The sequence below is a fragment of the Alligator mississippiensis genome, chromosome 3, assembly GCF_030867095.1.
Source record: "Alligator mississippiensis isolate rAllMis1 chromosome 3, rAllMis1, whole genome shotgun sequence".
NCBI classification, from domain to species: domain Eukaryota; kingdom Metazoa; phylum Chordata; order Crocodylia; family Alligatoridae; genus Alligator; species Alligator mississippiensis.
The window spans coordinates 231,069,032-231,645,747 of record NC_081826.1 but is presented as its reverse complement, the minus strand read 5'-3'; the positions used below and the strand labels follow the sequence as shown (position 1 = coordinate 231,645,747).

The window sequence follows — 576,716 nt, the reverse complement described above, 5'->3', positions numbered from 1 at the left end:
ATCAATTCCCCAAACGAGTCAAAGTCTTTTCTGAAGTCCAGGGTCCTTAACTCTGCTGCTCTCCATCCTTCCTTTTCTCAGGGTCATGAATTCAATCATCTTGTGGTTGCTGCTGCCCAAGTTGCCATCCACTACTACATTCTGCACCAATTCTTCCCTGTTTGTAAACAGCAGGTCAAAAAGAGCACAGCCCCTAGTTGGCCTCTCTAGCATTTTCGCTAGGAAGTTGTCCCCAACCCTCTCCAAAACCTTCCTGGATTTCCTGTGCACTGCTGTATTACTCTCCCAGCAGATGTCAGAATGATTGAAGCACCCTGTGAGAACCAGGGCTTGTGATCGGGAAATTTCTGCTATCTGTTTGAACAAAGCCTCATGCACCTCATCCTCCTGGGCTGGTGGTCTCTAGCAGACACACAGCATGACATCACCCTTGTTGCTTATCCCTCTGACCCCAACCTACAGACTTTCAAAAGGCCTAACTCCAGTTTCATACTGGAGTTCTGAACAAGTATACAGCTCTTTTACAGAAAGCACAACTCCTCCTCCTCTTCTCCCCTGCCTTTCCTGAACAGCTTATACCCATCCATGACAGTGCTCCAATCATGTGAGCTATCTCACCAAGTCTATATTATTCCAATAATATCATAATTCTATGCCTGTGTGAAGATTTCCAATTCTTCCTGCTTGTTTATCAGGCTCCATGCATTCATGTACAGGCACCTGAGGTAACTAGCCAATTGCCCTACTTTCTCAGGAAGAATGAGAACACCTCCCTTGTCTTCCCACTCCTACTTCTGCTTCTTCCAGGTCACCCACTTCCACACCTACCTCAGGGCATTGGTCTCCATCCCCCAGTGAACCTAGTTTAAAAGTCCTCCTCTCTAGGTTAGCATGTCTGTCTGTGAAACTGCTCTTCATCAGTAGGATCCCATCTCTTCCTAGCAATCCTTTTTGGAACAACATCCCATAGTCAAAGAAGCCAAAGCCCTGTTTGTGATACCATCTGCACAGCCACGCATTGATCTGCAGGATGGTACCCACATGGATGGGCAGCATGGGATAGTAGTCAGAGCGAGATGAGTCCCAGTAATTCTTCCATGATGTCTCAGATATGGGCTCTAGGCAAGCAGCAGACCTCCCAAGACAACAGCTCAGGCTTGTAGATGGATGCCTCCATCCCCCTCAAAAGGAAGTCTGGAACCACCAGAACTCACCACTTCTTCTTGGTGGCAGTGGTCTCAATCCTTCCAACCAGGGAGGCCTGGCCTGTCCTCCTCCACCGATGGAATGTGCTCCTTCTACTCTGTTGCTAGCACTCCATATCTGTTCTTGAAGCAAACCACTGCAGGTAGAAATGAAGACTTCTGCTTGCTTCTGGACATCACAAGCTTCCAGCTTCCACCTTCCTGGGAGTCCATGTCTTCCCCTTCCTCTAGCACTGCCTTTGTCCTAGAGAATTCCTCCAGCACTGAATCAATGAAGACCTTATGGTAGAGGATGCTTCAGAGCTAAACAAGCAGATCTCCAGTTAGCCTCCTAAGCCATCTCCAGAGTCAGCAATGACTCCCCTATTTGCTAGAAAACTGTTATCCTCATATCAAGGAGCTAATGACAAGAGGGGCACCCTTACTTCTGCATTCCCAGGGACCTGCCCAAAGTCCTTGCAGCCTTTAAACAGAATAGCAAGCACTCCAGGAACCCAGAAACAAGAGCACTCCCTCTGCCCACCTGATCACCCTGCTACCGCCATCCAAAGTCAACTTGGGATGCCTCAAAGCCTGGTCAGTTGCCACAAATGGAATAAAATTGATAAGCAGCTTGCAAGGAAAAGTTGTTTAAAAGTGGTGAAGACTTTGTACAGCCCCCAGAAACACAGCTCCCTCAGAACCCATAAGCAAGAGTCAAGGCTCCTTCCCACCTGGACACCCTTGGAGAAAGTCTTCTTAACGTCAGTAGTCTGGGCCAAAAATCTTGGGTAACCCCCTGCAGTACTCAGCCCCCGGGAAGGGGGTCCAGGGGTCCACGTAGCCTCCACAATGAACTGGCCACTCCTTCACAGCCAAATTTTCCTGTGATTCATCAAACTCTGGACATTACCAGGAATTGAAGTATACTGATGAGCATCTTTGGAGAAAGTGCTCTTTAACAGCCAGAAAAGGTCTGATGGCCCCATAGCATCCAGCTCACAGGAACCCAAAACCAGGGGTATAGGCAGTCCTCCTTCCTACACACATGCATATGGAAATGACCAGTCATTGAACCACCATGCAGAGTTTCTAAAGTGCAGGAATGATCTTTAGTGAACTCAGCACAGTGAGAAGGGAGATCAGAAAACTTCAGTTGCAGACAACTGACAGCTTTTTCCTTCTCTCCTTTGCCATTCAGCTAATCAGGATCTTCCCTGCTCGGGGAATATTGGGGAAACTCTATGGCACTCACCACTGGGAAGCATTCTGGGTTGGGTATTCTCTGCACCCCCTGGAGGCCATTTGACAGAACTGTAATGTCTAAAAGGGGACTGTTCTATTTAGAACCCTTGGCACCTACAGATACTTCTAGACCAGGCCATTTGTCAAACAGTTTCTAATCAGTGACATCCTTGGAATGGTTTAAGTTGTTTGCCCATTTCTTGAGACACTGAAGCACTTTCCAAATGCTACAGTCTGGTTCTGTGTTGAAAATTCAGGATAAGTCAACCTACAAAGAATGGGATGGAAACTCATGTTGGTTTGGTATGAGGCTATTTGGCTGCAGGTTGAGTTTCTGTTTGTTAGCTTTTCACATATTTTTTTTTTCTGTTTCCTGAAGAGAACTGAGAAGTGAAGAGTTATAGATAAGAAGATAAAAAGAATACTTTGTGTAGGTGCGTACACGTACATGAGTGTAAGTGCGCCTATATATAGATAGATAAATAGATATTGACTTGGAATTTTAGAATGCTGTTCTGACAAAGTTAAAATGGAGCTATATATCTTGAACACAGGTCTGGAGGAAGAACCTCCTATATTTTAACCTTGAAGCTATTGTTATGGCTAGGAGCAAGCCCCTCAACCGCTTCTTCATTTTCAACATACATGGTATAGCATTTTCAGCATGCGTGATATAGAAAAACAATCCTGCTTCATGGATCATCATGAAGATTTACTCTCTAGAGCTTATAAAGGCCTTTAAGAACCCTTACCTCATCATCTTTTCTTTTTCCCAATCCCAGGGAGAGCCCAGAAATCTGTTAGTGAGGAAGGCAGTAAAAAGAAACTTCGACGTAATCTTTATAGGAATCACTGGCAATCTAATATGTTCCCAATGCTAGGCATACATTTCCCTAATGAAACTAAGAGTGGTTCAAAAGAAAAAGTATTTAAAAGCAGTGAGTGATAGTGGGACAGATCTAGAAACACAATCTCTATGTAGTAGTATTTTAGCTTTAAAACATGAGGGGAGTTTAACACCTTTTGAAAGAAAATAATCTCATTTTATGCACCCATGAAAAATCTCTGAACTCCCAGTTTTTTGAGTATACACCAGTCTGGCCAAAATTTGAAGACAAGAGCACCATCTCTCAGAAGAGAGGATGCTTTTGGAAAATCTTATGAATGGCATGCACATATCTTGGTGTTCGTATCCTGATTTAGGAGGCCTTGGCAATATTGGTCATTATGACTATTATTATTCCTCTTTCCCCATCCCTAAAATCAACTTGACTGCTTAATTGACATTTTTTAATTAGTCAATTTCCAGCATAACGGATTGGGTCTCTTGAATCACTGCAGACTTTAAATTATCTCAGTAAGTCACTCAAAGCCCTACTAGTTACTTTATTCTAAGACAGCACTAAAGTTACCTTTTAAGAAAATCTAGCTACATAAAATGGCATTGTAGATACACTTGCTTGGTTGTTGAACAGCAGTTACAGGGTAATTAGTGCCACTTAATGGAAAATGTTACTGAGGTGCATATTGTTATTAATCAAGCTCCAATATAAAGCTGGCTGCTGTAGTAATGAGTGCAATTACCAACTGATGAACTGTTCAGCCTGAAAACTGACCCTAACCAAATTCTCCTTATTCAAAAAAAACCCCTCATGGGGCTTAAAATCATTTTATTTCTGGCACTTCTGTGACATAAATCCAGCCCAGATGAGAGAAAAGTCAATGTATTAAATGTTCAAGTAAAGAACATAAGAAAATAAGAGTGTTACAATAAAAAATGTGATCCATAAAAGTAGGCTTGCTTTCCGCCTGACCTGACAAGACAACCCTCTCCTGCTTTCTCTCCCACCATAACAGACACTGGAACAACTTAACCCAGCTGCACAGGAGCTCTTCTGTACATCTCAAGAATATCTATATCTAGGAGCTGTAATCAATAGAAAAAAAATCCTTGAAATTCCTTTTGGCACTTGCAGTATCTAATAGTTGCTTTGCCTTGTGCTCCTCCCATGGTTGACTACATTGTTGGTGCTTTCAACCCCTGGCAGCTGGAAAAAGAGGTTCCCTTTCACACCCACTTTTCCAGGGAAATTTTCTGGGACAATTTTTGCTAGTCTGCTCTGAATAACTTTGGCTTTTGCTGAATTCATCCTGAGATAGTACCTTCTTGTCTTACCTTCTAGTTTGCCTTTTAACTTCAACAGAGAAAGGATCCAAATTCCATCTGCCAGCTAGCTCCTTTTGTTTATGCAGAAGACCAAAAATACTGCAGGAATTGCAGATACACTCAACAATGGAGGACCTTATTACATCGGATAAGAACATGAATAATAAAAGCAGTATAGGTACCCTTGTATTATTTTATATTATTAAATTAAGTGTATTTTACTCTAACCCTACATTTTCTGCGTGCCACAGGTTTTTATACTAAAGGAATTTAATTGCTCTGTAAAAGTATTTGGTGTTCAAGATTTTACCTGCTAAATAGGAAATAGGTAGACGTTTGGAAACCTGAAAAGTAAACGAGACATTTGGGGATTTCTATAAGCATAGCTGAATGCTTCTGTTGATAAGGTCAGCGGTGGAATGGTTAACAATGTTGACATTTAAACTATCATTATTAGATATTAGTTTTGACATCCTACTAAAATGCATGGGCTAATTCTCTTTTTTCTCAGAGTTGTTTCAAGGCTTTTGATAGACTCATGCTGATATTAGCGTTTCAGTTCATACTTGCTTCACATTTTCAAGGTCACTGACTTACCCTCCAAACCATGAAGGCCAGAAATATAATTGTTTTAAAATGAAAGCTTCCACTGTAGAATACAATTCTGTAGTGAGAGAGATTAGGTGGTAACCTCAGTACCTCAGAATTGTGGAACACATGGGGCCCTATCTCTAGTAACACAAAGACTTCCTCAGCACTATTGTGACCAAGTGGCTGCATTGAGAACTCAAGGCTACACAAACAACACTGGAACTACAAACCTAACAAATTAATTCTCTTATATAATATTAATGCTTAATTTCTAGATTTTTATCTGTATATCTAACATTCCATGCTAAATTTTTATCAATATTTTTCTATATCCTTTCTTCAGTGAATCTTACATTTTGCCTATTTGATTCTCTTGGATTTTTGCCTACTGACCCATCCCCTAAAATCTCTGTCAATAGGTGGCTGAAGGCCATGGGTAAGGGGGCTTAACCCCCAGTCCCCCCCCAAAAAAAACTTTTTGTGGCAGCCAGCTACAGCAGCAGTACCATGGTGCCACTTGCTGTCCCACAGCGCCCAGTGCCAATGGCATGCAGCCACTCCTCTGCCACCACAGAAAGCACCAGTGCACGCCAGCCCTGCAACAGCCCTGTGGGTGGCAGGGGCGGAGGGCTGGTGGGGCTCAGCCCCCCAAATAATATTTTCCCCCACTACTTTTGGCTCTAACTCTTCCTTCTTGTTGCATATCGCTGCCCCATTCTATCCCAAAAGCTATAGTTTATAATCTAACCAGAATATCATTTAATTTGACCATCTCTACTGCATTGCCTGTTGATGGACATATGCTTACCAGAAAGATTTCACCTGCTCCATTTGATTAACATATCAGGTCCCTGTGGTACCAGTGAACCCCTCCAAATTCTTAGTCCAAGGGACAGTGCAGAGCCAGAGATCAACACTGAAGTAAAGGCTCATCTGCCTGATTCCAGCTAAATTAAACTGATAGAGCATTTTAATTTAGTCATTTTAGTTCCACATCACAATATATAATGTAAAATGGGAATAGTTAGAAAAAAGTAGTAGCAAAACTAAGAATTAAGTTACAGCTACTACTTCTTCCCAGAATTTTAAATTTAAAGTAGCTTGTAGAAATTCATCATAAATTTTCAATCAATCCCACATACAAATAATGCTGGATTTATCTTTTTAATGTTACTATAAGATTATAAAATAAAATGAAAAGTTCTATGCTTATCATCTAAAGCAGGGAAGTCAAACTTACTGGCCATGGGCCAAATCTGGCCTATGGAGCCAAATGATCCAGCTCCTGGCTCTCTGGACCAAGCCTTCATGCTACATTGGGTATGTGCCAGCCATCACACCGTGCCCTGAGTCTGGCACACCAGCTGGACCCGCAAACACATGCAGCACAGCAAATTGGTTTAGAGGGTGCACTGCATGCAGGAACCATGCCATACCAGCACTAGTCCAGATCCAGCCATGCCAGAGCCAGAGCACAGAACTAGTTCGGCAGGACACTTCATGCAGTACACAATGCATGATGGCCCCTTGTTCTGCATGCAGCACACATAACCAATCCAGCCTCTCACACGACATGCAGGACGTACCAGCCCTGGGTGCACACTGCATGGGGTATGCAGGCTGGACCCAATGCTGCACATAGCACAGGGAAGTTTGTCCAAGGCATGAGCTGCATGCAGTGCCCCATCAGACTGGCTCTTTCTAGTGTCTCTGGTATGTGCAGACAGCCTGGAGCCCAATCTAAACTGGCCCCAGAGACAGTTACAAGGCTGGTCCAGTACAGGTGCTGCATGCAGCCCTTGCCCAGACCAATGCCCTGTGCCATGTCCATTGCTGGATCCAGCCCACGCATTGTATACAGCACAAACCCTGAAGCAGGGCTGGCACATGCTGTGTGTGGACTGTACACAAAATTACAGATGCTGCTGGTAGCATGGGGGGGTGGGGAGGGGGTGGTCCATCCCAATCCAGCACAGCATCCCTCACCCAGCCAATAGGACCAGATGAGACTGACACCCCTGATCTAAAGCATTACGTATTACAAAGTGAAATCCTGAGAAAGAGATGTTCAAAGACCTCAGGATGTGGCCCATTTCTGCAGAAATTACCATTCTTCTTTTGTTTTCATTTAAATAAAGAATAATTCAGGATTGATAAACACAATAAAGTAACTAAGGTGGGGCAGCTGACTCAGGCTCCAACTTGGGTGGAGGGGGGGTGGAAAAATATTGCTGATGCCACAGCACACAATCATGCCCACAGCAGAACAATAATCAGAAGTTATCACTGCCTCATGTATTGTATCACTGTTGCCCTGAGAGCCCAGTTGTGCAATTCCACCTCTGGGTAAATGCAGTATTTTATGCAAATATTTTATGCAAATAAGACAATAAGCTCCAGGCTATCCTCAAAACATAAAAAAAAGGATTTTCAAGTCCTAAACTTCCCTACCTGTATGATACATGAATTAAAAATATGAAAATGCAGTTTACTGAAATCTGCCACCCTCTAAGGATATACTCTATATATCCTATACCCAAATTACAGCTTCAGTAAGATAAAGAATAACTAGGCTTATTGGTAAACTTGCACAAATTCTGATATTCTCCCATCAGGATCACAATGAAAAATAAACCTGAAAGCTGCCAGTTTGCATATTTATATTTAAAGATTCAGTTGTGCGATATGATGGAGAGCCAGTGGAAAGGAACAGGGATATAAATGGAGGAGAGAAAAGGTTGGGGGGGAGAAGGGGAGAGAGAGAGAGAATCATTAACATGTGGAAGTAAAGACAACAGCAGCTTTTTTTTTAATTTTTGCTCCTACAGATTTCTGCATTTACTTTCATTAATATCCCTAGGTTTACAAGCTTGAGGAGTTTCAGAAAAACTTGCTTTAGATTGCATGATGCTCAAAATATAAACCATTTCTTTGTGGAGGGTTCTGTATAATCTAAGTATAATGCCAGCCAATTACAAACAAAATAATAATAATAAAGAGAGAAGGAAGAAAGAGGTGCTAAGGTAGGGTTTTTTCATTCACATCTGTTAAATAGGAAATGAAAGTACAGACATTTTGAAACCTGGTATTGCAGTATGTGACAAATTGACACAAAAGAGGTGGGGAATATCTTCCTAAATTTAGTTTTATGGCATAGAGATTGCGGGTGAAATACACCCTATTATTAACCTTCATAGGTTCCCAGGGAGTAATTTTCTACCCCAGACTCATATTTTGTGCAGTATCCTAAACTCAATTAATTCTAAAAAAAAATCTTTTTAGGACATTGTCACTGGCACCACAGTGCACAATATCCCCAAAGAACAGCCAGCTTACATGAATGGTTTGCTCTCTGTGGATGAAAAACTGCCTAGAGTAACATGTTACCTCAAGCGTGAATGTGTTTTTCTATATGAAGTAACAATTTACCCCAAACCTATGTTAATGCATTGTTAGCCCAATACAATTACCCCAACTCGTTACCCCAATTTCTGTATACATGATAGGCCTAGACTTGTTTGGCCACTTTGGGTGGATGCATCTGAAAGGTAAGCATTCATTCACACTTCATTCATGTCCATTTCTGGCATCCATGGTAACTAATGGATGGCCATCCTCCACTTTGCTTTTGAAGAAGACGTGGTAGTCCCTTTTGCTAACCACTTTGTTCGCAGGCTGGAAAGTCAGCAAAACACCTTGCCCTTTGCCAAAAAAAACACCAAAACAAACCCTTTGTCACACCCAAATCCACCTCTGCTCTCTTTTCTCATGGCAAAACTCTGCTTCACCTGCCCCTTTCATAACATACCAGTTAGTTTGCCCTGCCTTTGTTGGAAGTGAGGATGAGGAGCAAAGGGACAGCAGAGAAGAAATAGAAGAACATTATACTGCAATACAGCATACACTATGGAGTTCCCTTCAACAGTAAGGGCTTGATACCCCTCATGCCCCTTTTACCTGCTCTCAATAAGCCCCTGCATGTGTGGTTTCCAAATAGCATCCCCCCACATTTGGTTTGCCTGCAAAAGGTGGATGCTGGTCTCTGGCTTCTGTGCCCACGAGGAGAGGGTGCTACCTGCGCTGCCATAGGGCAGGGTGGAATTGCTTCTATGACAGTATAGGTAGACAGGCTTGTCTTTGATTATTATTTATATGCATTCAGCAGTAATCATTTTTTTCTTTTTTTTCTGCAGTCCGGGATGAGAAGGCAGCACATATTCAGTGCTGAAGTCTGTCTTGTACAGGAAATTGGGGATGGCAGTGACACATCCACAGATGAAATCTTATCCCAAGGCAGTGAGAATGCTGACTTTGTTCCAGACATGAGAGATTGTTCAGAGGAAGAAGACCATGTGTCTACAGAAGCTTCATCCAGCTCAGATGAGGAGGAGTTGGTGCCACAAGCAGAAGTGATGCCAATACTTCCAGTAGAAAAGGGAAGAGAATCAGCCTGGGGCCACCATGGAAAACTGAGGAGAGCTACAGCAGGATGTGGAGCAGAACCACTGCCACCACCCCCAAAAAACATTGCAGATGATGACACCTTTAGAGGAAGGAATGGCACAGTGTGGGGAAAAAGTCCACAGCTAATACATCATCCAAGAACAGCCAAGGACATAGTCCATGAAAGTGCTGGGCCAACAAGAGAAAGTAATAAAGACAGTGGTGGAAACATTCCACCTGTTTCTCTCACAAGATATCCTGACTGTTATCATAAGAGAAACAGAGAGACAGAAAGATGATTCAGGAGCAGAATGATAGCCATCCTGAAAATAGAAAGGAGTGACAAAGGCTGGATAAAACAGCTGAATGCCTACATTGACCTCCTACTGCTGAGTGGTCTATACCACGATGGTCATGACACACTGCAGGAGTTGTGGGAGTAACACACTGGGTGTCCTTGCTTCCATGCCACCATGATTTTAAAATGATTCTATCAAATCACCAACTACCTGAGATTTGACAACAAACTGACACATGAGGAAAGGAGAACTGTGGACAAGCTTGCTGCTTTCAGAGATATTTGGACACAATTTGTGGAGCAGCTCAGGAAATGGTATATTCTATGAATAAATCTGATGGTTGATGGGCAGCTCTTTACATTCAGAGGTCACTGACCCTTCAGACAGTATATTCCCAGCAAGCCTGACAAATATGGCTTGAAAATGTGGTGGTGCTGTGATGCAGCAACATCATTCCCCCTGTCTGGAGACATCTACCTGGGCAAGCAACCAGAAGCTCCCCACCAAGGTAATCTTGGTACCCAGGTCATTGAAAAACTGATTCATCCCCGGTACAAGACGGGAAGGAATATTGTGGGTGACAATTTATTCACAAGTAGTGACCTAGCATAAGGACTGCTACAGCAGGACTTGACCTATGTGAGTATAATTTGGAAAAACAAGGCCGATATCCCAAACGACATGCAGGTAAATCAAAGAAGGGAAACTCTTTCATCCATTTTTGCTTTTGATGGGGAACTCACCCTAGTTTCCTATGTTCCAAAGAAGTCCAAAGTTGTGCTGTTGCTGTCAAACATGCACCATGACCTGTCAGTGGGTGGAGAGCAAAGAAAGCCAACATCATCCATGACTACGATAAAAACAAGGGTAGGGTGGACAACCTTGACTACTTAGTCCGTATGACCACCTGCAGATGGAAAAACAACAGGTGGCCAATGACACTATTTTTCAATACGCAAGATGTGGCTGCCGTTGCAAACTGGAAGTAAAGATCACATTTAATAAGATGGAGAACAGTTGATCGATGGACAAATAAAACGAAGAATGATAGATGCACATAATTTGTCTAAGTCCTTCAAGTCTGGTATGACTGCCCTAAATTACAAATTGCCACAACTCACCCCAGTAGAACCTTCTGTAAGTATGAGTGAATGTTGTGTTTTTTGTCCAAGGACAGATGACCGCAAAACCCAGAAATGATGCAAAGATAGTAAACAATTTGCTTGTGTGCACCCCAGTACATCACTGCTGCTTTGTGAGGAATACACTATTTAGTTAAAACAGTTAGGAAATGTTTTTGGAAGTAATTGTTAGTTTGAAAACTGTGGGAACTGCAGACTTAGCAAATCGTCCATTCACATTTCGAAATTCTAAAAAAAGTTTACATTTTGTTCAGAGCTCCAGTTAAATAATAGATTGGGTTCAAATCATCATAAATACTCTTTCAAACAATCTGTATGTTTAATAAATAGTTGTTGGTACATTTATACTGTTGTCACTAGTTCCATTTTGTTCATGTGGGTGGGATAACAAGTTACTCCATGAGACCAACAATGTTGAATTGCGAGGTAACAAGTTACCCCATGAGAACAACAATGGATACGGTTTCATGAGAACAGTTGAGGGTTAAAAATCAACAACTAAGCTCTGATTAACTTTAACTAAGTCTGAATCCCACCTTGTGTCTTCATGTGTTTGTACAACAGGGACTCAGTCATGAATGCATGCTCTGGGCACTGCCATAAATAATCGTATAATAATAACAGTAACCATCCCATTCAGATTTTGGTTGTGATGTAGCCACCGGAATGGGAATGGGACATGAAAGGGGTGGGCAGTGCAGAACTGCAGTCTCTCCCCCAAGTTCCCAGAATACAGTTCCTGAGTTAAGTCGAGTGCCAATCAAAGCTCTAGGGAATGTAGAAAAAAGCAGCTGCTTTACCACCTTTGGAAAATATCTTGACTGTTTAAGCAAGGCTAGCACACTAGCTCAGCAGCAGCACTAGCCTTGTTTTGTCCTTGCTTATAGCACCAAAAGAAAGAAAAAGGTAAGAAATGATCCTAAGGTCAAAGGTAAAATCCCCATTCACTTCAATGGAGCTAGAATTTTCATTCCTTGTGCCTTCTCTCTACCTCATATAGGAATTCTGGTAATGAGCATAGTTAGATGAAAGAGACAACTGCTACCAACAAAAAACTTGAGAAAAAAAACCAAGATCTGGATGAGATACAGACCTGGGCCAAGTGAGAATATAAGAGAAACCTAGAAGTTCAAGTGCTAGAGAATATGGGGAATGGGAATCAAGATTCAAGGAATTACATTTAAAAATCAAGACCATTAAAAAAATTGGCAGATACCTATTTAATGTGTCCACTCAAAACTGCAGAATGCCTTGCAGCTCACCTTTCCTTCACTAAACTACTTAATCTACTGCACTGTACTAAAGTTCAAAGCTGCAGCACAGGATTTGATGGCTTTGCTTACTTTTTCCATTTTCTTTCTATCCCCAGTAGTTTGGTAAAATATTATATTAACCAAATAAATGATGTGTGCCTGAAAAGTGATAGGACCCCTTCTGTGAATGTTACAGATTCAGCCACAGGTACACATTCTTTAAAAGACCCTATTTACAAATGATCTCTCACTATGTAAATACTCAAGAGGTTACATAAATATGTTAATTATTTATCATTTTGGTTCCAATACTATTTGGTATCTAGATCACAATCAAGTAGTCCCTATTATACCAGTTAACTAAGTTTACCATAGATGCCTGACTAGAATGCCTCAATGCATCTCCTTAGAACCGAATGCAGGCTGTCTTCTGAGTCCAATTTGTAATTGGTAATGCACGTTTTATGCATTTTGGTAATGGTCGTTTTGGTAATGGTCTCTGACACTAGAGATACAGGAACAAAAGGATTTTAGACAACAGTTAATTAGATACATGTCTCTTTAATTATAACACAAATTCAGTTTGTATTAGATTTCTTAGACTTTTACATTTAACTAAAGGATTTTTAAAGCCTACTTTTTCTCATTTTAGATATTTCTGATGAACTTACCTGCATTTCATTACGAACATAGTGACAACTTCTCTGCATTTTAAAATTAAATTTAGATTGCTACTTAAGAGCCAACCTTACTGACAGATATTATGCTTCATTCTGAGTTCTAGGCTTCTCATCAAGTTTACCTGGAACAGAAACTTATGTAAAATAAAATACTATGCATAGTTGCATAGACATCCTCATTCATTGTTTCCTTTCTCTTACAAGAAATCACACAAAAAAAGAAAGCACACTCATCCTATGGTAAAAACTGTATTTTCTCAAATCCAAGATGAGTCCCCACCACTAAACAACATAGGGAAAATAAAGCCTCATCTTAGATTCAAGTGCTGGCTTGGAGAAGGCAGTGGCCCATGCCGTGGGGGAGGAGGCCCAGGTCACGAAAGAGTTGTGGGGAAGGGGAAAGCAGAGGGGAGACCCACCTCTATGGCTTGGGGGGGAAACTGAACAGCCTGCAGCCTGCCCCCTACCCAGTGCCTGCCTCCACCAGCCTGCCCCCAATCCCCACTGCTTACCTTCTGCTCTTGCCCCAGCCCCTCCAGCCACAACCCAGACAGGCCCTGAACTGCTGCTGCTCTCTGCCTACAGTCAAAGAAGAGCAGAGCAGCAGAAAGCAAGCAGCGGGAATGTGCAGGGCGTGGGAAGGTGGGCACAGAGGTGGGGGGCAGATGACAAGGGAGAGCAGGGGATGAGGGCAGGAAGGGGGAGAGGGGTTGACCCAGGCATGGGGGAGGAGTGTCGGGGGCAGGTGGCAGGGGGAGTAGGGAGCACTGAGTGTACAGCAGGTACAGGTACATAGAGGCAAGCACAAAAGATGGGCACAGGCACAGGTACAGGGGAGCAGAGGACATGTGGCAGGGGGCAGGCAGCAGCAGGGGAGGCACAGACATGGAGAGCTGGGGGCCAGGCACAGGAACAGAAGGGCAAGGAAGGGTATGGCCCCTCTCCCCTCCCAGCTGCTTTCCCCACCAAAGCTGTGGATGGGATAAATTTAAGATAACCTTCTAAATTCTCTACGTGGAAAATTATAACAAATTTATAATTTTCCATGTCTAGAAACTAACTATTGGGTGGGATGGTCATCTAAAATTTGAAGTCCTAAATAAACGGGTAAATACAGTTGTAACTTAACTGTTCTTAGTCTCTAAGTCTGTGAGCTGAATCTCCATGAAGAAAGAAGATAGCATTCAAATGAAAGCACACAAGACCTGATTGTCATCTCACACTGGTGTAAATCAGGAATAATTCTACTGAAGACAATGCAGTAACACCAACCTAGAAACAACATGCTGTCAGTGATATAACAAGGCTTTCTATTCTTATCACTTCTTTTACATAATTATAAATATTCATATGGTGAACTTCTGAAACACATTAAAATTCTCCTCTCATCAACCTCATTCACAAAATCACAATGTTGCTTAACATGTGAGACTTCCATTCCCAGTGTGTATAAATGTATCACACTTCAGAAGATAGTATTTGTGTGTGTGTGTGTGTCTCTGTGTGTTTGTGAGAGGGAGACAGAGAGAGAGAGAGATAGAAACAGAGACAGAGACAGAAATGCATACACAAACATGTGTGTGCTATAAAATTAATGAACTAGCCAAAAAGGATCTTTCCATAAAAAACATTTCATCATTTTCTTTCTGGAAATAATGAATGAAAGCCTCACTCAAATTAAGGATTTAATTTATGATTGTTTGCAAGACAATAAATGTGTGTTTGGGTCACTTAAAAGTTCTATGTGGCCTTTAAGTGGTGCTTCCTAATCTGCTATAAAACAAATTTTTTGGCACAGCTAGATGCAAAAGCAACTAATATTTCAAGCCAATGAGACAAATTCTCTCCTTTGTTATACCCCTGAAAATCTTCTAGTTTTACAAGCTACCATTACAAATGTTTAAATTTCTTCTTATATTTTCCATGGTGTAAGAGTAATATCCAGCATCATTAAATCAACTAAACTTTTCCATAGACTTCAATAAAGCCAGGGTTTCACCTCTTTTGTTTAGTGTGTGCACTTTCAAGGATTGAGATAAAATATTATTTACTTCTCCAGTTTGCTAGCAGAAAATGCATAATGCCATATACCTAATTTTTAAGAATTTTATCTTTTACATAGCCATTTACAGAGATCTCCCTAACTTAAGATGCTTATTACAGCAGCACATCTTGTTTTGCCCCTTCCAAAAATTATGCTTATTTTACTCAATTTTTTACTAAAAGTTGTAAAATGCTTCTGTTATTTGTGCAAGGTATTGTTATTCATGCTAAGGACATTAATCCCACATGATTCTAAGGTCCAAGTTTTGCTTTGGTTTAGTATGATTTGGGTTTACGGGTAGGGCTGTGCGACATGGGCCCTATTTGATTTACATTCAGATTCAGCCCGAATCTGGGACAGTGATTCAATTTTGTTGATTCAGATTTCTGTCCCTGATTCGATTCAGACAAATCTGAATCTGAATCTGATTTGGTGAATTAGCAATTTGGACACAAGCACAGCTTTAAAAGTTTTTTCTCCATACCTTAAAGTAGCAGCATGGCTCATGACTGCTGTGGTGCTGGGGTGCATGAAGTGTCCCACAGGAGCACAGGGGGCTCTCCAGCGAACCCAGAAGTAGACCAGAAGTACTTCTGGTCCACTTCTGGGTCTGCCAAGGAGTGTGCTGGGAAGCCCCCTCCCCAGCTCAGTGATGGGCTGCAGGGGGAACCCCCCGGGTGCTGCCCCCCAAACCCAGGAGGCACTGAACGGGGGGAGTGTAGCGGGGCCCCCCTGCATGCTCCCTGGTGAACCAGGAAGTGGACTGGAAGTGCTTCTGGTCCACTTCCAGGTCTGCTGCCGAGCATGCTGGAGAGCCCCCTGTGCTTCTGTGGGGCACTGCATCTACCCCAGCATCGTAGCGTTCAGAGCCCCAGCTACCTAGAGGTATGTAGAAAAAATATTTCAAGCTTTATCTACATCCAAATTGCCGAATCTGTCCCAATCTCTCCAAATCGATTTGGAGTGATTAAAGGGTCCTCTGATTCGCTTTGGATTCAGAGATTTGGCCACCAAATTGGACCGAATCTCTGCCGAATCAAATCAGGGAGTGAAGCTTCGTACAGCCCTATTTACAGGTAGGTTTATCTTGCACATGTACCCCTATCTAGTCCTGCTTTTATATTTAGTTATCTACCACAACCTTCCCCCCACCCCCATAATATTTGGCCTCTAAGTAAAGTGATTCAAAATCAAGAATCCACAAATATCTGAGTGAAATTTTCAGTTTGAAGACAATGAATAAAAAAGAACAAATGGAATAAATAGTGTTGAGGTGGTATCGGTATACAAAAACTATATTGCTTCTAAAATATAGTTAGGTTTTAACCTGACATTTTGAGATATTTTTCAGGCCATGCTTGTTAGTCATACCTAGCAACATGAATTATTCATTAACATGAGAGCCATCCAAACTAATTGCTTTAAAATGTCTTACACTTATAAAACATAACAGAAACCCACTTATAATATCTTCTTTGTCTTAAGTAATGCTGTTTTTCTTTCTCTTAGAGATTATTAATGAGGAAGCCTATTATTTCTTCTTCTAAAACCTCAAGTTTTCTGCAGGATAGACTCCTGTTTATATTTTTCACTTTAAAAATACCATGATTCCTCTCTATTTCATGTTACAAACAAGCCACTTGGGTTCCATCATTTTTATTTTACTGAAAAATTGCCTGGAATATTATATGATTTATGACTGCTAGTTAATTTTGCAGGTTGCCTTTGATCAATTCAAGCCCTGTTGAGCTGTAAATATGGAACAGCATTGAAAGTTAGATTAAATAACCTATATTTTTATTTATGTCTCCTTTTCCAAAATTCACATCACTTCAGAATGATGCTAGCATCTAATCTAAAGATAGTTTGGTTTTCCTAAGCGCAGTTATCTTGGAAATATCTCACTAGGCAAAATAAAGGTATGTAGCTGGAAACCCTTCAAACTTTTTGATACATCTATTTCTATAATAAAGAAAGTATTTTATTCTGGGGCCTCTGCAAGACACGCTAGGAAATCTGGTCATCGCACCAGACAGCAAAGCTAACCTGTTTAACAATTTCTTTGCCTCCATTTTTCTGAGCAGGGACTGGGTCACTACCCGCACTGGGATCCCTTTAGGACCCAGGGGAGGTGCACCCAGGCCTAGGGTCAGTGAGGACCAAGTCAGGGAACTTCTGGAGGGACTGGACATATTTAAATCAGCTGGTCCTGACGATCTCCACCCCAGAGTGCTGACGGAATTAGCAGAGGTCATTGCGGGACCCCTGGCATGGCTTTATGAACACTTGTGGTGCTCTGGTATGATGCCAGAGGACTGGAAAAGGGCCAATGTGGTTCCCATTTTCAAAAAAGGGAGGAAGGAGGACCCAGGAAACTATAGGCCAGTCTGTCTTACCTCGATCTTGGGTAAGCTTTTTGAGAGAATTATCCTGGCACATGTCCATGAGGGGCCAGCAGGGGAGATTATGCTTAGGGGCAACCAACATGGGTTCATTAGAGGCAGGTCCTGTCAGACCAACCTGGTGGCCTTCTATGACCAGGTCACAAAATCCTTAGATGCAGGTGCAGCAGTGGATGTAGTCTTTCTGGAGTTTAGGAAGGCCTTCGACACTGTCTCTCACCCCATTCTCATTAAAAAATCTAGGAAACTGTGGCATCAACACCTACACAGTCAAGTGGGTCACTAATTGGTTGGAGGGCCGCACCCAGAGAGTGATGGTGGACAGGTCATTTTCTACCTGGAGGGATGTGGGCAGTGGGGACCCCCAGGGCTTGGTCCTTGGGCCCGCACTGTTCAACATCTTCATCAGCGACTTGGATGAGGGGGTAAAAATCACCCTGTTCAAATTTGCAGACGACACGAAGTTGTGGGGAGAAGTGAGCATGCTAGAAGGGAGAAATAGGCTGTAATCAGACCTAGACAGGTTACAGGGGTGGGCAGATGAGAACAGGATGGGTTTCAACACTGAAAAGTGCAAGGTACTGCACCTGGGGAGGAAGAACCAGCAGCATACCTACAGGCTGGGGAACTCCCTTCTCGTCAGTGCAGAGGCAGAAAAGGATCTTGGAGTCATTATTGATGCCAAAATGAACATGGGCTGACAGCATGGGGACACAGTCAGGAAGGCCAACCATACCTTGTCATGCATCCACAGATGCATCTCAAGCAGGTCCAAGGAGGTGATCCTCCCCCTCTATGTGACACTGGTCAGGCTGCAGTTGGAACACTGCATCCAGTTCTGGGCACCGCACTTCAGGAGGGATGTGGACAGCATTGAGAGGGTCCAGAGGAGGGCCACCCATATGATCAGAGTCAGCACGGCAGGCCCTACGAGGAGAGACTAAGGGACCTGAATCTGTTCAGCCTCCACAAGAGAAGGCTGAGGGGGGATCTAGTGGCCTGTTACAAACTAGGCAGGGGGGACTAGCAGGCACTGGAGCACTACGAAGAGTGGCTAGAAATAATGGTCACAAGCTGGCAGAGGGTAGATTCAGGCTAGATATCAGGTGTTACTTTACTTTCAGGGTGGCTAGGATCTGGAATCAACTTCTAAGAGAAGTGGTGCTGGCTCCTACCCTGGGGGTCTTTAAAAGGAGACTAGATGAACACCTTGCCAGGGTCATTTGACCCCAGTACTCTTTCCAGCCATGGCAGGAGATCGAACTTGATGATCTGCTCAGGTCCCTACCAACTATGAAACTATGAAAATATTGTTTCACAGTGTGAAACACAAACATACACACACACTGAGACCCCAAACTATACTTGTAGCCATTTAAAAGTACACAAGTAGTCATACCTGTAGTCTTTAAAACACTTCTTAAAGACAAGATGGTAATGGTTCTGCCATTCATCTTTTTGTCTAATAGTTAGAATGCTTGCCTAAAAAGTAGGAGATACAAATTTAATTCTTTCCACAGGCATCTCTCACCCCAGCAGAAAAACACTTTAACCACCAATACACTCTTGATCTCTCCCATTAAAGACATGTCTCTGTTCAGAAAGAATTAAAATTAATGGTACCAAAAAGAGAGCACCAGTGAAAGCATAGCACTCAGTTGAGAGTGGTTAGGGCATTCAGCTGAGAGATGAGAGTCACTGGCCATGGTCCCTCCCTCAAGAATTGTTTATGTATTTACACTGAATGGGCACTGAATAAATAACAACCTGGGACCTCCTAAGGGAGAATTCTGACTACAAGGATACATGGTCATGCTTCCAATTTGTGCTATCTTTTTGGCTATTTTGCATTCTTTTCTGCAGAGTAGCACAGCTTCAAGAGGAGGATTAGAGTGCTTGCACCCAGCTTAGCCTATAGCATCATATAACCAAAGCAGTACCACCTGCTGGTAGAATGATCTTCTAGACTAGAATATAGAAGATGGGTGGCATCACCATCTCCCCCGCCCCACTCCCCTCCCTCTCCCCCTTCCCCCCATTCTACACACACCCCTTCTACTGTCATTTTCTTTAAAATAGTGCATCTTTCACAATTCCTGTGAGCACAGGCACAGGTCTGGATGGGCAGGGGAAAGTGGGGAGATCACTTTGCCACTTGTTCTGCACCATCAGGAGCAGGACAAGCAGGGAAGTGTGTTTCTTCCAGTGAAGAGGATCAGCTGTGCCACAGCACACACATTATTTCTACATAGATATCTCTTCTCAGTCAATATTACCCTATATGTCATAGATATTTTCATGTAAAAAAAAGTAAGAACATATAGAAGGCATCTACGCTTCCCCCTACAGCACCATTGTTACTACGCCATCATTAAGTACTTCCTTTTGGATCACATGTAGATGCACTCAGAGAGGCATTATCAGTATTCTGCCTGGACTTTCTTTCAGCATCTGCAAAACTGGGTGCAAGTCTAGCATCATGGTTATGGACACAATAGTATGTCAGTTTAAGGACACAGAGAGAGTTCCCGCTCCTCCACTGAGGGCAAAAGACAGCATATGAGATTCTCTTTTTTTATTTCCACTTCACCAAGAATAGAAGTAGGATAAGATAGCTTCTGGTATTGTAGCTATTGTTTAAACCTACTGCCTATTATCATTGCACTCACAGTCCTAATTGTGTACAATAAAATGAAGGAAAGATGGGAGAAAAGTTTCCTGGGATATAATGTATAAACCATGCTTTTTTCTATGTGATATTTTGAATTACTAAATTCCCAGACTTTTGACCTTTTCACATTGGCCAGCCTAGGAGTTTTCCAGACAACTGGCATTTTTACAATGCATTCATTATGGGGAAAGCACTATGGCACAGAGAAATATTTGAAAGATACAATTTCCTTTAAAATGATTTTACTACCACGCCTTTTAAGTGACTGTTGGCTCAGAGATGCAAGAAAGGCAACAGTACTTTTTACTCCTAGATACCTTAACTGATCTGAGCAGCTAAAAAAGAAAGCCAAAATAAAGTCTTCATGAATATCAAAAATAATAATAATAAACCCTCTTATTCTTTACCACAGAAAGTCACTACCCTAAAAATCTTGCTGTTAGCCTGTGTATCTTGCATTTCTCCACTTTTCCAAGAGGTCAATACTGAAAAAAATAATATTATTTTGAAAAATAATCCTATTAACAACAGCATGACAAAGGAAATCAATTTGCAGTCCCACAATGAACTGTGGTATTGTAAACAATCTGCTACTGATGGAAGAAACATGATGTAAAATAAAAAGTTTCAAATTCTATTGAAGAAACTCATAACATTATTAAAAAAAAAACTTTTCCTCTATAAAGGAGCATTTAAAACAAAATAAAGATGTCCTGAATAATGTTCTTTGTAGTCAAGATTTTTGGCAACTTCTTACATTTTTCAGTAAATGCCCCATCCTCATTACTAGTTTCCTTCCACTAAAATGTGAAAATTAGGGAAAAAATGTTCTTTATAAAAAGAATTTTCCTAACTCTCTTACTTACTCAGCCAATTATTTTTGTGTATACATGTAATTAAAGCCATTCAGAACCGCATCAGCCTTGACTTGTAGAGATCAATACCATAGTTTAACAGAAAGATGATGATCTGTGTTGTTAGTAGACTTTGCCCATACTTGTACAAATAAGATTAGAAGCAGCATGTATAGTGAGCTGTAAGTACATGACATTTTCCCAATAAGTGTTTTTCATTATTTTGAAGTGTGCATAAAACTCCTGCCACATTGAATCTTCCAATTCTGTACCATATGTCATTTAGGATTTGAGTTCTGCTAGTACCCAAGCTACCTGACAAGAAAGTTACCTCTATACTGATGTATTATTCTAGACAAAATAACAAAGGTTTAAATCCATCATGCATGGCCCAATATTTAGGTCCTTAGACATATCTAGGAAAGATTCCAAGTAACACCAACAGAGTTTTACCCAAGTCTTGAGGAAGGATGATTTGGCCCTTAGACACTTGCATTTATATTAATAGCCACATACCTACGCAGGAAAATGGCATTCATTCCGGTATAAGAATATCCACATCAGGCATTACATCAGTGTAACTATAAAAGATTAAGAACTTCAGTATAATTATCATGGTAAATTTCCCCAGGTAGACAGTCCCTAATGTGGCCAATGTTACAACTGGAAGGTCATGGAAAATAAACTCCACAGTAAACTCTAAACATTACGAAAATATGTCTATGGCACAGATAAAGAACATATTGATAAGGGATGGTGTACAAGAATTCTCTTATATGCCTAGCATGGCCATAACTGACTTCCACAAGATATCACTGAGGCCAGGAACTTAGGCTTCAGAAAAAGATTAGAAATATATGACCAATGAGAAAAATCAACATTTACAATATTTAGGACAAATGACTACATGAAATATAAACCATCCAGGTTGAAGCCAACGAATGATGGAAAGGGTTAAAATGTCATTTCTCCTAAATAATTCATTCCATAATTGTCTATTATGAGGGGTTTTGCACCTTTTCTTGAAGCTTCTAATACTAGTTGCAGTTAGAAACAGTGTGCTGGGCAAATGGTTTGACCCAGTATAAACATTCTTATCTTTAATTCCTGTTAAAACTATAGACTAGATCATACAACATACTTTGATTCTTCTCCAATTGTTAAAGCAAACTAGTGAATGACATCAAAATACAAAAGAAAGATAGCCCCATAAATGCTTTACCTACTACTACACAATTAAAAACAAAAGGCTTCTGTAATTTATCTAATTATCTATCTACTTGCTTTTAACTGCAGATGCCAGTCAATCGTTTTCATGAGGAAACTTACCAATATATTCTGAAGTACATAATGTAGTTTTAAATGTCTGTAAGAGACAAACACAGCAATAAATGTAACTATTCTGCTTTTGCTATTCAGAGAATGATAATGCTGAACCTAAAACTCACTCAATTTTCCAGGATGAAGCAACATGTTTGCTCATTTGGAGAAATGGAAAACAATTGCAGAACAATTTGTTTCATTTTTTCCGTTAAACAGGAACTAAAAATCCCCTTCTGTTTTGCTGGATTCATTCTTACCCTAGTAGCACAACATAATAATATCATCATTTCACTTTGCAATGGACCCAGCAGTTTCTTTCTCTAATAGCCTTCTTACACTTTCAGTATCATTGTAGTGATTGCAAGACATGAATACCTCCTGCAGTTCTTAAAGTGGCTTCAGTGTATTTCATAACACATTTTTATAAGCAAGTGACATTTCCTTGTGTTTTCAGTTCTCCAGAATAATTTAGAATGTACATTACTGGTTCATATAAATTTGTTAACTGCAGGATTGCAAAGAGGTGGGGGGGAGGGGGTCTTCCTTCTGTTGTTGTTTTAACTTCTGTTGAGTCTTATTGCAGTGTTCAAAAGGAACTCATCAAACCATATAAAATATAAAAATTGTATAGGAAATGGCTTCAAATACCAGAGACTTTGTCTGAACTTAAATGCTTATCATTTAAAAAGAGTGTTTCCATTTCATTCCAAAAGGGCAACTCTCCAGTTGATGACTGGATAGTTCATATAGGAATTAATGAGATATGAAGCCTTTCATCAGTTTACATTGTGCACGGGTTGGTAGCAACTGTTTGGGCCTTGTTACACATTGCACTTTGAACTGCTTAAATGTTGATCTGTGTTAGTGCTAGCTACAGTTTGGAGCGATAACTCCTTAACGCTAAAAACCTTCTCTGACTATATTCTACCTGTACAGCTGTAAGTTGCTACTAGAGGGCTAGTGAGCAGGGACCTGACTAGTAGCTACAGCTGTGAGTTGTCACTACAGGGCTGGTGAGCCAGGACAGGCTTCTATCCCTGGTCTACATAGGTGGGTGTGAGAGAAAGGTAGGGAGGAGAGTGGGAATATGAAGCTGGGAGACAGAGAGTTAATGGGATGAGGGTAGGTAATGAAATGGAAAGTAGAAAGGAAATGGGAGTGAGGGAAGGGTGGTGAAATGAAGGAAGTCAATCACTGACAGATAAAATAAAAGAAGTAAAGAAAAGGATTTAAAAAGAAATAAAGAGGAATTACATTAAATAAGGTCTCATGTTTTAATAAACTGGGATCTAGGATTGGGGTATGGGAGATGTTAATTGTGCTTCCTGGGATGTCTGGGAGGTGGAAGCAGTGAGGGGAGGCACTTTTTGGGGAGCTGTTGCCCCTGCTCATGGGGAAGAAAGCTCCAGCTAATGGAAACTAAATTTGGCCCCCAATCTTGTTTCCCTCCCACGCTCCTAGACATCAGTCCTGGACCTGTCCATGCCCTGCAACCTGACTAGCTGGCATGTGCTCTTAAGGCTGTTTGCACTAGGTTGCACCCCTGGAGGTGAGTAGGTCACACCTCCAGGGGCAGGAGGGGAAGTTGGCTTGGTGCCAGAACCATCTCCTGGGCACCAGAGTTCAGGAGGTGGAAAGTTTGTCCACACAGAACAGGATGGTGGGGAAGGGAACACTGCATCTTGGGATGCAGGAAGACTGCAACTTGGGTGGCTCATCAATGGGGAGTGGTCATACATTATTGAACATGAGTTAGATAACACAGAGCAGAGATAAATCTGTCCTGGAGTAGTGTAATTTTAAGGCACCTAAAATATGCTTAAAACTACTTTCGCGTATTAATGTGTGGTCAATCCAGAGGGTAAGCAGTTCTTGCAGTCACCTAAAATTAATGTGTAACAAGGCCCTAAGTCATTATTCCACAACAGGTATTATTTTGTGGCAGCAAGTCCTTACTGCAAGATCTAATGTTCAATGAATTCAATTAAAAGATTTGCCTTGGTTTTACTGGGCTTTGGATCTAGTTTTTCATGAGCTAATTTCTTTATCTGAAAAAAAACAGCATTTGGTACACACAGCAGTAAGGCAAAGACTAAAGGGGCATGAAGAAGAATCTAATGCTTGTTCTTCTGTGTGAAGCTGAAATACAGAAGAAGGTTGTGGTGGCAAAGCTTGCCAAATTTTTAGCAATTCTACAGACAAAACTGAATATTTCAGTTCCCAGGTCCGTCAATTGGATGCTTTAAACAAACACAAATTTAGTTTCATTTCAGTAAAAAAAGTAAGAACAGGAAAAGAAAAAACAATACCATTGCCATTAGTCTCTGCTTCATCTGTTTAGTTTTTAGGAAAGTATCTGAGGCTCAGCCAAGTCTTGAATATGTACTTAACCAGTGGCTATGCCTGCTACTTTTCTGTAAGGCCCATAGGTTGAACCATGTCAGCTAAAACAGGGCTCAGGAGGGTGCACAATTACCAACTCATGTTTGTAGGTTTATTTCTCAGGTATTTAACTCCCTTCATATTGATTGGTTAATAATGTTCTTCAACCAATCAGAACATAAAAAACATCACAATTAAAAATAATTACTGCACAGCAATTATATAAAAACTGGTACTTTAAATATTCCATATTTCTCTACTATGACTTACTAATAGCCTGAACTCACCTTCCATTAGCCCAAAACAAATGTAGATTCCTTAAGTTCTGAAATCTCAGCAATCTTTTATTCCTCCTAACAATAGCCATTAAACCATTCTAAAACTATCATTTAGTTTTAAATGGAATGACAGTAGGAAGAAGGAACTTACCCCATTCTGAAACAAAAAAGAAAGATGCATTAAAGCAACTCCAGTTAAGTGAAATGATAGAGAAGGAAAGGAGTTAAAAGCTGAGGTAGTCCTTTTGTTTGTAGGTACCACTAGTTATCCCTAGTAGATAGCTCTTTAGGGGGCATCAGCATCTACTACAGTTTTAGGAAAGCTTGGAGCTGCTTTATAGTAGAGCTGGCTTCACTGGGAATGTCTACACATGTGTTTTACTGAACAGTAGACTAATTTACTGCACAGTAAAGCATCACCCTTTACATATGCATGGCAATTTGGCTGGTGTAGACTCATTTACAGTACCATCAGATCATCCTGTCAGACACAGGTACTATCTGAGAGCAGAGTAAATTACTGCACATAACGCCCAAGTAGACAGTGACATCAGGAGTAGTTTACTCTGGCTAAATTTGACCAGAGTTTATTCAGTTGTATTCATTGGAATTGCACATGCAGAGGTGCCCTGTCACCAAATCTCACCTAGCATTTTGGCTTTCTTCCCTAGTAGCACTCATCAAAAGTAACAATTAAACTTGCTGGCCCATAACTTTCAACTAGGAATAATTAAACACAGGGCTTAAACCTCTAAAACAAAATCCTATTGTATCCTGCATGATAGACTAGTGTCATTAAGAGTGGTTTTCAAACATGTTTGATAAGTGAAATTATATTAAGTGTAGGAAGTCGACATTGCAGTAAAGAATTTCCATTTTAAACCTACATGAAAAATTAAGGCCCAGCATACACCACATGAAGTATTAAATTTTGCATAAATTAACATTTCAAATCAAGGGCTTTTGGCTTACTTTAACTATAGCATCAGTTTAGTATCAGACACAGCCTTTTGTTTAAGGAATATAGGCTAAAAAGGCAGGAGAATAAAGTTAGTTTCTGAAGTCTTTCCACCTACAGTTTCTTTGATTGCCAGCTGTAACCTAGTTAAAATAAGATGACAAATCTTTTCACTAAAGGAAACTATTGCTCTGTTCTACTTCTCAACTTTTTATGTCATTTAGGATGTGGGAGCAAGAACTTCAACTGGTTGACTAGGACAGAGAAATTTTGCTTTCATATCTGTAAACATGATCCTCTGAAGAATTTCCTGAGGGTTTCAGTGAATAATTTTACTTGTATGTCAACCCCAGCATGATGGAGCTATTCTAAGAACTCACCTCAAAAACAAGTTCTTCTTGAGGTAATAAGATGTCACACTTTCACCTTTGGAGAGGCATTCAGCTAGGAGATTATAAAAAATAATAATTAAATTGACATTGGAAAGTATGAACAAAGACATTTTGTTAATTTGTACAGATAATGAATATTTAATACTAAAATGTTTTTCCTTGCCAGCGTGCAAAGTGTTACCTTATCGAAGCTGCAGTGATTAAATGGCAGGAGATAGCATTTGAATTGGTTTCTAAAAAGCTTCCTTTCCATTTTTCAGAACATTATAGAAAGTATTAGATATGTTCCCTGACCTTTTAGGTAATATATTGTAGTCCATAATGAAATATAGCACAAGAAGAAATAACTTGCTTTTGTATTATCATCTAGGTTTTTTCACATTTATTTTTCTCTTTCTTTTTGACACATTCTTACACAAGTACAATGTAGGTAGAGGACATTCTTTCAGTATGATCCAAAATGACTCCATCAGACATCAGTCCTCTTTTATATATATATATTTTAAAAAATGTTCTTCTCTCAGCCCAACACTGTAAGATACATTATAATATTAGCAAGATCAAAATCTCCATTGTTTAGTAGGTATTTTGCCTTCATTGAAGTCACCAATAACAACATACAACTATAAAATACTATATATACTGTATATTCAATACTATATTCAATAAATAGTATTTTATAGTTGTATATTGTTATTGGTGACTTCAGTGAAGGCAAAATACCTACTAAACAGTGGAGATTTTGATCTTGCTAATATTATAATGTATCTTACAGTGTTGGGCTGAGAAGAGAGCATTTTTTCAATATAGAGTTATGGTGATATATACAAAATAGGGGTGCCCACAGTCATGGAAAATAAAGTATTATAAAGGTAGCTGGAAGGATTTGGAAGCAAAAATATAGACAAGTGGAAGATTATTTGATTTTCTACCAGTGAGGAGATACCAGTGTAGTGAGTGTGTGTGTGTGTGTGTGTGTGTGTGTGTGTGCGTGTGTATATATATATATATATGTGTGTGTGTGTGTGTGTGTGTGTGTGTGTGTGCATGTATATGTATCTGTATATGTATAAAAAGAAGGCCTACCAAAGGCCTACCAAAATCATTTTAGATAGATAGATAGATAGATAGATAGATAGATAGATAGATAGATAGATAGATAGATAGATAGATAGATAGATAGATAGATAGATAGATATAAAAAGAAGGCCTACCAAAATCAGTGTGTTTGTTACTTATAAAAACTAGGGAGAACAAAGAACAAGCAGGGAGACCTATTTGCCTTGGAGCACATTTGATCCTTGTTTCATTCAGTAGATAAACTGTTAATATAAAACAAACTTTAATGTTTACAAATATTTTTCTTTCACAGGCTGCTGCAGGCAAATGATACCAAAGCATTAGTGAACCCAAAGGCTGTGATTCAAAGCTTTGTGAAAATGTTGGCCACTAGAGCACTTAATGGCTGGCAGATGCTCAAGACTAATTATATGCTCCCCACTACAATTAAATTCTAACATTTCTCAAAACTAAAAATGGGCACAAATTATGTTCTAATGGGTGCCAAGCACAAAAATAACTCAAACGGGTTGACAGATGCAAAATGTTTTGTGTGTTCGTGGCTTATGAATTTAGAACACTGTACATCATATTAGATTTCAGGTTGTGAGTTGCATTTCTTTATTCAGGCACATGTAGATATACAGAGCTTTGTTCGATCAGAATGGTTTTCATGGGAGTTGTGTGCTCTTCAAGCTGGATACAGAATGTGTGAAGAATTCTTTCAAAACCAAAACAAAGGGTCAATTCAAAAGTATGTATGCATCCACATAATAAAGAAAAGGTACCTTTGTAATCCATTCTGAAATAATTTTAAAGATATATCTTGCTCTTCTTAACCTGCATACCATAAGTGGAGGGACACTGTATGTGGGACAGAGTTGGATTAGGGCCACATCATAAGGAGTCAGTACTACAATAAGGGCCCCTCTAGATGTTCGGGTAAAGATAAAGATATACAGTAAAGGTTAAGATGTTCAAGGTGAAGAAATTCTTCAAAGTAAAGACGTTCACAGTTGCAAGCCCCATCTGCTACACAACTCACAGCTGTGGAAGCTTGTTACTTGCCAGTGCAGGGGAAGCCCAAGATGGCAATTCCAGGCTCCCATTGTACTAGCAATAAGGTATGATAGGATCTGATATATGATCCACACAAGTGCGCCTCCTGCCATACCATTTGTACATGGCAAGAGGCATGACACATCTTGCTCCTGGTACAGGGGGAGCCTGGGATCACTATCTTGGGCTCCTCCTACACCAGCAAGTAAGAAGCTTCTACAGCTGAAAGTCCTCTAGCTAATGGGACTCGCAACTGTGGCAGTGCCCCATAGCTTCCAGGACCACAAGTACTACATCTGTGGTCTCTTGGTCCTGCCAGTACTCCGTGACTCCCACCACAGGGACAGACCCTGCTACATGTACAAATTAAATCTGGATAGAAACCAGCTATAAAGTTATTACGCATTCTCCAGCAATAACTTTATAGCTGGTTGAACCTTTTTAAGACACGATAGTTAAAGTGTATGTGTAGCCTCTCCAAATTAACTGCACAGTTAGCCCAGTAACTACGTGATATATGTAATGTACAGAGGGGTCCTTAGTGTTAGGGTGCCAATTATTGGTCAATATCACTATCTCTAAAGGTACGAGAAGATGTGCAGAAGGAAATACAGGGCTGAAACGTCCTGCTCCACTCCCATCAGTACAAAAATCCTACTTTCCAGGTTGTACAGACAAGTCCATTGTATGGATAGTTTTGTGTTCAGTGAAGTGGGGAATTGTTTGGTGGTGGGAGAGGGGGGAAGACTATCCATCACTGAAACAACAAAAATAGAAATATTTTCATCTAGAGTTTATCCAAAGCAATTTCCTGATTGTGTATGCCAAACTGAGAAAAAAACAGTTATTTGCACATTTGGGACCTGGCCTATGACTACTCCACATGCACAAGTTGTATGAGACTAAACCAAGGCCATTACTTTCATGTTTACTTTGAGTCCCATATCCCAAAGCCTTCCCAATTTTAAGTGGGAGATCAGAAATTCATATGACAGATCTTTTCCTTTTGAGATTTGGAGGACTGCTATACTAATATGAAGATATAATCTAGTGGTTTTCACCACTTGTACAGTTGCATCTGAATGCATCATAGACTGCTAGGAATTGAATCTTTTCTATTATGTCAGGGGAAATGTATTTTTCCCAGATCTCCACTCCACTATGAGATGTAACCTATTACAGTTCAGTTTTGACCCATGACCTAAAACATACCTCAAACTACTGGTAACTTGAAAACTGTATGAGATAGTAACTTTAAAATAAAATTTGGTACAGGTTTCAACTTCCAAAAGTTATAAGAAGTTTGTAAGTACAGCTAGAGTCTAAATTAATAGAACATCTTGAAACCTATGGAAATCATGTCATGTCTCATTAGCAAATTACATTTTTCCTAGATTTGCAGTTGGATCAAAGATTTCATACAGATCCTCAATATTTAGAAGAAATAGATATTCTTAATATTCCCATTCCTTGAATTAGTCACATAATATACAGTTAAGTATAACTTAGGTACATTTTTGTGAGTATTTGCAAAGTAACTAGATAAAAAGGAAATGTACATATATGGGATTGTTTCTGTAGTGCAGGAAATGAATATTTAGAAACAAATACATCCAGAGCCAACCTTAGGGGTAGGTGACATGAGCAACCACCCAGGGCACCATGGTCGGGGGGCATCATACACACATTCATGCACACACACACACCACACATATGCACATGCGCACACACGAGTGAGCAGTCTGAACTCACGGCAGTGCTCTTCCCTCACCCCCCAGCCACTCCCCACCCCAGACAGGAAAAGCAATGCCTGGCCCAGCTCAACTCACACCCCACCTCCAGCCACTGCTCAGGAGGAGCCAGACTAGGCAGTGCAGGTGGCAGCAGCAGTGCCGGCTTGCCTGCCCACCTGCTTGGCACACCATGCCACTTCACCTCCCAACTGGACTGCATCCCGTGCCCCTGCCTGCCTCTTTCTGCAGCAGCACTGCTGAAATGAAGAGGAAGTGCCAGGGGGGGAATGGGGGCACCAGGGGAGGATGCCAAGGAGGTAGTGCCAAAATACAAGTTTGCCCAGGGTGCCATTTTCCCTAAGGGAGCCTCTGAATACATCATATGGAATATAATCATTTTTGCACATGTTACTCTGAGGGGGAAAAAAACAACACAAACCTAAAGCAGCACATCTGTGCAAAAAATTTGGCATCTACAATAGTGCCACAATATATACTGTGCGTGAAGCTATTATGTTAACACTACTTAAATATATTAATGAATGCAAAAACATGCATACCTCATTCAAACCACTAGCTGAAAGTTAACAGTTTTTTTGTCTACCTAACTAAAAGCAATGAACAAATATATACAGAATGCAAGGAGCCCAGTAGTTTTTTGCACTAACTATTCAGAATGATTCTCTCTCTCATACACATGCAACATACATGCATGAAAAATTCTAATCGTCAGAGAGACAGACTGTGTTCACTATTGTATAGGTACATAGATGTGATCAGAGATGAGAAGATATACCAAACCCCATTCCCTTGCATGGTTCACCCAAGTGTTCATTTCAAGAAAATATCTGTGACAAGGTACTACTTGTTCCTTGATCCTGCTGGGAAGAAATCAGCAGGAAATATACAAGAAGGAGGGAGAATTATGACCCTGTCTATGCATCTTGCCAGAAGAATAGAAGACTGCCAGAGGGAACAATCTAAGCCAGAGTACATGATCCATGCATCTTGAAGGTCCTCTGTACAGACCATTGTACACCTTTGTGTACAGACTCTTCTAGTACTCTCAGAAGACAGCACAATTGTGCTTTTTGTTGCATTGAGATGTATAAAAACCTTCAAATCTAGTCCATGTTGCACAGGATGCAGAAGAAAAAAACTGTATAATGTGTGCATGTGACAAACAGTCCCAATTTTGATGGGACACACGTACTGAGTAGAGTGTGAGGAGCTTACAGACATCTCCATATCTACTAAACTATGTATTTTGTTGGACTTGGATTGCTATCTAAATTCTGCTATCTTGAAAGACAGCAAAAAAACCAATGTTGATAAATAGTAAAATTAACATTAATGTGTCAAGGCTTTTCTGAAAAAGCATATATAAAATATAAAATGAATGCTTGCAGGAAAAACTTATTGGATTCACATTTAAAATAAATGTTCACTAAAGCAGAACGTTGTGAATTTGAATTAGTAAGTTTATTTGAATCACAGCAGTGACAGTATTAGATCATTAAAGCAATCCAATACTGTGTGTTGAAATTCACATTTCAATAACCCACATTAAAGAAAAGATTTTTGACAGCACTTCTGAACATGGCCTGACCTCTTAAAACATTAAAATAACCAAGGGGTTTTCAACAACAAAAACAAATAAAAAAATTAAATCTAAAAAACATGTAGAATTTATTTAGAATATCTAGGTCAAGAAAATTGAGGGCATATGATAATAACATCAGCTTTTGATTTAAACAGTTTCATTAATATCTGAAGTACAGCTACCTATTCAGCCTATAAAGAAACAAAAACATTTTTCAAAGGCAATGCCTTTCCCTTGGTCTGAATGTAAATTTGATGATTTTCCCCTATTGCCTTTCAGTTTATTCTATGTATGTAAATATGTAGTTTGGTGTGCATATTGAGTGCATACATACATATACAAGGATGTAAGTTGTAGCTGTGTTGGTCTAAGGACATAGGCTTTTTTGACAAATCTAATATCTTTTATTAGACCAACTCAAATACTTGGAAACATTCTTCTTTGCAAGTTTTTGGGTACAAATAAAATACTTCCTCACCCTGACAAAGAGTATCTGTAGTTGGTGTGTGCTCTTCTTGGACGGAATGAATAGTAAAGAAGCCAGAGGCTGGTCTGAATGCAAGAAAGGCAGTCAGTGAAGATGTAAATTGAGGAGTCAATTGGCAGAAACAATTGGTGACAGATAGGGGGGACAACGCTGAACTCCTCAATGAGTTCTTTGCCTCAGTGTTCCTAAGTGAGGGGCACGACAAGTCTCTCACTGGGGTTGTAGAGAGGCAGCAGCAAGGCGCCGGACTTCCATACGTAGATCCTGAGACGGTGCAGAGTCATTTGGAAGAACTGGATGCCTTTAAATCGGCAGGCCCGGATGGGCTCCATCTGAGGGTGCTGAAGGCACTGGCCGACATCATTGCAGAGCCACTGGCGGGAATATTCGAACGCTCGTGGCGCACGGGCCAAGTCCCAGAAGACTGGAAAAGGGCTAACGTGGTCCCCATTTTCAAAAAGGGGAGGAAGGAGGACCCGGGCAACTATAGGCCAGTCAGTCTCACCTCCATCCTTGGTAAAGTCTTTGAAAAAATTATCAAGGCTCACATTTGTGAGAGCCCGGCAGGACAAATTATGCTGAGGGGAAACCAGCATGGGTTTGTGGCGGGCAGATCATGCCTGACCAACCTAGTCTCTTTCTATGACCAGGTTACGAAACGCCTGGACACAGGAGGAGGGGTGGATGTCGTATACTTAGACTTCAGGAAGGCCTTCGTTACGGTATCCCACCCCATACTGGTGAACAAGCTAAGAGGCTGTGATGTGGATGACTGCACAGTCCGGTGGGTGGTGAATTGGCTGGAGGGTCACACCCAAAGAGTCGTGGTAGATGGGTCGGTCTCAACCTGGAAGGGTGTGGGCAGTGGGGTCCCGCAGGGTTCGGTCCTTGGACCGATACTCTTTAATGTCTTCATCAGCGACTTGGACGAGGGAGTCAAATGTACTCTGTCCAAGTTTGCAGTTGACACAAAGCTATGGGGAGAAGTGGACACGCCGGAGGGCAGGGAACAGCTGCAGGCAGACCTGGATAGGTTGCACAAGTGGGCAGAAAACAACAGGATGCAGTTCAACAAGGAGAAATGCAAAGTGCTGCACCTAGGGAGGAAAAATGTCCAGCACACCTACAGCCTAGGGAATGACCTGCTGGGTGGCACAGAGGTGGAAAGGGATCTTGGAGTCCTAGTGGACTCCAAGATGAACATGAGCCGGCAGTGTGACGAAGCCATCAAAAAAGCCAATGGCACTTTATCGTGCATCAGCAGATGCATGACGAATAGGTCCAAGGAGGTGATACTTCCCCTCTATAGGGTGCTGGTCAGACCGCAGTTGGAGTACTGTGTGCAATTCTGGGCGCCACACTTCAGGAAGGATGCGGATAATCTGGAGAGGGTCCAGAGAAGGGCAACTCGTATGGTCAAGGCCCTGCAGACCAAGCCCTACGAGGAGAGACTAGAGAAACTGGACCTTTTCAGCCTCCGCAAGAGAAGGTTGAGAGGCGACCTTGTGGTTGCCTATAAGTTCATCACGGGGGCACAGAAGGGAATTGGTGAGGATTTATTCACCAAGGCGCCCCCGGGGGTTACAAGAAACAATGGCCACAAGCTAGCAGAGAGCATATTTAGACTGGACATTAGGAAGAACTTCTTCACAGTTCGAGTGGCCAAGGTCTGGAACAGGCTCCCAAGGGTGGTGGTGCTCTCCCCTACCCTGGGGGTCTTCAAGAGGAGGTTAGACGAGTATCTAGCTGGGGTCATCTAGACCCAGCACTCTTTCCTGCTTATGCAGGGGGTCGGACTTGATGATCTATTGAGGTCCCTTCCGACCCTAACATCTATGAATCTATGAGTCAGTGGGTGAGAGAGAGGCTGGGGAGAGGGAGGGGAGTGAATGTAGCTGGTAAATAGTGGAGAGGTACCTGGGGAGTCAGATGTTAGGCAGGTAATAATGTGCCATAATCAATGTCTATATTTAGTCCATGATTTTTTGTATCCAGTAGGTTGATGAAGTGAAGGTACCTCTCCCCAGGTACCTCTCTACTATTTACTAGCTACATTCATTCTCCCCACCCCTCCCCCTCCCATAACCCAGCCTGTCTCACCCACTGACTCCTCAATTTATACCTTCACTGACTGGCTTTCTTGCATGCACACCAGCCTCTAGCTTCTTTTCTATTCTTTCCATCCAGGAAGAGCACACACCAACTACAGATGCTTCCCTACCCTGAGAAAGGGTGTTTGTACCCAAAACCTTGCAAGGAAGAATTTTTCCCACTATTTGAGTTGGTCTAATGATATCAGATTTACCAAAAGAACGTTGTCTGCACACGTGTAAGCACAAACACAAACACACTGTGTTTTTGACTTCCATTGTGGCAAGCTCACTTTCTATCCATCCATGAGGTAGGGTTCAGTGGGAGCTGGCAGGTAGTACTCTCATGACTGCAAGCCTAAGGTAAGGCTCTGAAAAGGAGTTTCTTCAAGCATTGCTGAAATCTCCTAAGAGATGACCTGGCTTAGTCTATGGCAATGTGTAATACACATAAATTAGAATTTATGTCTTTAAGGAAGAAGTAGGAAGGTTTTCTCTAAGAATCTAGGGCTCTGACAAGTCTCTGCTCTGTAAGTTAGGAAAAGCAATGTCACATTTGTGGAAGACCTGATCTCTTAGGGCTGGATCCAACAAAAAAGGACTAAATTCTACCTCAGTTCCACTAAGTGTTTATGTTCGTAACTGCAGGGGTGTTGCTTGTAGCTGTGTTGGTATATGGACATAGGTAGACAAGGTTCTTGGGGTAAACATGATATTTTTTATTAGACCAACTAAATATTTTGAAAAATTGTTTTTTGTAAGCTTTCAGGCACAAACACCCTTCTTCAGGCATAGGGAGAGTCTGCTATTGTTTTGTGTTCTTCTGGATAGAATATAAGCCAATATGCAAAATGCAAGTCTGTAAAAATGCAAATGGCAGTGAGGATAAGAGGCCATGGGAGACAATAGGTATGAGACAGACCACAATGGGACAAGAAATGTAAAACCTGCCAACATATCTCCAGCAGTCCCACAATAACTACACCCCACAATAGAACCATCACCATTCCTGGATCTTACACCTGCATCTCCAGAAATGTAATATATCTCATCCAGTGCACTACGTGCCCTGATGGAAAATATGTAGGAGAAATCAAACAACTACTGCGTACCAGAATGAATGTACACCAAAAATCTATCAAAGACAAAAATACCCAATTACTTGTAGGTGCACAATTCTCATAAGTCAACCACTCTCTCTCCAATCTCTCAGTTCTAATCCTCAAAGGGAATTTACAAAACACCTATCATAGACAAGCCTATGAACTTCACTTCATCAACCTCCTGGATACAAAAAATCATGGACTAAATATATATATTGGATTTATGGCCCATTATAACCATCCGACAACCCCAGGTAACCTCTCTACATTTTACCAGCTACATACTATCACCAAGTCAACATTCCCCTCTTCCCCTCCCCTCTCCCGTCCATCTCACACTTATCGTCTCCCATGGCCTCTGATCCTTACTGCCATACATTTTCATTTTCACAGACCTGCATTTTGCATAATGGCTAATATTCCATCCAGAAGAACACAAAACAACAGTAGACTCTTCCCTAAAGAAAGGTGTTTGTACCTAAAAGCTTGCAAAGAAGAATTTTTCCAATTATTTAGTTGGTCTAATAAAAGCTATCACATCTACCCAAAGAACCAGGTCTACCAAACTTCAAAACTGAAGTATTAACCCATCTCCTCAGCTGCTGCCTTGAAGGACAGAAATAATCTGGGTCACTGAGTCCTTAATGTCATAAGCAACCATATCAGATAACCAATTTAATAAACTAATCAAGTTCCATCTTAAAGGCTTCTCTACAACCTCAGTCCATCACCGTAGAAGAATGGTGGTCACATAGCTCTGGTCCAGCACCTTAAAGAATTCCCCGGTGAAACAGGGCCCTCAAGAGAAAGAAGCCCTATATGGAAATGCTGAGGTTGGGGAATGGCAGTATGAATGGGGCAGATCCCAGTAAAAGGGAACACCTGACTCTAGTTTATCTCAGGTGGTTCATATGTCACAGGCCAGCTAAGCACTGTGAGTGTATCAGCCATTAGGCTTCTGGGTTTGGGATTGAGGAGGTGAGTCAGGAGTGAAGTAAAGCCAAATTTACTTATAGCTTAGCATACAAAAGTTAACAGAAAAGTTAATGCGACAAACAGTACAGTAATAAAGAGCTAATAGTGAATAATAACAACAGATAGAATGACAAAGAGTTCCCACATGGGGTTGGAAACTTATCGGCAGTCCCTCTATGCCAGGTGCTCGCCAAGTTGTTCCAGCGAAGTCAGGTGTCCCCAGTCAACACTGTCCGAGGGGTCACCAGGAAGATCCCTTGGTCAGAATCCGGTCTTCACTCACACTGGGAATCTGGGGTCCAGACTTGGTAATGCAATGGTCCTTCTGTCCCATCCTTCTAACTGGTTGCTTGACATGCATGTTCTTTTATGCCTTATTTTATGCTAATCTGTTGGCTTTAGAGCTACTCACAATCTTGCCCTATAGCTCTTACCCTATGGGATTAAAAGATATTAGAAATTATCATGAAAGTTTACCACCCAAACTCGGGTTCACTCAATAAGCAAATTACACCACATTACTTTGAAGTTTGAAATCAGCATTACTCTGCCCAAGCTCAACCCCTTGGTTTCTTATTCCTTGGATTCCTTGGAATGTGCTAATTATATTAGGTGGTCAGAACTTGTTATGGCTGACTTTAAAAACCCTGTTAGATCAGCTAATCTTGTAGTTCTGCTTATTCAGGGGCCCAGTCAATCCCATGATCAGTGCAAACAGTTAGATTCAACATTTTGGTTAAATTGTGACAGACAAATTCCACTTGTGGGTTGCAAACTTGCAAGCTTTGCATTAGCTAATCTTAACTGCTAGACATTTGCCTGGATGTCTCCAAGAGCATATATTTATTGCTCATGATAGTAACCCCTCTGGTTCTGGTCACCACATTCATATTAAAACAGGAGAGGTGAGCCACAACAAAGGAGCTGAAGCCAATGCTGATAACCTCCAGCAGATACCCTAAAGGGACACCGGAAGTAGTGGAGAAGGCCCTCCTCTGGAGAGAGTCAGTCACAGAGGGTGAGGGGTAATAAACCTGTCCATATTTCTTTATCTTTGAGAGGAATTATAAAAATTCCTGGTAGCCGTCCAGGGAGATACAGTGCCTTGTTCCCAGCTGAGAAGCTCTAACAGCGGGGATCGGCATACAGACCAGAAGGTACTAGGATTAGCTTCCAAGCTGTGAAACAGAAACAGCAGGAGCCAATAACTGCAGAATTCCAGAGGCCTGTGGTGGGAAGAGCCCCCATTATATACCTGGCATCTCATTGCAGGCCACAGAGGACTATTTGTCTGAGAGAGAGATGCCCTAACATAGAAGCCTTCCACCTCCTATGGAACTGAATTCTACTGAAATTTTCCATCAAGTCAATGCAGACAAATGTTCCAAGAAAGTGAAAGGTCTCCTAGTGGGACACACCCCATGAATCATACCAGAGAGCGGGGCTTGACTACAATCACCTTCCTATTTCCAGTCTAAATTTATGCATGGTCAATATATATATTTGTTCTTGTATCAAAGTTCTCCTTTAGCTTAAATAATTCTTCTCCTTTCTGGTGTTTATGTCATAATTATATTTAGAGAGGCCAGCCATATTTCCTCATAGCCTTTCCTTTACTATGCCTTTTAACTTCTACGACCAATTTTTTTTCATGCCAGATGTCTGCCTTAGGCTCTACTGTTCTGTAAACAAAAGTCATTCAAAATGGTTCAGCAAACTGAGAACAAAGATAGAAAAAATATTATTTTGCATGTTCTGGATACCTTTCCTATGAAAACTGTTAGTTCCCTCACATTTTAGAAAGAAACTTAAAATATGGCAGGGAATGGCCTTTGTATCAGGCACATATTTACATTTCCTCAAAACTTGCCTAAACTTTGCCATGTCATAAACCTTTGAAAAAAATGACACAATTAATAGATGTTCAGTAATGTTTTCTTAAATCTCTGTAATTTAAACCTTCAAATATTCTGTCCCAACTAGGCATGTTCCAGCCTAGGATTAAGCAGAACTTTTCATACTGTTATAACTCTGGGCTACATCTCATTCAGGTACCCAAACTGAGATAAGTTTCTCTTGCATTTTCAGGGCCTCCTTGCTTGGCCCATGCAGTGTGAAGAACAAAGGTGCCAGATTTAAATGTATAGAAGACAATAATGGAACCTACCTGAGGAGTCAGAGTAAAATACACTGGCTGGCACTAGGGGAAAAAAAGCATTGAAAATTTGGGAGACTAAGGACACTTCAAACCTTGTATGACAGCAAGTAGCTGTACTAATAGACTGAGACTGGAAGCCTGGAAGAGAAAGAGATTGAAGGAGAGTGGAATTGGAATAAGTAGTCTGATGAAAACAAACAAAAAAGAATGGGACTAAAGTATGGAGCATATGGAAGCATGGGAAGAGACAGGACTGAGAGATGGGGATGGGGCAGATGGGGGTTGTACATGAGGGTGATGGACAGAAGAGTATGAAAAAAAGAGCCTGAAGTTCCTGCATCTTGCTGTTCTTTTACCATGAGCAAATATTTGTGAAACCTCTTGTGAAAGTATCACATCCTTCTGTGGTGCTGGTCACACAAAGGATGGCAAATGACTGATACTTTTTGTTATTCCAGTACCACACATTACAGAGATCTGTGGCAAATCTAAAATAAATGCTGATGATCCATATGAGTTTCATTTTGGTTTTCTTGGGCTTTTATTTCAACCTAAGAGATCCACACATGTACACACATACCAGTATGTAAAAGTTCATAAAGGTTCATAAAGGTTCAAAAGTGAAGAACTACAAAAAATAAAAATGCCAGAATTAAAGTTACCCATGTGAAAATAATGTTTGTGAGCTCCTCTGAAACTAGTGCTTTGCACAATAGAAATATTATGAGAAAAATTAAATAATTCTGCTCTCTAAGCAAGGTTTAAGTAGTTTCACAGTTTCATAGTAGCTAGGGTGAGGAGAGACCTGAACAGATCATCTAGCCTGACCCCCTGCCACAGGCAGGAATGAATGCTGGGTTCACAAGACCCCAGACAGGTGATCATCCAACCTTCTCTTGAATTTACCCAAAGTAGGGGTGAGGACCACTTCCCTGGCAAGTTGGTTCCAGATTTTGGCCACCCTAACTGTAAAACATTGCTTTATGATCTCTAACCTAAACCTGTTCTCCATCAGTTTATTACCAGCGTTCCTCATCACCCCAGGTGGTGCTGGGGTGAAAAGGCCTTTACCTATTTGCTGTTGATCCCCCCTAATGAGCTTGTAGGCAGCCACCAGGTCCCCCCTCAGCCTCCTCTTGCTGAGGCTGAACAGGTTCAGGTCCCTCAGTCTCTCCTCGTAGGGCCTGCCCTGCTGCCCTCTCACCAAGAGGGTGGCCCTCCTCTGAACCCTCTCCAGGCTGGCCACATCCCTCTTGAAGTGCGGTGCCCAGTACTGGATGCAGTACTCCAACTGTGGCCTGACCAAAGTCACATAGAGGGGAAGTATCACCTCTCTGGACCAGCTTGAGATGCATCTTTGGATGCATGACAAGGTATGGCTGGCCTTGCTGGCTGTGGTCTGGCATTGGCAGCTCATGTTCATCTTGGAGTCAATAATGACTCCAAGATCCCTTTCCACCTCTGCTTTCAAGGAGGGAACTCCCCAGCCTGTATGTATGCTGTGGATTCCTTCTCAAAAGGTGCAGCACCCTGCATTTGTCTACATTGAACCCCATCCTATTCTCATCTGCCCACTTTTGTAGTCTGTCTAAATCTATTTGCAGCCTCTCTCTCTCTTCATGTGTGTCCACCTTGCCTCACATCTTAGTGTCATCAGCAAACTTGGACAGCATTCTTTCCACCTCCCTCATCCAAGTCGCTGAAGAAGATGTTAAACAGTGCGGGCCCAAGAACCAAGCCCTGGGGGACCCCACTGCTCACATCTCAGCAGGTTGAGTACAACCCGTCCACCACTACTCTCTGGGTGAGCCCCATCAGCCAATTTTTTACCCATCCAACTGTGCAGGCATCAATGCTGCAGTCACTTAATTTATTGATGAGGATGGGGGGAGAGAGAGTGTCAAAGGCCTTCTTAAAGTCTAGAAAGACTACGTCCATGGTGACACCATCATCCAAGGATTTAGTTACTTGGTCATAAAAGGCAATCGGGTTGGTCAGGTAGGACCTGCCTTTGATGAACCCATACTGATTGCCCCTGAGCATGATCTCCCCTGCAGGCCCCCCACAGATGTGTTCCTTGTGCATCGTAGTGTGCATTACTAGTGTGCAGTGAATAAAGCATAGAGCCACAAATTAATCAAAAACAAGGCCAGGAGTCTTATTTAAAAATAATAAGTATATGATTATATAAATAATATCTCTATCTTAAGCAAAAGCACAAGGAGAAGAAATTAAGGTTGCACAAGCACCATTAATTCTAGTCTTCCTAACTTCTAAGCACTTGACTTTGTACCTTTAATATTCTTTTAATATAGTTTTTTTGGTTTTTGTTTGCGGGGGTGTTTTTTTACACAATATGCATTATATCAAATTATTTAATTGGTAAACTAGTTCCATTCAGAAATATACATCTCAGGCACTCCATCTCCTTGATCTACTTAGGCCTTACTTCATCTGCATTGGAGTTCTGACTTTCAAATATGTATTACATACCAGCTTTCATGAATGGATATGTTAATAATAATATAGCCATTTGTATTCAAACTCCAGCTAGCTCACCTTTAGGGACCCTTTGTCTCAGAGACCTGATTCATTATTAGTCTAGCTAACAAGGTTCCAGTTTCTCAATATCAGTCTCCTATTTAGTTCTAATTTGTAATATCACAACCTTTGCTTAACCTCAGCTGCAGAGAAGTCTTCCTGATTCTCTTCTAGACAGCAAGTTACATTAATTCTTCATTGCCAATTTAGATCAAGAAAAGTATGATGTTAAAAAGGCCTTTCTATCCAAGGAATTTGATAAGTTCTCAGGCACAATATCTTAATACATTCCCATGATAGGGAAAAATCTCAGGTGTTCATCTTTTCACTAGGAGTAAAAAGATGTTGATTCCTGGAAAAAAAAATACTTATAACCCTATCTGTAGCATGAACAGACAGCTGGTCTAACAGCACAGAAGATATGTCAAAGCATAATGACAGTTCATTATAGGAGATTATTCCAAATCCAAAAACACAGAGCATGTTTTTTCCAAAAAATATATACTTTTACAACCAAGTTATGTTATCATCTCATTCATTACACCACAAAATCCCCAAGCTAATTATAGCCCATGAAATCACTTTGTCAAAACAAGTTGTAAAGAGATAAAAACTTGAGATGATCTATCACTTGTAACAGTGATTTAAGATCATTCAAATACTGAATTATTCCATTAATAATGTAAATCTGTAAGACAAGAATAGTACAAGGATTCTTTCAATGTCATGAGATCAGATACATGTTCTAGATTTGGCAAACTGCAAGTCTGAACATATGTTACAAATGGGAAGCCCTCCCAAAAGTAATGTTCTTTCTTAATTTTTTTCATCCTGATATGTCTCACACTGAAAATACATATATTTAATGTGCATACATATACTACCCAATACTCTTATGGACAACAGGAAATTGTAGATTCTCTAGAGCACCTTGACTTTTTCTAATTGTCAGCCAGATCCTCAGCTGGTGTAAATTAATCAGAGCCCATATGTACCTGTGTGATTCACGCTGGTTGAAATCCATTACATTAGAGCCTCCAAGTATTCAAGCTTTTAGCAGGTTAAGAGATGAATGGTTGTAAAGGAAAAATTCATCCTTCAAGCCAGAGCCAAGGCAGTTGTGCAGCTCCCACACATTTGCTGAAAAACCTAAGGGCTATATTAGGGCCTGTAGTCTTGAACACTGGGTTCACACAGCTCTGCTTCTTTCCTCTGAATTTGGCCCAGCCCCATTATTCCTTCTGTGCTGGCCTGCATGGAGCACATGTGGAGTAGTTTTATATATTTAGCTGAAACTTCTGCATAAAAATTCACCTAGAACACTGAGTGTTTTAGGGTATGTGCAGATGTTCCACTTCGATCATTCTATCTAGGGTCAGGTCATCTAAGTGCTGATTTATACAGATGTTCAAGGAGGTTAAAATCAGGCAAAAACTTGTCAGCCAGGTCAAATTTAGTTTACCTGAGGAGTGTTAGCCAGATCTAACAAATGCCTTTGCACATTTGGAGCACAGCCCCCAGGCTGGGAAAGCCCAGTCATTCAACCCAAGCCTGGCCCACCAAACTTACCAGGCTATTTTTAGCTGCCTAACCTTCCTTCTCTCCTCAGACCCAGCAATGCCCCCACAGACTCCAACCCACCCTCCCCCCAACCCACCAAACCCTCCTGTGAACCAGCTAGCTCCCCGATCCCTCCCACCCCAACTTACTTAGATTGGGTTTGTGGTACGCACACACCCAACCCGATCTACACTAACGCAACTTAAAGTAAGATGGGGATCATAGATTGCTACAGTGAACATCTGCACATACCCTTAATCAGGCTTGTCCAACATACGGCCCACGGGCCGCCATGTGGCCCACCAAGCCATTTTATCTGGCCCGTGGTGGCGGCGGTGCTGCTGCCGCGGAGCACAGAGCCACGGCAGTGGTGGTGGTGCAGAGCCACAGCAGCAGCGGTGAGGCGGGCAGGGAGTATGGAGGGAGTGTGGCGAGGTGGGCAGCGAGCACTGCAGAGCGCAGAGCCACAGCGGCAGCGCAGAGTGCGGAGCCGCCACCGTGGAGTGTGGGGCCTTGGCGTCAGTGGCAAGGTGGGCAGGGAGTGTGGAGGGAGCGCAACGAGATGGGCAGGGAGTGCTACGGAGCACGGAGCAGAGGTGGTGGTGGCACAGAATGCGGAGCCACCACCGCAGAGAGCAGAGCCACTGCCACGGTGCAGAGCGTAGAGCCACTGTGGAGCATGGAGCCGCCGAGGCAGCAGGCCCGTGGCAAGGCGGCCGAGCCAGCCCATGGGCCCTAGCCAGCAGTGAGGGGGGGGGAGCTGCTTACCCCCACGGGGCCCGGGGGAGCAGCCCTGCACAGGAGGCCAAGCAGTAGCCACTGGCACTGCCGGCCCGCACCTGCCTCCTCACCCACCCGCTTCAAGCCAGCCCCACTGCCCTGCCCTACAGCAAGGTGGTGCCTGCTCCCCCGGCCAGTCTCTCCCCGGGCACTGCAGCTCTCCGGGCCTGGCCACCTGCGCATGAGGCCCCGAGGGAGCCACTTCTCATGTGCTGCTGGGGCGGGAGGAGCCCGGCCGGGTCTGCACCATCCAGCAGAAGTGGTGGCAGAGCCGTGTGCCGCACGGGCCGGGAGAGCCTGCACCAGTCAGTCCCGAGTGGCACAAAGCTCCGCCGCCGCTTCTGCTTGATGGTGCAGACCTGGCCGGTCTCCTCCCATCCCCAGCAGCACATGGGGAGCCAGCTTCAGGTGCATGCTGCTTTTCCTGGCCGGTGCCAACCCGATTCTGCCCAGGCGGGTCCTGTAGCACCATGTCAACCCGGGCATGGCACTGGCAGGCCAGGCGGACCCCAGGTTAACCCCAGCCTGGCCCCACAGCTTCTCCAGCACCAAGTCAACCCAGTTATAGCCAAGCAGCTCCTGCAGCACCATGTCAACCCGGGCATGCATGCCATGTCAACCAGCACCACGTCAACCCCTGCAACTTCATTGGTGTCAAAGGTCACGTGACATCACTTCCTGATATGATACCACTTCCTGTGACATCTTTGAATATGGCTCACTGGCCCACTGGATGATAAAAAGTTCGTGATCTGGCCCCACATTCAAAAAGGTTGGACACCCCTGCCCTAAATGAACAAGCTCTTCAGCACATCTAGAAATATCATTCACGGGCAATAAGGTAATATTAACTGCTTTTTCTGTGCCTTAGAAGGTGTGTCTCTCTTTAATGGTCCACAATCTATTTGAATCATACATGGCAAGACCTATATATAGTTATGTACAACAATATTTAATAGGCCATGTTTTGGTCTCTTAATTTTAGTTTACTTAAATTTCTTGTTTAATCAGGTTTCCAGGGTTTTTTGTTTCATTACTTAAAGTATATCTTAGTCTTACCATAGGGTGCAGTCTAATTGATCATACCCAGTTGTAAATTAGTTTTCAGCATCACTCTGCCTATCACTGAACCCAACATACAACTCAACAATGTTATTTAACCTTCATTGTTTCAAGTAGACACCAAACAACAAAACAGCAAATAATACAAGCATCAATCCCGACATAAATATTGGCATGAACAGCACTGAAATGTATTAGAGCAAATACCAGTATTATTGAAATACATTCAAAATGCCAAGTAGAACATCCAGTCTACATTACCTAGGTATTATTAAAGGCAGGTATCACCAGCTAAAGCTCTTATATATTTTCTTGCAAGCTCTCAATGTGCTAGCCAATGCTCAGGTTTAGAATGAAAGGCTGAGCATTAGTTTTTTGGTTATGTTAGTTGGTTCTGGGAGTCAGCTCTTGAAGCAGAGATGCATCCTGCATTTGGACAGGGGATTGTGTATGTCACAAGACACAGTTATATTTACAATTTACTCAGACTCCAACTTGTTGGATTCCCCCCAGATGAGAAGCTTACCTTGACAGCCACAGGCATCTGCTATCTTTTGGCAGAAAGGCAAGCAATATCAATCTTACCTAGCTGATTCTTGCAGAACATTTATCTCTTCATATAAATTTTATGAACTTCATAAGAAATTAATTACTTCTTTAAAATGATTCTGTTGTGCTTTCCGCCACTGATTTAGTGTCAACTTTTATAGGATACTTTACCTATTCGGGTTCTCCAAAGATGTTAGTTTCAGAATTTAGAAGACTGAAATGTCTGTGAACTAGTATACAGATTTATTTTCTCCTCTAAATGTACGTAATAATTCAAAGCCATAAGTACAGTTTTTAGAACAGTACCATTCCTCTGAATATAATGTTAATGGCTTTTCAAGTATAAAAAGCGATTTATTTAGAAATACCTGAAGGTCAAAACATTAGGTTCGGGTTGGATAAAGCACCAAAAGCAAGGTTATTAATCCAAATTTATTTTAACAACCAAAACAAGTTAAACTTACAAGAGTGGAATGGGCATCTCATAAGGAAGTGTCCATGATATTTCTGTTGCTCCCTATATGGTAGAAGTACCATAACTAGGGAACTATCAAAATTGTTAATGTGCAATTTTGAGAGAAACCATGGTTTCAGGTGGGATCCAGGAAAAATGGTGGGCTCCAGGATAAAGTGCAAGCTCTACACTTTTGGCAGACTTGCTGGGGGATGGGGGAGGAGTGGAAATTGCAAGAAAAAGCAGCCAGCAGAAAAAGCAGAGGAAGCCCTGAGTCCTGAAACACAGGAAAGTAGGATGAGGGGGCGAGGGGTGGGGAAGAAAAGGGAAGCTAGTCTGACCAAAAGCTGAGCCAGTGGTGCAGGTTCAGTCCAGGAGCCAGTATGGGGCCAGCCAGAGAAGCAGGAGGGTTTTGGCACTGGCTTTTTAAGTGTCCACAGGCATGCTGCTACATCATGCTGCAGCCTTAGGAGGAGCAGGGATAATGAACGCTAAGAAATCCTACAAGGCCAAATACTTTTCAGTACTGGACCATGTAAGACAGCATCCTGCAGGGACCTTGCACAGAGATGAGGCACACTCTTCTGTACCACCTACAATGTAACTCTGGATGTGTCAAGGAAAACCAGCATACATCAACACTTAGAGCCTGAGGCCCACATGAAGCTAAAGCCATGAGGCTGTTGCAGAGGCTGAAGGTCAGAGCAAGAAACAAATGGCCATGTCCTCCCTGGTTAAAAGGACCACAGAAAGCAGTTTGGCAAGTCGATCGGTGGCCTTTTTCCCCTTATAGAGGCTTTCACAGCAGCAAATATACCACTGTAGAAACTTGATCACCCAAAGTCAAGGGACTAGCTGAACTAAAATATGCCAAATGCTGGCAGTTTTCCATGTGCCAACAATCTTCACCAGCATGATCTCCCTGTAGTGATTGCTTTGCATGTACAATGCACAAAGGCTGCCTTGGCAGAGTATATCCTTCTCCGTTGGGGCTGACGAAGCCACTGATGTTCAGGATATCCATGTGCTGCACATTTTATGCATACTGGGTAGTTGGACAGACTGGGACCTGCCTGTGTTTCAAACAATTCAGTCCAACTCATGTCTGTCAATTTTCCTGCTGTCTCAAGCCATTGTGAAAGTAATTGTCAGCAACAGCATAGAATTTAACAAGATCTCAGCATTCCTATCTGACAATGCCATGCACACATGCAAGGCTTTCTCCAGTGTGCTCCAAAGAATGCTGCCCAGTGCTGTTCATGTCACCTGCAATGTGCACATTCTGTCCTTAGTAAGTGACATTTGGTGCAGGCAGTTCCCCAATGTGGATAACCTGGTGTATTCTTTCAAGAAAACCTTCAAGCACTGCCCAAGCCATAGGGTCCACTACAGGGAATCCATTGCCAATCAAAATAGGGATTCACATGGCACTGTGCTGCTGCCACTGGAGCCTGTGCTTACATTGTAGAATTTGTGATTCAATGTGGTCCATTACCACACCAAGCATATGCAGTACTCCCAGCGGTTTGTGAGCAAGGAGCTGGAAATCACACCCAGCACATAGTGCGTGCTTAAGCTTCACCATCTCTCAGGGCAAGGTGATGTTCAAGATCAAGTGATGTTTGTGGCTGACAATGCCAACCAGTTCATGAAGTTCCTAACATGGTATGAAGGCTGCCAGGCTGTGATCCACCATGCACATGAATGAACTTGATAATATGGGTAGAAGACAGGGCACTGCAAAAACTGTCAAGCTGTCCTTATGAAAACCAGTGAAGAAGGGACATGCTCCAGGAAATAGCTGTGAAGCTGAAACTGTACTACAGCATGACCCATCACTGCCACCATAGGTCAGGCTACAAGCTGCCCCTTTTCTTAATACTGTTCACATTTTGGACCCTAACCAGGTGCCTGTTTTGAGTTGTGGCCCTCAGTTACTGAAGGCTATCCCAGGATGTGGAGAAAAGTATGACTTCTTACATACTCTTTGTTAGGGCTATGCGAAGCTTCAGGTGCCAATTCAATTCAGAGGTGATTCAGCCCAATTCAGTGACCAAATCTCTGAATCTGAATTGAATCAGGAAACCAATAAAAAGGTCTGAATTGATTTGAACCTCTCTGAATCAATCAGAAAAGATTTGGAGAGCTTCCAAGATTTGAGCAGTCCCTGCTTGCTGTTCCAGGGGGCTGGACCCAGTCTCTGTGCCTGTAAGTAGGGGGAAAGGGGGAGCTAGGGGAGGGGGGAGGGGACCATGGGGGGGCCACCGCCAGGCCCCATCCCTCTCCCAGCCCCCACCCCCATGACTGCCACACCCAGCCCCAGCTCCCAGTTCTTTAAAAAAAATGAAATAAAAAAGCCCCACACTCATCACCAGCTGCTGCCAGGTGGGGGGGGTGGCAATCCCCACTGCCCCACACTGTCACACAATGCATGGTGGGCTCTGCCATGAGCCCCCATCCCCCACCTGCTCTCCCAGCCCCCATCCCCATGACTGCCCCACCAAGCCCTAGCTCCTGGTTCTTTAAAAACAAAAAGCCCTGCACACATAAGATGCTGCACTGGCCATTAGGGCTTCTGGGGTTTCGTGGCACAGCCCCCCATGTGGTGTGGGCCAGTGGGGAGCAGTGGGGATCACCCCCCACCTGGCAGGAGCCAGTAAGTGTGGGGCTTAAAAAAAAAAAAAAGCCAGGACGCTGGGGCCGGGTGGGGCAGCCATGGTTGGGGCGGGGAGAGTGGGTGGGGGATGGGGGCTCATGACAGAGCCTCCCATGAAGCACAGGGCAGTAGGGGTCAGCAGGGATTGCCCCCCCCCCCCAACCTGGCAGCAGCCAATGAGTGGGGGCTTCTTTTTTTTTTTTTTTTTTTTTTTTTTTTTTTTTTTTTTTAAGAGCCAGGAGGCTGGGGCCACATGGGGCAGTCATTGACGAAGCTGGGAGAGTGGCCAGGGGATGGGGCCTGTTTGATTTGGAGATTGGCCGATTTGGGGGTAGCCAAATCTCTGAATCAGATTCAGCTGAATCAATTTGGGGGACAGTGAACCACCAAATCAAATCACTGTCCCCCAAATCAGCTGAATCTGCATCCAAAGCAAATACTAGCCTCACGCTGGCCTACCCTTTTTAAGCTTACATGATTTCCATACTCTTTGCAATGTGCTGCTTACATGAACTTCATCAAAGAGTGCCAGATGCCTGTGCCTATGTTCTGGGACTCCGTCTATGACTGGTTTCCATATCTTTATGCCCTGACAAGACATTGCTTCACCATTCCAATTAACTCAGTAGACACTGAGCATGCCATCTCAGTATATGGACAAGTGTTCACCCGACAGAGACAGAAAAAGTCTACAGCAACTGCGACTGGATGCAGCATGCTCATATTTAATAGCTAGCATGAGCTGCCTGTCTCTAGGTTAGCATTTAGTTTCAATAATCTCCTTTTTAAAATGTCCTTTAATAAAGTGAATATAGTTGCATTAGTCACAATTCATGTTGTGCATAGCTTTATTTTCATAAGATATTTCAGTTTAAAGTTTAATTAGGTGCTTAGATGGTATTAGTTAATAAAGTCTATCTAGTTGGTATTAATAAAATGTATGTAGTTGATATTAGTTACAATTCATGGCATGCATAGATTTATTGTAATAAAATAATTCACTGTCGAGTTTACTTTAGTGCTTAGACTGCTTAATAATGCATCAATTAATGGCTTCCGTGGATTGAATCCCCAGATTAAGCCTGCAGAAGCCATTAATTGATGCATTATTAAGCAATTTAAGTGGTGGCTTGGGGCCACCTGGCAATCCCCAGAGAAGGGTGGGACTGCCAGGGCCCATTGGCCAGTCAGAGGCATGGGCAGGGGTGCATCACACTTAGCCCATGAAGATGGTGGCTGGCCGGGGATCTGCCTGAAAAATCAGTCAGTCACCTCCTCAAGTTCAGTAAATCCCTAACTATAACAACCTTTTCTCCAGTATTTGGAACTTCTGTTCATGGCTAAACAAAATACAAACCTGGAACAGGAAAAAAATCAAAGCTTAAAAGATTTGTTTCTAGTTTGGTGGCGGTTTTCAGAAATAGACTTATTTGCATTATCACTGAATTGGTCTGTCCATCACAAGTCTTTCTGACTTATATCTGTCCCATAGGATAAGGAAACATTAACTGCTTTTTCTGTTCCTTAGAATGTCTGTCTCTCTTTAATAATCCACAATCTATTTGAATCATACATGGCAAAACCTATATACTGTTATGTAGAACAATCTTTAATAGTTCATGTTTTAATCTCTTATTTTTACATTACTTAAATTTCTTGCTTAATCAGGTTTCCAGTGTTGTCTGTTTCATTACTTAAAGTATATCTTAGTCTTACCATAGAGTGCAATCTAGTGTATCATACCCAGTTGTAATTTATTTTTCAACATCACTGTGCCTACCATTGAACCCAACATAAAACTCAATTCACGTTATTTCACACTGATATGAGGTGAAAGGAATGTACAGAAAGAATGTCCCTAACTTTTTAAAGTACTACACACAGTTTTAGCTACAGAGTACCACTCAAGTGAAATGGAAGGAATGAAACTAAAGCCTGCTAACAAGTCTGTGTAAATGTAGATGTCATTTTCTTTCTACTGAAATCCTTGTTTGTGTCCAGGTTTTCGACATTCTGCCTTTGCTATGGACATTTTCAAATTATCCAGGTTGCCTACCATGAAAGATTAGCTTTCACCCACATCACAGTCATCAATAGGTACTAATTGTTTCTATTTATCTGCCCCTGAGTACCTATGTATCTAACTGACCTGAATGTAATGTCCCAGAGTTGCAAGTGAAAAAAACAAGAGGAGCTGCAATGTGAACTTTCTACTTGGTTAAGAGCCCACAATAGTAGCCATTCATGTTTTGAATAATATGTGCAATCTGTTCCCCTTTTCTGTCTCTGGGAGTAACTATCAATTTGTGGATTACAATATTGTTAACAAAACTCTATCACTGTTGAATCATTGGGAATGCTACATTCCTCTGTATTTTTCCTAGGAATAACAAACAGAAAAATATGTTTGTGGGAGAAGGGGCAGTTTCATGAATTGTTTATGATACTGCCACAGATACAGGTATTGTTCATTTAAGTATTAAAGAAATGTTTATCTCCTCACAGAGTTTGGTTTTCCCCTTCAGGGTAACAAAATTAATTGACCACTATAGGTATTTTCAGAAGCTGTGAACAGTAATCTTCGAAAAAGTTATAGAAAAACTTTAGTAATTTTCTTTATAAAACACTTCTGTTATTATCAACTCTTTATGAGGGCTTTTAGTGCTGTATTTAGTGTATGAAGAAGATATATTGAAAGTTGCAATTAAAGTGGTCTCATTAAATATGTTCAGCCCATTAAGTTGTTCAGTTTTGCATTAAAATCATTAGTATCTTAAATGTTCCAAGGAAGATACTTGGCAAGTGGTGATAGATGTTGAGGAAAATAGTAGAATAAATACACATTCTTCTTTACCTGAAATACCCTGAATTATACAGAAGCACATGTTATATCTAGTGTGTATAGTTGTGGACGTATAAACTGTGCATCATGTAACTGTATCTTCTCTTAGCCCTTATGGAATTTTGTCCATGTTCACATTTTAGGTATGAACATATGATGCACTTCTACTATCAAATAGTTAGAGTCAATATTCTGCTGTACAAGCTTGAGATTTGTCTGGCAGTACTGGTTTCATTTCAAGAATAATCCACATATTAATTTGAAGTCAGTTAAATTCTCCATTTTAAAATAGGCCAAACTACCAACTTTTTATTTGTTTACACCATAAAGTTAAAGCCATTGGATTCAAGCAGATCGAAACATGAATTACTTATTGTGGGGTCTCTCATAAGCTAATTACATTATGTTTATTTGTTTGTTTTGCAGTAGCACATGCAGGAGTCCCAGTCCTGAGCCAGGACCCCATTGTGCTTGGTGCCCTGCCACTTTGCTCCACATCTATAATCCTGACAACCTATTTTGTTACTAATTTTTTCAGTTTGAATGTACGCCAGACATTTTATATAATCTAAGCAACATCACAAAGAGGTACAATTTTCATTTGCAAAAGAATTCAAAATAGTATTAAACAAATCAAAGAATACTTTTTGATGTATACACTATCGTGCGGATATTTATAACATGAAGTGCGGTATGACTATTAAAAACCAAAGATTTTTGATCTTTATAAAACAATCTTTCTGAATAATTATACCAATAGCATATAGTTCATGAACTGGATATATAAATCTCTCTCTTGTGAGCTTCCTGAACTCCCTGACCAATCAAATAATATACAATTAAGCAGCAAGCAATTTATTTTTACATTAATTTAGGCAATCATGATCTATAGAGAATTGCAAAGAAAACGTTGTGTGCCAAATACTCACATGTTTTGCAATGGCCCTTGTAACAAGCCCCTTCGTGGCCACGCAGCTCCTGCTCTGCTTGAGCTCTAGGTTACCCTCCCTCTTCCTTCACCTGCCATGCCTTTGTTGGAATTATTAGAATGTGAAAAGGGAGGTTGTCCAAGGGTCCTAGAGCAAGCATTATCCATCTTCTGCCAGTATATCCCTCTCGGACTCTGCTGATCTCAATATACCTTCACACTAGATAGGCCCTTCTGACCCAACCATGCCCCCTATGCCATGCCTTGCTGATGTCACTGTTCAATCACTCTCCCCTTGTTGGGGCATTTCTTCCCCTTTCTTCTTGCTGAGCATTCCAGGTGGGCGTGGAATGCCCAGCCTTTCTTCTTGCTGGGCCCACTGTGTCAGACCTGGCTTCTAGGCTCCATCTCTTGTCACACCTACTTTGGATTGCATCCCTTGGCCGCAGTATCTCTACCCAGCTCAGGCACCGGGCCCCCTGGTCCTGCTGCTGACCAGTTAGGGCACTGCTGAGACATCCTCCACCCTTGATAGTCCCAATCCAGCCCACAGTATAAACTATAACACAGGAATAAGTCTGGCTAAAACACAAACACCAGCTCCTTGGCTATATCACAAAGCTTCCCCTTACCCTGAACTGTATTCCCCTTTAAGTCAGCAGCACCAGCAAGTCAAAAGCAACACCTTCTTGAATTCCCCAGGTGTCAGTCATAAGCTCCTCTGCATTCCTCCTGCTCTGGAGCTCTTTCCTCCTGCATTTCCTCCTGCTCTACATTCCTTTTTGCTCTGGAGCAAACTCCAGGGCCAGACTACCCACCCTGGCTCAGGTTCTGTGCTTATATTCTCCCTAAGCCCTGCCTTCTTCCTGTCAACTGTTCCCGTAAGTGGCTACAGGTATGCCCCTTTGCCTTAATGGGCAGTTCAATGCCTAGCCAGGAGTGTTTCCTTCCTGCCATCTCTCTTCAAGCTAGCCCCTGCTCAGCTGCATGAGTTGTATCAGCTGAAGTTTATCCCTTCAAATAACAGGAGCACTAAGCTCCCTGTTACACCCTGAAGTCATAAAACTCCATGTATATGCAAGGACTTACACCAATCAGATTCTAAGTTCAGAATCAGGCCTGTGGACATAACCAGCATACATGAAAAAATAATAATATCACAAAAATCATAGACATATTCCTGAAAGGGACCTCACGAGGTCACCTACTCCATCCCTCATCTCTGAGGCAGTGAACTGAGACATCCCTGACAGATGTTTGTTTATCAGATCATATAACAACACCATGCATTATTCATTACATGACAATATTAAAAAAGTGTCATATTTAAAGCAGTCTTTCTTATCAAATTGTCTCTCTCAAAATTCTGCCCTTTTAGTAATAATCTGGATAGCCCTTATTCAGACTATTCTTCCAATTCTCTAGCTATTTGATTCTATTGGAAAGTTTAGTGGGCATTACGTTAACCTAGCTTGTCATTCAGAAAATAACACCATTATGGGCATTTAAAGACAGCTATTACATAGATTAATTAACATCTACCTGAACCTATAGGTTACTTGAGCTTATTTGAAAGAATGTCAGTTTCTGCATCCATTAATACCCACAACAGTGGCATGACTAGCAATACTCATGGTTGCCATTGACTCTCCACCCCGAAGGCCACGTAGCTATTCAGAGTCAGGTCCACTGACATCAGACTTTGACATGAATCCAGAGTGATGGTTGGGCTCATGCTTCTGTCACTGTAGTGATATTTTTTTAGCCACTATACCACTGTGTAGGAAACCATTATCAACAAAGGACCATAACCAAAGCCCAGAATAGTGATTCAGACCCTAATTGATCAATCTGCTCTTACCACTGAATTTTGGGGAATTACAAAGTCCCACATACTTAATTTTCACTCCCATCAGTAAAGTTTATTCCCTTAGGAGCTGAGCTGAGAAAACATTTTAAAGCAAATAAAGTGCTCCAAAAGGTCCTGTTTTGATTATGCCAAAATTATTCATAAATGGTGCTGATTTGATGAAGTGTTTCAGATGAAATACTGAAGGAAAGGCTAGATTCACGAAAGAGGCTGCCCTTCTTTTTGGTAACTATTGGTTATAATACTCACCCATGGTTTAGGAAATTAAGGTTCAATTCCCCATTCTGAGGCATCTGCACCTTGATTCAAACCCATGCTGTGAATCCAGCAGAGACCTTGGATCTCCTACCTCCTGAATGAGCACCCTAACCAACAGGCTGCCATAGGGCATTGTGAGATGGTGTTCTCAATTTCTTGTTGAGAACTGTCACACTTTGTATGAAATAGATTACTTCACCAAGTTACAGCAGGGTAAGTATTTACTAGAAGGGTGAATAATCCTGAAAGATGGGACACTTGGGCTCCTTTCTCTGTTCTATTGAACATTTGATTAATTCTGCTAAGTGGAGCAACGTAAACAAATGATCTTGAAACTTCATGTCCCATACAGTCTATAACCTATTGAATGGAGCACTCTCTTTACACATGAGAAATGTAAGTTTGACAAAGGAACTAAAACCAGATCTCCCACATCCTGGGTGAGAGATCTAGCAACTGTGTAAAAGGGGACCAGCTCCCTCCCTATCCCCCAAGCCTCCCACCTGCCATCAATTTAGTGAATCTGTTTGTTTTAATTTTTAAAAAAAACTTCAAAAGAAAACAGTTCAGATCAGGTCAAATGGAACATTGCATATCAAATTCAATGGAATATTTTTGGTTTAACATTTAAGCTAGGGGGGAAAAAACAGAAACAGTGCATTTCATTCCAATCCAAACTGAATGCTTGTTTTCCAATCTAGTGGCCAAGACAAAGGAAACTGTTGTTTGCCAAAAGTTTCTCAGGGAAGCTACAACATATTGCCCACAGTGCTGATGGGCTTTATTAATCTGTACTGAGAGCTATTTCCTCCTTCACTGCAGCACATGAATGATGCTCCATATATTGGCATAATCCTCATGGCTTTCAAAGTGAAAGGGAAGTTGTAAAGGATGCTATCTTCTGCCAGTGTTGTTGGTACAGTCTGTATATGAAAGATATCCTGAATAGGAGCACCTGGAATCCCAGAATGGATTAAATTCCAGTATCCCAAGTATGACACTGGATACACATAGGCATTATGGGCATTTGTACACGTGCAAGTGCCACAGTGCCAGGTGCTTTGAAAAGTGTCCAGCACTGCGATACTTGCAGTTGTATAAGCAGCGAAATGTGCATCAGCGCTGAGAAAATGGCAATGGAACGCTTTTGAACTAAAACACCTTGGATGTACTTTAACTCAAAAGTGCACCACTGCCATTTTCTGCATGCTGGTACACATTTTGCCGCTTATACAACTGTAAGCGGCGCAGCACAGTTTCTCCGAAATTTCCACCACTAGAAATGAATGTGTGTTCATGGCTACTGACTTAGTATCAGAGTATCAGAGTATCAGATTTTTAGACCAGTGGTTCCCAAACCATGGTATGAGTACACACCAGTGGTATGCAGACAGCTTGTGAGTGGCACACTCATTAATGTGCCATAGTTACTGCACATTATGGTTAGTACTTGTATAAGTGAGTACTAAATCAATGCCCAGTAACTGGCGCTACTGCGCAGTAGCACCAGCATGTGGCTTTTTACTGATGCAAACTGTGCAGTAGCCTAATATTATGACTTAGTAGCATATTAGCATGGTTTTTGCCCCACTTGCTACTGCACCATAGAATTAGGCTACTGCACAGTTAGCGTCTTATGTAGATGCACTGAGAGTGTGCTTTCCACTCCAGGCTGCCTCGTCACCTCCATTTACATTCATAAAGCACTACTTTGGCTGTTTGTTGCATGCACTGAGTGGGGCCTGCTGAGTCTGGGGTGGGGGAGAGCTTCATACTGAAGCAAGGATAGCCAGAATCTGGTCCTTAGTTGTTGTTTGGGGTTTTTTTAGTTAATATAGAATGTTTCTTTCAATCTTTTTCACAACTTTTTTTTTTTAAAGAAGAAAACATCTATGCTGGTTTTCTTTAAAGAATTGTTAAATATTGGAAATACTCTCAGTTTGAAAACAAAACTTTTCAACATCCATATTACAGACAAAGTTCTCAGTGAATAACTGGTTGGCAAATAATGTCTTAAGACATATGCTTGCTTAGTCATAAATGCTATTTTTACCCCGTCTTGTCCTTTATTAAAGTAAAAAGCTACAAAGAAATCCATACAATTCACCTAATTTCAATAACATCTAAACTCTGAAAGAAAATAATAACCAGGAGGCTGGGTACACATAAGAAAATCATATTCAATCAACAGCTGAGTATGGCAGTAAGGAGGCAACTAGCTAAAACATTTAATGTACAGTTCTCTACCAGGACAATGGCACGGCCAGCATTTACTTTAAGAACATTTTTCCCCTAAAAAAAAATAGAAAGCAGAGTTACCTTATTGTACATGCCTTCTGGAAAGAAGCATTCGAGCATATCTCCAGAATACTTGAATGCTTTTCAGTTCCACTCTTGCCCTTGTTGAGAACACCACACCTTTCTGCATTTTCATTGCCACTAAAGAAACAAACAATCACAGTGCTTATTTTTCACTGTCAGAAAGATTAGTTTGCTGAGCTGAAAAACCAATTCTCCTATTGAGATCACTGGTATAAAAATGCTCGTGACTTGAGTAACATTACAAATAAGAGGCATTTTTGTAACAAAATGTCACCGGAAAAAGCAGAGGATAGATGGGATGGTTTTAATACTTTTAAATGTGACTTATTTATGGTGGTTTGGAAGGCAGATGCAAAAAAAATCCAGAGTATCATTACCCCAGTTGAGTTTTGTAAATTGTTGACTGACTTAAAAAAAATAAATGCTTTGTTCCCTTTACATAATACTTGCATATTGACATCCATTCTGTAAGTCTCTCTCAACATGCCCAAGTTGCAACAGATCTTGTCAGTCCTGGATTGGCTTTGTCAGCCATCTTTGGTCCCACAGGTAAGGCAATCATGAAAGACAATCATCCTCAATTGCAAGGGATTGCTGCTGCTGCTGGTGATGATGATGTTGATGAAGTGCTTCTCATGTGAAACGTTCTAATTTTTCTTTCCTTCATTTTTTACCTTACAATTACAATATTTTACATTGATGTATTTCATGATGGTGCTTCAGCTCTGGGCACTTTACAGGTTTAACTTCACTTCAGTCTCTTGTGAAATGCACCTACCTCTGGAGAGCAATGCAGTAGCAGCTCTTTTCTGCCAAAACCATACAACTATTTTCAGAAAGGCTAGTAGAGATAAAATCCTGTGAAAACCACAAGGTCAAGAAAAAATGGTGAAGAAAGAATAGAACACCAATTCTAAACCAGAGTACCACAGCACCCTGGGGTGTCCTGAGATGCTTTCAAGGCTGCTTCAGGGTGCCACATAATATTAGCAGCGCTGGATGCGCAAACATGATTCACAATATAAACCCAGAGATTTCAAATAGTAAGCCATAATGTCAAAACATTTAGGTCTGTTGTGAGTTCTTTGCAACAGAAGAATTGCTCTCTTATTTTTCTGTAGTCAAAAAACGAGTGAAAACAAAGAGGTGGAATTTTTCAAGGGATGCCTCAAATCTAAAAAAGTTTAAAACCACTGGAATAGAGCTACTTGGACCTGCAGATTGGTACTCTGCTGAGAAGTGATTATCAGGATTGAGAATCTTTGCATCAGAGACATGTTTGCCATTTTACAGCTTAGTAGAGTTGTCATAACCAAGAGAGAGAGATTCTATTCCATCATCAACATTCATATTAATCTCTCATACATGATACCCACTAAGGAGAATGGGTTTCACTGAGGCTATAGTTTGGCCTGTATAATCTCTATTATGAGTTATGCACGAGAAAGAAAAAATACAGTATAAATTTTAAGATCCTGGATCGTGTTGGCCAAGATAACCACCAAAAGATACTTCTTTATACATGGTAGCTGTCTCTGTGTTTAAGGTAGAATAAGAGTGATATAGCCAGGAAGGTCCAGAAATTACATGAGCAGCAAGGATTGTTTAGGGTGATATCTTTTATTGGACCAACTATGTAGTTGAGATAAAGTTAGACAAGCTTCCAAATGCAAGGGGCAGAAGACATAATTATGGAAAAATACCATAGTTGGTCCAATAAAAGATATCTCTCTAAGAAATCCTTGTCTCTCAGTTTAAATGAGTTTTCATAAATGAAAGTCCCATCCAGTAGCAAACTGAAAAGCTTTGATATATAAATCATTATATAAATAACATCTAGTATAAGATGCATAGGGTCAGATCCTCACATAACGTAAGCAGATATAATTTGATTACTTTGAATAGATTTATGCTGATTTATACCATGTTTAGACCTGGCCCGTAGGCCTCCATTATAACATTTTCATGGAAGTGAAAGTTTTACCTTAAATCACGTAACTTTCCTTTGCCTTCTACCAATTCATCTTCCAATTTATCCAAGTACAGCCCCATCCTATTATTTTATCCTTATTAATCCTCATCTGCAGCTCAAGGCCCAGAATTGAAAAGGAGAATCCCACAAAATAAAATGTGATCCTGCTTCTACAACACAGAAAAAATGAGTGCCCAGCTGCTTTGATGGGAAAACAGTTAAGCTTAGGTCACTAAGACATTTGGTAGAGTGTAGGTCACCCCATTTTGACCTTAATGTAATGCTTTGAAAGCCCCCAACATTTTGATCACCATGCTTTCTACCATAACAAATATCTCTAATATTTCCCCAATTAATTTTAAGAAGCGTTCTTCACAACGATTTTAGTGTCTCAATCCCTTTTATCTCACTGTGTCATTTGTATGTCTCTCTTGTCCTGGGGGTCTGACATGTGCACTATTATTAGCTCATTAGGCCTTCTAGCTTCTGGCTCAGTGAAGACTGATTCACTATATTTCTCAGCAGCTGACAGTTTCAATTCCTTATCCTCTAAATTTCCCTTGATATATAACTATGTTTTACCCTTCTTATTTTAGCCTTCTAGTCTATCTCATGGCCCTACATCCTGAAATCAGTCCCATTATCACTACATAGCAATATCAACTAGGTTATAATTTTCCTCTGCCAGTCAAGCTTTAATTCCAACAATTTACTAATTCATTATAATTCTATTAACTGACTAAATGTGTTAGTTAATATTTCTATACCCTGTTTATATCTTTTAAAATTTGTCATTGCTTGTTTAAAAAAGAATCTCTAGTAGTATCTTGACTTTCCTACATGGGGAATCAGAGGTAAAGCTCTGCTCTTATTAACCAGTCAGTACAAAATAGGTACCATTCTAAAAGTTATTCCAAACTTTTATCTATTAAGAAACTTAAGGGCCTGTAGGCTCCAATGTCTACTGAAGTCAAGAGAAAAAAATGCTCTTTGGCTCAGGTCCTAACCATAACTTTCATTTTTTTAAATATTTGAACACATTTTGCACATATTTAATATGTTTCCCTTTGCCCTAGGGATGAACACTTATATCTCTGGCCTTTGGGGTACCTTGGCCTTAGTGGTTACATGCACTAAAATACATTTTTGTTCACTAAGACCAACTGCTGGGGGAAGGGAAGGTGGTGGGGTGGACAGATGACCAGTCTTTGCTCTTTTAAAACTTTTTGTGTATACATATGCAAACCACATAAGGAAATAGCTTTTATTTAGAGAGATAGCCATTGTCATCTCTTTTATTCAAGTGCACTAACTGATCCCAGATTTTTTTAAAATCTAGCACCAGGGATCCAGTCAATCTACTTCAAAAGACATGGTTAGACATAAGTTTCTGCAGAGGCATAAGCACAAGCAATATGTATGACTGTTAAAGGCAGTGTTTTCAAACTGTGGTACCTGAAGCTGGACACCTATACCCCAGTGTGGGCTACTGAATAGAAGTGGCTGGATTTTGAGATGTGTGGAGCATTCCCTAAGCAGTGTAATGTCACTGGGAGTTGTAGTTTATTCAGCTCCTATGACTATCAACTCACTTTTATTAGTTGCCTAACATTTGGCTTTAGGTGTTCAGCTCTGGTACTTCATGTTAAAATTGTTGGCCTACATCTCTAACTCGTTTCTTAATCCCCATTTGGCCTGCTATTTTCATTAGCATCTTCCCCATATGAATGGTCACAGTGGCATCTTCACTACCACACTTGTTTTTCCATTTACTCAGTCTGTCCCACTTAGATACTTTGGGGAACTTTTAGTAAAGACACTTTGCTACTTTCACTAAATAATGTCATGGAAGAAAGTTAACAGGAGGGAATTTTCAACACCCGTGAGGACCTTTTTACATCAAAAAAAAGTAAGTGAAATCTAGGCTGCTAATAATTAAAGCAATTAAAGCAGCACTTAAGTTGCTGTGTATCACAAACAAAGTGACGTTACAGAGCGGTTGAAAAGCTTTTAATTCTAGTTAAGAGTTTTTGCTTAATCCTTGTTTCTTCTTATTGAAGAGTATTAGTTTTCTTTTTTAGGAGGGATTAAAGTGTGTGAAATGTTTTCATGGAGCAGTCTTAATACTTCACAATCATTCTTGAACCATTAATTGAAAAGTTACCTTGGAAAATTGTTATTTTATTCTATCACTCATTTTTGGAAACCCATAACTTCCACTCCTTTTTTACTCATACATTTTAAGATTAGAATGGAACATTACGATCATGTTGTCCAGTGGTTTCCAAACTTTTTTCGTTTATGGACCTCTAAAAAATTTCTAATGGAGACGTGGACCCTTTCAGAAATTTGGAATGGAGGTGCATGCAAAATATAATTTCCATCAGGATAGAACCTACAATGTTCTGGACATGAAGGTTGGGGCAGGATTATATTGAACTAATGACTGAGGGTCCAATTTAAAAAGCCTCCAAAGATATACAAACTCCTGCCATAACTTGATATTCTCATGTAAGAATATGGTGCCAAATCCAGTGAAACCCTTGAGAAGTTTATCTAGATAATGATTTGCTCAATGAACAGAAAAGATGCTCTGCTATGAGCTTTTATCAAGAGAAAGTGCTGCTGTTATACAAAAAGAATCATAAGAAGCAATATTATCACCTTAGTGAAGTACAGTTAGTCAGCAGTTCAATCAGTGATAAGAATGGAACTGACAGAGCCATGGGATGCATTTCAAGCCAAAGACCCCAATTTCAAAGAAACACCCCTTTCACTTTATTTTATTCCTATTATTTAAGCTGCTTGGCATATCATATTAAGTCAATCAATATGTATCAGTGTACACATATGCATAAGTTCAAAAAGAATGAAAGAAAATTTTGACCTGGAACTAAAAATATGTTACTTCTAAAACTCTTTGGCTCCCCTCCCCAGTCCCTTTCCTTTCCCTCAAGGACTCCTCATAACAGTTCTAGACTTTTCAGCATCTTGAAATGCTAATATTTTTGCTTTTACAATTTCAGGTCTCACCTGTCTCTCTCAACCTAATTCCTAAACTTCACTAAAATCTATTCCATAAATAATTCATTTATTTTTCTTAAACGTTTCATGGACAACAAGGTTCCGGTGCCTAAGTGTAAAAGTTATTAGGTCTGCACGAAGCTTCGGTCTCTGATTTGACTTGGCGGAGATTCAGCCCAATTCGGTGGCCAAATCCCCAAATCAAACCAGAGGACGCTTTAATCTCTCTAAATCAAATCAAAAGCCTCTGAATCAATTCAGAAAGGTTTGGAGATTCAGACATAGACACAGCTTTAAATGTTTTTTCTACATACCTCTAGGTAGCAGGCAGCTCATGAATGCTGTGATGCTGGGGCACATGGAGTGTCCCACAGGAGCATGGGGGGCTCCCCAGCATGCTCAGCAGCAAACCAGGAAGTGAACCAGAAGCACTTCTGGTCCACTTCTGGGTCTGCTGGGGAGTGTGCAGGGGCCCCCCTGCACTCCCCGGTTTGGTGACTGCTGCCTCCTGAGTCTGGGGGAGCACCCAGTAGTGTCCCCCCTTTGGGGATTGCCAAACTGGAGGGGCATGGGAGGCCCCCCCAGCACACTCCCCAGTGGACCCGGAAGTGGCCTGAAAGTACTTCCAGGCCACTTCCGAGTTTGCCGCCAAGCATGTGGAGGGCCCCACAGCACACCTGTGGGACACTCCATCCAGCCCAGCACTACAGCATTCACAAGCTGCGCTGGTACCTAGAGGTATGTAGAAAAATCATTTAAAGCTGTGCCTATGTCTGAATCACTGATTCTCCAAATAAGCATCGAATCTTCAGATTCAGATTCGGCCAAATCAAATCAGGGACAGTGATCTGAATCAACAAATCAAATCACTGTTCCTGATTTGGGCTGAATCCAAATCCGAATTAAATAGGGCCCACTTCACACACCCCTAAAAGTTGTACCCTCAACTCACTTGGCCTCCACTCCACAAAGTAGGTGACTGTATCTCTAACAAAGCTTAAAAGAGTTTAAGTTAGAACAAAAGAGCTTTGTCCATCATTTGTGAATTGAAGCTCACAGATGGCACAAATTTCCGTAAAACTACTCTTTTTAGGTTGTAACAGTGAAGACATGCCAACCCTTCCCCCTCCCCAAAAAATAGATCAGAGAAAGCAGAACACTTAATAAACAAAACTAATATTTTTCTCAAACAGTAATGCCTTGACATTTTTATCTCATGTTTTTAGTCCTTGTCTCTAAATCTGAAGGACTGATTTTGTTTCAACAAGATTGTTCTCAAACTCTTAGAGCAGAGGGTTTTTTTATACTATTATGATCTTAAAATGTCATTTTAAAAAAAGTATAGAGTAGATTCATATTCTCAGATATTTAATGCTAAATTTTCATCTTCTGTAAGTTATCATAACTCTGTTAACATCAGCATTTCCAGCAGTCAATGTCTGAGCCTTAGTGAAAGGAAGCTTTGGAGGCAGGTGGGGGGAGGAGAGAAAGGGGAATTGGGGGAACATAGAAGGAGTATTGGCTTTGTTACTCAGACCATGAGCTGATGGGTTCTTCATTCATAATTTAGAGTTGTTTTATCAAGTACATAAATTCAGGTGTCCTGTAATTCCTACCCACTCCTGCAGTGCTGAGTTTGGTTTTGTGTTTTGTTTTAAACCACACACACACACTTTATGAAGGTTGAAGGTTTACAGCATGAGGGACAAAAATCTACCCAAGATAAGGGGATTTCTTTACAACCAAGACAAATATGAAAACAAATAAGTCAGACAGGGATGTCTGGATCCCATTCTGCTTTGCAATGTGTTTACTGAATACAACCGCCTCTCTTCTTGAGGTTAGTCATAATGAATTATGCTGCATTCTGAAGAGTTGACATTGGGTATAGCTACTTTAATTATAATTTCAGCAGTAGTAGCTGAATAAGTATCAGCCTATAAATAAGGAGAAATTTACATTTTGGAAGCTACCTTAGTGGTGGGATTGTCAGGGGGATCGAAATGTGGGAATTTTTAGGAGCAAGCAGAAACTGTATGCCATGAAGTTAAAAAAACAGATCAGAACAAAACAAGTAAAATATATGGTGAGGAAAAATTTCTGCTAAATGCTAATTCATACTACTCTGGAAAAAACGTACCTCCTTCTGATGTAGTTCTACATTCAGCATACATTCCAGGGCCAAAGTAGAAGAATGCAGTTATCCATATCTTAAGAGAAGAGTCCAATTGAGTTGGTTCCATGCCATGTGGAGTACAGCAAAATCTCCGATCTTTCTAATAAACAATATATATACATACTATGTATGGCATATTATAAGGTGTTCTTGCTGTTATGGTTTGTCTGTGGGTTTGCGTGGCAATTATGGAGATTCCTCAGAAACATGACTGCTTGATAACACAGAGGACTGGACTTAGTGACCCAGAAGGCCCCTTCCCATTCCATGTTCCTTTATTATTTGTATTTTATTTCAGATTGTTATTGGCATTATAATGATCATCATTACATGATGTGTAAGTGCATAAAGTGGGTTTGCAGGGGTTTAGGTTGTAGCCGTGTTGGTCTAAGGATATAGGCAGACAAGGTTCCTTGGGTGAATTTGATATCTTTTATTAGACCAACCCAAATGGTTGGAGAATAGTTATTAAGCAAGCTTTCGGGTTCAAAAACCCTTCATCAGGCTAAGAATGCTGCAGCAGTTGGTGCGTGCTCTTCCTGGATGGAATGAAAAGTAAACAAGCCAGGGGCTGGGCTGGGCTGGGCTGGGCTGGGCTGGGGAGTCAGTTGCCAGGCAGATTATAATGTATCAAAAATCCAATGTCTATGTTTAGTCCCTGATCTCTAGTATCCAGCAGGTTGATGAAATCGAGCTCATAGGCTCGTCTCTGGGAAGTGTTGTGTAAGTTTCCCTTGAGGATCAGGACTGAGAGATTGGAGAGAGAGTGGCCCTCCTGTGAGAAATGTGCCCCCACCAGTAATTGGGTATTTCTGTCTTTGATGGATTTCCGGTGTGCGTTCATTCTAGTGCGCAGTTGTTGTCTGGTCTCTCCTACATATTTTCCATCAGGGCATTTGGTGCATTGGATGAGGTATGCTACATTCCTGGAGGTGCAGCTGTAAGATCCTGGGATGCTGATGGCTCTGTTGTGGGGTGTAGTAATAGTGGGGGTGGTGGAGATGTGGGGGCAGGTTTTGCCTTTCTTGTCATGGCACGGTCTGGATCCTTTTGGTGTGTTCTGGGGTTGAGGAAGTTTGCTTCTGGTGATGAGGTTGGCGAGGTTCAGTGCTTGTCTGAAGGCTAGGATGGGTGGCTCTGGAAAGATTTTTTTAAGAATAGGGTCTTTTTCTAATATGGGTTGCAATTTTTTGAGGATTTTCCGTATAAAGTGGGTTTCCCATTCTCAACCAGTACTATGGAGTCTTGCCCAAGATGAAGAGCCTTAAGAGCTTTTCAATAAGAATATGCTGAGACAGACTAACTGAAAATATTGAGTAGGGATTCCCAAATCTGAAAAAAAAATCAGGGATCTGTAACTTATCCCTAGAGACACACTTAAATTATCTGGTGCTATGCTGTAGTGCATTTCAACAGATATTCTGGAAATGCAAGCCACTTGACTCTGTTTTTTCCACCCCCTAATCCTTTAATTGTTAGGTATGTTAGAGCCTGATGCCGCCTATCTGTGTGAAAGATGTTGCATAATCTAATATATTTTACTGTGGAAGCTTAGTAAAAAGAAAAATAGACCAGGTACTAATGGAGGATCTAAGAATCAAGTCCTCTAAGCAAAGAGCAACTAAAACAAAAAAACAAAACCAAAAAAAACTCCACCAACCCTTCCCCCTCCAAACTCCCAATACCATAGCAAGAATTATAAGGTAGTGTACTGCTTTAGATTTACTACTTACACTATTAAAATTCAGGATATTATTGTTATCACACAACATATTTTGTGATTACAGATGAACCAAGGAAGCATTTAGCTCATTTCCTGAATCATAAACAAAGATCTGCAAAGACAGCTACTGTAGGAAATGCAAATGGCACAGTCCTAACATGATCTTTATTGGATTACTCAGAAGCTTTAGCAAAGCTACCATCAGGAGCTATATAAATCAAAGATAACCTCTTCCATGAAAAAATCAATCAACTTTTTAAAGCGAATATCTCAGTTCTCCAAGGCTGCAACCTAAAACATAAATACTTCTCTTAGGATTTTGCCATAGAGCATACTCCAGCAATTATAAAAATCAAGATGGGAAAACCACCTGGACAGATTCACAAAGAAAGTGATGAGATTTTGTTTCCTTTGGGTGTTTGAGACTATATGCTATTATGTTTACTGCACTAGACTCACATCATTATAGGGTTAGATGGTCCCTCAGGGTCATTTGGTCTCTCAGAGTCATTTGTTCCTACTCTCTGGACAAATGTAGGAGTCACTGGCCCTAAGCCATCCCAAGTGATACCACTCAAGCATCTTCTTGAAAAGGGTTTGTAACCACTATTTCTCTAGGCAGCTTGTTCCACTTCCTTACTACTCTCACAGTGTGGAAGTTTTTCCTAAAATTAAGTCTGATGCTGAACCAGGTTTATAGAGGGCATTTTGTCAGAATCTCACTGATCATCAAAAGCCTCATCATTTCAGTGTTTATCATATATCATAATGACTGACCAGTTTCTTTAGTACTTCAACAAGCAGACTAAAATGCTTTTCATTGGGATACAGATTTCTATTACATACTCTACTTTGGTTAATTAGACTTAGCCATTTAAGTTTGTCCTTGGGAGCCAAGAACTCAGTCACAGAGATGGTACCCAAGGGATAATTTATTAAGGTCTTTAAAATGAACAAGAATAGAGCTCTCTTGTAGTCTATTGTAATATATTTGTATTCAATTTATTTCAAAGCACTTCATCATATATGCTCATAGCAAAATTACTACACAAATGGATTATGCATTCAATGATAGCCTTGAACATTAGAATCTGTTTAACTGAAAAACAAAACGTGAAGCAGATCATCAAGGTTATTCTATGCATTTTAAAAGATAGCTGTCCAGGAAGAAGTTGAACATACCTATCGTTCAGTTACCTTACAAGAATTATGAAGATTAATCAATTAATGCTTGCAAAATACTCAGAAATCCTCAAATAATGCATGCTAAATAAGTGCACACAAGACTTCCATTTTACACGTCATGTGAAAGACAGCATCTATAGCAATATAGTTTCATCTAGCTTTGTTTTATCCAAAGTAAACAGCAGCCCAAATTCTACCATGGGATTTATTCCAACAGCACTCTGAATCAAAACAAGAGGCTACCAACTCAAGGCTATTAAATATAACCTTAAAACAAATACTTGATTAATCCAGTCAACTAATAAAAGTGTAGGATTCCACAAGTGTTGTTAGGAACTTAGATCTTACCAGTCACATCCCTCCCTCAGTTTGTATGGTCTATGTGTGTGCTGTCAGGATACTGTCTGTGATGCTGTGCCCCTAATGAGCATGTTATTCCATGAAAGAGACCACAGACTTCAGTTCATAGCAACACAAATTCAGCCAAGTTTGTTGTCCACAAACATGCCTACACACTAGCACCATCACTAACTGATGCATGGTCATTTTCAGGTATAGTACAGGTATGACCATAACTCCTAAACCCAGTACACAATATTAACAGTTCTGATGCCCCTTTTTTATATACCAGTCAAAACAGATCCTAGTTCTCACCAATTATTAAAATGTATTTAGGGGAAATCATCCACATGCCATTTTAATGTTGGTGAAGCATGTGAAAGAAAATAAAACATATGATAACATACCTATCTTTAGCAGTGGAGGAGAATTAAGAATATATATGTAAATAGATTCACATTATATATGTGATGGGGGAAAGTGAGGAAGCTCTTTGGTTATGTTCTACACCAACAGTGCTCAATCTTTTGGATCTGCAGGCCAGATGAGTGGTGCAGGGCTAGTCTGCAGGGACAGATTCCAGCCTCACACTCCTGGATCAGGGCCTGAGCCACTTTGGCCCTGTGCTGCCAATCTAGCACACTGGGCCATGCAATCCAGTCCATGGGGCTCCCCACGGTTCTGGATATTTGGCAGCAAGGGAGCATTAATTAACGTTACCCTGATCCTGTACCACCAAATTTTTGGACCCTTGTGGACCCCTGAAGGCCTGATGACACAGCTCTGGATCTAACCCATAGGCTGGGGGTTGAGCACCTCTGTTCTATACCATTTACAGTGGCCAGCAGAAGGCCAATACTCCATTTATCAATCTTTCTCATTCAGGACTGAATGACTTTCCCTTATCACTCAGAACCATGACATCTAGCAGAGATTGTCCTGGTATTTAAAAAAAACAACAACAACAAAACAGTAAATCCTAAATTGCTACACACATTAAAAACATAACATGAAAAAGTCCAAATACACCAAGAAACAACAAAATGAACACTAAAGCTATATCACTCATTTTGCATGATCTGTTAATTGTTTTAGTGAGAGCTTCATCATAAAGCCTTACTCATTTGATTTCAGTGAAGGTGCTTAGATTAGTAAAATTGCAAAATTACAGGAGAAAGTCCTCAGATTGTACATTTCATAAGGTAGGAATAGAGAGTTCTTTTAGGTCTGCCTAAACTTGTGCAAGTGTCATACAAGCCTATGGCATTATATTAAAAAACAATATTTTCATATAAAGACAACTGGGACCAAGTGGAAGAGCTGGTTGTTGATAGAGCTAGAAATAGATCTTTCTTCACGCAAATGGCCTGCAGGTTTCAGCAAGCACAGAAAGCTCTGGGCCTGGCCTTTGTACCTGAGAGAGCTGTTCAACAAGATGATCATCTGGGCTAAAGATTTAGTTTTGCTTGAATCAATGGACAGAAGATTGGAAATACTTTTTCAGGAACGTCTTCAGCATCCTTTCCTGGGCTTTTAAGTCAATTTTGAAAAGGAACGGAAAGAATTTTGGAAAGCTGGTTTTATATCCCTATAGCATACACACTTGAAACAGTCATTCCCAATCAAATCCTCACCTAATAAAACACCTTTGGGGTTTGCTTAAAACTGCCAATCTCAGAGATCCTCTTCAATGTAGGTTGGTCCCAATATACAAACTTTGCTGACAAACCAATCAGAGACCCTACTTAGCAACCACATTACAAAAACCAGTAAAACATCAACCCACAAAAGTCCTTGATTTATATTCCTTATTCTGTAGCATTTTACCTCTTCAAGATAAGTCACATAATTAATCCACCTATGAATGTATTAACCTGTATCATTGCCTCCAGTTTACCAAGTGAAAACTAAGCAAAACAGTAAAGTTCAGGGTTTCCAAAACTGCACACAATTGTCCATGCCTAATATGTGAGCATAATCTGTGATCACAATCATCAATAATGAATATGTGGGGGCAACAGATACATACAAATCAATAGTTTCAATGTCTAATTGGCTATTTTTACAAACAGTTTTCATCTCAGTGGCAAAAACAAGTGCTGTGGCAGCAAATAACCACTTTTTTATGCATGCTGAAAGGCAATTAAGCATCCGTGTACCTTGTAAAACACCTATTAATTTCAATGGGATTATGACTGCACCCATTGCAATGCAAAACCTTCATGATGACTTCACAGGCTTCTTTGAGGCTTCATGGTGATTTATTCTGGGAATTAATACTATTGTTCAAACAAATGCATACATTTTAAATATTTTCCGACATTGTTACAGAAGTTTTCATCTTCATTTTTACTCAAACAATGCAAATGAAACTGAATAAACAGCCAATAAACACCTAGTGTTGAATTTGGTAGACAAGTTGGTCCGTTCCCGGTCTCAAGACTGGCATCATTGTGACAGATTTATATACTGATGATTTCCAAAACCCCAACACTGGGCACATCTACACAAGATGCCTAACTTTGCATTAGCATAGTTTACTGTGAAGTAAGCCTTTGCATCTACACATTCACATGCTTACTTCACAGTAAACCTCTCTAACACTGAGTAAATTTGTTAACTGCGAATGCAAGTAGCAATTTATTTGCCATTAGTAACAGCACCATAGCACTTGTATCGATACCTAACAAGGAGCAAAATCTGCTCCCAGTCAGTCATCCATCGGGGGCAGAAGATTGCTCCTGCCCCAGAAGCTGCTGAGGTAGGCTCTGTTACAGGAGTCCATGTGGGTACTGTTGTCCTCCTGCCCCGGCAGCAGGGAGCTCCAAGCCTTCCACTCCAAGATCATGACTGGAGAGCAGAGTCTGGGAGATCCTTATCTCCCAGCTCCTGCTCTGCCATTGGGATAGGGGAGCAAGATGCAGCCCGAGCCCCAAACCATGGAGCACAGGCTGGGAGATAAGCATCTCCCAGAAACGGCTCTGTGGTCATGGAGCTGCTGCTGGGAAAATAGAGTCTCCCAGTCTGAGCCCCTAACAACAGAGCTCAGGCCAGGAGATAAGCATCTCCATGCAGCTGTCCCACCGTCACGGAACTGGCTCTGGGAGCTCCCTGCTGGCAGGGCCTGGGGAACTTATTCTCCACCCAGATCCTCAAGTGTAGAGCTGGGTGGGAAACAAGCTTCCCAGCTTGTTCCCTTCCCAGCTCCATGCTCACAGACTTGGGAGAAGAAAAAGCTCCCCAGCACCTGCCCTGTGTGCCTGGGTGGGGGCAATGTTCCCCTGCCAGAGCTTCCAGCCTCCACTGCCTGACTGCAATCGTGATCATGGAGCAGGGGCTGGGAACGAGCTCCCCAGCCCCTACTCAGTGACATACATGGATTAATGCACGTGCCAGTGGTGCTCAGGCCCAGGGGGCCTGCCAATCAAGGGCCCCCTGGATGCTTTGGTTCCCTCAAGAAACAATGGGTTTCCCTTGCAGGCAGGCAGCATTCTAGCCTGCAAGGGGTCCTGCTTGGGGCTGCTGGGAGCAGATTGCAGGGGGTACCATATGTATGTGTGCTAGCTGCCCCACTGGTGGCTTGGGGCAGGTGGCTGGGACCTGCCCCTCCCCTGCATCTCATTCCAAGCCCCATGCCCCTGATTGGGGAGCCAGGGCAGGGGGACATTGTCCCCGCCCCAACAGCAGGCAGTCCTCCAGGGTCAAGAGACAACAGTCTCCTGGCCCAGTGCTCCCTGCCAGCCCCTGGGCTAGCACCCAGGGGGAGCCTTGAGATCCCCGCAGTAGTGGCAGGAGCCTATTGTGGGGCTGCAGGGACCTGGGAAAAAATCTGTTCCCTAATCCCCACATGTGTAAACACCTACCCAAAAACCCTTACTGTGCAGTAAGCTACTGCAACAGTAAATCAACTACTGCACAGTAAATCTATGTTGGAGTAAATGCATGTGTAGACACACCCAAAATATCTAGAGCTGCAGAGCACCTGTTACCACAGTCATAATCCCAGAAGAGCAAGATAGTCTACTCTTGTAAAAATCCTGGCTTTATCCTTCCTTTCATCTATTATGCCTGCAATTGTACTCATGGGACTAGGGGAGGAACCAGAAGCAATTTCTTCCCACTCACCACATCTACTGGGAGACCTAGAAGTGTAATGCAAAAGGGCTACAAAATTAGGAAGATCTCTGAAGTTTAAGAAAAGCAGCAAGGATCTCGAAGAACAGCTGTTGGCAGGGGGTTAAAGTCAGGTAAGTATAAGGGCTAGAGAAAAATGCACAGGTTACAGGGATGAAAGTGCTGCCACTGCAGGAAGCCATCACTTAACACTCAGCAGGGGATCAATGAGGGCTGCTCTGGCTCTGTCATACAGCCAGAGAGGTCTGGAAATAACCTGGTTCTGTGAAGAGGCTCATAAATTTTGTGAGTTTAGGAAGCATCTTAAAATGAAAGAAAAAAGGGCAGAAGAGATGGCAAGATTGAGAATGGTTTCCCACTGTAAACATTTCCCCCAAACTCCCACATTTCTGACTAAGGCTAGGGAGGCCTAAGAACTGGAAATGGCACACTCCCATTGTAATAAAGGATTCATTAAAAACATAGGGAGAGAAAGACAGAAAGAGAGAAAATGAGAGAGAGAAGGAAAGAATATAGACAATAATACTTATTTCATTGTAATAACCTATGTGACCAATACATTGTAAAATAGACATCCCAGGATAAGAAAACCAAGCACCACCTAGAACTGCAGCATCCAGAGTTCAAAGTTGTTTTGCTTTAGTTTGGTCCATTTACAAAATACAGAGCTAGAACAAGGTCAGACTTTTAGCAGCCTGAGCTTCAGTGATATTTTCATATGAGGCTTTCGTTCAAGCCTATTTCAATTTGATCAAGCTTATTTGTGCAAGTTTCTTAAAATAGTCATTGTCTGAATTAAGAAAAGGACTGCATTTATATAAGTATATTGCCCTACATACTAACACCAGTGAAGAAATTCACACTCACATGATGATTGCCTTGCAGAGCTGTTCCCTCAGGCCAATAGTAAAGCTTTAAAAGGAATCATTAAATAGCTCCCACACCTACAGCTTGATATTGTGATATTAAAAAACTGAACACATGAAAAGCTAACATGTTCATAATGGGCTGCATCATAAGCTTACCAGCTCCCTAAACCTTGGCATGCAAGGGCTTTGAAAATGACACCTTTTCATCTGCTGGGCCTGTTCATGTCCAGTGTTTTGGGTTTACTAATCTGATATAATATATTCTTTTTAAATATTTAGGAATTTTAAAATTAATGGTATCTAAAGTAAAAAAAATATGACTCCTGAATATCACTTTCTTTTATATCTGACATAATTCCAGGGTTGGATTTAAGGCATTCTTAGAATACTGTGTGCAAATCTAATTTAAAAAGTGGTATCATAACAAAAATCAAGAGGTGCCTATTATACCTGGCCTCTCTAACACCAAACATCCATAAAGTTATAACAAATCCATTATTTATTTATGAATCTTAAGATTCCCATTTTAAGAAACCATCTGACATCTCTTTACAAGGTTTTGATTTTAGGTGGGGGGGTGATTAGAAACATAACCCTTTCTTCTTTTTTTTAATAAATAACAATCCAAAGAGCATTTTGCAAAGAGATTCAAATACAAATATCCTATGTCCAATTATAATATGAAATCTTGGAGAGGCATAGGTTTCTTTTTATTGTGAAAGATGTTTATGTGAAGAACAAAATAGACAAGAGAAAGTAACTGCTACAGAATACTTGATGGGCACTTTAATCTTCTATTAATATGCAAATGTTGTTCTTTAGAACCCTGGTAAAACATTTTTTTTCCATCAGGCTATTTGAAAATGGTCCTGTTCTCCCAGAGGTCCTTCTTGTATGATACTAAGTGAAACACTGTTTTTATGCTAATTCCCAAGATACTCTTGTATGCATCATTTTCCTTTGAAATTATATGGAGTTTATTGAACCACATTTGTAAAACATTCCACAGTTGATTTCATTCTAAAGATCTCCTTTAATAGAGCTGATTCCCCTGTTGATCTGTGTCATGTGAGAATGTTAAAGAAAATCATCTTCAACAAGGAAAGAAATGAAAAAGCATGTAAAGAAATTTGGATACAAGCTTGTGACAAAAAAGAAAATTTTATCTTCATAATCAACTTCAGCCACATATAACTGGTGCTTCTGGCAAATGTTCAGAAAATATTCCAGCTAGTAATATTTCCTTTCATAAATGCCAACCCCAAGAGTAAAAGCAGAGGCAGCTACAGCTAGGCATAATGTCTTATTGACATCTATTCAAAAATGCATTTCCTTTTAGTAATTTACCTATCTGTAAGTGCCACCCCCAAAATAAAAATAAAGACAGAAGCAACTATGCTGTTAAAAGGGAAATTAAAAAATTTGTAGTTTATTGTATTTTAGTAATCTCGGGCCTCTCTCTCCCTATGCATGAGTCAAACATTTTCTCCTCATTACTGTTCTTTCAGTACTCTACTAACAAAACAGAACTCCAGGCAGAAGCTGACCAGTCTCCTGGACTTCTATAGGACAATTCACATGAATAAGGAAAGCAGGATTTGATTCAAAAAGGTTTCTATGGAGCTCAGTGTTAATATCTAGTTCACTAGTTACTTTTTTCCATTGCATAGGACATAATGAGCAAATGAATTTGTCCTCTGTGGGAGTCTTCTTTGTAACTCATCCAGATACCATACCCTCCTGGTTCGAATCTTCAAGGAATGAGAAAGTTGAACCCAATTTTCATTTTACACTTAACTGGTATAAATCAGAATTAACTTCATTACTGTCAGCAGAATTATACTGGTAGAAAACTAATGAGGGAGCTCAAGCCCTGAAAATCCATCAAAATATCCCAGTAAAACAGATATAATGATAATAAACAACCTGGCAAGCAAGCTCAGCTCAGCTCCAGTATCAGGGCTGGACACTGTAGAGGAAATCAGTTTTCCCCACAACTGTAGAATATGCCCCAAGTGTTACAAAAACAACTGTCTGTCAATGCAGCTGTTTTGGCTATTTTGAAGGGGACTACCACATGCTTTAAGCTCAAAATCTGACCTGCATTAAACCGTATTCTAAACAGCCACAGTACATTTATTTTTAAATCCAATTTACTAGCAAATAATTATAAGATAAAGTTTTTAAGCATCTCCTTTAAACATCTGTTTTTTGCTACTACTATGAAGGGTGCACAACAAATCATGGTTGTGTTGGCATCATCCATATTCTTATTAAATATAATATCAGTGAATGAAGAAATACAAGTAATGAGACATATTTCATATTCTGTATTGAAAAATGCTTGCATCTACTACATATAGGCTTTTCAAGATTCTACATGTAGGATGAACAACAAGGAGAGCAAGAATACAAATGTTTATGTAAGTCTCATAGGAGGTTTTCTTGACTTACAAAAATCCAGAACTACTGCAGCACAGAATTAATGGAGGGCAACTTTCAGCTTAAGTCAAGGCTCCATGGAACTTTCACTGGTACAGGTTTTTCAGTACACACAGAGCAATAATATGCATAGCTGTGCCTTTCAAAAGGGACAGACGTGAGAAGTTGTCAGGACGAAGAACAGAAAGGGTGGGTACAGGAGTGACTAAGCTGAAAACTGCAGATGCTGGAAGAGGATTGTAACAGTGACAGCAGTTATTTGGATTTGTTTTGCCTACAGATATAGCCATAACCAACGGAATGAAAACTGTGGTCATAAACAAACAGCGTAGTTGGCATTAATTCTGTAAATCAATTTAATCTGACCAGACATTAGTAAAACTGAGTTTGTACACCCTCCAGGCCAGAGCTTAAAGAAAACAGAAGGGTAAAAAAAAACAACACACTTCAACAGATCGTATTACTACATCCTTCTGGTGCTAAATTACTCACAAGTACCACTTGCTTTTGGGCCAGCTTTACTCTATACCAGTACTATTCATCAGGTCAAGGGCTTAGGGTGACTTATGTATTTGCATTCCCACTGGGCCCATCTACACATGAAATTAAGGCAATGCAATAAACTCCAAAGCAGTTTGAGCCGAAGTAAACTCCTCCCAGGCACAGCATTTACACGTGTATCCAGGACATCTGAAATTTGAGCTGGAGCAGAGCAGGCCCCTGGCTGGCTGAGCTGGCCAGGCACAATTTACATCCCCATGGGACTAGTCACCATTTACATGTGCATTTACATCCCCATCCCCAGTCATCATTTACATGTGCATTTCAACATAGTAGAGTACTCCGATGTAAGACAGTACAGTCCCCAACAGTACTATCCTATGGTGGAGTTAATTAATTTACTGCACCATAATACTGATGCATGTGTAGAAGGGGATGCTTTACTGTGGAGCTATTTAGTCTACTCTGCAGTAAAGTGCACATGTAGATGCACCCACTCAGGCATATTTTTCACCTCCAGAGGGTCAATCCCTACGTGCTGGAGAGCTGAGAGTGGAACCCAGCCACATGATACATGGATTCCAAGGGTAAGAATGCTGAGCCTCTAAAATTGTGCAACTCAGAACTCCCAGCCCATGAAAAGATGGGCTGAATAGTGGCTAAATAGTCACCTTTGCCCCTTCCCAGTACTATGTTCTTTCAGGGTGCAAACAAGTGTTTGCAGGACCGAGCTAAGGCTTAGGTGGCTTAATTTAAGTGGGAGGTGGCTGACAGATTCAGGGTAGGCCAGTTGGCAGCAGGGAGGAGGAAATAGCCTGGTCTGGGTCAGGGGTAAAAACAGCATGGCTCCAGGGCTGTAGAGAGTGGCTGGGCTTTTCTAGTCCCATGGTTGTACTGGGAATGCCTTCAAGCATTTATTAGATCAGATTAACTTTACCTAGGCCAGGTTAACCCCATGCCAATTTAAAGTTCGTTCTCATCTGAGAAGAACTGACTTTACATTGGGCACATCATTTTTTGGGTAATCTAAGCCATGCAAACATTTCCACACCTGACAATTTAGGTCACCCTAACCTTGGTTGTAAATATAATACTTGTACTTACCCTTAGAAACTGGAGTAGTCCCCAGCATAGGCGCAGTCAACTCATAGCAGCTGGTCTTAATGTTATTCTGAACAGCACTGGTGCTTGTGGTATATCTGCAGCATAATATGCTGCAGCTTCACCTTTAGCATGCTCCTCTCAAAGCCCTGCTTTACCTGTGGCACACCCACTGAGTCCAAGTGTCCCTGGAAGGCAGCCCAAGGCTATCTTTGGTTCCTGTACCAGGCAAAAGTCTTTTTGGTCAGAACTGTATCTTTTACAAACTATGTATGCTACTCCATTGTTTGTTTTACTGTAGCGTGGAGGAATCCCAGCCACAGGACTCCACTGTGTTGCACAAACATAGAAACAAACATGCTCTGACCCACAGAGAAATTATAAATTAAGATAAATTATAGTTTTAAATTTTAAAAAAGAGAGAGCGAGAGAAACATAACATATGCACTCTGTACTATAGACATACCCATGTTCCTCCCTTCAAAAAACTGGTACCATACATGCAACATCAAGAATTCTGAACATCTCCATTAGGGCCCAGTCTTGTAAATAGTCATGTCTAACTTCAGCCACCTTGAAATTAACTTATTTACTCATGCTCAAAGCTAAAGCAATGTCTAAAAGTTTGTAGGATCAAGGTCTTGGTGAGTACTTCACTTGAATTGGAGATTCAACAAAGCATCAACAAAGCAGTTTGTTTTGAGACTACTATTTTTCTTACTATTAGGGATAAAAACACATCTTTTTTTCCACTACACTGAGTTCTTGCCACTGTAAATCCATACTTGTGAACAGGAGAATCAGATCCTTTAAGTTTTAAAAATAAGAGGTAAGAGAAGGGGAAAAATCAGCAAGATGTCAAAGTAAACCTTTAAATTCTAAAGGTTTTTTTTAATCTGAGCAGATCTGAATGATCCCTGACAATAAGTTTTATAGCAATATTATATGCACAGGTTCTAGGCAGTATCTAAAGCACCAATGTGCAAGACAGTATGTTTTTTTAAATGAAAAACAAAATAAATTATCTTTATTGCCTGAACTAAGCTGTGGCAGACTGAACAACCTTCAAATTCTCACAAAGCAGCCTTACAAAGTCAGTACTTCAAAAGTGACTAAAATGCTCCCCAAAACAGTTGGCAGAGACAATGAACAAGAAATTCTGAATCATGTAGCGTCTCACACAAATAGGTACTTTTTTCATCTCTCCATTAATGTAAATCAAGTTAGCGATTCCTAAGAAATTGAAAACAGTTCTGACTCCATTAATTCCCACCCGCCCCCATCTGTGTGCATATGTGTGGATAGACCAATTTGGGATAAAAGCTCACCAACAATTATAGAGCAATTTAGTTATAATCTTATTAACATGTATACTTGAATAAGGGTATTTCTAAGAGAGTTTCAAATAGGCTTCCTCCCCCTTATCCGACATGAGAAAAATGTGGAAGTCTGAGCCACAAAGTTACTGGAATATTTCTTATTCTTTTCTCTTATTTCCTAAGAGATAAGACAGATATAACTGGAAATATTATAGGCAATCATCGCTTCTCTGGATCATGGTGTACACATAAGAGGTCTAGTCAGGTGCCTAATGAATCCACTTGTGGCTGACAAACCCAATTCAAATCACTTTATTTCATTTTGGCCAGATAGATTGGGTTGGGGCATGGGTTTTTTGGCCTAAGTTTTCTAGGGTCTTCCTTAAGAGAGGCAAGCAGGCCACCCCTGAATAAGGCTGCTTGGGTGCCTTGGTAGCTACCTCATGTTCCTTATGCCCATTATGAAGTCCTGCAACCATCATACCAAGACCTTTGTTGCATATGCCTAGGCAAAAGTAAAGGGGAGTGGAGGCTGCCCTAGACCTACCCTCCCCATTTTAGACAATTGAGACAAGAGTCCAAAGGCCAGACTGAGTCAAGACTTTCAGTGTCTTGATGACTGTAGCTGCTACCAGAGAGCAAGAGATTGGAGCTGCTGATGACTGCCTAATGCCTTAGCAAGGGTGCATTTCTGTCAGGGTGATGATGTCCCTTAGCCTTACTCCAGCCAAATAATACCCTAAGGCAGTGGGGACTAGGGGACTAGGCAAATAATACCCTAAGGCAGTGGGGACTAGGGTTTTGAGGCACCCTACTCTAGAGGTTGTAACATTGTGGTATTTTATAGGAGCTACCCCACCACAAGTAGCCCTGCCACATTGCCACCAGGCCTTCCACTCAAATTCAGTTTACGGTCATACCCAGGACCAAACCAGAAATAAATGGATTACGAAAAAGAATAATAGCTGAAACAGGAACCATCTCATATCCATACCACAGGCCATGAACCAGGTTTAAGGTTGCTTGGGAAAAATGGGAGGAGATTTTGGCCCCTTTTATTTTAAACCACTAACACCTGTGTTTCTGCCTAGGAAAATATGAAAAAATTGCTGTTAACCCAAGGAGTTAATGTTAGCAATGACTCAAAAAGAGAGGCAAACATACAGAAGGAAAGAGACAACACCGGAGACAACGTGGGAAAAAGTAAAAAAAAATGGGTCACAAAAGGAGTTATCCAAGTTCCACCATTTTTCAAGACAAGTAATGATTATTAAAATAATTGCAAGTGTTTAAATCATTCTTTTAAATGCTGCCTGAAGAATCAGCTCTGAATTCCCTAAGTAAGTAAAACCTCCATTTAAGGCATAAGGAACTCTGTAGGCTTAAAAACTGTATGAGCAGGCCTGTATTTTTCACAAAGTGGTATCACATCTGCACCCACATCAAACACTAAATAATATAACATCAAAGGAGCGCTTCTCTCACACCCTGTAATGATACAGTAAGTAGTCATGGAATATGATACCACATTTATTAAAAAAAGGCCTTCAGCTACTTTATGTCTCCATTAGTAAAGCTATCCCCCAAAGTGAGCATTGGTGTCAAATTCCCTGCATGTTAGGATGGGTAGTGTTGCTGATGTCTGTGTTTTCAGCATCTCTCTATTAAGCCATGTCACTGGTGAATAGGCTTGCCTTTCCTTCTGGTAGTTCTGGTAGGGGATGACAAAACTTAATCAGGTTCTGATGCATTAGCATTCTAGAAGAAAAAGTCCGTGCAGGCAAGCTAAGATCCTCTTCCAAAGATAGTCTCCTCTCTCAACAGTATTTTTTTTTAATTGAGTCTACTGGGGCAATTACCGACCATGAACCTTGCTTTTTAAAACAAGTGAGAATCAGGGTACATTTGCATTTTAATCAAGTTATCAACAGTCCACTTTTTTTCTCCTTTCATATGATATGGTCTCCATTCCCCTAATCATCCTAGTAGCCCTTCTCTGCTCCTGTTCTAATCTGAATACATCTTTCTGAACACAGCTGACCAGAAATGTACAGTACTTCAGACGAGGTTTTTGAACAATTGCCAGTGATTTCTACAATGGCATTAATATTTCCCTTTCTGTTTGTCTTTTAGGATAGGGACAGACACAAACTGGTTTAAGTGATCAGATACTGGTTTAGACCTGTAACAGAACAGATATTCAGTGCACATAAACCAGTTTCAAAATGGCTGTAACCAGTTTGAGATAAACCTGGTTGAATGAGACTTAACTGATTTGCCTGATTATAAGACTTAACTGATTTGGCTCAAACCGGTTTATGCAATATCTGTCCCAGACCCCTTGCTGATTTAACTTAAACCAGATACCCCCAGCATCCCGGCATGCTCTCTGGGCTGGGCTCTCTGCTCCAACCCAGCCAGGCTGGCCCTGCCCCTCTGCTCCCCAACCTGAGCAGGGACAGGTAGGGGTGGGTGTCTGGCCAGGGAGGGGTTTAATTCCCCTTCTCTATCCCACCGGCAGGGACCCAAGCCAGGTCTTCCAGGCATTACCCCCTTGCTGCTGCAGCAGCAGGGCACCATGGCCCCTGAGGAAGAGGGGGGCAGGGAGAAGAGTTAGTCTCCCCTCTACCCCCACTGGCAACTGGGTCTGCCCACCCTCACCTCCACTGTGCTCACTCCCAGTGGGGTAATAGGCCTCCTGCTCTGCTGGACACCAGAGGGAGGAGGAATAACCCCATCCCTGTCCCCCCAAGGAGCCCTGTCTGGCCATGTCCCCACCTGGCTGCTGAAGGGCTGGAGTCTCATGCCACATGCCCTTCTCAACCTCTGGGCTGGCTGAGGATGGCAGAGGGATGTGGGGGGCAGAAGCCCTCAGTGGGTCTTGGGTCTGCCCCCAGAGCTAGGAGCCATGCCCCCTTCTCAGCTGGCCCAGAGGATGAGAAGGGGACATGGCAGGGGACTTCAGCTTCTCCTCTCCCACCTTCCTCCTTTCCTCTCCCTCCTTCCTCCCTCCCAGCCAGCCCCAAGGCTGAGAAGAGGAACTCTCTTCCCTCCTGTGCTAAGAAGTCAGGCTGCTGCCCTGGTACTGGTATCCACTGCTTGGTCTGCACTTGGGCCAGCTCCCTCCCAGCAGGAGGGGGCTTATTCCTCTGGACACTGCCCTGAGCACAGACAGAGTGGCGGCAGCCCAGCAGCCTGACTTTTCAACACAGAAGGGGAAAAAGTTCCTCTTAACCTCGGGGCTGGCTGGGAGGATCAAGGAGCCTGTACTGGGGCTTGGCTCCATTCCCCCCCCCCCCCCACACACACACACACCTGCCCCCAGAACTTGGACCAGGGCTAGAGTCCATTGCCAGCTCAGGGAAGGAGCGGAAGGAGGGAGAGGAGAAGCTGAAGTCCCCACTCCCCTGCTCTCAGCTGGCCCAAAGGATGCAAAAGGGATGTGGCAGGGGACTTCAGCCAAGCCCCAGTACAGGCTTCTTGATCCTCCCAGCCAGCCCCACGGCTGAGAAGAGGAACTCTCTCCCAGAGGCTGAGAAGGGGATGTGGCAGAGGACTCCAGCCCTGCAGCAGCCGGGCAGGGCCATGGCCAGACAGGGCCTCTTGGGGGGGGGAGGGATGGGATTATTCCTTCTCCCTCCAGCGTCCAGCAGAGGGGACAGCAGGGGGCCTAATTCCCCACTGGGAGTGAGTGCAATGGCAAGGGCAGGCAGACCCAGCTGCCAGTGGGGGGGGAGGGGAGATTAACTCTCCTCCCTGCCTCCCTCTGCCTCAGGGGCCATGGTGCCCTGGGGAAGCACACAGCAGACCCAAGTTAGGACCCTGTCAGGGGAACAGAGAGGGGAAATTAACCCATTCTCTGGCCACTTCAGCCCAGACTCCCCATGCCCCCCAGCACAGCTTCCCTGCAGTGGAAGGCTGACTCTAGCACCCCTCAGCGCCTGGCCGGAGCAACTGTAGGCATGTGCTCACAGTTCCTCAGTCCAGAGAATGTTTGTCCTGTTACAAACTGGTTTAACCTAGGCAGGTTAGACTAACCTGCAAAGGTTGAATCAATTCAGGCTCCGATTTTATAAATGTCTGTCCCTAGCCTTAAAGATCAAATTTAATCTGAATTTAGTTTGAATTATTTTAGACTAAAGTTCCAGTCACAGATTAATTCCTGTAGTGAGTGCCTCTTGTCTGAAGCACACAGTTTTGCTGTATACTGTTATTTCAAGGAGTAATGGCCCCAGCCCCAAATGTTAGGAAATAGTTTACTTATTAGACTGGACATTAGGAAGAACTTCTTCACAGTTCGAGTGGCCAGGGTCTGGAACAGGCTCCCAAGGGAGGTGGTGCTCTCCCCTACCCTGGGGGTCTTCAAGAGGAGGTTAGATAAGCATCTAGCTGGGGTCATCTAGACCCAGCACTCTTTCCTGCCTATGCAGGGGGTCGGACTCGATGATCTATTGAGGTCCCTTCTGACCCTAGCATCTATGAATCTATGAATCTATTCCTGGCCACATCTACCTGAGACATTTACTGCGCAGTAAACATCACGTCTACACATGCCCCCTTATTAGGGTGGAGTAAACTAATTTACTCCACAGCATTACAAGTACTATCTTGCTGCAGAGTAAAAAACTTGAAAACGGATGGGTGTGACAATCAGGAAACTTGGGGTTATAGTGGAAAGGCTGCCAGGGGCTGGCTTTGTGCTAGGCTCCAGGCCACATGCAGGAGAATTGGACTTCACTCCTCAGCATCACTCAGCTTCTCATCTCAGCACCACAGCTAGAGGTTTAACCCTCTCACCTCCACTGCTCGGTTGGTTGGCAGTTCACCATGCATTCCATGGTGTCATTCTGGTCCACTGTCTAGGCATGCAATGCTACATCATGCCTCATCTCCCCACTGCCTTATTGCCCACTTCTTTTTTTCCCCTTTTGTTGGCACATTTTTAAATCAATAAGCTCCTTTGCACTGCTTTGTCAATAAAAAATATTCTTCTAACAACCAAAAGTGCCCTCACTCTCTACTCAACCATGGTCTCTCACCATGGCCCCTTATCATGCCCACCTATCCAAAGACATGGATCCAAGCACTCCCTACCTCCATCCAGCAACCCCAAGTCAGGCAAACACATTGTAGACTTCAGTCAATTCCAGGCTATGGAATTCAGTTTATTAGACAAAGAAAAGCAGGAAAGTGAATATGTCTCCACAGGTCATCCACTTCCTGGGAATTCCAGGGCATGTGTGCAAGCACTCCCCTGCAACCTCATAACCTCCCCTCCTCCCCCCATACACACACAGTGAGGCATGTTGGCCTGGGTGCTCATTCTCATCCCCTGGTGTTAGAGTCATAGCCTAAAAGGTGGCCATTCTACCTGGACTGCTAGTATGGTAGTATGTGTGGACACCTCTGACCTGCAACAATTGTGAACCGGTTCCCTAATTAGTGACATTTCAGAATGGTTCAAATGTTATATGCATCCACAGCCTCAGGCAGTTATGACTGAATAGCCTCTTCAAAGAGAGGCCTGTATGTGTCTGATTTTGCCAAGGCCGGGACCAAAGACTCATCTGTCAAAACATATTATACCCAGCCCCAAAGGTTGTGAAAAAATGGTAATGTCTCCTCAGGGGGCATTTAAATATTTACTTTGTAATCATTAAAAAGCTAGAAAAAGCAGTCTGCTTTACACAAGTTACCCTGGTGCACCACTCCAGCGAGAGAACATCATATTGCCTACTTTGACTTTGCATGCAACCAGCATAATAAATGTATAACCATCCTTGCCTCTTATAATACTTTATGTAAAATAAAGCTACTAATATAGGATTACCCTTACCAGGAAGTCAATGTGCAAAGAGTACATATACTTACACGGGGAGGTTTCCTTTTTTTAATTTAACAATGCAGAAATTATTTTCCTATCAGGCTGAGCTCTCTCCTTTAGAAAGGCTTACTGAAGAAGTAGAATTAATTATAATAAAGTTACATATCCAGGAAACACCTCAAGGAGGTCACTGTCAAGAGCACACTTGAGAAATGATTGAAAACCCTTCTTCACACAGAGAATAAGCTGTGTAAACCTTCCAAACAGGAAGCAACCTTAAGGTTAGTCTTCCAAATATTAAAACCTACAGAATCCTTACAATGTTTTATAGGTAGCTTTCCAAGTTTGCATCTCTTTCCTTTATGGTATTCCATTGCCCTTTTCTAAATAAGACAGCTATTTGGCTAGGGATTTATACAGTAGTTTCCATTTTAACAGCTGGACCCTGGTCATTTGTACTGCTGCCATGTGGCACAATATTAAAAGAAGCTGCATTTTTAAATTCTTGAAAACAGGATGTTTGTTAAACTACAATACGGACAATATGTTACAATTAAAAAAATTAAATGAAACCTATTTTTAAAGAGAACAGGAAATATCAATTCACTTCCACTATTTTATGGGCTTTTCAAGCAGTTTTACAGAGTGACGGGTAAGTTTTGTCAGGCAGACAGATGTGCCAAGCTAAAACCAGTTTCATGTTTTTCCCCTTTGCTTTGTTCTCCCTTGTCTCAATAGTTATATTGCATAATTGATTTGCACAAGCCCATTTGAGTATCATCATGTAACAACACATGCCACTATATGTGCTTCAAATGGTAGGCCAGGCAGTTTCTGCCATCCTGCAAGATTCCCATTAGCTATTTGGATAAAAACCTCAGAGTACAAAAAATCTTTACTTGTATAACCCGGGCTGTACGCAGGAAGTACCCCCTCTTCAAATGGAAGGGATGTTAGCGGGAGTGTGTATGCTGTGGGAAGCGTGACTGAGCTGTAGGCCAGTTCACCTCTTTCCCTACAGAGAAGAGCAGAGCAGGAGTCACAGTGCTTCTTAACAATGTACAGGTTTAGTATTAAAAAATAATATACAACTTATAACCCTATTTTTTTTTTATTTTTTTTTGTAGAGGCTATTTACAGATATGAATTTCCCCAAATAAAAGCTCTAATTAACCCTGAAACTCAAGCATAGGCCTGATTCCCTGTGGCCTTCGAATCAGTCTGCAGCCCCTGCCCCTCATCAGGACCCTCTAGGCCGCAGGGGAAGGGGGGCACTCAATGGTAAAAGGTTACCCAACAGACCAATAGCAAGAATAACAGGCAGTGAAGGGTCAATAATTAAAGATATGCAACAAGGTTACATCAAATAAAACATACATACCTAAAGATAACCAGCACAAACCAATGACGGGAATAGCTGACAATGATAGAATAATATATAAAAATATACAAATAAAACATACGTGCATAAAATAATAATAAATGCTAACACAGGACAACTTATATTCCTTTTCTGATACAATAAGAAAGGTGCAGAATTACAACAGGAATCCCAGCAGCGTGGAAGAACAGAATGCAACAGTGGCACGGTAGCTGTGTCCAGAGAAGAAATGACGACTCAAGCAGGGACCCTGTCACATCATAGAACACCCTTATCCTCACTTAGGTTACTCAGCTGGTGGGCCCCGTAACCCAGGAATCCCCCTGAGAAGCAGGACCCCTGGGTCCTTTTCTACACCCCAGGGTGAATTGTCCCCTGCTGTGAAGGGCTTCCTCTCAGTCACACATAGCATGGAGGGGCCCTCCTCCCCGTGGGAATCCCCTTCCCAGGTGATCCGCGACTCCAGCGGGCTTGAAGGGGTTGGACTCATCTCCAGCAGTGTGTGTTGGAGGGGCGAGGCATCCCCTCTCTCTACAGGAATGCTCGAGCTGCCTTGTGCAGCTCTCCAAGACTGTCAGCCTACTCTCTGCTCTGTGCTCCGAAGGGGCACCTGCCCCATGCAGGTGGCAGTAGGAGCCCAAACTGCCTAGAGCAGCCCTTGGTGTCCCATCTGCTCTATGGCCCTGTGTACCACTCCATGCAGTAACAGCCCTGCTCCTGCCTCATGCAAGGTTGGAAACCCATGCTACCTTGTGCAGTCGCTGTGGTCTCTTTCAGCTCTATCAGCCCCATGCACTGCTCTGTGCACCGAATGGGGCTCGGCTCCTGGCTCACACAGGGCTGGAGACCCATGCCACCTTGTGCAGCTGCCACAGTCTCATCAGCTCCTGCACCCTCTGTACACCGTTTTGTGCACCAGGCTCTCCAGCCCCTGTGCACTAGTCCCTGAACCAAATGGGGCTTGGCTTCTGCCTCACACAGGGTTGGAGACCCAAGCTGCCTCATGCAGTGACTGAGGTCCCATCCACTCCTGGATTCACTGTGCACTGAGCTGTGCACCGGGTTCTCTAGCCCTGTGCACTGGTCCACACACAGAGAGCTTCTGCCCCTGCCTTGTGCAGGGTTGGGGACCCACGCTGCCTCGTGCAGCTTCTGCAGTCCCGTCCATTCCCAGACTCTCCATGCACTAACCTGTGCACCATCATCACAGCTCTCTCCCAGCAGAAGGGCTGGGATTCAGCTGCTTGCTGCTCCTGTCTGGCAAAGACATCTTCCAGGAGCTTCTGGAGCAACTGTTCTGCCCCACTGGTCAGCTACACCAAATCTTCATCAGCCCTCTTCATCATCCCACATGGAAGCTGCCCATGCATTCCTTCCTTCCTTCAGAAGGCTCTGCCCCCAGATTGGGAGCAGACCAATAGGGGATAGTTCCCCCTCAGGTCCTACTCTTCACCTCACCCCTAGGTTGGGGCGGGGCAAGCCTCTCTCCTTCCCTTTCCTGATTGGTGGGAAAGAGAAATGTTCACACCAATCACTTTGAGCCTTCTGGCTCAAGCCAGCAAGCTGGGCTGCTACCAGCAAGCCTGCCACACTTAGACTAGAAAAGAAAATGGGCACAAGTTAGACATGGGCAAAACTGCTGATAGAAAAGCCTTTCAGAAATGTCTAGGGCCTAGACCTTATAAAATACACCTGGAATATTTTAGAAGTTTAACCAATCCTGATTTCTTTAAAAAAATCAGTGGAAAACACATCTGAAATATCTTCAGTCCTGTTTTTCTCACCCCCATGTGCAAACTGGGAGGGCTTTTAACCAATTTCAAAAGGATCCTGTGAACTCTAGGCTTCTGGCCTCCAGTTAAGCAACAAGTCCAGCTCCTTTTGGATGAAAGTCAAACTAGATATGGTTTTATTATTTTTATTTTTTGGCTTAAAAATGCAGATTTGAACCAAATGAAACACATCAACTTGTGGCCAAAGGAGGTTTTGAAACAGCCAGGGCACATACAGACATTGTACTTAGACCAGTCTAAGTGAATGTAAATCAATCTAAACCTACAGAAGCATGGTGCACATAGACCAATCTAAAAATAGCACAAGTAGTCTAAGAGAGGCCTAGTATGAGGTATACTCAATTCAAATTGATTGTGGTTAGACTGATCCATCAAATTTCTGAACTGTTTTCCTATGGATTCAAGTTAGATTGCTGTCCTCCAGCATCCCAGCCTGCTTTGTAGTCACTCCTATGCTTCCCTTGCAAGGAGGCATGGTGGCTCTTGGCCTACACTCAGTTGCTCTAGCCAAGTGCCAGAATGCCCTGCCCCCAGGCTGTCCCAAGACACAGCAAGCACAGTCCCTCTCCCCAGTCCCACCTCATCCCTCCAGCTATCTTTCAGCCATAGACAGGCAGTGGAAGGGCAGGGGGGAAGGAGGCATCTATGTTCCCTGCATGAGCCCAGGGACCTGAGCTCCCAAGTCCCCAGGCAGTACCCCAACACCCTGTCATGAAGCACCACATGACATACCCACAGACCCCAACAATGCTCACAGGAAAACTCCTGTACTTTGGCACAGGCCCAAAGACCTTGACTGTGGCACCCATCCACTTAGCCAGGGACTCCTATGCCCCTGTGTTTGGGCACAACTCCATGGACCCTAGCCCTGGCACCCACACATCACATCTCAGAATACTGAGCAGGAGCCAATGCAGGTCGTTCACTTCTGTCTGGTGGGAGGCAGAACATGAGGACTAGGCTTGTGTAGATGCAACTCCATGGCTTAGCCACTGCCGGCAACTACCCAGACCACGTGTACCTTGTGTGCTGCAAAGCTTTTTTGGACCACAGCTACAAGGTCCTGGAGTACTAGGGTGAAGGAATGGGGGGCACTGAGCATCCATGTCAGCACAAGCAGGCAGATGTCCTTGGAAACTTCAGAAGCAGGTGGGGTGTGGTCATCTGCCTCAGTGTTGCACATAGAGGACACTGGAAATTTCCAGGCTAGGGTGTTGGGTGTTGCCAGCATCACAGGGTGTTCACTGGAAGCCCCTGGAAAGTTTGAGATCATGGCAGTAGCCTGGGCAATTGAGCCCTGGTCACTCTGGAGCAGGGGCTGTACCCAGGTGGAGTGAGCACAGCCATGTGCTAGGACGCATACTTATGTGCACCTACCACTCCTCCCATCCATCCATCCACCTCCTCCCAGCCAGACCCTCACCCATCCGTGAATGCCGAGACCCCAGATGCACTGCCACGTACCATGGAAGAACATGTCACATCCTCCTCCACTACCCAAGCCTGGTCACACAACTGGGACTATGGGGAGATCAGGTATCTTATCACTATCTGGAATGAAGAGGACACCCAGCATGAGCTCCGCAAAGGGCACTGCAACTGGTACACATTCAAGCACATTGCCCAATAGTTGCAAGTGCAGGGTCACAGCCGGGACTGCATGCAGTTCCAGGCCAAGACGAAATGGATGAATATCCAGTAGAAGCATGTACATGATGCCAATAAAAAGTCTGGAGCCAAGAGTCAGGGTATGCCCTTCTACAAGGAGCTGTCCCACTTCCTCACCACCTATCAGCAGCCTGCACATGTATGATACCACTAGGGGAGGAGAGGAGTTGCAGGTAAGGACCCCACTGAAGGAGGAGACACAGGAAGGCCCCAGAATGACAGGACAACCAGGTGCCCAGGAGCAGTTCTAGAGGGCCCACAGAGCATAAGTTCTTTTGCCAGCAGCAGTCCCCAAGGACACCAACTCCTTGGTGCTGGTTCCCAGATCATCACAGGATCTGGGAGGGAGTTGCAGCTGCAGCTGGACCTGAACTACCTTGACATCTTCTCAGGCACTTTCAAGAAGAGCACAGATCATGACACACCACAGCAGGGAGAAAGCTCCATTGTGACCCAGAACCTGGAGTCCAAGCCCATGCATCCACCTTGTGGGATCCCACTCCCTGCCCCTGATCCTTGACCTCACAGATCACAGCTGAACACACAGCCTCTGGGACACCATTCCCAACACAGCTGCCATGGGTGCTCCACTCACCCTCCCTTGACATCTTCTTGATGCCCTGCTTCCAGGTGTGCAGAGTGCCCCCGCAGGCCCCTGAACTACCAGCACAGTGTCCACTGCTGCAGCACAATGCACAGCATTCATAGCCAGCCACCCCTCCACTACTAGCAAAAACTGGCACCAATCAAACACACCATGCTGCCCGAGATGGTACACCTCTACCCCGCTCCATGCAGCTGTGCTGAGGACCCAAACACTAGGCGAAATGCAAAGAACCTAGAGAGAAATCAGTGGAGAAGGGGAGCAGGCACATTGTGCCCATAGCCAGTGGGGTGGGCAAGCAGCAATACAATGAGTGCACACCAGCCCAAAGCCCTCTGTGCAAACCTGTCTCCAGAAGGTGGTCGCTGAGCCCAGCCTCCTGGCCTTTCCCCACCCCTCTCACCCTGCCTCTGGGGGGACCAGTGGTCTCTACAGGCCATCTTCATGGTCACATATCACTCTCAGACCATTATATCTGAAAAGCCCAGAATGGAGGGGCCCAATTCATGGATGGAGGTGAGTGGGGGAGCCACTGAATTGCCCCACCCTTACTGCTCAAAGCATAGGGACCCAGGCTCCTAATTCCTCAAGATGTTTCTGTCTTTCAGTACTGGGCAGACCAATGACCCCTCCCCCTTCCCTTCTTTCCTAGTGTGCAGCTAATCTCCCATTCTGTGGGAACATAAAATTACCTCATTCACACCTCCGTGAGTCCTGTGCAGGGAACCATGATCTCAGCCAACCTGGTCCCGCTGCCAGGGTGACTCCCAAGTCATGCATCTGGAGATACCTACAAGTGGCACTCCATGACCTTTCCCCCCTTGACCCTCTAACTATCTGATCTGATCCCTGGGGAGAGTCCATGTTTGCAAGATGACTCAGTCTCACAGCACAGGCAGTCACTGTACTGACCCTCAAGCAACCCCAACCCCCAACCCTATTGAAACCATGGCCTGATCCTACTCCTAGTCAGCACCCTCTTCTACCCCAAGCCCTGAAAGTGAAGCAAACCCAACCCCCATCCCCTCCTAGTGTATTCAAAACACAAGAACAGTGTTGGAAAGCCAAGGGCAGTGCATCGCAGGACACTTCTTAGACAATCAGGGTGTGGGGAACCTGAATTGCAACTGGGCTTTCAAAGCACACACCTCCCCTCCTGCTGTCAAACACTGGATCCTCCCAGGGGACTATACCCTGCAGCAGGAGCAGGGCATACTGGCTGGTATTCCCCTGGGAACAGTGGTAAAACTCATCCTTCTGGGGCCAGCCAACTTTCATGAGGGAAATGTCGGGAGCAAAGTACTGCTCCTGAATGGACACAGTGCTGAAATGCCTCTCCTGTAAGAAAAGGACAGGTCAGGAGGGGGCGGAGTGCCAGAATTGCCCAGAGTGGTCAGTCCCTGCCTGCACCAGGGATGATCCAAGTCCGTGCAGGACCCTGGGTTCCCAGACCTCTGATGGAGCAGAGCAGGTGCTCACTGAAGTTCCTGGAGAGGGACACAGCCCCCTGCTTCCAAGAAACACACCCCAGCACTGCGGCAGGGCCTGCTGACTACCCACAGCACAGCCAGGACTCCAGTCTCTGCTATGTGGGATGGAGAGCAGCAACACAGCTCCCAGCCCTGCGAGGAGACAGAGGGGGAAGGCCAAGACAGTGAACTTACCATGCTGTCTCCATGAGAGAGCCCAGACAAGTGCTGAGAGGATCCAAAATGCCCGCATACTTCATTTTATCAGCAAAAGTTGCAACTTCACATAAAGGCTCTGAGCCTCAAACTGCAGAAACACCACCTCTGCCAGGCAGGACAGTGGCAGAGGATGCAATACCACTTCAAGGACAGGGGGCCACACAGCTGCAGAGTACATAAGAGATGTCCATAGGAGGCATTGAAGAAACAAGGAGAAGATACTGCAGGTTTTGGTTGCTGCCTCTGAGTGCTAGCCACGCACAGCTGACTCCTGGTGCCAGAAGCCAAGAGACTGGCACAAGGAAAGACTCCAGATGTGGAGAAGGGACATCCTCAGGCTGGGGTTATGCCTACACTGACTGCTGAGGAATAGGGATACAGGAATAGGGGCCCAAGATGGCCACCCACTGTTTTGAGGAGGCAACCTGGCAGAGTTCCAGTACCAGGAGAGGGAATTTATGGACAAGTTTTATGGACAGGATTTGCAGCCACTTATGACACTCCTGGCACTAATGTTACCTCCAACAGAGAGCCTATAGCCCCCCAAACCAGGGGTGGTGAAAGAGGCTGCCATCCAACCCATGACAGCATGCTGTGCCCCACTCCAGGGCATCTTCCCAGGGGCAATAAGAACAGGGGTCCCATGGGAAGCACCCCTGAATGCTGGACAGGGGGGAAATGGTCCCCACCATGCCCTGACTGGAAGCTAGAATAGTGGGAGGTAGACCCAGGACAGGGAGAGTGGCGTGAGGGTGCTAATGGCCTATGAACTGGAGAAGGAACAGCCCCTAGCAGGGCCTGCTCCAGTAGGAAGCACTGGGCAAGGGGAGTGGGACCAGGGTGCCTGGGGCCAAAGACCAGGGCTGTTCATGACATTGCTCTCCTCTTTAAATCAATCCACATCCCCCCAGCACTCATGGTCACCCTGTGTATGCAGGCCTCCCAAGTGGTTCCAATGGAATTGAGAGTCCCAGCAGGGCACAGAAGCACTTGTAACCAGGGGGAAAGCACAGCCCACCAGCCTGCTAGGCCAGGCTGTTGCTGGGACAGTGGTTGGCATCAGAGCCCACCTATCCCAGCTCATCCATCCACCAGGTAGGTGGTCCAGGGGGAGTTTTTTCACTACTCCTAACCCCTTTCCTGGCCCAAGTCCCACTGCAGGGGAGCACCCCAATCATGGCAAAGATGGGCAGCCCCTGGACTCAGTCTTGCCATATGAGATGGGCCCCAGGCATGGCCGAGGGTCATGGGGTCAGGGTCCCTACAGACCGATACTGGAGCCCAGGGGCAAGGACCTCCAGGACTCCACAGCCTCTGCTGTGACAATGCTTCCCATCCTACAGCCACCTCCTCACCTGGCCCCGCAGCTGCCTCCCACCCCAGCCCCACAGCCCTCTCACCTTCCAGCTATGACATTGAGACAAACCTGGCCTTCACTCCCAACTCTGGTGTCAATAAGTGGTCTCAATAAGTGTCTAAAGCCCCAGATCTAAAATATGGTATAAAGGGCCCTTCCCCATGCCTCCCCTCCAAGTTTCTGTGTTGAGTTCTTCCCTGGAGGCATTCCCCCTGGCCCCAACCCCCTCCATGTTCCCCATCCTAACCACTCCTCAAGGTTATTTTGCCACTTTCACAAACCTCCCTCATCCCTGGTCCCACCCCCACCCAAACCCCGCTCCCAAAAGTGTGCTGGTGTCAATGGAAAGAGGGACTAAGCTGTGAGACAGGCCACATTCAACAGGCTTTCTTTATTAAAAACAAGAAAAGTTTGGCAACTGCAACACTGCAAACTGAGGCACATCTTCCTCATGCAATATTCTCCTGCATCGCAGTATGTGCCCCTCAAAGGAATGCAGGGGGGTGGGGGAATGCTTTCCAGGAAGCCAGGATTGTGGGTGGCACTGCCTGGGACAAGGGTATTGTCATTGCCCTACCACTGCAGTGACAGGGAAATAATTGGCTAATTTCCAACCTCAGAAAAACTTAGAAAGAAGTTCAGGTTCCACCCATCTGCAGAAGGCAACATTCCCCTAGTCCTTGTGAATCTGACCTAAGAAAAAAATTCCTTCCTAACCCAAAGTATCACAATGGTATGACCCTGAAAGGGAGAACAAGATCCCCTGCCAAGAACCTCTGAGTTTTCTAAGTACCAGAAGAAGCATCAACACATCCCACTAAAAAACCTTAAGCCTTAGGTATGGCCAGAGTTTTGGTATTTCAGAGGAAGGTGAGGACACAAACTAACACACCACACAAGCTTAGAAACCAGTAGCATGTCTTATATAAACTGCAAACCCCTCTGGACCCCTCTGGACTGAAATCAAATCTCTTTGTTTTGGCAGGTGCCTAACATTTACAGCTCCATTAGAAATCTAATAATGTTACAATACCTTACATGAGTCCCTCTTCAAAGGCAGTATATTTGCTTCTTGACTGTTTCTCACCTCTGGAGTCAACCTCCTTAAAATTCAAAGCATGTTTGTGGTCAGAGGTCTGTGATAGCTTGTAGGCCAATTATTATGCTTCCAAACACACTTAAAACCATGTGGGCCAACCATAGACCAGATGCTTACTCTTAACGCCCTTGTTTACGGGGTAGTGCATCAAAACACAAATTTTGATGATAAACCTCCATCCTATCTCCAACAGTAGACTTCTGTTACTTTGACCATTTGCTCTTCCCAGCCCTGTTTCAGGTTCTGCAGCAATTAAGGTCATTCCCTTCCCTATTAATGTATGAGAAGGCCTGACCAAGGTCTGGGGCCATGCTCTTCTGGCCTTAGAGGTTAGTAACCTGCTTGATTTCTCCCTCTCTTCAGAAATTGTAGTAGCTTTGAATGCTAACACTTCCAGAAAAGATATAAATAGAGAAAAAAGACTACCTGTTTCTCCCTTAGACATTTCCCAAAACGGCAGTCCAGCCTTATCTCCAGCTTAGCTTTGAGTTCTGCCTCTGGTATTCTTGGATATATTTATTTTGATTCTCTGCTCCTACCAGTCTACACTTCCATTTTTTGCTCCCATTGTGCCTAATCCAAATATGATGCCTGCTCTCTTAGTCTGCTACAGCCACAGACTCACTGAGGCTTCAGACTTTGGTCAGGCCTTCCAGTACATTATTAAGGAAGGAAATTGCCTTAATTACTCTTTGACAGAGATTTAACAAGAAGCTTCCTCAGAGACTGGCCAGTTAAAAGAATCTTGATGGGAACACATGCCAATCTTCCTTGTCCAATTTTGGGTTCATATATTCACCCACCTGACTGACTTAACGGACAAGTTCCTCAGTTGGTATAAATCACTACAGCTCTTCTGGCATTAATTGAATTACAGCGCTTTACAGCAGTTGTAGATCTAACCTACGCTCTCACAAGTTACTAGAGAGGAAAATGAATTATCAGATTCACTACAACACAAACAGAAAATGTTTTTCCACATGCCACTAATATACCTTCTGTTCCCCTCCATAGAAGATCAGTGGGAGTAGAAGTATTTTTTGCCCAAATTTTCAGCTTAATGAACTCACCAACCCTTCAGGCACTTCCAAGGTCTATAAAAGCAGCCAGCCAATACATGTATATTTTAAATGAGAATATTTGTGGTGGAACTCAGGACACACCTTTTAAATTGATGTTAAAAACCGTAGAAACCCAGAAGAATAACATTTGCCACATCAAGAATTTCTGAAACTCTGTTGTGCATGGGAGTAATCATAATTGCAACTGCCAAGCCTTTTATCTATTTCTATTAAGCTTACATGGCCTCCTCCAGACTTTAAAAAAATATTTCTGACTAAACAAAATATTCCCAGAGACTCCCCATTCTAACCTTAAAAATTCTTGAACTTGTAACAAAACCATAAAAGATCTAAATACAGGTGTAATCTAGAAGTACAAAATGAAAAATATATGGATTACTGAAAAATACAAGGAAAATGTAAGTGCTTATCTTTCCAAAGCAGAAAAGGAGCTTTGGAGTAGCATGGCAGCTGGAAAGTATAAGCTGGGTCTTAATGACAGGAGGGGGGCAGAGGAGGATACTGAGAAGGATACTGAGAAGACTTGATGTGGGCAATGGCAAGGTAGGAGGAGGGTAGTAGTCCAGTGGACTGAAGAATTTCTCTTTTAAATAATATTGTAGATCTGTGATTTGGGATGGTATAAATAATATAAAAAATGAAGGGTAAAGACAACCTACTGCTGTATATCACATTCTTTCAACACAGGAATTAATTTCCTGGTGAGACACTTACCAGCCTTTCAGAAAAAAATTACTGGCTAGCAGTTCTATCAAGTTTATCTGTAGTTAAAAAGCACGCAACAGCTGAGTATTAACTAAATCCAGGAGATTTTGCTGAAACAATGCCCGCTAACAAAAGAGAAAATGTCTCTCTGAAGACTACACAAACAAAAGTCTTCTCTCTGAGGAATAAAATGAGAAAAGAAGAAAAGTAAATGGCTTGAGAAAGAAAAATTCTTGTAAAGGAGAAAAAAAGATAATTTTTAAAAGGTGGGTTTCTCAGAGCTCTTGCGAGGTCAGCTCAGTGTGTGGTAAGATACATTGCTACACTCCCCTAAGAGAAGCCACCAAAGCAAAGGCACTTGCCTTGCTATAGAAGAATAGTTAATGCATCCCTTTGCAGCTTGCACTTCATTTTGCCCTTTGTATGCAAGAAATCAGCCTAAGTCTTCTCACACCCACCTTCCTACCTCTTACCTGCCTATTTGCTGACAGAGGGGAAGTAATATAAAAATATGCAAAATGCAATCTGATCAGAACTCAGCCAGCTGCAAAAGGGACCAAATGATAGCTCTCAGTGACCAGGGAGACTGCAAACAGGGGCTGCAAATGGGGTAAGCAGTTTGCAAGCAGTTCACAGGCCAGTTCCTAGGTCAGTTTGTGGCCTCCCCCTACCCCCTCTTTCTAAGGGTAAAGCCTTTCAGCTTGGTGTAAGGAAGCAGGAAAAAAAGGACCTCTTTAGGGCCAACAAGCAATAAGCAGACCAGCTTCCAGGTGAGTTCGCTAGGAAAGGTGTGCTTGGAATAAGAGCAGTGAGAGAGAAAAGACAGATTAAGAGACTCAGGCAAATGGCTGGAGGACATTGCAATGCCAGAGCCACCGCCACTGCCTCTGTTTGCACTTGTGAGGTTTGTGTTCAGGCAAGACTGCTCACCATCGATGCTTCCACCCAGGTCCAGGTTCAGCTCTATGGGGACTGTGGCTTTCAGGTTCCTTCCAGAGACAGCCAGGTCAGGGAGTGCCTGCAGTGTGATCGGTGCTTCCTGGTGGTCTCTCTCAGGTAACAGGCAAGAGAACTACAGGAGGAGGTGGCAAGGCCCTGAAGCATCCTCCTCCATGAGGAGTTCATTGATTCAATGCTGGAGGAGACCTCTGGGACTGTGGAGGAAGAAATGCCAGACACAGCACTAGAGAAGAAAGAGAGAGAATATGGACACCCAAGAGGGTGGAAGCTGGAGGCTGTGACTTCTGGCAGCCAGCAGAGATCTTTACCTCCACCTACAGTGGTTCATCTGGAGAGCAGATATGCAACCCTAGCAGCAGAGGGAGGAGCATGTTCCATTGGTGGAGGAAGATAGGCCAGGCCTCACCAAGGTGGGAAGGATCGAGATGATAGCCACCAAGCAGAAGCGATGGGTGTGGTGGTTGGAGTCTCCCTTCTACAGGGGACAGAGGGAGCCCATCTGCCGATCTGACCTGCTGTCTTGGGAAGTCTGCTGCTTTCCTAGAGCCCAGATCCAAAATGTTATGGAGGGATTACCAAGGCTCATCCAGCCTTCTGACTACTAGCCCATGCTGACCCACCCATTTGAGCACCAATGATACTGGCAGGGGAGACCCTGAATGTATCGAAAGTGACTACAGGGCTCTGGGTGCAAGGGTGAGGGGGTCTGAGGTTCAGATTGTGTTCTCATTGATATTTCCAGTCAAGGGAAAGGGCCCAGGCAAGAGAAGGTGCAGATCAGCACTTGATTGTGCAGCTAGTGTCTCCAGCAGGGCTTTGGCTTCTTCAACCATGGGATGTTCTTCCAAGAAGAAGGATTGCTGGGAAGAGATGGGCTTCATCTGACAAAGAGGGGGAACCGACAGGCTCGCTAACCTAGTAACGAGGGCTTTAAACTAGGTTCATTGGGGGATGGAGACAAAAGCCCTGAGGTAAGTGGAGAAGCAGGAGACCTAGAGGAAGAGTAAGCAGGAGGGGGCAACAGGAGAGGTGCTCTCATACTTCCTGAGAAATCAGGGAAATCAACTAGTTACCTCAAGTGCCTGTACATGAATGCACGGAGCCTGGGAAACAAGCAGGAAGAATTGGAAGTCCTTGCACAGTCACGGAACTATGACATGATTGGAATAGCAGAAACTTGGTCGGAGCTCACATGATTGGAGCACTGTCGTGGATGGGTACAAACTGTTTAGGAAGGACAGGAAGGGGAGAAGAGGAGGAGGAGTTGCACTTTATGTAAAAGAGCCATATGATTGACCAGAGCTCCAGTATGAAACTGGAGACAGGCCTATCGAATGTCTCTGGGTTAGGGTCAGAGGGGAGAGCAACAAGAGTGACGTTGTAGTTGGAGTCTGTTATAGAGCACCAGCCCAGGAGGAAGTGTTGAATGAGGCTTTCTTCAAACAGCTAACAGAAGTTTCCTGATCACAGACCTGGTTCTCATGGGGGACTTCAATCACACTGACATCTACTGGGTGGGTAATACAGCAGTGCATAGGCAATCCAGGAAGTTTTTGGAGCATATTGAGGACAACTTCCTCGTGCAAGGACTGAAGCAGTCAACTAGGGGCCATGATCTTCTTAACCTGCTGCTCACAAACGCGGAAGAACTGGTGGGAAATGTAGTAGTGGATGGCAACTTGGGCAGCAGTGACCACGAGATGATTGAGTTCAGGATCCTGAGGAAAGGAAGGATGTAGAGCAGCAGAGTAAGGACCCTGGACTTCAGAAAAGCAAACTTCAACTTGCTTGGGGACCTCGTGGACAGGATCCCCTGGGAAGCCACTCTAAGGGGAAGAGAGAAGAGCTGGCTGTACTTTAAAGAAGCCTTAATGAGAGTGTAGGAACAAACCATCCTGGTGCACAGGAAGACTAGGAAGTATGGCAGAAGACCAGCTTGGCTTAGCAGGGAAATCTTCATAAGACAAAGCTCAAAAAGGAAGTTTATAAGAAGTGGAAACTTGGACAAATAACTAGGGAAGAATATAAGAACATTGCTCAGGCATGCAGGGATAAAGCCAGGAAGGCCAAAGTGCAATGGGAAAGGTGTTGGTCCCTTACTGAATGAGGGAGGCAACCTTATGACAGAGGGTGCAGAAAAGGCTGAAGTGCTCAATACCTTCTTTGCCTCAGTCTTCACAGGCAAGGTCAGCTCCCAGACTACTGCACTAGGCAGCACAGTTTGGGAAGAAGGTGAGCGGCCCTTGGTGCTGAAAGAACAGGTTAGGGACTATTTAAAAAAGCTGGACATGTACAAATACATGGAACCAAATGGGATGCACCAGAGGGTGCTAAGGAGTTGGCTGATGTGATTGCAGAGCCACTGGCCATCATCTTTAAAAATCCATAGTGATCAGGAGAGGTCCTGGATGATCGGGAAAAGGAAAACATAGTGCCCATATTTAAGCAAAGGAAAAAGGAGGATTCAGAGAACTACAGACCAGTCAGCCTCACTTCAGTCCTTGGAAAATCATGGAACAGATTCTCAAGGAATCCATTTCTAAGCACTTGGAGGAGAAAAAGGAGGTTAGGAACAGTCAGCATGGATTCACCAGGAGCAAGTCATGCCTGACCAACCTGATTGCCTTGTATGATGAGGTGACTGGCTCTGTGGATGCGAGGAGACCGGTAGATGTGGTGTCCCTTGATTTTAGCAAGGCTTTTGATATGATCTCCCACAACATGCTCACAGGCAAGCTAAAGAAGTATGACCTGGATGAATGGACTATAAGATGGATAGAAAACTGGCTGGAGAATCAGGCTCAGAGAATAGTAATCAATGGCTTGATGTCTAGTTGGTAGCCAGTATCAAGTGGAGTGCCCCAGGGGTTGGTCCTGGGGCCAGTTTTGTTCAATGTCTTCATCAACAACCTGGAAAATGTCATAGAGTGCACCTCCACCTGGTTTGCAGTTGACACTGAGCTGGGTGGAGCAGTAGATATGCTGGAGGGTAGGGCTAAGATTCAAAGTGACCTAGACAAGGATTCAAGACAAGGTTTCAGACTAAACAAGGATTCAAGACTAGGATTCAGAGTGACTTAGTGACAAATTGGAGGATTGGGCCAAAATGAATTTCATGAGGTTCAGTAAGGACTCTTGCAAAGTCCTGCCCTTAGGACAGAACAGTACCATGTACCACTAGAGGCTGGGGACTGACTGGCTGGGCAGCAGCTCTGCAGAAAAGGACCTAGGGTTTACAGTGGACAATAAGCTAAATATGAGTCAGCAGTGTGTCCTTGTTGCCAAGAAGACTAATGGCACACTGGGCTGCATTGATAGGTGTGTTCCCAGTAGGTCAAGGGAAGTGATTATTCCCCTCTATTCAGCAATGATGAGGCCACATCTAGAGTACTGTTCAGTTTGGGGCCCCCACAACAGAAAGGATGTGGACAAATTGGAGAGAGTCCAGTGGAGGGCAACAAAAATAGTTAGCGGGTTGGGGCACGTCTCATGAGGACAGGCTGAGGGAACTGGGCTTATTTAGTCTACAGAAGAGAAGACTGAGGGGGGATTTAATAGCAGCCTTCAACTACCTAAAGGGGGGTTTGAAAGAGTTTATCACGGTTTATCAACCGTGACAGATGACAAAACAAGGAGCAATGGTCTTAAGTTGCAGTAAGGGAGGTTTAGGTTAGATATTAGGAAGAATTATCACCAGGAGGGTAGTAAAACACTGGAACAGGTTACCCAGAGAGGTGGTGTAATCTCCATCACTGGAGGTTTTCAAGACCCAGCTAGACAAAGCTTTGACTGGGATGATCTAGTTGGGGATGGTCCTGTTTTGAACAGGGGTTTGGACTTTGACTAGGGACTCATGTCCCTTCCAATCCTAATTTTCTATGATTCTGTGATTCTATACTCCTGCTTACTCTCATGCATGCCTGAATGAGAATAAGTTGCAATTAGTCTCCAGCCAAAATAATTGTCCTTAAGCATCTGATAAAGGGATAAAACCTGTTTGCTTCTGAACCACACTGAAGTTTGTTCAATTACATGAGCAAGTAAAACCGGAAGGCTTTAGTCTGCAGTGAGTGATTTTGCAACATAAAGGGCAAGGGAAATAGGACACTACAAAACATTTCCTGGAAACTGTATTTGCTGGCAGAGTTCCCCATTTTTCACACCTACTTAGAGCTACTATCACAGAATATGAAGTTACTACTAGCAACTTCAGCAAAAGCATTTTTAGGTGTGGACTGCAGCATCAACAAGAGAGTACAGCCATCACTTCAATTTCTTCTTGACCTGAAAGACTGGAAAAACAGATTGACACAGTCCTTGCATATTCAAAAAATCACTGATTAGGTTTTGCTACAAAGTTTTTCTGGGGACTAGGTTTAGAAAGATGCAACTGCTAACCGTTCACCCATTAGCTCACTAGTTAAAGTCTTCATTCAAGATGAGGGATACTTGGATTCAACTCATACCCCTGCCAAATCTCCCTTTTTCAGGACAATGTCCTAACCACTACACTGCACTGTATCACCGGGTGCATTACTGTGCTCTCTGCTTCTCCTGTTGAAGTGGTTTTTCTTTGCATAAATGATTGAGCAAAGTGCACTGTTTAATAATTAAGTACTGGTACAGGGATGGAAATAAAGTTGCCCCATGTCCCCGGTGAGTATTCTAAGCACCAAGCTAAGGAGCCATTTCTCATTCTCAGGTTCAATGCATATTCAAGTATCTGATAGAAAGTAGCACAGCTCCAGGAGGAGATACTAAAGAAGATCACCTTAGAGTATTCTGAAACATGGGGGTCAAGATGTTTGCCTAAGTTTGGTTCAATTCCCTGCTCTGAATCAGCAAGTGGATTTAAACTCGAGTCTCTTAGGAAAGTGTTGTAACTACCACGTTATAGGATATATTAACAAAGACCCCTGCCAGAGCCTCTGACCGAGCTGCTCCACTTTGCATGAAGTAAAAAAAATATTCCCTGAGCTGGAGAGTAAGAAAGTATGATTCTGCACCTAAGGTGGTTACGCTGCTCACATAAGAGTTTGAACACCTGGATTCTAGTCCTTGTTCCGGTGCATGCCTATTTATACAAAGAAAACAGGAGCAATAGAAGAGACTGAGCATAAAAGTTAGATCACTCTTTCAGGCAATGTGAGGTCAGATACCCTTGAGCAGAGGAGAGAAGTGACCCTATGTTTCCCACAACCTACTGGATACCGGATAATAGGCAGAGTTGTGATCCTCCAGAAGGTTTGTGAATCTACCCCTTTATTTCCTTTGCTTTTCTTGTGAGTCCCTAAAAATGTGAAATGTTTATTTTCAAGTTGAATGGCACATTTCAGAAAAACAAACACCATTTTTAGTTTGATTCATTCTGCATGAATCTTTTTTTTTTCTTTCATTTTTTTGGTTTGACTGACAAACTGAAAATCAATTATTCACATGGCTTTGCAATGGAGAAAATACCATTCTAAGCTAGACTCGTTGTGCTCCATCAATAAACAAGTGTATCTTAAAAGGGAGGGACATTAAGGGGAAACCCAAATAGTTCAGCAGATGTTTCCACATCTTATCAATAAACTCAAGCTGGTTAATTGGCTCGACTTTGCAAGTTGTGGAGAAATGCAAAATAATCTATAGAAGCAGTTTCTTCCACAAGTTGGGTCATTATTGAAAAGCTCTTTGCTTACATCAGTATGGCTTCTTTTATACCATCCACAGATTACTGTGGATTTTTAAGTCTGAACAAATTTGTTTCTGTTTTCTGACCTCAACTTGCATGAACAAAAATAAATAGCGCACACACAATTGATGGTCACATCCATGTGAGAAGGTACATAACCCTGGGATAAATTTCCAAGCATGCACCTTTGACCACCTTACCTGCTCCCTGCCCAATATCTGTCTCCCACAGGGCTTATTCTGACATGCCAAACCTCAATAGCAGCTTCAATCAACTGCTGTGAAAAATATATAATCTATTATCATCTGTGTATAGTCTGAGAAAGTCATTTGGGAGCAGCCCCAAGAAGAACCTGCTTAGGACCCTAGACCAAATGATTCTTATTTAAAATGTTATATAGCCACCAAATATAAACTTTGATCTTACTTTCTGAACCAAGTTTAGCCAAACCTCATCACAAGTTGAAAGAAGAAAAAGTGCTTATTCAGAAGAATATGGTTAGTTTTAGTTTTAGGACATTTGATATCATCTGACTCACGTAATTATATATTCTGTGTAAGACTCATATGTTTCCAAACATATATACCAGGTAGTAATCATCAGAGCCCTCCCTAAAAATTACTGGACATTATTAGTTATGTTCACAGAGAATAGATTACGTGGGAGCCAAGAGGCTGAATTTCATTGCTGCTTGGCCAATGTTCTGAAACCAAGCTAAAACTCTCAAGCTTTGCTAGCACAAACCTGCACTATGTGCTACTTGATTGACTGCTCTTTATGGTAAATATAATATTTTTCTGTGCCTCCACTTCAAAGACATATGAAAAGTATAAAATTACTAGTTCTCGTAGGTACTGCCTACTTTGATGCTACTCACAAAAGTAAAGACAGTATGTCAAGGGGCACAGAGCTGTAATAAGTGTTTGTAAGTAAGATGTGCTTACATTCTACAAAAAGTCAAACAGATCTAAATGCAATATGTCCGGCCACACAGCTTTTTCATCCAAATTAATCTGAAGTATTGTAATTGCAGAGAGGAATTGATCTGACTGTCCATGAATTTTGAAATGGATATTACATTTTACAATAAGTAGGTAGTTTGGTGTATTTACTATGTCCATGAACTTACTCAGCACTAGGTATCTGCAAGGTTAAAAAAAGAAACCTGGTATTATGTTAAAGTGCTTCATTTCTTTCCCAAATTAGTTCTCCTTCTGGAAGATAATGCTGGATAGTTATCCATGTAATACTTTCATTATAAGAGAATGGAGAATAACTGCATTAGGCTCAAAAGAGATATGAACTGTAAAGGTCACTTTCACAATAATGGAATTCATCAAGGAGACTAAGAAGGTACTAGGAAGGATTTACAAAGAACATCAATTTTTTTCCTCCACTTCAACAATTTTTTGGGCAAGAGAAGAAAGTCAGATTCACAAATTCACAAAGGGGTTTTCAACTGGCAAAGTGATTTTAGTCCATCATACTGCTAGTTGAATAGGCTTTTTGTATGACTGTGAACAGCAGACGGTTACCATTGAGGCCAGCATGATAAAAATTCAGCAAAGAAACCTCCTTAATTCTTTTGGTTTCTACTAATATATATCCAACTCATTACTTTTAGATGAAAAAAAATGAGTTCCCCTCTCTCTCATATGAGTTCCCTTTTGATGTAAACCATGGTTAGAATATATTTAGTTATATGGCACTTTTCATCTTAGACCACTTGTAAAAGGGTATTATTTTTGCATTTTACACGTGATAAAATTAATGTCTGGATTAGTTAAGATCAGAATTCCATTCTCTTGTGCAAAGCCAAATTGATAAATTATTTAATTTGTACATTGACACAATCTCAGGCTGGTTGCAGACCAGCATTACCCCAGAAGCAGCTTGAGAAGATAATGATCATATTTTCTCTGATGCAAGATCCCTGCCAAATTATCCCTGTAATTCAGCAGTTCAGCTTTGAAGACCGATATAGTGAGAGAGTAACCATAATCCTGTTCACTTTTGGGGGTGGCCTTATGCACCTTGGGGGTGAAGGGAGGGAAAAACCCCTGCTCTTGAGAGCAGGAGTGGCAAATATGATTGGGCCTTGCATGGGACATACAACAGTGCTCTTGTACTGTCTCTTCTCACTCCTTTCACTAATATATGGAAAGGCCAAGCTAGCTCAAACAAAATGAAATCTGCAGATTTGTGCAGATGCTGTTCCCTTCACATTATGTAACTTGTTCTTAAATAGTTGATCCACATAGGTTTGCAGCCACTGTATGGCCCTTCTGTACCATGTCATCTTCTCTATGCCACAAAACCTTTACAGTTCCCTTCATGCAGGACTTCTGGCATCCAAGAGAAGTGGTTAGGATTTCCTAAATGACTAGTCATAATTCCCCCGCAAATCCATGACACAATGCAGGAAGAAGCATAGGTCTCTTCCATTCCTCATACAGAGTACCCAGGTTCATTTCCCTCACATCAACCTTCCACCATCATCGTTTCATTTCTAATGAAACAATGTTAAAATATTTTTCTCCAAATCTTCAATAAATTGTGTGCGAGTGCCAGAGCTTGTGCTATATGTAAAAACAATGCATATCTTTCAACAGACTACCTATTAGACCACAACTATTAGCATCAGAGGATTGAGCCATCATGCAGATTTGGGTTGCTGGCAGAGCACTAAATCTTAAAACAGGGCTTATTCATGCCCTTCACCTATTCCTACAAACTTCCCCCTTTCCACATCTGCAGGTAAAAGTGGCACCTCCCTGTTTTCCTCTATTATTTCTAGGTATGTTGGACTGAGGTACAAGGGATTACCAGCTGGTTACAAATGGAAAAACCAAGGTTATGCTTCTCACAAGCTGGATACCCCCACACTGGGAAATGTTGCAAGTAACATAATGTGCAACGGATAAAAAAAAGTTGGCAGGAGATGTCTCCTTAAAATGAATCTTTTCCCCATATACTTTTATGTCCATATAGTTAAGATCCTTATTTTTCACGTAAAGGTAGTAGAGGACAGGATTATCAAAAGAGCGTGAATTTGGGTTTTGTTGCTGCTGCTGTTTCTTTGCCTGTGTGGGGGTTTTTTTGGGGGGGGTTTAATAAATCTGGCTGGCTGCATGCCACAATGAGACTCAAATGATATTGTAAACATCTGAGAGGAAGTGCCTGGTAAGATATGCCAGCAATAAAATCCTGTGCATGTCTACCAGATTTACAGCTGCTTTCAACCCTTGACCAAAATGGACCAAGGATCTGGCCCTTTATCTTTAACAGTGCACTAAATGCATTTGAAAATACCAAAATTGCCTTTAATGCTTCCTCTTTCTCCCCACCCACTACACAATTAAAATTCCCCTGAGAGGCACATAGGCAGGAACTTTATTTCCACATTGTTCTGACAATGTTTTACTCCAGCATATACTGGCCAGTCATCTTGAATTTAATTTTATGACTCTATCTAAGTTAAAGTTCTTTGATTTTTATGGAATTTTCTTTAAATCAAATATTCAAAAATATACTTTAAGCCTAAACACAGCACAGTGCAAATGACTATTACTTTTTTTCTTTTCTTTTTCTTTTTCTTTTTTTTTTACATCTGAGTGTTTCCAGTCAGCATCAACAGAGTCAAACTCTCCTAATACTGCAGTCAGAATAAAGATCTTTGATTATGATACAGCACTAGCACAATATTTTCACTAATTCTCTTCTTTGTAGGTCCTGGGAATAGAGGGTTCCCTTCAGATTAATTTCTTTTTAGGTATTATTTAACACAATATTTTAAGGCTTTGGTGTGTTCAAAATAGTCTTGTTATGGATATGAAACCACTTGCATTCTGTTTGAAATGGATAGTTAACAGAGTGGATTAGCTGATAAGTGTCATGACCCAAAGGTCTGATTTTTTTTTGTGTGTGCTTCGGCACTAAGAATTATCCCCGTGGGTTTACAGCTTCATTGCACGGAGGAGTTCTGCTGCGCAGAGAACCCACGTGCAGGGAAGTGTTCCCGCCACTTTGCAGCGATCTTTGCAGGGTGCATTTCCTTTGCAGCACAGAAATGCACGGTGCAAAGGTTTCCCGCTCGTCGTATGCAAATTCGTGCCCCGCAATTGGCTAGTTCTAAATTATTCACACGTGGCAGCTAGCGATTGGCCTGCTAGCCGTATAAGAGGCTTGAGCAGTTTCCGCCCAAGCCGAAGAGGACTCCGCATCCATCTCGTGGGGACTCTGGGTGTGCGTGGCAGGGTAATAGAAACCCTGTGTGTCGCTCAGAGGGGTTTGGTGGCCTGATCCACCGCCCACCTCTTCCCGTCTTCGAACGGAGCCTACTATAAGACGTAACGACGAGTTTAATGCGCGCTTGTCCTGGACATCCGGAGTTTGTCGTGTTCTGTCTGCGTGGAGCCTTGCAACCTCCACGTGTGTTCGTGTTTTTTGTTGTAACCGCAACTCAAGCAAGTTCTCAGCCTACACCACGACCATCTCGGTGTAAATAAAATAATCTTAAAATCAACCGTTACGTGTCTGTGCCTAATTCTAGCTCGGCGCCCGCCCTCTCCGACCCGGCCTGCCCGGGCTGCTGGCCACAGCCCGTGTGCAGAGCGATGTAAGCGACCCGGGGTCAGACCCGGTGCGCACAATAAGGTAATGAAAATCTTTAGAAATCAGTAGACTATCTAATGAATCAGAAAAAGGCTTTCTGATCCATATCTAACTCATTAAAGCTGTTGTAAATCCCACTGAATTATTCTGCAGTACTCTTTATGTAAAGCTTTGAGAATTAAAGAAATTTAGCAAAAGATTCCTAGGAAGAGAGGTGTACCCAAAGTTTATACACCTGTTTTTTCTATTTTCTCAGAAACGACAAGAGATTAAAAAAGAAGAAAAAGAAATTTCTTAACTGAATTGAACACTATGTTCAAATATTCCAGTTATCACAGACTGGTGCTTGAAAAATCAGCAAATAAACTCAGATGAACATGCACCTCCTTCTTAAAAATCTATGGTTTTTGTAGATTAGTTGCTTGTCCCCTATTTTCTGAAGACTCATCTAAATTTTACTGTAATCAAAGGAAAGCCTCCAATTGATTTCAGTGGCTACTAGATCAGGATATAACCTGGGTAAATTCCCACTGACATCTGGTTCGGTCAGCATAAGTAACCTTGATTAGAGGTGGTGTCGTTTTTTACTTTCATTTTTGTATAAATATTTTGTAAACAAAATCACTAAATTTTGTTGTATATATAACTTTAGACTGTGCTTTTTTAGGATCTACTGGCCTTAGCTGAGCATTCTGCACATATCTCCATGTCACCTCACGAGCAGTGTGTCGATAGAATCTCCTTTGGGAAGCAAACACAGTGGTTTATCTTGACACTGTCATTGTACGGAAGGTATAGGAGACTAGAAGCAGCTGCTAAATTTAAAGTGTAACCAGTGTGGTAAAATGTCAAACTAAGTACATTTTTACCTTGCCTCTGACAGAAGAAAGTAATCTTTTTTTATGACATTAACTAAAAAGCAACATTTTTCCTTGTTTTGATGCCACAAAAATATAATACGCTCAACATACTATTCAGCTGAGTTTTGTAAATGCGCTGGGAGATCCTGCTCAATGCTGTTTGAAATGTCTGTCTCAGAATCAGACTGGCCAGAGAGCTGTATTACTTCTCAGGGCTCATGTTACAGCTTACCAACGTTACTCCTCTGTGTAGTGAATGGAATGCAAAAATAAACTGATAAACCTATATGTGCCACATCGAATGTAATTCCATGTGTTATGGGCAACTTAAATAAAATTGCTGTGTAGAGAGAGAGATGATTTTTTAATGCATTTATTAATTACAGGTATTTATACAATATCACATGAAATATAAAACTATGTAAAAATAGACTTGTTAGAAGATAAATCTAGGTTAAGGTTACCTGAAAAGCTAGAAACTATCAAACAAAAAGTGCTAAGCAGCTGCCGGTAAATTGTTTTGGCTTCCTAAATAATATGAATGAGAAAAATGTAAAAGCCAGGAAGCAGCTTTAAAAATACATTGTTAGGAAACTTCTTTGAATAGTTTGGGACATAGGTTTAGTTATAATTCTAGCCCACTGCAATTTAAAATAATTTTGTGACCTCTCTTTTGAAAGACATGCTGTCTTTAACAAAATGTGGACAACAAAAAGCAACAAGAACAATGCAACTGAGCAAAAATAACAGTTCAATGAACAAGAACATTTGTGGAGATTTGGTAACTGAGTAGCAGTAAAAGAAATCAGTGCAGTAGACTGATTAAGAGTCAAATGAATAGATCATTTTCAGGCTTGTGCTAGAACCTACCTCACCTCCATGGGCAACTGGTAGGGGGTGCACGGGGATGCATGTGCCCTCTCAATGGGCCGGTGCCCCCCGATGGCTGACACTGATGCTGTCGGTAGGACTGGTGCCCCCCCTGACAGGGTCGGTGGCTTGTGCGGGCGCCCCCCAGATTCAGGAGGCACCAGTCGCTCATGCTCACCTCCTAACCTAGAAACCCTAATACCGAAGACTTGGGCTTAAGTGAGTTGGGCTTAAACTAGGAAAGAACTGGGGGAGGTGTGACAGAAGTGTATTTCATGTGTGTCCATTACTGGTGCCATGTCCATTACTGTTTGCTCCACAAGTCAAAGACAGGTCTAGGGATGATCCTAAAACTTAGAGCAGGTCTGTGGGCAACTAATTATGCCAGGTTTGCCAAGTTTGCCCTATGCGTCTTTGCAACTCTCAGCAACATCTCCTACACCGCACCTTTGTGTGTCAGAACTTATAGGGGAAAGGCAATAAAGTGAAAGGAAACATCAAAAGGCAACTGGGTAAAGAAGTAACAGAAGGATTTACATCAGAAAGGAAATTTTGGGCCAAATTACAAGTAGAGTGAGGGGAGGACTGACAGATAAAAAGTCAACACTCTGTCAGGAAATGTCTACACAAATGGCAGGACATGCTGGATTAGGTGTAGTGGCAAAAAAAAGGGAAAAAGTGAAAATTTGTCTTAGCAAAGGTACAAGTTGTCCCAGCAAGTTTTAAGATGCTAGCAAAGCCAAAAGAAACTGGAGAGATATGGAACTGCAAATTATATAAGCCTGTTCTGTTTTTGTATGCTCATTTTTTTCTATAACAGAGATGTGGTTTTAAACATGGATATGATTTTAGAGTCAACTCAGGACCAGTGTCTGCTCTGTTTTGCCCACTTTGCATTGCTCTGGTGAGACAAAGGGACCAAAAAACCAATAGGCTGTCCCAGCACAAGCCTGTGTAAAGCCTCCTCAGCCAGTTTCTATATCATTCCCCTTATATTTCCACATGTAGCACCAGGACAGTGTGTAGTGTACCTGCCACACACTACTTCATGCCACTCTATAGCTACCTAGAGGATAGCCCATGGTAGCCAAGTTCTGCTCGTGTTGATAACAGAAATATAAAGGGTGCTTCCATGTGCAATAGGAAAAGAGCTAGCAGATATCTACCAGAGGCTCAGGGACCCATAACTGATTCTTCCTTCCGGTACATACTGGTTACAATACAGAATTTAACCTGTGTTCTCTGTTTTTCAATTTGTTCTCGGTGCCTGAATAGCTAAAGTTTGATAACTTTCCATCTCAGAATTGTAGCTGAACTCTTAAAACATGTCATAGACTATGCTCACATTTTAGATTTCAAATTCATCCAAACTGTAATTTCTTTGAATTGTGCTATGCTTTAGAATTGAACAGATAATTCCAGTCGAGGGAGTGCTGACTGTTCTGGGAAAATATTTCACAGAAAGACCTGGTTAAAGCAAATCCATCTGCAGCTAGTATTTTGTCTGTAGAAAAAAAATAAGAATTAGTAGCTCACAACACATGCCATTAACTGGTTACTGTTAGCATCTTTTGGCTCTCCGGACATACAACGTCTCAGCTCATTTATAGATTCTATGGATAATTTATAGATAATGAAAGAGTAATCTTTGCCTACACACTCAGACATAACAAATAGATTTTAGCGTTATTCACATTGTTTTTGATAAAGTATGCATCTTTCCATGCACGTCTGTGGAACCTACCCAAGAAACAGAGTATCCATGCTGATTGTCAGGAGAATAAGTCTTATACTGTAGCTTCTGGGTTATTAGAAAAAAGTGTCAAAAAGGTTAATCCAATTCCACACTACAGCATTCCCCCAAGACTCTAAAGTAAAATTTAAAATGTATAATCTTGTCTCCTGTGTCTGTTAATCCTTTGCACCAATGATTAGTTCCTGTTTAGGTTAGCAAATAAAAAAAGATTTATTGTAGGTTAAAGGTTCTCTAAGCTTGTTTCTTTTTTTAAAAAAATCAATATACCAGGAAAACTTAAGTAGGCTTTTAGAGCAGCAACTGGACATCTTCTCCTCATAATGTAAAAATGTTGTATTCCTTGGTTACATAAAATGCATTAGGCACAGTCTCATATAAAATCAAAGTTAGGGGGTTACAAGGGTCAAACAAATTAAGCCTTCTTTTAGATTTGCATCAGCATCTGAGCCTAATAACATGGTTCTTAATTGAATATTAAGCACTGTCAGTCAACCCCAGCCAAAACAGCTCTAGTTATGTAATGGCTCTCAGTTGTGATTATTTCAGTCTGGCATATGGAATATTTCACATCACACTTTGCTAGCTGTGCTACTGCTGACATCTTCATCTGAAGCAGTAGAAGCTGTTTAAAGTTCTATGATCTCTCAAGTGTTCTAAAATATGAACTATCTACATATGCATTTCCCAGCAATGAATGCCTATCCGGAACAATGGCTAAATGTTTCATGTACAGCCTATAACTTTGAAAGTAGTTCTGTCCTGAAGAGATGCAGAAGAAACAGCTGATCTGTGTTTCTTCTCTTCCCCTTTCTTTACTTTCACTCACACAGTCATAAATCAAGCATAAATGTACGGCCTTTTGGCTAAGACCAAGTGTAGTGTGTGGCTTTAGCAAGGCAGCCCTCACCATGTGTTCATGGGGCCACCGCACACCCCAAGATAAAGTATCAGTGTTTCTTTTAAACACATTAAGATGTGGACTAATTATCAGAAAACATATTAATTAAACTCCAGTCAACCAAACATCTTACCAAAAAGTATGGACCCCGTTAGGTTAAATGGGTATGATTATATTGCAATTAATGGCTTGTCCAGTTGTGCCAATTTCAGTATAACCTGTGATGGACTATGGGATTTATTTGAATTTCTTTCTGTTTTAAAAAGTGTTTATGTTCCATGCCTCCATTTTCCTGACTAGCCATGCACACGGAATAAAGAGTTAATAGAGGACCTGCTAAGTGCCAGAGCTGCCTATATGGTGGGATAAGACAAGATGTATCTTCAGCATCTGCTGGGACTTGAATAGCTACGTTAACCTTCAACCGGGTGGGATGCCAGGAAAAAGAGTGAAATAAACATGACAATGCACAAAGCACCCAAGGAAACAAGGGGCACCTACACACATGACGGAGCTCTGCTTGAGCAGACTTGATTAATCGAGTCTGCTATGAGTCTGCTGGAGCATGATGTGAGTCTGCTGGAGGGATGAGGACAGCATTAAGAGGGTCCAGAGGAGGGCCACTCGCATGCTCAGGGGGCAGGCCCTACAAGGAGAGGCTACAGGACCTGAACTTGTTCAGCCTCCACAAGAGAAGGCTGAGAGGGGATCTAGTGACCATCTATAAACTTACTTGGGGGACCAGCAGAGAATGAGTGAGTCCCTGTTCCCCCAAGGACTACCAGGAGTAATTAGGAATAATGGCCACAAGTTGATTGAGAGTAGATTCAGGCTAGATATCAGGAGGCACTACTTCACAGTCAGGGCGTCCAGGATCTGAAACAAACTTCCAAGGGAAGTGGTGCTCGCTCTTACCCTGGGGGTCTTCAAAAGGAGGCTAGATAGTCACCTAGCCAGGGTTGTTTGACCCCAGCATTCTTTCCTGCCCATGGCAGGGGGTCGGACTTGATGATCTGCTCAGGTCCCTTCCAGCCCTATCAGCTATGAAACTATAATTAGCAGCCCCGCCACCATTTTGAAGCATAGGACGCTGGATACATGGGATGCCAAGGGCACTTTAATTAGAGCAGCTCTCAGAGCCACTCTAATTAAAGTGCACTCCCTTACAGCCCCACCCTGGAGCACATGTATAGACACCTGGAGAATCCACCGTAAACTGGGCTACTCAGAGGAAGGCAAATGGTAGAGGAGCTTTGGGGCTCATGGCTGTGCAGACTGGAGACACAATAGGTCAGCTAACTTTGGCGTGCTTAGGATTTTGCAGGTTAGATAAGGAAGAGGAGAACTTCTCCACCCTTTGGAGAAGTCAGAGGACCTCTGGCTGGGTGGCCTTCCTTTGCTCCAATAAAGAAAAAGAAAGAGAAGCTATCTGCTTTGTTACTTGGGCCTTCGGAGTACACTTCAACCTATTAAGACCCTCATTCAGGAGCTGAACTGGAAGGAAGCTTCCTGAGGCAGCACCACAGAAAACCAGGGAGGGGCAATGAACCAAAAGGCCAGGGTCTCAGAACTGGAAGGAGTTGGGGCTCCCCCACATCCTAGAAGCCTGAGTTAGCTTCACTCAGAGAGACCAGGTAAGGCCAGGGATGTACCAGATAAGAGTCCTGGGGAGATCTGTAACACATCCTTAATCTGTTTCTTCAGCATTCCCATTTAGCATAAACCCTTCATTGTGGGCAATACAAGAACCAAATAATAAATAATGATAATAAGGCTTATTTACTAACTGTATTAGAAAAGGAAACAGCAAGCCAATCATGATGTACCAGATATAGAATATTCTTAGCAAAGAGAAACAAAGAAAGAGAAAAGAATACTGGCTTATAGACTAACTAAAACAAGGTCCTTTTTTAATACTTTGATATTCAGATATCATTTAACAAACATCTGGTTGATGCTTCTGCTGCAAATCATGCATGAAGTAGAACTTCTATAAATGCATTTTTAATGATAAAAGGCCATACATTTTTCCTCCTGCATTATCTTTATTTTAAAAATATTTTATCATTTCACCATTATGTCATTTTTTATTGTTTCAGCAGACAGTGCAATTGACAAAAAGTGAAGCATTTGCCATGCCTTGTAAATGATTAGCAATATGAGTACATTTGTTTCTTACTTGTCTTGACCCAAGCTAAATCTTCCTGTATGTTTTCTTACCGTTCTGTCATCTGCCTGTACTCCATGTTGGAAGTCCATCTATGGATTGTTCCCACCAGGACACGGTTGCCTTGCAGTCAACTATGCCTGTACACCAGGGGAGGGGGCGGGTGGGGGAAGGCACATGAAACCAAAAAACAACGAACACATTGGGTTCTGGGAAAAATGGATGAACACATTGGGTGCTCACTTATTCCATCAACAGTTTATTCCAGAGGGAAATACCACATGTAATTTCTAGCAAAAACTGCACCCTCTATCACATTCCATGTCTTTTTCTAAAGAGTGGTGATCTGGTAAGGGAGTCATAATCCTAGACTGGCCAAAGAGCAAATAGTGCTCCCATTGAATTCATCAGGCAATTTGAAAATGACTTCAGTGGGAGTAAGACTGGACTCACAGGATGTGCCTACATGATGTGTTTACTGCGGAGTTGCCTGATGAGCTCCACAGTAAACTTCTTGGCATCTACACGTGCAGCCCTATTAGGCCACAGAGCACTAACAAACTCCACAGCAGGATACTACTTGTGAATACAAGTACTAACCTTCTGTAGAGTTTTTTTGTGCACAGCAATGCACCTGTAGATGCTGACCCAGTTGGCTGGGGCATGAGGATGCTTCAGTGTGGGCGCTGCCTGCTGACTAGCTCCACAGTGGAGCATCCTCCTGCCCCAGCCAGTCCCTCTGCAGCACACTGAGCCAGGCCAGAGCAGCCCCAGGCTGGCAGGCTGACCTCCCTGGGTCCCTTGTCAGCCAGGGCTGCTCTGACCTGGCTCAACGTGCACTGGAATTTATTGCTGTGTGCATTACTATGCACATGTAGATACATCCACAGACTGTAGGATGGAACACCCAGTTATTCCCCCTTCTTGTGAAAAATACAAGCTAAAACCCCTGTAACTGCTACTATGGATAAGAGGAAATTAAAAAATATGCAACAATCATTCCAGTTTGTAGGATAAGCTGTTTCATGCACAGTATTGAATATGGTGCTACTATTTACATGGGTGAAACAGCAAGATAAGAACGTGGACTTAAAAGCTAGTGCTGTTTCTGTTTGAAATCTTCTTTCTTCAGTTCCTAATAAAACAACTTTTCTTACTTAAAGTACTAATGAAAAAGAAAATGCATTAGCTGCTATCAAACACTAATGTACAAAATAAGTGAGTTCTTCTTGATCCTCTGTTGAATGTGATCAGACTCCTAATTTCCTTTTCAATGTAGCTACTTTGGCATACACACTTGCAGAATCTTTTGATCACATTTAACTGAAACTTATGATAGAACAAAAGTCCATTATATCAGCAACTCATTGGGAACAACATTTTCTTGACGTCAGGTGTTCCATAGGATTTATAATTCAGCTTTGTGTAATTTAGCTTTTCCAAAAATTTTTAGTGTTCCTTCCAGACCTCAGTAAAATTATTATTATGTTTCTGTATATCCATAGGTGTGCCGCTATCTATATCTATAACTTGCCAATTTTGCAAAATTGTTTGGTGCTATTCACTCTTCCACAAGTAATTTTTGGACCAGTAAGTAAATAGCATTTGGTGTCTGTCTTTGTTTTGTTTTCATTATTGTCACTCATTCCTGACAAAAGACAAGCAAGGATATATTGTTCAAGGACTACTGAATTTTAATGGCAATTTAGCAATGATGAACATTCTCTTTATCTGTAAGTGACATATGCAGAATCCTCTAGCAACTGCTGCAATTATTCTCCTATATCTTTGAGAGGTTTTTTATTATTATTATTTATTTTTATTTTTTTGGAACAAAAAGTGGATAGTGCCTATACACACACTCTGAGAACACTATCACTGTTTGAAATACCAAAATCAAATGGAAATTTCAATAAACTTGCTTCTCCTGTCAACCAACAGTTATAAAAGAAAACAAGAGCCAGCACATTGACTTTCAGTCTTCCATTATTCTTGTCAAAAGCCAGAACTGAACCATGGACCCCTCAGCATGCCTTGAAAGTCAGCGAAATCCAGACTATTTCAGAAGAGGCATCAGAGGACAAAATGGAGCCTTGGGGAAAAAGGTACGGTCTTGTTAATTCTACTGAGGGGAATCTAACATCAGTATCTCCGCTCGCTGCATTTGTGACAGGGTATCACAGAGAAAAATATGCAAAAGCAATACCTTAAAGCTATCCAGAAGATCAGAGGGACAAACAACGATCCCAAAGCACAGATTTTATGTGCTGTCTCTAAAATGCCCTGGTTACCAAATGGGATGTTGCCTTTTACACTAGTTTCATCTTCCACATCAATTTAAGGGCCTTATTACACAATAATTTTGGGTGGCTCCTAGAGCTCTTAACCCCCAGATTATCCACACATTAACACCTGAAACTTGTTTTAAGCACTTGTTATGCAGCTCAAGTTTCACCACTCCAGAGCAGGATGATCTCTGATCCCGGTTACCCAGCTCATTTAACACTATGGTGTAGCCACTCTAGGCTAAACATTAGTGTAAAAACCAAACCCACCCCCATCTCTCCCCTGCTGCCCTGGAATGGGCCTACAGCCCCTCTCCCCCCCACTCGCCCAAGCACCCCAGAGCACACTAACTGCTCCGTGCACTTCTCCCCACCCATACTTACTTGTAGCTGCCCACACCGTCTCAGGGGAACAGGCAGAGAATGGTTAGTCTGCATGCCTGGCCGCCAGCATCACTCTCAGGGTGGGCTCCATCTGGAGAAGAGCAGCAGCCTGCAACAATGGTAGGACAGGCAGATTTAACCCTTCTCTGCCTGCTTCCTTGGGACAATGTGGGCAGCTAGGAGTAAGCAGTAGGGCAGGAGGAAAATCTGGGGGTGGGGGGAAGGAGGAACCCCAAGGGACAGGAGGGGAGCCTGGGGGCAGGGGGGAAGCCTGGAATGAGAAAGGGGGGATTCTTACCTTTCAGTCCTCCAGGCCCCTGCTGTCCTGAACATGGGACTGCTCTAAACTCAAGCTAGCACTAACACTGGTCAACATTTGTGCGGCTCACCATGTGAGGTGTAACAAAGCCCCGAGTCCCATGCAGACTTGCAAACACATTCTGGCAGCTACTAATTGTCAGGGATTCTTTGAGATATTGGCTTATCTACTGTACAAAACTAAGTTGGGGGTTCTGCCAGAAGTTGCTTAAAGCAGATCTCACTTCAACCAAATATATTGCTGAGTTCTGTATGCCACTTAGGGATATTGCTAATAAAGCGCTTTTCTGTCTTGCTCCTTGTTCCTAACTATGGACATCAGCAACACATATATTTTCATTTTTGACCAAAGAAAACATCAGGCTTCTATGGCGAAATATCAGTGAATAATCTTTTCTGTGCTAATTCTGGCAGTGTAAAAATAGTAGAAGTTATTAGATTTGAACAAATCCAATTTTGAGAATACCTTCAGGAGACTTTGTTTAGGATATCATTCAGGAGCCTTTGTCCATGATTTTACACTACAGACAAGAAATTACAGATCATCATGCAGCTATTTATATAAGGGTTTATATATATTTATATATTGTAACAATAATAAATATCTTCAAAACCAGGCAGCAGAGGTGAGCACCCATTAATAAATCCTGCCTTCAGATCTGCATGGAATCCTATGGTATTCAATCAGATTCGCTGGCAGTTCATAAAGTTCACAGAAAAGACAGATGGTAGTCAACCCAGTTTCCTTATTGCAATGGAGCATTACAGGCCTGTCTGTTAGACTCCATCTAAAATGCAGCTAATTAAAGTATTTTAAAGGAATTATGTTAATCAGTTTATTCCAAGCCACTTTTTAAAATTTTTCTGAATTTTTAACCAAATGAGAAAGTAAAAAATGTAATCTTTTTCTATTTTCTATATTTTCAATACTGTTTTTATTCCTTGCCATTTTTTCTTTGTTCCCTTCTATTTTCCTCCTTTTTCATTTTTTCTGCATCCTCTTTTTTAGTAATAAATTGGGGGGGAAAGAACAAAGAGGACAAAAGAGAGAGGACAAACATTTGAAGAAAGGGGAGAAAACAAACCTGGTAACTAAAATTTGATTGCAATATTTGTTTTTGTTTGTTATTTTTTTAACCAGATCCATTGCAGAGTTTTCCTGAGTTACCTCCTTTACATACCACCTAATCAATTGGCAGGAAATTGTATGCAATAATTAATTAACAATGCAATACTTATATTAGATCCAACAACAGACATTGTCAGTAATACTACCCCTGAAACAAGGAGATCAAAAGCATTAAGAAGGAATGCTTTCAGCCACTTTTTATTTTTAATAAAAATTGTAGTTATCTTTAAACTTCTGAAAGTGTACTAGGGAGTCAACTTTTTAAAAACTGCTTGTAGTTCCTGATGTATCCCTTTAAGGTATATACTTTTCAAAAGTCAAAGTGCTGTCCAAAGCCAAGAAAACAGACATATCTTCAACAGCTGTGCTGGAAAGCAAGTTTATACAAAACAAAAGAAATGGAAAAGCAAGAAGCTCTTCTCTTTAACTGCAGGGCAAAACAATAGTTGCCCTAATATTTGTATAAAATTTTGATTGCAGACAAGTGACTAGAGATGTCTGAGTGTTTGATACATTTGTCCTATAAAGCTCACTGTCTAATGATCATCTTAATAGACAGATTACATCTAGAATTAGACAGAATAGGTAGAAGCAGAGCTTATACATTTCATTATGTTTCATTCATTAAAGCAAAGCAGTTCAGTATAATTCATGTCTTGCCTTGCTCACTTTGTCTCGCATCTGAACATACTTTATTTTTTCTCATGGTAAATTAGATGTAAAGTAGATTTATTGATATAGAGATGTCGTCTATTAAAGGAGACAAAAAAAATCACCAACTTATCCTTTCTTAGTTCACTTATGTACAATTTCCTAAGCTTGTTACCAAACATTCTGAATTATAAAAATTTGATGATGGGGATCCTAATATGTATTGTAAAAATCAATAGATAATTTGTGGTTGTCACAATACACCATTGTCCTAATGACCATTCAGAACTTCTTGACATGGGAGAGGTAGAACTCAAACTAACCAATAGTAAAGGAAGATGCCATTATCACTGAAGTTAAAGGAGAATCTCCATTACCATGAGTCTAGGTAGGGAACTTATAATATGACGTACAATTCAGCAGTTTTAAATCCATCCAGCGGGGACAGTGCTGAACATACATGTGTAAGCAAGCCCATTCATTGCACTATTAAAGAAATGAAATTCCCAATACTTTAACATTTCTCTTTTCAAGCAGAATGGGAATAGGAGGAATGGTGATTTTTGTCCAACATTTTTAAAGCCATTAAGCTTTGATGGTGTGAGAGCCATGGGATATAGATTTATGAGTTCATGAACTGCATATTCTTATATTATACACCACATTATAATTTATTATTCATTGTATTTTAATGTGAAACCTTTTTGGAAGATATATATAAGGGTTGAAAGGCAGCATGTCATTATGAAAACACTATGTACTAGCAACCCTTCATTACTTTTAAAGACACCATAGTAGTGCACTAAAAATACAGTCCTTCACTGATTTATATAAGTCAGAAGAAACCAGCTCTAGGAATCAGGAGGAACCTGCAAAGATATATTTTGCTTTTCTGCATCAATAAAAATGGAGCATTCTGTGGAGACATCTCTCTGTATTATTTGCCAGGAAAATATATTTTAAATGCAATTAATTTGGTGCAGGCTGACTGTAGTTTAATTGTGAATTACAGGATTCTTTGCACTTGACTTGAAGCATCTGGTAGTAGTCAATGTCAGAGATAGGTTACTGCACAAGAACCACAGGCCTAAGCTGGAAATGCTTGTGTTAAATGCACCCTGGTTTAAAAAGCATTGCTCTGGTGGAACAATTTGATTCACACCAACAAATATAGAGATGCAGGTCCCACTCAGAAAAATCCCTGCTCCCAATGTAAGATTCAGCCCTAAGGACACCAGGCAGTACTTCCCCTCTCACATGGGTTCTGGTAATGGAAGGCATTTTTACCATCCACAGTAACACTAACTCACATAATAAAGTTAAGTAACATCAATCCGTTATGCTTCAGGATATAAACAACCCACTAACGGCCTGGTTTTAGAAATAAGCTTCCTCCATAGGTAAGCTATTTTATAATTGTCCATTATGTGGGTTTTATAGCTTCCTTTAAAGCATCTGGTACTATCCACTGTCAAATACAGGATGATACCAAATTAGATTAAACTTTGTTCTGATCCAGCATGGCAGGTAGTATATAATCCTAACTTCCAATGTTATTTCATTCAGTCTAGCTGTAAACTCATAAAGAAAATGCATTCACACAATTACATCTGATAGTTTATTTTCCCAAGGGGAAAAGAAAGTCCTTTTCCTTAAATGAGAGCATGCAACCTTAGTAGCTCTGACCAAAACAAAAAGGAAGAATTTTTCAAGAAATCTTTGTAAAAACATTTTTTTTCATTGAAAAATTTCAAAGTGTGTGCACCAGCTCTAAATCTGAGCATACTGCCCTGGGACTAATGCCCAATGAATACAAGAGTCCTAATTCTTAATGTATAGATTAGGATAGTCCCTATTCATGAGATGTCTCTGTCCCATGAACAGAAAAATTAAAAGAAAAAAATTCAATAAAAGTAAAAACTTCTAAAAGTAGGTGTTAATATTGGACAATCAAAATCAAGCCATTTCAACATGGAGGAAAGATATGAGTATCTGCAAGATATGGGCACAAAAGGAGATTATTAGTAATCTTGAAACAGCAAGATATGAACAGGCAATGGAAGCAAGGGAACGTCTCTAAGGAAATTTATGAAGGAAAGGCACGAACATAATTCCACAAAAATCAGGAAAGTAAAGGTGAATAAAGAGATATAACTGGCAAGAATGAAAGACAAGAAGGGGCTTTACAAATAGTCATACAGGAAAACTATGGTAAGAAACTAACAAAAGATGCAAAGGTGGATCTACTCAATTCCTCTTTAGATTCAGTCTTCACAAAATTAAATAAGACATGACCAGGAGACTAAGAACATAAATATAAAATAAAGAAGGGATGGAATGCAGATCACAGTAAGTAAAGAGTGTCAGGGAACTTTGACACTTAAATTAATTCAAGTCAGCTGGGCCTGGCAAAATTCACATCAAGGTGCTGAAGAAATCTTGAAGCCAATGACAAATATATTCACAAGCTCTTGAATGACAGGTAAGGTCCCTAAAGACTGGAGAAGGGTTAATATAGAGTCATCTTTTTAAAAGGGAAAGAAAGAAAACATGGATAATTATATATCAGTGTATCAAGTGGGTGTGTACATGCAATATTAATATCATGCAATAAACTCCAGTGCAGTTTGCGCTGGAATTTATTGCTCCTCGTTGCAGCATTTGCACGCACACCTGGTACCACAACACCCTGAGCTGGGGCAGCACAGACCCAGATAGCACAGACCCCAGGGAGTCAGACTGCCAGCCCAGAGCTTCTCCCTTTCATCTTAACATGCTGTAGAGGGGTTGGATGGTGTACAAGGATGCTACAATGCAGTGCTAGCCATCAGGCAGCATCTGCGCTGTAGCACTCTTGTGCCCCAGCCACTATCTATACATGTGTTGTGGTGGAATAAATAACTCTGCCATACAATAGTACTTGTGTCAGGCAGTATTAGCCTATGGCAGAGTTAATTACATTACTTCAGTCCAATAGAGGTGCACGTGTAAATGGTGATGCCTTACTGCAGAGCTAATTACAGTAAAGCTTCTCATGTAGATGCACCCGGTGAGACTGACTCCACTATTTGTGAACTTACTAGAGAAAATTATAAAATAGTCAACTTTTAACTATCTGGGAAGGAATGATTACTAACAGCTAACATAGACGTATTAAGAACAAATCACAGTAAACCAGCTTTATTTCCTTTTTTGACAGGGTAGCCAAGTTTGGTAGGTCAGGGAAATGTGGTAGAACTAAAATACCTGGACTTGATTGTGGCTTTTGATACAGTCCTACATGCCAGTCTCATAAGCTGAAGAAATGTGGGCTTGATAGAATTACTGTTAGATGGAAACATAATTGGATGATTAACCACAAACAACAAAATAACAATAAATGGATCTATGTCAGTCTGGCAGGAAGTTTCAAGTAAAATTCCACAGAGATCTGTTCTGGCTCCAATAATGATTAGCATTTTTATTAATAACTTGGATGTTGGGATGAAAAGCATTCTGCTCATCTTTGCAGACAACATAAAGCTAGTAAGAGTTGCAAACAATTTGGAGGACAGAATTAAAATCCTAGATAAACGTCTGGATAAATGGGAGAACTAAACAACAAAATGAAATTAAAAAAATATAGATCTAAGGTGCTACAGATAAGGAAGAAAAAGCAGATGCACTAATACAGAATAGGGGAAAACTGGCTTAGCTAGAGCACTTCTGAAAAGGATCTGAGGCTTATGACAGACCACAACCTCAGCATGAGTAAGCAACGTGACTGTAGCTGCAAAGAAAACCCACATGCAATTTTGGGTTGCAATAACAAGGCAAGACTGGTAGGCAACAGCACCAGCTCTATGTAGCCTTGTTTAGACTTCATGTGGAATAGTTTATCCACTTTTGAGCATTACATTTTAAGAAAGATATAGAGAAACTGGACAGCGTACGGAAGTCAGTAACAAAGATGATAAAGGAGTTTGGATGCAAGCTATAGGAAGGAAACTTGAAAGGACTGGGCACTTTTAGTCTAGAGAGAAGGAGATTGACACAGGACATAATAGCAGTTTTCATACATTTGAAAGGCAGCCATAAAAAAATTGGAGAAACCTTGTTGTCTCCTGTTACAAAGGGAAGGGTATGGGGCAATGGATTTAAACTGTAGCAAACCAGGTTTAGAATAAACTCAGGAAAAATACCTTAATATTTATTGGCTAACTGAAGAATACTACAGCTTCTAGAATGAGATGTTCTCCTTGTAGTTCCTGTGTATCATCAGCTGCTTAACATACTGATGTAAAAAAAAATTGGTGGTACAGATAAAATCAATTAGCTCTATACATAGTCTCCATTTGACACAGCTTCACTGTATGTGTATCAAAATGATGAACTGTCAGAAACCACTACCATACTTTATGTTATACAGATGGGTGTACACTTGTATGTTGCTCTTGTATTTTCCCTGGGTGAGAGAAGTTACACTGACAGTGTGACAGAGATAGCCTGGAGCCATGGGTAGCTGAAAGTATAAAATCAAATCAAATTGCAAACCATACAAATTATTAAAGATATATTTTTATTCAGATGATCTGATACTTAATTTCTACTGCCTGAGGCTCCCAGTAAGAAAGAAATAGTATACCACCCGCACCCACTGTCCAACAGCAACAGTACCTTCTAAGCTCTCACAAATTTGCTTTTAAAAAGGATTTTAAGAAAATTATTTCAACATACAATTCTTTTTTATTGCCTCTCCCCACAGCTGTATCTGGTTCTTGTAAAAGCCTCTAGAAATTGAGTCAAAAGTCTAGATATACCACAAAGATTCTATACAAAAAAGTATATCTTTCCATTAACAAAAGAAATGAAGCTTTAAATAATTAAAAAAAAAGAACTTCTGCATCATTGTGATAGGTTTTTTCCTCTTGGTTTTAGGCTAGATTATTTTGCAACTCCAAGGAAGCATTTTTCTTTTTTCACAGAGGGTGAAATTGAGCCTTGTGAAAAAAAGCCAGCACAAGGCCTTATGCACCATTTAACTTGCACATGGGTGGTTATGCAGTTCAGAATCATAGTGGTTCAGAATAGATTTATCTTCATAAATATATTCATATTTGGTCCGCAAAAGAAATAATGAAGCATCCTTTACAGCAGAATCACAAGAGTGGAAGACTTGACCCAAGGGTTAATGAAAATTAAACCTGTATATATTTTTGGCTAAATGTGACCCAAGTTAACACCTTTTCCAAAGTGGCTTCCTTTGTGATATTTCCATCTGTAGGCTGACTGACTGATGTCAAAGGAATAAGCTGGAAAACAGACCAAGGGAGAAAAATAACCGTACTTTGAAAAAAACAGACTTGTATGTCATTTTATATCTCACAACTATTTATTTGGAGGATAAAAGTTTACCCTCCTCTGTGTATTGAATACTATAAAGGCATCCATTGTTAAAAGCACCCCTCAGTTGTAAATATGTTTCCAATAAAAAAAAAAAAAATGAACTCTACTGAAATGAATGATGTTGACTGAGGGTTTAATCTTAATGTGATTCAGATAATTAAACTGTATGCATCATTTTTACACTGCATACACAAGTCCTTGAGCAGAAGTCATCAGATACCATGCAAAAAATCCCTTCACACATAATCTCAGCCCAACACTAATGCAACAAGAAGTGCATTGCTACAAGCATTGGCTTAGTTAGAAAGTTAAAACTACAAAGTAAACTTGCTCATTGCTTGTCACAACGCCCACCACTCTAAAAGAAACCACATCAGAGTACTAACAATGCAATTCATTCTTCAAAGACAGAGTAGTCTTTGAAGAAAAAGAACTTCTAAGATGTGACAAAAAGAATCTTTTAAGACTATTTATAATTACATACCTAAGGACTCTCACCCTAGCATTACATTTCTGCAGTCGCTACTGAAAAAAGTATATAATTTAATCAGTATGCAGCAGAATTCAGGGTTTCATTTTATTTAGATTGGAGATTGAACCTAAAGTAATAAATGCAGATCTACAGTAGAGGTGAACTTTCATTAAATGTGAGTGGGCGCATCTATACAAGATGCTGACTGCGCAGTAGCTCATTGCTACTGCACATTAGCATCACATGGCATGAAGCATGACACAAGGCAGTTGCCCAGTACTAACAAGCTACTGCTCAGTCAGCATCACCTAAAAGACATTCAGCGCTGCTACTGAGCAGTAACTCCAGTTACTGCATAGTCATTTGATACTTCTATACACAAGTACTTGTATACATAAGTACTAAATGACTACGCAGTAACAACTGCACACTCAGTGGCTCGTATAGATGCAGCCAGTTTGGCTGTATGCTGAGTTTTAGTCTGAGCTCAGTGTAGACAGTGGAGTTTAGAAGGATGCTTTCTTTCAGGTCTACCATACTGTATCACAGAGGAAGGTGATATTTTTATAATTTCAGTTCCAATTATAGATTGAAACAAAAGCATTGTATGTTTGACTCGCTTGTAATTTGAACTGTTTCTAATGGAACAGTTTTCTGTCTGAAAATGCTGATTTGATGGAACTAAAACATTCCATAGGATCATGCTGACTGCCAAAATTTTCAGCAGAAACCAGGTTGGCAGCTGGCAGGGAGTCAGGCAGGTAGACCAGCTGACTGGTTTTCCTGTTATCTGGCTGCCCAGCTCGTAGCTGCCTGGCCAGTGTGCTAGCTTCCCAGCCAATTTACCAGCTGCCTAGCTGGCTAGGTCTTGCCTTCCTGAATGAATTTCACCTGGGATTTCACAATGTTCCTATTCCATTTTGATGTGGAAAAAAAAAATTAAATAGCAACAATTCAGACTTTCCCATTAAACACACACTCCTTTTTCCAGCAAGTCCCATTTAAAACCACTATTAATGAGCTAAAAGGAAAGGTGAGAGGGACTTAGTATCGTTCACTGTAAAAGCAGTAGAGTTGCATTATCCTTACATTCCTAAGATCTCTGGTATCCAAAAATATAATTTGAAGCACAAAACAACACAAAAAGTATGCAAATATACCAGAAATGGTAATGGCCCCTTGCAAAGGAATTGAAAGGTTCAGTAAAATCAGACTAGAATTGCAGGTGTTTGCCACTAATGACAAATACACAGTATGACAGTTCTCCCCTGCATATTGCCAGCTGTTTTTCTGGAGAAGACTATCAAAAATCTTTACCTGTATTCATAGTCTGCACACTAAAACTTCTTTGCTTGCCATACAAGCTAAATTTGTAGAACTTTCTGAAACTCTGTATTGGTGCATGCCACAGCCTATCATTAGAGATACTTACAGAAAGCTGTTGACAGAACAATCATAAGAAAAATGTTTCCCATCAGGATCCCACAAATGCAGATAGGAAATCAATCCCTATACTCGCAGGAGAGGATTCCACAGGAATCCCAGTGAGAAACTTTCCTGCTGTGGTTTTGCATTGTTCCTTTCAAGAGCCAATATGAATATTAAATAGACAAATCTGCTCTGGGAACTTTGCTTTATTTCAGGTCCTAAACCATATTTCTCAGAGTATGTACAGCCATTATATTTTGATCAGCCTAACTAGGGTTAAGTCAATTTAAATGCCCACCTGTGCAGGCATTCAGAGAGGCTGAATCAGGTAAAAAAAAATGGCAGATCCAATCTAAGTTAGTTAACCTAAGGAACTACCTTAGATCAGGAATGGGTTAACCCAATCCATCAAACTTCCATGCATGTGTGGAGCGCAGACTCAGGGCTGGGAAAACCTAGCTTCTTATTCCAGGCCTGGGGCAGTAATTCCATATTGGCTGAAACAGTGCAGCTCTGAGTTGCATGGGAATCAGTAATGAAGAACCAGTTCCCTATACCATAGCCCTTTCCAGATCTTTTGCTACATCTTAGCTGCGCTTAAGTAAAGATCAGTACCACCATCATTTACTTCAGTTACTTATTATTTAATGATTGCTCAAAATTCATAAGTGGTTCCATCAAAAGCATTTATATTTGCCACATCAGTTACGTATTGGTAAAACTTATCAAAATTCAACAAGTCAGCACAAGGCCTGCGAATCACTCAGATACCATAGGACTTTGGCTGGGCCCCTGCACAGTGAAAATTTTACTTTTACTCCCTAAGAGAAAAACTATGTATTTCAATATAATATAATGTGCATTGTTTCAACGCTGCTTTACCATTATTATTACATGTACTTGCAAAATACAAATCATCACTCTCCTGAACTGACCACTGATTAAATATGTAGTACAATACCTTACATATTTTGCTCCATTCATTTCCCTATCATATTTTCAACCCTAATAATAATTTGAATTACCTCATTTGCAAGTGTCTCTCCTCATATTCAGATAATTCTTCATTCTTGTATAACTTATTACAGTCTGCCTTTTCCTCAAAGGATAGACCATATTGAATGGCAATATTATGTAAAATACTGCCTACCAGCAACTATTTTCCAGCTTTAGAAGAGTAGCGCAATAATGTTCCACCAAATTCGTCTAGACTGGGCTCTCATTGTTTACGTCCTTCCAGTAACTGTGGTGGTAAAATTTTGAACCACATAATTTTTTTCTGCAGAAGGCCAAAGAAAAAATTAATCTCGATTCCACATTTTATATAAGAGGGAAACCTCTGTCACCTGCAAACAGACTTGTCTTTTCTTAGCATAAGAAAGGACATATAAAATACATGTTCCATATTGTATCCTGCACCAATTTTTCCCTAAGTGCAGAGTTCTTCACACTTAATACTTTGGCCTGGCCTATCTCTGCAGAGTATAAAGCCTGATTTGGAGTACTTACCCAAGTGCCAAGTTTTCCCAGTTTTTAAAAAAAGCTGTGCCTTACCATAGCAGATCGTCTTAAAATGAATGAATCATGACATGATCCTGGGTACTTAGCTATGACGACTGTCATGGAGTAAATTGCATTGCATACTACATGTATGAAAGAAAAAGAGTTTTGAGTTTCCAAAATCTGCCTCATTATGTGATGGTTATGCACAAATGTAGTCAGTAACACGCAGGAGAGACGGGAATTCGGCAATGCCCCTACAATGTATAAATACCATTTTTTGGTTGGTATCTGTTGGAAAATGAGTGCATTGATTAATTCTCCAGAGAAAAAGCATCTACTGTACACACTAAGACACTAACGCGTGACAAACTAAAATCTGAGCTACACCTTTAAAGTTGGCAGGAAGAAACCTAATGCAAAAAGCTTAAATGTTCCTCATAAGGAATTCTTCTAATTCTTTTTATAGTGATGTGCATTAACAGAAATAAAGAGCATGCATTATAGAAGACCACAATACATAATAAAAACCTCAGCGAGCTGTAAAATAGTTTAGAATATTGAGGTATATTTTCCAGGCATGCAAATAAATTGCTAATATCATTCAGTCAATTAGATTCATTAAGCACAGATTAAGTCATTTAAAACATATTTGCAGGTGAAATTATAAGACTATACACACTCCACTGAAAATCTGAATATGCCTATAGCCAAGTGCAATGCATTACACGGCCCAGTTAAATATTATATTGATGCTGAATTCTAAATGACCTGCAAGATTAGAATATGGACCTAGTAATTCAACATTTTGGAAATTAAGTGTAAAATATAGATGCCTAAATGTAGGCACTGTTTAGATACAAGTTTAGCATGTAAATATGCTAATTCAAAAGTCTAAACCTGGAACTAGATGCCTTCTTAAAGTTTCTCAACTCTAAAAAAAAAACAGCCAATGACAAGTAAGAAGAGTTATGGTACTTGTTAAAAATAATAAGTGAGAAAGTGAGAAAGCCTACTAAGAAAATGTTTGGATAAGGTTAGGAATGTCTAACTAAAGCTGGTTTTTATTGCTGAGGGATCAAAATGGATAAAACTTGGCCAGGATAGTTATGGTATTCCAAGAATGGAAACAAGTTAAAGAGAAATTCTTAATTTAATATAGCCTGGAAACTGCTATATTGCTAGAGTCAAGCATAAAACATAAATCAGGTTTAAGGAAGTGATTAAAACAGTCTAATGTATATCACAGTAACTATTCAATTTACACTGAAGTCTTTTAATTAGTTGGTATCGTGATTATGGAGAATGGAAAAGATGACATTCCTGACAGGAATGTTTTAAGTTTATAATTCTAGTAATGGGAATAAAGGAGAAAGCTCCTATTGCCTTATTCAAAAAGTGTCTTGTCTATGGATAGACATTGTCAATTGAGGACATGAAACTGTCTTACTCTGGAAATGGAAGAGTTTTTCCAAAAGTATCCATTCTGTTTTTAATATGCATTTGGATACTCTTTTAGAGAATACTAATTTCCAGAGCTCAATGACACAAATATTTCTTCAATAAAAATACTTCTATAGCCAACTTCATCAGCCTCTTTATTTGTTCATTGTGATGTGTGAATATTGTCAGTAGGGCTGCTAAAAAGAAATGAATTAAAAGTAGGTTAACAAATTCCATTTTTTATTTTTTGTTACTTAACCTATTCACCAAAAATGGTCTAGATGCAGTGTTTAAATGGCTCTCAGGCAAAACAGCCCTGCTTTCTGTGCAAGTATTAATGATAGGCATTCATTGCTAAGTTACTGTATCCTTAAATCTTTGGTTAACGCTACACAATTACAGTTTATGAAATGGAAGTCAACCAGGAACTGGCACAGATCTACCAATTGTTCCTGAAACCAGATCTGACAGACATATAAAACACGTGTTCCCACAATTCACTAGTGACTTCAAAGCTGCAGTAATGAAAATCACAGGTTGTTGCAAGATCCAGTCCCTCCAAGATCCTGGGGTCTCCTTGCCTCTGCTTGCCCATTTTGCTCTCAGTAGAAGCCCTACCCCAGCTGCCTGGCCATGTGGGTCCTGCCCTCAATAGTGGGTGTGGGGCAGATGAGTGCCTGGGCAGCAGGGCTAAGTCTGGCAGCAGCAGCCAGAAGGAGCTGCCACCACATGGGACTGCTAGGCAATGGAGTCTGCCACAGACCCAATCCAGCCTGCGGACTGGACTTTGCTCACCTCTGCCATAGTCATCACTGTCACAGCATGCACAAAACTTAGTGAGGAAGAGCACAATATGTAGCAGAGAAGTTTAGAGGTTAATTTGTATGCACATAGTTGAAATACTAGCTACAACCAAAGCACCCCTGTAAACCACTCTGTGAATAAGAAACCAATTCTATTTTACAAGCGTCAAGTCTTATCATGTTGCCACCCAATATGGGATAGTGAATCTTGCATTCAAGAAGAGAGTATGCAGTATAAAGGGGCTGAGACTACTGAGGGTGCTGACTAAAGAACTTGTATGGGCATGGAAGCAGTGAAAGCAGGAACAGATTCTGCAAATGGGGCTGGCCTTGGAGGATAAAGATGCAATAAGTAAAAGCTTTTTTTCTAAGCTCATTAGGGGGGGAAAAAACAAGAAATGAGTGAGACAGTGATTTCAGGAGTAATACCTACACCCTAGAACAGCAGATTCAGGTGTTTGCTGAAAAATAGGATCTTGTCAGAATGAAACTTTAAATAGATACTGTTTGCTTTTTTTTTCCACCTGAAATGAAGATGCAGGCAATGCATAGATTGCAGTGGTGAGGACTTAGGCATCCATGTGGAAATTTTGGATATATAAAATTAGGGACATGGTCATTAACTTACAGGAGAAAATACTGAAACAGCTCTAACTCTTAAGAAATGCCTCCAAATAGCAAGAGCATATGAGCTCACCAAAAAAGGATCAAAACCATGTCAGAAAAAATACAGATGAGAAAATATACATGAAGTTAAACTGAAGGAACTGAGGGAACAGAACAGACAGGCCAACTAAAAACCAGGTATCAGGGCCAGTGCAGATACTGCAGAAAGCAGCACAAAAGGCAGACAGGAAAAGACAGAGTGTGAGCAATGGTGCAAGAGATGAGGGAAACAGAAATATTTTACATTTCAGTGCTTTGGCTACCTCAGGAAGAAAAAGCAGCACCACCATAAGTGACTGAGGATATAGATACTTCCAGGGAAGAGGAGGAGTATCTGCAGTGTGACTTGAGCAGACCCAAAGACTCCCAGTATATATGCACTTCAGAAGAAGGTTGCCCGCCTTTCAGCTTCAATATTTGCAAAAATGCTCTTGGCTTAATGGCCAAATGGATTCTTGCTTGATTATGTGGACTAGGGGTGCTCAACCCCAGTCTGTGGGCCAGAGCCAGCCTCCAGCACCACATCATCCAGGCCACAAGGCTCCCCATGGGTCTAAAATTTTGGCAGCAGAGGAGCAATGGCACCACTCCTCTGCTGCTAAATTTCCAGGCCCCTTGAGAGCCCCAGGCCCTGCATGCTAAATTGGGCACCCAATCCTGGTGTGCAGGGTCAGGCAGGGGTAGCACCAGGCCTCAGGGCCTGATTCCAATGCCTGGGGCCCAATCCCAGCATGTAGGGCCAAAGGAAGGTGGCATGCCTGATCCTGGCATGGGCAGATGGGAGAGGGCAGCACCAGGCCCCAGGACCCAATCCTGGCATGCAGGGCCAAGTAGGTGTAGCATGGGTTGCCATAGCCCAAACCTGGCACACAGGACTAGTTGGGGATGATGCAGGCTGCCTGGATATGATCCTGGCACATGAGGCCAGGCAGGTGTGAATCTGGGTATCAGGGCCTGATCCTGGCATGTGGGGAATGGCCAGCTGAGGCAGCATGGGGGGCCATATCCAGGTATGTGAAGCTTGTTCCTGGTGCACATGGTTCGATCCAGCCCACAAATTGGCTCTGTAACACTCATCTGGCCCATGGAGCCAAAAGCTTGAGTCCTACTGATGTAGTGGACAACTGCAAGGTATTCTCACAATGCTGACAAGCATTAATATTATAATGGAGATGTGTATAAAAACATTCTGATACAAGTGGGCAAATGCAGGCTGCTAATTGGAAATTACAAAAAACAAGAGATGTTATTGCCTGCAATTTATAGTAGTTAACCCAGAGGACCACTTACTGCCAGGCACAAGAGCAGTACAATCCACAGATTTGCTTGCAATACAATTTCTCATGTCGGGGACAAAGAAGAACAGCAGTCAGCATGGACCCTGTCCAGCCTTCTAACAGAATGGAAAGGCATATTTCAAGGAGATGGACATCTAGAGGGTAAATTGAAGTGAGAAATAGGCTGCTATGTGCAGCCCATGAGAATCCGGCAATGCAGAGCTCCATCAGAACTCAATTAGCCCTGGTGGAGCCACTGAAAAAGGAACTGGCAAGTCTGCAAAGAAGAGGCATCATTAAACCCACTGAAACTAGCACAGGATAGATCAGCTGCCCATTAGTGTTGAAAAAACCGTCTGGTAAACTGAGGATCTGCACTGACCCAAAACCATTTAATAGAGGATTGAAAAGAAGTCACTATCTGTTACTGACAATTAAAAGACATGCTACATGATCAATCCAAGGGAAAGAACACTCCAGTAAAATTCAACTGATTTAGTGCCAAGTGGGAGTTTGAACATAAGACATCTTCCGCTGGGTACTTACAAAACAAGGAGAGAGCAGAGTCAGCAGACAGCCAAAGACACTGGCAACTCTCTGGGCCTGTTAATTCTATCAGAATCAACATAAGACTGACAACAAAGGAAAAATAGGCAGAAAGGGATCCCTGCTTAGCAATGTCGGACAACTGTGATATAAGGACAATATCGTCATGCAGCAACAAGGATGACTGGAACAAAGATTCTGCAACCTATGAGGGAAAATCTGCTGCTAATCCAACAGAGGAATGACAGGGAGTTTAATAGTTAGAATTAAAAGATCATTAAGCTAAATTCTCAGCCAACAGAAAGGAGCCACTAATCTGCTACAACCATACAGGTGTGGTTTTATCAAATATCCACATAAAATAATGGTAAACGACAACACTCCGTGATGTGGTGGGATACAGGATATACAAATTAGCTATTGACTCAGGACAGTAGTTGAGATTAAACCAAACGCAACCATGGAGTAGTGGCAGGCAGCCAACATAGAGAGAAAGGATAGGGAACAGCAACAGGAGAATTTAGAAAATAATGCCTCAGCCATTATCTTGCTTGGCACAGGAAAGAAACAAATTAAGGGGCAATGCTCAGGATCAACAAAATTAAGGCAGCAACTGGGTAAAAACAAGGCATCCTAAGGAAGGATAACACAAATAAGAAGCTGGAGGCTGGTTCAAAAGCCAACATACTTCAGGAATCATGATGCTTAATAGGCATCAATGGATTCATCTTTGGGACCAGGGGTACATCGAATTGTTGAAAGCAAAGTTATAACAACCTTCAGTGAACCTGAAGGGATAGGCAGAGACTGCAAGAGAGAAGTTGGAGGTAGCACTGAGAGGTGACTTGTGTGCATATGGTTTGAATGCTAGGTGTAGTTGCCTTACCATGTAAATTCTCTTAATAAATGTCAACAAGCAAAGTGACCCCGCCAGATTATTGTATCGAAGTGTTAAGTGACACAACCATTGTAAATAGTGATGCGGTGGCGGAGTGTATCAGTAACTTGACCCATCATGCGAGCGGCTCGTGAACAGAGCGTGATCACCTGTGGTCTAACCACTCAAAGACCACCTAATGGGCATGGCTGGCTGGCCAGCATGTCCATGGGTTCCAGAATGTACCACCAGGGGAGCTTCCTGATTGGCCAAAAAAGTTATATAGGGGACCGCACGCCTCGGTGCGTGGTCCCCAGGCTCTGACTCTCAGGATGGACTGATCACCCGTCTTGGGGCCTGGTCAGACCCCTAGGTCTTTAGCAGAAGCTGCTCCGGTCGCTCCGAGCATCATAAGCTTACTGCCTCGCATAGTACCTTGTCCTAACCAGACACTGTACTTGTATATTGCGGTCTCCACCCGTCACCCATCTCTACCCATCACTTGTGTATATATTCCCTCGTTGCTGTATATAGTTCGTCATCACCAAGTTGTTTCAACCTACTTTTCGTCAGTCTTGTAAGTAAATATCAAACTTTATTTCACACCTCATTGTCTGTGGTGTTTATCTCCACCTCGCTCTTGGCATCCCCGAGCGTGTCTGGGTTGGTGTCACCACCCGGTGCCCCACTTGACACGCAACTGCGGCCATTTCCCAAGGACCATCTGGGAATCGTGGCCCACAGTAAAAAGTCTGTTGAGCTTTCTGTTATCATCCAGTACATATCTCATGAAACAACCAATATATCATATTAGCTATTCACTTCTGAAGTACAGAATATTGAACTGAAAAATTATCTGGATATTTTTTCAAACACATTGCTGAAAGACTTTTGTCAGAAATGAATTGTTTCTCTTTTCTCTGTCCTGTACCTTTAAAGATATGAAGTCTGCAAGGGACCAGACTATAAAAAAATTCAAGATGGAAGATCTTTGAACAAGAGACTTACTTGGCTTGCTCTCTTTTGGAGATGCGTATAGCTGTTGCTTATCTACATGCTTTCCGCTTTCATTTAAAAGTAATCAAGATGTTTATTCATTTTGAATTGTGTGTGTATGGAAATTTTAAATATGTATATAAGGAAAGCATAATGAAAATCTCAGGTTTCATTGTAGAAGACAAGGTAGAGATGCACCTTATAGACTAACTGAATCAAAGCTGCATACGCTTTCATGAGTAATAGTTCACTTCATTAGATGCACAGAGCAGGCTATCAGAGAGAGAGTTACTTGAATTTGAAAGACAGGGAACAGAAGGAAGTAGAGCAGTGCGGAGAGGTGAAAAAGTTATAAACCCATAGAGACAAAAGGGTCGCAAAAGCAAATCCAGGTAATGGGATAAGAATCCATAGTCCTTGTTTAGACTATATTTCCCACAATCCAGCTTGTGGATGATTTCTTGCTCTGCAATTTCATGTTCAAGTTACATTTTAAAGTTTTGCTAGAACAGCTACTCTGAAGTCAATTATGGTCTGGTTAAAGAAAAGTTAAAGTGTTCTGCCACGGTCTTTTGTGTGTTTTTGAACTTCATGTCAGATCAGTGTCCCTTCATTTTTTCATATAGGGATTGCCCCATCTGTCCAATGTAAACAGCAGAGGGACATTGTAAACAGGTGATGGCATATACGACACTGGCAGAGCTACAGGTAAGTGAATCTTGGATGTTAAAATCTATGTGTAACCATTCAGTAACTCCTTAGTGGAAATCCAAAATGCATTATGCTTTCTTACATTAAGTATACAACTTTTGCATCTTTCAAAAGACAAGTCTTATGATAACCCATTATTTTTAACATGCTGATATATTTATGCCATGTTTTTTATAACATTTGTTACATATGCTCATTGTCCCAATATACTTGCTTTGAACTTCTCCTTTCCTTGATCCTTTTAGTATGCAGTATGTGTGTGTCATCACCATCACACTGACACTGTACAACTCAATAAACTACAAAGAAAATGTTGTACAAACTTGCTAAGCAGCTTTCTCTCCTTGGATAAATACAGTACTGTTTGTATTTCCGTTTTTTAACAAAATGCATACTATGTACTCAGTAGACCAGAGCAGTTCCATCAGTGACATTCTATTCAAGTAGGTGAACATATATTTATGAATCATTTATCCAACAGTCCCTATTGGGTGCTTAGCACCTGTTATGTAAATATGTCTCTAGGCAAGTGCTGAAAAATCTTATGAAAATTGTTAGGGAAAAACAGCTGAGTCACTTTTCAGTTTCATTATTGCAGCTGATTTTAAATTTGGTTTAAAAAATAATGCTTCAGAGCCAGTCTTACAAGTAAAACCTCAGTATCAAAATCTGTAGCATTAATCCTAATGCTGTCATTATGTCCTGACCTGCTCCATTATTCAGTGAGCCGGAAGTAAGAAGGTAATAAGAAAAGGTAACACTTCACCTGTAGGTCATACTTGGTGTTCAAATGTATTGAAATCAAAAGGCCTGGTTTAAATTATTTAAAAACAAATATTCAGAACCAATACATTCTGACCCAAGGAAATTAAATACAGAAAAAATGAATTGCCTTTACCAAACTTAACCAGAACTCTGTAAGTGATATAGCAGGGTATACAAGGGAGTGAGCTTTAGGACTACCATCTATGAGCACAAGACACAAAAGGCCACTAGAGAGCTCTCAAAAAAAGATAATATCTGTTTGGATTAATGGCTGATGGTTGGAGTGATGAATCTGTCATTTATCTTTTTGGAAGACAAGATCTGAGATGGATACAGTATATCTATTTTTCTGTGTTCATGCTGACTTACTGATGGATCTAATTTCAAAATGAATATAAGACCTTATAGTGGCACCAAATAGTAAAGGAATATACTCCCACTCAAAAAGAAAAAAGACTTTTACATTATAAAAATGCATGTTTGCTATAACAGTGTGTACTTGGTGCATTCTCAGAAGTATTTTGGTAGATATTGTCTAGGATGCATATCTGTAATGCTAAACAAGGGATAACATGTTCTTTCTTACCTGGTCCTAAAAGCAAGACAAAAATGTAATAGTGACTAAAACAGTCTATGTGTCTAGAATCTCTGAATCCAACACCAAGGCCTAAAGCTAAACCAAGGAGGGTGGCAGTTTGCAAAAACAAAAATGGACCAAATGAGCTTTTTTAAAACTAAAGATAGATCATCTCAGCCCATTTGTAGTTCAGATTAAAATGAGAGAGGGTGTCTCGAAGACTACCTTATGTCCTGTTTTGTACAGGGTTTTTGCATTAATTAGGGTCCACTGCTTATTAGTGTTACATTGGGCAGAGTACTTTTGAGTTGAATAACCATCAATTCTAAGTGGCAGCAAGGTGAAGCTAGCAAAAGAAAAAGTCTATATAGAGCCTTCAAGAAACTCTGCAGTGTTGATACTTCACTGTATTTTAGTCACAGATTCACAGAAGTTTAGGGGCTGGAAGGGACCTCATGAGATCATCAGGTCCAGCCCCCTGCTCCGGGCAGGAAAGACTACTGGGGTCAAATAACCCCAGCAAGGTTTGCGTCCAGTCTCCTGTTGAAGATTTCCAGGGTAGGTGCCTGCACCACCCCCACTGAGAGTCTATTCCAGAGCCTGGTCATACAATCCATGAAAACATTTTTCCCTATATCCAGTCTGAAACCTTCTTCTAGGAGTTTATGACTGGGATGCTTTGGCAAATGTTTGCCTAGCCCCTGATGCTCTCCCCTAATATATTTGTAAGCTGCCACCAAATCCCCCTGAAGTCTTCTTTTTTCTAGGCTGAACAGTCCTATATCTGTCAGCCTTTCCTCGTATGTCTTGCTCTTCAGGCCTATAATGATACGAGTGGCTCTTCCCTGGACTCTCTCAAGCTTCTCCGCATCCTTCTTGAAGTGTGGTGGCCCAGAATAGAATCCAATACTTCAGCTGCAGCCTCACCAATGCTAGGTAGAGCGGAAGAATAACTTCCTTAGTTTTGCTTGAGATGCATCAGTTGATGCATGCCAGTGTATTGTTTGCTCTGCTAACTAGAGCATCACACTGGCGGCTCATATTAATTTTATGGTCAATTATGACCCCCAGGTCCCTTGCAGACATGGTGCTAGTCAGTGTAGCATCACCGAGCCTGTAAGTTTGTTGCAGATTTTTTCTCCCCAAATAGAACTCTGTACACAGTGGTGAACAGCATCTGGTTCTGGTCAACCCATCTAAATAATCTGTCTAGGTCTGCCTGCATCATCAACCTACCCTGATGCGTGGCTGCACTTTCGCACAGCTTAGTGTCCTTGGCAAACTTTGCCAGTGTGCTTTGCACCCCCACATCCAGATCATTGATGAAGATGTTGAAAAGCACTGGTCCAAGTACCAAACCCTGGAGCACCCCACTGGCTACCTTCCACCAGGTCAACACAGATCCACTTATTATTACCCTCTGGGTCTGGCCCCCGCAGCGAGTTTCCCACCCGTCTGACCACTGAATTGTTGAGCCCACAGTCCCCTAGTTTTATCATGAGAGCCTCATGGGACACCAAGTCAAAGGCCTTCCTAAAGTCCAAGTAAATGACATCAATGTCATCTCTCTTATCCAGGTGGTTAGTAACCTGATTGTAGAAGTACATGAGGTTAGTCAGATATGACCTACCTGCAACAAAACCATGCTGGCTGTCATTCAGAATTTTGACTTCTACTAGCTTATCACATATGGACTCCTTGAGAAATGTTTTGAGAACTTTTCCTGGGATTGAGGTCAGGCTGATCAGCCTGCAGTTCCCTAGGCCCTCTCTCCTCCCCTTCTTGAAGATGGGCTCAACATTGGCCCTCTTCCATTCTTTTGGAACCTCTCCTGAGCATCACAAATTCTCAAAGAGGTTCACCAGTGGTCCTGCAATGACTTTGGCTAGTTTGGTCAGCACTTTTGGATGAAGTTCATCTGATTCTGCTGATTTATAGATATCCATCCTCTCTAGCTGTTCTTTCACCAGTTCTACGTTGACTATTGGCAAGTGACCATCCCTACTGTGACTATTCTGTGTCATATTTGCATTCAGCAGGCTATCAGTCTTAGACTGGTGGAATACAAATGCAAAGTATTCATTCAGGGGTTCAGTTTCTCCTCGATGTCGGTGATCAGATGCCCAGATGCACTGAGCAGTGGTCCCACATTTCCACTGGTTATTGTCCTTGATTTTGGTTGCTAGCCTGAATTCAGTCAACACTTACGCATTTCTAATCTGCTGCCTACAGGTGTGAGCCAATCTTATGTAGTTCTCCTTGGGGCCTATTCCTAGTTTCCATCATTGGTAAGCCTCCCTTTTCTTTTTCAGAAGATCTGTGACTTCCCTATTGAGCCAGAATGGCTTCCAGGCCCCTTTGGCAACTTTGCACATACAGATATGGACAATTTCTGTACACCGAAGATCATGTCCTTGAGGAACAACCACTCTTCATCCACACTCTTTCCCTGTGGTCCATGTCCCCATAGGGCATTACTCACTAAAGTCCTTAGCTTATTAAAGTCAGCTTTTTCCCAAGTAAAAAATTTGTACCATACTGGCAGATTTCCCAGCCCTATGATGGACAGTAAAAGTGATAGTGTCATGGTCACTGTCACTTAGGTTACCCTCTATCATCAGTTCACTCACCAGGTTGTCCCCCTTTGCCAAACTAAAGCTAAGAGCACATTTCCTTTGGTCAGCCTGTATACTTCCTGAGACAGTTAGAGCTCATCAGTATAAGTCAGGAATCTATGTGACCAGCCAGATCTGGCCTGTTCTTCCCAGGAGATGTCTGGGTAGTTAAAGTCACCCATGATGATCATAGCCCATGCTCTCACAACCTCTTCCAGTTCTCTGGAGAATTCCAGATCTAGTTCTTCATCTTGATTTGGAGGTCTGTAATACATTCCTACAGGTCCCTTTTTCTGTGTCCATCCATTTCCCACCCCCCCATCCCCCATATCTTGACCCAGAGGGTCTCAAGTCACCCTTCCTTAGTACCAATTTCAGCTTCCAAGGAGGTGTACTGCTCCTTTACATATAGAGCTACACCTCCACCTCTTCCCCCTATGCAATCCCTCCTATACAGGGTGTAGCCCTGTATACCTACAGTCCAATTGTAGGTAGAATCCCACCAGGTCTCTGTTATTCCTATGGTATCATGTTCCCTGCTGGAAAGCAGGAGGGCCAGTTCCCCCTGTTTGTTCCCCATGCTCCTGGCATTTGTGTACAGGCATTTGAGCCCTCTGCTGGTGGTCCTCAGTTTCCTGTCATATTGAGGAGTTCCATTCCCTCAGCTCATGCTGTAGTGTCCTTCATGTCATCTCCTGTTGTAATGGTTGTTTGTTTGCTGGCCCCTGGGCTTGCTCCACTCATTGTCCCCCCTGTCCCCCAGTGATCTCAATTTAAAACCCTGTCCAGGAGGTCTGCCATCCCAGCCAAGAAAAGAGCCTTCCTCTTCAGCGTGAGGTGGATACCATCCCTTCCCAGAAGACTTCTTTCTCTGAAGTGCGTGCTGTGGTCAAAGAAGCTCGGTAGTACCATCATCAGAGCCTTCAGTTCACATCTTCAATACATCTATCTCTCCTAGGCCCGTGGCCCACAACCGGGGGGATGGAGGAGAAAACTACCTGTGCTCCCAGTCCCTTCTATTTTCTTGATCAAAGGCATTGTCTTTGGTTCTCTGCTCTTTTCACTCTCCCAAAGGGAGCTGCTCAGCGGGACTCTTCCTCTGCCTTTAGCTGCCATTTCCCTCCAGAGAGTGGACACAGTTATTGGGTGCATGAGTGCTGGTCTTGGACCCCCCCCCCCAGAGGCCTGTAGTCACTCATGACCCGGCCAGGATTGCTCTGAGCCATGTCATTTGTGCCCACATGGATGAGGAGTATGGGGTATTGGTTGGATGCCTGGATGAGTTTACGAATACTCTCTGCCCCATCCCAGATATGGGCCCCTGGGAGGTAGCCGACCTCACGGGCCATGGGGTCAGGGCAGCAGATTGCTCCCTCTGTCCCCCTCAGCAAGGAGTTGCCCACCACAACCACCCTGCATCATTTAAGGCAATAAATTTACAACCTGTCTAGTGAACATAAGTGTATACAGGTACTGTGAATCTCAGTAGATGTGATTCTAATAACCGACAGAAAAAATAAGCTTGTATGCATAGATTATAATTTAAGTTTTTTATGCTAATAAACAGCTGCTTTGGTAGTGAGATTCTAATAAATAGTGGAAAATGCATATAGTATGATGATTTTAGCATTGTATTAAGGGGTTGATTCTAATCTGCAGCTAACTCTATTAAAGAAGATTCTAATAAGTGATAGACACTGTATCTATTTAATCAGAGAACCTAAACAGTGTCAGTTACCCAACCTTAGCAAGTCAAAAAATTGAGAAGATTTCAATTCAGGTTACCATGGGATTATTCTAGTGTTTCTAGGATTTAGTTTTTTTGCTTCTCTGTTCACAGTCTTTATTAGTTGTGAGAAAGAATGAACAGCTAGCAGCTAACAAGACCCAAAAGAGCAAACACAGGAAGACAACGACCCAAAGACCAACAAAGAAAGAAGAAAATTGAAGAAACACAAAATATTCCCCACAAATGCTGTGTGAAACTGCCATTAATTCTGTAAAAAAGAAACTGAAGAAAAAGTTAGAACCGTTCAAGAATGAGCCTGGAGATCTTGCCAGAGGCATGCTGCTCTGTCATGTAAATAACAGTTAGGAAAAATAGAGATTCCCAGAAGCTACTTCATGTTACTCACTTGACTTTTGCTGAAATTGCCTTCCATTCACAAATCTACATTCATGGCTCCTTTTTAGTATCACCATGTTTGCCTCCTCTCTTTGCGCTCTATGAACATTTTCATGACAGTTTCTAGCAAAAATGTCCAAAAAAGAAAACAACTGGGAAAATTAAATTAAACATAGGCCTGGTCTTAGCAAACCAGTCTATGAACGTAGTTGTTGGAAGGATATTCATTACGTCTCTGATAACCATGATCTTCAGGGTATCCAAAATGTATGCACTCAGCAGGTGTGAAGAAATAATGTGCATCTTGCCTGTGCATGCTTATTACAAAAAGTTTTAAAAGTACAGTGAATCAGAATCTACTTACCATATGTTCTAATGTGGTACCTAATGGTACTTCATTTCAGTAAACCACCAGATGCACTTTTGCATAAAGTATCATTACATATCAAAAGTCTTTGTGTATAAAAACTAGTAGAAATCTGAAATAACATATTCCTCTATATCCAATTAAATTGAGATAAACTCTTGTACAGGAAATCAATTCTGATATACTGCATCGTGATCACTAGCCCAGTACAATAATCCAATTTAAAGCAATTGATCCAAGCAGATCAGATCAGATTTGGTATCAAGGGATCTTAATTTAGATTTAGAACCAAAAATCTTTACTGAAGTTTTGTCAGAATTCAATACTAACCTACTAATAACATGTCAGTTCTTCAAAAAAAGAAACCATCTGCTGTAAACACTGCTGAATTATCCAGCAGAATTCAAAGGCTTTCAGATGACAGTCTCATTAGCAGAAAGATGAAATTGAAATTGTAAAAAGTCTTAATCTATAAGGATATAGAGTACTTCCTAGAGGCGTATGAAGATCTGACTCAAGACAAACCTTGGCTGAAATTCAATTTATGCTGATGAACTAGCTGTAGTTCACTCACATTTTATCCAAAACTGGATATTATTTTTTTACCTTCTTTTGATACCTGTAAATAATGTGGGGATGCTGTTTTCAGGTGGTCTTCAAGTTTAAGCTATACTCACCAAGAAAGTTTACACAGACCAATTAACATGGTATGCCACTATTCCCACTTCTAGTGAAAAGTCAATTCATATAAATATTTGAACACCTATGAACCAATTTGAACCTTGCCCATGGGTTCCAATAAGACTGAAACATTGGAAAATAGGGTTAATTAAAATCTATGTTGCTTTTTAACTGTGATAGCTAACAGGTAAAGCAAACCACTTTTGATGCACGGAATTTAAAATCCATTTTGAACTGTTCATTATGAAGAGGGAGCAGAACCAAAGCTCCATGTGGGGACTTGTACCTATATTTTATTTCTTTAATAGACATCACCAAAACTCTAAGCTAAATACTCCAACACTTAGGGAAATGTGTATCAAGATTTTGATCTATCCAATATTTTTGGTGTTTAGCTTCAACCTATTATAAACAGATATGAGTTTGGATTTAGGATATAAATTCAACTCTGGTTTCAGAGTCCTGATCTGGTCTTTTGGCTCACATAAGTCTGAGCGTATCCTGTCTTTCCTTTCTTACACAAACTCCAATTGACTTCAGTAAGATTTTACTTAAGAAGCAATGAGAGAATATTGCCTATAGGGTCTGACACACATGCCAGATCAAATTATTGGTCTGTTGAGACTGTCTTGATGCTTCCAGCAGTGGCCAATACTCGATGATTAAGAGAAGGACAAAATACATCAAATGAAGTGATTAACTTTCTCTCTAAAATATGAAACTTGATTACCCTTGTCATTATCTTAACTTACACAGCTATAAATATTATCAGCAATCATTAAGTTATCCACCCATCTTTAAAGTACAGCCAGAGTACCCAATTTGTTTTGATAATCTCCTGTAAAGAATGAATAGCAGCTTGAATTTACAAGGATCTAGAAATCCCTTCCTTAATTTGTTCTGGCATGGACTGAGAGCAACAAAGCACCTCAAAGCCACAGGACTATGGAATTTCTTCTGTACTAACCTGTATCCTAACTGATGACACTTAGATTAATTTTCACACAGACCAGGAAATTTAATTCAAGTCACAGTGGGGAAGGATCAGCTTAGTGATGGTGCCTGTTTTTCACTGCAGTATCATTCTGCTGAGTTGGATTTTACTTATAATTAACAGCACTGATCCTTTAGTCTGGCTGGGGTAGACTTAGTCCAAGACTCAAAAGGATTGTATCCCCTTTGCAGTCTCCCATCTCTGAATTGATTCTGCGCCTAGCATGAGTTAGAGCAGCTTTGGAGTCAGGGGACTAGATGAGGACCACTGGAGCACAACAATGATCCTGCCACACATCTTCCCCATGAGCATGTTTCTGCACCAGGATCAAGGGATTTAGATCAAAACAAGCCAGCTCTAAAGCTCTAGTAATTATAAGCTGCCCGTCACAGGGATCAGCAACCTATGGTCCGAGAGTCAGACCCAACCTCTAGGGCACATCTACACAAGACACTACTGCACATTTGTTACTGCACATTTATCTAGTACTTGTATTAGCAAATACTAAATAAATACACAGTAACCAGAGTTACAGTGCAGTAACACCAGTGAACATCTTTTAGGGACGCTACTGGGCAGTAGCCTAATAATACTGTGCAGTAACATATTAGCACTGTCCTTGCTGTGACGTGCTACTGAGCAGTATTTTTTGGCTACTGCACAGTCGGCATGTCATGTACACCCACCCCTAGAATCATTGGATCCAGCCCATGGAACTGTAACTTTGGTGGCATTTGGGGGGAAGGGGTGGTACGCTTCTACTGCTCCATGCCGCACTGCAACACAATGTGGCTGGATGGTGGAGCACTTTCCTGTGCTACAACACAGCCAGGCAGTGTGGAGAAGCTGCAGCAGTGGTGGCAGGAAGCCAGGTCCCAGACCAGCCTGCTTCAGACCCAAGTTAGGCCATTCTAGTCTGTCACTTGGAAATGCTTCTGACTGCTGGTCTAGGAAAGTGATCTTTGCAGCAGCATAAATGGATATGAGTGGGACAAGATTGCAATACCTAGAATTAAAGTAAATATATTGTAATGACAATCAGAGCCTGGATAAGCTGGAAAAAATGAGAGCCTGGAAAAAATGAGAGCCTGGAAGCTTTTTCTTTTCTTTTCTTTTCTTTTTGTTATGTGGCAGATGCAAAAAAAACATTTGAAAGAATCTGTAAGATATAAAAATATATGTGAGGAGTTAGAGAAAAGTCTGAGTTATGATGATGTCCAAATTAGGGGCCTGAGTAACAGGCAGAATTATAATGATGTCCACAGTGATCTGTGGACCTCCTTTGCAATGTAGGCCACAGGACTTCCCTGAAGTAACTGCTGTTTAAATTGTTAGTTGAAGAAAACATCCAAGATTAACTTAAATAGTCCAATGATGGAGAACCCAACCCAACACTTGGGACGTTGTTCCAATAGATAATTAATTTTCCTGTTAAAAATGAGGGTCTCATTTCTAGTCTGAATTTGTCCAGCTCCAACTTTCAGTCATTGGATCCTCCTATATCTTTTCAATATCTGCTAGGCTGAAAAAAACCCTATTAGGACATTTTCCCCCATGTAAGCACAAATACAAAATGATCAAACTTTCCTCAAACCTTTTCTGATAAATTAAATAAATGGATTACCTTGTTTAGGCTTCTTCAACCTATCAGCATGAGATTTTTTTCCAGTTTTCTAACGATACTTGTGGCTCTCCTCTGAACCATTTTCAATTTTAAACTTCCTTCTTGATTGCAGAAATCAGAACTGGATGCATTACTGCAATAATGATCATCCCAGAGGCAAATACAGAAGCAAAAAAACTACAGCAGGGTAATATTCTTGGGTAAATGATTTATTAATTGAAAAATGCCTGTTCTGATGAATTCAGAAAAAAGTTGTAGTCAAAAAATGAAAAAAGTCAAACATTTTATTTTGGCATATTTCAAAACAAAATGTTTTGTGCTTTTTTTTTTGTAATGATGTTTCAAAGCAAAAATTGCCTAAGCTTAATATTCAAAATGTTAACAAGTAAAATGTTGAATTAAACATTTTAACTAGTCTACTTTTTTTTTAGTTCTTGTCTTGCTCAGTAATATATATACACACACACACATAAAGTCCTTGTCCACTTTTAAATTTTAATAACTTAGGTTGTGCACAAGGACTTTATGAAGGCCCTGTACACACACACACACACACACAATTATTCACAGAGCTCTAAATATAGCCTCTACTAAGGCAGCATGAATATTTTTCAATTAATGAACTAAATAATAGTTACTATAACTATTATATAATAATAACTATAATAATAATAACTAAAGCCACCGAAAAATGGAGTTTTAGTCACCCTTCGTCAAATTTGTGTCAGACTTGCTTCATAGCTTAAGCTGAAAAAAAAATTGGCAGCGGCTAGATTCACAAAATCAGCAAAGAGGAGATAATATTCACCTTGTGTCCAGCAGTCAAGTGGTTAGAGCACTCACCAAGGATATTTCAGACTCAGGCCCTAACTTCCTTCTTGGGAAGGTACAGGAATCCAGTTGCCCACCTTCTAGATGAATATACCCTAATCACCAAGTTATAGGCTCTTAAGCAGTGGGTAAGTCCCAGTCTTTACTGTTGAATCCACTCCAGTTTTTATAAAATACTTAAATGTCCATTGAAGTAGCAGCTGGAACCCAAGTACACTCTGTCCCAGGTGCTCTTGCTACAGGCTAATGAATTATATTCACTTTTTTGCTTTCTTGCATATTGTTTGCTTGTTCCCAGGTTACCAGGAAATCCAGATCACCCTGTATCAGTGACCTATCCTTTTCATTATTAACCACTCTTCAAATCTTTTGTCTTTAATAATGATTTTATGTTACTTCCAGGTCATTAATAAAAGTATTTAATAGTGTAGAATCAAGAACCAATCCCTACAGGATCCCACAAGAAACATATTCACTCAATGATGATTTCTATTTACAATTTCATTCTGAAACACATACATCAGCTAGTTTTTAATTCACTTAATGTGTGCTTAAAGGTGATTTTATATCATTCTAATTTCTTGATCAAAATTGTGTGCTGTACCAAACCTTACTCAAGTCTATTACATCAACACTATGACCTTTAGCAACCAAATTTGTAATCTCATCAAAAATATCAAGCCAGTTTGACAGGATCTATTGTCTATAAACCTATATTGATTGGCATTAATTATATTACCCTACTTTAATTCTTTGTTAATCGAATTTGTGTCAGATGTTTCATTATTTTGCCTAGAATTGATGTTAGACTGATCGAGAAAGAAGGTGGAAAAGAAGGCTGTGAGGGGAAGACTAACAGGTCTGTCTTAGCCATGTTGATCTTAAGCTAGTGGCTTGAGCATACAAGTAAATCTGTGAGGAGGTCAGCAGAGAGGTGGTTGCTGAATTTGTTTTTGCAACTGAAACTACCTACAGAAAAAGTGAAGAGAAGAAACTGGGGACCAGCACAGAAACTCTATAATAGATTAGACAGGATGGGGAGGAGGACTAAGTAGGATCCTCCAAAGATATGGCAAATGAGTGACTGGATGAGTGGAGAAGTTACTTGTTTCGGGTTTTCTGAATGGCTCACAGAAGTGGCAAACAGCTATACATGACACTCCCAGTCTACGTTTAGTTTAAAGCAAGCTGTGTGAACATAAAACAGGTATAGCAAATGGCTGTATGCAGCCTTACAAATTAAATTAGAGATGTATAGCATGAGCTTTCATGAGTCTAAGCTCACTCACGAGTTATCATGGGTTTTTAGAGCCCCAAATTCAAAGGACATGATTGAGAAGCTCAGCTTTCATTTGTTTCTAAAAGGGTTTCTTTAGAATGTCCATAATGTCATAATGTACCTGTGGCAAAAATTTCCCTTTGTGCACCTTAATGGTGTCACATATCACATGTACATGAGTTTTGAGGGTTTTAAATGAGTTTGCATCATTGCAAACTATACTACATCCCAATGTAGTTCAGTTTGCAACACTGCAACTTGGAACATTGCAGCCATTAGTCAGCTCACCCTCCGGATGTAGAAGAGGGGGCAGGCGCTGCAGAAAAAAGGATCGGGCCCCTCACTGCTTCTGACTTTAGCAGGCTCCTGCAGCCAGCTGGACACCTGGGGCCACCCAGGAATGGGCTGGCTTGCCCCTGGGACAGCACAGGGAAGAGGCAGGAGGGTGTGCTGGTGGCCGGATAAGAGGGTGGGGACAGTGCACAAGGTGCTGGAAGCCCAGATGGGCTTAGAGAAACTAGTAGCCCACACCCCATGCACCATCCCTGCCACCTTCTTTGGCTGCCAGCACACCCACCCGCCCCCCTGCCACCTCTCCATGCTGCCCCATAGACAAGCCAGCCCATTCCCAGGTGGCCCCAGGTATCCTGCCAGGCGTAGGAGCCTGCTGAAGGCAGAAGAAGCGAGGGACCTGACCCTTTTTTCTGCAGAGCCTGTCTGCCTCTCCCACAGCCAGGGGGTGAGCTGACAGATTAATGGAACAGATTAATGGTCCCCTGGCCATGGGAGAGGTGGGCAAGTTCTGCCAAAAAAAAATAAGATTGGGCCCCTTGCCACTTCTTCCTTCAGTAGATGCCTGCAGCCACCAGGACAATAATGACAGGAAAATAAACCCCACCATTTCAATTAAAAACTCACCATTTCAATTTAGTGGGCATAGAATGCAACCCTAAGGACTAAAACCCAATCATGTGTACTAGCTCTCCTTGGTCTCACAGAAGACCTTGAAAACGTAACAAAAATATATCCTAAAGAGCTAGCATCAGAAGACTTATTTATCTTTATTTATGGAACCCAATCTTTATTATTAAGGGGGATTTATTATTATTTTTAAGCCAAACTCATGATTTGGGGGAACTTGACCTAGCATTTTAAAGTGTTTTAAGTCAACAGAAAGACCCATAGTAGGCCCTACTGGCATTTTCATACCACCATTAATATAATTTCCCCAAAATTATATAAGAAGCCAAGCAAGGAAGATGTATGAGAACACTGTATCAGAAATAAACTGGATAGCAGTTTGGTGGATGAGTTTGAAGAGATTCTGATTGTCAGAGGCAAAACTGATCTTTCACTTTCAAATATTCATTTATAAAAAGCAAAGTCTGCCACACCTATACTGAATTGAGTTGGATAAATTCATGGGACCCTAATTCTCTCTTGGAAGTGAAACTCAAATAGGCATATTTTTCAGGAAAATGCAAACCCAGAGCTCTGGCATACCAAAACAAAGTCTTTTTCTGTCTTAATGAGAAATATGGGCACTTAGCTCTGAATATCTGTGTGTAACAGACTGCACTCAGAATTTGCCTGGAGGAAGAATAGGTTACTATTTCACTTGTGCTATCCCATCTATAGATTTCATAGATTTCATAGACATTAGGGCTGGAAGGGACCTCGGAAGATCATCGAGTCCAGCCCCCTGCCCAAAGGGCAGGACGTCAGCTGGGGTCATAGGATCCCAGCAAGATAAGCATCCAGTTTCATCTTGAAGGTGTTCAATGAAGGCGCTTGAACAACCTCCGGCGGCAGGCTGTTCCAGACCTTGGGGGCTCGGACAGTAAAGAAATTCTTCCTTATGTCCAGCCTGAAACGATCTTGTAGTAGTTTGTGACCATTCGTCCTCGTCATCCCTTGGGGGGCTCTGGTGAACAAACGTTCCCCTAGATACTGGTGATCACCCCTGATAAACTTGTAGGTGGCCATCAGATCACCCCTGAGCCTGCGCTTTTCCAGGCTAAAGAGCCCCAGGGCTCTCAGCCTGTCATCGTAGGGTCTGCTTCCCTGACCCCTGATCATGCGCGTGGCTCTTCTCTGGACTCTCTCAAGCTTCTCCACATCCTTTTTGAATTGTGGAGCCCAAAACTGGACGCAGTACTCCAGCTGCGGCCTCACTAAAGCCGAGTACAGGGGGAGAATGACATCCCGGGATTTGCTTGAGAAGCATCTATGGATGCAAGCCAGCGTTTTGGTCGCTTTACTAGCCGCAGCATCGCATTGCAGGCTCATGTTCATCTTGTGGTCAATGATGACCCCCAAGTCTCTTTCTTCCATAGTGCTAACCAACATAGCACTGCCGAGCCTATAAGGATGCTGCGGGTTTTTCTTCCCAAGGTGGAGAACCTTGCATTTATCGGCGTTGAACACCATCAGATTCTCATCCGCCCACTTGCTGAGCCTGTCCAGGTCAGCCTGGATCACCCGCCTGTCTTCTGGCGTGGATGCTTTGCCCCAAAGTTTGGTGTTATCGGCGAACTTGGCCAGTCCGCTTCTGACTCCAGTGTCCACATCGTTAATGAAGATGTTGAACAGTATGGGTCCAAGGACAGAGCCCTGGGGGACCCCACTGGTCACAGGACACCACGATGAGTGACTTCCATCAATTACTACCCTCTGGGTCTGACCCCGGAGCCAATTTTCCAGCCAGTGGATCGTGGGGGACCCAAGGCGACAATTGGCCAGTTTCTCCAAGAGACGATCATGGGACACCAGATCGAAGGCTTTTTTGAAGTCAAGATATATGACATCAATCTCATCTCCCTTGTCCAGGTGATAGGTCACCTGGTCGTAGAAGGAAATGAGATTGGTCAAGCAAGACCTACCCGCAACAAACCCGTGCTGGCTATCCCTTAAGATGTTGGCGTCGGCCAGTCCATTAAGGATGGCCTCCTTAATAAACTTTTCTAAGATCTTCCCCGGAATAGAAGTCAGGCTGATGGGCCTATAGTTAGCCGGATCCACTTTCCTCCCTTTCTTGAAGATAGGCACCACGTTGGCCTTCTTCCAGTCTTCGGGCACTACACCAGAGCGCCAAGAGTTTTCAAAGATCCGCGCTAGAGGCTGGGCTATGATGCTCGCCAGCTCCTTGAGTACCCTGGGGTGAAGATTGTCAGGGCCGGCTGACTTGAAGGTTTCCAGCTTCTCAAGATGTTCCTTCACAAAGTCAGCATTAATGGAGGGCAGGGGATCACCCTCACCCAGACTTCCCGGCCCTGTAGCAGGCACGGGCGTCCCATGGGGCTGATGAAAGACCGACGCAAAGTACCTATTTAATAGGTTGGCTTTTTCCTGGGCGTCAGTTGTCAGTTGCCCCATCTGGTTCAGCAGGGGTCCAACGTTGCCCCTGCTTTTCCTCCGGCTCCCCACATATCTGAAAAAGGACTTTTTATTGTCCTTGATGCTCAAAGCTAGCTGGAGTTCAGTTGCAGCCTTGGCTTTCCTGGTCTGCTCCCTACAGGATCGGACCAGTGCAGAATAATCCTCCTTGGAGGTGACTCCCATCCTCCATCCTTTGTAGGCCTTTCTTTTTAGCCTCAGGAGGTCTGCTAGGTCCCTGGAGAGCCAGGGGGGCTGCTGTGCCCTCTTGCTGCCTTTCCTCCGAGATGGAATAGACTTAGTTTGTGCATTGAGGATCGCTCCCTTGAGGAGCAACCACTCTTCTTGAACTCCCCTCTCCCTGCGGTCACAGTCCCTTAGGGCCTCACTGACAAGCCTCCTGAGCTTGTCAAAGTCGGCTTTCCTGAAGTCAAGGACTTGCGTGTTGCTGACCGACTTGCCAGCTTTTCGGCAGATGGTGAAGGTGATCAGCTCATGGTCGCTGTCACCCAGCTTCCCATCGATCACTAGGTCGCTGACTAGGTCCTCCCCAGTAGCCAGCACCAGGTCGAGCAGCGCTTTGCCTCTCGTTGGCCCATAGACTTCTTGAGTCAGGTAGAGGTCATCCACGCACGAGAGGAAGCTCTGCGACCGCTCAGATTTTGCTGAGCGATCCTCCCACGAGATGTCTGGGTAATTGAAGTCACCCATGACAACCATGGTCCTGGAGCAAGCTGCCTCAGCCAGTTCCTGGGCAAACTCCTGGTCTAGCTCAGGACTTTGGGTAGGAGGTCTGTAATAGACTCCCACCATTGTGTCCCCTGTGCCGTGTTCCCCACGGATTTTAACCCAGAGGGTCTCCAGCCGTCCACCCTGGGCGCCAATATCGGCTTGCAGGGACGCGTAGCTTTCCTTAACATAGAGAGCTACACCCCCGCCCCTTTTCTCTACACGATCCCTCCTGTACAGGGTATAGCCATCTATCCCTGTGGTCCAGTCATGGGTGGAGTCCCACCAGGTCTCCGTTATCCCTATGACATCGTAATTGTTTGCACTGAGCAGGAGGATGAACTCCTCCTGCTTATTCCCCAAGCTCCTGGCATTTGTGTACAGGCAGGCAAGCGCCCCCTGGGGGGCTCCTTCCTTGCCCACAGATTTTACCAGGGCTGGGGCTGGGGTGGGCTCCCTTGAGTGCCATGATCCGCTGGCTTTGCAAGATTTGCTCAGCGGGCCAGCAGTGGCGGTCGTGCCCCCGTCCCCCAGCAGGCTTAGTTTAAAGCCCGGTGGAGCAGATCAGCCAGTCTGGCTGAGAAGAGCCTCCTCCCTAGGGGAGAGAGGTGGAGACCATCTCTTCCCAGCAGCTCGCTGCCTCTCTCGCCAAAGAGCGGGCTGTGGTCATGAAAGCCAAAGCCTTCCTGACGACACCAGCGCCGCAGTCTTTGGTTGACCACATAGATCCTCCTGTCCCTTCTCAGCCCATAGCCTGAGACTGGGAGGATCGACGAGAACACCACCTGTGCCCCCAGACCCTTAAGCCCCGCTCCCAAATCCCTGTAGCGCCTCATGACCTGGCTGGGAGTGCTCCGAGCCGTGTCATTGGTGCCCACATGAATAAGGAGCATGGGATAGCGGTCTGTGGGTTTGAGGAGCTTGGGGATCCTCTCCGCAATGTCCCGGATGCGGGCCCCTGGGAAGCAGCAGACTTGCCGGGCTAAGGGGTCAGGGTGGCAGATTGGCCCCTCCGTCCCCCTCAGGAGGGAGTCTCCCACAACAAACACCTTACGTTTTGTCTTGGGGAGAGCAGGGGCGGGAGTTGCAGTTGGGCCCATGTTGCCTGTGGGGGCCAGCAACTCAGCAGGCTCTGCTGGGGCAGCAAGAGGTGCATACCTGTTGCTCAGTTGTGGCGGGGGTGGGGCCTTGGTGCGGCGGGCCTTAGGGCCCTTGACCAGCTTGGTCCATGCCCCTGGCTGGACACAGCAGGAGGTCCCAGAGTCCTCCTCTGGCCTGGAGAGAAACTGTGATCTACCCTCTGCCTCCCGGGGGAGAAGGGCCTGGCAGTAGGAGTCTATCTCCTGCTCGCAGTCCCTGATGGCACGCAGTCTGTGGACTGTGGCCTGGAGCTCCTCCAGCTGGCGTGCCAGAGACCCCAAAAGGGAGCAGACCCCGCAAGGGGAGGTCGCCATGCTCCCAGGTCCCAGAGCCTGAAAAAAGGACAGGCAGCCCCCGCAGCCGAGCGCCAGGGGCTCCGTCTGCGTGGAGCCCGGAACCAGGGGCTCCGTCTGGGTGGCTGTCTCTGAGGTGCCAGAGGGGGGGGCCACGGAGCCGGAGGGGACCCTCGGGGTGTGGCGCGTGCCCATCCGTGTCATGCCTCTGGTAGGCTGGCTACAGCTGGGACTGTCTACCCTGGGGGGTGCGCAGGCAGGGTCTGGCGCCCTCCCGCACGCCCTCCCGCGCTAACTCACGCACCGGCAGAGAAGCGCACCTATTTGTGCAGCCTGTTCACGCGGCTCCGGTCGTGTGGCTCCCTGGGGGGCTGGGCCAAGTAGGGGCCTGGGCGGGGCTTGACCCGGCCCGGCTCCACTCAGCTGCCGCCTCCCACACACACACTAAGGGGTTAGCCCCTTCTCTCCACGGGCCCCGCTTACACCGGCTGCGCTGGGGGTCAGCGGGGGGCTCCGCGGCTGCTGGAGGGTTTCTGGGGGGCTTCGGGGGAGCGGGGGCGCAGCGAGCTTTCACCCACGCGTCTCTCGCCGCTCCCGTGTCTAACTGGGCTTTTTCCCGGTCGGCGGGCCCTTTTAAACTGCGCGCATGCGCAGTGGGCCTGCCGTCGAGGAAGCTGCTCTTAAGGCAAATACGGGGGCCCTGCCCGGGATTTGGGGGACCCTGCCTTACTGGAGGGGGGCTGGTGAGTACCCCCCCTTCTCTCTCTCTCTCTCTCTCTCTCTCTCCCTGGGGGGCTGGGCCAAGTAGGGGCCTGGGCGGGGCTTGACCCGGCCCGGCTCCACTCAGCTGCCGCCTCCCACACACACACTAAGGGGTTAGCCCCTTCTTTCCACGGGCCCCGCTTACCCCGGCTGCGCTGGGGGTCAGCGGGGGGCTTCGCGGCTGCTGGAGGGTTTCTGGGGGGCTTCGGGGGAGCAGGGTCGCAGCGAGCTTTCACCCGCGCGTCTCTCGCCGCTCCCGCGTCTAACTGAGAACAAGTTACACAGCCACAGAGAACTTCATAAAAGAAAGGGAAGGCTACAATCTACAGGAAAAAATCAGAGAAGAACAGAACACAAAATATACTAGTGCTCATATCATTTAGTTGATTCAGAGAAAATCAAGTCAAGCAACCTTAAAATAAACTCTGAGTAAATTTATGTCCCACCATGGACTAAACACAGACATTGGATTTTTGATACATTATAATCTCCCTGGCAACTGACTCCCCAGCCCAGCCCAGCCCAGCCCAGCCCCTGGCTTGTTTCCTTTTCATTCCATCCAGGAAGAGCGCACACCAACTGCTGCAGCGTCCTTAGCCTGACGAAGGGTTTTTGAACCCAAAAGCTTGCTTAATAACTATTCTCCAACCATTTGGGTTGGTCTAATAAAAGATATCAAATTCACCCAAGGAACCTTGTCTGCCTATGTCCCATGTTCATACATTTTCTTTTATAGCTTTTCATATTCCTCTGTGTCATTCACTGAAGATAAGGTCACAGTCATAATTAAAATGACCTAGACTTTGCACTTAGATTGAGAACCTTCTCTGGAATGGGTTATGTAAAATACAGAAGGCTAAATCCTCAGCCACCAGTAGGTGCTAACTTTTGATTTTAAGGATACACATAAAATGCCCCATACAAATTTATTGAAATTCCTGGAATTTGTTCCATTTCTGTAGGATTTGGATCGAGCCCTAGATAAACGTCCTGTTAATCAAATAATCTGTTGTATTAAATACACCTTATAAACTTTATTGTATTTTATACAGTGTTTTACAACACATGAACAGATGAACAATTATACTGTTTTAAAAGGGAAAGAGATTTAGTGTTCATGACAGCTCATCAGCTGATCTCTTGTGCTCCTTTCTCACAGTAAGTAAAGCAAAACAGCAATAATTTACCTCTTAATGAAACAAGTGGTAAATTATTGTAGTTTATCTTCCACTTGCCACAGGACAGAGCAGGCAGATGAAAGAGTTTCCAAGGATTCATCTGAACCACAATAAGTCCCACCCTCCTTTTTTAAAAGTTGTATGATTTTTTTTTTGCTGTCCACACCCATGGTCCATTGCGCAAAAATAATGCATGCCATCCTCACATGTCTCTTAAAGGCTTCTTAAATAGATATTACATAATAGGTATATTAGATAGGTATTAGGTATGTTTGCAATATAGTCACTGTTGTGGCTACCATGTAATGTTGACATATCTGACATAGCTTTAAACTAGCTGCCAGTACTAGTACAGTCACAGAGCTCAAGTAAGGATATTCAGCCTTCTTAGGTGCATTTTGCAGTCTGTGCTCAGCTCCATGCTGCTTCAACTATACTGTTACTAGTTCCCAAGATACCTTAGGTATGTGTACACTATTTGGGAGTCACTCCTGGGACTGTATTTTGGGACTACATAGAGATACATATTGATTAGATTCATGAACTCAAAAGGAGCTCATTCATGAAACTGAGGCCAGAATTATGACCTTTTATATGTAAATTATAAGAGAAACGTCTAACAAAATAATATCTGGAAAAGGAATAATTTAGAGTAAAAAAAAATATTTCTTGTGATTCAACCTCCTTATTAATACAAAAATATGTTCTAAATTTCATTTTACCACCCAGAGGAGAGAGGTGGTTAGCCATGTTAATCTGAAGTGAAGCAGAAGGTAAGGTGCCACCTGCCCTACCTTCTAACTGGTTCAAAGAGGCATAAGTTTTCAGAGGTAACAACCTACTTCTGACAAAGTACTTTATTATAGGGGAGTAGGTTATGGCCCACAAAAATTCAATACTCTCTAAACCAGTCAGTCTCCAAGATGTCACCCTACCCTATCATTTTACCTTCCAGAGTGGTAGAACAGAGAGATATTACTGCTGCTAAGGCATTGTCAGATTCCAAAATAATTATGTTAACTGCTTTACATACTATGCAATATAAATACTTCATAAGATGTTTAGCTCATCTGTAAAACAAGGTTCTTTTATTCATTAGCCCAAATTGGAAAGCTGCAATTTGCAATGTGATTCAGGAAACATAAACATGTGTAATGATATATTTTACATATATTAACACTGGGAGGTCATTTTCACATTCTTACTTTGGGTGAAATCTAAGTTTTAATAAGGGTAGATAATCTAATCCAACCTCACTAAAAAGCCTGGAAGCTATGCGACCCCCACAGGGCCAATAGATGATTAGTTAATAATAGAAAAGCTACCAGCTACTGAGATGAGTGATAATTAGAATTATAGTGAAGTGCTATAATAGAATTCAAGTAAGTGGCACATTCGTAGCTAAAATGATATAGGATCTAGTAATAGAAGGACCACAAAAGGTCTGGTAAAAATGCAAAAATATCTGAAGTTTTAAAGCCTGAACTCTCTACCCACCTCATGCATAACTAAACTCTCTACCCACCTCACTTCCTGAAGAATTCTCTTCCCCACAATACATCCCTACTAAACTAACAGATCATGACTCCATTTACCTTCCATGTTTCATTTTGGGGGATTAGAATGGCCCAGCAGCCTGCTGAAGAGGTGAAACCAGAAAGCCCATTCTGCCTAAACAAATGCTAAATTTTCTTCTATAATTGTCCTATAGAAAAGGTGACTCGTTTCCTGTACCTTTATTATTGTGTCACAAGAGCCAATAATTCCACTGCCATGTATAAACTCATACTTTTTTCCAAACTCAGGCTTTTTTATCAAAACCATACCTTTCTAGGTATCAAAGAACATAGTACAATAGTAGTTTACCATAGTAGAGTAGTAGTTTTCATCAGTGACAGTATAAGATGATTTTTCATTGGACTACAGGGATTTAGGTGCCTGGGGGTGCCTCAGTAAATAAAAGCAGTTCCTAGAAGGAAGCCAAAGTCAGGTGTTCCTTTCTTCCAGAAAGAAAATAAATGATTTTGTGAGAAAAGAAGTAAAGATGGTAGCAGGTTGGGGTCCAGAGATGTACAACAAAACATCTCAGCATCTCAAAACATATTTATATTTCCATTTTCTAAGTTCAGAGGGAGAGTTATATTTTCCTTTAATGCAATACCATCCATTTAAAATCAGGGGTGGGATCCTGATGTGGTATAAATCAGTGAATCTCTATTGCCGCACATTTTTAGAAACAACTTCACTTCACTTCTGTTACTAATAGTGCCTTGGAGATTTCAGAAGGAAATTTGTTTCCAAAATCAGGCCTGTAATTCTCTAGTCACCGCTTGCATTCATATCCCAATGGTAAGTCACATTCAAAGGTTTTTCTTATGTGCACTTGCTGCTTGCATGCACCAGAAAGGAAACATCATCACATGTATATATTCCTCAATGAGCTACATACATTTTTTCTTTTAAATTCTTTGGGAATTGTAAGGAGACCAATTGTTCCACTCTATATCTTAGGAAAGTGAATTGGGAAATTAGATTATGGTATCACTGGGCACATCTGCACATGCTTCTGACTGCGCAGTTGTTACTGCACAGTCATTCAGTACTTGCTTTAGCACTTTGCCTGGTACATGACTGTGCAGTAACTGCCATTACTCTGCAGTCCCAGCAGCACGCAGATCATTTCTGGCCCTACTATGCAGTGGCAACAAGCTACCACACAGTAGCATCAGCATCACAGTTGTGCCCACCATAGCAATGAGCTATGTCACCGTAGCTCATCGCTACATCAATGTAGCATCTTGTGTAGATGTGCCCACTGTTCACCAACCATATACCTGCTAAGAATGTCCCTGGAGAGGAAGAGGGGCCAGCAAAAGCACTTTGGATGTCCCACAGCAATAGAATTTAATGCCTTCCCCAGCAACGGCAGGAGGGCAGCACCTTGCCATGTTCTCAGTCCCTACCACCTAAGACATTGGGAATCAAATTATTTTTCCTCATGAATTCATAGGGAGTAGGTTCTCCAGGCCCAAAAGTCTCCTAACCCTGCCTTCATGGCTTTTCTACAAGGCATTCTTGATGTCTGTTTAGGAAAGATCTGAAGGAAGCAGCAGCCCAGACATAGGGATTATATTCCACATGTACTCTCTCAGGGTGAAGTTGCATATTACGTTGAGACCATACTAAGGGCACTTAAAACACAAGTGTCTGGATGTTAGCGCTCATTAAATGCCCTCTGAGCATCTCAGAATGATGCCACTTCAGGTGAGGGTTAACTCTGGACCAGCTTATGTGAGGGTAAATTTAGTCTGCTCCATGGGGATAAAACTAGCAATTGCCAGTCCTCCAGCATCAGGATGCACTGCTCCCAGCCCTTTCTGGGTGGGGATCCAGAGCAGATGTAGAGCTCCTAAATACACCTCTGCTCACCAGCCCTCTAGTAGCAAGTCAGAGCTGTGTAGGCAAGAAATGGTATTAACCATTAACATGCAACTCCTCATAGCACATTCAAACTGTAATACCATGTAACACTGCATAGATTCAGTCTGCTCTGCTCTCATTTGCCAGCTAAAATAATACATTAAAATAGAAGCATGCACACATGCACCACATTCTGAAGCCAAATTAAAAACATAGACAGAAAGACTACTCATGCACCAGAGATCTGAAGCATGCTGTAATTACACACTGTAAACTTAAAATGACAGTACCACCTTAAATAAATTTCACATATAATTTAGTTGGAAGTTATGCATTTAAAACTGAATGTACTGGATACTGTTAATATTTCAAAAGTGATTACAGTGAAGGTGTAAGACCATCTGGAAAAAAGACAAAAGTTACATCAAGCTTGAATTATATACTTTAAAGTTGAAATCTGGATAGCGAGTCCATAATTCTCATTAGCTTTCATTGATTTGATGAGGATTCTTTAGCTCATCAGCAAAGGAGGTCCATACAGAACGTGGATCATTGCATTGCCTCCATGAAGCCCGAGGCCCCCCATGTGCATAGCCACTAATGGCCTAGAGCCCAATCTTAAACTCACAGCATGTCTGCAGTGTGTCATATTTCATCAGGAGCCAGTGTGCAAATAACATATTTTCATTTTTAAAGTCTCAAAAATGTCACAAAAAGCTTTTGGCATTTACATGACTCAGACAATCACACTTACACCCTCTAATTCTCTCTGCAGCTAATTTCTTCTGTTCAATATATATCCACAGCAGGAAATCAGGAATAACTATTAAAGGAAAAAAAGCTAAAGTTCTGCAGCATAGCCATTAGCATAAGCCAAATACAAAAAGAGAGTATTTAAAATGACACTATCTACAGTTATTCCTTATATAACAAACATCATGAAAATTACAATGGAGTGCACTTAAAAAACAAACAGTCTTTATATATTCAGCACCTGATTTAGAGAAAGACAGGCGTGCTGTTGGATACACAGTGCAACGGCTTATTTATTCATTATTTATTATTAATATATCTCACGTGGAAAAATCCTAGCAAAAGTTAAGACAGGAAATAAGGAGGAGAAAGGCTTCAAACTAAGAATATGAATACTCTTGGGAACACTCTTTTTTCCAATTGTATCTGTCTAAACTGTCACATTTAGAAAAGGTGTGATAGAGATTTTTTCCTTTCAGAATACCATTCAGGAAACAAATAATATGATATATATGAGGTAACGAGACAGACAGATGAATAGGCAAACAGTCTATGTGCTACTGCACACCTAATGTTTTGAAAACTGGGCACAAGTATTTCCTTACCATCAGCTCAGAATGAGATCCTAATGCATGAAAACTGTCCTGGAGTCAAGAAGGAGAATAAGGGAGAAAAAGTTGTCATGATGTCTACCTATGTGGAAGGAAGCAGCTTTTGTGCATCAGCATTTGTGTAACAGTACCACAGTAGTATTGCCAGCTTCCCCATACAATGAGCCTTAACTTGATCTGGAAGGCTCACTACTGGAGTTTGACGCAAGTATTATACAGTTTCCATTTTCATTCAGTCCTAGGCTTCTTCACTTATATATCCAGCATAGGTGCTAATTAGGTACCTGTTGTGGTGGTGTTTTCTTATGGGCATCTGACCACTGGAAGCAGAATGAGATGGCAAAATCATTTCCACTTTTGACCTAATGGATTTGAAAGACTCAAGATTGACAAAGGAAAACTGCTAGGTCATTAACCCACCACACCATTTACTGCAGATTACAAGTACTCTACCATAAATCATAATTGGCCATACCAGGTGCAGGTTCATTTTTATGAGCCCACCTATTGTGAAAATATGGCTCATATAGTGTCAACGATTTATGTGAAAGAATAATGTTTGATTTTTCTGCTGTGATAGCCCAAAATGTTTCTGCTGTCACATATTTCTCAGAGAAAAATAGTGTAAGGTTTATAAATTACGAGCCTGTTAAAGTAGTGTTCTGGATGTTTATGTGAGGAATTAATGAGATTGTTTTCTATTTAAGGGAGAAGTGGGACTGTGAAAGTTTTGAGAGGTTAGAGTTCAAGTTAGATGTCTTTTCAGCCAGAGAAATGGCTAATCTGTGAAAAGGGCACTTATGAATAAGAACTCCACCTAAATGTATATGTTAGGTATGCAAGAAAAACAAGACAACATTTAGTCTATGTGCATAACTTAGCTATAGTAGATTTGAATGATATGTGGGGGTCAACAGAAATAGCAGAAAAACAAGTTGAAATTAACTGGTAACTATATGCCTCATTTATTTTTCAAATATCTTTAAATAGCATAATTTTAGTAGTCATATCCAGCAAGGTGAATATTTCTAAATATTAATTGGAAAAATGTTGGGTAGCTAAATACCTCTGAGAGTGCCTACCATCACCACCAGAAAGAAATTAGGGAGACACTGTTAGATATCTGATAGAAATTTCCAAGTATCAAAAAAAATTTGAGCCAAAAAGTATTGGATTTAGCCTCTCAATCCTTGATTTGTTGGCTAAAAAATGGTGGCAATACTTCAGCTAATTTCATTTATTGCTGGAAATGCTGCTGTTTAATTCGAAATCCTTCCTGAAGGGGACCACAAGAGAAAAAATTGTTCCAAATGTGATACATTAGAGAGATGACATTTGGAACAGGAATTAGAATGCTGCAAAGGTATTTTATGTTCTTACATATCACAGTCCCTTTCCCATTCATTCCCCGGAAATTTAACTCTTGTTGTTTTCATCAGAAAGAGGTAAGGAGGAGTAGAAGGAAAGCAAGAGAAAGGAATAGGTAGATTATAAACCCCCTGATTAATACACATTATTATTAATTGTAGAGCACAGGCACAGATAAGGCGTATATAAGTTATGAAACTCTGAGTCTGTGTAATGTAGTCAATGCCAATATTGCTTCTCTCTCTCTCTCTCTCTCTCTCTCTCTCTCTCTCTGTGACAGCTAATTCAATAAACTCAATTGCTACAGTCATGTTGGACTTCATTTTAAATGTATCCAAATTTTGCAACTTTAACTTTCATTTTACACTTTGAAAAGTCAACTCCTATACAAAAGGCTGCATGATGATGCACAGGAAATGCACTGTAACCTTGTTGTACTTTGTGTGCTCTTTGCAGAGATAGCTCAGCTCAGCTGCTACAGCTGCGGACTATAGACCCAGCATCTATAAGCAGAGACAGAAATCTGTCTGGACATCTAAGAAGAGAATTCCTGACAACATTTTTCCTTTACTCGCCATTCTTTCTTTGTCATAGGTGTCTCATGGAAAGTAACAATGGCCATACTAAAATTTATAAAGAAAAAATTTAAAGATTGAAACCCAGATTATATATAGAAGAGAAGAAACCAGAAACTTTATTGTAATAGTGGACTTAAGAGTACCAGGTTACTCTTATTAAAAATAGTTCTACCTGGACAGTTACCAGATAATTTTGCATCCAACTAGCAGCAGATAAATTTTTTAAGAGTTCCCAATGACTTAGGAGCCAAGGGTCCCATTTTCAATCATGACTTAGACATTTAGGAGCCTAGGACTCCTATAGACATGCATGGAGCCTGCTTCAATGCACTGGAAATCCAGCATGTCAGAGCAGACTCAATTAATCAAGTCTGTTGGAGCATGGAAACTGACATGCTCCAGCAGCTTTTCACATCATGTGTAGTGGCGTCCCCACGCTGAAAAAATGGTGGTGGGGTGGTTTGAAATAAAACACATTCAATGAGCTTTAGTTCAAAGCGCCCCACCACCATTTTTTCAACATAGGGATGCATGGTGATGCTGATACACAGCTCACTAATTAAAGCACCTGGCCCCATGCCCCAGAGCACATGAAAAAATGCCCCAAAGTCCTATTAAAAGTCATTCCTAAGTGCTTTTGAAAACTGGAATAACAGTTAACATGAAAATGTATCCAGCTTGTAACATTACTTACCTAGTGCTACAATGTCCAGATTAGATATGAGCCCAAATCATGGGCTGAGACTTGAAATCATGACTTTCTGGTCCGAAATCTGTCACCTAGGGGCATACATTCTTATATGCTTAGGAGCCTGAAAATGAACACAGCAGAAGCATGTTATAACCAAAAAGTGAAAAGGAGAAACATTATGCAAAGAATGTGATGCAGTTAGGTTTGTATGATTTGTGGCATGTCAGAGTGGATATTAATAAAAATAGGCAAGGTCAAAAAGAAAACAAAATTGGATATTAATATAAATTAAGGAAAAATTGTTAGGATACCAAGCAGGGTTTACAAGCCACTACAAAAAAAAATACAAAATTTATATCTATGTAAGAATCTATGTAAAAGATCAGGAGAATGTAATAGAATGGACATGCGTGTGAGGGAGAGTTTACCTGACCTAAGAAAATTATGACTTAAGCAACTTAAGCAGTGGATCAATTCGTACTTTTTTTTTTCCCTTTACTGAATGACATCTATTATAGATACTTTTAGAAGTAAATTTAGAACCAACCCTGGGATAGAAGAAATGCACAAAGCTTAAGCTAGTTGTGATAAGTATTAATTCAATGAATCACCACTTGTGTGCAAGTGAATTTTCTTCCAGTGAGAGAACAAACGCTTAACTAAACTTAAGTCACAGCCTCAAAAATGAAACACTTTGCTGCCAATAGCAAATTCTGGGAACAGTTTTGTTCATATGGAATGGGAATAAGTATTTACTTATAGTAAACTATAACTCAAGACAGTGTTCTGAAATAGCACCACTCCAGGACATGAAACTCTAAACTAATCAATCACACAAAATTATTTCTAACAAGGCCTCATGGAGACTTAAGGAAAAAAACATAAGAAATGGGCCCGGGATTTATAAAGTTCCACAGATATTCATAAAAGTAAGAACTCAAAGGGTGAATGTGTGGTTAAAATAAAATCTTTTATAAATAAATCTTTTATATCTAAGGTCCTGATCCTGCATTTAGGCTTGTTCTTAAATTTACTCATGTGAATAGGCCGTTTTAAGAAAAAGCTATTATCAACAGCAATAAATAGATCAACGGCCAAAAGGATACTAGGGGCAATCCACCATGGAATGAGGGCCAATCAAGAAGTGAGGTAGTACCAGCTAGTTGAGATTATGATATCTAACAGTTGCACCACTTGGCATTTCTTAAATATATTTAAAACTCTATGGCCAGGTACAGACATTACACTTTTACCAATTTAAATCATCAAAAACCGGTCTATACCAGTTACAGAACAGAAGTTTGACAAACAAAGCCAATCTATACCCAATAACAGAACAGAAGTTCAGCACACATAGACTAGTTTAAAAATGGCGGAATCCAGCCTAAGATTTACACCCCCACCACCACCAAAAGGCAAACATGTGTCCTGTTTGCTACCAATCTCAACTACACCGCTAAGAATACCGTGCAACTTAAATCGATTCTGCCTTGGGCATTCTGAATGTCTGTGCCTAGACCATAAGTTCAATGCCAAGTTGTTTAGATGGTTTCAGCTCACCTGTTTATTTCAGTAAATTCAGACCCTGATCATCACTATCAAGAGACCTGGTCCCTAGGTTGTCTCAAGGTACCAGCAACAAGGTCAGGGCAGGAGAAACAATGAAACATGACAAAAAAATACACTAAACCACTGTTACCTCTCTTTCTTTTTTTAGAGGGAGGAGGATTTTCTGACAAATTCACTACTGATTCCACATTTTAAAACATTTTACTTATCAAAATAAAAACAATTTATTATGTTTCTAACATTATTTCATGTGGAAAAAAATAATAATTAGCTATACCAAATTATCACCTGTCTCAAGGTACCAATTTCAGTCATTGTTGTGCACTTGTCTCAGCTGATCTTTCTTTCCTCCGTGCTAAGAGTCAGTTTTTTAATTAACCTCAACTTTATATTCTACATAAAAGAACTGAAAATGGACACGTGTGTTACTAGCTGCAAAGTTTGACCACATTGTCATTCAAAAAAAGAGAAATGTATAACTTGCATGTCCCAAAGGCCTCAAGAAATATGCCACTCTTCAGTTCTCAAGACTAAGCAGCTATAACTCACAGCTTAATGCAAGACACTCACAGGCTTTCACACATGATCTTTGGCACAACATCCTAAAATATTGCTTTTGTCTATTTTTACTGTCAACTTGCCAAAGACTGAAATTCTTCTTAGAGCACAAAATTTAAAGGGTGACCATTTTTATTTATTTATTTATTTATTTTTGGTGTAGGTTTGACAGCATCAGCCTCTGACAATGGCTTTAATTTATTACAACTTCTACAAAGGGCTACATTTTAACATCAAGTGCTGTAAGTCAACTCCAGACGCATAAGACTGCCATCTCTAATTCATTTGAGAAGGGGTGAGATTTTTTTTTCTTTTATTGTCTTAGCATGAAGATTCACATTCACTTTAAAGGAAATAATTCAAAACAGATTTTCAAAATGTGTTTAGAAATTAAGAACAAAAACTAAATTTTTGTTCACAAGCATTCCCCTCAAGGGTAGTGGCTTGACTGAAATGGCATTTCTTCAACACTTTCAGAGCACTTCTTTCTTATCATGGCAACACCAGAAAAAATGAAGAATGTTGCAAATGTTGAACTGTAATCATCATAGTAAAAGAAATCTAGACCAGTGAATTAAGAAGGAAAGGATATTAAATGAGTAAAATCAAACAAAACAAAATTAATTGGAAATTAATTATGAGGCAGGCCAGCTGACAAAACCATCACTCTGGGTCCTGGGCCAAGTACCTCAGCAGCTATACCTTCAGTAAGCTCTCAGCTAACAAGCTCTGCCCCAGTTTAGAAACAGCAAGTTTCTTGGTTGGCTGCTGGGAGTGCCACCTATCCATTAGTACCAGCTGGTGCTATGGGTTTCTAGGCCAATCAAGAGTTCAGACGCAGTCTGCTTTGACAAGCCTCCTGGCTTGAGCTCTGGTTTTCCTGGTTCCTGACCCCGGTTTTTGGCTTTTTCTTGGACTTTGGCTTTGGGTTTCCTCTACAGATCTGTGTTTTGGTTCTTGACCCCTGGCTTAGTTCATGTTTGGACTTCAACCTGTGGGTTCTACCCCTGCCTCCCTCCCTCCTCCCCTCCCACCCCTGGCTTGGTAGCTTCCGACCTTCTGGACTCTGACCCTGGTTTGTATTAAAGATTCTCTTTCAAGTTCTCCCTCTGGATCTGGTAGTTAGCTCTCCAACACTCATCTGTCCTTCTGAGAGTCAGTTCTTTCACCAAACTGCCCAAGACCTGGTCACCTAAGAGTTGTCCCTGGTAAAAGAATGCTATCTAAGAAACATAGCCATAATGAGCACATAAAAAAATTCCATGACACTTGTCAACAGCCAACATGCTTAACATAGAGCCTTTGTGGTTTAAATGAAAGAGAGCTGCTGGTAGTATCTTCTTAGTGAATGGACTTTGGCTCCAGAACACATTTTCCTTCTTATACTCCTACAGTCCAGAGCACAACTAAGACATCCTGCAGGGTTAACTTTTTTCCCAGGGTTTTTCTGGAAAGTGTGGTCTTCAGGAGGGTTTTATGATATATCCTTGAGCACAGTCTTGGATTCTGGACCTTTCCAAAGTTCCTTTATTCACCTATTCCTGCTCCAAGGACCTCTGTTAAGCCTCTTTCATTACTGAGCTGTGGGCAGTCCACCGTAGCCTTAGACCCAAGGTCCAGAACCTGAGGCCAAAGCTAAGAATTAAGACAGGGTCATAGCCAAGGTCTTGAACCAGTGATCAAGCTGGAGTCTAGATACAGAGGACCTGATCAGTCAAGAAGTCAGGGTGCTGGTCAGGCACAAGTCAAGGTCAATGAGACAGAATGAAGACAAACTAAGGTCAGAAGCCACAGATCATGCCAAGATCAGCACTTCAGTGTTATGGTCAGGAGGAAGCCACGCTAAGCATGGATACTAGAAGTGCAAAACATAGACCAGTTGAGGTAAGATGCTGTGATCAGGGCAGTCTGGAAGTTTAGCAGGAAGATGGTTGTCAGGACAGCTTGTCACCATCTGCTCTGCTTGTTCTATGGCTGTGCCTGGGGGCAGGGTTAACTTCCTGTCAGTCAAGTAGGCCGCAACTGGCTGCCAAAAGGATAACTAATCCAGATCAGAAGCAATGACTTATCATATGCCATTATTACTTCAATGGTTTACAAGTTACTAACTCTCACATATCCAATAAAATGAATAACCTCAACAAAACTTCCAAGGGGATCTCTATGTTCAGCACAAAAACATAAGTCTTAAAGAAGCAACTGTATGCATCTTAGTAGGCTTTTATCATCTCTATGGATCATCTGGTAGAGGGATACAAAACATATATACAAGGTGTGATAATAACATCTTTCTGTTTTTTCCCTGAAATTTCTGATGCTGGTAAGAACGTTCATGGAAATAACTCATTTTAAAAGTAAATGCTGAGATTTTTTTCTTCACGGTAAGGGTGGCCAAAATTTGGAATGGGTTTCCAAGTGAGATAGTGGTCTCCCCTACCTTGGGGGTCTTTAAGAAAAGGCTGGCTAGGCATCTGACTGGGGTCATCTGACCCCAGCACTCTTTCCTGCCTAGGCAGAGGGTCAGACTCAACGATCTGTTGAGTTCCCTTCCGACCCTAGGATCTACGAATCTATAAATATTCTGAACTTTTAATTTGTTGGTATGAATACTTGTACTATAATGTGTGTGCCCAAAAGCTTGCAGAAAAAGATCATTTTTTTTGTGATTTCTTAGTTGGTCTAATAAAAGGTATCATCTCTGAACCAAGAGCTCTAGAGTTTTGTATACCATAAACTTGAATATTTATTGACAGTTCTCTGTCCAAATTCAAACATGATTTGATATGACCTTTATGTGGGATAGTTAGACTATAAGGCATCACAGCTATTTCTCCTCCACTGGATGGGTTCTAAAATAAGCACCTGCTTGATGATTTTGAGCTTTTTTGGTACTCCGGTAAGCCAAGCAAAATCAAAACCCTGCCCTAAGTATTATTTGTCAATAATGTTTTTCATATAACTTCAAATGAATACATCTGACAAAAATAATTGGCTTCATGTGAAATTTTTATTTAAAAAAGGCTAAACTTATCAAAAACAATAATTATTATTTGTCATCGCTGTATAACACTCTCATTTTGTGATATTATTTGCACACTAAATGAGTTCACAGACATAGTGGAGGCTGAACAAAATCAAACATCTGAGCCTTTTCAGAACTGCCCATCCCTAAATATATGTAGTTGCATTATTCATCTAATTACCAATTCCTTTTTCCCTAGATCTTTTGAAGTTGTCAAACCCTACACATGTACATCAGACTGTATGTAAAACTATGACCTCTTTTTTCTCAACACAGGTATTAATACACACACGCACACACGCACACACACACGCACACATGAAGTTGTATTATAAGTCATTGAGAAAGTTCACTTATCTTGTATTTTATAGACACCACAATTTCCCACTGTGAATTGGGTGAACCAACACTTAACTAAGGTGTCTACTGAACAGTCAGAAATAATGACACATGTCTGTTCTAGTTTCATCTGCACAGACCCTCTGGCATCAGGGTTAAAGTAATTAACAATAAATGTGCAAAAACATTATGCCTTTGTCAAAAGGGTCTTGTTTCATTCATAACTTAGGTGGAAACATTTTTTTTATTTCAGCTTCCCTGGAAGCTCAACAAATGTGTCTCACTCCTAAATTTGTTCATCATAGTTTATATATGCCATTACTACCACCCCAGCTGTAATTATTGCCCAAGCTTTTATAAATGACTCATGTACCAGGAACATAAAGCATATGCATTCATTTACGCTGTTTTACAAAGAACTACTTTGTTGCTTGTTGACATTAAGCACTTGTGACAGCCTGTTAGAAAATGAAATTTACCCTACAAAGCTAACGGAGGAGACTGAATCAAAGTAGTCATCAACAATGGAAAAAAAAAACAAACCAATTTAGGATAGTCCCTCCTATGGTGATAAGTTGAACACATCAAGAATAGGAAACTGTTTAAGGTTCGTGGACCAGATCCTTAGTTACATGCGAAGAGCACAGCATAATTCAGGCAGAAGGGGTGTTATGGAAGTCACATGCATCTCACTATTGTTCTCTGTCTATGAATCATCTGTCAGGATTAAGCAAGACTTAGCAAAAACAAAGCCAGGCCTGATTTTCTGACAGCAGAGAAAGGACATGCTTCAGGATTCTTTATGCCAGGCTCAAATAATATGTACGTACCCCAATACTTGAGTAATCCTGCTCTAAGTGATCTGTCAGGTCTATGTGTACCAAAGCAGCATTGAGATCCCAAGACTGAGTGGGTAAAGTAGCTGTATAACCTTACACTCCCTTTCTAACACCTCTAATTCTTGGGAGTCAAATTGCTCCCTAGGGTAAATTACATAGTTCCTGAGCACCCTGAAGATGGTCTAAATTGTGGTCTCAAGAATGACCAAAAGTATGATAATCTAGAACCAGACAGTTTAACTGATGTTCATAAAGTGAAGCCCCACCCCCCCCCACACACACAAGCACTTGAACCTGCATTTTCTTTAAAGCATATTAAAATGCTCATTACCTTTTCTCCATCTTTCCATTTCTCTCCTCTTTCTCTGTACATTAATGAAAACATAGATATATAAATGTCTGTACAGTCAGGGTAGTGTGAAGATAACCACCGCTTGGTGATCAAAAGTTTTAAAAGGACTGCAGAAAAACTGACAAAAGTTTGTAGCTTGCAAGGAACTTTTGGAACAGTGTTAAACTGTTGGCAGGGAACAGTAATGTCCCTAGAAAAGTGAAGCTAATGACATACAAGAAATATTACATTCCGATTACACTGAATGGTTCAGAGACATGGGTACTAACAAAGAGGGGTTTCAGCTAGTTGCAAGCTGCAGAACTGAGTTTTCTAAGGGCAACTGTTAGGAAGTCAAGAAGAGATTGAGTGAGGAATGATTGCCTAAGAGGCATGCTAAATCAGGAGAGTTGGAAAACATATGTAGAATACAGAGGCTGATGTTGTTTGTGCACGTGAAAAGAATGTATAAATACTAGATACTGCATGGAATGCTGGGTATTTGGAAGATGAGGTGTATTATTATAAGAGGTGGCTCCTGACACAAAATCATAGCAGATGGTGCAAAGATAGGAAATAATTAATGGAGTTTGCATGTTGTCAGACCCAGTGAGATGTTAGAACTAGGAATCTGAGGATGATGATGATGATATTCAGGGATACCAAAACTTCTCTTGACTGACATCAATAAAAGTTGTGGTCGCTCATTATACCTCAAAATTACTTTGCATCCTGTTTTCTGTTTTAATTCCATGTTTGGGGGAGCTTTGCTGTTCATCTATTTATTCCTGAAAACCTCTTTAAAAAGTGTTATACCTCCAAACTTTGACTGGCACCTTAAACATTAAAACATGCAGTGGCACTAGAGTTAATGGAAGGAGTCCCATCTATTTTCTGCTGGCATTCAGTCAGGCCCCAAGCATATACCTCAGCCTTATTTATGATCAGCATGGGGAAAACATGATGCATTATGAAAACTTTTTAACAATAAACTTAGCATTTTAATTTGAAACGTTGCTTTCATAAACTGGAAGGAATGCAGCAGATATTTTTGTAAAGGATATAAAGACATTAGGATTCTGATGACATGACAAGCCATATACTACCTTTGCTTTCATGTTTACTTTGATGTCATACAAAGAGCACTGGCTGTGTTTATTTAACTTTATGCATTAGCTTAGACGCCTGTAAAATTTCCTCTCTACATAGTAGTGGCCTGTACTACAAAGCTTTGAATATTATACATACAAGTCTACCTTGGCAGCACATCAGGCAATAGGAAAAAAAAAGCTATAGACTACTGCTGCAGTGTTACATCAATACGGATACAATAAAAAGTTATAATGTCATATGAATAAAAATACCCAACAGTCAAGTATGCTAGTCTATAAATGTCTTAAAACATGGTATAATGAATTTTTTGGCTACATCATAAAACCATAACTCACACCAGTATATTTGGACATCTCTATTCAAGAAAAGACCACAAACAGAATAGCAAAGATGTTTCAAAGCACTCTCAAGGTGCAGGGGTAACTGCAGGAGCCTGGCTAATGCCTACGTTGCGCTACATGTAAGATAAACTAGTCCTTTTATTCCTTCTCTTTCACAAGGATTAAGATCACTTACAAATACAAAAGACAGGAAAATGTTAAACTTAAAATTGTTAGGTCACCACTACTGATATGGAAAATTAAAACATACAGCAGTACTTTCAAAGCTAGACAGAATGTAAAAAATGCTCATCAAACCACAAAATATTGTCAAGCAACACCATATGAAAGACAAGGGTATGTTCAGTTTTTTTCTGATCCACAAAATACAGAAAGTAGCACAGAAAAGCTGTGAAATCCAGTGAGATTAGATTAAATGATTATTATACACTGAATACCTGACCTCATCATATAATCAGTACTGAGTTAGAGTATCATTTTCTACTGTATGTAACTAAACTTTGACTAATTGATTTTTCCTCCCCATTTTATAAACCAGCATTTTCCTTGGATGTAACTATCACTTAAAATGTATACCCACACTGTCAGGTCCTTCACCTGCCATTTCATTGTATTCTTCCCTTGCAGACTTGACATTACGCACAATTTGATCATTGATCCAGCAGGCAGACAGAGGATACAGTGACATGTTATTAACATATCTGATGAAGAATAAAAATAACCCATCTAGACAACACTAGAAATGTTCCTGAAGGTAAATTAAATTGTATTGTATGATGTGCCATACGTAGTACATGCTCATTCAGGGTCTACTTTAGCTTTATGGATCTATTTAGATTCAGAAGAAAAATGCACCCAGAATTTCATACTTCCTGAACTGTACTTCTTGACACAGGAGAACACTGTGAAAAGTATGCATTCCTGTGACATACAACATCCACAAGCATGTGTGATCCCTGAGAACAGAGGTTGCTACTTTCAAAATTTAGGTTGCTTAGAGATACTATATCATTTTAAGCATTTGCAAAATAAGGAATAATGTTCAGTGTTGCTAAGTATCAGGTTAAAAATTAGAGCGCAGTGATAATAATTAAAGAAGTTAACTAAAGAAAATTAAATGGTAAAAGGCTTAAACAAACCTGTCATCAGTGTTTTAATGAGTTCTGTATGGATATTACTGCAAATAAGTGAAACAGAAATGAAACCTCCAAGGATATGAAACTAATATAAAAAATATACTGGTGTTAGTGTAGGGCTTTTTCCCCTAGCACATAACTGATCAGCATAAAAGGAAACTAAAAATACCAGTATTTCAACAAAGTGACAAAAAGGACCATTTGTCGCATCATGTGAAACACATGAATTATTAATGGCTTCAGTGCCTGGCTGCAGTATACTTCATGTCATGTATTTCTTATGCCTTTTCTGCAGGGCCATGATCAATTGCTGATTTTCTGTGAGTACTGTACGCAGGAATGCATGTGCTACTTAAATGAATCAGCCTTGCTGTAGAGTTCAAACTCATGTTTTTCCTGACATGGACTGGTCACCTACTGCCTAGTCATGCAGTGGATACCTATCTATCTCAGGAGATTCATAATATGCACTGCTTAGGCTAAATAAAAGGTATGGATTAAGACATTAGGACAGAATGAGCCTGAGCATGGTCTCATTTACATCAAGTGATTGAAACACTATGAAATCATCAGCACTACTGCAATGATAACATAGTACATAGGGGGCACATCTACACATGCAATTAATGAGATTGAATTGTTTGAGCGTTGGGAGCAAATTGAGCCCTGCCAGGTGGAGATCCGGGCTCCCCTGCGGTGCCAGCCCCAGGCTGCCTGACCAGCCCCTCCCCTACAAACCTAGAAGGTCACTGTCTGCCTAGCTAGGACAGCTTCCTCCCTAGGGCTCAGAGATGCCAGTCCAGCTGGGAGCTGCCCACCCAGCCAGGACAGCTCTCCCCCTCCCCACAAAGATATGGGCTTAACCAGGCAGGAGTGCAGTTCCCTGATGCTTGGGCTGATCCAGGATCAATTTGCTCCTAGTCAGCATCTACATGTGCAGTATGGTGCATTAGTTAATCCACCTTTTTTCTAGTACCTGTATTTACAGGTACTAGAAAACAGTGCATTAGGCTAATATACTGTGTCGTAATCACTGCCTATGTGTAGACAGTGATGCTTTACTGTGCATTATATTAGTCTAATGTGCAGTAAAGTGTCTTATGTAGATGCACCCAGGGATACGGAGGAGCTGTTGCAGCTGATTCTGGATTCAAATTGGGGATTTCATACAAAAAGAGAAGAACTGTGTTGAAAGGTAACCGCTGGCTCTCAGTTTGTTTTAAGGAATAAGGAATATATTAAAATGCTTTGTTCATCTGGTCCTTAAGGGCCTCCTATAAAATACAACTGGGAACACTACAAAGGTAATTTTGTACAGATATAATTATATATTCAGTGTTTGAGGAGCAGAGATCAGAAGAATGCTCCTCTTCTATAGGAAATATATAAGGTATATAAGATCTGTACAGTCTAATGTTTGAGAGGAAAAGGTGTGTTCAGGCTATGCTCAGGAATTGAGGACTTCAGGCCTGACTGCCAAATGCACTTGAAAGACTAAAAAAACTGTCAAAATTAGGATAGGTCCAATGGGGCAACTTTAATTATTGACTGTTCATATCACTCTTAAGTCAATCTAGGTCAAATACCACCCCATGCAGAGGGCCAACACAAGAACTATCTACTCACATAAACCCTCAAGACAGGGCTGAAGCACAACAAAGCTGGATTGCAGCACCTCAGAGAATGGAATGATCTGTGAATATCTTCAGGGAAATGAAATGTCAGTAAACCTGGAATGGAATTAAATAACCAAATTGTAGAAAATGGCTATATCACTATTGTACCCAAGAAAAAATAATAACTCTGGATTTTCTCAACCTATGTTTTCAACTACTGTTAACTCCTATAACTACAGCATGTATATGTCACACCATTAATACAGCAAATATTGGACCTGGTCATTCAGTCCTTTTTTTATGCCCAAGTGAGAACTACTTGTATGCACCAGAAGTCAATAAAGTGAATGCATTGCTTCCATTTTGCAAGTGATCATTTGCAAAGTACTTACAGCATGCTTCACTACAGCACTCCTAGGCATGGAAAACAAATTTGAGAATGTGTTTATTTGACTTGAGGGTTTTGAGCTTTTAGGTATACATTGTTCAAGTTTTTAAGTTTTTTCCCCAAATCTATGAATACAAGACAGTTTTTAACTAAAACAAAAGACTTTTATGAAATAGCACTATTCCAAGATTTACAGGTCTAAATTTAAAAATATATATATTGTGAGACATGATAAAATTGCAGGAGCTGACAATACATTACCAAAAAATAGAAACACATACACTGGCCATGTAGAGACATTCAGTTTCCCCTAAGAGAGTTGCAGCTTTGCCAGGAGAAGCCATGGATATACAGAAGTTCAGGATTTTTCTTCTGGAGTGAAAATGACTGCTCCGAGAGAAAAATAACCTGGGAACAACCCAGGTCACACCACTCCCAGGAGAGTTTCTTCTGCAAAAGCAAACATCTGTACATGTTCTCTTCTGAGAGAAGTCACAGCACAGTCCTTCAGCATCCCAGGGTGCTTTGCTCCCTCTCCTCTCTTCCCCAGGAAGACAGAGGGTGCATATACACATGTAACTAATGCGAAGTAATAAACTTTGGAGCAGTGCAAGACAGTAAGTGCTTCTAGGCACAGTGTCTACATGTGTACCCAGGACACCAGAAATTTAAGCCAGGACAGAGCAGGCCCCTGGCTGGCTGGGCACAATTTAGGCCCCTGGCCAGAGTCCACAAATAGGTTTCAGTGTAGTTAATTACTCTGCTGTAAGATAATACTGTCCCTGATAGTACTATCTTATGGCAGAGCTAATTATTTTAGTGCACCTTAATACCAGCACATGGGTAGATGGTAATGCTTTACTCTGGAGTTAGTTAGTCTACTCCACAGTAAAGCTCATGTGTAGGTACACCCAGTGTGTCATTCTCTGGACTCTATTGCTGCAGATCACAACAAACCGCCTTCACAATCCCACATTTTGCTGCAGGGGACATAGGCTGACTCTAATCACTCTGGTTCAGTCAATCAGGGCTGCCTTGTCACTGCTGCCATCTATCTCCAGGCAGTCAAAGGGGGCTCTTGTACACATACATGGAGCCTGCTCCGACGTGCTGGAAACCCAGCGTGTTGCAGCAGACTTGATTAATAGAGTCTGCTGGAGCACAAAAACTGACACTCCTGAGCAGCTTTCCATGTCGTGTGTATCAGCATCACCCCACATCTCTCCACTGAAAAAATGTCAGTGGTGCACTTTGAAATAAAACACGTTCAATGAGCTTTAGTTCAAAGTGCTCCACCACATTTTTTTCAATGTGGGGATGCATGGCGACACCAATGTTATGTGCAGACACTTTTAATTCGTGCAGCTTTCTAATTAAAATGCCCAGAGCAGCATCCTGCTGCATGTGTAAAAATGCCCACAGAGTCTACAGAGCCGACATGTGTGCATAGGGGCCCCCTGGTGAAGCAGCAGCAGCACTGCAAGCTCTCTATTTTTACAGAGTTCAGCATTTGAATATCTGTTCAGATGCATTTGGGTATGTTTTTCTACCAGGAGAACAAACCTGGGAGAATTTTCCCTGTTTATTTGAACACAGCCTAGCTCAGGAAGTTCAGGCACAAAAGTCCCCACTATATCTGCAGCCCCCTACACATTTTCCTTGCTATACAGTTTTTGTTTTTTAAAGCAAGAGATGATTTCTCAACAAATGATTACATGATTTTCAAATACATGTAATTTTGTTTTATAAAGATAAAAACTTATTACATAACTTAATCCAAACAACTAAAAGAGAAAAAAAATATAAAAAGAAAAATGAAAACAAAAATGCAAAAATAGTGCATCTCAGAAAGTAAATATCATGTTAACTAAGTCCAATCTGCCTATTGTTTCCATATGCAAATATTAATGGCTACTCTTTTCAATGGAAGATAGTTCATGAAATAGTTATTCTTTATAAAATAGCTCTTCTTTTATGCTGCAGTATTTTAATAAGCAGTAACAGATCCAAACTTCCAGAAGCACAGGGTATGGTAAAGGGTTAGGTTTGGGGTTTGCATATTACAAAGATAGGATCCCAAACAAACTTCAACCAACCAGGGTCAAAGTTTCACTAAAGTTCCGAGGTATTCAGAACGAGGAATATTGGGAACCACAACATGGACAGGCTTATCCTTCAATGCTCAGGCCCAGATTTGAACTTTCCCATCTTTTGGGTTCCTTTAAGAGGCAAAGTTTTACCTTAAATTAATCTCTACTAGGAAAGCTTTGGTAGCTTTAAGATTCTGCTTTAAGATTATCTCTAGATCATTGAATATAAAATTACAAAAACAACTAAGTACACCACAAGGTATTTGTAAAGTCTATAAATTTAGCCTCTTCTGTAAAAAACACTTGAATTTGCAAACTTAATGCAGCATCTTTGAGGTAAAATATTAACAGAAGACTGCATGACTTAAAATAAATCCAGTAATCCTTTTTTGCTGTAATATGTGTAATTTAGTGCATGACATTTGCCTAGTACCATCGACAGATGACTCTAGCAGGATATCTTCACAGGACTAAACACAGACTTCGTATACTTCATTTAACATTACCAACATAAAATACATAAAGCTGATTAAAAATGTCTGTACTTATATTTACACATTTTATACAGCATATATGTCAAAAGTTTAAAGCTCCTCTATTAATAATACAGACTAATATTAAAGGATTACTTTGGTTTGGAAGTAATCCTGTAAACTGACATTATAATGTGATTCTATAGGATTAACTCATAATAGTCTAACAGGAAATGTACTATGGAATGTCAATTTAATTTTACAGGTGAATGTGCAGTGAGTTGCACAGCCTATGAGATGTCTGTCATGCCCTACTTTGAATCCTGTGTTTTCTTGTATGTTCATATAATGAGGAGTTAAGGGGCCAGTACTAATGCATGTTTTCCAACATGAGTATGGCTAGGTACAGACATTCAGAAAGCCCGAGGTGGAATCTATTAAACCTACATGAGTTTCTGTAAGCAGCATAGGTTAGTTCAGGAATGAACAGAACACATTTACCCTTTGATGTGAGGGGTGTACGTCGGCTGCCTGCACTGGATGAGACCAGCAGGTTGGGGGCACTCCCATATGCCTGCCAGCAGGCCCCACAGGCTCTCTGGGCTGCCGGAGGTTGCTGAGCACAGCTAACCTCCCCACCTACTGCCTGGCTGCGGCTGACAACTGGCTGCAGGCAGGAGGTGGGGTTGGGGACAGGGACTGTATGGGAGAGCCAGGGCCAGGTCCAAGCAGCAGAGGCCTGTTTTCCCTTCCCTTCACTGCCTACCTGGAGATGACAGCTGGTAGCAGGCAAGAGGTAGGACTGGGGGCAGGGGTCTGGGAGAACTGAAGGTCGGAGCCTGCTGGGTGCTTGGCCACAGCTGCTGAGTGCAAGGTGAGCATTAATGTGCCTCCTGCAAGGGGGAGCTAGTGGGGTGCCGCAAAGGAGCAGACAGCAACCTAACTTGAATTGAGAGAGGAACTGGTACAGAGGTTCAATGCACCAGTCTAAATCAATTGAGTCTGAGTGCACATTGATCCAGGTCTATCTTAGACCAATTTCTGTCATTTTTTAACTAGTCTACATGCACCAACTTCTGTTCTGTTATAGGTATAGACTGGCTTCTGAGCACTTATACCAGTAAAAGCGAAATGCCTGTCTGTACCTAGCCAAAATTTGTTGATTGCACCAAATATGTTTAAATAAAAAGTACCACTTTACAAATATTTTAAGACAAGTTATTTTAGAGGATCTAACAACAAATATTTCCGCAACCTTTTCTTTTTCCTGTGGGATACAACTGAGGCCCCTGGGCTGTGACACTATTTTGATAAATATTAGTACATTAGCAAACTCAGGCCACAGCTGATGTTAAATAGATAGGCAGCACTCCCAGCAGCCAATTGGGATGCTCACTGCTCCTGAACTGGGGCAAAATTCATCAGCTGAGACTTACTACAGGTGTGGCTACTGAAGTACTTGGCTCTGGCTGGCCTGCCTGATCAGAGCCCCTAACCGAGTCCCTGTACACTCCAGCTCCAAGGCTATTTTTCTACATGTAAGAATTTCTCCAAAATTCTTCCTGGTAGAAATGAAAATCTATATGCGGCCAGAGTTACAGAAGTGTGGAAGAAGGAAAAAACACCAGCAGGCCATTTAAGTTTTTTATTAATCTACATAGCCCTCAGCTGTTTTTTTTATTTAGAAAGCTGGTAGCTGAGGATTTCTAAAACCATAAGTATGTAAACAGGAAATGAGCTAACTTTATGGCCAAAACCAACATTCAATTTTTTGGTGCTGTTTTCATTTTTCATTTGCATTCTTTTACTAAAAGAAAAAAAAAGTCACCTCCACCACTACTTCCTTTTCAGGAAATGAAACACTGTGCCTTGAGCGACCTTCATAGTCTCTCAGGTCTGCCCACCAATGATATTCTTGGAGGTTGACAATTACCTGTAGATTAGTAAAAGAATCTGCCACTACTCAAGTAGCTCTAGGTTATTATTCAGGATCTTTCATTTAGCAAAATAGATGCTATTAACTCACATATAATAAATTCCTCATTTTAAAGCCTATATTCTTTCATATTAACATATCAGAGGGTGAACATTTGCTAAAAACTGAGCTTGAATTTACAGTCTGTTTCCACTGTAAACCTATACCTTCATAAAGACTTGCCACACATTTGATACCCTGTACTTGTTCATCATCTTTTCTGGTACCTCAGTGATATATAATAGGTTTCAACTATTCAGATATGATGAGTCCAACTGCACTTTGCAGCCTACACATGAATGACAAAAAGGGTTAATTTATGTTTAAAGAAGGTAAAGTTGTTCTAGGTTTACAGTCTGGGCAGAGTAAAAGATTCTATAAACCAAAATAGTGTAATTTAGGAATTTGATCCTACTGCTTGAAAAAGGATACTGTAAAAGTGATATGTTGTGAAGAACGTAGGAGTTATTTTAATATTGTTATCATGTAGGACTCTGTTTTTCCTTCTTCCTATGTATTAATGCCAGCTGGTATTTAATGTGTTAATCTCTACTCTGGCCAGAGAGAACTCAGATGGGTTCAACAGCATGTAGCCTTCTGGGTTGATTTGAAATGAACCATAAAGAACTGCCTGGAGTTATACTTTCTGGGAATAGAATATGTTGGCAGAAGCAGTGGAAGCCCCAATGACTCCACGTTATCTTTTAATGACTGGGAACCAAAGATCACAAGACCCCCGTGAAAAGGGATTATCTTCAGTTCTAGTGCAGTGCAGCACTGAACGTACATTGGAACTCAAAACAAGATGATTCCAAGAGAATATGGCATGTTGGGTCAGTAACTCTTGCTTTTTGCCTTTTTATGCTTATGTATGGAAGCAACTGCAAGCAGTACTCCAAATGATTAATAGGTGCTGGCTTATTTTGGAACGGCTGCACAATTTGTCCTGGTCATCTTAATTTCTTATAAGCAAAAATCCCCAATAGGGGTTAAGTTTATTTGAATTAGCTCAAGGGAACACAAAAGCAAACAGGCATATTTTAATCCAAAGGTCCAGTATCAGAATTGAGGTTTGCCCTTAGAAAGAATGTATGTCTGAGAATAGCTCAGAAAAATACTCAGAGACAGTGCAAAAAGGAAGTCTTGAGTAATCTGTAAATCAGTTTATTAAAACTGTGTCCTGTATATCCAAATAATTAAACATTAGCTTTTTAAAACTGGACTCCTATTGGAACACTGAATGCAAAGAATAGAGATAAGAAAGTCTCCTCCACCAGGCTTGGCTGGGCAGCAAGGCTGAGGTAGCTCATCCATTCCAACAAGTGGGGCTTGGAGGGAAACAGCTAACTAATTTCCCTGGAAGGACCATGCCTTATGTGGGAGGTGCAAAGTGCCCCATACCCTGACCAGGGTTGGGGAAAGGAGGGCTGCTGTCTCATAACTGTACACCACAATAATTCTTGCATCTTCCTCTGAAGTAGCTGGTACTGACTTCATTCAGTACAGGACAGGTTACTGGGAAAAGATGAATCACTACTTTGGCAACTCCCATGTCCTTTTTTACCTAAAAACATTGAAATCCTTTAATGTATCTGCTCATTAAATATGCAGTATCATGCCTAAGAGCCTCATCCTATTGGCATTTAATTAATCCTATTGGACCTACTCAATGGACCTACTCACATGAGCAAGAACTCCACACCAAGGGACAGAATTTACACATAAACCACTTTAAGTCATCAGAAACTGGTTTAAACCTGTAACAGAACAGAAGCTCAGTGCATGTAAACCAGTTTCAAAATGGCTGAAACTGGTTTAAGATAAACCTGGTTGAATGTAGTATCAGACTTAACTGATTTGGGCCAAACCAGTTTTTTAAACTTCTGTCCCAGACCCCTTCCTGGTTCAAGTTAAATTACAGTCCCCAGCATCCCAGCATGCTTTCCAGCCCTAGGCTGTGCTGCACTGGCCCTGTCCATCTGCCCCCTAGCTAGAGCAGTGAAGGTTGGCTGACAAGGGGGTGGGGAGGACAAGACCGGTTGGGGATGTAGCTCAGTCTACTGGGGGAAAGGGGGGAGGGGAAATGACTGCCCCCACAGCAGGCAAACCTAGCTTGGGTCTGGGGCCAATGATACGGGTTAAACACCCCTTCCCTTGCACAAACTTTTTGCTGGCTGCAACTGTGGACTACAAATTCCAGAGGCACCTGGAAGCAGGACAGGAAGTAATGAGCAGCCCTGAAGCATCCTGATGCTGTAATTCTGGACTGCAAATCCCAGAGATCTCAGGAGCAACAGGAATAGGAAGTGAACACACAGTCAGAGAACCATGCTCTAGCACCTCACAGCTTCTGGCCTGAGCCACTGCAGGCCTATGGCTGCATTTCCTGAATCAGAGGTAAATGTCTGTTCACTTCTGTTTCAATTTAATCTGTGCTTCTTGCACTAACCTGCAAGGACTGAATTGATTCAGCCTCAGTCTTTTTAACTGTCTGTACGTAGCCCAAATGCCAAGTCGTTTGTAATTCACCTTTGCCACTACCAAAACTGTACTAAGCTTGTTGTCTGAGTTCCCTAGCCTTTTGCTTCTTTTAAGTTTAAATATACTATATCCTGCTTCACTTTAATTTTACTGTCTCTCTCTTTTCATCACTTGGTTACTCCAGTGATTTTCTTTCACTCTCTTGAATTTTTTCCTTTCTACATTTTTTATGGTTTGTTGTTTCATATTTTCCTTTTGAGCTGGGCATGGCTGTTTTTAGCAAAGCTGAGGAAGTTGAGACCATCGCAAACTATAACAGTTGAGTGGGAGATGTATTTCAATTAATGTTTCCTTTCAATTAATTTAACACTGACAAGCTGTTCCTCCCCTTCTTTCATATGCACAAATACATTACTTAAATATACTCTGCTTTATTACAGTAAAGCAACAGCAACCTAGCTGGGTTCAGTAGCTGTTTATTTAAAATCTAGTTTGACTTTAAATATTAAACTCATTCAACATTTTGAAAAAATGTTCTAAGAATCCTATGATTGTATTGGTGAAGCAACAGGATTCTTGCCAGGAAAAATGTGGATTCCTAAAAAATAATACTTTTTCATTTATATTGTAAATCCAATAATTTAGAATATTCCTATTATTAATGTCTTATCGGGAAAATATTTTCCCATTCTTAAAGTGCAGAATTTATATCAATACAACTGAGATTAGGGAAATAAACAAAATTCTAATATACTAGAGACTGAACCTTCACTTTATTGCTATCTCTCATATGCCAACTAGTGACACAATACTATCCTCTAGATCCCTGTTCTATTGACTCCTATTAGTCTAACCTTCTTATAATATGCTAATTGCTTGGCTGTCAAGGACATCCATTGAGAGAGTATACCCTACATTTAGTACATGTCAGAGGATGATAGACTTTGCTAGGAGAGAATAAAGAGAGCCTTGAGTCCTGCTTGTATCATATTGCAACTCACAATATGCAGGGATGGGTTTTTTTCATTTCTCTCTTATCACAGAGGAAACTGCAAAAATGATTACAGATAGGGCAGCTCGCTAAAATTTCTTCTATCTAGTCATCATATTGCTTCTTGCCACAGTCTTTAAGTTGCTTAGAGCCAAAGTTCATACTTACGTAGTTTTTCAAATAACAAAAAATAGATGCATCAATCACACTAACACACAAGCAACTATGATATGTTGAACAAGTTGATTTGATCTTTTGGAAATGGTTTAGTATATAAAATGCTCCATATCATATATGAAGAAATAGTGCCAGCAGGATATTGAAAACCACAGAGAACTCTATAGGAAACATTAGCAAAGAACAGGGCAACTAAATGAACACCCTGGGAAAATAGACACTATAAAATTGGATCCCTGCTGCATCAACCTTTGCGGATGATATTGTTGATTTTGGAAAGGAACAGATTTCATGGATACTGGTAGATAGAAGTCTCATAGAATTTTTCAAAAAGCTCTATTTTTGCATTGGAAACTAGAGTACTTTTAAGTGTAATAGAAATAATTGCATCTTGCTCTTTCAGAAAAATTGTTGTCTCAAACTGAGCTCTCCATTTAGAGTCACAGTAAAATAGTTTTAAAGTGAAACAGTGTATTAAGCAATGCAGCAGCCATTGGTCAGCTAAGACACAGTTGATTTAATTAGTAGGCACAAAAAATATTTTTAATGTATTTTGCAGTTAATGCTCATGAAATAAAACAATGTAACCACTATGCATTTTTTCCCTACAGAATAAAGGTAATAGAAAATAACACAAACAAATTAGACTAAAGATTTTGAGTGCTTCACTGTCTGAGTTCCCAATTGTAAACACTTCAGTATAGCTTGATTTTTCAGACAGACCTATAGGCCTTTAAACCAGGCACCTTTCAGGCATCTTTAGCAAGGCTCCCAAAATTTGAGGTACCAAAAAATCACAAGTCACCTCTGAAAAATCTCAGCTCAATATTTTTGAAAAAGTCTATTTGCTAATGGTTTTCTGTGAGTGGCTGCTAAGGCACAGTTCCATTTGGAAAAATCGTTTGCTGTCTGTATTACTTTACATAGCTGTGAGATACTGTCACAAGTAAAAATGAAAATTCTGTGTAAACAGAAACTTGAAAGGTGCATAATTTCCTCTAGAAGTCTGACTTAAAAGTACATGATGCTTACAGAGAAGTATCATCACATTATTATAAAAGTAACAATGCACACTTCAACTTTCCCCTGGAATTTTTTGTGTAGCAATGCTTTATTTTGTTATACTATATCAACCCAATGCAGAAAGGGTGCAGATTAAGCTTCCACTTGAGCATGTATCCTCAGGCCCATATTCTAGTAACAGCTTCGTCTCTTTGCAGAACCTGAGGGACTAGGACGAGAAGCCAATACATCTTATATGATGCCAGTTTCAGAAGTCAGCTATACAGTGTTGATTGATTAGCTCTTAAAATAAATTATGCTGAAATGTTATAAATCTTTGACTTTGCTGAGGCCTAGATGAGACCCGAGAATGTGCATCCAATACACAGAACCGCAAAATGCATGGTAAGAGGCAGCTTTTATCCAAAATGTAAACAGCTGAAATACATTTAACAGGAACAGAAAACTTAGGCATTCATCAACTTGGATTACTGATTCATAAATGATGAGTTGTATGTAAATCAAGTATGTTGTCAAAACATTGCTCTTTTAATCCCTGATAAATGATGAGGTTTACAAAAGCAGATTTTTGTGGCTAACTAAAGATTGTTTAAAAATACATGAATAGTAGTTTAAGTGTTAATCCACTGTCTTTTAAGTAAACTATGTATCTTTGCTATATGAAGCTGCCCAATCATTTCATAAATCCATAGCTAGTTGAAACTAGTCTTAGCTGAAACCCAACATTGTTTTAGGCCTACAAATTTTACACGAAAATATGCTATAGGTAAACTCAGTGTCAAGGTATTTTCATTGCATCAGCTCAGCACACATTTGGTTTTAAATAATAAAGATGACCTACAATTTTCAAATAACCCTCTACCACCTCACTCTTAAAATTGGGAGCCATAAGAATGGATCCATCTCAGGATGTTTGCATTAGATCACGGGCAGGCAATTATTTGGGCCCACGGGCTACATAGGCAGTTCTGGGGATCTGTTATGGGCCACTCAGCACCCTCACCCCCACAACAGCCCAGAGCCCACGTACCCTGTGGCTCCTCCCTGCCACTGCCACCAGCACCCAGCAGCAGGTGAGTACACAGCCCCAATCCTGCCCCTGGCCTACCCCACATCCACTCCAGACTCACCCTGGCCAGAGTGGACCAGCTCCAGACCAGCCAGAACCTGTATGCACTGTCCCGACCCTGGCCCACCCCTCATCTGCTCTGGACCACTCACCCTTGCAGTAGTGGTGACTGGGCAGAAGCTGCTGCTGGGCATGAGGGGAAAGTGTCTGCCTTCTCTCTGCTGCCAGGCCCTTCTTGCTACAGCCACCCAGAGCCTGCACCCAGGCTGCCCTGCAGCTCCTCTCTACCACCATCATCTTCAGGCCACCCAGCAGGGCAGCAGTGGAGAGGAGCCACAAGGCATCCCAGACATAGGCTCCAGGTAGCTGTAACAAGAAAGGCCTGGCAGAAGTGAGGGGGAGGCCACTTTTCTCCCACATGTAGCAGCAACTTCTGCACAGCCACCATCGCTGCTGCCACTGCTCAGTGTGGACAGAGCTCAGTCCAGAGCAGTCACAGGATGGGCCAGGGTCAGAGCTGTGTGCGTGGGTCCCACCAGTACCATGGGGCTGGGGTTAGTGGTGGCGGCAGCTAGAAGGAGCCACTGCCACCTGGGCTGCCTAGAAATGCAGTCCAGCTGCAGAGCCACCCCAGCCCCACTACACCCCCCGGGGGTGGCAGGACACACCATGGGCTAGATGGCACCTGGACCAGGTGGGACCGAGGGACCCATGGTGGGCTGGAAAAAGTTAGGTTCACCCTGCATTAAATGCTGTATAAATGATTAAATGTTCTATTGGAAATTGAGTTATGCATCTGCTTTATACAGGCGAGATAGAGGAAGGGGGGTAAAAACATGTTGAGGACATGTTATATGCAAGAAAGTAGAGTAGCTAAAAGAAAATTTGCTATTTTTTCACATTGGGGTAGGATCGTCTGCTATTCAAGTATTATATTTTTGTTATAGAATACTAATAGGAATTAATTGTTTCCTAATATATTTTTTAAAATATAAATATAACATTTCTCATTATAGTTGATATTACTATCTGCTGTCTCCAATTTTGGTTGACTTTTCTCCCTTTTTCTCCTCTTTCCCAAAATGATTTATTTCCCCAAAAGAATACAAGAAATCATTATAGACCAGTCAGGTTTATCCTTAACCAAGCTTAGCAATACTGTGTTTCCCCAGTTGTCCTATTTAAAGCAATGGGACAACTTGTGGAGGAAGGAATTATTTCTTAATGGGTGTGCCTTTGCTATAGAGAGTGGACCAAAGCATGGAGCACCTAATGTGTCCACACATTAGGACTGTCTGGTGTTACTCTATGTATTTGGCATCAGTAACTGACAATATATACTGAAATACATGGAAAGCTGTATGCCAAAGACTCCCAGCAAAGCAACTAAGCTCTTACCTAAATTATACGAGCTAACAGCAATATTAGGAAGAGAATGAAGCGCCTGTAATTAGGGCTCACTTAAAATCCCATAAATAACAGTTCTATCATGGTGAGAGTAACTAAAGAATCAGTTATAGGGCTAGCTATAGGCAAAAGTGTAACAGTTTTAAATGGTTTTACTTTTCAGGTTTAGATATTTTACTTTGAGTTTCATTTGGGAATTTGGTCAGCCAACACTCACTGAAAACTTCCAATTTGCTTAAGTCATGCTACTTAATGTATCTTTTTGGTTGTTGCCAACTGATCTCTGACAATGTCAATGCAATATAAATAGACAAATCAACTTCTAAGTCTAATCAAAAAACATTATTCTTATTGCAGCTCTGAAATGAAGGTGCTGACCTCAAAAAGTAAAATCTTTTCATCTTGGCTTCTCTCCCTGTCTACTCCCATGGACTGCCAACTGCCGTGATCAGATTCTCCTTTGCTGCTTCCACTGACAAATCAGCATTATAAAAATGTACAAGCCAACCAGTAAAATTAGAATTTAAGTGAAAACAGACTGCACCCACTAGTGAAAGACATGGGTCATTTGAAAATGGTAGCTGGCAGTCTCTAGACTTTTGGATTGAGGAGAATAAGGAAAGGAAGAAGGTGGTATCATTATTATTTATTTTGTTTTTTAAGCTAACAGAATATGGCCTTTGTCCCACAAGTTGGCCAAAAATTTTCCTGATGCAGCTGACTTGGAATCAGTTACAATAAAGCAGTCATTCTCAACCTTTTTAGGCTCAAGGCACCATTCACTGCATTCTAAACACCCCTCATTAGACTCGAGATACGCCTCAGAAAATGCCAGCTCTTAGTTTTCACTCATTTTTTACTACACAAATATTATAGAAAAATTATCCTGTAACAAAGAACTCAAAAGTGAAAACGGTCAGAATTTTTTTAATACTATAGGTTCCTAGTCAAAATCTCTTAGTTTGTCTTGTGCATCATGTTTGCAAACCAAACAGTGCTAACATTGTATGGCACCCCATGACCTCTTGAAAGGATTTCAAGACACAGTACCCTGATTGAGAATCACTGCAATAAAGCATGGGATAGGAAATATAAACAATAAATAAAAAGGCCACAAACAATACCATATGCCCATATTCAAAACTGGAAAAAGGAGTGGCCATATTCTTGCCTCTAAAAATATAATGGTGATTGCATTCTGAATACCCACATCTATTCTCAAATGGGTAAAAGTGAAGTAAGATCATGTGCACATGTAGTAAAAATATAAAAAGAGCTATAAAGCAAAAAGTAAATAGTATTTTAAACAGCAACTGCTACATTTTCCACGTGGAAGAAAAGATACATTGATTCACTGCTTATGAAATGGAAATAAAATATTTAGCATCAACAATTATTTCTATAATTTTACAGCTTACATGCAATATACTGCACTTATAGCCCTCATATCCAGTATATTTAGATAAAGGGAGAGAGAGACAGATAGACCACACCTGTGAAAATAACATAGTACATATACTCAGTAGAATTGTCTAAAAATACTTCCTCTATGTGTGTCATAAACCTTTTGGCCCTCACTTTTATGTGTATAAAAATCTTCATATATACCTGTTTAGAGGAGACATTTATGTGTTTGAAGATTCAAAGAGTCATTTCTACTCGCAAGTCTGGTAATTAGAACTGTAATTATAAGATCTGGGTAAATACCTCAAGATATAGCCAAAAATGTTTGCCCAAATGAAAATAAATGGATTGTCTTTGGCTACCTTTGCACTATACTGATGGTCATTTTCCATAAATATTCCAGCTAATGAACCTAGTGGCATGGTGATGTAATTCTTATTATGCCCATCCCCTCCCCTTTTAGACACTCAAACCACTGTTTTAGTTCCAAATACGCTTAAATGTCCCATGTTTGAACAGACTCCTGGCAAGCTTGGTGCTTGCAGGCATCTAAGCGTCTTCTCTGAATGTTCTCTGTTTTGCACCCCCATTTTATGAGCTGAAAAGTGCATGTCTCCTGCCTGTGCCCTAGGACAAAGCTTATACCAGCTAAACACCCTTCTCTTCTCTATATATCTCCTCCCCGAACTCCAGATGTGAGGATGTTCTCTCTTCAGAGGCACTTGATAGGAGCTAAGCCATCACACAGACGAGAGCAGCACAGCTTATAGATTCATAGATATTGGAGGCTGGAAGGGACCTCGTGAGATCATTGAGTCCAGCCCCACTGCCATAAGCAGGAACTCTGCTGGGGTCAAATGATCCCAGCAAAATACGCATCCAAATGCCTTTTGAAGGAGTCCAGAGTAGGTGCTTGCACCCTGGTGCTGCACCCTGGACACTCAGATTGTAAAGGAGTTTTTCCTCATGTTCAGTCTAAATTGGCCTTCCAGAAGTTTGTGGCCATTAGACCTTGTTGTCGCTTTGGGAGCCCTGGTGAACAACTGTTCTCCCAGGTCCTGGGGCAAGCCCCCCCAATATACTTAGCTGTTGAAAAGGAGCACTACTATTTGCTTAGGGTTAAGAAAACACACAACTCTGAACAAAATAAACCTCAAATGCATTCCCTGCCTCAGTTTCCTCAACATTCTGGAACATTCTATGAGCAGTGATCTGGTCCTCTGGGATGGCCCAAAACCAGGGTATTACTCTGGGTTACATTACCCATTCTTACTTTGGTAAGTGCCACAGCTAAGCCACGTCCTGCTCTTTCCCTCTCCTTCCCAAAGCTTCTTGGATCTCTCTCTCTGACTTCCCCACATGAATAGTTCTAAAAACCTCCTTTGTTCCTTCTGTTCCTTTGTTGCATTTGGGGAATTTCCACTCTCCCAGATGCTTCCTAAGGATGAGTTGAAAGGAAAGTACAGGCAGTCCTCAACTTACAATGTTTTGATTTACAACATTTCGCACTTACAATGTTTCACGCTTAAAGTGTTTATAAATTGTCACCCTGTTTCAACTTTCTGACGTCAATTTTGACTTTACAACACATGATCCGATGTGATGCCACACCAGCAAACAAGTTCGCTGCATTGCCTATCTCCCTGGAGAACACCTATCCAAACTTCCTTGGACACTTTCTTTAAGAAAGCAGACAAGACTCCAGAAAAACCTGCAGCCAAGACTCCTGAGAAGACTCCAGCCAAGAACCCTTCAAAAAGTCCAACCAAGAGGCCTTCTAAAAATCCAGCAAAGTCACCTCACAGAACTCCTTCCAAATCAGAGGTGGGCAAAATATAGCCTGTGTGCCGGATCCGGCCCATGAGGCCATTCTATCCAGCCCATGGGGCCCCTAAAAAATTTAGAAAATTAAAATGTATCTGTCCTTGGTTCCTGTCAAAGATGACAGGAACCAAGGGTAGTAGGACCCAGGGGAAGCCCTGGAGAGCTCCTGCAACAGTAAGGAACACCTGGCCCCGCCCTCCTAGCCGGAAGCCCCAGCAAGGGCTTCTGGCCTGGGACCATGTGTTTGCCCCAGCATGGGAACCTCACATAAGGGGGGGGGGGAAGGGCAGAGGACTAGCTGGTGCTGAGTGTGGGGGAAAAATGGCCCCTCCCCCACCCATGCCCAGAGCTCCCTGCTGCAGCCACTTGCAGCCCATGCAGGGCTCTCCTGAGCAGGCACAGGCAGCCCCATGGGGCTGCGAATGGCTGCAGCATGGTGCACCAGCTATGGGGCTGGCAAGGGGCCACTTTTCCCCCACACTCAGCACCAGCTTGTAACCCAGCCCTGTGCCAGCTCCGGGTTTGCCCATCAGGGCTGTACCATGGCAGCAGCAGCTGCGGCCCCCCGGGCTTGCCACGCTAAGCGCACAAGCTCCAGGCAGGCAGCAGCAGCAAACACTGCCCCACGTGGTAAGTGGGGGTGCCACAGCTGCTGCCACTGCATCACAACCCTGACAGGCAAGCCTGGAGCCAGCATGGGGCCCAGGCTGGCAACGGGGCTGGGTTAGAAGCTGGTGCTGGGCATGGGGGAAAAGCGACCCTTTGCCTGCCCCATGGTTGGCACCCCATGCTGCAGCTGCTCGCAGCCCATGTGGGGCTGCCTGTGTCTGCTCAGGACAGCCCCATGTGGGCTGCAAGCAGCTGTAGCAGGGAGCTCCAGGCACAGGGTGGGGGAGGGGCCACTTTTCCCTCACACTTAGAACCAGCTCCTTCCCTGCCAGCAAGCGGGGGGGGGGTGCCGCACGCTGTCCCCTGCCTGTACCGCAGGGCTGGTGGGGCACTGGGAGTGAGCGGGTGCGGGAGCAGGGCCCGCACCCGTGTCCCAGGGCCAGAGCCAGCAGGGCCCAGAGCAGGGCAGCAGTGGTACAGGTTCCCAGCTAGCAGGGGCTCTATGGAGCTGGGCCAGCTCCCCCCTCTCCCTGCTGGTGCAGCGCAGCCCAGCTCCACAGACTCCTGCCAGCCTGTACCCTGCTTTGGGCCCCACCAGTGCTGGCCCTGGGACATTGGTCCCAAGACATTGGGACATTGGTCCCAAGACGGTGACCAGGGAGCAGGTCACCCTTCAAGGGGCAGGGCTACCCATGCAGCCCTTGACAGTTTGCCACAACTTGGTAAGTGGGTCTCTGCCCAAAATAATTTCCAGCCCCTTTTCCAAATCAATTTGATTGCTATTTACAATATCAAAATATTAATGTAGCTATATTAGTCATCTATAATTGATTGAGTACAAAATTCTGGGTTATTTTTGGTGAAAATAGGGTATCGGGCCTTGATTAAGGAACCAATCTACCATTTATAACTTTGTTTCCTATGGGAAAATCGGTTCCGAGTTACAACGTTTAGACTTAAGACATGGTTTTCAGGAACCAATTGTGTCATAAGTCTGAGGACTGCCTGTAGTTCTCCCAGCACCAGCCCACCCCATTAGCAGTTTTAAGCACTGTTGATCTAAACACAATTATTTCAGTTAAGTACTTTCCATTGCCCCTAATCTGGTTCAGGAAGCCTTGTCAAGAAAAGGTAGAGACACAAAAGTATTTTGTGCATCAGTTTTCAGAGTTGATAACATCAACTCGAATTCCTTGGTGGTATGCAGGTAGATTCCCCAAATCTTCACAACAAGTGCTATTTAAAGGAAAACAATGAATGTTGAAGAAATATTAGGCAGCATTCAAGAACCTGAGATAGGGCAGCACCAAGCATATGCTCTACTTAATCCCAGGTCTACACACAAAATTTTACTGTATTTTAGTTAGATGTGTTTTTTTCATCAAACTTGATCACTAAAAGCTTCAGTGTGTAGCTATTTTTCCTCCTATAGTGGAATAACGATTTAGTATAAAGCACATTTATACATGTCTATCTTAGTTTTACTTTGTGCACTCTATGGGGGTTGCACAGCTGTAACATTAGCACGTAACTATAGTCAAAGCAGTACAACTCTCTAGTTTAGGCAAAGTATAAGTCCTGCTAAAGCCCTAATTTGAAGATAAACTTCTCAGTAGAAGATTGATTCTGAGACATAAGCCATTTTACACTATAAAATGTTACCTGTAAAGCTTCTGCCAGCATAAAGGCAAAATGCATTCACATTTTGCTGCTTTTGCTGATACAGCACTTTCTTTCAGTGACAGGCTTTATCAGCAAAAGATGTACTCTGAATGGGCTACCAATGTCACAAATGCATTGTCTTGTACACTAATTTGGGGGGATTTTTACAATGCATTGTGGGATACTAGTATTCTCCTTGAGAGATAGTAGGAGTTTCAGGTCAGGTTCCCACAATTCCTTTTCTTCCATCCCATATTCTACGCTTTCATGCTTGCTTTCGAAAATATCAAAAACCTCACACAATCTGCTCTTTCTCAGGCCAGTGCTCCCTCTCATTGCCAGAAGCTTGATTGCTGAACAGATCAGCAGAACTGTCATAAGTATTTTAGATACAGGGCTGCTTTTCCTGTATTTGCAAAACAGCAGCCACGATCACAGCAACCAAAAATCAGAAAATTGTGGAGCAGTCAAGGATGTGGGCACTGAGTGAAAGTCAGTGTATTTTAACTCAGAGAAAAAGGAATCAGTTTTCACAAAAAGAAAATGTTGCTGTTCAGTAATAAACACACACCAAAAGAAATGCAAAGTGGGATAAACACTCTGCTGCATCAAAAGTCACTGCAAATACACCTATTATTATTCTCCTTAATGTCCAGTAGAAGCAATATGCTGCCCGGCAAACTAGTACATTGAAAGGAGCCCATGCTGCAGGATCCAGGGCAACAAAACGGCCCACGCAGTGAATTGACTGCTGATTTATAGGTCCTTGGGTGTTCCACAATATTTTGACAAATAGGAGTGTATTTGCTTGATGCATCAGTCTGTCCTCTTGCCTCTGCTCTAGCATTTGTTTCCTGAATTCTCTGATTTTATGGGCTCTGGACTTCGAACTCTGAAGTAGTTCTGGGAACTTACATTTTTTTATTCATTTATTTTTCCTTCTTATCATGGTTAGTTTTATAGAAGATTTGGAGAGGGTTACCCTTAAGGATTCCACCGATGCTGATGAGTATATTGGGATACGTTTCAAACCAGTTAGCCATGCAAGGGTATGCCAGACAAGCATAAAGTGTAAATGCTGCTGAGCTTATTAGAACAGAACTTGGCATCCTACATTAATTTCTCACATATGGATGCCAAAGACCAGAGAGGTACTTCAAAGTTGTCTGGGCCCATATGCTGTTGCGGTGATGTGATGTCACTCTCGGTGCTTATTGTAGAGATGTACTGAAGGTTTCTCACAGTTGAGAGGGAACTAAAGCTATTCTCTGAGAAATATGATCAAGGAGAATTTCAACAGAGTGTCAGGGGACAAAAATGACATCTGGGTCAAGACGAACAAAAAGTTCCTCAATCAGAGAAGAACTGTGGTCACTGGTTAGCTCTGCGAACCAATCTAAGCCACCCCTCGAGCCAACAACAGTTTCTGCCTCTTTCCTGCATCCAAGTACAGCAGACAGAAAGCCTGGATCCAATAAATTTACATCTAGTCCGAGTATCCAGTCAGAGGACTGCCTGAAGGTCTTCTTGTGTATATTTTTACAGGTTTAATTTGAATGTCTAAGTGTTGGTTGGCAAGCTTCTTTGGGTAGATGTGACATCTATTATTAGACCAACTGAGTAGTTGTAACAAAGGTCTTTGCAAGCTTTCAGGCACAAACACCCTTCTTCAGGCATAGGGAGACACTGCCTATTTTTTTAGGGGGGGAGGGGGTTAGGTATTAGTTTGCATTTGTTTCTTATTCACAGTTTGGAAAACACTGAATTATATTTGCATGGGTTTTTTATTTCACTAGAACTTGTTTTCTACACGAAAACATTTTTACTTCAAATGCATCAGAGACTCATGCTATTATATACATTTGGGAAAGGGTTTTGATTATTTGAAGGATCCTTTCTTTTTGTTTTTCCCTATTACAGCTAGTGCCTGCTCTTAAATCAGCCAGTTACTTTAAAAGAGAATTCCTTTGTTCCCTGTCTGAAAAAAGTCAGCCTCCATTTTGACATGCAGGAAGGAGGAATAGTCATGCAGCATCAAAGGCCCTGAAGAGAAGTCATGTGGTGTATTTCAGTGGATAAATAACTAGTCATCCCCTTCCATTCCTCTGTAGGTTCTCTCTCTGGGTTCAACTGAGCCTCAAAGAGCTCCTGGCTATTAGTGGCCTCTGCATCCTTTCTGCCTTTCTCTTCATTGTGGGAGGCTTTCTTCCAGACACGATGAAGTGTCCACTGTCCATGATGATTTGGAGTAGGAACCCCACTAAGTATGTCATTTGCCTCTATACAATAAATAATTAAATAGCAGTCCTAGAGGACATTACCACATGCAGTGTTGGCTTCTTGCTGGTAAAACTGCCACTTCCCCATTTACTTGGCACCAGAAATCTTGTTTGTCATACTCCAGCTTCCTTGAAAATCCATAATTTCTTTCCTAAATCAGAAGATTTACATGCAGCTATAGCTTTGAGCTCACAAATGCAGACTGGGAAAAGAGAGGGATTTCCAAAACACTGGAAACAATTGTTATGACGTTGGACAGAGGGATTTAAAATTCAACCAAAACAGTCACTGTCAAAACAGTTAGTGTCATTGTGCCCTTGTTTCTGGAGGTGTGTTTGCAGAGATACAGGTAATGCAGCATCCACACAAGCATTGTGCTGGTGAACTAGTGCCAGTACAATACTTATGCCAGCAGGGTAATTGATTTACCTGGCCCACAGAAACTGAATGTTTCATCAGCAGGACTCAAATAGACTGTGGATGCACACAAGACTGTTATGGGAGGAGGCAAGTTTTACTAATATAATGTGCATAGCATTGACCATGCCTTGCACTTACCCAGAAATTAGAAATAAAACTATATTTTCTTCCCAGTATGTGTCCTATAAAAACTAACTAACATATACCCAATTCACTCGACTCTAGTAATTACCCAACTCTCACACATGCCCAAATGCAGTAACTGTGCTAATGAAAGTATATTCAGGCAAACAGGAAAACGAAAGGTTTCCCTGAGCATAGCAATCCATGAGCAAACAAGTTTGTCTATGCCAGTAGCATGCAAAGGGGTGATGTGGCTAACTTCACAGCCAGACACTATTTACAGCTGGGGTGAGGGGAGATCTAGAGCTTTGGCGGGACACTTTGAGTGCTGTTGCCACTGCAACCCACTGGAAAAGAAAATGGAGGCTCTTTAAAAATTTGGCCCTATAAATTTCAAGCTCAGATATTTTCACTTACCATCGTTTTGTCTTTCCATGTCCCCTTCTCTCACCTTTCCTTGCTCTTATTTTTTTTCATACATCTCCCTTCTCTTTTCACATTCGGCGTCAGGAAGGGCAGCTTTTGAGGGGACAAATTAGCACAGCACTTTTCTGGCAAAGTCAGCAGCAGTGTCTCCAGTGATTTAAAATCATTTTTTAAAATAAGCTGCATTTCATGCCAGTGACATAACCAGAAGGTCAAATCCTTTGATTTTCAAATGCACTTTCCTTTTCTGCAGCTTAAAGCCTAAATTATCATATGCATGAACACCTAAACTGCAAAGAAGGACTGAGGTTTCTACACACAAATTCACTTAACTTTTGTTTTTTATAATTTATGGCAGGGTTGTACATAGCCCTAGATAGCTGATCCTTTTATTTATTTGTCTTTACAAAAAATATAAACAGGCAAACGATTTTATAACTATAAATAGAACTGGCCTCAGATATACTGCAAAATATGACAATTAAGAGTACAAAAACTGTCTGTAATGGACAACCAGACCATAAGTAAAGGAAAACATTTGCTGTACTGCCCTAAGAAAATTGAGAATCAAAGTGACTCTTCCCTCCATATTTCCAGGTACTCTAAAGAGATCTATACCCCACACAGCGTGAACTGCTAAATGTGTTGGAATAACTAGGCTTTGCTCCCTTCCAAACCATACTGAAGTGCAAAGCTATGGGTCTACCACTCCCAACCCCACTCTAGCCCATCTGCACTGTACAAGAAATAGCAACACTGTGTAATGAATATGTGCTGCCATACTAACAGGTTCACAAAAGGGCAAAGTGAATATGGAGCTATTGGCTAGAGACAGACATTCAAAAAGCCTTAGCCTGAATTGATTCAATTTTTGCAGGTTAGTCTAACCTGGCTAGGCTGAACCAGTTTGCAAGTGCACAGACATTCCCTCTGGACTGACAAAATGTAGGCACATGCCTACAGTGGCTCAGGCTAGCAGCCAGGGGGAGCTAGAGCAGCCCTCCCTTCCCTTCTACAGTGCTAAGCTGAGAGCAGAAGAACATGGTCAGGCCCCAGCAGGACGCTCTGATTAGGGAGGGGTTCCTTTCCCCTTGCTGGTCCTGACCAGGGAGGGAGCCAGCAAGCAGTTGATAACACAGTGTTTAGCACCCCATCAAGAAGACAAAAGCCTCCCACATGAGTTCAAGCTCTTCTTAAAACCCCTTTCCAAGGAAGGAGAGGAGGGATGTAACCCGCTGACCTGTTGATTCACTCCAAAAAGCCTTAAGCATACACTGTCCTGTCTGCCTTTGTCCTGTCTACCATACACAGACACCTCTCAGCATTAGCTAGCATACCACATGCTGCCTACGGGTCCATGCTGTGGGAGGGGAGGGTGGGAATCCCTGCTTGAGCAGCAAGTGGGGGTGAGGGAGTGGGGCTCAGGGCAAACCAAGCAGACCCTGCTGTGCCTGCAGTCCTTTCTAGAGCTCCAGCTAGGAAGTAGAGGGGCGGGGCCAGCCCTGCTCTGGAGCAGACAACCCAGCCCAGGACTGTAAAGCATCTGGGATGCTTGGGAACTCTGGTTTAATTTAAACCAGGAAGGGGTTTGGGACAGACATTGCATAAACTGGTTTGATGCAAATCCATTAAATCTGATACTACATTCAACCAGGTTTATCTCAAACCAGTTTCAGCCATTTTCAAACTGTTTTATGTGCACTGAACATCTGTTCTCTTACAGGTTTAAACCAGTTTCTGATCATTTAAACCGTTTATGTGTAATGTCCATCCCTAGCCATTGACACCTAATCCAACAGACTTCCCTTTAAAAAGAATATCGTTAGGGGTATAAATTTAGCCACGAATTTCCATTTTTATTAATATAATATCTTTGAAAAGCACACTGCAATGCTTTGCTTTCATTTTCCTACAGAGCTGAAGTATTGTTTAGAGACATGTGATTACAAACTTAAGTTAAACATACTCTCAGTCTATTGCAGTTCATGCTATAATAAAACTGTTACAAGAAAAGCCTCATAACTATCCTTAATATAGTATATAAAACAAAGCAAATTGAGGCTCAATTCATCATACATTTACTCACAGGAGTAGTCTTGACTCATGTGAATCCTTCCAGTAATGAATGAGAAAGGGACTGGACCCTATTTAGAATAAAAAATGAAGAATTATTAAAAAAAAAACCCTGCAAAGTCTACTTACTAATAGTGAAATGAGTAATAAAAAGAGTCTGCCAATGTTTGACCCAGCATCATCTCATCTACTGGCACACCTATATAATAAATTTGGTTGCAATATTTCTTTTTTTTATTGCCTTCAAAATTTGAAATTCACAATTTGGAAATAAAAATGGGACCTTTTCATTTGCATATTTTCTCTTCTTTTACCTGCTCTCTGTTTAAACAAAAAGTTATCTGAAAAAATTCATACCATTTATTATTTATTGCAATTGTGGTATGCATAAAAAGAAAAACCACTAAAATCTAGAATTATAAATAGTAAATTTATAGCAGTTTCCATGTGGTTATGCTTCACAGGGTTTGAACAAAGATTTCCTCCCATTTTGATTCACCTAAATTCTTACCTGCTCCCCCAGCAAAATTATAATATCATCTCTGAAATCTGCAGCTGGTCCTTGAGTATAAAATGTGCCAACCGAAAACCTGGATTTGAATATACATGAAGCTTAGGAAATTCATCAACCAGATTTGTTTGCAGCACAGGTCTGCCTGTATTTCAAAGTAGAAATCAGCCAAGGTTTGCTGTAAACTGTGTCCAGGCTTGCTTCAAGTGATCGTGAGCCTTAGTGGATCTTTGTGAGAACCTGGGCTGAATCTGTAAGAAATCTCCAGTCAAGGTGAATTCAATATGTGTCCAGGTTTTTGTTATGAACGTTTCAGAGAGCTCTAGTGCTTTGCTTACATTTATCTAACCTGTCCTCTGGTGTGAGGCTTTGCAGCCCTCTCCCACGCTGCAGTCCAGATAAATGTCTGACTGAACCACAGTCAATTGTGTCAATTTTAAACGTTTAGTAATAAAAATAAACTTGCTCAGGCAAAACCGACTGGGGGCTATTAGCTGGTATCTTTTGGCAGGGCTCAGAAATGAGCAAGCAAGCATTCTCATAGTATTATCTATAGCATTTTCTCTAAATTACAGTCAGGTCTATAAGTGCTTCCTGGAAGCTGCTCTTGTCTAAATAAAGATCTAAGATTTCACCTTTGTTTCTTCTTTTTGCTAATGAATTGAAGTAAAAACAAAAACAAATATATTTTAGGAACTTTTTAGGAAATAGCAAACAGTATCAGAATCAAGTTACATTTTCTGAAAACACATGCTTACATTTTTAAATAGAGATGGACACAAACCAAAACATTAGATCGGAACAAAGCCAAGCATGGGGGTGCTTGAAATCATATCCAAATGCTGTGTGGCGTACTTCCATCTCAGGGCTGGATCTTCAGCAGGGGTATGCTAGCAGCATAGCTCCAGAAGAATCAGTAAAGCCATGAGAGTCTGGCCCTCTGTGTAAAGGAATCCATGCTGACCATGAAGGCAATTAGTAAATCCTACACAAGATGTTAAACTACAGAATCCTGCATGGTTACTTTGTCCCTGTACCTCACAGAATCATTGGAAACATTTTTTTCCCCATTCTGAGTGCAGCATTTACAATACAAATAATAATTACGAAAAGGTTACATATAGCTCCGCAAATTACAATGAATTTATAGATGCAGTCTGATTCCTTTTTATGCTAAAGATGAAAAGACAGATGAAGAACATTATTATTCTCTTTCTTGCAATTATGAAACCTTCATGCATTGAAAAATTCCACACGTTAACCTTTTGCATAGAAAAAGTCCCATTATGGCTAGGAACAGACATTACACATAAACTGGTTTAAGTGAACAGAAACTGGTTTAAATCTGCAACAGAACAGATGTTCAGTGCACTTAAACTGGTTTGAAAATGGCTGAAACTGGTTTGAGATAAACCTTGTTGAGTGTAGTATCAGACTTAATGGATTTGCAACAAACCAGTTTATGCAATGTCTGTCCCAGACCCCTTGCTGATTTACATTAAAAGCAGACTCCCCCAGCATCCCAGCATGCTCTCTAAGCTGGGTGGGGGTCTCTGCTCTGCAGCAGAAATGGCCCCTCTCCTGGCTGGAGCTCGGGAGAGAATATATATTTCTCTCTGTATATATATACAGTATAGATATATACATATAAACTGCCCTGAGTTTTGATTCCTTTATCCTCTAGACCAATACAGCTACAACCTGGATCCCCTGTAATTGATCATTTGTACATGAGTTCACAGCAATTCATATAGAATCACAGAATCATAGAAAATTAGAGTGGAAATGTATCTCAGGAAGGTATACCTACTGGTAGATAGGGGATGTTTCTGTTGCTGGTGTTTTTGTTACAGCCCAACAGCTTATGGTTTGTGTTACTGTTTATGCTGATGGTTTGGGCTGGGACTAAAAGGGGTAGTTATGGAGGTCCCATTAGTGCCCACCAGGGGCAGACTCAAGGCCTGAGGCTTTTGTTGAGCACGGAGAGGGGCAGGGTGCAGGAGCATGATGAGATAGTGGCCCAGTGCCAGAGGGGTACAGCCACATGGGGGGTCATTGGAGGAGGGTGGGGGCAGAGACCCAGTGACTGAATGTGATAAATTGAAGTTAGTGCCTCAAAGCCAGGCACAGTGGGCCTAGGCTAAAAGGCATAGTGAAATTAAAAGGGCAGAGGCCAAGGAGGCCGAGGTCCCAACAGAGGGAATAATGTTACCATAACACTTGCAAGGCTTGGGTTGTGGTGTAGGGGAGGAATGGAACCACACAAATTGCTCTTCAGGCCTACTTAGCACAAAAGGTGCTTGACACTAGCAGGGTCCAGGAGGGACCTGGATGAATTGAGTGGACACAGGCTCTTTCTAAGGCCCTTGGGCAGCCTCCCTTATTTAACTGCAATAACAAGGCATGACAGGTGAGCAGTTAAGGGGGGGCCACATTAGGGACAGAGCCCAGCAAGAGTCACATGGCCACCAGGGACCTTCACAGCCATCTCTTGGGCTCAACTCTTCCACAGTGTTTTGCTACTCTCCTCATGACAATTTTTCCTAATATCTAGACTCAACTTCCCTTGCTGTAACTTGAGATCATTGCTCCTTGTTCTGCCATCTGCCACCACTGAGAATAGTTTAGTTCCATCCTCTTTGTAACCACCTTTCAGATAGCTGAAGGCTGCTATTAAATCTTCCCTGCTCTTCTCTTTTCCAGACTAAATAAGCCCAATTCCCTCACCCTTTCCTCATCAGCCAAGTATCCCAGCCATTTTTTCATTGCCCCAAAACACAAAATGTGCTTGCAATTTAGCATGCATATGTTTACAGAAAGCTATGAAAAATCTAGTCCCCAGTGGGTGTGTCTACATGACATGCTTACTGCACAGTAGCCTAATAACACTGCGCAGTAGCATGCTGGTCAAAAACCATGCCAATATGCTACAACGCAGTGTTATTAGGCTCCAGAATAGTAAGCATCACAAAAATACCATGGGCCAGCACTACTGCTCTGTAACTGTAGTTACTGTGAATTTAGTTAGTGCTTCATTAAGCAAGTACTAAACTAAATGCACAGTAACTGCTGCGCATTAATGAACAGGTAGACACACCCAATCTGAATTTTACCTTGGGAGCTGAAAGTTTACTTAAAAATATAGACAATCCTGAGCCGAAACAGCACTGTTTGCAAAGGAGCCTTAATATGCTCTTTAGTGCCTTAGATTTTCACAGTGAACATACAAAAAGAGAAAAGATAAAGACTGAAAAAAATCGGTGAAAATGAATGAAATACCTGCCCAGAGAGAGGGTACAAATCTTTCACTGGAAAGGGCCCAGATTTGTAGTCAAACACAGGAAATGCACTCATTATAGTATATAGGAGTTCTGCCCCTGTGGAAACCTCACTATTGAAAAGTAAGAAGACTTACTTATTCAATTTAAATTCATAGTTCTAAAAACCTGTGCTGAAAATCCACTAGTCTGTGACATCATCAGAGGGTGCATACAAGCATTACATTTTTATTGATTAAGTCATTTTTAGCCAGGTAGAAATGCTCAGTATACTAAGTGTTCACAATGCTTAACCTTGTCTAAAAATGGCAGGTGTGATGGAAAATTAAACAAAGTCCAATGAGGTTTAGGTCTAGTACAATGGCTGTTAGACGAGTTTTACTAACAATCGTATAGTTCTCCTATCAATAGAAGCTCCACCGCTGTCCTGTGGCATCCCAGACTCCATCACTCCACACCTCCCGTCTCCCCTCCAGGAGGACACTCCTCAACTCAGCCGGACTCAATGACACTGGCTGACTCACAAATCAAACCCTTCCCCATGTCAGCAACTCTATACAGCCCATGGGTGGTACAGCTGACAGCTGGGCAGAGGGGACTGGGAACCAGGGTGGGAAAGCTGCTGCCACCCACTCCTCAGACTAGAGTCTCCAGTGTGAGGAGGGGGTAGGGGTTTTACCAGTTCACCCCAGAACTGGCCTGGAAGGGAGCAGAAGGTAATGCTCCCCACTTGTTCCTGAGACCAGGGACTGCCTGGCTTAGGAAACAAGTGGTGGCCTTGCTCCCTGTTCTCTCTGTTTCTGGGGTGGGGGGGGTGGGGGGCTTTGGACCCTGGCATTTTTGTGCCATGAGGGAGAAAAATTCCTCAAGAGAGCCCTGCACCTTAAGGAAGTGATCCTAGAAGCACAAGGGGAGTCCATCCCAACCCACAGGAAAGGTGGTAAAAGGACTCAACAACCCCCTTGGCTCAACAGGGAACTCATGGACCTCCTGCAACTAAAAAGAGAGGTTTATAAAGGATGGGAGATGGGAAACACCACTAAGGGGGAGTATTCTGCACTGGTCTGCACCTGCAGGGAGCAAACTGGGAAAGCCAAGGCTGCAACTGAACTCCAGCTGGTTACACTAATCAAGGACAATAAAAAGTCCTTCTTCAGATATGTGGGGAGTTGAAAGAAAAGCAAGGGCAACATTGGACTCCTGCTAAACCAGTTGGGGCTGCTGACTACCAGCACCCAGGAAAAAGCCAATCTGCTGAATGATTACTTTGCATCAGTTTTTCACCAGCCCAAAGGAACCACCCTGCCTAACATGATGAGGGATGACAAGGGTGAGGATGAATATATGCCCACCATTGGCGTGGATCTTGTGAGGGAGTATCTTGAGAAGCTGGACCCCCATAAATCAGCTGGCCCACATAGATTGCACCCAAGAGTGCTAAAGGAACTGGCAGATCTCATAGCACAGCCAGTGGCAAAGATATTGGAGAACTTGTGGTGCTCGGGAGAAGTACCTGAAGATTGGAAGAGGTCCAATGTGGTGCCTGTGGTGGGCCAGTAGGGGACGCCCCTGCCTTGAGCCACCCACCTCACTGTGCCCAGCCACATTCCAGGCTCTGAGTGCCTCTCTGGGGGCGCCTCACATCTGGCCAACCCCCTTCCAGGTAGACTGGCAGGGTCTCTAGCCCCCTCACAGTCATGATGACATTGCTCAGAACAATAGGGAGTTTAAGCCGCAACCCAAGTGTGTGAGGCTAGTCATGTAGGCAGAGGGAGCAGGTTTCCCCCTCCCTCAGGAATGTATCCCACTCAGCTTACAATTCAGGATGACCTGAAGCCTATAGGGCTGGGGTGTCTGCCCTCTGGAGTGACCATGGTAACCAAATTGTCGAATTGGTCATCCACCTTATAGCAGAGTTTGGGGTGAGACAGAGATTGCATCTGCCACAGTGCCTATCTTCAAGGAAGGGAAGAAAGAATACCCAGGAAACTACAGGCCAATCAATTTTACCTCAATCCCTGGGAACATCTTGGAAAAAATTATCATAGAAACCATTCTTGACAGTCTAACAGAAGGGAACATTCTGAGTGATAGCCAGCACAGGTTTGTTGCGGGTAGGTCTTGCCTGGCCAATCTCATTTCCTTCTATGACCAGGTGACCTATCACCTGGACAAAAAGGAAGAGGTTAATATCATATATTTGGATTTTAAGAAAGCCTTTGACCTGGTGTCCCATGATATCCTCATGGAAAAACTGGGCAACTGCAGCCTCAACTACTCCACAGTCTAAGAGCTGGGGAACTGACTCCAAGGTTGGACCCAGAGAGTGGTAGCTCACAGAACCAAATCAACATGATATAAGGTGACTAGTGATGTCCCTCAAGGCTCCATTCTTGGACCTGTACTCTTTAATGTCTTTATAGGCAATCTGGACACTGGTATCATAAGTGGACTGGCTAAGTTCACTGATGACACCAAACTTTGGGGAAGAGTATCCACACTTGAGGATAGGCTGGTGATCCAGGCTGACCACAATAGGCTTGCAAGGTAGGCAGATGAAAACCTGACATTCAATATGGAGAAATGCAAGGTGCTCCACCTCGGGGGGAAAAAATACCTGCATCACATTTATAGACATGACAATGCTACACTCCCTAGCACCATGAGCAAAAAAGACTTGGGGGTCATGTGTGACCACAAGATGAACATAAGCATCCAATGCGATACCAAGCTAGCAAAGCAAACAAAACTCTGGATTGCATCTACTGATGCATCTCAGGCAAGACCCAGGATGTCATCCTCCCACTGCACTTGGCCTTCCTGAGGCTGCAGCTGGAGTACTGCACTGAATTCTGGGCTCCACAATTCAGGAAGGATGTGGAGAAGCTTGAAAGAGTCCAGAGGAGAGCCACACACATGATCAGAGGGCAAGAGAACAGGCCTTATGAACAGAGGCTATGAGCTATGGGACTTTTCAGCCTGGAGAAGCGCAGGCTCAGGGGTGACTTGGTGGCAGCCTGTAAGTACATTGGGGTGTGCATCAGGATCTGGGGGAACGTCTGTTCACCAGAGCGCCCCAAGGGATGACAAGGTCCAATGGTCACAAATTCCTGCAAGACTGTTTTAGGCTAGACATAAGGAAAAACTTCTTTACTGTCTGAGCCCCCAAGGCCTGGAACAGACAAGCACCTACTCTGGACACTTCTAAGAAACATTTGGACACTTATCTCGCTGGGATTGTTTGACCCCAGCTGAGTTCCTGCCCTTTGGGCAGAAGGCTGGACCAGATGATTTTAAAAGGTCCCTTCCAGCCCTAATGTCTATGAAATCTATGAAACTTGCAACCCCATGCATAGGGCTGCAGGTGCCAGCTCTGATTCATGAGTGGAGTACATGGCATTTCCGAGTCCTGTACTTGCAGTCTCATGAATGGATCTTCAGGTGCTGGATTTGAAGTGCCTTGGGTGTGGGGCATCCACCTCTGCAGCACTTCAAGCCAGCCAGTGCATGTTCAGGGCTCTCAAGTCCTGCAGAGGAGAGAAGTTAATGGGAAGGAGAGAGTCCTGTACAGCACTTAAGAGCCCTGTGCCCCCAATCCTGTGTGAGGAACTGCAGGGATGTAAAGTGCCATACCAGGGGCATCCCCACTGCATGGCACTTCAAGCCAGCACCTGGCAGGGTGGAGAGTGTGTCACTTCAGAGCCCATTTCAGATACAGGAACTGTCTGTGGAACAGATAGAGTCATGAGGCTGCTGGTGCCAGCTTTGAAATGTTGTGCAGGGGAAAAGTTCCCCCAGCAGATCTTGACAGGCATGGGTTTTGGTCACAGTAGGATGGCTTCCCACAGCCAGAGCACGAGCAGCACTATGGGCAAAGTCTCCCAAATGTGGCCAAAGCAAGTAGCAAGGATGCATCCTCAGGATCACCAGGTCCCTGCTTAAAGCCCCAGAATGGGTCTGCTGTCTAATAGCTTAAGAGCTGAGAGGCTGGGAGGGAAGAGGTGTTGTTAGGAGAGGTGCATGGGCTCCTTGGACCATCAGCCAATCAGCCCATATCTGTTTCCTCTATGGCACTGCTGGTCCCCAGGCAGACTGTGGACTCTGCAAAACATGCTAGAGTGCATGCTCTGGGGCCCCCTGGCTCGATGCCCTCCACAGTACAGTCTGTCTGTAGTGCAAGCAGCTGGTCAAAGTAATGCTTATTCCCTCTTCAATCAGTAGGATTTTCAACCGCTTAACCCAGTGGTGCCCAACCTTTCTGTCCCAGAGGTGGTGCAGGGAAGGCAACATGGCCTGGTTCTAATACACTGCACAGGGTTTGGGAATTTGGCAGCAGGGGAGGGGTGGACGTACAGTATTAGTTGCTGCTGCTGCCCCACCACCAAATCTCCTGACACATGCGGAGTCCCGAGGGCTGAACGCCACAGCTCCACAGGCTAGATTTGGCCTATGGGCCAGGGATTGAACTGAATCTAAACTTAATCTAAACTGTCTAACTTTCACCAGCTCATTCCAACACTTGCATGCACCCAAATGCTACAGTTAAGATCGGGAATCAGGAAGGACACCTATCTCCTTATAGGCAGCTGTGTTAGCCGCTTTACACTAGTTCACCAACCTCTCGTGTGGACTGGAACACTTGACTCCATGCCTCTGGCTACTACATATGCCAGTCCAAGTGAAAGATTATGGCTTCTGGGAAAACAATGCCTACATGACTTCCAGGTAAAGAAAAGATAGGTTCCCTCCTTGACTGCATGTCAAATTAAATGGACCAACTAGATCATCATGTTTCCTAAGAGCAAAAAAAGCTGCTGAGCGCAAATCGCACCCATTTTTCAAATTTTCCATTGTAATCTAATAATTTTTTTCTCAACGACTGTATTAACAAGGGCAAATATAACAGTTGCGGTAATTGCATTCTACCATATTAAATGACATGTTATTTGTGTGTGTGATTGTTCTGTGTGCACTTGTACACAAACAAAGAAATAGAAGGAAAGACTGAATGAGTGCCGCATTGAAAAGAAAATGAACAGCAGGGAATAAAATGATTTTTCTCCCTAGATTTCTAAGAAATGATTGCAAGGAAGAGAAGTCAATCCCAAAACTGTGAGAAGGCACTTGGCAGTACCTTGGGACCGCCATATTAGATGTTCTGTTCAGGTGAATCCAACATTTGTATATTATTGTTAATTCACAGACTTTGAGGCCAGGAGAGATTGTTATGATCATCACTTCCTATCTACTGTGCAATATAAAATTTCTTCCACTGATGCCTCCATTGTGTCCTTAGCTTTTTGTCAAACCAGAAAGCATCTTCTAGGAAGACATCCCATTTTGATTTAGAGGCTGCAGGTGGCAAGGAATCAGGTACCTGTTCTTCATAGACATGTTCCAAAGCCCTTTTGAAGCATACACCACATCTTATGTGTAACACTCCTGGGTCAAGGACTTTAGGTCTTAAGTGGGACTTCCATGGTGGACAAGCTTTGATCAGGCCCTCTTTACAGGGAGAAATTCTCACCTTAAACCAGGGTATATATAGCACAAAGGCATGATCCAAAGTCTTTTCACTGCCCTCAGTGGGTTTGGGTAGAGTCCAAAGTGTATACCCCAACAGGGAGGGCACCTTTATCGAACAGAAAAAGAACAATTCTGATATTCACATGTTGAAACAGAAAGAACAGAAAAAAGGTTGAAGTTGTCACAACCCAAAGTTGTGAGTTTTTGTTTGTGTGCACTTCGGCACTGCTAAATTATGTTCCTGCTAAATTGCAGCTTCCTTGCACGGTGGAGTTCTCTGCTGCAGAAGAGAACTCCGGTGCAACGGGGAATTTCCCACCAATTTGTAGCTTTCTTTGCATGGTGCATTTCTTTTGCATCTCAGAAATGCACCGTGCAAAGGAGTTCCCACCATTTGTATGAAGATTCATGCCACGTTATTGGTCGATTCTAATATATGCACACGTAATGGCTAGCGATTGGCTTGTTAGCCATATAAAGAGCTTGGGTGGCTTCCGCCCAAGTTGGAGAGAAATCACTTAGAGAGTGTGAAGATCTCTAAGCGCTGCGGATCCTCACGGACCCAACGCATTTCTTAAGCAGGCAACAGAGGTCTAAACAGCCTCTGGCCTCTCCCCGTCGCCGAACGCAATCCTAGACGTATCCCTTTCTTATATACTCAATATTCGAACCCACGGAGCTTTAATAACTCTGGGGCCAGAGAGCCGAACCAAACCCACGGAGCTTCGACAACTCCGTGGGAAAGAAATTGCCGAACCCGCGGAGCCTTAACAACTCCGGGGCCAAAGAACCGAATTTGTCGTAGTCCTCCAACGAGGATTTAAGCGGAGCTATACCTGGGAAACTGTCCAGCCTACACCGCGACCATCTTGGGTGTAAGTAAATAATCTTTAAATCAACCATTATGCCTCTGTGACTAATTCTAGCCCGTGCGTGCCTTGCTGCCGCACGGTTCTCTCCGGCCCCACGTGCCCGGGCTGCTGGCTACAGCCCGCGTGCGCAAAGACGGGCCCGGCTCGCCCCCGGCCCGCACATGGCGACGAGGATGGGATCAGGAGAGAACACGCTGGAGCTAGAATTGATTAAGAACTGCCCTTGGCGCGATAACCAACGCCAAGTGAAAAGCTTTGAGGAACTGGAAGTGCATATCGCTTACCACCAGGCGGGTGGAACGGTTGAAAGATTTGTCAGCGGACGCCTTTCGCTGAAGGGAGAAGAGGGAGTCTCCGAAGACGGAGCCCCGAGTGAGAGGGAAGTGTATTTGCTCCCTGCGGCGTTCGGGTGTATAATGAGAGACGAGCGGGTCCTGTTCAGGCCCCTCGATACTGTGTCCCTCGCCGGACCCAACCCGGCGGGTGAAATGAACCCGACTTTCACCCGGGAGTGTGCCCGATGCCTACGATATGCTCGGGAGAGTGTAGAACCAGAGTCGATCGGCCGGTTCCCTCCCCTCATAGCGGCTAGATTAAGGGGTCGCGAGCTACCATCCGAGCCCCGCGAAGATCTGGAAACGGAGGAACGAGCCGCAGATGAGAGGGTGGCCCCATGGTACAACAAGGGGGGAGAATGTAGTGCAACATTTCGTACTGTAATGAATCTAATGCACAAGAATTTAAGTTTGAAAGCCCAGCTGCAGATGGCTATCCAAGCAGTCAAAGAAGCGGCTGAGAAAAAGGAGCCTGAAATGCCAGTCCAAGATGGCACTGAGCAAGAGGGAGACCACGTGGAAGAACCAGAAAAGAAGGGTGGAGCTTCGGAGGAACCCGCGAGAGTTCGGTCAGCGACTCCGCCCATCGACACAGCGTCGTCGCCGGCAACCCCACCTAGCGACGCAGCGACGCCCCTACCAACCACACCTTCCTGCCGACGGAGAGAGTCAAGCGGAGGAGTGCATCCGCCCCTCCTGCCTGAAGCAACAACAGCAGCAGTGACTCCCGCGGCAGCAGTTCAGCCTATAACAACATCAACTCCCGAAAGAACAGCTTTCCCAACAACAACAACAACTGATCGAATTGCTACTGCCTACTATGCTCGCACCAGAGCTGAGTTGCAGGATTTGTGTAGAGCGTCAAGAATTCAACCTGAAGAGACTCTAGCTGTATGGTTAGGACGTTTAGTCATGGAACTTGGATCCGACCTGCTGAACCAAGAAGAAGCAAGCTTCCTGGTCAGACAAGCTTCGTGGAGTAGAGAACATGTCACTGACATCAACATGATAACAGTTAATACTCACTGGCCTATTCCACTGCCAGCGCTTGTTGCAGGACTAATTAGTCAAAAAGCCCACATATGGCATGCAGGACGGCCAGAATATACCGGCGCAGAGCATCTTATGCTAGCAATCATCGGCGTCTCGTACTGCGCCTGGAACCCCAGAGCATGTGCGCTGGGACTAACACCACTCCAGAGAATAAGACCATGGCCTCACCGTCACCTATGAGATCCTGGAACTGTTCCACTAACCTCTCACAGCTTAGACAGTTGTCTCAAGATCTATGGGCGAAAGAACATCGTCGTCCTTCGGATTCTGCTCAGTCCAATGGTGAACCAACCTGTGAGTAATCTTCTTTGTCAGTTGCCACGACTGCGTATCCTAATGGAGCCAAGATTGTCTCTTGATCAGGACTGTCGACACCCGACCGGACCTCAAGGCACCAGACGTTGTGAATCCGATCTTCCACCACTGCCACCGAGAACCCTAGAGGAGCGATACATATTTGGATTTCTCCTACAGGGTTCCAGACTCAACAAGAGGCAGCTTCGGATTTTAGGAGACGCAGGCCAATGGCAATTGGCTTATGAATTAGGTTTTCATTATTTAGAAGAGCCAGATGATGGGTCCTCAACGATTTCATCCAATTGAGCCATGAAAATTGTTTAAGTTTGTTGAATAAGATCATTAATCTATTTTTTTGAGAGTTTTCTGTTTACAGATCCGAGATTCAGAGCGCGTGGCGAAGAGGAGCCCTAAGAGGGATGACATCACTGAAAGAAGTAAGGGCCTGATGTACGACTTCGCCATGACGCCCACTGAAGCCCTGATCGTGCAATTTTGTTATGAATCAGATTATGTGTTTGTGTTGATTATTGTTTCTTGATTATTATGTAACTTAATTCCAGGGCAGCGAATTTTATGTTTGTTTATTTGTTTGTTTGCTTATCTGTTCGTTTGACGACTCACGACAAGGTTCTAGAGTGATGAGTGTATAGCATAAATTAGCTATGCTCTCAGCAAGGGGGGATGTCACAACCCAAAGTTGTAAGTTTTTGTTTGTGTGCGCTTCGGCACTGCTAAATTATGTTCCCGCTAAATTGCAGCTTCCTTGCACGGTGGAGTTCTCTGCTGCAGAAGAGAACTCCGGTGCAACGGGGAATTTCCCACCAATTTGTAGCTTTCTTTGCATGGTGCATTTCTTTTGCATCTCAGAGATGCACCGTGCAAAGGAGTTCCCACCATTTGTATGAAGATTCATGCCACGTTATTGGTCGATTCTAATATATGCACACGTAATGGCTAGCGATTGGCTTGTTAGCCATATAAAGAGCTTGGGTGGCTTCCGCCCAAGTTGGAGAGAAATCACTTAGAGAGTGTGAAGATCTTTAAGCGCTGCGGATCCTCACGGACCCAACGCATTTCTTAAGCAGGCAACAGAGGTCTAAACAGCCTCTGGCCTCTCCCCGTCGCCGAGCGCAATCCTAGACGTATCCCTTTCCTATATACTCAATATTCGAACCCACGGATCTTTAATAACTCTGGGGCCAGAGAGCCGAACCAAACCCACGGAGCTTCGACAACTCCGTGGGAAAGAAATTGCCGAACCCGCGGAGCCTTAACAACTCCGGGGCCAAAGAACCGAATTTGTCGTAGTCCTCCAACGAGGATTTAAGCGGAGCTATACCTGGGAAACTGTCCAGCCTACACCGCGACCATCTTGGGTGTAAGTAAATAATCTTTAAATCAACCATTATGCCTCTGTGACTAATTCTAGCCCGTGCGTGCCTTGCCGCCGCACGGTTCTCTCCGGCCCCACGTGCCCGGGCTGCTGGCCACAGCCCGCGTGCGCAAAGACGGGCCCGGCTCACCCCCGGCCCGCACCGAAGTGACAGAAATATATAACCAAAAGGCCAGCTCAAGCTACAATACTGCTGAGTGTGATACTGCTTCCCCACCAACTATTCTTGATGTGGCTACCAAGGGGCTGTGTTTACTGAGCTCCCTGGTTTAACTCCTCCTGATTGCACTTGTGAAGCCCCTGCCTTCATTCATCATCCCACTTTCACCTGCAAAATAGTTGAGCAGGGAATTAACTCCCTGCCTGCTGGTGATGAATCTTTGTGGCATAACATATGCTGTACACACAGAGACAATTCACAGTAAGTGTATAATAAACATCCCTATGACAAGTAGTGACAAACAGACCTCGAAAGACTGGGGGATTAGACTGAGCTTGCAAAACAACACTAACCCTCAATATTTTAATGGTTAATTTAAGCAACAGAATGCTTTCTTTCTTGGCAATAAACTACATCTAACCTGCAGCAATGAGGAGAGCCACTGCACATTAACAGTGTCATATAACAAGTATGAGGGGAAAACAGTTAAAAACAAAAGCGCTATTAGAATGTATAATAGAAGCTCATCATTTACAATAGCTCCAGACGGGCTGGTGCTCAAATTCATCACAGACAGAAGACAAACACACAGCTGCTGATGCTCCTTGCACCTATCTGCTGCATTCTGTGCCCCAATACAGAGGAAACAGCTTCTGTCTCCAGCTGTAGCATGAAGTTACATTTGTAGGTTTACTTAGCAGCTGCTCATCAAGATTGCGTTGGGTTCATTGTATTCCACCTCCCAAAATAGACAGTATTCCCCCTACATAGATCCCAAGTAGTCTGTCTTTCTGTTTGTGGACTAGATTTCACCTGCCGCTTATATGAATGACAGTTCTATGCACATAGTATAGACCAAATTTCTCTCTCAATTGAGTACAGAAATTATATTATCCCACCATGGCAGAATAAGAGAGGAAAAAGAACCAGAAAGTGACAAGAAGCCACAATGATTTTCTCCTAAGTTGTGAAGGTTATTCCTTCACCTTTGCAGTTAAGCTGCATTTTTTGTTAGCCCTCTGTTCACCGCTCTGTATTCTACATGTATCACACCAGGATTTTAAATACCCAGTACTGTATTTTTTGAAATGTTTTGAATTACATGAATACTTTCACTGAATAGCTTGTCTAAAAACTGAGCTACCATTAGGCTAACCTTCTGAAGCTCAGCATGGAAAGACTTCAAAAGGCATTTCTTAAAAAAAAAAAAAAGAAGAAGAAAAAGAAAGAAAAAGAAAGAAATATTAAAAAGAACCAGACCCCTACAAAATTTAGTTCTATTTTTTCATATTTTGTTTCATTATTACTTTTTCCTTCCTGTCAATGTTATTTAAAAGTCGTCTCTAACTACTTCTAGGAAGGCTCTGTTTTAATTTTTCAGCCATCACAGCTTATTAGAAATGTAACAAATTCACTGTCATAAGAGACTGGAAATATAAAAATAAAATCCACCTCCCTCCCCAGAAGTCTAGCACTCTGGATAATACAAAAGGTATTTTTAATAGGAAAAAATAGCAAGTAAATATAATAATGCTTCCCTACCTCACTGGGGTGTGGTACGAATTAATTCGTTCTGAGATCATTGGATAAAAGTAATTACTATGGATGAGCATGGAAAATATTATTAAATTGGAGGCAAAGCACATAGTACAAGTTTCCCTTGGATCAAGTTGGAGAGCTTTCTGTAGCATGAATCTCATAAGTAATCTTTAAGGTACCGACATCATACGCATCTCATTTACAGTGCAGTGCTTTAGCTCCCAACACTCCAGCTATAGTATAAATATACCTCCCTCTCTGTTTTGACAACCAATATTCAACAGAAACTTTATAAGGCTCTTTTTTGACTAATAAATGAGTGCAAATCACAAGTTAGTGCCATAATCGACTTTTTTTTTTAATAGTGTACAGCTGCATATCAGCAGTTCAGTGGATCTAGTAGAAGCCTCCTAATCTTAAGACCTGTATTTTCAAAGGGGTACTGGAATAATACCCAAAATTTTTGTAAGTGCGTCGGTCTGTATCTGCAGGAACCATACAAAGCCCTGGAAAGTTCATTGAGTTAGAGGATAGCTTATAGGGGGGTTTTGTCTGGATTTTTCTTGTTGTTGCTAGAACTTTATAATACCAGTTAAAGATATTAACATTCTATATTTCTTTATACTGCTTTGCTAGACTGTCAGTAGGGCCATGCACAGGGGACTAAGAGTTTATTCAGTTTATGATTTTGCTGTTTCTGAAATCAGAGTGTATCCCTTTGAGTCAGAAGCACATACAGATATGAACTGAGAAATACATTTTTGTAGGTGAAAGCAGAAGTTACACTTAGCACATTGGACACAAGGCTGATTGTGGCATTTAGGTACTACCATAATATAAATATTAAATAATAGGAATAAAGTCTGCTTAGAGAGATTGTAATCAGGACTGAGACTTGAAGAGAGACTAAAGTCCATTAGGGAAAAATCAAAACAAGATAAGAACCAAAAAGAAAATGATGGACTGTACACTTGAGCTATTAAGTCTGACATTTTCAGTTTTAACTAAGTTGTCATAAATTGCAAGTGGGATGTCAAATGTTTAAAATTGTTATTATTGACACATAAAAAAATGTTAAAGCTTTAAAAAGTATGTAAAAAGCCCTATAAAAGTAATTTTGCATTATTCTCCTAAGGGTTATTTAGGCAGGTACATTGGCTTAGGCAAAATTGTGTATTCTCCTGTGAACACCTGTGAACTGTTGAGTTTAATTGGCCAACAGCTGGTGCTGATTGTGGGTTTTCTTGCTGTATCTCATTACTTTTTTTTTCCCCTGCTCCTTCCTGATTTGGTGTTGCTGGTGTATACAGTTTAAAGGACCCTCACATCATTTCAAAGATTGTCAGAAATGATTTCAATAATTTCCCTTATGTATCTCTGTACTGTTGAGTTTGCTCAGACCATAGCTGATATCTAATGTGTTTGGGAGATGGTCAGGGAATACTTCCCATTGGCTGGCAGTCTTAACAGTATCTTTTATTAGTTCAGAATGTTGCTATCAGGCTCTGTTCAGATTTCAAGGGATTTTTGAAGGACCTATGATAAACTGTTAATTGCAATTTTTAGAGACTGAAATGTCATTTCCTGGGTGGTGCAAATATATTATCTATATCTTCCTGGGTGGTACAAAAAATAGTATCTATTTTTTTTAAATATCTTACGAAATATTCATATATGTACTGCTGTGTTACCTTGCTAAGCATTCTCAAGGCAAAACTGATGATCCTAAGAGCCAAATTACCATCCTTTGCAACATTCAGGAGAATTAAGAGTTCAAACAGAAGACATTTCAAGTGCTGACCTTGCCAAAAGCAGAAGAGTTTGGAGTGCATAGTGCAGGAGGATAAATGGCAGATGAAAACAGAGTTATTGTAGAGAGGGGAAAGGAGAAAAGAGGAAGAAATGAAAGACCGTGTAGCAAAATTATCAAGGAGATGCCTATTATCAGATAAGAGCCTAATTCAGACAAAGTCTGTAAATGACAAAGGAAGCACAGCATTAAAGATATGTTTGATGATGAAGAGGAGAGGACATTGGCTCATTTGGAAAGGAAAAAGTTACTAATTCTGGTGGGAGCAGAAATTAGGTCAGTGCTTGAAAATCCTATCCCCATACATTATTCCATATATGTAACTTCCCAAGAGAGTGAAAAATGTAAATGGCCAAAGTTAAATATAAAATAAAGTAAAAGGCCTGAAATAACATAAAATTGAACAAAGATGCCTATGGCAGGGGGAGTGATACTCTAAAAAAAAAAAAGGTGTACCTAATATTGATCAATTATAGTCAAATTTGTAAATGTATGCATTTGATACAAAATGCACGTGCAGTCTGGAATAGTATGTGTGAGTATAAGTCACTGAAGCTGGTTTGAGCACTATGTTATTAAATAATTTGGATATTACTGTGATATTGATATTCAAAAACAAGACTTAACTCAAGTGATAGAACAAGTTATTATGTATACATTAATATATATGTATACTCTCTGTAACATACATAAATATCTAATATAGTAACTACTAGAACCACTTGGATAGTTTACTTTTGTAACATTTTGTTTTCCATTCTCTTCATGGTTAGGCTACATTTCACTTCCATGTGTTTAATTTGAAAAAACCCCAAATTTATAGCAGTACCAGGAAACCTGTGAATGTAAGCCAGCATTAGCATTGTGTGAAACAAGTGGGGGGGGTGTATTTTAATAACATGGTAATGAAACAGAAATAATCTTTCACGACCACAATGCCCAAATACTTTGGGGTATATTCTACACATCATCAATAAGGGGAGTGACATGGAAGTGACATGGCTTAATCCTTGCACAGTGCGCTGACATAATTTCTGTCTTTGTGGAACAGGACATGCATATAATAGGATCTATTTTATCTTTGCATAAACATAGGTACATTGTATATATAAATACATCCAAACATACTTTTACCTATGAGAATAGAGAACAATCATGAATATTTATAATCTTGAATTGTAAAGAGTTGGAGTTGCATTAATTTGCATTATTGTTGATAGAGTTGGGCTTTAGATTTACCTATTAGTGTTCTTATAAATCTCATTAATGGATGTAATAGAGGTCCCCTTAGCAATGTGCCCTTACTAATTCTGCAACCATAGCAATAGAAAGCATTAAAGTGTCTTGAGACAATTTTCTGTTAAAATAGTGTCCCTGTGTCTAGCAAGATATATTTATTGCAACATTATATTTTATGTCTTTATCTTTATTAATGCAGTATTAGCATTGATATTGCCCTCCAAAGAGAATTACTAGGTATAGAGAACGCCTAAATAATGAAGAAAGAATTTATTTACTTGTTCTTATTAAGGTAAGAAGCATATTTGTAATGACTTGACAGAATAAACACATTCTGACTTAAAGATCATGATCTTGGAGTTGAATTAGGTAAACATTAACATCAAGTTTACAGTCAGTAGCATGTTTCTGCTGACTCCGAAAGTTGGTACTAATTTAGATGAGAATATTCTGTTATTAGAATTTAAATTGTCTATTTGCCATTAGACTTTAAATCACAGCACGAGGTGGCACTTAGGCTCTGTGCGTTGAAAACAAGCATTCCCTGAGCTGCTCAGAATCTGTTAGATGGGCCATTCCCAAGAGAACTCACACAAATATCTGTTTTATCTTTAGCAGGTCCACCCACCCTCCTAAGTCAGATACACAGACAGATCTATGACAGCTTCTTTTTTGCTCAGTGTCAGGTATTGCCAACTGGATGCCCAATAGAGAACATAGGAGGCATAGAGAAACGTAGGTCTGTTCTACCAAGAAAATCAAAGGGCAGTGTGGTTAGGGTGGAGGTGGAAGGAGCAGTCACAAATTATCAGAATATTTTTAACAGTCATTGAGAAACTTTGGGATCACAACAAAAAGAAAGTTATTGCACTTTTGAAGCTCACCACAATGAAATTGCCATATTTTGCTATGCTTGGTTTTGAATAAAAGAGAAATAATTCCAAGCACAAAATCAGGTTCTGGCAAGAATACTTCAGTTCTATCATATATTCACCTGTACCTTGCAGTTCTAATTTATATCAGAACCAATGCCATATTTCTAAAGGCTATAGACATTTACATCAAAGACCTGCTTCTTGGCAAAAGCAGTAACCATTTAAAAGAATAATACCATAAATGCAAAAGTATTATGTATTCATTTCTACAGAAAAAATGAGTAAATGGCAGTTGACTTTGCCAAAGCTTTGACAAACAATACAATCCCACAAGATTTCTGTTCTTCAGTCTTGTGTGCATGTTTCTGACACTTAGCCACTTGATGAAACATTTGATTTGGATCTTTTTAGTTAGATTAAAGCTATTAGACAATTTCAATATCATTTAACGTTAATGTGTCAAATATATAAACAAATGTCAAGTAGCTGGCATTTCATACACCATCAACACTACTTCTGATTAACTGCATAGTCAGGATGTCTACTGTGATCACAGAAACTTACTGGTTTTACCTATCTACACTGTTCTGTACAGATTCTTATAATGACAAACTTCACAGTAGTTTTTAAGTACCTCACAAGAATATATTAATAATCAAACTCAGAATAGGTCAGTGAATTAATTCTCCCTACTTAAACAAGTATATTTTGTTTTTATTTATTTCCTTTCTCCCTTCTTTTCTTTACCTTTTTCTTCCCTCTTTCCCTTGGTTATTTTTGACAGTAGCTTTGGAAAGTTAAGTTGAAAAAAGTGAGTTGTAGGCTTCAATCTCAGGACAGCAAGATTTATGGTCATTTTTCTTTTCTCTGGTAATGAATTCCAAAGCTTCTGCCTTTGCCAGGAAGGCCCTAGCTCCTGCTTCTGTGAGCTTCATCCTTGAGGTTGACAGGCTTGTAGTTTCTGTGGAACATGGCTGTCAAGGGAGGTCATCTTCACTTGAGGTACTCTGAGACATCATAGGCTACTTCCCCTGCAGGGTCTTGAAGATTAACACAGAGTCTTTGAATTTGATCCAGTATATTTGAAAGCTAAAACAAAAAATATACTAAGAGCATAGGGGAAAAACAAAAAACCCGGAGTCTGAAGAACTCGGGCAGGCAGAAGGTTGGTTCCAATGTTAGTGATTTCTATGTGCCTTTGCTTTAATCAGGGTATTTCTTGGCTTCTATCTTTCATTTTAACTGGTGGCACCCCAACAAAAAATAAGGTTAAAAACTCTAGACTTGTAACAAATAAATTAAATCTTTGTGGGTGCGTTTACACAAATGCTTTACAGCACATTAGATGAAGCATCACCATCTACACTTGCACAACAATTACTGTACAGTAGATTAATTTAAAGTGCCTACAGATACAGGTACTAGAAAATGGTGCTTTAAACTAATGCACCAAAGCTGTAGATGCTGACTCGGAGCAAATTGTTCTCAGTCAGCCCAGGCAGCCGGGGTCCACAACTGATGCCTGGCTAAGCTCTCAGTTCTGGGTCGGGGTGGGGGTGAGGAAGCTGCCCTGACTCCAGGGGCAGCTCTCTCCTAGCCACACAGAGATCTCCATATGGCTGGGAGGGAGCTGCCCCCAGAGTCAGGACAGCTCTCCCCCGCTACCCCAGGGCTCAAGGCCAGCCCCAACCTCCACATGGCTCGGAGGCTGCTGCCCCTAGAGCTGAGACAGCTCCTCCCACATGCCGGGGCTCAGGGCTGGCCCTGATCATCATGTAGCTGAAAAAGAGCTGCCCTCAGAGCTGGGAACACTTCCCCTACCTGCTGGGACCCGGGGCTGGTTCTGATGTTTGTGGGGCTGGAAGGAGCTGCCCCCAGAGCTGGGGAAGCTCCTCCCACCCCCAAGAGTCCAGGCTGGATCCCTGTGCCCCCTGCCAGCCCAGGGCTAGTCCCAGAGCCCTCTGCCAGCCTGGGGCTGGCACTCAGGGGAGCCTGGAGCTCCCCCTGGCTGCAGCAGGGGGCCAGAGCAGTGCAGGAGCAGCCCTGGACTAGGCGGCTCCTGTCAGTCTCAGTTTTCTCCCACCGTGGGTACACATTGCAGATGCATGCCCTAATGCAGAAAATTCAGGCACATTAATTGCATATATACATGTGCCACATGAGTCACAAATAATGAGACAGAAAAGGTATCATCAGCTATCCTTTGATACAAGGATAATGTCTGCCAGGGGTTATTACTGGCATTTCTTGGCTTCCTGTGCAATCCAGTTCTGTTTGAAGCTGGCTGTAGTTTGATGTATGGTACAGCACCATTGAGATGTTACCAGCCAGCACTTCCCAATTTGTAGGGTTCATGCAAAGGACCGTGGTGGTCATCCTGTCATGGATAGGGCCCTGAGAAAAATCATGATTTTGCAGACTGCATGGATACCACAAAATTAGCCCCACACCATGATTTTTAATGGTCACAAGCCTGTGCCAGAAAAGTGCAAAAGTGCAAGTTTCCCTTTGCAGGCTGGCAGCGTTCCAGCCTGCAAGGGGAAACCTGTGCTTTTGCAGCTTGCAAGTGGCTGCTGGGGGCATAGCCAGCACACAGCCAGACAGCCAGGATAAAGGTAAGTGTACAGGGAGCAGTGGGGGAGGAGATTTGGAGGGCCAGTGCTTGGGGACTGTAAGGGAGATGGGCAATGTGCCATAGGTGGAGAGAGAAAATATTATTTGTGGGGGACGCTGAGTGTACACACTCCCCTCCCTCACCCAGCAGGTAAGTCTGTGGAGGGGAAGTGGTGCAGGGAGAGGGAAAGTGTATAGGGGCCCAATCTGAGGCCCCCACAGTGAGGGAGGGAGTGGAACAGAGGCAGGGGCTGGGGTAAATGGGGCCCCAGGATGGGTGGTGCATTGCTCAGAGCCCAGGTGACAAGTGCAAGGGTGCAGATGGGGGAAAACTCTCACTGCTGCGCACGCCCCAGGGGAGGCAGGGGGGTACATGCCCCCCCCCCAGTTTGTGTGGGGGAGCAGCAGGCTGCCACTACATGCTGGGCTTTGCATCCCACTGTCACTGCCTCAGGAGCTGCATGACACCATGTTCCAGCCATGGTTGCACTGCACCTTGTTCCCTGTCCGCCCAGTGGCAGTAGGCACATGGCATTGCACAACTCTTGGGGCAACAGCAGTGGGTTGCAAAGCCCAGCCCACAGCAGCATCCTGCCTCTGTCCCATGCACAAATCCAGGGGACACGTGTGTCCCCCAGGGTGTGCACAGTGGCAGGAGGCCTCCTGTGCCCCTGGACAATTTGCCCAAGCTCCAACCAACCCACCCACTCCAGGGCCCCATTCAACCTAGCTCCTGCCACTGCCCCACTCCCTCCCTCACTGTGGGGGCCTCGATGTGACCCCTCCACACACATCCTTTTCCCTTCACAGACTTACCTGCTGTGGTGGACAGTGCTCCACATGCCACTGGGCTGTGATCCCATATTTTGATGAGAAGTTGGTGAATTGTTTGTGCTTGTGCTGTTCCACCAGCTTTGAAGACCTCTGTGGGTCACAATAATTGCACATGTAGATGTGCCACATGAGTCACAAAAGATGAGACAGAATGGGTCTGCCAGCACAGTGAAGCAGCATTCTGCTAATGCATTCCTCAGCATTTAACTTAGAGCAGATTATTTAGCTTCTAAAAACATAGTAGTCCTTTTTTTCTCATAGAAAACAGTATACTTTTGAGTTCTTTAGCATCCAACAGCTGTAACAGTTTCCACTGCTTAAAACATTACCAACATCTGCCTTAAATGTTGATATCTTGACTCTCACATGGAATTTTAGTTTAATCTTTCTCATTTTAAAGCCCAGATTCAGAACTGTCAGCTTCTTTACAACTTGTGAACTGACATTTAAGCGGCTGTCATTTGCATATTTTTGTTTTCTCCTGAACATTTTGAATTTTAATCCATTCTTTGATTGGAATCAATATACATAGTTGAAAAAAAATGATTAATTGTGCTAGCTTTGTATATGATAAATCACAGGAATGTTCACTCAGGCATAATATAATGTATTATTACATCAAGGGCATGATAGGACATGATGCATGATCCCAACAATCATGCTTTCTTCCATACATGCATGTCAAGAGGCTCAGGACACAGCTGGCTAGGACACAGATCCTCCAGAGAGGGGGAAAAGGAGTCAGAGCATCAAAGGGATGCTGCAGGATCCATGCAGAGGCATGGATAAGAACTGAGGACCCAGAAAGCTCATACCATGGAGGAGCACATGAAACCAGAAGGATTTGTGGGAGTGTTTTCATGAGGGCCGGCTAACAGTGGCCAAACCACGAGAAGCAACTGTATTAGAAAGAAGACAGAAGTGGGTCTGAGCTGGGACTTACAGAGAAAGGGGGCAATTTGAGCCAGACCCTCTCCATTTTTGGCTCTGTCTGTCATACTGGTGATAAACAGATTGGTCATAGAGTATTTCCCATGCTTCTGGGTTTTGCTCATTTCTCCTCCCTCCATACCACCCTCGCCATTTTTTCTGTTATATGTGTCATGGTGTTTATAAGCCTTCCCAGAGGTATTGGGTGTTAGCTACAGCCAAGGCTGGGAACTTTGACTAGGGTGTGCTGATTCGGCTGCCGGGACCAACCAAAACTGGAGGCTTCTGGCCAGATGGTCTTGCCTCTCCACTCAGGGTCAGACCAATTGCCATATCTGGGGTCAGGAAGGCATTTTACCCCATGATCAGATTGGTATGGACTGTGGAGGTTTTTTCTTCCTTTGGGGGTAGGGGGTGGGACATGGCCCTCTACCCAGGACCTCTTGAGTGTATATTGACAACATTTTATAGAAGCAGGATGTTAGCTGCTATGTTGCCCCTGCTTTCCCTCCCCGCATTCCCCCCTCCCCCCACTTTACCTGTAGCAAGTTAGGATGTTAGTTTATTGTATGGTTGCATGGGATGGTTTGGCTGGGGATGATGCTGCCTCAGGCAGGGAGTTGGACTAGATGACCTCTGGAGGTCCCTTCTAGCCCCACTTCTCTATGATTCTATGACCAGTCTGTTTATCACCAGTACAACAGACAGAAATGTCTAATAGACTTGGCATTGCCTTTATGAAAGTGAAGGGAAGGCTCACCTGCCAACTTTATGTAAATCAACACTGCAGATGAAGAGAAGCATTATTGGAAAATGGATAGTCTAAAGGATGTATTTGATAAGATGGAAACTGAGGTTGAATTTATAGAAAAAATATCAATAACTGCATATAGGGAGACTGTGAAATCTCATATTAAAGGAACAAAATATTGACAAGCAGTGCTAAAAAAAAACCACCCCAAGCAAGAATAAAAGCAAAGTAAAATTTGGAAAACACTTTAAAATACATGAACTTGCAAAACTTATCTAGGTGAAAGTAAACTTTCCCAGGACACTTTTCAGAAATACATGGAAGAAATATTGAGAATCATTTATGGTATCATCATGTTTTTCCTTTAGAAAAGGCCTATTTTCCACCTTTAAAATATCTGAGTTTGATAAATCAGCCAGAGAAACATTAAGAGATGTTATTCTAACATCATTAGGGTCCATAATTTGGAGCAGATTGCAAGGCTGCTGTCTCTTGAAGAATCATATTGGTTCCCTACAAAGAAACACAAGGAAGCTCACTGTTATCAGAGTGCATTGGGACTCCCATTGCCCCCCGGCTCAGTGACTGGTGCCTTCTGGGTCTGGGGGGGACACCTGGGGTCCCCTCGTGGCTGATCACCAAGCCGGGAGGTGCAGGGAGGGGTCCCCGCCCCTCCCCCCCACATTCCTGTGGGACGCTCCATTAGCCCCACCGTCTCAGTGTTCATGAGCCATGCCTGGTACCTCGAAGTATGTAGAAAAAACATATAAAGCTGTATCTATGGCCCAATCACTTATTCTCTGAATCAGAATCGAATTTTCAGATTTGGATTTGGTTGAATTGAATCGGGACAGTGATCTGAATTAACTAATTGAATCACTGTCCCCCGAACCGGGCAAAATCTGCATCAAATATGGCCCACTTCGCACACCCCTCCTGGGCAGGCATAAATCCCTTTGACGTTGGATGAAGGTGGAACTGGACTGAACAGTATAAGCCGCTAAGCTGCCAATAAATTTTTGGGCCTCTAATTGGCAGTTTGAAAGATTCATTAGCTTATATCAACTGCTTATATCAACTGCTAATGACTCTGCAAAGATGAATCCAAAAGGAGTAGAAATTTGATTGTACTTCCATGTTTACAAATAGTTATTACATGTCTTTATGTCTCATCAAAACAGAGAAAGAGAATAATATAATGACCTCAAGTCAGGAACGTAACTAGGGCAAGGTGAGTAGGACAGCAGCCCTGGGTTCTGATTTAAAGGGGGCTCCAGAATTGCAGTCCAATTGCTCACCCAGTGGCAGCAGCTTGGCACCTCCCTGCTATACACTCAGGTGTCTCGGTGCAGGGTGCTGAAATAGTTAGTTACACCTCTGCCTTGGGTAAGTTATTAGAGAAATAGTTTAATACAGGAAACTCAGCCCAGATTCAGCTATGAGGGAGAGGCTGCAAAGTACATCACCTGGCAAGAGAAAGACAACACAGAAGGCCTTAGGCGTGTTTCATATGCTTGAAACCTGGCTCTGTGCCAAACCAAATATCAAGACTGGTTGTGTTTAAAAGATGCTGACAAATAAGAGTAGCTGAGACTGCTTATGTCAAAACTGAGGTAGCATTGTGTGGAAAGCTTGTGCAAGGGCTGGTGGTATTTAAAAAGACTAATAGCACCGGGATGCAACAGCCCTTTCATAAGCAACTTTCATAAGTCACTAACAGTTTACAAAAATTATCATTTGGTTTGTGTAAAAAGACTTTGACTCTACATAACTACAGAGTTCATAAAGACTCTGCAGAGTTCATAAAACTGATTCACAATGCCAGAAGGAAGAATATTATAGTTAGGATGGTGAAAGGTTCAATGACCTGCCCAATGTCACACAGCAAGCAGGGGCAAAGCTGGAAAAAGGAAAAGGTCTTATGAATATTGTTATTTGAACAGTGGTTGTGCTAACTGGCTCCAAATAAGGATTAGACCCCCACTGCGTACAAACATATAACAAAATATCATGAAAAAATGGTCCTTCTCCCCAAAGAACATACAATTGAGTGGAAGACAGGAAACAACTCCTGGAGGCAACAGATGGGGAGAACAGAAGGTAACAGTGAGAAAGTTATAAGTTTAGTAAGCAGTCAGCCTAGAACAACTGCTGACATCTGATGTCCTGCTCTAGCCCTAAGATAACACTGCTTCCCCTGGCCCTTAAGCTATGGCATATTGTATCTAAAAATCCCTTGGAGAAAATTAGACGGTGTTGTATCAGATGATATAGCATGTCTGGAGAGGTTTTGGAGTGAATTATTTCAGAAAAAAAAGTAAAAACTGCTTGAAATCTTCCCTATTAATTCTGAAGGGGGGTTTCTATTTAAATAAGCTTTGCAATCAAAGGGCACATGAGAACTGTTTTGAAGGAAATCTAATTTTGCGACTTGCTATCTTGTAGCAATAATCAAAATGACACCACTGCTGAGAGTTATTCATTTCATGCAGACAGGCTAATTTGCGACTATGGAAGTAATACACTTTTAAAAACTCAATAAAGCAGTAGTTAGTTTTTTTTCCCCCCTTACCTCTGCTAAACTAGCATGGTAGGGATTTTTTCCATCTCTTTTCTTTCTTTTACAAACAAATCTTCATTCAATAACCAAAATTGGACTCAACTGCCCCGTACAATTAAATTCCAGTGACTCATGCTGGGTTTTTGTGTTTTATCCAGTTGATTAATAACATTCAAATTTAAATGGTCACAACCATGCTTTGAAGTCATTAACACACCATTAAGATGAACAGGATAACTTTACACTTTTTGTTTGAGTCTGCTTGGCTGTAGAACCAACAAAATCAGAGCATATCGATTTACTGAACGAACACTATCTGCAGCTGATACATTAAAAACATGGAAGTTTAAATATGAGAGGCTACTGCAAAATCTGCTACACAACCTTGGGTAATGTGTGTCCTGAAATTTCAACACCTGGAGAGTCATTGTCACCTTCTTAATAAGGCAATTACACTTAAACCACTAATCAGTCTAGCACAGTTTGCACTATGATGCAGATAATTGTCAGTGTGAAATTTCCATTTAACATCTTTGTAGAGCAAATAAATATGTGCAGCCTTTAGCTTCTATGTAGAGAAAATATCTCCACGGGTTCAAATACCTGCTGACTCTGTTATTTATTATCATATAAAAAAAAATAATGTAGTCCCTACTGCAGCTTCCTTTTCAGAGTGTAGTGATGATGGCAAGAAATCCTATTTTGGATTAGAAATCTCTTTTTTCATAATGAGGAATTATAATATAAAAGATACTGTGTCTGTAGTTATGCAGTCTTTTCTTACTATTTGTGCATACCAGCCATGAATGCTCAGCAGCAGCTTATAGCTGAATGGTATTTCAAAAGCCTATTTCCAAACTAGACATACTATTTTATAGGGAATCCTACCAACGTACCTTCCAAACAGAAGCCAAATGACATACTTACAATGGGCAACATCTACACAACAGTAGAAGCTGCAGCTTTAGCTATGGCAGCAGTGCAAAGCATCCAGGCTGCCAAGTGTAGACAGAGTTCTGCTGGCAGGATAAAGTTTTCTGCACCCAAAGGTCCCCCTAAATAACAGAAGTTGTGTCAGCAGAAACCAGTGTTGCCAATTCTTAAAAGCAGGAATTCTCTAGAAAAGCCTCAGTTGTAAAGGGATCAAAGGTGTCACTAGACAATTTACCCATTGTTACACAGAGTCAACTAACACAGGATCCGTAATGCAAACATTTTGTTGCTTTGACAAAATTTTGTCACTAGAAACCTCAGAAGTCACTAGATCTAGCGACAAAATTGCTGAGTTGCCAACACTGGCAGAAGCTGAGTTGCATCCACACCAGGGGGTTTTCTTGACAGAGCAATGTTGGCTGCAGACTGTGATCTTTTCACACTCCTAGCCACTATAGCTCTGTCAGCAGAACTTTTTAATGTAGACAAGGACACCGAATCACAGACTTTACTGTGGGCAGTGGAAAAGTCCTACGATTTGGCTCACTTAAAACTAAATGAAATATCACTAGTAAATAAATAGTAAAAAACAATCTAGCATTGGCAGGGAAATGAGTCAATTGGTTTGTCTTTTCCAATCACTGATCCCAAGGGTAGCCACACAAGAATTAGAAGAGAAACTACTGCTGCCTCTTATGCTATTAACTCCACATGGCTTCTGGCAGTAACACAACTAGGGGTGAGCAACCAGGGCACTAGGCCTGCGTGCCAACTTAAAGAGGACACAAGCACAGCAGCTACCACTGCTGCCAGCCGCAGCTGCCAATATCAGCCCAGCCACTGCCACTGCCCCTGTCCCTGCTGCTGCTTGCAGAGCCTGTTACACCTCTGGCCTCTGCTGGTAGGTCCAGCCGTACCATCAGGGTGGAGAGAGCACAAAGATAGGAACCAAAAAGTATTTGGTCATCCTTCCACAGATATCCCCAGGAGTGCAACAGTTCTTTCTTCAAAAGGTGCTCTAAAGGAATCACATAGGGTTTTCCTGCCTGCAGCCCCATTCCCATAATGATTTTTTATAAGAGGAAGCACTTTTGCCACATCATCTAAACAATGTTTTTCCTTTTAATCAAAAAAGTAGGCGCCACGTAACCACTTCCTCCAGCACTAAAAGATGTGCTCACATAGAGCAACCTCCTACAAATTCCTGTAAGTGTGATGCATCACTCCAGTGTTGTGGTCCATATGAAGGATGGTAATAGTTCGGGACTGTAAATAAGAAAGGAACAACTGAGTCAAGAAGGAAAAGGTAAACCATCTGAGCCCAAGTGACCCAGCTAGCAACCCAAAGCACACAAGTATGTGGCATGGCTAGCATCACATTTGGCCCCTTCTGACTCTCTAGCCCAAACTGCCAGGTCAAAAAAAGACTTCAGCATAAGGAGGCCAACACTTATGTTTCTCACTCTGTTACTAAACACTTTAAATGCTTTGCCACTGCACGTCTTTGAGGCAAAAACCATATGTATTAAAATCTAAGACAGAGGGTCTTTCCCACCCATTCAGCATGAGGAGGGGGAAACCCTCATCTCAGATTTGAGTACAGACAGGCCTGGCAAGCAGCTGCTGTGGCTCTCCAGGGTAGCTCATGCTGCAGGTAGGGGACTCATGGAGTGGGGGGACCGTGGGGGAAGAGGGTACACAGTGCAGGGGGAGCGCAGAAGAAGGGGTGTACAGTGCTGGGTGGAGCACAGGGAAGAAGTGTGCAGTACCAGCAGGGAAAGGGCTGCGCAAAATAAGAGGAGCATAAAGGAAGGGGAGCATTGAGTGACAGGGGCACGGCAAAGTGGTGTGGAAAAAGGGAGTGTGTGGAAAGAGACTCACAGAGCATGGGACACCATGGAGAAGGATCATGCAGAGCCAGGAAAGCACAGGGAAGGGGTGTGTGGAGTGACAGGGGAGATGCTGCAGCTCTGGCCCCAACCCCAGTCCAGGCTGGAAGCTGGAGCTGCCACTACTGCCTGGCCTTTCCTGGGTGCTCCATCACCCTGGCAGAAACAGAGACAGAGAAGCTGCCAAGGTAAATGGCCAGGGAGGGGAAAGGGGTGTATTTGGTAGCTGTTTTGGTCTGAGACAAAAAAAAAAAGCAAAAGTCTAGAACTCTTGGTTCAGAGATGATACTTTTTATTAGACCAACTAACCAATTGCAAAAAAAAAATGATCTTTTTCTGCAAGCTTTCAGGCCCACACGCCCTTCCTCAGGCTCAGGGAAAATTAAAGATAGTAAAAAGTCCCCGTAAGTAGGAAATAAACTTCATTTTTGCACAAAGGAAGCTGATGGTGGAAGTCAGGTCCTCTGGGCCCATGACCAGAAGGGGAAAAGTGGGGGGAGAAGACAGGCATCAGAAGGGCAGACACAGGGGGGCAAGAGACGGGGAGGGGACAAGGGGCATGGGATAGGGTTCCTGTCCCACAACTTCTGCTTTCCCTGCCATGGCTAAAGTGAACATCATCAGGAGTTTAAGATTATTCATGGAAACTTCTGAAAGTATTATTCAGAAAGAGTGGACAGTTTGGTTTCGAGTCTACTCTTTTGAGGATTTGTGCTTTCTGGCTTGTATTAACTTTTTTCTATAGCCAATGTTCACTCACTACATTTTTTTTTGTGGCTCTTTTTATTTTTTATCCATTTGTCATGTAAAAATCCCACCAGCTAGAGATTTCAGGAGAGCAAAGATTTTTGTGTCATTAACTACTAACAACGTTATCCTTAAGTGCAAATAATGCTAAATCAAAATGTTCCTCTCTTCTCCCAGATTTTACAATTTTCTTTCTGTATGAAATAGAGGGAATCAGTATTTCATAATGAGGCTACATACAAAAGACAAAAGGGTAGAAGGCATGTGAATTACTACTACATATGGTCTGGGGTTTTGACATTATTTAGAATTAGAAATCTGGAGTGTTTCAGATGGATTATGAAACCCCAAGGAATGCTTTGGGTGTCTCACCACATGGTAAAAGAGATGGGAGAAAACTGGCAGAAGCTATCTCTTCCCACCCAGTTTAACTGATTCAGACAGGGCAATTTTGTTGGAAGAGTCTGCTGGCAATCAATATGTCTCAGCTTGCTCCTATATGCCTTGCTGAGAGAGAGAGAGAGAGAGAGAGAGAAAGAGAGAGAAAGAGAGAGAGAGAGAGAGAGCGCGCAAGCTGTTGGAAGAGAATCAAGACATGAAACTTTTTCTACTCTAGTTTAAAGCTTATGAAAGCAAATGATCTCCAGGGCACTAATCTTTTCACCTTGGTAAACATGCAACAAATCTAAATGAAAGAAAAACAGAAGGGCTCCTCCTGTCTCCTCCTGCAGCAGCATTGATACTTACAGGCTTTAGACTGATATATGCCTCGTGAGTCTACTAGAGATGCCCTATAAAGCTCAAAGGAGACCGAGTTAAAAAAAAGAGAGAGATGAATTTCCTGTAAAGTATGTGGACTCATTGTTTTGATAAAAAGTCACAGGTACTTCCCCCCACAGAAGATGTACAGTTTGACAAGGAGGGATCAGGTCTGCCAACCACCTTGTTACAAATGCTGACATACGGCACCCAGTTTACTGAGGCTGCCCATTTTCACTGACACTGATTCTGTGACTGTGCAAGACGGTCTGCCTTTGAAAAGCAAACCACAGTGCAGGTTAGTTGTTCCTAAAAAGCTATTTAGCATTGCTTAATTATTGACTGAATATTATTTGCACATGTTATAAATAAACCCTTCCTTCTGAGGCTTGGAGGGCATTATGCACAGTTGAGCTTTTGCCTGAGTCATGCAGTTGTTTATTTAATAAAATTATAATGGACTGTCAGTGATTTTAGGGAAAGTTGGCAACCTGACGAAAGCTTTCACCTCTGGAAATCTAATATCAGGTCAGAGATGAAAAATTCTCTTTATTCACTTGAGCAACAAACAGTAGCCCCAAAATAGTATTGATGTACAGCCTCCTAAGGCTTCAAGTGAAACAAACTAGCAATGAATTTTACAAAAGCTCCAATCAAGCATGTTATACCTGAACTTTAGTCAATAAAACTGTACCTTTCTCTACTGGAGGTGGATCATTTGCAGAATTGTCCCAGCTTGTTTAGGAAACACTTTCCCAAGAGCTGGCAGTCCACTCCTCCCTGCCTATATCTAATTTATAGTGGCCACTGACAGATGTGGAAAAAAAACCCCGGTGCTTTGTTTTCAGCTCAGCGCGCCTCTACATCAAACACAGCTCATGCTCAGAAGCAGAACTGTGTTAATTTGACCTGGCTCACCCAATGTCTGTATAGATTGCACACTTTAGTGGGGTTGATTGAACCAGCTATTAGATAAAGGCACCAAAAAGCCCTGATGAAGCATGCAATCTATACAGATGCTGGGGAGTCAGGTCAAAATAATGCGGTTCCTCTTTCAGTAAAGTGCCGTTTGTTTGTTTTTTCCCCATGTCTGTCAGCAGCCAATGATTTCTTTTGGAAGTGGAATTCAACATGGGTTTGTAAAGGATGGTAGACCAAGAGGATTAACTAGTTCATCTATTGGCATAGATCTGGACATTTCTATTGAAGTTGATGGATATACAACTAAGGGTCAAGACTTCATAGCATATATGTCCTCCACGGAAGCTGATCTCTAGAGTCACCTTATTTTGTCTTCCCTGGTGATGCTCAATTCTGTGGCTTAGGATACCTGTCCCTCTTTACCCCGGAACAGTGTGTCTGTAATATTTGCTAAAGACTTCCATAGCTTTTTGGTTATATAAGTGGTTGTATTAAAAGAATGGGAAAATCTGCTATACTCTGATTGGCTTCCTGGAAATAGTTATGGCAATAGTTGCCATAACTAGGCTTAGAATTTATGATACAGTGAAACTAGCTGACAGTGAGTATCTGCCTGTTGGGAGCTGGTGTGTCTTTTCACTTTTAATTGTTGGCTTTGTCAATTTGTACAAGTACTGCTTGATACTAAAACAGAGTGCACCCATCTTCACCTTGCATCTATTATTAGAGTTTTCTATTGCATTGACTGTCATGGAATCTTGGGCTAGAAGCACAGAATTATGGACCTTCAAGGGAGCACAGATCCAGAAAATGCTATTCATAAACCAGCCCAATCATACCTATCTTGAACAGTATAGAATAGCAGTGGTGATGCATAGGGGGTGCATAGGGGTGCAAGCGCACCCCCTGAGAGCACCAGTGCACCCCCTGACCAGCAACGCTCACTGCTTAGGTGACTGATGGAGGGGCAGGCAGGAGCCCCGGTGCCCCCCTGCGAGCTCTGGCCAGGGAGCAGGAGTGCTGTGGCGTTACCAGAAGTGGCCAGTCACTTCTGGAAGCAGCTGCAGCAATTGGCTGCCTCGCAATCAGCCACAAGGGGACCCCCCCCCAGTCAGCGAGACTGGCCGTGGGAGGGGCCCCCCCAGACACTGACTGGTTGCTGGGGGGGGGCATGTGCTCCCCCCGCAACTAAGGCGTGTCAAAGAGTTTTCTATAACTGGCAAAACCATCCTATGTCCAGAAAGAAGCAGAGAACTTTTTGATGACTTAAAGCTGAAGCCCAGAGGAAGATTTGAGAAATCAAAAACAAATGGTGGGAAGATAAGGCGAAAGAAATCCAACAATTTGTTGACAGTCATGACAGGCAGAGCTTCTTCAGTTCAATCAAGGCTGTGTATTGAGTAAGCTCTTGTGAACTCCCTCAGTTTAGATCTGAAGATAGCAGTATACTCCTCAAAAACAGTGAGCCTAATGTACATTTACCAAAACAACTGCTATACTCCCAGCTCAGCCAAGGATAAAGGGCACGCAAGGTCTAGAGAAAATGCTTCAAGGACACCTTGAGGACAAACATTAAAAAGTGTGGCACTGATATCACAAATTGGGAAAAGCTAGCCCAGGGCAGGGCTCCATGGCGATGCCTTGTGTGAGAACGTATGTCATACTTTGAGGAAAACCATCTCACCCTGGAGGCAGAAAAATAACAAAAACAGAAGGAAAAGAAATAAGACTGAGAAATTTGCAGTTTGACCCTTCCTTTAACCACCAACTGTGGTGTCTGCCGGAGAGTCTGTGGCTCTAGGTTCAGCCGCCTTAGCCATCAACAGACTCATCTACAAGTCTTTACTTGACCTATGGGAGCGATCATCCTCAAGCGGGAGGTATCACTGACAACGACAATGACAGTCATTAATAACAAAGAAATTATTTTCAGGACTAAACCCTTTTTTGACTGGACTGATCCCTCAGCTTTCCCGCATTTTGAAACATAATTTGAATTATGCTGCAGCTATGTAGCACTTAATCTCTCAGCAGAATTTACAGACTTGGTAATTTTCACCAAAGTTTCAACCTGCATAAGAAAGGCCACGTCTATGAGAGATGCTGAATGAGCAGTAGCCTGTGACTATTCTGCAATAGCACTGCATGGCAGGAAGTGTAACGTGACACTACCGTGAAGTACTCCTGCACAGTTAGTGTCATGAAAAAGCGGTTACTCGTTGTGACTGCACAGTCATTTAGTACTTGTTTTTCCAGTAGTTAGTAGAAAGATCTCTGAATTGATAAATGTCTCCAATAGGGAAGGAACATAAAGCGAGTGACAATAAAATAATGTTTCTATATTTGTTAGCCCTGTGGATTTTGGAACTGCATTGGTCAATGTATGAGGGAATTTACCAAGATCTAGGAAGTGGGACTTCTGAATCCAGAAAAATGCAGTGACTAAGAACCACCTCTTCCCTACCTTCACCTCCACCACATTAGAGAGAAATGAGTAACTGGGGCCCATATTCAAGATTTATTGTCTGCTCCCTGCTCTGTCTTCTCTGAGCCACATAAAACTCTTTTATTCTGGCAATATGCCATGCTCATCATTGTCACTTATATTTAAAACAAATCAAACTAGATGGAACTAATAAGACTTGTCTGTGGGTAAAATTACAAAAATAAACTAATGGCTGTTTTTAGAACCATCTGCATGGGTTCAATGTGCATTAAAATATTTTCTTTGCCATCCAATGCATAAAACCACAACAAAGGTACTCAGTACTGTAAACTCTCGCATACAAAAAGGTCTGAGAATCTGTTCACATGATCCAAAACCTTGGAGGCATGCTTGTTGTATTTTAGCTGCTGCAATGCCAAAGCATGACGAGGCAAGTAAAGAAAAACAATTAGAAATGTCAGTTTCCTCACTTTGCTGAGAAGTCAAATGCTTTAAATGAATCTAATATTAACATACATTTACCTTTTTGCAGGTTTACAAGAAAGTAAACCTTTGGATGTTTTCACTATAGAAAAGCTGACTCATTCCAGAAGTTACTCATATGACAGTCATCTAATCACTTGTTTTGTTTTGTGTTAACTATGGAGACAAGAAATGTATTTTGGGGAGAAAAAAAATAGACATTTGCCATTTTCTTCTACCATGAACTGTAGAAATGCCTTTAATATTGATATTATTTTAGTACTAATATCATAGTAGTGGCAAGAAGGTCAAGCTAGGACAGGTCACATCGTGCTAGGCACTGTACTAACAGCAAAAAACAGTCTTTGTTGTGGTGTTAGTTTTAATGAGCTTTTAGTCCAATACATTTTCTGCCTTGTTTCATAGCATTTTTATACATGTACATGCACTAAGAATAATAATAAGCACAATTTTAAGTGGGAAAGATAAAAAAGAAAAAGTATTGTTCAAAAAAGGGTATGAAAGAGTTAAATGGTTATCCATTTATGGGGATCATGGTTTACCATACAGATGCAGTTTTAGCCAGGAAAACTGTATTCATACTGTTCTGAATTTATACAAACAAATTTCCACTTATCTTACAATAGGAACATAGGAATTGTCACATTTTATCAGATCAGTCTAGTCTAGTATCTAAGTCCAGTATCCTTCCTTCAATGGTGGACAGCTCCAGATGCTCAGAGGAAGGTCCTGAGCAACCTAGCATAGGTAGATATTTGATTATCTGATGATTTCATCTTAATCCCAAAACCTGATGGGATTAAACCTGAGGTACGAGGTTTTATTCCACCTAAAACATTTGTTATTGCTGACTATTATAAACCTGAATATTTTTTCAACATTCATATCTAGTCACTCTTTCAATCTTGAATCTTTGGATCTTGTCAAAGGCTTACTAAATTCTAGATTCGTGGTAAAGAATTTCTCAATCCAACCTCGCATTGTAAGAAAAAGTGAATCCTTTCATAAGATGAATTCTCCATCTTTCAGTCTAACTATCCCCTAGGTCTCATGTTTCCAAGTAAACCCACCCAGCACTCTTGATTCACTTGTATAGCTTTTAGAGACTCAGAAACAGACAGAGTTAACCCAGACAGACTTACATTATTGTCACCTAGTGTGCAGGTACAAAGCTATTATAGGGATCAAAGGGCACCTCGGGAAAGCCACACAGACAATCCCAGCTATATGTACTGTGCACCCAATACTGTGCTGAAGAATCCAGTCCTATCTGAAAAACAATGAAACCTGTCCCCTGCCCCTGGCTCCAAAAATGTATGTCTTACCTATGAAATGATGGCAAAAATGTGAATGTAGAATGAACTCAGAATGATGAATCTGAGTCTCAGTTGTCTCTATGTGTTCCCCAAGCTGGTCAACAAGTACAGATCTAGGATTTTGAAAAGGGGGTGCAAGTGGTGTGGTGCATTATCACATAATACAACACAGATTTTTCTCCAGTTAAAAAGAAACTAAACACATGATTATAATGCTAGGGCCCAGGGCTGTATTATTCAGTTTAAGATCAAGGCAAACAATAAACTTTACTGTAATGTACATGCATTTGCTATATCAAACGTATAAAACAATTACCTAGGCAAAAATAATCAAAATACGTTGTTTCATTAGTCCCGTGGTCATTAAAATGAAATGTACATCTCTTTTTCAGATTTGTAAAACGACATTTAGCCTTCTTAAGCATCTTGACAGTGCTTCCAGTGCTTCAATAAAAGTTATGTCCACTCATTAGTTAATGTTCATCTGACTCAACCTTTCCATGTCTGAGTTACTGTTTCTAGCTAGAGTTAAAAACAACCTGCAGGTCTGTGAAATAGGAGCAACATTCCCATGAGCAGCAGAACAGTATGATTAGTGGAACCATTAAAGACCATTAATAAGGGAGAGAGGGTCATTAACACCTGTGGAATGAAGAGTTTAGAAGGAATTGACACAGTCCACCAGCTGGCCTAGTGGGGAAAGCCAGGCATGGAGCTGGGGGTTGCAAGGTGTTGGGACCTAGAGGTAACCAGGGTTAGGGGTCAGAAGCCTCAAGTCAGGAGCCAGAATGAGGAGCTGGGAATCAGAAACCTAGATGCCAAGTCTAAAGGATAAACCGCAGGACAAGATCCAAGAATAAGCCAAAGGCAAAGTCAGGAAACAGGTCTCCAAGGAGAATCCAAAGCCAGGGTCAGGAACCAAGGAAGCCAGAGAGTTTGCTAGGACAGGAGCTGCTCAGAGACTGAAGACTAGTGTATTGTGCAGCAAAACTCAGGTGCTAAAGGACTTCATTAAATGTAGCTCCACAGCCAATCAGAGGGAAGGGCCTGGGGGTCAGCTGGCTTTGTTTAGTAGTAACTGGATCTGTGCACTTAACAGGGGCTTCAGAGTAGGAGCTTGACTGAGCTTTACAGAGCTGACCCAGGTTGCAGCGCACTAGCCTGATGGGAATAGGTAGATTACAATGACCCATGACTTCATTACTGCTCCCTAAATAAAAATGCTACTTCCACTGCCAGGCAGCTTGCTTTAAATTTTGGGTAGAGAAGTGTGAAGGAGTGAGACAAAACTCACAGCATGGAGGGCCAGCAGGGCTGCAGCTGGAGACTGGAAGGGAAGGAAAATACCCACCCCACTTCCAAAGCACCAACTTGCTCAGGATTGGAGGAGGGAGGCTGCCTAAAGGTATTTCAGGACCTGGAGAGGGGGACAGTGGGGGGTCAGTTCCCTGCAGGCCGCAGGGAGAGAGGAGCGGCTGAGCATCCCAGCAGGCAAGGGCTGTGGAATGTGCCTGAGGAATGCTGCGGGAGTGACCCTGAGCAGGTGGAGGCCTGCACACATGCGGCTCGTGATAATCACACAAGGCCTGTGATAATCTCCAGAGCGGAGTTTTCAGCAGAGGATCTGGAGAAGTGCCTAAGGGAAGACTACAGTCATAGGTAGAGCCTTCCTGCACATGGGGGAGACCCCAAGGAGACTGTGAATGTTCATTGGGGTGCAGGGCAGGCCAGCACATAACAAAGACTGGACTAAGGGATTTGTCTTAATCATGCAATTGGGATTTGAGAACCTGATCCCTGGGTAAAGGGGACATAGATGGAGCCCGACAAGAAGGCTGAGAGCAGCCAGGGTTGTCTTTGTTTTTTTGCTATTTCTTTTGATTTTGAGCACAGGCCAAGACCAGCCCCTAGAAGAGTGTACCTAATAGAAACCAAAGGTTACCCTGGGGGAGAGGGCCAAATAAGACCACAACAGGCAGCACTGCGACCTGGCTGCAGAAGAATTTTGTGAGCACCATCTGGAGACTCTAGGCTGGGGTAAAGGGGAGGTTTGGAGCTTGTGACAGGTATCCGCACTGGGCCAATCTAAACGTGGCCTGTGCACCTGCTCCTGGGGCAACTGTCTGCCTTCTCGCCTGCCATGCCTTGCTGTTAATTGATGTTAATTGGCAGGAGGCTGCCCTTACACTGCCCCGATGCCAGGGGGCACTATTTGCGGCTCCGTTTCCTCCCCTACACCGCAGTCCATGCCTCGCCAATATAATAGATGTTATTATGTCTTAGCTGTATTATAATCTGGCCCTGTGTCCTCTCTGGGCCCTACCTCTCTTGATCTGCGCCCTCTCCGGCGCTAGGGCTCTTCCTGGCCCTATCTCACTATGTACCTTCTTCTCCAGGCTGTCTCCCCAATGCTGCCCCCTCTTGGGGCCTTCTCCACAATGCTGCCCCCTCTCGGGGTCCTCTCCACAATGCTGCCCCCTCTCGGGGTTCCTCAAAGAGCTGCCCCCTTCTCTGGGGCCTTCTCAGTAATGCAGCCCTCTCTCCGGGGCTCACCACACTTGCACTGGGGCTTCTCAACTGCTCTTTTCTGGGCTGGGGTCAATGCACCCTGAATGCCACAATGCTGCCCCCTCTCAGGGTCCTCTCCACAATGCTGCCCCCTCTTGGGGGTCCTCAAAGAGCTGCCCCCTTCTCTGGGGCCTTCTCAGTAATGCTGCCCTCTCTTTGGGGGTCACCACACCTGCACTGGGGCTTCACAACTGCTCCTCTCTGGGCTGGAGTCAATGCACCCTGAATGCTGCGCCCTCACTGGCTGCTGTGGGCCCCCTAAGAGGCCTCCTCCAACCCCTAATAGCCTCACCCAAACCACTGGTCACAAACAGCAACACAAACATAAGCCCCCTGACTATAACACAAAATGGAAGCCACCCGGCCATAATAACAATCCAGCCTACCAGGGAATACTCCATCCCTCAGCCATGTCAGACACCGCACCTTCAGTCAGGCAGCTCCTCTCTTCCAAGAGATAGAGCTCCTTCCTCCTTGGCTGCTGGCAGGGAACTGCCTCTGGCCCCAGCCCCTAGGGTTTATAAGGGAGCCAGGTCCTGCCCCTTCTGGTCAGCTGACCCCCTCTGGTTGCCCTGGCAACCAACAGCTGGGCTCCTTATTCCCTACTAGGACTTCCTCCCTAGCAGTTTCCCCTCTTTAGGAGCAAGGCACCTCAGTGGTCTGTGACAGAGCCCCACAGAAGAAAACAGGGATTGAGACCAGGCAGGATCACTGTGGGCGGTGCCTCCTGGGAATATACGTCATCAAAGTCATGGCAGGTGAGAAAACATAAGACCAACTTCCTGGCAGACCAGGTGATCCAAAGCCAAGGTCCACCCTGTCGCCACCTGTAGGCAGATGAGCTCAGGGCAGTGGTAACAAGCCTTACAATACATACCACTGTCACCAGAAGGAATCAAACACCCCCATTCCCCCCAACCCTGATCATCAGAGCTTTCTCTACTCAGCCGGGACAGGCTGCACCTATACACCTGGAGTCAGCCATGAGTTCAGGTTGTGTTTAGACCTCATTTCTTAGGCAGCATCACATACTTTCTGCTCAAGATAATGCAGCCCCCTCCTTGCATTGACCTTGTGTTAGCCGCTCAGTCCAGAATCCACCAGGTCAAACACAAGCAGCCCACCATTTCTAGTTAGCTAAAATTAAACCTAGGAGCAGCATTTCCCTTCAACACTAGAAGGTCAGGAGTGCCAGTTCTCTAGTTTACCAGGCTGCTCCCTCTCTGCCTGCTGTTTACTTTCCAACCCCAAAATGGAATAGAGGTGGTGCTCTTCTATGACTGACATGTTGAGCATTGGTTTCACATGTATGACCAATGTTTAAAAAGACGGGCAATTAGAACGAGCAGCTTATAATGATCTTTTAAATAGTGTGCTCCAAATTCAGGTGCATAGTGGGACTTTCAAAAGCACAAGAGAACCTAACTCTCACTGAAATCAAAGGGAGTTAGGTGCTTTTGAAAATGTGATTATGTACACAATTGCAGCTTAAGGTGCCTAAATACATTTTTAAGTAAAACCTTTAGTACTACTAATAAAATAATAATACTAATAAAATAAAACCTTTAGATATGTGGGTAGTAGGAAAAAGAACAAGGACAGTATTGGGCCTCTGAGAGATCCAATGGGGCAACTGACATCAGATGGCCAAGGAAGAGCCAAACTCCTAAATGGCTTTTTCGCATTGGTTTTTCAGCCTCCCACAAGGATCACACTGCCAGGAGCGGCACAAACCAATTGGGGAGCAGGTGACGGGCCCAAAATCAACGTGGATCAGGTGAGGGAACACCTTGAGAAACTGGACATTCATAAGTCCGCAGGCCCAGAAGGAATGCACCCAAGGGTCTTGAAAGAGCTGGCAGACATCATTGTATCTGCCTTGGCAGGGATATTTGAAAAATTGTGGCACTCAGGCGAGGTCCTGGATGCCTGAAAAGGGCCAACATGGTCCCTATCCCTACAAGAAAGGGAGGAGGGAGGAGTTGGGGAACTACAGACCAGTCTGATGTCCATCCCTGGAAAAATTCTGGAGAAAATTGTCAAGGGATCCGTTAATACCAGACTAATGGAAGGCAAGCATCTGAATGCCAGCCAACATGGCTTTGTGACTGGCAGGTCTTGCCTGACGAACCTCATCTCCTTCTAGATCAGGTAACATATGCTCTGGACAAGGGAGATGATTTGGACATCATTTATCTGGACTTCAGGAAGGCCTTTGACCTAGTTCCCCATGATGTCCTTATGGTTAAGCTGGGGAACCATGGCCTAGATCATCATATGGTCCGATGGCTAGGCAACTGGCTATGGGGTCGGACCCAAAGAGTGCTAGTTGAAGGGAGCAAATCAATGTGGTGCAGTATTACCTGTGGAGTCCCTCAGGGCTTGGTAACATTTTCATCAATGATCTAGATTCGGGAGTCAGATGTGAACTGGCCAAGTTAGAGGGCGACACCAAATTATGGGGGAGGGCCGTCACACCGCAGGACAGGCTGGGGATACAGGCCGACTTGGACACACTCTCAAGGTGGACTGACCAAAACTGAATGGCCTTTAATACAGAGAAGTGCGAGGTGCTGCACCTCAGTAGGAAGAACCCTCAACGTACTTACAGGCTGGGCAGTGCTACGCTCAGTAGCACCATGACCGAAAGGGACTTGGAGGTCTTGATTGACCACAAGATGAATATGAGCCACCAATGTGATGTGGTGGTGGGCAAAGCTAACCAAATTCTGGTGTGCATCCACCAATGCATGTCAAACAAAACCAGGGAAGTCATCTTCTCACTTTATTCAGCCCTGGTGAGACCACAGCTGAAGTACTGTGTCCAGTATTGGGCCCCCATTTCAGGAGGGATGTGGAGAAGCTTGAGAAAGTCCAGAGGAGAGCCACTCATATGATCCAAGGCCTGGAGGGAAAGTTGTATGAGGAGAGGCTGGGGGACTTGGGGCTCTTCAGTCTGGAGAAGAGAAGGCTCAGGGGGGACTTGGTTTCATAGGTTTCATAGGCATTAGGGCTGGAAGGGACCTCGGAAGATCATCGACTCCAGCCCCCCGCCCAAAGGGCAGGACGTCAGCTGGGGTCATAGGATCCCAGCAAGATAAGCATCCAGTTTCATCTTGAAGGTGTTCAATGAAGGCGCTTGAACAACCTCCGGTGGCAGGCTGTTCCAGACCTTGGGGGCTCGGACAGTAAAGAAATTCTTCCTTATGTCCAGCCTGAAACGATCTTGTAGTAGTTTGTGACCATTCGTCCTCGTCATCCCTTGGGGCACTCTGGTGAACAAACGTTCCCCTAGATACTGGTGGTCACCCCTGATAAACTTGTAGGTGGCCATCAGATCACCCCTGAGCCTGCGCTTTTCCAGGCTAAAGAGCCCCAGGGCTCTCAGCCTGTCATCGTAGGGTCTGCTTCCCTGACCTTTGATCATGTGCGTGGCTCTTCTCTGGACTCTCTCAAGCTTCTCCACATCCTTTTTGAATTGTGGAGCCCAAAACTGGACGCAGTACTCCAGCTGCAGCCTCACTAAGGCCGAGTACAGGGGGAGAATGACGTCCCGGGATTTGCTTGAGAAGCATCTATGGATGCAAGCCAGCGTTTTGGTCGCTTTACTAGCCGCAGCATCGCATTGCAGGCTCATGTTCATCTTGTGGTCAATGATGACCCCCAAGTCTCTTTCTTCCATAGTGCTAACCAACATAGCACTGCCGAGCCTATAAGGATGCTGCGGGTTTTTTTTCCCAAGGTGGAGAACCTTGCATTTATCGGTGTTGAACACCATCAGATTCTCATCCGCCCACTTGCTGAGCCTGTCCAGGTCAGCCTGGATCATCCGCCTGTCTTCTGGTGTGGATGCTTTGCCCCAAAGTTTAGTGTCATCGGCGAACTTGGCCAGTCCGCTTCTGACTCCAGTGTCCACATCATTAATGAAGATGTTGAACAGTATGGGTCCAAGGACAGAGCCCTGGGGGACCCCACTGGTCACAGGACACCACGATGAGTGACTTCCATCAATTACTACCCTCTGGGTCCGACCCCGGAGCCAATTTTCCAGCCAGTGGATCGTGGGGGACCCAAGGCGACAATTGGCCAGTTTCTCCAAGAGACGATCATGAGACACCAGATCGAAGGCTTTTTTGAAGTCAAGATATATGACATCAATCTCATCTCCCTTGTCCAGGTGATAGGTCACCTGGTCGTAGAAGGAAATGAGATTGGTCAAGCAAGACCTACCCGCAACAAACCCGTGCTGGCTATCCCTTAAGATGTTGGCGTCGGCCAGTCCATTAAGGATGGCCTCCTTAATAAACTTTTCTAAGATCTTCCCCGGGATAGAAGTCAGGCTGATGGGCCTATAGTTAGCCGGATCCACTTTCCTCCCTTTCTTGAAGATAGGCACCATGTTGGCCTTCTTCCAGTCTTCGGGCACTACACCAGAGCACCAAGAGTTTTCAAAGATCCGCGCTAGAGGCTGGGCTATGATGCTCGCCAGCTCCTTGAGTACCCTGGGGTGAAGATTGTCAGGGCCGGCTGACTTGAAGTTATCCAGCTTCTCAAGATGTTCCTTCACAAAGTCAGCATTAATGGAGGGCAGGGGATCACCCTCACCCGGACTTCCCGGCCCTGTAGCGGGCACGGGCGTCCCATGGGGCTGATGAAAGACCGACGCAAAGTACCTATTTAATAGGTTGGCTTTTTCCTGGGCGTCAGTTGTCAGTTGCCCCATCTGGTTCAGCAGGGGTCCAACGTTGCCCCTGCTTTTCCTCCGGCTCCCCACATATCTGAAAAAGGACTTTTTATTGTCCTTGATGCTCAAAGCTAGCTGGAGTTCAGTTGCAGCCTTGGCTTTCCTGGTCTGCTCCCTACAGGACCGGACCAGTGCAGAATAATCCTCCTTGGAGGTGACTCCCATCCTCCATCCTTTGTAGGCCTTTCTTTTTAGCCTCAGGAGGTCTGCTAGGTCCCTGGAGAGCCAGGGGGGCTGCTGTGCCCTCTTGCTGCCTTTCCTCCAAGATGGAATAGACTTAGTTTGTGCATTGAGGATCGCTCCCTTGAGGAGCAACCACTCTTCTTGAACTCCCCTCTCCCTGTGGTCACAGTCCCTTAGGGCCTCACTGACAAGCCTCCTGAGCTTGTCAAAGTCGGCTTTCCTGAAGTCAAGGACTTGCGTGTTGCTGACTGACTTGCCAGCTTTTCGGCGGATGGTGAAGGTGATCAGCTCATGGTCGCTGTCACCCAGCTTCCCATCGATCACTAGGTCGCCGACTAGGTCCTCCCCAGTAGCCAGCACCAGGTCGAGCAGCGCTTTGCCTCTCGTTGGCCCATAGACTTCTTGAGTCAGGTAGAGGTCATCCACGCACGAGTGGCAGCCTACAACTTCATAAGAGGGGTGCATCAGGACCTGGGAGAACAGCTGTTCACCAATGCTCTCTGCAAGGGATAACAAGGTCTCACGGCCATAAAAGTTCTTTACGGTGTGTGTGTCCAGGGTCTGGAACAAACTCCCCCCAGAGGTAGTGCAAGCACCTGCTCCAGATTCCTACAAAAAACAGCTGGATTTCTTTCTTCCTGGTGTCACTTGATCCCAGCCTATGGCAGGGGTTGGGTGGGAAGGCGGGGGCTGGACCTGATGAACTCTGGAGGTCCCTTCCAGCCCCTAATGTCTATGAAATCTATGAAATAATGGTAAAACCCTAACCTAACTGAAGTAAACAACAAAACTTCAGCAGGGACTAGACTTCAGCACTAAACAAATGGTCTAATTTTCCACTTCGGATGCAGATCGCATATTTAGGTTTCAAATTTAAAAGTCATATAGGCACCCTCTCTTGAAAATCTTGGTTTTAATAATGTTTTTTGCTGATATCTTAGCACTTAAAAATATAAATGACCAAAATGTCTATATGAGAGGCATGTGCTACATTTCATATATTATATATATTTACAACCCCTGCCCCCCTTTTTTTTTGGTTGAAGCATAAAGCTGATTCTATGCTTGTAGGGAAGCTACTTCTGAAGATGCTTTCCTGAGCCTTGTTTTAAAGCTTCACAAACAAAAATGAATTCAGTAGAGAGTGTTCAGGAGAAATGAAAATCACATTTCTGCCTGTGTGAATGTGAGAGACTTATTATTGGATCGGCCAGGGTGTTGAAGGTCAGACTTTAAGTGCATTGACAAGTTGTATACAGAGACTTAGGTACTGCATGTCTGTCCTTTTCCTTGCTCACGTCCATGTTCCAAGATTTAAAATACTCACAAAATTTAAGAGACACCAAAAAGAAACCTTTGAAATTACCAAATTTCTCAAGAAAATAGTTATTGATATTTGCATTAAGTCTACATATTTTTTTAAGAATGATGCAAAAAGCCTCAGTCCAAGAACAACTGTTTAAGAATTTCTAAGCAGAACAATTTTTACAGCTGAAACAACCCTTGAAATACAGAGCTTATAAGGGGGACAGTGACAGACCCTAAACAACATCTACACTAGCAGGCATTCCTATGAAGGCAAGTATTAAAAACCTAAGGATTAGTGCATTTTCCTTTGCTTGTCCCCAGTTGTTCTCAGTAGTACACAAAAACCAAAAAGAAACTAAAGATAAACTCACCCCTGTTGCTTTCCTCCTGCTGAGCATTAATAGGTTTTAGAAATGAAATTGTTTTATTAATTTGATTAAGTCAAAGAAAAATCCAAGGCTCCCATGAATAATTCAGATCCCTGTCATATCTTCAAAAATCATATGTAAAACATTGTTATACCTCAAATGTCCCTTACAGTCTAACGTACATTTAATTTCCAATAATGTTGATTTATAGTTTTATAAAGCAAAATAATAAATATAATAAATTGCCCCTCTATTTCCTGATCTCAGTCACTATAAAATAACTGCTGTAGTTTTATATTTCCAGTGTGAAATATTAAATACATAAATCAAAACAAGATTATTTTTCATCTGGAGATGGAGACTGGTTCCCGAGACTGACAAATTCATTTTAGTTAAAATGAATGTTTTAAGCAAAAGATCTCTATTGAGTTCCTACCAACTCTAAAAGAAACAAGACTGTTGCACTCTAATATCCTACCTTTATTGTCTTTTCTGTGACTAGTATTTATATGCTACAGATGAACAGGTAGAAGGAATCCTAAACTTGTTGGGAGCAAAGGTAGATTTTCTTTGAGCCATTTTCCTTCTATATTCTTGCAGCTCTTTTTCTATGTTTTTTTTTTCTTACTTTCCTTACTCAGCCAAAGATCGTTCTCCCCACAGTATCCAGCTACAGGGCTACTAGGCTGGCATTCTTGTTGTTTGAATATTGTCATTGTTGTGGGGTTTTTTATCTCCATAAAAATAATTGTACACTGAAAAGAACATTATGGAATAATAAGAACAATTCAAGAGAGATGCAGAGTTTCTAATGTGCACAAGCAGATTCATTTATTGTTACATATCCTCTGCCTCAGCTAGAAGCTTCACTGGGAGCAAGAAATACTATTTTGCATCCTTGATTAAAAAGAGTAAATCTAATTATAAGGATTCATTATAACATTTAAATACCTTTCAGCTCTCAGAGTGCTTAAACATTCAACCACAAGAAGCTTTCAGAAGGAGTGATGATGGCTGAATACTAAAGAATTTCAGGGCATGTGAACGAATGGATAGGACTAAACTAATGGCCTGGGAAGAAAAATAGAATCCACCTGAAGTTCATGATATTGGAAATCTGAACCATACCATCAGTTAAATGTTCTCTCCAAGGCTTTCCTTGAAACCTGGGAAAGATTAAATTTTGGCTGCTTTTTTTAGCATGGGATTTTGTCTATGGCCATCTATGCACAAGCTACCTTTTTTGCATTCACATGAACACAGTCATGGGGTGACAAACAGCCTACACTACTGATGCAAATGAGCAACAGCGTGTGAAAGCAGACACTCTCTCAATATGCATGTTCATACATACTTAGCTTTCAAAAAACAAAATGGCAGATGTTGAACCTGCCTCCCATTCTGGACAGGTCTGAGAAGGATTTACATGCACACAAAAAACTAAACATGTCTAGAAAAGACGTGGCTTGGAGGGACCGTTTTGTTTGCTCGCTTCATGTTATTTGTTTCAGTTTCCAAAGAGTTCTTTTTTCATGGGGACTGAATCAGGCAACTGGCTCTTGCTGTTTGAGACAGACTGCATGCAGATGGCCCATGATCTACCCACTCTTCCCACAAAACTGCCTTCTCCACATGCCAGAGGCTGTTTTTCCTGCAAGTCTCATGCCACTTGCCCACCCTGCAGAGGAAGCATCCAACAACTTCAAGAGGATGGAATCTGGGAGTCATTTAAAGTCAGTTTTTGTGTGAAGGGAAAGAAATTGCCCTATTCTGGTCAGTAGTTGCCTCACAAAGAGAAAGAAAGAAAAAGCCAAGGGAACAGTAATTATATTCACAAAGAAGCACACAGGCAGAGGTTTGTAACAGCTCTCGCTTCCCAAAATTAGTTGTCTGGCACTTTAGCTCTGACATTCTACTGGAGCTCTAATCCCATACAACCTCTTGAATATATCCCAAATTAGTAAACACACTTATACTATAAAAAGGGCAAGAAAAAAATATTGATATGCATTGCTAAGCAATAGCAATTATTTTATTGACTTCATAGCCAATCGCTGTTTAATGTTTTATGACTCGGTATACATATTGTGTGTATTAATAAATATATGCATATATTACACACACACACGCACTGATGGGAAGCAGCCACATGAAACAAAAATCACAACATCTGCTTCTTCATCCAGCATTTTCAGCAGCCCTAACTAATTCTCCATCTCCATATATTTTGCTTTCAACTAATCTTCTGCTGACTGTAATGAAGAGGAATATGAGAGCATAAAACTGAAAGCAGATTCATGTATGTGTGTGCACATGTGTGATCTCTCTCTCTCTCTCTGCATATTATACGCACACACACCATCCAGAGTCTTTTAACACATACAGACATATATACATATACACATATAGTGTGTGTGTATATAGGGTGTATATATGTATATTTAGAGAGAGCGAGAGAGAGAGTGTGTGTGTGTGTGTGTGTGTTAGTTAAAAAACCCCTCTGGTAAACATGTTGTATGGATGGTCTAATGCCTCAACAGCTGGTAATGAGAGAGGTGGGGGAGCCTTTAAATTGCCCATACTGGTTTACCAAAGAGTTATTAAAATTCCTTTTCTTTTAAAAACAATCCTTATATTGTCATTCAAAGGATTTTTGCTCCAAATTATCTTACATTCCCCACTTCACTGTGAATGGGGCTGCATGTATTTAAAGGTATTGGGTTTCCACCAAGACACATGGTTAACATTTGAGAGTTAGTGCCCTCCCATCATTTACAAAAGTACTTTAAAAGAATGAAACTGTCATAGAAAAGGAAATTCAAAGAAAAAAAAATCACTGAATGCAACTTAAACAGGGAATCTCTTTTGAAGTTATATAGAGCAAAGTCAAATTCAGTTTTTGTCAAGCACAGGGACTCAAAAGCCTGGGTGTATGTTGCTCTGCAAAAAGATGAAGAGGAAACCGGAAGGAAATTTAGAAAACCTGGTAAAGTTAACAGGATTCCTATGCTGAAGTGTTAGGAAATCCATTAGCGCTGCAGTATTCTCTCTTGTATTGTATGTCTTATTACAAGTATTTATGCTGAGGAAGAAGGTAATGTACTATACTGGAGAAAAGGGTTATGATAAATGAAAGGTGGGTGAAGGACTGAAGATAGGAACGGTGGGTTAAGAGTATTATATTACAAGCTATAAATTAAATGCTGATCATTCATCTAGACAACTAGAAGAGAAAACTTGAACTGACTCCACAAAATAGTTCCATGAAGGGAAAAACCCAGATGGAACAAATCCAGAAGGTGTAAGGCTGTCCATCTGGGAACACTGCCAAAATAGGCAGTTTGGAAGCCTTAACCCTTCTAGCAGTATGCATTTGTGTCTCTCCTGAGTTTTTTCATCAGCCATGTTGTATAAGAAACAATGTTAATCATACAGCTAATCTCTTCTTCTAAACTGGCAGGGATCAAAAATAATTGATAGACGTAGCCACTTAATACTACAAGAAAAGCTTCCCAGAAATGTGTAGCTTATGCATTTACTCTGATGTATGTTTCTTTTCGGTAATCTATTTTGCCTGACAGTAAAACTTCATGGATATTCTGTCTGTAGGCAAGGCTCAAAGCATACTGTTCTCTAGCTATCCATTACAACTCTATAGCCATGTTTGTCCTTTTAATTTTTGACACCATTGCAGCAGGTTCTGTTGGATCATTCAGTGGCAGGTCATGCTCCGTACACAGGCTACTATCATTGCGTCCTATCTGTCGTTATTCTAAGAACTGCCTGTCACTGCCTATGCAATCCCAAAATCCCCAGCCATATTGAAAGTATTACAACATATTCCTAGAATAAAGAAAAACAAGAAAAAAATCATGCAATCTGAAAATAGGTTTAAAAGAAAGGCCCCAGTCCTGAAACTCTAAATCAGGGTGGGCTCCAGCAAGAATTTTGATTGGGTGGGACCTGAAGAGATTCCAAATATTCAACTTTTTTCATCCACTGAGAGGGGAAGAGTCTCCAAGGGTGTCTTTACACATCTCCGGGGTGAGGGAGGGACACTTTAATTAGAGCAGCTCTTGGGAGCCACTTTAATTAAAGTGTCCGCAGTGTCTTGTGTATTCAGCATCCCGTGCTTCAAAATGGCACTGGGAGTACTTTGAACCAGCTTTTTGAAGTGCAGGGACACTGAATACATGTGATGTGGAGGCTGCTGGAGCATGCTAATTAGCACACTCCAGCAGCCTTCATTAATTTAATCTGCTCCAATATGTGATAATTAGCACACGTCAGAGCAAGCATTGAGCATGTGTATAGGTGCCCCAAAAGTCTAAAGGGAAGGGAGTGATGGAAGCATAGTGCAGAAAAGCTTTAGCAGAAAAATGCCAGACTCAAAAGGGGCAATAGATAAGAGGGTCAGTACAAGAAAATCAAAAAGACTTAAGATGGCCTGCAACATATAAATAATAGTAATAAAAAATACTGCACCACCATCCCTGCTTGGACTAAGCTTAGAACAAGCCTACAGTCCAGAAACAACCTTTTATTTATTAGTGCATGAAGCTACGTTTGCCATATAGGGTCCAGTCTTGTCCCAGAAAAATGTTCTATTGTATTTGGGTTCTTATGCCATTCTGACCACCAAAGTATGATGTGATGAGTTTTAAAAAAACAGGTTGTAAACTGCCCATAGAAGGAAAAAAGAGATTAAAAGAACCTTATAGAATGATTATCCAAACTATTTCCCATTAGTCAGCCTTAGGAGAACTATTAGTGATTACTATAGTCCCTCGATAAGGACTATAAAGGAAATGGATTCATTCTACTTGTAGGATACGTAACAACATCATTTCCTCATTTTCATGGCACAGCACTTTGTTCACTGAGGGTGACTGAACTGCCATAATGACACTAACACCTACTGTGACTGATGTCCAAATTCATAATGAGCTGGAGCACTTCAGGCATTAAAAGGTAGGTCTAAAAGGCTGTGAAGGGTTTAAAATAGTAAATGAGCATCGTATTGGTTTAAGAAACACAATGACTCACTATGAATTACTTGGCCAATGTTGCAACAAAACTTCAAAGATAAAATATGGTCAGTAGTGCTTAGGGACCTTTGGGTGGAGGGAGCTATAAAGATTTTAACAGCAGCTGTTGAATATAAGAAACTCATTATGACCACACCCAATATCTCACATTACAAATCTACAAGCTTTTTTCCTTTAATGGATTTTTTTTATCACCATTTTGACTTTTTTCAATGCTCTCCTCAATGCAAATGCAAGGACAATAGGTATGACCATGTCTTGCTTATACTTTCTCTTTCTCTGTGAATCCTACCATTTTCCTTCCTATTTTTCCTCACTCTCTAAGGTCTCTTAGCAATTTTCTGAGACTCCCTATTTCTCAGGCACCCCACAAGGAGTATTCTCGCAAAGAGAAGATAAAGTAAACATTTTCAAGTTATGTTATCAACCTTTTCAGGAGCGTGCATTTCCCACCACTACTGCTCAATCCTCTTTCCTTGTCAGTTATCTATTTCTTACTCTAGAGGGCTGAGTCTCACCTAGGATACTCTAATATAAGCTGTAGCTGAATGGAAGTCATTGGAGTTACAGGGCGTGTCTACACAAGATGTTTACTGCGGAGTTGTCTAATTAGCTCTGCAGTAAAATGTCAGCTTCTATATGTGTAGAATGGAGTAAACTAATTCACTCTGCCATAGGTTAGTACTGCCAGACACAAGTACTATCCTAGGGCAGAGTTATTTACTCTGCCACAATGCACATGTAGACGCCAAAGGGGCTGGCTGCGGAATGAGGGTACTTCAGTACGAGGGGTACCTGCTGGCTAGCCCTGCACTGAATCACCCTTGTGCCCGAGCCAGCTCCTTGGCAGAATATTGATCCGGGTCAGAGCAGTCCTGGGCTGGCAGGCTGATCCCCTAGTTCCCCTGACAGCTGGGGCTTCTCTCCCCCAGATCAACATGCTGCAGTCTCAGGTGCACGTGCAAACAGCGTGCCTGGGAGCCATAAACTTGTAGACATGTAGACAGAGTGTAGACATACCCACAGAGTATAAAACTGAGGCCATCTTGGTCTGGTCTCACATGAGGAACTTCCTGTAAAATGTCCTAGGAACAGGGATCCATGACTGCACCCTTTCTATACACTCACCCTCAAACCACCCCACCAGGAAAAGGTGATAAAGAAGGAATGCAGGCTCCTAACTAACCAGGTCTCAGTTCCAGCACCATTGTAAACACCACAAAGACAAAGAGGAGCTGATGCTAAAACCATGCCATATATATCTGGGAGAGCCAGATTCTTATTCACAGCTGGGCCCTTTTCCAATATTCTGGCAATGGAAAATGATCATAAAGTGAATGTCAGTGATGGGCGTGGTGATATTTGTCTCAATGTACTGTCGGAGCAATATAATGGGGTCTTCTTTACACAGGAATCTGGTCCAAGATGTCAATGTTGTATTGCCCAGTTGACAATATATCTGCATAACGTTTCAACTAAAAGTGAAATTGCACCAAGAAGATAGCGAACCACTTCAGCAAAACTAATTTTAAAAGTGGAGGCAAAAATAAATCAGCTAACTCCTCTAAAAAGGCAGAGCTACACAGCCCACATAGTGGAAGCAGCCAAACTACTGCCATCCTCCCTCGAGAGAATAAAAGAGGACATCTGTGAGGAATCCTCCCCTCCATTTCTAAAGAGCACCAAGAGCAGGAGTCAAAAAAGATATTAATCACATTATGTTCTTTGTACATGAGGAAAAAAAATCCCTATGTGGGGGATAAATATAACTGAGAAAAAAACCCATCTACCTTTGGAATCTGATTTCAGGCTTAAAATAGAGGGATGCTTTTTATTTGATTTCTTGTTGAAATATAACCTTTTTTTTGCCATAAAGTGCTTCTAAATCCTTAAATGTATGTATGTGGGAAATATGCTGTGGATCTTTATTCCACAGGAAATAAATCAAAGAGAGATCCTCATCACCTCTTCCTCACTCTTGACACCCCCCAAAATAGTGGAAAGAACATGCATATATTCCTAGCAGACTCAATGCACCCTGTAGCTATCACTTCACCTGCCACAGAAATGTGTAGCTCCCCTGGTTAGCCCTGCTGTCCTGCCCAAGTTCTAATTTGAATTATTAGATTTTGCATGTTTTAAGAGCTCTGTGTAGTAGTTTCAATTGACCATGATTTATGGTCTTTACTTCCTGTCTCAAAATTTGTTGTTGCATTGCTTTGCACAGTTCAGCAGTTGAAAATCAGTTAAGCCCAAACTTCAAGTAGTAGGTGAAGTGATTCATATATATTAAGTCTGTAAAAACACTGTGGGATTCTTCAGGGGAAAAAAGACACATTTATAAATGCAAGTCATCATTATCATCAATAAATTGGATGTTGGAGACACAATAGCTGAATTCAGGGGCAAGAACATTTCTGAGCTTCATTTATATCTAAAAATATAGATCTACACAGTGCTCATGAAATTCTTTTAGCTGATTTTAATAACAGTCATTATATTAAAAAATGAAACTTCTCCTTGTGACAGAGATGAACTGGGAAGAAACAAAGAAAGAAAAGTAACTAGTGCAGCACCCCTGTGCCCTTCTGGAATTGCTGTTCATCATTCTTTCTTTCAGCAGTTCACTTGCTCCTTTTGTGCAAAAGGTACCACCATCTAATGAAACAATTAAGGCTTGACAGTTTAAATATGCTATTCTGTTCTTTTCAGACATAAGTGCCAGCCATCAAGACAAACTATACCCACTACTTCACTATCAGCAGAGTCATTGTTATCCCAGATAGAGTGCCCTAAAAATAAAAGCCATTCTGTATGTGCAGCTTCATCAAGTCAGGTCATGTCAGCCCCACAGGACAGACTGCACTGTACTAATTTTATTATACTATTTTTAAACATGGCCTCCTTAGATCTTTGAGTGTGTCCTACATAATAATACAGAATCGACATATGGTGCTCAAGGTTTAAATCCCCCAACTTTAACCACCCCCAAGCTCCCAAGTATCCCATACAGTCTGTATGTTCTAGCCACAGTAATGATGAAGTGGTTACATCTGGCTTGATGTCACCTGTTGTGCATTGCTCAGCAGTTTAAAGGTCACGAGATCAAATCAAAATTAGTATCTACCAGATCAATGTTAACATTTTTAGTGCCTTAGGCAATATTTCACAGAAAGAAAGCTTCCTCCAAAAGATGAACTGAATTTTACAAGCCCTTGAACAGCGTTTCAGTGGGAGGATTTCATTCTGAATTACTTCAACTGCACTAATGGTTAGGAGTCACCCTGAGTAAAAATGGGCTCTCAGACAGCAGATAAAAACCTTCATGTCATCTTGGTATGTTTGAGGAATTCGGACTCTGAGTACTAGATAACTGCCTCCCACTTGTAAATCAACTTTCACAGGAGACTGTCAAAGTTGCTCACAGAAATTAAAATGCTCAGAAAAAGCACAGCAAACGAATGTCTCAGGGCCCCTTCTCCAAGGGCCAAAGTCTCTACAGATACAAACTGGTGTTGTTCCATTGCCTTGCAGTAAGACATGCTGATTTATGCCAGCAGATTTCTTTTACTGTGCATCCCCCTTTTTGTTCTGACCAGTTCATAATTTAAATACGTTGGCTAGATACTAACTGCCTAAAAGATACAATATACAAGGGAAACCAAAAAAACCCCAAACAAACCCAACTATCCAGTAAGATTAAGCCATTTTGTCCACTGTACCTACTCCCTAAAGTGAAAGATTAGAGGCTGGTTTCTTATCACTTGTTAGCTGTTAAGAAAAACCTCTACCTGAGGTACAGGTGTTGTTAGATTATACATTTTGACAAGAAAGTTGAAGTAACATCAAACAGATGGAAAATGAAGCAATTGGTGCCACAGATCTTGTAAATGATTCTGTACATGAGGTACAATAATTAAAGCTAAAGAGATGGTGGTCAGTAGTCAGCATAGGTTCCTATACACATGCTCCAACACGTTTTAATTTGAACATATCAGAGCAGACTCAATGAATCAAGTCTGCTCTGCGATCTCATTAAAAGTCCCTAGCATCACCACAATGTCACGTGTACAACCCCTACGGGTTTAAAAATAGCCACTGCAGTGCTTTAAGCAAAGCTTATCACCTAAGCTAGTTAAAACGTCCCACGGCCATCCCATGTTTAGTTAAAACATCCCATGGCCATTTTTAAATGCATGGGGGCTTAATACACATGACACTGTGGTGTTTCAATTAAGGCAGCTCTCTGGAAACCACAGCAATTAACCCCCTTCCCCTCCCCAGCATGTGCACAGCCAGCCCATGAACCTGTTCAGAAGGAAATTCCAGATCCTTCAATGTGGCCAAAGACCACCAATGAAAGTGGTGTGTGTGTGTGTGTATACACATTTATATTCTTCACTTCCTGCCTCAAACTCTGTAAACTGCATGTATGTGTTCATTAAAAACAGTGCATACATATACATTATGTATCTTTCCACATACCCAGTACAAAAATGGCACCCAGGTAGGCAGTTGCATTACCTCTTGGTGAGATTCATTTCAGGATTTTATATTGTAGGCAGATTAATAGAGCAGGTCCATCTAACATGAAATCTGGAAAGAGAAGAACAAATTGTCAGTGTCAATCAGTCAAATAGATCCTGAAATGCTTTTGAGCCTATAAAAATCATATATGTCAAGGCTTGTATAACCCAATTATCTATCCCCAACAATTTAATTTGTTTCTCTGTTGCTGCTTACTCCCATACTATCTGTTGACAGATCAAGGTAATGATGAACAAGAAATGCCTATAGACCAGGCTCTGCTGTTACAGTCCAAAAAAATAAATAAAAGAAAATAAGAAAGAAAGAAAAAAGCCTCTGCAAGAAAACACAGCTCCATATTCAAAAAGAAACTCTTATGCTTGTCACACATTGGATCAATCTATCAAGCTTTAACACATACTTTATTGAAAAATCTTCTGCCAAACAACCTCACTTTTCCAGAGGTGGTAGAAATGATGTAAATTGCCTGGAACAAATTGAATACTGTAAACTTTTAAGAAGCACTAGTCCTCTCTCTCCTTAAATACACCATAGGAATAGGCAGAACAACAGCACAAAAGAATAACATGCCACGGAGGTGGTCATAATTCATTCATGTGAAACATGCATAAAAAGCTATGTTAGTGATGAATACACAGGATCTGTAAATGTTTTGCACCAACTGAATCAATTAAAATTGGTTTAAAACTCACTCACCAGGTGGGAGAGCAGTAATGTGTGCTTCTGCTTAATGCACTGATAAGATGAGATGGCTCCCTCAGATCGTTCTGGAATACAGAACCGCCACACAGAGCTTCTGCAAATTTTGTTCAGAAAATTTTCAGGCTAGCACAGTCTCCGATGAGGTACCTGTTGCTGAGTGGCAATTCCAAGGCAAGGTAAAGACATATCTGGGCCATTACAGCTTAAATCTCTGAAAAATACAATGTGCAATAAATGACCTTTTATCTCTGGCTCTATTTGGTGCACTCTGCTAATGCAGTGATTTCTGGGGCCAGATAACTAACTTCCTTAGCAGAACATTAAGACATACAAAAAACTAGAACTCTTGGTTCCAAAATGATACCTTTTATTAGACCAACTGGAATATGGCAAGAAAAATTGTCCTTTTCTGCAGGCTTTCGGGAATCAAAGTCCCTTCATCAGGCTCTGGGAAAAGTGTAGATGGTACAACGTGGTAAAAAGTCCCCATAAGTCAGAAATAAACTTCATTTTTGCACAGAGGGAGCAGAATACAGAAGTCTGTCCCTCTGGGCCCATGAGAGTGTCTTTCTGAGCTGCGTTGAGTAGCTCTTTGATGTGTTGATCAGGTAGAATTCCTTCCCTGGAGGTGTCAGATGGTAGGTAGGGAGGCAAAAAAAACCTTCCTTGTTGTTCTGCAATGAAGTTTAAAATCCAAAATCAGCTGAAATTCGGGATCTTCCATGTGTCAGGGGTGTACTTGGTAGCTGTGTTGGTCTGAGACAAAAAGACATACAAAAAACTAGAACTCTTGGTTCCAAAATGATACCTTTTATTAGACCAACTGGGAAGTGGCAAGAAAATTGTCCTTTTCTACAAGCTTCCGGGAATCCAAGTCTCTTCGTCAGGCTCTGGGAAAAGTGTAGATTAGCAGAACATTGGCATTTAGTTTCTTTTTCTCTTCTTGATGAATATGCAAATATCCCAAAGTTTTGTGCTTTTTCAACTGATTTCTAGTCCGTTTTAATTCAGAGCTGTGATGTGTGTGTGTGTGTCTTTTATTTCAGATGATCAGTTATTGCAAAAGGTTTTGCTTTGTTTAGTTAAGTAGGGAAAGCAAAAGCATTGGTAAATGAAGCAACTGCTAAATCACGGGGGCTGGAATGATCTTATACAGTGTTCTAAACTTGCAACATTACAATGCCCCTTTGTCTGGCTTTTTCTTCTGAAAAAACAACCATAGTACAATTTAGACACAGTTTTCATACAAATCACATACTCTAGCAACAAAAAAAAGCTTGATTTTTCTTATGAAATGGCTATAAATACAGACAGTGAATTATAACAGTAAAATATGTTATGCAAATTATAGCTAATTTTAAAGTAGCCTAATTTGACTGCTCATAGTGCAGGAAGAGAATTATATAGCATTGTTCAAATGCTCTGCTCATTTTTTACTCCTTCAAACCATTCTCCTTGCTTCCAAATGTTTAGTTTCAGCAAGCACTAGGAAAGGATTACTATGTTAAAAAATAGCAATGGGTGGATCAGTGAATAATTTTGAATTAGAGAATTTCCCTAATTAGCAATCCCCATTTAGCATCAGATGGACAGGTAGCAATCACTTCTTTCCATACCCATTGTGTTTCTGGTCCTTTTCTGTGACAGTAAGCTGAGAGATCTATAAAGATGGCATTTGGCAGTATATTTTAAAGAGATTTGTTTTAAGATGAGTGTTTCTTGAGTGCAAGGCATCACAAGTGGCTTTAGCCTTCCAGCTGTGTTCCTCAGCAGATGGGACTGGCAAAAGCTGCATGTGATGTGACAGCATGGAATTAAGTTTGAAACAACACTTAAAGAAAAGGTTTGAAGAAGAAAACAAGGTCACTATCCATCTGATGGAAATCACATTGGATAAACATTTTTAGTGAGGGGGTCAATGAATTCTACTTAAGAAAAAAACCCCAAATATTTGGACTGGCAAGAGACAGTGCCTGGAAGCCATTTAAAGAGTACATTCAACTTTCACTCTCCTCTTCTTGCTGAGTCTGTCTTCTGCACTGGAAACATAGTGCTGTTACAAGGAGAGCTGTGGGAATACTCACCTGCCAGGAAAAATGTCTCATTTTCTCCCCTTTTCCTCCAAAAAAAAGTCTAGGCAAGAGAGAGTTTAATTACACTAAACGCTAAGGTTGGAAAAGAAGATTAAGGAGGAGAACAAAGAAATTATATATTAAAAATCCTTTGGAAACCATCCAAAGAGTAATGCCAATCTCTGGCCTGAAAGCTGATGTCTATTAAAATCACAGGAGGCCTTATTGTCTCCTCTCTTTCTGTATGTAGAGAGGAGTGGCAGACAGGGGGTATGGATAGAAAAGGCACAGAGGGGGAGGCGAGATATGGAGCCTAGCATCATGAGCCTCCCCCGACCCTGGCATTTCGTGATGGAATCCAGGGTTCAAATTACAAGGGTGTTGGAAAGGGGCTAAGCCCTCCCCCCCCCCCCGAAGAAATGAGAACCCCCTGTAATATTTGAAAATCATAACCTGGGGGGCGGGGGGGGGTGTCTCTCCGATGTTATTTGCGCATTGTGATGGGCAGCCCAGTTTTTTTTGCAGACACCCCCAAGAGTCAAAGCGCAATCCCCTTTAGAGGGAGAAAGGTTGGGAGAGAGGTATAGATGAAGAAAAAGCACCCTCCTTTCACTGGGTACGAGGCCCCTCACTGAATTCTATACCACTTCAGCCTACAAAATTCCTTCCAGTGGATATGCAGGACCTGAGGGTTACATATCTCTAACTCCTCATACCTATAAAGAGCCATTTATCCCCTTGAAATATTAACTGGAACCTCAATCAATTTTACAGCATTTTGGGGTCTTCCAGCCTCATCCCAGCAGAGTAACAGTATGGCCCATGAAATTTAATGTATTAATGTAATTTTCAGGGGGAAAAAAGCTTATATCCTATGAAACAAGGCTTTCTACTCAGTACAGTTTGATAATCTGTTGAGAATTTTCTTGATCTGTAAGGGCGAGGCCCACAGTACTTTTACCTGTGAATGTGTAAGCAGCTGGCATCATGGTTCCCCTAACCTATTACAAGGAATACAATGCACTGTTCAGAGCAGCTTTTCTGCCTTAAGCGTCTCTGCACGTCCACACCTAGCAACGTGTCCATTGCAATTAATGTCCCCGGGCATGTATTGCTAAGTAAAAAAAGAAAAAGAGCCAGATACCATTCCACTTATTGGGTATGAAAGTGCAATCCTATTCTATCCTGTTCTACTCCCTGAAAAGCTGTTAATGCATAAAATGTGTGGCTTTTCCTTTTGCCTTTCACTTTTGGTTATTTAGTCCACAGGCTAAAATGAAAAGGTGTTACAAAAGTAGATGTATTCACAGTTTTTCAGGACTTGTGCCGAATGGAATAGGATCATATTTAGACACTTAGACATGTAATGGGATTAATAGGATTTGGCCCCAAACATTTTAAAGTCTAATCCTTTGGAAAGGAACATACATCTTTCCTACAAGAGGCAGGAGGAGGAAATGGAACAAAGCAACGAATGAAGAGTATTAAGAAGAACCAAACAATTATATTAATGGCACTGTGGATTTCCCAATGGCCCCCACTCCCAATTTGCCACAATGCCAAGTTGCCTGAGTTGCAAGAGATCTGACTCATTCACCTTCATAGTTTTTTCTACCAGTTTTCACACACTCATATTTGAATACATGCAGAATGAAAACTGATACAGAAATTGGACAGCTACATATAACAGCTGCATTTGAGTGCACTTGCTAGCTCCTGGGGCTTGTTCAGTAGGGTTACAGACACGCAAACAGATTAACCATTGGTAAATGAAGCAGTGAACGCATGATACAAGTCCAAACACAATTTAACCACCCACCCTGACAGATTTAGCCCTGGGTGAATCAGAGTTAAATATGTTACCCTTTCTAATGCTTACCTAGCAATGCACAGCTAGTTCATTTGTATGTGGCTGCCATAGAATGATTCCCCCTTATTTTTGCCTGGACCTTGGCTTCTCCATTTGTGTGCCCATAGTCTAGGATGTGTACTTCACACAACTAGTTCAGTACTTCAGGTCTAATCTTCTTTCCTCTCCTCATATCGGATTTCCTATGAAAAATTTTTACCTAATTTTTTTGGAAATAGACTAAAAATTAAGAGCCACAGATCACCTCATAAAATCCAGTTGCTGAATTAATAATGTTCATCAGTTCTCACTGCTAGATCCAGCACTCTTGTATTTTCTATCACATGGCTTTTCATATTGCCAGTGGCAACTGTGTGCCACCATAGCTTCAAGGCATGGGATACATTACTTCAGACAGGCTAGAAGTAACCTTGGCTAGCTCTGTGGGGTTAATGCAGACAACTCCCAATTGTTGCATGGTTGTGCATTTTGCTTACATTTTTCATATGGAGAAGCTGTCCTTCCAGTGAGGCAGCAAAATCACTATCATGCTTCCTTTGTCTGTGAGATGAACTGTTTGAATGTTACCACTCCCTTCCAGGCTTTTACCAACTGGGGCACTCTGCTCTTAGCCAGGGGGCTCTTATAAGAACAACTCTTTTATTTTGCAAGATTTTGTTCGGGGGGTTGTTTGTTTTTTATTTCTTTGGGTAGCCAGGTATGTTTTTCCTTCTCCGCCAATTATTACAATTCCTTAATCTTAGATTTAGCACCTGAGATACGTATTCTGGAAATTAAATCTGGGCTGTACCTGTTAACTGCCACTGTAGATCTATCAGGTGCTTTTCGTTGCAGTAGAACGTGTTACAGCTTTTATCTCATCATCAGCAAATCTTTCAAGGTTTCACCTTTTTTCAGTACAGGAAGAGGAAAAAGCAGTGGAGTTCTGTATAGCATAGATGCTTATCCTTTGGTATTGCCATTTAAAATGGAAAGGCCTTATTATTTTTCAATGTTACTAAACTAGTCATTTTAGGCCTTTCTATGCTTTTTTAACTAAGCTTCCCTTGAGCTCCAGGTACCTTGCACAATCCAGGAGAGCAGGATGTAGGGTAGAAACTGTATCCATTAATTTTCTCTTTTGCAATTTTCCTTTTCACATTATGCCTGAGATTGAAACCAAGCCCTGTTCCAGACCAGTAGCCTTGAAGAGTGGGCCGGGGAGACAATTTTTCATAGAAATACAAAAAAAAAAAAAAGGTGTGCAAAATGACAGTAAAATGTAGTCTTGAAGCTTGCAATAGGGTTAACAGGAGTCCCTGTAAAGATACCTTGATAATATAGGCGGACAGAGCCTGCTACACTGTGTGGGTGGCGTATCCTTTGTAAGGAACATAGCTGCAAAGGTTCATTACCAATCTCACTTGCTTTATGCTCCTAAATTGCTACAAGTTGAAAAAAAATAATGGATCCACTGGCATTTAAGATCTCCAAGATATTTTGCTCTTCTCTTGGCTGGTGTCAGGGATAGCAGTAAATACATTTTCTCATGCAAGATGGGGGGGAGGGAGTTGACTTCAGTTCCATGTTGATTTATTTTAGTCCTGTGCTCAAGATCAAAAGTCTCTCTTCTTGAATTTCCCCGACTGGCTGTCTACATAAATTAAATACACCCTTTTAAAAGCACACACACAGCTGTGCCCTTTTACAATTTATTTCAGGTTCATTTTTTCCCCCTCATTTCTTTTTAACAATCTCGCTCTCATTTTTTGCCTCAACGTTCATGTGCGTTTGCACACATGTATGTGCATACTTAGCAAGAGTTTCCAGCCAGCAGTAATCTCTATTAAAATTACCTGCAGCTCTTTTAGCACCTGCTTTGGTAGAGAAGCTATTCCCAGAGTTAGTCACACAATTTCAGGTCTACTCTTCATCATATATCTAATGAGCTCTGTCGGGCAGACTCATAATAAAAGCAGGATAAAGCTATGACTGTCAGCTGTGGGGAAGGTTTGGCCAAAGGTCAAAACTCAGGCAGACCTCTTACAGTATCTCCAAGTGGAAGAGGTATGAACTGGATAGTCAGCTAATAATCAACAGTGAAATAATTCATGTCTCATCTCCACTACAATGAACCAGGGCAGCTGTGGTCTATCATGACTCAGTGCACTTGCAAATAATTTAAATATATATTTTGAAGTATTTTATGATGTGTTGATTTATTTTAATTGTATCAGTATAAATTCCCTGACACCCACTTCCACAACAGCAGTCCAGAATAATAGGCAGGACTGACATAGCCTGCACGATATTAGATGTAAAATGTGTTGCAAAAGAAAATGACATTATCACAGCATCTGCTGTTTCCATGTCAGGCCTTTGATACTTGAGGTTACTGATAGTTTCAGTGGTCATCAGGATCTTCAGCTGTGCCTAACAAACTCCAAGTTTTACAAAAGATTTTTTTTTCTAAACTCGGGCAATAGCCGCAGCAAAGAAATCCTGTATTCCACCCTATTACAGAAAAATATACTGAAGATGTTCCACCTTTCAATATGATTTCTTGGGGGTGACCCTCCCTTCCTTGACCATATGAAAAAACCTCAGCCTCTTGTAAACACTTTTCAGTTAGATGCCCCTAAAGAGAGAAAGCAACACCACAGCCACAGCTTCCGCTTAAAGACTTAAATGCAACCCTGAGAACCTCTGAAAGAAAAGCAATGTTCAAAAGTTGAAGGTCACTTTGTTGTGGAAAACCTTGAGCTTCCTCAAATGAAGCATTCAGGAGGTGACTAGGGCACAAAGACCAGATAAAGCACCAGCTTTCTGGGAAGCTATTTAAAAAGCTGTATGTCCCTTCTTACTATTTTTGGTTTTGGAAGGAAAGGAAGGGGGAGGAACAGAGAGTTGAACAGCCCCTGCTGCTCTCAGTGGGGTCTCCGCACCAAGAGGTTGTTGTATTAACCACTTCACTGTTTTGTACTGATCTCGTTATCTGTTCTTGTTAAAATCTTTATTATTCATGGATGCAAAAAATCCCATCATTAAACCATCATAAATATTCATAACACTTTGCAACTGTGTGCATTTCATTTATCCACTTGGCAAAACTTCTCTAGAGTGCAAGAGTTTTGCGGAAATCTGGCTAATGAGACCAGAGCACAGGAAATGTGTTCAGGTTTTTCTTTGTACCTGAAAAGAAATGCAGAACAAATAATCAAAAAAAAAAAAAAGGCAGAGGCAACATTCACTGGTGATGAAGACTCTCACACTCATTCATGCTCTCATTTTTTGTGCATACGTGTCAGAGGAGCAATAACACAAAACACTGTACTGTATATTGAACATGAGGATCAGAAAGCTACAAAACTTAACTTCAGCGCTATACAGCCAAATAGATATCACTGCATTTGTTTATAAGGTTTTCCTTCTCAGGTGTTGTATAATTACTGACATCACACACAATTCAAGATCAGTAAAATCCTTTTTTTACAGCATGTCAACTGTCTCGCTCTTTGTAGTGTTCTTAGAATGAATTGTAGCCATGGCCCGTCTCTTTTACATAATTTTATCTGTGCTCTGCACTCCCGCCTCAGCACTGGACTCTTTTTAAGAGTGAAAAAGAGACTGAAACCCCCCATTAAAATGTTTGCAGCATCAAGTACTCAGCAGCCTGGGGGAATTTATACTGTCCTTTAGCAAAACTAGATCTTGCAGGATACAATGACTTCAACTCCAGTGTTAAAGGGAGGTGTGTAGCAACTGGCAGGAGGTGAGATGAACACAGCTAAATGATTCCTAATTTTCCATGGTGCCTTGCTTTTCTTAATGTATATGATAATGGTACACACACACACACACACACTCACTCTCTCTCCTGTTTTTGTAACGTACCCTTGTCTCCTCTAAATCCCAGCCCCGGCTTGTTTCCTCAATGCACACACAGGCAATAATTCATTTAATTTAAAGGAAGGTGGGAATATACTGGAATACCTCAAAGCTGATAACCGGGTGCTAATATTACCTTTAGTCTTTCTCTGCTCCCTTCAGTGCAGTGGGGTCCAAATTTTTGGCAGACATGTTACCAGCCCCACACCCTCCCTGAGTGCCATTCCCATTCTCTTCCCCTGCTAGATCAGCTGCTTTGCTTTCTTCTCCCTGTCCAGTAATCTTCATTTGATTAATTGGTTTGTTTTCTGTTCCCTGTCTTATCTGCCCACTGTGTTGCCTATCCCTTCTCTGGCTGCCCATGCCACTTGTGGCAAGTGATACAGGTTGCCCTTCCTCTAGTGTCTGTAACTTTTGTTCATGGCATTGTGTCCTACACCTGGCTGTTAACTCTGGGAGGTGTAGATCCTATTTGCTTTCTAAAATATCTAACATATTTTGTGCTCTTTAATCAATACTTAGCACCAATAGCAAACCTTGAGTTTTTAAGTGCTTTGATAGTAAAAACTCAACATTGATCTAATTTAGCACCTTATGACATGAATGGGAAAATATCCATTATGTGAATGGGATTAGAGTTAGGCCAATGATAAGCACTTAAGGACATCCCAGCCCAAGGTCTGGCAGGTTTATTATTTAAATATTTATACTTTTTATTAACAATTAAGAGACGCATTTTGTAGGGGCAGACTTAAAGCAACTATTCCTATCAGCTGGCACTTGCTTTGCTTGGAATCTGCTCTGTAATTCCTTGCTTCTATTAATTACATTCACGACTGAATGAGAATAGTCTCCCCACTCGCCTTCATTACAGAAAGTGGAAGGATTAGGAGATATGTCATGCTTGCTAATGCACAGCAAGCTACATTTTCCTAAGGCACTCATGCCAAGCCAAGGGCTTCATCCTCAGGCAAGGACTGCCTCCTCAGGACTGGTGCTGGTGCTGTGCAGTACACACTACTATATTTATTCCCCAATCACCAAACACTCAAAAGAATAGCCCCACAATCTCCCCTCTGGGTTGCTAGTTAGGACAACACCTACTGTAAGAATGCATTTGTGTTGCATTTGATTTTCGGTCATTTTCTACCGAGCTTTTTCTTTGCCGGGGGAAAGTGAAAGCAAAGAGATAAAGAAGCCCTTCTTTAAGTGTTTGGACTGGGAGGCAGGTTATTAGCTGCTCCCTCCTGTTAAACCTTTAGTTAAGGTACTGCAAGTTACAGTGCATGAGAACAAAAGGTGCTACGGGCTCTCAGCAGTGGGAGTAACAGAGGAATGCTTATATCTACGGTATCCTATTGATTTGTTTGACCTTTCCTTTTGCAAATACAGTACAGACAAAAACTTAAGTTTTGCCCACAGTACTTCTATCTGTGGGGGGAAGGAAATGTGTTTCAATGGTAAAATCAGACAGAGTAAAGGAAAATACAAATTACTAAGTGTGCACGTGCATTCCACAAGGCAGCACTTAGAGCTGACAGAGCAAGCCTTGAACAGGAAAACAAAAAGCCAGCTGCATGTAGGAAGAATGCACTTAAGAGTGTGTGTGCGCACGTGTGTGTGTGCGCGTGTACACACACTCCAGTGAATTCATGTACATGCATTCATATCCACACAAACAGGATGAGAGGGAGAACTTTTTCATTTCCATACATTGTGAGATGAAGTAGGTAGAAAACTGAGCATTACCTTACCTTTTTAGCACACAAAATTTAGTAAACCAGGAAAATTGTTCACTTTGTTTCCCCATTCTCTATGTCTAGGTTTTTTGTCATCCCCCTTCCCTCCCCACTTTGTGTTGCACCTAAATTTTCTGGACAGGACTAACAAAACTCCTTGTATAACCAAGTGACATCAGCACTTGCTTGAACAATCATCACAGGCAAATTTGGATGTTACAAAGTGCTTTGACAACAGTAAAAAGCACCTTACACTGAATTCTGAATCAACTAGGACCAAGACAGCAATTTTACTTGGGGGAAAAAAATCTCTTTGGGCCTTATGCATTTCCACTGGTGCTTTGGTTCTTTTTCTAAACAGGGTTTGAACTCTTCAAATTGGATTTAAGTAACATGTTGGTAACAATCTTACAGTCTGTATTGTTTTTACTGGTCCCTAGTTGATATCGAATAGTATCTTAATCACAATATTGCTACAGCTTCTTCCTCCCTACATCAATGCTGGCAAACCTAGCACACTGTTTCTTTCTTCTTTTTTTTTTTTGATTGGGTGCTTTGGCATGCTATTATAATTCATACCCTAATCAGTACTGTGTTTAAACCCAGTTTCCAAAAAAAGTCAAAATCTAATGAAAATGGGGCCTAAAAACAATGGATAGCTTAGATTCCTACATTGTCAAATTCTGCAGAAAGAGGGCAATCAAATAGGATAGGCAGTCTCTAAATTAAATCAAGCCACCCTTTGGTCTTGGACACACATTTACACCTGCATAATTAATCCTGACACCAGCATAAAAAAAGAAAAGGGCAGGTACATGAAGTATGAACCTGCACCGGTTTAACTCAATCAAATTTGGTTTAAAGCTAGCCCTGGAAAAAAAACAAACAGGTAATTGACACTTCGGTAAGTTTACAACTGGAGGTGTCAAGTGTCATTTACAACTGGAGGGGTTGTGTGTCTTCAGTTAACCCCGGGGGTATCTGTTTGAACAAGGCAAACTGCTTATTATCTGTGCTGTAATAATGCCCACAATGTGCAGCTACTCTAGGAAAGCTGCTCCTCTCTCTCTTGCACATTCCATGTAATTTACATCCGTGAACGAAACTGAACAAATCACTTAAGTGTAATCTGCCAAGGATGCAGGCCCTTAATTTTGTACTGTGTACATAAAAATATTCCATCACCATGCTAGATTATTTTAATATGAATAGTTCTAAAAATGCTCTAATTTTTTGTAAATAAAATTATTTTTGGTGAAAAGCTCAGTGGTACAGCATATAGAGTAATGCAGGGAAACAAAATCAAATGCCATTCTTAGCTAAAGCAGAGTCTTCTGAGGACAGACTATTAAGTGTGTCAAACTGCAGGATATTTTTTGGACATTGCTAGTATGTTAAGACATACAGAACACGTGTCACTTATAATCCTGCCCTGGTTTTAAAAATCACAGTTCCAGAGGCAAAAGTCCAGAGTACTAGTTCTTTGTTCTGAGCACTCACATACACGGCTCTTCCCACCAAGCTGCCACTCCTCATTTGTTAAAGAGGTTACAGTAAGTTATAATTTGTAGCTGCTGCCCTGTCAACTAATTAAATGTAATAAAAAGCTTGCAGTGAATTTAATACTACCATGGTGTAATTAAAGCTGTCTTGAATACATAGTGTGTATATTAGAGGTTCAGTGCATGTCCTCCACCTTTAATGACCTAATTTCTCAGGTTAAGCTACTGTATCTTTCATATGATTAGACAACAAGTACCATCAAGAAGTTTTGGAGCGGAGTGCACATCTTGGTCAATCCAGTCTAATGCATTTTTAAAGGCACATCAAAAATAGCTTGAGGGGGAAAGAGGAAGAATGAAGGGGCTGGTCGCTTCAGTTCCTCCATCTTCCATTAGGAGGCACCACTGCTCAAATTTTTCCCCTCCATGAGACTCCCACCGCTCTCACCCTTTATTTTCCTTTTTTTAAGAAAAAATAAAATTTTAAAGCCACGACTAACCCCATCTGTCAGTCAGAGGGGCATCCTGGGTAAAGGGGCACCATGTGCAACTGCCCTGTTTGCATGTCTGTAGGACTGGCTCTGATAGTCTATAATCAGAACAGTTGCCTTAGAACATTTGAACATCTCAACATGGGGAGTAAGGAAAGGCTGTTACAAAGGCCCAAGTGGAGTATAAGCAACAATAGAAGGGATACAACACATGATATTCCAGCACTTGGAGGACCCGGTTCCTTATTCTGTCAAGTACTGGGGAAGGCAAACACATTAAGGGTAAAGAATCTCACAGTAGCCAGCTTTTAGATCAGCCAAAATGCTGATAATTATAGCTCCAGGTAGCTGGTTGTTGCACCCACTAGATTCCTCACGTTCCAGAACCTTTCCCAATTGTTCTCCACATGGCCCACCAATACATACTATAAAATCAAATAGCCCCTGAAATAAAGGCATCATTCAGTGAACAAAAATATAGCCTAAGAGAATCAATTAAAATGATGAAAATCTTTAATTTTTATTTAAGTATAATTGTACGGACACGTGTATATACAAATACAGATCTGGGTTGTTTTTTGTTGTTGTTCTGCTTTTTTGTTTTTTGGTTTTTTTACATTTTTTTAAAGTTCATATAATGTCAGCATTTCAAAACCAGCACTCAATGAATAAGTGCAAAGAAACTGCAAAGCAGGGCAGTACACGCACAGGACCACACTGAGCCGGACTTTCATACCCAGATGCACACACAATGAGTGGCTTCAATGGGGTGTCAAGAGTAAGCATGGAAAGCGGATTTCGCAGACTCATGGGTAACCTCCAACATGCCAGCATCTATTAAACTGTACAGACAATGGCAGCAAGCCTATTGTAGGGAGATTTGTCTCACATCCGAGAAGCTTGGGGGCGAATGCATGGGAAAAACTCAGTGATGCCAAACCAGAAACAGATCTGCCCATTCACTGCTCCAAATTATATAAAAAAAAAAAAAAAAAAGGAGGGGGAGAGCAGGGGGGTGGCGGGAGGGAGAAGGGCGGGGAGTTGTAAATAAAACTGGTCAGTACAAAATCTAAGCATAATGAATGGAGGGGAGGAGTTACATTCTTTTCTACATTTCTGGAACTGACAGAACCATTGCTCTCATCAGGCAATAGGTAAAGTTCAGTTTCTAAGAAAAAAAAATCAACAGGTACAAATACAATGTCTTTCCTTTCACAATTCCATAGGAAAGGAAATAATCCACATTTGAACCCTCCCAGAGTTGTTTCTTGATGTTTTGGAATTAAGTCCATGTGCATGTCACACATGATACTGGCAAAAATCAATTCTAAAAAAAAAAAACTATCCAGGAAAAAAAAACAACCAGAAGGAAAACAGAAAACAAAAAAGGTGAAAAAAAGAAAAGAAAACGAAATGAGAGTTGTTAAATCCCCACGGCCTTTTAGAAACCAACTTGTTTAAAAAAACAAACAAAAACAAACAAACAAAAACCCCCATAACAAACATAAAAAACCCACAGAGCTCCAACATCAGACCTTTAAACACTGAGGACAAAACATTGATCATCAAAAGTCATGTTGTTCAAGGTCCTGACATGGTGAAGTCTTGGGATCAGATGAACAATTTTCACAGGTGAGTCCTGTATGCTGCAGTGTCATGGCCACTTGTAACTCAGTTCTCAGCCATGATCACACTTGATGCTTCAAAGCTCTGTCTTATAATCAACACATGGTTTTAATATCCTGAAAGTCTATTGTTCTCACTTACAAAAGACATAAGAATCAAATTAATACTTTATTATCAAACACTATGTACAACAGAGGTTGCTAATAATACAGAATTTAAAGAACATAGCTTTTTTATGTTTTACTTGTCTTTCCTTCGCCATCCAAGAAAGTACAGTACAAAACAATATTCTAAACTAACACGAAATGTTACCTTGTCTATTAAAGGATACACAGTATCCACTAAACAGACTGATCCATATTTCCCTGCTTCATGTTGCAAAGCCCTTGGCAACCAGGAGTGCAGCTCATAGGGGTGAACTATCTGGACTGAGGGACTGCTGTAACAGAATTATTCCCTCAGACATCTGCGGGGATGTGTTTGTGGGGAGGAACTCTGCATAAAATTTGCACCAACATCCTCTGAAGCTTCCAGAGTTTTGTAACTCAACACCAAACAGAGATTCAATGATTTATAGCACCTGCTTAACTTGCTATGACTGGGATTGCCGGATGCCATCAAGTATTCAAGCTGATGTTTGGTAAGCTTGCCACACACAGTTATATTATTCTATGCAGTGTAGCAATCTATTAGCTGTAGTAGTTTTGCTGTGATTCATTTAGTTAGCAGAGGCAATGCAATAAAGCAAAGAGTTGAATAAGTGAATAAAAGATTACTGAATAAAAGTTTGAGTTTGATAGATATGCAGCTGTGAGTTCATTACCATTTATAGAGCACTGATGGAAAACCACCATAGCTACCATTTCTAAAATAAAATTAGCATTATTAATATAACTATGACTGTGAGCTGTAGGGTGGTAATCTAGCATGCAATATTATCTTTACTCTGCCTAAAAATCCATTTAATAAGGGGTGCTTTAAGCCTCCAGGCCACCTTCCCCAAAGCTCTGTAATATTTCGCTGAAGAAAGTACTAGCGCTTGCCCCAAATATATGTGATAAAGAAATGTATTGACTATATCAAACAATGTCTTGATCATATATTGTAACAAACATGGTTGATTTTCCTCACTGCCTAGACTTTGGCTCTTGGTTGTATGTGCTTGATATTAGTAGAAATTTCCTCAGTCTCATCTTAAAAGCAGAGCCTGCATTTAATATCCATACTCCATGGTATCAGGCAAGCCCAGATTTTAGCTTAACAAGGGTAAAACTTCCCTGTGTACCTTAAACTCATTTTCCCCCAGAAACCTCAAGGAACCAGCTTTTCTTTTCTTTCTTTTTCTTAATTATATTCACAAAATGCTGTCCATTAATTATACCAGTTCATTTTTAAACTATACTTTATCTTTGAAACAAACACAGAAAAACCTTTGTGTTGTTGGAAAGTGCTCGGTTTTTTCACATTTAACATAATAATCTCTTTTTTTTTTTCCTGCTTGAAAGGTTTTGTTTCCGTGTTGGTGACATTTCCCTGACTACGTTCCAGAGTTAGAAGTCCACGGCAGTCTAGCCAATAGAAACCCCAAGGCTTGCATTTCCTGGCACATGACTTTTTCAAGTCCTATCTTGGCCATGCTCAGGTTCTTTAAACATTCCATCAACAAGACACTCCCCATATTCCTAATTGCATCAAGGGTTACCACTTCTCTCACATGTTTAAATAGGACAAGCATATATACTCACTCTCAGCATAAAGTATATCTAAATAATGTATTTTCTATTCTAGTGGATTTTTAAAAAAATATTTTGTTAAGTCTTTGGGAGCCCATCTAGTTTATCTCCTTCTGATAAACACGTTTCCTCTACTCTTCAAACTGCGTTGGAAAGGGGGAAAAAAATCAACTCTTGAATTTGTATTCCACACACTTCCTTTCTTCCCCCCACCAAGCAATACCGATTGACTGTCCTGGCTTCTTCTACTTGTGTTTTATTCTCAGGGTTGTTGAACTTGTAGGGGAGACAAATCAAGAGTACACTGGAGAGCCAGTGTCCCAAACATGTTTCCTCTGGCCACTGATGTCCTCTCTTTAGTACGTACTGTCACCCAGAGCAGCATCCAAGGCTATCAGCTACTAAGTCAGCTCCGGGGAAGGACACTTTATTCACAAAAAATGCCTCTTTGCATTTCAAGAAAAAAAATTGTAGCACCATGGTGATCTGCTTTGAAAGAAAATAATCTGGTGTGCACTATCCACTGAAACAGAAATAACCGAGGCACTATCACCCTCAGTGAAGTTTCCTAAATCTGACCTTGCTTGCTGTGTGCTAACATTCCTAAATATTCATCCCCCCTCCCCCTGCAAAAAACAGAGCTTCTATTGTGGGAGAACAAGCTTTTCTACCAAGGATGTTTCAAGCCAGTCCTATAAGAAACAGTGTCTTTTCCTTTTCAGTTTGAAACTCCTGGAGGAAATGGTGTTATATTGTATCTGTTCTTAATATCTCCCCTCCAGTCCTGACATGATGACATGATGCCTTGCACGATCATCTTACAGAATTGAATGAGAAGGCATAAATATTGTATCAGAGATTAAAACCCTCCCGGGCTTCCACTCAATTTCCTTATCCTTCACTGACTGCATCTGCCACTATTCTTCCTTGTCCACATACAGATAACACAGTGAGCTAACGGTGGTGACTTCTTATAGGAGAATGCAGAGGAAAATAAGAATCACTAGTGTCACTATTATAATTTGGCATTTTCATTTGGAGTCCTTTTATTTTTTGGAGGGGTTGAGGAAAGTCACAGGGGAGGGTTGGGTGTTGAAATTAATTATTCCCCTCAAATTCTTGCTCATAGTTCAGGCTGAAAAGAAAAAAACCAAACCAAACCAAACAAAATTGACATTTGCAAAACCAATATAAAGTCCCTTTCTTGGGATAAGCAGTTAGGTGGATCTTTGATGTTCCAAGACCCTGATGTTTTCTGTGACAGGTTACTGGAATATACTGTGCTATAATATCAAAAGCATCGCCAAGAGGAACAGTAGGGTTGCCAAAAGCAGGCTGGATATCCTTGGTGTCTGTGCCGCGTTATCACTACGAGATGGCTCGGCTGACTCATGTACGGTATCATCTGTTCAAACAGAAAGCATACATTCCAGTGAGGTTTTGCATCTTTAATAAACTCCCTTTCAGCAGACTACTGCAAGTAGATTTCAGTATCCTCTGTGAAGCAAGACAACGGATCTCGTGCTGTCATTTACTTTCATGGCCATATATCATCTCATATAACGGACTTGGACCTAAATCCTCCATTCCTTACACATTCTTTTTTTCTGGAGAATCTCCCATAGAAGACAGTGGAAGTATTAAGGCATTGACAGACTAAAGAGTGTAAGGTTTCCCCTCAAAAACAATAAAACTCAAACTTGGTTGCCTAAAACTAAGAGCTAGGTTAATATTTAGGCAGCTAAATAAAAAGCCCTTGTTTTTCAAAAGGAATTGCAGGTGTTCAGCATATGAACAGCATATGAATATCAAGGCCCTTACTTAGCTCTGTGAATACCGATTTAGGCTCCTAAGTTTGAAATGTTGGTCTATGAACCAAGTTATAGAGCCCATTCCATGTGTAAAACTTCCACTGCAGCATAAGGTATGCAGGGATTGTGACAACAGACTTTCTAATTATTGTTCAGAAGTATGAAAGCAAACAACAACAAACGCTAATATGTTACAATTATTAATTCAAAAGAGAACATAGGCAACATTTGAAAAGTTTAATAAATCATTACTTACTGTCACTGTATATAAAAAAGTTAATATTCATATATGCTGCTAAAATTTAAAATAATGGAAAAGAACCAGTTTCACCAGAAAAAAAATACATATTAATGGTAGAATATTTTCCTCTAATGTTAAGGTTTTACATTTTCGAGGTTGTACTAAAATCTGTTTGGCTATTTTTCATCAAAATTAATTTCCAATTAAAACCAAACAAAATAATTCATTAAAAGAAACTTTAAACATCACATTAAAATTTACCTTTGTTTTAGCTTGTGGATCATGTTACCATTTCCATACAAGAGTTTCTCTAGTTCTGAAATTAACTAAATTTGGCTATTTTAAGAACAGCTAGCTTTGGATGTGAACTTTGTTTCAAGTAAATAAACTGAATAATTTATATCTTAATAAAATTAAGTTGTCTAGGAATGTGTATCGATAACAACATCAATGGAATTGAAAAAAAGTTCTAATTACTGAGCCCTCAACAATTTCCTTTACAAACCTCACTGTCAACAGTTCTGGCCTAATAAGATCTGTGAATCATCACTAAGGATAACAGGACTGCACTGGTGTATACAAAGGCAGAATTTGTTACTGGTGATTATACAAAAGCCAGTCTGAGTTTCAGATGCTTCTGCAAGTGTAGCACTAACAATTGGGAAAAGACAAAACAAAAACCTTTTTATATTTAAACAGAACGTATCTGACGTGGAAATCACTGAGACCTAATGGACGGTGGGACTCTATGATGTCATTTTTAAAAAGCTGCTTTTCAGAATAGAACTTCTTTTTCATGTAACATTAAGGGGCTCTTTTTCAAAGCTACATCTGCCCCTTTTGACAAGGTGATCCCAAGGTCTCTGCACTTGTTTAATACAACAGTCTTTTCATCCATGCCTCTCAAAGCACTTTACAAATATTATTTTAATTGGAATTGTGCAGTTAAAATCCTGAACAATCCTAAATATTTGCCAGGGACCTGGGGAAGATTTTAGTTTATATTAATAAAAAAAGCAAAGGAGGACAGAGAACTAGAACTTCCCTACCAAAAACTGTCAAGGCAATGGAAATAAACTACATTTTATGTCAGTCTGAATTTTGAATTTTCTGGATTTCATTATTAAGTTACAATCTCAGGGCGAATCCTGTCCTCAGTTTGCAGAGATGAAAATTCATAGGAGGGAACAATTTACCATAAGCTTCCTTTTTTTTTTTTTAATTTGATAGTTTATATGGCTTCTGAATTCTACAAATTCAAAATTTTGAATTTAAGAAGTAATGTGTACTGATCAGTTTCCTGGCCTTTCCTGACTCAGAACAAGGAATGGTTGAAACTGGAAGATCACCACACAGAACTCCATTTTTAAGAGAGTAATTATTGAACATAACAGTGGGTGATGAGATGATGTGCCTCTGACCTGTCCCAAACCTTGCATCTCTTTTGAGAGAAAATGATGGCAGACAGGATGAGAACACACACGAGAGACGAATACATTCCGATAGGTAGATTAGTACACAGAGAAAGTTGCATGCAACATTATTCTGTGATACTGTCCAATGCCTTGCATCCTAATAAAAATGAAGCATGTTAGCAAACTGTTAGATCTGGGAATGGTTAATTATCTACTTATGTTTACTCAAATAATCTTATAAATATACAGTGCTCTTAGGGATGAGAACTTTTTGGTAGCTGCTATACTCCCAAACACAAACTTTTTATTAAGCCTACACATCATCATTCTAGCACCATTCGACTTCATCTCAGTCTGCGGGATGTGTATCAGTTGGTTTCGTTTCCCCATTTTGCCTGCTGCTTTCTAATGACATACTTCTCTTATAGTGTGGGAGGGTAGTGGTAGCTGGGTAGCCCCTTTTAAAAACAAGCTCCATCTTTAACTGGAAGTATTTATGTTATTGGTTTGATTCAAAGTAAAAGTATTTTGTTATAAAAGATTAACAAGGGAAACGTTAATTAGTGCTCGCCATATCTCATACCATGAATGAAAACATGGAATGTTTAGAGTCAAGTTATAAGTAGTCAGGGAATTATTATCCTAATTGTATTCTCTGGAAGAAGAATGCAGTAATAATAGAAGTACACATTTATTGAAATTACAAATACTTCACTTGGACTTAGCATGCATTTAAATTATTATTAGGGAACATCAAAATATTTTAGAAATTCCCAACTATCCCCTTGAGTGAAAATAATGAAAATAGTATATGTCCAGAGATACACATTTCAGACTGATAGAGCTGTCAAATTTATTTTGCTGATTAATAATATATTATAGTTAAGAGTATCAGCACACATCTCAGTATAAAAAAAAGAGCTAAAAGAATTAATTCATTGCTTCATACCAAAGGAAAAACCCTTTTAAGTAACTTAAGAAACTGTCATTCATATAAGAGAGGCTCCCTTTGGTATACATTAAACTGTGTGTGTGTGTGCATGAGCATGCGCACGTGTATGAGAGAGAGATTTTTTGTTAAATTTCATTTCAACTAGCAGTGTATGAAGTATCAACAATCTGAACGCTTATGCATATTTATAAATATATGTATACACACACACACACACACACACACACACATATATATATACCCACCCACACCAGAACCCTTATTCTTCATAGGTTTAATTTTTTTAGCCCCCTGAAAAGACAAGGGATTACAAACAATCTGGTGTATGTACAGACATACCAAACAGCAGTCTGGGACTGCTGAGTTGTTCTAGATGTGTGCTGTGGCTTTTATTTCAGGGGGCACTGGTTCTCCAATTAGATGTGCTGGATAGCTGATGTGCTCCAGATGAGCACCTCTGAAGTAAAGCACAGCAAACAGCTGAACAGTTCCTCCTTAATTCAACAACCTCCTAGGAATGAAGTGGGTTATGAACTATCCTGATAAGAAATGGGTGCGCACATGCGCGTGTGTGCACATCTATATCTATAGAACCCAGTATAGAACACGTATACCTATTCCTCTTCTCGTGTCCTGTCTGAGGCTATTGATGACAGGTATTTAGCAGAATTCGCAGATTCATTAGAAACTGACAGGGCTGTGACATGAGTCTGCTATGACCATTACTGTATACGTATATGTACACAGAATTTCTGCATATAAATTACACAGTGGAACCTGGATTTTTTCTTATCAGGATGGCATCTGTAGCCATATCTATACAGACAGACAAATAGATAGACAGATCTATATCTAGATATAGAAAGATATAGATACAAACATATGCCCTGATTAATCACAGGTTTAAAAATGTTTAATTTTAATCTCATGAGCACCCTTATTTAAGTCAATGGGATAACTTGTGCTTAAAATTAAGCATGTCTTAAATCTGTGCCGATTCGCGTCAAACTCATGCATACAAATGTAGCTTCCTCTCCCTTTCCCTCCCCCTGCCCCCCCCCCCAACACACACATGGTTACTGTTAACTTGGAGTAACTGTTGGCAGCGTTCTTGGGGAAGGAAGGAAGAATTTGGTAGAATAAGCATGACTCCTTTAGGATAGCATTGATTCAAAGAGAAGACTTGATATTTTAGGAAATGTTTACTCTTTTAAATGGACCAGAAGGTGACATGGACCAGAAGGGGACATAAGTCTCTGTAAAAATTTGATGAGAAAATGTATCATAATTGTGCTTTGCCTAACCAGGTATACAAATGATTTTTTTTTTTTTAAAGGAAGATACTAACTTTTACCAGTTGTGTGCCTGAGCCATGCATTACTATTAAATAAGCAATGACCCTATTATTTTTTAATATTCATACGAACGCATGAAACAAAAAATGCACGTTTACTCTCCTCCTCCAACATGCTAGGGTCGTGTAAGGGAAGACGCAAGAACTTCTGGACACACCATTGGAGGTTTTAAAAAGGGGTTCTACATTTAATTAAACCAAATGTCATAAAAGAGCAGCCATTTTATCTCCCATGCATTAGACGAGGTTACTGGAGGAATGAGGTATACCATAAGCAATATTAGCACTGGTAGAAATGAGACAAAGCAGAGCAATTATACCATGCAAAGCATGCAGAGAGAAACAGAGGCAAAGAAGTACTGAAGCACCAAAGGGAAAGACGCATTTGTTAAAAGAGATTCTCTAAGCATACTAACCTGCTGGTTCTAATGAATTTTCTACTTTGTCGTTAACATCGAAAACACGATCATGAACACCTATAGTTTTCATACAGCTGTCTATAACAAAAATAGAGATAACAGCCAAATATGTTAGTGAGACACCCTTAAACTCCCCACTTTCCTTTTTTTCTCTCTCTCTCTGTTTTTCTTCTCTATTTTTTTTTATATATATTTATCTCTCTCGCTCTCTCTCTATGTATATTTATATTTTAAAGTCTATGGCACTTGTCCAAATGCCAGGATAGTCTTCCATTTGTACAACAATTTAAGAAACAACAAGTTAGCAACTGCTATGTAATTAAACAAAAAAGCTTTATGGAGAATGATAAGAAAATATGATGAAAATCAAAACACAAATGTTGCTGTACAGAACAGATACACAAGATTTAACAGTAAAAAAAAAAAAAAAAAAAAAGGTTTTATTGCTGTTTACCAGATCACACAATAAAGCATGCATATAAAGCCACCCTCAAAAGCTTGATATAAAGAACTTACTTGCTGGTCGCACAAAGACTTTAAGCTTTAGGCAGGACCTCCTTCCATTATCTGGGATTGCAGAAGCTAACAAAGAAAAAGGAGAGAATGAAAGAAAAATAATTTTATATGTTAAAGGCCTTCCTTTTCACGCCTTCCCTTCTAACAGGAAAAAATATGTTCCAGACCAAATTCAAGATACCCTGATTAAGCAAAAACATTACAAAAACCTTACAGGGCAGACGATGGGAGAAATGAAACACAGGATATTTTCAAAGTTTCTTTCTCCACTTTCCCAATATTTTTCTGAAGGGGCTCAATTTAATACCATTTTGTATTCTGGGGGATTATCCTGAAAAATGTAGCTCCAAGTAAAATTATTCTTTTAAGTTTACTAAAGGAAAAGAAAAATCTTGAAGTGCTACATTTCAGATCAAGTACCATAAAAAATGGAAATCGGAATAATACTGTGAGTTATACAAATTCATTCTGGTATTTTTAAAAAAATATAGTTTTACTAAGGTACCACAAGCTTAAGTTCCTAAACTTGTATGCCAGTGGTGCACGGGTACTTCATTTAGACATTTTACTCATAACCTCACTCCCTGTTCACCACAACATAACTAAAACAGCCCCCATTACTTTATCATTGAGTGCATCATTAGAAAGTTAATGTCCACAACTAAATTATTAAGGCTAAATTAACAGACTTCATAGTGTGCAAAAAATCATTTGTAGAGGACAATGGTTAGATCCAGTTGCTTTCTCTGGACAAATCCAGGTGTAACTGCTACCTTCCTATAAGAGACTATTTTTTTCTCAAAGTGGATGTGACTACTGACAATTAGCCCGCTATCAGCAGAGAAAGTAGATTCCCTGAGGTTAAATTTCTGCTGATTTTAAAACAACATGGGCACTGGCCTGAATATGTGCAATTTCAAAATGACATGTACACCTGTACTTGAGCACATAAACTGAGCACATGAATCTCCACTTCTGCAGGACATCCTGTGTGCATACAACCTTATGTGCACTTTTTGTAGCCACAAAAATCAGAGGTCAGGGGTCAAAATGTAGTTTGTAGGCATTATTTCACCGCACAGACTCCACAGTCATTTAAAGAGCTAGGTTTAGAGCAAGTGATTCTGGCTAGGGACAACATTCAAAAAGCCAGAGCTTGAACTGATTCAATCTTTGCAGGTTAGTCTAACCTGCCTAGGCTGAACTGGTTTGTAACAGGCCAAACATTCGCTCTGGACTGAGGCAATGCAGGCACATGTCTGCAGTTGCTCAGGCCACAAGCAGGGACCAGAGTTGGGTCTACTGGGTGTTCCCTTGTTGCTGCAGCACGGGGCACCATGGCCCCTGAGGCAGAGGGGGTCAGGGAAGAGAGTTAGTTTCCTCTCTACCGAGCCAGGACTGCCCACCCTCGCTGCCATGCTCCCTGCCCACCCCGCCCCCTAGGGGCCCTGCTTGGCCGTGTCCCCACCCTGCCACTCCAGCTGGAGGGGGCAGGGCCCTTGTTGGGGGCAGCAGCCCCTGTCAATGTGGGGGAGTGCGAGCCCCTTCCCAGTGGGGGTGCTGTGCTGTGCTGTGGGGCCGGCAGAGCTGCGGCAGGCTACATTCTGCAGCACCAGGGTCCAGAGCAAGCTAGAGCTCTGCAAGTGTGCTGGGATGCCGGAGGTCTCTAGTTTATATTAAACAGGAAGGGGTCTGGGACAGACATTGCATAAAGTGGTTTGAGCCAAATCAGTTAAGTCTGATATCCAGTTTCAGCCATTTTTAAACAGGTTTATGCACACTGAATGTCTGTTCTGTTACAGGTTTAAATCAGTTTCTGATCACTTAAACTGGTTTGTGTGTCATGTCTCTGTGTTCCAGAAAAAAAACAACTATTGGGAGCTGTCTAGATTTACAAATAAATTTGGTGAAAAAGAGTCAGTTTGTTTTTTGTCTCTCACTCTGTCTCACCTGTTTTTATTAACTGTGTCCTCCTCTGTGACAGATAACTAAAATGATTTACATGCACAGACATGAACTCACATGCTCCTTCTCTTTTGCTCTGTGAGGTAAGAGTATACTTGAAGCTCTCAAAAGTAACAAACTCTCTCTTCATTTCTGTTTTCCCTGCTTCCTAAGCTAGCACCAGTCCTGCCATAATAAGAACTAGCAAATTCAACCCACAAAACAGAAGAAAGAAAATAAGAGACAAGTAGAGCTGGTGCTCTGATTCTGCACCTGTTGGGAAATACATGAGAGACTATTTCCCTCTTTTAATCAAAAGACAAAAAGTGTACAGAAATGATGCTTCCCTCTCCCCCCTTCCCTCACCCATTCACAATGACAAGCAGTTAAGAAGTGCTAACAGCTGGCTTTGCTGTAGGCTCTCACTAAATCAAAGTCGGAAAAACTCCCTCTACTGACATTTACAGTAACTGGTGTGTTATTTAGGGCACAATATTTGCACTCTGTGGTTATATCCAGGAAACTGTGTCCTTTCGATGGCCTCAACTGCATACATACAACTAAGCACTAAACAGGTATTTGTGGATTACTTAAAAACAAGAATGTTATACCTATCACTCCATTACTAATATATGCAATGATAGTGTTCTACAAACACTTCTACTATTGGCTTAATCAGAGACCATAATGCACTTGTGATTCCTCACATACCTCCTGTACAGAAAATGATTTTAGAAACGATATGCAAGGCACACACGTTCAAGGGTAGGATTTAGTGCCCGCATTTACAGGTTAGGAACTTATGATCATTTTCATAAAATAAGACTATTTATTACTTATTACTACGTATTAGAACACTATTTCTTGTTATGAATTCATTACTCTTATTTGGGAAAAATAAGAAAGTGACACTTTGCACATGCACACGAAATTGACTATTCCCAAAACTGTAATATCTAAGAGTGAAAAGAATCACTAGTTGGCAGGCTGGGTTTTTTAAGAGACCATAACTGTATTTAACCCTTCTTTTCCTAAAAGGAAATGTCCCAGCAGTGCTAACTTGGGCTCGGGAAAAAAAACTTTCCATGTCATGAACTGATTGCCGTCCCCATAATAAAAATGAAATGGTTACAATATAACATTACATTCCATATCTTAGAAACAGATATATGCTTTGATGCAGGCAGGAGAGAAGAGCCTCTGTCCCCCACAGGAAATTATTTATTTTTATGCTTACAGTAAAACAAATGAAGAAAACTCCTCGCTCCCCACAGAGTTTTACTCTTTCAAAAAGAAAAGAAAAAAAAAATCAAGCAAGTCGCTGTTTTGCTTTCATATCTGCCTGAACCACTAAGAACAAGGTGATGAAGGAAAACATAGTAACCTCTCTGGCCTTTCTGAGAAATTAAGAACTGCCTGCTGAGCTGGGTTACTGCAATCAATTTTTATTTCTTCCCTTCCCTCTTTTCATCTTAAAACAACACTGATCTGTTGGTGTTCATTGTAGGTCCTGATGTATAAATCCACAGGGTATGTTCAGGGTGCCTCCTAGCATCTGCCCTCTTTATACCTACTGCAGCAGGGTTATCAATACCAGTCTATCCTTCAAGCCCTGTGTCTTCCTCCTCACTTTGAAATGGTTTTATCATTCATCCTACCCAAACGGTTGTGATCATCTTGCGTTCTGATGAAAGATTAAAACTCAGGGTTGAGATAATAATACGTGAGGTTTGGGAGATTTTGTGGTGTTGCTGAGTTGCCTCTGGTTCTTTCCTCTCTGACCAGTGAACACTAGATATATATATGACTGACTTTGTTTCGAATGGGAATACTGCTCAGGATTGAGATAGACTTTAGCTAATGCATGTTAGCTAATACTGATTTAAACTCAGTCTGTTTTATCATGCAGACGTTAATATGATGTACAAGTTCTCAATCTTTTTATAGACTCAGCATCCTTCCATAATTGTTTTTTTTAATTGAGTGGCACCCCATTTAAAAAACTAACTTATTACAGGGCTTACCTCTTTGCAAAGGGGCCAGAAAGTAGGAGCAGGGGAATGATTAGGCAGGGAAGAATATGGACCTTCACTTATCTCCTCTCATCCCACATCACCCTTCAAAGGATCTTGTGGCACCTCAGGGTATCCTGGCACCCTGGCTCAAAAATCACTGGTACAATGCCTTAAAAATCAATTTAGCTGGTTGAGTTGTGGCCTAGATTTGAATTCTGCTCTTTGAAGGTAGCTTTCATTTGTGCTTGTAGCTTTACATTGTGAAACCCTAAGTCCTCAGGGTGTTTTTTAAGTAGGCAGTGTGTACCATAACTGCAACGAAACGTTTAAGAGAAAGACGGTCGAAGACCTCAGCAGAGGAGAATAAGGTGCATGATGCATAGTGCTGACATTAAAACCTAAGGAAGCTCTTTCTGAGAGAAGGAATAATGTTTCACTGACGATCCCAATGAAGACAGAATCTTGGAAGGCTCAGTAAGCCACGAGTTTACACTACCCCTAAGCTGCAGACAGAAGTGATCAAGAAGAATCAAAGAACCTCCTTGCATCAACCTGAATGTGTTGGAACTTACAGAAAGAACAGTGCCTAGTCTTTGCATCTTTTCTCAGACCACTTAGTTTTTTTGGAGAAAGTAGAAAAAAAGGGCAGCCAACACTGACAAACAGTAAAAAGATTTGAATGCATATTCATGAATAGCCACTGATTGAACAAAACTTGTGACCTTTGTAAAAAGAGAAAAACTAATAAAAGGAAATAATTTGGCTGAGGTCTGTCAAAGATCTTCCGAATAAGATTCCAAGTAAGAATTTATGGTTTGTTCAATTCTAGTGAAATTCACTGTGTTACTAAAAATGTTTCTTTTCTGGCCAAACAGAATGAGGCTGGTTTTCATATCTTTTCCATGCTTTTACTAGGGAAAATCAGAGACCAGTTGGAGTGCAAGTAGTCTATGATGGTTACTTTTTCTAAAGAAATGAATTCCAAAAGACACAATTCCTGGATTTAAAAAGAACAATAAAGGAAACCTTAATGTGCAGGAAACGGTCTGTTCAAAAATGATCTCAGAAAGAAACAGGAACAGAAGTTGTTCTTTTCTATGAAGGGGGAGAGAATGGTAAGAGCCTAGATGTTCTGTAAATGTCAACAAAGAAAATTCTCATTAAAAAAAAATCAGAGAGGAGAGATTGTGGAGTGATGCCAACTCATGCGATTTTATTGCAACTCTCATGATATTTTGTGTTTTTCCTCTCAGGCGACTACACAAGATTGGAGTTTTTCGTTAAGAGTAAATTTTTAGGTCTTGTGATTATAGGGAAAAGCCTGAAAATGTGAAGCAGATGAAAAAATAAGGTAATTTCTCATCCCTTCAACCATTTTTGATGCAATTTTTTTATGGCCATAAGGAAAAGTTTAAAAAAGGAGAGAAATATGCTCTTGATATTATGTGTCAAACTGTAATGTACTTCAAACATTCCAGTGATAGCTACAGGTAATTAAATAGAAAAAACCACCCAGTAACATTCAGTCTTACAGCTTGACACTCAATCAGATCATATTATGCAAAAGATAATTAGGGCTGAAAGAGACCTGAGGAGATCATCCGGTGCAACTCGCACTCAAAGCAGGATTATCCCTGTCTAAGCCACTCCAGACAAGTTTTTGCCTAGCCTGCCCTTCAAAAAATGCCAAGGATGAATATTCTACAACCTCTCTAGCCAGTCTGTTCCAGTGCTCAACTGCCTTCAAAGTGAGAAAGTTTTTCCAAGTATGCAAACTAAATTTCTTTTGCAGCAATTAAAGACAATTTAAGACTATTGCTGTGCCTTGTCCCATCTCCTTCAGCTGCAGATAATAATCTATCACTATCCCCTTTATAACTCGCTTTAGGCATTTGAAGACTGTTACCAAATCTCACCTCAGTATTCTCTTCCCTAGACTAAATGATCCCACTTCTTCCCACCTTTCCTCATAAATTATGTTTCCTAGATTTTTGTTGTGTTCCATTAGATTCTTTCTAAATTTGCCCACCACTTTCTTGAAGGGTGGCACCCAAAACTGGACATGGTACTCTGGGGGAGAAAGTGCTAAAAAGAGTGGAAGAATCACTTTTCTTTACTTACAAGTGACTCAGTGACAAAAAAAAAAGAGAGAAAAGGCTGCTAGTTCATATTCAGGTTGTGGTCCACTATAAACCCCAGATCCTTTTTCCCCAATACTAATATTAGAACTTAAATCCTTTTAAGACAAGAAGTTACTTTATAACTTCAGTAAAAGGTAAGAGAAAGACAGCAAGTGGGTACAGGTATGAAACCAGCTTTTCCAACAGATTTGTGGATGAACTAGTCCCACCTTACAGCAACTGATGAAGATACAAAAATTTTATAAACATACCTTCACTATCACAATGGTGGCTCTAAAATCTTCTAAATATGTAGCAAGCTAAGTAAGTCCTTTCTGATATAGCAACAAGTACCATAACTAAGGCCAGGCCAGCAGCCCACGCTGCTGACTTAGGGGAGGGGGATTCGAAAAAACAGCAGCTGCTGCCACAGCCGCACAATTATGCCAGCAGCATAGCTACAGCCAGAAGTCACTGCTGCCTTTGTGTCACTGGTGCCCCAGGTGCCCAGCTGCCTCGTTATACCTCTGAAGCAAAATACTATTTAGTAGAATATATTTTTTTGAACTCCCTATAGCTCTAACATCCAAAGAAATCTCCTGGGACATGGAATCAACAGTACTTCCTTTTAATTTATAACTGATTTTCTAATTATAACACTGCAACTTTTAGCAAATGCAAGTCAGGGACTGATGTAAAAAAAAATCATGAATGCAGTTCAAATCTGCATTTAGCATTACAAATATATTAGCTATTCAAGCCACAATCCACTACGGGCCCTATTAGCTAGGCAGAGCAAGAGGATACTGAAATTATAGTACACAAATTGAATTTCATATTTCAAAGTCACTTAGATATAGGGTGACCATATGTCCCGGTTTGACTGGGACACTAGTGGATTCAGTAGGTCGGTCCCAGGCAGTTGGTCAAAAGTCCTGGGTGAGAGTCTGGCAGGGAGGTGGAGCAGCATGGTGCCATTATAAATCCACTTAAAATAATGCTTGCAGAGAAATAATTACAGATTGCTGTTTATGAAACACAAGAGACATGCTTATCTATTTTCACTATATTTTTAAAAAAACTGTTTATTTTATCTCTCTTCTAAATATTTTTGTTTCACAGTTTGCTAATGGGTTTGACCAGCACCACTGTGTTGCAATGTGAACTTCTGTGCAATTCAACTTAATTTCTCAGCCTAACTCATTATGAATGTCACAGGAAAAATGGGTGTGATATAAACCCCAGAGACTGAACAAGTGCTTCTAACCCACAAGCACATAACAGAAAGATCAGCTCAATAAAGAGGTTTCTCCTTACTAGAAGAGTAAAATCTGAATTTTGAAAAACACTTCCTTGTCATCCTAAACAGGCTGCCTATAAGGCTGATGTACAGAATCAAAACTTACTGACTCTATAAAAAGGACCATACTTGCAACCTTTAAAAGTTCCATGAGAAGAACACTGTAGCAACTATAATGCATAATATGATCAAGCGGAAAGTCAAGTTTAAACAATCTTTCTGTTCTCTTAGTACTGTAAGTCACAGACAATCTTTTCAGGAAAAAGTATTTATAGCTATGATTTGCTTTTAGGCCTTTCAGGCACAGTACCACTCCTGCTAGTCAAATCCAATATCCACATAACCTTATATAACCCTCAAATCTTAATTCCAACAGCTAGAAGTGTTTTAGTTTCCAATATTTTGTGTCAGTCCTAGAGCTTTGGGAAGTTTTATTTTTAAGAACAGTCACCTGCTTCTTTCTTTGTAAGGAAATGAATGTGGGAGCATTAAAAATGCAGTTTTCCATTATGTTTGCCACAGGCAATATTTCTCAATTTGTGCGAGTCAAAAGAAAAGATAGCCTATTAGTTGTAAGAGCTGAGCCTTTCCCCTGTAGGTTTTCATGTGATTTACCATACAATGCAAATATATGTAAATTAGCCAGGTAAATGCAGAATTAGGTATTAATATTCCTCTCACAATACAAGCTGAAAAAAAGTTGCCAATTTGCATAAACGGTACTACTGAAAAAGTCTGCTGAAATTTAATGATCAATAAAACACCATTTTATGCATATGAGTGGAGTAAGGGATATGTCACAAAAAGTAGAAGGAGCTTTATAAAATTATTAACTAAAATAAAAGATTTCTTGAAAGGATTTATAGATTTATTTTCAGAAGGAAAACCTAAGATGAAAAATAGGCATGTCCTGTTCCTGCGGAAACCCTACCTTCCAATGATCTGGCAAATGGAAAATATTTTTGCACGTCTGCTGACTCCATTTCCAATACAAAAAAAGTGAACTGTCAAGTTGTGCTGTCATGATATAAAAAAGATTATTCTTCTCATGGAGGCTTGAAGTCCCCTATGTTCATTATGGGCTCGTTATTGCTACTTGCTTTATCAAGCGTACATCCTGAGTGAATTGTTTTATTACTCAGCTGTAGGCAGTAACTAAACCAACTTGTACATTTGATCTCACCTTGTCTACTGTATCTCTACACTTAATTAGTTGCAGGGTCAGGTCATATACAAAAGATATACAAGCCAAGGACTTTGATGTTTCAAAAAGTACAAGACAAGCAAATTCTGGTTGAGGAAGGTACTGCTGCATGGGAGAACCAGAAAACCATGTCCCGTTTGTGTTTCCTAAGGACATGTAAGAATTAAAGAGATTATAAAAAACCCCTTCCATTATAGCTTGTGCTATAGGGAAAGGTATAATGGGTGCCAAATACTGTTTCTAATATAAGTTCTTTTAATCCAAATGTCATCAAGTCTAAACACAGTGGATAAAAGTGTCCACTGCTTTGCATCTTATACATTCATACCTGCACAAAATGAACATAAACTGAAACTAAATGACAATTCCCTACTCACATACTGAGGTGAGGGGGTGGATCTTGTATTTACTTTGTGCATATATTAATGACTATCCAGGGAGCAAAATAATGAAGAAAAAGATGCACTAAAGTACCTGTACAAAATGGCAATTGTGTATTTGGATTGAATAGCATTTTATATCTGATCTGTACTTACTTTGCATTGGTATAAAATACTGTACTATCATGCCTTATACTGTAAAGTACTATGTCCCATTTCCACTAAAATAGTCTAATAAATGGAAATGACTTCCCTGACATAATTGAAAATTTTATTTTAGAAAGAGTTCTTTAAAGAAGGTAACAGGCAGTTACTCTTTGTGCACTGGCACTTCATGCTGAATCAACTGTCCCATATCCACTGCTTGGCCAGGAAGGATATATTTTATCTTGCAGTCTCTAATCCACTACAGTTTACATGTTTGGTTGAAAGCTGCATGGATTGAAATTAGGTTTCATATCAAAAGTCATTTCAAACAAAATCAAGCTATCTATGGTAAGGAATATAAATCGTGGATTTCCCACCCTAAATAGACTATTTGTCTGATATTTCCTTTATTGGGGGATTTAGTGTGGTCAAGTCCTATATTTCCATCAGGAAGACCTGCTCTAGAAAGCGATTTAATACTAAGCTTCTCTATTGTTGTAGTACTACCCAGCTGGTATATGGGAATCCGACTTTTTTTAAGGACAACTTAAAAGTAACAAGATTTCCAATCCTTTAAAGTGCTAAGTACATCCTGCAATCAGCTAAAAGCTAATTTCAAGTTATCCCACACCACACAGGACCAGATTCCTAATAAAATGTTAGGAATAGTCATGTTGCAACCCTCCCAACCTCCTAAAATACCAGCTTCAATAGGGAAGAAGACACAGAATCATTCCAGTGCACTGTTGCTTAGCTTGTTATCTTCAGATATCTTTTATCTGATAAATCCCAGAAAAATAACCTTATTTGAACTGATCTCCCTAAACCAAGCTTAGCTGCAAGGCTAGGGACAGATATTACATATAAACCGGTTTAAGTGATCAAAAACTGGTTTAAACCTGTAACAGAATAGACATTCATTACACACAAACCAATTTGAAAATGGCTGAAACCAGTTTGAGATAAACCTGACTGAATGTAGTATCAGACTTAACAGATTTGGGTCAAACCAGTTTATACAACATCTGTCCCAGACCCCATGCTGGTTTAAGATAAACCAGAGACCCCCAGCATCCTGGCATGCTCTCTGGGCTGGGCAGGGCTCTCTGCTGCACAGCAGGGCTGGCCTCTCCCCTCTGTTTCCTGGCTGCAACTCTGGCAGAGACTTGCAGGCACAGCAGCATCTGCCTATCTTCTCCCTGCTAAACAGGGATTATTCTCCCCTCCCCTCTGCCTTACACAGACACCTCAGCATTAGATAGCAGAGCACATGCTGGCCACAGTCCATGCTGTGTGGGGACAACAAAAGGTAGACAGGCTTTTTGGAGCTAATCAACAGGTAGCTTAATGTCCTTCCTTGGAAAAGCTGTTGAAGAAGAGCTGTTTAAGAAGAGCTCTATTACTTAATGGAGAAAGGCTTTGTTTTCTTAATGGGTTGATAAGCACGGAGTTAGGGGTGATAAAGATTCCCTGCTGAACTGGTCAGGAGGGGCAGGAATAATAATAAGAGCGTCCTGCTGTGCCTGAATTTTCTCAGTCCAGAGAGAATACCTGTCCAGTTACAAACCAGTTCCACCTAGCCACGTTAGACTAACCTGCAAAGATTGAATCAATTCAGGCTCAGGCTTTTTGAATGTCTGTTCCTGGCCCATGAGTTCAATTCCTCTGTGCTTTGCAAAGTCTTCATCACAAAAACACACAACTTACACTGTGCATCATGAAACAAGGATAGGCATTTCTATACTGATACAGTACAAAGAACTGATGCCGCCTGCATCATACCAATCTTACCATTAACTAGGATGAAATGAAAGCCAAAGAGCTCATTACTGTTTCTTCTAATACTATTGGAAACAAAGTTAGCGTATAACATTAAGACTGTATTACAGTAAATTGCTAATAAAGCAAGTTAATATTCTCAAATAGGGCACTTAGAGAGAATATATCCTTCTGTACTTTTCATAAGTACTTTTGTACTTTGATTTTCTCTTGGTGTCACTAGAAATAACTTGTTTTTCTTCAAGCAAGCTATCCATTTAGCTAATTTCCATTTCTAAGAACTAGAAATAAGTAAATCCTTTGAAGAGACATTATAGTCTTGTTAGTAATGACCTTCTCTGTTTGATCTTTATAGCAATATGTTCACCAACATGGAATTTGTGGGTACTGTATCATATTACTGAACCTCACATACATTAATGGACATCAGATTACACATGTCTCGCTTTACCAATCTATAATTAAAGCTAGGAAAAGCATTCCATTCTGTTCTGGGCTCATAACTGTTCAAAATATTTTAAAACACTTTCTAGTATGCTATGCCATACTTGCAGATTTTGCCAGGTTACAAAAATAGGAAATTCATTATAAATAATTTGAATCTACCACAGTGTGTGACAAGTACCATGATTCTGCATAGCAATGCAGAGTTATTTCTGCTGACTCATTCAACCAGGTGAGTGCTATTAGCTATAAAATCTAGCATTTAAGTGCATCTCTAGGGGAGAAAGAAGTAGACACAGGGACAAAGAGGCTCTTCAGGGAGTAGCCCTAGGCGTAAGGCAAACTCAGGAGAAATCTTACACTGAAGTTTGTTTTGTTACTCAATTTAAAAACAAGGGCAGATCCAGAGAATGGGGTGAATTTTAACACCATACAAGTGTGCAAAAGCACTCAGAGAATATCCCTGTTCAAAAGATACTGGTACTTATTGCACCAGTATGTCCAAAAGTAGTTCAGTATTATTTATATAAATAATGCTTTTTTTTGGGGGGGGTACATAAACAGTTTTTATGATGGTAAATCCAAGGATCTACAGGATCAAAATCAGTTTAGAATAGAAAAGATGACTGTACACCTATTAAAAATCATGCAATAGGTTCTTTCAATCTCAATCTTTGCCTGACAAGAAGAAACAGAAGACTGTAAAGACAAAGAATTCTGTTTGTACAGTGCCTATCACAATGGGGTCCTGCTCCATGACTGAGGCACCTTTTTGATAACACAATAATAAATAATAAAAGGATAAGTAAAAATATGAATACTTTTTCCCCCACACACAATAGGATAAGTCTTTCCTGAACTAAAAATGATGCATGCGTGCATTCTGTAGATTCTGTTATAACCAGGACTCAAAAGCATTAGTGATTTGCAAATCATTTCTTAAAAACAATTAAAAACCATCCTTGCCTTGATGAGCCCTACAGGTTTTTCTGACTTTTGTCTGTTAGATCCAATAGACAGGTTGCAGTACTACAAGAATGGCTCAAATAGCAGTATTTCTCGACAATATACCTCCAGAAGAGCCCCTGCCTGTTACTTTGACTTTGTGCAGACATTAAGTTTCCTATGGGGGAGAAACTGTTCTCCCAGGAGAAACCATGAGTGTACATGTGTTCCACTTTTTCTCCTCCAGTAGAAATGATCACTCCAGGAATAAACATAACCTGAGAATAGCCTAGGTTAAATCACTTCTGGGAGTGTTTCTTCTGGATAAACAAATGTCTGTAACATGCTGTGGCTTTTCTCAAGAGAGAACATCCTCTAGCACTATTCCTCCCCCTCCCCTACCTCACCGGTCCAAGAGATTGCTTAGAAGTATATTGCTTATCAGACTGTTGCTCCAGCAGGGAGCAGAGAATACCCCTGTTACAATCTCCACATTGTGCTGCAGGGAAACACAGACTGACTATGGGCAGTTTGGGTCATCTATGATCTATGCACTGCTGCCATCTGTCACCAGGAAGACTAAGGGAGCCAGCAGAGCATGCTGACATGTATGCACAGGCCTCCCTACTGGCTGCACAATATCAGAAGTGCAGGTTGATATCACCTCGGCATTCAAATGCCCATACATATGGATCTGGATACATTTCTTTACCAGATTATTTGCATGTGTGTCTGCAACCTCTGCTGTGATAGTGAGTTAAACTCATAAAATTCCCTTCTTAGTAAATTCTGATTATATTTTTTCATCCTCTACTCTTTGATCTAACATCGTTTCCCTATGCCTAGATAATCTGTTTCTGTCTTAGCTGTGAAAACTGCTTGTAGTAGAACTCGTAAATAGAGCTTTTACATGATTCTAGTAGATTTCCCATCCCACATTAAGACTGCTATATTATCTGTAAAAGATACGAACAAAGCACTTAACCTTGATAAGACCTTACTGCCCATCATTTGAAATTTGATTCTGGTGACTATAAGATACTGAAAGTTAGATGCATATCAGACTTTTCTTTTCCTTGCTAGACAGGTTCCAAGCAGATCCATGGTTCTGAGCTTCCCACACAAGAGAATGTCTCAATCCACAATTATGTTAATAATCCAGAGAAAACTGTTTGAGAAGCCTGTGCTCTTACCAACCACTGTAACTCACAACAGAACTCTGACCTAATGAAGTAGCCAATTAGAAAAGAGGAAACTGATTTTCAAACAGTTTAGTTTAAACTAAAGTCAATGGTACGTAATTTTAAGTTTGCATTGGCTATAGGATTTGCGATCTTTCACATTTTGTTTTTTATTTTATGTTTTTGGAAAGGGGGTTGCATGTTGTGGTTGCCTGCAAAAGGGACCCAGGAAATCATCTCCTGTCCTATATTGCTGTGCCTGCATTTAACTTTTTGTCAAAACAACAAAAAACAAACCCCCCCCCCAAATTTTGGGCACTTATTTGTCACTATTCAGGGATTACTGCATACTCTGTGCTCTGGCCAAGTAACACTATCTTCTGTGAATTTCTGCATTTTTCTCTGTTTCTCCCTTTGTGAAATATTTTAAGGACAAAAGAACATTTTTTCTTGAACCAAGGTGAATATATTTTTCTGGTGTGTAGTGAAAGTTGGTCTTGAAGCATTTTAGTTATAAAACCTGGCAAAGAACTGCATGTTTGTATACCTCTGATTTCCAGTTTACATACTGTTCATTCTGAGAAAGCAAGGATCATGTAAAAATTTCAGCAACAGGATTTAAAGTGGCAGTACATCACTTTCTATATCTCTCCTTGGTATTGAGACCACACAATCAACCCCAGGATCAACCCTGTGATTCCCCTTTTTTGGTCTGAGGAATAAAAATATCCTGAACTTCCTTGAGGCAGGACTGCTATAGGAAGACTATAGGGATATTTTATTCTAGATATGTCAAAAAAATGTATGTTTTAAAATGGAGATGTAGGAAAATAGCAGATCTGAAGTGCTATCAGTACTCTCTGCTTTCTGCAGAGTTGAAGTGACCGTGTTCAGCTCCTTTCATTCTGTGGTGAAAAGATCATTACCATGCTACTCCAGGGAAGTCAGTCCTCCTGCAAGTGAGCTCCTTTGTTATGAATATGGAACAGATGGAACCAAATCTATCTGCTCTGTAGGAACAAAAACACTTACAACCTAGCTCTCTCTATTAAAGACTCTACTTAGCTCCTTTATACCACTGGCTTTCTGTGCACTGCTGTGAGGTTTTGACTTTATAGAAAAAGGCACTTCATAAAAGCAATAGTTCTTACTCTTAAACCAAAGTGGCCTAAGAACTGCAGAAGATGAATGCAGAATTTAACCCACATGGCTCCTTAGAGATATGCAAATATTCAATTACTACTTTTTAAAGCAGAAAAAGGATTTTAAAGGAAGAGAAACAGCCAAATGTTGTACAGAATTTGTACCAACAGCAGCAAAACATGTGGGTGATAATATGCTACCCATGGTAATAAAGGTTGAATCTAACTATGCTGTTGCAAAAAGGAACAGGGATTAAATTTGTATGTATGTCAGCATGGATCAAGATGACAGTCCTGTATAGAAATATATATCAGACTCTCAAATAAAATTATAGATAAATGTAATTAGGTTCTCACCATGCATACAAAGAAGATATAACGCATCAACTAATTTCCAAGTACTGCATCTAACCGTGCCTGTTTACTAAGATGTTAATAGAAACTACATTCAATATTACACCAATTAACTTTACAAATTGAAAATATGCATAAACTGTATCTGAAACCAATGTGCTTAACGACTCTTCTCATTTACTGCGCTCATTTGTAAACATATACATGCAGAGTACCTACCAATTCTCTCTTAGCATAGGAATATTTCTTAGTGATTCTCTCTCTCTATATATGCGTGCACATACAGATATCGTACTTGTCTACTGCTCACAAAAGCCCAAACAACAAAAGCCAGTGGCCTCCTTTACTCACTACATTTATTATGTTGATGCATTTACCGTCTGGCTGCCTTTTCAGAGGTAATTGAAAAAGGGTTTCTGTGGCAGGATGCTTTGATTCTGACTAAATCAAGTCTTCAGGCAAATTTCCCCCTGCCAGTGAAGGCACAGCTTGCCTGAAGTCGTAACCTTTGTTGGCGGAAGGGAACTGGCCTTGAAACAGATCATGAAGCAGATGTTTTATGCCAAATCAGAGTCTAGGGATACACAGGCTACTGCAAATAAAACTCTTCTCCTGTCTGTTCAATCATTTCAATTCCCTGCAGTGTGAAATATGAACTCACCAACAAATGGCCAGTGTGCTATGCAGTACAGCAGGGAGAGCAAGTGCCACAGCTGCGACCAGGACCGGAAAACTCTAGACTTTCACAACATTTTCATTAGGTCTACTTTACAGCCTGGGCTTGACTAATGATATACTGCTGTAGCCATCTCCATGGAAGGTGGTGGGGTGTGTTAAGGCAAGTTTCCAACCTCTGATGAGCAGTAGGAAGCACTTAAGTGTCAACAAGCAAAATGACCCCGCCAGATTATTATATAGGAGCATTAAGTGACGCAACCATTGTAAATAGTGATGCGGTGGCGGAGTGTATCAGCAATTTGACCCAACATGCGAGCGATGCGTGATCAGGGCGTGATCACCTGTGGTCTAGCCAATCAAAGACCACCTAATGGGCATGGCTGGCTGGCCAGCATATCCATGGGTTCCAGAATGTACCGTCAGGGGAGCTTCCTGATTGGCCAAAAAAGTTATATAGGGGACCGCACGCCTCGGTGCATGGTCCCCAGGCTCTGACTCTCAGGACGGACTGATCACCCGTCTTGGGGCCTGGTCAGACCCCTAGGTCTATAGCAGAAGCTGCTCCGGTTGCTCCGAGCATTATAGTTTACTGCCTTGCCAAATCCGGAACGCCTGTACTTTGTCCCAACCAGACATCGTACTTGTATACAGCGGTCTTCACCCGCCACCTGTCCCTCGTTGCTATATATAGTTCGTCACCTCCAAGTTATATCACCCTTCAGGTTGTTTCAACCTACTGTTCGACAAGCCTGTAAGTAAATACCAAACTTTATTTCACACCTTATTGTCTGTGGTGTTTATCTCCCTTCGACACTTGGCATCCCCGAGCGTGTCTGGGTTGGTGTCACCACCCGATGCCCCACTCAACACGCAACTGTGGCCGTTTCCCAAGGACCATCCGGGAATCGTGGCCCACATTAAGAAAAGAATGCTCACACATAGTGTCCTTTTAATTAATTATATTCCTTAGCAGCCCAACTCCTACCAAGACTAGAAAAAATTTAGTTTACCCCCTCTCTAGCTTGAAAAGAACCACATCTACTACCGTTATAGGCTAATGTATCATACAGCAAAACCATCAAGAAAACAAAAAAAAAAGCCCATATCTGGAGTAATCCAGTACAGCTGGGTTAGACTGCTATGATAGACAGGAAAGGGCATAAGGTCTGCCTTCACTGAAGGGAAAAAACTTGGAATAATTTTTGTAGCAACTAAAATAGGATAACCTGATGTTCCTACACCTGCTATCATTTTTTTCCATCTAGAACAGGGTTCAACAACCTATGTCCTGCAGGCCAAAATCAGGCCATGAAGAGGTTAGATCTGACCCGCGAAACTGTGATCCTTCCTGTGCTTTACTAATGGTACAGTGATCCCAGCTGTCACCCCAGCCCATGATCCACATTCCACATTTTACTAATGGCAGGCCAATCCCATGCTGCTGCTTCAGCTGTCCCTGCTCTGTGCAAAGGGCTGCTCTCTTGCCCCTCACTGCAGCCCCTGCTTATGGTTGCTGCTGAATTGGCCCAGAGATGCTAAGATAACTCACATTTCTCTCCTTTTTTAAAAGGATGTGCAAAAGTTATTTAGGCAGAGTATTATTAGTAAGCCACAGAGACAATTTTTTTCAAAGAATAAACTGACAAACCTTCACAAGTCTTTAGTGCACCGACAACAAGTACCAAATTTTCAGAAGACCTCAGTTCTTAATTTTGGAAATGTGGCCAATTATTAGAAACCTAAATGAGAGCCGAGTTCTTCTGAAAATCTGATTTTAACTGTGGGGTACTTTTACAATCTATCCCATAATGGAAGGCTCATTTGCTTTGTCTGGCTTTTGAAACAGAGATGTGATGTGGCTTGAAGGAACATATGGATCCAAGATGGCATTATCTTGACAGATGGATTAATTGATCAGAACAGTTTATTCTTTTTCTTTTCTTTTTTGGTCTTTTTTTTTTAAACCCAAAAACTGTATACTCTAGGGGCTTGATCCAAAGTTCACTGAGGTCAATGGGCAGGCTGGTTCTACAGACAGACTGAAATCAGTTTCATAGACTCTAAGAGGTCAGAAGAGATCACTGTGTAGTCTGAACTGCTGTATGCAGAGTCCGTAGACTTTTTCCTGGATGCTGGAATAAAGAGTGTCATTTAAAAAGATATTTAATCATGTCTTAAAGATTCCAAGTGCTAACAGGTCTACCAACCCCCAGTAGTAGCCAATTATGCCAGGGCTAAATTTGTTCATGATGGTTTTGATATACCTACCACTAAAAAGTTTCAAATGATCATTTTTATAACTAGGTGTTGGATACATGGCTTCTTCTCAAATCTCCTACAGAATTCCAAACTGAAACTTAATATATTCATTTATAAATAAACAAAGGCTACCCTGTGACGTATGGAAAAAAAGTAGTGTATTTCTAAGTATCAATTTGGTGTCACAGGACATTACCTCTGTTCTTTTTAAGGATCCTCCTCCTGATACAAACTGTGGCAGTTGAAAGAACTAAAGCAACTTAATAATCATAACATTATTGTCATTACATCATTTTAATAATCATCAAATCGTTTTTGTGAAAAATGTTGTTTGTCAGTTTTTCCATGTGCATACTATCACTTCCTGGGCATACTTGTAGCTTCTTTTAATTCATTTTGGCATGGTAAAGAAGTTGTGGTGACTTGTATACACATCTGTACATGGCTTAAAAATATCAGAGCCTGCACATGTACAATTTGTGACTTTGGATGCCAGATAGCCCTCTGAAAAATCTAGGCCCCCATTAATCGCACTTTAGCTTGCACATATAATTTCATAATATAATCATTCTGATTTTTATAGCCCATATAGTTCAGAATATTTTCTCTTCTTTAATCCTAATTTCTTAAATCCAACAGTATGTTCTGGTAGAGATTTATTTTTTGCTTATACTATTTTTGGCTCAAGATAATCTCTTGGTTTTTTAATGAAAAAAAATCCTAACCAGCAACATATCTTTTTGGGACAGACTGATAGACAGATTGAGAAAGTATCCCTCAGGTCATTAGCTTATGTCACCTTATCTGACTCAGTTCAGCTACTCTAACTGCAAAATCTAGAACTGTGGCATACAACAAATCAGCTAAGTATACCATTCCTTATACTGAGGATAAGCAACTAGTGTAGGTAAACATGGTTGTACTTTAACACTGAAATCCTGTGAAATGCTGAGGATTTTCCCTTACCAACACTGCTCAGCATCACATAGGATTGGTCCCCAAATCCACTGCAAAGCTGATCTAAGAAGAATTTTGTTTCAAGTTGAATAAAGTAATATTATAGGGCTGATTGGAAAAGATTTTGTGGAAAATTTCAATGAAAATAAAAATGTTAAATTTTCAGTGAAAAAATAAGAATAAAAAAAAAAGTTGGTCGAAATCAAACTATTTTGATTCTAAAACTGTCATGGTGTCTCATGGGAGCTATAATTCAAATAGGGAGACTACCCTAAGACATCTGGGTTTCCTCTCTCATGGAGTTATGCACAATGGCAGTTATGTCGTCATGATGTATCATGGAAGATGAAGCCTAGTTAAGGAGCTAAAGAGGAGAATGGGAGCAAGAGGTTAACTGGTGTATTATCAACCATAGTGGTATTTTAGAATCAATATATTTTGCTTTTCAGCAAAAAATACTTTAGATTTCAATTAAAACATTTGTTTCCAGGTGAAAATCAAAGTTGAGGGGTTGTGGCTACTTAGCTTTTTAATAAAAAATAAATCCAGATTTAAATGGGAAGGAGATGCGTCTCCCTCAAAAAAAAATTAGCAAATCACCCTCCTCACAATTTTCCACTAAAACCCATTTTGACTGAAGTTTGCTGATGCATTTTCATTTACATCATACAGCTCTTCCCCCCCTCAACCCCCAACACAAACTATTGGAGGTGATACATACAGTCAAAGTCCTCAAAAATTAAAGATACAGGGAATAAAACAAATATTCTGTATTTTCTAAAAGATACTATTAATCTAAGATGCTGTCTTAGATGTTGTGTTTAAAAATAAATTCCTCAGTGGAAAGTTCTTATTTTGATGTAGATCAACTTATCTGATTAAATTCTCAGACCTCATTATCACTAAATTCATCAATTGCCCAATACCAATCAAGGGGGCTGTAAACCTCTTGCTACCAGAGTTTAATACTCTGTGAAACAGAAGCCTCCCTACTGCAGGCTTCTAAATTTTATGCTGTGCAGAAGCATTCTCTTTTACAGTTCTAATATCAGACGTGGTAGTCTTCTCTAGGGAATAACACTACCACTGCTGATTTTATCATGCCCTTTTCTTGTGAAATATTTCACTGAAAATAATTGGAACTTAATGATGCTTCAGAGGAGTCTCTATCTGAGAAAAAGAAATAATAGGAAGAAATGTTATGTTTGAGACTACACTTTCTTTTCACAGGGTCCTTAGACATCCGATGGGAACCGTCACAGCCACCAATCAATTAATTTTCTAATCTCTTTATAATGAGCTTCTTTCTCTTTCATTCCTTGTTTGTCCCTTTTATAGCAAACAGTTGATTTTTCACGTTTGTTTTAGTTTCCTTCATTTTCTACCATCCTACAACACAACAGCAAAGGGGGAAAGGGGAGTTAACCCTAACAGACTAAAATATAGTATTCCTGTTCTTTAATTTGTTGGAACATGATAAGGCTCAAAACTAGTATGCTAGGAAATTGATTTTGCCTGTACAACATACGTAAAGTGTGAAGGTCATATTGATAGTCTGCCCTGCACTGGTCTTAAACCCTGCAATATTCATTCTGACCTCTTTCTTATCATTCTGGTCAGCTCCACACATTCTATACCATTATTCATGGACAACTCCTACAGTATTCTGAAGAATTACTTGCAGATGTACAGAATATTAAATGGATTCTCAGGTTGGTTTTTTCCTGGGGATGCAGACTTGGCATCTGAAGCCCTCTTTAGGAAACAGAGAGAAAGTGGGAGGAGAGAAAGAAAAAAAATATAAGCATGAAAAGGAAATGATCCAGAATGTGCTAACGTAGCAGCTAGACAGACATCTTGCTTCCCTTATCTAAAAGCTGGCCAAAAAATTAAGAAGTATGGGTCTGTTTTGATTTTAACCTTTGTCTCCTTTGTTGATTAACCTGTTTCTGTTCTTAAAATGAATTACACCATGTTATGTCTCCACTGTATAATTTTATCGAAGAGGTGACAAATCATACCAGCAGTGATGCCCTACACTGAAGTAGAATGTATAGTAAAATACGGTTTTCCTCAAATGAATTGCTGAAACCGTTAATCTTTATCTAAGCGCCCATAATAACTGTTTTGTTCTTGGTGGCAGTTTGGAGAAAAAAATGTCTTCCAGAAAGCACTTTGGCAGCCAATCTGCTTGTTAATAAAACTTAGAGAAACATTTGTGATTAATATAAATTACTAATTCCACTTTTAATGCCTAAACGTGACAGAGACTAATTTATACAGTTTCGCTTGAGTTACCACTGAGTATTTCAAGAGGGTCTATGCACGATATGCAATCACATTGCTGTATATTTCTGAAGACAACTACCACAGGTGCAATGCTATGGATGAGGAATTGTATCTATGGCAATAATGTCTAACCACATTTTCAATGACTTATCACTTTGCTTTGGCATGAGATGGAAGTCATCACCGAAAACCACCTACTAACTTCTCTCTGTCAACATACTGGCAGTAGCGTATTTTGTACATGCAAATAAGTCATTTAAGATACACTTGGGTAAATTAAGTGGCTGCTGTTGCTGCTTCCCCACCAGTATGCATTACATTAAATGATTACTGTAAGAATGGAGACAGCTATTGACAAGTTAAAACCAAGAAGAAAATGGAACATTCACAAGGCAAAAGCACAACACTACTGCAGAGAGAAGCAATATTTTTTAGAACTTGGGAGTGGCTGGAATGCGTGCATTTCACAGCGTATTATAAACTATATGCTAAATAGCTGATTAATTCCCCTGAAGCCACAGGATAGCCAAAGGCCTTTGGTATACAGGCAGTCCTTGGACTTATGACACAATTGGTTCCTGAAAGCCACATCTTAAGTCGAAACTTTGTAACTTGGAACTGATTTTCCCATAGGAAACAATGTTATAAATGGGGGATTGGTTCCTGAGCCAAGGCCCCATATCTTATTTTCACCAAAAATAACCCAGAATTTTGTACTCAATTAATTATAGATGAGTAATATAGCTACATTAATGTATTTATATTGGAAATAGCAATCCTATTGATTTGGATTTCTTTGAGGTGACTTTGTTGGACTTTTTGAAGGGTACTTGGCTAGAGTCTTCTTGGGAGTCTTGGCTGCAGGTTTTTCTGGAGTCTTGTCTGCTTTCTTAAAGAAAGTGTCCAAGGAAGTTTGGATAGATGGTCTTCAGGGAAATGGGTGACGCAGCAAACTTGTTTGCTGGCATGGCGTCAGGTCAGATCAAGTGTTGTAAAGTTAAAACTGATGTCAGAAAGTTGAAACAAGGTGTCATTTTATAAACGTTGTAAGTGCGAAATGTTTTAAGTCGAAATGTTGTAAGTCGAGGACTGCCTATTCTTCATTCTTGGCAGTTCTTTGCAGATGAAGCTATTAGGAAGATAACTACCCATGCTGGTTGCAGGCCACTGGTGACTAATCAGTACAATTGCAGAGAGGCAAATCCTGCTGCAATGGTACCATACATATGTATGGCTAATTGCTGCTAAATGAGGGTGCATCTTTCCTCCTTCTCCTCAATGCTGGCTCTACACTGACATTCAAAGAGGGCCGATGCCTTTTTAATTTGGAGCCACCAGGCATCACAATCTGCAGCCTGCATTTCCCAGCTTGTAGTCAATACCATAGATCAGGGGTAGGCAAAATGCGGCCCGGGGGCCAGATGTGGCCCGCCAGGCCATTCTATCCAGCTTGTGGGGCCCCTAAAAATTTTAGAAAATTAACATTCGTCTGCCCTGGGCTGCCCGTCATGCGGCCCTCGATGGCTTGCCGAAACTCAGTAAGTGGCCCTCTGCCCAAAATAATTGCCTGCCTCTGCCATAGATGGAGGAAGAAAATATTTTTTGGGAGAGCTGAATGCATGCATCAGCACGAGAACTACAACTCCCATCATGCTCTGCACAGTGTGACATAGACACAGTTAGCCTCTTCTTCCTCAGCCATGCGGAGCTGAGTGTGTTTGTGGGGAGCTGGCCTGGCTGTGTGCTAACAGCGCCGTAGTGCTGCTGTGTCACTGGCCACTGCAAAATTAGTTTGGGGGGCTAAGCCCTCTCAAGCCCTGGCCTTCTGCTGCCTATGGTCAATACAACAGAAAAGGACCTCTTCAGAGTGTCCTTGAAATGCTTATGTGGGGCCCGTCTGTCGCATTTCCCAGTTGTCAGTTCTCTGTATAGCACAATCTTTGGTAGACAGTTGTCATCCATCTAGGCCATGTGGCCTGCCCACTTCAGGAGTCTGCAGGAGAACTGCCTCGATGCTGGTGGTATTGGCTCTTCTATGTAGCATTTCCATATTGGTGACAATCCTGCCAGTGGATCTTGAGAATGGTGAGGAGGCAGCACTGATGGAAGCACTCAAGGAGGTGTACATGGCAGCAATACAAGACCCATGACTCAGCACTGTACAGTATGGTGGAGATAACAATAACTCTGTACACCTTAACTTTGGTGAAGTTTTATTCCAGTGTAGGATGCTCATCTAGTTTCTTCTTGACAGGCAGTTGCTTAATTCAGTTGATGGCAGACTCATGTACTGTCCATTCAGCACTAAAGAGTTTGAAAGTGCTCAGACCATTGGTCCATAACAGTCTTTGTCAATGTATAATGTCTGGCCATCAGAGCTTCTCAGTGGACTTTGGATCAGGAAGGTGGGGTCATAGCTAGATTTCAGTGCTTCGTAGAAGCTTCTGGTGTCTCCATTGTCAGCATACAGTTGTGTTCTTTCTGCAAAAGTAGTCCACCATTCATTTTTGGATGTCACACAAATTCCATTGAAGGATGTTACATGCTTGGAGGTAAGCCACCTTTCTCTCTCAGCCAGTTAACTGTACTAGAAGGGCTTGATGAGTTGTCCTCTTTTTTTTTTTTTTTGTGAGCAGGGCTTGGATGTCTTTGTCATTTTCATCAAACTAGTCTCGGTTACTCTTGGTAGTGAGCCCAACAGTCTCCTTGGTGATCTCCAGGACTACTGACTTGATGTGCTCCCACAGTCCATCAGGTGAGGTGTCTGCAGTACACTGTTTTTTAAAATTTTTGTTGGCAAGATTGGTTTTGTAGCTTGGAAACAACACATTTCTTTTGGGGGTGGTTGCCTCTGTGGTTGGGATGAGGCTTGAAGTAGAAGGAAAACTGAGAGCGAATAGTCAGTGGTCAGTATGACAGCCAGCACTAGGCCTAACTCTGGTGGGCAAGACATCCCCAAGATCACACTGATGCACCAAGATGTAATTTATCAGGTGCCAATGTCTGCAGCAGGGATGCATCCAAGTATCAGTTTTTCTGCTGAAACTGGATGTTGGCTATTGCCATCTGTGTTTCTGCACAGAGTTCCAAAAGCAAGTGCCTGATGTCACTACAATTTCCCAACCCATGTCTTCCAAGCACGTCTTTCCATGCTAGATAGTCACTGCCAACTCTTGCATTAAAGTCACCTAAGATGATGATACTATCTTTGGATGGTGTTTTCTGGATGAGACCGCGGAGGTCAGTATAGAACTTAAGTTTGTCAACTGCGTCTGCCTGAAGGGCTGGAGCATACACACTAATAATGGTGGCATGGTGCTGGTCACGTAAAGAAAGGTGTAGGGACATGGTGTGATTAGAAAGGCCAAGTGGTAAGCTTTGTAGCCTGGAAACAATGGAGTTATTTATCATGAAGCCACCACCTGAAAGGCACCTCTCCACCTGCAATTTACCTGACCAGTAGAGGGTATAACCAGCACTGTGTTCTATTAGGCTGCTTTGTTCTGGGAAGTGCACCTCACTCAGGGCTGCTATGTTGATGTCTAGCCTCACTAGCCAATGGGCAACCAAGGCTGAGCGTTGCTGAAGGAGGCTACTATCTTCAGAGTTCAGCACTGTATGGATATTCCAGCGTGCAAGGTGCAGAAGTTTTCTTTTTTTCAGCCTTTTGAGGTGGTAGTTGGAATTTTCATTTTCCTTTTTGCTGTAATTTGGGCACTTTGAAGATGCTCACTGACCGCAGTGAGCCATTTGGGTGGTAGGGAGACAAGCATTTCTTTACACCACCTTTTCTAGGCCCTGAGCAGTGCTATCCTTGAACAAGGCTGCTCCGACGCTCAGGGTGCTGCCAGCTGATGATGTCATCTCTAGGTCATCATCAGAATGACTCATACTCCTGAGCCACCTGTATGCAGGATTGGGACTGCGGCTTCCAATGTTATCTTACATCTGCCATTTTTACCCCACTTCCAGTGCTGTAGGACTTGGGGGACTTGCTTCCTTCCTGCCTGCATATGGAGCTTTACAGTTTGCACTGATTGGCCCCACTACTTAGGCCTGAAACTCATGTGCCATGGCCTAGCAAACTAGGATGGTGACAGAGATCTCCAGGCTGTAGGTTTAGTTTTGGAGTATCCTTCTAGGTGGACTGCTGAGCCAGGGCTAAAGAGTTCCACCTACCCTAGTTATTTGGGTTGGATCATTATTTGTCTGGAACATTACCTTTGACCTTACTGCCATGGGAGACCCTACCAGGAAAAATTTCCAGATGGCATTGTTCTCAAGATCATCAGGACATGCAAGCCTCTCCACCATGAGAGGGCTTCGATCCAGGGAGAGGTATACTCCATTAGACTGTAGAGTAGAGTAATAGACAGATCATCACCAGTGCTCAACATAATAATAAATATCCATGTTTCCATGGATACTGACTTCAAAGTTCAACAACTAATGGCTTTTCTACCATAAACACACTCCAAAATGTACTCTTATTATATTCACCCAGATATATCACAATTCCTCAACTGCTAATAAATAAAAAGAATTTACAGTTATGAAAAGTGATAAAAGGTACAAAATTAAGAAGTCTTAACTGCTGAGGCTTCAATACTCCCTTAAGCCAGGGATGGAGTGCGGGGACAGGATTCACTTGTGCTGTGGTTGGCACTTTGCCCATGTCACGCAGCGGCTGGGCAGCAGACAAAAGCAGCAATAGGGTGACATAGTGGCTGGGTTCTGGCAGTGGCTCAAATTCTACCTAAGCCAACTCATTCTGACCTGCTGCCGGAAAACATTGCTTAGCCCTGCTATAAACTATTCCTATTTCCCTAAGGCAGTACTGATATCTAGCTGGTTATGCTACTTCCTACTCAGTACTAATGATCTTCAATGAAAAGAGAAGCTGAGAAAATTTTAGTCATAGGAGAGTGTCCCTGGGCAACAAAGTGAAAATTCTGAAGATCACTTACTTCCCACCTTCTCATATGGGAGGAGGTGTAAGAGGGCATAGACAGTCATGTACATATTCACTAGTAAGTGAACAAAATTCTACAAATTTATTAACCTTTCTTTGAGGTGAGTTATATTGTTTAGTAAAGAAATTAGGAGGAAAAAAATACCATGTGCCTGAATGTACCTTTCAAGCCAAGATTTAAAAAATCATGCCATGATGTTTGAGAAGTATACATCAGTGGGGGGAAAAAGCCTGGAATACCATTCTCATGGTTTAAAGGGCATTTGAATTACCATTGCGATAGGCAGGTCTTGGTCAGTTTAAATCACCGCCACATCTAAATCGGAGAAATCCATGTTTTCATGAATTACAGTATGAACATTACATTTAAAAAGCAAAAGTCCAGTTGTTCAGAATGCTGATACATTTATTGATTGGGAGTTTTTTCCATCTTGATCTGCCAGCTCTAGTCTCCATGCATACAATTTGTAACATGACACGCAGGCAACATCAGCTGAGAAATTGCTGCCTCAATAAGTTAGTCTGAGGAACTGGGAGACTAACATACTGATGACATGGGGGCAATAGAATATAAACACTGTTATTCCAAATGTCACTGGCATGTTATTTCCATTTCTCTTGGCATCTACTCCATGTTACAAAATGAATACTTTCAATGCAGCAGCTCATTAAGTGGGTTTCAGTTAGCTCAGAAATCAAATTACCTTGGTGATACAGATTTATAAGTCTTGAGATAATAATAAATAATACTCTTCATTTCTATGAGGTCTTTTATGTAAGGATACAAAGTACTTTGTCAGCCTTAAGAATCTCATAATATTCCAGTAATGTACTACTAAAAAATAACTTCACTCACCAATAAAGTGCAGCAGCCTCCAAGGGGGAAAGTATCAGTGCTTTAACACCAAAACCAATTTAGGCCAGGAACAGATGAATATTAAAGCCAATTAAAACTGCAAGATGAATTTGCATTGGCTGAATATATTTATTCAGGTTGTAATTTGGGCAAGAAACATGGACTGATATACTTTTAAGAAAATTGCTATGGGATCTTTAATAACCATGGATGCTAGAAACCTCACTTGAATACTTAACAGAACCTTTCTGCACTATAGTGGTCCTTAGCACTATGCTGAAACATTTATTTGTTCAGAACTTCCTCTAAGGCAAGCATCACCTATTGAAACAGTAAGCACCTTGATGCTCCTTGAAGATCTTTTTATCTAACTACCAATCAGTCACCCCTTGTTAACTCATGAGGTTTGATAGGATCACAGATGCAACAAAACTTAACATGTGCTTTATTTCTCTGTGAGATAGGCTGGCCTTCTTCCAAAATCAGATGAAAAGGAAGAAAAAAACTCCCCACCACCCACTCTCTTTTAATGTCCAGTATCAATGGAACATATTACAGAGGAAGATAACCTAACTCATTCATCCTCCCACAAGGGTTAAGGCCTTCTATAATACGGTCATGAGACAGTTTTCAAAGTTACAGGTGTGTAGTGTGTCTGCTCTCCCTTTTATAATTCCCTATCAGTATCTTAATGGTACTTGAATACTTGAAGCATATGAATCCAAATCATCTCCTTTCAACTTAACTGAAAGGCAGTCTCTTTGAAAAAACCCAAACAATAGGGACTAGTACTTCTGTGGGTTCTCTGTTCATTTTCTTATATGGAGTTCTCCTGAGTCCCAAATTATTCAACAGCTTTTAAACACTCCCTTTGAGGATTTCAAGAATACTGCCAACGTCAAAATCTATTAGACTCTGGCAATTGTTCCAGCTTTCTTTTTACTGGGCCCAGCACTTAATTCTTCTGATGCTTTCTAATAGCAACTAGTCCTTTAATCTACACACTAAGCTAAGCATGACTTCCCTTCCAGAGGTCACCTTGCTTGTCTATCTAATCTTATCACACAAAACATTTTTTTTTTTAAATATTCATTTATCAAACTCTTTCAATTGCTTTGATTTCAATCAGAAACAAATCTCAAGCGATTTGGGTGAACCAACTATCAAAGCATGACTCCTATTTGAATGGCATGACTAAGCCCACTGCTATCAAAGTGGCATCAGTGTTCATGCTTATCAGATCTCAACTGAAAGGTTAATGGGAGACCTGGTAATAAACAACTGTTTCCCCAAAAGAAAAGCACAATTAGTACTTAAAAATCTTTTAAATTCCCTCAGTCTCCTTTCCTAATATTCTTTAGTTAACCTTCATTTCTTTGCTCTTGGAATATACTCATGATTCAGCCAAAAGATGCCTTGGGAAGTTACAAAAGGAATCATCTGACTTCATAACTTCTACATGAAAGGCAAAAAACAAATGATACAATTTTCCTGGTAAAACAATACCTGCAGGAATAAAGAAAATAAAACCAGCACTCCTTTTACCATACCCTAGTATAACTGGTCGTGCCTGTCTGGCACTCCCCACCTAGACTTTTATGGTTGCCCTGGGCCAACCGTGGGCTTGCGGACCAACCGCTTGTCCCAGCACCAGTTACCTCACCCACTGGAGTATCTCGCCTGCCACGTCTTTAATATCAAACTTTACTTCAGAGTTGGTGTTATGCCCAGCTTCAGCTGGTAGTGCAAGGATTTGGGGGCTCTACCTCCCCTACATCCCACCTAGCTCCAACATGTTGCCACGTTGATATTCTTTGGATCTGGCGTCGATGTTGGTCACTGCCTTTGATGTGCCTCCTTGGTCTTATCATTGCTCCTCCACACCCTCCTTCTAGGAGGGCTCCCACATTTCCTTGCCTGTGGTCTGGGGAACCTCTAATCTCACTGGATGGAGGCAGTTCCCTGCAAGGCAGCTGCCACTACCGGTCATCGTTGTCTTTGGCTCCTTCCCTGCCTGTCCCGCAGCCTGCCCTAGGCTGCCAGGGACTTCCTTCTGGTCCGCATACAGACTGGAACCCAGGGCTTTTATTGGTGTCTCGCTGCCCCAGGCAGTGAATCTGCGCCACCATGCACTTACAAAGTGCTTCCATGCTTGTGCCAGCTTTTCTTCTTCAGTCCACCCTGGGCCCCAGCTGTTTGCAGCAGGGGATGCTGTCAGAGCCCCGGTGAGTATTGTTGTATGGTGGCTTTGCTACCACTGCCCATTTCTTTTGCTCCCGGGGGCTGGGAGATCACCGGCACAGCTCTCCCGTCCTTCCTATTCTCTCCCTGTGGCCCCATGGGCTGTGGTGTCACTGGCTTTGTTGGCGGTGCAGTGATTCTGCTGCTGCTGCCACCCTGTTTCCACATCTCACCATCCAGCAGAGCCGCCAGCATTCTCGGGAGCAAGGGGCTCTTGCTGCTGCTGCCAGGTCCCTGCAGCTTGGTGTTTCCCTTGCCCCTGCCACACCTAGTCACTGAATGACAAGACCACTCTTAATTTCTAAATTAAGTAGCTGTGATGTATTGGCATCACCTGCCTGCAGCAACAATTTTTACTTTTGGGAAGAAAGTTTTACCTGTAAGATCATTCCAGACTGGGGCTGCTCTAACCCAGCTCAATGTGCTGCTGAGGGGCTGGCTGGGGCACAAGAGTGCTTCAGTGCAGGACTAGCTGGTAAACAGCCCCCACACTGTAGCACCCTTGTGCTCCAGTGAACCCTGTCACATGCGTTGCAGTGGAGTAAATAACTCTACCATAGGATGACAAGGCTCTTTGGGTAAATCTGATATATTTTATTAGACCAATGGTATAACACCAATGGTCTAATAAAAGATATCAGATTTACCATACATCCTTGTCTGCCTATGTCCTTAGCCCAACATGGCTATAACCTACACCTGTGCCATAGGATAATACTTGTGTTTGGCAGTACTATCCTACAGCAGAGTTAATTAGTTTACCCCATCCTAATAGCACGCCATGTGTAGATGGTGAAGTTTTATTGTAGAGCTAATTAGACAACTCAGCAGTAAATATTTCATATAGATACAACCACTGGGTCAATATTTACTTAGGATCAAATATATTTTGTGTATATATATAATGATCCTAAGTAAATATATATCATATACATATCTCAGAAAAAAAATCCAAGCACCATATTCCTCTGTGAACAAAAACTACCAAAAATTTGAAGCTGAAGGGTGATAGGGATGAGGAAAGAAGCTACAGAACTTTCCCTGCCCCAAACTTAAGCCTGCACCAGAAGGTACTGACATCATTATAAAAAGCTGCTTTGGGGTAACATCATCTCTTGTTTTATGCTCTTGCCAATAAAAATATCCTTTGTGTATGGATATTGTAGAAGACAGAGGGATGTACTAGGAAGTAACTCTTGTAAAACTTTAAGAACTAGCATCTAAAAACCAAAACAAAACAGGCATCAGTTAATATAATGAAACTAAACCTTTCAACTAATTTTGTGTAGGTCACATTTAAGGCAAGTGAACTGCTACTGAGAAAAGCATTTTAGTTGACCAAAATTTCAAATCAACACCCTACTGAATACTTTCAAACTCTTATTTTACCTGACTGCTACCATTGCTGCTTCAAAAACATAGTTTCTGAATTGCAATGTTCTTAAAAAGTTAGAGTCATCATACCTAAATACACAGAACTCCCTGGGAAGACCTCCACCTATCCATACTTATATCCTTCCTTCCTTTTGCTGTCTACTTGGCCTGGTGGAGGGTACCCAGACTCTATTAAAACTAGCAACATCTTGACACACCTGCTCTAACATAAATCTTAAGCCATTTGACAAAGATGACAAGTCCATACAGCAAAAGGAGAGCCATTGGCATGGAGAAGTTGTTACCTAAGAAGGTAAGGAAAAAAGTAATGGCCTCTCAACATAAAGGTAATGCTAAAACTGGTTTTCTATATGGTGAAGATATATTGCAAATATGGATCCAATTAACAATCTAATATTGTATTTGAAAACTTCTTAAAGATAAAGCACAGGAAATTCACAAATTACTAAACTGAAATAAAACTACACAGCAAATACTAACGGACATAGTAGTCAAATCTTACCAAGGGTCCAGGTGAATAAATTCAACGGCAGAAAGTCCAAGAGAAACACAGTCTGGTTGTTCACAAGGAAGTTCTTGTCCATGCCCTCTCCAAGCATGTTATTAGTTAACTATTACTATGTATCTATGCTAGATGATGAGGACTTGATTTCCTAAAAAGGCCTTATTAGCTCTGCATTATGAGAAGAAAGTAATACCCTCATCTTCAGTAAGCACTGGTTCACTTTAAATAGTGATCGATACACATTAGAGTAGTCACATTAGCATATTTTCCATATCTCACTTCCATAGAAGAATTACTAATACAGATCAGACTTCAGAGAGTTTGAGAAATCATGCAAAAACATTCATAGTCAGACTGCACAGTATAAAGGCATGTTTGGGAACAGTTGGAAGCTCAATGATCCTTTCTAATACAGCTCTTAAAATAAAATAGGCCCAGCATTCTAGACTACAGGATTTTTTCATAAATTTATCTTGTGTAGCCTTGAAGAGAAACCTTGTCCTTCCACGCCCACTAAAGGACCAAAAATTCTTGATATAGCCAAACCAAACCTAAGGTGCAAAAGCCAATCTGGAAATTTGTGACATTTTGCCAAAGTCTTAGTCCTGGAAACTTATTTTGTTTTGTGACTGAACTTTCCACAAGAAAAAGGCAACATGGGTGATGCTGGTTCAAAATCTCTTCCCTCCCTCTCTACATGATTTAGAGGAGGGACTTGAATCCAGGTCTCCTATCTTTCAGGAGAATGCAGGAATCACCAGGCTCTAAGATATCCTGGTGAATGGGTGTCCTCTTAGTCTCTAATGCTGAAGTTGTTCTGTTTCATATAATAAATATTTATATTAGGAGAGAGAGAGAGAGAGTTAGAATCACATTATTGAATGTGGTAATCACAAGGCTCATTAGAGTCAGGTTCTAGTCTTATCTAATACAGCATGGGTGCCGAATTGATCCATCTTCCCAGAAAGTGCACCACCTGTCTGGGGGCAATATGAAATGCCGCAGAAAGGTTGCTGATCGTACTAACAACATCTTCAAGTAGAACCACTGGGGAGATGAGAGTGACCCCATGGTTCTGTGATCAAGGGTGAAGGACAGGTACTATTCCTGTAAAATCTGTGATTCCCTAGGGCGCCATGAGATCCTTTCATGGGTGCCATTCAAGGTTAGCACTGTTAGGCGTGCAGAAACCTACATGATTCACAAGACAGACCCAGAGAGTTCAAATAGGAATCCATATTGTCAAAAAAAATTCTGATCTATTGTAGTCTGTGTGAGCTTTCTGCAACAGAAAAGAATTGCTATAGTATTTTTCCATTGTCAAAAAAAATGAGTGAAAACTGAGAGTGGACTCTTTCTGAGAGATGTCTTGAGTCTCATGAGTGTTCCTTAAGTCTAAAAAGGTTGAGAATCACTGCTGTAAATCCTCCTGGTTGAGGAGGTGTCCCCCACATTGGGAAAGATGAACATGAAAAGTGAATGCATAGTTATGAAGATATCAGCAGGAAAGCTCCAGCTTTCCAACCACAGAACCGAGTTTCATTAAGAGGAATTGCTAGGAAAATATAGAGCCTGCCTTACAAAGTAGTGAGATGGCTTTAAATCAGGCTTGAAGAAGATTTGAAAGGGAACAGTGAAAAAAAACCTATAGATGAATAATAAAAAAAGAAACACAGTGACCTGGTCAAATTGCTAGAATATGACAAGGAAGAGATTGTGGTAAGGGGGCCTGCAGCATTCACAAGAGAGGCAAGAATGGGGCGGTTTGCCAAACATCTAAGATGGCTGTACAGAAAAGCCAGTGGAAAGAAACAAGAAAAATCTCAAGTCTTAGTACATGTTCAAAAAATGTTATTTAATTTGCATCACAGAGACTTGGTGGGATAAGTCACAGGACTGGAATACGGGCACAGACAGGTAGAGAATATTCAAAAAGGGGAAGAATATCTTACACTGTATCATGACCAGAGATACTTGCTTTGGAGTCCAGAAAAAGGGGAGAAGCAGACTTATTGCACTGTCTCTTGGTAAATATAAAAAAAAAAAGAATAGGGCAAAAAGTGAAAATGTAGCAAAACCCCCCGTTTTTCTTCTTTTTTATTATTATTTTAAAATTTATTCCCTCCCCTTCCCCAACCATTTCTGACTTTTCTCTCCAACTCTATTCCCTATAGATAAGTATAAGTGAGCTAAAATTTAGGACAAGCTTTAAACATTTTTATTTTGCTAGCAAGTTTTTGGTTTTGGATATCCATTGCTTTATATCGTATAATTATTAGGTTTGTATTAATTTGTACTGTTGTATATTGTATTATTATCATTTTCGTATTGATTTTTATTGTTTCATATGGATATTGTATGGTTTAGGCCTGTGTTTTTAAGTGAACCAGAGTCGTGTCATGTTTCCATTTTATATGTCAAGCCTTCATCTTGTGTCCTCTGCCTGGCCACCCCATGTTGCAATAATATGATTCATTGTACCCCACCATTACAGACACCCAAAACTGCACATCCCTGCATGGAGCACACATGTTCAATACATCAGGGGCTGACCCTTGCCTGGGCATGCCTCTTGTCACTAGGGTCACATACGGTCTGCCCCTATAAAAAGGGGCAGTGAAGACAGACCCAGTGGGAACGCCATTTCCATACAGACCAGACCAGCTTCACGTCACCTATCTAACCCAGAGGCCCTGCTGGCGAGCCCCTCTGGACAACACTGAGCTGAAGGAGATCCTGACTGACCATCGAGGATCAACTTCCAGCCTGGGATAGGTAGATATTACTTGCGCACCTCCTCCTTCAATTTGGACTCTCTCTTTCTCTCTCCTCCTAGACTTCAGTGGATTTCAGCCCCTGCACCAAGCCTCTCCTGCTGCCATAGTGTGTGGGTGTGTGTGTGTGGGTGCAAGGGAACCAATTTGGCATTGTGTCACCATCTCCCCTGTTCAATAAAACCACTGTCATTTGCAACCTCGAGTTGGGTTATGTTTTACTGAATCCCAGTCCCTTCCTTATCTTAAATTCCAGCCTCATTCTCTCTCTCTCTCAATTCCATCCCCCACCCGTCTCCACTAGTTTCCCGATCTCCTCTCAATTCCTACTGCTGCTTTTCCTGTGATTTTCTGCTGTCTTTCTCTGCTTTCCTGCTGCCCCTGCTGCCTTTCAGTCTCACCTGCTGCTTTTTCTGTGATTTTCTGCTGTCTGTCTCTCTGGTTTCAGGCTTCCCCCCCTTGCCGCTTCCCAGACTTCTCCGGCTTCCCCACACCCAGAGCCCCTCTTTAACACCCACACTACCTTAGTCCCATTTTCCCTCTCCAGCACCTACCTTTTCAGCTCCCCTGTAGCTCTGGCTCCAGTCCCAGACTGTGTGCCGGCATGCTTCCCTGTTCTGCAGGCTTTGGGTGTTGTCTTTTAATCAATTAAGATCAATTAACCTAAAGTTACCCCTAAGCCTCAGTTCTTCAGCCCAGGCCCCTGCAGTCTACTGGTTGTAATCCTGGTCCTGGTAACTTTAAATCCTTATACTTTTATTTTCTTACTTTAACCTTTCCCCAGGTATCCCAAGTACACCAAGCATATACATACATACACATCACAACACCCAACTTAGGAACTCACCCGTGTGTATGTGTAGGTAGGTGGTATGTGTGTGAATCAGTGAAAACACATATATAGATAACATTGTGTGTGTGTGTGTGTGTGTGTGTGTGTGTGTGTGTGTGCACGTGTGTGTGCGTGCGCGTGCACACATGGGGGGTATATGAATTAGTAATCCACGTATGTGTATTGGATGTGCAGGTGTTGGTAACTGGTAACTGATTTTTTCTAAATTGGGGGGGGGGGGTGTAGCGTGTATGGGCTTAAACTGGTGATTGGTATGCATGAACCTAGACTAATTATTTTGAACGTGTGTGTATCTGAGCTGCTAGTTGAGTGTGTATGCCTAGTAGGGGTGTATGCACCTAGTGAGTGTATGTGTGCTTAATTGATTTTTATGTGTGCATGTGCAATTGTACACCATGCCCTCCTATCTTAACAGCGCAATATTGAGATCCTGAGCGTTGGCCTGACCCCACAGGGCAACAGAAACAAGGACACCATGTAGGGCAGTGGTTCTCAGTCTTGGTGCCCCAGCACCCCAGGGTCTAGCAAGAACCTGCTAGTGTGCCACAACACTGGTGGCACCAGCACCATCCCAGCAAAGTGAGATTTGCCCATGTGCCTTGGTTTTCAGGAGGCACGTCAGAGCCATGCAAAAGAGGCTGCAGCAGGTAAGCATGTTGCTTCTACTGCAGCCTTCCCCAGTTTGGGAGAGTACAAACAAACAGCTCAACAGTACAGAGGAAACCAGACTGCAATGAGTAGTTTCCAATCTGCTGTGGTTTGCTGCAAGGAAGCACTTTGTTAGTTTGTTCATTCATTTTTTTTATTCAAAGAATGTGACTTTTATGGCTGCTCTTTGATGCAATTGCAATGTAAGGTGCAAAAAGCCACAGAAATCCTATACACGATATTCAGGAACGCCTAGGCACGTTTACTTCCGAAGCAGAACTGGCAGGAGTGCTGCATCTTTAAGGGTGGAGAGAGTGGGAGGAGAATGAACAACTCTTAGGGAGTAGGGAATGAGCCAGATGACCTCACTGTGCCACTGGTTTTTGGTTGTACCTTTATTGGTCTAAGGACATAGGCAGGCCAGGGTTTTTGGGTAGATGTGGTATCTATTATTAGACCAAATGAGTAGTTAGAAAAAAGTTCTTTGCAAGCTTTCGGGCACAATCACCCTTTGTCAGGCACAGGGAGTCTCTGCTGTTCTGAGACTCCAAGGAATTAAAGAAGCTAAAAGTGTGACAAGATGTCAGTGAGGAGGTAATAAATAGGTGGACATTAGGAAAACAAAAGGACTTCCTATGCCTCAAGAAGGGTGAGTGAGCCTGAAAGCTTGCAAGGAGCTTTTTTTCCCCAACTAGACTGTTGGTCTAATAAAAGATATCACATCTACCCAAAAAACCTTGCCTGCTCACTGTGCCATAGTATATATGAGTAGAAAGCAAGGAGCAGGACTGCTTCCTGCTTTGCACAGCACTGATCAGCTACAAAATGTAATGAGGGACATACGCACTCCTCAGGCAGGTCTCAGAGTTAAGCAGTCATAGAGATCACAAAGGTAGGTTTAAAAAAACAAAACAAAAACCCCTTAGACAAATCCTGAGGTTGCCCCTTTAGATGCCCTATGGTGCTGGCATCTTGGAAAGGACTGTTCCTGCCAGCACACTGAAAACTGCTCCCCCAGCCAAGGGAGGCAGACCCAAACTGTGTCAGAGACTGTCTTGCCCGGCCCCACACAAGAAGCATGGGAAGATCCGACTTGCAAGAGAGGCTGGGAAGAGGTTTGTTCTGTGCAGTTTATTTTAAAAGCAGTTTTTATGTAATAAGCCTTTAAAAAAAAATTAAGAGGTATTTTTTTTTAATTTAAGTGACATTGTTAACTTGAACCTTACTACTTTAAAAAACCCCCCGCAATGCTGCAGTTTCTTTTGTTACCCTCTATCACAGTGATTTTCTGAATTTAGTGGCGTTCAGCTGAAAAGTTATGGAGTGGGTACCTTAAATCTAAAGAGGCTGAGAACTACTAGTGCAGGGAATAGGAGAAGCATGTATGAATAAAATGGCAACAGTAAGGAACAAAATGAGTTACAACTAGCAAGGAACATAAACAGAAAAATAATTCTATAAATACGTTAAAGCAGCATATAGATCCCTCATTTAATTGAAAAGGAGGGCACATAACAGATGAGACAGCACAAAATGTGGCATTCAATGCTCTTCCTGCTTTAGTCTTCCCCAAAGTTACTTATGGCCTGAACTTAACAGTTAATATAAATGAAGGAAGGGGATCAGAGGACGTAACAGAGAAAGAACAGCTTAAAAGTATTTAGATAAGTTAATTGCATTCAAGTTGGTGATGAAATTCACCTTAGATATACTTGAAGAACTAGCCAAAGGAATTGCTGAACCACTAGAGATTATCTTCAAAAGCTTGTGGGGAGGGGGCAGGACTCAAAGGACTGGTGAAGGGAAAATATGTTACTTCTTTTAAAAAGAAGAAAACAGAGGGCCTGGTAATTACAGACTAGTGAGACAACTTTTGGTATCTGGAAAGACATTAGATGACTAGAACAATTAATAATGCAATAAAAAGCCCATATAGATTTGGCAAGATCACAGGATGTCAGACCTATAAAAATACCCTCTTTGACAGGGTCTAACAAATGACGGGAAAACAGAAATGTTACATATCTTGACTTCAGTGAGACTTCTGAAACTTTCCCAACATGACAGTCTCACAAACAAACTAGGAAAATATAGCCTAGATTATATCTCCATAAAGTAGGCCTACAGCTGATAACAGATTTACACTCGAAGAGTAGTTATCAACAGCTTGCTGGGAAACTGGGAAGACATTTCAAGTAGGGATCTGGTAGGGTCTGCCCTGAGCTCTGTTCCATGCAATGTTTTCATCTTCAAATTTTATTACCACTGATTTTATATTTACTTCCAAATTGCTGAAAAAAATTGAATAAAACATTGATTTATATTGCATTAAAAAGAGAGATCATTTTAATATCCCAGATTTTTTTCCTGTTCTAATGCTTTTATTTACCCTTGAATAACACTTCGTCTAATTTCATCTCTTTCTTCCTTCAAGAAGATATCAAAAACAATTATTCTGAAAAGTATTCAAGCTCTATGACCCCTAACTCTTCAGGTTTATTTTCACTGCATTATAAAATATGCTATCCTAATAACCTGAGCAAAACTCAACAGAAACTGAGATTAAAAGTGAGCTTCATAACTTAACCCATTATCTTTTCCACTAACATTTCCTGAGGTAAGACTGATATAAGCAATTAACTTATTGGAGGCAACCTCCCTATTATAAATTTTCCCAAAAGTAAACCTACTTTTTCAGTATTTTGGTGATTTACAGGTGCATGTTGTTGAATTAATCTCTTCAAATGAAACTAGAGGCAAACTAATATAAACCCCATGTAAATCTAACTTTATAGCAAGGGAAAAGGCAGAGGAAGATCTGAGTTCACGCAAGCGATACAGATGGGATTTCAAATTCCAAGGAAGACATGGAATAATACTTCTAAAAAACAAAGACTTTGGAAAAAAAGAAAATGAATGGTTTGAGGTTACAGCACCTGAAACTGGCACAAGCAAGAGGGAAAAAATGTTATCCTTAATGGATAACATAAGGAAGATTAAAAACAGCTCCCATTTAAAATCTTTAGCAAATAACAGAAGCAGAGAGGGAGAGAGAAATTTATTTTAATAGCCCTCTTACCAAGAAGCACTTTTAGCCTTTGTTATGGTTCCAAGCCCTGCTGCCATTGGACAATTTAAACCTATCTTCCCAGAACGCACGAAGCCAAAAACTACAGCCTTCTGCCCTTAGACAGCACATTCATCCAAAACAAAGTTTCTGGGGTCTGAGAAGGAGATGAAACACTATTCTGCTAAGCAATGAGCATTTAACAAACAGACAGCAAGAAAACAATGCTTGTTTTTGTGGCCTGCACTCAAGGGCATGATAATAATTTCCAAGAAAGAACAAGGAACTGTTTTACCAGTTTATTCATTCGACACACATAAGGGAAGAAAACATACCATGATGGACAACTCTTCCTAGAGAGTCCTCAAATTTAATTGTTACTATAGTATATAATGCTTCTCTGGGATCACTGCATTAGGTATTTTATGCAGTAGCAGAGAATGAGTGAAAGAATGAAGAGGGAAAAAATACTTCAAACTATAGAAAAAGAGAAGGCATACTTTTGTGTTTCCGAAACATAGCTGAAAGCTTAATTTCACTGAATACCAGGCCAATACACGACTGGTAAACGAATATCTCTTTGCTGCTCATTTTGTGCTATTTTACCTTTCATTTAAAAAGTAATTCCAGCTAAACTCAGTTGAACAGCATAAAGCTCTTGATATTTTAAAGCACTTTGGAACAATTACTTTGATGGGAGCCCTTGACAGTTAAATGACTCTGTTAACTGAATGTTATAGAAGACACATAATGATTTTTAGTGAAATATTGAATTTAACCACAAATGAGGAAAACCAGTCTTAAGCACCCTGGGTTCATTTGAATAATAATGTCTCGTTTATAAAGCTCAGTGGACTTTGTATTTTCTAATAATCAAGCTATTAGCTAGTTAGGCCAAGTTGAGATTTCTCATGCTCTTTCTCTACATTCTTGTTTGGTTTATACCTTATTATGTTTTTTTTTTAATCTAAAAAGCTGATACAGGAGTTTATAAACTTGCAATAATGCGTGTGGCACTTGTGCAATATTTTATTACAAAGGAATCGCATGACAAATGAGAATTAATTTCTCAGCACAAATATATTGGCTTGTTTTTTCACAGGATTCTTTAAAAAAAATATGGTGCTCAAAAGGGGCCCAATTCTGTAATCTTTAGCAAAAAAAATTCTTGGTAAAGCCAATGGGAGATTTTTATGAATAAAGCAGCTAGGATTAGGGTCACACAACATGCATTCATTTATTATACAACATTCTCCACATAGCTATGATTCCACTTATTTACTTGCAGGATGTGAAATGGCATTGGGCTTTCATGATTTCGCATGACTATCTCAGGAAATCAGCACTGAAATAATATCTGTTACAGCTCAATTTTTTTTTTATTGCACTCCAGCATAACATGGAAAACAAGGTGCTGTTCTTGTGACACCAACATCTCACTTATTATAAAACTTTATTTGTTGGGTGAAAAATAGGAATTGAAAACAATTCACCATGAGTTCATTTCCCAGTAGGTTTAAAAAGGAAAAAAATCTCAATCCTGAAGAAATAAGGCTGAAAAATAGGGATGCTATGTATTCAGTTTCTCTGGTGAAATGAGGTGGAATGACTGTTTCACAGTAGAAAGGCCAACAACAGACAGGAAGGCAATATTTATTGGGATCTATGGCCTATTTAAAGCTTTTAACTCCTTTGTCTGACACTGAAAACATTGAAAAATATTGTAGTTGTAATACTTGAAGCTTGTTGGGAAACGGAAGACTTCAGGTACATAAATTGATGAAGTAAGATCTTTGTTGGAGCATTAGTCAAACAAGATAACAGAAGGAGTGACAGTTACAAAGCATGGTTACGAGATCACAAAATCCTAGTTAGGTCCATTTTAGCCGCCTGCTATTTTTATTTGTTAGGCCACTAGCCTGTTCTCCTATAGGTTTTTCCATACTATATCTGGTGCCCAAAGCAGTATTGGTGCAGATTTCCTTGCTACAGAGACCTGGGTCCACAATGTTCAATATCATTTACTGATGCAGGTGTGTGAGCTCATTCATGCTAATTTGCTTGGAACCTGTTCCCACTGCATTCCACATCCTCCATGCTTAAAGAACCAGCTGTTCCACATAAAGATCTCTCTGTTTTTTTCAAGAAGCAATCCTGAGACATTACTTTATACAATGCTGGACTCCTGGCATTTGCAGCTATAGAATTGTCAGACTATACCGTGTTTATTTCCTCACTGATAATGTTAATCATGACAGCAGGGATATTCCAACCATGTAAACATGTTAGGATTCCATACACGAGTTAATTACTTCTTCCCATTTTTTTAAATGGAAGTCTCCCTGCCCATTTTAGAATTTCCGAAAAACTACAGTAGTGATTTTTTTCTTTACAAGTCAGAAATGGTTCACTAAGCAGACTGACACTTTCGTTTGCAAGAAGCAGCTATGACTCTAATATCGTTTTCACTCCAGATTCTCAGCTAATGTATCTGGGGATCCTGATGTCTGCATTTACTAAGAGACATCTGCAACACATATAGGCTGGCCCTCTGCATTTCCATAAACCATAGGTGAAAAATTTTGCCTTGCTTTTTTTGCAGCTGCTATGCAACAATGATAAATTTCTATATACTCACAGATGTAGAAATATTCCCGGCCTGGCCTGAACTCAAATCCTAGTGAGAAGGGAGTGAAGAGCTGGAATTTTTCTGAGAACTTCAACGGTCCATTTGGGGAGTGAGGCCGATTACATTCCCACCTCTTGAATCCTTTGGAAGTGTGATCACAGGAGCTGTAGCCATCGAAATTCACCATGTAAAGAACGTAGCGTTCAGTCTTATCTTCTGGTACTGAATCCTCATAGTGAGGACAGAACACATCTAAATAATCATTGATGCAGACATCAATGTGGTAGTCCCCTCTCTGGAATCTAAAATTAAATGAAAATTCAGACAAAAGACAAGAGTTACCTTACTATAGAGCTCTTACTATGATTATAAAATTATCATTTGAACTTTTTTGCGCTTCACCCTCAACACACACTCTTAAATAAATCTTAGAAATCTGACTCTGGGTGTAAATGGATGCAATTCTACTGAAGTCAGAGCCAGCTTTTACAGGACCTTGGTCATGCCCTGGGGTTCATTCCTTTGGCAAACAAGAGTTGTTTTCTTTCTAATGCAGTATTGCCAACTCTCATGATTTTTGGCGCTGTTCTTAAAATCTATGCTTTGGGAACATGAAAAACTTAGCTCTTTCTTATATAAGCAATCTTCTATATATACATATATCTATATATATATAGATATAAGAAAGAGCTAAGTTTTTCACATTCCTGAAGCGTACACTTTAAGAACAATGCCAAAAATCATGAGAGTTAGCAACACTGCCAGTGTTTATTAAGTTAAAGGCTATGCTTTCCAGTAGTTTTCTGAAGAGGATTTTTTTTTTATAGTTCAATTATAATATTTTAATTGAAAATTAAGCATGAAGAAAAGAAAGAGAGAAATGCATCCAACTCAACAAAATAGTACCTGCATATGCATCAACTCAGAAAATGCAAAAAAACCCAAATTCACCCCTCTCCCTTGCATCCAACTATAATAACTTCTGCACTGCAAGCTGATTTGGCTGTATGTACTTAGAGGTACTACAGCAGCAAAAAAATATTTATTTTTTCTTCATTATTGGCAAACCTTTGTCATGATACAACAGAATGCCTGCAAGTGTAGATAGACCCAGTATAGATATTGCTATGGTCAGATACAAGGATTTTGGGATAAGAATTATCAGCACGCAACTTAATGTGACAGTTCTGAATAAGGGTTAAATAAGAACTGTAGCACAAGGCACTGGCCCACATGCACTTAATATCATTATTATTAATGATGATTCTTTAGAAAATCAAGAGTCAAGGCTTTGGTAATGTCACTTACTGTAGCTCTGTAATGCCAGGTATAGTTTCTAGAAGAAACTAGAAGAAATCCACTGCTTCAAAATGAGTCTACCAGGATACACTGAAAGATTCCACATGCCAGTGTTTATAAGTGTCAGCATGGCTAGGGATAGACAATCAAAAAGCCGGAGCCTGAAATGGTTCACTGTTTACAGGTTAGTCTAACCTGGCTAGACTGAGTCAGTTTACAACTGTACAGACATTCTGTCCAGACTGAGGAAATGCAGGCACATGCCTACAGTTGCTCAGGCCAGGAGCTGGGGAGTGCTGCAGGGACTGTGCTGGGCTAGCATTGCCAGCCTCAGCAGTAACTCAAAGTGAACTGGTCAGGGAAAGGCTGAACTCGAAGTGAACTGGCTATGCCCCCCTCCCTGTCCCACCAGCACGGACCTGGGCTGGGGTCCGCCTGGCACTCCCCCCTTGCTGCTGCAGCGGCAGGGCCAGGGGCACAGTGAAACACCAGCTGGCATGGCCCCTGAGGCAGGGTGGGGGACGGGGGAGGGGAGTTATTCCCACTGCCCCTGGGGGATCACAGCAAAGTCTACCCACTCTGACCACTGCCACCCCCGCTTGCTCCATGTGTGAGGCAAGGGGTCGGATAAGCCCACTCTTGCCCGCTCCATCAGATGCCATCGGGAGGGGGAATAACCCTCCTCCCTTCCCCCACACATAAGGCCCCTGTCAGATGGCCTCTGACTGCACACCCGGCCCTACTGCTGGAGTGGTGAGGGAGCAGGGCCTTGATGGGACAGCAGTCCCTGCCTTGGTGGCTGGGCGGTGCGAGCCTCTTCCCGGCAAGAGGGCTGCAAGCGGGGGTCAGTACTGCTGCAGACTGCAGTCAGCGATGGCACCGGGGCCTGGAGGGGGCTGTTGTCCCCACCAGCACCACTGCCACAGCTCATCTGCGGCAACTTTCCCCACCTTACCCTGCCCCTCTGGGAAGGGGCAGCACAGCCACCCTGCTGGGAAGAAGCTCATGGTTCAGAACACTGTGGCAGGGGCTGCTGCCCCCATCATGGTCGCTCCCTCCACACTGCTCCAGGAGTGGGGCCGGGGTCAGAGGCGCGTGGCCCCTTAGGCATGGGGCAGGGAAGGGGTGTTATTACCCCCTCTGCCCCTGGGAGGGTGCAGCAGGGTCTATCTGCCCTGACTGCCGCCACCACTATTCATAGGGAGCAAGCAGCAGGATTAGCCCCCTCTGCCAGACAGAGGAGGAAATAACCCCCCTTCCTGCCCTCTGCCTAAGGGGTTCTTCCAGCTGGGCTCTGGATGCTCCCCTGCTCTGGACCGGTGAGGGGTGAGCGACCCTGATGGGGGCAGCAGCCCGTCACAGAGTCCTGCCTCTTTCCAGCGGGGGACCACACTGCAGGCAGGGGTGGGATGGGGAAAGCTGCCACAGATGAGCTCCTTCTGAGCCCTGGTACCACCACCCACCCCATGGCAGTGCTAACCTCTGCTCGTGGCTCCCACACTGGGAAGAGGCTTGCACTCCCCAGATACCAGGATAGAGGCTGCAGCCTAGTTAGGGCCATGCTCCCTCGCCACTCCAACAGCAGAGTCGCGGGCCTGGCCAAAACCTGGCCTGCAGAGCCTCTTAGGCGAGGGAGCAGGAGGGGGCTTATACTGCTGCTTGCTCGACGCATGGAGTGAGTGCTGCTGCTTGCTCGACACATGGAGCGAGTGGTGGCCACGGCAATCGGGGGGGGGGGGGAAGCCAGGTCTGTGCTGGTGGGACAGGGACAGGGGAATTAAACCCCTCCCTGGCCAATTTACTTGGAGCTACTGCTGAGGCTGGCCCTGCCCCTGGAGAAGTCAGCAGAGACATGCAGGTCTATGCCAGTCAGACAGGGGATGCAGGGAGAATGGGAGGGGTGGAAAATAAACCTCTTCCCTGCCTCCTTCCCAGGGCCAGTGTCTGGCTAGGCCCCCACCCCTACCTGTCCCTGCTTCGGCTGGGAAGCAAGGGGGGGGGGGTGCAGCCCTGTTCCACTGGAGCAGACAGCCCAGCCCAGAGAGCACACTGGGAAGCTGGGGGACTCTGGTTTAAGTTAAACCAGGAAGCAGTCTGGAACAGACATTGCATAAACCAGTTTGAGTTCAATCAGTTAAGTCTGATACTATATTCAACCAGGTTTATCATCTCAAACTGGTTTCAGCCATTTTGAAACTGGTTTATGTGCACTGAACTTATGTTCTGTGACAGATTTAAACCAGTTTCTGATCACTTAAACTGGTTTATATGTAATATGTGTCCTTAGGCTGTAGCAGAACCCCCCGTTTTTTCTTTTTTTTTGGTATTTATTTTAAAATGCATTCCCTCCCCTTCCCCAACCATTTCTGACCTTTTCTCTCCCTTTCTATTCCCTATAGATAAGTATAAGCGAGCTCACACTTACGATAAGCTTTAAATATTTTTATTTTGGTAGCAGGTTTTTGGTTATCCACTGTTTTATACTGTATTATTATTAGGTTTGTATTGATTCTTACTGTTGTATATTGTATTATTATCATTTTTGTATTGATTTTTATTGTTTCATATGGATATCATATGGTTTAGGCCTGTGTTTGTAAGTGAACCAAAGTCATGTCAAGTTTCCATTTTATATGTCAAGCCTCCATCTTCTGTCCTCTGCCTGGGCGTCCCATGTTGCAAATGTATGAGTCATGTACCCCTCCCATGTAAATTGGTTCCCGGATGAATGAGAATGATTGGGAATGATTGAAATACAACAGTAGCAGGCCTCTAGTGAATGGCTTGTAATGACTGGGCCATCACCTCGCATTGATTCATCCAGGAAACACAGACCTCACCCAGGAACAGAGACAAGACCAGCATTTGAAAAACAAAAGACCCTGCAAAACCAGCAACTCTCACCATTACAGACACCTAAAACTGCACATCCCTGCATGAAGCACACATGGTCAGAACACCAGGGACTGACCCTTGCCTGGACATGCCTATCACTAGGGTCACACAAGGTCTGCCCCTATAAAAAGGAGCGGTGAAAACAGAACCAGTGGGATGCCCTCTCCATCTGGACCAGCACCATGCCACACTGCCTATCCACCCAGAGGCCCTGCCAGCAACCCCCCCTCTGGACAACATCTACTGGACAAGGACCCCTTTCCAGCCTGGATAGGTAGATATTACCTGCACACCTTCTCCTACAATTTGGACTCTCTCTCTCTCCTCCTGGACTTCAGCCCCTGCACCAAGCTTCTCTAACCCCTGCTGCCATTGTGTGTGTGGGTGGGTGCAAGGGAACCAATTTGACATTTGATCACCATCTCCCCTGTTCAATAAAACCACTGTCATTTGCAACCCCGAGTTGGGTCATGTTTTACTGAATCCCAGTCCCTTCCTATCTTAAATTCCAGCCTCATTCTCTCTCTCTCAGCTCCAGTCTCCACCCTCTCTGCTAGTTTCCTGATATCCTCCCAATTCCATCTCCCCTTTTCTGCCACCTCTCAGCCTCTCCATGCTTTCCTGCTGTCCCTGCTGCCTCTCAGCCTCCCCTGCTCCTACTGTCTATTCCCTGTGACTTTCTGCTGCCTTTCTCTGCTTTCCTGCTGTCCATCTCTGTTTTCAGGCTTCCCCCACACCTTCTGTAATCCTTACCACCCCCCACCTCCCCGCAGCTTCCCAGCTCCTCTTAGCTGTCCTGAAGTTTTCTCCACCAGCTGGAGCCTTTCTCCAGCTTCCAGCACCTACTGCTGCTCCCTGCAACTTCTCTAGCTGCCCCAGAGCCATCCTCTGGCTCCCCACACCCAGAGCCCCTCTTTAACACCCACACTTTACCTTAGTCCCATTTTCCCCTCTCCCCACCTACCTTTTCAGCTCCCCCGTAGCTCTGGCTCCAGTCCCAGACTCTGTGCCAGCATGCTTCCCTGTTCTGCAGGCTTTGGGCGCTGTCTTTTAATCAATTAACCTAAATTTACCCCCAAACCTCAGTTCTTTAGCCCAGGCCCCTATAGTCTACCAGTTCTAATCCCGGTCCTGGTGACTTTAATTTCCAGCAACTTTCACTCCCTATACTTCTACTTTCTTACCTTAACCTTTCCCCAGGTATCCCAAGTACACCAAGCACATACATACATACATACATATCACAATACCCAACTTAGGAACTCATTTGTGTGTATGTGTAGGTGGGTGGTATGTGTGTAAATTAGTGAATACATATATATAGATATTATTGTGTATGTGTGTGGTATATGAATTAGTAATTCACATATGTGTATTGGATGTGTAGGTGTTGGTAACTGGTAACTGATTCTGTCTAAATTTGGTGCGTGTAGCGTGTATAGGCTTAAACTGGTGATAGGTGTGCATGAACCTAGACTAGTTATTTTGAACGCGTGTGTATATCTGAGTTGCTAGTGTGAGCATAAGAGAGTGTGTGTGTGTGTGTGTGTATTATATACATGGCATTGTGTGGTGAATTAGTGATATACGAATTAGTGATCTGTGTCTAACTTTCGGTGTGTATAGTGTATGTGCTTGAAATGGTAATAGGTATGCATGTGCCTAGGCTGGTTTGAATGTGTACGTGCCTGAGCTGGTAGTGTGCGTGTGTATGCACCTAATTGATTTGTGTGTTTGTATATGTGCTATTGTGTTACGCCCTCCTGTCTAACAGCGCAATATTGAGATCCTGAGAGTTGGCCTGACCCCTCAGGGCAACAAGGCCATGTGTCAGGTTTTCGTGTTATGACCAAAGCAACCAACCAACAGCCCTCTCTGCTTCAAACTGACTGGGTATTACAACTTGTGGCTTCTTCCTTTCACTGTTCCAGTTGTCAAGTGCACCAATAAATGATAAAGGGGCAATGACAGATTTAACTATAATACTTCTTTTCAGCTGAGGGGCATATTTTAAACACCTGATTGTCTTAAACTCTGCCATCTGGATCTTTCTATCTAATTTCTGAGGAAAAAGCAATGATCTGCTCATCTTCTAAGGATAAAGTCAGAGCAAACTATACCTTTTCATGTCCACATAACTTAGCTTCAATAAAACAGGTTTAAATAGATTTTTGAAGGAAAACTCCCGAATGTACATCAGCCTCTGATATATCTGTATAATTTTAGCTAATGCATGGCCTCATGATTCACCTCTGCAACATGAAAAAGTTGAGCTACTTATTTCAGAAGAATTCACATTATCTAAATCATTAGCAAGAAAGGTATTTTTGCACTCCAATGCTTACAAAACCTGTCAACTGAACAGTCACTGCCTTAAAACATTTGTAGAAATGCATTGTTTTTAAATTGGTCTCTTTTCTCCATACCAGTTAATAGTATGCCATATCACAGAGGTAATGAAAAGGTGCATCTTGTAAGCTATGAACAGAAAAACCCAATTCTGGCAATGGTCCCTTTTTTTTTCTTTAAACTACATTCTTCCTGAGCATATGCTCCTGTTTTAACCATGGTGAAGGCAAACACTGCAAACTTCCCCACACAAATATTCATTAGGGTACCTCAGTACCAAACTGCACAAAGAGAGACAGACAATTATGGTTCTGTGATGGGAATTATGCTTTAAGAACTGACGGGTACAAGCATTCGAATTCTATAGCGCTGAGTAACATATTAACAAAGGGATACACTTCCCCAATCTGTTACCAAAACGTAATCCACACTAGCAATAAAAAGTCTAACCACCCAATAGTTTAAATGAAGAAAGTCTAATCCTTTTTCAGATCCTGATGTGATGTTCTTCCATTTTATACCTCTCAGTTAACAAAGAAAATACAACTTCTCAATTATTAGTTTATTCAGCAAAGCTGACCTTACTTGTGTCTCTATAAGTGATGCATAATATGGTCTTCAAACACTTCAATATTTCCATGTCACTAGTATGGACAGCTAGAAATGGAAACTCTGGAAGGAAACACTAACTGCAAAGCAGATGTGAGTTCAAAGTATACAAAGTCATTTTTTCTCTATGATTTTCTTCTTAATTATTTTTCCCTACTATGCCTGTACTTTAATTATAGTCATTTGCTGTAGCCAAAAAAGCATTTATAGTTAAGTGCCTAAAAAAGAAGATGGTGGTGTATGGTTAAAATGGTCTAAATTGGTCTTTAGCTGATAATGCTGGCACAGCAGTGAACCTGCTTCAGGGAGAACATGTACCAAGGTATTTTATCAAGCAAGGAGGAGTGAAGTCCCTTCCTTCCATAAATACATCAACAGCAATATTGAAAGAAAGCAGAGAGGACATTCATTCTGTCTCTTGTAATGTTTTGAGGCATTCAGCAATCAAAATAGTAGCCCGAGCTAGCTCAAACAGGAGCTTCTGAAACTTATTTTATGTTGCTGGAGAGGTTTACGTAATTTCCAATGTACCTCTTAGAATAAATTAAGAGTACATTCTTACTTCTTCAAGTACCAAGCGGTTTGCTGTATTGCATTTTGGAAGAGAAAACAGAGAGAATGACATTACTTGTAATAAAAGGTACAATTGTGTTGATTGTTAACTAGCGATACTAATCAGCTCAGAGTCTCCAAAGCTAGAAGATAAAACAGTTCCCCTGTACCCAAGAATCCTAAACTGATCCAAAGGGAACATATCTGACATTTACTCACTGTAAACCTGCTTTTATTAGTGCAAAGCCAGATATTAGAGTGAGATAAAGGTTTCACTTTAAATACAAGCATTCATCAGTTGCTGCTTTAGCCAGCTACATATGTTGAAGACTGCAACAGAGAGGGAAGGTGGAACCTGTTTACAAGCATGTTTTGAGAGATGATAACAAAAACAGCCGTCTATGTCTGTGGCATAAACAAGCTTCTTCCTCCTCCCCATCTGTTCCTTCTAGCACAGAATGTAAACCTTATGCTTTCCTACACTTCCTACCCGAGCTCAAGATGTTCTTTTCCTTTCCTTACTTAAGCCCTGATCCTCCATTGTAACCTAGTCTTTTGTGTCCTAGACACTTTGGGCCTCATAGGTGTCATGTAGACACCTAAACAAAACCATATCCTACATTAAAAAGAAATCTACTTTGTGCAAAATGTAGAACTAAAGTAGGAAAATTAAGAACTGAGTATTCTGAAAATATTCTGCTTGTTAATAATACCATTTGTCTTTCTGTGCTGGCCTACATATGCAGCAAAACATGGCTATTCTTCAAACATAATTAACCTTTATTTTCTGTCAGGTGGCATTCATGGAAACTTACATATTACTGGGTGAGCTAAGGCTACAAAAGACATTATGAAGACAGAGACAGATTGTTGCCAGGCTCCTAACCTCAAATATCTCTTTAAGCGGCATATGCCACATGTTGATTATACAAAACTCACACAATAATATCAGCACAGATTGATTGGTTGCAACTATAGATGTAAGGATACCTAATTTTCATTATGGCTCCTGTTCTCCCCATCTCTGACCCTTACCTGTCTGCATGCATGCACATATGCATGCACACACACATTCAAGGAATGATGAAAAACAGCATGACAACTTTAACCAGAGGAACACAATATTGACAAAATATTTTGAACCTAGTTCTAGTGTTCTGCTTAGCCATTAATGCAAATGCAAGCACACAACCTATGCACGTGCATCTTTCCACATTTATAAATTCTGAAGCATATGTGAACCTTGTCCTGAATTTAATAACTGTTAGCCACTGAAATTAGGTAATTTATTTAATTAGATATTTAGAATGCAATAGTATTTTTGCACATTGCTCTATATTTCACTTTCTTTTCTATCTTTAAATAAATAATATAAAATCCTGGCTTAAAAACAATACAACTGACACTAATAGCCCGTTATCAGATGGAAGAATAAAAAAACCACAATAGCTTCTACCTATTGCTTTTCCCATACAAATCATATCAGTAATATTCTAATTTTTTAAGTGCAATCCTATCAGCAGCTCTGTTTCAATCTGACTATACAGAAAATATTTCCTTCTACAGTGTCAACTTTCCCTCATTCAGGATTTCTTCCATCAAATGAGTGGAAAGAGTTCAACTGGAACATAGTCTTAAACTAAATATGGGCTTTAAAGTATGCATGATGAAATTCTAGTCTTGATTCTAGGCCCAGAAGTGATCTGTTGCCAATGGTGATTCCAGTTCACTGTTACGCAACCTGATGGGAACATGGTAGCTTACAGAAGAAAAACTGAAATCTAGAAAAACAAACAGATAGACCAAATCCCATATTTGCTGTACCTTAAAAATGCTTTAGGGATAGGGGATAGATTGTGCATGTTAATTAGCTGAGGCACTGTGGGACTAAGTGCACTATTTTATTGCTAAGAATGTTTTTTAGAGATGTTATTTTCATGGCACCCATAAATAACCCCCCTTTAATGATTTTCTGCTCCTTTACCAGCTTTGTCACAACCCTTAATAAATTCTGTTCCCCTAGCTCTGCTGACATCATCACCAATTCTGATGCACAAACAATGAAGTAATCAAAGAGCTATTTTAATTTCAGCCCTATTCAAGGCAGAAGAAAATTCAACATTTTCCAGATGCTAAGAGAAGTGTGTAGCAAAAGAAATGACATTTTAGAACCTCTAAAAGGATATTACTACTCACAGAAAGCAAACAAACAAAAAAAGAAAGTAATAAAAAGGACTTGACCATGACCTTTCAGGCCTACATGTTACAATTTCACAAGTTAGGAGAAGCTCATAGTATTATGAGCAAAGAATATACAGGAGACAAGCTAATGATTGGCAGGGCAAATAGGAAAAATGGTAATCAAGACTGTTGTTCAAACAATGCCACAAAATTATGCCTCGGCAAGGAGGCAACTTAAGTACCGTACATGAAGCAGAGTGAAAGTTATTCTCTTGTCATTAAGTCCTCTATTCACTTACCATTTATTGGGGTAATTAAACACTGGGAAAGGATGCCAGGCTAATTGTTAGATTATGATAATTACATGTCTTTGCAATGCTACAGCTGATCAAAATAAGATCTGGTCACATGCACTTAGGTAAAGCTGTTCTGTAATCGTCAGGCTTCCATGGGAAGCCAGGCCATTTATTACTAGTTCATTATCAATCAGGCAGAGAAGCTTATTCTGTGTAACCTTTCTCTTTTTTTCCCACCCGCTCTGCTGGAACAAGACTCCCAAAAGGTTGCGCCCAAGTTTCTGCCTCTGATTGGCCCACTTCCATCACAATTACACAGCTGAGCAGAATCAGGTCTGGGCACTTGAGAGAGTTCATCAGCCTTCAAATTACTGTTTTACAACAGAGTGCAAGAACCTACTGCATTTGCAGAAAGAGGCTGAGATGATCTTCCTGCCAGCCTCTCTCTCTGTACAAATGTACCAGCGATCTAACCTCGCCTGTTTTTTTCTGCTGCATCTCTGCAGTGGCAGCACAAGCAAACCAAAGAAAATATAGCATAGCTGGCAGCATGCAGAACTGTATTGCATAAAGTTAGGTTTCAGGGGTGAAGCACCCATTTCACAGGGTTTACCTTCTCCTTAAAATTCATCCCCTTTCGCTTGGTTATTCATTATTATTTATTGCAGACATTGTGCTTTTTAGAGATTGGTTAAACAACATCAAATTCTGATAAAGTGCCATCCTCGGTGGCACATTGCCGTAAAACACTAAACTAACAGAGCAATTGATTCATAGGAAGAAGAGGTGAAGGAGAAAGATGGAGAGTAAAGTTGAGGTGGTGGCCTTCAAGGTTTTAACGTGAACCTTGATCTTTTGAGCTTCATCTCCTATCCCACATGAGTGCTTGGCTATTCTTGATTTGGTTGGTCACTCAGTCCGTTTTTACACTCTCTCAGGGAAAGGTGGTGCTGGTGCTTTAATTAGAGTGGTTCTGAGAGCTGCTCTAATTAAAGTGTCTGCAGCCCTATGAAATGGGTGCTTCACCCCTGAAGCCTAACTTGTTGCAGTACTGTTCTGTATGCTGCCAGCTATGCTGTATTTTCTTTGGTTTGCTTGTGCTGCCACTGCAGAGATGCAGCAGTTCCCAACCTAGGGTCGCAACCCAAATCGGGGTCACAGGGGGCCCTCAGGAGGGTTGTGAAGTGTTCAAGAAAAACAGTTCCAAGTTCGCTGTCAGTACATCTGAGTGCATCACCAAGCACGGTGCAGGCACAGGGGACCCTCTCCTCCAAAAAGGTTGGGAACCATTGCTCTAATGTGTCAGTGTCCATGCACTTCAAAATGGCGGGCAAGGGCACTTTATCTACAGCTTGTCAAATGAGCTTTAATTAAATCACCTCCACCACCATTTTGAAGTGTGGGGATGCATGATACACAAGATGCGGAGGCTGGCTGGAGTACACTAATTAGCATGCTCCAGCAGACTTGATCGAGTTTGCTCCAACGCTGTAATTAAAACAACCTCCCAGCACGTGCACAGATACACTCAGTGTCTCACTCTCAAATGCATCCTGGACCTGAAAAGCCTTCCCAGTAAAATATTTGTTAAAATCAGTGTTTCTTCAAGAAGTTCTGGTTTCAAGAAATCAGCATTTTTCAACAGAAAAAGATTCTGTCCACACATTTCCAACCAGTTCTGGTTGAAACTGACCCTACAGAATGAGCAAACATTACATCCCAGAAGGGTGATTTCTGCATTGGTGACATTATGCCAAAAAGTAGCATGTCGTATTTTGTTTTCTCTTGTGCATAATTATAACATCTTTAAATGCCGCAGCCATTCTATGCTAATTTTCTTATAAACACAGAGCCCAGAAATAACTTGCTTGTCACAGTTCCAGTGGCTGCATTACAGCAAGCACTAATGATGCTGGACTTAAAAATATAGAAGATTTTGTTGTTGTTTTAAAGTCTTTATGAAGTAAACTGCACCAAAATGTGTTTGCTCCACTTACCATTAATATTTCCTCCCCACACTTATAACTGTTTATTAGTACAGCTGGGTCCTATATAGGCTTTTTACAGCCCTAGCACTGAAGAAAGATATACACAATGATAATCCAATCAGAAAAAAATAGAAACCAATTGCTCTTTCCTGAGAAAACAGAAAGGGGAGGATGAAATAAACAAATCAACATTTATTTCCCACCTAAAAATACCAGTAGTCTAGGAGTTCTCAGGTGCTGCAATACCTTTACCCACTTACATTCACATCCTTCCACACTGTCGATGACATGAGCATTTTTCATTCTTTACAATAAAATTACATTTTCTCAAACTCTGCATCTGAAAATGGACTTTTGTTCAAAGTGAACACACATGACCCTTTTCTTGATGTTCCAGAATTTTTGTTTTGCTACCACTTCCAAAGCAAAATACTTGCCTAGTCTGTGGGACTTCAGCAGCAGCATCATGCCAAGACATGGATGATAAAGTAAGAGGGCACCTTCATGCTGTGCAACATGTTTGAGCATTGATCCTAAAGAGGTCAGATTCTCATCCTCAGCTTCTCCCAGCTCCAAAAGCTTTAATCCCTGTAACTGCAGTCTCTACCTGTCTATTGATTTTTTATTGCTGTCAGCATTTAACTTTGAGGTGGATGGAGGTGGAAGAAGGGAGGGAGGGCAAAGGAGGAGTTATTATTCTGTCAAAGGCATCACTTAAGACTTACATACGAAACTTCAGTATTGATGACCTGAGTCACAAACTGTGGGGTATCACATCCAAGGAGATACTAAAGTCAGCTTGGGATTTCTCCACTGAGACTTTATCTAGACAGTGGGACCTTAATGTTTCAGGCAATTCCAGCCTCTGCTCAGTTGATTTATGGGTAAGTGCTCATGTGAATTTCAATTTCCAATTACTTTTATTCACATTAGTTCTGTCCAACAGTGGCACTCAGGGCCTAACTCTCAACATTTATTCCACTTTATCTGAGGTAGAGTGAAGAAGGCTGATAATTAATATCCACACATTTCTATGTGCTGTTATCCAGTGCTCACCATCCATCTTGCATCCACTTCTCTGCTACATATACCCACCATCCAGACATTTATATAAGGTCTCAACTATTTGCTTTTATGTTATGTGTAGGTCACATTTGCTTGAAAATGTAAGATTTGCACAAACCATCACACTCATTCTTAGACATTTCAACAAATATATTCATTAATTAAGAGATACATTTTTAAAGGATTTGAGCATTAAGGTCTGGTAATTTGATTTCTGCTGCACTAATGCACATGCTTTAGGAACAGCAGAGGTTGGAGGGGGAGGAATTCTCAATTCAAAGTTAAAACTGAGGTTTAAAAAAAAAAAAATGAAAATGGGAAAATACAGAAGAGCCAAACAGTTCAAACTTGAGCTGCATAACAACATGTGTTGACCATGTGTCTAACCTAGAAGTCATAGTATATCAGGCTTGATGGAATGCGATTCTGTGATTGGTATTTGTTAACCGTGCCCGAGGCAAGCACTGACATCTATTAATGGATATAGAGAACAATGGCCCATCTGCAGGAAGGTCTTGTTTTTCACACTCACAAAGCCAAAGGAAGAGGACTTGCACAACAGACACATTGACCTACAAATAAACATTTGATGTAAGCAGACTAGAGTCCATTTCCACCCTGAAAATTTATAGAGTAATGAACTCACTGACAGTAAGGCACATCATCTTTGCAAATACATTTTCCACTAATATACTGAAGGTAGACTAAAGAGTTAGAGCCAGCTGATGTAACCTGGCATAGCTCCATCAACTTCAATACTCTATGGATTTACACCAGCTGAAGAAAATTAGCCTCCCTATACATTTTATTTTATATGCTGATCAGTTTAGAATTTTAAAACATTAGGTGCTAGGATTAAATATAAAATAGTAATTCTTTTGTAAATACCATACATGTATCATATTCACAAAATCATCTCATTTTCATGTTTAATGAATTGATGATTTCATATTTTTCCACCTAAATGGTGTGAAGTGCAGTAAAATGAAAAGGAAAGGAATTCAACAGTAAAACCTAACCTCACAAATAGATCCAACCTCATCCAATTCAAGCAGTAGTATGAACACCTAAACAGCAGTACAAATGTAAACTGTAATCTTCATTTTTCTATCTTAAATTCTCTCGGAAGAGAGCTGCACCTCTTCCTTGTCACCACTTCCTAGGAAAGGTAATTCAACTTTGTTACATGCTGTTGCTATGGTAAGAAGCTCTCAGTGCAGACAACTTTCCCGTATTTTATTAGTTTAGTACATACTTCTATTAGTACTTATTCTATAAAACCAAGTCTATAATATACGTTCAAACTACACTACTGACAAAAAAGATAGTTAATTCCAGTTCTCTGTATTTTATAATACAATTTGGGTACACTGTTCATAATCGTCTGTGATCAAATAAGAGCATCTAAACAACTAAACAGTAATAATACATCTTTTGCATATAGTATTTTTCAATGGGACTTAAGGACTTGCTCCAAGTAAATGCATATATTAAATTGCTCTACTGAATATGGATTATTCCCTGAATCAAGGGATTATAAAAATAAGGTAATACAAATCAGGGAAAAGAGAGCTATACCAAATAACAAGAAACTAGTAAATAAAATAATTCCCAGTATTAACTACTGAGATACTTCCAGTATAAAGGTCAAGCGTATTTGCACAAACTATTTAAAATAACTAACAAATGCATAAAAGTTATTATGCAATTGCTATAGAAAAGTAGGGCACAATCAGTTCATCTGTTGTTTGTAATTAACAGCTATAAGATATTTTGTTATAAGACCAGGAGGGGGGAAAAACCCCCAAAATGCTCCATATTTCCCTTTGTGACATCAAAAAATTGTAGAGAGAGTTCTATAGAGACATTTAATGATTTAACCTTCTCTCTTTTTGGCCTTATATATACATATATTGAAATATTTGAAAACAAAACTGAAAATAAACTGCTCTTGCACTCTAAGCACACTAAAATTTAAAAAAAAAAATAGTTTCAGATTACATATTACAACAGCACCAAGAAGCACTGTTATTGTTAATGACAGAAATATTTCCTTTCCAATCCTGTTATTTTTCCTAAAGACTTACAGTACCACTAGACTATAAAATTTCCCTTCAGGCTGAATGTTGGTAGACTAAGTCTCAGAACAATAGCACTTAAAAGATAAATATACCTTTTTAAGTTATCAAGGTCAAACAAAATAGAAATGTACTGATTCAAAGGGCCAGTTTTATGTTTGTAAACACAGTTTAAAATAGCTTTGCTTTTGAAAATGCCAATTATTCAGTTTGTATTTTGCTATTTGGCATAAATAAATGGAATAAGATATTGTTCATATAAAGCAGGTAAAACATTAAAAAGATTACAGCCTATTGAACAATTACAATTTTTAAAGCAAACAACATCCAATAAGTGATATAACATCATAAAAATATTTTTGCTATTTTCAAATTTCTAGCTTTATTTTAATTAAAAGGTTTATTTGATTTGTTTACTCTCATAACACTTTACTTTCTGTATGCATCCTTCCCATGTGTGTAACTGCAATTCCATGAGTACTGGATGCAGAAATTGACCATTTCATTTTTATATATTTTATTCACATAAACAGATGGAAACAGAATACTCTCCAATCAAACTTTCAAACTGTTTAAAAAGCTTCAAATGTGCCCGCTAAATCTTTCTAGAGTACTGTTATCTTAAAGTACTTTACAAACTGAACAAAATTCTCATCTTTTTAGACAGTACTAAAAGTCATTTCTACCTGAATGAATCATGGCCACTTGTATGGTGGAACACAGCAACTTATTTAACAACATACATTATTTCCTTTGTTTCCTTTTTTTTTTTTTTTATAACTAGTCAATTGCCTGTCAAGATTTATGGGGGGAGGGGGCGGGGATTGAGCCCCATGCCCCCCTATCTGGGCCTGCTCCCTCCTTCCCTCCTGCTGCTTGGGGTCCAGGCCCATTCCACCCTCTCCCCGCTACACCAGTGGGGGAAGGGGAAGGACCAGACCTAATGCAAGGGAGGACCAGGCCCAAGGGTGGGAAGAAGCCAGGCCACTGCAGCGGGGGGGAGGGGGGAGCAGCGGGCCTGGGCCAACTAGCAGCAGGTGGGGGAGGGGAGAATGGTCTCGGAGCCAATGCGGGGGAGGGGGGGCAGGGGAGGAGGCCCACTCCTTCCCTCTCCCAGCTGCTGTTGTGTTGGGCTGGGCCCCCTGCCCCCCCCATATCAGGCCTACTCCCCCACTGTGGAGGTGGTGGCAGGGGAAGGGATGGAGTGGGCCCAGGCCCGATGCAGGGGGGGGAAGCCAGGCCACTGCAGCAGGAGGAGCAACGGGTTTGGGCCAACTCGGTGGTGGCCGGGGGGGGGGATGGGAGGAGCAGGCTTGGAGCCAATGCAGGCGAGAGGGGAGGCGTGGAAGAGTAGGGGGACCGGGCCTAAGTGGGGGGGGAAGCACCCTGCTTCTCCCCTCCCCCAGCCACTGCTGCATTGGGCCGGGCCTGCTGCTCCTCCCGCACTGCCACGGACAGTCAGCTTCTCCCCCTGTTCAGGTCCAGTCCCACTCCTCCCCCACCCTTCCCCTCTCCCTCACGTCAGCCCCAAGCCCACTCCTCCCATCCCCCCCCGCCACCGTCAAGTTGGCCCGGGCTGTGGTGGTGCGGCTTTTCGCCCACACTTGGGCTCAGTCCTCCACTGCATCAGGTCCAGGCCTGCTCCTCCCCTCTCCCCGCCCCCCGCCACATCAGGCCCTGCTGGCAGCAACAAAAGAAGAGGGGAGGGGCAGGATGAGCGCCCCCCTCAGCACCATCCTGGCCCCATTCCCCCCTGTGCCACTGCCGCCATCACCTGCAAGGAGCAAGAGGAGGGGCAAGGCCAGCTCTGGTGGCCTTGCTCCCCCTCTGCTCCATCATCACCACCTGCAAGGAGCAGGGCAAGTTTCATCTGCTCCATTGCCCCCGCCTCCACCACCACAAGTTCCTGTTCAAATGCTTGTTCACATTCTGATTGGTTGTTTGGCAGCCAATCAGAGAGTGAATAAAGCATTACAGACAGACAGACATAGGCTTTTATAGTATTAGAATGGAGGACAAGAAAAAGTGGAGACAAAGGGCACAGACAGAAATAACATTTGTTGCATGACTGGCCCATTGAAATAGCGCTAAAGCTCTGCCAAACAGAAAAGCATAGCTGCAGAGTCATCCAATCATGCAACAAATTAACCCTCATTGTACAAGGATTCAAATGAAGCTGCTCTTAAGTCTTAATTTCTGTCTGATCTGGCTGCAGCACTGCAAGGTGCAGCTGCTGCCTCTGGATGGGAGGGGGATAAGGCAGGGGTTCTCTCAGCCCTGCTGGAGTGGGGGCGGGGGGAAGGACTAGTTGATTGGAGCCCCTCACCGCAGGGGCCAAATTGGAGCTGATCCTCCACCCTCCTGATATTGAAAGAACGGTCTAACTCATGGCGATAGCTATGAATCATCATAAGATAGACCCAAACGCTCCACTTCTGTGTGTGCCCAAAGATTAACCTCTGATGAGATGGTAGAAGAAAGGAAGAGTTCAAGTCATCTGGTGAGCTGATTTCCATGTCTTCAGCTAAGTGCAGTACTAAGTCAAAAGACTTAAAGACCATCGTAATGGAACCTTTTGAGGTTTTTCCATCACTAATGAAAACCTACTACATCCAGGGTTAAGGGGAAAATTCAATCCCTAATAAGCCCCTCTATGTTGATGAGATTTTCCAGCACACAACAGGAAAAACTACCTACTGTGTGCAGATTCCAGCATTTCCTAGGTTCAAGTCTGAAATTCAGTATTATCTCTGAAATTCTGTTTGTGATATTTTAAGTCAGATAATTTATAATTTTAAAGATGATGTTAAGAAACTAGGCCTAACTAGAGGTCAGTAACTTTCTAAGAACGTGGTCATGCTCATGTAAATGAGGCCAGAAAAATGCAAGGTTCCAAGGTTTTTTTTTTAAATATGTCATTAGTCAAACACTCACTAGGTAAATCCAGATGAGTGTGTACATGCAATTTGCAGCATACATGCAGGTGTTTGCCACACTGCTAATTTGAGATCCCAGTGTAGAAAAGAGCCCATGCCACAAAAAAGTGGGGTAGTGCACATGGCAGCAGCATACACCACCTGAAACTGGGGCCTAGACAGCCAGAACCATACTCCACCTGCCAGACAGAATCTATGCACCCAGATCATTGCTACTGGAGCCCCAGGAGGCCCCCAGAACCCCAGGTAAGGTTGCTGGGGCCAGCCCAGGTGCTGGTCCCAGCCCAGGTGCTGGTCCCAGCCTCCCCTACCCCATTTGGAGCATTTTTTCCCATGCTAACCCTATGTGCAGGGGTATGCACCAGGGCAAAAAGCAGCAGCACAAACTTGTGCTGCTTTTTTCCCCACAGTGACCACATGCTCCTACTCACAGGTACACAGCTACTGAGTGCCAAGGAAGTTCAGCTGAGTAAGGACTGAATAAAAACCAAGTTAGGTCTTCAATATTTGTCCCTTTCTTTGCAAACTCTATTTCATAAGTCACTTCATGGTGTATTTCTGGGATGTTAATGTACTTCATAGATAGCTAAGATGATTATTAAGCTACTTGGTTTGTAGGTATACACACTCAACAATCAATAAAATACTCCAGGTAGTAGTACAATCTTCTCAAGCCTACTTTTACAAGTTGTCTCAGTTTCTAAGGTTCTTGAGAGGTTATCTATGCCCCCTAACACCTGTTGTGGGAATTTTTATGGAACAGCACATATAATCAAACCTGTTTTACACCTGCTCCCCTTTACCAAAAAAACGACAGCAAGAAACATCTGTAAGAGCCCTCCTTTGAATGATAAATCTCCTTCTATTCCAAAGGCTTTGGGAAGATAATTATGCCTTCCAAGCTCCCAAGAGCAAAAGGTAATTTAAGGCTTTGGCCTTCACCAAACTTGCAGACAATATGCTGAGCAGATGGAGGTCATATGCTTTATTTCCCTACCTTTTCTTTTCTTCTATGAAGCAAAGTATACTAAAAAGCTCCTAGTTATTATGCATACTAGATACCTGTATGTCCCAGCTGTGAAACAAATAATGTACTTTAAATGATTAATTACATCACCAAGAAATTTGAGTTTAAGATAGAAATTTGAGAAGGATTTTGTGCGTGTCCTACATTTAACATCAGGGAAACAGGGTGGGTTTCATAACTGATCATTTTGATTCCATAATTTTATATTACTATAGCAGAGCATGGATTGTTAATCCCCATGAAGATGTGGGTTTGTGAACTAGTTAGGGGTAGATATAGCCACAGTGAACAGGGATGCAGCTGTCTGCTACAGCTTTCGTTTCAGCTGCTTCCCCAATCAGCTATGCAAGACTGCTGCTGTGCTCCAGCTGCGTTGAGAAGCAGTGCCCTTTGAAGTAAAAGCTGAAGTAAACAGCTGAGTAGCTCCAACCATCCAGGTATGAATGATCTGGGTTCTACTGTACTTAGCCTGATTTTCTGATCCATTCCACAGTAGCAAAAATTAGCTTCCTCCAAATTCTTTAAAAGGTTTTCTTTGGCTTGCAGAAAAAGAAAAATAGAAAATCAGCCCAGCATTGGGATTTGTGTGTTCAGCAGGAAAGATGGTTTTTCTTCACTGGAAGACACTATGCATGCCATGCAGCTACTAAAGAGGCTGCCATCTGTCTCTGGTTTAGCAAGCTGAAGGAGGGGTTTTGTGTTAACCCTCTCGCAACTGTAGCTTTGGCTGAGCAATGTAGTTGTGTCCAAAGCAGTAAGTAGCCTGCTGGTAGTATCTTGATAAGGGCTCTGGTATGGAAACAACACTATATTTACAGGAAATTCTATAAAAAACACTAATTCCTACTGTTCTTGCAAGTTTCTGGAGATGAAGTTTGTGTTACACAAAGTCCTCCTAGGAACATGTAGTTTCCAGGAAGTGTAGATGCCTAGACACTATGTTTCCAGGAAGACTTACTCTGGGTTGCATGGTTAGCCATGGTTTTGTAAAAATCTTATTTTTAATGTTCCGCATTCCAAAATCTAGGTATGTGTTGTGTTTTGTTTTGATTCTGGGGGGTGGTATTCAAGAAAATACACTATGCTGTTTCTACAGACTTGCTGACTAGAGTTGTTCTATTTTGCCTTTCTCCATTTAACTGGTCACTTTGCTTCTCTCTCTAAACTGAATTTATTACTAAAGCATCTTTTGTTTAAGGTCCCCTGCTGACATTTCAGTATTTTTATGCTCATTCACACCTTCATAAATTCCTATACTGAAATTCAAATACACTGTAAAGCAGTTTATAGGACATTTTCACTAGACAGAAGAATGGTTTTCCCAACATTGGGGCAAAATATTGTTGTGCTTAAATCATAATTTCAACTAATATAATTACTAAATCCTGACACACTGGTTGTAAGCCATGGATGCTACGACTCAGAACTACTATTAAAAGGGACTAATATTAAAGTCATGTATCCAACTAAGTCTCAGGACCCAATCAAGTCCTAAGTCTCAAAAGTAGCTTTATTAATGAAAGCACGTAAGCACGTATTTAACCTTAAGCACATGCTTAGATCAACAGGATTTACATAAATGTTTTAGGCCTCAGTTCAATAAACTGCTAAGCATTCAGGTAAGAGCTCAAAAAAAACCTCCAAATCCTGAACCAGTTATATTTCAGCCTGCATAGAATGTTTGACAGTACAAAATATTTAATGTTGCTGAAGTCAAATGAAAATTATCCAAATCACCGAAGAACAGGTAAACACAGCATTTCATACTATATAACCACATAATAAATAACTTTGTAGTAGGATCATCTATTGCCAATATTATTAAAGTAATTTCTCAAAAGCCTAGCATTTTATTTTTCCATCTCTAAGAAACTGAACTATAGTGGCCTTAGAACTCAATACTTGACTCTTAATCCCCAAAGGGAGAGGGTTAAAAGCTTTTACTTTAATGAGCAGATACCTACTCTGTAGCACAGAATAAGAGAGATAAAAAGATCTTACCAGGATTAACATTTTAAATATGGTTCTTTGGCCTATTAAGAGGTCATGACATCATCACCACCAGTCCCCACGCTAGGCAAGATAAAAAGGGACTTCAGGCTTCATCAGTATTCCTCCATTGATCTTCCCAGGAATCTGAATCTGGACAGTTGCACATATTTCCTATGAGCTTAAGCATCAAAGATTCTTTACTTCACCCATGTAACTTGCTCACTTTTTCTTGCTGAGATGATACTCCTAGTTTAATTATACATAGAACAACAGGCTAAATCATCTGTGTTTGTTAGTATCGGGGGTGTGTGTGTGTGTGTGTGTGTGTGTGTGTGTGTGTGTGTGTGTGTGTGTGTGTGATAAAAACACACCATCTTTTCAAATTTTTACACTCATAATGCACCCAGTAAAAAATATCTGGTTTCTTTAATGGAATACATTAAGTCCAATTAAAACTTGTTTTCCTTTTCATGAAAATTAATTCTTTTAAACTTCTCAATGTGAAATGCAGAAATCCTATTTCAATGTAACACAATGCATGTTACAACTTCTTAATACTTTGGAGCTGATAGACCAAATATTGTTTCGTTAGTTTTCATGTTCTTAAAAAAAATCAGGTATTTTTGTCTGCACTAAACTGAAGACTCTGATGTTCTAATTCTTAAATCACAAAATAACTAAAAAGGCCTGTATCCTGACATCATTAACCGACATAAGATCATGCAGACCCAAATTAGTTGTGCTCCCAAGATTTAATTTCAATGGAAGCAGAATTTGGTCTCCAGCATCCTGACTGGCTTTGCTGATGAACCTACTGATGAAGATAATGGTTTAATCTAAAATCAGGCCAATCTGGGAGTTTTGCAAAAGTGATGTTTAATCTGAAGTCATCTTTAACATTCAGTAGTAACTGAAACAGTCCGCATCCCGAATGATCTGCAAAAAATACTTCACACTTCACTAGAAATATTAATATTAGAATATAATGAACTCTCATAATACTACAAACTTTTCATCTTCTCTGAAAAAATTAGTGTTATTTCAAGGTGGAATAACCTACCATCTCCTGCTTTATTTTTCATATACCTTAATTAAACATGTATCTTATAATTTCATATACCTTAACATTAAAAAAATTTTGGGCTGAATAAGCCCAAATGTGTTTAATTGAGAAAGAAAATGGATTTTGTGCCATAGTAAAGTTTTATAATATTTCTTCGTGAAATACAGATTTCATTTACTGAGCGAAGTACTATGTAAGGCGATCAGTCAAAGGTCCAGGAGTAAATTCCAGATGTTAGATAACTGTGAGCAAATCATTCAGCCCTTGCAGCCCAAATATAATTGTTATTTTTTTTAAATTATTTCATATAATAGAAAAATCTTTAAAAATGAAATGTTAAAATAGGTGAACATTAAAGGGGATTTTGTTGGATAAATTGTTTCTATTAAATGACTGCAGATTAACTGGAGCAGTTGTCAAACACAAAATATATATTACAAAAATCCTGAGCATACATTCTTCTTATGCTTCTCGTGCAAGTGAGTAAAGAAAGAAGCATCATCAAGCTCAGCTCAAATCTACTGAAACAGAAATCTATCCCAGAGATACTGGACCAAATTTTACTCTGCTGCATGAATGTAAAGCAGAAGACATGTCCTTGTTTAGGCACAGTTATTATGGTTTAACAAGAACAGAATTAGGTCTGCCATCTGTAATACAGAGTTCATGTAAGTACCATATAGACCACTTACGTCCATAAATTCTGCTTAAGTGAACAGCATTTATGCTGTATGAAAGAATAGAAGTGTAAAACTTGAACAAAATACAGAAACAGACTACTGGCAGGAATGTTATAATACACAAAAAACAAAACAACCCCCCACTGCCCAGGTTCACATCACGTGTGACCTACCCAGTCTGTATATTTGATTGCCTATTTTAAACATATTCACTCTATGTATGAAAATACATTTGTTATTGGCAAAATGCAGAATTGCATGCACATGCACACACACACACAACTCAGTTTAATGCGTACACAGTTTTATGCCACAGACAAGGTGCTTAAACTCTTGCGTTTTTTATCAAGCCTGGCAAATGGTAAGTTTTCTCTTCTGAAAGATACTAATCGGCTGCAGTCGCAGTTTAATATAAATAAGTAAGTATGTACAAAATCAAGCACTTCAATGGATAAAAAGAGAGTCCTAATGACAACAGGTGGAGCAGAACAGGTATTACTGAAAGACTTGTTGATATGATTCAAGAGTGCTCAAGGCCATCTGATGCTAAGGGCCAAATGAGAAATCAACAGAGACCTAACCCAGCTAATTGTCTCCCTTGATTGTGACGGTTCTGATTAGAAGAATAATCAGCTCTCAGCAGCCTGTAGGCAAAAATGCCAACTGAGGGCTTTCTTTCTCTTCCTTTCTTATTTTTTTTTGATGATGAAGCACAGCAGAATGAATGCCAGATCACATCATTAACCCACTCTTCCAAACATTAAAGGGGTTCCTATATGAACAAAGCCAATAATTCCCTTCATAATTAGTTGGAACATTTTCCTTCTGTGACTTTGAAATTGCTTTTATATAGACTAAATGCAAATACTGATCTCCCGTTTTTCTTGGAAGTGGAGATTCAATTGTACTTTGCCACAAGAAAACAAGAGCTATGAACTTCTACTGAATGATGTATGTAATCTCACTAATGCTAATTTAAATCATTAAAAACTAACTGCACACAACACAAAATACTGCCTAGATTCTTTTTGGTATTCAGCATTTCCGATGAGGTTTATTTAAATTAAACCTTATAACATGAATAATATATATTTTATTTCTGCACTTGTGGTGCTCACCTCTCCACCATTTTCTTTAGAACTGCTTCCTGGCAAATACAGAATTTCCATTCCTAATCTCTAGGAAAACTAGAAATATTTAAAATAAACAGTTTCATGTCATATGGTCTCTGTACTGTTCTGCCATATTGAGCTACTTTTACATTCTAACTAAAATAATTTCTTCTTTCCGTTAGTTGTTTTCTTCTGGAGAAAATAAGTATTTCTTGAATGAGCAATAATATGTACTGACAATTACATTTCCAGGCTAGTAGTCTGAAGAAGCACACCTTGCCACTTATTCTGTAGCCTGGTAGATTAATTTATATAATATCCTCCAAAATGTTAAATTGATCACATATAAAAAGCTGAAAAGTAGAATGACTGAAGGACTAGAAAATAAACCTTTCTTTTTATAGTCCAGCATACAAGTAGAAGAGGTTATTTAAGTGCAGCATTTGGTACCTAACTTGTGTGATAATGGGTAATCCTTTCACCTGGCTGGCTGAACATAAAAGCATGATTATAGTTCATGCTTTTTAAGGAGCTATCAATAGGATAACACCAGTAAGCCACGTAAAGGCTGAAACAATTGGCTTTCCAAGTTAGTATCTCTGGTTGTTTAAGCATGACCATATTATGGAAATGAACACATTGTGATCTGACAAAATATTACCGATCAAGTGTCCACATTACAATAGGGATCAAAAGAAATTTCCACCAAGTTTACTTGACACCTGCGTACAATTGTATTTTAGTTAGATAAAATATTAATCTTGTAACTGAAGAGGTTTCCCTTTCCCCTCCTTACCAACATACTTATATCACAGGAAGCTCACTGAAAGAATGTATCAAACTGCCTGATAGAGGGACAGCCAAAATACACATTAAACACATCCATATTTTAGACTCCGACCCGTTAAAGCTTGCACATTTTTAAAATTCTTCTGGTCAGGATAAGCAAAAGCCAGCTAGCCATGTCTGTCTGTGCCCAGATCCTTTCATGCTGCTAATGGGTCTAACCCCAGAGGGAGATCAGGGGGACCCTTGCAATCAGACCTGTCAAGAACGTTGCCGAAAACCATTTAACCAGGAAAAAAAATAAGTGCATGGGTGAAAGAAATTATTGAAGACTTGTTACATAGACCATTGTGTGTCAGAAGACTATGTGCCTTTGCCAAATAAAGATTTTAACATGAGAACTGTCCTCTGACCTCAAAAACCTAGATAAGTATTTGAATGGGAAACATCCTGTCCTTCATTTTCCACTCCCTTCAGCCAAATGCATGTGGATTTAAGAAAATCAGTAGTCTTTCCAGAGTTCATAAATCTGGTAACAGAATTTTCTTCACTTGTCTCAGTGTGAATTGCTATTTTTCTGAGATACCTAATGAACTGTAAAACCAAAACTTTAGTCCAGTTAACAACAGCACCCATTCAAAACCACTACAGTTGATGACTATACTGATTTAGTGGGGCAGAATCTCCAATTTTGAAAAAAAAAATTAACATATATATTTAAATCTATTACCTGAAAATAATATTTCTGCATGCATATTGTGTCCTACTATTTTGCTTTTATGATATTGATATCCACTCATTTACAAATATAAGCATGTAAATATTCCTTATGTAGGTACAGATAAGTTGTAAAAGTTTATTCCTTCAACATGAAGGGTAATAATACACTCACAGAGTAGAAACTAGAACAAGCCTCCAATCCAATCAACTTTGAATTGTGCTGGCTTACATTCCACTTGTTGATGTGTGTTGTTTTACACTACTATGATTAATAGACCAAACAGATCATCTACTAGTCTATAAAAGATGCTTTTAAAGGGAATCTGAGGCAGTTTAGCATCCACAGAGAGATTTTGTTTTTATTTATTCTAGAGTTACTAAGTATCACAGATATGTTCCTGGAATCCTCCTGAGAAAGCCACCTTCAGCTCTTTCTTGACATCCCAGAATTTGTCTTTTAGCTAAAGTATTAAAAAAATTAAAAAGTGCTGATTGTTTGGCTAATCTAAGGGCATTGCAATGCCAGTTTAGGACTCAGCTGTTTATACATTACAATCTATCCAAGCAGGCCTTGTTTGAACATGCAAAAGCAGGAGGATACAATGGTTTCAGTGTAGGTAAAGACTATCATGCAATGTCTATTTCAGTCAGTCAAAACACCCCAAATCTTTCAGCAGTTGTTAAACCTCCACAAGTCAAACATCCTTTCTGGAGAATGAACATTGCAAATCTAAATGCAAAACCAAGTAATGCAGTATTTATGTCCATTTGGAGATTATCAATGATTTTGTTTAGCAGGCTCATACTGGGACAGTAAATGAGAGTTGCCCTTGCCACCGATTTATTTTAGCTTCAAGCAATATCAGTATTTTATACAGGGAATCCTCTTTCCATGCAAATGATTGGATTTTTATAGGGGCTAATTTTTAACTTTCTCATAGAAAACTACACTGCCCCCTCCCCGTGCCCCCGCTCCTCCCCCAGGCTCTTGCCTAGCTGCCACTCTCCCCATTGCTGCAGCTGGGCCTCCAGAGTAGGACAGCATGGTGTGAGCCTCATGCTTGCAGCCCACCCAGCTACACCAGTGGGGGGCTCAAACTGCTTGTGCTGTAGTATTGAGGGGAAGTGGGGGAAAATCACTTGAGGAGTGGCTGCAGATGGGGGCTCACATAGCAGCAGCAGAGGTGGGTGTGGGGGAGGATGCCAACTTGTGCAGTGGTGGTGGCCGGGGACTCGCAATGCCCATTCTGTGGTGGTTGTGCAAGAGTTTGCTCTGCTCACGTGGCATTAGTCCCAGGAACCCCATGCAGCCTGTCCAGTATGGCCTCAGCCACTCCCCAGACCTGTGTGGCAGGCAGGCCCCAGCCACTCTGAAGCTGGACAGCCCTGGTCTAAAGGACCCGTGTCCACATCTATTCCTCTCATATCCAAGTACTGAATATGTTCAGTACTTAGTGGTCCAAGGGGCAGAGTAGTGGACAGAGACCAAAGAAATTCCCATTCCCAACCCAAATAAGATTTCCTGCAAGCCCAAGGTCATAAGCTTCTGAGCCTAAGACCCTCTTCTGTAAAAAAACAAAAACAAAAACAAAAAACAGAGTTTTTTTCTTTTCACTCAAATATTACAGTGATAAGAGCCAAGTAAGTACAGATGGGTAAATCAAGGGTGATCACTATTTTAAGACCTAGCTTTTCTTTCTTTGCCTAAATTCTGATCCAGGAGTGAGTTCTACATTCACCCCTGGCAGCCTCAGCTCAGCTCAGGCCCAGCATACATTGAATACCAAGGAGATCACATAATCACACTGAGGAACAACTATTGCATGCTCTCCTGCCAGTGGATCTTTATCTCATTCCATTTGTCAGGAAAGAGGCAGGCTTTTATAGGATGATCCCTGCAACAGCAACGACAGTCAGGTGGTAGGAGATGATTATACAATGAGGAGTGGTTGAACATGCTGTGCAATTAATTGGTTTTTCTGGTATTTCTGGAATTTTGTTTTTGTTTCCATTTTGGGGGATACCTTTTTTAGTAATCACAGGTGAATTTCTAAAGGAAGAAATACACTTATTAAACTTTTAAATTTTTTTTTAGATTTTTTTCAGTTTTTGTATCCTGCCAAAACCATTAAATTAATTTACCATGAAATCATGAATCACTTCAGTCAATCCAAATCCAGATTTTTCAGCAAATACAACATTAAAACATTTTCCCAGCTCTATCAAACACAAAATTGATTTTTCCTCTTCTCCCTATAAATTGTGAGCATGTACTTCTAAGAGTAGTCAAAAGACAGTCTTGAAAGTTTAGCCCTTCTTGCAATGGGGAAGTTTCCTTCAGGTGTGGAGTGGAGAATGAGCCAATATAGGAGTGAAGAAATTCAGGACGGTATAGAATTAGAAGAAGGAAAGCCTTGGGAGCTAGGAGCTGATAGGGTAAATTTAACAGAGGATTTGACTTTGGAGAAGAAAGGGTTTCAGCAAAGCTAAAGCTAGAGATCAGGGTTTTGTTGAGACAAGAAGGAGAAAGAATGAGATGGCAGAGGTGATACTTGACCATCAACTTATGCTCCCTACAGCCTCCTCCATACTGCCATCTCCTTCTCCTGGACTTTTCCCCACAACTGCTCCCCCTGTCTGTTGTGTCTGCACCTTCAACCTTGTGTCTCTAGGATTCAGTTTCACCTAGTGGACAACCAAAGTACAGACTAAAAAATAACAGAGACATGTCTGCATGTCTCTGGATGGTGATCCTATTCCAATAATGGAGTCACCTAGGCACCCGGAGAGGGTGCTCTTACTTGAGTAAAGTGTAGCTCAGGGTTAGTCTCAAACTACATTTTGGTCGTCTACTAGGTGAAATAGATTTCTGCCCTTATTCTACTTTCTCCTCCGCTTAGCTGCTGCTTCTTTATGAGGCCTGGGGTCAAGCAGAGCAAATGATGCCACTTGGTGGGATAAATGAATCACAAGGGAATTCTTCCTGCTTCCCTGCAGACCATGACAGGACTCTCTGATGGGGCTGCCAAGTACATGTCACAAGAGATGTATGACACTTGGCAGCACTGCTTTGAGACCTTGCTGAAAGAGCCTCTCTCTCTTTAAACCTTTTTTAAATAATAACTTGCCATCTTGTTTAGACACTTTACATCCCTGTCGCGGTTGTTACTCTCAAGTGTGCATAATGATGAAATGCCCCAGAGAACTAGTTTGTGGAGCTGAGGTAACATGGGGTTTATAATTTAATTCCCAGTCCACTCAACACATCTGAGAATTAGGAATACAAATCAAATCAAGCTTCAGGGAGTGAGTTTCACCAGGCAGTGATATGGGGGTGCTGAAGAAAAAAGAAGAAAAGACTTTTTGTCTTTTTCAGGGCCAGAAGAAAGGAGCTTGCTCCTGCAGAGGAATGAACCACCTGCAAGCTAACATATCAAGATGCTGGATGACAACTGGCACTGCAAGACTACTGGAATTCACTGGTCCCATACTTACATTTGTGTCATCACCTGCCAAAAACCAATGGGTACTACTGTATATACTAAAGGAAAAGCATGCGAGGGACAACCCAGCGAGGGGCTATAATTGGAAGGTTTTGCATTCCTACTGTCATTTTGACCTCACTTTCTTTGATTTCATGTCTTGTCCTTTCTGTTTGTCATCTCCACTTCATTCTGTGAAGCAGCATTTCTCACATAGGCAAAATAACATGATTGGACAGGAGAAACATGAAGAACATAATATCACAACGTGTATATTCTTAAGGATTAATTCCCAAACTGTTAACAATCTATTCCTATCCAGCAAGTGACAGAGGGATGGCCTGCTTTTCACTTATTTGCCCAGTAACATTTGTAGGAACAAATAGTGCATGCTTGCTGTGAACTGTACTTTAACAACAAAAAGGGTGGCCTCTACCAGCCTTTTGGTTTATACTAGTCTAAGCCCTGGTAAGACTGGCCTGCCAAGTCAACGTCTTTGAACAGAATTACATCCAATAAGCAATTACATTCAGGCATGGCCCTTTTCTGCCAGTCAGACAATATGGAGACCTTTCCCTACCCTCACTTAACTCTGTGCCTGTTACAATGTAAAAGGATTGATTTGTAAAGAGCTAAGAGTGTATCTGCTTTTTGACTTCACTGCTGCTTTGTACATATTGATGAGGTGAGAAAAAAAATAAAACACTGAAAGTGGATGAAAGAAAGACCTAGTGGCACAGAGAAAAAGATTGTGGTCTCCATCCATTTCTGCTCCATGTCTCCCATTATTGCCTGCTGACTATTTCTGCTCATAAGAGAGCGTGAACTATCCATGAGTGCAAAATGGATACAGCACAAATTGATTCAGTAACATCACACAGACATGTATGAATAATGAGGTTCAGTAGCAGCCTGTCACACAGCAACCATATCAGTGTAACTGATTTATTGAAAACTTGACTGAGTAAAACCTAATTTATCAAAAGGAAAAATATACAAATAATATTTTTTCTCTTGATGTTACTTTTCCTTTACAGTTTGTAAAACTTGTTTGCTGGAAGAAAATGTAAAGGAATATGTAGATCCCTTTCACTTACAAATAACCCTGGTAATGCTAAAGGAAGGAAGACAGGAAGGAAAAAGAGAAACCAAGATCATCTTGTCCATTTCCTCTCTTCTTCTGTGAAACACCCTTCCATCCACTGATAGATTCATATCCCACTGAAAAGCACCCACTGGTAATGCTGATTGGTTTAAAAACGTTTAGGAGAGTGTCAGTTTCCTAAACAATTAAAATTTCTATCTGAAGATATCTTGTCAGGGATTCCAGAAATCTCGATTCACCACAGCTTTTTCAGTTTCATTTGGTCAGCTGGTAACCATAGGATGGGGTCACAATGTTGTAAAAAGAAGAAATAAGTAATGCATTTTCTTTCCCACTTTTCTGACCAATCAACAAACCAGTGACCTTGGAGAGTTACGCTGAGTCATCTCAACTCTTCCATAAAATACATTATTTAAAAAAAAAAAAAAAGCTGAACTAAAAGGCAGACCAAACATATGTAAAAGGTAAATTAATTCTTTTCACCTTCCTAGTGCAGATAGTCCCACTGAAGCCAACAGCACTACTTACATCAGCACAGCACCAGGATTACTCACTCAGGTGATTAAGACAGTCCAATGCAACCCACTTTAAATGACAAATATAATACAGTAGTCACACTGGCTTCAGTAGGGTGAAATGAGTGAGTAAAAGGAGTGGGATATGACCTAAAACTGAAATAATTGAGAGAAGTAAAGAAAAAATAAGTTTCATAAAAAAGAAATAAAAGATCTGCACTGCAACAGCCCACCCACTTGTACACCTGCCCTCTTGCCAAGTGTTATCACTTGATGCAATAAGCTGTACAACTGTGTGGTGTAGGAAGTGATAAATAGAAGATGAGCAGAACCTTACTCTTTGGCAAAAAGTCTGATAAAGAGTGCTATGGTATAAGGCTAACTGGCTTGAGCAAACAGGATCAAGAATATTTGATAACAGAGATGCAGCATCACAACTGTTACTTCTCCAATGTGTGCCTGTAATACCATCCTGAACAAAGCAGAATGAAACCACACATGCCTCTTTATGCATTAGATCAGAAATTACACACACACACACGTTAACAAATACAGCAATAAACTAATTAACCCATTAACCAACTGCAAAATGTCAATTACTTAAAACAGTCAATACCTTTTAAATAATAAATAATAATAATAATAATAATAAAAAACCCTGTGATGTATTCATTAGTCCCTGGGATACATTCAGAATCAAGGATGGATTAATAGGTGTTCTGAATTTCTCACCAAATACTGGCAGACAAGGTTCCTTGGGTGAATTTGATATCTTTTATTAGACCAACCCAAATAGCTGGAGAATAGTTATTAAGCAAGCTTTCGAGTTCAGAAACCCTTCGTCAAGCTAAGGAAGTTTCAGCAGTTGGTGTGTGCTCTTCCTGGATGGAATTAAATACTTGCACACATTTTCAAAAAGACTTGAAAGCAAGAAGAAACCTTATACTGCAAGTTATATTAACTAAATTCCAATTGCCCTACATAAAAAAACTCTGAGAAATGTTCTCTTTTTGGTTTGCCTTCAGATATAGATGATACTCTAGAAAAATACAAAAAAATTGGACTTCACTGCAGGTAGTTATCTGACTGAGGCAGAGATACAGGCATATTTTACATATATTAGATTTTGGCCCAAACTCCAAAGTTTGCATTGAAAAGTATAATAAAAAAACAAAAATGAAAACGTGCTCCACTGCAGACCTGGTGTTAGTACTTTTAATTCAACAACAAAGTTTATTCTAAGCAAACCACCCACACTGCTGAATAAGTTACTGATAAGTCTCCAAGAAACCGTGCTTGCTGGCCAGAAATAAAGTCAACACCTGTGTGGCTGGGATTTTGCTGGGACTGTTCTGGGATGAGTTTCTTATGTGCCTGGTAAACTCCTGCTTGCATACTTAAACTCAGAGGAGGGGGGTAGGGAGCATTTCTGTTTCCGCAAAAGCAGGTTTAAACAGCAAGTTCATTCAACACATTTTGATGTTGTGCAACATGCGTCTCCAAAACACACTTAAAAAAAAATAGATATAAGGAAACACACAAGCTGAACTGCTTCCCCTGAGAAACATTGTTCTTTTTCTCTATTTATGGAGACCAACTGTTGTTTTTAACTGCATCATCTCAACCTTCCTCTGATCAGCCAAAGTGGTCATTTCCTAGCCAAAAACTAAAAGAATATATTAAATAGTTATTGAATCATCATGTAGTAAAGCGAAAAAATCAAGGCAAAAAAAATCCATCCTATAGAGGTGTACAGGGGCTCACAACAGCTCTGTTGAGCTAGACCAGTTGGTCTTAACGCGTCAGAAAGCATATGTAATTCTTAAGTGAAAGACTAAATTCCACTGAAGAATTTAGGAACACTTGCTAATCAACAGAATGATTAGATCTCCATTACACAGAGTAGAAACCCATTGCCAGAATTGATGTAAGAGTTGAAATTCCCTGCACAAACTGTGATTTTAGGTTATATAAAAGTTAGATGTATATATGGAGGGGAAGGGAGGGGAGGGGGAGGAGAATAGTTAAAAAAAAAGAATTCTTCCCACATATCTTCTTTCTTTCTTTCTTTTGGAGAGAGAAAGGGCTCCTTCATCCAGGATTTTATATGACTAATCTGCAGTTATTAAGCTATATATGTTGGAATGAAATGTCTAATTGACAGACGGCTCTTAAGAAGAGCAGTAATTTTCTTCAGCTGGGCTCACTTTCAAAAGGTCTAGAACAGAAGGGGTTTAAAACATACATGAAAGTTATTCAAAGCCATACATAAAATGTAAAGCGTATTCAAGAACTTTAAATATTGAAAGCTTTTAAGATACAGTAAGAGTAAATATTTGCTGATGCAGCATTAGTAGGAAATTTATTGCATGTTATTTCAATAAAAAACTAAACACAAGCTGCTATTCCTCTGGATCCAATTACCAGAGTTCTCTGGTCCATATCCCCTAAAATGCTTCACCTCTCTCCCCTATATGGCACTGAAAGAGACCTCATGAGGTCCAAACCCTTGCTGAAGGCAGGATCTACCCCACCTCTACCAGTTTGTCTCACTTGTTCTTGAAAACTCTTTAAGAGGAGATTCCACAATCTCTTTAGGTAAACTAGTCCAATGCTCAATCCTTTTCCTTATAAAAAGGAAGCTTTTTCTATTATGCAACCTAAATTTCCTTTGCTGCTATTGAAAACTGCTACTCCCTTCCAGAACCCCATGGCACAGAGAATAGCCACAGGTAACCATTCTTCAGATAAGCTTTCTTCAGATATTTGAAAACTAGGATCAAATCTCACCTCAGTATTCTCATCTCCAAACTGAATAATCCTTGTTCTTCCAATATTTCCTTGTAAATCCTAGACCTCCATTTATTTTGTTCCTCTCCTCTGGACTCTAGTTTGTCCACATCTTTCTTAAAGTGTGGTGACCAAAACTGGACCCAGTACTCAAGATAAGACCTCATGAGTGATGAACAGCATGGAAGAATAACTTCCCTGACTTGCATGTGCCACTCCTGTTAATACAACTCAGTATATTACTAACTTTTATTTGCAATAAAAGAAAACCATTGACTCATTAGCATGGGGCTCTCTACAACCCCCTTTTTCTGTGGTATGACAGCCTCATCCATTGTTCACCATCTGTATTCATGCAAGTAAATTGATTGCTCTGTCTTAAGTCCAGGACCCTGCACGTGTCCTTACTCAATTTCATTCGATTAATTTGGGACCATTTTTCCAGTTTGTCAAGCACGTGACGTAAGCTGTCATAATTCAAGTCTCTGCAACACTGATAGATTTAGTGAACTCAGAGAAAGATGCAGTAAATATCATCCCTAATCAAAAATGGAGTCATGCTCAGGCCAAAATAATGTAATCCTCACCAAGACCATAAGCTTCACTTGCTACAGTGAGAACTTTAAATAAACCAAATGTATTCAGTGATAGAAACTAGTTACATACATACACACACGCTTGGGTGTGCACACACACGCACACAAAAAAGGAAGGTAAGCCAAAAGGAAATGAATGCCTGGAGAATGGTTTTCTGCTTCCAGCTCCAAACTCCTTCGTTTACTGGAGTTGGCATTTTATGGCAGTCTGTGTCCTTCTGAGTAACAGAGGAAATCTGTTTGGAATGTAAAACTCTTTATTTTGTCCTCAGCATCATTCATGGAGCCACAGAGGAAGCAACGCCTTAAGGTTTACACCTGTGACCTGAACTTTTATTGCTTTCTAGAAAAGAACCCCCCCCCCCCAGTGTTTTAGAAAAACCTTTCTCCTTGTGCCAATGCTGCTAATAACTCACAAAACAAAATCTCAGAAATGCTGCAAGCATAATCATCCCATACCTTCTTCACTCCTCGCTACGATTTAACTCTCTCCCCTCCCCTCAGCTTTTTTTTTTTTTCTAGGAAGGCATCCTTAGAGACCACACAAACTACAATGACCATATGTCTCTAAAAAATTAGAATGCCCTTGTCCCTGTGACCCTGTTGATTTTGCAAAGAAACAGCATTCTCTTCCACTGTTTATAAACCCTTACAGGCCTCTGCATATCCCTGCTTGACTGACAAGAGATAAAGGCAAGACGGAGCACCCTTTTCTTTCTCTCAGCCTACTCACCAGCTTGCATATCGTCATAATCATCCTTCTGTTGGTCAGAACCACACACTTTAGAAAGAGCGTAAGGATTTATTGCATCCTGTGTAAGGACGTCTGGCTGGGTCTTTAGAGTTGTAGAACAAAAGGGGCTCTAGAAAAGGAAAACTTCCTCTTCAAAGCAGGTCAGGAAAACTACATAAATCAATGTGTTTTGCCTTAAATGTGGCTCAACTTGTCAGCTAACCCAGACTGTTAACCAACACGTCAAAGTAACTTAGTATATGAAAAGATTGGTCCAACTCAGTTCAAAGCTAAACAAACAGGCAGTCAAAATAATTTCTGGATGTTATGCCTTAGCATATCCATCATGGGAGGTCTGAGAAGTCCAGTAAATATTTACATATACATGATTCCCCATCATTTGCTACTCATATTTTTCTAAAGGGACTTCCACGTCACAAAAACTGGACTCTCACATTTCAGGGAAGTGAAAGTCTAGCATTGTTCTTAATGCACCTTGGTTCCACTCCAATAGGCAGTCACTTAGAGAAAAGGCACAGTTTGAAGAGACTAAGCTACATGTCTCTAGACTCCAGTAGTAAAACTTATGCCATTATGAAATTATGACCAGGGCCTAAAGAGAAGCATTAAAAAAAAAACCCTACACACGATAGCCAAAGTAAACTTAGCAGCTTAACTGAAGGGGCACAGAAAGTTGACATCAATACTGAACATTGAACATGGGAATATAATAGTGAGCATTTCCCCTCTAGTCTTCATTCAACCACCCAAATCTAATGGCCATGTCAGGGCTGTCCAACTGGTGACCTGTAAGCTGCATGTGGCCCCCAAAGGGTTAGCATGCAGCTCGTGGGCTCCTACCTGGTGGCCACCCCCTCACTGCAGTTGCTTATGCCCCAGAATAGGGAGAAAGTTGGAGTGCCCAAGCTGCAGCCAGGGTAAAGGGAGCTGGGCTGCCTACACTGCAGGTCAGTGGCATCTGGGGCCAGCAGAGGACACCTCTGACCTGCACCTTACCCATACAGCACATGACTCTGGGGGTGCTGCACACAGGATGGGAAAGAGCCAGGATGCCTGTGCTGAGAAGGCATCCTCAGATACAAAATTGGAAAGCCAAAAATAGAGTGATTCAGGTTTCTGTTTATTTGTTTTGGGCTTCTTCTTTGTATTTTGAACTGGTTTGTATATCCCCCCCCAACAAAATTATTTGATAGGAGCTGGGTGACTAACTGGCTGTGAAAATGATCTGCACAATTGTGAACATGGCAAAAAATAAAATCACAACATCCATGTTATATAAATAGATATTACAAAAGAGCTTAATACAATTGTACTATGCAAATCAGAAGGAAATAAAATAACATTTGTAGTGATTCTGTTCCGAAAAAAATAGCAGGTGCATTTTTTCACAGGAATTCAAATGAGCGGAATGTGTGATACTACTCAAGCACTGGCAGCTGTAAACCTAGGGTTAACTTTACATGGATGCATGTGACACTCTATATCTCACACTTACCATCTACTTTTTTTATTTGGTTCATTTTGCCTGTGTTTTGGAAAGGATGGACTGAGAAAGATTTTTAGGGAGAAAGAACTGCTTGTTTATTTTTGGCATCTTTAGAACAACCGTGTCTTGCTTGAAATAGGAAGGTAGCATGCATGTCAGGTCCACAGCTAGTACAGCTCAGATGGAACAAATATATCTACATAAAATCTGTCTTGAATGATATGTAAAGCAATGTTAAATCACAGATGCTTTTTTATTTAAAAAGGAGAACTCTTGAAAGTCTTATGTTTTCTCAGAGCTTTGAAGGAAGAAAACAAGTTTAGCACAAAATAAAAAGGAATTATACTGCAGCTTTAAATAGGCAAGACCCATATAACTGAAAATGAACATATTTGGTTTTAAACAGCCTTCTTCCTTAGGCAGAAAAGACTGAGTTGCTTTTAATGACAGGATTTTTACCCAGTACACAGAAGGGAAAGGGAGGGGGACGGAGAGGAAGGTGTTTATGAGAAATAAAACTAATGAGTCACAGAGCAGAAGAAAATGAATCTTGTAGTTTCTCACTTGTCAGTGCACAAACTTGATAAGAAATCAACTCACGCTAGAAGCAATCCTTTTACAGCCATTCCTGAACCATAATTGTGCCAGTCAACCTTATTTAGAGGAGGGGGCTCTCTCTCAAGAGGTGTTTTTGAAATATTCCAGTATTAAGCTATCACACTCCTACAAAATGAGGAGTTCCCATGGGTATTACAATGGTGCATTAAAATCTCTCTCTCACACATACATACAGACACACACAGACACACTTTTTTCTTGTTTTTAACAACCAACTTTGGAATCTGCAGCCCTGACAGTTCTTTTGTACTAAAATTATATGTTAAAACAAGTATGACTAAAAAGATTAACCATTTGCATTCCAACAAAAGGAAACATAGCTGCAATTTGCTTTAGCTGTTCAATGATCTAAAGGGAACCTGCTGAAATATAATTACCAGCTCCTCTAACTGCTTGTAGAGCATTAACCCTGGAAAGCTGAGGTTGTGCAGCTGGGGGCCAAATATTTTTTTGATTTTTTTGCATCACAATGGAAAGCCCAACCTCTCTCTGCTTGACAAAGGGGGAACAGAAGCCTCTGAATGAAAACAACTGTGCTTCCTCCTACTTCAGCCATCAGCTGAATGAAGGCAACTGGTGGCTAAAAGAAAGCTCAATTCTTTTTCCTTCTTGCTCCCTTCTCCTAATTTCCCCTTTTCCTCAGAATCTCTGCTTTTACTTGAGCTGCTCCCTACCTTTGTCAACTAGTTAGGCAAAACCTCATTAGGAGGAAGAATATACACAAGGAGGAGCAGGAGTTAGTGCATGGATCAGGGGCTAGTATCCCTTTCCTGTAATGGAAACAGGAGCCATTACATACAAGAATCTACCCCCCTCCACCATCATCACACCCTGTGCCTATCGGTCAGAAAATCCTCCTTTCTACTTTAGCACCAACCTCTGATCCCTCCAAAGACAAAACAGATAATAGAAGATGCATAAAACTCCTTCTTAAATTTTGGAACATGTAAGCAATATCCATCTTCGTTATATCATTTCATATCAGTAAAGATCCTCCATCCGGGTCAACTCTCAACAATGCTATTAGCTGCCGACTGGAACAGGGTCTTCAGAAACAGTTATTGTCTCTATTAAATGTAAGTTTTTGCAAAACAGCATACGCAAAACAGTTTTTGTATATACCCACTTTTCTGTAACTGGCAAGTACCTACTTTGGGTACGTATTCCTTCTGGATAGGCTTTCTTCTCTCACCCCAGTTCTTTTCACTATGGCACAGCACATAAGACAACACAAAACTGTATTGTCACAGAACAAAACCTGGGACAATAACCAGCAAAACTGGTGAACACCTCTCACCATTTTGAGTGACTTTGCTGAAGTGGGGGAGATGCCATGACCACATTTTGTGTTTCTCCAAAACTGGTGGAATAATTCTGACACTGCTGCTCAATGGTCACTCCAGGCCATACCTAATGGCTGTTGTCATAAAGAATGGCAATCTGTTGTAAACGACAATCATTTGGATGTGGAAACCTGCAAACCACCACTGCCTGGATGACCTTGCCACAGTGGTGTCTTTCTATTCTTGTTAATGCAGCTTTCAACACTTGAAAGGATTTGTAGCTATGAGAAAGTTACTGCCCTTTTCCTACCGTGAACACCAGCATAGTCATCATACCATACAGGAACAATTCCTCAGTGTAGTTTAACTTCTGACAAGAAGCAGATATAGAGCATCTTAAAGGGCAAGAGAACCATACCTCAGGAAAACAGAGATAGCTATTGGAATTCTGTCTTCCAAACTAATGTTATATCAGCTGTTTTTTCCCTATTCAGTGACTTCAAATTCTCAACTTTCAATTTAACATCCTTTACCAGCAATGATATATGAAGGGGTGATGATTTCCTCTGAATTGGGAGGACATTAACAATTAAGTGTTAATGTGAACACTGTTACAGTAATGCAATTATAACTGTATTCCACAAAGGGCAATAGGAAATAATTACTCTGATTCTCAAGTGATAGTTCTCAGAGAATGAGATTCTCAATCATAAATTCATTAGGTGGGCTTTGCAACTCTGACCACAAGTCTAACACCATAACTGCACTCTTTGTAGGAATGATATGCCCTATCCTTTTTTAGTGAACCATGTGTCCTCCCTCACTGGTAAAGACAAAAGAGCCATAGATAAACTCTTGAGGATATCTACTTCTTTTTGGGTATGCCATGGTATGCTCATATATATATATATATATATATATATATATATATATATATATACACACACACACACACACACACACACACACACACACACACAGTACTTTTTTCCAAATATTCCTAAATGCAAAGCCCATCCCAGACAAAGCTGAGAAGGTTGGATGCCCCCAATGCTTAAAATGCTGTTTTGTAGAGCACTTACACTGCAGAATCAACTGAAACAAGCAGAACAAAACTAGCCATGTCTGTGTTGCAATCAGCTTACATAGAAAGTTGACACACTACAACTTGGGCTGTAGAGTTAAGCCACCAATAATGTTTACAGTTGAACTAGTCTATGATTAAATGTATTCCACAGCACCAGATGGATTTTTGTTCCACATAATTCTTAGACACTTTAAAAATGAAGCCTGAAACACCTTTTTATATGTAATGCCATCACCAGAGTCAAAGATCTGAAAGAAGGCCTAATGGAATCTCTCATGTCTACAACCCCAAGGTAGATATTGGAAACCTATTTGAGTCCAACACCCCTGCATTCTTTACTGGCTTTTACTAGCTATCACTCTGCACTCCCCATATTAAAACACACAGGTACTTGATGGCTGTAATCATTAAAAAAGCTTGCCAAAAGGATGTTAGCATGAGGAATGTGCCAGGTGACAGGGTAGTGCCTCCAAGGACACTAGGACCTGTCACCCTTTGTAACTGTATCCTGTTGGCCTGTCACAGTAAAGTTAATTAGAGGCATCTGTAGCATAGAGATCAAGCTGAGGTAGTAGTGGCAGCTTATTTGCACTAGAAAGGTACAGCTCATGTGGGAGGTAAAAAGGGTAGAATCACAAACAGATACGGATCAGTAACATGAGCCTGATCAGTTATCTGAGACATACTCGCATCTGAAATAAAGCTACTTGATTAAGTAATGCAAATGTAGAGCTGATGAAAAGAGTGAAATATAATGTTAGCAAACTCTGATTTTCTGGAGTTTTAATACTGTGAATGGATTCTCTAGCCATCTGCCTATGCTCTTCATCTTCTTACATGTACTTTCAGGTTGTAGAGATGATTCTTAGAAATAAACCACATTTAACCTTTCATTCTATTTTTGCTAATAGTCTTGAACTACTAAGTTAAGCTTGCTTAATCATATATTTATTACAATAATTTATAGGGGAGAGAATAGAGAAAGTCTGCCAATCAAACAGGTAAAACAAGCCAATTATACTTGGAAATTGCTTCTAGTTGGAGTAACAATTTTATCTTGGATTCAGAACTTTAAGGGTTACAATTACAATATAGTTATTACTCTAACCACCTTTAAGAAATCTATGCCCTGGCAAAAGACACATACATACTGAAAACATTTCCAATATACTTTTAGAGAGGATTTCTTCTCTCTCCAGCTCCAAAACCACAGGCCCTCCAGCCTATTCAGTGACAAGGCCCTATCATTTAGTTAAGTCATGCTATTTAACAATATACATTCAAATTGAATAAGGAACCTAAGGGGGGGGGGGGCAGGAAACTCGAGCAAAGAGAACAGACCTGAGTGATCTCAAATGGCCAAAAACAGGGCAGTTCTGCACCTTACAGACTAATTCAATCAGATATGCATAAACTTTTGCAAACAGCAGCTTACACCGTCAGATGCTAAGAAGGTACTGCATCAATCCTACTATCTGAAGTAAACCACTGCTTATAAAAACTTATACATCTCTGATTTAGTTAGCAAATATAGGGTGCAAATCTACCATTTCTTCTGCCTGCCTTCAGATTAACACAGCTAACTACCTCTCGCTGAACACAAATGGACAATGGTTAGAGACCATAGCTGCATTCAGGTAATAGACACATTTTCCAATTGTGCTACATTGCTTAAGGATACTTAGAGAACTCAATCATCCTCAACAATTTATAATAAAGCACAGCTGCTATAACTAGTCTGATCCTTCTCTTTGGCCAAATAGTCCAGAAAGTCCACAGGCATGGGCTGAATGAGAAAGGTAGGAAAGGAATAATCACATTGTTTTCACAAGAGACAAAAATAATGCAAGGGATACAAAATTCACTGTGCTCTTTATAAACACACAGAGTTCCCTTTGTGCATGAACACACTGCATGATCAAAATATAACTCTCTAATACATCCTCTGGATTACTTGTTATCCCCTTAATTATAATGAGGCACAGTTCATAGTTCTCAAATAGGATTTTTGTGAGCACAGGATCACTTCCAAACATCTTAGGAAAGCTCAGTACTTCTTTCCTGCCTTGGGCCAGAGATCTACTGTGTCTAGACTTCTGTAGCAAGACTCAAAGTAATTGCAACTGCTTTTGTTTTGCTCATTCCTATTCTTCAGATAGCTCCTGTGCTCTTTCATTCCACTGACCTTTTCTGTTGTCAGAAAGGAACTATTTCTTGTTTTTGCAACTCTGTCACCTAGAGATATGACCAGGGCTGTATTACCAGGTTACCAGGGAACACACTAATTATTATGATACATACATCTCTAATTATCAAATACTTTAAAGACAAAAACTGGTTGGTCCAAAAACTCTTAATACTTTGGAGGAGTGTAGGGTAGACCTATTAATGACTGATAAATGGTTGAGAAACTAAGGTAAGATTCACAAAAGAATTTAGGCACTTAACATGTCACTCAAGTGAAGTTTAAGCACTTACGTCTAAGAAAGCAATTCAGAGAAGTCTTATCTAATCCATTTTTTGCTTGATAAAATGGAGTATGCACCATTGGAAAGAGGAACCATAACCCTTGTTTCCCTAACTGAAGAGTGCCTTCCCTGCTTGGCTCCAAAATCAGTCCCTTTTAAAAATCTTTCTTACTGAAAACTATTTTAGAACTGTGAATCAGCAACTCACTCAAATATCAAAATACTTTTCAAGTTTAATACAGAGTAGAGAAAAGCTAAGGTAGAAGTGCACCTTACAGACTAACTGAATAAGTATAGGCAAAGAAGTGGCCCACTGACCACATGTGGCTCATAGAATTCTACAATATGACCTGCAAAAATACTCATCTTTACATGGAGGTGAAGTCCACTAAGATCAGTGCTTTATTTTGATTCAAACAATGACATCTGTAATCTACACATAAATGCAGCTACTATCTGGTCAAGTCTGTGCAAATTATGAGGTGTGACCATTCAATTTATGGGAGGCAGTCAATGCAGACTTCACCATTAGGGCATTCTTTATGTGGCATATGAGGCCCTCCCCTGACATCATTCGAAGAGGGGTGGTGAAAGTACCATAGAAAAGTTGCCTGGTAAGTATATGATGGGGGGGGGGGGAGGGGGGGAATCTGGTTTGAGATCTGTGCTCCCCAGAATTCCTCAACACTTGTCATCACACCTGGGGTTGATCTCTGAAAGTATATACTATGTCCTCATAACACATTAAGATTTTTTGTTTTGTTTTGTTTAAATGGAGTAATAATTTTCACAAATTTAGGAATTCTACATAATACTCTAGGGAAGGACATAGACTTCAACAAATACACCAATATGTGACAAGAAAGATGCTTATAATAAAACTTAGCTTGGAGACACACTGCTTATAGAAATGGCACGTAAAAGTGGGAACAGATTTATAGCCTTTTCCCTTCTTTGGCCGGAGCTAGACATTCAGGCCCTTGCACGAACCTCTTTGCAGCGCCACAAACTGCACACCCAGCATGTTAAAATGTACCCCATACTGCAACTCTGCAGCATGGTAGCAAAATTTGCTACCAGGAAATCACTGTAGTAAAAAAAACCCTAAACCAACAAAACAAACAAACAAACAAAAACACACACAAAAGTGGTGCTGCGCACATCACAGGAACATGCTCCAGCAGACATGGAGGCTTGGCCTTCCCAGGAGATGCTGAGGCTGCCAGCCAGAGCACCTCCCTCCTCTAGTTCTGTCCCAGCTCCTAGCATTTTGCCCTGCACCAAAGCACACATGCAGGGGCATGCGCAGTGGCAAAAAGTAGTGGCACAAATTTGTGCTCCTCTTTTTTTTGCCACTGTGACTGCACGCTCCTGTGTGTGGGAATGCACCCTTTGGGCAAAAGATTATAGTGCCCCCAATGGGATCAAAGGGTCTTTTCTGCCACAACACCACGAGCTGCTGCCTGTTTCAACTGCTTTCAAGGCCAAAGCCTGCTCAATATGCACAACAAAATTGTAGTTTGTCTTCGACAGTCATTACAAATTATGCATACGTGCAAAAGATTGTAAAAGCATGTGGGACAAGAGGATACATTCTTGACTGAAAGAGGAATTAAAAAGCCTCCAAGTCTTCACTTACAAATTCCTAATCATGAAAAGATTAGCTAGATATTGCCTTTACTGCCTAACCCTTCCAAATCAATACTCCTTGTGTCAAGTTACGGTTGTGTCTGCACACTGTAAGTTGAGTTCCCAATGGCTTCGTAACTCAGTTTAACAAGCCATCAATCAAAGGCAGATATTTAGAGAAAGCAAAACTGATTGGTTGCACTGGGATTTCTGGACATTTTAACTGATACCCACTGAAACTACATGAGAAGGATTTTGAACTGGAAAAAAAAATGCTTGACGAAAGCTCTGACAGATACATAATGCCATGATAGAAATATTACTCGTTATGTCATACCTAATAACCCACTTGTGCCACCTTACACAGCTATTTTAGATGCTCAGTGGTGCCAAAAACAGTTCTCTATCTCTAAATTATCTAGGAACAAAATTAAACAAACAGCACTGGGGCATTGGGTCAATGAGGAACTCAAGTCACTATCTCACAAAAAAGAGTCACAAAGAAGGGGTAAGTAGTCTCCTTGACATAGAACAGGAATTTTAAGTTGCTTACTCAAACTCATTAAGAAAGGGCCAGATTCCCGCAGGCTTAAATGGAGTAATTAACAGCAACAGACACTAATAGGATTTCAATGTGCAGGTCAGCCTATGGGATTAGCCACAAAGGTTTTGTAAATTTCAGAAGATATCTACACAGATGTCTGAAAAAAAATAAATAAATACAGCCCATATTATGGATGCAGCCAGAACCATTAAGTAGTTTAAAATCTGTACGACTCAGACAGCCTATAAATTTTATGGAAAAAAGTCATAAAAGTCAGATGGAAAAATATATAGCATAAAAGTTGCAAACTTCTAGACAGCTTGTAAAAAAACAGTAATGCAGGGTGGGGGGATGGTAAACACACTAACAAGAGTTCATCAGTCTTAATAAATAGGAGACAGTCACATGGGCTTACTTCTGGAACCTATAAAGGTCCCTTAGTATCTAATTATTTTTTTAAAAAGGAGTGTGGCTTTATTCCTCTATTTACTTTTGCCAGTACATTGGCTCATTCTTTGTTAGTCACCATTTTAAAACGAAATATATCCATTTAGAAGGCTAAAGGTTTTCTTCTTATTGACACAATACAACATTATATACCATATGTTCTTCCCGAGGCATTTTACTAAGCGATATTAAACATTAGTTCATAATTTAAGTAATACATTTTGTCCGTCACGAAGTCAGTTACAGCCGTGGGCCATATAGTAGCATCAAACTTTAAATAGTGCACCCACTGAAATCAATAGTTCTCATTCTAACATTTCTGTTTTAATAGCACCTATGAAAGCATATTTTGTCAATATCTTTTCTGGAGGACAGGACAGGAGGTCATGCTTGCCCAAATTACCTTTTACGAGGAGACAATCATCCTACCTATGAGGCACTGATTTTTTTTAGTTCATTGGGTCTGACATCAAATAGACAAGTGTTCCAATTCATGTCTTTGTGAACAGTGAACAGTGACTTAATAGTTTCTCAAGTTGAAAGTTACCAGCTCAGAAGTAACAAATGCTACCTTTCTGGCCAAGAAAAATAAATAATGAATAAAACATCTGTAAGTGCAGGATACTTATGTAAGCAAATGCATTGTAATGGGTAATAAAAATAGCACTTTGTTCTGATTGTGGTGCTAATTAGAATCTGATTTGTGTAATTTAAAAGTAATAATTGAACAGTACCCAGGCTACAAAGATTTCCAGGCTGGATTCACTTTTTTAGGCACAAATGCACTGACCTCAATAACAGCAATATGGAAGGTGGAAAAGGAGTAAAAAGGACTTTAAAATGTACAACTGCACTCAGTTACTTTGACCAAAATATGATTTGCAGTCAATTAAAGAGCTTTGATGTTAAGGATGCTACTGAAGAATGTTGGGCAGTTATTGCTACTGATGAAATGGGACATTACTGGAGTGCTCTAGGATACAGAAAGCAACAATATGCTCTGGGAGAGAGTCTTTCTTTCTCCGTGTCCCTTATTTACCTTTTTCTTCTTTTAAGCTGACAGTTTGTTCCTGTGAGCTATGGCATTCTACCGTATACTAGCATATTCAGTAAGTCAAACAGAAGCAGGGCAGACAATTACCGATGAAGACAGAAAATGTGTAAAAGGCTAGCATTCATGTAAAGCCACTTATCTTTTCATTAATAAGAAAGCTAAGTTAGTAGCTCACAAATTCTACATGTGCGCCCCTCTCAGGATAGAACAAAAGATTATTGGAAACCTTCCCCAGCTCCCCGCTCTCCCCCACATTCTTAACCATTTTCCTCCTGTACAGGACAATCAAATGTAGCCTCAACCAAATGATGTATACCATGTGCTCATTACTTTGCCTTGACTGTATATTCAATGTACTCCAGCTATTACATGAAACATCACCAGGCTGCAGTTCACATTGAAAATGTTTGCTAATATTTAACTGCTATTAAAAATACACCCTTAACTCATAATTGGATTTTCCCTGCTCATTTCTTTCAAACCAGATCTATTACTGTATGTGTACAGGCATCGCCACGCCCTTTCACATTTGATGTATGTGTGCCTGCATGACAAGTTACACTGTAACCACATTTAAAGAAACATGGGGGGGCCATGGGAAAAAGAAAGAAAGGAAAACTATGGAGTTATTTTAAATGCCCATTTTAGAAGTATATGGGTAAAACCCGGTTCCACCAAAGCCTAAAGGGAATTTCGCCATAAATTTAATAGGACTAAGAGTTCACCTTATAAACATAAGACTGATCTGACAGTTCTGAGGTATGGCAGCAAAGGCAAATGAAAATCGCTCAATAATATTATATTTGTCAATCTACTGACCCCTTGAAAGAAACACTTTAGTACTGGCTGCCAGCGTGGGACACAACAAACATGTGTTTTGGAGAGTGCCTGGAATCTGGCAGTGGTTGGCATATTATCTGATAAATGTGTCGACAGGCATTCTATGGGGAATGAAAAGAAAAATACAACACAAAAGTCACCTGTCCCCCACTCCCTTATCGTAACCCTGCCTAACTTTCCTTCCCACAAAACATCCTGATACTGGGCAAGCTAATTAATGGTATGTCACCTCACTTGTGCTTAGCTTAGCCTCTAAGCAACATGGGAATCCCTTTGGGTCTTGTCATGACATCATTTGTGCAATGCAGCCTGTGATGGCAGAAAATGAAGCTGGTATTTATACAAGGGTATTAGAAGAAGGCCCTCCCGCACTGGGCTTAAGATGACAAAATGTCAGCTTCAATCATCTGACAGGTTTTGGTCCCCCTCTGTAACCTCTTTCTTTTTGGCTGCTCTTTTTTTATATACATATGACACTAACAGAAAAATAAATTGAAAAGAGCACTGAGGCAGAGTGTATTTCACGCACTGGTGCCAATGTTTCATATCTCATGAACCTCGGGAAAACAATTCGTTGAACTAATTAGTTTACAGTGTTTAAGCAGCTTGTTTCCCGTCTTTAATCTTCTTTATGTAATACTGTGAACAAAGCCATATTATCTTCTGATTTTTTCTTATACAGTTTAACAAATATAATCTTTTCTTACTGGAGATTACTTCATTTAGACATCAAGCTGCTCCCCTACCCCCACCCAATTTTTTTTTTCTGCAGGGAGGGGCACAAACAGGCTGGCATCAATTCATTCATTCTTCAGTGACCTCCCACATTCAGTCAATCCCCAATCCTTTCTCTCCCCCACAACATCCTAAAACTATTTATAGTAGTTTATTTAATTTATATGTCAGATTTTCAGCTGGCCCTCACCGTACAGCTATACATGCCTTGCTATGCATCTCACTCTCCAAGTTTGAGTTACCACAGACCATATCTACCTTACACTGTTTTACAAAGCAGTGGAAAAGTATTACCATTAATATGAATAGAACAGACAAATACACAAGATGCAATAAACTGAATCAGTAGGAAACCTCACATTTTGATAATCCAAGGTCACTATTACATATTTCCCACTTCGTCACATCCCATTTTCCCCCTGTTCTCTACTGTTGCCCCCAACCTTCTTATTGTGTTCTTAACCATTAAATCGGGGAATTAGAATTGGCAATCAAAATGTTTAGGACAGTCATTCTAACAAGAGCTTGTTAGGTCTAATAGTTTATTGAAGCCCCATGGATAAACCAGCCAAGACGAATCTATATTATAGCATGTATTTGTATGGTATCCCTATCTAACATAAGCCTGATTTTCTGTAATCATGACTGAGCATTCATCTAGACATTTATTAATATATTTCAATCTACACCATTAATACGGAAGTCCGTCAAGTCAGCAGTATTTTCTGTGCTGACTCTTTGCTTGCTTTATAACTGTTTACTGTCCCATAGTGCCCATCTACATTAAAGTTCGTTCTGTCCTTAATTATCAAACAGATTCATAGCAACTCTTAATTAGTATAAAACAGGTAATACAGCTGTGACTTTGCGACCCAAAAACACCTACAGGAGCCATATCCTGCTGAGCTCAAGGGACTATTCCATTCTCCCCCAAGGTTAATGCCTATAACTCCTCCAAGAGCTACAAGCACACAGGTTATTTAACTGAAGATACCTGAAATCACACAGCTACTCAGGGATTTAGCTGCGATTGCAGACAGCTTGCATATTTTTGAATGCATGAAAGATTACAGGAACAAATTTTGGGAGTGAGTGAAAAGCGTGAAAAATATTACTGCAGTATTAACTTTCATTAACCTTCAATTTATGCCTTAAACTACTGGATTCTATGGGTGGAAGTTATGCTTAAAATAGATTTTTTTTAAAAAATACTTGCATACATGCTTTAACTAGCCCCAAAGCTGCCTAATGTTGAGTGCACACATTTTTCTAATCAAAACACATTGCTACTCATCTATACATTTTGAGGAAAGGGGAAAATAGCTTGTTTTTTCAAACACTTTGCAGATTTTTTTTTACTTTATGCTACACGAAGCATAGTTCTGCAGCTATTTTAGTTCAGGAAATAAAAACATGGAATTACATAATCATATTGTTCTATAAGTCCTGAGCCACAAGCCTGCTCTGCATGCTTCTGCACAAATTCCTGACTTCATTTCACCTTCCAGTTTGAAATGCATTTAGTCTAAAAAGGGAGTAGAGGAATAATGCAGTCCTCCACTGATTCTCCTCACATTCCCTCTTCTCCATCATGAAAGTATTTTAACAGCTACACACTTTTCCTTATTTAATATAATATATAACTATTATGATTCAGTACAATAGGATACATGCAACCTTTGAGATATGCCAATGTATTTTACAATGTCTCAACTTTGTTAATTGGTAGATACATTGAAAAATCTATTCCCTTCAAAGGCATCTCTGTAGTACATAATGTTTGTGATTGTATCAGCTCCCAAGAAAAAGTATACAAAGATAGATAACATGGTGCCTTTTACTGGGTCTATTTACTAGTCCAAGAAAATATCACAGTATCTACTTTTCCATCTTTGAAATGTCACAGTTCTGCAAGTTCCAGTTATTTATTTATTCCCTCTCTATGCAGCGGCAGAATGACCAGCACACTTTGTTGGTCAAGATCAAACTTAGTAATGAAGAAATCGGAGATTAAATGGGAGTTGATGAAATGTATATAGTTTTGGCATCTTCAATATATTTTCAGATGAATTGTGTGGGCCTGAACGAGCCTGTCTCTTATGCTGGTCACAAAGAAATCATTTTTCTGTGAAGAACAAACAGGAAAAGAAGTCAGCTCTCAACAGAGCTGTGTTGAAGGGTGTGTCTTATTAAATTTATTTTATACTAAATTTCACATGCATTTTTTATAGAGACAGACCTCAGATTGGGAACTGCTTATTTAATAAAAATTAAATAATATTCTTATGGGGCAAATTTCCTTCACCTTTGCTTTCAGTGCGAGTGGAACCTTCTTCCTCTGCATATAAACATAGCCATTTTAGAGAGACTATTTATGGTGTAAAGGTTACTTAGGTAATCTGATAAATAAGACTACTCCAAAATAAAGGTACAACTTTCTGAGAATAAAAGCATCAGGATAAGACCCCAAATTTCCCCCCTAAATTTGGAATGTATGTACAGTATTAAACAAGGAAGCTGATTTTCTGCCACAGTAGAAGCATTCTACTTTGACTGCTGCTCCACAGTGCAGCAGCTGTTGCATTACTAGTCAGGCAGTTGAGGGACTCAATTTACTTCGTAGCTCACTGCTCTTCTTGCCACAGGTATTAATGATTTTCCCTCTATTTTAATGGTCTTAATGTTTTCCTAATCAGGCTAACATATTTTAGTATATTTTTGCCATCTGCTAGCTGTTCTTGGCCCCTCTCTTCCTGTTTTACAGCCTTATAGACTCTTTAACTCTTTTCAAAATCACAAATCCAACCATGAAAACCTGTCTTCAGGAGCAACTAGAGTTTCAGTTTTAGTTATGCAGGAAAGGGAGGGTGAGTCTGTTTATGATTAGGCTCTGTCCCTGCTTCATTCAGTGATAACAAGGCACACAGTATATTCCACAGCTTGTTGCATGCAAGAAAATGTGGTATTTCACAATTTGTTTCTCTTTGCCCACATTTTTCATCCAGATTATTTACATTCCTGATCAATGTCTTAAAGGTAATCAGCTGCATATTTATATTGGACAGGAAATACATATTAGGAATGTTCTGGTAGTGTTAGAGTGATGATGCAACTATGATGAGGCAGGAATTAGGTTAGCGGCAAAGATTTCTTTAGTGATGTCTTTTATTGGACCAACTGCTTAGTTGGGATAGAGCGAGACAAGCTTTCAAATGCAAAATATTCTTTTCAGGTATGAGGAGAACAGCCAGCACAGCAATAGTAAAAAACCCCAAAAAACTGTGGAAGAGCGGGGAGAGTAATTCCCAGGGGTAGCAGGCAAGCAATTAGCAGAAGAAAACAAGCCGATTACTGGGAGAAGGCCTATCAGAAGGGAAGGGGATCATTATCATCTTTCATGTATGGGAAGAACTTGGGAATCAGATAAGTTATAATGTGCCGTAAAGCAAATATCAGAGTTAAGTCACTGGTTCCTAGTATCCAGCCAGCTTATGATTTTTGTTCCTAAGTTCTCCTTTTAAAGATGTTAGGTAGGTTTCCCTCGAGCACAAGGATAGTGAGATCAGAAAGGGAGTGGTGGTTTTCTGAGAAATGTGCTCCAAATAGCATGTTAGAGATGTGCCAATACATCAGTCCAATATCGGATCACAGCAATGTAAAGAAAATTGATAGCATCAGAAGTTGGCCTGATGCAGCCGATACTTCGGCTGATAAGCGCCTGTGCATGAATGCAGCTGCAGTGCAGCACATAGGCAGTGAGAAGCACAGCCTGGCAGCTTGGAGAGCTGCATGCAACTGGTAAGTCTGGTGTGGTGGAAGGGGAGGGGGGAGAGAAGAGGTGTGGGGGGGCAGATCAAGGCCCCCATAGTGAAGGAAGAGTGAGGCTGGGGCAAGTACTGCCCAGCTGGGGTGGGGCAAGCACTGCCCAGCTGGGGTGGGGCAAGCACAGGACAGAGCTATGGCTCGGCCGGGAGTTTTGGGAGGGGGCGGCTCCTGCTGCGGCGTGCTGCTGGTCCGTGAGCCCCTTGTTTGGTGGCTCTCACCATTGCTCCTGCCGCTAGTCTGGGAGGGCGTGGGGGGGGGGGATGCGTGTGCCCCTGGATCTGCGCAAGGCAGGGCAGGCCAGGAAGAGCCCCACTCACCCCAGCACACTCTGCCCAGATCCGGGTGCACACGTCCCCACCCCCCAGACAAGCGCCGGACTAGTGGCTCCCGGACCAGCGGCACAAGCCACGCCCCCACCACGCACTGCCCAGATGAGCTGGGGATCTGCCCTGTGCCCATCCCACCCCAGCTGGGCAGCGCTAGCCCCAGCCTCAGCCCCACTCCTCCCTCACCACAAGGGCCTTGATCTGCCTCCCCACACCCCTTCCCTCCACCACAGCAGACTTACCAGCTGCACGCAACTCTCCAAGCTGCTGGGCTAGTATCAGAAATCAGACCGGTATTGGACGATATGTCTCCTTAAAAATCAGCTACCGGTATCAACCCCAAAATCTCTACTGGTGCATCCCTAGTCTGTGCGTCTGTCCTTTACAGGCAGGCCAGGTTCTCTGTCCTTTATATTTTTTCTGTAAGAAATCATTCTTCTATGTAGCTGCTGTCTAGTTTCACCTGCATAGTTGCCATGAGGGCAATTAGTGGATATGGGCAGATATACCACATTTTGGAAAAGTCATGTGTAGGATTCAAGGATGGCTTCATTATGTGCACGTGGGGGTGGCAGGATCTTGACTGTAGTAGCAGTGAACGTGTGTTGACAGGTTCAGTGTTTCTTATTAAGGAAAGTGTCCCACTTTTGAGAAGTGGGGAGTTTGTTTCTGATGCCAGATTGGCCAACATTGGGGGCTAGTTTCATATCCAGGATAAAAGGGACTTGGGAATATTTCTGTTATGGTCTGATCTCTGAGTACAGGCTGTCACTGTTTAATGATTCTTTTGATCTAGTTTGGGGTGGTAGGCAACCACCATGGATGTGTGGTCACAGAGGGATTTCTTTTTGTATTGTAGCAGTTTATTGTGGGGTATTTGGATAGCTCTTTTAAATGCATGGTTTGTTTCTCTCCTGACGCATCCTTGTTATATAAAGGAAGATTTTAGGTTGGGCAGGGGGTTATCTTGAGTGTTCTCATCAGAGCAGATATGGTAGTATCTGAGGGCCTGACTGCAGAGTACAGCTTTTTTGGTGTGCTTGGGATGATTTCTAGTCTTGTGAATGTAAGTACAATGGTCTATGGGTTTTTACTATATGATGGTTTGAGCCAGAAATATAGTTTACCGAAAAGATTCCCCATTCCTGAAAAATAAGGCCAATGCCTGATCCAACCAGAGGTCCAAATTAAATATCACTTTGCTGGTGCAAACTGGTTCTAACATTTACAATTACAGCTAAATCCTGAAATCCTTAATGCAACATAAACCTTCAAGAGCTAATATGCTCTTCTCTTTGCACAGACCATGTTTAGGCCAACAACAAGGCTTCTCACTAAATTGCCACATGAAGGAAACCTGCTGAACATTTGCCTCTGCTAAATGCAAATAAGAAACTCTCAATCTGTCTATTTTTGTGTGCATCCAAAAACCTACTCAGTCAATATTTGGCCCAATTCCAAGCTTTTCCTCACCAGCCAAATCTTGGCTGAAGTCTGTATGTGATTTTATCTTCTCTTGCTTTTTCCACCTTCTGTTTCTTCCAAAGCACAAACTGCACACCCAGTGCACCTGTTAACATATTTTACAAACTACAGTGCCTTTACCGCATGTGAACCTCTCACCGGACAGAATACAATTTACAAGACAGGTGTCCGTTTCTGATGGACAGTGATCTACTCAACCCTTTTTTAATTCAGTGAACATTATGGAATAGAGAATGGATAATGCCAACCAAATCCAGAAATTACTTTTTATGTCACTACTTAAAAGGTATTCAATCCTGTACCTTTTTATATATTACTAATATACAAGTATAACAATACTTCAGAACAAAACAAATCTTATGATGTAGGAAGTGATTATATAATGAGATTCTGTCCTCAAGACACTTAAAAAAAAAAATCCGCAGGACAGCTTTTACAGAGCCCCACAAGGTGTATTAAGGTGGCGCTTCCACAGTGCAATTCAAGCACACCAACCCACACAATTCACTGAGAGACAGGGGAGGTGACAGGGCGAAAGAGGAGGGCAAACATTGCCTACCATCCCCTAGAGAAGATCTCCCTCAGGGTAGCAGACCCATACTAGTCTCAGAACAGCAGGTAGACTAAGGTCCGACATTTTAGTTTCGAATAGGTTTGTTTTGTTTTGTTTTGTTGAGGGGAGGTGGAGTTAAGTGACATCACATGCACTTGCCAAAGATGTAACTTAACCTGATAGACCCTCAGGTAAACTGTAAAAGAAAGTTAATTGCAAAAGACTGCAAAAGCTGTTAAATGTGTTCTCTTGTTACAGTTTTATCTCAAAGCAATGCCATAAGCTTTGCATTCTTAATATTTTGGGGCATCAGAACATGAATTACTAAATCAGGTTGTTTCACAACACAGATAAATGTTAACCGATACCTTCAAATAACAAGAATCTCAACCCCATTACTTCTTTATCTGTAAATAAATGAAAAACATGCAGTGCACAATTTCCATTGAGTATTAAAGAAGATGAGTTCTTAAGTGTCGTAAGAACTTTCACATTAAGAAGAATTGAAACTTAAAGGTTCTTTCCACTGTTGTTTGTCCTACATCAGCACAGTCTAAACTTTTCAGTTTATGCTTGAAAAATCACTAACTCCATATTAGAGGAAGCACTACACTCCCACACTTTGGCTTGTTGCTTCTCAAATATATTTTCATCTTTAAAAACATTTTCAAACCCATCCCATCTACATTAAGTGAAACATGTTCTCTTTACCAAGTTTAAAATCATCAATGTAATGAAAAGTCAATATTTTATCCCTAATTGTAGATTATTTTAAAAGCTCAAAACTCAAAAACTAAAAATTAGATTTATTTTGGTGGTGTGACTCATAGCTCTGGCTCAGTTAATCCAGTGCATTCCACTTCAATAAGAAATTGATGGTCTTCCTTATGTCTCAGTAGGTAGAAGGCTGTCAGTTCACAGTCTAGTTTTCTGTTAATACAGGACAAATTCATGTACCTGTCCATTTTCACCATCTCTTGCAGTTATTTCTGTCGCTGACAGGAAAAAAAAAAAGTACATCTCAAGAATGTGATCTAAAATGGATTGAGAGCCATAAAAAATGCTGAGTATATTTCTTCACATGTTTATTCACATGCATAGAAAATGGCCTGAAATATCTCTATTCTCCATGTAAATAAAACATGAGAAAAAATAGTGTTTTCTTTACAGTACTTACAAACTTTAAGATAGTTAAGGCTACCAGTTTAATAATTCCTTGGTATAACCATATAGAAAAATGCTGCTATTTTGAGCCAAACCACTCATGTGCTTGGCTACTAATTAGACAGATATGCATAGATGTAGCTTTGGCAAACAGTATCAATGATTTAGCCACTATATCACTATATTAATAAAATGTGAGATAAAATTTAAAATTATTAATCCTGTATATGCTTGCACAAAGTTCAGCCTTTTGTGATCTCTATAAATCTTCTCTTTTTACCATTGAACAGTAAAGGACAAATAAATTTACTGAAACTAAGCAGGTAAAGAGTATTATCAAATGAGACATATGAGAAGACCTGCCTGGGAAGAAATGCACAGAGAGTTGCTAATTCAGTATAAAAGTATGTGATTAGAAAATCAGTGAGATAATCACTTTACAGAATTGATTTGATGAAAGTTTGTAACTCCAAAGTGTAGATTTCTCTCTGATTTTTTCCTTGTTACTTGAGTACAATCAGAAAATGAAAAAAATCTTGGTACATGAAAGGTTTATTCCTTCTCATTAGATACTCTTCTGGTTTAACAGGATTTTGCAAATACTTCCATTTTGAAACTCATCTTTTACGTTCTAATGTCACAATGTGAATCAAAGGTATAAAATTTGGCTCCAATATCCCACCATTTCCTCAATACTACATACTACTAAATATAAACCATATTTTACACATAAGAATGGAAAGTTGATAAAGATTTTTCTTTTAAAAAGAACCTAAGAAACATGTTGAGCTTGAAATGAATTTGGCTACCCACATTCATTTCAAAGTTAGTTTTCTAACTACGTAGAACAGTTCCCTCAAATAAACACTTGAGACAAAAATCAAAACATTATTTTTTTGGACATGATGCACATTTTCACTTTAAAAATAACTATAAAAACTGTCTTGTGAAACTCCAACTTTGTACATTCTGATTACTTTTGAGAACACTTGAGCGGTTTATATGCACAAAAGCTGGTGGGAGGGAAGTTAATCATACCAAGTTCAAGTTCTGCACAGTCAGTCTAGCATCTAAGAGTTAGGATGTATTTCCAGCTCAGCCATCATCATCAGTAATAAAAAGCTCTGTAAATGAAATTTTGCCCAGTTATACTTGTGCAACCTTTCTGTCTTCTGTGGCATTGCACAGATGCATCTATAACAGAAAATGAGCCTGTAATTTAGTTAGCCATTCTATTGGTGATATGCAAGTCAGGATAGAATTCAGTCAGTTTTGGGTTGTGTATGTAATGCTGAAGAAAGGTGGGGCAAAGAGGTAAATACTTTATTTTAGGAGACTGAAATGTCACAGGGAATGTAATGGGAGCAATTCTGCTGAGTGGAAAGCTTCCGATACTACACACACTGGTTTTTGTTCATTTGCTTTTTGTTCCTCTTAAATTAAAATATCACTTTAAGATCTGGCAGCGGGGGGAGGTTATGAAGTTTAATACAACTGCATAACTTCCAAAGAGAACAGGTGAAAAATCAATCATCTGATAAGCAGGAAGAACCAAAAACAGTAACAGTGTAAGAAGAATTAATCACTCTCAAAGAGTTGGCTCAACTGGCTTGCATGCTGCTATAAATCTGTTATATTTTTCTAGAATCTACCTAGTCTCGCCCAACAGCCCTGCAAAGAAAAACATCACAACTTGGTTTAACTGTGTTCTCTATGTGGTAAATTAATAAAATACTTAACCGCTTGTTAATTACATCCTTCCACCACTCGTCATCCCAAGTACCCCTACACTGTCATAAGTAGCATCTCATGGTGTGGAAAAGGAAGATTACATTATCACTATAATCATTATTTTCTAACAACAGCAACAAAAAAACTTGGTAAGTACTCTTACTTGAAGCTAGAAATGTGCAGAGAATTCTAATTAATGTACACGTAGCACTGCAGATATTTCTTATCCATTTTAAGGACTATCATAACCACAGGTCCAAAACAGGAACCTCTTGGCTTCACTTAATGACTCTCATATACTCCTTTACCAAGACAAGACTCAAATCTGAGAACAGAATGGAATGAGTACAAATTAGAATGGGAACAGGTCAGATCCCCATGTTTTGCTCTGAATAGAAAAGAGAAGTTAACTCAGGATACAACCATTTTATTTGCATGGTTTTATTCATGTTATTTCCACAAGGATAGAATAAGTTGGAAGGTCACAAGAGATTGGGAAGGACAAACATTTCTAGACATTATTGACCCTGATTTGAAACTGTTACTTTTATTCATTTTGCTGGTGCTGTTGTTGCTGTAAACAGAATAATTTTGTTTCAATCTTACAAACACTTTTTAGTGAACTGATAAAGGCCAATAAAACCTCTTTCCACCCCTACCCTGCTTCCCTTGCAGGCCTACTTTATCTACAGTGTTGTTATCTGAAGTGAATTACTGATAAGAAAAATTTTAAAGGGCTCAGCAACAAAATGTGTGAGGTAATTGGAGTCCTGATTCCCACATCTCCTCCTTTGTTTTTACTGAGCCAACCCCCCATGAATATCAATCACTGTCCAGTTTGGCATCTGCAGAATTAGAAAAGGAAAGCATACAAAAGCATAATTTCCACAGCTCCCAAGCATAAATTCATTTCATAGCAGGTTCACTTATTAAAACTTAAGCAAATACAATAGTCCACTACAAAATTATTTTTATATACATGGTATTTTACTATTTTGGGTCAAAATAACTGTATCATGGACATCTCCCTTACAGGAGATCACAGTACCATGACACAGAACATGGATCTTTATCCAAGTTGATTATTATACTAGGGACTTACCTATAAAAGGAAATAAAACAATGCAACTAAATTGATGTAATTATATATACCATTATAGTTCCCTTCATAAACACTTACATTCCTGAATAACAGGAGATTGGGGTTTGGTTTTGTTTGGTTTTTTATCTTGTATAGCTCAAGTCACTTCCAAAGCAACTCAAAATAAATGAGAAAAAAAAGTGTTTTTAATTCCCTAATAGGAGCATAAACAGAGGGAATTACAGGGGTATTTGCTAATTTTAGATTTCACATCTAGTGGTATTGGTATAAATGCATGTTTCCTTATATGGTATAACTTCCTTTGTAGATAAGCCTTAACTGTATAGAGCATGTTTCAATAAGTTAAAGTTTTGTACCGTTTCCTGAGGAGTCTGTTAAAAAAAAGAGAATCAAGAGACACACAATGGTTCAAAATTGAAATAGTTAAAATCTTTCGAGATATACTGCTGATTTTAGATTTCAACTTTTTAAATAATTCATAATGACATCCTAAATGGCTTCCCATCAAGACTAGTTTCATGCAGAGTAAGAATTGATGTTTTGGTCTATATCCTAGTATATGCAATTTCTCAGCTGGTAGGTCCCTGAAGGTTTGTGGGTGCTAAAATGACTCTTCACCACTCATCAGCTTGCCTGCTATAATAAAGTGTTATCTCCATTGGATAATACTTCCAGATGTGCATCAGCAGAGCAGTGTTGGGTACGCAAATGTTCAGGATCTGAATTGAAAATACAATGCAACTCTATTGAGCAACCCTCAGCCAAGTATTTTCTTTGCAGGTTTATTTGACTTGCGCTACTACTACAAAAGGTTTGACCTGAGATGTAGTCTTGTCAACTTTTCCATAGAAAATATTATGACAGCACCTCCAGCTGTTTAACCTGTTCCCCAACTTGTGGTTTCAGCTCATATATTTGTAATAGCAGTTTGAAGATCAGATCTGCCTTAAAGAAACACCCCTACAGGTTACACTAAAGCATCCTTGCTGACCTGAAGCCAGCATTACCTCTGGATCCCAGGGCAAATCATATGCTCAGGGAGCTAGAGAACTGCCAGTTATTTTTAGGGTCAATGAGAGCATTTTACAGCCTCCAGTTGAATTTGTATACAAAAGTGCTACATCTGTAACCAACACCTGGAATTTGGGCAGCATATCTGGTCCACCTTTATTACTTATTTTCTATCAGTTCTTGTTCACACTTGTTATTTAGAGACATTTCTTCACATGCTCACTCTACTCTTGCATCTTGCCTTCTCTGATATAAAAACCCTGACATATTTTCACCCTAAAAGATGTGATCATCCCCTTTTGAAACTAACAGACAGGGACAGTGAATGAAAAATCATAAGCACCTGCATGGATGCACACTACAGGAAGTCTTTGCCCAGATGCACATTGAATATACTGGTATCAGATAATGACTAAACAAGAATAAAATATTTTTGTTGTTTTTAATTAAAACTGCTATTCCAGGGTGTTTTATTTCTTCCAAATGTATCCTTTTACTGCTAGTATATGCCATTTTTATTGTAATGCTTTATAGCAACAGAGAAAAGAATGCCTAAAGGTAGAAATATTACCAACACAGATGGATCAATCTTCCACACACAGAATGACATGCAGATCACACAAAGCAGGTAAATCAAATAAAATATTTGGGGGAAGCAAAATAAACAAAATTAGGTCAGTAACTCAGTTCTGTCATGTTTTGCAGTCATTCTGGTAGGAATAATTTGTCTGATTAAATCACACTGATCAATAGCTTGAAGCTACCTGTGACTTGACACTAAAATAGTCTATTGAGTAGTGTTTTATTTTTTTTAATCCAAAGTGCCACACTTTTGCAGGCTGACCCATGCTGCAGGACCCCATCAGCATATGCTGACATTATCTCCTCCCTATTTTATTAGCTCGTCACAAACAAGTCTTCTGTTTTTCAGCTTTGTTTGGGGTGGTTTCTTTGACAAGTGGCCACATAGTAGGGAAAGAAAAGGGAAAAAGCCAAAAGAAAAGGGGAAAAGGGAAAGGAAGGTTTTATCATTTGCAACCTGGCAAGACTGGATGTTGACACTTCTATAATAAGCACATTATAATGAAAAAACCTGTATTCATTATTAGGCTGTATTTTCTTTTCTGACCAACTATCCTAATGTTCTACTGCATGCTTTCTTTTCATTACAACAGACAACATTAGAGGAGCATAAATATTATCTCCCCCCTCCCCCCCAAAAAAATCTTAAAAAGGGGATGCTATCAGGCATAAATCTTAAACCCAATATTCTGGACCTTCACCTCTGCTTGAAGTCATTGACACGCGAACTGTTTGTTTACCACGTCACTATAAATTGAACAGTTAAGCACTCGAGATACACTTCTGTGTTACAACTAAGAACCTAAAATACATCAAGGTTAGGCGCACTATAATACCATACACCCTCTACATTAACATCATCAAAAATAAAACATTAAAAACTATTCCTCACGCACACTAGACATACAGGAGACAGGACACTGGATGCACAAGAATGCAGTCTAAGTGGAGCTTCCTCATGAACAGCTAGCAACCATGGCCGAGAAAAAACAATTCTTTAGATGCAGCTAAGATGCTGTTCAAGCACAACCTAGTGTACAAATGTATTCAGATAGCTTTATGACAGAGTTCAGTAGCTGATATTTTAAGTGGAAACTCATTATTTCATGAGGATCACTAGCCAGATTTTAACTTAATCCCACAGTACAAGACCTTAAATCAGAGGGATCTCTGAAAGTAAACCAGACCACCATTAAAACCTGGACACTTGTGGAGGGAGGGGGAAAGGGTTAGATGGTAACTGTCCAGTGAAATTCTATGTAAAGTGAATAAAAGGGAAATAAATATCACTGAGATTTGGATTATCTGTTCAATGTACAGATCTGACAGGTACAGTCTACCAAACTAGACATCAGAGTCAGAAGTCCTGGATTCCATTCCCTACTCAGCCACTGATGTACCATGTGGCCCTGAGCAAATCATTTCACATCTCTGGATCTCTTTTAATCCCCCAGCATATTTGCCTGTCTTGTCTATTTAGGTCATAAAACACTTAGAAGAGGGAAATATCACTTTTCATTCCTTTATAGAGTTCCTAACAGAACCAGGTCCCAATTTTGTTTTGTGCCTCCAGGTGCCATTGCCATACAAATAATGATAACCCTACTAGCCCGAGAAACTATCTGAAGCCCAAAGCTTATTTTCACTGACTACTACAAGCAAATTTAGATTGAACAAACTAACAAATCACCAGCAATAACCTATAAATTAAATTCCTACGTAGCTTCACTTGAGGTACACCTACTTTTATATACATTTCATGCACCATTATAGTTTTTACTGAATAGTTACAGTGTTACAGTTTTTCAGCACATACGCAATACATCTATTCTATTGCTGGGATATTGAAAATGCAAATTAAAATCAGGATCATACTTATCTCTATGGCTATAAATCAGACTACCCTGGATTGTTTAAAAAAAAAAATATACAGTATTTTTATTTCTCTTTCCTTAATAAGTTAATGTGGCACAGTATACTTAATTCCAGGTCACATATTTTAACACTTTTTATTTAATATACAGTCATTGTATTTTGTCATTAAAATATCAATCCATTAACCTAATCATGTGCTGAAATGTTTACTTCAGAATTGTCAGGATCATACAGCATCACCATTTGTCCCTTTTGTGTCTCCATTAGCTCATTTCCATGAGCCAAGATATATGGATCTTTGGATAAATTTAAGTGGTGGGTGTGCTCTAGAGAATTTTGATGGACACACAATTTCTCACCCTTCTATCTCCCTTGCTTCTTCCTGACTCATAGAAGAGGAGAACTAATGAAAATGCCTGTGCAAATTGTACGGTTGACCAATAAAAAGCATAGATCAAGTGATGTATCCACAACAAACCTGTAATCTGAGTAGTTTAATACCACCTGCAAGAGTAAATTCTATTTCTATACTAGGGTGACTGAGATGCAAACCTTAAGTGAAACTGCTAACTGTATTAAACTGCATGCTCTGGTTATACAAAGCACTACCTTCCAAATATAACTGGTCATCTCACTTCACTGATTTTATTCCCTAGAGTTAAACAGACAACTCATTATCCAGTCCATCACTCTGTTCATCTACCTCTCTCCTTCAATTGTTTCAAAACACAGGATGAAGCCACTCATGCTATCTTCTGAATCTGCCTGCAAGAGGAAGTTGCTGCTTATGGTGACCTGAAAACACATCTCAAACTCTAGTCAGGATGCCTTTAACAGCTATAATATTAATTAGAGTGTTTTAGAAATCCTCCAACACACCAAGGTCAGACTCAAAACTGGTCCCCTAAGATAACATACTGGTCTAGCATCTTTTTTTTTTATTTGATGTGAATAAACAGACAGTAACTTCTGTAATGGAAATGAAATTAAAAATAATCCAATTCTGGTACGTTGGGGCTTACTCATTACATTACAAAAGGCAACTCTATCCTGTTATTTCTACTATAAATTCTGACAGTGCACTGTTGAAATACATGCAGCTGTGTTTCTATATAAAATGGGATGGAGAAAAGAAGATTCAAACGTGGTTTTTTTTGTTCATGTATAAAACTGTACATTCAGAATTCCTTTCCATCAAACACCAGTAGAAATACTTGACGAATGGGCCCTAAGAGAGCACTTCTCATTGCCTTTGGATGGAATGGCTTGCAGGCATACGACACTCCATCAATACAGAGAGCTGGCAGATTGAAAGGCGGGAAGGACGTTCACTGATAGCATGCATCTGCTTACTAATAGCATTTGTGCTCCAATCCTTTTCCCATTCATCGCCTGCAGAAACTACTCTATTGAGAGATACACAGTCAACAGATGGTCCCTGGCTAAGGTGTAATCAGAACCAGCTTGCTAAATTTACCCAAAACAAATAGAATTACAGGCTTTTGCTGAATCTGAACTGAATTAGTATTTTGGGTGGTAGGTAAGGGGTATCAACTCAGGTGCTTTACAGGATGCTGATCAAAAGTTGGTATACATAAAATCATGGCTGTGAGAAATTTGCTTATTTCTATTCATGTTGCTTATTGCCTAAGCTTTCAAGGATAGAGGCATATATTAAGAGTTTGTCACGTGCCATTTAAGTCATGTACTTCCTAAAAGGTATTCCCTCCCCCTGCCCCCCCCCCGAAACACTGCTTAATGTTTTCAGAGAAGATCTAGTTTATCACCTTTAACTCATGACTATTTCAATGTGTCAACATTCTGCACCATTAAGAACAGAAAAAATACCATTAAAATTTAATAAGTCTTTACAAAGACAGTAATACATATTACAGTTTTGGCTCGGAGGCTCTATAGGTCTTGAAAGCATCATTACCTTGAAGTTGTATCTGTTTTGTTGGTAGCAATGTTTACATTTGGAATTATGCCCTACTGTAGATTAGCAGAAATGTTAAGCACAAAGTTATAGAAGCAAAGAAACGAGGTAAGAAAAGGGGGAAGGGAGGGAGGTGCGAGATTTCTATACCCCTTGGCCAAAACAAAGTTTCCCCCATTCAAGCCAAATTCTTAATATGTACAGTACCTATATAAAAATAGAAGCATCTTGGTCACTATATCTGTTTGTTGCACATAATTATGTAATTGAGGTCATCTGTTGCTGACTCTTGTGACAAATAATGTTTCTGCTGATGGTTAACTCTGCAGAGCCCAAAGGGTTGAGAAAAACAGTGAAATGCAGATTTTGATAGCCTGAATCAACATGACTGTTTAATAACTTGTAACTGTGCATCCCATTATAAGCCACAGACTTGCACAGGTACACAAGAGGATATCTAGCAGGCAACTGGTCTGCACAGGTGTTAACGGTGTGCCTAATCTGGTTTGAAGAATTTTTATTGCTGATGATTATGCGTGAAATGGAATAATCCCTATTTGGTTTACAGTGATCAAGGCAGAGCTTTCAGGGATGGTGGTTAAAGGAAACATCTTTTATTTCCAAACTGAACACATTTAATGTAAAAGTCACTGAGATATGATAAGCAAGGGACCCCTTCCAAAGCCACTAACATTCACTTCTCAAGGTAAGACACCAATATACTTCCTACAGAAGTAGTTTCATGCTAAACATTGCACTAATGTAACACATTTGCACAACTCCAGCTTTTGGATTATGCCACCAGTGGCACCTGTTAAAACCCAATGGAAGCTTTAACTCATGTAAACAAAAAAACAAAAACAAATGTTATTTACCTTGTTATATAAAACATATCGAGCATTTGCAAGAAAGATGAGTAACTTAAATGAGTGAGTTCCTCTGGTAGTGCTCAATGCCCTCCAGGACCAGGTCCTAAGTGATTATATCAGCTGATTTGCAGTTGTGTTGTTCCCTATTTAAGCATTTTTTAAAACCAAGTTAATGCATAACAACTCAGAGTGATTACTGTTTCCATCATGTAAATCTCCAAGTCATAGATTACAGCCCTGACGGACTGTAAACACTCCTTTAGGGTAATTACAATCTATTAAAATCTGGTTGGTATACATGAACAGACACTTAGCATGAATGTCACACGTAGCTGTGAACCTGGAGAATAATTAAAAAAAAAGGATACAAAGATGTTTTCAAACCATTTAGGTTCATTATGTTTTTTGAAGTTGTACACTAAATATGGCAACAGGTTACGTTTGATCTAAACACTTCTCAATGTCCAGAAATACTTTAAATAAAACATGGAATGAATTGCTAACAAGTAGTATTTCTATTTCCCGACTTTAAAAATATTATGATTCCTTTTAGAAATAAGATTTTTTTTAAATAACGGTAAAAGGAGATTCTTCCATACTGCACCCATTATGCCAAGTTTTAGCATAGAATAAAACTTTGATCATCTGAAGTACAGCAGCCCAAAAGGGGGTTGTTGTAATATATGGTCCAAGTTTATGATATTGTTACAGCTACCACAAGACCTTTTGTATAAAACTGAAGTGTTTTATATTATATAATTAATTTAAATTAAGAGCTGTCATCACATTAACAGTATAAGATAAATGAAGTTAAGTGATTGCAGAGGAACAGAGATAGAAAGAAGGGTAACAATGATACTATTCCAAGGGGAATACTTTGATAAATCTTTCAAAAATAGTTACCTGCTCTAGAATATATTCATTGTTCACCACATACATTTTGAAAGCAGTACTCATTACTCACCTTGGGAGAAGTTAGGGGAGAGAGAAGGGTTTTCTCATATTAGAGAACTAATTGTAAAATTAATAAATTAACTTTTTTGACCCAATTTTGAACTGCTCCCAAATCTTTCTAAATAGGTAATATATCATAATCTTCCATCTAAGAAATGCAGGCTATTACGTATGGCTTGAGCAACATAATCACACTCACGAAGTTAACAGGAGGGATTAATAATGAGGGACCAAGATGGAAGTCCACGCAACACTTAACAGTCTATCTGCAATTCCTTTGTAAAGGGAGAAAGGAGTTACTGTCCAATAGGAAGAACAAGAATAGGGCCAAGGTGATGTTACTGGAGCCAAAAAGTTGTAGCAGTTTCTATAGTGAGAGAAGGAAGTGATGATTTAGCTGCTGTTATTTAGCTGTGTACTGTGCTTCTCAAAATGCTGGCTGCATAGCATTCATCACTAGCCATCTTGTTTTCAAATGTCTAGCCTTGTGCACACCAAGTCAAACATACAATAAAATTAGTTCTCTAGCAGAATCTTTATATTTGTTCTCCCTCAGTTATTCTCTTGCTTCCAATAAGAAAAATAATGCTAATTTGAATGAAGTACATGCTTTGGTCAGTATACATATCAAACTACAAGGGGAAGAGTGGGAGAGACAATGACTGCAAGAGTGAGCAAGCTGCCTAACATGAATTACTAGTGCCTATGGAACCAGAGATGCCAGGAGAAAAAAGGATAAGAGTTTCTGGAGGCCACGAATCCTGGTTGGGAAGATGACATGCCATGTTTGGCCGAGTCCCCAGGCTCTCTCAAGTGACAGAGTCTTTGAAAAAAGTGGATAACAGTTCTATTTTGCCCACCCATTTTTTAACCTTCCAACCACCAATACCCATTCATCTCTTCAAGAAGAAACTGATGGGAATAACCTATTATAGGAGATCTTTTTTGTGCCCTCATTCTGGGAATACTGGTCTTAAACTGTATTTCCTAAACGTTTTTCTTAGGAGAGACAAACAAGTCTCTCCTAAGAAAATAATATACTGTATTGTCAAAAATACAGTATACTCAAAAATATACTGTATTGTCTCCATCTTCTGGTGATGGGTAAACAATATATTAAGCATCTGTTTTGGCTCGAAGAATCAGAGAGAGAGTGATTATACCTTTTCTTGAGATGAAACAATGTGTGACAAGTTTCAGCCTGAAGCAAATTTTTACAGCCAAGTTATAAATCGCTCAAATAGGGCTTCATAATGAAAACGTGAACACAATCGTAATAGATGGCACCTTGACCTGATAAAAATCTGATCTTCGTCACTCTGCCAAAAGAGCTGGAAGACACAGAAATGCGTGTTCACCTGCAGAACTTGAGGGAAAATGTGCATGATGAATGGTTCTATGGACGAGGAAGAGGGGGGAAGGAACAAACTGCAAATTGATCTGTGCATCAGGGTAAAAGCAGGATGTGGCAAGGTAGACCTCGGTCAGTGTTGCACAGGTGCAGCAGGCTTTGGAATTACTTTCCCAAACATCTGCAGCAAATATAAAAACAACAGCCAATACCAGGAGGGGGAAATAACAAATCTCAGGTTCCATCAACTGAACCAAACCAATGAAATAAAAGCCAAAAAAGTTACTTCTGTGATGGTCACACTCACCAATTGTTCTGTTCCTGGTTTTAGTTGTGGGATTATTATTCATTATCATTACTGTGATTATTATTAATAAGAATGATCATAATGATAAATCTTACTTCTTGCTCTGGATCAGAGTTTGGAAATATCCCCATGTTGAGGCCTAACTGAACTGGTCCTGCAGACAAACAGAACAGCACCAAAGAACAGGTTTTGTCAAGAGATTCCTGCCCCCCAGCCTTCCTCCCCCCTTCCCAAGTACTTCAGACTAAATACCAATTGTGGTCTCCATCTGGGAATCCACAAAGATTCATCTTAACAAAATGTCTAAATATACTATAGGAAAGGAATCATTTGTGTGTTTTTGTTTGCCTATGAGAACATCTGGAAAAAGAAGAAAAGGTTACTGTTTCGTCTGTAATTATTTCTCTTCACCCTTTCACCTCTCCTATCCCCAGGGTAGGCAGACAAAGTATCACACCACCAGTCCAACCTGCACTCATTTACAAAGCTCTAATTTTTCACTTAGCAGTGCACAATGCAAAGGTAGTGTCAAATGACCAATCACTTGTAAAGGGTTAGATTTGTTTGTCTGAGGAGCTGAATGCTTTCAGTGCGGGTGCTGGCAAGACCAGCCCACACAATAGAGATCTGCTCACCTTATTGCTGAATGAAAACAAACTTGTTTAGGAAAAAAAACAAACCCAAAAACAAATTTGCACAACCTAAAAACACTACCTATTAAGGTCTTTTCCAAACAATTTATTATTATTTCATTGTCACATTTATTTGAAATAGGCGAGTTAAAAAAATAAAATAAAAATTAAATTAGTTTATCATGTAAGTACTACTGTCCTTCTCAGAAGCCAGTGATAAATGAGAAGTTGTCAGGCGCAAGCATTTTTATCATGAATAAAAATTGTATAGAAAGGTAAGGGGGAAAAAAATCTTCCCAACAGCCTTGAATCTTGTTAATTCAAGGCTACTTTGCTTTCCAACAACTATCATTGAGATAATACATAATGTACTACAAAGGACAAAAAACAGGAGAGAGAGAGAATAATCTTGGGAACGAAATAGCTGTATGTGTTCTTTGAGGCAGGGTTTCTGAGGAGGAAAAACGTAAAGAGAGCTTTGTATAGTTTCTCCTGGACATAGGTCTTTAATTTCTGAGTGACTGAAGGCTACAGGAGTTTCAGCCTACTTCTGTATGGGCTGCTCACCCTGGGCCACAGGCCACACTATATGGCAACCACCCTTCTGCTCCAGTGTGCCAGCAACCCCATGCTAAACCATATGCCCATGCCCCTACTGCACTGTGCTTTGCGTTGCCTCTTAGAAGGTGGTACCAAAGAAACTGGTTCAAAGAGGCATGAGCTTTCGAGGGCAATAATCCACTTCATCATATGCTAGAAATACAGTGCAGATACAAGCCATGGCATGTCTGCTTTCAAGGGAACAGCATAAGCTCTTCCAACACAGGAGGATAAGCAAGCTAAAGAGGTTTGGACACCTTCCTCCTTTTTCTGCTGTAACTAAAGCAGCTTGCTAAGGCTACAAAAACTGCAAATGTGCCAGAGGAACCAGGTATCACTGACAGGAAAAATGGTGCATCTACATGGAACGATGCAGTACCATGCAGAGGTACCTGAAGTAGCTCTAAATGAACTAATTCAGATACTAGAAGTAATATAGCAGTGCTGGCCTAGCATGTGACCTGAACAAATATAAGCTGCTTCTCAGGGGATGATAAGCTCCATGCTAACACAATTACACTGTTTCTAGTGCACCGATAGCTCAGGTATCATTGCCTTTTGCCATGTAGAAATACCCAAAAGAGAAACCACAAAAGGAAGATTGTGAAAGTCTGTGAAAGCTGCATTTTTTTCATTAGTTCTAACCTAAACTGTTAACTCCCCTTATTATTCACCCTATATTTCTTCTCAGGGTTTCCCCCCCTCTTATTCTCTTCCCTTTATTAAAGAAAACTCCTAAGTACAAAAGTAGATGGCCATGTTAGCGTCACTGTTTTATTAGACAGGAGAAAACAGTGAGTATTTTCTTACACAAAATTGGACGACTGAGAAATCTTTTGCCTCCTGCCTCTTGGTAGGTGGAGCCATCACAGCACCACATAGTGAATACAAGCATGGGAAAATCTTTTACAGTTACATTTTGTCTTCTATTTAGGATTTTTTTTTTTTAACTTTTGTTTTTGGAGGGGTAAAAGGGATGCAAGCGTCTGTATTTAATAAAAATGTAGCTAGCTGGAATGCATAAAATACATACAACACAGATAAAGGACTTTTTAACGAAGGCACTGTAAACAACATTTTTCTTCTGCTTTAGAATACTGCAAATAGCAAATTAGCATACCTCAGAGAGTGGAATTTCTGCTACAGAAGAGATGAAAGGTTAACTGTCTAAAGAGCGAAGAATATGTTTGACATCTATTTAGAAAAGAAAGCGTTTCCTAATAAAAGCAGAGGCCCCACTTGATGCTTCTAATTCTCCTTCAGTGTTTGCATACACTTCCAAATAATTAGAGAACCCCACTCCAAAAACCCAAATGAAAAATAAAAAGCCATTGCAGACCTCAGTGTCTTGTTTGCTGAGCTTGTTAAAGGCCCCTGGAGGTCACAGTGATTGACAAGCCTTTGGTGCCTCTGGGAGGGCTGATAATACATACACATCTCTTGCGAGGCAAGCTCTCACTACTGACCATGCTTAATAAGGGAAGGGCAGCCTGTAGGATGGATGAACAATGTAGCAAGCAAAGCCTTGAGAGTAAGGGGGTGGCTCCAAGATTGCAAATTACATTCTCTATAAAAAAAAAATCTCTTCTAAGGCTCCCTTTCATGAAGCTACCTTTGTAACCATTTTTTAGCCTGCACCTTACCGCTGTGTGCACATGCTGAGCTCCCAGGAGAGAATGTGCTGTACGCGTTACTATAGCAGTAAAGTTGTTTAGAAAAGCAATTTGAGCCAGGGTGCACAGGCTTGTGTTCTATAACCTACAGTAACCTAAGTGCTAAGGCTGGCATTTCATAAAGTGTGACTGAGAGGCAGAAAACCACAGCCTCAAATCAGATGAAGTCCTGTTCAATGGAATTCCACACTGAATGCTCACTACAGCCCTAGTGCAAACTCTGTTCAATGAATCACAGGACTGCAAGCAATATTTTAGTTCTTTGGTAAAGGTTTTTACCATTCAGGGCCTGTCTGCATTCTAGTGGCTCAACTAAGGGGAACATCACTTCTCTATCAAGAAAGTGTTCTCTGTTAAACATTTCTTTTTTTAGGTAACTGAACAAACTCCTTTTACTGTCACAGTTTATGGTGAGATGCTCTACGGAGAGCTTGCTTTTCTTCCATATACATGCCAGAGCATTTCTGCTGTGGCTTTTACTTCTGCTTTTCTAGCTACTGCTTTGAATGCCTAGGGTTACTCAGAAGGTTATATCTCAATTAGCTCCAGCTACTATTTTAAAAATTTACATTGTTTTACCAAAGAAAAAAATATAGCCTTATTCAATATTTAAATGTATAAATTGAGAAACCGGAATTATTGACCGGTTACTGACTATGCTTTTCATCCTTCCTGCATTTTCTATCAAGAATTACTGCCCATTTCTTTCTCCATTCATTTTCTTCAACTACTATTGAAAAACCAGGAGACTTCCCTTGACCAAAGCCTGATGCATATTATAGAATTGACATGGTATCACAAAAGGGTCTCTTAGGGCTTCATCTTTTTCTTATTAAAAATAAATCTCACCAAATTCAGCAAAACAGGGCTTTACATTGATAATGAAAAACCTTTGGACATGGTCCAGTTTCAACTGGAGACAATAGGAATTTTGCTGTTGGTTGCAGTAGATACACTGCCATAAGATATGCAAGGTGCTAAAATAGTCACTCTACAAAAATAAAGGTGACCACAGTGACTGTAACAACTTTTGTGGCATTTCACAACAAAGCACTGTTGGAAAAAGAATTGCTCAGAAGACTTCAGATTCTTGCGACTGTATTCACTCTAAGTCACAGTACAGCTTCCGAGCTGGTAGGTCCACTATAGATATAATCTTCTCACTCCAACAAATTCAAGAAAAATGTAGGAAACAAAGGAGGCCCCTCTGCATTGCCTTCATTGACCTGACTAAGACAAAGGCAGAAAAGGCCTCTTCCCAATTATTGGAAAAGATGGGCTGCCCACCAAAACTCTTCAGAAGAATTCACTCTTTCCATGATGGAACGTGGGGAAGTCAGCTATGATGGTTCAACTTCTGAGGATTTTGAGATTCAAAGTGGAGTCAAGCAGCGTTGTGTCTTTGCCCCAACCCTGTTTGGAATTTTCTTTTCCTTCTTCTGATGTAGGCTTTTGGGACAGCCACCAAAGGAATTTATCTGTATACATGTTCAGATGGAAAATTATTTGACTTCACATGTTTTAAAGCAAAGACTAAAGTACAAAAAGTTTTTATTCATTAATTGCTATTTGCCAATGATCCTTCGCTGATAACCCGCACAAAGAGTGGCCTTCAAACCCTCAGTCACTTCACTCATGCCTGTCAAGAGTTTAGTTTTATAATCAACATCAGGAAGATCAATGTTATGGGCCATAACACTGATTCACCACCAGCTATCACAATAGGTGAACATGTATTGGAAGTTTTAAGTAAATTTATGTACCTTGGCTCCATTGTTACCAACAACGTTTCCCTTGAGGCTAAACTGAATACCTGTATTGGCAAAGCATCAGGTATCATATGTATGCTGAACAAACGAGTGTGAAACAACAACAAATTGACTGGTAGGACCAGGATCAAAGTATATCATGCTTGTGTCATCAGTACCCTTTTGTGTGGCAGTGAATCCTGATCCATATACTCCACTCAAAAAAACCCCACCTCACCAGCTTCCCTTTGCCACATTCTACGAATTTCTTGGCAGGACAAAGTTGTCCAGGCTGAGGTCACAGAATTTACCACCATTCTGAGTATCCACTCTCTTAGCCAGTGTTCACTCTGATGACTTGGGTCATATGCAGAGAATGGATAATGGCCATGTAGCCAAGGATCTTTTGTATGGAGAACTCTTTACAAGAGGAAGACCATGTGGGCATCCTTATCTTGAGTTCAGAGATTCTTGCAAGAGAGATAGGAAGGCAATGAACATCAAGCCAAATGACTAAGAAAGACTGCTGAGGATCAAAGTACATGGAAACAGTCTATTAAGCATGGAATGAAGGGTTTTGAAGGAACAGCCCAACCTACAGAGGAAAGAAGAAACCCCAAGAAGGACCCCACACCACATTCAGGATTATTTGATACAAATTTCAAATGGGATTAAGTGAAGAAGAGATTGTCACTCAAGAATTGGTCTCTTCGGCCACACTTACAGATGTTTAAAGAGCTGATGCCCCACTTGGCACAATTCTACTATCTTGTGAGACAGACAGATGTCTATGTTTACTGGGAACAGAATTGTGTTCTTGACCTATTTAATTCACCCTATTGTTTGAAAGCCTGGCACAGAATTCTAGCATGATACGGAAACAAGAGAGATAAGAAGTCCAGCAGCAAAATTATGAGGGGAAAAATAATACACTCTATGATATAAGAAAACTGGTGCCAAACAGCCAGGAAAGTCTAGTCTTTCAAAATAAAAAATCGTCAGCAAACATGACTGGATTTTTTTTTTTTTTTGGTGCAACAGAGACACCCCTTGAAAAGCATGCAACACAGAGAAGTATAAAATATTTGTGTTTCTCTCAAGAGAGAAATTAAGGTATTAAGCAAATGTTAGTTATTTCAGACTTTCACAAAACATCCATGGTTTAAAAAAAATTTAAAAAAAGCAAGCAAGCCAGAGTGCTGCTTGAACAGCTTCATTTAGATATTTTCTTAAAATAACCATTACAATTAACAGCAACAACAACAACAACAAAATACAGAGATACAGGGAGCATTTAAATATTTCAACATCCTTGGAACTGTGACTAAGTGACACCAGAGAAAGGCCTGCTTTTCCCCTTTGAACTGTAAGTATTGTTCATCTTGTGTCAGGTGTGATAAAGTGAGTGTAACTGTGACAAAGCACAGCGACTCACTTTCCCATCCTCTCCCAATTCCTCATTTGTAGCTTTGTTTCCCTGTTTAGAAAGAAAAAGGGGCCTTCCATTCATTTTCAACATGGCCACAAAACTATTTCAGGAGCCTAGGGAGACAGTGTGTCACCAGGACAACAGAAGTAAGCACGAAAGACAGATGTAAAAACCAGACTTCTTCAAAGGCAGGCTGGTTCAACGCTTCATAAATCACAGTGTCACTTTGGTATAACAATAACTGTTCTCATGCACTGTACTGTAGGTTATCCCTCTTTATGCAGAGTAGTTGATATGGTTTGTGAATAGCAGCTGGCCTGTCAGTAAATACTGTAAATTAACTTGAGCTAGAAAAAATAATAATTCTTCAATAGTAGATATACCAATGTATTACATTACATACAAATACACAATGTTATATTAAAATTCCATGCCATCAGGTTCAACATAAAAGCTCTGGTCATAAGGCTATCGCAATACATTTAAAGAGTTCATCCCTTCAAGATTCTCTAAAACCATGTTAAACACCAGAACAGCAGCCTGTTGAGGTCTGACCCATCAGAGCAGTAATCTTGTTAGCACATTAACAAGAAAGTGTGTTTGTGCATTTTCTCAAGTAATTTTACAGTACAGCTTACTTCTAATGCAACCTTTTGAAATAGTGAGACTTGATGACCTGGGTGTTTTTGCTATTTCTTTCTACAAGTCATCTTTTATTGCAATAGTATAGTGTGTTTGGTGTAGGTAATAGTTTGCAACACAGAGGTGTTTATATAAACAGAAATATTTTACAGTAACAGGAAAAACCGAGTCCTTTTTCCCCACCCCCAAAACTTACATTTTTTTCAGAATGTACTTGGTTTGAAAATGGAAGGTGAATCCAATAAGGAAACTGAACTCAAGGGAAATTTCAGCCTATTCTCACATTGGGGTGGAAAAGAAGAGAGCATGATCCTGTCATTCTACAACACAAAGGAAGGAGGAAGTAGGAAGAAGGAAATCTATTAACTGAGGAAATTTCACTTTCTACTTGATATTCTCTTCCCATGGTTCCTATAAGCCTACTTTCGCTGTTTAGCTACAAACTGAAATATGTGTGGTGGTCAAATCTATGCAATAAAATTCCATACATCACACACTTCTAGCCCATTTTCAGTCTGCCCATTAATCCATCTCACTACGATTTACCTTAACTTTCCAAATTTGGGCTGCTTCAAACAGCCAATATATATTTTTGTCCAACCTACTTGAAAAATGCTGCTGCCACCTCATTTCTAAAATGTGAAAAGTCCTCCTTCCCTACCAATTATTCTAGCAATATTTTGAGCTGGGCAAGTGGCATACTTAAAGCTCCGATTGCTTGTAACCCTTCACTACTAGGATCAGAAGATTCTTAGGTTTCCAGTAAGAAAAGCAGTACTTTTTATATTCCTATAAAATCAAGAGATACTGAACTTTAAAATTGTGACTTTTTCTGTGTAGCCAACCTATTTTAGATTAAATGTTTAGGGCTCCTCAATTACCATGAGTCATACAGTATAGGTGCTCAGGGGAAGCCTCAAGAATCCCTAAAATGACTTAAAAACTCTTTTCACTATGTAAGGATGTCAGAACTTTAAACTCCATTATCTGAGGCCTTTTCAGGAATGCTGGAATACCACTGAGTCCAAATAGGAATCATCTCCCTTTTCCAATGGGATATCCAATGGGATATAAATAGCTACATTCCTGTACTGCAAGCCATGATTTTAAAATTCTTATTTTTTACATATAGAAGTAATGTTATTGGCTAAGTACTAAATCTTGCTCATTTGTAGCTTTGGGCAAGTCTGAGTTTAGATGGTAAATTCCAAACTTGGGTGACAAAGTATGACAAACCACTTTTCTGAAAGATATTTTTTTAATTAACTCAGTCCCCAAGCATCCCATGATGCTTTGCACCTCCCCTACAAACCCTCCTCCGTCGCAGAGTGAACAGACTAACTTTGGTCCAAGCTGCTTGATCCAGCTAGGCAGAAAGGCATCCTCTAGTGCCCCCTAGCACTTGGCCTGGGCTACTACAGGCATGTGGCTGCATTTCCAGAATCAAAAAAGTGAATGTCCGTTAACTTGCTTATTATTTCAATCTACACAGCTTAGACTAACCTGCAAAAATTGAATCAATTCAGCCTCAGGCTTTTTGACTGTCCGTACTTAGCCATGGTATATACCAATCTGATTATAAGCATATTAAATACATACAATGTCATATTGAATATTTCAATAACTTGACCACTCAAAATAGGATATAACCACATGAGTTAAAAGGCGATTGATGATTAATCTTACAAGAAATAAAACAATACCAGGCCACATAATCCTTTGTGTTAACCTGCTTGAATCATATAACAGGATGCTGGTTATTACTTATGGATTAAGTAAATCCATAAAAAAATATCAATCCAAATTGGCATTTCAATTCTTGAAACTAAAGAAATGCACATATATGAAATGATGTATACAAGCTACACAAACATATGGCAGACAAACAAAACTCTTAGGGATGTTTATACGCTTGCAATAAAGGTGCTTCATTTTTAAGCCTCTTTTCTTTGCCAAATATAGATGCAACACTTCGTTTTTTCAGTTTCTTATATTAATACATCTTCAGCCTCTTTCACAAATGCATTATTTAAACAACAAATACACCATAAATATATAAATGTAGACTCATGTTTATGGAAGTGCTTTTTGCATCTTCTTCAATCTGACTGCAAAGGGCAGCATTCATGTGACTTTTTAAATTGTGTGTTGAGTCATATAATAGTGCAGAACTAATGCTGTAGTGCTAGCTAAAGTCATGCATAAGGAGTTTTGGCACTCTGTAAACTTCACTACCCATCTCTACTAATGCATCTCAGTTTAGATACTCCAGTCCTGGGTTGTATTTGAGAACAGGCTCACATGGTCATTCATCCAATAGTGGTTTAAGCTATTCCTTAAAACAGGTAATAAAACAGAAAAAAGCATATCTCCTGGGTTCACTGAAGCAGGATGACTTTGGGATACAAGTTAACTAAGGCACCAATTCAATTCCGCTCAGTCTCAGGCAACTCTCCAAAAATCACTGCTATTCAGGGGCTTTGTGTTTCCACATGCAAGATGGCAATTGTTCTGCAGATGCAAAATGTTAATGCTGTGACATTCTCAACAACGACGAACTCTTTTCTTTCTGTACTAGCAGAGCTCTGCTAGCTAGTCAGGCTCTTTGAAAGAGTCTAATAATATTAGTGTTGCTATATCTTCACATTAGGCAGAGGTTAAGAAAGAGTCCTTGACCTCTTCCCCTGTACAAGACTAGATGCAATGTGCATACGTTCTTGCCAGACAATGAAACCTAAGTTCTTACATTGGACCATTACCGTCATTTTTGAGCACAGGGAAGGGTGAGAGTCAGATAAGTAACCCCACTTGTTTTCATGAAATCACACTTCTAAAGTAATTCCATTTTATCAACACTCCATTCAAATATAATCTCTCCTTATCTCCAGCTGAGAAGCAATGTATAGCAGTCTAGAAGGTTCTGCCACCCCAGATGTACATATATGATCGGTTTACGTATATGAACATACAGACTAATTTTTGCAGGTTAGTCTAAGGGATAGGGTGTGTGTGCATGTGCAGGTTAGTCTAGGTGTGTGTGTGTGTGTTTGTGTGTGTGTGTGTGTGTAAATAAATTCCTCTTGCTTTCAGAGCCAAGCAGAGGAAAATCTCAGAAGTACACCTGCACATCTAGCTTTCTGCAAGGATCGATGCCTTCAGAGAAGCATAAAAAGAGATTACAGTCCAGGCCACAACACTATTTTCTCCACAAGGCTCTATCATTAACAAAGAATGCAAAAGCTTATCGTATTTGGTGCCCACATTCTACAAGCTTGCTGTAATGCTCAAAGGGTTTAAGTACACTTATCTGTCATCCCTCTGCTTTATTTCTTTATTGAAATAAATCCCTTTGTAATAACAAATGAGAGTCTCCTACTTATCCTCTATGCAGATGAGGGTGGATGGGGCTACTTTTATATTTGGTTGGCAAAAGGCAATCAATACAGGTAGCACAAACTCTTTGGGGATTATCGCATACAGTTCACAAAAGTAGCCCTCCCTGGTTTATTCCAAGTCCTTTAACCATTATTAAAGCAATAAAATAATTCAATTCAAATGTATAGTAATTCAAAATAATGATTTCCTACATATGTATTTGATGGTTACTAATCTTTCAGACACAGGGTTCATTTTTAATTTGGTGATTTTAAGAACAATCTGTCAAGACCTTGATGTTGTGTTATTTGAAACAGGGCCAAAACCTACAGTCCTTCCTCAGACACAGCAGAGGTACCAAAGCAAGCTACAAACTGCAGACAGCCTTATAGCTCATGGATTTAGAAATGTTTTAAAAAACTGGCTGTGAATATGAACACAGATGATCTGCAGGTTTGCAAAGGAAAAATCAAAAACTTTCCTGGCATTATTTACATATTTGCCAGCTAGCAATCTATAAATTGTGTTATCTAGTAAGCACAAAAAATTAGAAAGTTACATAAATACAGCTAGTTCAATACAAAGACAGAACTATAGAAATAGTTTGTTTTTCAACAGTAAAAAGATATTGACTGAGTCTGTGAAATTTATCAAGTGGGGTTTGAAGATAATGGTTTTGAGGACTCATGGTTACATGAGTAACAATGATAAAGGATTAGTTCCTAATGCTGAACTGTCCATTATAAAACAAATTGCAGAAGTTTCCATGTACTTTAAAAGCCCTCATGTTTTACATACCAACACTCAAAATTAGTAAACCAATTTGCCCATGATCTACAAAAGGCCAGAAAAAATCTGCAAGGTACAGTAACCATAAAAAATAAATGCCCTTAAATTGAATAGTTGAACATAGCAAATATCTACAATTATCACAAAAACTTGACTTTGGGAATACAGTCCCACCCATATAAATCATATCAAAGTCAGTAATTATGTGCAAGGAACATCTCTCAGAATTATGCCACAAGATACTTCATCTACTGAATTTGAAAACAAACTATTTGTGCAAGTTACAATAGGTTTATCATTCTTGGAGCTCCCTTTCATCCTTTCCCTCTCCAAACCAGTCAGATTCCTATGTTTTATTTTTTGCATATTTGTCTAATTCTACAACACAGCATTTTTAGTTTGTTCTTAAGAGTTCACTTGGTGTACTTCTTATCTGCTAGCCTTCCTCAGCAATTTAATACAAAATCCACCCATTAGGAATCTTATAAATGCTAGTGACATTTTTAAGTGGGTGCTTTTTTATTATGTTTTGTTCAGGATGAGGAGTGGTAGTTCTATGCTCATTCAGTTTCTTAAATCTGCCAACAAGGCTATCAGTTAGTACTAGCTGATATTCCTGTAGCAACTGTCCAGTCTGGGGGGATATAGAATTGGAAGGACAAAGAAATCAGAGGAAAGAAATTCGGCCCTAAACCACAATATAGAAATGAACTGGCACACTACTACTTACTTATACATATTAACAGACAAACACCAAAATCCAGTTACACTTCTGCAAACAGCAGCATTAAATATAGAGGTTCTTTTATGTTTCCTCCATGATCTTATAACTAAAGAACAGTTTCCTTACTTAAAATAAGAGAATATTCTGCTTTGGTTAACCCAAAATGTAAATTAATTGTTTTTGTAATCCTAACAAAGATCTGAGTAATTTCTTTTTGGTTGTAATATATATAAACTAAAACCAAATTACTTAGATCTTCATTAGGATTGCAAAAAACAAGTAATTTACATTTAAATATATGTAAGTATATATAAAATTTGGTTTTGGTTTTATATATAACAGCATCTGTACTTTATTTCAGTTAAAATGTCACAAAAAAACCCCACAGATTTACTGACACAACCCCAGCAAAAAGTCAGAAGTGATGGTATATATTCCTTTGTGACTAACTTGACCATCCATAGCGGCTTTAAGTGAAATATTAGGGATTTTCAGGGGCTGCAATGACGTGGGAACTAAGATGCATGGTTGACAGCCCAGAGGTTGCAAGTTTGAGATCACAGAAGAAGCGCTTGCGGTGTCAGATTCCAACAAAATCTGCATATTCTGCTAAATACCTTGTCACAAAGACATGAAAAAGGAAAGGAATTTGAAAATAAACAACACACAAATAACATTATCAAATTTAAAAGCTCTCTTATAATGAATTTTAAATTCTCTCTCGTCTCCTGTACTCTACTCTTTAAAAAAGCTACAAAAATACATTTTAAAAAAGTTAAAAGAAAACAGAAGTTTCAAGTAACGTTGTCAGCCCAATTCAGTTTATGAAAGGAAGGAAATACATCTGGGGGGGGGGAGGGGCAGGAGGAGATATATATATAAATGGACTTTTTCAACATACACACTAGAGGTCCAATATTGGGGGCAGATCAAGGCCACCATGGTGAGGGAGAAGTGGGGCTGGAGCAAGCGCTGCCCAGCCAGAGCAGGGCGGGTGTGGAATGGAGCTGCAGCTCATTCAGTGGCTACGGGGAGTATGGAGGAGCAGCTTCCGCCACTGCGTGCCACTTGTGCAGGAGCCACTGGTCTGGCTACTTGTCCGGCAGCTCCCATTACTACTCAGGCCGCTTGTCTGGGAGGGCATGGGGTGGAGGTGTGTGCCCCCGAATCTGCACAGGGTGGGGTGGGGCTACCCCACCCCCAAACCCCCCGGATGAGCTGTGGTTTCATCCCACACCTGCCTCAGCTGGGCAGCACATGCTCCAGCCCCATTCCCAGCCCCACTCCTCCCTCACTGCCCTCCCTTGCCCCCGCCCCACACCTCTTCCCTCCCCCTGCCCCTTTCACCCCACCAGACTTACCATCTGCATGCAGCTCTTCAAGCTGCCAGGCTGGTATTGGAAACCCAATCGGTATCAACCAATATGCCTCCTTAAAAATTGGCTATCTGTATTGGCCCCAAAAATCTGTATTGGTTTACCCCTAATACAGTACACGCACACTTTTTTATTTTTTCCAGAAAAAGAAATAAATAAGCATGTGCATGCGTGCATGTTGATAAAATCAATTTACTCTCCTGCATGATTTAAGACTTCTGTATTTTTTTTTCCAGTAACATGAGTTAGAAGGTTTAAATTAAGGCTGGTATGTCAGCCTGGATTTTCAATCTTAACTCTGAATTTCCTTCCTTTTGTGAATTTAAGCCTGGAGTTACACCAGTACATCCACTGTTGTGGACGGCCTAAGCCCTACACATCTGCTTCCTACAGCTACATGCATTAAGAAGTATCCTGGCAGACTGTAGGCTGTCTCTACTGCATCTCTGTCATTTGCAAACCATAGTCCCATTGACTCATTTGCATCGTCTTGGTTTGGATATTTATACCTAAGAGTCTGATTGATGTGTTTGAACCAGGAGAGTAAAAAAAGTCTTTGCAGAACTATACTTTGACCATTCACCATATGATGACTGTCATGACCCAAAGGGTATGATTGTGTATATGCTTCGGCACTGCAGAATTATTTCCCGCCACGAGGAGCTTTCTTTGCACGGTGCAATTCTCAGTTGCATAGAGAAAACCCCGGTGCAAAGGAGTTCCTGCCATTCGCGTGCAAATTTGTGTCCCACTATTGGCTGTTTCTAAATTATTCACACGTGGCGGCTAGCGATTGGCTTGCTAGCCATATAAGAGGCTTGAGCGGTTTCCGCCCAAGTTGGAGATCTCCGGGGAGGACCTCATTTAGGAGGACTCCACATCCATCTCGTGGAGAACTCTAAGCGCTGTGGAGCTTAACAAACCCCGCATGTGCCTTAGAGGAGGATACAGGGGCCTGATCAACCTCTAGCCTCTCCCCGTCGCCACCTGATCCCTCGACGTACCCTTCCCAGCGTGCTCATGGAGAGTCACCTTTTGGACTCTCATCATGGTATCCAGAGCTCTGTCCGGGTTTAAGAGGCTCGAGTTTTCTACGGGTCTTGTTCGTGCAAGTTTTCTTTTCGTTTGTAACTGCAACTTCAGCAAAGTTTTTCCTGCCTGCACCGCGACCATCTACGGTGTAAGTAAAATAATCTTTAATCAACCGCTACGCGTCCGTGCCTAATTCTAGTCCGCCGTGCCGAATTCCCTGACCCACGTGCCAGGGCTGCTGGCCACAGCCCGCTGTGCGCCCCCGAAAGCCTCGGACCACTCCCGGCCCACACAATAACCAAAAAAGATGCTATTTGAAAACATGCAGCATAATCATCCTGCATCAAACCCATCTTCCAATGCTTTCTAAAAAAGAAGATTAGCAGCCAATAGAACATTTTCACTGAGAATTCTGATTCCACATTATACACAGAGGCCCAATTCTTCATTTGAATATACATTAGAACTGGAGTATGCAAGGAATGGAGGATCCTACCCCCCAGTGATATTTTTTAATGTACAGATAATATGCACCATTTCCTCAATACCCATTTGATCACTGTTTTAGATATAAAACTTTTTTTCAATAGGCCTTAACTTCTGATGCCCAAAGAGATATCTGCCTAAAAGTTCTATACATCTTCACCAGAACATGGTTATCTTCCTAAAAATATTATACAACTATACTAAACTAAAACTACAATACAAGCGCTTCAGGACTTCATTTTGTCACCATTTCTCATATCAGATACAGCAGCTTTACATCTTTTTCCTAATGACTTCTTGAATAACACTGTTCAACCATTCAATACAATCTACAGGGTAATAACTCCCCAAAAATGCAGACTGCAGTGAATCACATCAATTATAATCTTATGGAATACACATTCAGTAGCATGTATGAGAATTGGGCTCATTGTCTTTAATCAAACTCAGATTGTTCATGTTGTAAGTACTCACATGTTTATATAGCAGGTGAATTATGCTATTTTGAATTTTGCTCATAACTATTAGTCTAGGAGTTACAGGCATCATATTTATGCTACAATGTGCATTTTAAAAGCTATTGCATGTTTCTAGACTGAAAATACCTAATCTGAATGTGAGGTCATTTCAGAATGTTCGGGACTGTCCTAGAAATTTTTATTTTTTAAGAGCTTAGACATGCAAGCAATCAACCAGGCAATTACCAATAGGTATACAGTGTAGGTATACAATGGTAATATAAATAGTCTACATATAGTTTTAAAAACAACCTTTCACTCCATTTTGCCATAGAGTAGACAGTATATGGGGTGACTGTGATCAGAGGACATCACAAAATGAATCTAGGACATTCCAAGGTGATCCCAGGATGGATCATCTACCCACAGGGCCCTGGCATATTCTGCCACTCTCCAGCAAAATTGTTGGATGTTTCTTTGTTGACGAAGGCATGGACAATGCTATGAGGCTCCTTTTCGCCCTCCAGACATGTCAGCAGGATACCACTTTGCTCACAGTCAGCATGAGTCCTCCCTCTCACAACTAGCAGCAGCAAGAGACACAGATGTTGAACGTTTCTGTTTGAACTGTGGAGCTGTCTTCTCCCTACTGTTTTCTCCTCCCGCCTCAGGTCAACAAATTTTGGAATTAGTTCATAGCTCTCAACTATTGTTTCAGGAATCCAGCAGCCTCAGGCAATCTTTACTGCATCAAATCACTTTTAAGCTTTTCTTTATGACCATAGCTAAAAGCTTCTGGGAAAGAAAGAGAGAGAGAGAGAGATGAAAACTTGCATTCCGATATAAATCACATGATTCCTAGAGTACACGGGTCTTAATCCAAACCAACATGAAGATGTTTTAAACCCATGGAGATATTTAGCAAAAATGTTTTTTATGAAAACATGCACTTTATGAAAGTAAAATAGGACTCTCTTCCCACAAAAAAAAGTTTTGCCATCACATAAAAACAACAGAAGGTATGGCTGGACAATCTCATGGATTTACAGCCCAGCAAGGAAATCGGGATCTTATCCTTCACAGATTCTAAGCACAGATAGGAAGAGCCTGATCCTCTCTGTAGTGCTAAATCCTATCACCTTCAAAGCTAGGGACAGACATTCAGAAAGACTGAATTGATTCAATCTTCGAAGGTTAGTCTAACCTAGCTAGGCTAAATTAGTTTGTAACCATAAAGACATCCCAGACATGCAGGCACATGCCTGCAGTGGCTCAGGCTAGAAGCTGGGGGCGCTAGAGCAGCCCTCTCTTCCCTTCCGCAGTGCTGAGCTGAGGGGTGTGTGGCGAGGCCCTAGCAGGATGCTCTGGTTAGGGAGGGGTTCCCCAACCCGCTTCTGGCCAGCCCAACAGGAAATTGATAACAGTGTTTATCACCCCATTAAGAAAGCTGCAAAGGGACATGACCAGCTACCTGGTAATGATTCTTCCTTTATCCCGTCTGCCACAGCACAGACTGTAGCCAGCATGTGGTCTGCTAGCTAATACACAGATACCTCTCAGCAAGACAGATGGGAGGGGGGAATTCCTGCTTAGCAGGGAGTGTGAAGGGAAGAAAAAGTGGGGCAGCCAGCAGTTTCTGCCAGACCTGCAGCTAGGGAGCAGAGGGGAGGGGCCAGCTCTGCTGTGGAGCAGAGAGCCCTGCCCATCCCAGAGAGCATGCCAGGATGCTGGGGAAGTCTGATTTAACTTAAACCAGCAAGCGGTCTGGGACAGACATTGCATAATTGATTTGGGCCAAACCAGTTTAAGTCTGATGCTACATTCAACCAGGTTTATCTCAAACCGGTTTCAGCCATTTTTAAACTGGTTTATGTGCACTGAACATCTGTTCAATTACAGGTTTAAACCAGTTTCTGAACACTTAAACCAGTTTGTGTGTAACATCTATCCCTAGCCCCTGAGACTCACTTTTCCCTTTGCTTGTTGTGCTGTACCTGCATCCTAATAGCATTGGCACAAAGACAAGTTACTGTAAAGTAAATGAGGGTGGGGATGTACTATAGCTTGTCAGCTCTTCAGCGTAATTGCCTGTATACATGATTTCTTACCCCATGAATAATGAAAGGTACTTGGCGGTGACTTGGCTTGACCCTGTCCCACCCCTGGGCCCAACCTGCTACACATGATTTGGGGTTTGGGAATATGGCATAGGGAGAGGGTGGCTGTATTTATTACCACTGGTACCTTGCCACCAAATTTTCCAATCCATACGGAGCCCCACACACCAGAAACCTATAGCTCCACAGGCCGCATTTAGCCTGAGGGCTGGAGGTTAAGCACGCATGTCATAAAAGATATATGGCCAGGTGATGAGTTAAAATGCTCTGAACACGAGTAACTTGCACCTTTTTTTCCCTTTTATTTTCTTTTTCCAAGTAATACTTTCAATGTGCTATCAATGGACTATCACTCCCTTCTGGACAGATGTGACTTTTGCCCCCATCTACAGAGCCCAAACAATGTCATTGCTCTTCTTAGGGAGATTCCAAACCTTTTTCCTTCTGTGGAAACAGACGAGAGAACCAGTTGGTGCAAGACATAAGAAAGAGTAATACTCTAAAACTAGCACAAGGAAATAATGGGTCACACACTGATCTGGAGATTCTAGGAATAACCTTTGGAAAAAGTAATTAATCATTAAAGCTGTCCTATGCATAGCAAATACAGCACGTGCTTGTCAGATTCTGGAGGAAACTGCTGCGTCTCACCCTCAACACAAGTATCATCTTTCCCACAGCACTGGGAATCAGAAAGCCTCCTTCTAGGATGAGCAACCTCCAGTATATTAACCAAACGGCCTATATTTCATGGTCACTAAAAGTAAACCACTTTCCCAGCACCCAATGTTGAGACTGACAGTTCTACCATGCTTATTACGAATCATGTTTTCTAAGTTTCTCATTTTGTTTTCCTATGAAAGATTAATTCATAGAAGTAAAAATCATTACTTGCAGCAGGTGAAAAGGGCTATTTATTAGGGGGTTTGCTCTTTTTAGTCTGTTGAGATTTCTTAGTAAACTGTTCTGAACAATAAAACTTCTGTTTAAAATTCCCGGCATGTAAATAGAGCAACTTGTTTTCTAGAGTGAGCAGAATATGTTGAAAAAAAATGGGTATGGGATGAAAAAAGGACTAGAATCAAAATGAGGATTTGTTCAAGTAACGATCTATGAAAAGGTATAAATTTACAGATGCCATGATTTGTTCTACTTTATTCTACTTGAAAAATGTAAATAAGTAATTTATTCCAATGAGAAAGAAGAACTGCCGAAACATTAAAAGAAGTGCCACCTGGATTCTCAGCATAGCCTTGAATTTAAAAAATAAAAAAAGGTTCCTGTTGATGGCTCTTCCAAATTTCAGACATTACATGTGGTAAAGTACTGAGAAATCCAGGACAAGATAGCTATAGCATACCATAAATTACAGCAACCATGAATACTATGGCAAGGCACTATACCATAATTTTTGTATTGCATGTTGCACACTAAACAGGCAGCAGAAATGTGCCCTGAAAGGTAAACAGTATTTTTTTTCTTTTTTGCACTGCAGTCATCATTAAGTGAATTTATCTGCAGCATGTCCTAAGTGCACTTGCAAAACAACACCATTTGAATACTAGGAAAGGCTGCGTCTAAAACATTTAGCTGCAATAAAAATATAATAAAGGTTTCATTCTGCAGCTGAGCTAAGAAGATCCAAAATGCAGGCTTCAAATTTTAAACTGAATTTTTAAACACTCAACATTAAGGTATTTCTTTGGTGAACTGCAAAAGAGATTTTAGTATGTGTGGCTCATACTAAGATGCAAGCTTTTATTAGTTCTAAGATTTATTTCCTGTTATGTCACATTTGTTTTCATCTATGTAAATAGAAACCAGGAATACAAACAGGATATTTTATTAGTCAGTACACTTTTTAAGTTCTGTAACACACTGCAAATCTGTTAGTCTCAACATGAATACTACTGCATATATGACCAGAAGAGTGGGAGACAATCTTAACGGGGAAGTAAGAATTGCAAAATACCACCATAATAATACCACTGTACAAAATATCCCCTCTGTAAGCCTAATGAACATTTAAGTAGACATTAATTCATATACATACTGTCTGCAATTTAAACGTATGGCCACTTGTTCAATTAAATGCATTTGCATATGTAGGCAACTTTTTATGTAAACATTCTATCACTTGTGCTTGCGTGTGCTAGCATTGTGCAAACACAGGTATACCAATAAAGCTTCAGACTTACAACGGGAGTGAAGTTTGGCTGGAAAAAAAAAGGTCATAAAACCCCGCACAAATACGGTGCACACTGACAGGTTTCAGAACTATTTGTTTACTCCATTGCTGCTTCTAACAATTAAAAAAAATATAGACTCAATATCTACTGTGTGTCAGAAGCAGTCAAACCTACACTCACTATGCAACAGGTTTTGGTGGGTCTTTACCCTCTTTTTTCGCTACTAGATGATAAGAGGGAACCCAACTACAGAACCAGATGCTCTACACTTTCTCTTAACATGAGATTGAAGTTTAGACTATTTTAAGAATAGGATGAGTCAAAAATACTAATATCCACAAAGATCCAAAAACTAATACTCATGAATGATTTTCCTTTTATGTATTTATTTTTGTTGGCAAGTATTAGAATTCAAAATGGTTTTGACCACCTCTGGTTGATAAGACCTGGAACCAGATAGGTGTGTTAGTAATTATATTAATTTAAGTACTTCAATGTCTATCCTATTACTGGTTGGGACAGTAATCACAACAGCTATAAATAAGTTTCTCATATACCTTTATGGAGGAAGGAAAGTAATATTAACCTTTATTGAATTGGGAACTGAAACTCAGAAGGATTAGCAACCTGTCTGAATTTATACAGAAAATATAGCACAGTGAGAAACCAAAACCAAGTTTTGGGGGTTCTAGCTTAGTCTTTTAACTGGAAAGCCATCTCTTTGCTGCCTTTTGAATGCAAACTGTTTTAAAAATGGAAATATAAATAAGCATCTGTGCATCCATCTTAAACACAAAAAATCTGATACAGCAGAACGTCCCTTCAGATTATGAATGCTGCTGTCAGCAGTGATATGATATGGCAGCTGACAGCTAAGAATTATCTCATCCATTTCTAGAGATTTTTCAATTTATGGAGTAAACAAGAAAACAGGAGAAAAGGTGGGTGGCAAAGGTAAATTGAATGAGGGTTGCTTTTTCAGAACAGATCCAGATCTCCTGGAACAGGTGGCCATACCTTTCAACCCACCAAAGCCTAAATGTAGGATGCAAAGAAAGACTCAAAATTAAGGACAGAAAAGATCATTCACATTATATTGTTAAAAGTTCCATTCCTTCAATAATTGTTCCTATAACTTGACTTTCGTGAGTATTTCTGTTGTAAATAAATTTCAACCACAGAAGTGTGGGAAGTTCTTTCAATATATGGAACTTTGTTGCTAACATGAGGGATGTTCCTCAATGAATGAGAAAACTGAGAAATATGCTGGTAGCAACTAGGCCTTGCTTGGATTAAAAAAAAAAAAAGCCAAATATGTATCAATTAATCACAGGACATGGAAGTTAATGGGCTATGGGGACAGCTTTTTTATGATGAAGATGGATGACTGGAGATATGAGCACAAGGAATTACATCTTATTTAGAAGAAAGTACGGTTAAAAGATGAAGCAATGGAGTGTGAATACTGCATGGGACAACTATTAGTGAAGATCCCCGACTAAAAGTGAGCAGCCTACAAGGATTTGTAGGACATTTGATAGGTAAAGTCAGTCCTGGCCCCTGGGCCATGACCTCATTAATAGTTAAACAGCAGCACTGAAAATTAATGACCCACATCAGACTGCCCAGTGAAACTCTACTCCTCATAATAACATTCACATTCAAGACTGAATCTGGAAGGTAGCAGTCATTGCAATCATTTGTGGCTAGCTAATTTTAGCTGGAAAGCATTAAGGCAGAGGAAATAAAAGATTGCCTCTCACAGCCTGACCAGGCACGATGTACGATTTGGTGGTATTTGGGTGGGGATGGTAAGCAAAACACAGAAAAGCTTCCTTAGTTTAACTACTTCAATGCAATATCCCGGAAAACACACTTAACATCCAGTGTTTTTCCTATATAACTGAGGTCCATGGCACCTAGAGCAAGACTCAACTTTTTTGCAGTAGATCAATGGTTGAATTTTACAGCAAACTGGTGCTTCTGAATCCAAATGAGAGTCCTAGGGTAAAAAGCATAAGAAAATGGGAGGATATACTCAATTATATTCTTTTATTTTGCTGACACTGAATTATGTCAGCCACTCAGAGCACAGGGACATTAATGGACTGTAAGGGATGCTGACTCGCATCTATCCATCTTTGTAGGTTTCAAATACTCTTCATAGTGATGGGGTTTAGGTGTCTGAATATAGACAATCACAGTACGCTTATTTTTCAGTAAGCAGACTGTAAGTGTGCGTATCTCTGTTGTCTAGCTAACTGAATTCATTTACTATAATTTGGTCCTCTAACAAGAATTTTCAAACCCTCTGGCCAACAATAGAAATACTCAGTCCTTTCAGCTGAAACTGAAAAAACTGGACCTATGAATGAAATAAAACTAGAAATGTCCACCAAGAAATTGCTGGAACTACCAAAAGAGAAACCATTTTATTTTTAATCTATTTCTCTGCTTGGACCAGAGCTTTAATCCTATTGAATTCAAAATAATATTTTTTGCCCCTTTCAACAGTAGTAAAGCAAATCCTTCCCCCTATCCCTCTTCTCTCTCTGCAAGTCAGAAGAGCATCTATCTTCATATTTTCACTAATATGTACTGTCATTTGTTTGCCTGCAGTGCCTTCATTATTTTATTTGTGCAGATTCTCCCTATTGGGCCAGTTCAAACACAAAATATAAATAAATAAGGAGACAAAAGTAATCTTGGGAGTAGGATGAACCTGTAATATCTGGATGGGTTTCAAGAGGGCAGAAAGAAAGAAAGAAAGAAAGAAAGAAAGAAAGAAAGAAAGAAAGAAAGAAAGAAAGAAAGAAAGAAAGAAAGAAAGAAAGAAAGAAAGAAAGAAAGAAAGAAAGAAAGAAAGAAAGAAAGAAAGAAAGAGATATAAGGGACAATAACAAGAAGAGAAAAATAAAAAGCACCCCCCCAAAAGTTAATTTTAAAAAAAATCTTGCTGCTCCATGTTTTTCACAGCCCATTTTATTTTTATGTCCCTCTTCTAACACTTGAGTATTAGGTATTTCCCTAAAACAACAATTTGAGAGGATTCCCTAGTAACTCAGTAATAACCTCACCCTAAGATAATAAATTATTGTATTTTGACTTCTTACAAACACCTAGACCTCACAGTATGATCATCCAGAAATAGTTATTATCTGAAACTGGAAACCTCTTCAAAATATCAGTATATGGCAAGATTTAAAACTTTCAGAAACACTACTTTACTTTAACTCTGTTCTCCACTAAAGCTATGATAAAATCATTTCCTGTAATTTTTTTAAAACTATTTCCCATTTACATTAGGCTGCCTCATTCAATTCTTCTATTTTCTAGATGGGAAGAAGACATTCTTCCACCTGGTTCTGCCTGGTGATGACAAGATAGTGAGTGAATTGACTCTTCCCAATTTCTATGATGGAATGGGATTAGGAAAAATCATGGATCTGTTGGGGGAATAAAGACAGGCAGCACTAGGTTTGATGGAAAGCTGCCTACGCACCTGAGGGAGGATGATGGAGACAGCTTGGGGGAGGATGATGGAAAGCAGCAGCAGCTGAAAGGAATCCTGTACTCTGAAGGAGGAGAGGGAAGCAGCAAGTAGATAAAGAGAGAACTCAGCAGCAGTGGGAGAAAAGAGCATATTTTCATAGGAAAGAATAATCAGGAAGAGTGAACAAGTAGGAGCAACTGTAGGCAAAAACCTCAAAATGGTACTCTGGGTGGAGAGGCATCTCCTTATCTCAGAGGATGAGGGAATCCTAGCCAAAGAAACTTGCTTGGCAAGTCCTTCCCCTTGGCCCCCAACTAGCACCACCCAGTAATGAGACCAGCAGTTCCCTCCCTGAGAAGTGTCAGAAGTGGAGAACTCTTTTCACCAGGTTCCAGATACCTGCTAAGTAAAAAGCACAGTTATGGGTATATTTTTAGAAACTCTAAGCATCTGTAACTGGAGGTAAATACATATATATGATGGTCAGTTCAAGAAGCAAGTCCTTGCACTGGTTTCTCAGCTGCTGAACTACATAATTTAAATAGGATAACTAAATCAGCAATAGTGACATTACCTTTTGGGTAGAAAAAACCCCCCCCAACAAAATATTTAGCCTCTCACCTGCCCAAAAGCACACACACGTCACTAGGACAAGTCTATTCATCACAGGTGGTGGTAGGGCTCTATTGTTAAGAACAAAAGAGGAGAAGCTGAAGTATACAGCCACAACTTACTGTATTTACTTGAATATAAGATAACCCTGACTAACACGATCCCCCAATAGTTAAGATTCTATACATGGAAAATATATAAGTTCATTATAATTTTCCAGGTACGGAATCTAAGTATTGGATGGTTGTTATGAATCCCCCTCTCTCCCCCTCCCCACCCCAGTACAGCAGGGAAAGCAGTGGCTGGGGGAGGTGGGGGATCAGTTGGCCCTTCTCACTTCTTCCCCCTACAGTCTTCCTTCCCTGCCCCCACCCCTGCAACTCACATAGCCTGCCTCTTCTCCCTCCCCCTTACTGGCACTGTTCAGGCTGCTCCATGCTGAAGCACAACACGTGGAAGCTCACACCTTGCCTGGCGATGTTGGCACTGCTGAGTGGCCAGGCAGGCAATGCAGCAGTGTCCATAGTGCTGACTGGCTGGGCAAAGGAAGGAGTTTCCACGTATTCTGTACCAGAAAAAGTTCCTGGCCTGAGGTGAAGTCAAGCTATGCCCAACAGTAAGGGGGGGGGGCAGAAGCTGCAGACTGGAAGCAGGGCAGAGCTGGGGGAAGGAGGAAAGAAAACAGCTGAGTCTGACTTTGGCTCCAACCTGGGCTAAGGCCAGAATCAGAGCCATAGCAGCTGCCTGCTCCCCATTCTGCTTCATATGGGAATATGAGACAAGGTGCTTTTTTCCCCCCACCCATACTGCTTGTGAGTGGGGAGAACCTCATCTTATATTCAAATAAATCCGATATGTTAAATAAAACAGGCACCAACCCTCCATAGTTGCAAATCAATATATGTTCTTTTCCCTCCAGAAAAAAAAAAAATCAGTATCATTTTATTAGTGATATATAAAGTATTCTTTAAAATACAAGTAAATAAATTTGGTGAATGAGTGTTTCTAGCAGTTCAAAGACTGTCCTCTGGAGGTTTTCCTTCATATATGGGGGAGGGAGGAAGGAATTAGTAATTGTTCTTGTATTGGATGTTTTATACTTTGTAGATCTATAGGGACCCATCTCAGCTGAATTCTTTAACAGCTGATATGACAGGGATGCCCATTACCCAAATGGACAGCACTCTTTATCGATCAGTGCTCCACTTAGCAATCCCATTTGTCATCCCATTGTCTCGATCTTCATCTGCACTAGATAAAAAGAGGGATAGATAATCAGGTGCTAGAACAGTTAATCTACACACTAGTCACAACTGAGCAATTAAAACATATAATGAGTAGAACACAGCAGATCTACCTAACATACTCGGTTTCTTTGTTTCCCCCCTGAAGGCCAGATAGACTTGAGAAACAACATACTCCTAAAGGAGTAAGAAAGGCTGCAATAGCCTTTGCACTCTAATGATGTCAAGTGCCATGTTCCTTCTATTGCAGCTGTGAAAAGAGCTGCTGTTTTTTCCTAAAAATCAAGGAACATACTAGGAAGAAAGCCAAAATCCCAACAAAACAACAAGAAGCTACCCAATCAACTAGATAATCACTTGGGTAGCTCTAACTCCAATTAATTGGATCTATGCAGTTAGACAGCAGTCATCCAGTATTCATATCTATCTATATATAGCGGTTTTTTACATAGTTCTCAGATGAAAGATTAAATTATCCATGAGAAAAGCAATATTGAAACATTTAATGTTCTTCCTCATAGTACATATAAGCATCCATGTCACGGAGACAGAAGGCTCCTTTATTCCTTCACCAAATGCAATAACAGAAATAATTAAACATCTTTCAGACCTGAACTGCATAGTCATTAGCCAATAGTCAATGATTAGAACTGCCACTGGAGCTTGAACTGCACTTTACCCAGGCTTTCCTAGCCATTTCCATTCAAAAGCCTTCCATATCCAGATTTCCCCAGAGAACAGTTTTATGATGCTATAAAGACTGTCAACCAGAGACGGGAGCTCCTCAGCACCTGAGCCGCAGACAGAACTATCAAATAACATTTAATTGCTGGATGACACTCTGTGGCTGGGCTTGAATTCTGATCTCCAAATATTATCCATGCAACTGTCTGCAGAGATAAGGCTGTTATGATAGCAGCAGATAAAACCAATTAAACCTCGTAGCAGCAAACATGTCAAGATCTTGATTTTCACCATAAATATAGTATAGCATGTATTAAATGGAGAGAGGCTTTATACTATGTCTGTTACACCAACAACCTGTATGTGCAAACAAGTGGAGAAGTGGTTGTGTGGGTATGTGTGAAAGAGTACGTGTGCAAGTGAGAGTGTGCAGGTATATGAGAGGGCGAGTGTGCACATGCACACATACTTCATATTCACAAATGAGTATAAGAGCTGCTAATTAGTTTTGTAAATGGATTGCAAATACTGATAACAATTGCAAAACTAGTTTATTTTTAAAATGTAAGATGCTATTTATGATTTTAACTCAAGCATGACATTCTATCACAAGTACACTGCACAATTTTTTCATTCATCTTTTCACATTAGAGTGATTCTTTTGCCTTCTAGCTTAGGAAATGACACTGCCATATCTGTCTGTTTTCCCCATACTCTAGTCTACTTCATCATATTTTGTGATGCTGCTGCTAACATCCTGGAATGAGGGTTCAAAATGTTCAATCTGAAATATTTTTTTTACATATGTATAGCCAAGTAATACTGTGAAGGTGATAAACACTAAAAGGAGAGTGAGTATAAATTATTCAAAATCTATCTATTATAGAGACTAGGGGAAAAAAGTCAAAAGAGCAAAATAGGACATTAAACACACAATTTAACCAATGGATCCTGTGAAGGACAAGGGTATGCAGACAAATCTGGTTAAGGAATGAAAATTCAAATCACATTGAAAAAAGGAAGTTTGCTTCAAAGTTATTTGGTTGTCAAACAAAAATTGTGATACATGGGACTGTTTAGTAAATTTCTCAAGCATCGGAGCTAAATAGATATATGCAACTAAGAGGAACTTAGAAAACAACCATTTCACTGAAGTTTTTCAATACACCAACTTTAAAATCTACTTATAGTATTATTTTGTACTGATGTTAATGCTCCACAGTAGCTGAGAATCTTCTATTTAAAAACAGACTAGCAATATCAGAACTCATGGAGCCTTTGGATCTATTTCTTTTCCTTCCTGTGCATTCACTCGTCTTTATATTTAATCACAATGCTTTTGTGATATGAAGTGACTCTGTAAAGTAACTCCACAAAAGTGACATTATAGTTGCTTGCAGATGTTTATAAAAAAAACCACCAGACAAACAAATACATGCTTTCCTGGAAGCAGTGTGTTAATTCAACTTAGCTCTGCAGTTTCTGTATAAATCGGGTGCTTCAGTGGGGCTTTTTGGTGCTTTTATCTAAAGCTGTGTCAAAATCAGCTTTTAAATAAAAGCATCAAAAAAGCCCCCATTAAAGCACCCAGTCTATAAAGATGTTGGACAAACCAGGTCCAACTAATGTACTGCCTTTTTTGGGCATGCGCCAAGTTTAAAGTAAAGTGCCATTGCCGTTTTGGGGGTTTGGGGGTTTTTTTGTTTGTTTGTTTTTACCATCTGCAAGCAGCCTCTGTGTCCAAATTATTTTTTTTCAACCAATTACAGATGGAGTGTGCTCGCAAAAGGTGTTTTTAAAATTTTCCTACCTGCCAGTCTTGTAAAAACTCAAGCTAGTATTTGAAAGTCTAGTTGTATTGTTTCTGACTTGTGTGTATTAGCATTGGTATGAAAGATTCTGCATGCCAAATTCTGCCCTCACACTTCTGAAATATTTCAAAACTTGGTGAAACATCTCCAACATGAGGAGAAAAAAATCAAAATTCATGGAACAAAAAATGCAATCTATTTCCAAGAAAGATATAACAAATGTTATTCATTAAAATAAACAATGTTGTTCTTGGCCTTTAAAAAGAGGGTCTATTTGGAAATAGACGGCATTACTCAGAGATTAAATCCTGCATCTGACCTCCTTCAATCTCGGTCATATTTCTACCAATCTCTTCTCAAAGTTTTAAAGTGTGGTACACTTAGTTCTACATTCACATCATCCACTGAGCATACACAACTGACACACAAATAAGAAACGGTACAAATCATTCTGTTATTTGCTTATAACAGCAAATATAGGCAACACTGGGGAACACTCCCGGCTAGTGCTCTCTTGTTTTATACAATGGTTTTAGGATGAAATTTTCATGAAATCCTTATTCATTCATAAAACTTTGTTTTTCCTTAAACGTCTCTTATTTGACTTACTGATTATTCCAATCAAAATACTGATGCATTTACTCAGGTATTCTCAAGTTTAGTTTTTTAGTCTGTTTTTGATCATGTCATCTGGCTTGGCTTGTCTAAGTCAATGAGGTCATTGCTGAACCATCAACCTGGGTCTCAGGAATATAAACTGGTAAAAATTCTAGTGATCTAAGCCTCTCAAAGACATTTAAAATTAATTTATGATGAAATTATGCATAGTACAAGATGCATGTGTCACAATCCTTGGAGCAACATCCATGGTTCCAGATGCATATGCAGCAGATTAGAGCAAAAGATCCTTCCAAGCATCCAATGCCCTCAGCAAACAAGTATATGCAACAAACAACATTGTAATACCAAAGTCTTACTCTTTTATCCCCTGTTTAGACCCATTAACTATTTCCTTTACAGCAAGTTGTATTTTAAGAATCAGAGAACATTGACTGTTACTATTTCTATGTTCTTCACTAAGGGGGTAGGGGGAACCACTTCGACATGCTACATATGCCTCTCTGGATATATTTAGTTAGGTTTTTTTCTTTTTGCAATTTTTTATTTATTGTTTACTTTAAGTTTTCAGCTCCTTCCTCCCTTATGTTCTCACTTGTCTTGATATGGTTTGCACATTTTCTGCTATTACAATTAACAAGACACACACAGGAACAATAGCCACTGTCACAACATTCACAGCTTCAAAGCTAGCTCCAGCTTGCAAGACAATACACAGAGAAGACACTAATGAAAAGGCTGAATTTAAAATCCCATTTATACTGAAAAGGTCATGCCACATTGAGATGTCCTTGGGAGATTGCTGGGAGACACTGGGCCCTTTGAATGTTGTTGTGATCATTTTCTCAGCAAGATAACTCTGCTTTACATGTCTGGACTGTTTAAGGGCGCAACATGTGCTAATTTAATTTATGTTTTTTAAGGGGAGCTGAACCTTTTACAGAGGAAAAGCAAAGGGCTACAGCTTCAGCTGCATGTACAAGGGATTATACCTTCCTTTAAAGCGTTATTAATGGAGCTGCAAAAGATATCAAAGATAACTGGTTCAGACCTGGTACTGGTCTTAACTAGAGGTCTACTGCCTCACACAGAAACCTCTCAGACAAAAATGAGATTTCAGAAAAATCCCCCTGAGCTTTGTAAAGATTTTGAAAAGGTTTAGCCTATTTAAAGACTAAATAATTAGACAAAACTATAGAAAACCTTTACTCCATGAGTAAGGCAGTGATTATGTTACTGCTGTTTTGTTATTTGATAAACTTGTCAGTCGCATTTAGGACAGCTTTTTAAAAGAATTAATTACTCTGTAGCTTCTAGTCTCTCGCTACAATTACAGCAGGTATCTGCCACAGCTATTACTCAGCGGGCGCGTCTACATGTGCGCCAGACTACGCAGTTGTTACTGCAGTCATTTAGTACTTGCTTAAACAAGTACTAAATGACTGTGCAGTAATTGATGTTACTGCACAGTCTGGATGCTGCACAAGTCTTTTCCCACGCTACTGCAAAGTAGCTCATTGCTACTAGCTCACAGGCAACATAGCTCGTCTCTACAGCGACACAGCATCTCATGTAGACGCGCCCAGTATTTCACACTTAAAGACTCATCAGCTTTCTTATGGCCATAGACTATTTGTTCCAGATTACTTTAGAAGGACTACAGAATTCTGTGAACTCAAGAGACATGACCTGACAGGCCTGAAAGAAAAAGACAAACAAGAACTGGGAATTTCAAAGAATCAAAAGGCAAAAACCATATCAACTATTCATTAGAAAATGCACTGTAGCATATACTTCAATATAATTGGTGTGCCTGTGAATATAGGCAGATTTATAGCATTACATTATCAGTTGTTTATTCAGAGAGAAGTAGCTAGCTATGTGAGTCTACTGTCAGGCAAAAGGAAGGGCAGGGTTGTACCTTGTAGTCTGACTAATTCAGAGATGCATACGCTTTTGTCAGCAACAGCTTACTTGGTTTACTCTCCTGGACTTACAGATGCAGCTAATATTTGAGAATAATAAATATTTTCAAGCTGCTACTTAACATGAAGAACGTAATTGTGGGGCTGCTGATTTGTTGATGTTCCTTTTTTTATGCGTGTCTTTATGAAGCATGTAGCTTGAAAACAAATTACTTTTTTAACAAATACACAAAGTTAATTTAAAAACATAATAGTAGAGTATTCATACCTAAAAGGACAGGTCTTCTAGGACATCTGATGTCTTCTTCTCTACTTTCTTAGATGGTTTACTATACAAATCACATACGATCCAAGATGCATGTAGAGTAGTATAATTAAAGCATGACAATCAAAATCTGTTTGACCCTACTTCACCCAAAACAAATTATAATTCTTTCCCTTTGCCCTTCTGAACTCTTCTTTCTGCTGTCTCCACAGATGTAGCAACAACTTTGTCTTCATCTTTTCACATAATTCCAGCCTTGCTAGGTAGTGCAAAATCCTTTTATAGCTCCTGCTAGTCGTGGCAGTCTTCCCATATCTTACCTTTGGATCCCCTCTACACATACAGGTAAATGCGCAATGGGATTTAATGCACGATTTACACAATTGCATGTGCTGCCATGCCACACATGCATGGTAGCAAGCACAACTGTGGGATCACACATTAGATCCCATTGCACTTATTGCTGGTGCAATTGGCATTGGACTGTGCTCCCCCTGCACTGGCAAGAAACAAGCTTCTGTGGCCAGGAGCCCCACACACCCTAGGTCAGGGGCTCCTAGCCATGGAGGCAATCCCACCTATGCTGCACCCTGGAGCCCTAGGGATGGCAGCAGCTATAATCCCCAGGCCCCAGGGGTTTCACGCTCTTATGGTGCAGCTCTGCAATTGGGAGCCCTGTCAGCTGATGGTGTTCTCAGTCGCACTGTAGACCCTGCTACATGTGCAAATTAAAGCTCAATAGCAAGCAGCTATAAAATCAGTACACATTTTTGAGGTCTAACTTTATAGCTGGTTGAGCTTTTAACGTATGATAGCTACTTTGCATATATAGTTAGTCTGCAGGTAATTATGCAATTAACCAAGTAATGTGCAATACCTATAATATATAGAAGGGGCCTTACTCTTATTTCTTGTCTTGTTTGCTGCTGTCCTCTTTGACTTTTGTTCATCCTCTTTAACTTTTGTAACACCCTTCTATTTATCTTCCCTCGAGTCCATGTATAAGGTAACTGCTAAGATAATTTTCTGATCTAGGACCATTTTACCTACCCATCTTTTCCTACCACATGAAATTTGGAGTCCCTTGACTTTACCCTCAGGGCCTTATAAAAATTCTGTACATCCTTATCTCTGCTTAACTGTCCTTATCTCCAATTGTTTTCCATCCCCTCCTCTAGCCCACCAATAATGGCATATTCTGGTTGTTCAGCTGTCAATCTGATTTCCTCCATGCTGCCTTCTTTGTATGGAATGCTTTCTCTAAACAGCTTTGGGAAACAACTACCCTCTCTTTCCCGATATCCTTTAAGACCCATGTTTGTTATGATGTATAAAAGAAATTAACCAATTAAACACGGCTAGAGGACCAGTTAGATCTAAAACAACCTACTGCTTTCCCCACTCCCCACCCCCCTCCACCTTTTGGGTAGGGATAGACATTACACAAACTGGTTTAAGTGGTAAGAAACTGGTTTAAACATGTAACAGAACAGTTGTTCAGTGCACATAAACCAGTCTGAAAATGGCTGAAACCAGTTTGAGATAAACCTGGTTGAATGAGGTATCAGACTTAACTGATTTGTGTCAAACTGGTTTATGTAATGTCTGTCCCAGACCCCTTCCAGGTTTAACTTAAACCAGAGTACCCCAGTATCCCAGATGATTTGCAACCCTGGGCAGAGCTGTCTGCAACCCAGCATGACTGGCCCCACCCCTCTGCTCCCTGGCTGGAGCTCCAACAGAGACTGCAGGCACAGCAGCTGCCTGGCTTCCTCCCTGCCCCCTCCCCCTTCCCTGCTCAAGTCCAGATTTCCCCACACAGCATAAACCCATAGCCAGCATGTGGTGTGCTAGCTAATACTGAGAGGTGTCTGTGTAAGGCACACAGGATAGTGTCTGCTTAGGGCTTTTTGGAGCTAATCAACAGGTAGCTGGTAACTTCCTTCCATTTCTTTCTTGGAAAAAAGTTACTTAAGAAGAGCTTCAACTAATGAAAGAGGCTTTTGTTTTCTGACAGGGTGCTAAACGCTATCAACAATCTGTTCAACTCCCAGCTGTGTAGCTAAATGCTCTGTTATCAATTCCCTGCTGGCTCCATCACTGGTCAGCAGCAGCAAGAGGGGGAGAAACCCCTCCGTAATCGGAGCATCCTGCCAGGGCCTGGCCACACCCCCTCCCCTCAGCTCAGCACTGTAGAAGAGGAGGATTGCCCTAGCAGCACCCTCCCCCCCCTCCCCGGTCTTGTAGCCTAAGCCACTGCAGGCATGTGCCTGCATTTCTTCAGTGCAAAGAGGATGTATGTATGGATACAAACTGACTCAGCCTAGCTTGTTAGATTAACCTGCAAAGACTGAATCAATTTAGGCTCAGGCTTTTTGAATGTTTGTCCCTAGACGTTGTGTATATGAGAGTCCACTTCTGTTAATGGACCTTTGGTTGGGAGCATGGGCCTTTAGGACGTGCACTCTTAGAGACTGTGCCTCCTAAAAAGTGCTAGTACACACTTGGTAGCTGCTGCAATACAAGTAAGAATTGGTAGGAATGTGATTTGTATTTACAGCTCCAGCAAGCAGTAATGCAACAGAACATGTAAAGTTACACAGTATAAAGTTATATTTTAGTATGTGTTTGAGGGGAGTAGGGGAGAGAGATTTTATATCTGCATTTTCTATATTCTGGCCCTTCCTTATGCAGAAGTTTCATCTAGCCTCAGTTTTTATTTTGCATCCTACAAAACCCGGTTGGAATGTAACGAAATCAGTGTCAAAGGCCTCCAGGAAATGAGTAAAAAATACTCTGACAACAGTTCGCTGGCAATAATGAGAACAAGTATACAGAAACATTCTTTTTGATCTAGTCCAGTAGACATAGTGAGAGCCTGCTGTACAGAGGACAAGTGTCCATATCCAAGAGGAGGTAAAAAAGAAGATGCAGATTCCAGGACCTGGTCCAACAGTGATGAGAGTGTTCAACTCTAGTGTTCTTCAGAAGTCTACATGCTGAATTGCTTATCACCCACCATTAGGGAAGATACAAAGACATGCCTCTCCTGACAGTAAAAAGACCTAACGTGTACTTGGGTCAAGGAAAAAGAATCCAAAAATAACATCTTCCTGGTTGCCAGACAGTCCGATTCCAAAATGACTGATATTTTAATGCAGTAAGCATTCAGCAATGTGTGGAGGTATCTTAGCAAAATGCAATATGCAAAATATTTTTGACCTAGGTGCTAGTAATCTTTCTTTTGATATAATTCATAATAAATATGGTTTTATTTGAAAAAAATATTCTCAGGGAAAAGAAAAAAAATTGTTTTTCCTAAATAAGCAGGATGAGAGAGAAGGTTAATAAACTAACATTTCAACTCTGAGGAGCCAAATTCAAATCTTATTCTTAATTCCTATTCAAATCCTACAAGTATTTAGGCATGCTATTAAACTTTACTCGCGTGAGAAGTCCTATTGACCTCAACAGAACTCCTTACAAAAACAGTCATGCACGTGCATAAGCAGTTAGAAGACTGAGGCTTTTAGACAGTCACAAGTGATAAATCAGATGAGTAAATCCTAATCCCCGTTTGAACATATCATAAAAGCACAATAGTGTTTGCCACAAGGAGACCAGACACAGCTGGCAGTCTCTGTTCAGGACAAGTCTGGGACCAAAATAGCTGGGGTTCTGCAAAACATTGGCAGAGGTCTCTCTTGCACAGGTGTTCTTAGTCTTTCACGTTTATGAATAATAAATTAACTTGCATGTTTAAAAATAGAGCAACAGGGGAAAAATATGATCATCCGCATGCTTCAAAATCTTAAAAGTAGTATCAGCAACTTAAATTCAAATACAAACTTAAAATAAACTGTAGTGACAATGCTGATCATTTTCTATTTAAAAATACCATAATTTAATTCTATCTATACCAAACTCATATCTAAAAAAAATGAAATATTGTGAGTATAGAAAACAGGTAGTCTTCACATTCTAAATTCTAATTCCCAACGCCACTACCCCGGTCTTTCAAGTTTAATCACATACTCCTACAGCATACTGCAGGAGGCAGATATTTATAACTTTGTATTAAAAGTGCTTAGGAAGTAGGGATGTGCAAAGCAGACCCTATTCAATTCAGATTCGGCCTGAATAAAGGACAGTGATTCGATTCGTTGATTTGGATCACTGTCCCCGACTCGATTCGGCTGAATCTGAATCTGAAGATTCAATGCTGATTTGGAGAATCTGCAATTCAGACATAAAAACAGCTTTAAATGTTTTTTCTACATACCTTGAGGTACCTGCGCAGCTTGTGAATGCTGCAATGCTGGGGCAGATGGAACATTCCACAGGAGTGCACTGGGGTCCTCCACATGCTCAGCGGCTAACCCGGAAGTGGACCAGAAGTACTTCCGGTCCACTTCCAGATCCGCCGGGCAGTGCGCAAGGGGGCCCCCCCATGCCAAGCTTGGCTTTTGGCTGCGGGGGGACACCAGGTGCCCCTCCCCAGACCCAGGAGGCACCAGTCACCTAGCTGGGAGCATGCGGGGGGCAGTGTGCTCTCTGGTGAACCCAGAAGTAGACCAGGAGTGATTCTGGTCCATTTCCAGGTCTGCTGCCAAGCACGCTAAGGAGCCCCCTGCGCTCCTGCGGGATGCTCCATCTGCCCCAGCATCGCAGCACTCAAGAGCTGCCTGGTACCTTGAGGTATGTAGAAAAAACATTTAAAGCTGTCTCTATTTCCAAATCTTTCTGGAGGGTTCCAATTCGATTTGGAGAAATTAAGGGGTCCTCTGATTCAATTCATAGTATCACAGTACTTAGGGCTGGAAGGGACCTAAACAGATCATCAGGTCCGACCCCCCTCTCGGATTTGGAGATTCAGCCACTGAATTGGGCTGAATCGAATCAGGGACCGCACAGCCCTATTAGGAAATGCACAGTCATGAAGTGTATGTGGTGAGTGGTTTAAACCTCCAAAGATGTCAGCAAATAAGATTTGGAGTGTCCATACAGGTACATTTTCAGAGAGCCATACTACTAGATATTTGTTCTCACAAAGATAACATTAAAAAACTAAAACAACTCTGCTAGTAAAAACAATAAAAGTTCAGAGAGATCCAGAGGCATTTGAAAAGATAATGGATACCACAGTTTAAACAGAGCATTGAGCAACTGGACAGGGTCCAGAGGCAAGCAAGAGGTGATAAAGAGCTTGGAATTCAAGCTGCATGAGGAAAGGCTAAAGGAACTAGGTACGTCTAGTTTGCAGAAAAGGAGATTGGAGGATAGGAGGGGTGCAAGATAGCAGTTTTCAAAAATTTGAAAAGCTGCCACAAAGAAGATGCAAGAAATGTTTTCCTTCCTTGCTACAGAAGGCAGTATGCATGGTAGCAGGTTTTAAAATTACAACAAAACATATTTAGATCAAATCCCAGAGAAAATATCCCAGCTGTAAGAACAAAATTACAAGCTACCTAGGGAAGTTTTTAAATCCTCCAAAAAGAAGATTCCATAAGACTGACTAGCAATGTTTGGAATAGTTTCAGAACAGCAACCCCTGCATCTATGCAGGGGGTTGGACTATATGACCCTTAATGTTTTTTCCTGAACCATTCTTCCCATGAACCATTTTTATGGCAGAGAAATCAAGAACTACAGTGCATGATGACAGAATGAAAGTCATATGAATATGCCTGTTGTCCCTCTTTCCATTTCCACTCCTTATGGAATTTCCGTTTCACTTCATGTAGTTGCCGCAGTTCACATGGGATCTCCTAGATAAACCCATTGTTGAATATTACAATTCTGGTAGCCAGATGGAACAGCACGATGCATAATAAATTGTGTTCTTCAGTGAATCAAGTCTTTTAGCAAAAGTAGAAATTAGGCCTTAAAGAAAGGGTGAGAAGAAAACTGAGACTAGGAATTGATGTTCAATCAGACTCAGACTTGGAGACAGGAAGGAAAATGTAGCAGACTAACTGAATTTGGATTAGCAGTGAGGGCAAGTGAACAAGACTTGGGCAAAGAAAATAAGAGGGGAGGAGCAGCAGAACTGGTGAAGAGCACAAGTGCAAAGTAAGAACTGGGAATGGCTAGAGAGGAAAAGTAAAATACAGAAAGTGCAGTTAGGACTTGCTTTGCAAGGAGGAAGGAACTCGGATAAAGGAACCCAAGAAGTGGATGCTGTTACTGGCAGATTTAGAGACAAAAACTGTGCTGATAACCCAGGAGCAGGCAAGAGATGGGACTGGAACTAGTAGATGTTACATTTACAGGAAATGGGCAGAAGAATCTGGAGTCTCTTATAGCCCTACAGAGCTTATTACAGAACCCAAGACTCTTAAATCTCACCATTCCTGTGCTCTCAGCAAATATCTGTGTGAACAGCACAGTGGGCTTCCCCGATAACTACTTGCTGCTACTTTTGTTAATCAGTTCAGGTGGTAGGAGACTGCAACGGAACAGAAGGTTCCAAAATAGCTAGTGACCCACAACAGTACCACTATGATGGATATTTCTCTTTTTTCAGTTTTACGTTTGTTTTTCTTTTTTTTTAAAAAAAAACACCTGGAAAAATATGTTAAAACAACATGATTAAAGCTGCAAACTCAAGTATCAAAAAATTAGGAAATGACAGAATGAAGGTTGCCTGTGCAACCTTATCTTGGCCTCCCAGGTTTAGGCATTATGAAAGTCTTTAAATGACATTATCACATCTCATTTTATCCACAGGACTGCTGCCTCATGCAGTGTACAGGATGGATACTGCTCACCATCTACAGCTATTCAATGTTATATTGTCTTGTCATCGTTCAATATGTAGCCTCATGCCTTGTTTACTGTACATTATTCAACTCTGGCTCTGAAGACAGAATTATTAATTTCATCATGGGCCACTCACTCTGGTATCTGAATGCATCACAAATATTAATGATTATTTTTACAACATCCTATGTGCTGAGAGGTACTATTAACCCCACAGTACAAACAGGAACTGCCTTCATGCACACTACAAAATTGGCCTTTAAAGCAGCTTAAATGCCCTTTTGCACTGCTTTAATGGTGTCGCTGTTCGTATGTTTGGCAGCATATTCCGCTTTAATGGTGTTGCTGTTTGCAATCTCAGCAGCGTATTCCGCTTTAAATGACTTTGGTACATAGCAATATAAAACACCTCCAAGGTGTTTTAGTTTGCTACCTAACAAAGTGCAACAGTGCACAGGACACTGGCAGCTGACATGCTTGGGGTTTGGTGAGCCCCACACAGTGCAGGGGCTGTGGAATCTGGCGGCAGCCTATGCAGACAGGCTTCACTGAAGGAAAAAAAAAAAAGAGAGAAAGCAGCGAGCCTGATCATCTTTTCTTTCTTTTTTTTTTTTTTTCCTCCCCAGAGCCTCCCTGCCTGAGCTGTGGAGGGGCCTTGTGCTTCCCCCCGTGGCTGCAGGGGGAGAGTGTGTGGAGGAGAGAACAGTGCTTCCCTCTATGGCTGCAGTGTCCCCTGGGACCACTGGGGCTAGGTGCCAGTGGGTGGGTGCAGCCCTGGGGACCCCCATACATCTCAGGGACTGCTTGGCCTGCCAGCTGCTCACCCCTTTCCCCACCCCCACACCAAAGAGGCAGGTAAGGATTGGGCCTCTACCCTTGTGTACAAGCCAGAAGGGTTTCTCCCTAAATTGACACAGTGTTTTTAAAAACCCACCAGTTCAATTTAGAGAGAATTAAACCAAATTAAACCCCGTGGCATGTACAAGCAGCCTAAGAGATTAATGTTAAAAGGATCTACTAATTTTGGGTGCACAATTTAAGATATCTACAGCCCGTATTTTTAGAGTATTTAGCATTATATAGTACTTTATACAGCAAAGCACAGCTCCCACTGTCAATGGTTGCAGGAGGGCTCAGCACTTTTGCAAATTAAACCCCATGGTCTTTCATCAGCCACCCAGGAACACACAATTAGCAACCATCTGTGAAAGTTCAGTTTAAGCGAACTGCCTAACATCACACAGGAAAGCTGGGCTCAAGCTATAGGTAGAGTCCATTTCTACAGGGCACTGTTTAACAGCTTTAACCCTGAGGTCACCCTTTCCTTTCCTGCAATCTCCTGCCTCACTCACTACTCACCTTCCAACCACTGCAACAAATGAAGCAGAGGTCCTACAGATAACAGTTTCTTTCATACTGCAACTCTGATTCATCCCTAGAACAGGTTCATCCTGTGGACAAAAGAAGAGTCCTACAGAAAAAGTAGCTTCACATGATTTAGATGGTTTGAAAATGCATATGTAAGACGAGACTGAACTAAGCTTGTACTGGCACATTTAATTCTGCCATTCCTGATCTTTAAGTTGAGTAATCAACTTTTCTGCCTTAATGTTGCTGTTGGGTTGTTTGTTTGTTTCTGGGGGGGGGGGGGGGTAGGGGGTTTGGACTGATATAGATATGCACCCACAAAATTTCATAGGGTCAAAAGACTTTTTTTGAGAAAAATTTACTGCGTGTTTTCAAATTTTAAATATTAACAGACTCTTCACATGATCTGGGATATCATGACACTGCTGTAACAGCTACTTTCCTCTGGGACAATGCAGGTTATAAAGCCCTGGACAAAGCACGTGAGAGCAAAACATATCCAGGTAGGGAAACAAACTCAAATAGTAACCGGATTTTGAAATTTAAAAAAAGTTTCCTTTTTGAGAAGACCTTTCCAGCACAAGACAATGCAACACTAACTCCCTCCTGCCCCATCAGACTCCCTCTCCCTCCCAAAAAGAAAATCAATAAGGTCTATGTAAGAAAACCTATCTACCTACCCCAAACAGCATTTTTACTTTGAAAAAAAAGAAAGAAGAACAAATCTTACACTCAAGGGACTTTGCTATCATTACTGACTTTATGTGGCTCTAACACAGTATAGGTGATAGAAAGTATAAAACTCTTAAAAAAGGTAACACACACACATACGAACCGGTCATACCAACAAAAAGAATCATCATCAACATGCACTTTTTAAAACTATTTTGAAAAATAACTAATTAAATCCTTACAATGGGAACGACTGCAGGAAGACCCGGACAGGTTATAAAAGTGGGCAGTACACAGTAGGAGGCAGTACGACAAGGACATGTGCAGAGTGCTGCACCTAGGGTGCAAAAATATCCAGCACACCTACTAGCTGGGAAGCGACCCTCTCAGCAGCACAGAAGCAGAAAGAGATCTCAGAGTCCTAGTGGATTCCAAGATGAACATGAGTCATCAGTGTAACGAAATCATCAGCAAAGCTAACTGCACTTTTTCATGCATCAGCAGATGCATAACAAATAGATCCCAGGAGGTGATGCTTCCCCTCTATGTGGCATTGGTCAAACCACAGTTGGAGTACTGCATCCAGTTTTGGGTGCTGTACTTCAAGAAGGATGTTGATAGACTTGAGAGGGTCCAGAGGAGGGCCATTCGTATTGTTAGGGGCTCACAGGACAAGCCCTATGAGGATAGACTGAGGGACCTGGACCTCTTCAGCCTCCATAAAAGAAGGCTGAGAGGTGATCTTGTGGCCACCTATAAATTCGTTTAGGGGACACAGCAAGGGACAGGAGATGCTCTGTTCACCAGGGCGCCTCTTGGGGTAACAAGGAACAATGGTCACAAACTGACAGAGAGCAGATTTAGGCTAGACATCTAGAAGAACTTCTTCACGGTAAGGGTGGCCAAAATTTGGAATGGGTTTCTAAGGGGGGTGGTGCTCTCCCTTACCTTGGGGGTCTTTAAGAGAAGGCTGGATAGGCATCTGGCTGGGGTCATCTGATCCCAGCACTCTTTCCTGCCTAGGCAGGGGGTCAGACTCAATCTGTTGAGGTCCCTTCCAACCCTAGCATCTATGAATGCCAATTCTCCCTGCAAAATAGGAGAGTATTATAAAGTTGCATTTTACAGGAGGAAACTAGGGCAGACAATATTTTGAAAAGCATCAATTCATTCTGTGAGGTGACCTAAGCTGAGACATTGAAAAACAGGCTCTTAGAAATACAGAAGACTAAGCAAAGTCAGTGGGAGTCATAGGTTTTCTCCAGTTAAGGAAGTCAGGTCCTTAGGATGTGTCTACACACACATTAACTTCCTTTAGTTACAATGCATTAAATCTAGTACCTCCAAGCACTTTTACATGTGCCCTCAGGGCACGGGGCGGGGAGGGGGACGCTTTAATTAGAGCAGCTCTAGGAGCTGCTTTAAGTACTGTCACATCTCATGTATTAGCATCCCCGCACTTAAAAATGGTGGTGGGGGCACTTGAACTAAAGCTCATTCATCAAGCTTTAGTTCAAGCACCCCTGCCACCATTTTTAAGCACGGGGATGCTAATACACAAAACACAGGAGGTTGCTGGAGTGCAGTAATTGCCATACTCCAACAGACTGGATTAACCAAGTCTGCTTTAACACATTGGAATTTCAGTGCATCGAATCAGCCTTTGGGCTCATGTATAAGTATCCTCTATTGTGAGGTACTAGGAAAATGTGCATTAACTTGTCATAGCGTGCATTAGCTACATAGCATGGTTTTTTAAGTGACAGTTAATAAGCATTAGCCTATTTTAATGCACATTAACTGAACAGCATGCTTTTAGTGACATTAATGCATATTAAAATAGGCTAATGTGCATTAAGCCACATATGTAGATGCACCCTTTTTAGTGTCTAAAGTTGGGCATTGGGCTATGAAAGCACCAAAATTATAAAAACTGACCTCTAATCAGATTTGCTAAATGCCACAGTGTGTGCAAGTCAGCAACAGAGGTAGTTTAGGATCTTTTAAAAACAGAATACTGTATTCTTTTTATTTTACATTATTACATATAGGAAAAGAGAGTGGTGTGCGGGAGAAAGCTTTAGAATAAAGCCTCTGTACTAGGCAACTAAGCTGATATTGGAAACAAAGGAAGAGAAGATCTACAAAAGAGGTAGCAAGTATTAAGTATTAACTCATGTTCAATCACCACAGTTCAGCCAACACAGATGGAGTCTGGTATTTGCTGAGTAAGAAAAAGAGAAAGAAAGAAAAGTGTAGTGTTTGTACTTACAAGAAGCCTTTTTTCTTTTTTTTTTTTTTTTTGGACCTCTTATGAGGCTAGCATTGAGCTGTACACAGCTTCTGAACCAAATAGTCCACAGCAACTCTGAATACCTGACAACCAGTCAGAACAAGGATAAGCTTCTCCCTCTGTGACCTCTGCAGGTACCAAATCACATTTACCCCTCGTGGACTATGAAGAAATTTGTTCCTGAGAGACATGCTATCTATCTCCTGTGAAAGACTAAAACCAACCAGCCAACCAAAGCAACCAACTCAAGCCTCTACATTTTAAAATACAAATAACGGATCCCTGTGAACACAAAATTATTTTCTGAATCTTTTCAAAATTGGATTGTTGAACAAAACCATGCAAAAAAAAAAAATCTTTGAAAAAAATTATGATTCTTGTGCAATGAAACCCAACTTTTCAGTACTTAAATACTAACAATCTCCTCCTCTAATTTTAAACTTGTCCTCGTATATCTTATTAATTATATTTCTACGGTAGTTCCTTTTTTATAGCCATGGACTGGTAAGCATATGGATGACAAGCCTAACTGACAGCATGCAGTGACTACAAGTTGAATGCCATGCTTGGAACGTATGTTCTTCTCTGTCTTCTAAAGCCCTACCTCAATCCCCACTAAATGGGAAAATAAAAACTACACATTGAACCTCTCACTTTTCTTAATGGATCAAAACCACATCTTTCACAAACATTACCTGCCTGTCAAGATATCAGTCCTTGGCATGCCAAATGGTGTGTTGATATTGTGATCTCAGCTGCCAGCTCATACTTAATCCATCAGCAGCAGTTTCAAAGGGCCTTCTATCTATAGCACCTTAAGCATAACATGAAATAAGTCAATATGAGCTAATGGTTTTTTTGCTGAAGTAAAAATCATCATGCAAAACAAAAATAACGCCCCCCCACAAAAAACAAGTTCCCAACCAAACCATACCCAAGAGAAAAGGTTCCACTCATGTAAGAAATAACACTGCATATACTGCTTGCTGAAGGAAAAACAATATTCCACCAAAAAAGTCTCCATATAGGAATTATAATTATGCAAATGATCATCATTCCACATCTTTAAATAGCACCTAGCACAAAGGGCATCCAAGCTTGAGCAGAGTCTTTGAGTCCTATGGTAATAGAAAAAATAAAAGGAAACCACATCCCATCTGCAAATCCTCTGAGGGAGTTCTATCCCTGCCCACTGCCTAAGCAAAAAGAATGCATATTTTAAACCTTTTCATTTATTGAAGAAAGACAGGTATTTTTCCTTCGTGATTCTTAGAGAACACTACATCATTCCAGAGACTGCTGTTAATTACTTAAGGCTAGGGTCAGCAACCTGTGGTTTGAAAGCCGCATGTGTTTGGCTCTTCAGTCCTCTGGCATCAGAACAAAATTTTCAGCAATACACAAGTGCAAAGGAGGGTTTTTTGGCAAGACAGGGCTTTGATGACTGTGTAATCAACCCGGATCCAGCAGTCCTTCATTAGCTAACAGCAAATCAAAGTTTTAAAAGTCAATCAGTTTTGTCAAGTAACATGCTCTCTTTTACCTCCTATCAGCTGCATCCAAATATTGATTTGTACAGAAGACAGACAACAGTTAAAATAACTCATCATGGTAAGTTTGATAAAATACCAAGGAATCTATCCTAAAGACTGACACTTTTTTTTTTTAAACTGACTAAGGCACTAAATGATGCCTTCCTGATGGCATTCGAGATTGGGTCTGGAGCAAACATATTTCAGTCTGGTCACACTTTTCCTTGTTTCTCATTCTGCTATATTGAAGAACCTGTTTCCAAATGAAAACAAGCAGATAACAGACCTGAAACAAAACAAAGGCATGTTTTCCTTTTTTCCAGAGAGGAGCTCATAGAAAGAGTCCAATGAAAGCAGGGAACATAGGAGAAAAATACTGTTTTTAAGGGCAACCCGCCTAACACTTGGGCTGCTGTTCTGTTTGTCCTCGCTAATCAATTTGGTTGTCTCCAGCACATCTGCTCATGAGCTGACAAATGATGAATTCCATCTCTGAATCCATAAGCAGAAAAACGGCAGTCTGATAAACAGCTGAGAGGGGAAAATATATGCACCTTTCATAAGCAAGACAAATCACTCATTCTCACCAAATGCTTCCAACAGGAACACTAATTTTGTATTTATTTTCAGAGCATATGTACTGTGTCCAAAGCAGTGCATTAAAAAAGATCGCAGGCAGCCAATTGCAATTACATTTATCCTTCCCAGGGTTACAAAGGTCCTGAAATAAGGAACTATGTAGACAGAAGACAGTTTAACAATAGTTTCCGGGGTTATAGGTACTTATTATTTTGAACAATTCTCTCTGAAAAAAAGAAAAGGAATCTCTCCAAAAAATATTGAGGAGATGCAACAAAAGCTTTCATATGCCTTCCTTTCAACACAGCAGTTATTTTTAATAATAATTGTACGAACATATTATAGGATTCTTTTTGTTTTTAGATCTGGTCACATGACTTCCTTGACACCAGGGAACACTGGGTAAATTGTAATGTTCCAGAAGGCCAAAGAATGGCCTCTTTTAAAGCTCAGGATGGTGATGAATTGTTATTTGCCAAGGCCTAAGCAAGCACAGAACACTATATATATTCCCCTTTCTACGCCCCTGGGAATGATGGATGGAAGAATGAGGCTGGAAAAAAGTCAGAGACAAGCTCAAGCTGACAACAAAGCAGCTGCAAGTGAGTCTGTTTTAAAGAAACTACAAGGGAAGTAGCTTTTTGTGTTACTACTGGTGCCTCAACTGAAAACACAGAGCATGGCTATGCTGCACCACTATCTTCTGAAAATTGTGGAATGGGCAACATAACACAAATCAGAATCCATCTCCAGGACTCCAGAGAAAGAACGATCTTTTCAGAAAAAAAGTAGCTTCATATATATCTCGACCTGCGAGATGCATCTTCAGGCTGAGAGACAATGATACAAGCGCACTTCAGATTCGCTTAGTATGTGACTGCCAAATAATTTCTATTGTTTGAGCAGCTGGACTGTCTATGTGCTATCACCTAAATGATAAAGCCACAAATTTTCCAGTTTGGTTCAAGCGCACACAACACTACCACTATGCATTTAAACAAAATTAATTATATTCATATGCAGTCCACTTTGATTTTTATCAATGTAACCTATGATCTGCAACTCCCCAGTACTCTTTAGTTACAGTTAGTGGAGGATAAGGCACAATGGAGGCCAATTACCAGTAATACAAGTTTTCATGAATTGAATTACAATATCCAATTAACTTTTTCCTTGGAGATTTATTCTACTGTCCATTAAAATTGTTCACCATTTTAACACAGCAGGCACAGGGAACACCAAGGCAGCGGTATCTTCAGAAGCCAAGGCTAGAAGATAGGAACACAAAAAGTACCATCACTGTTCAGCACCACCTAGAGATTGGTTAGGCTTTCAGGAACAAAGTCAGCAGCCTTATTATTGGGTCCATGCTGCAATGCAGCTATTACACAGAAAATATTTAAAATAGTGCCTCACTAAGAAGAGACAAGCATAGTTGCTACTCCCTCACTCGGCTTAAGTCAAAGGGGTAGAATCTAGATAACACCTCTTAGCTGTGGTCAGATGGACTAAATACGTCTATGCTACAATTCAAAGTTCCCTCTACCTTAAATCCTTCCAAGCACATAGTTCAGGCATGGAAGGAAAGATGCTGCAAATTTTGTGTTGCTAAACAGGATACAAAGAAGGTACATTTCTTTCTATGATTTAATTAAAACATTATCATTGTAAGAGAGTACTGAGATAACCTTCAAGGCATAGATAGCCATTTTGCCAATTTTTTCCAGAGACTGAAGTGAGTAGAAATTGAAATTTCAGAGTTGGCAGCTAAAAAAGTCCTTTGTTGGTGCTAATATAATTTTACAGTATCTTCAGTAACCGTCTTAAGTTCTGTGTGTACATGGAGACTTGCAATTAGTGCATTGCATTTTAAAGATCCAAACACCTCTAAATATAATTCCTGACAAACAAGATGACTACACCTTTTTCCTGAAAGGAGGTGTAATGTAGAATACAAGAACACAATTAACGAGGGACTGGATGACTCTGGATTAAATGAATGTCATCTTTGGAGCATGAATAGCTGAGCCACCTCACTGAAGCTTACAAATGATGTTGGGGCTGCTGCCCCATAAATTTGGGTCCCTACAGCTCCTGGGGCTCCCAATCCTGTGCAACAGCCCCAGGTGCTATGCCCTGACTTGGGGTGTAAGTCTGTAAGCAAGGAAGGGAAAGCTCCCACAGATGTTCCCCACTTGCACTTGCAGATCTGCCACCTGTGCTGGGCATGGCAGTGTGATATGCTTGCACAGGGAATTCCTCTATAGGAGTTATCCCACTCTTTTAGGGGTTCCCCCCTCCACTTTTGCAAACTATGCATGAAAAACATGCATCAGGTGTGTTTTTCAATGCTGCACCCTATGCCATGGCATAGTATCCCTATGGGAGTACCCCCCTCCACACTTGCAAACACAAGGAGATGCTTGCAGACATGCACAAGGAGATTCCTCCACACACGGAGTCTTTCAAAACATGCATCATTGCCACAACCCCAACTCAGGGCACACATCCGCAAGTGGGGAAGTCCCACTTGCAGACACGTGCCCTGTGTCAGGGTGAAGCACCTGGAACCCTTGTCTTGCAAGATTGGGCCCTTAAAGCCCCAAGAACTATGGGCTGCTCACACTCTCCTGCCACTAGTGAACAAATGTTGGCCACAAAAAGGCAGCACAGATTATGACTACGGTCATCGCTGTCATAAAAACTGTCACGCCACATGCCAATATGGTCACTCAAGTTTTGTGCTGCCATAAAAAATGTTTATGGTGGTACAAAAGCGATGCCTGTTTTTGGCCTCCGAGAGAGAAAGCTTCAACTTTTAGATAACTGGTCTAAATGCAGCACTAAGCATTAGTAAAGAAAAGTTGTCATCTTGAGTTCTCTGAGAGTCTAGGAGATATTTGCTGATAGTTTCAATTGTTCTCTTAGTAAACATGTGAGTGGCCATATGACAAGGACAAAACCCAAAAAAGCCAACAAGTAGTATGAATGAGCATTCATATGTCAGTCTTAGCAAAGGACTAAATTAACACCTTAACTGGCAGGACAGCTCACACTTCCACACCTATTTTGGCAGGACAAGACTTGTGAAGCAATACAGCTGCTGTACAGATGGTATCTAGAATGGTGGTTCAGAATGAAGATATGGGTGAGGCAGAGATGTGTGAGGCAGTTCATACTTCACGTCCTACTCTGTAGCTGTTCATCAGAACTGAACTCACACAAAGAACTCACCCAGCACTCTTTCCTGCCTATGCAGGGGGTCGGACTCGATGATCTATTGAGGTCCCTCCCAACCCTAACATCTATGAATCTATGAAAATGAGAGAGATAGAGAAAGAAATGGATTTTTGGTTCTTCATGGGCACAAGAAAGTAATATTTGAAATGTCTGAGAACACCAAGAGAAATTTCTTCCCAAAATAATGTACTAAAACAGGGGTTGGCAATGTTTTTGGGCCGAGTGCCAAAAAACCTCACAACCTCGACTTGGAAGGTGTTAGCGTGCCAGAGGCTCGATCCTTGTGGTGGCCGTGCAGCAGGCCCAGGCTCTTCCCTGCCATACTCCCCGAGATGTGTGTGCAGGTGCAGGTGCAATGAGCCAGGCTAGAGCTCCAGATCCTGGTGCAGTGGCTTGCAGCCTCTCTGATGCCTGCTGCAAGCAGCCCAGCCTCCGTGGCTGGCAGCAGGGACCTATCCAGAGCTGGGGCCAAGCAAAATGTGGCATGCTGAGCAAAACGGCTGTGTGTGTCATGTTCCGGCACATATACCACGGGTGCCAAGTCCGGTACTATAAGGTACTTCATTAAAATTAGGCTGTCTAGACATTTCCTGAAATGTGGACCCATGGTAAAGGAAAGAGCAATGTTTAGCTGCAGTAACTGTACCGACACCGTATTATGTATATGTGAATAAGCAACTTGTACACAGTGATAAAAAAACAAAATAAAAAAAAAATCACCCTTTGGCAGCTGGTTCACAAGTGTAGGATATAAATTGGTAGTCTTCATCCAGTTCCTGTTGGACAGGTGTCTGTAGCTCAGTAACCATCACCACAGTTTTTACTAGTTAGAATCCTGGCACGTAGCCCAGACACAGATTCCAACAAATGAACAAGCCACAAAGACTGACCTACTGCTTCCCCCATTGGTCCTTCTAGATCGGGAGTATAAAATTAATAGTGTTTGAAAGCTCATACCTCCAAGTTTGTGGTGTATTCATTCTGTGGACAAAATAAAGAATTCAGTCTCCTGAAAATTTCAGCCCAGACCTTCCAGATTTTTTTTAAAAGAAAAATCTTATCAAGTCCCACCCCCCCCCCCTCCCCAAACAAAAGTTAGCTTACAGCTATTATGGTTGTATGCAGAAACCAGGTAATTATACGTACAAATGGCCAGTAAACATAGCTGATTGTTTGCTTTTATAATAACATACTCTCTGCACAAATTATGGTTGCAGCATAGGCACACCTGATTTTCAAAAGCAGATCCTAATTCAGCAGTGTGTGTTGGATGGTGAAACAGATAATACACATCTAATGAGACAGCCTATCGTATAAGGAGTACATAACATTTGATGCATTCTAACCCAGATCAGTGCCAGACACAAGGTTCGGTGCTAGTTCAAAGTATTCTCCCTATTTGAGCACAAGTTATTGAAATAAAAACATGTTGGGTTATTAAAAACAGATCTATGTTATGGTGTAGAAATATGCATGCATCTCTAGTTACAAACAGAATTTCCATTATGTAGATGATGCTTTAATAATGCAAAATATAAAGCTTTCTGTTTTTCTCCTTCCCTCTCCATAGATCAAATCCTCCAAAGCCCAAAGTCTGTGCACACAAGCGTTTTAGATTTTCTTGCAACATCTCAATATGAATTCAGAGATTCCCTTAAAATGTAAAATCGTGCCAGGAAATAACTTGTTCACTGAACAAACTGGAAAAAAAACCCCATGGAAAACTGGGGATTAATAATACCTCTCTACTTGTTGTCTGAAGTCTTCAAACGCAGGATAGTTAGGAGTTTTCTCCCAAATACACATTTTACGAGACATTTTAAATAAAAAAGAATAAAGTACATAAACCTCACACAGATGCTGTGCATGAAACAGAACTTAAAAAAAACAACTTTTTTTTTTTGAGCCTGGCTTGATGATTGTTAGTTTTTTGGTGCTTTCAGCAAGGCAGGATTAAATTCGGACAATCATTGTGCCACACAGGTACCTGAAGTCATTACTCACTCTGTTAACCACTAATATGGATGGGGACAAAGGGCCAGAACCTTTTCATATTATCGCCTTACACTGCTTGGGGGGAAATAAATGGTCCAAGTATACAAAGGGGATGAAGCATAAAACGCTCTCATTATAAAGTATTTGCACTAACTTAAAGAGAGAGCTCTACTTTTTTTTTTTCCTGAATGTCAGATAATCTTGGGAATTGCATTATATTTAGTCTACCTTCTCAGCTTTTCCACACAGAGTTTTCTTGGTCTTTCCGAATCTTGGGCCTGTTTAAGGACTGGGTAACACCCGGAGTATTAAAGCCAAATCTTACTTGCCTAATTCAGGCAGGAAGGCCCACTAACTTTAGCTTAGGGGTGGGCAAAAGGGCAGATCTGGCCAGACTCCATTTCCAGACAGCCCCTGCCCGTGTTGCTCCAGCCAATTTCTGTGGAGACCCCGGGACTGGCGTGGCTGTGAGAGCACAAGGCCAGAGTCACCCTGGAAAGCAGTCCGAGTGGCACTAGTAGGGCTCGCAGCTGGGCAGGGAGCTGCTCCAGGGCCGGGGACAGGATTTTGTAGCCATGACAGCGTGGGCTGGAGCCGGGGTAGTGTCATGGATCATGGCTCCGTGATCTGCTGCCTGCACGCCTCTGCGCAGGGCATGCAGGCAGCAGATCACAGCTCTGCCCCATGCTGTCACTGCTGTAAGATCCTGGCCCCAGCCCCAGAGCAGTTCCCTGCCCTGCCAGCACTGCTCAGGCTAGTCTCCATTGAGACCCTGGCCTTGCACCATCGAAGCGCCACCGTTCCTGGGGTCTCCAGTGAAACCAGCCACAGCAACACAGGCAGAGCTGCTGAGAAAGGGAGTCCATTGTGGGCCCAATCCAGCCTGCGAGCCGGACTTTGCCCACCCCTGCTTTAGCAGGATTATTCACGCAAGTGAGGTAGACATAATTTGAATTTAAAAGTTAATTCAGGACAAGCACATAATGCATTGTGCTGCATGTGTTGTATGCAACAGATTTTCCTTTTTTGTTCTGTAAGCATGCATTAATATTAAAAGAAATGCTGTCAATTTAAAAAAGGTACTGATGAGCGTCTGTGTCTTAGTTAAGTTTCATTCATTTAAAAGATGTTTTTCCCTTCTCTCCTAGTGGAAGATCACTCAGTTGGGAACCAGAATTTCAGGTCTCACATCTTCTATTGAGTAGGGTCAATATTGCTGTACAGAATAGCCTTACCAAACGACATAAGTTTCAAACTTCTATTACTGCAAACCCGGACACAGTCAGCTAACACTTCCTCATTTTAGAAACAAGACTGAAGAAGTACATTTCAGGTAAAGCTGAAAAAAGTATCTGGGTTCTTAGCATGACAAGAACCACTGCTTTTTGTCAGGAGTATTCCCAACCTACTAGTTCAGGGGTTGTCAACGGGGGTACTTGAGAAGACCCATACATGGGTGATGGGGACGGGTTGCCACCATGCACTATCCCGTAGTGCTGCACAGGTCCTGCCCGCCCAGCTGGATGTGGGGGTGGGAGAAGTTCACATGCGGATGCGTTTGGCTGTGCGCCACCCCACCCTCCACTCAGCCTTGTGCTGTACCACTCCCCTTCCCCCCTCCCCAGTCCAGCTGCTAGAGGTACACTGATCCAAAAAGGTTGAAAATTCCTCTACTAGTTCAAGTAGCCTTATCTAACTACTGCTCTAACCACATCACACACTACTCCCACAATCAATTCTGAATCCATAAATACTGACAATCAATATTACTACTGCTTTTTTAAAAAACAATCATATAACATGCCACCAAACTTATGTCCCCTTCTAGGGACTGGCCCAGGTAGAAGTCAAACTACTTCTAGCCGTTGTTTTTGCAGTGCAAGTAAAAGCCTGTTGGGGAATGGAAGGCCATGGGAGATAATATTGATTGAACACTTTTACACTATGACATACTGAATTTAGAAATGGATTTTGACATTAGTATTTGTTTCATCATTATATTGATTAATGGTAGGTGTCCCTTTTAAAGAAAAAAAAAGGATGAGGAACTAGATTGGAGAATGTGTTTGCAAGACTCTGACAGAAGACTAGAGGAGATTTTTTTTTTTTATCCAATTGAAGATCTTACCTTTCTAGGCTCTAAAAAGGTCAGAACTTAATTTAATAAATCTATCTGTCAAGAAAGCAGATCTCATTTTCAAAGGTTTAACATTAGCCCTTACTGGGTGGCTGGATACCTCAGGGCACTGCTAACAAGCTACAGGCAATTTTATCTGCAGGCTTTTGCCTACTTGCATCCAACCCAATTCAACCATGATTAAAAACCATTTCCATGGTTAGCAGCACTCACATCAAATGAGTTAGGCAAGGCTGCTCCAACTCCTGTATGTTTCACAGGCTGCTGCTTGCAATGCATCAATAAATGCCTTGATCCTGTTAATTATTAGCACATATGCAACTTTGCTCGTGTCAGTTGCCCGAATTGGCATTTTTTCAGTGAGATTACCCAGGTAAGTGAAGTTATGTTCATGTTTAAGCATTTGCAAGTTGGGTCAACATGTGGAATTCTAAAAGTGACTGTAAATATGAATAATTAAGAACTCAAGTACATAATAGCTAAAGATGGTAGTGTATATGAATTTGAGAGAAAAATTTCACACACAAATTTTAAAATTGGAAGACGACAAATACAACAGCAGTAGCAGTACTAGCAGCAACAGCAACAACTATTGTTATTCTTAGCAATAGCAGCGTGGATAAAAAAACAAAAAACTTTCCATCTTGGAAGTATTTCATTGTCATTAAACAATTAGTCTTCAGGACATTGCTGCAAGGTTCATAAACTTTATTTAACCCATTTTACAGATGGGTAATTAGGGCCCCTTTCTTTCAAGTTGTTCTGTGCAGGTTGAAATAAATGGAACATGTAACTCCCAGTCAAGTTCTCAGACTTTGCATGAATATTTCTCTCTCATTCTCATCTTCCCCCCAAACCCTAAAGAATTGTTTTCAAAAAAGTATGCCTTGGAATGCATATGCAGTGCTTTATTTAACGAGTTGTATCTGGAAAAAAATTAATAAAGTTCAGATGATGTAAAATATCTGCATTATTTATACTGCTTTGAACACATTTGTTTCAAGTAATGTTTCAGTTCATATCTTCATGTAAATAGAGAGTTAAATTTTATTTTTGGGATGCAACTGCTTGCTAGGATCTGTGCACATCTTCATCCTCATGTTGCTTCAACATTATGACAATACATTAATTGACTACAGGATTTGTTTTGAGGACTTTCAACATCCCATATATCCTGCATATCAACTGTTGAAATTCTTAATATGATAGAATCCCTTTAAGCTTTAGCTCCTTCTGCTGGCTACCTTGCTCTTCAATAGCAGAATAAACCAAGCATATATCTGCAATAGTAAGTCTTAAAAGAGGGGTGGGAGAGGAAAGAGAGAAACTGTTTTAGTTTTTTGGTAGGCATAGGTAGGAGAATGCATTCCTAAGCAACAGACAAGGAATAAAAAAAATCAGTGAGGAGATAAACCAAGAGCAGAAGTGATCAATGTTCGTGCTCTCTTGAACATAATAACCCTGAGACTCCAACTGGGACTCAACCAGGCCTTAAATTTTGCAAACATAAATAACTGCCTGTATAATGTTATACCTGTAATGGACTACTGGCAAATTTTGTAGTACTAAAGTCATCAGACTTATACATGCAAACAAGTATTTGGATGTTAAAGTACTATCATTTACACCACAACACAAATCACAGCTATTTATGGGTGCAAAATTTTACCCATAAAATTAAGGGCATTCTGAAAAACCATTTTAGTCCAAACTATTTTATAGTCTAAGAAAAGATATCACTAGTATGCTAGATTATGAATTGTAACAATTCTAATGTAAATTTTAAATCCAAACAACAAAAAACGTTCTTTTCAGTCTTTGATTTTTTTTTTTATACAAAGTAGGAAGTTATTAAAGTAGTTCGTTTTAACAACACTGAATTGAGCAATCTCATTGCTGAGATAATCTATAAAATCTCAGTGTCCCAACACTGACCTTACTGTTGCATCCAATTTCTAGATTGATGATTAACTTATATGGAGTGAAAGAATCAGGCTACTGTGATTCAGTAACACAAGTAAAGGGCTGTATGGTAAGCATACAAAACTTTTCTAGAGAACCTTCCCACAGTCAGATTCGCAACCACACTGAGCCCTAAAACAGGAAAGAGAATAAAACTGACAAGAGACAACAATGTAAACAGAAATCTCCTGCAAGGCCTCAAGTTGTTTAAACAAAAACATATTAGGTAATGACAAGGCTTAGCAAGCCACTGACTTATTAGTCAACATACTAGTTCATAGCTGACTGGAATTCTCAAAGCAGATTGTCAATCAGACAGTCAATTCCATTACCTTGCTCCGATAAGACCTTCAAAACCTTAAAGACAGCTATCCTCCTACATCATCTGGTAGAACATCCAGAAAACAAATCTGTGTGGTCTCTGGAGCTAAAGTTTGTTTTCTGTTAGCTTTCTAGCTCTTTTTATTGTGATTTATTCTTTATTTGTCCCTCCTTTCCCCACCGTACTGCGTCCTTGTCCTGTAAGTAAAATTGCAAGTTGCAAAATTACTTTGACTTCTGCTTTCAAGTGATTTTCAACAGCAACAGTTTAAATGCATTTTCATTATTATCTTAAAGGTCAGTCACCTTATTTTGCCTGTTAAGTACTGTGTCAATTATAACAACATAATTAACAGCTGAATGCAAGGAACTGCCAAGAGCCAAGAGTTGGAAAATAATGTATTTGCAATGGTCAACGGTAAGGTATTTCACCCTTGACCATTGCAAATAGTGAAGAAGCACTAGTTTTTATGGTATTGATATAATATTGTTATAATCTCTAGCTAAGAATAACAGTTAGGAAAGCTTTCGTCATGCTGTAACCAGGGGGGAGAGATCGTGCCATTGATGCTAACAAATACCTATAGGCTGGGGAACTCCCTTCTTGTCAGTGCAGAGGCAGAAAAGGATCTTGGAATCATTACTGATGCCAAAATGAACATGGGCCGACAGTATGGGGATGCGGTCAGGAAGGCCAACCACAGCTTGTCATGCATCCACAGATACAACTCGAGCAGGTCCCAGGAGGTGATCCTCCCCCTCTATGCGGCACTGGTCAGGCTGCAGTTGGAGTACTGTCTCCAGTTCTGGGCACCACACTTCAGGAGGGATGTGGACAACATGGAGAGGGTCCAGAGGAGGTCCACCCACATGATCAGGGAGCAGCAGGGCAGGCCCTACAATGAGAGGCTTAAGGGACCTGAACCTGTTCAGCCTCCACAAGAGAAGGCTGAGGGGGGATCTAGTGGCCTGTTACAAACTAGTCAGAGGGGACCAGCAGGCATTGGGGGAGTCCCTGTTCCCCCAAGCACTACCAGGAGTAACTAGAAATAACGGTCACAAGCTGGCAGAAGGTAGATTCAGACTAGACATCAGGAGGAGCTACTTCACAGTCAGGGCGGCTAGGATCTGGAACCAACTTCCAATCAAAGTGGTGCTGGCTCCTACCCTGGGGGTCTTTAAGAGGAGGTTAGACAAACACCTTGCTGGGGTCATTTGACCCCAGTACTTTTTCCTGTCATGGCAGGGGGTCGGACTTGATGATCTGCTCAAGTCCCTTACTACCCTACCAACTATGAAACTATGAAAATTTAACTCGTTTCACTTTTTTTTTTTTTTTAAACACAACTTCTTTTTTAAACACTATTGACTGAATTTCATCCTAATTATTTTCATATTTGTTGTGATCATACTGCTACCTACTGCAACATTCACAGGAGATCAACTACATCATTTCAGCTCCACCAAGGATATCCTTCAAAACTTTTGGACAGCTCTTCATGTTACGCAGCCTCTTTATACATGCAAAGGGATCAGGCTTTTTTTTGCCACTCTGATAAGTTATGTGCCTGTTTGGTGGAGGACTCCCTCAAGCTCATAGATGCTAGGGTCAGAAGGAACTTCAAATGGATCATCAAGTCTGAGCCCCTGCTCATGGCAGGAAAAGTGCTGGGGTCATGTGACCCCAGCCAGATGCTCATCCAGTCTCTTCTTGAAGACCCCCAAGATAGAGGAGAGTACCACCTGCCTTGGAAGCCCATTCCAGATTTTGGCCACCCTACTGTGAAGAAGTTCTTTCTGATGTCCAACCTAAATCTACTCTCTATCAGCTTGTGGCTGTTGTTTCTGGTTATTCCAAAGGGTGCTCTGGTAAACAGAGCATCTCCTATTCCCTGCTCCCCCTCCCCGGGTGAGTTTGTATACTGCCACAAGATCCCCCCCTTAGCCTTCTCTTGCGGAGGCTGAAAAGGTCCAAGTCCCTCAGCCTTTCCTCATAAGGCCTTCCCTGCAGGCCTCTAACCATATGAGTGGCCCTCCTCTGGACCCTCTCAAGGTTATCCACATCCCTCTTAAAGTGCGATGCCAGAACTGAATGCAGTACTCCAGCTGCAGCCTGACCAGTGCCGCATAGAGCGGGAGCATCACCTCCCTGAACCTGTTCATGATGCACCTACTAATGCATGACGAAGTGCAGTTGACTAATTACTTCACCACACTGCCGACTCATATTCATCTTGGAGTCAACAACAACTCTGAGATCTCTTTCTACTGCTGAGAAGGTCATCCCCCAGCCTATAGGTGTGCTGATGATTCCCTCTCCCTAGGTGCAACACCTTGCACTTGTCCTTGTTGAACTGTATCCTATTGTTCTCCGCTCACTTCTCTAACCTGTCCAGGTCCTCCTGTATTCGGTTTCTTCCCATCAGCAGTGTGTTTGCTTTGCCCATAGTTTGGTGTCATCTGCAAATTTGAACACAGTGCTTTCCATGTGTTTTCATGTGCTGTAGACAGCTGCAGAGCTAGCCTCTGAAGACCCCTCCCAAGTTCTGATGTGGTGAATATATAGGAAATACAGTTTGGAGAGGGAGGGACATGTCAAAGACAAAGCAGTATTTTAGACAGTGCTACTACCCACAGCCGATTTGGTGGAGGACTGAGATGGCTTAACTCCTGGCGGCCTAAATTACTCTAGAAGCCCCACAGAAGCCCTGGATTGAGAGGCCAGAGGGTGGCTTAAAGCTACTCTATTCCTGCTACACTTTTCACTTCAAGTTCTTTACTGTGCCACTAGGTGGGGCAAGCAGACTCTTCCCCTTTATTACCATTATTAAGTAATTATCACAGGAGTGTCCATAGGTACTCATTCTTTGTGTAGGATAAACACTGATACAGACCTATGCCCAAAGGGTCTGTGCCATTACAAATCAGGATTCAACCCTTAGTTTTCAATGATGGCTCTGTTAGAAGGACAAAATCCACATAATTTAATGCATGTTACAAAAATCATCTCAACTCTGACATGCAATGCGACACTCAGTATTGCCTAAAGTATTTTAACTCTACTTGGTACCGGCCATTTCTTTCATCTCCCTGCATTAAGAACTGCTACTAAAATGATTTATGGCTGTCCAACCTCTGGGTGGTAGAGGCCCAGAAACTCCTGGGATGCATGCTGTACAGACCACACATCATGGGAGTGGCCCTCTAGGCCATGTACCCCACTCTGCCCCCACCACTGTGAGCAAAACTTTAAGAGAAGGTGAGAGAATCAAATGTCATGCTTTAGTTTTTTTGTAAGCTATACATGCTAAAAAGTCTTCTTGTATTCAGTGATATGGTCCACTAAAAAAAATAAACAAGCAACAAACTTAGATGCCCCCTGCCCTTGGCAAATGGATAAGTGAAATATTTAAAATATGAATAAAAAGTTGGGAAATGAAGATTTTTCTCTAATTTTATAATAGAGACAATGCTTCTCTATTTCACACAATTGACGAATATGGATTTCCGCCCTGAGACAGATGAACTGCCACTTATCAATGTCTATCTTCATTGATACCTTGCAAAGTATAGATATTTGTTGCTTCTTATATCTGATCAATAAAAGTTTTTGCTAATTGGCATATCTCCCAAGTTCTCAGTAATTGGTCAGATACCTTGCTACAAGTCCTTAAGACTGACACACATGGAGCTGTCTCCTAGATTTGTCTCCTACTTGACCCTAGATCACCTGACTAGATAGGCATATGACAATGTCTAGTATATCATTTCATATTTTTGGAGAAGTAGCAGAGCTTCACACCTTTTCCTGGGTACTGAGTTTTCTCAAAAAGAGTTTTGCTGCATGGAAAATGTAATAAAAGTTTTGGATGTGAATACAAAGCAAACCGTAGCTGTCAACAGGTCCTGAAGACTGTTGCAGTTGAGCTTGATCTAGTAATTGCAGTAAATATAACCTTAGTATTCAGCCAGTCTGCAACCAAAACAAGATAGATATCAAGGGACTTGAAAGAAAACAAGGTGCGAGAAAATAAGTTAAAGGTCTCTTTCTCTATGCATGCTTTATTACAATTTGGGAGGAGAAGCTGCAACTGTAATGAGAAGCTGAGTGGTGACTGAGTCTGAAGAGCTGAATTTTATCTTTTTTAATCATCAGGAAGGCTGTTTTCTCCAGCCTAAGAACTGCTTTTCAGTCTCGTTTCATATTTTATTCTCATTAAGTCTGACTAGAAATCTCAGCAAATTCTAAGGAAAGTAATGCCATTTTGCACTGTGCTCCTATTTTGACATAGATATTAAGTATATCAATATTACTTTATCATTTTTGTCCAAATTGCCAAACTCTTCAGATGAGGCTCCAAAAGAGTATCTAGTCAAAAGTTATAAATAATGCCTATAGGTAACAATGGGCGGAGTCCCTGCAGATCCTCCTATCTGTTTGCTCACCTTCCACAAGTTCCTAAAGAGCCCTTCTCAGATATCAAGTTATAAATCTGATAGGAAGAAAGAGTAATTTGAGTCGGCCATTTGTTTAACATGGGTAACCTCAAGCAGTTGGAGCTTTTTACAAGCTGTTAAGCTCTATCATTATATTAGAGCCTACCAGAGGCCAAGCAGAGAAGGGTCATCTCTTTGAAAAACTGTACACTCTTTACTTTGTTTTTTACTCTCTGGGGTTAGCTGTAATGTGACCTTTGGCATGGCTTGAGGTTGGAAAAAAGTGTAGCTGCTCCAGCAGGTTTAGGAACCAATAACAGTGTGATAGTGGTTCCAACGAAAGCCACAAAGAAAGTCCGTACTGGAACTAATTGGCACTGTGCAGGAAGTGTGATACAATGCTCTTTTCTCCACCCCACAGAAAGCTCTGTGCGGTTTCCATCTGAGAATCAGAGGAATGGAGGAAAATAAATGTAATGTGGGATACAAATCATACAAAGAATAAAAAAAAAAATCTCTGCAGCTAAGAAAACCACAAAAAAAGGACATTAGGGACAATTTCCAGTTTAATCAGGATGTTCAGAAGGTGTTCAGGAAAAACAAGAGATGTATGCATACTTCATGCTTTTGTATTCATTATAATCTTTATGTAAATGACATGCTATCATTTATTTTCTTTGCTAATATCTTTCTGGACTTCCATAGTAAAACTGGTATTTGTCAAAAAGAGCAATTTTTCTGCTGCACAGGATTTTAAACAGCTCAAGGTAAATGTTTAAACAAAATGCTGGGAAATATGGCATGTAATTCCAGTTACTGTTTTATGGCAGTTGAACACCAGACCTTTAACATCCAATTCAAACAATTTATGTTTAGATGCCATTCAGTTCAGTTTGATTTACATTATCATTCCTTTAATTATGATGACATTAGTCACAATTTATGGTGTGGTAGTGCTTGCCTGCTATGTGTTGGGCCATACATGCCTAAGCAGACAGTCCCTGTCCAAAAGAGTTTGCATTTCAGAGAATCTATGTTCCTGGTATAGAAAACATGACTAGATTGGAAAACATCCATCTTAACCTACCTGTTTTGAGGGAAAAATAGAGCAGGCCAAAACTTTTGCCTTTAAGATGGTTCAACAATATCATTATAAAGTTGCCTAAAAGAAATTAAAGCTATACTCTTTTTGTTTTGTTTTCCTAAATTATAAGATCAGAATCATTCAAAATCATCTTAATTTACAAAGGGAAAGGTAATAGAGAAAAAGAGAGGAGAGATTTGAGTGTTTAAATGCAGATATTTATCAACGATTTTAAGGAACACTTACGTGCAAATTGTTAGGAAGAAAAGAAGGTTAATTATAAGTGACACTGTATAATTCCCGTCCAAGAGAATCCTGAGGTTTGCAAAAGGAAGGGTTAGTCTAAAGACTAAGAAAACATTATGCTGGAATGCTCCGTTCTTTTGTACAGAAGGATACTACCATTGTTTGATGGCAGGCCAGGCAGCTGGCACTACACTTTGACCTTCAACCTTGCCTCAGCAAGGAGCTCATTTATGACCCAAGTAGCATCAATCAATGAAAGAAGATCATTTAGAAGAAAACCTCACAGGCTGGTAGTATTCCCACCCACTATCCTTCCCCCTCCTCCTTCCCACATGGTGGCATGCAGGTCCAGTCAAGCTGCACAATTCCCTGGCCTTCATAAACCCACCATTTTTCATGTACATTTGATAGGTTCTTTCCCTCCAATTCAAAGCTGCTTTCACAGACACATAAGTGGGTGAGAGCTTTCTATTCTTGCCTTAGATTTGATTAATTTGTGGCATTCATGTGTCTAGCTCTGCACAGACAATGGGAATGGACTGGCTCAGACTCCATTTACAAGCAATTTATGCCAGAGAAGTTCAAACCTAAAGAAAAAAAAAAGCTTTTGACAGTAGCAACAGTTTCTAGCTTGTTAAAGATGGCACTGAGTAAAACGCAATGAAACACTTCTGTAAAAAGAATTTGGAACTATTACCATTACTACCAATTATTATTAGAGCACACACCAAAAGGATAAAGAGTGTTTCTCTCATTGCCACATGAATCATTACAAAATACATTACAAAAGCAAAAACTGGGATTCTTGTTTTCTTTGGTAACCCAGTAATCACTTTACACTAGAGTATAAAAGAGAAACCTTAATAGAAATATCTGTTGTAACCCAAACTCATCCCTCTCTCCTCTGCTTGCAATTACAGTTGCATAAATGTTAATAGCAGGAAGAATATTTTTTAAATTCCCTTCTATCAGTATATTTTTGTGGCTGCCAGCCTGAATGATTACAGAATCCACAGGACTGTCAATCTCACTTCATCCTCCATGGACCAAGATAGTAAAAACTCAAAAGTATCTACAATCATCTCCCCTGAGGAATACAGTACTTTCTTCAATCCAGCTTCCTTTCGGTCACTGCAGCGAAGTATTAGCTGATGATTTCCAGCAGCTTTCCAAAATAAGAGCATTCTTACCCTATATACACACACACATATATATATATGTATATCTATCTATAAACATATATATGCTTGTATGTATGTGCACATACATACACTTGTATACATGCATGTGTACATGTTCATGCGTATAATTAACTAATCATTATCTATACTTACTAGTGTTTCCTCTTGACACAAAATCCTATTACACATACATTATAGTGGGCACATCTACATGAGATGCTGATACAGTAGCCCGATACTACTGCAGTAGTGTTGCGTGACCAAAACTGTCTAGATGCTACTGCGCAGTAGCCGGTGCTACTGCGCAGTAATCCCCATTACTGCACATTTATTTAGTACTTGTTTATACAAGTACTAAATAAATACGCAGTAACCACTGCGCCGTAGGGTCTCATGTAGACATGCCCATTGCATATTATACACAGAAAGTAATTAAACTGTAAGGAAGAACCAGCTAGGGAAATCTCAGTCTGATTCACAATACAGATTTCTGGACCCTATCAGAATATTTAACAGAAATAAGTCACATTCAACCTCCTACATAAATATCATGCCCCTTGTTACTTGAAGTCTGTTTCCACAGAACACTTCTTTGCTGTTACCTTGGCAGAGTTTTTCAGATGCAGTTTTAAAGATGAATGGAACATAAAAAATAGTAATTATAAGTGATGCCTACCAAACTAGACTGACATGCGTTTGTAACTAACCAAACCAAATTGTAAAGAAATAACCATCACACTGTGCTGATGTTCTGAAATGCAATGGATACAAATGGTAGGTCTTCTAATTTCTAGTAATTACCCCAATACCTTAAAGTCAGTAATTACACAGAGAAGCATGCCCTGCACTGGCCTCGAGTTTGTTTCATAGCCAGTGTGCGTAATTAGTCTTGATTAATATCCCACATTGCACATCAACGGCATTAGCAAACCAAAACAATCTACACATTGCTGCCGCCATAGGAAGCCTTAGTGGTCTGACTTGCGCCTTTATCAAAATACACCACTTGCTCAAATGGGATGGAGGGCTAGTTTGGCACCTACACTGCCTGACTTATTAAGAGAGAAACTGCACTGCCTTCCATGTAATCATCTTAACCCCTTGTATCAACTAATTAATACACAGGGAAAGCTTTACTTGCATGTGGGCAATTATAGCAAGTTTCTGGTTCATGTCCAAGTAGATTCATGACATTAATTTGTGAACAATGAAGCTCTTTGTAGCAGGGAGCTTTACAGGTGACTTTACAATTAAATGAAAATGTGTATACAATATGTAACAAAACAGGAACCAATAGATGTTAGGTCTGTATCTGCAGCCTGTTACAGAGGTGGTGGTGTTTACAAGCATATTCCTAATGGGAAACAATTCAATCAAATAAAATGACGCCTGGAAGTAAAGGAATGTACAAACACTGGTATTTGTAGCATGCCAAAAAACCTGATGAGTAACTAACAGACTTCAGCTTACCCATTTCAAATGCTTCACCAAAGTGTACATTTTGTACACATTTTCATCTTGGACCAGATTTGTCTGTAAGTGAAACTGAGTGACAAATACTAGAATTGGTAGCAGCTGTTACTGGGGACCATTCCCAGTTAAAGGCAAAGTGGCCTGTGCACAAAGCTTCCCCAAAGCTATGCAACCTGCTGTGTGGCTTCTGTTCTTTTGGTTGTGCCTCAGTTAGAGTGGGAAGCACTCCAGCATCAGGGATGCACATAATGCAACATGGGGCATAGTGAATGGGCCCCCACAGGGTCAGCCGTTCAAGCCAAAACACTTGATGATAAAGCATCACATTGTGGTTACAAGCTCCTCCAAGCATCCAACCAATGAAGTTTTCAGTGTGCAGATGGTTCGCTGTCTGGATACAGTGTTGCAGGCCTAAAAAACAGTAAAAGGCATCTAGATTCTTTTTTTTTTAAAAGGTTGTTATACTTTGTATGATGCTACACTGTGCTACGCATCTCCAGAACCATAGTGAAAGATCTTCATTCATTAAAAAATAAATATGTAGCTGTGTTACTGTTTTACTATACAAATAAAATGCCATGTTGCCCAATAACCCAGATTTCAGCCTTTAGACTATAAGAGCACCACCCTTAATTTCAAACACAGAGCATGCATGGCAGCAGTACAGACAAAAAGACACACAGTGAAACAGGCTTTCCTTATTCCAGAGGGAATGAAGAACAACATAAGCATGGCAACTATATAAGCATAAAATTTGGGAACACTTTTGTCTGAAAACTTGCTCCTATTCGCTCAGAATGATTGTTCCTTTTACTCTCATAGCCCAAAAAGTCTCTGTGGGAAAAGCTATGACAGAGAGCTTTCCCAGTGAAAGATATTTTAGAGGGACATGAAGCATGAGGTGATATAAAGAATGAACAATTCCCAGGTTGCAGTCTATGTTGACTGTAACCCAACCACAGACGTGAAAGGGTGTAGCTTTATCTTCTTAATGGAGTGGGCAGGGGGAGACTGAAATTGCTCTAGTGCTAGCTACTCAACTTAAAGCGGGAGGGGGTGGAGGGGAAGGGGAAGGAGAAGGCAAAGATCAGAGATTCAAACAGATTTCATCAGTTTCTCTCTCTGACATGGCACTCTCTGTCCTGTCTGCCTTTAACTGGCAAGGGCACCCCCTGCTGGCCCTTATTCAGAACTTCTGCTTACTTAATGTAGAGACATCTGATATACTCAGTCAACTAAATCTCAAACAAGAAGGGCCAGTTCAAGTCCCTATCAACCAGGGAAAGAAAATGGGTTTATCAGATGACAGCCCCTAAACTACAGTATCGTTCCAATCACAGTTTTGTTTAGCAAGATGAATTCCAAACAGGCAGTGGTGAATTACTAGTATTAACCTGATTGTTACTTTACATGCAAGAGGCACAGGCAGAAAGAGAACAGTACTCAAGTCATGCACAAAAATGTCTTCTGTTAGAAACTACGAAGGCAAGCACATTTTGCTACTATTTTATAAATGTTTATGAGAAGCTTTCATGCAATAATTTTAAGTCCCTATTATCCAATGCTATGACACAGCACTGATTACTGATTATTATTTTAATACTAGAGCAGGATCTCTTTAGAGCAACTAAAAGAAAATAAAAGCAAAGCAGTTTCTGTATTCCTGCTTTTTTCTATCCTGCAGTTATAAATCATCCTATATTTATACTTAATTCCCTCCCTTGCCGCATTTTTTTGGGAATTGCAGCTTGACAAAATTATACCAATATTGCATAAGAAGTTTTCTTCACCACCAGGACAGTTCCTTTTATTACTGCTACAGTTGTCTCAGGATTTTGGCAGAAAATACTGCACAACACAGGGAGTGAGCTTGTCCGAAAACATATTCCCAACATCATCAATTGGAAATGATTACTTAAAAAATAAATAATAACCACTGCAATGCTCCACTCTACTCCATCCACTTCTGACTACAAAGCTTCTGTTTTCAAGTACACACTGAGTAACCTGATGGTAAGGTCTTTGATCATCCCTTTAAAGTCACTTCTCTCTCTTTCCTAACTGCTCATGTGCCATCCCAAAGCTTCCTGAGCAAATTTCTGCGCTTTAGTCCCAGCGGAGGGAACAAACTGAGATTGAACTAACTTCCCCTGGGACTTCAATCTTTTGTCTGTTCCCATCTCTCTACTTCAAACGCTGGAGACAGAAGGGAAATCTAAGTATGAGCAGAGAAATATAATGGATAAAACAAACAGGAGCCATACCCTTTGGATTGTCTGGCATCATTTTACTGCTCTGGTTTATATGAGACACACTGATGGGGTTGACAGTGGGGAAGAAAGTAGACAATGACACTGAAGGCGCACTGATATTTTCTGACCATTAAATAATTTCATAATTTGAAAATACCAAACTTTACATTTTCCTTCTGCTCACTATATTCCTAGCCTCTTCATCAAATCTAAAAAGACAGCTAAGATAAGCGTAAAAAGAAACACGCGTACAAATCTCTCCCAGTTGGGTCTTAGATTTTGGCAAAATGTACTGGGTATGAAGTATTTGGGAGTAAAATAAATTGTATCTGTTCACTGGCTATGATTCATAGTATACAACACTGAAATCTGCCTGGTGCAGTAACTAGCCTTAGAGGGGGTTTTTGGCATACTTTACATTGTTCAGCCTTTCACTATGCAAAGGTCTACAACCAAGTTCACAGTTTTTCTTTTATTTCAGGACAGGGGAAAGGCATGAAAATGTTTCAGAAAACAAACAAACAAAAAATCAATACACAACAACTTGATAACAGCAGCTGTTGGCAGTGACTCCTGTTTGAATAAAGCTGTCGATATGTCTAAGAGCTACTGGGCTCAACTTTCAGATAGGGCTACATTTCTAGCACAAAAAATTTAATGATTTTAAACATTCATACTTCTGGCTTGAGGTCCCCCCACCTCTTTGTTTTCTGCCATAATTGGCAGTGCTAAGCTGCCAATTATTATATACATGTGATGACCTGGGATCTTGATTTTCTCAGATTTAAAAAAATCCCCAATCTTCAGACTGAACAAAGTAACCCCAAATCCACATTTTTCCGTGATTAAAATGAAACACCATTATATGTACGTATCTATATTGTTAGTGGTGTTTCATTTTAAATTATAGAAAAATGTGGATTTGGGGTTACTTTGTTGAATCCGAAAATTAGAGATTTTTTTTTTTTTTTTTTTTTTTTTTTTTTTTTTTAAATCGGGAGAAGACTAGGATCCCTGGTGATGACAGCAAGAATGAGACATCCAATATGACAGTAAATCCACTTCACCCAGCATGGCTTTCAGCAAGGTACAAGTCCTCCAAAGAAAGAAACACCACCTTAATTTTATTTGGATTTCCATAAGGCTCTGTTCAGTTTTATCCCCAGATAACCTCCATATTAGATCCTGGCACCTATCCAGTAATTTGCAGTACCAGGATTAAATATGGTGGCATGTGACAGGGCATCTCATTGCACAGAACAGTTGTCTCTAGCTTCCTTTTAAGTTAATTAGCTAAAAAGTCACTTGAGAAATTTCTCCAATTTAAAGGGATTTTACTTAATGGAATCTAACAAAACAGCATCATCACCTGCTAGTATACTGAAGGGGGAGGGTGAGAAGGGGGGACTGGAAAATTCTGCTCCAAAGAACAGGCAACAAATTTCTATCAAACAGTCAGTCAAAGTTATCAAATGCAAATAGGACACAAACAAAATAAAAATCAATAAATTAGCTGCAGCAGAGACCAAACCTCATGGGTTTAACTTGATATGCCATTAATATGAAAAGAATTTGACAGTTTACATAAGGGATGTGACCCAGTGCCAACAACCTCTGGCTTCTCCATTTTCCAGATGGCAAGAGATTAGCCTACAGCCTTTATTCTCATAAGAAGATTTTTTTCCTCCATGGAAAAACTATAAAGGACAATTTTGTTCCAAACTTCAAGTCTCCTTCACAAATGTCTACTCAATTCTGGGGCCTAACTAATGCCTATTAAAAGAAGCCCTTGGGCCTGAAGCTGTGGAAAAAAGACTAATGAAAACTTAACTCTAATGCCTGCCTTTAAAAGATCTATTGACAAAAGCAGTGGGGAGAGTTTGGACCAATGTAAACTTAAAGAAAAAGGTTGGCAAGTTTCAATTGTGGATGTGAACGCCTGCTTCAGTTTGATCTTGACGGGCTTAAGACAGAAAAAAAGTTAAGCCTACTTACATATTAAAAAATGCAGTAATGTTAAATTCAGTGTGTACCGTTTTTCTCTCTCTGATTTATACCCATCATTGACAAAGACTTTGAAGGACATTCCTGTTTAATATGGTAAAGAGCCACAGCACAGGGCACTGTCTCTGCTTTGCAAACCTTAATATGAAAAATTGTCCCTTGACAGAGCATGACACTATTTCCCATTAATCCCTGAAATACAGCAAAGAGGGAAACTGGAGTCTTTCATTGCTTCCCATCCGGAGGAAGACATGGGCGATTAATCAAAGTGGACCATAAAGTGAAAATACACCGTGTGAAACGTATCTCTTGCAGACAGAAATTCGTAACCGATTAATCAGATTAAACATGAAAAAAAAAATCAAAACATATTCTTCAGTGCTCAAGGTATCAAGAAAAGTCATCTCCAAGAGTTGTTCACTTCACTCTGTAACCATCACAAACTATTACCTCATTTCTCGCCTTGCAGGCATCACCATGGCAACCTTTCCTTTAGAGCAAACACTCTCTAGGGGCCACTCCTCCCTTTAGGCACATGCCTTCAACACCTTATATGCTGTGCTGTATAAATCGACTCGTCTCCAAAAGACTCACAGTAAATTCAGTCATTTAATGCACGCCAGACCTAGTCACATAAAGCATCATCTCCCAGCACAACCTAACAAGTGCTAGAACCCAACTGATTTTCAAGTGGCCAACATTTCAACTGCATTGGAGGTGCAGCAAAAATTAAGCAACTGTTAATGATGTCGTTTAAATCCCCCTATCGCCTTCAGCACAACCCTCCTATACTGAGGTCATTTTGCATTCCCAAATTTATAAACTGAAAAAGATAAGTTTACATTAGTTCCTACATAATAACGGTACTATCCCAAAACTCAGTAACTGGCACAATTATGGCAATCATATAACAAGTTTAGAAAATTGTTTAAGGAAATGAGCTAATAGAATTACATCATAGTACCACATTTTCTTTGATTGCCAGAAAATATTTTATTTCAGTGTTTTTTTATCCAGCAATCGTTTTCCAGAGCTTTTCTTTTAATGGCTAAAATCTGTAGTTTTATTCATAAAATTAATTTGGGGAGAGTGAAAAGTAGTGATCAAAAATCTGAAAACAATATTCACCAGAAAGCATGCTCTTAAAGAATAAAGGAGCTTTTGTGTTAACATATTATCCCAGTTTGAACAGATTCTATAGTCATCTTTTTGTGTCTGTTAAGGGTTTTACACTCTTCTGATTGTACATTTCTTTTTTGTTTTACCACTAGTTAGGAGTGTATAGGCTTTTGCATCATTTGCATCCAGCAGGTAGAGACAGAAATCTTTTCCCAAACACTTCATCTGGCTGCTCCTCCTACCTTTTACCAAGTGGAGACACTTCCGCAGAGCACCTAATAAAATATTTCACTTGATACGAAGGTCTGTCCTTTCAAAGAAAAATGGAGATAAACTGTGAATCTCTGATATATTCAAATTAAGGAAAAATGATTTATATTCTTCTTAATCTCTTTAAATACATGGGTAACTAATCTTGAATGTAGGCTCCAAATATTTGCTAAACCTCTCCAGTTGTTTTTATTTTATTTTGCTTTGATTATGAAAAGGAGAGACATTGGGTTAATTCAGTAAAGTCTGAGGACAGAAAGCTATGTACTCTTAACATACACATTTCTCCTATACACCAGCAAGAATCCATCCTAATTTAGTTTTGGTTTCTGATTAGACATTAACTTTTCTACATATTAATTTTCTCTTCAGCCATCCTTTTCTATACAACTGAAAATTAATTTAACTGGCTTTTCTGCAAAACTAGGACCCTCTTGCACCCCTTCTTCTCACAGGCTATTCCCACTAACCTTTTTCGGTACTGTTTCTGTTACAATAGCATTCAAAATATTATAGGAGATTTCCAAGAAGTAAGGACATACCATCTGTCCCAAAGGATTCTAAAAAGCAAAAGAAATAAAATAAATAAAAAATGAAGAGCAGGCCAGAAGGACTATACACCATACCATAATCCGTTATATGTATGATACTAAACCTGTGGTCTGCAACTTCTTCACATCAAGCATTTAACATAGTCACTGTATTATTAATGTTTAATGTTTGGTTCTCACTATTGTAAAAAATAACAGCAGACAAAAAAATTCACCAGCAGAGAGATATTATTTTGGAAGGAATATTTCCACACTGTATTTCTAAAACTCTCTTCTAGGTTTGATGGGCTCTGATCCTATTCTCTCTTTTAATTCTTCCTTTCAACTTACAATTCTTTCATGAAGTCTAACATACCCAGTCCATTCCACAAAGAATTATTCTTATTATTTATAAAAAATAAACCCAAAAAAAAGCCAGTGATATCCATCTACCCTCTAATCGCCCAATGAATATGCTGTGTTTATAAGGATCATATTACGGAAAAAACATTTTGTGTCGACATGCTGCTTGGTAAACAAATCTTGACCATTAAATTATCAAGAGGTGCAAGGGTTATGAACCCACAAATTGACTGAAGCAATTCATGATACTAAGCTATTACTTCATTTTGTCTTTCAGTTACAGGCAGCTATATCTAAATTTGGGGTAAAATTCAGAATGTTCTATTTTTAAGCAGAAGGAATAATATCTTTTTTTTTTTTTTTCAAAGAACAAGACTGATTTCTTCATAAATTGAGTACCAAAATAACTGTCAGTACAGCACATTCTTATAAAACAACTCAGCCCAACTCTTGGTCAGTTTAATTCTATTTATCTATGTAAGTTATAAACGTCTTGAGGGCCAGATCTATATCTTCTCTCCAGTATGTACAGTACTGAAGGTAACTCACCATCAGCACTCAATAAATAATAAAATAATGATCAACAATAACTGCTCTCAATGTATTTTTACTAGTCTGTAGCGCTATTTAAAAATAAAATAGATATTGAAAACTCCACACAGCTGCTGTACATGACTCCAAAAACAAATGACTGCTCTCTTGCCCTGTTTTTTTAAAACCTCAGGAAGGTTCAGCTTTAAAGTAACAGATTAAAATAGGGTAGGTTGAAAGACATCCTTGCAATCGGATTTCCAATGGTTGAACAGTTGTACATTGGACCTTGTTATTGTGAAAACATTGAGGCCCTTCTCAAGTCCAGACAGAAGAAACTCAAGAACAACACAAATAGAAGTTTCCAACCAATGTGTGTCTGAGATATGTCTGCTCCCCCCGTGTCAATGAAATACATTTCCCGTGTTGGTGTGTTAAACTGTGCTCTCAGATTAGATCACCACATCCCAATCAAACAAGTAATCAACTTTCACTACTGGTGCTTCTTTTCAGGTTGCAATGCAAGCCAAGATTCTCTTAACTTCCCCAAAACCAATTGGCACTAGGTGTGCTTCCTCTTGTTCTCATGAGTCCTTCCAATGCCATTATTAATACTTGGTTCATTGTAATTTTGAACAAATGAAGTCCTGGATATACACCTCTTACACTCTGGGGATCTGGTCGAGGGACTGTTTTTGTATGTATACTTAACCGTATACTATACTGCTCAAATAAAAGTGGTTTTTAAATCCAAGGCAGAAAGCCTTTTGTCATAGAACAAGAACTGTCATAGTGATCAAAAATTTAGGAGTTGTTGCTGCCAAAGCCAGCTATAATGTGTGTGGTGGCACTTGTAAATAGTTGTTCTAATTTCCAGCAGAGGGACTTTTATGATTATTTCCACAACCCACTTGTCCAAAACAGAATTAAAGAAAATGTCACTATAGAAAAAAGTAAGCTTGCCCTCTCCTTGTTTAAGAGAAAGACAGTCTGAGTATGTTGCCAAGTTTTAAAGAGGTAAAGACACACTTATTTTAAACTGAGGAGCCCCTAAACTTCTGCTTTTGGAACGCTCTGGTGGGAGAGAATAATTCGGTGAACTTCAAATGCAAAATCTGTCCCTCAACTTTAGCCACTAAGCCCCTTGTTCCTTTACAGTCAAAGTCGTGTACCTTGCTAAAAATGAACTCATAGACTGAATTCACAAATTAGGTTGTCATCCAAAAGCAAAAAACAATACAAAAAAAAAGACCCCTGGCCAAACCTCTCAGGCCCACTGGAACTTTTAACAACCTGGGACTCCCTGCTCAAAAAATTCTGGACTATATCTGTCAGTTATGTGCTTGGAGAGGACAGTGGGCACACTGTTTTCCAGACTGCAAACTTTATGCATTTGTCTCCAATGGAACACTAGTGTAACAGAGGGCAGACCAGCATAGCAGTCCTGGGTGCCACCTCTGTGGGGAGGGTGCAAAAACAGCTGTGGCTGTAGCAGATCGTGCCACCACAAACAGCAGAGCAGGCACCACCACTGCCGCAGGTGTGGAGCTGCACTGCTACCCCTCTGGATTAGAAAAGTGTTGGGTTTTTTCTACGTAAATAGTCAGCTTTTAAAAGGAGAAAGCTTCATATTTTGAAGTGGCTAGTGTGTTAACTCTGTAGGTAACCTATTAAACTGCTGAGGCTCTAATCTCTTGGGTACTAACGGAGTCTGGTACGGTCATTCAGACAAAATAATACCCAGCCCAAATTTTCAACTCTTTCCACAGAAAAAAATGTTTTATCCATGATCAGCTCGTTCCATGCCTCTCCACCCTCAATTGGCTGAGCTGCTCCTCTCCCACGTTTTCCCATGGCAAGTTAGGAAATTCATTCAAAACTTACCAAACTAAATCTTACCAAACATGAGAAAAATTAACAAGAACAACAGCAGGGCTCAGGAGGTTGTTGGCCCCACAAAAATATTAGCTGCCTGCTATCCGTCCATTTTAAAGGCATATTTTACTATCACATTTTGTGAAAGACTATATTGAATGACAGTTTTTTGCCTTCTGCACTGCTCTGTAATATCATCTGCTGTTCATTCACATTCTTCCCTGTTTACTGCATCTGTAATACACAAAGAAGAAATGGACTGCCCAATCAATTAAAAACACAGAATGCTTACTCTCAAATTCTGTTAATAAATGTTTCACGAATTTATACTATATCATTGATTATATAGGACAAAGACTGATTTCATATGCATTAGAGACTGTAACAATAACTCAGTCCCTTCATAAAGGCATTATATTAGCCAGTTCTATAAACACACTCTCAAAGTTCCAAAGGAAACCCATTTAACTACTTACAAATTAAAATATAACAGCTTCTATCAGTTACCCTGAGGCTAGAATGTAAATGGCATTGAAGGTTAAGGTTTTCATGGCTCATGAGGAGTATTCTTGTTAGAAATGATTTTGCTTGTACAGTCCACTATATACCTTTGGTACTTCTATTCTCCCATTGTTTATGTTAATAGTGGCAACAGACATCTTAAAAACAACACCCCAGTAAATTAATCCGTTTATGTTAATGATTTTCCCATTTTACAAATGGAAAAGCTGAGACATGAATTGGTATAAGCAACAAGTTATGCAAGGGTGCAGCTGTACCGCTGGGAATTTTCTGATTCACCGAAACATACTCAGTCAAAATATACGTGAACTACAAAAGTTGCGAAGTTGTGCTCGCTCCCCACAGTTTGAATACTGACCGATCCTACCCTTCTGCCTACAGTTTTTAAAATCAGTTTGCAAATAGATGAATACAGATTATTTAGGTGGTCAGAAAGATCATGAGAAGAATACCCTGCAATATTTTCACAACGCGATGAAAGCAGGATTGAAAATGTATGCAAAAACTTTATCAAGGTTCAACTCTTCAAACCTTAAACTTTCATTAGTTAAGTGGCAACTGGCTCATTTCCCATTGTATCCACACTAATTTGTCCCTTCCAACTATAAACTGGAACTGGTTCTCAGTAGAACATGCAACATTTCTCCCATAGTCATCAACAGCTGCTTAATGTCTCCTTTCTTGTAAGTTTAGAGAACACCAAAGAAGTAAAGGGAGAGAGAGTAGTAATGCCAGGTGCAATATGTCCAGAGCAAAATTAGCAATAGAACACACTAAGAAAGCAACTGTTACAAATTTCTCATATCACTGATTAACTTGAAGAGAAACATGTTATTTTGAGCTCCTGCCAGAGATCTCACTGGTATCAGACAACTTGAAAATAACTCCCACAACATAGTATTTCCCTGCTTTTATTCACAGTACTGCCCAGAACAACTTGGACATTGGACAACTTGCTCCATGGCTCACTTTATCAGAGAAATTATTTACCATTGACTTAAATTTTTTATTGAAGTGGTGCTTGGGTTAAGTTATAAAAATGTGCATGCATGGCAAATAAGGATTGACACCAGGCATAAACAGTAGAGAGATTCAACTCTGAAAGAGTATTTTTCTCAAAAAAAACTCTTTTCTCTTTCTGATTACACAAAGTTACTTTAGAGTCAACCTAGTATTTTTTTAAAAAGCATTCCATTTTAAACAACTGATGAAGGGAACTTTTGCTTTTCAAAGAAAGTTCTGTAAATAACTATAATCTAGTTATCCAAATTCCTTTATAGTTTGAAAGGTTACGACAACAGGGGTCCAAAGTTTCTCTAAAGGGAAACCTACATTTACCCTCCAGAAGAAAACAGGGCACCCCCTAAAGTGCAAAGCAATCGGCTTCACATTTAAAAAAAAAAGCAAACAAGTGTTTAAAGGAGGGGAGAAAGAGGGAGGATTTTTTATGCTTATAAAAATCTTTTCATTAGTAGGTAAATAAACTATTTTTGGAAAATTTAAAGGGAACAGAAGCTGAACCGTAACTTCTCTGCTTGCCAAGGTCTTAATGTGGGGAAAAGCGTAAAATAAAAAGGAGATATTAAACAAGGACAATAAATCTGGATGCTTATACTGACATTGGATTAAACATTTTAGCAAAAAAACCTCTATCAAATTTTAAGCCAGGAAAAAGTAAGACATCTGTGGTCTGTGAAACAGGGGAAGTGTAAGTCTACAGTGAGGGACAAAATTAAATGAAGCAGAGAGGACTGAAGGCAATCTTTTCTCATTTAAACAAACCAATCTGTAATAACATGTCCATGTGGATTTAGATGCATGGGGACAGTGGGGTAGAAATTATAAGTAAATGCTCCCAATTAAAAGAAAACTGATCGCCAGCCAAGAGTCACTTTTCTGAAAACAAGTTTTACCTCAATAGAAAAGGAACCCTTTGCTACAATTACCAATATATGTGACGTGACAGCAGACCATTTGGGACTTTAAATGATCTACAAAGATGGGCCAGGTAATCAATAGAAGATCTCCTCATTGTACAAAACGTAACTAAATTATCTTTGGGGGCAGATTGATTCATTTGTGCGTTTTATGCTTTCCCAAGTGACTTAGTGCTGCAACGTGGGACTATCAAACAAAGCAGATCAACCTAAAAGTAAAAATCAAAACCAAATACTCCTGTATTGAAGCCCACATACCTACATACATTTTGTTTCTGAGCATATCCAACCTCACCTTTGCACATGTATACAGTTTTTGTGTTTTTATCATTTGATATATAGAAGCCTTCAGGTTTTAAATACCTTCATGTTCAGACAGTTTTAACAAGCTGATTTGCTGCTTAAAAAATTCACATCCTGAGCCAAAAGAGCTCTGGTAGAAGTCCTGAACAATGAACACACTGTATGTAGGTCCCGTACCTGACACCCTTATGGTAAACTACATTTTAACCTGTTTCAGCAATACTGTTTCAGCAATAAAAATAATTCAAGAGAGAAAAATATTCCAATATGCTGTATTCTATGTAGGAAAGAGGCCCTGTTAAAATAGTATCAGATGCCAAACCCCAAAGGAAACCTACTTAATCATACAATGTGTTCTGTACTGTAATAATAAGAGCGTACAAACTGGATGGTCTCACTTCCGGCAAAGCATCCAAGAGTGCCAAGTTTGTCAGTGCCAGCCTTAGGCTGCTCATCCAGGTGCCAAAGTCAGCTTTACTGGGAGTCATCCATCTCCTCCTCTGCTAATGACTAGGCCCCCCAGCCTCTTTGTATCCATCTTAATCTTTTGTTTTCCCCTACCTTCCACCTGTGCCTGCTGGTGGCTCATCAAGGCTCTGGCAGATGCACACACAACTTGCTCAGACTATAATGCTTCTTAGGTTATCTTGGAAGCCAAGAGAGAGAGCCAAGTGTGACTTCCAAGTAGAGGCAGGGGTAGTTTGGAGCAACAGGGCAATTAAGGAATAGCATCTCCTATGACCTACGTTACAAGATTTGCACCAATGGAACCATCGAGACAAGGACTGTCAGTGGCAGGTCATGGGTACAATGGGAGCTTTATGCAGGTGTGCCCGTAAATTGCTTTTTTCGCTATTTAAAATGCTTTATTGCCATGACTTAACAGAAGTCACTTTAAAATGGGTACAGTGCTTTACAGCACTTTAAAATGGGTACAGTGCTTTAAATTAATCCTTGTTAAATGAGATATTAAATCTGAAGCACTGTATTTTGTAGCTCTTTATCCACCTATAGCACTTTAAACAACTTCTGTACTCTGATCAAATTTCCGACCTGTGGAGAAGCCCCAGGAGACTGCAAAGTGCCCTCTGCCTCCTAGCCTCGAAAGTGCAGGGACTCAGATCCCACCTTCCCCCTCCACCCATGTAACACTGCACTTTTGTCATGTTTAAGAGCACTGTAACTTTATAGTGCTATAAAAAGTGCTGTATATTACACCACTGTAAAACATGCACAGAACACTCTTGTACACACCTACCAACTGCAATTTCAACTGATAAGATGCACCTAAACTGAGAGCTGTTCAAATCAGGCTGTTCAAATTCTGTGTTCATTTCCCCTTGAAATATAGTGATGGCGAAGTACTGGCAATACCCAAGTGAAAAGCTGTAGCTGATTAATCAGTAATAGCTCTCTACCACCACCACCTTTTAGAGGTTTGAGTTTGATTTTTTCCCCACTTTTGGATGCCTGCAGTTTTGAGAAGTGACTGCTAGTTTCTCTCTTTTGTCTCTGAGACTGACTCTCCCAGCCTGCAAGGAAAATAAACAAGGTTCAGTAAGTGATGCTAAGGAAGAGATGGGTCAGCTCCCAGAGTCTAAATCAACAGCAGCAGGCTTCATGATGCCATACACCACCAGGCAAATCACTGCATGCAAGAAGAGTAGAATAAAAGCCAAACAAACTGGGAGGCCTGAAGATGTGTGAGGATTATGCTGAAAACTCAGTGACCTCCTCCTTTGGCTTGGTCACAGACTCATTAAAAATACGGTTTGGCAAGAAATAAGACAAGCAAACCTAAGAACTGTCTCAAAGGAATGTTAGAAAAATGCCTGCTGCTTTCATGGGTCTGCAGCATCATGGAGCAAGCCAAGGGGATCTGGATGCCAGTATTATGATCTCTCAGAACGTGGGGCTTCAGCCAACTGCCCTATGCTTAAAACATGGAAGAATCAAGAGGCAGGAAAGATTTTTGAGTCTAGAAAAGGGGAAAAAGCCCAAAATCCCCAAAAATCTGATCTCTGAAAGATTCCCCTTTTCTGAAACTGATGTTTGAGTTGTTCTTATATTCACACTTCCCTTCATCATTTTTTGCTGCACTGACACTAATCTGCCTTGAAATTGGCTGATTCTGCTCACGCCATGTTTACAGGGAAGTAAGTTTCATCTGGTTGTCCTCATTCAGAGACCAGTCTCTGCTCTATGGCAGGAGAGATTATTAAAAACTGTATATTATGTGCACATGCTTTAAAGTGACTCAACTTGGAAAGATAACTGTATTATATCTGCTTTTCCATTCCCTAGGTCCTGGAAAGGGAGAGGTAGCAGTTAAAATCTCAAATGGAAATTGCTTCCTAAATATATTATCCTCCATAAAAAACATTTAGCAACTGTTAGTGCCCACAAGACAAAGGAAAGGGATAAAAAGTGTGCATGATGGGATAGGACCGGGAGGAGGGAAAATGGAAGACTCATTTACATTATCACACTGAGCATTAACCACAAGAAGAGAAAAACAAATGCTCCCTGTTTTGCACAAACATCAATTACATCTAGTAATTTAGCTGATTCCTCTCATAGAGCAGGTGCTTTGGCTCTAGCGCAAAGTGAGAATGCATACGCCATTCTGGTTTGTAAGGCACAGGCAACACTTGACAGACAAGCTCCTCATCAGCATTTCTCTGCCACTGAGGGAGGAGGGAAGTGGGGCTGGGAGGGCTGAGTTCACCTTTAACCGATACAACTTAGCTGGATGAGGGGCCCCAGATGAGACCTCCGACTGCATCGAAACTTGAAGGGCAAGAGCTGAAAAATAACTAATTCATGTCCCACTATATATAGTTATAAACTCTCACATGCATACACAACCAATCTGTTTTTCACTACACATGTCTATAACCCCCTAAAGGACAGAGCAAAGGGTCATTCCTTTCTACTATATTTATAAGGGGTAGGGGCGCTGTTTTATCATCAAGACCAGGGACAGACATTACACATAAACAAGTTTAAGTAACCAGAAACTGGTTTAAACCTGTTACAGAGCAGACATTCAGTGCAAGTGCACATAAACCAGTTTGAAAATAGCTGAAACTGGTTTGCGATAAACCTCGATGAATGCATTATCAGACTTAACTGTTTTGGCTCAAACTGGTTTTATGCATCGTCTATCCCAGACCCTTTGCTGGTTTAAGAAAAACCAGACACCCCCAGCGTCCCAGCATGCTTTTCAGCTGGGCAGGGTCTCTGCTCCAGCCCAGCCAGGCCCCATCCCTCTGCTCCTCAGCCTGAGCAGGGACAGGCAGGGGCGGAGGTCTGGCTAGAGAGGGATTTAATTCCCCCTCCCTGTGCCACTGGCAGGGACCCAAGCCGGGTCTGTGATGCGCTCCCTCCTCGCTCTGACTGAGCGAGGGGCCCTGACTGGCAGTGCCTCTTCCCCACCCTTACTGCGTGGGGTTGCACTGCAGGGCCGGGGTCCCAAGAGGGCCAAAGCCCTGCAAGCTCCCCCTCACCCCCCGCAGTGCCACCACGCTACACAGCAGTTCTGCTGGTCCCCCAGCACGGCCCCTGCTGGGAAGGGGCTGTCACTCACCACTCCGGCTGCCAGGGTGGGCCGGGCCAGTCCTTGCTGCTCGTTCTGTGCCAGGACCAGAGCCATCCCTAGGGGTGTGCAGGGCCTGTGCAGGGGGGAGGGAGGTGACTTGGCGCATGGCGGTGGCAGCAGGGCCTGTACGGCACTGTCCATGGGGACCCCTGAAGTGCAGGGCCTGGTGCAGCCGCCCCACTTGCCCACCCCTAGGGATGGCCCTGGCCGGGGCAATCCCCCTCTCAGCAAGAGGGGCTTATTCTGCTGCTGGCACTGTGGCCTGCAGCCACCACTCAGCCTCTGCTTAGGGCCAGTGGCAGAATAAGCCTGCCAGGAAACACAGCCACTGCTCACACAGCAGCGAGGTCTGGCCAGCCTAGCCATCGCCATTCTGCGCTGGGGCCAGCTCCCTCCCAGCAGCTAGGGACTTATTCCACTACTGGCCCTGAGCAGAGGCTGAGCAGCAGCTGCAGCCTGGCCAGGCATACTGGACCACAGTGCCAGTGGCTGAATTTGCTCTCTTTCCAAGGGGGACTGCCCCAGCACAAAACAAGTGGCAGCAGCCGGCCCAGCCCCACCAGGCAGCTAGAGCGGCAGAGTGGTGAGTGACAGCCCCTTCCTGGTGGGGGCCATGCTGTGGGGCTGGCACAACTGCTGTGCAGCACAGCAGCACTGCAGTGGGGGGGAGGGGAGGGGAGGGGAGGGGGGAAGAGGGGGCTTGCAGGGCTCTGGCCCACTTGGGACCCCAGTGCTGCATGCAGCCAGCCACAGGTCTGCCAGCCCCAACACAGCCCCTCACCAGGAAGGGGCTCACACTTCCTCACAGTGTGACAGGAACTGCTGTCCCCAATAAGGGCCCTGTCCCCTCCTGCTGCAGCAGTGTGGAGGGGACATGGCCTGTCAGGGCCCTTGCGGGGGCAGGGGCAGAAGTTATTCCTCCTCCCTCTGGGCCTCCGGCAGAGGGGACAGCCGGGGGTCTATTCCAGGCAGGGAGCGAGTGCCCTAGCCACAGTGGGCAGATCCGGCTGCCAGTGGGGTACAAACAAAACTAACTCTCCTCCCTGCCCACTTCTGTCTCCAGGGCCATGGTGCCCCACTGCTTCAGCAGCAAGAAGGGAGTGCCAGGCAGACCCAGCTCAGGCGGCACAGGGAGGGGGAATTAAACCTCTCTCTGGCCAGTTCAGCCTGGATTGGCCATGCCCCCCAGCACAGCTTCCCTGCAGGCAAAGGCTGGGTCTAGCACCCCCAGCGCCTAGCCTGAGCAACTACAGCTATGTGTCTACATTGCCTCAGTGCAGAGAGCATGTCTGTCCAGTTACAAACCAGTTCAGCCTAGGCAGGTTAGACTAACCTGCAAAGGTTGAATCAGTTCAGGCTCCGGCTTTTTGAATGTCTGTCCCTAGCCCATCATTCTGCAAAAGTACAAAGAAAGTCTATAACTCCTTGTTTATTTTCAGCTTCAGCTACTGATGTTAATCCTGGAAGAAGAGAACAGGATTTTACTCTGAATGCCAGAGCTTTAGACACTAAAGCATGTTTGTTTTGGGCTTTTCTCCCCTCCTCTTAAGTAAACCAAAAATGATGTTATTTTCTTCTAGCTGCTAATTCCCAAATTTCTAGTTCCATGAAGCGTGCCAGGAAAGACCTGTTACTGGTTCACTCCCTCACTGCTCTTTATGCAAAAAATGAAACAAAACTAAAAAACCCCACAAAAAACAAACAAGCAGCCAGACAGCCAAGTATACTAATCTGAGCTTTCTTCTAACTTCCCCAGTACACCCAAATTTGCTCCCCTGAGAAAAACAGAATGAGAATGAAAATAGGATCCATTTCCATGTTTCACCACTCTGGGTTCAACAAGCCCCAGGCTCTGCGACTGTGGAGCAAATCATCCTATCCCAAACTCAAAGTTATCAGACAGCTAGAAATGCATCTAAAATACTAGTATATGAGTCACTGAAAAGACAGCCAGCACTGAAACAAGTGTGATTGCGACACACAACCGCAATGATCCACCACAGTGGCAGACTAGCTCACTTCAGGGAAATGGGAAAAAGTGAGCTTGAGACTCACCAAATACAAGTGATCTTAAAACTAGAAGGGGCTATAAGGTACAAGGTACATCCAAACCTGAAAGAGGGAAGAAAAGCAGCACTTTGTATTCCAGTATCTAAAATATCAGAGAATGAAAGATTTGCTCAAATGATTACAAATCATAAAGGATTCCTAAAAAAAGAAATGACACGAAACCGTGGCTAACTCTGGAGAAGACAGAAATGATCAAGACAGAACTGTATGGAGTAATCTGCCACAAACTTGGCAACTGACATTTTTAATTAATAGGCAAAAGGTACCTAGGCATGCCAAGTCTTCTTTGTGGGATGGATCTTACTCACCCTTGAGACGATTTGTTTTTTGTTTTTTTTTCAAAAACTTTTGCAATACTACATAGTTTGTCAAGCTAAAAAGGGATATGGACTTGAACTGCCTGGTGTTATCAATACCTAAATACATACTTCAGCTTAACAACCTAAACAGAGTTTGACCTCTCTCTTGAGATGCATTTCTTCCCCTAAACCCTAAACTGTCCTAAGGGCTGGCTGCACTGAGAAGGATGGGATTCTTCAGATGCTTTAAAATACATGTAAAGGTCTGGTGGAGAAAGAGAATTTATAGCCTGGTGTCAAATATCCATGTCCTGGAGCTCTGTTCACAAGTGTGATCTTATCTCAACTCCAATTTATACTATGCAAACAAATCTAATGAAGAGCTGCCCACAGCATCTTTAACATTAGCAACTCACTGTCACCAATAACTAAAATTAAACACCACCCAGTTCTTTTTCCTCCCAGAAATTAGAGCTACCCAGTCGCTTTGTGGAATTGGATTCAATAGGTAAATTACAATGGCTGCTCATCCTTCCTCCGCAACATTAAGTTAATTAAACAGTAACTCGGCTACTATTTTTGGACTGATATCCCATGGAATGTTTTCCTTGTAACTGACTTAGACCACACAGACACACAACACATTTTGGTTTTATGTTTATGGACGGGAATTTACAGCGTGTCTCCGTATGCCCACCACATGACAGACAAACACACTAGTCCTGTAAAAGGAATTTTCAAGGCTCGTGAAGATGAAATAAAGGGCACCTATTTTTTCAAGGTTTCATGACAGTATTCTGCTATCAGCAAGATAATTAAATATCTCTTAACACTAATTAAGCTGAAAATAAAGCTACCTAATGCCTTTAATTCAATGATTCTTAACCAGGGTGATGAGACACCTTGGGGTGCTGCAAGATTCTTTGAAGGGTGCCATAGGCAGTGAGAGGACATAAGCAGATATGAGCAGGCTTAGACTCTCCCTCCCTGGCCACTTCCCCAGCATGGGGAGGTAAGCCTGCAAGAAGGTAAGCGCCGTAATACACTGTTTTTCAAATGGGGTACTGCTTAATTCACAAAAGTTACAGAGGGATGCTCCAAGTATTGCAGGGAACACCTTGAGTCTGAAAAGGCTGGGAACCACTGCTTTAGTTTTTCCCCTTGCATACAAATTATCTTCCAGCAGAAAACAAAGCAGTTCCAAACTAAGTATATTGAGATTAAAAGGTAAATTACTGCTTTATGTACTTAATAAGCAATATGCAAAAAAGGTACTAAAGTGAGAAACAAAAATGAAGTTGTGTGTACATGTTCAGTGGGACAGTATACCAATGCATCCTGTACCAAAAACTGTATTTTGAATGCCACACATCTTACTCTGAAAATAAAATGCATTGTATTGGTTCCCCAGCTTTTTTATAGCAATCCCAAAACAGCCCTTAAATGTTACTTGACCTAGTCTATCAGGCTTCATTTTCAGACTCCTTTAAATACAAAGCTGAGGTCACCTTCCATCTAGTCCCATTCATACCTTGACCCAAATCCATTCCTGACTAAAAGCTCTGTTTATAACACATGCTCTAAGACATGTCACTTCTAAAAGCAAATGAAAAGATACTATGATCCCTGGGAGGCTGGATCACTTAAAAATACTCATTTCAGATGCATTTTTATGCACAATTCCTATGTGAAATTCATAGGGTCTCTGTTTTGTTTTGTTTTCTACTAAACTACAGAAGTATTTGTCTTTGCAGTATGGTATGTTTCTTAAAATGAAGCAATGAAAGAATTCACAGAACACTGTCCTGTATGATTCACTCCACTACAATTAACTGCCAAAAGTACACTGGATAAAGCGTAATGGAGGATCTTGGCTTTAAAATTGTTGTTAAAGTTCTCTTACACAGTTGGATGGTTTTATGAATATGGTAATAACTATAACCTTTAGAATTCAAGACAGGAACAGCAGATGGAACCTAATTAAGAAAGAAAAATTATTAATTCCTCTTCATAAGGAGTGGGAAAGACAATGGCACTTTGCAAAGGGAGGTCCTTTGTGTCATTTGATAAATGCAGAAGCAAGTAACTAGACTATGAGGGGCTCATTAAGAAATAGGTACACCTGACACAGGAGACAAGGATCTACAAGTTGTGGCTCGAGAAATCAAACATTCAGAACTTACAAAGCAAGGATAACAAAAGGTAACAAAGCTGTTTCTTTTACCATACATTAAAATTGCTGCCCAAATTGTCCTGTCTGCCTCTTAAACAAAGACAAAAGTTCCTGTGGATATGCAAAATGCTACTTCCTCAGCAGCATTCCCCCTTTCACTTCAGTTTCATCAAAGCTTGCAAGGAAAAGGAAATGCATCATTTCTGCCCTTCTCCCAAATTCTGAAGGGCACAACACAGACCATCCTGTATTAGGATATGTCTGTGAGGATCTCCAATGGGATTTTTTTTTTTTTTGGGGGGGGGGGGGGGCAGGAAGCAGGGGGCTATGGCATTTGTGTGCTTTGTGGTAAGGGGCCTCCAAAGATCTAGTGAAAATTCCATGACAGCAACCTCACCGAACATCCAAGTTATTAACAGGTCTCTCCATATAGGAGATAGCCTAAACCTTGATTTTACTGGTAAAAAAGTTTAAAAAAACAGTCTAAGAGGAAAATTACAAAGATTACAATCTCATTACAAATGAGATCCTTTACCTTAATCATCTTTGAAGTCAATCAGTACTCCTACCTACACATCTGTACTGCCTTCCCTCACTTTATATTTAATCTACAAGTCTGCACAGAAACACAGGAGCTTGTCATCTTCCTCTCACCGAGTAGTACTGAATTGAGCTCTAGAATAACCCAAAAATCATCTCCTGTGTCTCTCTTACAAAGAAGGTAACGATGCAGTTGAAATGAGAACATGTAGATACAGGCAAGATTACAACTCATTCATAGGCCCTCCCTTCATAAGAAAGCATAGTTTTCTTCTAATTGCCATTTCATAAAGTGAAAGGTAGAGCTGACTGCAACAGTGAAGCTGGTGGGGATACACACGATCCACTCAGCTCCTATTTTTGTTTATGGATTTCTTATCAAGCCAATTAACTACTGCAAGTTGAAAATAAAGTATGTATTTTGCCAAGTTTGAGATTTGCAGAAGACAGATACTTGCACCATAGGACAAATTTGACCCAAGTTATAATAGACTTATGTACTGTACACATTTACTTTCTACATATACCCACAATGAAAGGCAGAGAAAGTGAGAAGTAAATATTTCTCTCTCTCTCTCATACCCACATTTTTCCTTTAGCTGATAATCACCCTTCTCCAGAAAAACCTAATACATACCTCAGAGTATGCTTAGAAATACTGTTTGCTTAGAAATACAAGCATTTTATAAGCAAATATTTTCTTCTCTTGTATTTAGTCCATCATCACAGATATTTTCTTGTTTCTTCTGAGAATTGAACTCGTGGCACTGTTGACTGCCACACTACATGCTATGACACCACACCATGGTCATAGTTGACCAAAATGGCTTGTAAATGTAATATTTTTTTGAAAATGGAAAGAAATTGGCAGAATAAATTGGAAAATAAACACAATTAAGCAACACCGCTAAGTAAAGGTGTTACAGCAAAGAAATGGAAACAGAAGTGTACAGTAAGCCAATCTGAGCCTTATGCTCCATCACTGCTTCTGCAAGATGCATATCAGGTACAACAAGCTTCATTTCAACAGACACTAAACCAGAGATTTTCTGTGTGATAAGGGGAAACATATATTCCATTTTTACAAGCACTGAGTGAGCAGAAAACAGGAAATTCCTCAGTAGCTAATAAGGTACTGATGGAGTGCATGCTTCTAAGGAATTTTTAATGAAATGCCTTAAAATGAGAAATAGTAGTACACATGTAAACATACACTATTCTTCACCATGTAATTGCACTGGGAGTTATTTTTCTTTTCCTTTTAAATTATAATTTAGGAAAAGCAAAAAGGAAACATCCCTCAGTGTAAGTAATCTTGTATTATTAGAAGTTGCTACTGAAACACTCACGAAGATTGGGGGCGAGGGAGGAAGAGCTAAAAAGGAATATAAAAAGTTTTCCTACTGAAACTTGGAGATGGACACTAGAGTAATAACCTAGAAATATTCCTATGACAAAGATGGAAATGATACGCTGGCCCTTCGGGCTTCACTGGGAAAAAAGTCGGATTCTCATACAGTGCACATAATAAAATTGTATAACCTCTGGAAGGATGTTTCTTCAGAATGATTTCACAAAAGACCTCAGCTGTACCCACTCCTGAAGATATTTGTATTCACTCTCAAAATCAGCCATTCACTGACATTATAACTGCATGCTCCACATATACAGTCAGAATGTTTCTGTGCCACTTCACCAGGCAACCCTGCAATTTCATAAGAAGTTACATATGAGACACCTTATGCCACCTACAGGCTCTACTGATCTTTTTCCCTGAAACTCGGCATTCACTTAAGCTCGCTGAAGCATCCTCTCCTCCTAAAAAGCTTCCCTGCCTTCTCCTGACTTTCAGCTCTCTCTACCTGTCTGTTCCCTCTCAGCCTCTGCCTGTTCCCATTCTTTTTTTCTGAGAGACAAACAACAGGATTTGTTGCTCTCTCTGCCTGATACACATCAATATCTATAAGAGGCATCCAGCTCCCATTATGATACTATTCCATTTAATGTAAAAAATGGACTTCACTGCAATCATTCAAGAGACTCCTTTATAGGCCAGACCTACAACCCCTTACTTCAACAGTCCCATTATGGTAAACTGGACTGTTTAATTAAGAAAGGATTACAAGTTCAGAGCTAGTTATATTTTTGGTATGTTTAGTGAGACAGTTTGCATATTAACTATTCCAACCACCTGCATATATCTGAGCAAATTAAGAATTTAAAATTTCCTATAACTTTTTTTTAATTTTAGGACTGAAAAAAAAAACTACAAACATACACAGGATACAAGCACAAGCACCATACAACAACACTACTGTGAAAATTACAAGAACCATCTTTCTGCAAAATCCTTTTTCCATACTAACTGAAAATGGGGAAAAAAGGCAGTGGGATGGGTAAGGACTAGCTAAAAAGCTACCAAGCACAGGAGAAGATACAGTCCTAGAGTCTATTTGGTCAGAGGTGGATTAACCCACAGGCCTGGGGGGGCCCTGGCCCAGGGGCCTCGCCAATCAGGGCCCCCTGAGTGCTGGGAAAAGGCTGGTTTCCCCTTGCAGGCAGGCAGGCAGGCAGCATTCTAGCCTGCAAGAGGTCCTGCTTAGGGCTGTCAGGAGATAGACATGGGGGACACGACGTGCATGTGTGCGGCTGCACGCATGCACACGGTCAGGAAAACAGCCAGGTAGTGTGGAAAGCAGCTCCCTGCAGGTAAGTCTATGGAGAGGAACGGGTGTGGGGAAGGCAGATCAAGGCCCCCATGGTGAGGGGCTGGAGGCACTGCCCAGTCAGGGCAGTGCATGGGATCAAAGGCCAGGGCTGAGAGTGGGATGGACCCACAGGTGGCTCGTCCAGGGGCCGCAAGGAAAGAAGGGGGGGGTATCTCCCCACTGCTGTACACTGCCCCCTGGGGGAGGCATGGAGGGGCATGTGCACCCCCATACTTGTGCACAGGGCCGATGCGGGCTGCTTGCTCTGGGCTTGGGGCTCTCTGCTCTGTAGCCTTTCACTTGGGATCCCCACCCACCTGCCCACCCAGCAGTAGCAGGGTAAAGAATTCGCTGCCCCCACTTCTGCTGGGCAGCCAGGGGGCACAGAGCAAGCAGGGGGCCCCCAGGGCAAAGACAGCAGAGCAGACAACCCCAAGCCCGCAGCAGGCAGCCCACATCCACCCTCACCCTGCTCAGCTTTGCTCTGGGGGCAGGGGGGCAGAGTGTAGGGAGGAAAGAGGGGGCATGTGCCACCCCACCCCCAGCCCAGCTGGGTCTATTCAGCGCCCCCTGTGATGCACAGAGGCGCTCCCTGCCCTTGGCAGCAGCAGCACCAGGAGGGGAAGGGCTCCTCCCCATGCTGGAGTCCAGCTCCCACGACCTTGACCCAGCTGCAGAGAAGGAGTGGCATGATACATTCATGAAAGTATCACGCTTATGATGGGGTATGGGGGGGCCCTCTGTTTTCTGTTCACCCAGGGCCCCAATAAACCACACTTTATATACACACACACACAGATAGATAGATAGATAGATAGATAGATAGATAGATAGATAGATAGATAGATAGATAGATAGATAGATAGATAGATCTCATATATCTATATAGAGATATATCATGGCAACTGTTGATCTTTCCAGATCTTGGCGTATGCATGAGATGCCACCCAGACTTTGATGCATTTACCTAGGCAGGAGTTTTTGGAGGAGTGGAGGCTGCCCAGACCTTCCATCCCCCCTGTAGGTCACTGAGACAGAATCCAAAGGCCAGACTAGGTCCAGACTTTTGGTGCCTCTATGACTGTATTTGTATAAGCGTCCGGGAATTGAACCCAGGTCTCCTGTGTGCAGTTGACACTTAGGTGATAGGTTCTCTTCAATAGGTCTAGATAGCTGGCAGTAGAATGGTTTTGCTGTAATATCTACAATAATGACTTACAGCAACTGGCTGTGACGTTATTTATTTTTCAGGACAGAATAGTGCATTTTACAGCGTCAATTTTTGTTTTGGGGGAACTGCCACAGCAGTACTTCTGCTCTTTCTTAAAACACAGACTACAGAAGTTTCCAAATGACATGATAAATTACTTTGCCGAGTTTCACAGGTTTGATGAGCAATTTATACCTTACAGAGATTAACCAGACCAGATGGCAGTAGAACACCACTCTGCTCTAGATATGTCTGATATAAGAGTGAATGTGGTTTTCCTTCCTGTTAGCTGTTTTAATACCTAGCAGGCAAGATCCATTTGTACTTTGTAAGAAACTTCAGGTTAAAGGTAAGAATGCAGCAATACCAAATTTGGCAGAATGTATGTTTATATATTTAATCCAGTCTCTGAGAATCAAGCCTGCAAACCTCAAGAATTACCAGGAATGCATTGGGAAATGTTCTCTCTTCACAGGTAGCCTCTTCACCTTATACCCCATGTATATTTTTCAACTGCATACATCCCACTAGGAAAGGGTAGGACCCATATTAACAAAAGGAACATAGCAAGCCCAAAATTCCTCTCAAGGATCAACTGTGACCTCACTGTCTTCAGCAGACAGGACCTAGAGATACTTTTCTGTTCCATACAGGCATCGGGTTTCAGTCCCGATTTCCCTATGTTCCCCCAAAATAATATGCCCTCTTCTTCCTGTCCATGACACCTGAAAGCTGACAGCCCATTGACAGCTGCCTGAATTGGTTTATTCTTCATTAACTGTTTGCTTTGGATCAAATGAAAGCAATGAGGAAACGGACAACAGCCCCGTTGGGAGAAGAACCATGTGGGACAAATTAGGAGCTGCTGTAAGATTTAAAAGCCAGGGGGAAAAACAGTACTAACTGGAGGCAGCTGTCAGGATGTGGTTTTTCTGTTTATATTCCTCTCCTTCCCTCCCTTAAACCCCTTATGGATATTGTGAGAGAAAGTGTGTGTGTGAGACCCATAAGGGGATCAATTCCCTCCTCCATACAGAAGGCATGAGAACATAACCTAACCTGTATGAGACTAATGTCTAGTCAGAAACATGAGGACAACTGGGAGACCCATTTATTTAACAAAAGCCTAACTTTCTCCTTATCTAAATACCATAATACAGCATAAAATTGCAGTTTTAGGAGATATCACTTATGATAGCAGAGAGAGCTTCCATTGGAGCAACAAACCCAAGTGACCTGGAGACCGGAGGCATAGGTTGTTTTTTTTTTTTTAAGTGAATGGCAGATCCTGTTGCTGAAATGACCTTTCCCTGCCCCCACCCTTCAAACCCTCAAATGCAAAATTCTAATATAGCACATTGCCAGCACCTTTTTCTTTCTGGGTGCAGGTCATATTTATCCACAAATATTCCAAATGGTTTAACATTTCAGCTGTAATTTAGAATAAATGTTACACACAATTAAAAAAATAAAGCGTATATTTTTCTCTCCCCTTGTGTATTGCCTCTGATGTCCCTGCCCACATGCACTCACCAACATGGCCTCTTCCTCTTTTTAAGGACATCAGAAGAATAACTTCAGTATCTATTCTTTTTCCTGTTACCACTAAGGAAGTGCATTCCCCTAGGGCTGTCTGCCCCCACTCTTTTCACCACAACCCTTATCTTCATGTAATATCAATTCAGGTCATTTCATGGTGGGAAGGATATCAAAGACACAGATAATAAAAGAGGAGACGACATGGATGAATGAGCCACAATCCTGTCTGCTTGTTCCAATTCACTGAACATTTGATAGCCTCCCATGCAAGCCTCCTCATAAGAAATCGTACCTCCCTTCCCTCCCCTGTGCCTCTTTACCCCTGCCCACGCCAGGTCCACTCAAGACACCAGCTAAAGTGGTCACATCTCAATATACTGCCAGTTTGGGTAGTACCCTGCAGATCAGGGATGCATAGGAACTGTATTGTTGCAGAGCCAAGAACTGTCCCTTAATTTTCCCTGACTGATGGAAAGAGTATGCTGATGCCTCAGGAAAGCTGATTTTATTCCATAGTTGACCATCCTACTTAGTTCCAAAAAGAACATAAGAAGAGTGAAGTGCAGTTAAAAAGCAAAATGTAATTGCCTGACAAAAGCTAAAGGGAGCAATCAAAAGTAGTTTTCCTTTGACAGTTCAAACAGTTTGGCTTTCTCTGCTGGATGAATGAGTACATGACTCAGAGATGCTTAGCAGCAGGCATGTGCCTTTCAGTTTGTGGAAGAGAAAAAGTTCGGCTCTGTAACTGTTCTTGGTAGTCCTAGTTTATTACTACGTTATTGTCTCACTCTGTCATGCACAAAATATACTACATCAATTGGAGATGCCAGCAAGGATAATGCTATAACAATCCAGGGTCTCTGTACTCTAGCAGCCATTTAAAAATAGACTCCCAATTTTCTGGGAAGAAATTTGTTTCACCAGGAGATTAGGTTTTCTTCTTCCGTAACACTGGCAAAATGTTCTATTCCCATTTTCCTAATAGCAGGCTGTTTGTTCTCCATGAACCATAATTTATACGCTGACTTTTTAAACAGTACATTTTCATTCCTTTTTACTTCAACACTCATTTCTGAAATTAAAAAAGGGAGTGCCAACTAACTAGGTTATGCTGTCATGTTGCAAATTCATGATTAATAACTTGCTTAAGAAGATAGCAATTTTCAAAATCTTCACTTTAAACTGAAGGCAAGCTCCAAATCCTTGAAAGACTTTTGAAAAATGTACCCAAAACTAATGTCTGAATTTATACACTTAACTTCTATTCTTGGGACAGCTAACTAAACTTTCATTCCTACTGTAGGTCCCTTCAATTATTTAAATGGGAAATCATGTACGTAATACAAAAGACTTTCCACACCAAATTAAGAATCTCTTCCAGAAGTTATAACTCTACATATTGTCACTCCCATGGGAAAAAAAAAAAAAAAAAAACCAACTAATTTTACAGCATCCAGCCATTATATATTTTATAAACAAAGAAGCTACGAAGCTAAAAAGTTGTTTCATAAAGAAGAATCTGGAAGAAAGGATCTTTATATAGTTGTTTCCACATAAAGAGCCAGAGAGGGGAAAAAAACCCAGATCAATCCCACCTTTCTGGCATATGTATTTATACCCTGCCAAGCACCATGGTATCTAAGCTTTAGTAAGGAATTTGCCATGGTTTAATAAATATTGGACTGACCGATTCTGAAGAGAGGGGACAGGAACTTCCCAATAAAGCTATATTCCCAGACACACAAAATCATAATGGTCTACAGATGAAAACAATATATTTATTTATTCACCCAAAAGTTCACTAGGTAGCTGGGATCCCAGCAATTGATACCTGCAGAAAGAGAGCTCAACTCAAACTAATTCATTTTTTTCTAAATCAACTATGCCTAGAAATTTGTCAGTTTTTTAAAATCACCAATAATTATCTCACTATGTAAACTGAAGATAGACTTGAAGATACAGGCGGACCTGGACAGGCTGGAGAGTTTGGCAGATCAGAACTAGATGAGGTTCAACACTGAGAAGTGCAAAGTGCTCCATCTGGGGACAAACAATCCCCAATACACTTACAGTCTTGATGGCACCAATTTGACTAGCATCACAACTGAACGGGACTGTAACATGAACATGAGCCAACTGTGCAATGCTGTAGCCAGCAGGACAAACAATACTCTGACATGCATTAACCAATGCACCTCATGTAAATCCAAGGAAGTGATTCTTCCACTTTACTCTACATTGATGAGACCACAGCTGGAATACTGCATCCAGTTCTGAGCACCACACTTCAACAGGGACATGAAAAAGCTTGAGAGAGTCCAGAGAAGAGCCACCTGTATGATCAGAGACTTGCAAGGCAAGCCATACTAGGAAAGGCTGAGGGACATGGGCCTATTTAGCCTAAAAAAGAGAAGGGACTTTGTAGCAGCTTACTGCTACATCAGGGGAATACATCAAGGGCTCGGTGAACAACTGTTCACCAAGGCACCCTTGGGGAAGCCCAGGAGTAATGGCCACAAACTCCTGGAAGACCACTTCAGGCTCAACTCTAGGAAAAACTTCTTCACAGTGACGGTGTCCAGACTGTGAAATAAGCTCCCTCCAGAGGTGGTGCAATCACCTACCATGGAAAGCTTCAAAAGGAGACTGGACAGTCACCTTGCTGGGGTCAGATGACCCAGTTGTCTTTCCTGCCTAGTGCAGGGGGCTGGATCCAATGACCTTGAGAGGTCCCTTCCAGCCCTTACAATCTGTGAAAAAATATAAAAGTTTTAGTAACCAATGTTACCAAAGTTGGAAACATGGAAGTGGGAGGAGAGAGAAAAGAAAGCAAACAAATCTTCTGTGATAAATGGGATTTCCACCTTTCTATCAGTGCTAATGTGAATGACCTGAATCTTAGGACTGAGCAAGCAGCAGTCTCTCCAGTTATGTTTTTTTCTGCCTGGCCCCACCCACAAAGAGGAAAAAAAAATGGGGAAGAGAGAAAGAAAAAAAGAAATAGATGAACTGGCAGTGGTCTGTGATCCCCAAATACATAAAAATATTTGGCAGGAAGGGGGGAGAAAACTGATGCTAGGATATCCTTCTTAAGTTAACAAAGCAACCAGCATGTCATGCCATTTTGCTTTTATTAACTTGGTAGGATGAGTTACACCTATAGTGTACATGCAGGCAGGCAACAGTAAAATGGACCCTTAAAATTAAATTACTAACACTCAGATTTTTATGACCTGTGTGTCATTTGGTAAGTCTGGCTGGCTGGCTAGGATAGCTAATTTGGCAGAGATCCAAGGCTCAAGAATTAAAGATGGCTTGCTCTACTTAGAGCAAGAGCATAGACTCAGTCTTTCTCCCTCATGCACTACCTCCTGAACATCTTTGCTTTTACATGTGATATCAAGACCATTACCAAACCTTTCCATTCACTGGGATAATGCCAGATTCTCATTTTGACCAACACCACCAATTACTATATGAAATGCTACATTGCCTGCCTCAGAAATGTGTTTCTCAAAACCTGGGACTTTCCTTAACTCCTCCAGACACATTTCTAAATATTTTAGTGCATGCAGTCAAGTCGCATCTGCATTGTTAATTCAAAATAATCAGGAGGGTTTTTTTATTTTCTGGCTTGTTTTTTTTAATCAAAATGCATTTCTCATTGTATTGATTTACCATCATGTAATAGGGATGGTAGCATGGTTTGACAGAAGACAAAAAAAAAATTATTCCCATTCCAGAGCTCCAAACAGGTCATTGTGTGATGAGGTTGTGCCCACTAGCTCTTTATTATTGACTGGGCAAAAATAATGCAAATCCAGGTTATGTATGGAATACAGCTGCATTGTTTTGCTTTGCTGCCATGCTGTGGAAAATGTGGTAAAGCATACAAAGCCGAGCTTTTTTTCCCCCCCACAGTGTGGCAGTAAAGCAAAGGAGCACCATATTCATATCGTATACTGCACTAGGGCTCAGAATAATTAGACAATGGGGAACCAGTGATCTGGGTGTATAAGCACTGAAAGAAGACACTTTGATTTTAGAAGAAACTAGCAGTGTCAACTTTGGCATTTACAGCAGAGAAGGAGAGACGGGGCCTGATCTCTGCATCCTATCAGAGAACGACTTGACCCTCTTCGGAGGTACAGCTTTATTCTGTCTCCTTGTGGGATGTTAGTCTCTTTTCCCTGCATCTGTCTGCGATCAAAAAGTTCATCCCACCCACAGTGAGATTTTCATACCTATAACTGTAACAAGAAGAGCTCTAACAAATATAACAGCCTTCATTAGCTTTAACTAAAACAATCATTACAATTTTGTGGAGAAAAAAAATCAGTGTCAGCTATAATTGTATGAGGTTTTTAACAAAAATCGTATTTTCTACAAACAGATCCACTCCAAAATTTTCTGTTAAAACTTTTTCCATCTAATACATATTAACCAATATAATATAGTTTTTATGGACCTAATCCTGCAGTGCTTACTACTGAGTGCCATGAATACTAATCCAAGTCACCTTATTGGTTAGATGGCAGGGCTCACAACAGTTAGCAGTGCATTTAGTGCCGTTTTGAGGACCAAAATGCAACTCTATACAATACAAAAAATGTTTTAAAATGGTAACAATTTGTTGGGAATACTTCCTTATTTAAACAGATAGCTAAACTTTTCCATTACTAAAACTGCAGTATTAAAAAATAATAATAATTAAAAATAATTGTCTTGTGCTAACTCAGCTGTCTTACTTCCCTCTTCCTGGGGCTCTTCTCTCTTTGATCTGTCTTCCTCTGTTATTAACATGAGCTGAGGAATGGCAGGTTCAAGTCAAAACGAGGTAAATAATTCCTCAGCGGAATGAAGCTGAAGCCAGCAAATGGCCAGAGATGCCAACCCGAGCCGCTCATAAAGTCACCCCACCGAATAACCTCAATATGGAGTGCAACTGAGTACGCTAGAATGAATCACTGGAGGATATGCTATCTGTCAGCATGTAGGCAATTGCAGCTAAACCATGAACAGTCACAAAAAGTAGTCTAAATATATTTTGCTAAATAATTTTTTGAGAGGTTACTCTTCTCCAGGCACTCTACTATGCAAGTCCACGAGAGCCTTAAATGTGAAACTAATGGACATTCCATCTCTCTTTTGCCTCCTACCTGCCAGATGATTAAAATAAGATAACCAAATTGTACTTCTTGAAAGGTTATGAGAACAAATCCAATTTATTATTTTGTAAAGGACAAAACCACAAAGGTGGAAGAATTTGAATAAGTGAAAAATTGTATTCTTTTTTATTTTATTCATTAACAAGACTGTTTCGCATTTAAAGCAGCAAAAATAAGTAATACCCAACAAGATGAGAATAATAAAGGAAAAAAATTGCTCTTCAAAATATAACTCTGAGTTAAAATCTATTCTATTATTCCTAGTCTTAAAATAGACTGATTGTTAAATCAAGACAACTACAAGGCAGCATGGTATTCTTCATAAAGGAGTACAGCGTTTGGATCAGTTTCTCACATGAAAAAATAATCTTAGTCATTTGTGCATCTACAAAGTTTTCAGTTTTTTTATTTCATGAACAATCTTGTTATACTCTACAAAATTTCATACATTCTAGGAAAACACAGGTTATTGGGAGTTTTTTGCTAGGCATAATAATTTTGTGAGGCTCAGCTTCTCTTTTTGGAAGGCAACAGCCTTTTAAAAGAGGCTAATAAATGTGTGACATCATCCATATTTCCATATTTCCCAATGTATGACCTGAAATTCTATATACACTATAACAAATCCACAGATGCATTTGTAACATAGATAGAAGGGTCTCTTTAAATTAAAAAAAGCCATATTTTACACTCTGATTTAGTTTCTCAAACAGCTCCACAATCAACGATACCTTGCACAGCTTACCAACCAGGATGCTTCATTATTTTCCTTATTACTTTTGGGATTTTTTTTCCCCTGGTATAATTGTTTGTTTGCCTGATTTTGGAGGGAAGGCTGAGAGAAGGGCCATTGTCCAAAGTTATATCATATGGAAAATGTTACCCCAAATACCCTATCGTTTTCAGGGCAACAAGCAAAATATTAGAGACAAAATTCAAGACCATTAAAAGCAAAAAAAATGTTTTTTAATTACTCAATTATGGGACCAGCTGCCTCTGGTATTTCATCACTGTACTGCCCAGTCCTTTTACAACAACCCTGATGCTTCTAACTTGTGGCAAGGGAGTAGTTAGCATTTTGGGAACTATGGTGGGGGCTGTGCAATGAGAGGAATTTTCTGGAAGCACAGATTTTGATCCGTGCTCTCTCAATCTCATTCCCTCTGTGCATTGCGTGCCAAGAATACCAGAGGAGTTCTACAGAGACGCTCATGATGATGCAACGCATGGTCACAAGACCTGGGCACTTATCCATTCGCCCACTCCCAACAATATTCTGTCTCAAATCATTTCCATACGCACAGAAGCATGAAAGAGGGGCAGTGACAGACACGAAACCTAGCACAAAATACCAAGAAAGAGTTCCTGTCTTGCGTTCACTGAAAATTAACTCTTTACCAACTTAAACAACGCAAGACAAAGCAAAATGGTGGAGTAAAGAGGGATGAATGATATGAATGACAAATCAAACTACAAACAACTGCTGGGGTGAGATGGAACCAATACTGGCCTGCTGTAAAAGTGAGGAAAAAAACTATCTTGCTTTATTGATTTGTACATGAAAATAAAATTATCTTAGTTTGATATTTCACTCATCTTGAATCAAGTTTTTTTCAGGACTCCTTGTTTTCAGCAAAGCAGAACAGGAAATAAAAAATAAATTCTACAATAAAATGTTCTGCTATATTAAAAAAAAAATGCTGTTTTTCTTTCAGCATCTGTTTTCAATTCTGGATAGCATAAGTAAGGTACTATCAAAACAAGGGTCATTCTGCAAAAATGCAGTATACTTTTAGATATTTCTGCTATGTCTAGGTAATATATATTTAAAATAATATTAAGTTTGATTTCTCACTACCGTCCTCTTTTAAAAAGGTAATTATGTATTGCAAACATCTCTGCATAAAAAGGAAGAGGAGAATGAAGAAGAAACAGAAAAACTCTCAAACAAGCTTAAAAGCAAGAAAACCTTTTGATGTTTCATATCATTCAAACACTTTGTGTACTTGTGTCTTTATATTATATCATGTAAATTTGACTGGGCCAAACTATAGAGAATTCTGCATTAACATTCATTTTGTTAGTCATGTTTGATATTTACTAAGAGCTAAATATAGCTGAGTTGTACTTATGATCAGTTAATAAAAACAAATAACAATATAGCTCAGAAATGAAAAAAATTCCAGCTAGAATTATGTCATACATTCAAAAGTAAAATGAAGGCTTTATATAGCATCTGTACCTGAAAGATAACATGTAAGTTATTCCTGAACAGATATTAGACAGGCCTTCTAAATTATTTGGAGTAGTTCCAGACTGTTTGCTGAGATTAGAAGAAGGCTTTTTATTATTAGAAAGTGCACATTACAAGGCCATAGTCCAAATAAATAGAAGAAAGGCATATGGTAAGGTAAAAAGCCCTCTTGTTAAACCTTTGTTACATAAATGATCAGCGTGGTTTAAAAATCTGCTCCAGGATTTCTGCCTGGCATACAACTTTCACCTCCTCGGAGTTGGACGACACTGTACACATCTCCTCTGCAAGGACAGGAACAATAGGGGATTGGTCACAAAGAGGAGAAAGATTATTTTAAAAATTGGGCAGCTGCATAAGACTAAAGCATGCTAACCATATGGCAAAACACAGGCATGCAATAAAGGAGTGAATGGGTACCTTCGGTAAGAGTACAACTTCTCATATTCCTATCAGTCCCTATTAATACAGTGGACCCTACTGAATTAATAGCCACTAAAGGAATAAATGCATTTCTGTTTATTAGATTAGTATCTGCATTAAGATGCCAGTATCTTCTTAAAGGAACAGCAACTAAAGGACACATCACACACACATCCCAAGGTACAATGCAGTGATGAACCAAAAAGTTACTTAGATGAAACCACTAAAAAACACACATTTCCTTCTTCACAAGCTGCAAACCAAGCCTCATTTTCTTCAACAAGTCATAAAAGAACATAAAATGGGTTAAAAAAAAAAAGTCCATGATGCCTCAGACTATATAAGCCTAACAATTTTCTTCTGCAGTAAAAAAAATTAAATAGTAATAATGGAAAACCTTGGGAAATGTAGAGATTTTATTAGTTTTATTAACTGAACAATATAAACTTGAATTATCTCAGTTTGTTTATTTGCTAGTTACTCATTTCAAAGCGCCTCTCAGTGCTAATGAAAATAAAATCTCAAGTGCTTTATAAAAGCAGTGGGGATGGCTGAAATGACTAGAGTTTTTTATTTTATTTATGTTAAGATGTTTTCTTCCCATTTAGTAACTAAATTGTTAATTTAAGAGGCAGTAGTTACATTTTTATATCTCCTGTATTAGTAATGTCATATCTATAATCAAAGCCAAACAAACAAACAAACAAACAAACAAATTGAGTATTAAACAAAAACACTGCTTGGGCTACTACTTTTATTTATTATAATTGGGATTTTATTAGTGCAAACATATTCCAAAAGGGTACACTGAATCTTTTCTCCCCTCTAAACTTTGTGGCAGTATGGCACAGTGTGAGATTTTATGCTTAATCTCTTTTTCTTCCCCCATCCTCTAGTTTTCCTGGCAGTATGTGCTCCCAGCCTGAACTAAATTAAAAAACTATTTTCAACCAATTTGGAGCTATTTAACTTATTACTCCTTCAAGGATATTTTTACTTGAAGCACTTCAGGAGTTAAATTGCTAAATTAAAATCAAAGTAATGACCCCAAGCAGAGATTACTGAGTTGCAGAGTAAATTCATATAAATAAAATTGGACTGAAAAGCATTTCCCACCGAATGATAGTGTCTCGATTAAATCTTGTCCTGGCACTAAGCATGCCTTGTGGTTCAAACAGCCCATCACTTGCATTAAGACCATCACAAAGAACGATTACCAAACAAACCCAATCAGAACTTTGCCCTCAGAGCTGCGAAAGCTTCCAATTTCTTAATATTTCCAGACCACTTAACTGATTCTTTCACAAAATGTAAGGATAATTAAAATGACATGAAACAACTGCCCTGTTAAAATTCTAGGGGCAGTTCGTCTAACCTTCCGATCTCTAGGGAACCCAGAGCTCTTCAAGCACCTGTCTATGGCCACTATCAGATAACCTTCATAAAAAGATTAACTTGAAACTGTGTACACTAAAATCTATGTACACATTCAATATTGCCCTTTTTTTATTTCTTAAATAAGCATTCTGTTATGGAGCAAGCCTGAATCAGATCCTAATATACAAACAGAATTTTCATTGGATAGATGAGTACTCCCAGCTACAACAAATCGAATATATTTGGACATGCTGAAATATTTTCACATACTTTAGCCCAATAGTGAAATATTCACAACCCCCAAAGGCAATACTGGATAACAAATCTGACTATGCCTGATTTCCCTTCAAATAAGCTGAAGGCAAACACTAAACATCCCACAAACTTATGCATTATTGTAAATATTAGACTAATCTTTGTTTTCAAAAAGGACATAATATCCTGATCTCATTTAAGTCAATGGCAATTTTTCCCACTGAATTTCCTGGGACCATGATTTGGTCTTACAAGAAAATAAGTTAGATTTCTTATGTGCAGGAACTGCCAATTTCTTCCTCTAAAAATGCCTTTTACACTTACGCCTTGTAAATAAGTCACTTTTCCAGCTCCACTTTTATTTGTCTCTTCTTTGTTTTACATGTCTATACACATGCAAAAATCACACCTAGTTTACCTAGAATAGAAATATTATTTACCATAAAATTTTCAGGAAATTTTCAAAATGAGCAGTTGACAAACTGTGAAATTACAAATAGTTCCTTTAATATATTTAAAAAAAAAAGAAATCAGTCTCTGCATTATGATGACATAAGACAACGTAATAAAAATAGCAAGTCATATGTTTCAAGTATCAGGAAAAAAAAAACTGCTCTACCTGTAAGTAGCAGTATTCTTGTTTGTTTTAAAAGTTTCTTCATTTTCTTGCAATTGCTTGCTTATGAGTAGCAGTATTCTTGTTTGTTTTAAAAGTTTCTTCATTTTCTTGCAATTGCTTGCTTATGAAACCAAAGGAAGTTTAAGTATTACACAAGCAACTGCTGGAAAACAAAGTACCTACTTCTACATGATAGGAAATCTAGGTCTGATCTCCCAACCCCTTCATCAAGATTTTCTTTCACTAAAGACAAAAGAACTACTCAGCCGAGTAGATAATTAAGCAATATGACAAACAATTAAGCAATACTGGTCTTGCTGTGCTTGCTCCCAATGTAAATAGTAACTGAAATAGCCACACTTTCTTCTAAACAGCAGTTCTATGTAAACTTCAGTTTTAGTTATTTTTTAAAGACATCAAAATGACAAGAGAATCTCAGCAAAAAATTATAAAAGAATGCCTGACTCACCTGTCATAGTTAAAGTGGCATGTTAACCATACTTATTGTGGCACCAATGAACAATTCAGTTTTATCATTTTGATATACCCTCCAGGGCTTCAATTTTCTTCCTCAGAGCTCAATCATGGTCTGCTACACTATTCCTGCCCAAGGATGAAATATTGCTTACTTTCCTTTTTATTTTTTTTTAATTTTTTTTACTATATATTCAGCAGGGTGTCAAGTGCTGATTGAGAACACATTCCATGATGATCCCTATTTTCAGTTAAAATACGTACTTACAGTTTTAGATTTAACTCCCAGCCTTTTCAGTCACAGTCATTTAAAGTGGAGTCAATCAAGCATGTGATTAGAAATAATAACTCACAAGCAATGAATTCAGAAAGATTAGATCTTCACCGAACTGCACAAGAATGGCATCCCACTCTACATCTTTTCCTCTCAGATTTTTAAAGAAGGGACCAAAAAAACCAACTGTACAATTTTTGTACTTTGAAGGCTGCACTTTCATGAAATCTGACTAACCACCATGCCAGTCTATCATTCAAATCTTCACTTTTCTTGAGATGCAATCAATATAAGTGCACTACACATAGCTTCTCTTGGAGGAATTTTTCCTAGCTGTGATACAAGCTTTAAATTTAGCTACTAAATTGGGTAAAAACAAAAATGAATGCCAGCAATGTTGTTTCTTTTCTTTTATCTTTTTTTTTTTTAAACTTTCGCTAACATGGAGGGCTGGGGGGGGGGAGAGAAAGTGCTATTAGTTTTTAAACACAAACTTAATTAAGCTGATAACAGCATAATATCCAACAAACAGCTAATATTCATTTAATATAATGGAGACACATTTTGAAAATTATATTGCTTACAGGGCTAGCAGACATGGAGTAAAAACTGAATTGATGCATCTCCAATATTAAGTTCCAGAAAGTTCCTTTCCCCCCTAGTGCTAAAAGTGTTGAAAACTTACATTTCTGTTTTATTCTCGCCATTTCATGGGTCACTTTCTACCGAGCAATTTGCTTGGATCAACATTGCAGATTTCAGGACAGAGGTTGATATTGTCTGATCTTGCTTCCATTAGAGGCCTCGGAAGGATTTTTCAGATTTGGCCACAGTCTCCCCAACTCAGATTAGTGTGGATCTCATTTTTCACCATCTCATCCACCTTAGTAATCACATAACACAGATAAGGTCATGAAGAGAAAGGAGATGACTGGTAGGAAGTAAAAAACAGACAATTCACGATTTAAATACAAAAGTTCCACACACATTCTGGGGCAAGCAAATTATAACTGACCTTGTAATAACAGCACTTCTCACCTAACTACTAGTTAGGTGTATATGATCCTGACATTTAAAGTTCCCATTTCTAAAATGTTTACCAAGTACATTATTTTTATTGGTTTAATTTAAATTAGTATTAAATGTTCTGTAATTTTTTTTATCCATAACTCTCAGGCAGTTCACAAAATTGCACCTGTTCTTAACTCAGTTTTAGAGATGAAATTACTAAACCAGGGAATTTATGAGAGAATGGAATAAAGTAACACAGCAACGAATAAGGCTGCTCTCACAATATAATCATGTTGTATTTATTAAAAGTACCAAACAAACAAACTTAAAATGTTTTGAAATACATTTTAAAAGTTTATATTGTTTCTACAATCCAAAATCAGGATTGCTTCAAGCTAGAAAAAGTAAAAAGAAAAACAAAGAAGGCAATGTAAGTTCCTCTCTAGGTACTAGTGTGATCATTCTAGTGTGCAGACAAAAAAAGAAAATGAAATTTAAATCACTTTTCAAATTTAGCTCCATAATGGGGGAGAGGGAAATAAAAGTAGCAGCTGGTAGAAAGTTATCTGTATTGAACAGAATTCTTTCAAAATGGCAGACTTGGATCTCTAAAAGGGAAGAGTTCATCCTTAAAAGCATCATACTGTGGTAGACTCTCAAGAGACTATTGCGGTTTTAAATGTATATAAAATCCAGTCTTCAAGAAAAACAGATTTTAATACCTCTCCAAATTCAAGACCACAGTGGTTTTATTGGTTTTCACTGCTTAATCTAGAACAATAAAAAAAAAAAATTACCAAAACTGTTACCCACCCTCATCTTGGTCTACCTAAAATTTCTGTACATTTTTAAAATTAAGGTGACAAAGAAAGATTCTGTTTGAGCGGAAGAAAACTTGGAGAAGATAAGGAGCATATGATAAAAGAAATGTTTTTTTAAAGTAGGACAAATCATCACTTATACTCTGAAAAGCTGAATTTATTTACAATTTTGGAGGATATAATCCAAAGAATTTACTGGCATAAAGGTGGTAAAATATTTTAATGTACAAGTTGGAGATTAAATCACAACAACTCTTTTTTAATCATCTACCTAAACTTTCATTTTAATGGGCAGAGACGCTTCTATTGCAGAAGTAATGTGAAGCCCACCTTTCAACCAGTTAATCCAATAGCAAACCATAGTCTCACACCAGTGTTTAAGACTAGACAAGCATACCATATCCACCTAAATAGTTTTATTTCATGTACAAAATCTTAATGAAGTCAACAAGCAAAGGCTAAACAATTCAGTGGATGTTTTTCAGGATTGAGACATTAGCTTGTTTCAGTTACTACAGTCATTTATTTAAGAGAAATATTAAATAACTGTTGATAAAAAGTCACTGCCTGATCTCTTTATGCTGATGATAAATTATTCCGGTCTAATCTTATAATTGGGTACTACTATTAAGTACAGAAATCATAATTAGTTAAATTGTTTGTTTACAACTTTTTCTATAAATTTTTGTAATATTGAGCTGACTTTCTAAGGAAACATTGAGTCCAAAAATCCTCCTAATGTCTAAAATTTGCAAAAACATGGTTAAGTTCCAATGGTAAGTGGGAGGAGGTACAATAGTTAGTTGGTAAATCCTAACCCTCCGTTAGCGGAACTCTAGTCTGGAAGGACCTTCATGTTAAGTAAATCAAGTAAAATATATGGCAATGCACTCTCTCTCTTTCTGCTAATCTTTAATAATAATTTATAGCTGCAGGACATTTGTAAATTTAACAGCCCATCAAAGCATTTGAGAGCACTCAGTCCTAAGTACTCATTAACTGACATTAAACATAACTTTCCATAAAGTACTATACAGCATGAATGGGTGGGCAAGCCAGTGAGCAACTACCACTATAATAATTTATAGTTTGTAATCCTGCCTTATTACTTCCAAACACAAAAAAAGAGCACTTGGCAACTACAACAAATACTTAGTCAATGCTATAAATTACTCTGGCAGAAAAATCCTTCATGTCCCTGAAGGATGCACTAATTCTTCCTTCTCTACCACCAAAAGATAAACTAAGTACTGTAATGCACCACTTCCCAGAATCTGCTGGAGAGCATTCCCTGCATATTTTTTCTTTTTGTCCAGATATTTTTCTTCTTCTTCTATGACTCAACGTTCACAAAAAAAATCCAGCAAGGACTTGCATAAAAGTGTCACGGAGGTTTTCCCCCAAAAAACAGTCTACATATCTTCCATCATAAGTCACCAGAAGTCACCTTCACCAAACGCTGCTCATAAGAGACTGGTGTGTAGGGACAAAAAAAAGGGTTGGAATGAAATACAATATATTATATTATTTGTGCAATTGCTTTTCTGAGATATGTTTTTTATTAAATAAATGGTATAGTAAAGTTAATACTAAGGTGGCAACATAAGCAGCTTGTTTGTATATTTTTTGTACATTATGGAAAAGAAATTTGTAGGTGTAGGTTATTTTTTGGTTTGACAAACAGAACTTCTATAGGTATCTTCATATCTATGGCACTACATTAAAACAGTATTTACACTGACATACCAGATTCAGGATTAAAGCAAACAATATATGTTTAATCAAATACTATTTTCCATAAGAGACTCACTGTAATCCCAAGGACTATAATAAAAGAATTGGAACCAAATCAACAACAAAAAAATGAAACACCATTCTGGAAGCCTACCATCTCCTCTTCTCTGAACTGGATACATTTGAGATGGGCAATGTCGAGTTAATTTTTTTTTCCATGCCAGCAGTGCACTTTCTCTGTACTGCTGCTCTGTACTGATAGCGTGCAGAGTGCAAACCCTGTGATCACGGAAAGATTTGATGCTTGAGTGACTCGGAACAGCTGAAATGGCAAGCGGGAGGTGGAGAAACCATCTTAGAAATACAGTGAAAGTGCCTTCTAATTCGTTATGATAGGTGAGTGGTTTGGGCTTCCTGTCACAGGCTAATCTAGGCACAGCACCACAAGGTCTTGTATACTTGACTATCATCCATTAAAAACAGAATGTTCATTAGCCACCTACCAATGTCTCCTGAGCTTGCTTTCTTACCAACTCCAGCACGGGCCCTTCTTACAAGCAAGGGGGTTGATCCAAAAGCAGTCAACCTCGCAATATTTGCTAAAAGGAATTCTTTTCATTCTGCTGCGCGCACGCGTGCATGTGAGAGAGAATAAAAATGATGAACTTCTTAATTTTTACACATACACATGTCCTAATTTTTTTTAATCAACACACGATCCAATTCTACAAAAACCCACTGTAATTAAGTGTTAATTAACACCAAGTTATTTCAACCAAATTACAAAATTATCGCTGTTTTTCCCAATACAATCCACTAAATTAGTAAATTTACAGAAGGGAGCCATAATTAGCAGCAACATACCTAGTTCTCTCCCAGCTACTGAGAGGCAGCTGGAAGAAACCCTCTTTAATTTCACATGCAACCCCTCAAACAATCAATATGTTGTAGAAAAAGGAGACACCTCTGTCATCTCATGAAATTTGGTTTACTTTATCAACACATTTTGAAAAGGATATTTAGGTAGAACGCTTAATGTTAATTTCCATTTTATGGATACCCTTCACACTAATCTTTTTAAACATGAATGAAAAACCACACTGAGTACTCTGGAATATAGATATCATAAATCATCAACACTTAATATTTTGCTCTTCAACATCAAAAATTAAGATTGCATTCTTGTGAGTTAGAACAAGTAGCATTAACCATGCTTTACAAAAAAGAAACAGAAACACAAAACACTAAGTCATGCAGCAAGTCTATGACAGAACTGATGCCTGATCAGGCCCAAAATGCTGTTAATTTTGGCCAACAAAATATTAAACCGGTTAGTCAATGCTCACATTTCATACAAATAATTTACAGGTTTATGACTTCTTGCATGTAGGAATCTCAAAGCAGTTTGTAGACACTCAGTAGGCCAGGTAGGCATTGCTTCTTTTATAGTTACTGGACAAAGAGATTAACCTAGTCAGAAAAAAATAGAGTAATTTGTCCAACGTTATACAAAAATCAGGGATAGGAATGAGAAACAGAAACCTCAAGTTCTCAGTTCTATATACTGCTCATACTTCCATTATTTGAAAATGATAAATATCGTCTATATATATGTCACAATATCTTATTTCCTCGATTTGTATCATATGCATTTGAGTCATATACATCAGACAAAAATACCTTCACAGTAAAAGTTCCCTAAAAAAAGTTTTAAAGCTAAGTCTGACATCCCCAAACCTATTTTCCATTGCCTTACACCTTGCATTTACACCTGTGCAGCTTGGGTATAAAACACCATCAAAACTGAAACATTTGGTCACCTACAACACTGAAATGACTTTGCTTCTTCTAAAACAAAACCCCTCTACTTTGCACAACACATTCGCAAAGGTGCAATACCATAGAGAAGTACATCCCTCAGTTCAAACTTCTGAGCTTTTTATTCCTTGACTTCTTGAAACATTGTTACTAAAAGATAGCCAAAGCCTAACCACTAAAATTTGCAACATTTCTCTGTATCAAAAAAGATATACATAATTTGTGTTTAAGTTTCTTAATTTGTTATATGGCAACATGAAACAGATACACAAGAACATTAAAAAAAATGTACAGTTAAAAATAATCCAGTGCTTCAATATTGTATTTCAGCTGAAAAATATGTTTACTAAAAGCACTTCTTTAGGTACAGTAGATATTGCAGCATAGGACAAAAGACTAGCCTAGAATAGCTTTTCTTTCTCCCTTCAGTGTCTAATTACTTTTCTCTGTTTTTGCCTTCTTAATGTTGTGGCACAGGACTTTGCAACAGTCATTATTTTCAACAGGACATAGGATAGTTTCTTTATAGCTTATTAGGATATTTTATAGCACCATCATCAAAGAAGCTGTAAGGATTTGTGTTGCTTCATTAAACGTTACGAGGTTGCCTTTTCTATGTGAAATATCATTTCATACCTTTTTGTCATTTTTATTGTCATAATAATCTTTGTATGATTTCCTTTATTTCTTTTTTCTTTTCTTTTCCTGCTATTTGTTTGTTTGTTTTCTTTGGCAGAATTAATATAGGAAATGTTAATGAGGCAGGGTTATTAAAGCAAGGGGGATGAATTGATTTGGGATCTCTGCACTATTCTTCCCAATGAATGGGGATGAAACATTCATTTTCTCTGCACAGAAATAATAATAAAAGTTATTAGCCACTTTATCACCTGAAGAATTGTCACAGAGGGAGCGTTTAGCGTACAAATGCCTGCATTAGCACTACCTCTGTGTATGAAGGTAATATAAGCAGAGGTTTAGTTAAATAGTGTGTGGTCATTTACAACATACAAATGCTGAGTGTTATTTAGTATAAGAATATATAATTAGTTAAACTGCATTAAACCACTGCATTTGTGTCAGGAGGCTCCAATTCTTAGAAGTGGATCAGTCTGTTACAAACAAAAAATAAACATGTGACGTTTCATTACTTCAATCATGTATACTATATTACCATATCTCCAGTTCAATAACATCCACAGTGTTTACACATACTGCAACACTTGTTTTCACAGGAGTTGAGAAGTCCTATTTAATACTATTATTCATAGACAATTATAAATGATTTTTACTTTCAACTAGTGCATGTGGGTTAGACATTTTTTCATTTTTAAAAACAGATGATGTGGTTGATGTAACAGCTCCAATACTAGAACCGGAGACTGAAAATAATAATGTAAATACTGATACTCTTCTCAACTACCTAAATCCTAATTGTTGTGTACTATACTGACCAGCTCCCTATTTGTTTAGAAAAACAGGCAAAAACTTATATGCAGAGGGCTATTTTATTCTTGACTTCAATGTGTGCAGGCCCAGATTCAAAATGATTGATTGTTTTTAGAAGAAAAAGCCTACTTCATTCCTTATGGAAAAAATTAATTTAATAATTCATTAAGGTTTAACAGTTAACAGTTGATAATTTTCATGTGTTCTACATTATATTAATTTTCATCAAAAGCAATAGAAATGTTACAAAATATACTCATAAAATTTTCAATCTTCAGATTTAGTTATAGAAAAATTCCTGCATAACATGAAGTTAGAAAAACTTCCAAGTTGTAGGGGACTAAGCCCCGCTTGCCATAAAGTGCTCTGGTCATCAATCCATCCAAAAGCATTCTAAATTTCACTTTAAATTAGCCCTGTCTGGGATTACTGACTTGCGAATCATCTGAAAGCACTATGAAGGTGTTTTGTGACAAACTTACAACTTTCTAGTTCGTGTTAGTCACATGACTTGGCTGAAAAAATCTTAAGTGCTGACTCCTTTCCCTTGCAAACCTTGAATAAAAATCCCAATAACATGCCAAGTCAAGACCTGTTACTTCTGATGTCTTCTCCTTGGTGAGTGTGCACACGCGAACCTGTTCTTGCCTCAGACCGCTCAGCCCCAACAGGCTGTGCCAGCTGGAGCTGCCTCACTGCACTTTCGCATCATATTACTTCCGCTTTTCTAACTTTTCCACTTCTGAGCACCATCAATTATGCACTAGAATAACAGAGGCCTGGCTCTGCAATGTAACATAAAGGCCGATTATGAGTGTAAATAATTTAAACACCTGCGTGCCATGTTCCTTTTACCAGTGATATGAGGCTGGCGGAATACAGTGTACTGCTAGAGATGAAGCTTCAGCTTCTTAAGGTACTTACTCCCTAGTTTGCTGATGGGAAGCACAGCTGCATAATTTAGCCTTTATGGTTCTTGCCACAACTTCACTGTAGAGAAGAGTTTAAAAAAAAAGTATTAATTTAGGTAAATAATCATTGGAATCACATATGCATGACTAGTTTGAGGGTTTCAAAGAGTTACACTCTAATGGAAGTTGGTGAGCTCCACTTACACCTCAGATACATGGACTCCCTTACCTCTTACTGGAATGAATGAAGAAATGAACAAAGCCTAATGTTAAAGTTTTAAAACAGACATAAAGCATCCTTAGGTTACTTATCCAGGGGATAGAAACCAATTTGGAGGAACAATATATAGGAAAAATAGATTTTGTACTTTACTGATAGCAAGTCCATTAGCCTCCTCTGGGCCTTTTCTGTACATTTCTAGTGCCACTTAGATACTGATATACAGTGTGAAATTTTCAAATCTCTATTTCAGCCAGATTTTTTCTTCTGTTTTTAATATGCAATTCAAATCTATTGCACAACCTGCCAAGGATTCAGTGTGAACTGAAAAATGCTTACTACACATTCAAAGTAAGGGCTTTGCTCAGATAAAAACAGCAAAGGAACATATTTGAAATTGTATTGGATTAGTTTAAGTATACATAAAATTTCCTGTAATATCAGTTTCATGATTCAGCATTTCTGACACCAATTGCTCACAGTAATAAAACATGGGATAGTTCTAACTAAAGCAGCCAGGGGATCTTTGTAATCAAGTGCAGTTGAGAGGGATGGCTTTAAATTACATTTCTGTTTGCTTTGAAAATCCACTAATAATTTGACATTGTAATACAGGATACATGGAATGTTTCCACTTAAAATGCACAGTCCACACTTTAGTAAGTTAGCTTTGAATAAGCAGTATACACTAACCGTATTTACAGCTTCACTCCTGAGATGGGGTTACACCAAACAGAAATACTCCAAAGTAATAGTGGGGGAGAGGATTAAGTAACAAGGGAACATTACATCTATAAATATATATCTATTTTTTCAAATTTGAAAAAAAAAAAAAGCCATACACAAGCTTTTGAACTGTGGTTTCAAAAATGTGTTGAGATTTAGCCATGTCAATTTAAAGAGGGCACAGGGGGAGAGAAGTTGCTTAAAACAGCAAACCTTAATAGCATCCATATGATTTAGCAAATCAATGTGGCCAAAGTCAATAAATAATCATGCAGTTATTTTCTGAAATGATTTCATTATTTGCTCTGAGCTAACTATTTGTAATTGAGGGAAAGAGTTTTTCTATTTCTCCATGTTTAGGTGCATCTTTGCTAAGTTCCCTTCAACTAAAAAGGGGGATTTGCACCTTTACTGTGTATGAATATTTCAAAGCAACTTCTCTGGAAGGTTACTAAGTTCTTACTGCATATTTTTCTAATATTGATCTACTGAGAACAGCCATACTTAACCCCTTGTGTGTACTGCTCCCCCAGGGCCACCTCATTTATTTATAATAGACTAGCAAGGCCTACACGGCTGAAGCTATGCCACTTTGCCTTCTATTAGTTCCTTCATGATTAAGTGTACATGCTTTAAGTGACTGTGCAGCTGAAGAACTTGAAAATATCTTTCATTATAAGATGTGCAAATGAAACAGTGTAATGTTTAGGTTTAGACCTCAGAATTTTATATTATGCCGACTGGCATATAGCAAACAATCTTAAAGCTGTTCTCTAAAGCCAAGCATTTTATGTGCTGTCATAAGGGGCATTTTATAGACCTAGTAAGTATTCATCCTTAGGTAACTGACAGCCTCCCAGTAAGAGGGTTCCCTATGCTTAAAGACAAAGTTTATCATTAAGTAATACAGATGGATTTCCATTCAGTTCCACATAGACTGACATGCAAGGCCAAACTTGTAAAACCAGCTGTCCATGGGATGAAGGGACTCAGCAGCGAGCCAATGTTCAAGGTAATTTTAACCTCGAAGGAGTGCAATGGACAGATTCTCTACAGAACAATTACTATTTATGTATTATTACACACTATTAAAAAGATTAGCCAATGGTGTAAAAATCTTCTCCTGTCCATCCTCCCTTATATGACTGCACACATGCACTACAAATAGGCAGTACCCATATTTCTGTAAATTAGTTCCTATACTTCTATCTTTGGGATTATTCAGTCTACTATATTTTTTTGCAGCTTGAGTGGCTTAGGGAGCCACAATCAGTAGAAGGCTTAACATATGTATGTGACCCCAAGTATGTTTAAAATAAGAATTTAAAATAGTAATTTGAAACACACGCCACTGGTGTTAATCACTTCCTTCCCTACACATAGAAGGGAAATATTACCACCAGACATGAACAAATCACTTAAATTCTAGAATCTATGGATGCCTCGACCTCATTTCTTTCTTCCCCCCCTTCCATGTGCGTGCGAAAATTTGCCTGCCCTACTCATCTGTGAGATCGCAAACAGCTTTTAATATTTCATTCAGCCCAAAGCACAGAGCGTGCTCAAATTCAATACAAGGAAATGCTTTATCTCTTCCTTCACAGACTAATAATCCAACAAAACTAGAAGCGCCAGGGAGTCACAGAAAGTTGTGAGGAAATGACATGCAGATACTTTTGAACACTTTTTCTTCTGTTTACTGATTGGGACATTTCAAATAAATAAAATAAAAATTTAGAAGTCATTTAATTACTGAGGCAGAGAGAAGGTACCACATCCAGTACAAAGAGTCTGTAAGCGGTATCAGGAATTACATTTTAATGGAGTCTCACTCAGTTGAACTCCCTGGCCTTATGCCTACCATTTAAAATTTTCTGCCTTAGTTTTCCACCTGTAAAATGGAACAACACTTACCTAAAGAGGACCTAATCCTCATAGTTGCCCTGTTTGAAGGCTTTGCATATATATATGCTGTTTAACTGTTAAATCCCATTACATATTTATCATTACCTTTATGGACTCCAATATGCAGAGGCTGACAAGTCAGCTTATCTCACTGAAAGATACTTGAATAAGCCTCAAAGCAGTTACAGCACACTGCACTGCATTGCGTAGTACTACTATTATGAGTGGGGGGTGGACAGACAACCAGGTAGGTAACTGCAGCACTATACTGTGTTTAAGGCAACTACTAAGGATTGTCTCGAGTAGAAAGTAAAAACAAATTAGAAATTCTAAAGTAAAAGTCTCTAAAATAAAACCATTCTAATGTTATTTTAGCACTTAGAATGTAATGCTGTAATTAGTAGAGTATTAAAGTAATATCTTAATAAAATAAGTTACATTTGAATACAAAGCCATTATTTCCACTAGAAGAGATTCAAAATCGCTGGTTCAGTTTTGTAAGTGGAACCTACAAGAATGGTAATGCTGCCCCACCACTTTTTTGTCCATTTTTGTTTTATTTTTCCCCAACTGATCTTAGAACTACTGCAAATATTTCAAGGCTAAATTATGCAACTGTTTAAGAGTGTATAGAACACAGGCAGATAATCTAGGTTTTGCTAGCGTACCAATTACAGCAAATTGGATCATCACTTTTTCCTCTCATCCCTATACCACAATATTTAGATCTAATTATGTATAAAATACTAAAAACTATTAGTAAAGAGTAGGAAACTATATATTTAGGTCAGGACTGAAGCTTAAAAAACAACCAAAACAAAGGGAGAGTCTAATCAGTTTACAGAAGTCTTCACAGTTCAAGACAACATTTAGGAAGGCAAGCACTGTAGTGCTGTTCTATGACTCTATCAGACTTCTAGTAGTAGTAGACAGTATCAGGGAAATCACAGCTCATATACAGTTCACAGAGAGAAATAAAAAATAGACTAGAAAAGACTAAAATCAGATCTATCTTTTTTGGGTGGAAGCAGTTAGAGAACAAAAACTTCACACAGCTAAGCAGTTAAGCAGTTTTTAAACAGGTTTAAAACAGTTTTTAACATCCAATAAGAGAGTATGTTTCTCACATTTCAGTTGTTAACAAAGAAAGCTATATAGACTCAGATAGGGACTGAGAATTCTTATCAAAAGAAAGCAAGTGATAGGTTCCCTGTTATGTCAATGCATTTGAAATTCTATCCCCCCCTCATAAGTGGACAGAACTGGGGGAAAATCCTGGATAAGAAACACAGAAAGATCCTGAAAAGCATTTAACATAACTTAAACCACAGATTCCACTTCAGGCAGACCAACCCTACAAATACATTAATTGTTATGCTACGTTCAAGTTCTCTTCTGTGATATGCACAATGATCTTTGTTTCACTCCCCTTTTGGAGTAGAGATGAGAGCTGTCAGAAGCATTCAGAAACTATGGTGATAAGCTTGGCAAAAAAAGAATCTAAAAAGACAAAACAAATTTAATTCAAACTCATTACCCTTTGTATCATCTGCTTCCTCCTCCTCCCCCCCCCCAACCAAGGAATGTGCTGTGACATTTATACGTACAAACTTCACATGTGCAAACAGATACACAAAGATTACACTAGTATTTTATATATTTCTATATACACTGTACAAACATTGGGCTTGATTCATCATCCTCCAGTTTCAAAGACTCGTATGTTGAAAGGGATCTTGAGAGCCATATTGTCTAACTGCTCTACAGATAAAGTATATGCTTTTCCTAAACCAAAGAGATGGCTCTGCAGCCTCTGCTTAAAAGGCAGAAGATTCCACCAGTTTCCTAGGCATCTTGTTCCTTTTCCTACAGCTCTTGGACTTAAAGATTATTTTTCCTGAGATCTGATCTAAATCCATCTTGCTCTAGTTAAACACCACTACCTAGGGTTACATCAGAGCAAACCTACTGAAAAAAAAAAGTGGAGCTGTCCATATGAAATCAGACCCATTCAAACTTTGCTTATATTATTAGTATTGCATACATATTTCTGTAGGCTATTTATTACAAGACTATCAGTTGCAATGATGGAGTCATCATCTTAATACAACTTCAAAATATTTAAAAATAGAATATTTTAATCTCCTCTGAGTTGAATTTAGGACCTGAGAGAACAGAGAATGACATGTGAGGGGCCAAATCCAGCCAATTTTATTTATATAATTTATCTACTGACTTCAAGTAGCCTACTATAATCATATAAGCAAAACAAGCAGAATTTGGCCCAATATCTACCTTCATTTGAAACTGTTGCACAATTTACATTCACTTGGCCACTTTGCAATTCATACTAAGGTCATTAGAGTGTAAACAATCAATGTCCATTACTGAAGTCAGGCCCTTCTTCATTTATGAGTGTTTTATTTATTTATTTGTTTATCATCTTATTATCCTAATAAGGCCTAAGGGGCAGGATTTTTATGTAAAATAACCGGTGACAGGAATGCACAAGACAAACATAATAATTTGGTTTCAAGAGGGGTGCATATTCTAGCAGCCACGCTCATCAGTTTGAGAGGCTAATAAAATATTATCTTCAGGTGAACTGACTGTCTCCGTTACAAATGATCTCTTAAACCACAAAGGTATCCTCAGCATAGCTACTTTAGGAGAGGGATGAAGGCCTGAGAGAATGACAGCTGGCAAAGACCTATCCTCCTGATTTAGATTTCTCTACATCTTCAATAACTTTGGGAAAAAACATAGTAACCCGCCTGTATCTTTAATCATTTTTAAAATCAACCACTAGCACAGTATAGCTGTTAGTACATAAATAACCTGTCCGTCCAAATTCTGCCACCAATTTGTATTTGTTTTTTCTATGACAGTGATAAAATAATTCTGTTTTAATTTTTTATTTGCTAGTTTTAGCAGTTCCACGAACTAGCTCATCGTAACTTATTGGAGTGTGAAAGGGAAGCCTCAGAATCAATACATGCAGAATTATTCTCATCCATCTAGACTATTCTTCCACGAGGCTTGGTTCAGCTGTATACTTTTTATTTAAGACAATTCTTCTCTTGTATCATGTACTGATGCTGTTTATTTTCTTAATGAAATTTTGATTTAAAAGAATAAAGATACAGTATAAAGCCAAAAGGAAAAAGACCAGTAACCGATGTCTCCGAGCTCAATATTGCAAAAATTACCCTTAAATCTAGAGAGGCACAAATGGGTTTTTCTGCCATTGGTGGTCCACAGATTAAAAAATTAATATCTGTCCATCCAGACGGAGAACAGTTGTTCAGCTAATAAACCACCTCTCCTGCAGAGGACCAACTGATCTGGCTGTAACAGTCACCACTGTAGCCCTTCATTGGGTAAATCAGGAGGTCTTAAAAAAAACAACTTCCAAACTTTCCCCTCAATCCCTGTTTTTCATCAGTTAAAAAAAAAAATACTCCTAAGAAATTCCCTAAATCAAAGGTAGTGCACCACTTCTCTCCCAGAAACTCCATGTTATCCTTTGAAACCCATGCAGTATCTTAGGTAAAAGTAGACTGAATCAGTTCTTCCTGGCCAAAAGTTTACTCTAAGTGAATAAGCTGTATTTTCCCAAATTTAACTTCCCAGTGCTCATGAGCAGAAATCAGGCATTACCATAAATTTTGTCATTAGCTGTCAGTAGTAAAGTATTAAGAATAGCCACCTCATTATGGGCCTTCAAAGGTTATTTCCAGCATTTGAGGACAGCAAACAAATATTTCTTCAGGCCTTCTTACAGTCAGGAGTACTGTGCCTTTAAATTACAGATTGCAGCTACTTTACAGTACATAGTCCCCTGTGTAAATTAACCATGGGGCTATGTAACCTAAAACTGCTGTCGTTAAGAGGTCACAGCTTTAAATCCAGTTATATATAGGGGAATGAGTAAACTCAGCTTTGATAAGCTGTAAAGAGATAGAACCCCTTTACACCCTTCCTTTTCTCCCTCTCCCCACCTCAACTAACAACAAAACCTTCTCTTTGCTCCAGTGATCTGTTGTTCAGGGAACGCTATCTGTCCGTGCGCAGAACCTTGGCCATCTGGGCTATGAAGGGTCTTCAATCCCCAGTTTTGAATGGTAATTGTCTCAGAGAGCACCCTTACAGGCATTTCAGACATTGGGGCTTATTAAAATCCTGAAGGGCAGTAATCCCTGAATACCACTAAAAAGACCTCCAGCTGCTACCATTTATGAAGTGGGCTTGACAAGAGGGGGGGGGGGGGGGGGGGAAAGAAAAAGGAGAGGGGAACGCAAGGGAAAGAAGAATTTAGAAGAGGCCAAGTTATCCAAACAGGGCCCCCATCAGAAAAGAGCCATGTTTATCAGCTTATACTTTCTTACCTCAATTCCTAACAAATTCCCAACACCCTCGGTCCTCATTATGTCTTCCTTTGAAGATTTGCTTTTAAAAAAAAAAAAAAAAAAAAATCTCAGCAGCTTGTTACAGAAAATCTAAAATAAGTGAGAGAGAAATGGGCCTAATAAAGGTGGCAGAAACAAGACTAAAACTGGTCTTTCCCCAAACCCTATGAAGAGAACTCCTACATGTTGTTTATGTAAAAGCATTCAAAAAAACACTTCTCTGTATGTATCTCTCTCCCCATTATTCTGAAAAGGTCTTTTCATCTCATTAGTTTAAGCTGATTAATAAAAATTCAGCAGTTTGCCCATGGCTTCCTCAGAAGTGGTGAAGCAAGTTGAAAGATCCAGGCGGAAGGTTTTTGTGTTGAATACAATAAGCAGGATGACTTCTTAAATCCTTCGTTGTCATCCTCCATTAGAGATAAATAGACACCTTGACTCAAATTCCTCAGACAAACACTACATTGCTACACTTCTTTATCTTCTATTAACCTTCAAGAAAAGCTTTAACCCTTCCAAAGTGCAAGGATTTTTGTGTGTGTGTTTTATAATTCACCAAGTAAGTGAATGCTTTCTCTCATTTCAACAATTATTTAGACAAGCTGTTGAAAAGGCATTACTGGATACCTATTAGGAAAGGAGAGACTGAGAAAAAACTAACTTTCAGCAATGAAATGTCACGTTTCAGTAAAGTTAAGTAAAATTTACCATGCAAAATAAAATTAAATATAAATTGCACTGTCATTTTTATCAAGATATTTAAAAAAATCTCAGACCCTGGTTTGCAGAAAAGACTCTGGGACTCAGATTTCAGTAGCTAAGTCTCCACTAATACCAGAAACAATGACAGATACATGTGGAGAAACATTCACTATTTCAAAGATAAACCCACTTACCACCTTAATTGGGTTCTAAATACCCCAAATCAGGCTAAAGTGACACATTGGTTCTCAGTCTGGGAGGCCTTTTTTTTCAGAAATTTTAATTAAAACGACCATTATATGCTACTGTTTAAATAGTAGAAAAAGTTTAAATGATTATATATGCCAACACATTAGGTCTCTTAAGTTTGGCACAAAGAGAAAAAGGTTCTTGTTAAAATCTCTCTCTGCATCTTTTACCAAAAGTTTTGCAGCTGGCTAAGTAAGTAAACATGCCAAAACGTGAATACAATCAATTATATGATCAGGAAAATATATTCTAGCAGATTACTATGCATATGCCTAAACGGCATACATAACATGAGATTTATGTCACTGATTTTGCTAAAGCTATGTATCTGCATCCAGACTGACATATACATTCATGAACTGACTTCATTACATTTTTATAACCATCAGAACAGAATTACAGAGATGTATTCACTCATTCGCCTCCTCCCCCTCCCAAAAAATGTTGGTCAATAATAGTACTTTATATGTATGGAAGTATATAAATATTGTTTTCCTGGCAATCTAATCTAGTCAGTCAAACAGCTATGATTTTACCTGTAAAGACTTGTACAGGGCACCATTTAGGGCAGTGGTGCCAGTTTCTATAAGTCTAATCATTAATCTGGCAGAGCTATTACTGGTTGTAATTGTTTTGAAGCCATCAAACAAGAAACTGCTCTGACCTTAGTACAACTATGTTGCTTTCTAGTGCTTATTTGGACTTAAAGATACAAAACATTCACCTACTTCAACTGAACTTTTCATATTAAATATGCAAGAGATATATATGAGACACACATACTATAATGAATCCTTCTGAACCAATATAATGTACTATTTTAGGGCTACCAATTACAAGCAACTTAACGATATACAATATCATAATCTACTATATGTTAAAGATATGCATGATAAAGGCTCCAAAGCAGACGTATGGAATGTATTTTAATATCTACAAAGGGATGCATTCCACCAAAACTGTATGCCAAGGAATGGTAAGGTACTGTAATATTTTGAGAAATGTACGAAAGTGTTCCCTGTAATACATAATGTGTTGGTTTAAAGAGACCAGAAGAGCTTTCCTAGGAACTGCTGTTTCTTTTTCCTTTAAGTTAGAACTATTTCTTTTTTATCTTTTCCTTTAAGTTAGAACTATATCTTTTTAAAATGTAATATGCACAAAAGTATGCCAAGTGTATTTATGTGTTTGCACACACGTGCGTAGTCAACAAACACTTTGTATAATCAAAATACAAATTCTAGTAATTGTAAGAAAAAAAATGAATCATAAGTGTACGTTCTGGAACTTTAAATTGTATTTTACAGTTATATGTTTCCCTACATCTCATCTTCCTAAGCCACAAATTATCCTTTCTTTACAATTAAATGCTAACAATGGTTGATCATTGACACTTTTATAATAAAGTCATTGTAAGGCTTTCAAAAATACAGTTGTAGAGCCTGATAATTAGAGTTATCATTTTACTGAAAATTGGCTGGAAGGTCCAAATGTAAAAATATCTTTCACAGAGTAAGGCCAATTTAGTTAACATTTCCCTTTATGCTGTTTTTAGAAAGCTGCAAGTGCAAATGAACAGAAGAAATAAAAGCCCTCTGAAAACTAAAGTAAGGACAGTTTATTGAGACTCATTCTATCAGGTGACATGAACGTGAGGAAAAAGCTAATGTAAGAACAACTTATTCAGCAAGTTGCTAAATGAAACACACACTGACATACATATATTCATCTTTCTGCAGAGGCTGGTGTAGGTTCCCTCTTCAATCTACCTGAAGCAATGGACTGGTTGAGAACAAGCCCTAACCTTGAGGAGAACAGTTCTTCATCATGCTCTGTGATTTCGATCAGTTCATTGAAAACCCACACTGCCACAGGAAATGTGTTGAATCAGTTCCAATCAACCAGAAAACTGATTAAGATGAATCTGAATTGGAAATCACTAATGCTGAAATGGGTTTTGAGGTCAGTAAAAAAAATGAGGGTTTTTTTCCCCCTCTTTTTCCTTAAGTAGGTCTAGTTCAATGTGAAGTATGTATAGATGTTTAACAGGTGTATTAGACTATGCAACTCAAAATTGCTGCAACCTGGCCCTGCATACATTACCGGAATATTCATGTAGATGTGTTTAATAAGTGTTCAGGTTATTTTATTTTGTTCCTTTTACAACTCTCACGCTATAAAAAATTAGAAACAAACATTTTTTCTTATCTTTTTTATTTTATTTTTTAATCTTTGATCAATCCCATTCATTTTGGCTTCTCCATCTTTAAAGTTCTTATTATATAGCTCTTACTAAAGAGCCATGTAAAATTCTTCAGAATTTATGGTAAATCATTCAACTCTGGGAAACAACATACCCATTATAAAAACTATTAAGAAAGTAAGAAAATATATAACATTTTGGCAACTGCTAAGAAAAAAAAAATAGTATTTTTGTTTAAAACTCATTGCATCTAAAATTCTATGGCAACTTGTGACAGCAGTACTAATTTAAGATTAAATAAAATTAAATGTATTCAAATGCATTTACAGGTTTAAGGGGCTAGAGTAGAAATCAAAGGAAACAGGGAATACAGTGCAACTAACATCCATTTTCCGAACGTGTGTCTGCTTAAAAATGGAAAACTGGAAGGAATACAAGTGTAGCAAAAAAATAAATGACACAAACACAATTCAACTAGAAAGATTTCCAGTATTCTTCAGACCCTTACAAAACTTTCTGAGAAAGCCACTCTTTACACTGACATTTAATCCTATAGGACTGTGATCCTTCTAGTTGTTTTTAAAAGGTAGAGGAAAGGAAGAAACAAGGAGTAATAACTTGCTTAAATTTCACTGGATCCTTTTTTCTTTCCCCCATTATTCATGTCTCAGAAAGATGCTGTCACTTAAAAGTATTCTGTTTTTAAATGAAGAAAGAAAAGAGTCAAATAAAAATGATTTGATTTTGAATATTCAAACTTGGAAATCAAGTAGCATTCAGCAAGAAATAGGTTCTTTGCTAAGAAGATGAAAAATACAGTGACAAACAAGTGAAACAAAATATTATGCATGTCTAGTATGATGTGTTCTTTTCTCATATGACTGCATAATCCTGCTCATACAGATACACCCAGTTAACTGCTCTGGGAGCATAATGTGCACAGATCCTGACCCTTTTCCCACTAAAATTAATGTCAAAACTTCCCATGACTCCAGGAATAGTTATTCAGACATGAACATGGGTGAATATACATATAAACTGTGGAACAAGTATCTGCACAATGAAATAAAGATGTATTCATTTCACTGATTCCATATGTCACTAGAAAGATTTATTTGGCTGCATGATGACATGGAGATGCGCAGTTTGAAATAAGTACATCAAAATCACTGTAATCTTAATAAAAAAATGCCAAAATAAAAAGTCACCAACTATTCTTTACAACTCTAATGGGAAAATTATGCTTGATATTTTACTTACACAAGACAGGACATTGTAAATTATGGATTTCACAGGGGCTGTACTGCATATCGCACATTAAGAAAAACAGTTACCCAGTACATTCTTATTATATGGCAAAAAGAGAGTATTACCTACAGTATGTCCAAGAGAGCTGAGGTCTAATTGTTGTGGAAAAAATAACTGAATATCCTGCCTTTTCTGAATGTAAAATATTGAATATAACACTGAATTCGTTGTATTAAGCAAAGAGTATAAGAATATAAACCGAGTGATATGGAAGAAGGAAACTGGTCTGGACTCAACCCAGTTATTTGGTTTCCTTGTACTGTATTTATTGACACTCATTTTGCATTTGAGGCATATTAAAAGTAAACATCCTTACAAAGAATTTTTAAATCAACATATACAGTGCAGTGGTTTTCACCAAAACGTACTTCCCAGCTAGTTTAGGTTCCCGGACAGTAACAATACAATGGCTGGAGTGTGGCACCAAACAAAATATAAACTTGTTGTGTTTTAGATAATTGGTTTAAAGGAAAAAGTTTATATCTATTGTGGAAGAAAACACAAACCTGCCTGCTTTGTCTCAGTTCTACCAATGCCTCAACTATATCTGTTCAACCCACAAAAACTTAAGGACCGATATGGTATTAGATTTTCATCATGCAACTTGATATCATACTTATCTAAAACCGTGTATTCCAACCCCTTGAAAAAAGTATTTTTTCTGCCACTTACAACCAACTCTGCTTATGTTCTTAACTTGTGACTGCACATCATTCAGCACTTTAAAATCTTTAGACATAATGATATTCCTGCCCCCCTTAACACATTCCCCCTTTAGAAAGACTAGGATTCCACTTACCATAGTTCTGTAGATGACAAGCAAAGAACACAAGCTCAGTTTAGTGCCGCAAGGTGATGTCACACATCATCCCTTCATAAGTAAAGGACCAACACAGTAAACTGAATCCTACTACTCTCCAGGAGAGAAATAAAACAATGTTTTTACACACTGCTTCATACACAAAGTATTCCAATATGTTTGATAAGGAGATGGATAACATTTGGGCACTGCTCTCCCCGCAATCTTGAATGCATAGGCAGCAAGCCTGATCTTACTAGCAAAAAGAAAAAGGGTAATGGTACCATTATTGTCCTCCCTCATGCCAAAGTGGGGTTTAATTCTCTGGTAAGTCCACTTCTAAACCTGGTTTCAACATCTCCTAAGGTAAGTGGGAAGGAGAGGCATGGGCTCTTGCCAGTTGCTACAGTGGAGAGACTGGGAAGAACCAGTTTGGGAAGGGCTTGACAGCAATCCTCCAAAATACACCAAAATGCTCAAAGAATGATGTCCTACGCTGTATGTTATATTGCCAAATAATACTCCCAGATGATTTAATAATGGTATGCCACAACTAAACTACATCCTTTCCTCCTCATCTATCTTCCTGCATAGGACAAAAGCTACATGGAACAGTATAGCAGTGGTTACATGCTCAAAAACAGGCCACACAATGCCACAATTCTTAAAACCTCATTTAGTAAGAGAGGTCAGAAGTAGTTAGTTAGTGGTGTTAGTCTGAAGTCAAGAAAAAGGCAGGGCAGGGTGGCACCTTAGAGACGAGGTGAAAGGCATAAGCTTGCGTAGGTGACAGCCTATTTTGTCAGATGCTGCGAATGGACTTACAGAAAACAAGGATTCTAACTAGAAGGGACTTGAAATGCAAAAAACAGGGGAGAAGAGCACTGCTGACAGGGGTGAAGGTGGGGAAGATTTGATACCAGAAAGATTGCTGGCCAAGAACCCAAACTCGTTAACCAGTCATTCCAGAAAGTATTTGGAAATCTTTAACATCATCATGGGCATTCACCACAAACTGGAAGTGGGGACTGGCTTCAGGATTTCATTTAGCACCTTTCCCAGTTCTATCTGCATATTGCCAAGCCAACATGCATCTCACTTATCTCACAGAGAGAGGGCAGCCAATATTTGGCACTCTACTTCTGCAAAGTTTTCTGTAACCCAGCCTAAGCTCTTGCCCTTTTTGTTGTAGGTTTCCCTTTCCTCTACATTGAGCAGTTAGGAGTTCAGCTGTGTTCCCTGTTTAATTTCCCCTACTGCCTTTCTTCTTTTTCTAACACATGCATACTTTAGTCTTGGCTATGGAGTGCTGACTAAGGAAGAACAATAGGAGCCTTTCAAGTCATCAGAGCAGGCTTTGAGAAGGGCTCAGCTCAGAGACCCAGTCAATATTTACTGCAGTTTGGAGCCACTGTTTTACAGCTCCTTCCAAGCGGAACTTACCAGTGGGGAACCCTGAGAGGCTGCCGGATTTTATTTTAACAGGGAAAAAATGAGGAGGTAAATAGATTACAACCAAAACCACTTTTTCATGGATATACTCATGGTGAGAGAAGGAACAAAAGGAGAAAAAGAGGGGGGGGGAAAGGGAAGTGAGACAGTGAGGAAGCAGAACCTGAACAATGCAACAATTTAGGTTTCAAGCATAATTAGCGATTTATAATTAGGAAATTCATCTTTCCCCTAAAGCTGATTAGGCAAGTTTGAAAATCACATATCAGACAGCTACAGTACTTCCATCCACTTAAAGTGCCCCTGGTGAACTACACAAGGGAGGACACTGACCTTGTCAACTATTTAAAGCCCTTGCTCCTCTTTTTGTATTACCTAACATACAGCACGACTAAGAAACAGATTACATGAATGTATCCTTCTTGAGCCAGGGTGAACACATTCTTTGTTGATGTTTTGAAAAGCTAAATAAAAAATAATCCTGAAATTTGCAAAAAGAAAACAATGGAAAATGGAAAAGGAGTTTATATTTTTTCACAATGATATTCATAGCTTAATTTACACACACAGAGCACAAAATGCAGTGACTTGTATTGCATTTACAAAAGATGTGTAGTTCCCAATTTTCAGCTTTAAATTAAGTATTTTCCATCTCATCGAAGCAACATAGGGATTTATGTTTGTAGTATTTGACATTAAAGTTATTCTTTGATATTTCTCAATGAGGAATGCCAATAATTAAAATGAATACCAAATAAAAAATAGGATAAAAGGAAATGTGTGTAAGACAGCTAACAGAAAGATTTGGGTGGGTCAGGTGATGCTAGAAGTATCCTGATTCTATTTACCCCAACTATCCATTTACCCATTCAGAACTGATAACTGGTAACTATTTGTTCAAATATACCTTTTCCATTTTTTACTTTTACTGTTTTGAATAAAAGTACCTGACAAACTACAGTTAAGAACAGGAAAAATTACAGCTTAAACTTCAGATGTGTTAGGATGTTTTTCGACTTATAGTTTATGATAGCCCAAGGGTTAAAGGGCATGCAACAGCAGTTCATATTTTTTGTTTCACTTTGTTTTATGTAAGATGGGACGTGTATTTATTGAGTTTCTTCGTTGTTTTTTCTGTGCTTAGAATTTGTCTGTTTTTTGGGGTTTTTTTTAATTTGATGGATAACAGGATTCTAAGCTCCTTTCCTTTTTTCATTTTACAGGTAAATGGAAATGCTTATAAGCACAAAACAGTATCTAGAAAGGATTAGTGCAATCAGATTACAAAATAAGACAAGCATGTCTATGACAAAGATAAGATTCCTGAGTGAAGGAAAGAGGCTGCAAGCTAACTGCTTTACCAACATGGAGTCCAAAAGGAACAGAACTACGAGCTTTCACGGTTCTTAAAGAAAGAAACCTGGGGTGATTTATCCAGAAACTTATTCATGACAAGTTTTTCTTCTTCTCTTTCCATACAGTACTCTCCTTTGCCTAAATTTAAATAACAGTTTAAGAATGTTACATAGTTGCTTTAAAAAGAAAAAACAGTTATTGTAGTTCAAAAAAAATTCCAAAGTAATAAGAAGTTTTAAAAGAGGCCAAAATGTGCAGTAAATAGCAAGAGAATGTGAAAATGAAGTGGGCTTAATAAAACTGAAATATTATGTAAACAAGTAATACACATTACATCTCTCTAGACAGCATTAGCTATGTTTTTAAGTACTTCGTCACTACTAACACTACTTAAATTTACTTAGTTCAACATTGTTATTCTCTCTGTATTTCATTCTCTTCTATTAAGGTTTGAGCTTGGAAAAAACTGTCAGTCTTGAAACTCAAGTGAGAGCTGTGTACACATGGCCTGTAGTAGTATCTGGTTAATATATCTGCCAGTATTTGATCCAGTCATACTTTTACCTTTTAGTGAAGATTACTTTAGCCTATAAAAGTATTAAAACACTGATGATTTACTCACAAATAATTATATATGGAATGACACCCTAAGTGCTGCAGTAAGGATTTTATTTATAACTTTATCCCCATGACTCTCGATATTCCATGCCTCTCGGCTACCGGTTGAATTAGTAGAAAGTTTTCCTCCTGCTTTTTTGCCAGATTTGACTCTAACAAATACAAAAACATCATATTCTAGTACATGGAGATAAAGGAGAAATAGGACCTCTTAAGATATGCTGACTCTAGTTTGGGGAGAAAAGGAGGATTCTAAATAGGGAGATATGTCGACACATTTAAGTGTAATATCGTTCATAGTACCTAGAACAAAAGATACAACACCCTAGCATATTTACTAGCTATAAATTCCATTTTGAATCTAAATAACTTAAATAGAGGTACCTCCATTTTCAGGTACTAATGTGCCTCACCTCATTCTTAGTGTACTAAGACTTGAGACCCTCCAAAAATTAGCCTTGCCGCTAGTCATTTTGGATAAGGTTTGGAATTTATAGGAATTTATCATGAGGGCTTAGCTCTATGCATGTTTCTTTCATATCAAATCTACAAAAGACAGAGTTAAACCTACCTAATAATGATTCTAACCACACACATACACACAGACATCTTGAATACCTGCTTTACAGGAAACAAAACACGTACACAAAATAAATGCAGTCTTTTCTCCTTTCTGTATTAGATCAAAGAAACATAAAAGTCCTAATTGGGTACTGTCTCAATGTCACTGACAAGTAACAGTCCGGTTTACCCAGAGAAGTTACATTGTAGTCTACAGGCAAACATGCTTTGATCAATAAAATAATATTGGCTCCAAGGCCTACACCTAAAATAAAGCGTTTATAAAACTCTTCCAAATGTTTGGTTCTTAAAAAAGGCCATTTTATCAGCAGTAAATCAAGAGGACTTATATGAAAAAATGAAATACTGAGATTCCATTTTACAGTAAACTATAAAGAGGAGTTAATACAGTGACAGGGTCTGAAAGGAATATAGAGGAAACACTGTAAATCACAAAGTTATTTTTAAAAAACAAACAAACATACTCTGGACGCCAAACAACTTCTAGAGATTCTCACCATAACCATTCTTGACAAGTAACTTTTGTATATTTCACACTTCTTTTGACAGGGTTCGCTGATGAGTTTAAGGTATTAAGTAGATATAATATAGAAACGGTGGAGAAACCAGCATTACTATTTCTCTGGTTGTTGTCCTTCTCTTAACCCCTTCTGCCAGTTAATATCTGCTATGGATCTCATTTCACCTATATTACATTACCAGTATTTAACACCATACTTTTTATTGTTTCAGTCAGTTTCATTTCTTTTATCAAGATTCTCTGTGTAAAAAATGTTCACTTAATCAACAGCGCTTTTGGTAGTGCAGACAAAGAAAGTATTTGCAATACCACCTTTGGGCCAGCTGTTAATAGACTCCGATTCATACTTCATGGTTTTAAATGAGAATGGTGCTATTAAACATGCTACAAATAGATAGACGTTCTATGCAAGAAGTGTTCCTGGCATTTTAATATCATTTGTTTGGAGAGAGCTTCAGAAATTAACTTTTCAATAAATCTGTGTAGATTCTTTTAAAACATCAGCGAATTGATCATAATACAGGCACTAGAAACCTGTGGTATAATTCTTAACCAATTTATAGAAATTCACCTCAAAGCCAAAGATTATACACACATTAATCAAATATATATTTACTACTTTAAGACAGAATTGCTATAAATTCATATGAAAACATTACTGGAATTCTGATTCTGCAACCCGATCCAGTAGCACAGGCCTTGTCACCCATATAGAGACCCCATCATGAAACATGTTCAGTGTCAGACTTAGTTGCAGGACTGGAGCTTTTTTACTATGGAGTAGTTTCAGGTAAAGGTGCCTTATTTCACCAATTTTCTTCAAGTAAAACTACTCCCCCCACAATTTCCTGCAATTTTAAATTTCTTCTATGTTATTCCATTAAATTGCACACCACTAGAGACATTCCAGTCCACCTAAATTCAACAAAGTAATCAAAGAGTTGATAACGCATTAAATTATTTGCATCTTTAAAATCTGCAGCCTTATTCCTCCAAGAGCCTTAATTATAGTTACACTCACAAGGCAAGATCCTCTGCTCACCATTCTAGGAAATAAACAAAGGATGATTAAGTCATCTAAATCTATTACAGTTTATATTGCAAAGAGAATTAAAACTATACTACAGATGTAAGAACCCACTTCTCATTCTAATTATTTGTCATAGAAAACTATGCAACCTCTTTCAAACATGTAAGCATTCACAAGATCCAGCCAGACGAGAATAAGTATCTGATGAAATGATACAGTACGTTGTCCGCTTTCTTATTTGTCATATTACTCTATTCAATTATTTGCCGTACTACCATTTTAAAATTCTGACTTTAGTCAACGCAAGTAGTATTTACTAAACTGGTCTATATCATATATGGTGTCCACTATCCATCACAGTGTATGCCTATTCCATATCCTTCTTTCCTAAACAAGTGTAGCAGCACAAAATTAGTAAGTTCTTGAGGTAATTCTGTTGAATCCAAACAACTCCAAGACCCACTTTCATCCCAGCCCTTCAAACAACAAGGATCCAATTCTGAAAAAAAAATAATTGAATAATTATTTGGACCTGATCCTAAAACACAGATACACACCAGAAACAAGTTTTTGTTTTTTTTTCAAGGCAGGAATAATAAACTTCTAAGTAAATATCACTTCATTGCAATTGTGTTTCCCATCATGTGTGTATGTATGTACATGTGTGTACACACACACAATTTTATATATATAAACTTATTAGGCACACACTTTCCATGTTCTTTCCCCCCCAAAAGCAGAGCTGACAATGGTGACAGCCTAGTGTGTAATTAGTTTTTATTGTTCCCCTGACAGCCATAGCTCTGCAAGGACCCCTCGCTTTTTCCATTGTAAATATTATGGAAAAATACACTAATGACAGGCGTTTAATTATGGGCACAGCAACTATGATGGGAGCTGTGCCAGAAGTGATTGGCAGCTCTGGATACCAGATAGTCACAGAAAAAAAAAATTTCCTACTATACTCCACAGTCTAAATTACTGAAAATGTGGGCTGCTTAAATAGTTTTTTTTTTAAGCTGTTCATTATAATTTCCACTATTACTATTTACTCCATCCAGCCTCAGCTAAGTACCACATTAAAATTTTGAGGGGATGCTGAAATAGCTTTTGTTAGTTCAAAAGTAGTGCACGTTCTTTCAAAAAGCTCAACCAATTGTCAGTCATCAACAAAAAATAATTCCTACCAACTTAAGCGTATATTTACAGTTTGAAACTGGCTTTACAAAAAGTTACACAGTGACTGTGGTAGCAGCCAAAGAAACATCATATCTCTTTACATTTCTTTTAAATACCTTTATTCAGCATTTGCAATAAATTGTCCCAGTGTCAACTGTGACAGCCTCTCTGGTTCCGTCAGTGAGGTACTTTTTCGCCTGATTAATTAGCAATTGGGAGACACGCTTTTTGGCAGCTTTCGTATCCTTATTATTTCCTCTAGTTTGGCACAAAAGCCTCTATTGGGAGCACCACTATTTGCACTGTACCCCTCTTAGTGATGGATCACTAATTTTTAATAAACTAAGCCCCATGAGAACTATAAAAAGATGTAAAAGTGTACTGAAGCAATAACAGTAAACAAATACAAATGGAAAAAAGGGATGCTGCAGCACATAAAATATTAGATCTTTCTGCACTATGCATGGAGGCATTATCCAGGAGATCGTCTGAAGGCAGGGTTCTGAATCAGCTTTTAACTTCTTGCTCCAAAGCTCTGCCTTCATCTTTTAAAAAGCTCTAGTGTCTAAATAATGTAGATGAACATTTTCCTTGAAGAAGAATGCTATATTTGAACCTCTCTTCACGGTTTTTCATCCCTCCCCCACCACCAGATGAATGAAATTACTCTGTGAAGCGGATCTCTATGAAGAATGACCGCAGAATTCTGGACCAAATGGTAGCAAGTCTATGTAGCCCTCACAAGTCCCTGGCTAAAATGAACAAAGCAACATTATTCCTAAATGGTACATTTTGGAATTTAAAAGTGAAGCTGTCTGACACTAAAATGGAAACTTGCAAATAGCTGCAGAGTCAGTGGTGGAGTCTCCATCCCCCATCCAGCTGGCTCTCATATCAGTAACTTCAAAAATGCAGTTTACCATTATGGTGGCTTAAGGCACTGTGTGCACCAGTGCAATGACCATGCTGTGTGTGCATGTCAGAAGGTCAATACTTCCAAATTCCAGCGTCTATTTCCTTCTTTCCTGAAACAATAGGAAAGAATAGGATTGATAGGTCCTACTTTGTTCACTCCTACCTGCTAAATATGCAAGAAAAAGTGTTCTATCTATATGAACATGCGTACTATTCTTTACACAGAAGAACAATAAAAATATTTCAACTATTTGCTCGTCAACAACTTAACAATATGGTTCAAAGAAAAGTTGCTGAAACCAATAAAACTATAGGCCTTGACAAACATCTAATACATCCCTGCATTATCCAACCTCACTAACTCACCAACTGAGTTAATTCAAAGAACTACAAGGTGCTGTTGTCATGGGAAAAAATGCTTTTCGTTTACTTTCTCTTCCTGTTGTAGTTTTGAACAAGCAGTGTACTACTAGCTGCAATTACAGGTTTGACAAACACTAATAACTTACAGAACTGCTTTAAAAAAGAAACTTCAAATGCTTGGAACAGTATGAAAACAACATAAAAGTAGTTTTCCATGTTTAGTTCATGTAATTAATTTGAAAAATAATATTTCCGCATCATTGGCTTAAAGTTCTTTATCGATCAGTTAAGGAATGTAGCATCTCAGTAAGACTCCAACTCTTTTCTTTTCTGCATTCTAAATAGAACACATTTAACATAGTAAACATGAACACAAATGTAAGCGATGTTTCTATTAAATTTCTCCCGGGTCAATCTAAACAGAGGTCATCTACATAACTTTTTTACTTTCTCTGTCGACATTTTAATAACAGAGGAAAGCAACATGGTATCTGGCAAGGTAGTTACCACCCTAGAACTGGGACTGTTGGTTAATCGGTAATCAGTCTAATCCAGCGGACTGACTACCATGCCACCAAGATTATCACTATGTCAGTGGATACCTAAAATCATGCAAAGTTTTTAAAAATTATTTTCACAAACACATTTTCGGTTATGGAACTTATAAAAGCTGGGTACTTTTGATAAACAGAACTGTTTTGCTCTTATTTTATTAAGTTATTTAGTATGTATTGAATTTCACTTTGAAGTTGAAAACCCTTGTATCAAAAGAATACACTCAGCAGGCAAGTTATATTTGAAACAAAATAATATGCAAATTGAAAAAAAATTAAACAAAACCATGAATTATAACAATGTATGTAATTAAAAATTATTATATGCTTTAATAGTTTCAAAAGAGATCATATAAAGTGCTTCTAGAGGACAAGTATCTCCGGCAAGACACTTCTTCATAGCAAAGAATAAGAATACATGGCATAGTACTTTTGAACCCACAAAAACCGCTCCAGCATTACCCACTAGAGAAGTGCTATGGTGTTTGTTTGTTATTGAAGAATAACCAAGCACAACATGAATAGATTGTAAAAACAGGAATATTTCCCCTGTTGGCTGGTGTTCATCAAGCAGAAAAAAAAGAGGGGACAAATATAGAGAATATGTTCAAAGTGAAGATTAACTATTGCATAATGAGTGTAAATTGTGCATATATGATACAATAGTATGTCAGTTCTAAAAAACGACTCAGGTCAAATATTTACTATAAAAGTTGACCCGAAAAATGTTTTACTAACCTTAAAGGAGTCAAAGCAGAAATGCCTTGCCTCTGACATGCCAGTTTTTACCTTACCAAATCAAATTTAAAATGTTTTTGTCCTTCCCCATCCTCATTTCACTACTAGTATTAAAGCAGAGTAACTTCCTGTCAACTAAAATGGCTCTTCAGAAAGAGCCTGATGCAACTTAAAGAATGAGCCAAACAACCTAGCAATAAAAAGAAAGTGTTTTTAAGCTTGCTGAATACATTCCTACTAAACATATATTGAATTAATAATGGAAATAAAATGTTTTAAAAGTAAAAACAAACTGGTATTATAAATAACACATTTACAGATTTCACCAGATTGAATGCTTTTGTCTACCACCATATGTCAACACAGATAGCTCTCCCAACAGATCACAACAGAAATGACAGAAGAGGTATTATAATCTTGAGGTTTTTCAAATAAAAAAATTTTGACACAAAGGATTTACTATAAAAACCTGGTATCAGCAACTCAAGCATCCTCTGTCACTGACCAGGACTCTTGGATATCAGCTGTTAGATGATCTCTCAGTGGATTGCCTTTTAGTGGTTCTCCATATAAAAGCAGGTTGGGAATGGAGAAATCATGGTAAAACTCTAGCATACCAGAACATAGGTAATTTACAAACATTTACCTAGAACAAGGTAATTAACCTAAAACATAGGTAATTTACAAACATTTCCTTATATTCTGCATCGTTTGAAAAAAACAAAACAAAACATCAGTCAATCTCATTTTTTTTTTCCCACGTGCAAAATAAAAAAAAGCATCTGACACACTGGTTTTTGTCAACGGTCTATTACTCAAAAATGTTCCTTTAAAAAATATAAAAGGTATGTTTTTATTTTATTGAAAACTGAGACATTGGAAATCCAATCTCATAATCATTGTAAAACAGCATACTATCTTTTTTCACTCTCAAATGCTTGCTTTTAATATACATGCTTTCCTTATAATTTTGAACCGTGTAAATATGGGTATCTAAGTTAACTATATAGCAATCTATGATAGGGCCCTTTAAAGGGCATCAGCTACACACTCACGCACACACGTGTGCACACTACAGAATACTACCTACAGCTTTACATGGAATCAACTATAACCTATCCTGTAGAGAATACAATGAAAGAAGAGAAAGCAAAAATGCCAGAAAGAGTTCCAAGATGTGAAGGTTTCTATTTTATATTCAGCTATGCTGAAGTACCTTACAGTAGGGATTACTCACAATAATTGTAATATTACTAGAAAGCAGTTTCAATAATATGTCTGTTTATTTTAAATGAGACATGTCCATTGCATTATGCTGGTGTGCTGCCGAGTGACTACATTTTTAAGCAAAAGCTCAAAAAACCTTAGCAGGACCCTCTCTTTTCAATATTAAATACACTATTCAGAAATACTGGAAGATTAGATTAATCATGAGACCAAAGACATTTGTCTTTGAAACAATGCTCACTATTAAAGAGTTGGGTAATGAGAAGAAAAAAAAGTCTTGAGCTTTCCTCCATTTTAATGTTATGAAGTTTTTTCTTGCTTTTATTAAAAAAAAACAAAAACAAAAAAACAAAAAAACTTAAACTGCCAACCAAACAAAAAGACATATATTGCTAACTGATGAGGACTTACAGCGTACTCACTCAAGACTGCTAGAAAGGTTGTTTCCACCCTCATATTTTCTCCAAGGTTATCTATTTCTTTATTACATCATGAAATCCCCACAACCATCCCTCTTTATGAGCTTTTTTAACTGAAGCCTAATATTTCAGCAGTACAGCACGGTGCCTAATGTAGGACCATTTTTAAAAGAGGCAGCAACAGAACATTTTGACAAGTGCTGAGATTGCCCAGTGACTTGTTTTTTTTTAAAAACCGAGGCCTGTAAGGTTTACCCATTTCATTTAACATTTTTACATACATGTGCATGCATGCACGCATCCGTGCATGCACACCCCCCCCCCCACACAAAGGCTGGGAGTCCTGAGGTAGCTATGCAAGAATGAGTTTTAGGGGACAGTTAAGAATCAAAATACATACTCTACTAACGTTTTTTATATTTAATCAAACAAGAAATTGGATTTTTATTAAAGGAAGAGATCTGGGAAGCAGTTTGCACCACAAACTGTTCATCTTCTGAGTTCAGACGACTTCATTAGTTTAGCTTCAAAATACTCTACTATTTCAAAGCTTTTTTTGGTTTTATTTATGCCCCCTTTTCTCCTTCTCCCTCTTTTTAATGACCCACTTCTCTGTATGTCTATGTATATGTATGTGTACGTATGCCTCTCCCAAACTCTGCAAAAGCCAGGACTCCTGAAGGACTAATTGTATTCATTCATTTTCTCAGCCCAGCATGAAGCTGGTAGATTGCTGGGTTCATAGCAACAGGGGAGAAAAAGGAAGGTTCATCTTTATCTATGCCTCTCAAACAGTGGGCAGAATGCAATGAAGTGCCTTTACTATGGACAATTGCAAAAAATTAAATGGGAAGTGTTTCAGGAGAGTAATCTACCTCTTAACTAGGCACCCTTCCTCCAAAGGTGAAGGCCTTAAAAACCTATTGTTCACTGTATAGTTCAGGTTTGTAAAGAAATAACTCAACTAATCCAAAAATCCATTTTAAATAAACAAAGTATTCTGTTAGTCGCAAGGGTTTACAGTAACCTATTAAAATTGCTTAAGTCAGGTGTAATGAGCGACAGGGTAATGATATATTGGGGGCTCTACTGCTGCACTTTTAATCACAGGAAACATACTATCTTTGCATCTCAGATGCGAGTTGTTGTACCTATAAAACTAAACCTGCAAATACAACACATACTGTATCCAAAATGAAAGAATGAATACTTCTCATACTTAAACATCAAGAGGATGGTAATGAGTTAACACAAATCTGGAACATGAGAAACAAGGCAAACACTTTTGCTCTCCTGCACACCATTCCTGTCACTGATGCAAACTACTCAGAAAAAAGTAACATATATGACACCGTTCTTTCCATCCCATAATTTCCTCCCCCCGCATTTTTTTTTTTTTTTTTTTTTACACGCACACAAACAGAATTGTTTAAGGATTTTAAAAACAAATAATCCACTTGACTCAAGGTTTTACAATCAACACACACAAATTTTCAAATCCAAATACGTAATGACATGGCGCTTAACATCTCCGACAGCGCAGGGAGCCAGTGGAAGCCGTAAGCACTCAGAACATCTGAAAAAAATCAGTCAAGGTCCTGATGTAGGAAAACATATGCATGTATGCACGCTTAAAGTTAACTGTGTGCTTAAATCCAGATGCCTACGCAGGGACTTAATGACCTCAGTACAGGCATATATGACCACAAACTCGTTCCTGAATTGGGGTCTAAATACCTAACTCTATTTTCAGCTAACTTATTTCAGACAACTAAACTGAAATTCTGGTCCACGTCCGGTAAGTTCAGGAACATGGAATCTTCTATATTTTAGCCTTCAAGCAGCCATTCTAATAAGCACTCCAATACTGATGATTCAAATTAAAGCATCTATCAAAGCTATGAGTGTTGTACAGTCAGAAAATAAAATGATTTTTATTCTATTTCATTCTCTAATTACTAATAAATGACTCCATTTTATTCATGGTCTCTACCAATAAATCCACTTGCATGAGCATGCGTGCACGCACACTATATACACACATATACATACACGCACACACACACACACACACACACACACGAGTAACTCATCAATATGTTTAGAATGTTTTTTATAAGTAAGTAAAAGCCAAACTCCTTTAACATTCTGATGAAAATATTATCGACTTCACCAGAATTATTTCCCTAAGAAAAGTAAGGTATGCTCCCTTTGATTAGTAACAAAAGACTTGACTGTGTGTAGGGGAGCGCAAAGGAAGGCAAACTAGAATCAATATATAAACCCTACATAATCTAGAACTCTTGAAATAACTATAGACATGTCAGTAAAAACTGTAGTTTTGAAACACAATCTGCAAACACAACTATGACCAGTAGTCCAGTTTAACTTCAGTCTGACTATTCAGTAGCAAATACCATGCATGCTAGTAAGTGACTGCAGAATCAAGCCCTACTAAGAGGTATTAATGAGTGAATTATGATTACTAGTGTGCTGACAATCAATGAAATGCCTACATTGAAAATTCATTCAGCAGAATAAAGCTACCACTACATTAAATATGGCTATGACAACAATACTACCTCTGTCTTGCTCTACTGTGAAGTGTAGATACGTAATCACAGGTGTAGTTGGTAGTCAGATTTTGTGCCACTTTAACAACACTAAGTGCAGGTATAAAAGAATGTATAGATACATTCTGAGAATACCTGCTTTAAAATAATCAACAAACTAATGAGATTCAAACAAACCCTATTTTGCACGTCTTAGAAAGCCTAATTCTTAAAATAAAAAAGCTTTTGTTTGGAATCGGCGTACTGTAGTAATTATTATTAATATATTGAGTTTATTAAATGCATACACTAGAAAGAAAGCACAATGATGCTTTTAACTATTTTTCTCAAAGTATATACTAGCTCTTTAAAGATAAATTACTTCATGATATTACTTGCAGATACTATCAATAACCATTACAGAAGACATGGTTAATGATTCCAGCAGAACTTTGGCATCTATTCAAAAAAAGTTAATATAAGCTTTTCTAATATGCTCATGGTGCTTTATTTAAGGAAATATTCTTCATACTGGAAGCAAGATTCCATTTAAATCACTCATCAGCTTCTTAATGTGACTTTAAATAACAAAAGAAATTACCTCCATGTCTATAAACTGTTTAGTTGGGAAGATGATAGAATTTGGCGAAAATTGATTTTTTTCAAAGTACTGTACATGTAAAACCTCTTAAGAATTCTTCCTTCAAAAGTTTTGAAGAAATTTAATGTTAGAAAACGATTCAATCATTTATTTTTCTTCCACCTTGAAAACTTTAAGTTTTTAACTGAACAAATTAATTATCTCTAGTTTGGACAAATAGAAAAGTAAGCTAAAGCACAATAGCTGCATTAGACTTCAAATAATTACAATATCATTTTGCCTTCCAATTCAAATTTTTTTCCAATCTATTTGATATTATTTGTTATTAGCATGTTATATATCCATGTTATTCATAACAAAATGCAGTCAATCCTCTGATGTAGAAAGATAAACTGCTGACAAGTCCTTACTATTTCACAACTGACCAATTTAAAAAAATGTTGACAACCAGGTTGACTTACACCTTCTGAACTGACACTGACAGAATAATTTCAAAATACAAAGCAATTTTTCCCCATCCTTTTACATCTAGCCAAGCAGATGTTTCCCTGTTATTAAAATTCAGATCATTTAACTTGGAAAGGTATGAATAAAATCTGGATTTTTAATTGGTACTACTCTATAAAACAGGAGAGAAGAACATTGAAAAACTTTGCTATTTTATATACTACATGGCATTTTTTAACTCTCAGATAGACGTGACACACCTGAACAGCTAACTTCCCAAATGAGAGTGCCCATCTTATTTTAAGACAGTGAAAAGGGAGCATTTTTTTAAAGAAGAGAATGGCTTACAAATAATTTTGTGATTAACTCTTTGGAAGACTAATAAAGCAAAGTTTTCTTTTTAATTTGGCATCGACCAGTTTAACATTCAAAAGGCTTTCATTTATAATAGTAAAATACTACTGAATTCCATAAAACCTTTACAAGTCCTTTAAATATACATATATTTAACTTATTGATACATTACATATTATATATACCTTCAAGTACTTTAGCCTGTTCACAATGCATGCACAATGCCAAATCATAGGCGAAAATATGAATTTTAAAATCTTAGACTTAGTTTGGTGGGGGGGGGGGTGACAAGGCAGAGGATGAAGCCTACTGGCAACATGTGTAAATCATTTGGTCATACAGAGTCCATTTAACATTTTTCTCTCTTCACAGAGAAATGAGTGAATACTGTCTGTCCAGGTTTTGTTTCTTAAGTGATTTTGCTGTTTTCAGCTGTTGTCTTTCATTTTATTTTGAGAAGACATGAGATTTAAAAAAGTCATGAACTTTTTAATTTAGATTTAAAGTGCCATGAGAGATGCAGCCTCTCTTAATTCTATCCTGAGCAATACAAAATAAATAAATCACTGTAGATTTACGGAATAATGAAAAGCAGAGGCAGCTTTAAAAGTATTGTTACTCATCGCAACTTAAAAAAAAAAAAATACGGATTAATCATTCTTTTCTATGCCATTCTTCTTGTATGTCAGCTTAACTCAAGAGCTGTCACCACAAGCATTACATTAAAGTACTAAACTGACTAGCAAACTCAGGGCACTTGAAAATTCTGCCTGTTAACTTTGGCATCACCTATTTTGAAGCCACTCTGAATACAGAGTAGAACACTTTTCTGCAGGCAACGCAGATCTATTAAAAAACATGACCTGTGACAAAAATCAATGTGCTAATCTCAAACCAAACAGCAGTATCAGAAGCATAAAACAGAGATAACTTAAGATAAAATGTCCTCAAATTTACTTAGACTAGATGACAGGGTTGGGGGGGAGAAATCTGCTCACATCTACATTAACAAGGCAAAAATACAACTCCCTGGGTGACTTTTTACCCAAACACATGGATACCATTTGGAATGGGATTGAAATTTTACAATACTGAAATAGAAGGGAAATACCAGAAATGCTGTTAGAACCTAAATAAAGCCTCCTATTTCAAAGAAGGTTCATTTAACATTATGAAAAGAAAGTTTGAGAGAGAAAAAAAAAATCTTATCTTTCATCTACAGCTACACTGTCCAGAAAAAAGTACAAAGGGAACAAAGAAAGCTGAGGAAGGTTTGGGAAACCAGATGGAAAATTTAGGCAGGTTCTATTTATCTTGTCAACACCACTTATAAATAAAAGGTAGCCTTCGTATCAAAACAGTTCCTCTGCCTTTTCTTTTGGTGCCTACTAATACGCGTGTCAATCATGCTGCTATGCTACCTATGTTTAGAAACACAGTTCTAAGCCCACCAGATGTATGGTGGATTGTGACTATTGCACCTGAATTTGCTGTGGCAGCTTGAGCCAGAGAAGCTGCCCATGGTAAACCTTAGCTCAGGACATATCTGACAGGTACTGGAGCTTCAGAAGTTGGTGGCTTCTTTACCCAGTTAATGTGACTTAACCAGCTTGCAGAGATGGCTGATTGCATCCTTACCCCAGGCAAGCAGAGAGAGAGAGAGAGGCAGGAGCTGGACAGCAGTGGAAAAAGCTGCTGCTTTAACTCTCTCTAAAGCCCTGACACTGAACAGCTGCCACATGTGGCTGCCAGGAAGCCAGCTCTAAGCACTCCTACAATCTCAATCCAGAGTGTTTTTCTTCTTCTTTTCTCTCTCTCTCTCTCGTGAAACCTTCCTATAGCCAAGTCATTCCTCTCACTCCCCCCCCCCCCCCCCCCAGTTCACTATAATCTAGACTGCAACACACTGGAACAATTCGGGGCTTTCATTCTGCAGCACTAGACAGCATTTCACTGGTGCCCAGCTCCATCTAAATAGAATCCTAGAAAACGAGGGTTGGAAGGGACCTCAGGAGGTCATCTGGTCCAACCCCCTGCTCAAAACATCACCCCAGCCAAGGCTTTGTCTACCGGGGTCTTCGAAGCCTCCGAGGATGGAGATGCCACCACGTCTCCAGGCAGCCCGCTCCAGTGCGTTACCGCCCTCCTGGTGAGGCAACCGACCATCTCCAGCTAAGGAGCAGCGAGATGCATTTGCAAAGATTTAGGAGACCAAATGACGCGCGCGCTTATATGGGCTGGCGTGGCAGCATGTGCATGTCCACACGCCCGCGTGGGCTCTTCAGGGGCTCCAGCTACGGCTGAGAAATGCATGTAGTGCTTCCCACCATTTTTATTGATGCAAGCGTGCCTTGGGCTGGAAAAGGTTGGGAAACACTGACTAAAAGTCTTGAGGGGCTCCAGTTGCTCTATAGAAGTGTGACCGTCTGGTACTCCAGGGAGACCGCCCTCCCCCCACACACACACCCCCCTTGCCAAGGGCTTGGGATAAGCGCACCCCAATTAAGAGCCCTCAGGGCTCCCCACGGCTCCACAAACTTTCCCAAGCCCGCGTCTCGGCTTCCCACAGCACCCCCGACCGCCGCTCAGCCCAGCCCGGCAGCACGTTACTGGGTTACTCCTGGAGGGCCTCCTCCCCATGCCAGGCTGCGCCCCACGTGGCAGCCGGGCCCGGCGCCCCTCACCTGGGGTTGGTGCTGTTCCAGTAAACGGCGTAGCGGTCGGCCACCGCCTTGGAGCCGGCGTCCTGGCTGAACACGCACATCCACAGCACCAGGAGCACCAGCGTCAACATCTCCACGTGCAGCATCGCTCCCCGCCAGCGGCGCGGACAGGCGGCGGCGGCGGCGAGCACCGAGCGAGGCGGGCGGGGAAAGGAGCTCGGAGCAGGGCCGCCCCCCGCAACGTCCCTCACGGAGCGGCCTCAGCCCGGCAGGGGCAGGCGGCAGCCGAGCGGCGCATCCACCGCGAGTCCCGCGCGGAGCTGGCGGGGAGGCATGCACCGCTCCGCACCGCTCCTCCTGCGGCTGCTCCGCACAGCCCGGCCCCCAGTCCCTAAGTTTGGCTCCGCGCCCCCGGCCCGGGCTGCAGGCGGCTCCCCCGAGGCGGCGGCGGCTCCCCGGCAGGTCGCGGCGCTGCTACTCGGCTGGGCGGGCGCGGCAGGTCGGAGCCGAGCCGCAGCCTCCTCCTCCTCCCCCTGCGCCCGGTGCCCGGAGCAGCAAGTTGTGAGGCAGGAGGAGGAGGAAACAGTTGGCGAGAAGAGGGAGGGGAGAAGCAGGCGCTACATCAGAGAGGAGGAGGAGGCGAAGGAGGGGGCGGCCGGGAACACACCCTTCCCCGCCGGCTTCCCCTCCAGAGCCGGATCGATGAAGTTGCCGGCGGCGGGCGGGGACAGAGGGAGGGAGAGCACGAGGCGGGTTTTGCAAAAAGAAAGAAAAAAAATGGCTCGTTGCGGGGGAGGGGGAATAGAAATAATAATACAAATCTGGAAGCAGTCGCGCCCCTCCTGCCCGGCACGGGTTGGGGGGGGGTCGGTCGCAATTTACTTGGGAGGGGGGAGGGTCTAGCGAGGGCGCAGCGCACAGTTTGTTCACGGCTCGCTCCCCACGGCCGGTTTCTCCCCCCTAGGCTCCCACGCCATTGGCTCGGTGCGCCAGACGGGGGCGTGTCCTCCACGCTCGCCCCGCCCCCCCGCGCCAAAACGCCGAGTGGAGGGGCAAGGTGAGCGGCGGCGCTGCCTGCGGTCCGGGGCGTCGTTCCGCTGTGCCAAGCGCAGCCGCGCCCCCTGCGCGCTTGTACCGCGGGAAAAAAACACGCGCACGAGTTCCCTCTCCGCTCAGGTGTGCCCGTCTCCCGCCCCGCGACGTGCCGGTACGCCCATGTCTGAGAGCCTGGAGCAGCCCCACGGCGCACGTGCGGGCCGAGAGGGCGCTTCGGTGTAGTTAGTCCTGGGCCGTGGCTTCTCCCAAGGGCGCGCCCGGCTCGCTGGGAGATGAGCAAGCAGAAAAAGGCTAGAGCCTGCAGAGCTGGGGCTTAATGCGGCAGAGGAGGCGCTCCCGACCCCTCGGCTGCTGCAGACAGGGGTGAAGAGGCGCGCGAGGATTATTGCTTCAGGCGGCCCCACCCTGCGGGCAGATGGCCCCGGGCCTGGAGGTGGGGAGCCGCCCCGGGGCGATGCTGCGAGGGGCTTTGGTGCCCGCGCCCGAGCTCGCAGCAGCCCCTGGAAGAGCTCGCGCAGATCCTGCCTGCGGGTGGCACCGCACTGAGTGAGGCTCCTCCCGCATCGTGCCCGGGGCCTCAGCACAATACTGCTCCGGACCGGGCTGCCCACCCCGGTGTGTGTGCCGCCGCTCCAGGCCCCATCGGCGTCGTGCTCCTCTCCCTCCCTCAGCCTCTCTCAGGTTTTCCCTGCGATTTTAAGCTGTTTGAAAGCGCCCAGACTCCCTCCAGTGGCCGATGATCGCGCCACACTTCGCTTGGGTATTTCTCCACAAGACCAAGAGCAAACTTGTGTAGTCGTGAGGGCCCCCTGCCTGCTCCAAACTCCACCTCGACACACACAAACGGTTCAGAAACCCAGTGGATGTTTGACCTCCGGGGTTTCAGTATAAGGAAGTAGAAATCCCTCAGCTGCGCACAAACCTCATGCTTTGATTTGATTTGATTTGATTTTTTTATTCCAGTGTGTTTTGATTGATATTTTCTACGGTGGTGTTTCTCAACCAGTAGACTGCAACCCAAAAGTGGGTTGCAAGAACAGATTACAAGGGGGTGAACAAACTTTAAAAATGGGTCTGCAGATTTTTAAAACGGATTCTCCTTGAAAGGAGAAAAAAATGGGGGAAAGTGACTTTTCCCTTGAAGGGTGGCAGAGCTCCAGCTGCCAAGGGGCTGCTGGGTGCCGCCCGTGCCCCATGCACTGGGGGGTCGAAGCCTGGGGATGGGTGGCAGCATGTCCGTAGTGAGTGGTACTGGATGGGAACTGGCCATCCATGTTTACAAATGGGTTCCAGTCCAAAAAAAAATGTTGAGAACCACTGTTCTACATGACATATAAATATCCTCTCCGATGCTGTGAATGGAAACTCAGTTCCCACCCCCCTCCCCATCCTTAAAAAAAAAAAAAAAAGAGAGAGAGACTTTTAGGTTACAATCCAGGAAATCATAATACACAAAACCAAAAAGAAACACCCAAAAGCCCCAGCTTTTGTTTAGATAGGCTTAACTAAATAATGGTTCCTTATTCAGGATTTCAGGATTTATCTACTGGTAATTCTCTCCCGAAATGGTTTCCTTCAGTCTTGTTTCATATATTGCATCCCATAGAGCCGTGTTTCTCAACCCATGGGCCGCAACCCAAAAGTGGGTTGCAAGAATATACAAAAGGGTTGCAAACAAACCTTTAAAACGCATTGTCCTTTAAAGGAGAAAAACGTGGGAAGCCGTGGCTTTGTCCTTGCAGGTGTCCCACCGCCCCCCATTGCCCCCACACACCCCACCCTGCCCCACATACTGCGGGGATGGGGAGTGAAAGGTACTAGGTTGGGGCTGGCCATCAATGTTTACAAATGGGTCCTGATACAAAAAAAGTTGAGAACTATAGAACATTCTTAATAGAAAAAAAAATGTCAGAGATCCCAGATGTAAAGTCTACCAAAAGGCAAAGATTTCACTTACGTTTTAAATACAAAAAATATTATTTCTGATTTTCTGACTTTTGGTCATTGTTTTTGGCCTCTGTAAATTTTTCACGTTCTTTATAAGATAGTCAACAAATCACTGCATTGCAAGGAAAACTTACCATAGCAGACTTTTTTTTTCAGAACATCTCCCTAACTTGGACTACAGGGAAAGAAGAAAAAGTGGTTGGTTTCTTTTTTCCTGTCTTCATTTCTTGTTAGAAGTATTGTAGCAAAAAGCTAATTTTTAGTTAAACCAGTTTTCAATAGATATTCAGTCATACAATATGATCCTGCTGGAGTTCAGTCCTGCATACCTGGTTCCCTGTGAGAAACACAGGGGAAAAAAGAGACGAAGAACACTAGAAAATGAGTTAAATGAATACTGTCTGTAAATATTCAAGTGAGAATATTGGCTATAGCAGGAAGACATGGTATTGTCTCCCCTGTTTTATTTAACAAGCTGTAGGTGGCTGCATTTTATTAGTTTATAGACACTACAGAGACACAAGTACTTTGGACCTGAAATAAAAATTAACAAATAATTCAGCAAGTATAAAGATTGTTCTTTGGTGAGCAGAAAGTCTATTGAACTTTGCGGATGTCACAACACTAGCAACTCATATTGGCACATCGAATATCCAACATCCAAAAATATGTCATCCCACAGTCCAATGTCCCCTTTTGTGGTTACATAATTAAGCAATTATTGATGTCAAAGTTATAAACTGCTTCTTCATTCCAGCAAACACCTCTGGCTTTGGAAGGCATTTAGTGGGACCATAAGCATTGTTAGCAAGTGATTTATTCAGCATTAACATCACTTAAATTGTTTGAATAAGATATTTATAATTTTAAAACATGTCAGCAGAAAAACTAAATTGCTTTCCAACTGGCTTCCATAGATACTCTTTATCCCTACTTTAATAATGTTAATAAATGTTTAAATACAAATTATATAGTATATGTTTTCGTAATTACGTAGTTTTGACTCCCTTGGTTATAGTGTACAGATGTTGAACATTAGGTTAACTGTTCAGGTACCTTAAAAAAATTTAAAGTACTTAACCAAATAGTAGCTTTAGATGTACTAGTATAATGGGTTTTCCTTTTTAATAAAAGTGAGAAATCCACAGAGAAATACGTTTCTTTTCATTGACTTTACTTTAAAAGTGCACAGTATTTCAATAGCTTTTAGCCATTAATCAACAGTAATAGCTGCTCATTTAAACAGATATAGATTACATATTGAGCCAAATTCTCTGCCTTATTCGTTCAAGTAGACCTATTAAACTAATTTGTTTTTGTTTATTTGAAATAAATATCATTTGAGATATATAAAATAGTTGCACAGTCCAACTTAAAACTTCAAGTTACACATAGGATTCAGGGGTGTCTGTGCTTATTTTAGAAGTAAAAAACTACATCCCATTTCTGATCCTGCTAAAGTGAATTACTTCAGGGGGGGAAAGGATTAACTACAAGATTTTCATTTGTGGATAAAAATGCAAGGAGTGGAGGCAAAAGTTATACAGACTACTGACCCACTACAAAGATTACTTTTTTTTTGGTGTGTACTTTTTTTAATTCTTTTTTTCCTTCACATTTTTATTTCAGTAGAAGCCTACTGAATTTAACCCAGTAAAAGGGATTTAGTTAACCATCTGTGTAAAATATCTTTTTTGTTCTGTTCGAAGAAGAATACAAGTACCTTAAAAGTGAGGCCTTTGTATATGTTGATGTGTCTCATTCAGAGTTTCTAGCATCAGGATTTTTTAAATATTTTTTTAAGTCTCTTTCTGGGGACAAGACTGTTGTTTAGCAAACAACTTCAACTCCAAGTTTTGAAAATTAATAAATGTACAGAATGGTTAATAGTTATAAATCCTCCCTATTCTACTGTAATTCCTGATATTGTAGCCTGTCAGCGTGCTACAGAGCAATATCTTGAACATAATTTTCATACAAGATGAGTAGTACCAAAGACATACATAATAATGTTAGAGAGAATCATTCATGTCTTTACAGAGAAGCGTATTCATCATTTGATTCAAGCGTAGACAAATATTCATGAGCTAGATAAGAGCCTTCTTTTCCAGGTGATTTTATGACTAAAGGATATTCCTTCTTTCCCCTTCTTAGATACATTAACCTGTTTGCAACAGTTCCTGTGTGTATTGTATATGAGGATTTTTTTTCCAGAGGGCAATTTTGTGGAAGAGTACAGAAAAAAAACTGATTACAGGTAGATCTGGCTAAACATTTAATTACATTTGTGAACATTTTCTTCTGGTGAGAACAGAGGAATGAGAGGACTCTTGATACTATTCCCAGGTCTTCCAGTGACATGTTTGTTTGGCATTGGTCAAGTACTTAACCTCTCTCCGCCTCAGTTTCCCCATACATAAGAATGATGCTAATATATATCAACACCTACTTCCCCAGGATCTGCAGGAACTGAATTAGTTAAATGTTTGAACATCTTCAAAGAAATTACTTTGAGATCCTCATCTGAAAGGAGCTGTATAAATGCAAAGTGCCCAAACAGTCTCTCTGTGAATTTGCATGTGCACATCATCAGATGCTGTTTTCAAGCTTTCTGTCCCACAGAGAAATCCTGCCTATTCTGTTTGCAGATTATTCTTGGAATTTCTTCTTCTATTTAATGAAGTTATCTAAAACCATGAGCACCATTTCCATTCCAGCTGTCAGTTCAAAATCTGTGCATCTTTCTGAACACCCAGCAGAGCTCAAGCTTACCAATTAGAAAAAGAGACTAAAGCTGCTCAGACATTTTCAGCATATATCTGTTTGGCTACTGGCCTGGAAACTTTAGACTTTAAACATATCCAAAAAGACTCTGGAGGGGAACAAGGGAGGGGGGAGAAGCAAAAGGTTTTCCTAACAACAATTTGAAATATTAAGAATTATAAGGAGGGATTGTCAAATATTTAATGTCAGCTAGGCATCTAACTTTGTGCCTTTTGCACATTTTCTCTATAGATTTTAATCTCATGTCTTTACCATATGCATGTTAATTTTGACATAGCTATCAAGGAGGCAGACAGCATATTGCCACACAATACTTTGAATGTTTTACTAATGCATTTTCACATTGACCAAATGGCTAATTTTGCTGAATAGAATTTGATATATATGCATAACATAAATTCACTATAAAATGTTTATCTTAACTTTTCTAATGTATCATACAGCTTTTTGTATAATCATAAATTTTATGCATTATATCACAGTTATTCTATATGTTTATATACTAACTTTATTAAGATGCAATATTTTATATCCCACCATTCTGAAAGCACTTATTAAACAGTTTGGTTCTCCATCCTGTCAAAACTTCCAGTTTTGGCTCTAGTTGAAAAAAAAAATCACTTTTAAACTATTCAGATTTGTCAGTAAAATGAATCAACGAAAAATATATAGGAAAAGAGACTAAGTGAAACAGTTCCGACTGCAAGACTAAATATGTACATTCATACTTCTTACAAGTTTTCCAACATCCTATTTCATAATTGGGTTATGAAAATACTGTGCATGTTTATGAAATACAATGCAAGATCATGTATAAACTGAATTGCTGGGTTGGTAAAATAAATCTCTAACAAGAAATTTAAGATTGGACTTTGGGAAACTTTTAGACTACTTAACTGTATACAGCCTTGATTGATCTTGCAATAAGCTCTTTGCAGGAGGACCAATGTTGAAAGCTCCACTGAAATACTCTGTGCAGATGCTAGGGTTTCCTGGTGTAGAGTCATGGCAAGATACAGACCCATCAGTACAGGTTAACAAGTAGGTAACTAGTTAGGAAAACTGATTCTAAGTGATATTTTTAAATGACACTTTGTGGTACATACTGTACAGGCCCATGCTGAAAATCTGGATTTTTCTTTGTTTAGTTTTTTTTCTTTTCAGAATTATGAAGTAGAAGAGTTGTTCTTCAGAGCACATTTTAAGCAGCTAGAGGCTGCATCTGGTCCAGTCCAAATTAAAAAAGGGACAGGAGTATGTGACCTGTTTGTTTTTTTAAAGAGATCGACTCAAACCCATTGAGACAAAAAAAAAAATCAATGGAAGAAAAAGAGACTTAATCCATAGTGCTGTGTTTCTCCACACAACTTCAGATATACCTAGTTGGCATTGGAAGCATTCATTCAAAGGTAGTAACATGAGGAATTCACACAGGTAAAATAATAGTTTTCAGATGTTTGCACCAAACTCAAGATGTTCTTGTGCTTATAGGTGTACCCTTGGCCGTGCCCACATGAGCAAGCACGTGTCTGCTGCGGCGTCTCAAAGCAGTTTGAGACACTGAAGGAGGCATGCCACGAACCTACTCAGAGAGTCTCTATGCCTGCCACATGCCCCACTCCACACACTCCCTCAGCATGCTGGAGGAAATAGAAGCAGGGCAAGGCTGGCAGCAGTGGATCTGAGCTGGCTGGGACCTAGCCTCTGTCCCCAGTAAACAGGGACATGGGGGTGGGAGGGACTGTGGGGGTAGGGGGGACTGTGTGGGAGGGGTGCATCCCCTGCCTGCTCCCCCCCGCAATGCACAGCCTCATTTGGCAGCGCCAGCAGCCAGCAACCCTCTGCAGGCAGAGCCCCCCAGCAGTGTGCAGCACTGCCTGAGACCCGGGGGTATATGTGGTGCATGGAGTCAGCCTGGTCTGCTGGTGCATAGATTCATAGATGTTAGGGTCGGAAGGGACCTCAATAGATCATCGAGTCCGACCCCCTGCATAGGCAGGAAAGAGTGCTGGGTGACCCCAGCTAGATGCCTATCTAACCTCCTCTTGAAGACCCCCAGGGTAGGGGAGAGCACCACCTCCCTTGGGAGCCCGTTCCAGACCTTGGCCACTCGAACTGTGAAGAAGTTCTTCCTAATGTCCAATCTAAATCTGCTCTCTGCTAGCTTGTGGCCATTATTTCTTGTAACCCCCGGGGGCGCCTTGGTGAATAAAACCTCACCAATTCCCTTCTGTGCCCCCATGATGAACTTAAACTTCGAACAAGACTGAGCCAGCTTCTGCCACCACCTGTGGCTTCTGGCAGTGCAGCAGGCAGGAGCTGTACACCAACATGGCGTGGAGGCAGGAGCCGCCTGGCCCGACGGCTCATGGCTTTCTGCCTTCAGTGCTGGGAGCTCCAGGTGGCAGCAGGAGCCTGGCCTGAAGGTGCCTGAAGATGTGCGCCAGTGGACTGGGCCAGCTCTGTGCACCACGTGTAGCCCCCAGGTCTCAGGCAGAACCACACGCCACTAGGGGGCTCTGCCTGCCACACGCCACGCGTGCCCCAGGGCCAGCTGCTAACTGCTGCTGCTGCCGCCACCAGCGGAAGCTGTGCATCATGGGACAGGGGGAAGTAGGCAAGGGACACACCCCTTCCACACAGTCCCCTCCACCCCCATGTCCCTGCTTACGGAGAACAGAGCCTGGGTCCCAGCCAGCTTAGAGCCACTGCTGCCAGCCTTGTTCCTCCAGCATGCTGAAGCAGCATGATAGAGCAGCAGGAGCTGCAGCACGCATAAAGATACTCTGGCCAGGTGCTAGAAAGTCTCTTTGGATGACCCAACCTCCAGTTGCTTCAGGGCATGCTCCAGGGACGTGCCTTACGCTGCTTTTTTCTAGCATGTTTTCTTTTGATACTGGGATTCCCCGGTATCAAACATAGAGTCTGCACTGTATATCTGCAGCATGGGGAACATTTTTTGTTTGTGGTGGTTTCTCAAACTGCTTTGAGGTGCTGCAAAAGATATGTGCTTGCTTGTGTAGACATGGCCCTTGTGTCTATTTGTTTGCAAGATACTGTTTAAAAGTTTTCCTGTTCCTAGTTTATGGTTGCACTGAGTGTATACACTCCCCCTTGCTCAAACAAATAAACTACCTCATTATATGGAAAATATATTTGAATACGAAGGTAAAATAGTTTTTTTCTGTTTGTACAATGCCTAACGCAACAAATCCCTATTCCATGTTAGGGCTTAGAAGTAGTATAGTAAATATAATTAGCAATCACCATCACCACAGTGACAAGATGGTGAATGAGATTATCAAGATACCTTTTCATTCTTCACAAGTTGTACCTTTAACAGAGGTACACAACTATCCCAAGGTTTCCAGAAGTTCCTTATTGCTCAGTACAAATACAGATCACAAGCTGTCAACTCACAGGCAGTTTTGGGTGTTGTAAAAACCTGTGCTTCCTTGTTCAAAAAGTCAAATATATAGCAGGGTATTTATGGACTGACAGCATTCTCTCCTTATTCTGTGCCAACCCCCAAAAAGTATTATTTCACATTGCTGATCATGAAAAAAGAGAGCAGCAAAGCAACTTGCTATAAGTCCTGCTGCTACATTTGCAACACTTCTCTGGTATAGGGCCCTCATATAGGGTGAGGTCTCTCATCTGTTTGGGTTTCATAAACTGAAGGCATACCTAAAGACACAGGTCTCAGATGTTTCCAGGTTGAGATATCAAGTACCTAGACAAGCCCACTGTACGTATACCTACAGTCTATTGCTAATGCTTTTTCTTTTGTATATGAAACAGTCGTGTTGGTGTGATTTATTCTAGATCTGAACCTTTTATGTCTACCTCATTACAAACATATATGAAAGGGACTTGATAAAGTAATAAAGCTATTTTAAAGAAAATTCTAAAAAAATACTATATGTCCTATAAACCAAAAGATTTAGACTTCCATTGGGATGCAAGAGGGAAAAATTGGAGATTTCAGTGATGAAACAAGTACGTTTAGTTTTTGTTAAACCCTCACAACTTTATTGCAAGTTTTACAATAGCTGGTGTTATTCTTGAAGATCTAGTGTCTGCAATTGGGTGATTATGTGAGAATCTCAGCTTTCATTTATAAAATAAGCATGTAACCCTCCCAGATGCAGGGAGAAGCTTAAAAAGAGCACGCTAAAAGTAAAAAAAAAAATTGAATGTTTGGAGTAAGTGATATTACATTTCTGTCAAGCCAAATATAAAATAAAAATAAGACAGTAACCAAAGGATTTATAAAAGGTAATTAATGAACATCCTAGGCCTTCAAAGACAGAAAGGTACAGTCAATGGGACTACATGCTTTTTTTCCCATCAACATCAGAAGATTCAACTGATGCATCATTTATCTACTTAAGTCTTATACTGTTTTTGCCTCCCAGGCCACATCCACAGAACACCTTGTGTCGCTGCTATTTGTCTCTCTGGCATGCAGCAAGTTATCCCAGGTTGGAGAGTGGAGGCTGGGGCCAACACTGGACATGTCCCAGCAGCCTTACCTGGGATCCTGGGGGTCTTCGGTGTGGTGATCCTACTGCTCAGAGCCTAGTCAGAAGCTGGAGCATGGCTATAGCCAGCCAGACTCCAGTTTTAGGTGGTATGAGCTGTCCCTGCATGTGCACTTTTTTTGGGGTGCATGGATTTTTTTTACCCCAGGATCTTCTAGGGTCAAAAAACATCCCCATGCTGCTGCTTTGCAGGACAGAGAACACTTGAATGTGCGGTATATGGTACTGCAGACATGTCTGCGGCACCACATACTGCATGCCTCTGCTTGTCTGGACATGGTCCTAATGCCTTCTGCTGACCTGGTTTGGCCATTGTGATTACATAAGATAGGTTCAGCCAAACAAGAGCACAACAGAAACACCTGGCCTGCATAATCTACATGACAAAACAGTCACGAACGTGAAAAATGCCAGCCTTGTAATGTCCATAGAATTCTAGCTAGAGAAAACAAATTATTAACACTCTTTATAGCTACTAAATCCATTTTTGAGTAGACAAGCATCTTCATGCAGCTGTTGGAGATGTCCTGGAAAATATATCTGTAAAAATATTTTAAGGATATGAATGTCACAGTCACTTCATCTCATTTGATCATTAGTAGTGGCAAAACCCAGAGTTTTACACCTTGAGAGAAGGGTTCAAAGATACAATTCTTTCATTTAAAAAGCCATAACTTCAAGATGTTTAGGATTACAGAATTATGTGTGCATCTTGGAGTAAGACAGCAAGTACGCATGAATTTTCAGAAAGAAGCAATTTCACTTTCAATGTTTTCACTAACTCATAGATTATGAGGTAATCTATGTAAATTAGACCCCAATTGGTCTTTTACACAAATATTTAAAAACTTCTATACACATTTAATAACTGAATCATACCCCTAAGAGTTATTTTTGCTGTCTGTTTTATTGTCCTTCATTATGGACTTTAGTCACATAGATTTTGAAAACATATATCTTATATTTGCAACTTGAAAAGTGTTCTCAACAGCAGTTGCATCAAATTTTCACTTCAAAGTGAAGAAGTCACCAAAGCTTGTGGAATTTAGCTGTAAAGGAATAAAAAGTTGTTCTGAAGTACACAAATACCTCACAATTGCATGGGGAGCACCCAAGTTAAAAAGAAAAGAGTAATTACTGATAATCATAAAAGAAAAAAAGATATAATGAAAAGAATTCATAAATCAATCTCTTAATTAGAAAGTATTATAAATATCCTATACAATTTGTAAGACAGCATCTAGGGTTTTTGAATAATCAAAAGAGAACAAACAGCAATTGTTTTACATTTCTAAAATCCTTTGTCAACACGGATAAGGGAGAGTCAGAGTAGAAAATTGTGTCACTATAAGGGTTGATGAAATCAGTTCATCTGCTATCTCTTATGACAGTATAAAATTCTTCATTGTGAGTGACAACTGATGGTATCTACAGTCCAAATACTGCCACATTCCTTTACCAAGGAATAATAATCATTTTGAATGATTACAGGGGAGTAAAATGGGATGTTTCTGCAGGATAAAACTACTTATTAATGTTTTTCAATGAATTTGGTACTTATGGTTTGACCAATTGAGTATTTGTCTCAGGTATTAGAATAGGACTTGTACAAGTTTTATTGGGTATTTATCTGCTGTATCTGTGTCATGTCTGCACACTTGACACAGTTGCATGCTCATTATGCATTGTAGGTAAATTCTGCCTTCATCAACTCAGGTTCATAAAAAGTAAAATGGATGTACTTTGTTCAAGCGCACAAATAGCATTGCTCAGGATGTTGAGAGACATATAATATCCTACAGCAGAACAGAATAGGGCATGGCTAAATTACAAACTGCATGATCCTTCAAGGTGTTGAATGTATTCTATGAAATGCTGATCACTCTGAACTCCTATTAATTTCAATAGCAGATGACTGTGCATAGAACCATCCAGGCTTTAGGGTTGTTGGTTGTAGCTGTGTTGGTCTAAGGACATAGGCAGGAACGGTTCTTTGGATAGATGTGATATCTTTTATTAGTCCTTATGCCTGAAGAAGGGTGTTTGTGCCCGAAAGCTTGTAAAGAACATTTTTTCCAACTATTTAGATGGTCTAATAAAAGATATCACGTTTACCCAAAGAACCTTGCCTGTCATAGAACCATCCAGGGAATGAATCTTGTAGGTTTTGGTCAATATCCCATAAATCTGGCATAAGGAATGTAGAGGGGAAAAGACTATGCTCACAGGAAGGCATGTATCAGCTATGCTAAGGCTCTATGTAAGATACTAGTAAAGTGCAAGTTGCTCATGAGAAAAGCTATATCAACAAATATAAGACAATCCAGCAAGTGTCATTCTGACCTCCACAGCAGGATTTCTCTTGCAATGCTTCTCTCTCTCAGTATCTGATCACTTACTGCTACACACACTGTAAGGCTTATTGTTCGAGAAGACATTCTTGCATTTTTGCAATGTAAATTTACATGTATAATAAATAATACATTATTATTGATTAAAAAACACAATAAATGGTCATGAACTGTGTAAGGAGTTCCATGAAAAATCTAAGAATGGTAAAATGAATTAATGTTTGGCCTGTAAATTATGTTTGGCAATAATAATTCTGGGTGTGTTTTAGATCAAGAGGATATAGCGCATAATATTTTAATGTAACTGGGCAAAAGAGCAAAGGATACCATCATAACACAATAAATAGCCTTTCAACATGAAGTCTGTTATGCGTGTTTGTCTTGGTAGGCTAAATGTGGAATTGAAACCTTTTTGTTGCTACGTGTCTTTAGATCTAGAAGAAAACATTTTTCCTAAAAATCCTGAAAAGTTATAATAGTGGTTTAAAATAAGTAACTCTCCATTTTTCCTTTGTGGTCATCAATTCCACTGCTACAAAGAACCTCATAAACACAATTGGCCCAATGCCAACACAAAAATTAAATGCTTGTGTGTCCCCAAGGGAAGACATACTTTAACTATGAAGTATTCTCACCAGAAACCTTGTAAACCTTACATGAAAGTGAATGATCTAGAGTTTGTGGCATTCACGTTTGCTGTTTTGACAGCACTGTTTATCAAAATAACTACAATTTAAAAAACAAAACAAAACTACTACTTAATTTTGACTATATTGCTTTTCTGTCTGGTAGGCACTATAAATAACAAGTCAGTAAGTTTTTGGTTTAGTTGTAGTTGATCTAGTTTGTTCCTCAGCAGTCAGTTAATCCTTTCAAAGTGTCATCTACTATTCAGTTCATTATTCTCTCTAAGCACAGATAGATGGCTACATGGAATATATTAACACTGTTTGGAAGTATTTAAAAATAAAGGTTGGAATACAATAGGATCCCTGTAGACAAACCTTTTCGAGATTCAAAAAATAGATGCCTTTTTTATAGTTTCCTCAGATATTTCCACTATCCTCTTTCTTCAACTACTGTATTTATCTTTGTTTCTTGAATACTAATTTTAATAACTGCACTTAATAAGCAAGTCAAGTTATATTTGACAGCTATAGTTGCACTTGTAATACTCTGATGCCTTATGGCTTTTCTTTGCTATTGTCATGAATGTACAGTAAGAGATGGCTGTAATTTTGTAGCACATGTTTAAAAAAAAAAAAGTGGCAGCTTAACATCAAAAGATATAGAAGTAGCAAAAGTCTTAGCTTTACCCAAAGTTTCTTCATAGACAATATACTGTTATCTGTACTGGGTCTGCATAAGAATTGTTTTAAAATATTCAGTTTTACTTATCAATATTATATCCTTGTGCATGGGACTAGACCTCTTTCTGCTGGAGAACAGGATTTGGTCTGCTTAAATAAACAGGAGCAAAATTCTCCTTGAATTCAATGAGGCCAGGATTTAGTGAACAAGTACTCTACAAGAGAATATCTGCAGTTCATAACTAAATTACTTTAAATCTTTGTGTTATAATCTAAGACCTGTTCTCACTAAAGTGAACAGGTGTTTTATTTGCAAGTAACAGAAAGAAATATTTATTTTTAATAGATTTAGGGAGCTTGCAAATTTTACTCTAGAGTACAAAAGATAACTGTGATTTACTGGATACTGTACATATCAAAATATATCTTGTTTAGTCAGAAAGCTTGGAGGAGAATATATGGAAAATATAGTTGGTTGGGTGATGAAGAAAAATCCATTAAGGTAATGGTAAGTTGGAATGAAATAATGCATAGTATTAAAAGTCCCATATTAGCAATTTTATTTGACATTATATGCAAGGAGGATACAATTCAAACAGCCAAAGAGGTCATAAGTATCTAGTGACGATAGCCATTTGACCCATAACGTGAAACAAATTTATGAAGGATATTATATGGCACAGTCACTTGCAATAGGAGGAACCTAAATTAATTAGTTTAGGAGATCTTCCAGTCATATGTTTTCAGCTGGACATTGATGGTCTACCCTTAAATTTATGTCCTACAAATAAATGTAGTTTGGAGTCAGATACAAAGAGCCAAACATTTTGAAGCTGCTTGAGAAAGTAATGTTAAAGAACAGCGATTTCTTTTCCTGGTGTTGGCTGGAAGAAGGTCTGAAACATTTAGGATTTGGTACTTCATAAATACAGCAACCCTTACTCCATATCACCTTCCAGCTTTTACTCCTTTGTAGTTTCATGGAGTGTAGAGACAGGAATGGTGGTAGGGCACTTGTTTCTGCTAACTCAACAGGTTCGTCACAGAGATCTGTCTGCCATTATAAGAGATAAAAAATTTGCTGTTTTCTTTTGAATCTCTTCAGTTGCTACCAAGTAGTCACAGAAAGTTCCAGCTAGTGGCTGCATTGTTTCTATAACAGCCAACCAAGGGGTGAGTGCCATGGACTAAGGAAGCACAAACTTCCTCCTCCTTGTGATATCCAGCTCTCCCACACCTGAGGAACTCCTCCCCTTGTTAGGTGTGTATAGCAGAAAATGCTACAAAGGGATGATTAGACCTTTCACAGGTTTTTCTAAGGGCCCAGCTGTTTGAAAGACAGACTTTGGGTTAAACTGGGGTTAGGGGAAAAGAATCAAAATAAATGAGGAAAACAATAGCCTGGACTAAAATTTTGGAGTATACAAAAGTAAAACAAAATGAGTAAAATCCTGACTTTGACTCAGGTCAAAAAGTGTTTTACTACTGACTTCAGTGGACTCAGAATTTCATCCACATATTTTAATGTAAATTAATCCATGACCGTGTAATCCAGGCCAGGACTAATGCCCATGGAGACCCTAGGTGCTGATATTAAACACAACAATACTGGCAGCAGGAGAGCCAGGGAAATCTTGTCTCTGTCCACAGGCTTTAATAAATAATTCCCTTTAAAGTCATTACAAGCGAGTTCTATCATCTTTTCTTCTACAAGGAAACCTGCACCTCCCAAACCTTTATTAAATAAGCTCCATTCCATTGCTGACATGTTTTATGAGTCTCTGTGCTTTGTGAATAGTATTACATTTCCCATTTCTAAAGGTAATTGAAGATGGGTAACTTGGTCACATTCATGTTCTTCATCACTGTAACACCTTCAATTTTTCCACCACCCTTCTGCCAAGAAATGAAAAGGTTAAAGATGTTCTAGATAGGAGGGACTGTTGTCAGCTACTGTAGCTATAGCAGGGAACAAGTAACCAAATATCTTTTCCATCTTCTATTAGCAGTTCAGTCACTTGCTGATGTATGACCTTAGACAAGTCATTTAAACTCTTTGAGCTGCTGTTTATATGTCTGCCAAGTAGCTTTAATAATAATTACCTACTTTGCATAGATGTTGAGGGGATTGATATTAGGTTTGTAAAGCATTTATGACCTATGGATAAAAAGGTAGCATCAAAGGGAAAATAATAATATTAGATTAATGGATTTTAAAGTCCAGAAAGGACTATTGTGATCATCTTGGCTGACCTTGTGCACGACACAGTCCCAAGAATTTCATGCAATGATTCCTGCATTTAGTCCAATAATTATTGGCTGAATTAGAAGCTATCTGTTAAACATCATCCATTTTAGATTTAAAGATTTTAAGCCATGGAGAATCTACGATATTCCTTGCCAGGTTTTACCAATGACTATTTGCTGCTCTACTGTAAAAAATGTGCACGTGTGTCAGTTACATTTCTCAAGTTTCAAGCTTTGAAAACTCTATGTAGTGGATTAGTAAGATCCTATAGTCTGTTCATTCACCTGGGAAAAGACTAATAAAAGAGCCCAGTGAAAATTATATTTGACTTCATCTTGTTTTTAAGATAGTGGTAATATTATCAGTGACAAGGGAAGAAAAGAAGTTTAATGGGAAAGCACCACTGTTACAAGCAATACCTATAAATAGTTTTAAAATAAATTACAAAGAATAATGAAAAATGCAGGAGGAAAAGCTCCTTACAATTTGTTCTGCAGATACTGGGCTACTGGAGTTTTAAGTGCCACAGGTACTGAATCTTCCACTTAATTTGGGAGACTATTCCAGAATCTTTAAAAAACTTTAACTGTACATTTTCCCTGTCATTTAAACTATGTTTCTGTTCACTTTACCCTTACCCCATCCCTGCTAGTTATAGCCATCACCAATCCCTCTTCTTTCATGGTGTTTACACCATTTCAATATTTGTACTTGAATCCAAATCTGAGTGATCAAAATAATTTTTTACCCTGTTTTATTGGGCAAGGCTGACATGACCTGACCCTCAGCCATCTTGCAGTGATTTTTACAGACAGAGAAAAATAATTATGTTAAGATGCATGCACTTCAACTAATGCACTGCTGAGGTCATCAGCAAAGAAAACAGCATTGATGACAATATTGTATCACACTGGAGAAGCAAATGCAAAATGAAAAAAAAACAACCAAACAATTGAAGTACATACATTATGTCAATGCTTCCAGTACTGAAGAGAATGATTGCTTTGCCATCATTTTCAATAGGATCAGGATCAAGACTGTGGCAAAGTGGGTATCCCCACTAGCCGCAGCTAGTGCCCCACTTGCCTTTGGGCATGCCACCCGCCTGTCTCGCCCGCCACGCCTTGTTGGATTAATAATATGCTGTTAAATAAGACGAGAGGCTGCCCATTACTGCACCCCATATTTGGGGGTGTCTGCGGCTCCACACCTCCCCTACACCGCAGCCCAAACCTCGCAGATGGCATCCAGTTCTTATTGTCACCGGCCCCACACTGGGCCCCAGAATCCTCCAATCAGAACCCCTCCAAGATCCCTCCAATCAGGCAGGCTACCCCGCTCCCTGAAACTCTTTCCTCACTCGAGCGTGGTCCTCTCCCAGGACCTTTGGCCACACAGGCCCTGGCCTCGCCGCCAAGACCAGTCAGGAGCCCCAGGCCCTCCACACTCTGGGCATCCCTCGCCGAGGGCCCCTGGCCCTTTTGACCATTCTGGTCCTGGCCCCAGCCCAGCCCAGTCCAGTCGAGGGTACTCTCCATCAGGCCTCTGAGCCTCTAGCCCCACTCTCACTCCTGGGGTCCGCCCTCAGGACCCTACCAGCAGGTAACCCACCCGGTTGTGGGAGCTGGGGTTAAGGAACCCCGACCCACCTTTCACCGGGGTGGTAACTGGCCTGGCATTTCCTGGGGGCTCCCCCACCAGGCCACCCACTCCCAGCAGGATGCAGTTTTAGGTCATGCCCAGGACCAGGAACCTCCTGACCATCCCCTACAGCTCCTCCCTTACCTCCAGTTGATACCAGCAGTCTTGCAGCCAGGCAATGTTGTTGCCTAGCCTTCCAACAGCAAAATGCCCTGTTTATATGGGCAGCCCTGAATCCAAAATGGCTGCCCCCATCAGACACCTGCCGGCTGCTGGCTTCAGGCCCTTAAAGTGGCAGGCACAAACAGTGCCCTGCCACAAAGACTATTAACTGGAATAAAAGGAAGACATAGGTTGAAATATTTAAATTACAGCAGGGCAAACCTGTGTTAATATGTATAAGACCAGGAGTCAGCAACCTTTTGCTGGTATAGTGTGCAACAGCCAGGTACCTGCACTCACCACTTTCTGCAGATACCTGACCTCTGCAGTTAGGGAAATACAGACCTGGCAAAACACAAGGCTCCAAAGCCAAGGGACTACTATGGAAGTGATGGGCAGCATGGCCCAGCTCCATGCCACCAATTTCCCTCTGCTGAATCAGACCTTTGCAGGCTGGAGCTGGCCTGTGAGCCACAAGTTGCCAGCTTCTGTTATATCAAAGGATCTCAAAGCAAATACTTTCTCAAAACCAATCAGATATCAAAACAGCTCTGCATGGGCAACTGGTGCCTCTCAAGTCTGGGGGGGGCACCAGATTGCCGACTGGGGGGGGAGGGGGGCAGTCGTCCCTCAGTGGCTGATCACCAACCGGAGGGGCAGGGGTCCCTCAGAGGCCAATCGCCAAGCCCAGAACCACCAGCGGTGAAACCAGAAGTGCACGTCTGCTGGCACTTCCAGTTTCATGGCTGGTGCTTCCAGAGGGTGCATGACCAATCTCAGGGGGTGCACGTGTACACATGCACACCCACTACACATCATCAATGCAGCTCTGGGAAGTATTGATGATACTGTAATGATTGCAATCATTTTACAAATCCATGAATTGCTTAAATCATGCAAACTAACAATACAATGCTGAGTAGTATTATTTATGGATTATAATGAATGGATGCCTTAGTCAGGATTGGTGTCCGATTCCTTTGTGTTGCTTACAAACAAAGGTAGACAATATTGCTGAGAGAGACAATAATCTTGATATGAATACTGACTTATGGTTGAGAACAAGTCTGTTCTGTTCTTATACACAGAATTACTGTGGGAGGATTGAATATATAGAAGCAAGGAATAGTCTTACAGACAAAAGATGCCCGCAGGCCCTACATTTTGCTGAACAGAGTCTCCACAGCAATATTCCTCGCAATTACTCCACTTAGGAGCATTGAAATTCCTCACATAGACCCAGTCCCCAATGAGAGGCTAGTTACTACAAGAATGCTGATGCTACTGAATGTTAAATTGCTTTAAAGGGCCAGATTAAAGTACTGGCATCATAGGCCTGGGCCTAGAATCAAGAATTTGGGATCTTGGGCTTTTTTTTCTTTAGAAGATTTCTATATCCTATGGAATGGTTGAGCTCATTCCTTCAATGTAACCAGTGTTTTCCAGTGTTTGCAAACAACCTGAAACAATAATTCTGATGGGTGTGAACTGTTCCAACCATCTGAATTTTGAAACTATCCTCCACCCTATGGAGTAGTGAACCTATAGCGCAAGTGTGAGGTTCACTTGTGAACAGCTAGACTCAATGCAAGAGCTATGTTTGAAGTTGGTAGAGCACTATATGCATGAGCTCATTTACATTTAAGATGCTTCTGAAGTCCCCTTCTGAAAGCTTTGGCATAATCAGCCCTGAAGAATTGCAGAAAAACGAAAAGGAATGTGTTAAGAACACTGAATCAGACCCTCCATAAGGGAAATCTTCCCAAGGACAGCAGAAAATGGGATCAAGCTCTCTTTTCTGCACAGTAAATATTGGATTACTTCTGCACATTTGAAGTTATCAGATTCTTAGTTCACAAAGTTTCTAGTTGAGCAGCTTCCAGGAGTGGCTGTGGCCAACCCAGCAATTTTAGCTGTCTTCCAGTTAAATAAGATTGTGTGTGTGGAATTAGATTATTTGACAAATATTATTCTACCACCTCTACAGGCAAGTCTAAGAAACATAAGGGTGGAAAAACAAGGACATGAATCTATATGCTAATCTGCAGCATTTTTATACAATTACATAAATTGTGTGGGCAATCAAAATGCTCGTACAAATTATGTATGCTGGTGTGATGCATATTATGGGTCTACCTAATAAAAAAGCAGCCCTTTGAATATAGCTGCCATTGGGTAGGGAGCTGGCAACAGACAAGCTAGTATGCGAACATGTTGTTAATAGCATCCTGAAATGATTATATACTGTATGCAGTTTATTGTAAATCTATTTAGTAGTTATGGATCAAGAATCCTCCAAGAAGTGTCACAAATGTGTACAAGACCCAGGGATGATGCTGGATTTCAGTTTGATTTAACTGCACGATGTGTGGGGGAAAAAAACAAAACATTTTTTTCATATAGGGAGAGAGCTCCATCGTCCACTTATATCCAAAGAGCAAAGTTTATTGCTCAGTACCTTTCAGAATTAGGCCCCAAATCTGAATGAAATTACACTGTCACACTCAATATATAAGATCAATTTTATTTCCAATGGTAGCATATAAATAATGTATATATTCTGCTACATGTAGCCATTTTTAGTCAAACCACACCCCTTTTGGGATTCTGCCTACAAATGTGAAGAGTTCTGCCTTTTTGGAGGACAGCTGCAGATTAGCAAATCAACAGTATGGTAAAGAGGCTGCTGGCAGCTCCTCTGACAGATAAATTACTCCAAATTTCAGAGAGCTGCATTGTGCATCTGGTGGTAGGTTCAGTCACTACATGTGCTAAAACTTTGTAATAAATCTTGAGGAGACTAAGGAATAAACCAGAACCTGAAAACTAACTCAACAGCTTGTGGCAAGTTGCCATAATGCTCCCAAATGGTTAAAAAAATGAAACAAGAACAGAGTGAATGATCACCACTGAGCAATATTAACAGCCAGGGGGAAAGAATTAGAGGCAAAGTAATTCAAGATTAGGAGGAAAAATCAAATTAGCTCATAATTAATGAAGGTCCAACACAAGCTATGTAGCCATTGGGTGAAAGGGCTTTAATAGGTCACAGGGTTTATTATATTCCTGCATGGGCAGCAACATTGCTCCATTGCAAACTCTCCAGGCTGTCCCCAGCTGGCAGATATAGCATCCATAGGGCACGGAATGAGCACTAACAATTCACTAACTTCATAACTGTGGTGAATATGCTACCCCTGCACAAGTCTGTTAGGAAGAATAAATTGTTGTCCTGGCCCAGGATTAGGACTCCTAGGGCACTGACAGATGTGGAAACCACCCCTCAACCCACGCCCCCCAAAAAATCCAGCACTTCACTGGAAGTGCATTAGTTTAACCTGGCTCCCCAGTGTGTGTATAGATTGGGAGTTTCAGCAGGCCTTTTTGGCACTTTTATGTAATAAAATAGTAATAATAGTTGACTCAATCAGCTTGTTGGATAAAAGTGCCAAAAAGCCCCACAGAATCACCTGATCTATACAGACATTGGGCAAATCAGGTCAAACTAATATAATGCCTCTTCTGGGCATGTGGTATGCTTGGTGGAGGGGTATGCAGAGTTGAAAGTAAAGTGCTGGGGGTTTTTTCCCACATCTGTAAGCAGGGTAGATAATAACTCAGAAACAGGATAATTGGGTAACAATGAATAGGCAAAAGGCTGATAACTGACACAACATTCAATATTGTAACTGTTTGAGGCTGTTTGATTAATTCCTTTCAGGGACCTCACATTTGTGTCTTCCTCCTTCTCCTGCAGGAGGTCCACATTGGTCATTTCTGCCTTGGGGTAAAAAAAGCTTCCATGAGTAAAATAAGGTTATGGGAACTAAGATCATGTGTCACTTAATAAATGACTTAAGAGGTAGGAGATTTATAAACTAATTGTAAATCTATTTAATAGTTATGGATCAAGAATCCTCCAAGAAGTGTCACAAATTTGCATGAGACCCAGAAGTGAGCATTCACCTTTCTGCCATAGAGCAAGTCCAAGTGCCATTCACATCCTTTCTATAGTACTATCTTAGGATCAGTTAGATGGGTTTGGATCTGAGTGTAACATATGTAGGAGTAAGGAATTAACCTGCTTCTTAGGGCTTTGTTACATAGTAATTTTGGATGGCTCCTGGAGCTCTGAATCCCTGGACTGTCCACATATTAACACCGGAAACTAGTTTTAAGCATTTGTTATGCAGCTCAAAGTTATGCCACCCCAGGGTAGGATGATCTCTGATCTATGTTACCCAGCTCGCGTTACTCTAGGCTACACCTGAGTATAAATGACAACCCTCCCTTCTCCGCTGGCCCAACCATCTCCGCTGTTCTCTGGGCAGGCTCAGCCAGAAGAGCAGCAGTCTGGCAAGGGCAGCTGGACAGACAAGTTAACCCTTTCCTGCCTATTCCCCTGGGACAGACAGCGTGGGCAGTCACAAGTAAATAATGCTCCATGGGTGGAGGGAGGCAGGAGGGACAGGGGAAGGGAGGAGCCCTGGGGAAGTTGAGGACCAAGAAAGCTCTAGGGGGCAGGGGCAAAGCCCAGAATGGTGGGGGTGGGTCCTTACCTTTCTGCCCGCCAGGCCCCTGCTGGCCTGAACATGTGACGACTCTAAACTTGAGCTGGTACTAACATGGATCAACAATTGTGGTGCTCAGTGTAAGGTATAACAAGGCCCTCATTTACTTATGTTATCTTAAATCAGAATTTGGCTCACAGGAACAATAAAATGAAGGAGTTTTAAATGTGAGGCTTGGCTCATAATATGATGAAAATCAATTTAGCTGTAATCTGGCAACTGTAAATTTAATTGGATTTGATGGCAGAATTTCTAAATTAAGAACTGGTCAGGCAGACAAACAGCTTAGAAATAGCAGCAGGCTAGCAGGCATTTACTCAAGTTTTCTGGTAATGAGGTATATAAAACTGAAATCAAATTGTATTAATTTATGCACTCCAAAGATATATTTTGCATAAACTGGGTTGCACAAACTAGGGGACCAAAATTAGAGCAGTGAGGCAAAAAAAAAAAAAAGTACGATAGTTTTGTTTGTATAACAAAACTTCAAACAAATGACCAATTAGCAAAACTGGCAAAGGCACTTTCTGAACCAGAAGATGGTAGCATTAAGTCAACATGGTACATTTCTGGCTCTCAGACAAAATAGCATAATGATCAATAAGTGCTATTGCTGTATGTAACAGGATGAGAATGGCCCCTGCAGAAATGCTCAGCAACAGACCATTAACAACTCTAAGTAGTATATAAAATAAAGTAAATAGTAACAAAGAAAATAAACCTTGGGATTTGTCTGAGGTTTCCCCCATTAGGAAGTGGGGCAGTATACACATTGCTTTTCCCTTCTGTGCAACTGAGAAAGTCAATCCAGTGCTCCAGGCACCGCTACATTAAATATTGATGGGGATTCACTGTACAGTAGATTTTTCCTTCCAAGGAAGTGATAAATTGTTAATGAGGAGTTGGAAGCTAGAGTCCATCCTGAATGGGTAATTCCTTCAGTAACAATAGTTTGCTTGCTCCTTGAGGGATATTTTTTCCTTCAGACAATAAAGTACAATTTAACTTAGAGTTACCATTTTTCATAAGCTTGAAAAAAATACATCTCTTGATTGTTAAGTTTTCAATTATCTGTAAAACCTTTAGAAATCCTTCTCTTCTTATAAAGAAATAATGGACGAGCAACTAATCAGGATCTGTCTGATGGGTTACTGTGCTTGAAGTACCATAGTCACAGTCATCAAGTCTAGTGTTTCTCAACCTGTGGCACACGTATCCCTGGGGGTACATGAGACACAGAAAGGGGGTACGCGGGTGCTACGTTTTGGTCTTCGCCTGCTCAGGCCAGAAGCTCCGGCTGCCGTCCCTCCCACCATGTCCAGTGCATCGGGGCTTTCACTCCCCAGCATCAGTGTGCCAAGGGATAGGAAGGGAGGCCCCGCACAGGCTGCTTTACCCTGGGCCGCAGTGGAAAAAGTGGGACTCAGCTCACAATGGTGAAACCAGAAATGCCACAGTGGGACTTCCAGTTTTGCTTTTGCTGTGTCGATTGGCAGGGGGTACGCAAGGTACCAAAGGTTGAGAACCACTGATCTAGTCAATAACAGACAGCAGCTGAAATACCAGCCTACCATACACTAAAGCAGTCCCTAACTTTACTACTGTAGTTCCTGCCCACCCAATGTGGACAAACAGTCTCTCTAAAACATTATAAACCAATGCTGTTACCTCTCCACAGTAGGAATCTCGGTAGTCTGATCTTGCTGTTTGCATGCCATGTAGTTTTCAGTTGTCACTTCCTGCTTTGTTAAAAAAGGTACTTTAGTTCATGAGGATTTTGTACTTATAGAAGGTGTCAGCTGGAGACTAAAGTCTTCTATTTATCTGCAAAAGAACAGGCAATACCTCCACACCATCCTACCAATGTACCTAAACCCAGCCAGGAAGGTAAACATGCCTCAAAAATACCATGGGGTTGGAGCAACCAAGCCTCAGCAAGGGCTCTTATTGTTTCTTTATATAACAAAGCCAGATTACAGATAGATTTTCACCCATAGGAAATCAGACTCTAGAACAGGCATGGACAATTATTTGGGCTGGAGGGCCACTTAGATTGTTTTGGTGAGCTGTTGTGAGCAGGGGGTGGTGTTGACCTTGTCTGACATGCAGGAGGTGGGGGAGGCATGTTGACCCAGCCCACAACAGCTCACTCAAACTCCCTAAGTGGTCCTCCAGCCCAAGTAATTGCCCACCCCTTCTCTAGAACCAGGTAAGAAAGACTTATGCACACAAATAATAGGTACATGGTCACCATCTCAAATCCAGTCCATGGAAGTGTTTCTGTCTAGTATCTGCTTAATTGTAAAAATAAAAGTATTTATTGGTCCAGTTCCTGGTGGACAGCTGTCAAGTGACAAAACAAGGGCTTTAATGTCATAGATATTGTGTTGTCTTGCTGGTCTCTCTATTACATTGTTGTGATATATTGATGGGACCATGTGATCAGGATAGAGTGTGTGTGTGTATGTGCGTGTGTGTGTGTGTGTGTGTGCGCGCGCGCACTGAATTATATCAATTCAGTGGATACACACCAGATGCTATACAGGGCTCTTAGCCAGACTCTTAAAATCCAGTGAACAATTTTTCAGATAGTTTAACCAGAGCATACCCATACATTTTAGGAGTCTTGGCAAGTGGCAGTTACTTAATTCTGCTACAAGCAAATACATCTGCATAGATAACAATAGTACATTTGACCACACAATAGGTCAGACTTGCATTTCATACCTGGACCTCCTTCACTTTATATTTCACTCAACCACTAAAGAATGACACATTAGCCAGTGTGCAGATATATTTTCTAACACTAAAAGGACAATTCTAAAGCCACCACAAAGCCTCAGCCTCAGGCTTTGCAATGGAGAGATCCATAAGAGCTGAGGAGAGTAGGAATTTTCCTCAGCCCCAAGTCTTGAACATATTTATTGCTTGTTAAAACATAAGAAATTAAATGAGGATCACAAGGAATCAAAGGAGTTTGTCATTGTCATGCTTTTTAAAAATAGTCTTTCTACATAGTTATTCAAAAAAATCACTCATTCAAGTACCTTTGGAAGACTCTGTTTGGCTAACTTTATTTGGAGATTACTTTTCTAATCAAATTATCCACACAAATCTTAGTGCCACTAGAAAAATATATAGAGCCCATTTCACCAAAGCTATCATAGGGAAGCATAAAATATAATCTTGTTTTGTGAGATTTATGAGGACTGCTCTTCTGCCTCCCGGGGAATCTACTGCAAGAGGAGGAGGAAAAGCTTTATGTTCTAGCCAGCAGTACACAAGTTCTGCTCGTGGGACAAGCTAGCTGGATATGTTGATCTCCATAGTCTTAAGTTTTCCCAAGTGAACGCTTTTTTTACCCTGTGCAAGTCAGAGGCATATTGGGGCAGCTCAGGGCTTTGGGCAGTGGCAACTTGCAGCTGCTGATACTGGAGGCATAGTTGGCTGGTATCAGTGGCACCTGTTATTTTTGTGCCATTCCCAAGTTGGTGCCTGGAACTATTTTCCCTTTCACACCACCTCGTTAACACTACTTCTAAAAGCCTGACCAAATCCTTTGAAAATAAAATGGAGGCCTTTTTGTGTCACTATAACTCCTTTTTTCTGCCCTGAGCAGCTTTTCTCTCATTGATCCCTTCTGCCATCTTTAAAGAGAGACCCTAAGATAAATCTAAACTTGAGTGCACAGAAATAAAATATATTTTGCCAGGTTTACATGTGTAAATAGCTTATGTTAACTCCAACCAGGAGATGTCAATAATAGTCTGGGGCCTCCCTATGAGGTACAGGAAGCTAGAATTTACACAGAAGAGAAACTACAGTGAAAATCCAGGAATGGCCAAGGTTGGGAGCAGAAGCACAGGATGAGGACTGTGTGTTATAAGAGGTGAGAGGTGCCTGAGATTGAAACTTAGGAGGAATTTAGGAGAATTGGTAGGAAGCCCAGTGTGATGGACAATAGCAATAAATAACAACAGTTTGATAAGCAACTGATTCAGGGACTGGTAAAGGTAGAGAAGTACTCAGGCTGCCTATAAATCTTTACCTTTTCTTATCCACATACCAGCTAACAATTTATCCAGTTACTTTTGGGTTGGCACTGACTACTATTCAGGGGAAAGAATCCCAAGTTATCTACAGGTTTCCCTCACTTTATGCGGGTTCTGTATGTGCAAATTTGCTCTTATGGGATGACCCTTTTAAAAAAAATGTTATATGCAAGGTAAATTCACTCTTATGCGATTGGTGTGGTGGAAACCCGCAGTCAGCTGCTTGGTGCGGTGTGTTGTGGGAGTGATACGCACCATAATATAGTCTCCTGTGTGGATCTGTGCTCCTCGCTTGTTGTCTATAATGCTTGCTTCTGTAGTTGCCATCCCCATTATGATAGTGCCCTGTGCTTGTGTGTACTGTCTGCTGTTGGTAAGTACCAAAATTGTCTTGTAAAAGTGGTAGAAATGGGTCTGGGGGTCAGTACAGTCGGGATCTTGGAACATATCCTATTTGTTCAATTGTAAAGTGGGTTCCCTTTATGTGAATTCAAGTTATGTGCTGTTTTCCAGGGACGCATGTACAGCATAAAACAAGGCAAACCTGTATTCTCTTATTTTCTGAATGCAGGGGTACAAGTCTATTGGATCTAGGATAAGGATGCAGCTGCAAAAAATGAAGTTGGGAAGTAGCTATTGAACTGCTTGTCTGAGAAGGAGGAGAAATACTAGTAGAAGTTGTATTACTTTACCAGATTTTTGATGTGTTGAGCAACTCATTGACTCAAGCTCTGGACTTGGAGGATAGGAAAACTAATAAACATGATAATAATAATAATAATAAAACAATTAATAGAAAGCCTTCCTAGAAGACTGTGGACTTGAGAGTGACCCCTGTCCATCCTGACAAAGACTGTGTAGCAAATGGAGGGCAACCTGGAGTGTGAAACATGACAGAAAATATCATGGCCACAATCAAATGCTATAACTGAACAGCTATCACTGCAACAGATGGCAAAAAAAAATGTCATGGAGAAAAACAGGATTGTGATGGAATTCAGAGAGCGTGGCCTTGTCACAGAAACACTCAAAAGCATAAGGATAGATGTGTCACTGAAGGGGAATGTTAGGGAGGAACTTAAATAATTCAAGCACAAAGTATCACAAGGCTCAAGTAAAATTAATCCAAGAGTTCTGACCGATATACAATTGGAAACAGCAGAAAGCACTGATGAGGATCCGTAATGGCCAGTAAGCTTAGAACAAATGAAAGGAAAGACTGCTTCACAGAGCATAGAGTCAGCTTGGTTTGAAATAATTCCCATCTACACCTCAGCCACATACAATATTGCATGAATGGCAAAGCAGCCTGGAGGGGAAGGGAAAGGTGGCAGACTTCCTTAAAAGGATCAAGGCTGGCAGAGAACTTTCAAAGGCAAAGAACACGTTTGGTATATCTGGTCTGACTGGTGTGACAAGTTCTGTGCTCTCATATATTTCTCTAACATACCTTTAGTTCAAGATCACCTCCTTTGATAATAACCTTCCACAACTATACTACAAACTGCATGTCTCTGTCAGATGGGCTCCTTTTATCCTTTTAGACACCATATGCTTTTGCTTGTCATTGAATCAAAATGGACTTGATTTGACTACATTCAGAAATTACTCTTCAGATTGCTTTCTATTCTTCCTTTTTATTAAAAGGAATGCATGTGTTTCTCTGGACTGTTTGGCCGAAGTGTTGTGTTTTCCTAACCAGTCAGAAGACAGTGAACCCAGGATGAGACCACTGCTTTGTCCTTCTTCACCTCAGCCATGACGAATTACACATTTTGCTGTGCGGGAAACATCGCTTTGTTTGAAAAAGTAGCCTTGAGTTAGTAGAATCATTGAAGGTCAGGAGATTAGAGAGAAAATCTAATTGTGTGGTATAAACAAACCAAATATAACTTCATGCTGCACCAAGGCTTTTATCAACCCTTGTTTTATCAGAAATCAGTCCATCCGTTCATAGTTTACTTGTTCATAGGTAAGAAAAATTAGAGTTTGCAATGGTAAATATGGAAAGTATAACTATAATTCATCAGTGTTTTTATTTCTGATAAGCCTGCATTATTCGTGACAGATTGCCCATGTATTTCTCATATTCCTGGGGTTCATAGATGTTAGCGTTGGAAGGGACTTCAGTAGGTCATTGAGTCCAACCCCCTGCCCTGGGCAGGAAAGAGCGCTGGGGTCAGACAACCCCAACTAGGTGTTTGTCCAGTCTTCTCTTGAAGACCCCCAAGGTAGGGGAAAGCACCACCTCCCTTGGAAGACCATTCCAGATTCTGTCAGCCCTTACTGTGAAAAAGTTCTTTCAAATGTCCAGCCTAAATCTACTCTCTGTCAATTTGTGGCCATTGTTCCTAGTCACTCCAGGGGTGCCCTAGTAAACAGAGCATCTCCTATTCCCTGCTGCCCTCCCCTGATGAATTTATAGGCAGCCACAAGATCACCTCTCAGTCTTCTCTTGCGAAGGCTGAAGAGATCAAGGTCCCTCAGTTTCTCCTCGTAGGGCCTTGCCCACAGGCCTCTGACAATACAAGTGGCCCTCCTCTAAACCCTCTCAAGATTCTCTGCATCCCTCTTGAAGCGTGGTGCCCAAAACTGGACCCAGTACTCCAACTGTGGTCTGACCAGTGCCGCATAGAGGGGAAGCATCATCTCCCTGGACCTGTTCGTCATGCATCTACTAATGCATGATAAAGTGTGGTTAGCCTCGTTGATCACTTTGTCACATTAATGACTCATGTTCATCTTGTAGTCAACTATGACTCCAAGATCCCTTTCCACTTCTGTGCTGCTGAGAAGGTCATTCTTCAGCCGGTAAACGTGTTGGTGGTTCTTTTTGCCTAGGTGCAGCACTTTGCACTTGTCTTTGTTGAACTGCACCCTATTCCATTCTGCCCATTTTTCCAATCTGTCCACATCTGCCCAGATCTGCTCCCTACCCTCTGGTGCATTAACTGTGCCCCATAATTTGGTATCACCTGCATATTTGGACAGGGTGCTCTCCACATCCTTGCTCAAGTCACTGATGAAGACACTGAATAGCACTGGCCCAAGGACTGAGCCTTGTGGGGCTCCACTGCCCACATCTTTCCAGGTCAATATTGACCTGTCCACCACCAGTCTCTGTGTGCAACCCGTAAGCCAATTTGCCACCCACCTGACCATGTAATAATCTACAGCACAGCCTGTCATTTATGAGAACAGAATAAGATACCATATTGAAAGCCTTCTTAAGGTCTAGGTAGATGACATCTAACTCAACTCCTGCATCTAAGCATTTTGTGACCGGGTCACAAAAAAAAAAAAAAAAAGGTTAGTCAGGCAGGATCTACCTACAATGCATCTGTGCTGATTTCCTTTCAGCATTATTTCCCCTGCTGGGCTCCCACAAATGTGATCCTTAATGATTTTTTCCAGAGTTTTCCCAAGGTTAGAGGTGAGACTAACTGGCCTATAGTTTCTGGTTCCTCCTTCCTCCCCTTGAAAATAGGGACCACATTGGCCCTTTTCCAGTTTTCTGGGACCTAACTGGAGCACCATGAGTGCTCAAACAGCCGTGCCAGTGGCTCTGCTAAGACACTGACCAATTCCTTCAGCACCCTTGGATGAAATGCATCCGGGCCTGCCGATTTTTACACATCCAGCCCCTCCAAGTGCTCCTTCACTAAGTCTGCACTAACACTTGGTGGGCTGGTGTCTATCTATGATCCAACTGGGAGATCTGTCTTGGTCTGTGTCTAGGAACACAGATGCAAAGAACTCATTGAAGAGCTCAGCTTTGTCCCCCCTTTCTGTCACCAATTGCCCTAGTTTGTCCTGTAGGGGTCCTATGCTACCCTGTGCCTTCCTTTTGCTCCCTAAGTACCTGAAGAAGGACTTTTTGTTGTCCTTAATTTTTGTCACCAGCCTAAGTTCCAATCCTGCTTTGGCCTTCCTAACTGTTTCCCTGAAAGTGCAAGCCAGGGAGATATACTCCTCCTTAGTAGCTACCTCCTGTTTCCACAGCCTGTATCCCACTTTTTGCCCTTAGGCTTTCCTGGACTTTCCTGTTCAGCCAAGAGGGCTTCTTGGCCCCTTTTATGTGCAATGGGATTGTCTCCTCCTCCTGTACCCATAGGATCATTCTCTTGCGGAATGACCATCCTTCCTGGATCCCCATTTCGCCAATGCTCTTGAGCTTTAATGCCTCACTAACTAACCTCACTAACTAATGCCTCACTAACTGTGCTCTCCTGAGCACACTGAAGTTAGCCTTTTTGAAGTTTAGCATGTCAGCCCTACTGGTTACTTTTCCCACCCTTCACTGGATAGTGAATTCAATCAATCAATGGTCACTGTCCCCTAGGTTACCTTGTACTTGCAGATTCCCCACCAGGTCATCCCCTGTAGCCAACACCAAGTCCAGCAAGGCGTTTCCCATAGTGGGACCATATACCTCCTGCATTAGGTGAAGGTCCTGTATGTAGGATAAGAACCTACGTGAGCGGTTAGATTTGGCTAACTGCTCCTCCCAGCAGATGTCAAGGTACTTGAGATCATCCATGACAACCATCTCTCTCAACCATATGGCCTCTGAGAGCTGTCTGGAGAATTCCAGGTCTAGCTCATCCTCCTGGTGTAGCAGTCTGTAGTAGACCCCCACTACCAAGTCCCTTTCCCCCCGATCCTCTTGTATTCTGATCCACAGTACCTCTGGCCTTCCTCTGATCCCACCTTGATTATAGAGGATGTATATTGTTCCTTAAAAGCCGCCCCTGCTTTTTCCCTACTCTATCCCATCTGTACAACCTGTAACCCTCAATGCCTACTGCCCAATCATGTGTAAGGTCCCACCAGGTTTCAGTTAGTCCAACCAGGTTGAAGTTGTTCCTTGGAAGCAGGAGTGCAAGTTCCTCCTGCTTGTTCCCCATGCTCCTAGCATTAGTGTAGAGACATTTAAGTCCCCCGAAGGTGGCCTTGGACCCACCCTGTCCTGATGTCTATTGGGCTGCTTAGTGCTTACCTTAGTGCTTGCCTGGGCAGATCTAGTGCATTCCTCATGGCTCACTGATCCTAGGTTCTCCTTATCCTCTACTTACCCATCCCTCAATGAACCTAGTTTAAAGCCCTTCAGAGCAGATCAGCCAACCTGTGAGAGAACAGACACTTACCTTTAGAAGGGACATGAAGACCATCTCGTTCCAGGATGCCTCTTTCATGGAAGTGCATATCATGGTTGTAGAAGCCAAAACCCTCATGGCTGATACAGGCGTCCTGATGCTGGTGGCAACCTCTGACTGGAAGGATGGATGAGAAGACCACCTGTGCCCCTGACTTCCTAAGCCTGGCCCCCAGAGGCCTGTAGTTACTCATGACATGGTCCAGACTACTCCTGGCCGCATCGTTCGTGCCCACATGGACGAGGACCAAGGGATAGTAATCAGAGGGCCAGATGAAGTCAGGAATCCTTGCAGCGATGTCCCGGATCCTGGCTCTGGGTAGGCAGCAAACCTCGCATGCCGTGGGATCTGGTCAACAAATAGGCCCCTCCATGCCTCTCAGGAGGGAGTTGCCCACCACAATGACCTGGCATCTCTTCCTCCAGCTGCTTGGTTGTCACTTAGCCTGCCTGGTGTTTGTTGCGGACGCATCTTCCCCTGCAGCTTCCTCTGCTGTATCATCCTCCAGTGCTGCCAGGGCTTTGTATCTGTTCCCAGTTGCATTGGGGAAGCAGTCACAGCCTCACGCTGTCTAGCTCTAGAGGTGACCGTCCTCCATTCAGCTGTCCCGGGACTCTCCCATGATGTCTCTGCATTACATGTCTGATAGATACTTTCATTCTCTGCAGGACCAATCTCACCCTTTGCAGCCCTGATCCCCCTCAGCCTGCTTACCTCTGCCTGAAGTTCCCTCACCTGCTCCTCCAAGGCCTCAATCCGGGCACAAGTGGGACAGGCAAGGGAACTCCCAGCTCCCATGCTACCCCTATGCCTCAGAGGTCCCACCAGGCAACCCCCACAGACAGGGGGCCAGGGCACTGTTGACCCATCCAAGGGGCCTGTCTGGGTGGAGGCCTCACAAGAGCCAGAGGCAGCAGTAGGGCAGGACCCCTGGCTGCGCTCAGTGACACCACCCCCATAGTAGCCCCCCTCCTCATTCACTTACCTGAAGTCTTTGTCAGAAGCACCCGTGTACTCCTACATCATTTATACTCCTACCCACCAACTGGCCTGCGAACCGCCTGCAAACTTTCCCCTGTTGGCAGTCCCTGTTCGCTGGCTCCCTGGTCACTGGGATATGTGACATTTATTTTTATGTAGTGTTCATACAGATAAATGTAGTCACTAAAGCTGAGTTTGTGAACTTACCTGAATGACTTCCAAGTCTAGCTATACTGAATAGACTTTATTGGTCATTTATTAGTGATGGTTGTTTCATATCTAGGTAAGAAGCAAATCTTAAACCAGCTGCAAGTCTTTTTAAGCTCCTTAGCCCAGGAAACCTTAAGACTATGTTCCATCAAAACCTGAACAGCTTCCTTTGCCTTCACAGCACAGCTCCCTTTAACTTCAAAAGGAAGCCCACCCATACGCTGGAATACAGTATTTAGGCAGCAGTCCCTGTTTTTTCTTCCCTTGGGAGAAGTTCTGCAAGCAGCACCGAGATCTTTACATAACCGTCATTGACTTGAGTAATATCTTTGATTCAGAGAGGTGCCATGGAAGATCCTGATAATGAGTTTTGGCATGTCCAAATTTCATCATCAGACTTCTTCACAATAGCATGACAGTAACCATCCTAAGAAATGGCTCAGAAATGGTCCCCTTCACTATCAGAGTCAACAAGGATGTGTGATGGCACTAACATGTTTCCATCTACATCTCAGCTATTCTGCGTCTCATTGCTGATAGACTTCCATCTGAAGTCAGCATCCAGTACTGCACAGACAGATATCTCTTTAACATCAACTGGCTATGTTCCAAATCCAAGATAACCAACATCTCCAGTATGCTGATGATCGTCTCATGTGCACCCACTCAGTTGAAGAGCTCCAAGTCACTCCTGATTGCTTCTCTGAAGAGTATGAAATGCTTGGACTCACTGTCAACTTCAAGAAAACCAAGATACTTTAGCAACTAGCCCCAAACCAACCAGTTGGTTCTCCACAGATTACAATTAGAGGACAATCCTTGGAGAATGTTGAACCTTTCCCTATCTGGATAGAAACTTCCCCAAAAAGTAAACATAGCTGATAATATTCAACACCAAATAAAATCTGCCACTGCTACCTTTGGACATCTCCAAAATTGTCTCTTTGATGATCATGACATCAGGATCCAAACCAAACTTCTTGTCTGCCAGGTGTTGTCATCCCTACCCTGTTGTATGCATGTAAAACTTGGATGCAATATCAGAAACACCTAAAACTTAGGAATGTTACCATCCATGAAGCCTTCTGAAAATAGTCCATATCAATTGGTGGCACAGAAGTACAGCCTCCAGTGTTCTGGCTCAAGAAAACACCACCAGTATTAAGCCATTTTATATAGCACTAGCTCTGTTGGAGAAGACATGTTATAAGGATGCCGGGCAACTGGCTCCCAAAACAGGTCTTATACTCTGAATCATGAGTAGTCACTGCTCTAGAGGTGGGCAAAAGAAGAGATTCAAGGACAATCTTGAAGACCAATCTGAAGAAATGTGGTATTAACATCAATACCTGGGAGACCTGAGAATTGAATCATCCCTAATGGTAATGTGATATACAACAAGGCATCAATCATTCTGAGCATACTTGCCTCACTATAGAGGCATATAGATGAGGGAGACAAAGGGAAAAAGCTATTACCTGACTTTACCATGATCTACTCCTTCCTTGTGGCATGACCAACCCCCAGAGCAGCTGTGTTGCACCCCCTCTCCACCTCTACACTCACCCAATGGCTGAATTAATCCTACCCTACTCTAGCTCCTCAGGGTATCCTTTTCACTGCTTTGCATGCCACTCCTTCATGGAATGTATATCTTACCTTGGGACGATGTCTCTAAAGTCCTGAGTGAGCCTAACGGCTCTGCACTCAACCTAGATCTGCCTGCTTAGCTGGATGCCCTGGTCCCACTAGTACCCACAGTCTATAAGCCCTCCAGCCAACATGCTGTCCCTTACTGAGTCTTATGCTTCTTTCTGGCCCTAATCATGCCTTAAGAGCACTAATCATAATCCCTGGCCTCCACTATAGCCATGCCCATGCCTCACCCAGCCATCAGGTCCCTAACCATGAAAGGTCTGCTGCCTCTCCCTGGGCCTCTGGCCCTGGCTTGGCTTCAGCCCCTCCTAAGCTACAGCCTCTTTGCCCACACTTCAGCCCCCTTGGCTTTAGTCTGCCTTATGCCCCTACACATTGCAGGGCTCAAGACACAGAGGGGCCCAGGCACTCTTCTGTGTGGCCTCCAATTTTCCCCTTATAGTCCCTCCCAAGCCACCATTTAAACAATGCAAACACCAACCAACTCATTTCCAACTCAAACTTAAACCCCACCTCAGGTCTCCATACTGCTGCAAATCCCATTTCCCACCTGCTCGCTGTCTCCCAGCCTTCCATGCACTTCTCTAAGTCTGCAGCTTCCTCTCCCTAACAGCTTAGGCTGACAGAAGCGCCTCTCTTTCCAGAAGTCAGGGCCAAACTAACTGCTTTGGCTCAGGAGCTGAGTTTATAACACCTTGGGCTCCACCCCTTCTGGTCACGTTGTCCTCTGACCAGCCACAGGCTGTCTCCTCAGTTTAATGAGTAGCTTGCTTTCCTCAGCTGCAGTTGGCTCAGTGAAGCACCAGTGCTTCCTTCCTGCCTGGACCTTTGTCCTGTTTGCCTATTGCCAGGCTAGCAGCTAGCTCCCAAGCAGTTACTTGCAACCCCATAACCCCTCTCTTGGCCTTTCCCTGCCTTACCCTCATGCAGCTGGCTTCCAATGCAGCATATTGTAGCTCCAGCCTGCTGTTCTCTCCTTCTTAAAGGACTTGCCCCCTTTTACTTTCTTCCCAGAAGCATTTGCCTGATCTGCAGTCAAACATGCAGATCTTGGAGTGGTCTCCTCAGTAATCTACAGACTTGCCACTGATTTCCCTATTTACTGGAAGACTGTCATCCTCATATCAAGGGACTGCCAATGATGGACGATGACTGCATTACTCATTTTAGCTGAAAACGTTGGTGAGGACAGTGTGATTCATAACAAAAAGAAGATTAATTCCTTCCACACTATACAGAGAAGTTTCAGGAGATTGTTATTGATTTATAAAGCATCAGAGTGTGTTGGTGGTGCTCCACAGCCATTGAAAAAATGCAGGTCCCTACTCTGAGGAGTTTATAAGAAAAAGAATAGAAGAGAGTGAAAAAAGACAAAACAAGAAAACAGAGAATAAGAGACAGGTTTATTCCCAAGCTAAGATCTGCTCGGCATGGAGCACAGTTTATCAGGGAACTTGCTGCATCTCCCTGATTTGGTAGGCTGACTTGCCCTGACCCCAACTTGATGCTCTTTTAACTTATTCAAGTTAGCGGTAGCTTCTTAAAGAACCATCAAAGAGCACAGGAACCCTACCCACCCCCAATTCTGCACACCTTCTCTCTCTCTCACTCTCTTGCTCCCCTCATTCCCAACATCCCAAGGTTGTAGCATATGTATCCAGGGGTGGCAGGTGGGACAGCTGAGACAGCAGCCAGTTCCACTGTCCTTATGCCAGCTGCGAGTGCCACCCACCCATCATTGAAATTCTCAGCTTGGCAGCTATGACCAGAGTCAGCTGTCAAAGCAGCAGGGACAAGTCAGCTGGGGGAGAGCATCTGTCTAAATCTCTGGCAAAAGCAGTCTATATACTAAGAAGCCCTATCCTTGGACTCATGATGTAGTAAGCCTTGTGCACACTTGATTTAGGGGTTGTTCATTAGAGAATGTGGGACTAAAGAAAGGGAATGGGGGGAAGCTAGAATGCAGCTTTAACAATTCACGATCTTCTGTTGTTATTTCTTCTCCTCGGTCTCTACCTGCTGATTTTGCTGTTGCGTCTTTCTGTCTCATTTAATTACTACTGGGGGGGGGGGTTTCTGTCTTCATTTGTCCCTTTTTCTCTGGAGGTAATTAAAAGGTAGCCCATTCTTTCAGGCTTCTTGGCCATTTATATCTGTTATGTTATAAACTGATTTTACCTGGACATGCTTAATTTAACAAATGACGCATATGATACCAATTCTAACCAAAGCATACACAAACACCACCTCCACTCCAGCTCTCAACTAAGGGACAAACTGGGCTTGCTTAGCTCTATTCAGATGCTACCAGCCTTCTCTGACCCTCTGTAAGTTAATTAGGAGCTACCTTGCAACTTTCATGTTTGAAAAATTTCTCATCAACATGTCTAGGTCTCAGGGGGATCATTGCATGTATTCCTGTTTCAGTTCTCTTTGTGAAATTCTGTCTCGTATACAGCATGCCAGCCAATAGGTGCTTAAAACGTGTTTTAAATAGGAATCACTTAGGGTTTTCAAAGGGAAAAAATAAGTCTTAATTTTGTCAATGTGTTGTTTGTGCTATAATTAGTATATATTTGCAAACCAGTAAAGAACACAACATCTTCCTTCTATCTCCTGCCTGCTTGCCGTGTCTTTTGACAACAACACGTGGATAATGCTGGGGCTGCTAATTCTTTGCTTGTTGTACTTAATGCTCTTGCCAGTGCACTCATTACTAGAAAAGAGACTGAAGATCAAACTCATCCCTGGAGTAATCCAGTGCAACTCTGACTGAAGTCAATAAGAACGGTGGCTGCCTATATCAGGGCTGTATTTGTCCTCAAGACTGTCTCCAATCTATGGACACCTGCTCTGCTTATTTTTTTCTACCATATTCTGTATTAGCCGTAGAATAATATCAAGAGCAAGACAAGAAAAGTTTATACTCTGTTATTTTAATGCCTGCCAATAACAAGGCTGAAATTCACAGCATCCAAAGCCAATCAGTTCAGCAAAGTGCTAGGCAGCTGCACAAAGCACTCCATCTTAACATTACATCCAAATGTACATTACAGGGGATCTTTCAATATGCTTTTCTGGGCTGTGTTAGCAAAGTTAGTAATATGCAGCTCGCCTGACTTGCTGACTGGCTTAAAAAAGAAAATTAAATACATTTCTCATATTGTGGAATTTTTCCACACCATTAAATAAAATGTAGCTCTGGTTTATTGGCATTTTCTGAGAGAAAACATTTCTTAATTTAAACTAACTGAGCTGCGTGAAGCATTCTGCTTGTATACACCATCTATTTATTTTCCTCCAGCCCACGTAATGTTTCTTCCATCATGCCAGAAACTTATTTAAGGAAGAAAACTGGGGAGCTGCTTCATTTCTCACTGGCATAAATCAGGAATAATTTCACTAGAGATAATGGTGTTAAACTAACATAAGTGAAAGAAAAATCATGTCCTGTCTGACCAGCCCCTTAAAAGAATAAGTTATTTTGAATATGGAAAGGATTTTTTTTTAATTTTGCACATTTGGAGGGTAACTGGGACAAATAATATGGGTACAATTCCAGGAGTATTTAAGAAAGATGGCTGCAGGTGACATGAATCTTTTGTAAGCCACATTTTCAGGAAAAATCCTTTGAAACAAATGGGCTCTCTGTTCATGTATTATCCACACACCTGCATGTTTATATGGGTGGACAGCAGGGCAAAGAATTGTAGTGCACATGTAATAGCCAGAAAGAGGCAAATACTGAGAAAAGGCATACTGAGAGACTGAAAAGTTCAATAATAGCCATTAGAGCTACTGGAACTGATATTTTAAGCCAGCATTTCTTAACATTAAGGCTTCCTTTTCTTCCTTCCTGCAAAGCTTATTGCGTAAGGCTAGTTATTGGTTTAGACTCATTCAAAATCCAGCCTTGTGTCATCTATTAAGCCAACAAATGTAGATCCACAGCTGGATGAATTACTACCGGCTTCAAAGATGCTTGATTTGTGTACAGGGATTGAGGTGTCATGTGAAGTTTAGGTGTGTTTTTTTCTCTTGGCTTATCCACATGAGATATACTTTGCAAGCTAGTAACTCTCTTGGCCTTTTTGTCTCAGTCAGAAATTTTCTATTAAATATAAAAAATGATCCTAACAGGAAAATACCAAACATCCATCGTTTAATCTCTGGGGTCCTTCAACCAATTTGAAAGCCAATATCAAGAGAGGTAATTTTTTTTGGTTTGCTTGTTTCATTGCTGTCTCCCACAGTTGTTTACCTTGGACCAACAGATGAGAGTTTTAAACTAGCTGGAGAGTTCAACAAAACTGCTGCATATAGGTTTTATAAGATTTGCATGGGAGAAGTGGGGGATTGCAAAAGGTGCTTTCATCGCACACTAATACAAAATTAGTAGGCAACAGATATCCATAGGATTATACATACTGGATACCTTCATTCACAAATTAAATCTCAGCTATTTTAGAGGTTACTAGGATGTTCTTTTCTGAAAGAGCTACTTTTGCTTTTGTGCTGCCAGATACAAGATGTAGATCATTTATTTTTATACTATTAATTCAAATTACACGCGCACATGTCTTAGGAGCACTGGAAGTGCCTGACATTCCATTCAGAAAACCAATATAAAACAATCTGCTCTTGTGAATCTTAGATCAAATCCTATAAAGAGTCACAACTCCTTTGTCCCTGCTCTGAAAGCCAAGCATTGCCCTGTGACCAGGGTATAATCTTTGCACAGTTCTCATTCATTTTGAAAAAAGTACTAAGCTGCTGAGTGAAGAGTGTGTTGTAATAGGATCAGATTTATTCCAACAGTTCAATGTAGGGTCCCTAAGTGTTTTTGCTATTTAGAGAAAGAAAAGTTTTCAGGGAGAAATCCTTGCATTTTCTGCTGAAAATCTAGTAAAACAGTTCCAGAGCCCAGTGAACCAGCTTCTTAATGGGTGCATTTACATATGCATTTGATCCAAGATCAGGTTTCTTGCAGGTAAATTACTTGCAATAAATGTTCCTGGGCAGGCATTTACACATGCAGGGACCTGGCAGCAGATTTGCTGCTCTTCACAGCAAACTCATGCCACTTCCCGTGGCCCTGCAATGAGTCCCTGCCACCACCAGGTAGAGCTTGAAGCTCCGGCTGCAGCTGGCAGCCCCCTTGAAAAGGCAGCCCCACTCTCTGCTAGTCTAAGGGAACTCATAAATCCCTTGCAAGAGGAAACTAAGGGCATCTTTACACCTGTTCTGAGGTTGGGAGGGAGAGGAGCTCTCAGCATACGCTCTAATTAAAGCATCTGCAGTGGGGATTGCCCCCCTTGCCCAGCAGCTGCCAGGGAGTTTGGGGGCTTTTTTTTTTTTTTAAAAGGGCCAGGAGCTGGGGTGCGCAGGGCAGCCATGGAGGAGGCTGGGAGCGCAGGTGGGGGTCCAGAGGCTTGTGGCAGAGCCTCCCATGCAGAGTGTATGCAGCACTCTGTGCTTCAAAATTGTGGCGGGGGTGCTTTAACTAAAGCTTGTTCAATGAACTTGAGTTAAAGCACACCTGAGTTAAAGCACCTGCTGTGGATGCCATTTTGAAGCATGGGGACACTGAACACATGTCATGTTGAGGCTGCTGGATAATTAGTATGCTCCAACAGCCTCTGCGTCATGTGTATTCAGCATTGCCTCACTTCAAAATAGTGGCGGGGCTGCTTTAACTCAAGCTTTACTTGAAGCACCCCACCACCATTTTGAAGTGTGGGATGCTGAATACATGTGATGCTGGAGGTACTTTAAATACTGCAGCTCCCAAAAGCTGCTCTAATTAAAGCACCTTCCCTCCCACCCCCAAACCCCCACCCAGGGCACTTGTAAAGATGCCCATAGAGAGATGGGTTTGTGACATCCAAGAGGACCACGTGGTGACTTGCCTACTAGGTGCAAAGGTAGCAGACCTCACAAGATGTGCAAATAGGGTGCTAGGAGAGGAGCCAGGCTGGGGAGGAGCTGGTGGGAATTGGACAAATTCTTGGAGGAAATGGGCATCAGTAGCTATTGAGCATGGGTGTTAGGGATACAGCCTCTGAATTATAACTTCCTATACCTTAAATGCTGGGGGCTGCAAGGGAGAAAGGAACAATAGAAAAAAAACCCTGGTCATACCCGATTCACTCTCCCTTTCAGCATCCACTCTCTGCCTGTGTGACACAGAATACTGGGCAAGATGGACCTATGGTCCAACCCAGAAAATGGCATTTCTTATGTTCTTATTTGCTTAGTCTATATAAAGGGTCACAGGTTTTCAGCTACATAAAAACTGGAAAGTAGCAGGAAGGAAGCAGTACCCGGGTTCCTAAAATTTTATAAGCACATTTCTACCATAACAAAAGGAAACATTCTCAGGTTTAACATTCGGGTCTTCAGGAAAACTGCAACAAGGGTTTGTGTATGTGGGGAGAGAGGATGGGAGGACATTTTCTAGAGAAAGATGATAAAAAGTGGGACATTTGGAAATTCTATTTTAAACATGTGCAATGGGACACAGAAGCCTTTTAATTTTTCTTTTTTGCTGGGTCATTTCTACTTTCAGCAGAGAAAATTAGGAGTCATCTATTGAGCATTAAATATTAATATTTGAATATTCAATATTGGCCACTTCTTTTTTGTCAACTTCTAAGGAAAAAAAGAAAGAGAAGAAGTTTTCTTTTCTATTTCCCCATGGCTTCTTGAACCTTCCATGGCAGAGGGAGCAATCCACCAAGAAAGCCTGAAAGTCTAAAAATGCTAAATTAACATTTTGTGTTGTGCTGTATCTTGGGTGTTCCTGTGAAGCCACTTAATTTAGAGCCTTATGAAAGGAAGCTCAGTAAGGAGACAGTAGGAAGGCCAATCATGGGCTAAACTGAGTAAGTTCATGGCAGCAGGCCACATCAGCTCCTGTAGGCTATATCAACTCTGTCATTTTTGCCAGCTTTGAGGCTTTTATTTAATAAAATTAAGTTTCCAGCTCTTTGTGGCTGCAAAAAACATTCCTCTGAATGTGACCTGATGTTGTGCTTAGGCTGCAAACTATAGCAGTCGTGTCAGTAACTCAAAACAAGCCAAATTCTGCTCCAGTTCAAATATTTAGTCTACCAAAACCAAATATCTGGCAAACAAAAGGGGGAAGGAGGAAAAAAAAAGTAGAGATCTCTTCACATGCATTTTAATACAGCTGTAAGCTGCTTCTATGCCATATTGATAGTTGTCATGCAAGATCTTTTGGCAATGGGAAACACGGTCAGTTTGGCCTAAGACTGCCCCTAATCCCTCACTGGTTTGTAAGTATTGTTCTTAATCAAAGAAGACCATGCTATGTTATTTCAAAGTACTATAGTATATTATAAGCAATTTTTTTTTGCCTGGAACCTCCAGTTACAAACAAGACAGATGCTGGCAGGTCCTGATGCTGATGGCAAATGCTGATCCTGATGTCAAAACTTTTGTTGTAGACAGTTGTGCTCTGCTAGTTGTGCTGTCATGCACCACTGCATCATATCTTGCATTCATGGTTTTTTTGTTCCCAGCTTTCAACATCAACATTGCACTAATTCAGGGTTGTTCTTAAATAGTCCTTATACCTTTCATTTGTTCACCACATGAATATCTACTAGGGCTGTGTGAAGCTTCGGGTGCTGATTTGATACAGAAGAGATTTAGCCAGGTTCAGTGGCCAAATCTCCAAATCCAAATCGAATCGGAGACCAATTAAAAGGTCCAAATCAATTTGAAGCTTTCCAAATTGATTTGCAAAAAAATTCAGAGAGCTTCCACAATTCGGGCAGGCCCTACTGGCTGTACCAGGGAGCTGGACCCGGACTCCATGCTGGTAAGTAGGGGGCAGGGAAGTGGGGGCTGGAAGAGGGGGGAGGGGACCATGGGAGGACCCCTGCCAGGACTCATCCCCAGCTCCCCTGAGTGCCTCCAACCCCCATCTGCTCTCCCAGCCCCCGCCAGGGCTGCCCCGCCTGCCCCAGCTCCCAGCTTTTTAAAAATAACAAAGAAAAATCCTGACTCACTGGCTCCTGCAGTGGCCTCAGAGCTTCAGGGAGCTTATGGCAGAGTCCCCCATGAAGTGGGGGGCAGTGGAGGCAGTGGGGATTGCCCCCCTTGCCCAGCAGCTGCCAGGGAGTTTGGGGGCTTTTTTTTTTTTTAAAAGGGCCAGGAGCTGGGGTGCGCAGGGCAGCCATGGAGGAGGCTAGGAGCGCAGGTGGGGGTCCAGAGGCTTGTGGCAGAGCCTCCCATGCAGCATGGGACAGTGAGGGGCAGGGAGGATTGCCCTTCCCACCCAGCAGCAGCCAGTGAGTGGGGCCTTTTTTTTTCAAAAAGTCGGGAGCTGGGGCCAGGCAGGGCAGCCATTGAGAGTGGGCGGGGGATGAGGCCTGTGTGATTTGCAGATTCAGCTGATTCGGTAGCGGTCCAATCTCTGAGTCAGATTTGGCCGAATCGATTCGGGACAATGATTCGAATCACCAAAACTAATCACTGTCCCCCGAATTGGCCGAATCTGAATCCGAAGCGAATACTAGCCGCTTCGTACAGGCCTAATATCTACTACAGCACAGTTTTCTAAAAAAGAGTTTCTGAACAAGAGGCAAGGATTTTTTGGATCAACAGTATATTTCGGAGAGATGTTAGACAAGCTTCTGATCACACAACACCCTCCCTCAGTTCATTTCATAGATCATCTTAGCGGTGTGCTTTTGTAATCATAAACCTTATACATGGCACATTTGCTTGTCAAGTGACTTAAATATTCAGAATTCTAACTTGTCATCCTATTTTCATTTGATTTGTCAGATAATTTAGACAGAAATGATTCAGCTTCTTGGCATGATGGTTGTAACCTGTCCATGATTCACAAGTACAGAGTAGAAAGGTCAGGACTACAGCTTTGTAGACTTTAAATTTTTGTCTGAAAAGTTATGTTTCTCAAAAAATGTAATCTTCCAAAGGTTGACAACTGTCATATATGAAATGATTACTTTTCTTCTTCTTTATATATATGGACAATAGAAGCATCTTTATATTCTTGGGGGATCACTCCTTCATGCCACATCAACCAAAAGAGTTCTGTGAGACATTGAATTAAATCATTTTTACCAGTTATATAGATTTCAGATGGAATAACATCAGAGCCAGCTGCTGTGCAATTGGTGAGAAACACAACTGGCTTTTGAACACAACAGCACAGTCCATAGCAAAAATTCTACTGATGAACTGGTGTAGTTCATCAATAACTTTGTAGCTGATGCTTGATTCCTTGTTCTTCAGGTCTTTAAGGTGTTCTCCAGGTCTTTGTGGCAAATTCCATCGTTCTAGAATTTACTCCTTTTCAAATGGAAGGTGTTTCCATCTGGGTGCATAAGGGAGTTTAAGCCAGCTAGATGAAGTTCCACAATGGCTGTGTCTACATGTGCATTTATGCTGGTTTAAATTTACTGTGCAGTAAATTACTACTCAGTAAGCAGGAATAGGTTGGCAGCTAAACGTGCAGGCATTAAAGCACATTAACACTGTGTGTGGACTGACTTGGGACTATAATTAGTCCCAAATCAGTCCACACACAGTGTTACTGCACAGTAAGACTTCTACATGTGTGTTACTGCGCAGTAACTAATCGGGTGTAAATTTGATACCTGCATGATGCAGGTATCAAATTTACACTCAAGTTGGCATAAATTGCCATATTTACTGTGCAGTTCAGGTGTGCATGTGTAGACACACACCCATACTGCACATTAATTTCAGTTACTGTGCAGTAAATACACATATGTGGATGCACCCAACGTGTTTCAAAACCATTATTTCAAAATGTGACTGCAGTTCAGGTCCTCTCTTAACTCCACCAGTTATCATGCATAGCTCAATTTAGACTGAAAATTGTTATGCATGTTGTAAAAGTTATCTTTTTCAACGTTTTTCATGAAGCAATCTCTTTATTCCTGGAAGCACTTCCGGTCAGATTCCAAGCATTAACAGCCACCAGGAGCTACATTATCAATTTTTAGGTGGCTTTTCATTGCTGTATCATAATGATGGACACTTGTCCATTGTCACATGCAACTTCTCACTTACATCTCCAAGTATTCACTTGCAAATGGCTACAGCCATACCCTAGGTAGCTCACAGGCCAAGCTACATAGAGAGAACCCTTTAATGGACTATCTTTGATTCTATCCTTGATAGAAAGCCCCATCTCCTACTTTAGCACACAAAAGCTGCATCCAGATGAGCATGGCTGTGTAGTATGTAGCACTGCAGACACATCTGTGGCACCATATACCACAGATTCAGGTGTCTTCCATGCTGCAGGAATTGGGGGGGGGGGGGGGGGCAGGCAGGGAAGTTGATCCTGGGAGATCCCAGAGTAAAAAAAAACCCATGCAAAAAAAGCCGTGCAGTGTATGTGGGGGCAGTGAGCGCTTCCCAGAACCAGAGCCTGGCTAGCTGGAGCCACACTACAGCTGCTGGCCAGGCTCCGAGCAGCAGGATTGCCACTGCTGCAGCCTCAGATGGTCCCCAGAATCCTAGGTAATGCTGCTGGGGACAGTGCTGGCCCAAGCCTCCCCCACCTGGGGTAAGCTGCCATGCGCCAGAGGGCACAAGGCACAGGTGTTCCCCACAGAAAAGTAGCAGTGGACACAGCGAAAGGGCACATCTACATGTGCACTTTACTGCCGAGTTGACTAATTAGCTCTGCACTAAAGCATCAGAGTCTATATATGCACCCATATTAGGCTGCAGTAAATTAATTAACTCCATTGTAAGATAGTGCTGCCCAGGACAAGCACTATCCTATGACAGTGTACTTACATGTACTCAAATGCATGTGTACACTGTGACTGGGGCTGACTGGGGCACGGAGGTGTTACATTGCAGGGGCTGCCTGCCAGCTAGCCCCACACTAACATCCTCGTGCTCCAGTCAGCCCCTCTACCGCCTGACACCACCATCCAAAGCCCAGGGCTAACCCCTTGGGTCCCCTGCTCCAGGTCAGCTGCTCCCATGCACAGTCTCTTGTGTGCCTGAGATTACCCTGGCTCAAAATGCCGCAGTCCCAGACGCACATGAAGATGATGTGCCCAGGAGCAGCTGACTCTGGTGCAAACTGTGCCACTTTTTATTGCTATATGCTAATAGCATGTGTATAAACACACCCAAAGTTTACCATAGCAGGTGGGGCAGAATCGAGAGAGAGTTATTTTTCTGGTTAGAAAGCAACATGGCACAGCTTTGTAGACAGCTGAGGTCATCAGGATGGGTGTGTTAGGATTGCAGGCCATCCACTGCAGCCAGATTCATTTCCTCTTGCCACAGTTTCTGATAAACAAGGCCACTATAATCCAGTTCACATGCATACACATTTCATCTCATCTCCAGGCTTCTAAAGTCCTGTGGTTACTTCTGACTGGGAAAGCAGCAGGTATGGATGTGGTGGGAGCTGTAATTGTAAACCTGCAAGTGTGCAAATGGTCATTCTGCAGCAGATCAAAGTAGCAGTGGAGTTCAACTGTGCTCTGGGTGACTGAGCAGCCCTCTAAGACTTCACTGCTGAGCACAGTGGCCCAAGGAAGGGGCTTGAAAAAGTGCCCTAAACATTGCCTGCTTCACACATTTTCTGTTCAGCAGACTACAGCTTTCTGTTATTCCACTATAGTGGTCAAAGAAAGAAGAAAACTGAGTTCTTTGAACATACTACTGTGAAACAAAGAAATGACCTTAGTGGCAATTGGCCAAATATAGAATGCACATTACAGCAAACTTTATTTTGCAAAAGAAAAATCAGACTATGGGGCTAGCAGCCAGCAATGACTTCTTTTGGAATGGTCATTTAAAAAACTTATCAAATGGCTGGAGCAAAGTTCACTATTAGATCTACTCTTGTCAATAAACTGGAATGTCCACACAAGGGTATAAATGATCTGTTAATGAGTATAATATACCACTCTCTGGGATGTGGCACATTACCATAATTACTGCTTTTATAACCACCATGACACACTCAGTGGAGATCAATGTCAAGTTACGTAAAGATATGGGTACCTAAAATGCATTATTCTGGGTGACATCTGTCATGGACTTTGATCAAGCACCACACCTGCTCCTATTCCCTGGCTAATGCAACTGCCCCAGTTCTCTGTAGATGGATTGGCTGCCAACGGCACCACTCTCCCCCTATAAGGACACCTCCAGCCTCAGGCTTCAGGCACGCCTCTACACGGTCTCAGTCTGATTCTGGCAAGCCTTGTATTTACTGCTCTCTGGTTCTCCTGGATTGTGACTCACCTTTGGCTTTTTCTAACCTTGATCTTGGATCTCCCATGAACCTCAGTACTGGCCCTGCTCTCTCTGGTTTCCCTGGCATCTTGATTCGGCCTGGCTTCATTGACCCTGAACTTGGGTCTTCCTTGGAACTCAGCACTTTGGGATTCAGCACTAATTCCTGGTTCCTGACTTCAGTTTACCTTGCAACCTATGTCTCTTGGATCTCCTCACTCAGCTCTAGTAACCTATGCTCTGCCATGCTGACCCCCAGTTTGCCCGTAGTGGCCTACTGCAGGCGTAGCTGCCTACATCCCAGCTGAACCCTCATAATATCAGTACCTTTTTTGGGGCATATTATTAAATCTGGTAAGTTATGGTTAGTAAATACAGTACCTGAAAGTATAATATTGAGAATATTATTCCTGAGGAATTGTACCAACCACAATCTTGTCACTACAAACACAGTCCTTTGGCTCCCAAACACCAATAAAACTTCCTGGATGCAACCCGTTTTGTAAATTGGCATTTAACTGATTACATCATCATCGTCACACAAAGAAACATAAAAGATTTCATGATTTCTAAGTGCATGAAAGGAGCAGAGTATTGGACAAATCCTGGTTACATCTACACCAGGTTCAACATCCATGTCAAGCTACAAAAAGTACAAGGCAAAAAGTCTCTGAAGAAGCTAAATGTCAACACACTGGAGGCAGATACTGACTGGAGGTTGACAGTGTAAAAGGCAATGTTGTTAGTTATTTCACAGCCAAGCATTCCAGCAAACACACAGAGCTACTTTGGAACTGTGGGCAAAGACTTAACCAAGTATCATTCCTTGTTATTCTCAACCTAGCCTCCTGACAGTGAAGGTGGTGGCTTTGGGGTTTCATTTGCAGGCTTGTGAGAATTTGTCGAGGTTGGGGCCTAACAACTGTGGTTGGCAAAAGATCATCTTACACCAAACTATCAGATATGTGGTTTTCTCAGACTATTTTTGAGCATATCTTAATGAAGGAAAATAGAAAATAAATAAATAAAGTTTGGACCACAAGGGATCTCCTCAACATAAAGTTCTTATTAGTACCTATATACAACCATTTTTCATTATCCATAAAGTTGGAAACAACAACAAAAAAACAACTACAAAACAGCACTGAAACTCTGTTTCGTCTTTTTACCATTTTATACTATCATGTCACTCTGACTCAACTAATGCTGTATGGAGGGAGAAAATCGCATTCCAAAACCCTCTGCTTTCTGTAGTAGAGTTAATTTTAAGTTCTGTTGTTCTGGGCTTTTTAAACTGTCAGTTCAATTTGGCAGCTAGATTTTAACATGGACCTTCCATTGAAAGTAGGGTAAAAATCTGGCTACTGGGAGAACATAATTCATGACTTTGCACAGTGCAGCAGCAGAGTGACTGATAAATGCATCCTTCATCCTTTGAAGCTGTAGCAGGAAGCTACTGAGAGGTACCTATTTAATTAAAAAAGGGGGAAAAAAGAAAAAAAATGCTAATAGCCATAGCTAGAAAAGGCAGTCATGTTAGACAGCCCCTTATCTTCAAATTTTGAAGTGGCAGCTGCAAAAAGATCGCAGCAGCTTAGAGATAAAAGGTATTAAATGGAAGCAGAGCACTCCAGGCACCACAATAGAAATCAGCAGGCAAGGAAGAAGTCTTTTAAGAAAATAATTTAACATTTTTAAAATAATTTGTAAGAGTTATTAAAATAACTCTTAGATCGGCTTCAGCCCCACACCACTCAACAAACAATGAGTGCAGGAACTCCTGTTTTGACTGATCATTGGTCTGAAAAAGCAACTTCATCCTCCTTGCAGCCGAAAAAATGCAGGCTGAGGGTCTGATACCTAAATCCACTCCACTGAGGGCAAAACAAGTTTTTAATTAATTTACATTGAATCTGTTGTGCTTGGCTTTTTGATGTATTTTTAAGGAAGGAGAGTGGAGTAGGGGTTTGTTGGAGACAGAGCCCAGAGATACAGACTCTGGAAACTTTTAAAAATGCTTAGGGGCAAAGAACAGTGTCCTGTTTACTCTTGGAAAGCAGATAAATACAAAAAATTGCAGTTTATATCAAGGTCAATACCTGCTCATGTAAATAAAATTCATAAGTAATTGTTTAACTTAAATGAACAAATGTGCACACACTGGGCAGCTTTCCATTTTTTTGCTGGAGCATTATGTTCTTTCTTGAGATGTAACCTGCAGAATTATAGATGAGCCATCATGTACTAAATTTGTGCATGCAATGACGTCAGTTACTCATGCAAGCTACTTAATTGCACAGACACACAGCTAATCATGGACATTTGTAGACACAGTTACTTCTTTGTACCTGCAGTTACGTGAGTTACTTTCACAAGAGTCAGGTCATTAATGTTTACTAAAGCAAAAGAACAAATGGCTCATGACCTTACTACTTCATTCCAGCTAGAGCCTTGCGTAACAAAGGATAATTGAAGACATTCCATTGGCCAATATGATGCTGTAGATCTAGGTAGGACACTAGGGCCTCAAAACAGTAGGCTCCAAACATGCTCTTTTTACAAAGTATTATCCAATCCTATGCTTTGTATAGTTTTATTTTCTCATAGGATTAACACACAAAATAAAAATAAAGTACCCGATACTCACTTGTGAATGGGGATTTTTCGTGTTGCAAAGTTTGAGAACATACATGGTAAAAGTAAAGGCCCCCAAAGCAAAAATACACAAATTTCAGTCTCCTCTGATAACCAGAATTATTTTTAAATGTACATGAAAGAGATAGCTAGTACTGTCAACAAAAGATTTCTGTGATGGCTGGAGATATCTGACAGACTTTAACAAGTGAAATGGAGAGAAACCACTCCATTCTCTTATGTCCTTCAGTGACTGTGATCTGGAAATTATGGAAGTTTTTACTTTATAAACACCTGGGGCAAGAAGTGTATTTTCCTTTATACACAAAAATCAGGAATTGCACAGTGTGATATACTTCTGAAATGATGCAGAAAAACAAATCAGTAAAGTAAGTGGTGGTCACTAATGGAAGTTATGGTCAAATTAAGTATATCTGAGGGATGCCATATTACATTCATGCTGGGTAGGATACAGGAATTGATGGAATATTATTTTTTTTAATTGGCTGTTTGAAACCCCAGGGGTGCTAAACATTCAGTAGTGATTATCGCTGATTCTGTGAGAAGTTTGCCTTTCAGACATGCTGAAGGGCAAAGGCCACTAAGAACAACTCTGATCCGTTGTACTGTGCTTGAGACATTTGCTGTTGTGGGTTAAAGGTCAGGGTCTATCCAGATTATTTTCCATTGTCGCTTAAAAAGGGAAGGATTTTCTGAATACTAAGAAACCACTTTAAAGCCCTGATTTAGCATCATAGGATTTGCTATGCTGGATCAGCCCACTGGTATCCACTGAACCCAGTTTCCTATCTCTTGTAAACAGCCAAAACCAGATGCTTCAGAAAAAGGTATTGAAGGGGGAGGGAAAGTGTTTAATACCCCAGCTAGCTGTGCAACACACATCATACAGGGATTCAGTCTTGACCTACAGAAGTGTTGTTTCTCACCATCCAATGTATAATATAATTGCAAATCTTGTAAGACATCATAAAAGAATCCAGATCTTTCAAATATCTAGTCCAACTTCTAGACTTTCCCTAGCAGACACTTCCACAGCTTGACTATACACTGTGTGAAAAAAAATCCTTAATTTTAACTTAATTGCATGTTATGATATTACATACCAACTTAAAGGAAAAGGACCAGTTTTATATCATTCCTTGCAAAAGTTCTTTGCAATTCTATGAATATTTCCTCCAAGTTCCTTTTTAGTTGTTCATCTTGCCAGGCTAAACTGTGATACTCTATGCAATTTCTTGTTGTGTCTCATCATATCCCACACTCCATTGCCCGTCTCAGGATCTTTGTAACGTCTGCTGTATCTTTATTAAAATAAGATCACCAAAGACTTAATCTGTACTCAGCAACTAGCAGCTGACCACTGATTCTGACTAACACCACAGAGAGGAACTTACTATGAGCAGCAGAATCAGTTCAGCTATCTCTGTGTACAGTGCAGGGTAGGCCAAGGGTAGGGTAGGCCAAAGGTAGCTGGGGTGGACCAAGAGCAGGAGAAGCCATGGCAGTCCTTAACTGTGGGGATGTTCAGTAGCCAGCGGCCATGGCAGCAGGGCTTGCTGTGGGAGTTGTATCAAGGGCCTGATACAACTCCCACAGAAGTCAGACAGCATAGGTTTGGGCTTATCTGTGCTATGACTGAAGACAACCATGAGGTTAATGAAGTTATGCAGGAACAGATGAAGAGTGTGAAAAAAATTGATCTTTCCTAAAGTGGCCTTGTTTGAATCTGTTGAATCAGATAAAGACCAGTTTGGTTCCTGTTTGGAAAACAGATTAACCTTGAAGCCACCACTTTTTGCTAGCTTTCATTATCAGCATTGTCAGCATTTACAGTTTCAGCTCAGAATTTCTGAGGCTCTAAGAACCAAACCCTGAAACATTTTTTTTCTTTTTTTTTTTTTTAAATAAAAAAGGACAGCTCTCTGGACCAATACCAGAGTGGATGCTTTTCTGGAGTAACACAACTATGCACACAGCTTGCACAAATTAGACATCAAACTCTTCAGGACTTCCTCCTAAGTCTACGTTTGTATGGTGGACACTGCAATGGGACCCAGTTCTGATTAGTGTTTGTCTAGCAACTACCACCAGCAGCTTGCACAAATGCCATTGGGGTGTAAACATTACATTGTTACAATTTAGGTGGGGATTGGGGTGCCTATAAAAGCAACTCCAAATGCCTTCAGGTCTGACTACTCCTATAAAAACAAACACCCCTAAGAAGCTGTAAAATATTCAGGAGATAACACTCCAATAATTTTGTGTAACATCTTTCCCAAGATCACAAAACATTTATGAAAACATCTTCAAAATAATTCTGTGGCAGATTAATATTGTCTGTTTTACTGATGAGGAAACTGAGGCATAGAGGGCCATAGTGACTTAAACAGCTTGGCAGTGGGAGCAATATAATATAAGAATATACAGAAATTATGATGTGAAGTGTTCTTCTCTGGCTGCAGGACTCGACATACCAGAGATTCTCGACATTTTTTCCTTCAAGTTTGGTGTTTTGGAGAAAGCATCTTCTGTTCTCTTACACTCCATTATCAATATTTTAAGCTTCATTTATGCTGTAAATAACGTAAGATTTTTATACTTTTGTACTCTGTTTTCACGCAGTACTTATGGTTGCTATAAGGCGCAGTTATATTCCTGTAGCAAGCTTTCAGGTTATCAGATATATTTTCCCCCATCTTCTATATTAAAGAAACGCTCATGATAACAATTAATAGAAGCAAGGTTGTTATGATAGTGCCTAGAATCAAGTTTTCAGCTTTTAAAATTCTCAGTATATACATATGGATCATATTACCTCTGGGAAAGCTTTTATTAATCTCAGTGTCAGAGCTGTTTCAACAAATCTACAGTAATAATGAAAAGTCATCTTATCACATTTTGCTCTCAGTAAATTTACTATTCTTTGATAAGGTTGCAAACAACTGGGAAGTAATTGATCTGTAATTAGTGTGGCAACTGCACAAGATAGACTGCTCTGGGATTTCATCATTTATCTGCCCTGTGCTCTATAATATTAAATTATTTAGCTGCTCTTTCAAATACAAATGGTCTTATGCACCCGCCATTATTTTAGGACTCTCCAAAGATGAGAGGAACATTTAAATTTCTGATTATCTGTCACCAATGGAATTATTGTAGTAGAGATCATTTTTCACACATGGGTTGCCATGTACTTACTTAGCATGCCATTGCCTGCCTGTGTATATGAATGGAGAATAAGAGAGGCCCTTTGATCTGAACCCAACTTGCCCCATTTATCACTTGGCTGCACTAAGCCTCTTGATAAATGTCATTTCCACAGCCGAGCTCTTCAAGAGTCAGAATGACTAAGAGGCTCATGTTTAACACAGTACAGTATATCATCACCATCATCATCATCATCAGAGTTTCCAATTACTAGGCCTCTGTCAGTCAAGCTTCACGAGAACATGCTGCATGCCACATTATAAGCTCACAGTGAAAAGACTGGCCTATTGACCTAGTGCTTTTACAGCATGACTACTACCAAACAAGCTGACCATATGGCCTTCATCAATAATGTGTGCTATTCCCTAACTACAGTGATAGAGACATGATAGATGAAAGATGCACTTACTATCTAAAGGAACAGCAGTGATCACAGTTTGCTCCCCATAAACAGTGACATATTTCCTACGACAAAAAGGGAAGAGAAAGATGATATTATCCTTATGACATTCATATCCATTTTCTTTTAATTAGTAGTACAAGAGTCCATTTGATGCATGTGGAAGCAGGTTCACCTTGAAGGCTAAGGAGCACCAATCATATGTTTTAATAGATCTTATATTGAGGAGGTCAGAAATTCAAGACAATATCCTTTTACATTAGACTAGGTCCAATCTCCTAATTCTTTCTATTGTCTACTGTAACTCTCTTGATACAGGAATGACCAGGACTGAATGCAATATTTTAGGGGAGGGTGCATCATCAATTCATATATATATAGTGGTATCAAATTATAGTTAGTATTATTTTCTGTCCCATTCATTAGATATTTGGCTAACATATGGGTCTTTTGACCACAGCTGCACATGAAGCAGAGATCCTCATTAACCCACCCAAAATTATGTCTTGGTCTCTTTTTCTGAATGGCTGTGGTTAACTTGGAGCCTAACAATATGCCCAACGAAATCAAATTGCCTTCAATTCATTTGCCAACAATAAATTCATTTGCCATGGAGCTACTTATTGCCCTAGCTTCATTAGATTCCTCTGAAGTTCCTCACATTTTTTCTGCTTTTCTAAACAAGCTTGTTTGGCGTCACCCATAAGTGGTTCCACATCACTGTTTATTTTTTTCCTCCCAATTATTAATAAATATATGCAACTACACTAGCTCTACCATAGAACGTTGGCCACCATACCACTAGTGCAGTGGTTCTCCACCTTTTTATAGTCAAAGCACCCCCTGGAAAAAGGTAGCTCCTAGTTTTATTTGTTTTCTGACTACAAAAAATACTAGAGCAATTTGTCTGCTGCAAAAAACTTAGAAAGCCTGCAACACACCAGAATCATTTTAACACTGTGGATTCTTATTTGAGATCTCTGGGTTCATCTTGTGCATCTTATTTACACATCTAACAGTGCTAACCTTATGCAGGATGCCAGCACCCTTGAAAGGATCTAAAGGCACCACAGGGCGCTGCATTCCCCCTTGCTTGAGAATCACTGTGCTAATGCTTAGCCAAATCACAACAAACCACTTTTCTAACCCGTTGTTAGAATGTACGACTATTTCATTTCTCATCCTAAGGAGTACTTAGTTACCATTACAGCGGACTTTGCCAAGGACATCCTCCCCTACCATCTCTTTTGTATTTTCCTCTCATCTTGTAATATTTTGCAGGAGAATCCAGGTAACCATCTACCTATCAGTACTGAGTCACTTGAGCCAGTTTTCTGTTTTGTCCCTTCCATTCGTAGCAAACGCTTGAGTGCTTTCTAGGTTTTCCTACATCTTGTTTTCTAGTTAATGAACCAGAATTTATATGTGATAAAGGGCCTGCAAATTCTGAAAGAAGTCTACTATATCCAGATCTCTGTGGTACAGAGCTTCGCAGAAAGCAATTAGATTGGTGGCAGATTTTCACTGAATGTTGGTTTGTAAAAGGGTTTCTAAACCTAATATCCTTTAGGATTAAACGTAGTTCCCAGTGGTTAAGGGGAGTTTCAGCAAGCATTTCAGATTGCTGAAAATACATGTAATGATCCCACAAAGTAAAATGTGCTTTTAAAACAGTTTGGAACAGATATCTAACTGTTGTAAATCTCTGCAGCTCTACTGACTTCAAGGAAGTTATGCCAATTCATATTAACTGATAAGAGCTCTTTCTGTTTAACATCACATACTTCCTTATGTGTCACATAATAATGAATAGATGATTAAAATACTGAAACCTATAAAGTATCCAGGGAAGGAGTGAATCTGTGGAAAACATCTGTGGCTTTCTATGTGGTGAAGAGTAGTTTGTGGTCATGGATCCAACCTATTTAGAAGCAGTTCATTTAAAAATTCTCTCCTATGTCATATTTCAATGAGTTGCATGTTGTGTAGGAGAGAGTTCAGCATGAATGCTCTGTGCCCCTGGAACCTGGGGAGGCACAACAAACTCTCACAGGCGGCGGCAGCACTGTCGGCGGCAGGAGCATGGCAGCAACAAGTGGGGAACTCCCACAGGCAGCCACGGCACTGGTACATGCATGAGTACATGCATGAGATCGGGAAAAAATAGGCTCATTATTATATAAAAGAAGGCTGATTGACTTAGGAGATTAATAATGACCGTGTAAGTCTTTCAGCTCTAGCTCACTGATTTGAATCCAGCCTGTAAAAGTAATGACTAGAATTAGTATCACCTGATGACTACCTGGTAGCCTGTGTAAAATGAGAGTAGTGATCTCAATCCAGGGTAGTGCATTCAGGTGTCTCCATCACAAAAAAATGAATCACTGCTTTGCTGTTTGGAAATCTCAGCAGAGTCACTGAGGACTTGCTAGGCCTGAAGGCTGTAAGTGTGACCCTACAGGTACATGGCTGAGCTTGCCCAGCCCCTGCCTGTTCTGCAGTGCTGTAGCAATGAAATTTGGCACCCGAGGCAAAGCCCGCAGTGGCAGCCCACCCTCACCCCATGCACAGATCCGGGGGGCACATGCCCCTGCAATGCTTGCCCAGGAGTGCACGCAACAGTGGGAGCCACCCTTCCCCCACCCCCCGCCCCCTCACCTCCTCCCAGAAAATGACCCGCTCGCAGCTGTGTCCCACACTCCACCCCGCCCAGGCTGGGCAATGTCTGTTGGTGCCCCTAAGCTTCGGCACCTGGGCAAGTCGCCCCACTTGCCCCCCGCCTTGCTACAGCACTGCTGTTCTGTACTGGAATATGGAACCATAGAGGGGGTTTCAATATCCAGACTCCTTTGCTAATAGTGAACTTGATGAAAGAGTAAGTTTGTAGATGAAAGATTTTTCTTTGCATGAAAGCAAGTGGGAATTTATTAAGCTATATTAGAGTCGCTATGCCTTTTTCTACGTTATTTTGATATAGGTTTAATCCTGATGGAGCCCAGCAATGATTATGCAATAGAACTGAAAGAAATAAAAGCTCACTAGATATATGCAGGAAACCAAAACAAGAATGGATCACAGGAAAAAGAAGGAAACATATAGGCAAGATTTTAGTTAGGAAAAAATGAAGCCAAGTTCAGTGACCTTTATTTTAATATATATATTTTTTTAGTTCTTAGCCTTATGAGGAGCCCAGGAAATGGAATGTGCTAATCCCAGCTGGATACTCTCCAAGAAAGGTGCAACATCTCCCCAAACCAGAGAAAATTGAATGCAGCCAGAAGTATGTTTAATCTCCCCTCCCTCAGTGTCCTTTCAAATAAAAGTTCTCCTGTTACTCTGTCAGGAGCCACCGCATGAATTGACAAGGAACTTGCAATGCACTAGAGATCTTGGTTTTTTAAAATATATGAATACATCACACAGAAAGATGAATTCAATCAGCTGAGAATTTATTTGAAACACTGGGGCATACTTTTTCGTATAACAAACAAGAGCTTTCTTTTTATTTATTTATTTATTTATTTATTGCTCTATTTCAAGCTCCTTGGTTTATTGTCACATCATTTGATGGCACCCAGCAGAGCACTAGGGGAATATTACTGGGGAATACAGCTGAGGGATTTAGCTGAGTTGTGGCAGAAGTACTATTTTTTATTTTGCAATACATTCAACTCATGACTGTATAAATATGACCACTGAAGGATATACTTTGAAATTTCACATAAACATTGCTACTTTGGATGTATATAGTATTTTTTCATCTCAAAGCACTTTGCATAACTCAAATACATTAAGGCTTATAATATCATAATGAAGGTGGCATTTTACACCCATTTTACAAATAGGCATATTAAGACAGACATTTGTACAAGAGTCACACAGTAAATCAGTCTTAGTAAACTAGGTCTAGAACACAGATGTCCCAGTACCTCAGCCTCTGCTATAACCAGTGTACAATTAAATGTTTCTCCATGGAAATCATCAAGTGAAATCCTGACCTGAATGAAATCACTGGGAGTTTTGCCACTACCTCCATTGGGACAGGATTTCAGCCAGATATGAAATTATTGAGACACAAGGCTGTCAAAGCCACACCTGAACTTGGGTTGACAAAAGAACAATTCTATGCCTGCATCACCTCCAAGTTCAGAGAGCAGACTCATGAAAATACTCAGAACATTTGGACTAGCCTCCCTAACGAACCTCAACCGTTGGTCTTCCATTTGTTCCAAAAACTCCTAAAAGTGAATCTATTCTTTCATATGTTCCACCATAACAGTGCTCCCCAGAACGAGTTTATTATAGTGTATCTTGTACTGATTAGTGACACACTATGGTTTTGGAGAAGCATTTGTACATAAAGGTGATAATCACTATAGAACAAAGAAGGTAAACTCCCTATCATTTTTACAGGACTCTCTTATGTCTGCCATTGCTACTTTTCAGGTAACTTAGTGACATGGTTATTTTTTCTTTGGTCAATTCTGCAACTTTGCCAAAGATGGAATAGTTTTGTAAAGTTATTGAAGAGAAAATGTTTTTAATAAAAATAGAAAAAAATTAAGGCAAGACTCCCTTCATCCTGCCAACATTCATTCTTTAGAAATTGGTGAGAAAAGGAAAGAAAGAATCTTTTACATCAGTGGTGCCCAACCTTCTTTTTCCTGTGGAGTGGATGAGTGGTGCCCAATCCATCTGGGGGCTGGACCCAGTCACATGGGTCGGGAGATGGCAGGAGGGAGGTGGTTGGCCCTGACCTGGTGGTCCAGCACCAACCTGGCCACACTAGGCTTAGGAATTTGATGGCAGGGGAAGATGCTCCCTTGCAGCCAAATTTTGGAACCCTTGGGGAACCCTTCAAGAAGCCATGGCTTTACAGGCCAGTTGAGCACCCCTATTTTACACAACAAGCTGTGCAAATGTCAACCTTCGAGTTTTTGAAAACTGAATTAAATGAAACTTTTGATTCAAATCACTTTGAAATTGTATTGCAAAAAAATAAAACAAGGTGAATGAAAAGCATCAAAATGACAATATTTTGTTTGAAGTTTTGCAGGAGAAAAGAGTTTTGATCAGCCTCAGCTTGTAGGAGCATTTAACAATGCTAAAAACCAGCTTAAAAGGATAGTTTTGTGTTACAGTATTTTTATTGTTCACAGTTCTATAGGTATATTTTTGTCATTTCTGTTACAAATCTCTCTCTACGTGGCCTATTTAAGAGCTGCACAGCATTTTTTATGCAACGTGATCATGCTATATAAACATCAACATTAGAGACAGCTGAACCATCTCCAGCTCAAACTTCTGCTTAATGCAAAGTTTTACAAAACAGAAGCATGTTTAAAAACAAAAACAAAAAATCAAAAAAAAACGCTCTATGATTTTGATAGTTACTGGATGGAACAAAATAAGTTCAGACTACTTCACATGAGTTTTAAAATGAAAACAATTCCAGTGTTCATTTATAGTGATTCAGGGACCTCTTATACTTGGGAAAATAACTTTTGCATGGGAGGAAATAGAAATCTGGTTGACACAGGGATGAACTGTTAAAACATCTTCTTCATGCATTTGTACAAATCAGGTAATGGGCAAGTCTCTCTATCTGGCTGGTAGGCACTCACAAACATACCACTTGTACCAGTAGGTGAATGAAGCCCTTGAAAATGTGACTGTAAGGGTTCTGGTGTTTCCCTGTTTATAACGCAAGCTATGTTTAGATATTTTCATATTTTCACAAACCTTTTGCATTAAAATAGTGATAGTCTCATCCTGGTTTTAGAGAAGAAAAAACAAAAAAAATCATATAAATTGCCTTGTTAGGGCTGAAACATGGTTATACACTGTGTTTACTACAGTTATTGAAACTTTAAATATTAATGAGGAAAAGCAAATTTGAACAAGAAATCAAAGATTTGTGTGTCAGCATTTAATAATTTTCCTGGCACAAATACAGGCAAATTACTAGGCATAACTCTAATAAAGTCTCATTCTATTTCTCCTACTATCTGGCCGCATCTACATGAGATGCTGACTGCGCAGTTATTACTGCGCAGTCATTTAGTACTTGCAGACCCAAGTAGCATCTCCACATGGCTTCCTGGTGATGCTGACTGCGCAATAGCTCCTTACTATGGCACAGTAGTGTCGCATCACACTTCATGCCCCATGACATGATGCCCGACGCTTCATGCCTCATGCCCCTAATGAGATACTGCACAGTAGTAATGTGCTACTGCACAGTAAGAGTCTCATGTATACGTGGCCTCTATTTCTTGGCAGATTTAGGGGCTCAGCATATTTTGTGCTTCCTTTTTTTTTCCCTTTAGCTGCTGTCATTTTCACATTCAGACACTTCAATCCGAAAGTATGTTGAAGAAACTCCAAATCCTCTCGGTGTGTGAACATCCTTTCTAGTTTCTACCAGTACCTCACTACTATGAATTACACAACTGCTTTCATGTACTTTCAGATTTGGGGGTTATATCTTTCCTAAGCTCGCCAAGTGAAATCCACTCCTATGCAACAGGGGCTTGCAAAAGCTCTAAACACCACTAAAAATCTCACTTGAAGCTCATAATAGGACCTAAGTAGTCCATAGGCCTTATGTGGGCCTTTTGTACAGGACAAATTTACCCCTACAGGCACAGCGAGTCATATACTGTGCTCATGCCAACATCTAACAGCAGCTATATTTTCAGAACTATAGCACATTTCCTCCCCATGCCATTCCCTCTGGGTTCCCGCATGTGAGTATTGTGAAACCTGATTTGATTTTTAAGCATTTCTGCTCTCAAATTTACTATTTTATGACATCTCATTAATGAGTTTTACAGCTAAGATGTTTGCTTAACCTTCTTCTTGCATGCTGTTAAATCTGCGCTGTTTTAATAGCTGTGAGCCCACAATATCAGATCCTTGCTCAAGAATATTTATATGTGTGGTAAGATTATCCAATTTGCCAACAAATGAGGTTACAGTACCTTGTAAGTCATTCATTTTGATGTTTATTTCCTCTGGAATTGCTCTCAGGGGGTAGATCCTCTGTTTTGTTGTCAAGCTCTGCATTCTCTTCCCACCAGCTGTTCTGATTTCCTTTTCCATCACAGAAGGTTTCCTGGCCTGAAAGAAATTTGTTTGTCCTGATCGGTTTTTATTTCCACCAGTGTCAAAGAGATCAGAATCTAGCCAATCATTTTAAGTAAGTAGCAATGGAAGAAGGGAGGGAATGAGCTGAGAGACAGAGGTTGGAGACAGAAGTGGAGCAATTAAATTTGTCTGTTCCCCCATTTCAGTTTTTGATACTGTGCATTGGGAGATCCATGAACTGGAAGGGGAATTCTAGAGGGAGTGGAATTGGAATATGAATCCACGAATGACTCTGATTCTTCAGCATAAGACCCTCATGGACAAGTTACAATCTTTCCACTATTACCATGCTATTCTAGTATTCTCTCTTTCCCTTCCTCCCTTCTGAGCAGGCTATTTCTATTTTGAATCAGGCTTAAAAATCTCTCTTACATGTTGCTTTAAGGACCTCTAAAATATCTCCAAATTTCAGGTTCTCTTAGGATTGAGCAAAGAGCCCTAACTCAAAGTATGTCTGCATGATACAGTATCAATTGCCTAAAAGAGACAGATCTATAGGTGTGCCTGATGCAGAGGTGACTACATCCTCTATTTTGTTGGAATCAAATTTTGAAATCCTTACCCAGGCCTTGCTCAGGCAAACCTCAGCAAAGGTAATGGGTTATTGAGTAAGAACTGACTGATTGATTTTTGTTCTTCTTTTCTTTTTCTTTCCTTTTTTTTTTTTTTGGCTGGAAGGGACCTCAGGAGGTCATCTAGTCCACCCCCCTGCTTAAAGCAGGACCATCCCCAGCTAGATCATCCCAGCCAAAGCTTTGTCTAGCCAGGTCCTCAATACCTCCAAGGATAGAGAGTCCACAACCTCTCTGGGTAACCTGTTCCAGTGTTTTACTACCCTCCTTATGAGAGTTTTTCCTGATTTCTAGCCTAATCTTCCCTTGCTGCAACTTGAAACCATTGCTTTTTGATCTGTAATCTGCCACCGCTAGGAACAGTCTAGCTCCATCCTCTTTGAAACCACCCTACAGGTAGATGAAGCCTGCTATTAAATCCTCACTCAGTCTTCTCTAGACTAAATAAGCCCAGTTCCCTCAGCCTCTCCTCATAAGACATGTATGTGCTCCAGCCCCATAACCATTTTCATTGCCCTCTGCTGGACTCTCCACTGATATATTCCTAACCAATTATTCCCTGTTTGTGAGCAGCATGTCAAGAAGAGCATGATTCCCAGTTAGCTGCTCCAGCGCTTGCACCAGGAAGTTGTCCCCAGCACTCTCCAAAACATTCCTGGATTGCCTGCACACTGCTGTATTGTCCGCCCAGCAGATGTCAAGGTGATTGAAGTCCCCCATGATAACCAGGACCTGTGATTGAGAAACTTCCACTAGCTGTTTGAAGAAAGCCTCATCCACCACTTCTTCCTGGTCTATTGCATGATCTCTCAGTATCAGTTACAGTGCTTTTGTACAGCTCTTTTTTCTTCAGGCCCTTTTGCTACTAACGAAAACAGAAGTTGCAAAGCATGCATGTCTTGATATCTTAATAGGTTTTCTATTCTACAGGGGCAGCCTACGATCTTGAAAGTTTAAAGTTGATATACAGTGTAACAGTAAAAAATTAATTATTATTAAGGGTTAACCAAGGGCCTGAGTGGTAGAAACTAATCCAGTTGTGTATAATTAGACAGTAGCTACCTTGTAATATTGAGGCAGTAAATAGCCCCAGAGGGGGCACCGACAGAAGGCTGAGGTGTTTACAAGGCACAAGAGATGTTTTCACCAAGTATATAATTCCTGTTGCCACAACTATTGCTGATATAATGGATGTGTTCATTAAAACTGGAAAATTATTTGTTTATCCATCTTTTTGCTATCATAGGCTGTTCCTAGGAGGAGGTGGCCAGCAGATTTTTAATATAGGTTTATTATATGCCCCATTATTTTGCCAGGTCAGAGGAATATTGAAAGGGTGATTTATAAACTCTTAAGCAGATCGCTGCTGTCAGCTGGGAAAGCCCACTTCTCCAAACCACATCCAACCAACTAAATGTAACCCACAAGGAAAGGAAATACACATATCACATTTATTTCTTAGACTCCTGTTGAGTTTGTGACTGCTGATGCTTTTATAGGCATCTTTTGTTTAAAGGCCATTTTTTACTGCATGCTCATACTATAGTTACAGTTTATTCCCATTGGGCCCAAGAGGAATTATGTGTCTGGCATTAGATTGGAGGAAAGAAAAAAGCTCAGAAAAAAAGGAAATAATAATTTAATTTGCTAAAAACCTTTTAATAAATGTGTATTTTAAAACACTTTCTAACATGTAAATACAAAGTCAGCAGGGATATTGGTAGAAACAGAGAAAGAGGCACAGAAACAGTTAAAGTCCTCCGCCCTGAAACATAGCCTTGGATGTACACAGATTTGAACAACAGCTGAGTTGTGGAGAGATCACTGCCAGACACATCAGGCTTTGAATAAGAAAACAAGGCTTTGAATAAGTGACCTTTACAGTGGTTGGGAGTAAAGGTGGGTCCAGAGAGGGTTCAGTGGCATGCTCTTACCCCCTTTCATTCTATACTGTGGAAGCAGCGTAAAAGCACAGACGTTTTTAAATCCCCAAATCAGGTAAGAATCCCAGCCCTCCCTTCCCTTCTGTGCTTAAGGTCACAACTTTTCCTCTCCCCTCTCATTCCCTCCTTCCTGCTGCACTGTCTTCTGCCACTGACAATGCTGC

General features: G+C 40.8%; 1 protein-coding gene and 3 long non-coding RNA genes across 10 annotated transcripts; all 4 read right to left on the bottom strand.

The window, feature by feature from the left end:
* Positions 1 to 21,490: 21,490 nt before the first annotated feature.
* Positions 21,491 to 56,715, bottom strand: LOC132249575 (uncharacterized). Its single transcript, XR_009461077.1, has 4 exons — positions 56,395 to 56,715; positions 26,297 to 26,360; positions 22,305 to 22,341; positions 21,491 to 21,556 (listed from the first exon to the last, which is right to left on the bottom strand). It is a non-coding gene; the product is annotated as an uncharacterized LOC132249575 (long non-coding RNA).
* A 50,136-nt stretch (positions 56,716 to 106,851) lies between these two features.
* On the bottom strand, positions 106,852 to 251,072 carry LOC132249574 (uncharacterized). 6 transcript variants are annotated; one of them, XR_009461075.1, is made up of 7 exons: positions 249,108 to 251,072; positions 248,388 to 248,459; positions 193,585 to 193,642; positions 170,687 to 170,790; positions 159,816 to 159,933; positions 114,855 to 114,963; positions 113,031 to 114,277 (listed from the first exon to the last, which is right to left on the bottom strand). It is a non-coding gene; the product is annotated as an uncharacterized LOC132249574 (long non-coding RNA). The 6 variants fall into 6 exon arrangements; XR_009461076.1 differs by lacking the exon at positions 170,687 to 170,790 and having other exon boundaries at positions 249,108 to 249,324; positions 249,478 to 251,059; XR_009461073.1 differs by lacking the exons at positions 113,031 to 114,277; positions 170,687 to 170,790 and adding an exon at positions 106,852 to 112,325 and having other exon boundaries at positions 249,108 to 251,061.
* Positions 251,073 to 261,149: 10,077 nt separating this feature from the next.
* EFNA5 (ephrin A5) lies at positions 261,150 to 514,537 on the bottom strand. 2 transcript variants are annotated; one of them, XM_006264133.4, is made up of 5 exons: positions 513,682 to 514,530; positions 311,809 to 312,101; positions 270,722 to 270,787; positions 270,203 to 270,283; positions 261,150 to 265,418 (listed from the first exon to the last, which is right to left on the bottom strand). In XM_006264133.4, the coding sequence occupies exons 1-5, from the start codon at positions 513,804 to 513,806 to the stop codon at positions 265,297 to 265,299; spliced, it is 687 nt and encodes a 228-aa protein (XP_006264195.1). In that variant the 5' UTR covers positions 513,807 to 514,530; the 3' UTR covers positions 261,150 to 265,296. The 2 variants fall into 2 exon arrangements, with proteins under 2 accessions (XP_006264195.1, XP_059580941.1); XM_059724958.1 differs by lacking the exon at positions 270,203 to 270,283 and having other exon boundaries at positions 513,682 to 514,537.
* Positions 427,930 to 490,800, bottom strand: LOC109282391 (uncharacterized). Its single transcript, XR_009461070.1, has 3 exons — positions 479,546 to 490,800; positions 476,511 to 476,708; positions 427,930 to 448,313 (listed from the first exon to the last, which is right to left on the bottom strand). It is a non-coding gene; the product is annotated as an uncharacterized LOC109282391 (long non-coding RNA).
* Positions 514,538 to 576,716: the final 62,179 nt, after the last annotated feature.

Excerpts from the sequence above, each read along its gene's own strand:
- EFNA5 (XM_006264133.4), bottom strand. The coding sequence starts at position 513,806 with ATGCTGCACGTGGAGATGTTGACGCTGGTGCTCCTGGTGCTGTGGATG. Across the intron at positions 312,102-513,681 it reads TGGAACAGCACCAACCCCAG|ATTCCAGAGAGGGGACTACC; the intron begins GTGAGGGGCGCC and ends ATTTAATTTTAG. Across the intron at positions 270,284-270,721 it reads AGTCTTTGTGCGACCAGCAA|ACAGCTGTATGAAAACTATA; the intron begins GTAAGTTCTTTA and ends TTTTTGTTATAG.